The 576,716-nt window shown below is 46.2% G+C and overlaps 13 protein-coding genes and 2 non-coding genes across 22 annotated transcripts; 5 read left to right on the top strand and 10 right to left on the bottom strand.

Moving 5' to 3' along the window:
• Positions 1-1,687: 1,687 nt before the first annotated feature.
• On the top strand, positions 1,688-15,421 carry LOC119461026 (UV-stimulated scaffold protein A). Of its 2 annotated transcripts, XM_037722207.2 has the most exons (10): positions 1,689-1,948; positions 2,127-2,337; positions 2,407-2,526; positions 5,852-6,413; positions 6,469-6,619; positions 6,684-6,719; positions 6,782-6,956; positions 7,050-7,166; positions 9,226-9,458; positions 14,396-15,421. In XM_037722207.2, the coding sequence occupies exons 1-10, from the start codon at positions 1,842-1,844 to the stop codon at positions 14,493-14,495; spliced, it is 1,812 nt and encodes a 603-aa protein (XP_037578135.1). In that variant the 5' UTR covers positions 1,689-1,841; the 3' UTR covers positions 14,496-15,421. The 2 variants fall into 2 exon arrangements, with proteins under 2 accessions (XP_037578142.1, XP_037578135.1); XM_037722214.2 differs by lacking the exon at positions 14,396-15,421 and having other exon boundaries at positions 1,688-1,948; positions 9,210-9,463.
• Positions 15,422-16,831: 1,410 nt separating this feature from the next.
• On the top strand, positions 16,832-42,505 carry LOC119461012 (exocyst complex component 6B). Of its 2 annotated transcripts, none has more exons than XM_037722186.2 (16): positions 16,832-17,065; positions 18,426-18,591; positions 23,690-24,262; positions 27,931-27,977; positions 28,094-28,214; positions 28,287-28,358; positions 28,447-28,650; positions 28,710-28,819; positions 28,919-29,030; positions 29,099-29,178; positions 29,245-29,302; positions 29,359-29,431; positions 29,501-29,607; positions 30,532-30,673; positions 30,738-30,811; positions 42,205-42,505. In XM_037722186.2, exons 1-16 carry the CDS (start codon positions 16,857-16,859, stop codon positions 42,430-42,432), a joined length of 2,376 nt encoding a protein of 791 aa, XP_037578114.1. In that variant the 5' UTR covers positions 16,832-16,856; the 3' UTR covers positions 42,433-42,505. The 2 variants fall into 2 exon arrangements, with proteins under 2 accessions (XP_037578114.1, XP_037578124.1); XM_037722196.2 differs by lacking the exon at positions 16,832-17,065 and adding an exon at positions 17,769-17,978.
• LOC125945223 (uncharacterized) lies at positions 37,082-39,854 on the bottom strand. The gene is given in 3 exon segments (XM_049666835.1): positions 37,082-38,340; positions 38,778-39,118; positions 39,121-39,854. Coding segments are annotated over 3 exon segments (1,440 nt in total). The 5' UTR covers positions 39,563-39,854; the 3' UTR covers positions 37,082-37,683.
• Positions 42,458-63,249, bottom strand: LOC119461002 (unextended protein-like). Its single transcript, XM_037722176.2, has 6 exons — positions 62,458-63,249; positions 60,920-62,178; positions 60,318-60,461; positions 60,112-60,255; positions 52,928-53,176; positions 42,458-43,051 (listed from the first exon to the last, which is right to left on the bottom strand). The coding sequence occupies exons 1-6, from the start codon at positions 63,018-63,020 to the stop codon at positions 42,774-42,776; spliced, it is 2,637 nt and encodes an 878-aa protein (XP_037578104.1). The 5' UTR covers positions 63,021-63,249; the 3' UTR covers positions 42,458-42,773.
• Positions 63,250-66,102: 2,853 nt separating this feature from the next.
• On the bottom strand, positions 66,103-70,972 carry LOC119460993 (eIF-2-alpha kinase GCN2-like). The gene has a single exon (XM_037722164.2). The coding sequence runs from the start codon at positions 70,694-70,696 to the stop codon at positions 66,296-66,298; it is 4,401 nt and encodes a 1,466-aa protein (XP_037578092.1). The 5' UTR covers positions 70,697-70,972; the 3' UTR covers positions 66,103-66,295.
• A 77,473-nt stretch (positions 70,973-148,445) lies between these two features.
• On the top strand, positions 148,446-170,798 carry LOC119460943 (synaptic vesicular amine transporter). Its single transcript, XM_037722093.2, has 7 exons — positions 148,446-148,660; positions 148,719-149,096; positions 149,161-149,427; positions 149,680-150,008; positions 150,072-150,255; positions 170,498-170,543; positions 170,621-170,798. The coding sequence occupies exons 1-7, from the start codon at positions 148,555-148,557 to the stop codon at positions 170,796-170,798; spliced, it is 1,488 nt and encodes a 495-aa protein (XP_037578021.1). The 5' UTR covers positions 148,446-148,554.
• LOC119460900 (unextended protein) lies at positions 170,790-236,826 on the bottom strand. 2 transcript variants are annotated; one of them, XM_037722025.2, is made up of 4 exons: positions 236,477-236,826; positions 176,272-176,724; positions 174,841-176,216; positions 170,790-171,458 (listed from the first exon to the last, which is right to left on the bottom strand). In XM_037722025.2, exons 1-4 carry the CDS (start codon positions 236,656-236,658, stop codon positions 170,827-170,829), a joined length of 2,643 nt encoding a protein of 880 aa, XP_037577953.1. In that variant the 5' UTR covers positions 236,659-236,826; the 3' UTR covers positions 170,790-170,826. The 2 variants fall into 2 exon arrangements, with proteins under 2 accessions (XP_037577953.1, XP_049522787.1); XM_049666830.1 differs by lacking the exon at positions 236,477-236,826 and adding an exon at positions 194,010-194,319.
• LOC125945222 (uncharacterized) lies at positions 207,121-216,601 on the bottom strand. Its single transcript, XM_049666834.1, has 2 exons — positions 215,890-216,601; positions 207,121-207,263 (listed from the first exon to the last, which is right to left on the bottom strand). Exon 1 carries the CDS (start codon positions 216,599-216,601, stop codon positions 215,921-215,923), a length of 681 nt encoding a protein of 226 aa, XP_049522791.1. The 3' UTR covers positions 207,121-207,263; positions 215,890-215,920.
• A 27,051-nt stretch (positions 236,827-263,877) lies between the features above and the next one.
• Positions 263,878-270,446, bottom strand: LOC119460922 (protein Skeletor, isoforms B/C). Its single transcript, XM_037722059.2, has 11 exons — positions 270,248-270,446; positions 269,708-269,780; positions 269,536-269,644; positions 269,250-269,415; positions 269,097-269,169; positions 268,510-269,038; positions 268,323-268,452; positions 268,150-268,263; positions 267,625-268,080; positions 265,340-265,503; positions 263,878-263,997 (listed from the first exon to the last, which is right to left on the bottom strand). Exons 1-11 carry the CDS (start codon positions 270,429-270,431, stop codon positions 263,908-263,910), a joined length of 2,088 nt encoding a protein of 695 aa, XP_037577987.1. The 5' UTR covers positions 270,432-270,446; the 3' UTR covers positions 263,878-263,907.
• LOC119460908 (uncharacterized) lies at positions 263,941-436,748 on the top strand. Of its 2 annotated transcripts, none has more exons than XM_037722038.2 (2): positions 263,941-264,030; positions 433,904-436,748. In XM_037722038.2, exons 1-2 carry the CDS (start codon positions 263,962-263,964, stop codon positions 436,103-436,105), a joined length of 2,271 nt encoding a protein of 756 aa, XP_037577966.1. In that variant the 5' UTR covers positions 263,941-263,961; the 3' UTR covers positions 436,106-436,748. The 2 variants fall into 2 exon arrangements, with proteins under 2 accessions (XP_037577966.1, XP_049522788.1); XM_049666831.1 differs by lacking the exon at positions 263,941-264,030 and adding an exon at positions 433,665-433,820.
• Trnar-acg (transfer RNA arginine (anticodon ACG)) lies at positions 370,975-371,047 on the bottom strand. The gene has a single exon. It is a non-coding gene; the product is annotated as a tRNA-Arg (tRNA).
• Trnar-acg (transfer RNA arginine (anticodon ACG)) lies at positions 375,891-375,963 on the bottom strand. The gene has a single exon. It is a non-coding gene; the product is annotated as a tRNA-Arg (tRNA).
• Positions 436,749-436,808: 60 nt separating the features above from the next.
• On the bottom strand, positions 436,809-509,333 carry LOC119460930 (uncharacterized). Of its 3 annotated transcripts, none has more exons than XM_049666832.1 (16): positions 508,924-509,333; positions 502,563-502,654; positions 490,982-491,056; positions 490,694-490,736; positions 490,435-490,614; positions 490,157-490,398; positions 479,486-479,538; positions 479,111-479,159; positions 472,024-472,177; positions 462,571-462,661; positions 462,145-462,195; positions 450,231-450,426; positions 447,763-447,971; positions 440,093-440,305; positions 439,735-439,930; positions 436,809-437,632 (listed from the first exon to the last, which is right to left on the bottom strand). In XM_049666832.1, exons 1-16 carry the CDS (start codon positions 508,982-508,984, stop codon positions 437,630-437,632), a joined length of 1,908 nt encoding a protein of 635 aa, XP_049522789.1. In that variant the 5' UTR covers positions 508,985-509,333; the 3' UTR covers positions 436,809-437,629. The 3 variants fall into 3 exon arrangements, with proteins under 3 accessions (XP_049522789.1, XP_049522790.1, XP_037577999.1); XM_049666833.1 differs by having other exon boundaries at positions 490,453-490,614; positions 508,924-509,332; XM_037722071.2 differs by having other exon boundaries at positions 490,157-490,614; positions 508,924-509,332.
• A 17,198-nt stretch (positions 509,334-526,531) lies between these two features.
• On the bottom strand, positions 526,532-538,295 carry LOC119460974 (peroxisome proliferator-activated receptor gamma coactivator-related protein 1). The gene is made up of 7 exons (XM_037722139.2): positions 538,087-538,295; positions 536,750-537,216; positions 535,594-536,096; positions 531,517-531,638; positions 531,369-531,427; positions 531,212-531,298; positions 526,532-527,857 (listed from the first exon to the last, which is right to left on the bottom strand). The coding sequence occupies exons 2-7, from the start codon at positions 537,201-537,203 to the stop codon at positions 527,742-527,744; spliced, it is 1,341 nt and encodes a 446-aa protein (XP_037578067.1). The 5' UTR covers positions 537,204-537,216; positions 538,087-538,295; the 3' UTR covers positions 526,532-527,741.
• A 104-nt stretch (positions 538,296-538,399) lies between these two features.
• LOC119460952 (nucleotide exchange factor SIL1) lies at positions 538,400-567,690 on the top strand. Of its 2 annotated transcripts, none has more exons than XM_049666829.1 (8): positions 538,400-538,554; positions 539,955-540,194; positions 540,923-541,098; positions 543,154-543,327; positions 555,597-555,718; positions 557,840-558,104; positions 561,282-561,319; positions 565,594-567,690. In XM_049666829.1, the coding sequence occupies exons 2-8, from the start codon at positions 539,996-539,998 to the stop codon at positions 565,895-565,897; spliced, it is 1,278 nt and encodes a 425-aa protein (XP_049522786.1). In that variant the 5' UTR covers positions 538,400-538,554; positions 539,955-539,995; the 3' UTR covers positions 565,898-567,690. The 2 variants fall into 2 exon arrangements, with proteins under 2 accessions (XP_049522786.1, XP_037578031.1); XM_037722103.2 differs by having other exon boundaries at positions 538,425-538,587.
• The last annotated feature ends 9,026 nt before the right edge of the window (positions 567,691-576,716 follow it).

The following is a 576,716-nucleotide window of genomic DNA, read 5'->3' as shown; positions in this document are numbered from 1 at the left end:
TTACGGTGATTAGCTAGTGGAATGAGTGCTAGGCCAGTTTACATTGAAGTTATACTCGCAGTACGGTTATAATTAGAAATAATGAAACGAGTATAGTTATTTTGTACTCGTTCAAGTGAAGTAATAAGATTAACGCGACTGGGATCTCGTATTGCAGATGCATATTCAAGTTTCCAGCGAATTAGTCTTGTAAAGCTGTCGTTCTAAAGTAGATGGTGCTTTGGAAAAGTTACGCCTCAAGTACCCGAGCATGTGATTAGCACTGCTAATGACGTACTCTATATTATTGGTCCAATTTAAGTTATTTATATGACATGACAAAATCTAAGGGAAAGTTAGCATGGCAAGTGCTAGGATTAGAATTAGATCTGGAAATGCGCATGATTTTACATTTGCTTACAAGAGGCTCATATACAGTTTGCATGAAATCAATAACTAGGCTAGTACTGCACCATAAGAGATAGCTAGAAAAGGCAAGCTCACACAACCGGCCAGCCTATTTCACACTTCACAAACTTGAGAAATCACTAAAAGCAAATTTTCTTTCTCTTCAAACAGCAGATGACAAAACCTGCGCACGGTGTGCTCCCAAAAATATTTTGAAATGTACTCGTAGAATAAGTTCAGCTTAACATTCAGCTAATCAACAGTGAACAGGCAAGGGAAACCTCAGCGTGGTAACTGTTCTTCGTCTCGGCCCTCACAAATATGTTTGCTTGGTGAAACGCTGGCTCCAAGCTGAGGCTTCTCTTGGTCACCTGTTACTCAACTGAAGTGTTCATCTCCTTGCAACCTCTTTGCTGTGTTTGAATACATATACCGAGATTATTTTTCACCATGAAACCACAAATTACATTTTCCAAGGATCTGTGAGCATTAATTGGGCTTGCTTATATGTTGATTTAGTGCCCTTGTTTATTCACACAATATTTCCAGAAGTCCTTGTAAGCACTGCTGTCTCCATAACGTTCCTTGGTTTCCTTACAAGTACTCTACTTGTGTCAAAGCCTTTGCTGCCGCACCTGAGCACTAAATGTGCAGCAGAAAAATATCAAGAGCAGGAAATGTGATGTAAAATTTAGCATAACGCCCCCCTCCTACACTTCGTGCCTCTCGCCAATGTGTTATGAGAGCTATGAGACATTGCAGCTCGAGCTTATCTTGCTGACAGTACATTTTTGCCGAGAAATTTTTCGTGTTCCTTTCTTTAATCTAGCTGAAATCGTCGAACGCAGAGAATCTGTGTTTCTGTATGTTGTAAACTCAGTGACGGACAACATTAAGTCCACCTGAGCTGTACGAAAATTGTGATCATGTACTGCCTCATTCACCATTGACAATAAACAATGTGAGCTTACTTGTTTGAAGTGTTTTATTGCCAGTTGAGGCCTTTCGGTCACCTGGCGACATAATGAAGATATCTGTAGTCATGTTAGAGTACAGTACACACGAATACCTCCCCGAAAGCGGTAACAAAACGCCCCAAACCAGCGAGCGAGCAGCGCGACCAGCCCTACGAACCGCTACCGTAGCGGCCATATTGCTCACTACCTAATGATGATGATATTAGTTTCGATTCTGCCAGCGCCATCTCTCGGTCGCATACTTTAGTTCACAACGCCACCGCTACGCTTATTTTCGTTGCACTGTGGAAGGTACAGTTTCCCTTCTCTAAGTTTGTATGGGTGTTCTGTGCCAGTACTACCAGTGCAATGCATGTTCTTGCTTGTTCTGCGTAGTCGGTTCCCAGCGGGTTATTTCTTATTTTATGGCAAAACAACGCACATTGGGCGTTTGATTGGTTGCATTGAATTTTGGGGTGAAACGCTTAAAGAGCTATTATGGCGCAGGGAATTGCAGAGCTTTGTAAGGTTCTCGACACGCTAACATCTACGGCACCAACACATGTTAAAAACGATTGCATGGCGAAACTAAAGTGGTTTTGTCGGTGAGTGAGCTATGTTTTGCTTGTGTATAAATTACTACACCTGTTGCGTTGTGTTTGGTTTGAAAGGCGCCCGCACTGCTACACAATTTTTCCGTTATGTCTCTTGTGCAGTGTCCTTTTTGGGCTCTCACGAAGCCAGTGCTAGGAAAGTTGCGTCAGTTTAGTGATTTTGTTTCAGTTCTTCTGACCGTATGTTGAGGGAAGCCTGTACCCTGATAAAGGAGAAGCTGGAGGAGGACGACGCTGATGTTCGTTTAAACACGCTTGCTGTCATCCATGAACTGTTCACAAGGTCGCACTTGTTTCGGACGTTGATCTTGGAAGATTTTCAGAGAATTCTCGAACTGCTCGTCGAAACAAACCCAGACCTACCGCTTCCCGGAACTCCGGTACGTATGCTCTTGATTTCTGTCGTCTGGCTTTTCGTTGATATTTTGTAAACAATGTCTGCCTTGCAGGCAGCGTCCAAGAAATTAAAGGAAAAATCCTGGGAAACGATCGAAAAGTGGAACGAGAAATTCGGAGCTAGCTACAAAATTCTTTCCCTTGCCGTGGAATACTTGAAGACCCGTAAACAGGTGAGGAACACAACCTTTTGTAGTACATGATATAATTTCAAGTCGGGCTGTAGAAGTATATTATTACTTAAATCGTGCATTTAAGGAATGTCACTAAAGCAGAATAAACATACTCGATCCAACTAAGCTCTATTTAGAGATGGTACAAAAGATTATACAGTTCCGTGGGTAATCACATTTTTCCCTATCCAAAAGTTGATATGGCTTGTACAGAGAACTCGCTTCAATTTCCCCAATTACGATGAGCCTGCTAAAACTAAAAGTCGAGAAGTTAATGAATTTTTGTTAATTAACAAATAATTACCATTACCCTATGTCACCCGTCACCCCCTGGTTGCCACCACTGACGGCATGTCTCCGAAGGAACTGTCCTTTTATTTCAAAATGGCTGTTTTAAATATTATTTAAAAATAAGTCTTCGTAGACACACCCTGTGGGCACCCAGGTGGCTTGTTGGCTTATGATTTGACATAAAAATCGGGCCCCTCAGTTTCCTTCCTTCTCGTTCATTAGATAGCGAGGATCTCTAATCTGGCAGCTTTGATGCCTTCAGTGACCAGTTGCCTTCACCCCCAAAAATTTCACATGGCACCTGCGGTAGATAGGATGTTCCACGTCCTCTGTCATGGCCGTGAGTGGTGGCTCTGGCTAACACTCCCAGCGTTAGTTCTAGTAGACAGATTTAAGTACCCCACAAAGTGGATTGGAAAACAGTGCCGTGATAGCTCAATTGGTAAGAACATTGCACGCGTTATGCGAAGATGTGGGTTCGTATCCCACAGGCGACCAGTTGCTTTTTCATCCACTTTCATTTCCACTTATCATTTCTTTAATTCAGTTAAGAACTACAAATAATTTCCCCTATGCTGTCCTTCGTGTCATTGTTTGGTAGCTTCTTATGATTTGGCTAATAATCATCGGCCCCCTCGGTTTCCTTTCTTCTCATTCATACATATATATCATAACATAAGAAGCCAACAAACAATAACACCAAGGACAACATAGGGGAAATTGTGCTTACTAAGTGAAATAAAGAAATGATAAATTAATGGAAATGAAAGTAGATGAAAAAACAACTTGCCGCAGGTGGGGAACGATCCCATGTCTTCGTATTACGCGTGCGATGCTCTTACCTTTCTTCTCATTCATTACATAACGAGGGTCTCGAATCCGGCAACATTGATACCTTCAGGTAGCATGTGTGGATTTATTGACCAGTTGCCTTTACCCAAAAAGATCACGTACTCGTGACGCCTGCGGCAGAAAGGATGTTCCACATCCGCCGCCAAGGTTTATGAGTGGTAGCGCTGGCTAACACTCCCAAGGTTATTTGTAGTAGTAAAACACAAATACCCCAGTAAGTGGATGGAAAAGCGGCGCCGCGGTAGCTCAATGGTAAAAGAATTGCACGCGTAATGCGAAGATGTGGGTTCGTTCACCACCTGCGGCAAGTTGTTCTTTCATCCACTTTCATTTCCATTAATTTATCATTTCTTTAATTCACTTCGTAAGTACAAGCAATTTTCCCTCTGTTGTGTCCCTGGTATCGTTGTTTGTTGGCTTCTTCTGATATGATTAATCAAAATCGGGCCCCTCGGTTCCCGTACTTCTCGTTCTCACACACACACACACACGCACACGCACACACACACACACAGAGAGAGAGAGAGAGAGAGACAGACAGACAGACACAGACAGACAGACAGACATGCACTTTTGTCAGGCGAAATGCATAGGAAATGAACACTTATGAAATTGAACACATAGGAAATGCATTTTCTGTGTGTGTGTTAGGCAGTAAGCTTGACATCTCATGTGCACATTTCAGCTTTTATATTGTAGAATGAAGCTTCTAATGAGGCATGCTACTATAGCTCAGTGGCTATGGTATCTTGTTTCTGAGCTTGATATTAGTTAAACTTAATCCATAATGGCCATATTCTTATGGAGGCAGAATGCAAAGCACTTGCGAATGTGCACTCAAGTATACATTCAAGAACCCCAAGAGCTCTGAAATGAATCAGGAGTACTTCATTGCAGCGTCCCTCGTGGCCCAAAGTGCAGCTTTGAAACATAAGGCCACATAAATTATTAATGCTGTTGCCCTGGTCTGGATTTTACATCGTCACCCCTAGGCATTTAAACTGACATCTGCTCCGAAGGTGCTGGCGCCAATTGAATGCATTAACAAGTAAGCATAAAACTTCCATCCTTTATATGCGAGTAATTGTTGATATTATGTAATGCAGTTTTGTACAGTTCACTTAAATTCTGCAGACATTTGTTTAAGCTGGTCGTCCATGTGAGCTATGAGGGGAATAAAACGATGGGCACGCGAGACAGGTAAATTGTCCTGCAGTCCCCTTTGTCAAACCGATGGCTTTGTAGTCGGGGATTTATTGTAATGGTGCTTCAATGTGTGCGCGTGGGACTAAAACGGCTCTACTTTGTTAATTTATGCAAGCTGTGTTCCTTTAAGGTTGCAAATTAGTGCAGTTATCAGAATAAAAATTTTTCTAAATGAGCGACAGTTCACTTCACAAAAAAACATGTGCAGAGAATTTCATTTTGATCTTAGTAAGGTGTCGCTAAAACTGTGTTTTCTATTTGTGTGGTGCTTCTATGGCTGAATTTGTTTGTGCATATAGTAATCAGGCAAGGGAACAAGAATTCAGGATTGCCAGTCAGCTTCTAGAGTCTGCAAAGGAGTATGTTTATCTAGGTTAATTACTCACAGGGGACCCTGATCATGAGAAAGAAATTTACAAAAGAATAAAATTAAGTTGCAGTGCATACGGCAGGCCTTGCCAAATCCTGACTGGGAGCTTATCACTGTCGTTGAAAAGTGTACAATCATGGCATTCTACCGGTGCTAACATATGGGGGAGAAACTTGGAGGTTAACAAAGCTCAAGAACAAGTACCGCAAAAAGAGCGATGGAACGAAAAATGTTAGGCCTAACGTTAAGAGAGCGATGTGAATTGGAGAACAAACGGGGATAGCCGATATTTTAGTTGACATTAAGCGGAAGAAATGGAGCTGGGCAGGTCATGCAATGCGTAGGATGGATAACCCGTGGACCATTAGAGTTACAGAATAGATACCAAGAGAAGGGAAGCGCAGTCGAGGACGGCAGAAAACTAGGTGGGGTGATGAAGTTAGGAAATGCGCAGGCGCAACTTGGAATCAGCTAGCACAAGACATTAGAGATCGCAGGGAGAGGCCTTCGTCCTGCAGTGGACATATAGTCTGATGATGATGATGGTAGTGATCAGCAAGCATAAAATTACCTTGTTACTGCTACGATAGTATTTTTCTGTTGCAGAAGATACAGCAAGCAGAAGAGCAGCCTACCTGGGCTCGAAGGCTTCTTGCTGAGATTTCTGAGCGGACACCAGATGTGCAACTCAGTGTTACGCAAATGGAAAACTGCTTTCGTCTGTTGGTGCCCAGTGAGACAGAAGAGAAAGGCAAGGAACCTGCACCAGCCATAGATCCATTGCCAGGAACATCATTAGCCGAGCGTCTAAGAGACCATGCAGTGCCTCTGACTTTCAATCTGGAAATAGAATTGTCACGGAAAGTAAATGTGCGGAAGACAGCAGACAATGAAGAAGTCCTGGACACTCTGCGACGACTCCACAAAGAGCTAATGGAGGCATTCTTTCCAATGGTTAAAAAGTGGCTTAAAGGACTGGCCAAGATTAACCATCCAATAGAAGTACTGAGGAACACAATTGACCTTAAACACCGCATTGAAATTGTGCACGAGAAGTTTGGAGAGTTGAATGTGGGATCTGAGGACTCCTCTGACAGTGAACTTGAAGAGGTGCCAGAAAAGGAAGGCTTTGAACCTGTGGTTCCTGCTGGCAGGCGGGCTGAGTACGGTGAGTCTAATTTACAGTTTCACATCCATCACTGATGCCTTCGACCCTCTTACAGGCCTCACACCTGTAGAGGAAAAGCCAAAAGTGAATGCACCAGGTAAAGCTTCTCGACACAAGAAACCTGATGAAGTGTCTGACCCAACTTCTCGAGAGGCGCAGCTGCTCAGGCTTAACAGGATGCTCAGCAGTGAAAGCAACAGTGATGAGTATGTCATGTGGCACTTGTTATGTGTTCTCTATCTTACACACCCCCTTTTGTCTCCTTTCCAGTGACAAGCCAACTAGTAAGATTGTACCCAGCACTAAGTAAGTTTTTTTTTTTTTTTTTCTTAGAAGTGTTTGAGCTGAACAGAATTTGTTTCTTGCAGAGACCTTGAAGAGGCTGGTCCAAGCAGATCCAATAGTGCGCCAGTGCGGAACATTGACCTAGACTTGATTTACTGGGAACAAGACAAGATTGAAAAAGAAGCAGGCAGTGGCTTCAGTGATCTGAACTGTGTTTGGAAAGGGACCTCCAAGGATGATGATAATGTGAAAGCACAGGTATGGTAATGTTTAACTTCTAAAAAAAAAAAAAATAAGATTGGAACGTGAACAATTGTTTTCATTTCATTTTCCTCTGGACTATTTTTGTAGGCGTTGCCATTTCGGGAGAGGCACATTGAATTCAGTGGGACATTTGAGCCAGTAAAGTGGGCCTGCCGTGCACCGCTTCCTAGTGGCAAATTGTGTCCTCGACGTGATCGGCTGAAGGTGAGTGGACACTCTTCATTGCACTGATTCCTTGCCACTGAATATGCAGTCCAGTGTGTTACTATTGGCATATGATGCTCAGGAAGGTGGCTTATTTATTTATTTAGTCATTTATTGTGCACATTGGTTATTTTGGCTTTGGTGTGGACTATACGTGTGCCAGCTTAGAATCATTGATTTCTTTTTTTTTTTTAATCTGCCATATTTTGTTGCTGTAGCTGAATGGAACACAATGAAAGTAATGTCTGTGAATAACTGTTCAGTTAGTATGAGTCCCATTTTCTGGAATCGTAGTTTATAGCACTGCTGTATTTATGCAGTAACAAAATAGTCTGGAACCTGCAGCATTTCCTGTATCTCCCAGTCTTATGTTTCTCACTTCACCTGTCACATTTTCCTGTGTCATTTCACTACGTCATTGCATTACCTTTAATCATGCTTCCTGAATACGGTGCTGATTTCTGCCAGTAGATTCATTCACTACCTCGATTCTCATATCCATCAACAATACACCAACACAAGGTCTGCTGACTGTTTCTTAAGGTTAGACTATTCATTGAGCCTCTGCTGCTGCTAAGCATGAGGTCATGATTTCAATTCGCGGCCATGGCAGCTGCATTCTGTTGGGGCTAGGAATGCAAAAATGCTCATGTACCATGCTTTGGGTGCACGTTAGAGAACTCCCAGGTGGTTGAAATTCATCTAGAGTCTCTATTGTGACATCTGTCATAGCCTGTGTGTTGCTTTGGAACATTGAATCACTACAGTAGATCAAGAATTTTGATTGAATGTGTGTCGGGTGACAAGCAAATCAAAGGCAGGATTTTCGAGTGGCATGCAATAAGGCAGCACAGCTGCTCTTCCTATTTTTAGGTATGAGTGTTGCATAAGTTAAGTATTATGTAATGTAACATGTCCTTGAAGCTACAACATTTTATTTTGATCACGTAAGCCTTTTAAATTTTAAAGGCATAAAAATGAGTTTGATGTATTTGTAAGGTCGTCCTAGACATGTGTGAACATAAACTGTTGCTACTTCAGCATATATATATTTATTTCTTTTTTTGTATCCCGATTGCTTGGGAATGTTGCTGCTGCTAGTATTTTATTGGTTGCGATATCAGTTGCACTGAAGGCCAGACTGAAGTTGTGAGCATGATGCATTGACTGTGTCTTGGTAAATACAAAAGTTAAATACACGTCAGAGCATCCTAATGCACAGGTTGGTGACCTTATTTGCAAGAAAGTCAGGCATTTGTAACCGTGCAGACCATGATATTGCACCTCGTAGCTTTCTGTAGTCAAACATTGTTTCATAGTCCCATTGTAATGGATTAAATGTGTCCAATTGAATTATATGTTTTCAGCATTTGAGGATGACAGAGGATTAGATGTGGTGGTGATATCAGGAAATTTGCTGGAATAAGGTAGATTTGGCCGATATAGACAGGGTAACTGAAGATTGCTGGTAGATGTCCTTGTCTTGCATACCGAGTAAGATAGGAGTGCTGACTTGTATGATAGGGCCATCCAACTGATATGCTGCCGTTTTCATTTAGCAATATAGGTGACGTTGAAATTTAGCACAATGTGCTCATACGTGCAGCAGTGAGCTGATTTTGTTGTTCCAACTGCAGGTAACAAGCAAAAAACAGTTTAGTGACATGCATTACATGCAAAAACTGCCACATTTCGTGATGTTGGCATGTTCTGACTGACTGATGGGCTCTGTTCATCACTTGCACTTTGCTGCTTTGTCAACATGGCAGCAGACAAATTTAGCACATGTGGCCAGCACAAAGAGAGAGCATGTGACCGAAGTGTGAGGAAGTGAGGAGGCCAGCAGAAAAAAAGCACAGTAGAAAGCTAAGCATGATGTGTCTCCGAGACATTTGACAGTGCCATAATGCATTCTAAGGTAGGCAATTGGACGCTTTTGTTATCTTCCTTTGTTATCCTGCAGTGGGCTTAAATAGGCTGCTGGTGCCGATGATAATGATGAATGCTCGGTCATAAGTACAAGGTTGTGGATGCCTCCTTTAGAGATGGGAACATGCAGTGCCCTCTGCATGGCCCAATTGTGGCCAGGGATGAGCTTGGCAATCCACGGGACCCAAGCTTGGTAAAGCAAACACCAAGTGTGCCTGAGTGGCAAGATCCCCAGCTGCTCCGGGACCTGGAGGCAGCCACAGGTGTCCAGCTCCGCGTGGGCCGACCAGTGCGGAAGCAGCACAGTCGTCGCCGTCAAGTAACCACTGCTAGGCAGCGTCTTGAGAAGAAGGTTTTGAACAAGTGAGTGCCACATAGGAGCTCATTTCAATCTAAACAGGATGCAAGAGCCTGTCTGCATACTGATTCACTGGTCTGTGCATGGATGTTGTAAAGATAGAGCTTATAAGAGTATAAGTCCTTTGTGCAGACATTTAATGTGTATACAGGGCGCTAGACTTTACAAGTGTTGTTTTAAAAATAATAAAAAATAAGCTGTAGCAGCTATGTTGCATTGGGCAGGATGATGCTGTGTGCAGGTAATACTTCTCTGAGGTGTAATTTAGTTGAGCATAAGTTCATAAGCAGTGCACAGAAAGCATGAACTGAATCTGAGGCGTCTCTTGTTTGATCACTTTTCAAGTCTCCATCTTCCTGTGAACCTCTGGCTTGGTTGGAATGTGGAAGTACCTTAATGCCATAATGATGTCAAGTGTTGCGTAGCTTTCTCCTGATTTGATGAAAGTATATGAATAGCATCGGATGGATGTTAGTGATGAAGTGCCATCTTCCTTTGTTGCAAATCAGAAATGTGAATGTTGATGTTGAGAATCATATAAAAATTCCTGCGGCGAGCATCTACTGGAATACCTCTTGTAAGCAGCTTTTTGTTGTGTGAGAGATTGTGCAGCTTTTTGTGCCATGCGGCTTTAAACAGCATCTGGATTGGAGATGTTGCGAGCGGGTAGTATTTCCAAATTAAATTAGAATTGCAGACACACTTGGAACATCACCTGGCTTTTTGACAACTTGAAGAATTGGAAGTTGCACATTGTGACCGTCACTGGCAGTAGGTTCAGGTGCAAGGCCGGTATTTTGTAGCGATGCCTTTCCGATGCTAATGCCCGTATTCTAGCAGTCTTGGCCAAAAGTTGTAAAGCCATTGTATTGGTGACAACAGGTCTTGCTGGGTGCTGTGATAGGCGTAATTAGCACACTTAACACTTTGAAGCTGAAAAGGTAAGTGTTGAGAGCCTGCAAAGGTTCTGCCTAATGCTGAACCAATGGCATATTTTGGAATAATAATGCATTTGGGAGTTGTGAACTTTTATTGGTGAAGGAAGTGTACATATCTGCTTCAGGCGATAATTAATTCTGTCCATTGAAAATTTTGTTTCATAACATTTTATCTTCTTTCAGAATCATGAAAACTGTACAGCTGCAGAACAAATTAATAATTTCCAATTCTTCAATGAGTTATGTCAAATTTACAGAATGTGGACTCCATGCGAGAACTCTCTACAGGAACGTCAGATATGAGAACCTCAACTATTTCATGTCTAGCATACTTTGAAGGCACTTATCTAGCTGCTTCTAAAATATGCCTGATGTTAAACATTGTGAAAACAATGAAAGTGAACCCACTACACGAAAACTGACACCTAGGGCCAACATCCAGCCATCTACCTTCCTACTAAATTTACTAAAAGACTACACTTATTGTCTCCAAGTTCCAGCACAGGAACAATCAGAAGTGCTTCAATATGTTTGCGACATAGTTTAAATATAATTTTAATCAATGCTTTTGATTTTGATGCACTATCTTTGTGTGCACAATTGTGCGTATAGCACCTGAAGAGAATATAAGAGGTACATGCTTCTGGGACTACTTATTGCATGCTGATGAATTTCTGAACTTAAGTGCTAATGCATGTGACAATTCTTTCTTTGTAGTTGTGTGTTCTTATGCTTAAGTATAGCTGCTGTGTGTACAACTGCCAAGGAAATACCTCTAAATCAGAGGAACTGATCAAAATAGTTATGGTCTATATGCATTGTCTACATCTTAAGATGCTTCTGATTGGACCTGTCCTCTAAAATTGATTGTTATGTGCCGAGTGTGTTAGTGAAAAGTGTTGCAGGATGTGTATTTTTCCCAAGATACTAGAATGTCATCATGTAGCGGGTTCTTGTCTTTCATTATTTCTGACAGTAGTGATTGGCTCTAGGCAAATTTCCGATTATGTCTGGTTGTTTTGCAATGATGAGTCTTGTGAAATAGTCTATACAGGGTGTTTCAGCGAACACTTTCAAAATTTATTTAAGGTTGCCTGTGGCAGATATCCCAATTCTAGTTAATGAGTTGGTCTACTCGAAGAGGCGGACATTACTTGCACAAAAAATTGAAATGCATAATTGACTAATTAACAAAAGTTCACTAATTAAGTTTTTAACTAATTACCTGATGGCCCATATTGCGATTTACAAATTGCAGCCATGGAGTTTGCAAGGCGGATCCACTTGGAACGAATTCTCGGGGGGTGACACCAGTTTCGAGATAATAATTTCCGAACTTTGCGAAGAAATGCATTGGCGTTCCAGTTAATTTTGTGCTTCAATGCAAAATTAAGAAACTGTTTTGTTAAGAAACTAACTAAAACGCGAATGCATTTCTCCGCAAAGTTCGGGAATTAATATCTAGAAACTGGTGTCATCCCGAGAATTCGTTCCAAGTGTATCCGGATCGCCTTGCGAACTCCACGGCTACAATTTGTAAATTGCTATATGGGCCATCAGGTAATTAGTTAAAAACTTAATTAGTGAATTTTTGTTAATTATTCGATTATGCATTTCAATTTCTTGTGCAAGTAATGTCCGCCTCTTCGAGTAGACCAGCTCATGAACTGGAATTGTGCTATCTGCCACAGGCAACCTTTAAGAATTTTTGAAAGTATTTGCTGAAACACCCTGTATGGTTCCTGGAACTCGCAAGTGTTTAGGTGTGGAGCTCATATTTGAAGGTGCAACAAAACTCACTGAGATATTTACGGTTACAAATCTGTTCTGAGGCTGTGTGTCTTTAATGATGTTGAAGATTCAAGAAATGCATGAAAGCAAGCAAAATTTTCAACAGGCATAATTAAATTGTGCCTAAGGGGGGGGGGGGGATATAAGAGCCACAACTAATGTATGGGATCTTGTTTGGATAATTTCTTCATCTGGAAGTAATGGCTATGAACAGCGCTTTTTACATGATGTAAAGTGATGCTTTTACATTTGGCAGCCTTTTTTTTTTTTTTTGCCTCTTTGTGGTCTGGTAGCTTTGCTTGCACATGCAGCAGCCTGAGCTTGGTGAGAACACACGCACCTGTATGTTAAATATTTTTTGTTGGTTAACACTTCTTATAGTTTGTGTTGAGCTATAATTGTGTCTCCGATCTGGTCTTGAATACCTCTGACATGTTGTTGTCCATGCTACGTTTGTAGCACACTGGCAGTGTCAACATTTAATCTGATTAGTATAAAGAGTGTGTGCAGTGCAATTTGCTAGCCAGAAAACTGTGCTGATGGTGAACTTTATTTGGAGGTGTCGATGGTATGAGGTATGACAGATTGTTAGAATATAAACTGTTTATTAATTCTTATTAGTGGTCAGTGCATGCTTAAATGAAAACGATTGGTACAGTGAAGGGTGTTTCCTTGAACTCTAAACTGCTAAACTGCCCGTTTCCTGACGGAATTTTTGGAGCAATACGCTCCTGACAGTGGAGTTTGCCGGCGAGGGCTGCGCTACCTGTCGCAGCAGAAGTGCAACTATTGGACGGACGGGGAATAGGCACCTTGTAAGACACGCAGTTTGCGGCTTTGAAACCGTATGAGGCACAGCATGGTATTGGCATGTTCAATAACAGAATAAATCTTTTTAAATTTTGAACCACGTGAGCTGATGCTGACACTTTCCGTTTCGCATCGTGGGCCTTGTTTAGTTGGCAGCCCTCAAATCGCCGGCGACTGTGTTTGCGGTACTCATACGTTGACATTTCTACTGGCATTGCCAGACGTTTGCACCATTATTACGCCTCTCCGTAGAGGCTTAGTTAAGATATCCTCGTCGCCAGTTAGGGTGAGAAAATTGCTTAATAAATCGAGATTAACGTAAAATACATGTCTTCTCTAGATCATTACTCCTGGTGATCTGATGCCTAGCTCGATTCCCTCGCTGATGGTTCATATCTATATATGCTTCATCGCCTATCTGCTCTTGCGCTGTCAGTCAAGGCAGGCTCCTGTTACTTCAGCATCCAGTGAAGTTATGCACCTGGGAGGTGCTGTTCACATGGAGCAGCGGTGCCTGGCTAACCAGACCGATTCACTCTCATTTTTAACTTGAGACGAGTTAATTACATTCATATTTTTCAGTTCCCTTTGTTAGCGTGGTGCCTGTCACCGGCTTGCGATAGCAGTGTAATGCGTAATAATAATAATAATAATACGGCAGAAGTCCACCGTGAGGCGGCCCGTGTTACAAAAATCTGGATTTATATCTTCATTTTCCATTTCGCTTCCTTCAAATTGTGGCCGCAGTAATCCATCGAAATGCATTGACATTTCAGTGGCGTGAATATAATGGGCTCACTTCGTCATTACCTCTGTGCATTAGCTTGTGAAGTGGCTAATCACTTCGAGCACACTAAAGTAAGTGAAAATTTAGCGCTTGCAAGAGCGGTGAAGCAGTGCCACGAAAGAGCGAGCTACTTGAATGCCAAGTCATGCTTGCAGACTCTATTGAATTGCTATGTCAACGCATACCTTCATATATGGCGTGTCGATATCCAAAGAAACACTTTATGTGTGTTTCCATTGCTTCGAATGCCGATACTCCAGCACACACACAAAAAGACACATTCTTTCACGCCGAGAACGTGTCCAGCTGCATACAACAATTGTTGTCGGTGGAAACGAATAATTTGGCTATTGGCTTGAATTCACAAAGCGAAATTTGTGCCATTTCTGTTGCTCTAAGCAAGAGCGCGCATGCAGTTTCAATGCTAGCGCAGACCGATCCCTCCGTGCCTGTGTTGACTCAACCTGCCGCGCGAGGTGCTGATAGTTCTTGCTTGGACGTGCCCGTGCCGCCTAGGCAGTGTCGGGAGCCTATAGTAGCCACTTAGAATCATAACATATCTTGTGCGTCAGTGTTGTTTACTTTTTCACTTATGGAGCGATTTCTTTCTGTGCAGACGAGCAGCAAAAAAAGTGGCCGAATCAATGGATGCCATCGACAGCAAGAAGTTCAGTGAAAAGTTTGGGCACCAGTGGAACTATGCATTAGGGACATGAGAGAGCCAACTCTTTTTCAATGATAGGCGCGTATTTTTTTACCACTGTGAAATTGAAGAGGCCTATTCAAACCTGTACATGCATGAGCACTTGCTGCAAAACACCTTATGCATTTCTAAGTTGGTGCTGAGCATGACCTCAGCACACATATAGGTGTTTGTGAAGGCACAGCGATGCTTAGTGCATTGATCTCGAAAGTGTGGGTGGGTATGTTATAAGAATAAAGTGACCTCTGGTAAAGCACTGTCTGGGTGACAGCTTCTGCATACTTTGAAAAACTTTCTGAGCAACATAGTTTGTTCAGGAGCTAGTGGGCTACTCTGGCAATAAATTTAACTTTGAGCTCTAATAGATGATTCCATATGCAACAATGACAATCACCTGTTTAATTAAGCTTGTTGTCATTGTGGTGTAACTACTATGTTCTTAAATGAACACGTATCATTAGGCTCATCGTTGTCTCAGCTTTACATGCTTATCACAAGAAACTGTTGGGATTGGTTCTGATCAAATTAGAGGTGTCTTTTGCTGCATATGTTCTGACATTATGGCTTGTGTAGAGGTGGAACTACAACAATACTTACTCAAATGTGCATCAAAGAACAAACTATGCTGATGCTTGTAAAACATAAATGAGTCATTTCTTGCACTGTGGCATTGCTATCCATATCGAATGTGTGCAAACAAAAGCTTCGTTGATGCAGTTTAAAATGTAATGCTTTAATGTAGTGAATCTGTCTAATAAATTTCCTATACATAGTCTCCTTAGAGAATGACTGTATGTCAAGGCATTCAAGTACAAATTCACCACAGTCTTACTTATAGCATTGTTGCTTGTTTGGAATGCAGTGGTTCAGTTGGCTAGAAGCTGAACATTGGATGTCTGTTCACTAAGAGTATGAAAATAAAATGGTTCTCTAACGTTATTAAGTGCCTGTGTTATTTCAGTGGTAAAGTCAAAAAAAGGCTTTGAGTAGCTGTCATAAATCTTTCTAGTAATAAAGATTTAGTGGCTACAAGAAATTTGTATTTGAATGATAAAACTTCCTTATTTCAAGATGAAATATATAAAATAAAAAGGAAGAACTAACTGCGTACCCTTTTTATTGTAGTAAAGGTGTACCAACATATCTCAACTCTTCCTTGACCGCGGAATAATGCTTTAAACATTTTTGGTGGTTTTAAATGTACTGCTATCGAAAACAAATAGTGCACTCTGTCAAAATATGAATATTTATCTGTTGGATATGAAACATTGGGCCAAAATTTCTGTAGATCAAAATGCATATATATTAAACTAATAGAGGTTCGTTCTCTCCAAACTATATGCATCATGTTGTATCAAATGCAAACATGAATCAATATCTTGCTGTGATTGCAATTTGTGCAAGTAAGTGTATGCATTAATCTCGATCTTCCTGTGTCCCGGCTGGAGCACGGGAGTGGTGCCAGAATATTTTTGTTGGGGGTGGGTTGGGGGCCAGAGTATGATCCTCCATTTTTTGTTGGGGGTGGGTTGGGGGCCAGAGTATGATCCTCCATTTTTTGTTGGGGATGCAGGAAGGCATTTCATCACCGAGAACTCGATAGTGCAGGACGAAATTTTGCGGGGTTGGCCATGTCCCCCCCCCCTTAGTCCTCCTTGAGAGCCGCCCCTGCTGGAGCATGGCATGGCTCCCCAGGCTTAGTGTCATTGTACTGGCATTGTTGCAATATAACGTCCAGTGATTGACAGCCTGCACATCAACATCCACTGACAGTGTGTGTGGTTGCTCATGTGTTATTTTTAAATAACTTGCAACTGGCTTCACACACTGCCTCCTATTGATGGTATGTTTTTTAGGATTGTAATGGAGGAGAGTGAAGGTACGCCCCACTGAAATTTACGTTTGGGCACAGCTGTGCTCTCCACCTCCCTTTCAATCCGCGTAGCCCACAGAATGGAAGGGAGGAGGGGGTACATGCAATAGTACCCATATCCCTCAGGTTTCCCTTTTCGCGCTCTCGGAGACATGCAGCAACAGCTTGTAAGGCTAGCCGGACAATCTAGTTGCTGGGCCACGCCGCGCCATAGAAAAAAAAAAAAAAAAAGTAAAAAAAGAGTGCGTCCCATTTCGGAAAGTGGCCGTTGTAAATGCTAGATATAAATCTGCTCAGACAGTATACCAGCTTCTTATGTTTAATCTATACAGTATGGGCGTTGGTGCTGTTGCGTGAAGGAGCGTGTGCTTATTTGAGCGACTCGGTGCAAAAGCAAGTTACGCCGAGTAGATCCTGCCGTACGGCGGGTAGCCACATGTCCACTGGGTAGCCGGATACCACCGCTATCAACATCAGCAATAAAACCTTGCAGCTCACTTGATGTTGACAACAGTCGGAAGACGCTCGTGCTACCAGTTTGTCTTCCAAGCCACTGTTCAATCGGGCTTGCGAGGCTCACGTGCGTGTCTCTCAATGGCGGACGATCATATTCTCGACAGTGGAACTGCCCTTCTTAACAAGAGAATACAGCACCACATCTATGAAGTGGAGGCGGTGGATGGTGTTGTAGCTATTTCCCCAGTTGCCAGGTGAGCAGGCCCAGTTTCATTTTTCCGGATAATTTTTTTTTTTTTTTGCAAGACATCCTTGTGCGAGGTCGAAACGCTTGGCACCTGCGTTATGATGCACAAGACGGCAGCAGTCTTGGTTTACTGTGCTGCCTTTCTGGCGCAAAAGAAACAATACCAAGGAGGACTACGGGAACGGCACATGACTGAGCAGTCGTGCATTCGCATTATTTGTGTTGTCATGTACCAGAAAAGCACCAAGAAAGACGACGGCACGCAACTACGCAGTTGTGTACCCTCGTCGTTCTTCGTATTTTGTACTGCCAGAAAAGCACCGCAGTCAAAAAAAAAAAAAAAAAGAAAAAGAAAAGCCTGCGTTATGATTGCTCCTCCGTAGAAGGTAGCAGTTTTCTCCTTTTCAGTTCGCACGTAAGTCTGCGACAGATTGAAGGTGAGTGTTCTGCCTGTTGTGCGTTCCAGCACGGAATGAGAGATCATTCCGCTATTCTAGCCATGAATCCATCCAGCTGATTTGAGTTCGCGCGCCATTAGGTGACAAAACGCTTGAGTGTATTCAGAAGCAGAGAGCAACTACACTTTTATGCAAAAAACAACCGCGGAAAAAGCATGCTTTCTTTTTTTCTGGCTCATTTGGATACCCGACAGCCAATAATAAACAAAAATACATAATCGCCGGTTTCCATTCGGGGCGCTGCGCGCGTTACGTAGGTTGCGGTGCCGTCCGAGGCGTCCTCCTTTCCGTTTTGATGATCGGCCCGCTACGGAGAGCAGTCTACTTTCGTTGACCTGATGAAATGATCGAGAGCAAACCAGAGGCAATTTCGGACCCGTGCACGACAGGTCGACTTGAACATGAGCATCTACTTTTTGAGTTGGAAACGAGTGACTCGAGCAGCGTCGGTCTGGTGCTCAGGTAGACTTTCTGGCACTTGATAGAATCGTTTTGCAGAAAAAAAAAAAAAAAAAAAAAAAAAATACTGTGTCGACGATCGGCAATGTTTAGAATTTCTTCTCGCAGTATTGGCAACGATCGTTCAAGAAAGGCGTCAGTCATGCATGTTAAGCTTTGCAGTCGGTAGATTAAAACTTGCTAAGTGTTGTACTTTATGCTCCAGATTGTTGGTCGTGAAGATGCCGATACTGAAACGCATATAACATTACCATAACAGCAGCTGAAAACGTGTTAACAAATTGTGCACGATACACTACGGACGTAGTTTGTCATCGCGTTTTACAGTCGGGAGCTTCTGGTAAACGACGACTGACAAAAAGGGGGTGTGTACGGTCTGTGCACTCAAAGCAATCAAAGAATGAGAATGGTTGCTCATTACTCACTTTTCGATTTGGATCTTTTGCGCAGGGCTATTTATGATGGAGACGAACACGAGAAGTTCTTGGAAAAATTGGACGCACGCATCAGCGATCACGACAGAGAGATCGAAAAAATGTGCAACTTCCACTACCAGGGCTTCATTGACTGCATCAGAGAGCTTTTGCAAGTACGGAGCAAAGCACAAAAGCTGAAAGTGAGTGTGTTGCTTCACGCTTTATACCAAAGCACGTACATACAATAAGTTGGTACCACAGAGCTCCCGGTCTTCATCACATGCGAGACAGTGTGAACACACCAAACCTGAAATTTTAATTGTATTCGGCTGCTTAATTCTATTGTAATGGTTAAGCGCACACCTTACTGTAGTCACTGCATTACCACTTGGCAATGATTGGTGCATTATATGAGAACATTTACTTAACTGCATGTCCTTTCTCCTGGTTGCCTTTCTCCTGATGGCGCTAAGGGGGGGGGGGGGGGGGGGGGGCGCTTTGGACACCTCCCCCCCCCCACGCACAAAGACACAGTATAAAAATGTATATGCTGTTGCGTAAGCCGACGTCCGAGGGTCCACGAAGGTTCCATGTATTGTGCCGTGCCAGGTGCCAAGAGGAGGAGATATCCAGGGAGATTAGAAAACTGTTTTATATACACTGTACATGGTATTTTACAAGATGGGCTCCATGATATTGGAGCCGTCTACGTGCTAACATCTTTGCATGTGGTAGCGTTTACATCTCAGAGCGTTCTCCATGGTCGAACGTCTCTACATGGTCAAGCGTGCTCTACATGGTGAAGCGTCCCACAACACTCAAGTCCCGCTGTTTTTATCCCTTTCGTTTCCCTCTTTCACTCGACGAGGGAATACACTGTAGTTCTTTAGCCAATCAGCATCTTGGATCAGGTGGCCATATCCCGCACATGATGTGTCGTCGTTTCCCGCCGGGCTCCGCCTCCAATCTTGCTAGGTCGCCCCCGAACACAGGCAGCGGTTGACACCTTGGGAACCGAAGGTTGATGTCGTTCCCCCGGGATTGCCAGACACTGGCCCCTTTCAAGATTCGCCTCTCCATAGCGGTCAGTTCGCGGAACCAGGGAGAGCGGTGGCTGTCTCGAAAGGGCGCCATTTTGGCGCGTCGCAATCGGCGCCGGGCCTCATCGTGGTTCGGGCGGCGCTGGTAATTCACGGAACCGCACCGAAGGGGCGACGCTGCCGTTTAGCGACGCATGAGATAGCCTGGAGACCAACTGCTAATCCCTCAGTCCCAGGTGACAATTCTCGGCCGCGAGAAAGGAGCACCAGATTTGCGCGTCTGAGTCGGCGCCGGCCTCCTTTTGTCCCGAAGGACCGCCAGACACAACAATGCCTAATTAAAAAGTGTAAAACAAAGGTGCTAAACCGCACTTATAAGTAAGGTGTTGTGTTTTCGTAGTTTACTTTGGCGCAAAATTGGGGGTGTTTTTCAGTTTCTTTTTTTTGCACATAATTAGGAGATTATTAAAATTTTCTTCTTGGTGCAATTGAATTAGGAGTTCTTTTTTACTGTTTTGTCTCTTTTAAGGCGTTTTTCACTGTCTAGTTTAGCCCCTGCTCCAGGAACAGCTTTGATTCATAAAAAAAAAAAGCAGTGTAGCCGCAAGAACGTTTCTTATTTACATTGAACATTTTCAATATCAGAATGGCTAAATGGATAGAAGGAGGAGAGGTCCCCATCGAATGGAAATCGGCTAACATCATCCTGATTCCGAAACCGGGCAAGCCTCGAGATATACAAAATCTCGGGCCTATATCCCTGACCTCCTGTGCAGGAAAGCTCTTTGAAAAAGTAGTACAAACTCGACTCGCGGGCCACATGGAGATAAACGACCTTTTTCCCGCGAACATGTTTGGTTTACGTCCAAACATATCTGCGCAGGATGTTTTCCTAGCTTTACAGCAGGAGGTACTACACCCACATATTGGGGCAGATGACAACGTAGTGCTGGCCTTAGACTTGTGGAAAGCCTTCGATACAATATCTCACGAGGTCATTCTGCAGGGCCTGGAGCCAGTGGGCTGTGAGGAGCGAATATATCAATATGCAAAGAGCTTCCTGTGTAATCGTAGGGTGACCATAGGAATAGCATCCACAAGATCGGAACCTTTCACGCTGCTGAACCGGGGTATGCCCCAGGGCTCCCCACTTTCTCCGTTCCTCTTTAGTGTGACCATAAGGAGGTTAGCAACAGAGTTGGAAAGGGAAGCGAGATTAGGAAGTGCCATATACGCGGATGATATCACCATATGTGTCATTCGAGGATCCTACGGTGAAAAACAGGACTTTTTGCAATGGGCAATCGACCAGGTAGAGCTTTTCGCGCGGGAGGCGGGAATGACATGCGCCCCCGAAAAGCCAGAGTTCGTTCGGGTGCGTGCAAGATATGCCAGGTGGGCAAACCGGCCGAGTTCTCACTCTGAACGGACAGGAAGTCCGCGAAGTGCAAACCCTAAAAATTTTGCGGATATGGATTCAACCGAAAGCCAACGCGGAGCATGCGATATGGTTGTTGAAGGGCACGGTGATGAATGTAGCGAAAATGATCCGCAGGGTCACGCGCAGTCGAGAAGGCTTTTCGGAGGACGAGACAATTAGACTAGTGCACGCTTTTGTCATCAGTCGAGTCACGTATAGCATCCCGCACTTAAACACCACCGCACAAGAGATTGAACAGTTGGACATTATAATACGACGAGCATATAAGGCTGTCCTTGGGCTCCCTCAGAGCTCCAGCACAGAACGGATGGAGAAGCTAGGGGTGTACAACACCTTCGAAGAGCACGCAGCATCCGTTTTTGTGTCTCAGAGAGAGAGAGGTTAAGCAAAACCAAACAAGGGAGAACTGTTCTGAACAGACTGGGGTATGCACCTCGTCCGTTTTATAGCGCAGACGATACATTACTTCTCGATAGGGAAATTCGGGCACGTATATTCGTGGCACCAATCCCAAAACATACGAACCCGAAGTACCACGGGGGAAGACGAGAGACTTGGGTGCGAGCATTGCGAGGGAGTTTCGAAGGCAAGCCGGACGTCTACTACACGGACGCAAGTTACTCTGGATGTGGCATACACATCGCAGTCGCCACGTGTCAGGAACGGGTAGTAGGGGCATCAGTGAAAACCGCATGCACGGCAACGGCTGAGGCGACCGCGGTAGCTTTAGCTTTGAAGGACGCCGAATGCAGAGGGACATCCGCGGCTTTCCTCACCGACTCACAGGCGGCGTGTCACCTCTTCCTGTCAGGGGCGGTACCTCGGGTGGTGATTAGGATCATAGGCAATAAGCTATGTAATTTTCACAGCCTCATGTGGTGCCTGGCACACGAAGGCATGGAGGGAAATACGAGGGTGGACCGAATAGCTCGATACTAAATATCCGAGCGTCGGACCAGCCACGTAGGGACTTTCCAACGACTGCGAGAGATATATTGGAACATCAAAGAGAGGAAAGACTGGAGTTAGGCAGGCCCCATCCAAAATTGACCAGACGGCAAGCGACGGACTGGCGCCGACTCCAAACAAACATTTATCCTAATCTACACAAGCTAAGACAAATACATGGCGACGCGTACGCAGACAAATGTCCGTGGTGTGGCGAAAAGCCTACATTGGCACACATCACACTCGTGCGCCAGAAGACCACAAATTTACTAAAAACGAACACACACAAATTTACTAAAAAACACTTTCTAAGGCAGTGGGAGGCATGGCTTGCGGACGAGGAACAGGACAGTCAGCTGGCTCTCCTGGACCAAGCCCAGCGAGCCGCTCAAGCCATTGGGGCCCTGGACTAGGGGCTCCACCCACATTTTTCTTCTTTTTTTGCCTTTTCTCCAATAAAGTTTACTCTCTTTCTCTTATATGAAATTCGCAAATTTTCAAATAAATATGAGTTGTCAATGCCTTTACTGGCAAGTGTTAGGATTTTATCAGATTAATCCGAAGACAATGTATCCTACTTATAATAAAGCTTTTCAGAAATAATTTGGCTTGGCTCTTTATAAGTGCAGACCACAGCTGGTGATCCAGTTACCATTGTCATATTGAGTCCAGCAGCAATCAAACCTTGCACTTAGTGGCCTGTGAAAAAAAAAAGAAGTAAATTTTGCAGCTAGACGAAAGTAAGTCGAAGCACTGGTATGCAACATCACCTAAATTGACACAGACACTAATACCAAGCGTGATGGGGGTGTCGTAGAGTTTTCTCACTATAACACCTAGAGGGTAATCTGGCGCCGCCGCCTAAAGAGCACTGTGCCGTCATGGGAATGAGGGGATATGTGTCTGCGAGGCTTGTGTTGGCTGGTGTGCAATGAAGCTTCATCTAAAACGTGAATATGGCTACACAAATAATGCGTTCTTAAAGTAAAATTTTTGCGCTGCTGAGCACGAGGTTGTGGGATCGAATCCCGGCCGCGGCGGCTGCATTTCGATGGAGGCGAAATGCAAAAACACTCGTGTGCTTGCGTTGTAGTGCATGTTAAAGAATCCCAGGTGGTCAGAATTAATCCGGAGCCCTCCACTACGGCGTGCCTCATAATCAGAACTGGTTTTGGCACGTAAAACCCCAGAAAGAAGAAGAAAATAAAATCTTCATAAAAGGCTTTCATTCACCCATATTACATCTCTCAATAAAGTTTACTCACCTACAATGCAGGATGAAGTGAAGAAAAGCAAGAACAGACAAGTTGTTCCAAAGCGAGCAAGAATGTTGTTGTCTGTCCTCCAACTTTAGTGGCCAGCTGATACTTTTTACGCTTCATATAATTGTACATCCAATAATAAGTCCTCAAAATTAAACAGAACATGTTTTTGTGTAATAATAAGCTGAAACAGCTTTTCAGCAGGAAATGAGTCATTGTGACAGACAGAACGGTGCTAGCCAGGCGCGTCTTCAAGGCGTCCTGCCTCTCCGAGATCGATGTAAATCCGAAGTCGCAATATATCGGCATTCCCATGCATACCACAGCGCGGCAGCGCCAGATTTCCCTCTAGGTGTTATGTTGAGAAACTCTATGGGGAGTGTAGATCATTGATCGAGTTGAAAACTCTGATGTTAACCGCATTGTAAATGGCAAAGCTATGAAATAGCTTTGGTGAAGTGTTAACATAATGATTTTATTAAAAGTAAAGGAAGACGTTTGTGAATTATTAATTCAGGGATAATTTGTGACGAATACTGAAAATGCTTAAAGCTGAATTTGGTGGGAATCTATCTTAGAGGCCCATATGTAACTTTTTTTCTTCCAGAATGAGGTGACCAGAACAGACCAAGAGTTGCAAGAAACAGCAAAGCGTGTCTTGCAGCGGGCTGATGAGTTAGTCAAGTATGGTCACATTCAAAGTAACATTGCCTGGACAATTGGAAGCCTAAGTGTGTGTCTTCCTGTGCTTGATGTTTACGCCAAATTAATGGAACAGATGAAAGAACGTCGGTACTACCCAGCACTTAAAACCATTGAACAGCTAGAGCACACATATTTGCCCCGAGTATCACAGCATCGATTTGCTCAGTCCATGGCAGTGTGTATACCACGGCTGCGTGACCGTATAAAGGAAGCATCTTTGTCAGAGCTTAAAGATTTCCTTGAGAACATCCGCAAGCATTCAGGTCGCATTGGCGAGGTGGCATTGAACCAGGGCTGCAAGCAAGAGCTGGACCAGGATGAAGATATGAGTGCGCAAGACTTGGTAGATTTCTCACCGGTGTACCGCTGCCACCACATCTACAGTGTACTGGGAGCGCGGGATACATTTGAAGCTTACTACCGCCAACAACGAAAGCACCAGGCTCGGCTTGCCCTCCAACCACAAATGAACATGGTATGACATTTTTGGGCAAAGGTTGCGCTAGCTTAGTTCACACCTGGTGTAGTTTGCTTACGTGTGCTAAATGGTTGTCTTTTATTCTTTTCCTTTTATGTGTACTCAGTGTTAAGTGACTGTTTTTATTACATACTTTGCATTTGTGCGGTCTTCAATGTGTATCCTTTTGCTCAGAAAACGTTTTATCAATATTGAAAAAAAAAAAAAAAATTGCTAAGTTGTAATGCTTCTTTTTTTCTACGCTTCTCAAAAGTTAGCTCAAATTTGCATAATGATATCACAAGAACATTGCAATTACATATAGGCATTCTGCACACCTTAAAGAAGAAATGTACAAAATTTCGCTGGAATAAGTTGAATAGAACTGTAAAAGAAAGTGTGCACTAACTTAGAAAATTGCTGAAAATGCAAAAGGAGGAAACTTCAATTGAAAGTTTGAAATACATGTATTCATAGAAACTGAAGTTTTCAGCATGGAATTTTCGAAGCAGAAAAATAGTACGTCAGTGATTTTCTTTCTAGACAAGGAAGCAGAATGTTCAAAGGTTTGAAAACAATCTAAAGCAAAAAATCGGAAATTGTCAAAAAAAAAAAAAAAAAAACATTTTCCCACCTGCATCTCCCCTTAACATCCCCAAGCTGGCACAATGGACCTGAGCGATGTGTAGCTGAAGGGTCTGAATTAATTTTGACTACCTGTTTTCTTTTTTAACATGCTAAAAAACAAAAACAAAAAAGGTGCATGAGCATTTTGACTTTCTGCCCCCATCGGAATGCAGCCTTTTTGGCCAAGAACTTAACCTGTGATCTTGCGCTTGGCAGCAAAATGCCATAGCCACCAGGCCTCCGCAGCAGCTTTTTGTATGAAGTTTAAGCTCAAAACAAACCAAGATATTTTTTACTAATGATGAGCAGGAATGATGCTAACATGAAAGGGAATTGTTTTGAAATCAACTGAGTTTGTCTAAAAGGCACAAATCTGATTTTAAAATGTATAACCTTATTGTGGAGGTTAAACTTATAAGTAAATATTGGCAGATTGTCTTCTAAGAAACTGTAATACCCGTGTCACATGGGCACACTTGGAAGGCCTTCCAGTCGATGGCCTTTGAAATGCCACAACTCTATCGGCTCAAAGGAGTTGTGGCCAGTGCTACACGGCACTTTTGAAAAGCCATTGAGTGGTTCAGGCGCTTCTCACAAAAAAATTGTGTGGTGCTGCGGATCTTTATTTTCGTTTTCGTGTCACCAAAAGTTAAATATTAAATCCACTTAAAAGCACAAAAAGAATTTTTATTTTGTGCTTAAACATTTTAATAAATTGTTCTATACATTGTTATACACATATGTTTAGTTTTTAAGCTGTTGAGTAGCGAAACTGGCAACATTTGCACCGCTTGATGTGGCTGCCGTTGCTCAAACCATTGGGCTTTCGATAGAGTTGTAGGGTGCTCCGTTGACTCGAGAGACTGTTGACTCGGTGGCCTTCGAAACCGCCCGTGTAGCAGCTCGAACTTGACATTTGAGTCAACGAACTATTGGTTGGAAGGCCTTTCAAATGCTCGTGTGACACGGGTATAAGACATTTATGGGCACCACTAGGCCAAATAACAGAGCTCCTTAGTTTGATGCATTATGAAAGCTGAATATTGCTACATTGCGAAAGCTGAAAATATTTACGTGGGGCCACTTTAAGATGACACGTCCATGAAAAGATAAATTTAGAAACTAAAACAAACCAGGGGATCCGGGCAATGGATCTGGATCATGCGAATAATATTTCTAGACAAATAAAAATGGGTTGAAGTGTACATAGCTGCACTTCCCACTCATGGCTCACAGCTTACTGATATCCTTGAATAGAAGAGTATATACTCCCTTCAGGTGCTGCATGTACAATTGTAAGGCGAAGAAAACATCGCAAGAGTACTAATGAAAGTAATGCTGTAATAAGTATGTCACATACATCATAAGACACTTCTGATTGCAGCCGTGCTTAGTTTATTAATATGCACCGCATGTGTTTGCAAAAAGAGTTACAAGATATATTTCTGGCATGTTTTCTACGATACTAGTGCATTGTTATATAGCAAGTCCTCTTCTTTCTTTGTTCTCAAAAATAGTGATTTGGCCTAGTCAAATTTCTGAACTGGCTTGCTGTTTTCCTGGCACACTCAGTTGACATGCTTCATGGTTAAAGTATTTTTGAGAGCTCTGCCATGGAGTTCGTATTTGTGAAAACAGCAAAACTCTCTTAAAATTACAGAATTCAAAATCTGCTCTGCTGCTGCATGTCTTTCATGGTGCTAAAGATGTAAAAAAAACAAAAGGCAATTTTTTTAACAAACAGAATTGGCACCTAAAGGGGGTATAATCAGTGAACTCTACCAGTACTAACCTATGGGCCTGAAATTTTGAGGATAATGAAGAAACTGGATAAGCTAAGGACTGCATAACGGGCAATAGAATTAAAAATGATAGGTGTAACATTAAGAGACAGGATTACGGCAATATGGATACCAGTGAATAGAGCAGATACCAGCGGTCTGTTAGAGTGAGAGAATGGGGGTGCCACGGTAAGGGAAATATAGTCGAGGATGGCAGAGGATTACGTGGTATGATGAAATTAAGAAATGTGCAGGCATAAGATGGAGTCAGATGGTGGAAAGACAGCGGTAATTGAAGATCACTGTGTCAGACCTTTGTCCTGCTGCGGATATAAAACAGATGGTGATGAAGCTGCAAAAACTGCTTAAAATTTAAACAAAAGCCTACCATATGTCCACCTCCGCGGAAGAGCCCACCCACCAGCAACGCCACAGCTCGCACCTACAGCATAGAAATAGGCCAGCAGTGACTGCAAACTCCTCTGGGATTCCCATGAAACGGAGTGTGTGAAACCACCTCTGGAAGTGTGACACATGAAAAACGTATAGAGAGAGAGTGAGAAATGAGGTGGGGGTTGTGACATACACATCACGTGGACCCTTGGCTACGATATGGGGGAATGCAGTGGAGGAGTGCCACTTGCAGACATTGGCTGCGGCAATTGGAGAGAGCCTCTGCTGCAGGGAAGGTAGCTCACTTCCCAATACCATCACCTCTAAACATTTCATTTGCTTCTCTCTTTAATACTGTTACTAAACCTTTAAAAAATGTTTGTGGTGGAACACTATCTGGATGGCGCTTTACAATTTATAATGTATAACTGCTACACTTCAGCTTGGTGATGACAGTTGCCTGGCTCTCCGATGTCTGCAGAACTATACCACATTATGTGGCAGGAATTAGCCAGAAATGTAGCACTTAGTCATGCAGATTGTTTACTGTGCCATTGTCATATATATGAACAATGTGGCCTCATACAGAGCATAGCAGCATTAGAGGTCGAAATCTTGTCTCCCAGTACATGGTGGTGTCATGATTTGTAGGATTACTATCACAGTATTTGGTTGACTGTCATTGCACTTCACACCGTCAGTAACGTTGCAGTGGTAATGCCCACACTCGACCGCCACATATTTGTTCCTAGATGCTATATTATTTTTAGTTTGTAATGTGTAAATATTCTGGGTTTTATTGTGTGTTCAGTGTCGTTAATTGTTTGCTTGACTATTGTCGTGGGAATCTAAATATGCTGGTTCTAATACATTCACAGTTTTCAGCACGAGACAAGTGATGGATATCGTAAATATTTTGCGGAAATTGTTGGGTGAGTGATGCCAGCAGTGCAGAGTCTTAGTAGGAAAGATAATTACGAAAACAATTATTCTATTTATATACCGTATCAGACAGCGTGTCATTCATGCATAATTTTTATGTTCTTAGGTTCTTTGTTGTTGAGGACCACATTTTGAACACAGCAAGCGGCCTTGTGAATCAGGCATACCTGGACCAAGTCTGGGAGAATGCTTTATTAAAGATAACAGCAGCATTAAGGACACACACTGTAAGTAGCCTGCTAAGATCTTGTACTGTATTGAGTGTGCAGACAGTTTGTTTGGGATCTGGTTAATTCCAGGCCTACTGCACAGAAGCCAGCCTGATGCTTGAGGTTAAGAAACTCATTCTCCTGTTCAGCGAAACACTACGGGTAAGGTGTATCTAGGCAGATTTTGAACTCTGTGGAACTACTTCAAACTCTCCCCCAACTCTTCTTTTTTTCTCTTTCTCTCTTGCAGAGCTATGGATACCATGTAGACCCGGTGCACAATTTGCTGCTTGAGATACAGGAACATTACAACGAGATCCTTATGAAGCACTGTGTTCAGACCTTCCGTAGCATCTTTGATGATGACTCTTACCACCCTATTGAAGTTGCAACAGAGGAGGAGTACCAGAATGTGGTGGCCATTTTCCCATTTCGAGATGAGGCATTGGAGCAAGTATGTGAGGTTATTGTAGTCTGTAGCAGGAAAGTGTATATAGTACTGTTACATTCCAGGCACCATTTCCAAAGAAGTTCCCATTTTCACGGTTTGTACCCGGCATTTTTGATGAAGTCAAAGGCTTCATTCGTGAATGCCTCAAGTTTTCTGAAGACCTCAATGTCAGGTGTGTGCTAGCGAGAGAGAGAGAAAATAATTATAATAAAAAGAAATAAAAAAATTAACAGGCATAACCATTGCTGGTCTTTTGGTGTTGCACTTGCAGTCAAACTGAAGTTGAGGACATGGTGCGGAAAGCCACCAACCTACTACTGACCCGAACACTAGGCGGTTGCCTCTCGTCGCTCATAAAAAAACCAAATGTTGGTCTTCTGCAGGTGTGTACAAAGGGCCAATCTCAGTTGCATCTTTTAAAGTGTGTAACCTGTTTTGTCTTTTGCTTTAGCTAATACAAATCACGATAAACACAAACTACCTTGAAGATGCTAGTGTGTACTTGGAGCAGTTCATCTCTTCCATTTTCAAGTGAGTATCACCCTGGAAATGTAGCTGTGTGCTCATGAGATGTTCAAGGGAACCTTTGTTTTTCAGTCGGTGGTGTGGCGACAGCCATCATGTGGCTAAGCTCCAAGGGAGGACAATGTTCAAGGTAAGAAAGAGTGGATGTCAGTGCCAAGTGACAGTGTGTGCTGAAATAAAATGCAGGATGCCCGAAAAGATGCAGAAGACCAAATTTATGAACAGCTGAAGGCCAAGATAGGGGAATTCTTGGAACTGGGTGAGTTGCAAGGTAGTGAGGGTGTAAGGGAGAGGAGGCAATTGACTGGTATTTTGTTCTCCTATTCAGCCCATTATGACTGGCTTCTGGTTGAACCTGAGGGCCAAGCCAGCAATTACATGATGGACTTGATTGCATTCTTAAACAACGTGTTTCAAGCATTCACAAATCTGCCGGTATGTATTTTACACAAGTGTGCTTCACTAATTGAAAAAGATATATCTGTTTGCTAAAGAAAGGTAATCTCAGGCTAAGACTGCTGTAAATTGTAGTGTGCTAGAAATCACAGTGCAATTACTTTGGTGTAAATTGCATGTACAGCTCTTTTACTCAGCTTTCCGCACTTGCGTGAAGATGTTTCAGCTCTCATTTTTTACTGCTAATGTTAAATTCGAGACAGCAGGCAATGTGCATGACTGTGGCTTTCTGGACGGTTAATACATCTTGGTGCAGTTTCTTGCAATATTGACAGATAAATAATACACAATGTTTTTTGCTATATTTGTTCAACAAGGCCCATAAAAATGCAATGGGTATTCCTGGTATCATATATTTTTTAGAAAAAATTGGCGCGACATGCAGTTCTATGAAAAAATTCCACACTTTTAAAAATGTTTTCTAAATTTGTCATAGCAGTTAAGGGGTTAGTCATGCCTGTAGAGTTTGAGTTGTGCACATCAGTTTATTTTGAGCATTACCATTGAGTATGTTTGATGCCCAACTGATGTACAGATCTCTTGGAATATATGGCTATGTTCTATCACTGAACTCGTGTACCGTTAAAAAACCCCAGGTGGTCTAAATTAATCTGGAGTCCCTCACTACGGTGTGCCTCATAATCAAATCATGGGTTTGGCACGTAAAACCCCAGAACTTAATTATTTTATTACTGAGCTTGAAATAGAAGCAAGTTTGGTTGGATGGCTAGATTCCAGCGGGAGTGCAATGTAAAGACACGTGTGCACTTACCACAGGTAGTCGAAATTGAGAGCTGTTGACTGTGGCATCCACTATAGTCAAGTTGTAGCTGCAGGATGTAGAGAAATGAATAATGCGCGAATGAGCATTCCCTGTCTACAACATTGCTTGCATACGTGCAGGACAAGGTGGCTCAAACAGCCTGCATGACTGCCTGCCAGCACCTTGCCACATCTCTATTGAACATCCTCACCTCGGACGATGTCAAGTACATTTCCATGGGTGCTTTGCAGCAGTTCAACTTGGACGTCATCCAGTGTGAACGTGGGTAACTGACACCATGCAGGAGTAGAACTAACACTAACAGCTGTCTTCTATGCGTTTACAGAGTTCGCCAGCTCCGAACCAGTAAAAGGCTTCAAGGAGGGCGTGCTGCAGATGTTCTTTGTGGAACTGCGCCAGGTGCGTCAGAAAAACAGTGCTGTGAGCTTTCGTTTGCTGCTGCCTGTCTAGCATTTGAAGGCTGATTGATGTGCTGGAAGTCTTGTATAGCAGGTTCTTATTTTGTTACTGTGCATTTTGTATGGACCCTCCTGCTTCACAGTGGTCTGCAGTATTGTAAAGTAAAATAAATTTGTTGGACATTTTGCTAGAGATGAAAGTACAGAAACACAGCAGTAACTGGGTACTAGTGGTCATAACAGTATAACTTATTACTTCTAATACAACTTATACTCAGGCTTTCTGCTGAGCAGAGAGAGAGAGACTAGTTTGTAATGAAAAAGTGAACTCAAGCCCACAGCTCAGCATGGCTTCTAAACCTCTGCGCGAAACCTTCGTAAAAGTACTTTTTGGACTTATCCCTTTGCACCAAGCTGCGACTGTTCATATTACCTTTGAGAGAATTCTGCGACTAGGTAGCTGCTTTTTTTTAAATATTAATACATGGAGAGAGAATGCTGGTCAATAAGAATGACATTCTACTGTGCTAAACATTGTTAAATGAAAATGTTTCATATTTTTTCAAAATGTTCAACTGGGATAGTCCAACCACTTATAGTTTTAGGAGGGTTTTATAATTTGGTGCATACTGCCAATGTACCATCCGTATTACCATACAGCTCTTCGCTCATCTAACATTCATCCACTTCAGTGCAGCGGTAGAATGAGTCACTATAGTTATTATATTGTTTCATCAATTCATTATGCTACCTCTCCAATAACGAGAAGAAAGGAAACCAAGGGCCCCAATTTTTTACTTTCGCCGACCAATCCTTTACTCGTAGTCACCATGCTCTAAACATTGCACCTTTTTACACACATACCATCTTTCCAACACACAATCGATCTTGGGAATTGATTACCTGGTACAACTTGCTCATTGTTATTGTTAGAATTCCTGAACACTCTAACATAGTATAGCAAATGTATAATTAGGCATGTTACCCATGTGACATTTTTCTTACCAAAATTTGTTTCATTGCCTTGCATTTTTATTGTGTAATAATATTGTACACTGTACAATTTCAGTTACTTTCGTGTCATTAGACAGTTTTAGAATAGCGTACGTTAAACGTAAACACCTTTGTGGGACGTTACGGCGCGCATCCTTTCAAGGCTTTTAGTTTAGCTTACAAGAAGGCAAACGTAAGGAAGACGTTATAAAACAGGGCGCCATCTGGTGCCTCGTGCCAAATGCATCCAAGCCAAGACAATCCATTAGCAACTATCCTGTTTTTGCTATGCGGACGCGTCTCATTAGGCCTACGGGTGCCGGAACCGCTGAACAATCAGAAATTGGACACGCTATGTACTCAAAACTAACATTTCAGGTGAGTTTAGAGAAAGCGAAAGCCCATTTCTATAGTTACTGGTGATCTACGTGAGTAAGAGCGCAACCATCACGAGAATTCATGCTGAAGCGGGAGCCAGTGGTGCCGCCATAATTGGCAACATTATTTCTTAGCGTCCGTAAACATTAGGAATGTTAAACTCTCCAAATAATGTTTGTTAACATAGTGCACGTAAACCGCAGAAACCGATTAACGTTCAGAGCATGCGCAGTGATGAAAATGCCATTTTTTTACGTACGTAATGCGTTTACCTTTGCTTGCTAACGCTAAACTAAGGCTGTCTATTATTCAATGTGTGTATATACTTTTTTTTGTACTTCATGCCCACTCATGCTATAACCCAACAGGGCTGCAGTATGTATAAATATGCAAACCGGTATATTTTGTCCTCAAATGCCAGATTTTTAGAGTTTGCTTATAATTGTCATATTGACACCCATAATTTTACATCTAGTTTTGGGCAAATCAGATTTCAAAAGAGTACAGATACTTATCACTAAGTAATTTTTCAGACCTGTTGATTATATGGACCTACCTGCGCATCAACAAGAGCTTATAGAACCAATGTTTGGCTGCAGCTACGTGAATATTTCATGAATAAATTTTATAAAAATTTGTGTGTGACGTAGATCATTCTTGTTGCAACTATAAAGCAGAGGGTTTTTTCACCCCATATGTGCAGAACAAAGTCTTTGAAACTGCTAAACAATTAATATCTGAAGTAATCAAGCAATTGTTTGTATTTATCACATCCTAAGCTTGGCAGGCCTGCAAACTGCACCGCTCTATTTAGTTGGACCGTTCAAAAGTGTTGCCTCACATAGTCGCCAACTAATCTACAAAATCCAATGAGCTGCAACTAAACACCACACAGCCTTTTATTTATGACTAAGGTTCCGTGTTTTTGGAGTTTATCTTTCTTAAAATTCGGAGGGTGCTTTTCGGAGTTTAATTTCTGGCGGAAATTCGGAGTTTATCGGAGTTTATTTCTTGTAAATCCCCAATTCTCCGAAATACGGAGTTAAATTTTGCAGTATTCTCAATACTCCAAAATCTTAGATGAAATGATATCTGAACCCGAAAACATCAGAACACACGAACCGTATTTTTGTTGTCTGGGAAGGCTTGAACGCACAAACACATAAACACACAAGCACAAATACTTGAATACGAAACACCTACGTTTGCGTGCATTACAACATTAAAGCTTGTTGTAATTGATGCAATCATACTTTACGAGCTTGCTGTCACTGATGGAAGCACGCTCCTTTCGATTGATGATTCTCAGATTTGAAAATGCCCTTTCAACGCTTGCGCTATAGAAGACTCTGCGCGCAGCGCAAAAGCACTGGCCACTGGACAGTGTGAAGTCCCCAAGCGACAGGGTTTCAACAATGTTACTGATTAATTAGCTCTGATAGTTCGTAAAATCACTTAGTTGGCTCATGTCGTCCGTTTCAAGAAACACTAACTTTTAAAAAGTAACTTAAACTAACTTAATTTTTTTAAAGCTAACTTAAAGAAACACATTTAGATTCTCAATTTGAACACTATAGGGTCATTCCATGCGAAATGTCCCAGCCCAAAAAGCGACCATCGTTGATTTTCTTGAAAAAAAATTGGGCTAGATGGATATTGTGTGAATAAGGGTTCACCAAAGTATTTTGGTCGAAAAAAAATTTTCGATCACGTGAGCACTCTTCGAATTTTCCGCGAAGACGCATTAGTTGGTTGGAGGTAAACTTTTTTTATTCAAGTCTGAAACTAAGTGTAATAACAAATTTTAATTTGGAGTATTCTAGAGGCATCCCTCTTTCATATAATGTGATAACTGAATGCATTTTAGAATTTATCGCGTTTATTTGGCTCAGTAAAAAAGCAAGAAATGTTGCGTTTTAAGAAATTTTTTCACATAAACTGCGCAAACTTTTCAACCCCAATATTTTTTCTGCCTTTTTGCATGTTGCCATAGTGTATGCTAAAAATAATTTGAAATTCTCAAGGCATATATTTTTTTAGAAAAACACCTCCAAAGTTGGCAAAAAATGGATTTTTTGCGAGATTCAGGCGACATTTAAGCCTTAAGGCCCTCCAGATAAAAATATGTCAGATAGCTCAATATGCGCACAGATCTCTTAGCTTGTGATTTAGAAATTTTTATTCGAGTAAATTTTGTTTGAAGCGAGAAAAAAAAATTTTGAAGTCAGCAATCAATGTCATCAGTAGGCACTGCGTTCGTGCCCCCGCTCCCCTCGTTGTCCGCTCGTTGTCGGCGGCGCGTCGCCGTCTGCCGACGGCGGCTAGTATATGGGGTGGTCATTTTTAAGATTTATGTAATTTTTTAAAATCGCCTGTAGCAGATATAATTCTAGTCATTGAGCTGGATTCTTCAGATGCGGACAATACTTGCATGAGAAATCGAAATGCATATTGAATTAATAAACAAACAACTGCTAATTACCTAAATAATTTCTTCATGGTGCATATTGCAATTTACGAATTGCAGCTGCCGAGTTTGAAAGACACATCCACTTGAAATTAATTTCCACGATGGCACTAATGTTGAGATGTTATTTCCTAAAGTGTGGGACGAAATAGGTGGGCGTTCCGGTTATTTTTGTCCTTCAATGCACAAATTAGCATTTTGTTAAATAATTCGACGTTTCGCCCAAAAGTCGAAGCATCAATTGCCATAGCAAATTAGTGGACAGCTATAGGAAATTAGGAAATTTGCAGGCGCAAGTTGAGAATGAGCTAGTGCAAGAAAGGAGTAATTGGAGATCGCAGGGAGAGGCCTTCGTCGTGCAGTGGACATAAATATAGGCTTATGTTGATGATGATAGGACGTAAGGATACTAGTTTTATCGGCCGTGTAAAATTGTACACATAGGCATACTAAGTAAATTAACAAGCATGGTGATACGCGTGTACACGCAAACATGAACACATCTCACTCGACCGCGGGAAGTCGCTGTCAAAACGCTGGGGTGAGGCAGCGCGGCAACAGCACTGAGCGAATTGACCTTCGTGCTGGCACTCCCATCAACGCGAACTAAGCTGCGAAAATACAGCGCAGGGTGGACTCGGTCCACGACGCAGATCGCTTTCAAGATACAAGCCACCCGGAGTAGAACCCCCCCCCTCCCTACTCCCCACGTAGAAGGGAGAAGCCCTCTACTCTGGGTGCTGCTGCCATGCTGCCTCACCCCAACGTTTTGACAGCGAGTTCCCGCGGTCATCGAGTGAGAGGTGTACGTGTTTACTTGTGCACGCGTGTCACCACGCTTCTTAATTTACATAGTATGCCTATGTTTACAAGTTTATACAGCTGATAAAACTACTATCCTTGCGTCCTATTATCATCATCATCAGCAGCAGCCTATATTTATGTTCACTGCAGGACGAAGGCCTCTCCCTGCGATCTCCAATTACTCCTGTCTTGCGCTAGCGGATTCCAACTTGCACCTCCAAATTTCCTGATTTTCCTAGAGCTGTCTACTAATTTGCTATGGCAATCGATACTTCGCTTTCAAGCGAAACTTCGATTTATTTAACAAAATGCTAATCTGTGCATTGAAGGACAAAAATAAACGGAACGCCCACCTATTCGTCACACTTTAGGAAATAAAATCTCAACATTAGTGTCATCGTGGAAATTAATTTCAAGTGGATGCATTTTTCAAGGTCGGCGGCTGCAATTCGTAAATTGCAATATGCGCCATGAATAATTAGGTAATTAGCAGTTATTTGTTTATTAATTCAATATGCATTTCGATTTCTCGTGCAAGTATTGTCCTCGTCAGAACAATCCAGCTCAATGACTAGAATTATGATATCTGCTACAGGCGATTTTTAAAAATTCCATAAATCTTAAAAATGACCACCCCATATACTAGCCGCCGTCTGCTGGTCGGCAGATGGCGACGCCGACAACGAGCGGACGACGAGGGGAGCGGGGCACGAACGCAGTGCCTACTGATGATATTGGTTGCTGACTTCAAAAATTTTTTTCTCGCTTCAAACAAAATTTACTCCAATAAAAATTTCTAAATCACAAGTTAAGAGGTCTGTGCGCATATTGAGCTATCTGACATAATTTTATCTGGAGGGCCTTAAGGCTTAAATGTGGCCTGAATCTCGCAAAAAATCCATTTTTTGCCAACTTTGGAGGTGTTTTCCTAAAAAAATATATGCCTTAAGAATTTCAAATTATTTTTAGCATACACTATGGCAACATGCAAAAAGGCAGAAAAAAAATATTGTGGTTGAAAAATTTGCGCAGTTTATGCGAAAAAATTTCTGAAAATGCAACATTTCTTGCTTTTTTACTGAGCCAAATAAACGCGATAAATTCTAAAATGCATTCAGTTATCACATTATATGAAAGAAGGATGCCTCTAGAATACTCTAAAATAAAATTTGTTATTACACCTAGTTTCAGACTTGAATTAAAAAAATTTACCTCCAACCAACTAATGCTTCTTCGCAGAAAATTCAAAGAGCCCTCACGTGATCAAAAAATTTTTTTCGACCATAATACTTTGGTGAAACCTTATTCACACAATAGCCATCTAGCCCAATTTTTTTCAAGAAAATCAACGATGGTCGCTTTTTGGGCTGGGACGTTTCGCCTGGAATGACCCTATACCAAAACGATTCACTGGTGTACTCCATGGAGTGCATCGAAAAGGTTCCTCTTAACTGTCTGTCTCCACGTTTCAGCTACAGCAGCGTAGTATCCATCAAGGTTGGTGACAGTCATTGAGCGGTCATACGTCTCTCGCTCCATGTGCGACAAGCCCTTTATTAAATGTGCGATCGGTGTGGTCTACGAGATACTGTTGACGTGAGGTAAAGTTTATATCGGCCAAACCGGCCGGTGTATCAATGACTGCATAGAACATGCCCTTTCGATATAGTACGGAACAGGGTCATATTGGCCGTTAAATTCGGAGTGTATCGGATAAATTCAAAATGTCAAAAATTTTACCGGCGAGTGTTTATCGGATTTTTTCGGATTTATCCGAAAACACGGAGCCCTATTTATGACCCGTAGTTGTACTAAGGCATTGCACTGCAGTCCCAGAGCAGACGACGCGACTGCGCTGTTGTGCGCGTACTTGTGGAGAGAAACTTGCGCTCGTATTAGAGATGGAGCTGTGAAATAAATGCGCAGGTTGCACTGGTGTTTGTTCATGATGTACAGGGGTGATGGGAAGAAACGCAAACAGTGCTGGCGCGATGTTTTCATCTTGCTGTGACCCTGGTGGGAATAAAAAGATGCTAGAATAGTTTTATTCTAGTGGCTTCTAGTTATCATGCAGGCTACAACCACTCGAAAAGAAATTCGAAATATCAGAGAATGTAGGTGCCGCACTGTTCGCGTTTCTTTCCATCCCCACAGTACATTGAAAGCAAGCAACACGAGACATATTGTGAAAACTGGACCTTTCACTTAGGCCCCCAGCTGTGAGATCAAGCTCACAGTTTCAGGGTCTTTCGTGACAGTGGCTTTATTGCGAACACTTTGGCAACGTCTTGTTTGTCTGTCACTTTCAGAGCGAAATTGGTGAATATTGGGCGAAAGAACTTCGTAAGCAACAATTTGAGCAAATTCTGTTGGTGCCCTGGCTTCGAACACATCAAAGCTTTGTGCTCGCGGAGGATTTCGGTAGCATTGTTCACAGCCTCCTTTAGAGGGTGATGCATACGCCTTCTTCTTGCTAGAAGAACTTCGACCAACTTCTGTAGTGCGTAGAGAACATCTAGAAGTTGTGCGGACGGGTAAAGAAGTCCACCGCGGTCTTGGTGTTTAATGAGCGAGTCCGATGGTGTCGAGGCGTTTGGCTTTGTTAAGAGTGCGTAGCACTCCTCATATTCGAAGTTTTCTCGTACGGCTCTTGCGAGGTAGCCACCAACCATAGCCAATGCGGCCACATCTGGAGTGGGAAGTAGAGGCTTATCTCGGTTTAGTCGCTCTATGAGCTCTCTACGTGCATCTGCAGGGAATTCCTCGCTGGTTTGCTCCCTTGTATTTTTCTGTTGCGGCAGCGTTGACAAGCAATCACTCTCTTCTGCTGCCATTATGTTGCTTGTACTCGACGCCGATGCGATACCGGTCCTTGAGGGAATATACCCCTTCATCCAACGATGTTTTTACATAGTGACCCGATATTTCAGAACGATTCAGTTTTAGCCTTTTTAAACGACATCGACATTTTGCAAGTTCTTCGCCCAAGAGATTCGTAGCGGCATCCTCTTTCAGAGGACGCTGCTGCGACCGCATATTTGAAATGCACTCTCCTCCAGGCCCTTGCTTCTAAGGGTCTCTGTGAGGCAGTAGTGCCTTGTATCTCTTACAAGTTTTTATACTATATTATATTCATTGTACCCCTATCACGTCATTGTCATGATCTTATTAATTTTGTCTTTTACGCACCTTTAGTGCGCAGGATTTTAGGCCCCTTTACAGCCACCCTACACCTACCCACTGTCATTGATCATACCATTGTTCACTCAGTACATCACGCCTTGGCGCTCTTTGGCCATAGCTGGCCCTTGCGCCATAAAACAACATATATCATCATCTCAATGCCTGTGAGCACGGCACGGATGTCCGTTTGGTCATTTGATCCTGCTGATTTCCTCAGCCAGCCAAAGAACAACTCGATTGGGTCCGATGACATTTTCCTCGTCAAAACGAAGTGAAAAGACATCTCTTCAAGAAGATATCTAATGCACTCAACGTTCAAACGAGTTGTGACCACAAGACCCTCATAAGTCTCTTTGGTTAGGAAGTTCTTTGCCAGGCACTGACTTTTGAGATCGGCCAAGTAGTCGAGGAAGCTTGTTTCCAGCCAGATTAGCCGTTCATCGCCTGCAGATTCAAACTGCTTGCAGTCTGCATTCTTCCGATTATGTGCTGGGTACAATTACTCACGTCCATGAGCACAAACCAGTGGTGCACGGTGTCCATAAATTGCACCATCGGTCCGACACCCGCGAAGCTTGCGTCGCACGTGTGGTTCGCCTGCTCTTGCAAGAGCTTCATTGCAGCTGTCACAGGAGGAGAAAAAACTTGCACTGCTCTCTGCACGTTCATTTTTTCCATATTCATAGGGATTATGTGCTTTCTCGTCAAAAATCGTACTGGCTTCACAAGGCTGCCTTGCTGCATTCTGTAGAGGCTCTTCAAGTGGTTCGCTGATACTTCGCCGCCTTTTCCGATGTCACGGGACAAAAAATGTGATCGCACGTTTTTGATCAGTTGGCACTGATCGAATGCAAGAAAGAGCTTTCGATTTGGTTTTCCAGGGTGGTAAATGCAATGCTTGAGGCTTCCTTTGCACAGAAGTTGCATAGCAAAGACATTGATCTTGTGGTTGTCTGCGACAATGCGCACGACGAAAAATCCTATTTCTTCAATTAACTTCCTTCAGAACGTGTCTCATGAGCATGTGCAGCTCACGGCCAGTGCAGTTTCTCGCGAAAAAGTACGCCACGGGTTTATTTTGAACGAAACTGAAAGGCCGTTAAGGATGAAACACAAGAGTGAGTTGGCCAGCACAGGCTCATTTGTTGTTTCTTTGGGGAAGTTCACACCATAGTCCACTTCGCCGACGAAGGCATCTCTTTGCTTGTGATACAGCGGCCATTGTTTGACGTGCATTTCGTCTACAATTAAAGAGCATGCCCTTGCTTGCAATGAGGGATGAGAAGCGAGTTCTGCAGACAGCCTTTGCTTCATGAGTTCGGTCATGCCAACTTCTCCACGTGATGAGCCCATAAAGCGCTCGAGGGTACTTCGACAGGGAAGCCGAAGAATACCTGTGCTTCTTACGTGTTCGTATGCACGAGTCGAGAGGTTACACAAAACCACAGCATGGCGCACTGTCACCTCAGACCACGTTGGTTTCTTCGTCGCGAAATTCTGAACTTGTTCCACTAATATTGAAGCAGCTAAGTCTTTCTCTTTCGCTTTCTCCACAACTTGCAGGAATGCAGACACATAGCATCCTTCCTTGAGCTTTTGCAGTTCCTGTTTGTACTTGTTGACGGTGTTCTTGAGTCGCTCAATTCGCGCGTTCAAGTCTCGCTCCTTACGTCTCCACTTTTGTTTGTCCATTGCCGAAACCGAGAATAATGACGACACCTGCACAGCTCTGTCCACCTACACGGTCGTAGTGATGCAGCGCTCGCTTGCGCCGTTTTCCAGAGGTAGCGGCAGTTCGGTTGCGGAGCAATACATCAGTGATAACTCTTCGGAGGCGACGTCGACGGACGGCAAGTCATTGAGAGGAAGCGAAGGAGACTCCAGTTGGCTCTCAACTGCTCTTCATTTCGGCGGTGGTGTGTTCACTGGCGCAGCTGCCTCACGTTTTCTCACAGATGCGTCGCTTCTCTCTCTATTTTTCGGAGGCTGCAGGTATGCAGGATACTCTTCGAAAATGCTGGGAACAGTGTCTTTCTTGAGTTTGCGAATTTTGCAGCCCTCCTTGAAGTCGGAGGAACTGAAGTGTCGGCTGCATACAGTCGAGTAACACGACGTCGTATTCGGTGTCCAGTCGTCCTGAGAAATGACCTTTAGCCATTTCGCTCGCAGTTCCGGATCGCTTGGTATCTCGTGGAACGATATGCCCAGTGTCCGTTGCTTGCTCGAAGACTTGCAGCGTGGTACGCAACAGTACGACATCTTGTTGGGCGCAGGGCACCCCAACTGATTCCACACTGCGGATAGAAAACCAAATTGGTATGTCGAAAGTAATGCAGCATAAAATATGCACCGTAAATCACGGTTTTTATAGTAGTAAACAACATAGGTTGTGATGGTGCTAGCAATTCGCATGTGGTTCCGTAAAATCGAGTAAACAAACGGTCGCTTCATTCAGTGCTCAGAACGCTGTTTCAACAATAAACGTTCATGTAATTAATTTATTGTACAATGCTCAAGGAATTAAAAGCAATGATTTAAGGCTACGTATTAAACGTACTTCCACTTTCAGCGTCCTGAATTTGTGCTACGATGGCGTAGCGCTGCCTCTTACACTTACATCAGAGCCCACGTTAACATTAGCGGTCAGATTTGCAGCGATATGACGTTCTTATCACGTGGAATTGCACATACCATTTGTTGTTTTTGAATGTTTACAAGCCGTGTTTTATTCCGCGAGCACTGCACTCACTGATTGCGAGTTATCTCATGCTTCCCTGATAGTTCAAACAAAAAAAAAAAAACAATTAAAACCGTTGCTTCCGCAAGACACGCAAGGTTACCTGCGGCCAACACGACGGATACAGGACAACTTTTGCTTGTAGAGCCACTTCGAGGTGCCTCAACACGTTGCAGCATAGAACTATGCTTGGTACGCTCCGCAGCATGTACAGGCAAGCATGGGGTGCGAGCACCTCTTGCGGAGAAGGCAGGCGTAAATCGAGGAGGAAGGGGGAGGGCAGCGGACGGCCCCCGCCGCTCCACTGCGCGGACATGAAAAAATATAGGAGGCTATGTTTTGGCATGTGAAACCCCGGAATTGAATTAATTTTACGGACTTTTATTTTCTGATCCTTGTAATGTGTTATCACTGACATTTAATGCACTCTGCCTAATTATGATCAGGCTGTAAATGCAAAACCAAATAAACTCTGTGAAAATCTGTAAGGAAGAGTAAGTTGGCAAAGGGGAAAGTTGACATCCACCCAAAAGTATCATGGAGCTACAAAGGAAGCCCATCCTCAAGAAAAATTTGTCCTTGTCCAACAGTTTAGCCCAATACCACTGCCTTTTGTAAGTATGCGAGTTTTTCGCTCAGTTGCTGTGTTCTTATTGAAACAGAATGCAAAAAACACCTGTGTACAGGCAATCTAAATTCTTTAGCATGAGCTTTCAGAACCCATGTGAGCTTGCATATAATTGAAACATTTAGTACTGCCCTGCTTATTATGGTGAGCACTGTAGGACTCGAAGGAATGAAGTGTGCTAACTTGATCTGAATGTTTTTGCAGCTCCTAGATCTGTTCATGGCAGAGGACTGGTCAACTTATTTCCATGACCATGGAAAGGAGAGCAGCCGGTACCTGCGTGTCAACCCGAGCCTTGCTTTGCTGCTTCTTGAGAAGGTGCGAGAGGCTGACAAGAAGAAGAACATCTTCTCATCGTTGAAGCAGAAGGAACGAGACAAGAAAAAGTTGCAAGAAACTGTGCTCAAACAGCTGCGGCAGCTGGTAGCTTGAGCGACAAGCTTTGTGCCTGCACCAGTGAACAAACAAATCTGAAACATGTTTTATTGATCGCTTTGGCAACATACTACTGCAGTGTGACCATTCTTGTATACACTACTAAAAACAGTAACAGTAACTCTGAAGCAAGAGAATGTAGGCTACCATGGATAAGAATTTGCTAACATGGAATAATGCAAGGGCGCTCCGTGGTACGAGGCCCAAAATTGGGCGTAACGAGCAAGAAAGACTGCTGCTGAAAGACTGGCATAGGCGAGGAAGCCAGCCAAGTGGCGTGCGGCCCATAGACCGTCTTTGGGGCGATGACTAGGAGTAGCAATGGCAGTGACGAGCCATCAGCTGCTGTCGCCCAGGAGGGGTGAGCTGCTGTCGCCAGGCCGCTCTGGTGCGCCACTGCGCAGCATGTGGTCCACCTCAAGATCTGTCCGCAAAGTTGGCCGGTCAAGGCGCGATGCCTTGAGGGCCGCCAGGTACACAGACCGGTGCACGCGCATGTACACCATGTCTGTCACCGCTTGCACACTGTAGTCTGGCACAAAGGGCTCCTCGGGCACTGGCCAGCTGGAGGGCTCACCGGCAGCCAAGTTCTGTTGTGCCGCGCTTTCGGAGGTGTCTGTGAAGGAGGTCTCTATTAGACTGACAACTGCAGATTCCGCTAAACTTCAAGCTACAGACTGGTCACATTTATTATCAGATATTAGTACAATAACAAGGCACTTACGCAGGATGAACGGCATGAAAACTTGTGTAAGCAGCCAATTTTGAATATCTTAAGTTTGAAATATGAGTGGATGCGTCGCGAAAAGTTAACAAAATATGTTTTTGATACCGAAACTGGGAAAAATAAATGACGAATGTTCAGAACCAGCGAGGCTCCGGGGTTAAGCAGAGCCCAAAGTGCGGTAAATATCTCTGGAGGCCATGGGGTTCATGTCGTCTGCTTAGGTGCTGCTAATAAATACATACAATTATGAATATAACAATTACCAACCTTACACCTTCATCAAGACTGTTGTATATACTACTCATTTATTACCAATTGAGCCAAACTGAAATTTCGTTGCAGTTGGTCTTGTCTGATAAAGCCCATATCAAAGCTTGCAGGCGCCATGCAGAAGTGCTACCTCAGATGTAATTTTTTTAAGAACAAGTCTTTAGCACAAACAGCACCCATGGAGACAAGGAAGCCTTTGTCAAATAGTAGAGAACCAATTCTGTTTTCCAGCATGACTGACACCCCAAGTGATGATGCCATTTGATAGCTAATAAGACAAACACTTGTGTTACCACTGTTGGTGCTACTGTACTACACTCCAAAAATAGATGGGATTTGCCACTTTTTATTTCTCTCGCATTGAAAGTAGCAAGCATTAGCAGCACGCTGTACAGAAATTTAAGTGATTTGCACATCAATTAATTGCAGTGAGAGTATGTGTTTATCGAAACTGATTCCCACTTTAGTGCTGACTTTTGGAAAGCTTTTTCAAAGTCAACTTGCATGTCTAAAGCAGAGGTACCATTTATTAGAGGCAACACATCACAGTAGGCTGAATATAGAACATTGGCTCATGCGATAGCCACAGCTTTTTCTGCAATAACAACTAATTTTACGGTGTGGCTATTGTATCACAGTGCAAGGTGCTTTCTATTTAGTGTTCACAAAAGCTAACCTGCTTATCTTATCAAAATATAAATACCATAGAGACTTGTGAAACAGGGAAATAACATTGCATAAGAAAACAACAAAATACTATCTCTACCCGGTGCTATGGGCATTGTGCACAATAGTAGCACAAGCATGCATGCATGCAAAAAAAAAAAAAAAAAAAAAAAAAAGTGGCCTTCTGGTGATGTCGGCAAGCAGACTGTCATTTGTCATCTGCTATGATGTGCTCAAATTACTGTTTCATAACTTTAATAAAGTTCTGTAGCATTTGGCAACCAAAACACTGCATGCGACAAACACATATATTAGAAAAAAAAATATAAGTTGAAAAATAAACGTATTTTCGACGTTTTGGCCTTTATCAAAAATAGTTTAAAATGCCTGACGACAGCTGTTTTGCACATTTCTTGGTGCAATGTTGTGCAATAACCAGTTTTCAACTAAGTTTTTCATTGCAAACTAGTTACCGCCCAATGCTGCACCAAGAAATGTGTAAAACAGCTGTCGTCAAGCATTTTAAATCATTCTCGATAAAGGCCAGTACCTGGCCGAAACGTCGAAAGTAAATTCGTTTTTCAAAGTGGATTTCTTTAAATATTTATATATATTTCTGTCTGGCATCATAGAACTGCGGCCATTGCACTGGGGCAGTCCAACCGCTATCTAATGACTGTTGCAAAACATCGAATCCATTGAGTTAACCTGCATTCTATGCCACTTGGGAACTCCAGAGCGACCTTATGGCACGAATAAGTCGCAGTGTGCAGTTAAATGCACTGGACAACTTAAGCTCATTTTCCCACTCATTTGGTGCTACACAATTAAAGCTATTGTTGGGGCAAAAAATTTCGCAGTTACGGTCACGGAGTACATATAGCAAGCTTACCATGTTTAAGACTACCTTTTTACAACGTAATTTAATGTTGCTTTTCAGTCCTCAAATTAATGTATATTTTGTTTATACAACTCGGTGGCTTAGGCAGGGGAGGTGGGTGAATTTTCGCGCTTCATTTCCCAATATTGTAAGGCTGTCATATGCAGGAACACCCCCCCTCAAACAAAATTCTGGCTATGCCAATGGAATGCTATAACAATGTCTCGTGTTCAGTGTATTGCTACAAACCTTCAGGACAGTCGCAAGACATACAAATATCCTAATTATTGCACAAAAGAATAGTTAGCTTCACTACTTTTCTGACTCTTAGTCTTAGCCATGTGTGTGTGAGCGCAGGGTGTTCAATTTGAAGTTCTATGGAATTTTAAAAATAGCCTGTCGCAGATAACATCTCAAGTCCTTGAGCTGGATTATTCAGAGACGGACATTACTTGCATGAGAAATCGTAACACATACTCAATGAATTAACAAAAATCCACTAATGATCTTGAATTAATTACTTTACGGCCCATATTGCATTTTATGAATTGCAGCCGTTAAGTTTGCAAGACGTATCCACTTGGGATGAATTTCCAGTATGACGCCAGTTCGAAGATATGCGCCACCACACTTGCCGTAAGAATGCACTGTTGTTCCACGCACTTTTTAAACAAAATGCTCTTTTATGCATTAAATCACAAAAGTACCTGGAATGCCCATGTATTTCGTTCCACACTTTGGGAAATATCTCGAAACTGGTGTCATCCTGGAACATAGGCGCTGACTATGGGGGGGGCTCCGGGGCTCGAGCCCCCTGTTATGCCAAAGCCCCCCCCCCCCCCCCCCCCCCCCCGGTCCTAAAATGTCATTACCAGAGTCCTTTTACCCAAATCGTTTATGGTTTCTTTCAAGTTGCCTCTACCTTTTCCCTTAAAATGTTATTGTGGCTAAAAGCTAGCTGCACCACTGTTGACGCAGACGTGCACGGCCTTTACTCATACTTTCGCTTTATTTCTGAGAATCCTGACAATAGGAAAGCTAAGTAATGGGGTTTTACGCGCCAAAACCACGATCTAATTATGAGGCACGCCGTAGTGGAGGACTCCAGAAATTTGGACCACCTGGGGTTCTTTAACGTGCACCTAAATCTAAGTACACGGGTGTTTTCGCATTTCGCCCCCATCGAAATACGGCCGCCATGGCCGGGATTCGATCCCGCAACCTCGTGCTCAGCAGCCCAACACCATAGCCACTGAGCAACCACGGCGGGTATGACAATAGGAAAACAAGTGCATTAGAAGCACCAACGGTGGCTACCTCATCTGTATTTTTTCACCCTTTAACATGTTATTTTAATTTCCAGTGTGAACACCATGCACAGACACATTATATTTCAATGTGTACACAGGACAAATTTTATTATATCTTTAAAGAGAAAGAGGTAGCGAACTAACAATTATTTCTAATGATATGGATAGCCTATGTCTAGAGAATGAATATCTTGCTGTATGTTTAACTTGCTACAAATTGCTTTGTGCGCTTTTAGACACTGAAAAAGACCCGCAGACTTCAGTGACCCCTTTGGCAGAGTCTTTTAGCAACGGTGTGTGGAGTGCACGTGAATGATATGTCTCAGCGTTGCTTCTCAAATTATGGGCTTTTACGTGCCAAAACCACGATATGATTATGAGGCACGCCGTAGTGGGGGACTCCGGAAATTTTGACCACCTGGGGTTCTTTAACGTGCCCCTAAATCTAAGTATACGGGTGTTTTCGTATTTTGTCCCCATCAAAATGCGGCCGCCGTGGCCGGGATTTGATCCCGCGACCTCGTGCTCAGCAGCCCAACACCATAGCCACTGAGCAACCACGGCGGGTTCAGCATTGCTTCTCTTTCCAGTAGGTAATGTTAGCGACTCATGAAAAAAACAACAAAAACTTATAATTTTTGGGGATGGAAATATCGCAATGTGCATACAGAGGTCATGAATATATATAAATAACTTAGTAACTGAAGTGAGGCCAAGCCGGATTCACTGGAAATCAGAATCAATAGCAGTTATGCGCAGCAGAGCTTTTACTAGGACTCAGAATAAAAAGAGGCTGCAGTTTCGCCGGAAAGGGGATGCAGTATTAGTGATAGTGAAGCATAAGACAATTACACGAAGGAAGATTCTTCCTGTATAAATCCATGTAATAGCCGCACTCCCAACTTGAAAGCAAATATATTTTTTTAAATCCAACCGAGGAGCAATCGCGTTCAGCGCTGATTCTGATCGCACTCCACTGCGAATTTTCCCGCGCAGTGTACTTTCGCGCTTCGCACCTATATAAAAATAAGTCGGTTACAACTTAAGAAGACAGGAGAGGCGCCCTGCCCTGATCACTGAAGCGCAGCAGCCGATTGCCACCGCGACTAAAGAAATAGTCCCGCTGACGCGACTCGGCCCAGCTTGAAGCGCAGGCTGCCATGTCCTCCGTCGGCGGGGTAACCAGACCCGCCGATCCGCTCATGTCGTCAGTCTAGAGTGCACGCCCATTGGTGGATGCTGGTGTGCATCCGCCTTTGAGGGACAAATGCCGCTGCCTTATAAAGTTGTACATGACTACAGATGGCTAGAGGAGGCGATCGCGGAGGTTTACGGCGGATTTCATACTCGTAGTTAAAAAATTTTATAAAATGGCCCGGTCCCATTTAAGGCTCGTCAAAAGCGCGGCCCTCACATGAGTCTGTACATTGGTTATATCGCCTATATGAATTGTAGTAACATTTACTTACTAATTAAAATAACAAACATCGTGCAATGCACCGACCATGTAAACCTGTAAATATCTCACTGGATGACCACAAGCAGCTGCTGTCACAACGCTGGCATTATGAAGAACGTCGGCAGCGGGGGCGAACGGTTTGTACAGCCGTGCGATTCACCATCATCATCTGCATATTTTTATGTCCACTACAGGATGGCCTCTGTCGGCGATCTCCAATTACTCCTGTCTCTTAGGCTGTGCGATCTGCAACACTTGGGGCGCAGAAAAACAGCCTAAGAAAGAAGACAGCGCACATGAAGTTAGCAGCCATCGCTGCTCACCCTTGATCATTGCACTCGCCAATGATTACTAACAATTGGATACGGGCCGTGTAAGCGTCAACCGTGCACAGTCATTCGCAGCTGCGGCAGGGCTAGATGAGAAGACGCGTGCTCTCCTCCCCATGAGTGCATTTGATCACGTGACCTCCAACTTAACCGAATATTGAGCGCGTGGGAAGATAATGTCCATCAAGCTGCCATCCTTTTCGGCTTAGTGTTGTGGGCTTTTTCTCGCACCCACAGTGTATGGGTCGCTCACTCATATGACTTTTGGACTTTATACGGAATATCACGGCGACGACGACAGCAAAAATTTGCCTGGAGTGTCGATACAATTGCTGTTGCAATAAAAGGAGAAATAGAAAACAGGCGTCGAGCTCGCTTCTACTGTGGCTGCAGACGTTGCAATGTGCACCGGCTACAAACATAGCATGGCCTTAACCATAAAACCAACAGTGAGCACCTCGCTTATCATTACTTCGCCAGAACCTGTCTGATGCTGAAAGGAAGCATATTTTCCACCCTATAAGCACCAGTGGAAACATAACACTAGGCGCGCTGAAAGACGGCGCACGCGAAGGGACCAGCCATCTCGGATTGCCCAAGCTGGAACCCGGTGCAGACTACCTCCAAAATAAAGCACGTGACCCGCGTATGTATGGCAGAGGCAGGAAAAGTAGGAGTTGAGCACCCGTGTCTTCCAGCTGCTAGGCAAAAGAAGACTCCACGCCGCTATCAAGAAGGTTCCTTAGCTCGCGTGTTTTCATCAGCGAGTGACATGTACTGCCAGAGGTTCTATGAAATACTTGACACAGTGCTGTCTTCGTTAAACAACAGATATCCATCTGATATGCGGCAGCATAAGTCCCACATTGAGCAGCTTGACATAGGGAAGGAAGACGAAGCATATATAACATAGTTCTACGGTGACGAACTATGCACAGAGATATGCTGATTGACATTTTAAGCCAGCAAAGGTTGGCATCATTGCACATGTTTGCAGGGGGCAAAGGCGAACACCTGCAAAACCTTTTGCCGGAAATGGCCAAGCAAAAAAAAATTGCGTTGGCCATACCGGTCTCGTTGACCACATCCGAGAGGTCCTTTTCTTGCCTTTGGCGACTGAAAATGTACGTGCAGTTGACGACTGGACAAGCCCGTTTTTGAAACATCTGGTAATTTTGCACGCCACAAAGAACTCTCACAAAATCAATTTGAATAAAATTGCCGACGACTTCATCTCCAGATCAAGTGCCCGAACGAACACTTTTTCAATCATGGTGAAATAATTGCATAGGAGAGAGAAAGGCACCAACTCAAAAGTCAAAGCAAACCACCTGGCTTAGAAAACAATGCAAAAAGTTATAGAAAGGAACGAAAATGGGGTACATAACAGCACAAGCAGAGTGAGGCCATTTGGGTAAGAAAAGACGCACGGTAGCGCTATTTTTAAAACTCCCTAGTCTATCTGTGCATTTTCCTTAATTTTTATTCGTCATATGCTGCATTTGCCGTTCAATAACACAATCCATGCTGTTCCTATATTTGCTATCGAGTACTTTAGCGCTTTTGAGATATCGCTGTCTTATTTATTTATTTGTTTGGGCACCTGATAATTTTTACTCTATAATCCTTTATTCTGCCTCCGGAAAATAAACGAAACCAGTGGCATAAGGCATGCTTTGACAAGTAATGAAACTATTGCATTATGGAATCCCAGTATGCTTATGCTAATAATTCTGGTCGTAAGTTGTGTTCAGAAATTGTTATAGTCGAATCTCGATAGTTCGAACTCGAAGGGGCCCGAAAATTTGTTCGAATTAGAAGGGTGTATTTTTGAAGTATTCGAGCACGATGCACGAACGGTGCGAGTCCTGAAATATCGCAGCGCACAAGCGCGGGCCATGAAACTGCCCACGCTGGCCAACGCTCGCCTCCCGATAACGACAGAAAACGAAACTTCAGGGAGTGGGCGCCGCCGGCGTGGCGACGGGCGGGCGCATGCGGAGACCGTCGAAGGTGAGGGAGGAGGGCAGCAGGGAAGCGGATTTAGCCTCGGCAACTCCCCTCGCCCTCTCAACTCCCTCGTAGCTCCCTCATCTTCGACTGTCTCCGTGCGCGCCCGCCGCTGTGCCGGTGCCGCCACTCCAGCCGACCCGGCGCCAGCCTAACCCGCTCCCTTAAGTTACGTTTTCTGCCGTTATAGGGAAGCGAGCGTTTGCCGGCGTGGGAAGTTTCGTTGACCGGACTGCGCCTACAAAGTGGTTCGTTATGAGCGCGTTATTTGGCGCGCTGCTGAGAGCATTTTCGGTGCGCGGTATGTTCGAATTAACCGTCGCAAATGTTTTCGCCCATTGGAATACACATAACTTTTGCGGGACCACAGCATCAGCTTGAATAAACCGGCAGTTTGAATTAAGCGTGTTCGAATTAACGAGATTCGACTGTATATCGTTTAATTTTTATATATGTTATGTTTTCTCAATAACTGACCTTTCACCAGGAAAATATTTCTTGACTGTATCTTTTGTATTAAAACTTTTATAAGACATTACATTGCTTTCTTCATAGATGTGTACTTGTGTGACTTAATACGCACAAAACACATATCTCCCTAACGTGTTTAACTGAATCCGCTTGCCGCATGGCTCAACCAAGAAACGCCAGTCTCTTGGTGGTGCGAGGGTACTCGGGCTGTAAAATTGAATTGTCGCCTACTCTGAGGTCCTGCAAATACCCATATAAGCTCATCACTGCAGTCAACAATCTTTCAAGGTCACATGAAGTTTCCAGTGTAACTGTTATTAAAGGTTATATATATATATATGCATACATTGTGGGGTTCGAAAAGCTTGTCAGGCCCGAGCCCCCCCCCCCGAAAAAATTTAAACTTTCCGCATATGTCCTGGAAATTCATTTCAAGTGGATAAGTCTTGCAAGCTCACCGGCTACAATTTGTAAATTTCAATATGTGCCGTAAAGTAATCAGGAAGTTAATTATATTAATATGTGTTTAGATTGCTCATATCAGTAATGTTAGCCTCTTTGAAAAAATCCAGCTTAAGGACAAGAATTATGGTATTTGTTACAGGCGATTTTTAAATTTTTCATAAAACTTAAAGATGATCACCCTGCGTGTGTATGTATGTGTACACACATATATGAGCGAACGAGAAGAAAGGAAACCGAGGGGTCCGATTTTTATTAGACCATAAGAAGCCAACAAACAATGACACTGTTTGTTGGCTTCTTATGAGCTGATATATATAAATATGGTTCTGGGTTCGGCATCCACTGGCGACAAGTTACCTTTTTTTTTTGTTTTGTCCACTTTCATTTGCCCTTCATTATTTTCTACATTTCAATTTCAACCAAAGCTAATTACGCCTATGGTATTCTTGGCTTCATTTCCTGCTGGCTTTATATGGTCGTGATTAACAAAACTGAGCCCCTCTGTTTCACTTCTCCTCATTCATATAATGCAGAATCTGTGCCTTGTTTCTGTAATGCAAACGGTTATTCATGTCATTGGACAAAAACTCTTATTTGAATTGCATGCACTAACAATGGCAGGAGCAAGGAAAGGTCAGGAGCAGGGTTAGTAGCTTGCATTCCTCATTCTTGACATAGATGTTGAACCAACTCACACACTGGGGTAGAACTGTGTCCTTTGTGGTGTGTGTCACTGATGGGACAGTCGAAGGCAGCCAAATTTTTTGTGTGCACGTCACGATCACAACATATGAATACCTAATTTTATCTGTTACACACAGTTTTTCAGCAGCTCCCTGTGAGACATTCTATGTATTTCATAACTGCCAAAAATTTGTTGCCAAAAATGAGGCCTGTACCAACAGATCCATTCGTGACAAACATGTACTCAGATGGCTCTGCTCTTTTCCCTAGTCTGATGACATAACAACTGAGACTTAGACAGGAAAGTTTCAAGGGGAAGTGTTAATTTCATAAGAGCAACGCTGAAGCAATACTAAAAAGGCATATATTTTCTTTACTGCAATCAAATTTATTGGGCAAGGGCAGCTTGTTTTTGAAAGGAGGCATCTGCAACATAATGGGGCTCGATATATTGACAAACTTGCTAACTCGTGTGGTTTTGGAAACCAGAAAAGGGGACCTTGACCATTTCTGTCGAACAGACTTCACAGAGCTAGCAAGTGTGTGCATGACGCCTAGCATGGCCCCCCACATGACATCACATATGAGAAGGTGCCATTCAAACTTTTTGAGGCTCATGTCCCTGGACACGAGGGGTGGAATGAAAAAATGCTTGTGTTCAGAGCATTGGGTGCATGTTAAAGAGCACTGTGCAATCAAAATTAATCCAGAGCCTTCCACTATGATGCCTCTAAGGCCCTTGAATTGCTTTGGGACGTCAAACCCCCTAAGAAACCAAAATGCTCTCTTTATATAAAATTTGAGTGCACACAAGTTGGCCTTTCATACTATAATTGTACTACTACACAAGTAAAAAATGCAAGCTGCTCCCACAAAAGTGTGCTGCAATCCAATGTCCCCTTGTTTCTCGCACAGACATGAAGGGCAGTGATGGGGTGGTGGTCATGGAGACCCATTGCAGCAGTGAAGTCGAGGCAGAAGTGCTCGTCTCACAACTATGATGAACTCAAATGAATTACTGGTAAAAGGGCACAGCTGAGGGATCTTTACGAACACGCTACACTACCTGGATTAATGCTGCGCAGCACAATTTACTTCAAATGAGTGCAGCAGCCGAAGTTGATGGCATTCCCTGTGCTTGTGTGAAAGGTAGTTGAAGAGGTGACACACATACACACTGCAATAATTTTGCGTACAAAGTGTGCTGGTAACTGTGCTCACCTGGGCGACGGTATATGGCTGGAATGCCAAAAGTGCTGAATGGCCCTGTCTCGAAGAGCAGCTTTTCACAGCCCACTGTGACGCTGACCCGTCCCTCAAGCACCAGCGCAAAATAGTCAGCTGGCTGGCCAGCCACATAAATGACGGGGTCTTCACGAGAGTGCATCTTAATGCTTATGAAGATGTTCTGCAGCATCAGCCGCCGCAAGACAGACTCTGAGATGAGGTTCTTCTTGAATGGCTCCACAGCTGCATCAAAACATGAAAGCATTACCTTGAAACACATTTTGGATGTTTAACAACTTCTGCAAAATAAGATGTGTCAAAGCCGCATGTCCCCTATGTCACAATCTAATGTATAATAGTGATAACGAATTGTGTGACGCGGTTACAAAAAGTGCAATGCAGTGACCTATCTTGCAGTTACTAATGTGTTGGGTCTCGTTATCGGAACGAATAAGTCTGCTTAAAATATATTTACTCACAAGTATGTCAAAAAGCCTACTTAAGGGTAAAAGCTAACAGACTTCCAAATTAGCAGCTGTCAATTTTATGCCAGTAAAAAAGTTCCAATTTAGTTAAAAACTGAAAAACACTAGTTTTTCCAAAGATGCCACTGTCGTGTCTGACGCAGCAGTATGATTGTGGCCAATATTCATGTCTGTGCAGAACAATGCATTGCTATATGCAGCAATTCCAAAGGATGTTTTTAGAATTGGGTGGTTTTGAACTGAGCAGGATATATGTAAACACTTGAGCTGAAGATATGTTGCTGACGCTTTTCGCTAGTTGAGTGAAGTTGCTTCCACATTTGCGTCAAACCGGTAGAAAAGAGAAGTTTATTAACAGGACACTATTATCTGCTCAGTTTTTGCCAAGCATTATACCTTCTTTGAAAGCTGGACAGGCCACTGTGTGCAAGGATAATTAACGCAGTGTCGCCCTCAATAAGTGTGGCAGTATCCATGTTAAGCTCCATGAAAATCATTCTTATTATCTTGCAGATCCACTTAAACTGCTTGATTACTGCGGTGAAGCTTTTATAACAGTATGTTGCATGAAACAAAGGCGTCAAGTGCACAAATCCGTCGTCCTGTGAAAAGCTGCACGTAGGACAACAGGCATGCAAGTGATTGCCACAGAGGTTAGCTGTTGTTGAGGGGACCAATGTCATCTCAATTGGCATTGCATTACAGTTTACACTCCCCCCCCCCCCCCCTCTTTACATGTCATCTAAAATAGTTCTACCAACAAAACCCAGCAATACTAACATGTGCAGTCGACCGATTCTTTAACAGTACCGTGCGAGTGTCAAATAGGCAGCTGGTGAGCGCCTCTTAATGACGGCGAAGCGACTAGATCAGCAAGCATTTGTTGCTCTCTTGCTGGTCTCTCTTGCTCTTGCCGATTGCGACGCTTCATGCCATAGAAGGCGTTCACCGGCCGGCCATTCGACGATCATGCAGCAATGTTAAAGAATCGGTCGACTGTACACTCACAGTTCATAACAGCACTGGAAGCCACTGATGCACCATGAAATCATCAAGCTGCCATAACACAGATAAGCATCACTATGATCTGAGTATAAATTAATGACTTAAAAAAAAAAAAAAACGGACACCCCAGCCCCACAGGGATGATAAATGCTGCGCCAGGTAGCCGTGCACATTGTGTTGCACAATACGAACATAGCAAGTGCAGAGGGCAAACGTTAAGCAGGCTGGAAGCATGAAGCAAGACACCGTGAAAGAAAGAAGTAGCAAAAGTGGGGGTTCTCTAGAGTTGAAGAAAGGGTAGTCCCATCAGTGTGCATCTGTGGTTGAGAGATTGGAAGCAACAAGTGCTGGGAGTATGACGTGACACTGGTGTGAGGAAGTGCTACAAACACACAGCTGCTTAGATATACATCAATTTGTACAATATAGATGAATATAGATATAGCAGAAGCATGGAGCATAAATTTTAAGCATAAATTTTAAGAGGCATATCTTTGCTAGTCAGGCTTCCATCCTGATGAAAATAATACTCACACTGCAATATTGTCTGTTTAATTTTACTAAGTGTGCTCAGCAAATGCTGTTTCTACAGATGCTTTATGCTCCTTGGCAGACAACACACGCGCAAGAAACTGAAGCTGGTGAGTACTCAAGGCTTGTCCATTTAGTATGAATTCTAAAACTAGAACTCCTACTCATATTTACATTTTCAATATACGTTAGCATTCAACATAATTTTGTCCAATAGCACATTTGGAAAACCTTGTTGAAAAATGAGGCACAGAATGCAAATGTATTTGCACCACATTTTTGGAGTATACTATATTCAAATATGCTAGTCTGAGGATTCCTAAATTAACATGGCCTTTGCACTCACTGGCTTCAATCTGACAATTACAGCATGTGTGCTGAGTTCATGATTAGAGTGTTAATTAGTACATTTAGTTAATAATTAACTTGCCAAGTGAAGCTGCTTATGCACATACATGTCTGTCAAGGAGCATGAAGCAGCTGTAAAAGCAGCCTTTCAATAGCTTGCAGGGTGTAAAAATGAAAGAACAGAAGTGTTACTTGGCTTGTCTTTTCATCAATAATCACTACGTTTGATGTGCTCATGGGTGACCTACCAGAATATAAAAATTTCGGAAAGAATCAAATGTGCACAAAACATGTACACACTTTTTAAAAACATATGTCACAGACAATATCAAGAGACTATATAGTGTTTGGTAAAGGGCATGCAAGCCTCTGGGTCTTTCTAGGGTATCTGTTTTTCCCCCATTTGGATAACTGCCAAAACTGTTCACAGACAGAATAAAAACTACTTTAATGAAGGCTAACACTTAGGCCAAAAAATTTGGAAAACATTTCTAGAATAGATTCCCCAAACACAAGGCCAAAACCAAGCAATCTATTCTGCAAGTTTCCACATATAAGAACATGTGATTAGGAATACATTTGTCTCTCAGTTTCTCATTGAATGCACAAGTGGCTTTATTAAAAAAAATCAAAGGAGTAGAACGGACTTTCAGAATGCAGTCATGTACGAGGCTTAAAAGTTTCCAGCCTAACATGGAAGGGGGCAGATAGATTAGTACAATTGAAGTATAGGACAAAATGCTTCTTGTATGTATTTCAGCTGTAATTTGAATACTGAAGTGTATATAGTCTTTATGTTACTGCAGTATGAGAGTGATGGCACACAAAAATAGAGGAATTAATCCAACAGGAGAAGATGACATTCACAAAGTATCTGTCCTCTTAAGACATCAATGCCAAGGAGATTGATGGTGAATTACATGATAGCAGTGGTGACAAAATTCTGATACAGCACAACCAAGAAGTGAGTTGATAGCTTCAGAAGAGGCAGAACAGTGACCAAAGACAAAGTGTGTTCAAGATGACCCAAAACTGTAGTAACTGTTGGGAAGGTTGATTCTGTGCACTCTACAATAAGCAAACTGGCCTGAAGAGGTTGGTAGAGATAGTGGGGATATCTGTGGAGCAAGTTCACCACATAGCTCATGAGGAGCTAAAAATGGGAAAGTTCTACACAAAGTGAATCCCAAAAGAGTTGAATGCTGATCAGAAACAACAGTGTGTGCTTGCTTCATGTGCAGTGAAGGCCCATTTTATTTATTTATTTATTTATTTATTTATTTATTTATTTATTTATTTATTTATTTATAGATACTGCGATCTTTTACAAGATCTTAGCAGAGTGGGAACATACAAGTACACTCATACAAACATACAAGCAATCTTGCTGACGCTTGAATTCAATATGACAAAAGGACAGAATGCAAGCAAAAAGGGGCAAATAAATAATAAATTATGTTCGACAGAGCCAAGAATGCAGGCACGCCTGAAAAAAGGATAAAGAATTTAGTGTAACGACTTCGTCAGGAAGCTTATTCCAATCAACTATTGTTCTTGTAAAATAAGAGTATTTGAAGCAGTTGTTATGCGGTGTTAACGGGGTTACTGCTTGGGAATGTTTATGACGAGTAGCATAACCAGTTACAGGTGTTAAAATGTGCAAGGTATCAATACGGTAGTGGCCATTCACTAGCTGAAAAAAGAATTTTAATCGGGAAACATGATTTTGTTCTGTAATCGAAGAGAAGCCACTACGTTTAAGGAGATCTGTTATAGAAGTTCGACTGTAAGAATGGTAGGTAAATCGAACAGCTTTCTTTTGAACTTGTTCTAATTTTTCAATATTTGTTTTTGTGTAGGGGTCCCAGATGATTACTGCATACTATAAAGTAGGACGAACTATTGCATTATATGCCAGAAGGGGGACAGCAGCTATCGAGAATTTTAACGACCGTCTTAGGGTGAACAATTTGCGAACACAATTAGCCATTACAGTGTCAGTATGTTTTGACCAGGAAAGATTGTGAGATATGTGTACACCGAGATATTTATAGTGAGATACTTCAGAGATATAAGTGTTGTTGGCAAAATAGTGAAAAAGAAATGGCTTTTTCTCTAGTGTTATTCTCATAAAGATGGTTTTTTCATAGTTAATAGACATTTGCCATCGATGGCACCATGCAACTATTTTGCCAAAGTCACTATTTAGCCTGATTTGATCTTGGGGGGATTCAATTTCGTCATATAGTATACAGTCATCTGCGTAAAGTTTAATTTTGACAGATAGATTGTTGACAATGTCATTTATATAAAGCAAGAAAAAAAGAGGACCCAGCACGGATCCCTGGGGAACGCCAGAAACAACAGGTAATGTGTCAGAGGAAGTCTGGTTTATCCTAACAAATTGGGAGCGGTTGGTTAGGTAAGCTTGTATCCATTTTAATAGTTTATTATTTCTAAGTATAAAACTCAATTTATGAAATAATTTGCTGTGGGCTACTTTGTCGAATACTTTGCTGAAATCCATGAATATAGCGTTGGTTTCTTTTCTATTATTTATTGTGTCGGCAAAATCATGAATTGTTTCTACTAACTGAGTGTTTGTGGAAAAGCCCCGCCGAAATCCGTGCTGAGCATTCGACAACACGCAGTGCTCATCAAGGAAACCAATTACATGCTTATAGATTATGTGTTCGAAAACTTTGCATATCGTCGAAGTCAGAGGGATTTTTAGCCGTTTGGTGACTGTCAATGAAATGTGGCTCTAACACTACGATGAAAATGCATGGCTTTTCCTTCCCAAGTTTGAATGCACGAACGGTTTGTAATTCTATACATTCTATGCACAGGAAATAATAACCCAAAAAAGCGTGTGTATACCTTTGACTGGTGCACAGTATGACGATGCCTTGGAGATTTACAAGCAAGATTGTGCATTATTATGTCTTATTTTTCAACTCTGAGAAGACACAAAAACTATTCATTATAAGGTGGCCAGATGAAATAAGTCATCAAGCAGGTAGCCCCCTGAAATCAAGCCCAAATAAATGGTGTAATCGGTCCGAAAATAGCCCAAAATAAGCAGAACATTTCATGCAAACACAGCGGTTGAAAGTCTGACTAGCTTGAATTAGCAATTTATTGTGTGCCAAAGAACTTCCATGCACATTTTGGGAAGTGGCTGAACTAGTAGAACAAAATGACGGAAAATGGCCAGAAACCAGTTACAGTTACTGATGCTAATGTTGGCCTGCACTAAGAAATGGGGGAGATATGATTTTCTTGTCTGTCCAATGTCCAACACGATTTACAACTTGTAGTGGAAACAGTGCGAGAAACAAAGACTGAGAGACACACAACAGTCCTCGTTTGTCACACTGTTTCTACCACAAGATGCAATACCAACTAGACCAGTGTTGCACCCTTTTAAGAGTTAAAAATCTGAGTGTGGCATTCCAAGCCACCTGAGAAATATGCCAAGTGAATAGAGTAATGAAGGCAAGATGCATTAATTTTTTTAAAACAGCAATATGTGAGAAACTCCAATCCAAATGGTGCGACAAGCACATGAAGAATTTTGCAGGTGACTCCGTGAAAACAAGCTTAATCTGGTAGCAATAAGCTGAACTGAATATCACTTACACAAAAGGGATATTTTTGCCTGCTAATTCCTGCTGCTTACAGCAATGTAACATGCACAAGCACAACTAGCTAAAAACAGCATAGCTAAAAATACAAAACATATCTGGGCACTTAATTCACACATACATACACAGATACTAATTTTAAAAAATATTTGCCATCTCGTTCAAAATTGACACTGTAGTCAATATGCAAGTGAAATAAGACTGCCAGAGTTCTCCCTCTTTTAGTTTAATTGACTATGTGCTATCTTTAAAATTACGGGGTTTTTACGTGCCAAAACCACGATCTGATTATGAGGCACGCCGTAGTGGGGCACTCCGGAAATTTGGACCACCTGGGGTTCTTTAACGTGCACCTAAATCTAAGTACACGGGTGTTTTTGCATTTCGCCCCCATCGAAATGCGGCCACCGTGGCCGCGATTCGATCCCGCGACCTCGTGCTCAGCAGCACAACAGCAGTAGTCTGTAAGGAACAATGCCCGGCTGTTGCGTCTTTCTCTCTGCTTCCTCTTTATCTTTTTACCTTCCCCTCTCAATTTTTTGTTCCAGTTAAATCCCCTGCCTTTCTGCTTTCTCACATATTTTTCTCTCTCTAGATGACAAGGGAGGCACATGAAATGCATCCGTGCATAGCTCACAAACGCATGACATACATACAGTAACAAGTAAGTGGAGTACGGTCGAGGCTAGTGTTTAAGAGGACTTTGTTGTGTGCAAAGCACTACCAGTGCTGCTCTAAGGTCCAATTACATGGTGCAGCTCCTGTGCCATGTTCTATGCATAATTCTATACAGCTGCATCTATTTGAAAGTGGCTAAGTGGCGCTGGTAAAGAATCTGTGGGCTCAGTGGTTCACGTTAAAAGGAATAAACAGCAGTGTAGTGTTTTCAAGGTGGGCAATTGCGTGATGATGATCGTATGATAGAGCAGAAATTTCACAGCCATTCATTTATTAATGTACCATAACACAACGCCCACGGCTCCTTTAAAAGGAAAGAAGTCCCCACTGGGTGCAGCTGCCACAACAAAGTACTCAGACCTACATATGGCGTTACTCAGGAAATTAACTTAAACAAGAATACAGTAATGCAGGTATTGCTCATGTACGCTGTAAAATGTTACACGAACAGGATTCTAGCTCTACAAAAAGTTGATACACTTACAGGTAGCCAAGTACTGGAACGTTGCAAGAGCCAGCTGTGGTGAGATGCTGTGCTTGCCTTGCCGACCATAACCAAGCTTGGCAAAATCGGAAAAATCCTGGCGCACTTGAGCTTCTTTTCGCTTTAGCTTTCTCCGGTTATCCACTGAAACAAAGAGAATGTGTGTGAACAGTCTCGTCAACACTGCCAGTTGTAGAGACACTTACTTAAAATGTCTGTTTCATCAATGATTTCAGCTTGTAAGATCTCTTCAATGACATCCTCAAGGGTGACCAAGCCAAGAAGCTCATAGAATGGGTCACCATCTCCTTCTGTGTTCACACGACGAACAAAGGCCATGTGGGATTGCCCTGTACCAAATAAGAAAAACAACCTCAGCTGAGACACCAGTATCAAGGAAATCAAAAACACCGACAAACTTGCAGTCTACTTATACATGCAGGTCTTACTGCTGCGCAGTATGAAAAGATTAGATGTGCGATATGTTTTAGTGCAGCATGTGAGCAGCCACCTTCTTGAACGAATGCTTCTGGTAGCCTGTTCCGAACAATATATTCTTGTTTATGTTAATGTTTGCTATCTATGCAGTAGTGAACTATCATTTTCTAACAGTTACCTTTCCTGAATTCATTGATGTAAGCCTTACTATTGCTAATTGATGAAAAAATTATATGCATATGATATGTTTTAGTGCAGCATGTGAGCAGCCACCTTCTTGAATGCTTCTTGTAGTCTGTTCCAAACAATAGGTTCTTGTTTATGTTAATGTTCGCGATCTATGCAGTAGTAATTATTTTCTAACAGTTACCTTTCTTGAATTCATTGAGCAAGTTGACGAGTGTTTCATCTTCGAAGACAAACGTGACAGGATGATTGTAGAACTCGCACAATGTCCGGAGAGGAATCTCATCCTCAGGGTCCACAAAAGCCAGATCCTTAATATTCAGAAGTCCAACAACGTTATTGCGGTCACCGTCAAATACTGGAATGCGAGTGTAACCCTGTGCAATGATCTGAGACACTGTTTCGAAGTCCAGAACTGCTGTAACAGGCAGCATAAACACGTCATCCATACGAGTCATGGCCTCATTGGCAGTTTTCTTCTTGAGCTCTAGTGCCCCACTGATGATGTCCACTTCCTCATTCTCCAGCTTGTTGTACTCCTTGGTGAGACGGATGTACTCTATCAGCTTTTCCCTGTCGTAGACATGGCCTATCTCCTCCCCAAGCACCCAGTCGAGGATCTTAGAAATGGGCCATGACAGAGGGAATGTGAGGGCCATGAACACCTTTGTGATAAATAGTGTGCGAGCACCAATCTGCAGTCCATGTCGGGAGCAGATGGCTTGCGGAATGATTTCACCAAAGATGACGATGCTGATGGTGGAACCGATGACAGCCACAAGGCCCGAGGTGAGGTCGTCCAGAAGGATGGTAAGTGAGCTGTTGACAAGCACATTGCCCAGAAGCAGTGAGCAGAGAAGATAGTTTCCATGGTCACGCAGAGGTGCAATGACTTTGGCCCATTTACGCTCACTGGGTGTTCCACACGATTCAATGACGCGCAGCTCTGTCTTATCAAGAGCCATCAGGCCCAGATTGAGGCCACTGAAGAGGCCCGACAACAGAAGCAGACCAGCCAGAATGATGGCCTGCACCCAGACGGGCATAAGCCGCCCCTGGGTCACCACCGTCACCCAGGGCTCGTCCCCTTGGTGCACCCACTTGACATCCTCACTAAGGGGCGCCTTGCTGCATACGTAGTAGTGCACATTGGAGCCTGGAAGGCTCACCAACACTGACGCTTTGCCGCCGCCCACTTTGGTGGCGTGGGCCACGGCCACTGTAGGCACCTCGTCGCATGCAGAACCCCTTGGCGCGGCTTCGTGAGTGAACGCGAACGAGCTCTGGTTGGTGAAGCCGTTGCCAAACAGTTGCAACTCCACCGTAGCACCCGCAAGCACCTGGGTTATGCCGGAGTCCAGGGTGGCCACGCGATCGCCGAAAGCCCGCAGGCCCAGCACTTGCGCCATTTGCGCCCCTTGCGCTGCCTCGCCATCGTCCAGCCTGCAATGCAACCGGCACGGGTTAACCGGACTGCCGCGCGTGCCGCTCCCGCCAACACGTGCGCGGCGACTAGCGTACGCTGCTCATGACAGTGTCAGCAGGAGCGACAGCATCAAAAGGACATCATGTACGATCTCGTTGATTTCAATTGTGCACTACAAGCGCAAATGTAGAGCTCTATTTAAACGCTAGCCAACATTGGTCCTGATGCGTCGTTCAGACGCGCGCGCGCATTTACCATGGCGCCAGGTGGCAAAAGAAACGAAAGTAAGCACTCACGCGGATTTGGACAGGTTGCGCTTGGGCCCAGTTCCGTTGCGATCGGTCGAGCGCCTGCCAATGCCCAGGGTGCGACGCATTCTGAGCGGGCCGGCGTGCCTTGACGGCGCGGCTGCGTACACGAGCCTGACCGCTTTCCCTTGGTGCCTCCAACGACCACGGTTGCGCGTGCACAGGTAAAGCGAGTCCTGCGAGGTAGCCGCGGGAATGACGCCCTGGGCGACGACATCTCCGTTGCTGTCAGCGCGCACTCGAAGCTGTCTGCCTACGAATAGCTGGCTATGACACTCCTGACCGTTTTCCAAGCTTTCGCTGGTGAACGCAATCTTGGTCCTGTTCGGTAGCAGTCCCGTGCCTCGCAAACGCACAGCCACCCGGGAGTTGGGAAAAACTCGGGGAACACGCGCGCTGTCAGGAGACCACTCCGTGCAGACGGCTTCAATCTTGTCCACGGAGACAAAATCCTCGCGATTCGCAAGCGGCTGGCCAATATAAAGCGCAGAGCAACGACTACAAAGCCAGAGAACTAGAAATCTATGTAGTCCATTTCTAGCAGACGCCATATTACGCTTTTACACCATCAACATTGCAGCAGAATGCAGAGGCGTGCGATGTCGCCACCGTCGGGGCCCTACGCGCGCTCCTACAGCTCCTTGATTTCTCCGCGCGCGCGATGCTCGCAGCTGCCGCTTGCGCTCGGCGCCAGGTTAGCTTTGAGATCGGACAGCGCGCGCAGGATTCCGCTGCACCACATCATGTGCACCTGATCCCAGTCTGTCGAACGCTCTCTCCCATTGTCTCGGCGTCATGCGCGCCGGCTGCGGCGGTGGCGCGCCGCTCCACTAAGTACGCGCAGTCAGCAGCGTTGCGAATGCGGCGGAACGGATGGAGCGCCAATACCAGCTGGCGCTTCAGCTGCTCGCAAATCCGAGTAGTGCCGCAAACTTTAGCATTCGAGTCATCGTACAGGTAAAAGCGTCTGTCTGGGTTGCGACAAAATGAAAACACACGGTTAAATGGAACTAGTACCTAATTCAGTTCGCTTTCATAAATATCTCGTCGCAGAAGCAGCAATGTTTCAAGCAGGCTTCAAATTCTGTCCAGATTTTTAAAGCACATCATGAAGTACAAAATTATATTACATGTTATTGGTGCTGTTTTGTTCAACAGCAGGTTTTGAAGTAGAACTAGTATTACTAGTGTAAATACAGACAGGGACCATCTTTTGAATATATAACTTTTCAGGATATCGCTTTCAATAATGCATGTGTTGACTGGTTAAGGAACTAACGAGATGTAAAATGCTCCAGTGAGGCGTCCTGCTGTGTCACACAAAACTGTGTAGAAATTTAGTGTGCACAGTGTCCGCAGTATAATTTTAATTTTCCAGCATATATATTATCTTCCAAATTTTCACTGTGTATAATTTCTTGCTGATGCAGCATTGTGACTCGGCGGAAATAATTAAGTGAATTGTTTCAAAATTTGAAAGTCTAGCAAAGTCTACACACATCCAAATTCTTGAAGAGCACTAACGGTACCATTAATCACCTCAGCCTTCTTTTTGCCCTCTTGTGCTACGAAACAATTAGAAGGTTACCTTGCAAATGTTTGTAACATATATGACTGGAATAATTATAGACCGCCGACACTCATTACTACTAACACATATGTCTTGACAACTCAGAACATGACATAAATCATGAAGTACTACATCTTAAACTTCTTAAAAACAAATTCCTTTTTCTGCATGTAACCTGCATCTTAGCAAAAACTACATGTGCATGAAACAACCATTATCTTATTTAAGTGATATTATTTATATACAACCAATTATTCTTTCTCATTGATAGCATTACTAATTTTTGCCAAGTGTGCTATACTTCGAAAACAAACGTGAAGTTAGCTACATTTTAATATAAAATGAGTCTTTACTTTTCAATTGCATGCAGGCTGCGGCACCTATTAATGACAATTTTCACATGCTTGTCCCGTTATAGCAGCCTTTGAAATAATGTTTCCTCATTGACAATTATGTGTTTTGCTGCAAAATTAAACCTATGTAAACCATCTTCCTCTTGTGTTTAATCTGCACTTAATTGTAGCTTCGTGCCATTCCTAAAGCACGAAATTTCATATTACCAAATGCAATAGTTTTTCTAGAAATCACACCTTTATAACACCATGTAGACAATTCACTGCTGCTCACCTAAATGTAAGATTTATAGATAGTTTTGCAAGTGATGTTCCCAATGACCTCTTTTGGCCAAGTCAAATTAATAGCCAGTAATAATTGTACTTTGTGACCATACTTCAGGAGTTCCTTTACTCCAGTAATATATGAAACAAATTTGCAACACACCGACTAGGCAGCAGTTAAAATATACTGTCCACCCGAGACCATCACATTGACTTCCACATTCATAGTCTGAAAGCCACCTGTCATGTTAAATATTTTTCCTCTGCCAGCACGAACCTTGTGAAGGCCAAACTGTGAAATTACACAGGACATCAGTGCAAAACTATGCTTCTTTGTGCCTTTGTGGCCATCAGCTTTTTCACCATGTCTTTAATTTCCAAGTGACTAGAAACTCCAGGTTGGTGAGTGTCTCAGTCGCATCAGCACACACCTTTCTTTCATTCTATATATATATACAGGGTGTTTCAGCGAACACTTTCCAAATTTATTTAAGGTTGCCTGTGGCGGATAGCCCAATTCTAGTTAATGAGCTGGTCTACCCGAAGAGGCGAACATTACTTGCACAAAACATTTAAATGCATAATTGACTAATCAACAAAAACTCACTAATTCAGTTTTTAACTAATTACCTGATAGCCCACATTGCAATTTACAAATTGCAGCCGTGGAGTTCGCAAATCGGATGCACTTGGAATTATTTCTTAGGATGACACCAGTTTCGAGACATTAATTCCCGAACTTTGCTGAGAAATGCATTGGCGTTCCAGTTAATTTTGTGCTTCAATGCATAAAGCGACGTTTTAAGACACCCTCCCCCCCCCCCTAACTGGAACACCAATGCATTTCTCCGCAAAGTGTGTGAATTAATATCTCGAAACTGCTGTCATCCCGAGCATTTGTTCCAAGTGGATCCGCCTTGCGAACTCCACGGCTACAATTTGTAAATTGCTATATTACCATCAGGTAATTAGTTTAAAATTTAATTAGTGATTTTTTTTAATTATTCGATTATGGATTTCAATTTCTTGTGCAAGTAATGTCCGCCTCTTCGAGTAGATCAGCTCATGAACTAGAATTGTGCTATCTGCCACAGGCAACCTTTAAGGATTTTTGAAAGTGTTCGCTGAAACACCCTATATACAGTATATATATAAAAACAGACAGACAGACAGATTGAAACTAGATCTTAGCCTGCATTTCCTTTGCCACCAATACCATCACTCTCAATGCCACAGTTAGTATTCTATGTGCAAGTGTTACTGCATTTACTCTTGTAGCCGTAACTCCTTTCCATAATTCTTTGGGCTGAAAGGTAAGCGGAAAAAATAATCATGCAGGTAAATAAACACAACATTCCTTTAGCATTGTTTTGAATTGGTGTTATATTTTGTAGAATGCAGCCTTAATGGGCAGCACATTAAGTTTCATACAATGCACTCAAGAAGAAATTAAAAAAAAATATATTTATTGACAAAATCTCATGGCAGTTTTAAAGAACACACTGAAATCAGTGTAACAGCATTGGCCTGACTAGGATGCAGAAGATGAAAAATGCAGATATATGTTTGCAAATGACCAGCCAGCACTTTGGCACAACACAGGGCAGCATAAAACAACTGAGCATTGCTTCCTCCAGTGCTAGCTTCTGGAAGGAACTATAACCACCTTGTAGTTGTTATCTTGTAGAGCATACAGCACAAAAATTGTCCTTTTAACCTCAAATATGAGGCTGTACACTTTCTCTGCAAGCAAAAGCAACTGCTTCTTACATCTGGGGTGCTTTTCTACAAGGGCAGTCACACTGCCTTCATAACTGCGCCCATCAGCTTCCATATTTAGCAATGCAACAGCTGACCGCAGTACATCTCCGGTAAGCTCAACTGCTATGACATCCACCACAGAAACCCTTCCAAGAAACCCTTGAGCCAATGGTGCCAGCTGAATCGCAATCTGAGATTCATACCTCCGTCTGTTGCTCGTGGACACCTTTTCTGCGACACTAAACACAATTCGTAGTGTTGGTCCACTAGAATTAACTTCTTGCCTTGTTGGCTCAGTCGGGGGAGTTTTATCAAAAAGTTCACAAAGCTCAGATACAGACAGTCTTTTTTCAGTGAAGCGGTCTTTCTCAAGGCTACGAAGCCTTAGATAACCAGGTTCGGCCTCCTTAAGAAGGGCTAGATGTGGAACAAAGTTTTCTCTACAAAAGGAGGAGGCCTCTTCAATGCCATCTTGGGGTGCCATGACTGCCGGAACATCCATGCTCCACAGTCGCGCTAAGAGTGCTAGTTGCTGGTTTCGCAGTGACGTGGACACTTCACTCATGTTCCCGAGAACACATTCTACTAAGGATGGTGTTTCACCGTCTTCAGCCACTGCTTGTACAATTTTCTCAATAGAAAAGCTGATTCCCACAGCAGCTAGGTCCCTTTTGGCACCAGCCACAGCAAAAGAAGCCACCAGTTTGTCATAACGGCCACCCACTGCTAACAAATCACGGCCCTGACGACGTGTTTTTCTGTGTGACTGGCAGGCAACTTCAAATACGATGCCCGAGTACATGCGCTCATCACAGACAAGACAAGGCACAATTGTCACAGGTAGCTGGAATGCCAGGGCCGAGGATGACTGCAGCACTGCCTCAAGATCATACAAAGCTTGCCTGGCAAGGGCAGCTGCAGGGCCCTTCTGGCGCACCACAAACCGATACATAGAGGTCACCTTAGTCAAATTGTCTTCAACTTCATAAAACTGGGTCAGAAGTGCCACAGCCTGGTCGCCCAAGTTCACTGCATCGAGTTCCTGCTGAAGCTGTATCTTAGATGAAGACTGAACGGTACGCAATGCTGCCAGTATTTGGGGCCACCTGCTTTCAGGTACACCACAATGCATCAATAATGAATGCATAAGACCTGTGTGACCCAAGCGTATGCTGTATCCTCGTGCTTGCAGCTCAGGGAACTCGGCCACTATTTCACTGCCAATGTGGAGCACTTCTGCACAGTGAGTTAAGGCACTTTGATGGCTTGAACAAACAATGTCAAATGCACATTCATGCAGTTCTCGTGGGTGACAACCAAATACCTTTCGTGAACGGTACACTTTTTCAATTGCATATCGTCTCAGTGATACAACATCACTGCGTCTAGCTATATAACGAGCAAATGGAACCCTCATGTTGTGAGGCAATGACACTATCAACCCTCCATGGTCCATGAAATGAACCTTATTATCATCTTCTTCACTGCTTGGGCATTTTGGAAGCAGTGTAGGAATGACCACTGGCATAGCGCCATGCCTAACAAGAACATGCTCTAAAGATGTCCTTACATGTCGGAAAAGCAATGCTGAATGAGGCAATGGGTTGCCTTTGCGCATATCTACATCATAGGCATAGTCCTGGACGACAGTAGCCTCCTGCTGGAACAGTGCATTAACCAAATGCTTAAAAGCTTTACTTTGTGGATTGGAGACAGTGTGATTAAGCACTTCTGTTGCTTGGGCCTCCTGCAAGTGTGGCGGGGGCAACTGAGGTGAAGCAAGCAGTTCTGCTGCGCTGGGTCTTTGTGACGGGTCATGATGTAGCAGCCAGCATATCAAGCTTATCTGTTGGCTGCTGAGGAGGTCGCAGGCATCAGTCGGAAGACTGATGCTGGGAAGCCTCAAGTTCGCCAACAACTTAACTCGCTCCATTGCAGTGTTGGGTGCAGGCCAGGACATCTCAAAGAGGATAATGCCTAGGCTGTAGATGTCCACTTTCTGACTATACACAACACGGCCACCAGTTGACACAAAAAGCTCAGGTGCTGTGTACAGCGTCGTACCCACACGGCCCGTCAAGCTGGCAGATGTGGGCTGGTCAATGTGCTCTGGCACCTCAGATGTTTCTACCCTTGATAGTAATGCTGTGGTTGCCAGTCCAAAGTCTCCGATCTTGACGTGGTCACTTGAGTCAAGGAATATGTTGACCGGCTTTAGGTCTCGATGTATCATGCCTTGCTGATGAATGTGTGCCAATCCTTCAATGACCTCTCTAAAGAGACGCCACATTCTGCTTGGCTCCCTGTGGAGGCCATTATCAATCGCTGTGCGCAGAGTACTCTTTTCACAAAATTCCATCTGAATGAACATGAACTGTCGTGCTTGGGTCACAGCTGTTGGCTCCTCTGACACCTCAGATTCAGCTTCTCTGCTACCTTCAAAGACAATATTGTCGCTTGATGACGATGAGTCGCCAAAAGCACACCCAAAAATATTATCTGAAGAATTTGAATCTTCTGCGTTGCCACCTGGCATGCTCCACTCGTGTGAAGTGCCTTTAGTTGACTCAGTACTCACACCTGAAGATGCCAGTGTTTCAGGAACTTGCTCGTGTGTTGTAACTTCAATCCAAGAGTTGTAATAACGCACAACATTTTCATGGTTAAGCCTCGACAACAGTTTTACTTCCCTCATTATTTTTCGATTAAGAACTTTGCTAGATGGGTTGAGTTGAATGCGCTTGATTGCATAAACACAACGATCAAGCTTGTTGCGGACTTTAAAGACATCTCCAAATCCACCTCTTCCTAACCATCTAAGCACTTCAAACTCACCCTGGAGGCGTGAATGACCTGCAGAACTCAGTGCACAACTACCAGACTCATCTGGTCCTTCATCATCAAGAGGCTCATTCTCAACACTAGGTCCTTTCTCCATTAGAAAGGGATGACTTAAAAGCTGCTCGCATGACCATCGGTCTTGTTCTTGTGCAGCCAAGCAACGTTCCAGGAAATCTTGAGCATCCAGGGACAGACTGCTAGGTATATCTGTACTGGTTGCATGTTCTCCACGAAGCAAGGATAGAAGTACTTTTCCAAACTGCAAAATGTCATTCTTCTTTTTAGATTTGCAGGCAGGTCCTGCATCATATGAAGCTGGTAAACACAAATCTACAATTTTCCTAGGAATGCTAAAATCTGCCACCTTTACAACACCAGAACAGTCAACAAAAATACTAGATTCTTTGAGATCCTTGTGCACAACAGAGTTGCAGTGGAGATATTGCAATGCTTGTAGGATGCCAGTCGTATAACTACGCAAGAGGGCCATATCAAGTGGAATGCCTTGAGCTATGAAGGAACTTAGTGGGCAGCCTTTCACAAATTCCTGCAGTACATAAAATGTTCGTTGCTCAGGAATATACAAGCTACCTAAGTAGTGAACTAGGTTTGTATGCTTTAGCTTCGTGAGTGTCTGCAGCTCCTGCTCAACAGTCGCCACATGATAGTCTGTTTTCAAGCTCCACTGTATAATACACACAAGTTCACCTGTAGTTGAGTCAAAGCCACCGAATGTGCTGTGTCCACGTTCACTGTGACCAAGACAAGTACCCTTTTGCACCGTGTGCTCAGCAGACTTGGAGAAGAAACTGAGCAGCTCAGGTTTATGCACGCAGTTGTGTTCTTTGCTCTCAGAAATCTTGGAATTCGTGCGCCTCCTTCTTGCTTCCACTCTCATCTCCTGACGGTGACGCAGGATTTCAAGTTCAAACGCTTGTCTCTGCTTTTCCTCTTCTAGCCGCTGCTCGTTTAACTGTTGCTGCTGCTCGCGCGCCTTCTCTGCCTCCTGCTTTTCCTTATTTTTGAGCATTTCGTCGTAGAAAGAGCCACGTTCAGGAGTGTTGTGCTGGCGAAGAAACCACTGCACATGTTGGGCAAGCTCAAGCACCATAACCTCTCCAACAAGTTGCTTTGTCAACTCTTGCAGCTCCTTTCGAAGTTCTGCCAAGGCTTGATTCGACAGTCCCTTTTGATTGCACACGTCTACATACGGCACAACATTCGGGTACTGGCTGTTGCACTTGACGTGAAGATCCACCTGCACGTGCGCTTGGAAGGGAGTCATGCTCTGCTGAGGCCTCAGCGTGAGTAAAATCTCGGGCGGACGCCACGTTTTCCATTTGTCGTTCTTCCGCAGGTCCTTCACGTCGTCCAGAAACATCGATTGCAGTACTTTCATCTCATTCTCTTGGCGTTCCTTGAGGTCTTCCTCTTCCATCTTAAGCGCTTATCAGAGCAATTACAGGATTGACCTCACTTTTCTTTGACTGTCCCGTGGCATTTGAAGGGGTGCACATGTTTGCCAGGGTCAAAACAACGCACGCTAAATAGATTAGGTGCCCCCGTACATGATTTCGGAGTGACAGGGAATGCAACAGCACATGTCAACCAACTTTTGAACCGCACCGACCGCACCACATGCCACATGCGTTCTTGTCGACCGCTACACACGCAATATAAACGCAGCCCCTGTTTTCACGTCCACAATCGCGTCACGCTCAGCTGGCGCGGGAACTTCAAAATTATCTCAGGTATCAGAGAGAAGCAGAAGTTGCGCTTTGACTTATAGGAGAAAGGTCAAAACATCAATAAAAGTGAGGAATGGACCACTCAGTCTCGCAACTATAGATAACGCAACTCTTTCACAACAGTGGACAGTTTAAGGAATTAGGAATGAATCCACTTGCGGCAATTCACCTGTTTGCTATTTTATAAACGCCCGAAAGAGTGCTTGCGATACATGTGCCAATTTATAGGGAGAATCGGAAAACCGGCAAATGAGGTGCCGGTGTGGGGGTTGAACTGGCTGTGTCCGTTTTAAAACCGGCCAGTGCAACCATAGCTTCCGTAATCTCCCCGCAAGCTCGGACGTGTTCCCTGACTGCTGCCCTAGCCTAGGCACCCTACCTAGCTTCAGTACCTAGGCTGAACAGCGTCGCGAAAAACGAGTGTCTGCTGAACGTGACTAAGTTATCGTGCTTTTATAGCGTTTCTTTGTTGTTGTTAATGGTTTTCTTAACCCTGGGCCTAACCGATTTGGACAGCAACTACTGCAACCCGATACAAAGGGCATGACCACCCCAACCATATGCACATATAGCAGCTGTGGTAAGATATTCAGTCTCTATAGTATGTATGAAAACTAAATTCGGTGCTATGCATATTACCACAACAACGACCCATGAACCCTCATTCCTAGAAAAAAAAAAAAGAGAAATACAAGAAAGAATGAAAGAAAAGAAAAATAGCAAGAAAAAGGAAACGGCGGGAATGAAAGTATAAAATTAGCACATCAAGGAATTTTGGACAGTGTGCCTTCGGCCAATTGAACTTTATCACAATACACCAGCGTAACTCCAAATGTGCAGCTTTTTCAAAAAATAATTTATTTCGAAAGATCGGTCGAATTTCAACAACTTTCAGTTATATGCAGAGAGGATACTCCCTTCAAAAACATACGCATTTACGAACTAGTCGTAACTTCCTTGCTGCGTTATAGCAGCGCTCGCAGTGTTTCGGGGCCTATCGACCCTTTTCGCGGAGCATTTTGTTCTCGAGAAACGAGATGGCGCTTTCGGCGGCGCGCCATACGTTGCCTCAGCGAAAGCGCGCGAATACGAGATTATGATCACCGCTTCTGCCATGTTTCTGTGCCATCAGCTGTCGGCAGGGAAAATTGGTTTTCCCTCACGCACTGTGTTCCACTGATGTTGCAAAAATGTGGAGTGGTGGCATAGGCGCCGACTACGGGGGAGGGGGGGGGGGGGCTCGAGCCCCCTACAGAGATCCGTACCCCCCCTCCACCCCCTGCCTCTAAAATGTCATTACCGGAATTCTGTTACCCACATAATTTGAGGATTCTCTTGCGTTGCCTCCACATTTTCACTTTTCATTTTCACTTTTGTGGTGGCTAAAAGCTTACGGCACCATTGTTGGCGCGGACGCGCACGGCTTTTAATTTATGCTTTCGCTTTATTACGGCGAATCCTGACAATAGGAGGACAAGCGCATTAGAAGCACCAGCGGCGGTTACCTCATCCGTGTTTCCTCACTTTAACATTTAAAAAAAATTCCGCTGAGAACACCACGCACAGACACAATATATTTAAATATATATAAAGGACACAGCTTATTATATTTTTTAAAGAGAAGGAGGTAGCCAACTAAATGGCTAGCCTATACCTAGAGAATGAATATGTTGATGTATGTTCACCTCACTTCAAATTACTTTGCGTGCTTTTTTGACCCTGAAAAAAACCTGCAGACTTCAGTGACCCATTTGGCAGAGTCTTCTATCAACGGCGTGTGAAAAGCACGTGAGTGATACAGTAGCGCACCCAGGATCTCTGCCAGGGGGTGGGTGGGGGTGGGGGGGGGGGGGGGGTGCTAATAGCATCGAAACAGCACTAATTTCAATTTCTTCACGGGAAATTGTCAAAAAATGCGCTTTTTGCGAGTGTGCAGATGATTGCGCGTCTTACATCTTAGTTGCAGTACTCAAATGCGCAAGGAAAGAAAAGGGGTTAAACAAAAGGGGGGTTAGGTCGGCCTCAGTAACCCCCCCCCCCCCCCCCCCCCCCGGTCGGTGCGCCACTGGAGTGACTGACATGTGTTTCAATAGTGCTTCTCTTTCCAGTAGGCAATGCTAACGACTGGCGACAAAATAAAAGAAAAAAAAAAGCTCTTCTAATTATTTACAACATTTACGCATTAGGGATGGAAACATCGCATCTTGCATACAGAGGCCATAAATACGGCGTGTTTCAGCAAACACTTACCAAAAATTTTTTAAAGGTTGCCTGTGGCAGATAGCACAATTCTAGTTCATGAGCTGGTATACTCGAAGAGGTGGACATTACTTGCACAAAAAATTGAAATGCATAATCGACTAATTAACAAAATCGCCAAATAGGTTTTTAACATATTACCTTTTGGCCCGTGTTGCAATGTACAAATTCTAGCCGTGGAATTCGCAAGGTGAATGCACTAGGAACTAATTCTCAGGATGGCACCAGTTTCGAGATATTAATTCCCGAACATTGCGGAGAAATGCATTGGCGTTCCAGTTACTTTTGCGCTTCCCGCCGTGGTTTTTTAGTGGCTATTGTGTTGGACTGCTAAGCATGAGGTCGCGGGATCAAATCACGACCACGGCGGCTGCATATCGATGGGGAGAAATACTAGAACACCAGTATACTTAGATTTAGGTGCACGTTAAAGAACCCCAGGCGGTCTAAATTATTCCAGAGTCCTCCACTACGGCGTGCCTCATAATCAGATCGTGGTTTTGGCACGTAAAATCCCATAATTTGTTCTTTTCATACTTGTGCTTTGGTGCATAAAACGACGTTTTGTTGAGAAAGTGACTGGCACGCCAATGTATTTCTCTGCAAAATTATAGAATTAATATCTCGACACTGGTGTCAGTCTGAGATTTAGTTCAAAGTGGATCCGCACTCCATGGCTAGAATTTGTAAATTGCAACATGGGCCATAAGGTGGGCCAACATGGGCCATAAGGCCATGGGCCATAAGCTAAAAACATAATTGGTTAATTTTGTTAATTAGTCGATTATGCATTTCAATTTTTTGTGCAAGTAATGCCCGCCTCTTCGAGTAGACGAGCTCATGAACTAGAATTGTATATTATCTGCCACAGGCCACCTTTAAAAATTTTGGAAACTGTTCGCTAAAACACCTTGTATATAGAATTCACTCAGTAACCGAAATGATGCCAAGCCAGATTCACTCAAAATCAGAATAAATAGAAGTCTAGAAGTCATGCGCAGCAGCGCTTATACTCGGACCCAAAGTACTAAAAAAATAAAAAAAAAAAGAGTGCAGTTTGGCCGGGAAGGCGAAGCAGTATTAGTGATAGCGAAGTAGAAGACAATTACACGAAGGAAGATTGTTACCATGTAAATCCGTGTAAGGATCGCACCCGTGTAAGGGCCGCACCCATAACTTGACAGCCAATATCAAAAAAAAAAAAAAAAAGACATCCAACCGAGAAGCAATCGCGTTCCATGTGCTCACAGAGTTTCTCACTATATATGTGTTATAGTGACAAACTCTATGCATGTGCTGATTCTGATCGGGCTCAACAGCGAATTGTCGCGCGCAGCCTACTTTCGCGCGTCGCTACTGGATGTCGAGAGGAGACGATCGCAGAGGTTTATGGCGCGGATTTGATACTCGTAGTTGAAAAAATGAGGTCAAATGGCCCGGTCCCATGAAAGGCTCGTCAAAATCGCGACAGAAAAGTGTGGCCCTTACACGAGTCTATATATACGTTATTTATAGGGGCCATATAAATTGTAGTAAACATTCACATAAAATAAAATAGTAAGCATAGTGGACATAGTAAACACGAACCATGTAAACCTGTAAATACCTCACTGGATGACCTCGAGCACTCGCTTTCACAACGCAAGCATTGTGAAGAACGCCGGCAGCGGAGGCGAACAGTTCGTACAGCCGCGCGAATCACCGCAACTCTGAAAATTTCATTCATCATCATTATCTCCCTATTTTTAAGTCCACTACTGACGGCCTCTGTGAGTGACCTGCGATGGCCTCTGTCTCTTAACTCTGCAACGCAGAAAGACAGCCCGGTAAGGAAGACAGCGCGTATAAAGTTAGCAGCCATCCCTGTGGTTGCCCTTTATCATTGCACCCACCAATGATTACTAACAATTAGATATGGCACGCGGGCCCCATAAGCGTCAGCGGCGCACAGTCATTCACAGCTACGGCAGGGCTAGAGGAGAAGACGCGTGCTCTCCTTCCCATTCGCGTTTTATTACGTGACCTACAACTAACCCCAATATTGAGCGCGTGGGAAATAATGCCCATCAAGCCGCCACCCTTTTCGGCTCACTGTTACGTGCTTTTTCCCGCACCCAGAGGGTATGGGTCGCTCATGTATATGGCTTTTGGATTTAATGCGGAACATCACGGCGACGACAACGCGACAATTTGCCTGAAGTGTCGATATAATTGCATTCGCCATAATTAAAGTAAGAAATAGAAAATTGGTAGCAGAGGGTATATATATATATGGGTAGGTTTCGGAAAGCTGGTCAAGCCCCCCCCCCCCCCCCCCCCGGAATAATGGAAACTTTCCGCCATTGAGTGGTGGATTGAAGACGTGCAGTAGTTCGCTGCAAAAATAGTAACTGGCATATTAAGGAATAGAATGAATATGTGTGACCAAGTTCAAGGACCGTTGCCATATACGGACAGCCTCTGTTGCCGGCCCTTCTCAATGTACGACTTTACTCGTGGATAAAAAAAAAAAATCACTTATCCGCCAGCGTTGTATCGCTAACCTCCAAAGAAAAGACTTCATACCTGGGACGCCGGCAAGAGAGTACCGCTCGTTAATCAATGACAAAGGGAGTAGCGCCGCTTCCTGGTATAGTAAGTTTCGCGCACGTTATCTACACACATCTATTCCTACTCGTACGCAAACTTACGCACACTCCATCGCCAACGTACTAGAGAATATGTGAATGGACGCACATTTGAATCAGTGCGCCAAAGAATGGGTGAGCGACTACACCGACAGCACACCAATGGCTGAAGGTGAATGTTTTGTGACGGTCCACAGGAGTGAGCGAGTTACTAGCAATACTACATATTTGCTACATGCTATTACAAAGTACAGAACAGCTATGTTCCAAGCCTTGTGTGCAGCAAGAACAAATCTACTGCAACTAAGCACACCGGCCGGCGAGCGATTAGGCAGAAAATAATCAGATAGTGACCGCACCGACGAACTTCACTGAGTCAGAAACGTGACAAGCCGCTGCTTCAAAGTATTTGCCAATTAAAGAACGAAAATCAAAACGCATTGATCCTAGTTCAATTCATAAGCGGAAAGCTTGGATAGCTTGGAATACATTTTTACCATCGCTTTTAGAACAAGCACCATATACGCTGCTCGCGCCGTTTTGACAAAGCTTAATGAGCTCCAAAGCGCTTTTACATTCCTCTGAAGCTCTGGCCAAAGCTTCGTGTCGTCCACCCAGTCAGCGTCTACGATATCTCCCGAAACAGAGGTTTCCTGAGCCGCGCCGAGCAGGGTCGACCACATCTAAGGTGAACACCTCATTATAGTATTCAAGACGTCATAGAAGCTGATATTCAGTACATAATTCGAAACATCATTATTGTGTTTATCGACACCATGATTACACATCGTATAACGAACATTTCACTCGTGAAGTAGAATAAACGCTGTAGTTTTACCGGCTTGAATACTAATGAGGTGTTCACCTTAGATGTGGTCGACCCTGTGCATCTATTGTAAGCACGGAGGCAACGCAGGCAGCTATATAGTAGAGGCAGCTGAGGCAAGCAAAGGACGCGTCACCACGTGATCAAACATGTCAGCGCCCATGGGATCGCCGCGAAAAGGGTCACATTCAAATTGTTTTTATTCCAACATCCTGATAAATTTACGTACCCGCCGCCGTAAGCATCGGGCGGTGATCCGTGGCGTTGTTTCAACCACCCAATCAATTAAACGCTCTCCTTGCTTATAGGCTTGCTTTCAAAGCTAATAGCATTGCCTACCGCGATAGCCTTTCCTTATCTAATTGGCTGACGGGAAGCGGAGAGCGCACAGAAAAGGAGAGGGTCTAAAATTTTTAATTTACGCAAATAATTCCGTTCTCCCCAGCAGCTCTGAGCAGCCAGCGCCAGAGCGGCGAGTAGGCAGACGTCTTCTATTCCTTTCGGAACGGGGCAGTCTCCGGATATTCCGACAAAATTTAAGTTTTCTCGGCATATTAATGCATGTTTAATGCGTACACGTCACTTTGACATGGTGAGCTTTCGCGGTTGGTGATGTCGCGTGACAGAAAGGTGAAGTGCATGGGCGCATACCGAAAATTTTTGACCAATAGCGGAAGGCTAATAGTGAAAAAGGAGTCGAATCATAAATAAATATTTTCCTTTTGTTTGGTCAAACGTAACCAGTGTGCACACGTCATATCAGATGGAGAGTTTTCGCGAGGTCGCGTGACAGACAGGCCAAGCGGGGCAGCCCGAATTTTTTTTTTATCAATCATGGAGGGCCGCAGAGATTGCATAAATTGTATTAAAAACAGCTTTATGTCATAACGCCCTTGGTCAGGATTAAAACACTGCTATAACGCAGCAGGGAAGTTACGGCTAAGTGCCTTAAATGCGTCTATTAAGTAGGGAGAACCTTTTCGACGTTGCTAACTGAAAGCTGTGGAAATTCGATCGATCTCTTGAAATATCGTCATTATTTGAAAAGGCTGCCCGTTGAGTAAAACTGGTGCATTGCGGAGAAGTTTGGCAGACGGCCGAATGGCCAATGTCCAAGATTCATCATCATGATCACCAGCCTATTGTATGTCTACTGCAGGACGAAGGCCTCTCCCAGCTATCTCCAATTGCCCCTGTCTTGCGCTAGATGATTCTAACTTGCGCCTACAAATTTCCTAATTTTATCACCCCACCTATAGTTTTCTGCCGTCCTCGAGTGCGCTTCCCTTCTCCTGGCACCCATTCTGTATGGTCCACCGGTTATCTGCCCTATAGACGCATTACATATACACCTGCCCGGCTCCATTTTTTTTCTCCTAATGTCAACGAGAATATAGGCTATCCCCACGCCAAACATTTTTAGTTCCATCGCTCTTTGCATGGTTCTTAACTTGTTCTCGAGCTTCTTTGTTAACCTCCAAGTTTCTGCCCCATATGTCCGTCCACTGGTGCATTTGTCCATATACAACACTGTCGTTAAAACGAAAAGTGCACAATCATTGCTTTCTACCGGTGTCCAAGGTTACTGGGTATCAATGCTTACGTGAGATATGTGCCCACCGTTAAAATTTATCGCCGTTTCTTTTTCGCTTCTTGCAGTTTCTTTTTTATTACATATGTGAAAAATTTTAATTTCCCGCTAATCAAACCTGCTTGAGTTAATTTACAATTATATTTGTTATACCAACGTTTGGTTTACAGGCGTTTAATCCAGAATTATGGTTTGGGGGTGGGTGTACGTACGTATTTATGTATGTATGTATGTATGTATGTATGTATGTATGTATGTATGTATGTATGTATGTATGTATGTATGTATGTATGTATGTATGTATGTATGTATGTATGTATGTAGTATGTATGTATGTATGTATGTATGTATGTATGTATGTATGTATGTATGTATGTATGTATGTATGTATGTATGTATGTATGTATGTATGTATGTATGTATGTATGTATGTATGTATGTATGTATGTAGTGTGTGTATGTATGTGTGTGTGTGTGTGTGTGTGTGTGTGTGTGTGTGTGTGTGTGTGTATGTATGTATGTATGTATGTATGTATGTATGTATATAGCCAGCTATATGGGGTTAATGAACACGAAAACATCGGCTAGTTGGTTATTCATTTTCAGGCGGGAACGGCGCTAAAGACACGACACAGGTGAAGGCACAAGGAAAACGACAGGTTGGGACGACTATCAACCGATTTAGTATTGCGACAGACAAACGTTTCAATTGGCTAGAACGGGCATAAAAACATCAAAAACATAAAGAGAGGCCGGAGTTGGTCATCCTTGCACAGTGATGTGCATGCGCGCGCTAAAAGCGTCTGCAGTCATATAGGTTAACAGCTAAGTATGTAATATCCTTGTCGATAAAGTCGACGGTTCGATGGAAGCCCGTCTCGTTGGGATGAAACATGAAGCAATAAAACGACAGAACGGCTATAATTCATAGAAAACACGCCACACGCTCAATCGAAGTGCTCGCTAGCGCACATGCTATGGCAATGCTCCGCGTTAAGCGGCACCATGTTCCGTAAAGAAGAAGACTGGGAGGACGCCCTGCGAAGCGACGACCACCAGACCCAGCTCCGGGCTGTCCAGAGGGCTCACGAAAGGGCGGAGGCTCACGGGCTTCCCGTCCCAACGTGGGTGCGGCCCGCGACCCCTGCTGACCACTAAACAAAGAGTGGGTGGGGAGGGGTTCCTCAGGACTCCATTAAAGTTATGTCCTCCTCCATGTCTTGCCATTACAAACATTCTATCTTACTCATAAATATTAAAACTACATATAATCTCTTTACGTAACTTTATCGCTTTACAACATTCACATTATTTGACGCTGCGCATTACGTAGACGTCAACTACAGTTCAGTCCTCCATTTTTTTTTTTTTTGTCCGTGCTTACGTCTGTAGTCGCCCTTCAGGCACTTGGCAATGCCTCCTGCGCTTGGTGAAAGAAAGCGGGGGAGGGGGGGGGGGGGGCGTCTTTCGGAAAAAAAATTGGGGGGTGTCTGGCTCCTCCTGGGGGGTGTAAGTGGGTGGATGGGTGTATAAACCACTGGTTGTTTACATCATAATTACAGTTTCTCATTTTTTGAGGGTATTTTGCAAGGTTTTTTTTTTTAATTGCCAACTCACTGACTGTCGAGTGTGTGTTTTTGTTATTCTCTGAATTATCCGAATTTATTGCTGAACTTCTATTTTTCAGCCATTACCAACAGGAATGATTTGCACTTATAGAACGCATCAAGAAAGCTGAAAGCAACTTTAATATCGTCGGATATGCGGGCAAACAGTGGTACACATTCAAACATGCAGTGTTAAAATGGTGATAGATATTCAAACGGTCCTAAAGGAGTCAGATATACACAAAACTGAGATGCAGACTTGAATATCTTACAGCAATTATTAAAGCATATAGTAGTACTTAAATGCAAGTATACATAGCACGACTGGTATTGCTGATGGCTGCGCGTTCGTTTAACCACTGTTAGCATAAAAAAAAAAAATAAAGTCCGTCGATGCACTGTAGAACTTTTTTTTTTTTTGGGGGGGGGGGGGAGGGGGCGGGGAGCAAGCACTTCGCATAATATGCAATTTCCTTTCTTTAGCCAGATGAATCCAACAGTAAATAAAATGCGTAATAATTATAATAATAATAATGACACCAAGGATGATGACGATGTTTATTTCTTCAGCGTTTTACTCAAAGTAATTTAAAGTGCTGAATAAATACAAGACAATGATAGGGTGTTTTTGTTAATCAGGAAAATTCGACCTCAACCCACCTCCTGAATTGAAATGACAATGTGAACACAGCACTGAAGGTACGCGTTGGACTGGTGGGGCTGGCCGCGTGGAGGGGGGGGGGGGGGGGAGGGTAACTCGGCCTCAGGGGAGGGGGGTTAGAACGCCCCCCCCCCGCCCTTTCCCCGCCGGTGCGCCTCTGGTGCCCAGGGGAGGAAGGCAAGCGTCGGCATGGTGAAATCCGCAAACAAAAATGCAAGCGCGCTCCCAAAGGCAGCTGAACTAACAATAAGTAAAACATATTTATAATACGATCTTTTTCGTGCAATCGTGTACAAGTAGGCAAGTAGGCATCTCGTTAACGTGAAGTCCGAGTGTTGACCTTGGATCACTGCCAAGTGTATACACGCTGCGGCTGTTGCAGTCTTCATATAACGGGCGGTCGATCGCATTATTGAAGAGCCTAATATTCAAGCTGTGTACAGTAACATTTCTAGCGTCCCTAGCTTGTTGGCTGAAAGCTCAGTGTAGAGTAGAAACATATTCTATAAGAAATTGCAATAATGGATGCGACATAGAGTTGTCTGATCAGCCTAGTGCAGTCTTTTTTCTTTTCTTTTTTTTTTTCCGCTTGCGTTGCCACGCGGCATAACGTCAGTACGGAACTAAGTATAAGTATGCAGGCCTGTTTCATGGAGCTACTGCAAATAATCGTAGGCGCCGACTACGGGGGGGCTCCGGGGCTCGAGCCCCCTCCGGAATTTTCCCGGGGGGGGGGGGGGGCTTAAAATTAACCGATTAAGAATGGCCTAATTTTGAGAAGCAGTTCAAGCAAACGGTACTGACAGAATCTATACTGATGTGTTGTTTAGTCCTCGTTTTACTGCCGCACGTTTCTGTGACTAAATGCGAAAATTCGATATTTTGCCAATGAACAGCTCGTCGTGAACACACAAGATTTAGCGGCTTAAAATCAAGGTAAATGTTGTAGAAGTCATATATAGCCAGCGTTTGTTACATAATTGTTGCACCACTGCTACGGCTGCAGAGTGTAGAACTGCTCATGAAAAACCCACACCACTCTGGACTGACCTTCGTTGGCCGCATGTTGGCCGGCACTGTAGTGTTGCCTTTGAGAAATATATTGTAGTCTAGAAAAGAAGCTCTTTCAATAAATTTTGACGAACGAAGACATCGTCAAAATATATTTGAGAGGACTGTCATAAGTGTACCATCATAGGGAACGAGAGCGAACAAATGGAAATGTTGCAGAAGGCGCCCGGACGCAGCCCGAACTGTAGCAGACAACAGACGTCATTCGAGCGGCTAGAGTTGATGGTTTTCGCTATGAGTGACAGCTTCGCAAGCGCTGCACGAATCCTGAGCGTGACGTGCACGCTTCGATTTCAACGGCTATGCTAAACTGCGAAGCTACTCCGACATCAATTGTGACTGGATGTGCCCGCCACATAAGGCAGTTCATAATCGATTATGTGGGAGGGGGATAAAAGCAGGATAGCTAATGAGGGAAGAAAAAAAAAACCTACCAGATAGCCGTGAATGAGCTTTAAAATTATTCTTTATTCGGCCATCTGCAAATGGAGAGTTCCATTACATCTCATACAGGGTGTCCCAACTATAATACACCAATATTTAAAAATATGCAAATGCCACGGTGCTGGACAGAACCAAGGTAATGTTGCATGCCGTCGCTTGGAGATACTCAGATTATTTTTTTGGCATTTTGCCTAAATAGACAATTAGTCTCAATTGATTATCTTCTCAAATATTATTGGATTAAATGTGTAAATCAGAAAATTGTAGAGCAGCATGAAAAACTCCCAATACAGCTTTCTGTTGCTCAATACGTGCTAGATAAAAGTGTTATATTCCGAGCGTTAAAGCAGCCTGGTAATACACGCAAAATTGCCGCGCGAGTGGCCGCCCGAGGCACTTTGCGTATATTAGCGGGCTTTTTTCACGCTCGGAAAAACACTTTGATGTAGAACATAATGAGCAGCAGAAAGCTGTATCGGGTGATTTCATGTTGCTCTACAATTTTCTGATTTACACTTTTAATCCAATAATATCTGAGAAGTTGATTAATTAATTAAGACTAATTATTTTGTGCATTTCGCCTAAATACATAATCTGAGTATCTCCAAGCGACGGCAGTCAACATTGCTTTGGTTCTGTCCAACTATTAGGCATTTACATAATTTTAATCTTGGTACATGGTAGTCGGGACACCCTGTATAAGCTATGCACTTCCTTAGAGAAAGTTACAGTCGTATTGCGCGCTGGCCTACCTCCAAATTTAAGTTGGCCCCCGTCAAAATTTGAAGTTGACTCACCCCCAAATTTCATTTGGCTCACCCCTACTATAAGCTTCCCCATGCATTTTTACTGGAGCCTATGGGTATTCCCTCTGATCAATTTTTAATTAATCCTTGTCTCTTATAAAGCTACCAATCATCTACATTTATATTATAATGATTAAACATTTTAAGTTCGCAAATTACGCATTTTTGTGCAGATACAAGGCATTACACTTTTCGCTTGACGGACCTGTTGTACTCGCAATGTTTACGCATTAAATGTAGCGCTTAGTTGACGACTTGTAGCCGCTTGTGCAACCCGGTGCAAAACACGTTAGTATATCGCATGTTCGACACAAGCCAGGCTTCACACCTCCTCAGACCAGCGCGAGCACTCAAACCTCCGAACGAACTTCTGCAGGACGCAACAAATGCGCAGCACCATAACAACCACACGGGGCGCAGCTAAGAAGGTGCGCAACCGGAAGCGCCACCGGTAGCGCGACTCGATCGCAGCGCCATTAGTTCTCGCGACCACCACGGAGCTCATATTTTCAGCGGAGCTGTGGAACTGAGTTGGTTCTATTAGCGTTGTTCACAGCATTCTCACAGGGGGAAAGGGGTCACTCAAACCTCTTTCCCCCTGTTGAGCTCTTCTTTTCCTCTCCTCTCCCCCTAGGTCACGTGGCCCATTTTTACCGAAGTCCGATAATGACGGCACAGGGTCTGCATAAACAGCTTCGCTGCAAAAATAAAAATGAAAAATAAATAAATAAATAAACACAGAGAGAGAGAGAGAGAGAGAGAGAGAAAGAAAAGAAAAGCAGCTGCTGCCACGACATGAGCCGCATCCAGCCCTTGTGTCATTTCATTAGGTATTCCTTCTTTACGAAGCGGTAAAATATTTCGTCGGGCGAATTTGTGTAGGTACAGTCGTAACCAACCACGCCGCACTGGTGACTATTCCTTTGATGGACAGCCACGGAAAAGTCGAAAAACTGAACAACGATGCCAGAGCAACATTGCCGCCAAGGTACCGCAGGTGTTCTCTGGCATCACTGCATGCACCGACGCCAGCCGCCGCGGCCGCCCGAGGCGCCCTCGGCAGCGCTGTCGCTGGTTAGATTCCGCCTGGGGCGGCAGCATTTGGTGCATTTCGATGGGGGCGAAATGCAAGAGCTCGTGTTAGGCGCACGTTCAAAAACCCCAGGTGGCCGAAAGTAATCCGGAGTCCTCCACTACTGCTTGCCTCATAATGGGATCGTGGATTTGGCATGTAAAACCTGCAGATGTTTTCTTTTTTTTTTTTTTTTTTGTCGGCATCTTCCACCTGTCGACTTCCTGCTGTTTGCCGAACATTACGTGCCCGTTTGGTGTACGCAATTAGCTTCGTTAAACTTCCGATGTGACGATAATTAGCGATGCTTCACTCATTTTGGCGTTGTAGTACCGGTGCACGTGTCGCGAAATATCGTACTATTATTTTTGTTTACTTAGCGAACACTATGATCGAGAAGGTTACAAGGTAAGCAATGTTTTGCAAGTGAAATGACCTTTTAAGACTTAATTTTATTCTTTAACGAAGGATGCGATGACGCAGTAACGCCGCTGAATGTGGTATTTGTGTTTTCTTAGTGGATCCTATGACAGAAGACTACAAGGTGTTGTTTTGCAAGTGAAATGAACTTTCCTAGGAATAACCTTATTTCTGCATTCTGCAAGAAGGGTGCAGCAGTAGATTAACACTACCAAGGGTGTAATGCTGTGAATTAAACCCTTAATGAGGCTGGTTCTATATTAAAAAACAATACTTTTAATGGTTGTAAGCGTGTGAGCTTTAGACACCTGAAAACGTCCTTGTAGGTGGAATTTCACTTGCAGGCTTGCAAACGGCTCCAAGAGAACACGAATGACAAGCAAGGAGACAAGGGGATGATCACAAAGCGTTCATTGCTTGTTTGTCGGGTTCTCTGGCGCCGTCTGCAATACATGACACGTTTGAACCAGTTTCATTTACTGCGTACGTCCGATATGAACCGTAAACAACAACAACACAACAACAACACAACAACAACAACAACAACAACACAACAACAACAACAACAACAACAACAACAACAACAACAACAACAACAACAACAACAACAACAACACTTTTTTTTTCTTCGTGTATTCGTTCATTGCTTCATCTCCATTGTGTTGAATGCTCCGAGTAAACAAGGCTGTCTAGACAGCGCCCGGGCAGCAAGTGGGCGTTCTCATCTTGGTGGGCCATTCACACGCGCAGGTGCGCGATCCACGCCAGGCCGGCTGGCAGCGCAACCGAATCTCCTGGTTTCCTGTTCGCTGGTCCCTGCGGTGCTGCTCGGCCGCAGATGCTGCTTGCGCAGCCGTGTGAACGGGCTGCATTATACGCGCCGGTATGGGCGTACGTTGTGCAGTGGCGAGCTGAGCTGTCGACGCCACAGTGCGAAAAGGCCTGCGAGCGAGATGCGACACCGCGGCACATCTATTCGATGCCAAACCATGCGGTGTTCCATATGATATCGCCCCCCCCCCCCCCCCTTTTCCTTCCTCCATCTTCCCACGCTACTGGGTGGATGTGGTCGTTTGGGGACGCTGGTACTGCGACATTTCTGATTTTCTGCTCAACAATTTAAGTGACTCATTGCCGATTTAGCTGTCGTGAGCCGAATAAATGCGACGCACGCGATACAGACGCTGTTTCGTCATAAGGAAGCATCCACAACGCACTATATGTCGTCACTGCACAGACCGGCGAGGTTTTGTACAAGATTAAATATCGTTATAATGTCATGTCAATTAATTGCTCGTTTTCTATTACGCTGTCTGCGTGGTTAAGACCAAGGCCGTTTCATTGCGACGGCAACTGTGAGTCGGCACCTAAAGAAAAATGTGTGAGCAACTTATGAGCAAGCAAATGATTTTGGTTTTATAGTGCTGATTGTATAGTGGTGATTGTATAGTGTGATTGTATAGTGCCTGTAATATGCATGCGCCATAAGGATGTCCGCATAGCGAATTTATTTTTTAGCGCCTGCTGTACGAGCATGTTTTAATGCGAAGCACTCTCGGCGAGTTCAACAAAGTTTCCTGCAACGATTACCTGGCGACTAACTGGCCGTTCTCGTGGGCCGATCCCGAAGATAGTGCGGTTTAAAAATCGGGTACATCCCGAAGGTAGTCGAATCCAAAAATGTGAGCCTGTGGGTGCGTGCCGCTCTTCAATGAACCTCTCTGACGCCCACTTGGGTCACTGCAGGTATCGACCACGGTGTGAGATATATACTCTTATCTTACACCGCGGTATCGAAGCAACAACAAGCAACACCATGGGCTGCAATCCCATCAGTTCGCAAAAGCATTAACCGTGACCCAAGCTGGCAACAACATTATCCCATGAAGTAACCCAAGACCGGCACATACCCAGTGCCACTGAGTGCATACATACATACATACATACATACATGCATACATACATACATATACATACATGCATACATACATACACATACATACATACATACATGCATACATACATACATGCATACATACATACATATACATACATACATACATACACATACATACATACATACATGCATACATACATACATACATACATACATACATACTACCTACATACATACATAACTACATACATGCAGTACATACATACATACATACATACATACATACATACATACATACATACATACATACATACATACATACATACATACATACATACATACATACATACATACATACATACATACATACATACATACATACATACATACATACATACATACATACATACATACATACATGCATACATACATACATACATACATACATACATACATACATACATACATGCATACTACATACATACATACATACATACATACATACATACATACATACATACATACATACATACATACATACATACATACATACATACATACATACATGCATACATACATACATACATACATACATACATACATACATACATATACATACATACATACATACATACATACATACATACATACATGCATACATACATACATACATACATACATACATACATACATACATACATACATACATACATACATACATACATACATGCATACATACATACATACATACATACATACATACATACATACATACATACATACATACATACATACATACATACATACATACATACATACATACATACATACATACATACATACATACATACATACATACATACATACATGCATACATACATACATACATACATACATACATACATACATACATACATACATACATACATACATACATACATACATACATACATACATACATGCATACATACATACATATACATACATACATACACATACATACATACATACATACATACATGCATACATACATACATACATGCATACATACATACATACATACATACATACATACATGCATACATACATACATACATACATACATACATGCATACATACATACATACATACATACATACATACATACATACATACATATACATACATACATACATACATGCATACATACATACATACATACATACATACATACATACATGCATACATACATACATACAGACATACATACATACATACATACATACACATACATACATACATGCATACATACATACATACATACATACATACATACATACATACATGCATACATACATGCATACATACATACATACATACATACATACATACATACATACATACATACATACATACATACACATACACATACATACATACATACATGCATACATACATACATACATACATACATACATACATACATACATACATACATACATACATACATACATACATACATACATACATACATACATACATACATACATACATACATACATGCATACATACATACATATGCATACATACATACATACATACATACATACATACATACATACATACATACATACATACATACATACATACATACATACATACATACATACATACATACATACATACATACATACATACATACATATACATACATACATACATACATACATACATACATACATGCATACATACATACATATACATACATACATACATACACATACATACATACATACATACATACATACATACATACATACATACATACATACATACATACATACATACATACATACATACATACATACATGCATACATACATACATACATACATACATACATACACATACATACATACATGCATACATACATACATATACATACATACATACATACATACATACATACATACATACATACATACATACATACATACATACATACATACATACATACATACATACATACATACATACATACATACATACATACATACATACATACATACATACATACATACATACATACATACATACATACATACATACATACATACATACATACATACATACATACATACATACATACATACATGCATACATACATACATACATATACATACATACATACATACATACATACACACACATACATACATACATACATACATACATACATACATACATACATACATACATACATACATACATACACATACATACATACATACATACACTACATACATACATACATGCATACATACAGACATACTATACATACAGCATACATACATACATATACATACATACATACATACATACTACATACAACACACATACATACATACAATGCTGCATACATACATACATGCATACCATAACATACAATACATACATACATACACATACACTACACACACACACATACATAATACATACATACTACATACATACACCATCATACATACATGCATACATACATACATATATGCGTGTATACATAGAAAGACAAATCCATAGGATACACACGTTGCCTAAGTATTAACCATTCGCTGCAGAACACTTATATGATTCATAACAACCATTATTTGCCAAACCAAGCATTACGTAGATGGCACCTGGAGTCGAAGCTGCTTTCATTTTAACGCGAAGCTTTCTTTGCGAGCCCTCCCTGACCTTCCTGACTGTGGCTGTTGCCTGGCGGGGTGCTGCAGCTGTATTGCCGAATAGCTGTCACGCAAGACAGCGCTATATACCATCTTTACTAATACCCTAATAGTTGTCCAAGCTGCTGGCCTTAGTTTCCAGGAACTACTCGGCGATAAAACAAGTGATACATAAATATCTTCATTGCAAGAAAATATACGTCATCAAGAGCACAATTAATTTAATATAGCTAACATTTCTAACCTTTCTTTGCCGACTTTCCTAATGATTGGGCCCCCAATCGCACGTGTATACTTCTAGTGTGCCAAACGCCATCTACCTCTTTGAGATGATCGCTGTGTGTTGATGATGATTTGCATACTGTTGCATAACCACAACTGGGGATTGTCCTGGAAGCGGGTGGTACATTTCAAATAAATAAGAAGAAATGAAGAAATGCAAGGGCCAATATAAGAGTTGCCACATTGCGTAGCGCGGGTGCGCCAGTGCAGGTGCCGCGCGCGCCAATTTACTTAATGCCAAACACTCAGGAGTGAAATGGGCATATTTATAGCATTTCATTAACCGCTTCACGTATATTTAAAAATGTGAGCTATATCTGCATTTTTTTTTTACAGCTAAGCTGTTAGCCTCTAATTGGTCGGGATTTTTCGTCGGCTCGTGCTCATCCAGAAATCGTACCGCCACCTAGCGTCCGTGGCGATAGACCTCAAACGGCAGCTGTCAAAGGGCTTTGTCTTCAAGTTTCACGTAACCGAATTATGTTTTCTCGTATATTCGAATTGCACTCCGAAGCTATAATGTGTGCAGCTTGCGTGTAAATCGTACTTAACGAATATTTCTGACGCAATTTGGAAAAAATTCAAGTAGTTCGATAAGACACTTGCACTTGGCGGAGGACCTATAGAAAAATGAGGATGTATGCTGCGCTTCCGCACACGTGCGTGACGTACTACGTGCGCACGCAATGTATCTGTCCTTGATGCGCGCGCACTATGCCCGTTGCGTCTGTCGCACAGCGTGTGCTGCCGCCGTAATCGACGTGATGGCAAGCACTGTCCAAATAAAAGCATTGCATCAGCAGTTTGTGGTTGTCTAACGCCGCTTGTGGTGGTGGTGCTTGTTTAACGTCGGTAACAGCTTCGCTGTACATCCACTTTCACAGGTTGGAAAGTAGGTGGATTTTTTTTTTTTACGTTTCCACTCTCGCTCTGTTGAATAATACGCGCTTAAAAAGGCGTTCGTAGCAATATATATATATATATATATATATATATATATATATATATATATATATATAACATTCGAAACCGTCTTTTATTTTTTTATTTTATTCGGAACTGTTAGGCTCGACCAGACGCAGAATAGGGTCTCTAGGCGAATATTCTGAGAGTTAAAAAAAAAAATGAAGTACAATCTGGAGAACGTTTTTTTTTATTTCTTTCTTCAGACATAGAGGCCGACACAAAAGGCGAACAATGCCTGACGTGGTGTCGGCGCTCTTTACATAAATACACAACAATTTAGCATTTAACAATTCGGCCAGACAGGTTATTCACACTTAGAAACAAATGAAAGTACGTAACTTGAAACAGTTAACAACTGTTTACCACCAACCAATAATTATTAACAAAACTCTGAGAGCAAGATTAGGAACATGCATATTACACTTGGCACATATTACAGAACTAAAATAATGATAACAAATACAGCGAGAGGAGTCAAATTTGTATATAATCGCCGATGCTTATTCGCTGGAATAAACTCGATGCTGCCCTAAGGAAAACTGGTGTACATAGATAGAAGCACGCTATTAATCCAGGAACACTGAACAGGTCACGAAAACGTCAAAATGATTGTGATGTTAGAGGACGTTAGACAAGTGAAAATGCGAACATATTTGTTACGAGGTACCTCCTACACTCACTTTTGAATCAAATGAAGGATTTTGAATAATCGATCTTTGCACCCATTATGTTTGATAATTTTGTTGGGTTATAAGAGAGAGTTTGGCGGCCATAATTCATCCTGATAGCAGGCATCTTGCGCTCAGGATTCCGAACTGCATATGAAGCCGGCGTGTTAGTTGTTAGAGCAGGTGCCTGAGTTTTATATATGTGCTGCTGTAGTTTAGAGTAATATATCTGGTCAGCTTTTAGCATGTTGCATTTTATAAATAATGGCTGTGTAAATATCTTCTATCTCCACGGTAACATTCAAATATCCGCAAGATTTCTTTGCGCGAGATAACTAGTTTGTTGTAGTTTGACAAACTACAACAGTTGTCATATCCCCGACTAGTACGCCGTAACATAGTTATACAAGTATACAAGTGTGTAATATGTAGGGTCTCTTTTTAACTATGTTAGATTGAGCTCTTGTATCTTTTACAGGGTGTCCCAAATATCATTCACTAAAACTTAAAAATATGCAAATGCCACGTAGCTGAACAGTACCGAGGTAATGTTGTTTGCCGTCGCTTGAAGATACTCAGATTATTTTATGAATTCCGCCTAATTACATAATTAGCCTTAATTAATTCATTACCTTCTCAAATATTATAATTAGATGAACAGCGTCAATGAGAAAAAAATTGTATAGCACCATGAAAAACTCCCGATACAATTTTCTGTTGCTTAATACGTGCTACGCAAAAGTGTTTTTCCGAGCGTGAAAGAAGCCAGCGAATACACGCAAAGTGCCTCGAGCGGTCAGTCGCGCGGCAATTTCGCGTGTATTCGCGGGCTTCTTTCACGCTCGGAAAAACACTTTTACGTAGCACGTATTGCGCGGGAGTTATTATTTGATGTTATTCAAAGAAATGGGTATCAGTAATGATGCGCTCAAATATTGCAGAAAAACACAGAGAGGACGCAGGAGTAACTTTCGCACGTTTTAATTCGCCGGGAAAATCACCTGACAGAAGCATTTTAGTAATCACGTCAGGTAATACAGGGCTAACAATTTGAGATAAACATTCAATAGGTCTAAGTTAAGACTGCAAGTTAACTCGCGATATCCTATATATGAAGTAAGTGTATGTACACAGGGATATTGTAAACGTTATGTAAACGGGGGGGGGGGGGGGGGAGATATATTTTAAAGCTAGGAAAGAAGCGATATGGCAGGCATTAAATAAACAATATTGTAGTACTACTACAGCGTAAGGCTTTTCACATAATTACAAATAGAAGCTATGGACGAGAAGAAAAGAATACAAAATGTGAGCGCAAAATGCCACACACATGGTGGCCAGCACTGAGTCCGCAAACTACGCCCGTGGAGGGAGGAGCGCCGTACCAGTACACCAAATGGTCCGAGCCATAGTCCCAGCGCTGTGTTGCGCTGTGTTGCGCTGTGTTGCCCTGCTTTCGGTTTCAGGTTTTGCTTTACTTGCGCACTTGTTGAAAGCGCGCACTTAAAAAAGAAATTCTGTTCATGCGGCTGAGGATGTTTGCCAACATGTTCGCGGATGTCACCGGGTATAGACGCGTATAGATGCATAGCTCAATAGAAAGCTAAATCCTATCGGGTTGCTGCGTTATATACACGTGCTGCTGCGAGAGTCAGGTCGCTGGAGTGATTGATTAATTGAACTATGGGACGGACGGGGAATAGGCACCCTGTAAGACAGCGCAGTGCGCGGCTTTGACGTCGGTCCGGGCACAGCATGGTATTGGCGTGTTCAACAACAGAGCGAATCTTTCTGAAGCACCTGAACCGACGCTTACACTTTCCGTCCCGTGTCGTGGGCCTTATTTTGTCGGCAGTCTTCAAACCACCAGCGACGGCGTTTTCAGTGCTCGTACGTTGGCAGTCCTAATGGCACCGCCGGACGTTTGCGTCATTATTTTGCCTCTCCCAAGAGGCTTGGTTGAGATGTCCTCGCGGCAATGTTAGGACGAGGAAATTGTTTAATAAATCGAGATTAACGTAAAATATGTCTTCTCTAGATCGTTGCTCCGGGCGATCTGATGCCTCGGTCGATTCCCCCGCCGATGCTTCATTGGCTTTATCGCCTCGACGCTCTCGCGCTGGCGGCCAGTGCAGGCTCCTGTTACTTCAGCATCTGGCGAAGGTATGCGCCTGGGAGGTGCTGTTCACATGGAGCGGCGGTGTCTGGCAAACCGAACCGATTCACTCTGATTTGAAACTCGAGACGAGTTAATTCTATTCATATTTTTAAATTACCTTTGGTCAGCGCGATGCCTGTCACCGATCTGCAATAGCGCTGCAATGCGTAATAATAATGCGTTAGAAGTCCAAGATGAGGCGGCCCGCGTTACAGCAATCCGTATTTATGTCTATTTTAACGCGCCGCTGAATCTTGGTTTTCCATTTCGCATTCTTCAAAGTGTGGCCGCATAGAAGTGATCTAGGGAACTGCATCGACATTTCAATGGTGTGAATATAGTGGGCATACTTCATCATTACCTTTGTGCATTAGCTCGAGAAGCTGAGAATCACTTTGAGCACACTAAAGTAAGCGAAAATTGAGGGTTCGCAAGAGCGTCGAAACAGTGGCACGAAAGCGCGAGCTACTCGAACACCGAACAGAGTCGTGCTCGTAGACTCTACTGGATTTCCATGCGAAAGCATAACTTCATATACGGCGTAGCGACGTCCGAAGAAACACCTTATGTGTGTTTAAATCGCTTCGAATGTCGCTACTCCAACACACACACACACACACACACACACACACACACACACACACACACACACACACACACACACACACACACACACACACACACACACACACACACACACACACACACACACACACACACACACACACACACACACACACACACACACACACACACACACACACACACACACACACACACACACACACACACACACACACACACACACACACACACACACGCACGCACGCACGCACGCGCACGCACGCACGCACGCACGCACGCACGCACGCACGCACGCACACACGCACACACGCACGCACACACGCACACACACACGCACACACGCACACACACACGCACACACGCACACACGCACACACACACACACATGCACGCACGCACGCACGCACATGTTCTTTCACGCCGAGGACGTGTTCGGAAATTAGCCGCAGGGGGAAGCGAATAATTTTGCTATTGGCTTGAAGTCACAAAGCGAAACTCGCGCCATTGCTGTTGCTCCAAGCAAGAGCGCGCATGCAGTTTCGATGCTGTAGCACAACGCAGGCAGATCGGTCTCTCCCTGTCAGTCGCGCCAGGCGCTGATGGTTCTTGCTCCTAGGCCTTAAGTTTAGCACAGAGAAATCAGGAATTATGATCTTTAATGAACACACGAGTAACTTCGTGGTGTCAATTCAACAGCAAGTAATACCCATAGTGAAGCAATATAAGTATCTAGGCGTACACATAAACGAAGGAAAGAATTACTCAAACAACCACCAAGATAATCTGAAAATAAAGGGGAAGCGGAATGCAGCAATAATGAAACACAGAGCACTGTGGGGCCACAATAAGTATGAGGTGGTGCGTGGAATCTGGAAAGGAGTAATGGTGCCAGCGCTAACATTCGCAAATGCCATTATATGCTTAAAATGGGATATATTGGCGGGTTTGGAAGTTAACCAAAGATCAGTAGGCCGGTTGGCTTTGGGAGCACACGGTAATACGACAAATGAGGCAGTGCATGGTGACATGGGTTGGGCCTTATTTGAAGTCAGAGAAGCACAGAGCAAAATTAGTTTTGAAGAAAGACTCAGGAACACGGATGAAAATAAATGGGCGGCTAAAGTGCACAAGTATCTCTACATGAAAAGCGTGGACACAGAATGGAGGAAGAGGTCAAGGAAGTTGGCAACCAAGTACAGGATAATCGAAACTGCAAATAGACAACCAGGAGTCATCAGAAAGAAAGTGAGAGAAATAGAGACCGTGAATTGGATGCAAAGAATGGAAACAAAAAGGACAATGGAGATTTACAAGAATGAGAAGAAAGAAATTAGAAGAGAAAATCTGTACGATAACACAAAGGGCAGTGCCTTGCTATTTGAGGCTCGAGCCGGTTGCCTAAGGACGAAAACATATCGGAACAAATATTCGGAACTAGATGAGACATGCTCATGCTGCAGTAAAGATCCAGAAACCACTCAGCAGAATGCGACGGGATCCACCCAGCGAGAACCGTAGGTAACGTGCAACTCCCAGAAGCGCTTGGTTTCAAAGTGGAAGGAAACATAAACAGATCAGCCGTAGAGATCAGCAAGAGACGATTGGAGTACTGGTGGAAAAAAAGCAGGGAAAAGATGGATACGACCTGATCTCTTAAAATCATAGGCAGCGGCACAAGGTAAATTTTTGAAAAAGAAAAATAATAATGAGAGGTATACAAAAATGCTAGATAAAGAACATGTATAGTATACCTGGGGCGCGATCTTGTACGCGTTCCAAAATGGAATGGAGGCGGTCCGTTCCATCGAGCCGCACACGATTGGTCAATTTGATCGTCACGGTTCAAATGGACCAATTGTGTGCGGCTCACGGTTCAAACTGACCAATCGTGTGCGGCTCGATGGAACGGACCGCCTTCGTTCCATTTTGGAACGCGTACAAGATCGCGCCCCTGATTAAATCAAGCAGGCTAGGAGACTATTTGTCGCCGCCCCGTTTCAAAGGGGATGCCAATAAATCATCATCATCATCACCGACGCGCCGCCTGGGCAGTGTCAGGACTGCCATAAAGGAGATGGCCCACGAACGACAGAGCTCCGACAGTAGCAAACATATCAGGAAGCCAGGCTATGACGAAGGCAGTAATTACCGCCTCAATTATGCGTAGCTTTCCACTTATAAATGAATTTCTTGAATGATAATTAAGTGACGCAGATGACCAGCTCGTGTACAGCGAACCCAGCCTAAAAGTTTGTATGGATGTGCGAATAATCGAAACCTTCGAATAACCAATCGAATATTGTATTCGATTCAGTCCTCGAACCGGATAGACACTATTCTTAAATCCGAATACTTTTCGAATAGTTTTCGAATACTTCACGTCGTCGACTGCGCACGATCAAGTGTGAAATTGAAGCAAAAATGCGACAACTTTAATCTCATCCACATTGGCCTTAACGAGCTCGAGCAAGCTACGTCGCTCAAGGAGTCAGGACTTTCCAGTAATATGCCGATCAATCGCAATGGAGCTTTGTTAGGCATGGCATACGGAAGAGGGTACTGGGCCGCGATTTTCAAGCGATGCCTTATGACTTATTTTGGAATAGTCTTATCATCCACTGCTCACGGCCGGCTGATTCCGTTGATAACGCGAGCGGACCGTCGCTCTGACCACTGACAAAGCGCGATAAGCGCGAAAGGCATTATTACTTTAAAGGCATCGCTACAAAATACCGGCCCTGTTTGGCATTGTTTAAAAATGCAGCACATAGCTATGTCCTTTCATAGAAGTAAACAAGGGTGCTATAACGTAAAGCTATTCGAAACTGTTTTTATTCCAATCTCTTGACGTCAAATTTACTTAACCACCGACGCAAGCATCGGGCGGTGACCCGCAGCGTTGTCTGAACAACCCAATCAAACACTCTCCTCGTCTATAGGAGGTCACCTTTGTTCGCTTTCAAAACGAATAACATTGCCCGCACTGAGAGGCGTTTGTTATCTAATTGGCTGACAAGAGGCGAGGGGCACGCTCTAGTGGAGAGGGTTTCGATGGGGCCGAACCAGCACAGTGAAAATAGATAACCACATGAATAGGGCGGTGCCGGCTTCTCCGATTGGTCCGTTTCGCCTTACTTAGCTTGCGGTGGCTGGCCGGAAATCGCGGTGGCATGCAACGGGAGGATAAGAATGCCGCTAAAACGGATCCTCTGCAAGGAAGAGTTGGCAGAGCGTGTCGTATACGTGCCGAAAGGGCTCGATAACGTTTTACTGCCACGCAAAAAGGTTTATCATGCGCAAATAAATACATGCTCACCAGCAGGTGCGAGTAGCGAGGGCCTGAGCGATCGGCGGGTATAGCCAGCTTCTATTCCTTTCAGAACAGGGCCAGTCTCTGGCTATTCAGAAAAATTTTTCAGTTTTGTTCGGCATATTAATGCATTTTTTTTCGCGTACACGTCACACAGACGCTGCGAGTTTTCGCGGTTTTGTGAGGTCGCGTGACAGACAGGCGGAGTGGGCGCAGCCCAAAAACATTGGACGAATTGCAGAGTGCTAATACAGTGAAAAGGCGTCAAATCAGGAATAATTATTTTCTTTTTTTTGCGGTGTAATCATGCATAATCAGTGTGTACACGTTATATCTGATGGGGAGCTATCGCGGTTTTGGTGACGTCGCGTGACAGACAGGCGAAGTTGGGAGTGGCCCGAATATGTTTTGACCAATCGTGGTGGGCTGATTGCAGAATTAGAATAGAAACGTTTGGAATAGCTTTACGTTATAGCGCCCCAAGAATACGTTTCTTTCCAAGGGCGCTATAAGGTAAAGCTCGTATCATTGGCTCATGTAGAGCTCGTGGCAAGCAAAGCGATGCGGAAGCTAATGTTTCTAAAGCGGGCCCTGCGAAACTTTACGAAGGAAGCCAAGCATTTGGCCAATATGACGTTCATACGTCATATCTTAGAATATGCGAACGTGGCGTGGTTTCCATCCGCGAAAAATCAAATAGCTACGGTTGAGGCTGTCCAGCGAAAAGCTGCGCGTTTTATCTGTAGCAGATATAGACGCACTGACTCGCCTGCGCAGATGCTGTTCGAGACCAGACTTCATACACTAACCAGTCGTGCGACGCTGTACCGACTAAAATTTTTGTATCTCATCCTGCATAATAAGATTAAAGTGGATTCTGGCACCTACATTTCCTATAACACGCCCAGAGAAACCCCCTTACACTCCAAGAATATTTGTGCGCTAACAATACATTTAGTTATTCGTTCTTCCCGCGAGCTGTTCGTGACTGGAATGCTTTAGCCGAGACGGTGGTCGCACAGCCCACTGTGGACAAATTTGGTGAACTTGCTGGCCAAACTGTGCTGTGAGCAAGGGTAAGTGATGCATGCTATCATAATTGCGTTTATCATTATTTTACTTACCAGGTATATTGGAAATCTGTGATGTGAAATTGTGGATGATGTTATCAATTTTCTATATCTCATGTGCTTGTCTGTTCTTTTTTTTTCTCTTGCAGTACATAGTATGTAACTGAAATAAGTTGATTATTCGTTATCTTTTTGCCCTATACTCAATGCTGTTAACATAGGTTCATCATCATTAACGTTTTCTAGTTACCCTATTGTATACTTATGTGAATGTACCACAATGTCTACAGACCATTCTAAGCCATCTTGTAAAAATCCCTGATGGGATTGACAGTATCACGAAATAATAAATAAATAATTAAGCACGTTGTATTATGTGTAGTGCAATGAGAGAAACTTAAACTTTGAATTGTAAGCTACCTATATCCTCGCGCTAAGCCATTGTCGGGCATCTTTGCATTTAGCTTTACCGCTGTGTTCCATACCTTCCAGAAAAAAAGTGCTTCTTCTTAGAAGGTGAATGGAATGGTGTGAGATTTAGCGAACGTTCATCACGCTCTGCGACTTGCGGTGCGTCGAGAAATGGACACAAGAAACACGCCCGGTGTCATTGTTTCTACATGGGCAACCTCAGGTTGGTTCACTTCACAACTCGGCTCTTCAAGCCTTGTTTCCTCCACTTTTCCCGCTTAATGTCAACTAGAATATCGGCTATCCCAGTTTGTTCTCTGATCCAAACCACTTTCTTCCTGTCTCTTAACGTTAGGCCTAACATTTTTCATTCCATGCATCGCTATTTGAGCGGTCCTTAACTTGTTCTCGAGCTTCTTTGTTAACCTCCAAGTTTCTGCCCCATATGTTAGCACCGGTAGAATGCAATGATTATGCACTTTTCTTTTCAGCGACATTGGTAATCTCCCAGTCAGGATTTGGTAATGCCTGCCGTATGCACTCCAGCCCAATTTTATTCTTCTATAAATTTCTTTCTCATGATCAGGGTCCCCTGAGAGTAATTGACCTAGATAAACGTACTCCTTTAGAGCCTCTAGAGGCTGACTGGTGATCCTGAATTCCTGTTCCCTTGCCAGGCTATTGAACATTATCTTTGTCTTCTGCATATTAATCTTCAACCCCACTCTTACACTTTCTCGGTTAAGGTCCTCAGTCATTTGCTGTAATTCGTCCCCATTGTTGCTGAATAGGGCAATGTCTTCTGCAAACCGAAGGCTGCTGAGATATTCGCCGTTTATTCTCACTCCTAAGCCTTCCCAGTCTGAGAGCTTGAATACTTCTTTTAAGCATGCAGTGAATAGCATTGGAGAGATTGTGTCTCCTTGCCTGACCCCTTTCTTGATAGGTAACTTTCTACTTTTCTTGTGGAGAACCAAGGTTGCTGTGCTATCCTTGTAGATATTTGCCAATATATTCACGTATGCATCCTGTACTCCTTGGTTACGTAATGACTGCTGGTATCTCTAATGAATCAAATGCTTTTTCATAATCTATGAAAGCCATATAAAGAAGTTGATTGTACCCAGCAGATTTCTCTTTTACCTGGTTGATGACATGGATATGATCCATCGCAGAATATCCCTTCCTGAGGCCAGCCTGTTCTCTTGGTTGGCTGAAGTCAAGTGTTGCTCTGATTCTATTTGAATTTACCTTGGTGAATATTTTATACAATACTGAGAGCAAGCTAATGGGTCTATAATTATTCAATTCTTTAACGTCTCCCTTCTTATGGATAAGTATAATGTTGGCATTCTTCCAGCTTTCTGGTGCACTTGAAGTTGTGAGGCATTGCGTATAAAGGGCCGCCAGCTTTTCAAGTATGATACCTCCTCCATCCTTGATTAAATCTACTGTTATTCCATCTTCTCCAGCAGCTTTTCCCCTGACCATGTCTTTCAAGGCCCTTCTAACTTCACCCCTAGTTATAGAAGGGGCTTCTGTATCCTGTTCATCACTACCTCGAATGAAAGTAGCTTGGCTGCTCTGGGCACTGTACAGGTCAGCATAGAATTCTTCCGCTGCTTTACTGTCATCGAAATTGCTGATGATATTACCCTGCTTATCTTTCAGTGCACACATTTTGCCTTGTCACACACACACACACACACACACACACACACACACACACACACACACACACACACACGCACACGCACACGCACACGCACACGCACACGCACACGCACGCACACACACACACACACACACACACACACACACACACACACACACACACACACACACACACACACACACACACACACACACACACACACACACAGAATCCAAAATCAAAATTTCTTCCACGAGAAATCCAAATGCCTAATTGAATGCTTCACATAATTATGCTAATTAACTTTTTTTATAAATTACATTACAGCCCATATTTCAATCTACAAAATATAGCCGGTGAGTTCGCAAGGCATACCCACTTCGAACGAATTTTCTGGGCTGCGCTAGTTTCGCGATATTAATTTTCAAAGCACACATAACACACACACACACACACACACACACACACACACACACACACACACACACACCCACACACACACACACACACACACACACACACACACACACACACACACACACACACACACACACACACACACACACACACACACACCACACACACACACACAACACACACACACACACCACACACACACACACACACACACACACACACACACACACACACACACACACACACACACACATATATATATATATATATAGTCATATCATAAGAAGCCAACATTGTTTGTTGGCTTCTTATGATATGGCTAATAAAAATTGGGCCACTCGGTTGTCTCCTCGTTCAATATACTGGGTGTTTTATTTTAGATGCACCAATTTAAAAAAAAATTGCCTGTGGCAGATAGCACAATTCTAATCATTGATCTAAACTACTCGACGAGGCAGCCATTAATCATCATCATCATCAGCACCAGCCTATATTTTATGTCCACTGCAGGACGAAGGCCTCTCCCTGCGATCTCCAATTACCCCTGTCTTGCGCTAGCGTATTCCAACTTGCGCCTGCAAATTTTCTAACTTCATCATTACTTCCACCATTACTTCCCACCATTACACCAGGCAGCCATTACTTCCACGAGAAATCCAAATGCCTAATTGAATGCTTCACATAATTATGCTAATTAACTTTTTTTATAAATTACATTACAGCCCATATTTCAATCTACAAAATATAGCCGGTGAGTTCGCAAGGCGTACCCACTTCGAACGAATTTTCTGGGCTGCGCTAGTTTCGCGATATTAATTTTCAAAGTGTCCGACGAAATGCATTGGTGTGTTACAGTTACTTTTGTGCATCAATGCATGAAACAGCATTTTCTTCAAAAATTTTACTGGAACGCCAATGGATTTTGTCGTGCACTTTGAAAATTAATAACTCGAAACTGGTTCAGTCCTGAAAATTCGCTGTCTGCCACAGGCAATTCAAAAAAATTTGGTGCAGCTAAAATGAAAGACCCTGTATATACATACGTATACTATAGTATAATATACCGGGTGTTCAAAATTAAGCTTTACGTAATCTTTAAAAATCGCCTAAGGCACGGAGCCTCATTCTTATCGTTGAGCTGGGTTATTCGATGAGGGGCACATTAGCAGCACGAGAAATCCAAACACATATTCAACTAATTAACAACAATTCACTAATTAAATTCTTAGTTAATTACTTTACGACACATACGCGTATTGCAATTTACGAATTGTAGCCGGTGAGCTTGCCAGGCGCATCCACTTGGAATGAATTTCCAGAATGACACCAGTTTGGAGATATGCGCCATCAAACTCACCGTAAAAATGCACTGTCGTTCCACTTACTTTTTTTACCAAAATGCTGTTTTATACATTGAAGCACAAAAGTAACTGGAACGCCCATGTATTTCGTTCCGCACTGTGGGAAATAATATCTCGAAACTGCATGGTGCCATCCTGGAAATTCAGTTCAAGTGGATGCGTCTTGCAAACTCACCGGCTACAATTCGTAAATTGCACGATGTGTCGTAAAGTAATTATTAAGAAGTTAATTAGTAAATCTTTGTTAATTAGTTGAATATGTATTTCAACTATTGGCACTGGCTAACACTCCCATGGTTAGTTCCAGTTGTGAAACATAAATACCTCAGAAAGTGGATGGGAAAACGGTTCCGCGGTAGCTCAATGGTAAGAGCATCGCATGCGTAATGCGAAGACGTGGGATCGTATCCCCACCTGCGGACAGTTGTTTTTTCATCCATTTTAATTTCCTTTAATTTATGATTTCTTTAATTCAATTATTAAGTAGAAGTAATTTCCCCTATGTTGCCCTTGGTGTCATTGTTTGTTGGCTTCTTATGATATGATTAATAAAATCGGGCCCCTCGGTTCCCTTTCTTCTTGTTCATATATATATATATATATATATATATATATATATCCCGCATGCTTTTTGTTAATATGTTTTCAATAATGCCACTTCATGCACGCACAACTTTGTACTCCTTTGTAGCACCACTGTACATGCCCATCGTTTTTGATGACTTTGACATGAGCGATTGTAGTGTTGACGTTCATGACGACACTAAACCTGTGCGCGCCTGTGGTCATAGGCTACCCACGATTTACGAGCTTGTTTTCACAGCCTTGTTGTATTCCCAGTTTTTTTTTTTTTTGAATAATGCCACTCTGTGCACGCGCAAGTTTACATTCACGTGTTTGTTGTATTCCTTTTTTTTTACTTTGTATTTTTTTCTTGTCTTTTTTCACTCTTACGGCGAAAATGCATAAATTGAGCTCTCTATGCTTGCAATATCGCACTCTTGATGAAGGCCGGACCCCGGCCGAAACGTCAGTAAAGTCCTGTTTATTTTTTCCTACGTGCTTCTATTTTTTGAACTACTGTGCCAGCTCCTGTAATTCTTTGCTTCACTGATATATATATATATATATATATATATATATATATATATATATATATATATACGAAGACGTGGGATCGTTCCCCACCTGCGGACAGTAGTTTGTTCATCCATTTTTATTTCCGTTAATTTATCATTGCTTAACTCAATGATTAAGTACAAGTAATTTCCCCTATGTTGCCCTTGGTGTACATATATATATATATATGTCTTACATTACATTCTGAAGGTTGGGGATGCCTACATGCCCTACGCAGCAGGATACACATTTTTGGGAGTGATTTTCGGCAGGCAAATTACATGGAGGCGCCACCGTCCAAGATTTAAAGCAGACACTCGGATATCTCATTTCCCGCGTACTTTCTCACTGTGCAAGCGCACGCCCCATTAGCTAAACTGCATGGCGCTTCGTTCATTGGCTTCGCTCTGTGAAGGCCTCCTCTGATTCTAACTTTCGGTCTTTCGGGACCTTTCTCAGGCAAATATAAATATATTGGAAAGCAGGCAAGCGATGGCGTTCTGGCGTTTCTAAGAACACCCTAGTTTCGGACACACAGAGGGAGAGCAGGCCCCTCTCGCCACCGATTATTCGCATGAATAATAGTTGCTTTGTGCTCGTGTGCAGCACCTTGCCAGATAGCATCAACATCGTTGGCTCCAATTTTGTTCTTGAGAAGTGCGTGGCCTGTTCTCTCTTCACTAAAAACGCGGCCTCCCACCTGCGCCGCCCTTGAAGTTCTTCTCCGGTTAATTCTTCTGCATACTTCGGTGCCTGGAATCAAGGGCAAGCTCACATGCGCGCCTGGGCCAGCCCTGGCGATTTTTGTTTGTTTGTTTCAGAGGTATCCAACTTGTACAGCGCTTATCGCCATATTGACTCCGATGGCTGTATTATGTCTGGATCATTTGCCATAGGCACCCGAGTTCCCCTCAAAGAGGATCACCATTTCAGCAAAGCTCATTCGCAAGACCTCTGCCACTAAGCTGGCTGTATGGCGAGCAGTTTCCGCTTACGTAACGACTGGTGCGTGGGTTATTTTATTGACTCCGGAACTTCTTTGCGTGCAATCACAGAAGTTACCATGTGCCCGAGAACTGCTAATTACCCAATGTGTTCGAATCGAATACGAATATTCGAGAAAACATAAGCATCCAATGTCGAATGGAATGTCGAAGCTTTTCGTATTCTTAAACAAAGTGAAATAGAAAGGTTATGTGCAGTCCGTGTGGTAAAAAAAAAAAAGTATGATGATTTGATAAACGTAATATAGTTCATAGACGGAAATCCTGTCTACTGATACTTAACATGATGAAACAGCGCCAATGACGAGCACGAAGAAAAGAAACAACAAGACGGTGCGCTTCGAAGTTTGCAATAAAGAATATTGCGAACAGATACAGTGTTGACACAGTGCTTTCTTGGCCGGTTAAGTTGTCTAGAGTTTGGAATCTTGTTAGAAGCAAGCTAAGAGCTGATGACAGTGGCAGTTGGCGCATGTGGTGTAAAGCGTGCGCATATTATTTGTCCCGTGCAAAGTTGCTGTTGTATACGAGCTCCCGTTATAGTGTGGCAAAGTATATGTCGGTCAGAGTGGCCGATGCGTTAACGGGAGGTTAAGTGAACACAAGTATGCCCTGTCCTCGCCCGCCGTGGTGGTTTAGCGGCTAGGCATGGTGTTGCGGGATTAAATCTCGGCCGCGACGGCCGCATTTCGATGGGGGCGAAATGCAAAAACACACGCGTGTCCCGTGCATTGGGTGCACGTTAAAGCTCCCTAGGTGGTCAAAATTAATCCGGAGTCCCCAACTATCGGCGTGTTTCGTAATCAGATCGTGGTTTTGGCACGCAAAACCTCAGAATTTAATTAATTTTTTTAATGCCACGTCCAGCTCACCGTACGGCGCTGGACATGGCTTGACGGAGAATTGCAAAAAAAAAATTGCAGTTGTTCTCCTTATCTGTCACGCTAACATATTCACTCGAAATTTTAATACACTTAACCGTGAGGTTATTCAAGCGTTGCACAATTTTAGCCTACAAGCTGACTGTGTAAGCCAACCGCCCATTGCACTAACAAATGAATATATATATAGAATATCTGTCGCATTCATGCAGACCCAGCTCTTCAAGGCATGTAAATGTGTGAACACATATCTTTTGCTTTACATTTGCTTTGGTACATTTTCTTACATTTGCACCACCACTGTGGGAAACAGCAGCGGAGGCGAAGTGGTAGAGCGTCTGCCTTGTATGCTGAGGTACTGGGTTCAAATCCCAGTACCGCCGGAAACCCGTCGTTTTATTCTTCTAATGGGTATAGATATACCATGACCTGTTTATATGAGTTTTCATCTCAAAAGGAGGATCCTGTAGAGGTTCACGAAGGTCTCTGGGTGCCCCTTCTCCCACCACAGCTTCGGTGAAATAATCGAGCATCTGCCTCTGCTATGGGAGGCAGACGAGAGCTGCCGCCGGTTACCTACCGGTGAAATAGGTACAGGCGTGCTACCGGCCTGGTGCTCGGCAAATATGGGAGTTACAGACGCTTGGAAGGACACCCACCTATTGAGAAGTTGGCGGCATATGCGACCGCCAGACTCCTTCTTTTTGAGTTGTTTTGTTTGTCTTGGTTCTTGCACAACAGTTTGCCAATACCATCTAAACAGCACTAATTTCAATTTCTTCACGGGAAATTGTAAAAAAAATTCGCTTTTTGCGCAAGTTTGCGAGTGTGCAGACGACAGCGCGTCTTACATCTTAGTTGCAGTACTTGAAGGCGCAAGGAAAGAAAAGGGGTTAAAAAAAAAAAAAGGGGGGGGGGTTACGACCCCCCCGTCGGTGCGCCACTGCAATGTACTCATGTCTGGCGTTCCCGTAGATGATTCTTCCATCTAGTCCTGATTCTGTAAAGTTGAGAAGACTCATTAAAACATGAAGATTATGAACTCGTTCTGCAGTTGTACACGCTTTTCATGAAGTACGAAATGTGATGAAACTAAATTTTCGATGGAAATAATTAATGGGCGCCTGAACGGGTTATGCTAGTACTTCGAGCGTGTATAAGCTTGCTTATAAGCTTATGTACGCATTTTTTCTAATCTGTTTATTGCGACAGTATTTGAATGGTCGAAGCAGGGCTGCTGTGTCCGTCCGTTCTTTGCGCTACGCCGTCGTCAGCTCCCCTCTCATTGTAGTATACAGCGAGGAAAAACAAAAGTTTGCCCACCATTGCAACTGGGGATCGAACTCCTGTCCTTACGTTGCTGTTGGGCGTCGGACGCGCTAACCAGTAAGCTATAACGCTGCATTTACGTTTGATCGTGGCCTCAGAGATTGTACCGGAGCGCCCGTTCGATTTAGGAGGCCCCGGTTTGACAATTTGTGCGGCTTGGTGTGCGCCTTGCAAACTCTGACTGTGATGGCGTCTTCGAATGTATATCGGGGGCTACAGCAAGCAATACTTTAGCTGGAATGCACTAGAATATGGTAGCACACTCTAGCGGACGAGGACTACTTCGTGCGCACCGCAAAGTAGTTTTTGTGAAGATGGCGACATTATCTGAGGAATAAGCAAGCAGTTAGCAAGATGGCTGTTCTCGCTGTGAGAGCCTGCTAATGGTCGCAGTAAATGAATTCAGAGCCAGCGAAATCGCTGAAGTCTGCTGATTTTTCACCTTTCATCGTGTTCATCTGAAATAGCACGCCAAACCTATAGCTGGACTAACCTCTCCAGTTGTATTTCATTAAACCGATAGTCTCTCTTTTTCGTTCGCTTTGACCACGTGCACTGCACAATGTTTCGTACGTCCAAGGAGCGGCCTGGTGAGGGAATACGGCTTTGGTAGCGCTAACCCAGGGCGCGGACAGTGGTGAAAGCTCGCAACCTAAGACGCTGAAGGATTGTGCGCGACCCGCGTGCATCTAACGTAGAAAGACGTCGTACATTTACAACACCAGTTGCGTATTCTTAGTTCGACCCGTCCCCTACCCAATTTCGTGTACCAACCATATTTAAGTTTTGTTATTTCTTCAGTTACTTTCGTTTCGTTTACCAAGTTTTCTTCGCACTTCTTCCCTTCGCGTTTGGCGCAACGCGGATGCATTTTTTTTCCTTTTCATTTCGCTGCCCTCTGAACCGTATAGGCGGATATCTATATGGCTCTTTCCTCGCCGCAGCGACTTGCGAGAGCATCAATCACTGCCCCTCCAGCAGGACGTGTGAGCGCTGGACGCCTCGGCCTGCTTTTTAGGTATAGAGTCGCTGTCGCTCAACGCCGGCGACGCAGGGCAGCGCTCCATTATGGACTCTTCTGCGTTTATGAGTTTATTCTTCGTGGCTAGAGCGCGTCAGTAGAAGCGAACTGCTCGTATAAGTTCACCTGCGCACCACTGGACGCGCTGCGTTGCAGTCGGCACAGTCTGTGCTTTCAGAGACATGAAGTGTCGAGCTTTCTTCCGGCTACGGGGATTGGGGCACTTAAAATATCGCCCGTGCAGAGATAAAGGCAGAGCGCTATGCAACAGTTCGGATTTCATTAACCGTGTTTTTGTGTACGACCCGCTGCTTATAACCTGAAAACGTTGACACGCGAACTAAATGTGCATCAATGCGAAGCATTCTTTGCCTCATTGCGTACTTTGCCTCATCCAGGGGCGGATCCAGGTTTTTTCTGAGGGGGGGGTCAGCTTTCGTCAATGATGATGATGATGATGATGATGATGATGATGACGACGACGATGTGATGATGATAGTAGCCTTTCTAATTTACCGAAATTTCCCGTTTCTGCTCACGATAAACCCGCGTTTTATACGGCTAGAGCAACACCTGTAGCCCGCCGTGGTGGCTCAGTCAGCTCAGGCGTTGCGCTGCTGAGCACGGGATCGCAGGATCGAATCCGGGCCGCGGCGGCCGCATTTCGATGGAGGCGAAATGCAAAAACGCCCGTGTGCTTGCCTTGTAGTGCACGTTAAAGAACCCCAGGTGATCAGAATTAATCCGGAGCGCTCCACTACGGCGTGCCTCATAATCAGAACTGGTTTTGGCGCGTAAAACTCCAGAAAGATGAAGAAGCCCTATAGCGAAGCCAGGTATCGGTTTCTCCGAGCTTATAGGAAAAGGACGTTACCCAATACAGCCATGTGCTTGGCGGCTGTGCCTGATAATACAGGGTGTTCAAAACTAAGCTTAATGGTTTTCTTAAAATTAGGCACTGGGAGGCACGCCAAGACCACCTGTGCAAATAAGTTATGTGGCCAGGGGGGCACAAAGTGAGATGATAATTATCGCTGTCAGCAGCCGAATTAACTAAAATTGAATAATTAACTTTTTATTGACTGCAGTAAGTGTGTATGTTTGTATTCAAAACTTAGAGGCAGTCGTGTGTCTACACAGTATCAGTCGGAAGAATTATTCTAGCGGGTTCGTGCTCCGAGATATCCGACTCCAAATTTCAATTGTCGTACTGCGCAGAGTTATCGAGTCGACGCGAGAGCGGTTTATGCTTTGCGTTGCTGTGGAAGGGAGACATTTTGAACATTTTTAGGGCATTGACATCTTGATGGGTGAAGTGTTGTCATGAGATTTGTGCATGACAACACCAAACTTTAAGCGGCAGTATGAAATATTCATTAGCATTGCTAAAAAGTTTTCTGCTGTTGATGGTGAAGTTGTTGCTTTTGATTTCAATAAAACTTACAATACTTGAAAATCAGCAGTCACTTTATTTGCGTAGCCCAGGCAAGGACCATGCCTGGTCGTCTAGTCACCATTACGCACGTGTACTGCCCTCCGCCTACTCCGCGCGCGCCATTATCTCGGCATGGCAGCTGCCGCCATCTTTACAGGCTGCGCGGTCGCTTGTTACGACAGCGGTTACGGGTTCTTCGATTTTTTTTTTATTTCGCCAGCCGTGAGGGGAAGGGGGACAGTTATTATCTTTGCCAATGCCTCCGCCGCGTTGTCAGACTAAACGCCACACCCAACAGCCGCGTCACATCAGGGAGGAGCTTTGCGCCGATCCTCACTCTCTTGCATGCGTAATCATGCGAACGACAATTAAAATTTGGAGTTGGATATCTCGGAGCATAGACTTGCTAGAAGAATTCTTCCAAGTGAAACTGTGTAGAAACACGACTGCCTCTAACTTTTGAATACAAACATACACACTTACTGCAGTCAATAAAAAGTTAATTATTCAATGTTAGTTAATTCGGCTGCTGACAGCGATAATTATCATCTCACTTTGTGTCCTCCTGGCCACATAACTTATTTGCGCAGGTGGTCTTCACGTGCCTCCCAGTGCCTAATTTAAAAAAAAAAACCATAAAGCTTAATTTTGAACACCCGCTATATCTAGCCTGTATTGTTTCTTAAATAAAATTTGGGATGATCTGTCGCAGGTTCGTCATAAATGCGTAAGCACGGGTCCATATTTGGAGTTCTGTTGGGACACCTTGATTTCCTTAAGAAGATTCTTTGTGCTCGGCTGAGACACCTTCGTTTGCTTTGGAGGACTAACTCCGCTCCAACGCGGCAACCACTACGCTGGTTGTTTACGATATGCGAATCACCGCGTATGAAGACTCACGACGCCACCTACAAGAAGAACGATGCGGCGTAGTAGCCGAGAGCGCGAGCCAGCGTCTTCATGTTTTGTTTCCCACGCGACGTCATCCTTTTGCACAAGGCGCGCATCTGCTCCCGTTTCTCTAACCACGCGACGCCATCCTATAGGCCCGCGCGCTGGCGTTGGCCGCTGACGTCACGCTCCCTCACTACGCAGCCGCTGCTCGAGGCTTCGCCCCGCTCTACGAGAACGGCCACTCAGATAAACGGATCCGGCGGCTTTGAGCCTCCTATGCTTAATGTACGACAATAAAACTGCGAAGTTACAATGAAAAACTTGTAGCGTACGAACGGTACTGTGCTCGTACTGGATATTGTCAACGTGTAACTGTGATCACAATGAGTGCTACAGTTAAAAAACAGTTGCCTATGCGTAGTTCCTAGTTTCGCTGTTAGTTGTTATTATTTATATATGAACACTTCAACAAGAGATCTCTTTCAATAAGCAGGTTGGTCGCGGAACCGATAACAGCCAATGAGGCAACCGATGACACCCAATGGGGAACTAAGTTGATCAGGTGCGAAGGCGCTCGCGCGGACATCGGCGTGCTTGGCAAAGGGTATACCCTCGTTCATTCGTACGCCACCGACGGGACGAGTAAGGCACGGCCGGCGCCAGGAGGTCCAAGGTGTTCATGAGAAAAAATAACTACGGCAACTTTGCGACATCACTCCCCTACGGAATACAACTAAGCTTGTGAGCGAGCTATAGCTTTACTTCTACATGACTGATACCACTGGTACTCGCGAAAAATAATTTTGAAGAATGCTGGTGGCCCTATTTTTTTGCGACAGGGCCATCCCCCTGTCAGCGAGGGGGCGATGCAGAAATCTGAGGGGGGGTCAGGACATCCGGACATCCCCCCTGGATCCGCGCCTGGCCTCATCTAGTACTTTGCGGTATATAGGTATAGATATAGATTCCTGTCTCGCCTGATTTCGGACTTCTGTAAGAAAAAGGAATGGATGCCGCATCTCTGCCTTCGAGCACAGCAGACCGATACTTTAACCACTGGGTCACAATTTTTTCTCGATTTTTTCTAGTAGGTCACAATATCCTCTCGTGCCAAAGCCGACGAGCTCTTTGAGAGGTTTGGCGCGTGTGTCCATTGACGTTCCTAATGCCTCATTTGTGCTTTTAATAAACCAAGCTTCACAATATGCAGTGTAATGACAGAAACCTGCTAATGTTGTGATACTAAAATGGGAACAATGTTTTATATTAACGATGAAAGTAGGCCTTCATTGTTTGAAAACTATTCGATATTCTAATGGATCCGATTCGCTCGCGGCGCCGTTCAATTCGGATTCGATTCGGTCTAATCGCATGCACAGGCTCTCGTTTATAATAAACGGTGCCCAAAATACCGTTATGAGTTCTTTGCAGGACTTCGCGAACGTGTAGCACCATGTGCCGGAAAAACTGTCAGGGAAGCGTTCGCCTGCGAGGGAGGAGCTCGCCTTAGGCAACCTGTTGCCGGCAGGGATTCTTGCTTCCTGTTCACTGTTGTGTTTTATATTATATTTTATGTTTTTTCGGATCTCCGCACGTGTTCTAGTTCTCCTCGGTGTGCCTATTGGAAATATCGGAAATGAAGCTGAATCTATAGAACAATTATTTTTAAAACCTACCCCCGGTTTACAACCATGAGAAAATGATATTTAAAACTTCGGTTGTCGGACACTTTCAAGCCACCTTTTGTGGCTTGAAATGGGAATAAATGAACTTCAAATTTTCGTACCGTCAACTAGTTATTTCTTTAAATTATCAAATTATGATTTCTTTCGGGGCTTCAGTCAGTTACGCTTGCATGACCATTTTGTGACTTCCTTCGTGACACAAAATACTACCACGTTAACCATCTGAAATCATGATTAGGTGCTTCTCAAAATTTCTGATTGCACTCGAAATCGCTCGGTAATCTTTGAAATTTGCTGTTCGTTGTAAACCATGCGTTTTTTCACTATTATCATTATATTCATCATTACTACGTTTTAATGCCATGTGCACTATTTCCACTCCTTTCCGTCCAATTTTTTTTTTCTTTAAGCTTTTATCCCTCCGTCTTTCCGCTCTCTTACCACCGGTTTCGTGCAAACCGATTCTTCGCAGATATTCCAGAGTGGCTATGTGCAACTTCCACAAAGGCAACAACAACAACAACAACAACAACAACAACAACAACAACAACAACAACAACAACAACAACAACAACAACAACAACAACAACAACAACAACAACAACAACAACAACAACAACAACAACAACAACAACAACAACAACAACAACAACAACAACAACAACAACAACAACAACAACAACAACAACTTCTACTACTACTACTACTACTACTACTACTACTACTACTACTACTACTACTACTACTACTACTACTACTACTACTACTACTACTACTTCTACTACTACTACTGCTGCCGCCGCTGCTGCTGCTGGTACTACTACTACTGCTGCCGCTGCTGCTGCTACTACTACTACTACTACTACTACTACTACTACTACTACTACTACTACTACTACTACTACTACTACTGCTACTACTACCGGTTGGCATGGAATATTTTACGTACAGTCATCCTTGTGGCGCAGGGCGTACCGTCAAACAATGGTGGAGAACCTTCCGCCTCTGCTGTCCATTTTGGGTGGTGGTCATTAGGGGCCAGGTCGGATACCAATAACTGACGTGTCCGCACTAGTCATTCTAAGCACTACACTGGAAAATATTCAAGTGCTCATTTACTGCGCAATGCCAGCAACATAACTGTTGATGCGATTCTACCTTAACGTGGACACACGTATAAATTACGGCTTTCCAACGCTACTCTCGTGAACTCTCCGCATTGTTCAGTTCGAGGGGTCGAAACGGATAAAGTTCGTTTTCCAAATGGACAACTGAACCATGCATGTGAAAGTGGGATGCATAAATCCGTCCCTGCATTCATCTGGCGTTGGAATGCTGCAAATGTCAGAAGATATAATTTGTGAGTGCTGTCTGTGCAAGCAAGGCCGCATGTCCCAGCTGAGGCGGTGCACCAGGAAGAATTCAAATGTGCTGTAACCATACTGAGGAGTGCTAACTGCAAAAGACCACACGAAGTAACTGAAAGTTGGGAGTGAAAACTGAAGGAACAACACAGAATAAAATGGTGAGAAACTGCTCCACTCATACGGTGGCAGCAACTCAATTCGGCGTTGCATTAAGCACTCGAAGAAGCGCAATATAACGACTACAGTTTAGTTTTGGGCGGCGATATTAATATTAACATGTTGCACGATAGCCCACTTCGCAGAGGCACATCGCGGGTGCTTGAATCAAATGCTTGCATTAATACAATTACTGCTCCTACTCGTATTCAAGGTAACTGCGAAAGTTTACTCGATGTTCTCATTACGAATTTTGACACACAAAACATTGAATCAAGCGTCATCATTGCTCACGTCAGTGACCACTTGCCTATCTTTCTACTTGTTAATTCACCTGTGTTGCCTTAGTGTCTTTCTAAAGATCAACATTTCACATTTCAAGATATTAACCCTTTCACACTTGAGAAATTTCGCAACGAAATATTGCGCATATAAACTGGCAAGACGTGCATAAAGAAAAAGACTGTTACAAAGCATACGAGATATTTTTATCCTTTGTTTAGAGCGCTTACAGAAAGTCATTTAAACGCAAAAAAAGCAAAAAAAAAAAAAAAGCAATGAAACCTAGGATTACTGACAGTACGTTGAAATTGATCAAACAAAAAGATGCTCTTTTCAAGCAATTCCTAGGCACAAGGGACGCAACAGATTTAGGAGAGTTTGAAAAAATTTCGGAATAAATTTAATGGTATTGTCACGTAGCTGTGACGCTGAAGTAAACAGTCGTAACACTGTGTATGACAAAACTGGTTGTTTATTGGGCGAACCTGTGCCCACAAAAGCAAGCAACACTCAAAGCACAACGATAGTGGCGAACACAGTCGGCGATCGTCGAAAATCTGATCAGCGGCGAAACGCGTCGGCTTTTATACCTGAGTCACCGAAGGTTCCAGATTAATCCCTGATGCCCGCGTGTCTTCCAGAAAGTTCTAGACAATTCGCGTCGCTCATACAATCAGATTACATGAGTGTCGGTGACCACAGACGAAGGATAGAAGCATCGATAACGTTCGAGAAGCTTCCGATGCAGGCGCGTTCTGCGCCGAGCGATAACGTTTAACACTTGTTAGCCGGTGGAAAGCGGCCACCGCTGAAAGATAAACATGTATACGTGTCAGTGTTCTAAGGGTAGCAAAAGCGCAATATTTCGAGAAATTATTTAATGTCAAAATAGTAATGCGAACCGATATCACCTGGAAAAAAATTAAACAACTTACTGCGTGTAAACAATCAGCCAGAGAATGCGGAAGAGTTAGAAATAAATAATGAGCCGACATCAGGCCCGGCATTGGCTGACGCTTTTAACAATTATTTTGTATCGCTGGTGAACAGTTCCTACGATCCTCGTTGCACGTACGTAAAACCAAAAGTCGTCGAAAGTGCATTCCTAAGCCCCACTAACACTCACGAAATCTACAGCACGTTTCTTAACCTTCGAAATAGCAAAAGTTGGCGATATCGATGATTTGCAGATTCGCCCAGCAAAGCATGTTCTATATACCTAATCTGTCCGTTCTTAGAGCACGTGTGCAATTTTTCATTGGCGAATTGTATATTTCCTCGGCGCATGCAAATAGCAAAGGTAACAGCACTTTTCAAATCTGGCGACAAAACGAGCTCTCAAGTTATAGGCCGATATAGATCCTGCCTATTTTTTCTAAATGTCTCGAGAAATTGATTAATACAAGAGTAACCTCTTTTTTGTAAAAAGCACAATGTAATTACAGATTACCAGTATGGTTACCAGAAAAGGTCGTTCAACGGAAATAGCTTTACTGATGCAAAAAGAGATCATTTTCAAGCATCACTTTTTATTCGAGCATCAAGGGAATGGAACGACCTTCCAAACGCCATCGCAGCCATCACAAGCCCATCTGCTTTTACCGCAGCTGTTGTCACCCACATTTCAACGTGAACGCCTGTTTCTAATGCTTATTTTATTAACCACCTCTTATGTAATACCCTCTAATGGGGTTTTTAAGGTAATAAAGTGAAGTGAAATGAAGCGAAGCTTTAAAATCCAATTTAGTTACTCTCGGCGTCTTTATTGATTTTTCGAAGGCTTTTGACACTATTAATCACTATAATCTACTAACAAAACTTTCCATTTATGGCTTTAGGGGAACATTACTGCACTTAATTAGAAGTTATTTGCAGTACAGGTATCGGACCGTTGTCGTAGGTAAGCACTGTTAGAAAACATCTGCCTATATTCGCTGGAGTTCCTCAAGGAAGCATACTAGGACCACTATTGTTTAACCTCTATATAAATGACATCACTAATATCAATACCGCCGCACAATTTGTTATCTATGCCGACGGCACAAGTTTATTTATAAATAAACTTCTAAAGACGTGAAATAATTGCTAAGTGTTGCTGATGATACACTAGCACAAATAAACAGGTGGAGCTTATTAAACTCATTAACTATTTATACTACCAAAACAGAAGGTGTGCTTTTTCAGTCAAAGAACAAAAAGCAGAACATCGAAAGACATCTAAGAATAGGTACTTCTTTCATAGACATAGTACCATCGTTAAAAGCTTAGGTGTCATTTTCCAAAAAAAGTATGCTGTGGAATGACCACGTTAACATTATTGCTAACAAACTTGCACAATTTGTTGGAATAGTAATAAGATTACGCTTCCTTTTACCATTAAGAGTGAAGCTCCTACTTCATAATTCTCTTTTTTTATCTCATGATAACTATTGTCACCTCGTATGGGGCAACACGACTAGCAATAACATTAACATTCTATATTTATTGCAAAAGAAAGCCATCCGTGCAATTTCAAACTCTTCATTCGATACGCATACTGATCCTCTTTTTTGTCAATTAGATATAACGCCGATAAAATCGGTCTACAATACAATTTTACTAGAACGTCTTTTAACAGAAAGGAAAGCTATCACTAATTTTCCCGAGTGCTTGTCAAGGCTAACATTAAATACAAGCAGTTTGAGTACACGTCACAGAGAAACTTGGCATATTCCGCACTCAAGAACTAACTACGGGAATCAAATGCTGCGCCATGCACTGCCATCTATAATTAACTCTCTTCATTAATCGGCACACTTATTATCATTTCACTTAGGTGCCCAAACTTGCCATGCTTACTGTTATTCGCGTGTATGCTTAGTGCTTTTCTTTGTGTGTTTTGTTCTGATGAACACGCATTCTAAGCTGTGATTGCACAATGACTTATTTAGTTTTGTATTTCTGTGAATGTTACCGTTAAATGAAACGCGATTTATGTTGTCTCTATTTTGTTGTTTTTTTCCTGTTCCTGTTGTTTTTTGTAACTTGTATGACAATTACAATTTCTGCATTCATGTAAATTTTTTGCCGCTGCGCAAAAGTAACTTTGTATAAATTGTCCCATTTATCCACACATTGTTTATATTTATATTGTTTTACCAATACATGTGTTCATGCATTGTATTTATGCACGCATTGCTACGTGTTGCCAAAGAAACCAATAAGGGACACAGACCTAGTCAAGCCGATATTATGGCTTGTTGTCTGTGTCCCTGTCATCTGTACGTCGTATAGATACGAAAATAAAGTTCAAACTTCAAGAGCAGCAGCACCTGACCAAAAATGGTCGATACTATATGAAGAGCCAACCTAAAGCTTCTTTGTTTCGTAAAACATCTTATCTATACCTACAGGCGTGTCATCTGTGACGAACAACAGATTTTGTTGTGTGACCTTCTCTGGCATCACGGTTGCCACTTCCAGCCAATCACATTTGGTGGACGTAGATTCTGTCGCGTTACCTTCTTTGGAGTCACGATATCGTAATCCAGAACCACCACCACTGCACCACAGGTCTGAATTTTCGTCACCGGACGAGCAAATCGAGGCAATGCTCAAGAAGTTTGTTACCGCCTTACACATCCTTCTTACCGGTGTCAAACACCAATTGGTCAGACCGTGGTTCAGGTTCTCGATACTCTCGAAGCGGTGCTTGCGGTTTTTTAAAAGCGAGCAGCAACCATGACATCGTCGACGTCCCTGCGATAGCTGCGATAATCACGACATTTCAGTAGCCCGCTCGAAGTCTGCGAAGTATTCTGTGTGATTTAAACAGAAAGGACTGAAACGTTTTTTTTTTTTTTTTTTTTTTTTTTTTTTTTTTTTTTTTTAGTTACCGTATACACGCGATCCGAGAATGTCGTCGCCGTTCTAACTTTCAGGATATTAGCAGCTCACCACCGACTAAAGTAGAAATTTGAGTGGTCATGCAGCGTGCAGGACATGGAACAGCGTGCGCTATAAAGTTTGCGTGAATCAGGCTTGGGCCCCGCCCTGAATTTGCCTCTTCTTGTGTCCGTGTTTCTGCTTGCGCTACTGCAACACCTTACGATACCATACGCGCAAGCCCACATTGCAACTCTCACCCTTGACGTCAGTGTGCTCCGCACTTTATTGACGTGTTTAACATTATTGTGCGAATCATACAGGCTCTAAAATATGTTTTTTAATAAAATATGGCTCATCCGCGTATATAGACATATTAACTCTGTATAACTTGGCAATCACTTACGTGTTGATAGGAGCGCGTGTTGTGAAACTCTAAGAACTGTACACAGTGTATGTATACTGTACATTGGGTGAATCACTAGTACTCAGTCCAGTATTGCATCATCCCTTCATTTTCCTCTGTACCTTTTATCTTCCCATTCCTTTGTCCTAGGTGTGCAGCAGCAGGCCAGGGACGTGCTCGACCGGCCGCATCACCATCTTTCTTATCATCAAACTTATCTCTATCTCTTCCTCTTTGGCTGAATTGTTGCAGAGGAAATTAAAAAGCAAGAACGAAAACCAACTATTGCTGGCCACCATCAAATGAAAATAAAAAAAAACGCGCAAGTAATGCCATACTTCAATAACGTACAACTTATATAGAAAAAAAGAAAAAAAAAAGGAAGAAAGGTGGGTGGCAAGAAGTCACATCAAGCTTGTGCTTTCAGCGCCGTGCAAGTTAGCGAGTCTCTGTAGTTGCGTGTCAAGCATCAAAGGGCAGGAAAGGAAGTGCGTACGAAGCTTACAACAATGTTTACTGATTGTAGCTCGTGTGTCGTATACTTAAACCTTTGACGTGCGGTAGTACTTACAAAGGACAGTCGGGGACTCTGCATCAATGATAGGTCGCTTGAACATTCAAACTTAGTTCCGATTGGCACAGGTGAGAACCTGCCACTGCATTGTAAGAGGTTCGGCTGCACTGCGCTCTTCGGTGACGTTTTTACCTTTGCAAGGCATGGAACAAAAATGAAGAATTGTGGAAGCATATATTATATTAGGAAATGAGGTCCTGGGGCGCTATAACGTAAAGCTATTCCAAACTGTTTTTATTCCAATCTCCTGGCGTCAAATTTACGTAACCACCGACGCAAGCATCGGGTGGTGACCCGCAGCGTTGTCTGAACAACCCAATCAAACACTCTCCTCGTCTATAGGAGGTCACCTTTGTTCGCTTTCAAAACGAATAACATTGCCCGCACTGAGAGGCGTTTGTTATCTGATTGGCTGACGAGAGGCGAGGGGCACGCTCTAGTGGAGAGGGTTTCGATGGGGCCGAACCAGCACAGTGAAAATAGATAACCACATGAATAGGGCGGTGCCGGCTTCTCCGATTGGTCCGTTTCGCCTTACTTAGCTTGCGGTGGCTGGCCGGAAATCGCGGTGGCATGCAACGGAAGGATAAGAATGCCGCTAAAATGGATCCTCTGCAAGGAAGAGTTGGCAGAGCGTGTCGTATACTTGCCGAAAGGGCTCGATAACGTTTTACTGCCACGCAAAAAGGTTTATCATGCGCAAATAAATACATGCTCACCAGCAGGTGCGAGTAGCGAGGGCCTGAGCGATCGGCGGGTATAGCCAGCTTCTATTCCTTTCAGAACAGGGCCAGTCTCTGGCTATTCAGAAAAATTTTTCAGTTTTGTTCGGCATATTAATGCATTTTTTCCCCGGCGTACACGTCACATAGACGCTGCGAGTTTTCGCGGTTTTGTGAGGTCGCGTGACAGACAGGCGAAGTGGGCGCAGCCCAAAAGCATTGGACCAATTGCAGAGTGCTAATGGTGAAAAGGCGTCGAATCAGGATTGATTATTTTTCTTTTGTGCGGTTTCATCATGCGTAATCAGTGTGTACACGTTATATCAGATGGGGAGCTATCGCGGTTTTCATGACGTCGCGTGACAGACAGGCGAAGTTGGGAGTAGCCCGAAAATTTTTTGACCATCGTGGTGGGCTGATTGCAGAATTGGAGAGAAAAGTTTGGAATAGCTTTACGTTATAGCGCCCCTAATATGTGCGTGAGTGACCTTTGGTTGCTCTTTAGAGATAAAGAATTCCAGTTTATTTATAGGCATGGCTAAATGCGATCTGATTTTGTGTGTTTTTGTTGGTTGCGACGTTAACAACGTTTCTGCGCATGCGCTTCGCTCTGTATGCCGACGCATGGAAAGATATAAAGTAAGTTGTAAGTCCAGCGTGTATCCCGTACATGTCTTCTAGTATCGCGTCTTTTGGTTGGTTCGACCGCAGTTATACAATGTACCAACTCGCGCAGCATGCGACGCTTATGTGCATAACCATCAAATGTGGACATGGTACGAAGTTACAACTGTCTGTCGCAGTGATACACCAACGCTTATATTACCCAGAACCGTATGGTTCAGAATGCTCTTGTCCGAGTATCTGGGTGTCTCTAGCGACGTCCCTCAAATTGTCTGGTTCAGAAGAAAGCGCACTCCCTCAGGTACAGCTGCAGCGAAAAAAAAAACATTAGCACATGGGGCCGATGACCGGAGTAGGGAAATTGCGGGACGCGGCGCCCTTGTTCCCGTGCACACTTGTATCTACTCGTAAAGTGCCACATGACCCATCTTTCAAAGAAGGGGTCCCTGGCACTCGTTTTCGGCGTGCTAGGAAACAACAGCATCGCGTGCCGTAATTTATCTGATCGGGTGATCGGTCGCTTGTGCTAATCTTTTTCCGCGGCATCTGTACCTATTTCTGATGAATAATGCACCCGAGAGATATGAATCGGTTCAGGAGCACATGCCCGTGAAGGCCTCACGCTTTCTATCGGCCGCTGGTTTGCTGGTATGGTGATCGCTACTGGTAACGTTGGCCATCGTCGGCGGTAAGATGCAAGGTACCTCTAGCCACATACAGGTCGCTGGAAAAGACAGAACGCTTTCGGCGGAAGCTATCCCCTGCCTCGTGTACCACACCAGCGCACCGTAAATATAGCCACGCTGACGCGGCCATGCTACGGACAGAATAAACACGATCGACAAGCAGGGTCATCACAAGTGTCAAAATACGCCCCCGTGACAATTCGGGGGCCGAATTCGCAAAGCTTTTCATTCGTAAGACTTATTTGTTATTGGCTGGCTGCCTTTGTCAATAATATGTCGAACAGTAATGTGGAAAGTTGGGCGAGTTGGTGAATAATCATCATACTGTATAACACAAGAATACACGACACTCGCTGTACTCGCAACTATTTTATTTTAGAGCGAACATTTCATCTTTATATACCCGCGCGCAGCCTCCGACGTCAAAGATGTGCAAGGCACTTTTAAAAACTCATACCCGCGCACACTCGGGCGTCAAAGATAGGCAACATATCTAACACGCTGTGCAATCCTATCCTAATCGCTGTACCCCTAACACATTCATTTTTACAAATTTAATCTAGTGACCTTCCAAAAAGGCAACCTCACTATGGCACAAAAGAACAGATGGTTGAGTTATACAACCCACTTTTCTTTTGTAAATGTGAAAAGCTTCCACTAATTCCCGGGTCAGCTGATATTTATGGTGCGAAATAATTGTAGTGTCATCGTAAAGCGGTGAGCACCCATGCTGTGCACAATTCCCTTTATAGTGGGGATGAATGTTACCCCTCAGTGACCTTTTGTGTTTCATAAGTCTTGTGTTCACACACCGTCCCGTTTAGCCGATAAATACTTTTCCACAAGGAATGGGTAAACAGTACACAACGGACGATCTGCACTTGACAAATTCTTTTGTGTGCTTAATCGTCAACTTATATTTATTTCCTTTTATATTTGTTGAAAATTTACGATCCAGTCCGGCACATATTTTACCGAGCTTGTTAGGTGCTGAAAAAAACTACTTGTAGGCCATTCTTCGTAGGAACTTAAGACTCGCTCCGCCATCAGTGAAACTAATAGCTTACCTCACATTTGTTCGCCCTAAGTTAGAATACGCATGCTCTGTTTGGGATGCTCATCAATCTAACCTATCTAATATTCTAGAATCAGTACAAAATCGTGCAGCTCGTTTTATTTACTCTGTGTATTTACTAGTGACCTTTTGTGTTCCGTAAGTCCTGTGTTCACACACCGTCCCGTTTAGCCGATATACAGGGTGTTTCAGCGAACACTTTCAATAATTATTAAAGGTTGCCTGTGGCAGATAGCACAATTTTAGTTCATGAGCTGGTCTACTCCAAGAGGCGGACATTTATTGCACAAGAAATTAAAATGCATAATCGAATAATAAAAAAGTTAGTTATTAAGTTTTTAACTAATTACCTGATGGCCCATATTGCAATTTACAAATTGTAGCCATGGAGTTCGCAAGACGGATCCACTTGGAACGAATTCTCGGGATGACACCAGTTTTGAGATATTAATTCCCGAACGTTGCAGAGAAATCCATTGGCGTTCCAGTTAGTTGCTTAACAAAACGTCGCTTTATGCATTGAAGCACAAAAAACGTTAACGCCAATGCATTTCTCCGCAAAGTTCGGGAATTAATATCTCGAAACTGGTATCATCCCGAGAATTCGTTCCAAGTGGATCCGCCTTGCGAACTCCACGGCTAAAATTTGTAAATTGCAATATGGGCCATCAGGTAAGTAGCTAAAAATTTAATTAGTGGATTTTTGTTAATTAGTCGATTATGCATTTCAAATTTTTGTGCAAGTAATGTCCGCCTCTTCCAGTAGACCACCTCATTAGCTAGAATTGGGCCATCTACCACAGGCAACCTTAAATAAATTTTGAAAGTGTTCGCTGAAACACCCTGCATACTTTTCAACAAGATATGGGTAAACAGTACACAACGGACGATCTGCACTTGACAAATTCTTTTGTGTGCTTAATCGTCAACTTATATTTATTGCCTTTTATATTTGTTGAAACGTTACGATCCAGTCCGGCACATATTTTACCGAGTTTGTTAGGTGCTGAAAAAACTACTTGTTTACCATACCTGCTACCTACGTTTTTTTAGGTTATGCGCAATCTTGTGCGCACATGGTATTGACACAATTTTTCTGCTGTCATTCTCTTTTCTACTGGGCTCCTTCTGAAGGTCATTGCACATATAACGAATCAACTTATAGGCGGATCCACAAAACACATGTTTTTCGTAACCTGCATTCCTTAGCCTGATAACTTGTTGGCTGAAACTCCTTTATTTTTTCCAGGCAAGACTTAGTTACGGCCGATCGTAGACATGAATAGGCTATGCCGTTTTTACGACTCTTAAGTGTCCCGAATTGTAGCTAAGTAAGAGCTTTTCTGATCGCGGATTGTATCGCGTGCAACCTGCACCTCGAATTATTTTTTGCAGCCAAGACACACAGGATTGGTGTTCCGTTACGAGCCATAGTATCAGAAAGAGACTCGCAGCAATTGGTTGTTTTATCGTATCTACAAAACCAGATTAAGGGCTCGAAGGTGTCTGATCCGTTTGTTTTACCAAACACTGAGGTATTAGTATCGTGCTTGAGCACGTCTAACCCTGGAAAGTACAATTTCTTCAGCGTAGATGTACAGGATCTGTACTATAACATTCCGCATGGTGCCTTGTTATCGAGTGTTAGGCAATGTATAACGGAAGACAACGATGAGATGGAATTTGTCAACGAATGTAGTGTGTCGGTCAGTACCTTTCTTGAACTATTAAAATTTTACCTTGAGTCCACTTTTTTACTGTGGAATAATGTTATGCACCGACAGAGGTCCGAGATATGTATAGGCTTGAAGGTTGCTCCGGTACTCAGCAAACTTTTTCTAAGTAACATTCACAAGGCAATCGTTTCAAAGCTTAACGGCCTTGCATTAAGGGTGTTCCGTTTTGTGGATGATTTTTTTGGCAATAGTTTAACATGCTGTTTACGACATAAGAGTGGAAGAAGTTTTGAAAGTGTCCAAGGACTGGATTTCACTGTCGAGCAGCCAAAAAATGGCAAGCTACAGTTTTTAGACATGGCATTAACCAACACATCGGACCACGTTTGCTGGTCATACAATCCGCGATCAGAGAAGCCCTTACTTAGCAACAATTCGGGACACTCAAAGGTCGTAAAAAGCGGCATAGCCCATTCATTTCTGCGATCGGCTGTAACTAAGTCTTGCCCGGAAAAATAAAGGAAAGTTTCAGCCAACAAGTTATCAGGCTAAAAAATGCACGTTACGAAAAACATGTGCTTTGTGGATCAGCCTATAAGTTGATTCGTTATGCATGCAATGACTTTCAGAAGGAGCCCAGTAGAAAAGAGAATGACAGCAGAAAAATTGTGTTAATACCATGTGCGCAGAAGATTGCGCATAACCTAAAAAACGTAGGTAGCAGGTATTTCATTTCATTTCATTTATTATACCTCAAAGGCCCCAGTTGGGGTATTACATGAGGGATGGGTTTTAATTGCATTGAAAGAATGATTCCAGTGTTGTCCTGAATTGATGTGGATCGGAGTGGTGCACGGCAGTTGTAGGCAGATGGTTCCAGTCTCGTGCTGTCTTCACAAAAAATGGGTGAAGATGCGTGGTAGAATGCGCCGGGGGAGGATAAACCGCTCTGGGATTGTTTGTGCGGCTGGATAAGCGATGGACTGGTAAGATAGCTGGAACTTCGAAGGGAGCATTATAGAATTTGTGGTAAAGGCATAGCCTAGATATGTGATGTCGCAATTCAAGGTTGGTGAGGTGACCACGAGCCTTAAGCTCGAAAACGCAGGAATGGTAAGAATACACAGAGTAAATAAAACGAGCTGCACTATTTTGTACTGATTCTAGAATATTAGAGAGGTTAGATTGATGAGGGTCCCAAACAGAGCATGCGTATTCTAACGTAGGGCGAACAAATGTGAGGTAAGCTATTAGTTTCACTGATGGCGGAGCGAGTCTTAAGTTCCTACGAAGAATGGCCTACAAGTAGTTTTTCAGCACCTAACAAGCTCGGTAAAATATGTGCCGGACTGGATCGTAAATTTTCAACAAATATAAAAGGAAATAAATATAAGTGGACGATTAAACCCACAAAAGAATTTGTCAAGTGCAGATCGTCCGTTGTGTACTGTTTACCCATTCCTTGTGGAAAAGTACTTATCGGCTAAACGGGACGGTGTGTGAACACAAGACTTATGAAACACAAAAGGTCACTGAGGGGTAACATTCATCCCCACTATAAAGGGAATTGTGCACAGCATGGGTGCTCACCGCTTTACGATGACACTACAATTCTTTCGCACCATAAGGATCAGCTGACCAGGGAATTGGTGGAAGCCTTTCGCATTTACAAGAGAAAAGAGGGTTGTATAAGTCAACCATCTGTTGTTCTGAGCCATAGTGAGGTCGCCTTTTTGGAAGGTCACTAGATTAAATTTGTAAAAATGAATGTGTTAGGGGTACAACGATAAGGATAGGATTGCACAGCGTGTTAGATATGTTGCCTATCTTTGACGCCCGAGTGTGCACGGGTATATGTTTTTTAAAACTGCTGTTAATCTTGCCTTGCACATCTTTGAGGTCGGAGGGTGCGGGGGTATATAAAGATGAAGTGTTCGTTCTAAAACAAAATAGTTGCGAGTGCAGCGAGTGTCGTGTATTCTTGTGTCTCTACACTTTATCCTGGTCAGTGCGCTGCTTCACCAATACGGTATGATGAATATGTCCAACGTCATGATTGGATGGTACCTGATTGTTGTGAGTGACTTCTGCGCAATAACTTTTTTTTGGGAATATACGTGCCCGCAGTTTAGCTCGCCCACGGCGACTCCTGTGTGTTGAAACAATCGGGGTGCTGTTGGTGAAGGCGACGCTAACAGTTTGCCTTCTGCCTCTCTTAATGTGCGGCCGAGTTATCGTTGCGGCCTCTCTCACGTTTCGACCGGGCCCTGGATCGATGGAGAGGTAATCGTGGTGGCCCGTGCCAAATGAGCCGGAGTTAACGCGCCCCGAGGTGCTCAGTCGGCTAGCAGAATGTGGCCCGCTGCAGAGTAGCGCCGTGCGAAAGGGTTGCGGTAGAGCGGGCTGCAGTTTAGATGCTATACAGCGCCGACGAGAAAGCGCCATTGGTTTCCGCAAGCTGGGCAGTCACCCTTGAAGCGATCGCGAAGCGATTTCGGCAGCCGCAGGCAATTTTCACTGTTGCCCCGCCACTACTCGTGTATAGAAAATAAAGCGGAGGGAGCGTTTAACACCCCTGCACCACGAAGAAGGAACTGACAAAATGTGGCGCTAGTTGTGTGAGCTGTTTAGTCTTAGATTGTTAGCTTTTTTTTTTCTTTCTTCATTTTGCGTTGTGTAGCAAGCAGCAACGAGCTAAACGGTGCCCAGCTGCTTTTCCGACGGTCAATTCGGCATCGCCGCTTTGTGAGTCGTCGTACGCCACCAATGGCGACCGCACGAATCAAAGTGGCCATTTGTTTGTGTGCTTTTTTTTTTTTACATCAGTAGTAGTGGCCTATTTACGACGAGAGTCACGTATATGGCTACACAGTCATGTGCAAACACGGCAGTGTGAATGGAAGAGGGAGTATTGTTCTTCGTTCTCAGCCTGCGGCTGACGTGGAGGCCCTTCCAAGTGCTTAGACATGGTGGACTGAGCCGTCGGGTTGGTATTTTACCTGACGCTGTCGTCGGCGAAGAAAAGAGCACACGTGGGTGCCGAGGTGGGCTCACAAATTAAGATGACTCTTCGTGTTGGCCACGTGCCGAGATGACTTTTTACTGACCTCAAACGGTGAAAGAGCGAATATACCTAATGTTAAGCAATAACTCGGCCGTTTGTGTCTTCCTATTTGCCTTAAAACGTGAGACGTTCGGGTGCATTTGTTAGTCGACTGGCGCGGCCTGCAATCTTTGATAAGGAAAAGCAAGACTGAACGCAGCTTCTTCGCATGTGGAAAGCAAGTAAGTAACGACGCCGTGAATTTCGGGTGGCTCTGGATTGAAGCAGAATTTATTAGCCAGGTATCTCTTGACCTAATTTATTGATCTACATACTTGCCGGTTGCATGTCGCAGAAATACACCGTGGCGCTAAAACAGCAGAACATTTCTGGAATTAGTTTTTTCCTTCTCTTTTTGGAAATGTGTACATTTTTGAGCACATAAAGCGAGCTTGGCATGCAATCATCAGCTATAGATCTCGCGTTATCACTCGCGTCAGATGCACCTTCTAAAGTTGCTCCCGCAGTGGCGTGTGACATTTGGCTCGCCCATGCACACCCCCAGTGAGGGAGAGCTGCGCAGCCCTGAGAGACCGCTCTTCTCTGTCTGGTCCAATTTCCGGCTCCTAACGGCCTTTTGACCTGCCTATTGATCCAAGCGGTGGAATTTCATTTCACGGAAGTCCTTTCACTCTGAACCATGCACGTCTCGTCAGTCTTGTGAAGCTGCGGACACGAAAGGAATAAATGAACATCAGACTGCAGATGAGCTGAGAAGGCAGCGAATAAATACTGCCGTCTGAGCGGTTAGGAGGAGCACGATAAACTCGATATAGGCACGAATAAACCTCTATCAGACACCTATTAGTACAGGCTGAGGGACATTAAACGATGACCTTCACTCCAACCTATAAGACCAGCCATTCCAGTCGTGTACGCATTTGGCCTGAATATGCGAGATGCTCTTCAGGTTCGACCTGCAGAATGTTGGTTTTTCGTGAACTGGCGATACTGGTAGCACCAATCGGTCCGAAACGAGAAAAGAGACGCCGATCAGTGGCGCGTTTTACAATTTGCCGCTCAACGTGTCGCTAAGAAGTATACACCCATAGCATGCTGTTGTATGAGAAGCAAGAATAAATCACGGGTAAAGTAGATTAGAATGATGGAAACCCGGTCCTGGCTGTGACGATAGATTGGGCAACCCACCGTTAACACAGCTCTTCTGCAATTCACCCTTGTCAATTCCCGCGTATTGTTTCTGCTGAGGTTGTTGCCAACTTGCCGTTAGTCCTTAGGTTGTTCGAGTGATAGATTATGCCTTGCTGTAGTGCGTGCCACGCGACGCTTCCAACCATGAAAAAATTGTTTGCTGCGAATGTGGATTTGCACTTTCACGCTACCACTTGTTCAGACAAGACAAAGGAAGTCCAGAAAAAAGCCGTGGAAATGTGAAGCACGCAAAACAACTGGTTCACCAGACGCCGATCACTCAGCCTGCCAGTGTTGTCCGGTAGGTGCAAGTATTATGTTCGCTCATGGGAGAACTTACAGGACCAGGCGCGGCGCACATACCTGGGACTTTCTCGAAGTGCTTCAACTTTTGCAACAATCGTGTTTGCCAGATATTATAAACTTCCAACATGCATCACTTTTGATTGTCTCAAGGCCCACATTCATCATCTCTCTGACATTCCCGATCACCACGTGGTCCTCCAGCCCTCACAAGACCTAAAGCTACAATTTCAGAAGTTATCGCTTTTATATCAGGATATAGACTAGCAGCGAGATCTTCATATCTTTTGTGGCGTCTCCAACAGACACAGATGTGGCTTATTGTACCAGGGATAACTAAGATAGCCGATCACCCAATTTGATTTATTTAGTTATTTGGATAACCTAAAGGCCCGGAAGGGTATTACATAAGGGGGGGGGGCGGTTAAATGAGGTAGTATAACAAAAATAGTCTCAATGCAGGAGAGGATAGGAATAAACTTTATTTGTCCAACGGTTATTGCTGTTGGTGCTCGGGGCTAGGCTGCCAGGGGTCCATCACCCGAGGAAAATCTTCCGAGATCCTCGGCAATGGCCCAATGAAGGCAAATATGGCGATTCAATAAACACGAGAATGCAATGCTAAGCATAGCATGGAGAACAAAACTAAAAACAAAAAGATGCAGTACTAACACAGACAACTCAATACAAAATTATTTTTTTTTTCGAAGTGCAATGTAAGCAACACTTCACAAAACAATGAGAGCATCAGGTGGATAACTTTTGTGCTTCGTTTAGTTTGTAATAAAAACGACAACAGGCACCTCATGCAGTAGCGACTACAAAAAGGAAAACTATTGACGTTCGAAAAAGGAGTGAAGCGCTGGCTGAAAAGATTGAGAATCGTTGATAGTGCCAATGCCAGATGGCAATGAATTCCATTGATCTATTGATAGTACGAGAGGTGAATTCCGGGATTTTTCAGTATGAGCAAAAATTGGTTTGACTTTGTACACGTGATCTAACCTAGTCGAGATGTGATGCGCTGGAGAAATATGCAAGCGGGAAAATGACGGGTCACTATGGTACAGGGTGTGAAAAAAAGATAACCGGGCAGATGTTCTGCGCTTGGCGAGTGATGACATTCTGAGAGTGTCTTTCAGTTTGGTACGTGACACTTTGAAATCGCGAATAAGATCTCAGGATGAAGCGCGCTGCTTTGTTTTGGACCGCTTCGAGATCGTTAGTCCAGATGACATGATGGGGATGCCAAATGATAGATGCAGAGTCTAACGAAGGGCGAATGAGCGATTTATATGCTAATAGTCTAGTGTCAGGGTTGACGAGGTGAAGGCGCCGCTTGAGGAGGCCGAGTTTCTTTAATGCTTTTGAAGTTAATGTGTCCTATATGATCGTTCCATGTTAAAGTAGAATTAAATTTTATTCCTAGGTATTTAAATGTCAAAATTGAATCAATCAATACATTGTTAATTGCGTATGTATTGACCTGCGTTTTCGATGCCGGGCTAAACTTCACATGTTTTATTTATGTTGATTTGCATCTGCCATAGAGAAAATCATTCAGTATGTAACAACAGGCCCAGCAACAGACTCTTCTATCATTCAGTTAGTTTAATGAGGGCAGAATGCAGATGAGTAATGTCGGTAGGGCTTGTTATTTCTTTATATAATGTCACGAGCGGCGAAAAAACATCAAGGATGGTGGACAGGCGAGTGAGATGGTTTTCAAACGTAGACGAAAAAAAAAACGATAACATCGTCCAGGTGACAAAGGCATATGGACCACTTGATGCCTCGAAGAAGAGAGTCCATCATGCGCTCGAAAGTAGCAGGAGCGTTACATGGGCCAAAAGGCATCACTTTAAATTGATAGAGGCCATCAGGAGTCACGAAGGCGGTCTTCTCGCGGTCTTGGTCGTCCACAGCGATTTGCCAGTATCCTGAGCGCAGGTCGATGGAAGAGAAATATCTGGCGCCGTCCTTGCACAACAACAGCGCGGCCTCCACCGCGTGGTCGCCTATGCAAGCCGCCTTCTGTCGCCGTCGGAGCAAAATTACTCCATCACAGAACGCGAGGGCTTAGCTCTCGTCTGGGCCATCACAAAATTCCGAGCGTACCTGTATGACAGGCATTTCTCAGTTATTACAGACCACCATGCACTTTGCTGGCTTTCGTCGCTCAAGGACCCCACTGGTCGATTTGGCCGTTGGGCACTCCGCTTGCAAGAGTACTCACTTTCTGTGTTCTACAAATCTGGACGGCTTCACCAAGACGCCGACTGCTTGTCGCGATACCCGGTCGATCCCCCTGATACACTGGAAGATGAACCTGACACCTTTGTTCTGGCCATTACAACTTCGTCCACATAGCTGACGAACAGCGCCGCGACTCATCTTTGCGGCCTATTATAGACGGTCTCAACTCACCACACCCTGACCCTTCCCTATGGGTGTTTGTGCTCCACAACGACACCTTACACCGCTACAACGCCAGGCCTGACGGCGCTGAGCTCTTGCTTGTTGTTCCCGCGCATCTTCGCTCTACTGTTTTGCGCCAGCTTCACGATGCACCGACGGCTGGACACCTAGGCGTGTCACGCACGTATGATCGCATCCGCGGGCGCTTCTTTTGGCCTGGTCTCTACCGTTCTGTGCGACAGTACGCTGCGGCTTATGACCTCTGCCAGAGACGCAAGGCCCTACTGCCTGCTGGCAGCCTTCAGCCCCTCGATATCCCTGATGAACCATTTTTCAGAGTGAGACTTGATCTTCTAGGGCCTTTCCCCATGTCAACCACTGGCAATAGATGGGTTGCAGTCGCTACTGACTACGCAACGCGGTACACTGTTACACGAGCACTTCCCACCAGCTGTGCTACTGATGTAGCCGATTTCATTCTTCACGATGTCATCCTGCGCCGCGGTGCCCCTCGTCAGTTAATCACGGACCGCGGCCGCTGCTTCCTGTCTAAAGTAGTCGACGACATTCTTCGTTCTTGCTCGACCAATCACAAGTTCACCACTGCGTACCATCCACTGACAAATGGCCTTACTGAACGCCTCAACCCTACTCTCACAGATATGCTTGCTATGTACGTGTCTGAGGACCACCGAGACTGGGACATTCACTTGCCTTTTGTAACCTTCGCCTACAACTCTTCTCGTCACGACACAGTTGGCTACTCACCTTTTTATCTACTGTTTGGCTACGACCCACCATTGCCTATGGACACCATACTTCATCCTCACGCAGACACATTCTCTGCCTATGCTGGTGATGCTCTTGCCCGTGCTGACATCGCCCGCCAGGTTGCCCGCGATCGCTTGTCGGCTTCACAGGTCAACCGAAAATGTCTCTTTGACCGCCGACACCGGGAGGTGAACTTCCCTCCAGGATCGCTCGTCTTGCTGTGGTTCCCGTCACGTCGCGTTGGCCTATGCGAAAAACTCCTCTTCCGTTATGCTGGCCCTTACTGCGTCGTACGCAAAGTCACTAATGTGACCTATGAAATCGCTCCGCAAAATCCTAAGTCAGCCTCTGCAACAATCGCGAGTGACATAGTCCATGTCTCGCGCCTTAAACCGTACCACTCTCGGCCCGGGCCCTAATTGCGCCGGGACGGTGCTTCTGCCGCCGGCGGGTAATGTCACGAGCGGCGATCCTGTGGTCGGTGCTTAGACGATGACGACGACGACGGTTTGGGTTTCTGGTGTGCACGCGCTCTCCTGAACCATTGCTGTAGCGTTGTGCGCATCACCTTGTAAATGTATTCATTGTATATATAATCTCCCCGTAACAATGTTATGCAATCGTCTGCGAATAACCGAATCGTCGGATTTATGTTAGTTGATATATCATTAATATAAATTAAAAATAGAAGTGGGCCGAACACTGACCCCTGTGGTATCCCTGAGATGACGCGCGCGCGGCTCGAGATATGTCTTGTAGTTTGATGGACTGATGACGGTTTGTTAATAACTGTTCGATCCATTGCGTTGTTTTCTGATCAAGTGTAAAATTACGGATTTTTAAGATCAGACGGCCAACTTGGGATATGTAACACTCGGCATGTGCCGCTCTTCAGTGAACCTCTTTGACACCAACTTGGCCAGTGCATGCTATGTGCCACGTGCAGTTGCTGTGCCCAAGAAGTAATCGACGAGATTCTTCTCAGCTGTGCTAAGTGTACAGTATTCTTCCTGTTCGAGCTCCCGCTGCGTACACGCATCATGTGGCACGCGTCACGGCGGTGGCAGTACGGTGTGTCGCTATATATTGCTTCAATGCTAATCGCATTAACATCGACGTTCATCGGGAGATGGGTTGTGCCGGAATTTTTATTGAATGCGAAATATGGGGACCGGATGCACAAAAATACTGATTGGAGTGTGAAAGATGCCCGCGAATACAAGCAAAGTGCCCCGGAAGTGTTGCGTGTAATCGCGGGCTTCTTTCACACTCAGAAAAACACTTTTAGGTAGCACGTATTGAGTACCAGAAAGCTGCATCGGTAGTTTCTCATGTTGCTCTACGATTGTCTCATTGACACTTTTCATCTAATTATAATATTTGAGAAGTTGATTAAATAATTACGAGTAATTATCTAATTAGGCGGAATGAAAAAAATACTCTGAGTATCTCCAAGCGACGGCAAACAACATTACCTTGGTTATGTCCAGCTACGTGGCATTTGCATATGTTTAAATCTTGCTGCATGATAGTTGGGACACCCTGTATAAACAAAGCAGAAAGACAAGTTGCCGTCTTCATATTGAATCTCACTTTTCTGTCGTCGTAATGGGGAGGCCACATATAGTCCGGACGACCGAGGAGCAACGCGCCTATGAAGAGCGACGGCGAGAACAGATGCGAGAGTGCAATCGGCGCCGGCGGGGCGCAAACACGAAGTGCTCACTGATCAAGACAAATAATGACCACCGATCAATAGAATAAATGTGTTCGTACCTTTGTTCAAAATTCTGTGTCATGTCTGTACGTGTCTTGTGCTAAACAGCTTCACTGATCGTCCACTTTCACAGAGGGGATTGGCTCATGGCTTTTGTTTGTTTATTCATTGAAGAGGGCCGAGACGAGGCGAGACAGGGACGTACCTATTCCACAACGTGCCTGGTTCGAGGCAAATATTTGTTCGCATTAATAATTTCCATCATAGGTGACACCTCAAAGTGGCTGCTGCACAATCTGTGGGGTGTTTCAACACGGCCGAGGGCATGCACGTGACCGCCGTAAGCGCGTGTGGCAAGCACGTGTTTCGCTCGACGCTCGGCGGCCGCACTGCAGGTGGGCTCGCGAGAAAAGTTAACTTCGTCGAAACTTCTTCACTATACGTTGCAGCACTGAAAAGACACCATCAAAACATGCGTCTGTAGATCTGCATAAAGGAGAGCTTGGAACCCTCTCTCTGCATTCTATGGGGGTGCTTTCTGAGCTAACTATAGAGCGATCAAGGATGCATTGGCCCTCCGGGCAGCCTCCGGTTGTTACGGAGTCGGCTTCTTCCTTGCTATGTCTGCCGTGCGGCGGAGGGCTTGAAGCTTCTTGCTTCTCTGCCTCGAGTTGTCCCGGAGGCACTTCTCCGGGATAAAAACTCAAGCATTCCGCCTTTCCGTGCTCTCCCTTGTATCCCTTTTCTCCTTTCATCCTCTTTCGCATCCTCCCCTAATCCCCACCCCCTCCTTAAAAAAAACCAAAAGAAGACTTAACATCACATAGCAGGGGACACCATGCTTAAAGATCCCCCTGCGCTGTCCCAAGTTATTTTTGAGCGTCAGGCCGAATAGCGCGACCGCAGTTTGAGGCCTCGGACTCAGTGACGCCAGTGGGACACATTGTGGCTAGTATCGCGGTCGATGAGCGAGCTCGTGGTCCTCGGGGCAATCTTTCAGGTTGAATGGTTTATACGCAGTGCCTCCTTTAGAGTGGGAGGCGCTGAAGAGGGTTGACGTGCGAAGAATCAAAGCCGCCGTGCACCAGTAAAGTATTTTCTCTTCTGAAAAATAATTTACATTGCATGCGATATCCTGTGTGTATATACATATGTGAACCCCTTGCGTTAGTGAATGTTGCTATAGGATACAGAAGATTGTTGCAGGTGATAGCTCTTGCTATATGGCATTTCTATGCAAGCGTTCAATCGACGTAATCTCTTCAGCGAAGAGAATGCCTGCTGGAACCGTCTTCCGCGTCTCGAGAAGGCGTGCATACGAAGTGTATGCGCTAAGAAAACGTCTACTCCGATTAAGAGATAGGTAGAAGTCTTAAAACTTTGGATGAATTCGGAAGACTTTCTATGTCATCTGCTGCAGAAATTATCAATACGTGTGTTAGTTGATACATTCGCAACGTATCAACGTCTCTAGCTAATTGCTAAAAGCACATGCCAAGATATTGAGTAAGGCGAGGAAGTGGGCTAGTTGGCGCTCAATAATTTTTAACTGAGCTGAGTGAAGCTAAATATGGCAACTAACACAAATGGACACATCACACAGGACGAGAGAGCGCGAGCAGGTTGAGCTCTCTCGTTTTGTTTGGTGCATCTATTTGTGCTACTAGCCGTGATTAGTTTCACTCAGTGCAGTTGAAAATGAACACAAAATATGTTTGAGACGATTACTGTAGAATAGAATAGAAAGTTTATTTCTCTTTCACGCAGTACAAAGCAGTACAGGGAAGAGGGGACACTGGGCAAAAAGCTGCTAAAGGCAGCTTGAGGGAGCACCCAGTGCACCCAGTAAGAGGGCCAAATCAGAATGAAAATTTGAGGAAATTAAGTGGGCACTTTACAAAGCATTTTGAATAATTTTAAAGCTAGGCGGGTTATTGGGGGAGTCACGAGAAGAAAAAAGCTGCCGTGAATTAATTGGACATGCCCCATAGGTTCTGGAGGAGCTTTAACGATAGCCATATGAAAACTAAACGCTGAATCGGAATGAAACCTTGCAGGAAAGCAGGAGACCTTACAGGACACATATTCGGAAAACTTGGAAAACTGTGTGGGCCAGTTAGAGATGACACAAAGAATAGGCAGTACGCACTGGCCAGATGGCGCTGCGGCTGTTTCAGCTTCCTACAAGTGCTGCCGACGAACGGACGGAGACGCGGAAGGTGTGGTCCACTTTCAAGGGCATGTCTGGAAAGAGAAAGAAGTGCAATACTGTCAGGAATGTAATGTTGGCTGTTGGCGGTTCAACCTCCGAGTTCGAAGCGAAGGCAGCGCCCAATTTCTTCCTTAGACAGACTTACAACCTGATGCTTAAATTTACCAACGCATGCTTCCCACGTCGGACCCAAATATCGAATCGCCTTTTACTATGCAAGAACTGATCATGGCTCTCGATTCTGTCAACGCCAAGAGTGCACCGGGCAAGGATGGTATTACTTGCCAGTTGTTGCAGTCCCTCAGCGAACTAGGAAAAGAACCGTTAAAGGAAGAGCTCAACAAAGTTATGTTATCAGGCGAAATTCCTGCCGAGTGGAAGCACTCGGTGGTGATCCTTATTCCAAAACCAGGCAAAGCCGCAAACGATGGCGGAAATTTGCGGCCTATTTCGTTGACATCAACACTTTTAAAGCTTCTCGAACGCTTAGTCCTCACGCGGCTCATCTACAATCACGAGGAAAGTAAAAAAAAAAAAGAACCATACTTTGACCCAAGTCAGACTGGATTAAGTCCAGGCCTTTGTACTCAGGACAGTCCCTTTTCGCTCCACCGTTGTACCAGGAAGCGGTGGGGTAGGCAGAAGGTTCCCGGCATCCTGGTCGCCGCGCACCTACGGAAGGCATTCCACAGTGTCACACACGAAGTCGTAAACTCAGCTCGAACAAGCGCGCGCTGGAATGCGAATTGTGAACATTGTTAAATCCTTCCTGGAGCATCGAAAATTCAAGATCCGTAATGGCAACTCATATCCAAGGACATTCACGAACAAGGTAGGCGTTACTCTGGGCGCGATTTTATCGCCTACGCTGTTTAATCTAGTCATGCGAGGACTGGCGATGCGTCTACGACGGGTTCACGGCATCCGATTCACCATATATGCACACAATGTGACATTGTGGACAGAACGTGGCGGCCCTGTGAAGACAGCAGAATTATCAACTAAGGCAATGCAGAATGCGCTTGACACATTAACGGATTATTTGAAAGGAACAGGCATGCAGCTGTCTCCGGAGAAAATGAAGTACATCCTCCCCGGTGGAATGGTGCAAGAAAAGGAAGAAGTTGAGCTGTACCTAGCTGGCCAGAAACTTGAAAGAGCTCCGGAACGCCACGTCAATATATTCGGCATTCTAATTCACGAGGATGGAGGGGCGACTACCTCGCTCAAACAACTGGAGCCTATGTGAAAGAAACTCCTACACCTCCTGAAACGCATATCGCAGAAGCGTGGAGGAGCTGGCACCCCTACGGCTCGCACTTTGACGTCGGTATTGTTTTCGTCAAGGGCTTGTTGCGGTGCGGTATGCTTTGACCTCACCGAAACACAATACAACAAGCTCGAAAGGATGCACCGGGAGTGTCTTCGAGTGATCATGGGTCTTCCCCGCCACGCGCGAGTGGAAGACCTGCATCCGTACGCGGGACTTCCACCACTCAGGGACATTATCTTAGAACGCAAGGAGGCACATGACCACCCTCGCCGCTACACACGCTCTGGACATCAGCTCTTAGAGTTAGACGGAGAACGTTTATCGAACAAGGTGAAAGTGCTTGGTGCTATCGCTCCTTGGGACGACGTACAGGTTCGTTTCACGAAACCTGTCACTCGCCGGCAAACGATAGAGTACCATGGCGCTTATAGAGCCATACTAGCAGAACGGGCTGACTTGAAAGAAAATGCCACTTTCACAGATGCGGCCTGGGATCCTCTACTGCCTCCCGAGCGGCGCTGGCAGTCGGTGGTGCGCAGCAAGATGTCTGGATCCACCAATACCAGCAAGAACCAACAGTTAAAAGACTTGAACTGCAGGCCATCGTATTTGCCATTCAGAGGCTGACGGAAAAGGCGAAAAAAATTATACGGAAGACCACAGAAGCAAAGAGTTCGCAATATTCACCGACTCTTTGGATGCCCTAAAAGCGCTCACGGCGACGCCTAGAGCCGGCACGTGGGCGCATGATATTAGGGTCGCTTGCGCATCCCTTCATCGGGATTATGGCATGGGCATGTGAGTGGACTGGGTCCCGGGGCACTCTGGCAGCATCGGCAATGTTGCGGCCCACAGTGCAGCGATTGAGCTGTTATTTTCCCGCTCATCTCCCTCTCATTCCTGTGCGCCTGTACCCGGAGGAGGAGCGCGAGCGACCACAAACTGGAAGCAAAACGGAAGCTGAAGGCGAAGGTACCACACAATGCCCCTCGGGGCTTCCTCGGGGCGCGCAAGTCCTGGGCACAAGGCCAGGACGGGCACAGCATTCAAGGAAGACGTCCTGGCTAACTGGCGACGCGTACGCTGCTTCGAGAAAGACTAAAAAAATTAAGGGATTTTACGTGCCAAAACCACAATCTGATTATGAGGTACGCTGTAGTGGGGGACTCCGGATTAATTTGGACCACCTGGGGTTCTTTAACGTGCACCTAAATCTAAGTACACGGGTGTTTTCTGCATTTCGCCCTCATCGAAATGCGGCCGCCGTGGCTGGGATTCGATCCCGCGACATCATGCTTAGCAGACCAACACCACAACCACTAAGCATCAAGGAAGACTCGAGGTCATCAGAGGCAACGACTGGACAACGAGGAGGAGTAAGAGACGGAGCATAACGTGATGTCGCCCCCAGTGACGTGCAGTGCGTGCGACATCGGTGTTCGTCCGACAGTCAGGCGCCTACTGTGGGACTTTCCCGGTCTCGCGATAGTAAGAGACAAACACAAGGGACGCGGCATTGCCTCACTGGAGGCATGGACAACGCCACCCCATCAGACCGACGCTCGGAGAACTATCAACTCTTTATGTGAGTTTGTGCGCGAGGCCGGCTTGACCGGAAGGTTATGAACGTGTAGTTTTTTTATATCTCTTTATTTATCTTGTGATATCCACCATTGACCCTCACCCCTGCTTAGGCCATTGAGCCATCTTTTGTACTAAAATCAACTCTCTCTGTTTTGCATGTCGCCTGTAGGCAATACTCGACCATATAAGCGTTAAAGCATCGAGTCATTTTGCCCAAGAACCAGATTTGATCCCTCTATCGGCAGTTTTACTTATTTGTTTGTTTATTCATTGACGAGGACCGAGGCGAGGCCAGACAGGAACGTACCAATACCGCAACGTGCCTGGTACGAGGGAAAAATATGGTTCGCATTGATAATTTCCATCATAGGTGACACCTCAAAGTGACTGCTGCACAATCTGTGGGGTATTTCAACACGGCCGAAAGAAACGTCGTGTCTTTCCAGGGCATGCACATGACCGCCGTAAGCGCATGTGGCAAGCCAGTGCTTCGTTCGACGATCGGCGGCCACACTGCAGGTGGGCTCACGAGAAAAGTGAACTTCGGCGTAACTTCTTCCTGCCTACGTTACAGCCAAGGATGTTTTAATTTTTATAACCTCCTTTGTTGCAGCACAGAAAAGACACCATCAAATCATGCGTCTATACATCGGCATGAAGGAGACCTTGGAACCCGCCGCGGTAGCTCAGTTAGCTGAGGCGTTGCGCTGTTGAGCACGAGGTCGCGGGATCGTATCCCGGCCGCGGCGGCCGCTTTTCGATGGAGGCGAAATGCAAAATCGCCCGTGTGCTTGCGTTGTAGTGCACGTTAAAGAACCCCAGGAGGTCAAAATTAATCCGGAGCCCTCCACTACGGCGTGCCTCATAATCAGAACTGGTTTTGCCACGTAAAACCCCAGAAAAAAAGAAGAAGAAAGGAGACATTGGAAGCCTCTATCTGCGTCCTATGGGGGTGCTCACTAAGCTAACTATGGAGCGATCAAAGATGCATTGGTCATTCGCGCAGCCTCTGGCTTTTGCGGAAACGGCTTCTTCCTTGCGCTGTCTGTCGTGCGGCGGAGTGCTTGAAGCTTCTTCCTTCTCCTCTGCTTCGAGTTGTCCCGTAGGAGCTTCTCGGGGATAAAACTCAAGCATTCCGATTTTTCATTTTCTTTCTTGCATTCCTTTTCTCCTATAACTCCCCTTTCTCAGCCTCCCCTCTTGCCTCACCCCCTCCTGAAAAATACCCAAAAGCAGGCTAACATCACATAGCAGGTTACACCATGCTTAAATATCCCCCTGCGCTGTCCCAAGTTATTTTTGAGCGTCAGGTCGAACAGCGCGACCGCAGTTTGAGGCCTTGGACTCGTGGGGACGCCAGTGGGACACATTGTGGCTAGTATCGCGGCCGACGAGCGAGCTCGTGGTCCTCGGGGCAATCTTTCAGGTTGAATGGTTTATACGCAGCGCCTCCTTTAGCGCGGGAGGCGCTGAAGAGGGTTGACGCGCGAAGAAGAATCAAAGCCGCCGTGCGCCAGTCATGCATTTTTAAGTTATTTCTATAGAGAGCATTAATCAGTACAAGAAATATTCACCGGCGATTACGATACTCCCTAATGCAAAATTTGAGTGCAGCTCTATGCGTCTTTTCATTTCGCGATATATTGGCTGCTGCGGACAATCGGTATCGTGCGGTACGTTGCAAACGGAGTGAAGTGAGGCGCGACTGCCTCGCTAATCTGGAGATCACGAGAGCCAGTGCGTGGGTGACGCGTGTGCGCGATTCAAAGCAGCCGCCGCCGACAGACCTCCCAGCCGAGCAGTCGTCGGGCATTTTTGCCGAGCGTGCTTGTGGACGACGCGCGCTACTCTGGCGCCATCTCGTAGCCACGTCGCCGCACTACGCTTTTAGAGCGATAGCTCTACTAATACAGGTACAAACCCAGAAAACGCCTGGTTCCGTAAATCTGACCTTCAAGCTCAGCCAAGGTCAAACTTGGACATAGCCTGCCAGTACCGTATGCCACGTGGGCGCCCATATCTTGAAAGCGATCTGCGATGTGGACAAAGTGCGCGGTCGCGCGGGCGTCATCTTCAAGCGATCTGCGATGTGTACAAAGTGCGCCGATTGCTGGTAGCTTCGTATGCGCTGTGTTTTCGCGGCTTACTTCGCGTTGAAGCGAGACGCAGCATGAATTAGGTGAATTTGCTCGCTGCTGCTATCGCGCCGAGCAGCGTCTGTGTCCTTTCCCAAAGCAAGCAAAATAGGGCTATCGCTCGCAAAACTTGGTTTACCCGCGTTCAACCACTGGCAAATGTTTCCTCTCTCTCTCTGTTTAGCCACATACCCTCCTCCGCTTTCCGCCTCTTGGTTCCGCTGCACCCTCCTCTCCGCTTTCCTCCTCGCGTCTCTTCGCTGTCGCCGCTTTTTTTTTTTTTTTTCATTTCCCGCTGCGCTCAGCGTTCGCTGTCATTTTTCGCTGTGCTCGTTAGCTCGGTTACGAATTGCGACGCTGACGCCGACGCTCGCCGCAGGAACGGACGCCTAAGAGCTGCGCTCTAAGAAATTCCGGCAGCCACAACTCCAGTTGAGCGCGACGTGATGCGAAGCATTGTTGTTTGTTGAGAAAGAGGGTTCTCACGAATCGTGTTCAGTTTATTGAGTGAAACGGAGTACGCAGTTGTAAAGTGTGTGGTAACTGGTGGTATGTGCCGCAGGAATGACACAGTGGTTGTTGAAGAGGAAATGGTTTATTACATTCAAGTAACATCGTTTGCTGCGTTTGGGCGGCGTAACGTTCACGTTCGGCGATCCGTTTTCGTTCGTTCGGCAGTGTTGCGTGTATTCGCGGGCTTCTTTCACACTCGGAAAAACACTTTTATGTAGCACGTATTGAGCACCATAAAGCTGCATCGGTAGTTTCTTATGTTGCTCTACAATTGTCTCATTGACTCTTTTCATCTAATTAGAATATTTGAGAAGTTGATTAAATAATTACGAGTAATTATCTAATTAGGCGGATTGCAAAAAATACTCTGAGTATCTCCAAGCGACGGCAAACAACATTACCTTGGTTCTGTCCAGCTACGTGGCATTTGCATATGTTTAAATCTTGCTGCATGATAGTTGGGACACCCTGTATAAACAAAGCAGAAAGACAAGTTGCCGTCTTCATATTGAATCTCACTTTTCTGTCGTCGTAATGGGGAGGCCACATATAGTCCGGACTACCGAGGAGCAACGCGCCTATGAAGAGCGACGGCGAGAACAGATGCGAGAGTGCAATCGGCGCCGGCGGGGCGCAAACACGAAGTGCTCACTGATCAAGACAAATAATGACCACCGATGAATAGAATAAATGTGTTCGTACCTTTGTTTAAAATTCTGTGTCATGTCTGTACGTGTCTTGTGCTAAACAGCTTCGCTGATCGTCCACTTTCACAGAGGGGAATGGCTCATGGCTTTTGTTTGTTTATTCATTGAAGAGGGCCGAGACGAGGCGAGACAGGGACGTACCTATTCCACAACGTGCCTGGTTCGAGGCAAATATTTGTTCGCATTAATAATTTCCATCATAGGTGACACCTCAAAGTGGCTGCTGCACAATCTGTGTGGTGTTTCAACACGGCCGAGGGCATGCACGTGACCGCCGTAAGCGCGTGTGGCAAGCACGTGCCTCGCTCGACGCTCGGCGGCCGCACTGCAGGTGGGCTCGCGAGAAAAGTTAACTTCGTCGTAACTTCTTCTTCACTATACGTTGCAGCACTGAAAAGACACCATCAAAACATGCGTCTGTAGATCTGCATAAAGGAGAGCTTGGAACCCTCTCTCTGCGTTCTATGGGGGTGCTTTCTGAGCTAACTATAGAGCGATCAAGGATGCATTGGCCCTCCGGGCAGCCTCCGGCTTTTACGGAGTCGGCTTATTCCTTGCTATGTCTGCCGTGCGGCGGAGGGCTTGAAGCTTCTTGCTTCTCTGCCTCGAGTTGTCCCGGAGGCGCTTCTCCGGGATAAAAACTCAAGCATTCCGCCTTTCCGTGCTCTCCCTTGTATCCCTTTTCTCCTTTCATCCTCTTTCGCATCCTCCCCTAATCCCCACCCCCTCCTTAAAAAAAACCAAAAGAAGACTTAACATCACATAGCAGGGGACACCATGCTTAAAGATCCCCCTGCGCTGTCCCAAGTTATTTTTGAGCGTCAGGCCGAATAGCGCGACCGCAGTTTGAGGCCTCGGACTCAGTGACGCCAGTGGGACACATTGTGGCTAGTATCGCGGTCGATGAGCGAGCTCGTGGTCCTCGGGGCAATCTTTCAAGTTGAATGGTTTATACGCAATGCCTCCTTTAGAGCGGGAGGCGCTGAAGAGGGTTGACGCGCGAAGAAGAATCAAAGCGCTGTGCGCCAGTCATGCATTTTAAAGTTATTTCTATAGAGAGCGTTAATCAGTACAAGAAATATTCACCGGCGATTACGATACTCCCTAATGCGAAATTTGAGTGCAGCTCTATGCGTCTTTTCATTTCGCGATATATTGGCTGCTGCGGACAATCGGTATCGTGCGGTACGTTGCAAACGGAGTGAAGTGAGGCGCGACTGCCTCGCTAATCTGGAGATCACGAGAGCCAGCGCGTGGGTGACGCGTGTGCGCGATTCAAAGCAGCCGCCGCCGACAGACCTCACAGACGAGCAGTCCTCGGGCATTTTTGCCGAGCGTGCTTGTGGACGACGCGCGCTACTCTGGCGCCATCTCGTAGCCACGTCGCGCACTACGCTTTTAGAGCGATAGCTCTACTAATACAGGTACAAACCCAGAAAACACCTGGTTCCGTAAATCTGACCTTCAAGCTCAGCCAAGGTCAAACTTGGACATAGCCTGCCAGTACCGTATGCCACGTAGGCGCCCATATCTTGAAAGCGATCTGCGATGTGGACAAAGTGTGCGGTCGCGCGGGCGTCATCTTCAAAGCGATCTGCGATGTGTACAAAGTGCGCCGATTGCTGGTAGCTTCGTATGCGCTGTGTTTTCGCGGCTTACTTCGCGTTGAAGCGAGACGCAGCATGAATTAGGTGAATTTGCTCGATGCTGCTATCGCGCCGAGCAGCGTCTGTGTCCTTTCCCAAAGCAAGCAAAATAGGGCTATCGCTCGCAAAACTTGGTTTACCCGCGTTCAACCACGGCAAATGTTTTATTCTCGCGCTTTAGCCACATACCCTCCTCCGCTTTCCGCCTCTTGGTTCCGCTGCACCCTCCTCTCCGCTTTCCGCCTCGCGCCTCTTCGCTGTCACCGCTTTTTTTTTTTCATTTCCCGCTGCGCTCAGCGTTCGCTCTCATTTTTCGCTGTGCTCGTTAGCTGGGTTACGAATTACGACGCTGACGCCGACGCTCGCCGCAGGAACGGATGCCTAAGAGCTGCGCTCTAAGAAATTCCGGCAGCCACAACTCCAGTTGAGCGCGACGTGATGCGCGAAGCATTGTTCTTTGGTGAGAAGGAGGGTTCTCACGAATCGTGTTCAATTTCTTGAGTGAAACGGAGACCGCAGTTGTAAAGGGTGTGGTAACTGGTGGTATGTGCCGCAGGAATGACACAGTGGTTGTTGAAGAGGAAATGGTTTATTACATTCAAGTAACATCGTTTGCTGCGTTTGGGCGGCGTAACGTTCACGTTCGGCGATCCGTTTTCATTAGAGTTTAGAGCAGCGGGAGCCTCAGGCGTCTGAACCTCATAACGACAATGAGCGGCCTCGGCGCGATTACGCTTACTTTCCTCGAACTCGACTGGGGTGAGAAGCATCTTGGGGCGAGGCATTCGTGGCGCAGCACGGCCTGGGCGTCGTGCTGCTGTGCTTGAGAAACCAGTGGGCTCGGTGCCGCCCCGCACCGGCAAAAATTTAAAGGACTTTGTATTCATTGACGAGCATCGAGAAAGAGCTTAGACGAAAATGGTCAGACAGATTGCAGGAACCATCGCCGCTTGTGGAAAACACCCCGGCGAACTTTTCCGGGAAGCCGAGAGCCGTGACAGAACTTCTTCGGGATCGACCCACGGAAACGTTTAGGCAGATGGCGGGAATAACCATGCTACACTCGACAAGAATGCTCGCATTACGCCTGAGGGGAGTTGTTCTTTCTGAATGTTTGTCATAGTCTGTGCGCATTAACCTAATTTGTAACATAATCTTTAAAAAAAATGTCACAGTTTCGCCCTAAGGGCGAAGCAATGAATGCGATAGCAACACAGCAATGTCCTACGAAGTAAGGTGAGCGGCTTTGGTAGCAATATGAATTGTAGTAAACATGAGCTGATTAAGTAAGCAGGTGTGCTGCGGCGTAAGTAGACCGACATGAAGAGAGACTCGATGACCACGAGAAGGCGCGTGTGAAACGGTGGTGTTGATGAGAAGCGCTTCCCGTGGGCAGCGCGTGCGAAGGGACACACCTGTTGCTCTGCACTGCCGATCCGGGCAGCATTGCATGTGTAGCGTGCGTTGGAAAATGTGGCCCGACCATTACTAACTAAATGAACAAGCGTGGTGTGAGCGCGCACAAACAAACATGAATAGATCACACTGACTGGTACTTAGACTGACTGGATCACACTGACTGGATCACACTGCAGACAACGACTGTGAAAACGCTGGCAGCAAGCGCATACGCCGCAGCGGCGAAGGTACGTGCGGTCTATCGCTTCAACGGAAACTGAGCGGCGAATGCACGGCGCATAAAGGTCAGAGACGTGGGGAGATAAGAGACGGTGCGGGGCGAGCGACGAGCGCGGTTGTTGGCAGAGTAGAAGTGCGCCCCCCCCCCCCCCCCCCCAGCTCCCTCCGGCGCTGGCTTCCCGCTTCCTTGCTTGCGCGTGGGAGATTGAGTGCGTTCACTCTCCGTGATAGCGCGCGTCCCCGCACGCTTCCGCTCGGCCATACGGCGCGCGGCGAGGACTTTATCTATAGGGAACCTCACGGCGACGGCGACGGCGACGCCGACGGCAGAAATCCGGTTGAAGTGTCCATATAATTGCTATCGCAATAAAAATCTTGTAAACATGAAACGTAATTTATGTACTGCTCCCACGGAAACAAAACTACGGAAATATAAATCACTCATACCGTACGTGCATTTTTTGCACGGTGTCCGCACCTGAATGTGACATTTATAAAACCTAATCTGGGCAAAACAAACAAAACAAAGCTAAGGGTTTTATATGTCACCGATTTGACTATAACTTCTCGCCGTTCAATGCACTACCCCTTTTAAACCTAAGCTTGTTATCTTCGGATAACTGAAATTTTGGTGTTCGATTCTCAACGCTTTTTATTTTTTATGATTCCTGCTTTTTATCTTCTGTTAATACAATCACGTACAACTTGCCAATATCAGTGAACTAAACCTAACACTTTATGTTGCGCGTACTAACACCTTAATGTTTTATTTTTTTCCCCTAGAACCATTGAACAATAGAGTTTTTTACCGGGCGTCGTCCGTGGACTTCAACTAAGTGAGTTTTTAACTCTCCGAGCAATTAATCTATAAATTAGAAAGTTGAGCTTTGACATGATATTATTGTGCCTGTTTCGTTTGCTCTTTGTATTTTCTGTGCTTATAAAAATGCCACTCCTGCCATGAATATCTTCGGGCTGTAGTATGTAATAAATAAATAAATAAATAAATAAATAATAAATAATAATAATAATAATAAATAATAATAATAATAAATAATAATAAATAATAAATAATAATAAATAAATAAATAAATAAATAAATAAATAAATAAATAAATAAATAAATAAATAAACAGGAATGCTAAGCTTTCTAGCAGGCATACCGAGTCGAAACAGCTCTCTCTTCCCGGAGTCAGTAAAATTAGTGGTTTATAAAAAAAACTATTTGCTTCCTGCATGAATTATTCCTATTTACTGTAGTCCCGGCATGCCAACAGAAACAAATCTTATACCCCTTTTGAGGTTACAAAAAAGAAAATCACGAGTTATTGTAATTTACCAATGGCACCTAGTGGCTAAATGTTCACGAGGTTCCTTGTTACTACAGCTAGTAAACAAACTCTATCGGTATAAATTTGCCCGAGAATTCTCCCTTAGCAATAAGAAACAGTGACCGAATTCACAAAGCCTTTCGTTCTTAAGTGCTCTTTGCCATTGGCCGGTCGCCTTTTCAAATAAAATGTCCAACATCACGATTTTGGAATTTTCTCTTCCGAACAATTTTAGCGTAAGAGCTTTTTGTGAATGCCGGCTTAGATACTGGCCCAGAGGCTCGCAAAGCTTTATTTTTGTTCGTAAGAGCTATTTGCCATGGGTCTTCGCAAATAAGGTGTCCAACAATATGATTGGCTGGCACCTTCTTTTACGAACAGATATGGCGTCATACGCTAGAACTGTTCGTAAATACAGATACTAGCCAATCGCGATGCTAAGACATATTTTTAACAAGGGCGGAGAGCCAATAGTGAGCAGCACTTACAAGCAGAAAGCTTTGGGAATTCTGCCCGAGAACACTATTTTCTCCTACAGCAATTAAGTGATCCGAGGTATTGCACTAGAAGTAGTGATCATTGGAAGGTTCCACATTGTCGAACAATTTATGGCCCACAAAAGACGCTAAATTCTTCGCCCCGACTGCATATGTGAAGTCCGAAGTCGGTATTAGAGAAATCAGTGGTAAATTCACAAAGCTTTTGTCCGTAAGTGTTTTTTGGTATTGGCCAGACGCCTATTGCCGCGCCGACAGACACCCGCTGTCGTGCGGACTGTAGACAACGGGTCTCTTGTTCGCAGGACACCGTGTGGAAAAGGGACTCTCGTAGGCTCTTGTCGCGCGTATGCTTAACTTCTAGCGAAGGAAAACGGCCGGACAGCACCTACACAATGGTAACTGAAAGCTGCAAAAATGCAAAATTGTAGCTGACGCCTACAGGGCTTGTCCACGAAGGCTGTCTGCAGCAGACGATGCGCGCCACTGGCTGTCTTTGCAAGAAGTGCGCGGGCGTCACGCAAACTACTCAGCAACCAAACGTTGATTGAAAACGCAGACTACCTGGAAGAATGTGCGGTGCTCCAAAAGACTAACGATGCCTCGGTTATAGGCAAGTAATAATAACAATTACTGCGTTAACTCCGCAGGCTGTAGTAGTTTACAGAAGACGGACTCGTACGTACTTCTTACTTGCTGAAGAATGGGAGAGTGGAAATGGGTATGTAACGTTCAAAGTCCGGATGTCTTGGCTGCTCTGCGCCATGCAGTTTATAATATCAACTAATAAAAAAAAAATAGTACGTCCGGATGATGGATGACAAGTGCCCTTGTGACGTTGCGGTGATTTCGAAAATGTTCGTCCCCTGCAGCACGTAATATGCCACTTGAAGAGAGATTGATGGAATAGCGAAGCATTTTTGGCTTGATTAGCTGGCAGTGGGCATCTCAAGTCGCAGGTGCACGGGTAATGTACGAATCTTTTCCGAGGCATGCAGGTTCCGATAATCGGTAAGCCTTTCTACTCGGTCATGAGTGAATATTGGGACAATGAAATCGAATATGGAATTCTCAAATGTGACACTTTTATTCGCAACACAAGTGTCCAACCCTTGTTCGAAATTTCGAATATTTGCGCACTACTATCCTTTTCGTTTAATTGTCGCGATGACATACTAACTGCGTATGCAGCATTTTTCCACGTGAGAAAGCTGGACGGCGGAGACTTGTTGCTCTGCATGTGAAGTGTGGTTCTTGTCTTCGTGAACTGCCTGTATTCGCTTCTCTGCTTCTCCGCTGTTAGCGACGAGGGCGCGCCTGATAGACGACCTCGCCCCCGCGAGGCCGCTGCGACGGACAGTTAGTGCGCGCGCCTGTTTTTCTCTTTCTGTGCAGTGACCGCAGCGGGCATCACACGAAGAGGCATTCGCATCCATTCCACCTGCTTGCGATCGAAAGAGCGCGTTCCGTGTCCTCGCAGACGTCTCTGTCCACTGGAAACATGTATGCGAAAAAAGGAACGGTTCAGCCGACGCCAACATATTTTACGTTTGTTCTTACTCGCAAACAGTAACAAAAACCACTTTCAACGACGTAGCGAAGGCGTCATTCTTGATCTCAAACTACATGTTCGACTTATTAGCGATGAGTTGGTTGATTTTCTTAACGATTAAGCTGATTCGTGCCTATCGTTATAGAGCACAGGCCGCGAGGCCGGAGATCGAGAGCGTTAACTGCGATATAAATGAGTAGTTTGGCGACTGAACAGTTTACTATCCCAAAATAGTATCCCAAGTAATATCCCCCTCCAAAAAAGAGAAATGTCACGTTCCTTGAATCCGTAACATTTTGCATGTATAGACGAATTAAGCGACTTGCGAGCTTCTAGTTGCAAGGTTAATTGTAAGCAACGCACGGATACGTTTTACTTTTTCCGTTCGGATTGTTTACACCAGCGCGTAATGTACAAGGCAAAATATAAAGATAAATGAAATCGGCTGGAACTATAGAGTTGCGCTAGTGGTTTGTCGTAGCGTGCGCGAGCTCCCGTAGACAGACAGGACACAAAGCTAAAAAAAACTTGGTTGTTTGAGCGCAAAGGGACATGCGCATATTTGCGCACGCAATATGTGTCATGCAAAACAAACATGAAATAAATTTTTTTGAGAACTGAACCCGCGGAGTACTTTTCTGTCTGATGACAAATAGAAAGCGTTGTGTTGTCACATGGAGTCGCTGCTATGACCCTTGTTTTTTCCCGATCGGGAAATTGCCTGCTCGACGCTAGGCGCACAAAAAAGGCACTTTTGAGAAAGGGTGTTTCGATTCGAGCTAAGGGCCTCGTGTTCCGGTTTGCGATGTCATTCGCGCCGGCAAACGAAGACCCCCCCGCTCTGCATGTTGCGGGAACGCGCTCCGTGACGAGAACCTCTAATCGATTGGCCCAACCTCTGGGCCCGAGTAGCGAATGGGACTGCGACTTGCTTGCTGCCTGGCTCCGCCGTGGTCCGTCACTGCATGAGCTGGTTCCGTAGGCAAGCGAATGGATGACGTAGCAGGTCGGCTGACTGGGCATGCTAAGTCAGACGCCGTGTACAGAGCATGACGGGTGTGTTTAGGCGCCTCGGTCTTTAGGGGGTGCAGCCGGGGCCCAGGGCGCCGTGCGGGGGTGAGGGGGGGCCGGCGGCGGCGGCGTTCGATTGGAGGGGGGTCGCCGCCGGCAGATGTCGCCCTCGGCGGCGGAGGGCCCGGGGCCCTGGGGCCCCCGCGGGGCTCAGTCAGCTCGGCGACAGCGTCCCGTGGGGCAGGCCGGCGTGAGCGCGGGCACCTGTTGCGGCGCACCTGTTGCGAGCTCGGTGGGCCCGCAGCTGATCGATCGGCCATGCACCTGCTGGACGTGGTTCGCAGCTGGCGGGACTCGAGGCGCCTGGTGCTGCTCATCGTGGCCGTGGCCCTGCTGCTGGACAACATGCTGCTCACCACGGTCGGTGAGTGGGGGGGCACGCCCTATCGATTCAGCCCCACCGATCGATGTACTCCCCGCAGTGCCCATCATCCCCAACTTCCTGTATGAACTGAACCTGCCTGCGAAGAACGACAGTGGCGCTGATGGCGGACCTGCGCTTCTGCTGCACCCGCCACCGGCCACGGACAGCAGCGATTGGGAAGTGCCCGGCCGCACGCTGGTGCCGCCGGCGCCCACCGAGCCCGAACCGCTACCCACATCCAGCACGCTCAGCCCGCAGGAGATGAAGACGCGCCACGACCTGCTGAATAACGAGAATGTCGAAGTGGGCATTATGTTCGCCTCGAAGCCAGTCGTCCAGGCGCTCGTCAACCCGGTCGTGGGACCGCTGACTAACCGCGTCGGCTACTCACTGCCCATGTTCGCTGGATTTCTCATCATGTTTGTGTCGACACTCGGTGAGTAGCCTGCGCACAAGCGCCGACCCTCCTTCACTGATTCCCGGCGCGCCTGTTCGCGCAGTGTTCGCGGCTGGAACGAATTACGCCACGCTGTTCCTGGCACGTACGCTGCAAGGCGTGGGCTCAGCGTGCACCAGCGTGGCTGGCATGGGTATGCTGGCCGAGAAGTACCCTGATGATCGGGAACGGGGCAATGCCATGGCCATCGCCATGGGCGGCCTCGCCCTTGGCGTCATGATTGGACCGCCTTTTGGAGGCGTCATGTATGAGTTCGTCAGCAAGAGCGCCCCCTTCCTCGTGCTCGCAGCCATAGCGCTACTGGACGGCCGTGAGTGCCCGAGGGCTTCGTTCAAATATGTCTCTTGAACGGGCACAATCCCAGGCAGCTGCGATGACACGTAATCACGATGCTTACAATTGAGCTCAGTATAGTGTCGCTCCTGATGGTTGCGTTACCGACGAGCTGCGTGGGATTATAGCCGTTCTAGAGGGAGCTCCCCTGGACCCTATTTTCAAAACCTTTTGCCGAGCACGCTCTCCAACATACGCGCCGGATCCTCTGCACACTCGCTTCTCTCAGTATTGCAGCTGGTGGTGTTGCGGCCAAGGATGCGGCGGGACATCGAGCAGGGCGCCTCCCTGAAGGCGCTCGCCCAGGACCCGTACATCTTGGCTGCGGCGGGAGCCATCACGTTCGCGAACCTAGGCATCGCGGTGCTGGAGCCGTCGTTGCCGCTCTGGCTGATGGACACCATGCAGGCTCCCCGTTGGCAGCAAGGTGCCGTCTTCCTGCCGGCCAGTATCTCTTACCTGGTCGGCACAAACGTCTTCGGCCCAATGGGCCACAAGTTGGGGCGATGGCTCTCCTCCATGATGGGTCTCTTCATCATTGGCATCTGTCTCGTATGCGTAAGTGCGCGCGCAAGTTGGCACGGCGGCCACAATTTCTCATATGCATCCCGCCGCTTGCAGATACCTATGGCGAAGAACGTGAACCACCTAATTGTCCCCAATGCTGGAATCGGTTTCGCCATCGGCATGGTTGACTCTTCCATGATGCCCATGTTGGGGTACCTCGTGGACATTCGGCATGCGTCTGTATACGGCAGCGTGTACGCCATCGGAGACACTGCATTCTGCATCGGATTCGTTCTCGGTGAGTGGCGCCAATCAGTGCATTTATTGCCTATACGGTACGGGTGCGCTCCATCCACTAAGTGGGTGCAGCGCGCCCCCTATACCTCCCCCCATCGTGTTTTCTTCTTCGTTCCTTCCTGTCGCTGTAGAACAAAAGGAAGCAAAGCAGATAGACCAGGACGCACCCGAGCCGCTCCAGAGTCTTCGTTCTGACATGACGCTCTTGCAATGCTCTTAACGGCATGGCGAGTCGACTGAGTGGATCCCTTATGTTGAGTTACAGGCGCATCTTATCTTTAATTCTCCGAACATATTCTGACAGCTGCATATTCTTAAGCTTCCGGAAATGCACATAGAAACTGATATTAAGTCTCCAGTAGCTCGTGAGCTGCTCCATGTAGGTGCAACTCCTGCCTGAGAGAATGAACGTTTAGGCAAACGCGTGCCAATAGCTTGTGTTTGCGCTGAGTGTACAAAACAGAGAGTGAGAGAAAGTTTATTGAGAATAAAGGTCAGCCTGGGCTAGTGCATTGCACTAGCCAGCTGCTTTGCGCTGGGCGATGGGGAAGAAAGAAGAGGAGAGTATTATGCGTGAGGATGAGAACAGAAGGAAGAGGCGAAGGCACACGACTGGCGAGTCCAAACCTGTGCTCTTACAGAAATCAAGTCGCCTGAAAAATAGATTCAGTCCCGCGAAAGGCCCAAAATAACGTGCAGTCTCAGATAACGATTGGTTGTCGAGACGGCACGTGGCATGTATACCTCACAGACTGGAAACTGCGTGAGTCGCATAAAGCGTACGTACCGATGTGTAAAATTGCAAGTGCTGCGCTGGATTTTGGGTGGTGGCCTAAGTGACAGGGGCTTACGTTCAAATCTCTGGGGTCATCTGCGGCGATTTTCCGCGTTGCCCCAGTGTATTTATTTCACGTTTCGTATAACAATGGAAAGAAGGCAATCCGTATCTGCTCTTGAAAAGCAGATTATAAGCTGTGTACAATCAGCTGACGCTTGGGATGCCCCATCTGGAACGCCAGCGAGAAGCAGCTATAGTATATTACTGCCATTTCATTACAAGCGTAAAAAGCGCATATCATAAGGAATATTTCTGAGGATACCAATATATCAGTGCAATGTACATACCAAAGCAATGCACATTCGGATGCGGAAAGCACGAACTATTCTGCGCCGTGGCGCATTCTTGGCGCTTGGCAATTGTGTGGGATTTTGCATCCCACACCGACTCCGAGAGTGGTGGCATCTCTGTATGTCGAAGGCCACAACATACACTGTTGTAGTGGACGAGGACTACGTTGTGTGCATCGCAAACGAAGTTGTTTTCAAGAAGATGGCCGTGTCTGCTGTGAGATTCCGCTGCCGTTGCTGTACTAAATGCGCTCAGAGCCGGTGGAATCGCAGAAGCCTAGCTGCTGATTTTTTTTTATCATATACTAACTTAAGTTTGTATGAAACTCGGTCATTAGAATACCCTAATGTTCACAGAAGTGCGTGGCAACGAGACTGCAGTTCTCCAGAAGAAGTAACGCGAAAAACAGTAGTTTAAAACATTCTTCCTGGGATTTCATTGCAACCGCGCAGCGCATTAATTGGCCGCCCATTTTCTGCCAGAATTCCTGCGTAATTTCGATTAGCTTCAGATGATCAACTGAACAAATCCTTCCCACCTTATTGACCAATATGCGCATTACCTTTTTTTTTAACGTAAGCACTGTCCGTGATTGGCCATCGCAAGACCGGTCGTCTCGCTATCACACCAATAGCTATCATGAGTGGCGGGCACCCGGACGCATGGACAATGAGAAAACGTTCTCATAGTTGTGAATAAGGATCATTTAGTAGGTCTTTCCCAACGTGCCGGTTTCTCTTTGCAGTGTAGAACGCGTCACGGACGCGGCTCCCCTTACGTCTTCAATTTACGTAAGAGATTTTAAACTATTACGTGTTCAAGTTAATTTGCGCGCTTTTCAAAACAGAAGTACGTCGTAGTATTCCTAATTATGTTAAAGTGTTCGCCAATTTTGCGCAACCGTTCAACCGAACAAAGCGTGGTCACTGAAAGGCCTCCTGTTAAATTCTGCAACCATGACGATTAAATTAAGGCTGATATGAATAGAATGGAAGGACTGAAATTCATTTTGAAGATTGCCAGTTTCCGTTTCTTGTTTCTGTCGAGCTGATGCTTTTGCTCTCACTTCAGGCAGGCTGCGCCTCACGGCTTTACCTGATTATGCCGGGTGGTGCATAGTGCAAAGTCGCGCGGTCGCCGATGTCCTCTGTAAAGGTGTCAGCAGAAAGGTTTTCACCTCGATAGACGAGAAAATCCTTGGAAGGTTGGACGCAGGCAATGTCGTTTCGAGACTATTCGACCGCTTTGACCCCGAACGCAATGCGCTATACTTATTCAGCGCCGGTAAGGGCATTACTTGCCTCGACCTTACCAAAGGCGCATGGCGATTCAAAAACGTTTCTGTGCCAAGCTGCACAGCTGGCAGTCAGTAACGAGCAGCTGCCGATGCTCTGCACTTATACCTTTCTGTTACGCGGGGCTGGAATGAATATTGAATGCCTCATATTTATTATTGCGATAGCATGGACACTGCAATCGAATTTCCGTCGGCTTTGGCGTCGCGGTGAGGTTACGTGTAAAGTCCAAGTGCGATGACATCGCGGCCCCGCGCCGTGTGCTTTAGGTGCAAGGGTTAGCTTGCGAGGGTGAGCCGAGAAAGATGGTGGCCTGAGGCGGCGGCGTCTTCTCGCGCGCGCAAGGAAGGAAGACGGGGAGGGTGCGCGGTCTTCTCGCACACGCAGAAGAGGCGGGGGGGGGGGGGGGGGCAGGTTAGGGCGCTTCTCCTCTTCAATCTGCGATGGGTTCGAAGCCTACGCGATAGATGGTGGCTTCGTGTGCGCTGTGTAATAGATCTAGCGCCTATAGGTCGCATTGAAGTGAGAGGCAGCCCGAAGGTGAATTCGCTCGCCGCTGCTGCCGCTCTTCATCATGCCAGCGTTCTGACAGCGAGGGTCCGCGGTCATAGATTGAGATGTGTTCGTGTTTTCCTGTGCGCGTGCGGCAGCGTGCTTGTTAATTTAGTTAGTAAGTGAATGTTTACAGCACTTTATGCACCTGATAAAACTACTAACCTTACGTCGTATAGCTTTCTAATAAGTTGCTATCGCAATCAATGCTTCGCCTTTCGGGCGGAACTTGCGACTTCTTTTTATTTATTTATTTATTTATTTATTTATTTATTTATTTATTTATTTATTTATTTATTTATTTATTCATTTATTGAACATGCTGTCAATGCACACGTGTATTATACAGGAAGGAGTGGTGATATGCAGATAAACAAATGCAGAGCAGTGAAATAGGACCTAAGAGTTAACAGGTGGCTAGTGAAATGGTGGTCTTTAAGTTCGATGCATCCGGTAATGGCAGCGGTGGATCCAGTAACGTGGTTCCAGTCGATGTACTTACGCGGCAAAGAAAAAAAAAAGAAAGTTACGACCGGGATAGCGTAGCGATTCTATTCCAATGCCGTTTCCTTTCGCGCTTCGTCAGCGGTCCGAGCGGCGCTATACGTTATCACCGGAAACGACCCTTCGAAACGGTAGATGATACGAAAGGAATAAAATCGAGCTAGAGGAACTGACATGTTATATCGGCAAAGGTTTGTATTACAGAATGGCGCAACTAATTAGTGTATATGATCAGTTCGGGATGAATTGTAGGTGGAATGTGCAAATAATTTTTTCGTTTTAGTATGGGATTGTGGTTGTAAATCTTGTGAAAAAAGGCAAAGGCTTCTGCACTTGCGACACAATGAAATATCAGGCTCCGAATTCAGGAACCTTTTATTTCGTAAGTGTTCTTTGCCTTTCCTCTTACGAACAATCGTAGCGTAAGAGTTTTTTTGTGAATACGAGCACAGGGCACGAATTCACAAAGCGCTTCGTTCGTAAGTGTTCTTTGCCATTGGCCATCCGCCTTCGCTAATAATATCTGCAGCATCAAGACTGAATATAATTTGCTCTTACGAACAATGCTATCGTAAAATCTTTTTTTTTTTTACGAATACGGGTACTGTTTGGTAAGTGTAACGCTTGTGTGACAATAATAATGAGATATGATAAAGCGGGGCGCGTGGTTTCGAATGGCTCCTAAGGCAAATATTAGTGATGCTTGAGCGGGATACCCGATAGCAGAGGTGGATTTTAACCTTGGAAAAAAGAATTGCTTCATATAGCGTCAGCTTTATAAAGGCGGCAGACACGATGAAAAAAAAAAAACTTTTCTGTAAGTACCCTAGCATGCAATTAGCGTTAGTAGCTGCGTAGTCAACATGCCTTCGTCGTAACAGATAATTAGTGTTGCTTCGTTTGTATAGCTGGTTGTCTTGTGCATTGCAGTTGGGTTTTATTCCGATAACTTCCGCGGTCAGTTCCTATACCGGCATAAATTAAATGATGCGTGCTGGAAACTTCGCCGCCAGTGTCGGATCTCTTCGGCCGTAGCTATTTGAGAGCCATCGTTTGCGGCTTCACGCTGTGACTTGAAGTGGGTTCGTTGTCGTCGCAATAGAGCCACAGTGAAGGACGTTGGGAAAATGGATCAGCGTGACACACTAATTGGTCTACTAATCACTACAACGCGTGCCTTTTGCGCGTAGCATTCGCGTCTTGCCCTCGTTATAACAAGCAGGTATTGCTGCGTGTCAGCCTAACGCCAGTAGAAGCACTCAATGAAAGCCCTTCTTACCGAGAGCGTTGCGTTATCGAAGTTTTGCAACCGACAAAGCGCTGACTATACATTGCATTACGTAATTTATGCGCACTGTTTGTGGTCTCTATCAGTCCTTGTCCTTTCGCGCTGTACGTCGTTTTTTTTTTTGTGCCAAAATTAAAAAAAAAAATGAAGGTGCCACGCAACTAGACTGAAGCAAGATAATGATCTTTGACATCGCTTGGAGCAAGCTGGACAATCTCTTGTTTTTCGCCTAATTACATAATTAGTTATTCTTCATTAAATAACTTGTCAAACATTATAATCAGAGCAAAATTGTCAATCAGAAAATCCTAGGCCATCACGAAAAATTCCCGATCCATTTTGCTGTTGCTCTATAGATGCTACATAAGAGCACTTATTGAGCAACACAAATATGGATATATTGGTCTGGCCAATGATGAATAGAGGTCTCTACGAACTGGTAGGATATAATGAAGACTGAGTGCAAAAAATTAGACACCTTATGGGCGCTTATATGACATTCTTTAGTTATGTGCGAATCCTTTATAAAAGTAGGTTCAAATTGGTGAGAACAAAGTCGAGATGAGTGGGGGCAATCAGCCGCTGAAAGTGACAATATATAAAGGTAAGCTGTCACTATAACGTCAAGCTAAGTTATATTGATGCCCGTATTTTACTCCCTTTCATTAGAGATATTAAAAAATATGGGGCCGGATATACTGATTTAAAGTTACAACATAAAACAGGTCGTTCAATGAATTCGCTATCGAGTATTTGATTCGCCTCGCTGTATGTAGCCGTTATTACGTCGTGCGAAACAATTTTGATCGAAAAAAAAAAAGCACGCACCAGGCAGCTAGGTCACTGCGTGCGCGTGTGAACTATTAAATCCGCCGTACGACCTGTGGTATACCGACAACGCATCCAACAGGTTTCCAACAAATTTACTACAAGATCCAACAGGTTCAAAGAGTTCAAAGAGTCTGGGCAGCTATCTTTCCGACGGTTTCATCCAACGGATATTCTCCACTTTAGAGACGCGCCAATTCTGGACAACATCTATAAAGGTAAACGCTACTCGACGAATAGCAGGCAGCGAAAAACCGACAGCAGAACATTAAGTGACGGATTTGTGTAGATCACCGCGAAGGGAAACAAAGCTCTAAGGCACTTGCGCCATGCAGTGATAGCAAGAGCGACTGCACGGACGTGACATTGCCCGCGTGGTCGCTCGCTCTCGTCGGAGCTTTGTCTCTGTCGAAAACTCTAACGAGGAGTGAGCTCGTCCCATTTTACTCACGTACGGCCGGCTCGCGGCAAACGAGCACATAGAAACCTTCAACCTCGCCTCCCACGTACATGCGTTGCTTCTTGCAATCCATGCTCGTTGGCAGTTCCTTTTATCAGTTTCTCTTTGTGCGCACCGTGTGTGCGTCCTACAAAGCTGAAAAAAAAAAAAACAGTTCGGCGATTTCCCTGGACAGTGGCACTGTGATTTTTCTTGAGTTATAAAATGTTCATTCATTCACGTGCGGAAGCAAAAAGTCCCGGTGCGCTCAAATTGAAAGGCACAAAGAAAGACGAACGCACCTGCGTCGAGCATTTTCGAAAGCAGAATCTACAAAAAGACGCTATTTCGTCGATGCCTCTCGTGAAAGAGAATAATGGGCCGGGATAGTGTCACGATTGCGGTCCAATTCTTTTCCCTTTCGCGCTTCGTCAGTGTCCTGGGCGGCGCTCCGCCTACGCTATTAGCAGCATCGGCTGGTCGTGAGTTGTGGATAATATAAGAAAGGAAGAAAATAGAGCAAAATGAATCGTTACCTTGTACCGCGGCCCTGTTCGCTACACGACTCGACCTGCTATCGGAATCCCGTGCACATTTAACGCACCGTAACAAAACAAGTTTCCTGGGCTCGTATTCACAAAATGATTTTTAAGGTAGAATTATTTGTTAGAGCAAATTCCAGTCAATCCTGGTACCAGATTATTAGCGAAGGTCCTCAGCCAATAGCAAAGAGCACTTATACGAACGAAAAGCTTTGTGAATATACGGCCCCTGGACTTTTCTCTTAGGTGCTTGTACATAAATTCAGCTTCTGGACACAAGATGAAATTCCGTGCGGTTTGGTATGCAGAGGATTTCCGTGTATCGGATTCCTTCAATGAAAAATAAAAAGTGTTCCCACTGCGTTATTCTTCAGTTTGCGGGGAGCCTCTTGGCGTTGTTCTGCAGCTTCCAGTAGTTTTTGAGGTCGCACTGTGTTTCAACGTTTTCCAGGAGCACCGGGGAGGACGGGGGTAGTCCTCATCAAGTTCCAGCGGAAGTCTTTAAACGTATTGAGAAATAGAGGCCTCATAGCTGCTGTTTGCAGTAGTTTAGTTTTTTTTTATAACAGATTATACATTGCATTTCTTCAACGTTGTCTGCATTAACCGTGTCTGTACGCTGCGATGGCTTCTGGCCGGGCCAGCGCCTAATGACAAAGTCTGCCTCGTGCGCCATGCATAACCAGCCAGGTATGGTCAGCGCAGTCAAAAAGCTGCTGGCGCTAAATGGAACAGTGCACATGCAATCAACGCCCTTTTGCTACTCACCGTCGAAGTGGCACGCGGCTTCTTCTCAATAAACAGGGAATGTACTGTTGCCTCTAACACGTCAGTGGACGTGCTGTGACGAAAGACATTTTGCTTTAATATTATCTTCTGTACACAAGGTTCAATTTTGTGAGGTTCAGCATGCAGAAGATTTCCGTGCATCGAATTCCTTCAACGAAAAAAAAAAAAAAAAGAAAAGTGTTCCCACCTCCCACACTCCCACCTAACCGAGAGTGACAATTATCTCCGGGGGTTAAGCGTCAGCAGTGAAACTGTTCACAAAATTAAATTGAGGGGTTTTACGTGTAAGAACCCCGTTCCGATTATGAGGCATAGACAATGCAACTGTAGGCGTATGTACAAAATCACGAACAGTGGGGCCGGGTTGTTCTAAGCATAATTACGTCTCGGGAAGCTACGTCTAGGTCATGGCGGGTTTCACGGTATTCACAGATGTATGAAAGCTTCTGCTTTTCGCATAAGACTTGACGATGGTGTAAATGCTCTTAAAAGACGAGGACGATAGGTGAACACGAGACACACATAGTGTCTCGTCTTCACCTATCGTCTTCGTCTTTTAGGCGCATTTACACCATCGTCATGTCAAACCTGCTCGCCCAACTATGTGTACTGGTCGCATGAGTACACCGTCCTATTACCCGTAGCATTATTTTCTTCATACACTCTTAAGAAAATCGGTTCTCTTAAAATGCTTGCTGTTATAAAAGCGCGACAAACTCGCACGTCTAGCCCTCCTTTCATTTTTTGACGTTTCAACATACTGTTTGAGAAAGGCAGCCCGTAATCTTTGTGAACATAAGACACTGAATTGCCCGCTGTAACGTCGCGTCCTAATGACAGCATTTGGGACTTGACTATAGTAGAGTGGTAGGGCGCCAAGTTGTGGCGCTGAGGGACCCTGGTTCAAATTTCACCACCGGAGGCACTTTCTACTGCATTAAAGAGGCCCCAGAGGAGTTCAGACAGACCACAAACCACAGGCGCAAAGTTAGCTGAAAAAAGAGAAACAATTATTCGCATTAAATATCACAGAAAAAGATAGAAACAACAGTAAGAGCTGTTAGACAGGTTTTTCATGCACCAGCGCTTAAAAAATTACAACTCGTGCTCAGGACAGCGGCGCCAGTGCAGTACGCATTGCTGCATGATGGTCAGTTACTGCGCATGGCTTTGCGTTTCGCTTTCGCTGGATTGTGGATTTCCTCTCTGAAACCTAGCACAATGGGGCAGTGAATACTTTACTCAGCGCGGTCGTTGCCGAAGTGGGGCGTGCGAACCAGTCTGAAAGCTGTGGCAGATGGTGGTTGCAACGCACAAAATGTTTTTCAGCTGCCAGGTCACGGAGCCAGGAATTGGGAAAGCAAGCTGACAAGTCTTGTGCGCTGCGTCGACCAAAAATTCGTGTCGATTGAGCGATCGAAAAAAGGCTTACGTCGGTCAACAGGCCGGTTTTAGCGAGGCGAAGCGATGAGAACGCTGGCCCTATGGGGGACGTTGATTAGTACAAGGAGTCGACTGAGTGTGGTCTATCGAGACATTTTCCTCCGAGTAAAGCAATCACCACTGCAGGTGGATTAAAAAAGCAGCGACGCTTGTGTGCCAGCCATCGCCTTAATTAACGCTTGTGAATCTGGTTATTGTGACAAAATTATTTCCCATATTGCTGACATGTTTTTGACAACGGTAACGCAGCCTTACGAAAAGAGGCTTGCAGAATCTCTGTGAGGCTTTTTTTTTTTTATTTTGCTATTGAGTCCTTTGTAACGTTTGGCCATCACGTTTTGCGCCATAGTCAGGACTGCTACCGTGCTGGAGATGACAACCACCATTGGCAGATTTCATTGAGCGAGAGAGCACCACACGTTCATACCGGGATCGGCGACGGAGGTTTAAACAAAATGTACCTGATGGCAAACGTACCATTGGCGGATTATACCACTGGCGGATTCAGAATCATACCACTGGCGGATTCTGAGAGGGGGGCACGTCCCCACCACTCTTGAGACATTCCAGCATTAGCGTTGACAGTATTGAGCGTGCAGCGATTACTTCCACCACCCTCCCCCGCTTAACCCTTGAAGGCTACCATGAATCCGCCCAGGAGCGTTGCAAGGCCGTATTAATGAGGGGTCATAATGTTGTGACAAGAATTTGGACTACAGATCAAATTCGGGATCATTTGCTAAACTATATGTCTGTGCCGGATATTACTCCTCAAAGCCGTACTCTTATTCTCAAAGCAAAGTTACTGCTTTATGTCCGTTGCCGAGGTTCTGGAAGAATAAAGCTGGAAATGAAAAAAAAAACAAAAGGATAGTGAGAACGATGATTAGATAATATGGTTTCAGTTATAATCATCTTTGGTGGATTGCAGGAAGCTGTGGGCTGATTATTATCGCTATGAACTCTGTTTGCGCTCGTATGACAGAGAAGATAGCTTTCGGGCTGTTAGACAAACTTTGGCATATATTATATACCCACTACAAGCTCTGCAGCTAAAATCAAGTGTGCTAGCAGGATAGGTACAAATGCTTGTCCTGTACCTCTTGCCACTTTCACTGCTAGTGCTTCTTTTTTTTTTTCAAAGTTGAAAGAACAAGTGGAGTCAAACTGAATGAACAACATTGAAATCCCGAAGCAAACCTCAGATAGCACTCCACAGGCAAATTGTGCAGCTCTGCGTTTTGCTTTGAGGATGCTGAGCTCAGTGTAGTTTGCCCGTGCTTGCAAATCGCATCGGCAATATTAAAGTTCTTGACGGGAGCTAGTGCCACGCATTTTCTGACCTTGAGTGCTGGTACGTTTTCCCGTCCTTCGAGCTAACTTTTTCGCAGCCGCGTCCAGTACGCGCGCTAAACATAGTTATATCATGCGCTGCGTGCACTTCCGATCTACGCCTCGTATGCGTGTTCTACAAAACCCACGTGCCTGCAAGGCAGGTTGAATTAGCTTACCAGGCACGTACGTTATAGCTTTCTCCTGGCCAGTGGGTGTTTAAAGGCGATAGTGCTTTAAGCACCTTCAGCTTCTGTTTTGTTCGAAACCTTTGTGACCAAAGCGCAGCGCTTTTCTTGTGTTGCTTTTTTCTTTGCGTGCGATCACAGCAAAATAGGAACATAACGTCTGGTGAAATAAACTAAAACACCGGAAACTCCATCGAGAGCAGGGCGCTGTATAACAGCCGCGCGCAGAGGCTTTCGCGCGATAAGGCGCTTATTCACGCCTTCAAGGACGCGTATACGTCGACAGAAATTAGAGAGAGCTTCCAGGTCAAGTTATTCGCCGGCTGACGAGTCTTCCGCGAGTACCGCGATTCGGCTGCGTATCACGTCGCTCTCAATATGAGCTCTTTTACACATGCATCCTCAAGCGTGCGCCTTCTTAAGCTTCGTGGCAGCATTGGTAGCTTTACGTAGATTCAAGCGCTCAGTGCCTAGTAATTTTGTTTTGCTGTCTAGCAAAGTGAATGAAACGGAGCCAGGTTTTGCGCGCACACACACGCCTCTCTCTAACACGTGCTGTGAAGAGTGGACTTGTGTCTTGCACACTCTTGAAGCGTCTTGTGCACATGGCCGCGAGGGTATACCGCTTTCCTGAATATATACGAGCTGCGCTATCTGCGAAAGATATTTGTGCTACTTATACCACTTCGCTGCATTTGCCGAAATCTGAAGCTTAGACGCGTTGCCAAGTGGCAATCTTCCAAGTCATGCCTTTTTAGTTGTAGTGTGCTTCTAGTTTGCTACGCTTCAAAACGGAAGTTATTGGCTTCGAGAGTGACAGCAACATTATAATTCATGGCACTTTTGGGATTTGTATTTACTCTGCAAGTGGGCCAAAAAATTAAGAATGACCAAAACTAGCGACTGACAAGTAATCGCATTGCCTGCGCTATTTCTACATAAATCGTCGGTCACGTGATTGGCTTGTTTTGTGTTGCGTTATAAGTGGCTATGACTATCGTACGTTAATCAATTGTTTATGTGGTGGTGTGTAATGGTAGAGTCAATGCGTTGCGTGTTACCGCAATTAAGAAACAATGATCGCTTCTCATTTTGGGCTCTCTGCACAGTATGCAAAACCGAAACACGTTCAAGATTGCATAAGTAAGCACTCGCATTACGCGTTTCCATAGGCCGTCAGTGATATGTATGGGGCTATACCCAGGTTGTGTCATAAACTGCTCTGGCTATAGCATGTGTTTCAGCGTTTTGAGGTATATGACGTGTAATAGTGCACTTGCTCAATGACGCATCCCCTGCGAGTTAGCGCTAACAGCAGTGACGGAACATCTTTTTCGGCCGACTGTGCATCACAGATGGCGTGTCATATGACGTCGTGCAGGTTCCGCTACGTTTTAACGTCACCTGTTTAAGAGCTCGCGCCAAGAGTTGTTCTCACCCGCGAAGCACCGCATTTTTTGTTAAACTGCCAAACGGGTTCAAAGGTCAGTTACACGTACACTCTACCAACTGACGACGCCACTGCGCCTTCTGCGAGAGCTTAGTGCTTCACTCGGACTTATCCGGATTATCCCCTGGAGATCACACCGAGCCCCGCCGCAGCCACTGGTCGGGGCAAAGCGATCGCTCTAAAAAAAAAAAAAATATGCCACAGACTCTATCACGAGGAACAATGCTAACAAAAAAGTAAGTCACTTGCGGAGCAGCAATTGAACCAAAACTGGAGCTGTCGTCGGCTCGCGCAAGAAAGGCGTCAGCACCGCTTTATCTTCCGGTGGTCTATACCGAGAGGAGTGACAAGTCCTTGTCAATCTGAGCTATAAGCTGGTGGTTTGTGCACAAAACTGCGGTTTAGGATGTGTTAACGCTGAGCCTCTTCAAAAAGAAGTGCAATAACAGTCGCAGAGATTAACGACCGCTGTTTGCATATGTTTAAGGCTATAGGAACGATTATATCCAAATAATGTGTACTTAACGTTTAATGCCTTCTCAGTTTTCCGTTCTTAGCTGCGTTGGTGCACTTTAATGTGCCATTTAGGCCGACAGAGCCTAACTTACTACATTTTTAAAAGCGAACGAAGCAATTCCATAATCATTTGCAGCAGAATTCACAAAGCCAACTTATGAACAAATTTTGATGCAAGAAAAATCTTACGAAAAAAAAAGCACATTCACAAAACTAAATGCGTTCGTAAGATCAGAAAGCTGCCTATGCCCGCCGCTGTGAAAATGAGCGTTTTAGTCAACAACAGACATGTATGTAAGAGTACCACAGATGCGAACTTCGGTACTTGCGCTAAAAGCAAGTCGATAAACGGCTATCGCAACTGTCGATGTAAGAATGAATTTCTGTGATAGGGTGGCTCTTGCTTGTGAATAAATTCAATATAGTTACAAACAAGACACGGCAAAACGGCTGAGAGGTTTTCGCCTTAATGAACACCTCATGCAGCGCACCTGGGAAAAAAAAGAAAAAAAAATACGAAGTAGCCGGGCTAGCATCGGTGTGATGCGATGAACTTTCACACGTTGCGTCAATGCCAGGACTTGAACCAACGTGAGCAATTTACGCGCGTGCAAGGAGCAACACGTTTGCCGCTTCCGTCACTTAGCAGACGCGCAAGAGTCTGGGAGATCGAGTCCGCCTGCCGTCTCTCCTCGAACAATACTTCGAGCGACGCAGCCACGTCAGCTTCGTGGAGCGACGTACAACCGTGAGCGCGCTGTGCCACTAAGAACACTTTGTAAGGACGCTTCGAAATATTTTTCGTTTGCACCAATGCCTTGTGTTCTTGTAATTTGTCCTTTTGGTGTTTCAATATATGTTTGTGTGCCGTGTCTATTGCCGTTCCTTCCATGCTGCCTTCGGAGGCGTCTCTGACTTCCGCCATTAAGCCTGCTCCCCGAACGAATTCTCACTGCCGGTAACCATGTCGCTCCAACTGTCGTTTCCTCACCTCTGACAATCTCTTGGGTTGCTATCGATGTGCCTGAGATTAGTCCTTATACTACCGACAGCGTTCAGACTCGCCTCAGCAATTCCTCACACGCTTTCGCTCCATCTGGGATATATTTTCATTCGTCCTATTTGACCAAGCATTACCCCGGATACCGGACAATGTAGTCGCCATCAGCGTTCGGCTTGTAGTGCACACATAGCACGCTGCGTTGCCAGGCGTTAAGTACTCTTAGCGCATGTAGGTATGTATACATTGCCAATGTCCTGACGGTGCATTCCGTTGGTCGTGCTCTTCTGGCCTTTGAATTGAAAGGGCTCAAGTTCAATGCTGGTTATTACACCTTTAGTTATCATTAGTCTTTAACGACGCTTACCAATATTGTGGTAACGCTGTCGGTCACACGGATTACCAAATATTGCCACAAATTCCAAAATTCTGACGATTTCCTACGATACAAAAATAATCACAGAGGCGGGCTTCTCCCTACAAGGTCTCTTACGGTAGAGAAGCTAGCTTTAAAGGGATTTGCTATGCACGCGCAGACGACTTACTCGGAACTGCTTCGAAGTTCGCATACACACGCGATCACCTGTTCACACTACTGATTCAAGCCACGGCATTTCCTTCCCGTTACGGCCTGAAGGCATTTTGTCATTCATCTTCATTGGATCGGAAAGCCCTCAGCTACTCGGAACGGAGCACAGGAAGCTTGACAGAAACAACTAAATTAAAAAAAAATATGGGGTTTTACGTGCCAACACCCTGATCTGATTATGAGGAACGCAGTAGTCGAGGACTCCGGAATAATTTCAACCACCTGGGGTTCTTTAACGTGCACCTAAATCTAAGTACACGGGTGTTTTCGCATTTAACAACTAAATATTGATCAAAAATATGCTGCGAAATTAAAGCTGAAAACAACAACGACGACGACGACGACGACGACGACAACGACGACAACGACAACAACAACAACGACGACGACAACGACAACAACGACAACAACGACGACAACAACGACGACGACGACGACAACGACAACAACGTCAACAACAACAACAACAACAACAACAACAACGACAACAACGACAACAACAACAACAACAACAACAACAACAACGACAACAACAACAACAACGACAACAACAACGACAACAACAACAACGACAACAACAACGACAACAACAACAACAACAACAACAACAACAACAACAACAACAACAACAACAACAACAACAACAACAACAACAACAACAACAACAACAACAACAACAACAACAACAACAATGGCCGTAGAAATTAGCAAAACTTGAAAACGTGCCACAAGTGTCTCGTATAGTTTCTGTCTCAGTCACGTGCTTCTTACCTTTGGCCTCAGAAACGTTACAATCTTCTAATTTCGCGTATGCAGCACTTCTCCGAAAATTGGAGGTATGCAATAGTGTTCGAGAGCAGCATGTCAGAAGTCAACTGAGACGATCTTGGTTACCCGACACTCCTTGGGACTATTGAGGGAATCAAGAATACTTGTTGCTGGTCTTGTTCCTTTATTATGCTTAAGGAAAGATGAAGCGCAACATAGACAAGGACGAGAAGGGAGATGAAAAGCAGTGAAATAATTGAGCCTTGTTTCTGCCATGTAAAGTCACGTCGCCAACATGAGGAGCTGAAGGCATGCACGAATCTACAGCTCTGCCTCCGTCCGTCGCTCTCTTACGGTCGATTTACGTGTCAATGGCTGTGGGATTTTCTACCACTCTTGTTGCCGGAGCTCTTTCAAGGAAACGTCAGCACTGAGTGTAGCGCTGTGATGCCCTCTCCAGTAGCGTCTTTAGAGCAAGGCTGTATGTGGCTAGCCGATTCGTTCGTCTGTCGCCTGTACACCGAAAACTATCATCATCAGCAAGGGATCGAGCATCGTCGTCTTCTTCCACAGCTGGCTCGTTGCCCCTCATCATTCCAGCGTAGAATTTCACTTCTCTTCTATCGTCGTAATGGGGAGGCCGCGTTTACGGAGTATGAGCCATTCATTGTGTTACGTGACGGACAGATTTAATCTTGAAGCAATTTTATTTTGAGGAATCGCAAGTGGCAATACGACAACGGCGGACTGCGGGCATACCGTCAGTGACGTCAGTTCTCTCCGTCGCAGCCGAACGTGTGTGTAACTTCATTAAGAAACACAAAGACGCAACCAATAATTGAGAAAGACTTTAATGAACCGTCGGGATTAAGCCAGTGATAAACACCGGGGCCGCACGTTTCAGCTTCGCTGGTTAACCATCTTTACGGAGTGCTTGGGTAGTGATTTTTTTCTGTGTGTACCATATACTACTGTATTCGTGTGCAGTGTGTGACAATCCTATATTACGTGTCCCAATTTTCTTCTGCGAACTTACCTTTGCTGCCACTTCGGGTCGTTCCGTGTGCTGCCGTCAGTGCTTCTCGCGTTGTTTTTACATCATCATCATCATCATCATCATCATCATCATCATCATCATCATCATCATCATCATCATCATCATCATCATCATCATCATCATCATCATATCATCATCGTCGTCGTCGTCGTCGTCGTCGTCGTCGTTGTTGTTGTTATGCAGACTTTTTATGTAACTGTCAGTGAAAAGAAATAGCCGTTGCAACTGTAAGGCGACTAAGTCTCCTAGTTTTTTTTTTTTATTTCAGTAACAGAAAAAAAATTGAGAGTGTAGTTCGATGGCTGTCGAGTCACCATTGTCTTCGTAATGATTGTCGTCGTCCCCTTCTTCATCAACCTAATCAACTCTGCTGCGTGACTAACGCCTTATTCCACAGATCTTCAATTATCCTCGTTCCGCGGGGCCGACCAGCGCATCGGTTAATCGTCACCACTCCATCTTTCCCTTCCCTTCTATCGTTCTCCGTTCTGCTACGGCCACGGGTCTTAATTCGCTAGGGTGCTCTTATCCCCCGGGATTTCCGAGTATTTAAATATTTCACACTGAATGATTTATTTACAGGATTAAGAAGGCCAGAAAAAGTTCGATGGTCGCGCCTACAACTACGGCTGAAGTCCCGTGCGCGAGTGGGTATCGATGGCAACTGGTACATAAACCTGCTTACCCACTTTTCAATTGAACCTCGGGCTTAGTCTTCTGCATTACAAATTAACTTAATAAAAAGTAAACAAATAGGCGCATAGTCGCAAAACGTTAACTCGCTCGCAAATGTCAAGTCTTGGGAGTCGCTGTTGCCGTGGCCTCAACGCAACAACTTCCACGAACTGATAGTTGCGGATATACAAGTGATCGTCGCGACGACCGGTAATCTATGTCTACGTACGTGCATATTTTAATGTCTCCCTCTTATTGCGTATGCGTGCGTGTGTTTGTGCATGCGCTCGCACGTGTTCATGTATGCTCAAACATCGTTGAGCGCCCTTAGGCACTCTGTGGTGCATGAGCCTTGCAACTTTCGGTGCGAGAAAGGCGCTTAACCGGTTCCGTCATAGCGCTATCATTTTGTCATTATTCTTGTATGACTAAAGAATCAGTTTGAGTGTGGCCGTATTAGGAAGGTGTTTCTTATATCGGTCTTTGAGAATGTTTATAAATGAATTGGGTCATGTCCCAAGGCTGCAGGTAATAATGATGACATCAACGTTTAGGGGCCTTGCGCCTTTGCAGAGGTAAAGCTTAGAGGAAAAGAATTCACAGGAAATTCGTTCGGAAGTAGGAAATAAAATATAACTTCGCTGAATGAGCCCTGGCACGCTCAAAAGGAACATACTTCGCCAGTCCGCCATATATCCTTGGTATGTGCATCAATTCGATAATAGGCAGGAGTGTTACGTGTCTGTGTCTTGGCAAGGGTCGTTATGGCACCAGCCATATGAGCGCATTTCGGTCACGGGCGGTGTGCGTGGAGCGAATGAGCACAAAGCCTATCGCTGGACTTTGCTGCTAATATCAGGGACAAACTGGGAAATGGTCCGGTCGTGTTCGTTGGTACATCGCGCTCGCTTTGACTCAGGCCCAGCACGCCAGGCCACGACGTAACGAAATATAAAGATATCCAAGAGAGCCGATCATACGTTTCCGAAAAGAGCGTTCTAAACACCCCACCGCGCCACAAGAGAACAGATAGGGCACTGGCAACTGTCAGGCTCATTTCGTGCACCATACAATGCGTAGTGTTTACGTGTTGACTGAGACGCCGTGCCTGCAACGCTGGTGTAGGTGCGCTGTATCTCCCTTCGCTCGACAGGCTTTCGCGTGATGTTTCACGTGCTGTCTGCTTAATTTGCGGATTCGTCAACCAAAGGCTACATATAAAAAATGCACCAGGAGAGGCGAACTCAGTAAAGGCCACCTCGGCGGAGCGCTAGCTAACAGTGGACGTGTTTTGCATGTCCTGCCTGCCAATAGGAAGTGTCCACTTTTCCACTCCTGCCCCTCTCTTTCTCCAGCGACTGCTCCCTCGGAGCAGTGGAAACCAAATGCGCGTAACATCGAAGTTCCGGTAGAAATCACTGCCTATGATTATCGAAATCAGTGATATCTCTTTTGGAATTCAGCCGCGTTACCATGGTACTTTCTTTTTCAACTGTATAACACCACAGTAATGCAGCAGAATTCCGGGAAGCTATCGCCGACTTTGATAATGGCAAAGTAATGCAGCAGAATTCTGGAAAGCTATCGCGAACTTTCATAATTCTCCGCAATGATTTCTATAACATGTTTTTTTTTTCACTTATCACTGTTTGACGATTGCGATAACGTTTACGTCTACGGCATAAAATATCTTGCTTGTCTTCTTGACTCATATAGGAATTGCACATTTCTTGCCAGATCCGGGCAACAACCTGAATCGGGCATCTTCCGCATCAACAAGAATCGGGCATCCTTTGCATGGTGTAATCGTGCGGGGGCACATTCCTCGGTAGCTGGCTCTGCCAACATTGCCACTTTCCTAAACCTCATTACCACTTGTAAGCCGATGAGCAGTCCACACTTTAATATAGCTTTGTCATCACAATTAGGCGCTGCGCAACTTACATCAATGTGGCAACGTGTGCATCGGCTTCTACAAAATTGCGATATTCCGATGTTGCAACAGCGCGGCGCCTCACAATCTGCAAGGGCGTGCTTTTGGTGTAAGGCAATATCGCCGCCTGCTCCCATACAAACGAAACACGCTGCGCTAGCACTGGAATGAAAAGGCAAAGTGGAATTCATTCTACCGAACTAAAATTAGAGCATGAAAGGCAGAGATAACCTTGAGATCAGACAGTGCCTGTCTGCTGCTCCAATAAAGCTGCGTGATTCTTCAGTTTTCGGGGAGCCTCTTGGCGTCGTTCTGGAGTTTCAAGGAGGTTGCCAGGTATAGCACTGAGTTTCAAAGCTTTTCAGGAGTACCGGGGAGGACATGGGCAGTCCTACTCATGTTCAAGAGGAAGTCTCTAAACGTATTTAGGAATAGAGGCCTCATAGCTGCTGTATGCAGTAGCTAAGAGAACCAAATAGTCGCTGGAGTTTTGCGACTTCGTAGAAAAGTCTGCGGGGAAGTTTTTTTTTTTTTTAAACAGATTATGCGTTGCACTTTAAAGTTGTCTGTATTAACCATGCATGTATGTTGCGGTGGCTTCTGGCCGGGACAGCGCCTACTGACAAAGTATGCCTTGTGTGTGGTGCGTAACCAGCCATGTATGGTCAGAGCAGTCAAAAAGCTGCTTGCACTAAACGGAACAGCGCACATGCAATAATCGCCCTTTTGCTACTCGTCGTCGAAGTGGTAAGCGGTTTCTTCCGCAAGAAACATGCTGTCGCCTTTAACACGACAGTGGACGTGTTCTGACAACAGAAAATTTCGCTTTATTATTATCGTGTATCATACAAATTCGGCAGATATCAGCATCCATAAAGCTGCCAGATAAATGGCAACACAGAAATCGAACAAAGGATGAAACCTCGGAAGGGAACATTCAGAACGGAGAGACTGTCTGATCCAAACATCTATAGATGACTCACCAGGCGAAACTAAACCTGCATTCGAGCTTCGTTTTTTTCTCCTTGGAAAAAATTTGGCGCGACCCGGAGGCGCGAAGATATTAGGAGCAAGTTAGCATTATTGCAGTGCCATTGTAAGCACGGTGTAGTGGAGCTATTGCACGAAATTGTTTCTAGAGACGCCCACTCACGCTCTCTGGTTAGCCCACGCTTACGTTGACGTCTCTTACCGGGCATATTTAGTCACGGCGGCGCTGTTAACGCAGCTCGACTTCTTGCAGATATTTTTGCAAGCATCAGATTATTCCTATGTGCTCATATTGTCTTATTATTTTTATCGATTGTGTAATGGTATAACAGGGTATAACAGCGGAAGGGATTGTTGGGACAATGACATTTTTCTAATTTAGTTCAGTCTGAGGATCTGCGGCATCGGGAATCCAACGCGTTACGCGGCGTCAACTAGACGTTTCAAGAACTGTGCCATGGTGACCGCTAAACAAAGGGACCTTGTTGTCGAAAAATACAACTTGTGACTGTGTGCTTCAGAGCTCACGGAGCTCAAACTTATCTCTCGAATACTTTCGAAAGAGACGTCTAACCGCTCTCATTTGTACAGCTATAGCTATCTGCAATGGAGGCTTTTGCTGAACACGTTTCTGTTGTATATGGGATAGCTTTGAAACGAAATGATCATCTTAGATGTCCTGTGTTATAACGACGTAGGGTACCTTTCGTGTGATCCATGCTGCAGACTCAGGACGGTGTACGTTACAGAGTACAAGTGGTTCTGTCTTTGACGTAGCGAAAGCTCTGAAGCCTTCTGAAAAGAAACTCGACTCTTTCGTGAACTTGAACATGACCATCGCCGATAGTATTGTGCGTGCTGCACACTTGAAGAGCACCGCATTATTGTGAACGCTCCCGGACGTGGCTTTCAGTTCTTGCTCCTCTTGCTTTGCAGGACCTATCATCAGCAGCAGCGTCGTCAAGACCTTGGGATTTCAAGCGTAAGTTGAGCACTGTTGCATCACGTATTTCTGCGAGCCGAGGGTGAGCCTTATTCCTCCAACCCGCGCTCTTGCAGGCTGCTCTACCTCACGGCTACAGTGTGCTTCGCCTACTCGCCGGTGATGTTCCTGCTAAAGAACCCTCCAGGCCGCCAGGAGAATCAGTCGCTGCTGCTGCGAAGCGGCTCTTCGGACGTCCGCTACAAGAGCTACGCCAACGAGGATGACTCCCCGGAGCACAAACAGCAGCACTGAAAGCAGAAATTTAATAAAGGGGCGTGGCTCACGCGTTGGCCGGCTCGGACCACGCGGCCACCGGCGTCGTTGGCTTGGCGTCTGACGAGTTGGCTGTCGTGTGCTTGTGGTCCTCGGTGTGGGCAACGGACTCTGGCAGGTTCGCGTTGTCGGCTGGGTCTTCCGTCTTAGCCAGGCGCGACGCGCGCAGGGCGGCCACGTACACGCTGTGGCTGACCTTCATGTAGACCACGTACGAGAGCGGCGTGACGGTGTAGTCCGGCACGAAAGCGCCCTTCTCGAGGGTGAGCGCTGGCAGGCCAAAGTAAGAGAAGGGCCCCGCCTCGAACACCAGGCTCTCCCTGCCGACCGTGACGCGCACGCGACCCTCGAGGACGACGGTGAAGAAGTCGCACGGCTTGCCCGCGTCGAAGATGTTCTTTCCAGAGGAGGGCCTGATCGTGAAGAACAGGTTCTGCGCCATGAGACGGCGCAGCACGGCGGGCGTTACGTACTCAGCCGTGAAGGCGCGCACGGCCGTGCTCAGGAACTGGAACGTGGCGAAGGCCAGCTGGGCCGAGACCACATTCTTGCCTTGCTGGCCGCTACCAATCTTGAGGAAGTCGCTGAAGTCCTGCAGCAGCTGAGCGTCCTTGCGCCGCTGCTTGCGCCGGTTGTCGGCTGCAAGGAAGTCGCGATAGTTAGCTGCATGCCACCGTGAACATAATTACATAATTTACACGATATCGTCACCAGTAATTAAGCAAAACAGATACCCGGGCGTGTTCATTGGAATTCGAATAGAGCATATCACTAAAACTTAGTGCAAAGAAAGAAAGCCAGAAACGGAAACACGGACGAAAAATGCCGCGTGCTTTGAATTGCCACTCGAATTTAATACTACATTTGCGGCCTTGTTATGAGCGAAAGTGATGCTGTTCTAGTAATTTCCTCACACGGACGTCATAAGTCACTAAAGTTAAGACGCGTCAACTGGAGAGATATGTGTAAAGCAGAAATACTCTTTTTATGCAAACTCTGAATCAGTTTGAGTGAAGTTTGTTGTATTCGAATGAAAATGCTTACCCAACAGGCCTTCAATTAGGCCCATTCGGCAAGAAGTTAGCCAGCATTGGCCGGAACCCCACAAGTAAAGTACTCTCAGTGGCCCTATTACATTTCAGTTCACCCGACGCTCAATGTCGGTGGCTTTTTTTACTTGCCACCACTGGACAGGAACGCAAAAACAAGTAGAGCACACAAATGTGCACACCGTGGCTAAAAGGGCTGTCATTGCTACTCTACTCCTACGTATTTCTTTTTCAGATGAAAAAAGTTGGTATCTTTTAGGACAATCGCAAGTGCTCACTTCCTTCCCACAGCTCGCCGTCGTCGATGGCGAAACACGAGCCGTGAGAAGCACAGCAGATGAAAAAAAAAGAAGAAAAAAAATGGAAAAAAATAGAAATCGACATTATGGCATGCGGGACAAGAGCGTCATCTCCCTGTCTCCGTAGAAAAAAAAAAAGAAAAGCACACAGGAAGAAATCCTACTAAAGCTTCATATATCACAGTGTGTGCGATGGAATATATATCTAAAAAACACGGCCGCACGGTGTTGGCCAACACTGTGACTCGTTGTCACTCACAGTATTGTTGTCAACGTTGCTGTTCAGTTTGACAGGATGTTTAGCAATATGCAGACGAGGAACTGTTGGGAAAGCGTTGATCTGCTATTTGAAACATGTACCGCAGTGTGCATAAGCCCTTGTGATGACTAAGGCGAACAAAAGTGCGGGGTCCAACTAACAAAGCTTTTCGTTCGGAAGTGCTCTTGACTGGCCGCCTTCGTTATTATGTTCAGCATTAGGATTGGTTGGCGGCTCTGACAAACAATACTAGCGTAATTTTTTTCCCTTTCTTTTTAACGAACACAGGCCCTGAATATTATACGTGACTACAAGAGATACCAATAATTCGTGAATGAAACTCTTGGAAAAGTCATCAGTACAAAGTAGCAATATGACGTAATCTGCAAACGAATAATTTAAATTTGCCCGCTGAATAGGCTAAACATACACAGTTGGGATGTAGTCATGCGGCGTTAAAAAGTTGTAGAATTGGTGCTGCATTTTTGTAAGACCACCTTCTTTCGGCAATGATTACAAAAACAATGGAGGCCTAAATCAATCTGCTCCCAAAAGTGTCGGTTTTTAATAGCGGAGCTGTTTAAGCCGGCTGGTAGTCCGTGGCGCGTCGGAAAAAATGTGGTTCGATCCTGGTGGTAGTGCAGAAAAGGCCCAAGCGCAATGGCACATACCCCTGTGAACTAGCGAAGCTGAGCCTGCCTAAGTCTAGCCAACCATAGTTGAGACTACTTAAGCTTAGTCAGTCATCAATATACAATCGATATCCAATCAATAGCTAATCGATAATCGATCAATAATCAATAAATTCCGGAAAATGCTGGGATGACTTGCTAGGGCTTAGCCTAGCTAAAAAAAAAAGCCAGGGACTAGCTAGGTGCCCATCAGCTCCGCTGTCTCTTTAGCATTGCGCCTCCCGTGCAAGCTACGCAAATTTTTTTAAATGCAACAAATTTCATTTCCAGCTTGCAGTGGAGCTATACTCCGTTTCATACATCACGTGCAACGCTGTAGAGATTAGAGATACTTTTTGCAGTGGCTGCGTTCGCACTTAGAAATAGTTCGGTGTTTTTTGACCGATATTTCGTGAAAATATTCGTTATATAAGCTCAGTCTCGAATGAAAAAAGAAAAAAAAAAGAATTTACCCTTAGGAACAAACAAACCATGTACTCATACGGCTGCTAACACGTTGTTTTAGATCAATTTACTTTTCGTTGTTTTTTATTTGCTGCCCGTCGCGGCAGCCTGACATGCATGCTCGCGCGAGCAGACGCGGCTGATAAATTTTGGTGACCGTACTACTTGCGCAGCTTCCAGAGCGTTGCACCTGGTGTATGAAACGGAGCATAGTTGGTATGCCATATCTCCAATGACTCGGTTGGTCACTAATGACTGGTTGTTCGCCAATGACAAAACTACGGAGAGGTCTCATTGAGAAGAAAATGTAGCGAGATGACAGGAGGTGTTTCTAGGCTAAGTTTGTGAACTGGGTCCCTGTGGTGTGCGGTGAACGCGAGGAACATAACCGCAGTGCGAAGGTTGGAGAAGCACTTCATGTCCTTCCATCTACGTTTGCATATTTCGTGTTCACAATGCACGTCACTTAGGGACGTGGCTGCCGCCTTAAAAGCGCTTAGGCATTCATGTATATTTCTCAATTGATGTGTTTGCCATGTCGTTGCAGCAATTATTGTTTTGCATTATTTCGTTAAGTCAAAAAGGAAAAAAAAAAGAACGCTGTTTTCTTAGTCCTCAGAACGAGAAAACTAGTGAATGAGAAAATCTCTTGGTTTCTCATGACGTGAAACGACGTGCTTCCGTCTTCTACGTCGCGAAACTCACGACGTATAGTTGCCGTTGGCCTGCTACAACTCGGCTCCGGCATTTAGGACGCCGAAGGGGCCTGCGACGTTTCGAGCTGTTTTCGCTGACTAGAATGGTTTGGCGCTCGCCATTAATGATGTTGCTTTGACATCTGCCACATTGAGCGAGTGGTAAGATACCTCGATCTCCACATCTGCGAATATCCGCGTCCGCGAGCACTCGCTCGCCAAGAGCCTTCAGGCAATGGAAGAGGCTTAACCAGAAAACAAGAAGTTCCAAGTGCATCCTTTCTGCAGTTGTCACAAGGAGTGACTACGAGAGAAACAAGTTGCAAAAGAGTGCCATCAGAGTACTCACTCGTCACGGATTTCTACAAGGATACGCGAAACAAATGTAAATGAACATGGTGCCGTAAAATAAACTCATTCACACATGTGTAAAACTACGGAGAGGTGCCGCTCATTTGCCACCTCGTATACGCTGTTGTGCACCAACGAATTTCGGCTGCTTCGCTGCAACGTGGCCGTTTTTCTGCGTTGCGTTTGCTTTCCTTCTGACAGCACCAGAACTACGAATGATGATATAACTCACTGAGGACGTCGGTCTCGTCGATAATTTCTGACTGGATGATCTCCTCGATGACGTCCTCGAGGGTCACCAGGCCCGTCACGTGGTAAGAAGGGTCGCGGTTTTCACTCTGCACCACCTGTCGCACGAATGCCATGTGCGAGTGGCCCTTCTTGAACTCGCGCAGAAGCGAGTCGAGGGTCTCGTCCTCGAACACGAAGCTGAGTGGGTGCTTGTAGAAGCTGCATACAGTAGCCAGCGGGATGGCGTCGTCGGGGTCCACGAACGTCAGGTCCTTGGTGTTGAGGAGGGACACAATGCTCTGCTTGGTGCCTTCGTAGACGGGGATGCGCGTGTAGCCACGCTTGACGATTTCACTCATGGTCTCGAAGTCGAGCACAGCATCATACGGAAGCATGTACACGTCCTCGATGCGCGTCATGATGTCAGCCGCCGTTTTCTTTGTCAGCTCCAGAGCACCGAAGATGATGTTAAGCTCTTCGTTCTCGAGTTGCGCGTAGTCCTTGGTGATTCGAAGGTATTCGGTAAGTTTCTCGCGGTCGAAGACATTACCGATCTCCTCGCCGAGCACACAGTCCAGCAGCTTGGAGATTGGCCACGAAAGCGGAAACGTGATTATCATAAACAATTTGGTTATCAGTATCGTCCGCGCGCCAATGGCAAGTCCGTATCTGGAGCAGATGGCCTGCGGGATGATTTCTCCCAACAAAACAATGCCTAAGGTGGATAGGAGCACTGCCACGGGGCCGGAGCTCAGCATCCCGTCCAGAAGGATGGTGAAACTGCTGTTGACGCACACGTTGCCGAGCACAAGGGTGCAGAGCAGGTAATTTCCGCGACGCCGCAGCGGTAGTATTTTGCGCGCGTAGTCCCGTTCCTCGGGAGTGCCACACGACTCGATGACCTTTAGCTCGGTTTTGTCGAGCGCCATGAGACCCAGCGTGAGCCCGCTGAAGAGACCGGACCAGACAAGCAGAGTGCCGATGAGCACGAGGTTGGCCCAGACAGGCACGAACGCTGTCTCGCCCTCGAGCGTGACGAGCGGGTCGCTGCCCTGGTGCACCCAGCGGCCGGAAAGTGACACGCACAGGTGGTACTCGCCCGCATGGGGAAGCTTGAGGGTGACGCGCGCGGCCAGGCCGCCGTGCAGGGGCCGCATCTCCCAAGTGTCGATGAGCACCTGCTCGCGGCACAGCACTCCGCGGGTCGCTTTCTCCGTGGTAAGCGTGACGCGCGTGCGCTCGGAAAAGTTGGAGCCCAGCAGCAGGAGCGGCACCTCCTCGCCCACAGGTAGCACCATGAAGCCGTCCTTGCTGGTGGACACCGTCTCACCGCCACCGCGCACGCCCGAAACCACGGCCACGTCCTGGTCACCTGTGCTGCGAAGCCGCGCTTGAATCAACGGCGTACGTAGCCCGCCTGCGGCCCACTTACGCAGTCAAGCTGACAGCAGGTCCCTGGTGCACCCAGTTCTCGCCCTTTCGCAGGCAGAGAAACCAGCGGCCCCGCCACGGCAGCACGACCGTGGTGGAACCGTTCCCGTCCGTGGAGGACGGCTGCAGCGCGGACGCATGGTCGCAGTTGCTTCCGCGCTCGGCGTCGCGAGGCGTGAAACTCACGCGCTCGCGGTCCAGATCCGAGCCAAGCAGGAGCAGCGAAGTCTGCTGACCCACGGACACCGGCTCGTCGCTGTGCCATAGACCATCGCGTCCCAGAACGAGCACGCCGTCCACGGTGGCGGCCACCGCGGCCGCCACCGCCGCGCACAGCACCATCAGCAGAGCGCTGGCCGCCACCATCGGTACCTGCTCATCCCATCGCTGTCGCCCACGGGCGCGTCTCTTGGGCTTCCGGGCGCGCCGGCTGGCTCGGCTGCCGTGGCACCGCCTGCGCACCCAACCACAGTACACAGCCGGTCAGCGCTGTTCTAGAGATACGTGCAGAGGTGAAAAGACAACGCACCGCCATTCAGCCCGGCGCCCTTTCAAAAAGGGTCCCTAAAGGTCTCCAGGATCTATTGTGGACGCCGACGCCATGACTTCACCGTCGTCGTCTTCGTCTTCGCCGGCAGCGTTATTTAGTGTTTATTGCGGTACCTCTGTTATAGCTAAAGACCGAGCCCCAAGCGAAGAACCTAGAAATTACAGGTGTATGGTTAAGAGATGGGAAGACAGCAGCATGGATGGCAGCAGCAACAAACGCTGCGAGCTATAATATTCTAGTTTAGACAAAGAGGAAGAAGCAGTGTTGGACAGGTTATCTAGAAATTACAGGTGTATGGTTAAGAGATGGAAAGACGACAGCATGAATGGCAGCAGCAACAAACGCGGTGAGCTATAATATTCTAGTTTATACAAAGAGGAAGAAGCAGTGTTGAACAGGTTATCATGCCGTGATTTATTTGTGTAAGTTCAAATTCATTACAGGTTGAATTGATCTTTCATTATGTTTTTTCAAGAACACGCAAAATTTCAACCTGCGCGTGTGTTTGAAGGTCTCCTTCAGGATCAGTTCGTTCGATTTTTTGTCAGTCTGCTATTTCCACGGACGCAACTCAAAGTTTAGAGATGGCGGTGGTTGGCATCTTTTCCACTCAGCTAGTCTTTCACTCCCCGTCTGCTTGAGTACACCCCAATCTTTCCCGCAGAACTTTCTGGCAATTGCATTGGCCATCAGAAAGTTGTGTGCTTAGAAATCAAAGGTAATAGTTATTACAGATGTTATTTCGGTCTCTGCACATTTAGCCTCTACGCCACTACTAGGCGCTCGCCTCTGCTGCGTGTATTTTTGACAATCGTTCCGAACAGTATGTCTGAAGTTCGCTTTATGTGAGTCCTCGGACACACTGGAATCTTCCTTAAAGGAGGTCGCAGACTCTCTCGCATCGTCATCATTTAAGGCCCTGTTTGAAATGTTCCTCAAAAAAATGTCACAGTTTCGCCCTAAGGGCGAAGCAATGAATGCGATAGCAACACAGCAATGCCATACGAAGTAAGGTGAGCGGCTTTGGTAGCAATATGAATTGTAGTAAACATGAGCTGATTAAGTAAGCAGGTGTGCTGCGGCGTAAGTAGACCGACATGAAGAGAGACTCGATGACCACGAGAAGGCGCGTGTGAAACGGTGGCGTTGATGAGAAGCGCTTCCCGTGGGCAGCGCGTGCGAAGGGACACACTTGTAGCGCTGCACTGCCGACCCGGGCAGCATTGCATGTGTAGCGTGCGTTGGAAAATGTGGCCCGACTATTACTAACTGATTGAACAAGCGTGGTGTGAGCTCGCACTAACAAACATGAATAGATCACAGTGAATGACTGCAGACGACTGTCAAAACGCTGGCAGCAAGCGCATACGCCGCAGCAGCGGGCGAAGGTACGTGCGGTCTATCGCTTCAACGGAAACTGAGCGGCGAATGCACGGCGCATAAAGGTCAGAGCCGTGTGGAGATAAGCGACGGTGCGAGCGAGCGACGAACGCGGTTGTTGGCAGAGTAGAAGTGCGCCACCCCCCCCCCCCCCCGCTCCCTCCGGCGCTGGCTTCCCGCTTCCTTGCTTGCGCGTGGGAGATTAAGTGCGTTCGCTCTCCGTTATAGCGCGCGTCCCCGCACGCTTCCGCTCGGGCATACGGCGCGCGGCGAAGATTTTATCTATAGGGAACCTCACGGCGACAGCGACGGCGACGGCAGAAATCCGGTTGAAGTGTCCATATAATTGCTATCGCAATAAAATTTTATTAGATGCGAAGCAGCTTATGGTCGGGGCTATGTCACTCCCTCCCTTCGTCCATCCGCCGTGCGGCGTCCACACTCGCACTGCGCATGCGCATCCTCCTCCGCCTCCTCTCCTCTCATTGTCTCATCTCCTCTCCTCTTGGCATTCCTCCTCTCCTCTCCGACGCTCCTCTCCTCTCCGGATTGCGCAACGAGTGGCAACACCTGCGGCTCCGCGCGCGATAATGCGAAGCAGCTTAGGTTAGAGGCGCGACGGTAGGCACTGCATACTCCGCTGGGGGGCGCCACTGTAGCTCGCGGTATGACGCGCGCGCGCGCTCCGCTCCTCTCATTCTCCTCCCGCAACGCCGCGATGAGTGCCACGGACAGCGCCAGCGTCAACGCCAGTGTCAGGGCCGTGGACAGCGCCGCGAAGAGGGCTCGAGCCGCTGCCACGAAACGGCAGCGGCAACAGGCCGATCCCGAACTTCGGGCTCGCGAAGCCGGTAGCTACGGACCTCAATCTAACGGAAACGACTAACTGAAAACTAATGGGAACTTGAGTCGACCCCATGGCTGCTTCGCATACTACTTAGGGTTCCCCTACGGGAAGATGGCGTAATTTTTTTGTACTACACGAGCTAGATTTAAACGGCTTTTATTTGAAAGTGCGATGAATCAGCATCTCCTTTTTCCGATGATGATTTCCAACACTTACAATTGTATCAAATGTATCTCATCAGAACGCGAATTTATCTGAATCGCATGAGAACACGAGTTCCGTGTCTACATGTTCACCTTCGTAGATGTAGTTTCTGTATTATTAACCCATGTTCTTTTTGTAACGAACCAGAAGCGATATATAATTTCTTTCTTTCCTGCCGCCGCTTCTGCTCCTTCCGCAGGATGTTACTCGTACTTTCAACTATTAATCTAGGCATGACTTTATCAACATCAAACTCATTTGGTCATCAAAGTCATTTGGTGCGTGTCGGTTAGGTACCAATGATAGGTATATCGTGTGCATTACTTGCTCTGCGTACTATAGCTGCCCTGAAGTGTGTGGAAGGTTGGCTATGTTGCTTGGGGGGCCGAGTGTGGTGCAAATTAAGTTATTTTATGACATAATATTTATAAGAACTTTGTTATGCTTACTAAATTGCGCAATGCCTCCTTTTTTATTGCTTTTTTGTTCTTTGTTGGGTGTACTTTTTATCCCCTCCTGTGTGGCCGATCTCCATCGTGGGTATGAGCCATGTGTTGAGCCGGCAACTACAACAACGACAACAGCAACAAAAACAAGGTAACAATACACTGATGCATTAATGCATAGATCAGATAACAGATAGTCTGTGCATTGAAGCAATAGATCGGGTGTCAAAGCAAGGGAACCAGAGGACTTCACTTGATGATGACAAGTCCACTTTATCAGTCAAAATATTTGTGTTGTGCCTGTATTCCGTTTTAAACATAGGCTTCAGATGTACCTTTATCAGTTTGTTTCGCTCATAGCGTATTTATTTTTAGCGCAATTAGCATTCTTAGGATACTGATCCCCCTTTGGTGTGCTGCTGTCTCTATTGCATGAGAACTTGGGCCACTGGGTACGTGCTCATTTTAGGCCAATGCCCCAGAATAGGTAGAGAGAGAGAGAGAGAGAGAGAGAGAGAGAGAGAGAGAAAAGTCACAAGGAAAAGGCAGGGAGGTTAACCAGGCTGAGCCTGGTAGGCTACCCTGCACTGGGGAAGGGGGAGAAGGGATTGAAAGAGGAAAAGGAAGAGAGAAGTTTGGTATTTGCCAGAATAGGTATGTACCCGAATAGACAAGCAGGACGAAAGCATACAGTGACGCTGGGTATGCGCCATTCAATGTGTGCCCCAGTAGACAACTTGGGTCACGGAGTACGTGCAACTGGGTATTTGCCTATTCTTGGCCAGAAAATGGCAGTCTCCCCGGAAATTTACGGGCGCGGTGGTCGGCCACGCTACTCAGCTCAGAACTCCTAGACCAACTTTGGGCAGTCCAGCGAGCCATGGATTCCGTGCGGGAGCAACAGCTCCCAGTGGCCATCTAGGCGGCCCCAGGCCCGGGCCTCCCAATTGCCGGATTTCAAATAAAGTTATGTCACTCACTCACTCAATGGGGTTGCAGCCGAAGTACGAGGAGTGGGATGAGTCATTCCTGGGAGTCAGGGATCGCTTTACGCGTACGCTTCAGATCTCATAAGTTCCAGCTATCGACAGCCATCTGCTACATCTATGGGAGGCCAGAAGAGGCCTAACACAGTGGTGGAAGAGGCAAAAGATTAACTGCAAGCTCGAGATCAAGATCGCGGCAGTAACGTGGCATGGACCTTGGCCAAGAACAACTGGTCGGCTAAATGTGACTCCATGAAAGGCAGCCTCGGCACCAAGGCTGCGTTGCCTCTTCTTAGATGTTTGATAGAGGCTACCAAGTCTCCCGGAGAGCAGCAACGTAACCTCAAGAGGGAACGGACGAGCAGATGGTTGCAGACCTCACCAGCAAATATCGCTGTACAGTGAAATACAACGAGTCAGTACTGGAGTATGAAGGTATAGAGAATACGGACCTGGGATCGGGAGTTCGAGATCGAGTAAATACAGGCGGCGTTTATGGCTCTGAGGCGGGGCACGGCGCTAGGGAACGACAAAGTGACGGTAGGATTGCTTGCCAATCTTAATCGGCAGGCGCTTGAAAATCTCACGCAATACATCAACGAGTGCTGGAGAAGTAGAAAGCTACAGGACGTGGAAGACGGCTAATGTAAGCTTTATTACCAAGCCTGGAAAGGAGGTGAACATCAACAACCTGAGGCCAATCTCGCTTACGTCGTGCGCAGGGAAGCTGAAGGCGGTGCAACTGCGCCTGTGTTGTTCGGGTTTCGGGCACACTTGTCAACCCAGGACGTGTTACTGCAGTTGAAGATGGAGGTGACCGACTCCCCGTTCGAGCGCAGCAGTATATACATACTAGTGTTGGATCTTAAGGGGGCTTTCGACAACGTGAAACACTCCAAGATTCTAGAAAATATGCATGGTACTGATGGCGGAAAGCGTACCTTTAATTACATCATGGATGTCTCGCAAGATAGGCAAGCCCACATTAAGATTGCTGATACGAAGTCCAAGCCGATACCAATGGGCTCGAGGGGTACGCCTCAGGGAGCGGTCCTTTCTCCACTGCTCTTCAATGTTGCCCTCATGCACCTGCCTAAACAACTTAGGGCCGTGATGGGAATTCTGCAATCCCTTTACGCGGACAGTATGGGCAACGGAGGGCAACTTGGGACAGATGGAGGGGGCCCTCCAGGAGGCTGCCGCCATAGTTGAAAAGTATGCAGCAGAATGCGGACTGCGCTGTTCCCCGGACAATTCGGAGCTTCTCGTCTTGCGCAGGGAGGGGGATACTGCACCGCTGGAAATCTCGGTCCACGACACACATATTCCCGAGGTAGAGACACTACGACCCGGGTTTTGGGGCTGCCTGGAATGGACGGCGACCTAGCCTCCCTCATGATCTGGCTGCCCCTTCCCTTTCCGCTACTATTCAATAAAGTTGTTTCCTCCTCCTCCTATACCAGCAACAAGGGCATGAACGCAGCCGCGATCACTAAGCTTCGAACGGTGCGCGAGCAAATTGTCCGTATGATATCGCCGATCCCAACCAATAAGAGTGAGTGGTATGGAAGAAAAGGACACCCTTATGTTAATACAGGCCTTAATTCTCTAAGGAATAGTGAACGTGGCCCCGTACCTTCGGATAAGGAACAGAGATCTAAACCACCTGGACGTTATCATTCGGACAGCTTATAAGAAGGCGATCGGTATATCCATGAAAGCATCGAAAGAGAGAGAGAGAGAGATAAATGAGATGCGAAAGGCAGGGAGGTTAACCGGAAGGTAGATATCCAGTTTGCTACCCTACACTGAGGAAGGGGTAATGGGAGACAGAAAGATAAAGCATCGAAAGCGTCTGATACAACTGGGAGCACACAATACGGCTGATCAATTGATTAGCGCCCATCTTACAAGCCGGATAATGTAATTGGCCAAAACCAAGATGGGCCGCAGGGTTTTGGAGTATTTGAACATCTGGTTTCCCCAACAAATGGCTGAGCGACAGGGTATTCTCCGGAAGTGTAGGAACAAATTCCTCACGCCTCCGCTTCCTAAAAACGTGCACCCGGAGCATCATCAAGCGAGAAGAGTGGCGAGGAGCAAGATGACAAACAAGTGCTATTCAAGAGCAGAAGGAGCGTTCTCCGTGGACGCTGCGGCTCTTGTAAAAGGGATATCGTCAATCTCAGTGGTGCACCAAATGCAGGCTGTAGACGGGCTTTCAGTTCGTAACGGAGAAATCTTGGCTATGGAGGAAGTGGCGATAGTCCTAGTCGCGACGCACTCCGCATCGGATTACATTATTACAGATTCGCAGGCGGCTTATAGAAATTATATGCGTGGTGGAATCACGCCACTGGCCTGCAAAATTCTGAGTCAAGCTGCACGGAAGCAGCTGATATGGGTAGCAGTTCACCAGGGGGCTGAGGGAAACGCGCGTTCACATGATTCGGCCCGAGCTTTTCTGCCCTGAGATCCTTCTACGACGTCCTCCCTTGCTGACTTAACAACATACTCAGAGATATTACAGTATTTGCGCCTTGAGAGGCAGACACTCCCGGGGCCCGCTAAGGGTCTTAATAATTCGCAAGTGTGTCACCTCCGTCGGTTACAAACTATGCCGTTTAATAATCCAGCTAAGCTTCACGCCACTGAGCCCGAATCGTTTTCGGCACAGTGTGCCTTTTGTGGCCAGGAGGCAGAATTATAACATATGGCATGGGCTTGTCAGCAAAATAGCAGTATTGCCATAATAATCAGCCAATGTGGGAGGGCTGGCAGGCGGCCCTGTTCAGCTCGGGCAGTGGCTTTTGCCAACGGTGTCCCAGATAGGAACCCGACCAGTCTTCCCGTAACCCAATATCTTTTTGTTTTTCAATAAGCGTATTTATCATAATCATTGCCTGTTGTCCTGCTTGTCTTGCTTGAGCGTGCACTGAGCGAGATGCGTCGAGCTACTGAGAAGGGAAGAAGTCAGCAACAGAAAATTCAAGACGCCGGCAAAGAAGTGCGTAAAAGTACAGTCTATTTGCATCATTTAGTACAAACATTGCCGTCATTGGTGTTTTGGTTTGCACGACATTTAAATTAACCATTTGCGCAAACATTAAAAAAACGTTGCGCTTAATTAAAATTGATTCCCATGTAAGCGTGAGATCTGTGCAATCGGTAACGAACCCAAAGCAATGGAACTATCAGAATGACCACTAAATATTGTGATAAAGGTGTCTTAAGCAATACGGGGTGCGGCTCCATTGCATGAATGCTAACCGCATTAACGTCGACAGCCTTGTGAGATAGGTTCTGCCGTAATTTTTTTTTAAAGCGAAGCTTAATTTTCTTTGCGAATCCTCCCGGACTTTCCTGACCGTGGCTGGGTGCTGCTGCCGCTGTCATGTCGAATAGCTCACAACTGGGGTCACTAGATGGTCTATGGTCGAGTGGGCAAAGCATCAGGCTGCTCTTCTGGGGGAATTGGGTTCAAAACCAACCGTCGGACAAAATTGGGTGACTGGGTATGTAAAAAAAAAAAAAAAAAAAAAAAGAACTGCGTGCTCGATGCTGTGATCGAACCTCGGTCCCCCGATGCTCTAACCATTAGGCCACAAGCGTTTTTAGTTTTACATGTTACCTGCCATGCAATACATTCTATACATAATACATCCACACGCCATGCTTAAAGTCATATAAAATTCTAAAACCTTCAGCCTGCTCCGCATGCTCAAATTTTAATGAGACTTCGTTAGGCTACAATCGCACGTATACTTCTATAGTACCATCGCCAACTAGCTCTTCGAGATGACCGCCGCGTGTTGATGATGGTGATGATTTCCATACTATGGCAGATATCCACAATGGGGGATTGGCCAAGAAGCGGGCGATACACTTAAAATAAAGAAGGAATGAAGAAACACAAGGCAATCGAAGAGTGGCCTCATTGCGCAGTACGGATGCGCGAGAGCACACGAGCGCGCGCCAGTTTCCTCTATGCCAATGACCCAGAAATCAAATGGGCAAATTTATAGCATTTCATTAGCCGCTTCAAGAACGCTTCGTTTCACACAGATGCCAAAATTTGTGTTGGATTTGCGTAATTTCTTATTCCTAAATTTGACCAATATGGCGCAAGGCATATAAGGAGATAGGGGTTAGGAGAAAGGTGGGTTTGACGTACTGGGTAGTTTCGAGTGCGAAGGCGAAACTTCCCAGTGTGAGGGCACTGAAAGGTTGCGATAACACCACTCTGTGTTATAGCTTTACAATCACTTGCATTACTTATTGTTGCCGAATACGAGATATACGTACTTTCTGTCAACTTGTTCTTTATAAGTTGTACATAGTTGCAAGTTATACATACTTGTTCTTTATAAGTTGCATATAGACTTGTACTCATTTTTGTCCAGTGGGTGTTTTTTTCCATGTGCCTACTATTGACTTGTATAGGGGTGGTGAGGCCAGTCAAACAGTGTATAATTAGCTGCTTTTCTCTCACCATCCCTAGTATGTTTGTATGTACAAATTGAAATAAAATACTTGACTTGATTTCATAGGAACTCCGAGATTGGCTGCCATAGTAATTGAACAATCAGCATACCGTCGGAATATTGCAGTTATGCGTCGAGCTGGCGAACGCACACCTTGTTGTCGAAAATCTGCAAGAATGTAGTTCCACGGTGCCGCTACTCTGCGCTTGCGGCGAGACAATATGCAAATAATTTTATTCCCACTTCTTTTGGAATTTTGTAAATCGCCTGCGGCAGGTAGCATAATTCTTGTTCTTCAGCTGGATCATTCGAAGAGGCGGACATTACTAGCACGAGAAATCAAAACACATATTCAACTAATTAACAAAAATTTACTAATCAACTTCTAAATAATTACTTTACGGCAAATATTGCAATTTATGAATTGTAGCCTGTGAGATTACAAGACGTATCCATTTGAAATGAATCTCCAGGATGACACCAGTTTCTAGATACGATTTCCCAAAAGTGGGGGACGAGATACATGGGCGTTCCAGTTACTTTTGTGCTTCAACGCATAAACGAGCGTTCTGTAAAAAAAGTAAGTGGAACAACAGTGCATTTTTATACGGCGAGTTTGACGGCTCATATCTCCAAACGGCTGTCATTCTGAAAAATTCCTTTCAATTTCAACTCACCGCTACAATTCGTAATTAAATAGCAATGTGCCGTAAGGTAATTAATTAAGAAGCTAATTAGTAAATTTCTTAAATAAGTTGAATATGTCCTTCGAATGTCCGCTTCTCTGAATAATCTAGCTCGAGGACTAGAACGATCTGCAACAGGCGATTTTAAAAAAATTCTGTAAAACTTAAAAAATGATCACCCCGTATACTTTCCAAAAGTTCTGATGGTCTAAGCAACTACGAACAGCTCACATCAAATGCTACACGCAAGCAGAGCACACAGCAGACACAGGAGGGTTGTCCAGGCGTCTGTCAACAGAAGGCACGTGCTGAGAAGACAAGACGAGACAGTGCAAAATGATACCAGACGCGACGAAGTTATTTCTCGCTACTCACGCAGCGCACATCGGCGACGAACGCGTCCTTGGCCACAGCGGTGGATATGGCTTCCAAGGAAGCGCGTTGTGCCGTTTGCTTTGTCGAAACGTAACGCCTCCTCAAAGCTGACGAGAGTTCACTCGAGCGTCGCAAGCCCAAGTGTCACGAGCGTCACGAGTCTGGACTTGGATCCAGATACGGAGGCAGCGTCGTGGTCTGGCTTGATTATATACGTTACACTTGCAGACCAGAGCCCGGTGTTCACAAAATTTCTCTTACGTAAGTATCACTGCGGCAATCGTCTCGACTTGTCAAATACCAACTTGCTCAAATTTCAGTCCTTCTAGAATCGCCTCTTTGTCGTGACGAATACTGCCGTCAGTGGCTTGTGCCCCAAAAGCAGCCAATGAAGAAACGAGGCTACATTTTGTGAATACGGACAGAATATCTCAGCTACTAAACTTCTGTTTCAATGTGTAAATGCGCTTAACAGACGTGGACAATAGAATTGAAGGACGAGAAGCACATAGCACATACTTTCAACTGGTTTATTTTAAAATCGCGTCTTTAATGTACGCACAGAAGTGTGACACTCGATCATTTGCATTGAACTCATGTAGCATCATATGCACTTCAGTGGACCAGAGTTACGACTGGCTATGACGTATTCTCGGACGATCACTTTCGGCGATACTATCGCCTTCGCGTGACGCAGTGATCAACCAGCCAATTAGCCCATCCGGCTTCGCTCAACCAGTCAACAAGCGCGGACTGAAAGTGATATCGCCGAAAGCGATCGTCCGAGAATACGTCCCTACATCCCCTGGGGACTTCACGTATTTCATTTCTGTTACTTTCTTTATAGAAACAAGTTAACCAACATTCCAACTATTACGAACAATATTTGTCCACCATAAAGTTGGAAAAAATTTGACTCGAAGTGCTCAGCAGACGGATAGCGAAACGGTGCGTTGCGCGAAACTCGCACGAAACAGTTGCAGCATGCAACCGTTGGCTTCGGCTACGGTCGGACGTTTGTGGCAACTCCGTGCAGTTGCAGAATGTAGCTCAAATGCAGTTCCAATAGAGCTCAAATCCTGCTCAAATCCAGCGCTTAATGTCGCTCCAATTGTGCTGAAATCCTGCGCTTGTGTAGTTCAAATCCAGCGCTAATGCAGCTACACTAACGTGAAACTTGGAGAAATGAGAAGCAGTGATGCGCCGGTAGCGCTGGAGGGAGGAGCAATCGAGCGGATGGATGAATGGATGGATGAGGCTGAACCCTTTAAATCGGGCGGTGGCATACGCCACCTAGCCATGACTATTAACATATTTTGTACTTTGTGGTGGGTGAAATTTCACTCCTGTCTTGATTTTAGCCACCAATAAGATAACCTCCGTTTGGTTATTTCTACCCGCTTAAAGTCTGTTTTGCCTTCACTGTCCCTAAACCCCAATGCTTTGAAAAAATCAGCCCCGTTGCTTTGCACTGTATGGTTAAGCCCGTTACAGAAAAGTATGAGGTTGGCGAGCGGTAGAGCATCCGCCTCGTATGCGGGAGGTACCGAGTTCAAATCCCGGTGCCGCCGGGAACCCACCGGTTTTTCCAATGGGTAGAGATGTCCCCTGGCCTGGTGCTCGGCTGTCGTGGGGGGTCCACATCTCGAAAGAGGGCCCAATAGAGATTTCAGCTCTTGTCTCTGGGCGCCTCTTGTCCAAAAAAAAAAAAAAAAAAAGTGATGTCTGGGCCGCTCCCATGGCGGTCATTTCCCATGTGGCGCCCCAAGCACCTATTGAGGTGGGGGCGCCTTCGGGTTGAGGTCAAACACCCCTTTCCAAGCGTTGAGGTCCCATAATGGCCGAGCACCAGGCCGGGAGCGCGCTTGTACCTATTTTACCGGTAGGTACCCGGCGGCAGCACTTGCCTCCCACAGCCGCGGCGGATGCTCGTCTACAAGGCCGTCTGCGTTGAAGAGAAAGGGGGACAATACCGAGCCTTGCGGCGTTCCCCTACTACCCAGTTTTATGTCAGAAATACGAGAAATATATCATCGCAGCCATGACAAAGGACACAACATAATCTTTCAATGGCTTCCAGGACATTGCAACATCAGCGGGAATGACCACGCCGACGAAGCCGCCCGATCTGCGCATGAAAGTGGTCAATGTGTCTTGATTCCACTTTCACGAGCAGACGCTGCGGCTGGGCTACGATTGATGTCCCGTGAATGTGCGTTGCCCCTGTGGGACTCGAACACTTTCACCATGCGTCGTTTGCGTTCGTTGCCTGCGGATATACCGATGCATCTCCCGCCTGGATTACCACGACGTGAACAGACCATGCTGTACCGTCTGTGGCTAGGCGTTGCATTTACGAACTCATATGCCTTCCTTATTGGACGGGCCAACAGCCCCACGTGCGACATATGCAGCAGCGATGAGACGCTCGAACACATTATCTGTGCCTGCCCGAGCTATATAGTGCGGTGAGACAAATGTTGTGCAGAGTGCTGGACCAATTGGACAATCGTCCACTAACGGAACTAAAAGGTTTAGGTCAGTGCTCCGACAGAACATCCGCGCTGAAGGCCTTACTCGCGCTACTAAGGTTCCTGCAGTCTACGGGCCTTCACGACAGACTTTAAGAACGCCGCCCCCTACCGCTCTATAGTGTACGCGGTTTGTTTGTGCTCGTCTCTCTCTCTCCCCCTCCCACTCTCTTTCTCTTTTTATCTCCCTACTCCTTCTCCCCGTGCAGGGTAGCCAACCGGAACTACCTCTGGTTAACCTCCCTTCCTTTCTATGCATCTTTTTTTTCTCTCTCTCTCTCTCTCGGAGACGTCCGTATACCGGAGAGAAAGATAATACTATAGCAGTGTCGTGGAATGACATTCAGTGTGACATGATGTAACTATCCATGTAATAAATCTTTTTAGAAGGTTTCAGTACAATTTACATCAGCCTGTGTATTCGCGTGGCGCCAGTAATTTCAGTGTCCAAGTTAAATGTCAAAGGGCGTGTTACGCACGGCTCAGCTTGTTTAGCGTTAGTAACTATTTTCTGACATGCTTAGTCCTGGTGGTATGGCGAGTACTCGCCTCTACTTTCATGAGAGAGCGCAAAAAGAAATGATTTCGGAAAATCCTGGCTGTCACACTATCCTCACTTACGAAATTATTGCACCGTAAGCCTCCATGCGAAAACGGGACGCCGATGCCTCCTGCGTTTCAGTGGCTTTCTAGACGCTCAGCTTTTGGTTAACATGTCACATACGGACAGACTTACGTATGAAACAAACGACATTGAGCTAATTTTACAGCGAAAGCTGATATGAGCTGTCCCCTGGCTCAAAACTGACGTACAGCGTTGAACGAAACGATATCAGCCGCCAGGAAAGGAAGGAATCCCACTCTGGCTTAGGCCTCGGTTCGTTGCCTTCCAGGTTGCTTGCGCTCCAAATACTTGGTCTTTGTATGTATTATAACGAAAGTGGCAGCAGTGCCTCGTCAAGTGAAGCGATTGTTAAAGCCTTAAGCACCTTCTTGCTAAAAAAATAGAACCCTAACCGGTTGCGTTTTCGTCGAGCCACGTGGAAAGCATTTTTTTTCTTTTTCTGTACGAAAGAGGAAGGAAAAGAAAACCGCAGTGGTGAAATATCTAAAGAAGGGCACGGAACGCCTCTCGAGGCACGAAGTGAAATATTGGAAAGGAAAGAGCAAGAACCACAAGGCGGCGCGGTTACCCTGCGTTGCCCTTTGTCATCGCAGCCAATGCTTCATACTTTAGGCGGAAAGGTCACAATTCTCCTTTTACCTTTTTTTTTTTCTTTGTTGCTGTCTCGGAAGGTTGGACTTCGCTACATTCATTTATCGCTCGCGTCCTTTTATTTCTTTATTATTTTTTTTAACGCCCGTATAGACAATAACACATGACGCACACTCCTTATGTCTGCAGTGAGCGGCGAAAGGGCACCGCTGTCTCCGGTCACACGGCGGGACATCGAATGGAGATGCGCTCAGTCACGCTATAGTTTGTATCATGTCATCATATTTTCTTAATCGCAATGCGAGGTGTCTACAGTCCGCTACAATTTACAACGGCTCGAGCATATGGCTCAGACTTGGGGTACTTAATATTGCTCAGATCTGAACAAACGGCTGTCTTTCCGTGTTTCTTATTTAACGGCCGCTGAAAGTTCGGCCGTCTGTGTTTATATAGCCACACCTGTGACTCTTGGATGAACAATAAATCGCAGAGGGTAGTGCTCTCAGCATTAGCCTCTATTTTGAATACAAAGTTACAGTCGCGCCATCGCAGAAAACTTGCGTTGCAATTGTCAGGCGCTTCTCAGTTCTTCTTTTCCTTTTTCCTTCCGTAGTTAATGAACTGTCAGTCATGATATAGCATAACATAATGTCCAGCCTTCGTTGAAAGTTTCGAAGCCGCTCCAAGCGTAACAAGATTTGTCGCCGGTACCTGTTGATAGGGCTGCAGCAGCAGAACTGCATGGTTGCGAAGATCAGGATAGTGAGGAGCGCGGCCCCTCTTGATATCTGAAAATCACGTGAGACCAAATTTCCGCAGAGGTCTCTAGTATTCGGTCTGACAAAGAGGCCCACTTATGCACGTCGTGACTGGGAAACTTTTGACAAGGACTCTATACGACAGGGCACAAAAGGCCTTACGGCATGGCCCCCCTCACCTCATTTTGGTGTATCTATATATGCTTTCCCTTAAAATTATTATAATAACTAACTAAGGCAGTAGGAGGGAGAGGTCGAGAGGACCAGGGAAACCATGTTAGCAGTGATTATGCAGCCGATCACAAAGCGATCTTCACCATCATCACAACACAGGCGGCGCTGCAGATGACCGACGTTCGAACTGGTTGCCCCTGAATCAGGGTACTGGTTACATTAAAAAAAAGTTACACATTTAAGAGTGTCTGTAGACTTGACAACAGTAGGGAGAAGGGCCTCGCACGTACTAAACGTACAGTACAAATTGATAATTATTTTTTGTTTGTGAATTTGAGATGTCGGTGGCTACTTTTCTAAGAGTGACCATGCAGGAGAGTGATGAAAATCGCTTTCACCACTCTGGATGTCTCTTTCGAATAGAGAGACGAAACGACCTGGCAAGGATGGCTCGAGCTAGAACCAAATCCTGCGTGATTATGTCTACGCAGTATAACGTTTTTGCAAGGCTTTCGGTGCATTAAGTGTACGCGCGAAAGAAAGCTTGGCGCATAGACAGGCCACTACACTACGTAATACTTCCAGGTCAAGCCTGCTTATGTCCCAACGACAACACAGGCAAAAGCTGACGCCTGTAAGTGTAGGCCAAGCACCAATAAAAGTTCAGTAGAGTCCGTTCCTGGGCCTGTTGGTAAACCACGTTAACAAAGATACGATATGCCAGCGTAAAAAAGACAAGGGCAGAGGTGAAGAAAGCGACAGGGCAAACAGGACCAGCGTTTGCTCTGAAACCTTCTTTACGACTGTCCTTGCATTTGTTTTGGCCCGCTGGTTTCGCACCTTAATTAACGTCAACACAAGAAGGCGACTCAATCAGGCGAACGATCGGAGCTGCCCACGCGGTCACGCTCACTCGCCGAACTCACCGTCGTAGAAGTCAGAAGGATCCCAGATGGCTTCCCACTTACTCAGCAGTCGTTCCCGGCGACGAGGTCGATCTCTGCCAATTCCGGCAGCTCTCGTATAGCATTGCTCAACATTCGAGAGCGTCCCCATTTAGGCCTCGTTCTCCCTCTTATCCGTCTGCAACCGATGAGCACGCTGTCGCAGTGATTGAATGAACATGCAATCAGGTAGCAGCGTATATGACGCTGTAGTATACAGGGTGTTCTTTTCAGACCACACAGATTTTTTGGCCTCTGAGACGGGAAGCATGGCGTGCCGGTGCCTGCCAACACTGACAATTGTCCCCTCGCTTATCGCACGCGGCAGAACCGCACCTCCACCAAAGCCGAGAACGCGTTCAGATGAGTGAGTGAGTGAAAGTTTATTTCGAATTAGAACGATTCGCGTTCAGGTGTAGTCGTGATTTATCACTGGGATCAAGGAACACGAAAGTGGTCTGATCAACGGCCAAGCAGGGCGAGCGGAGCACCAACAACAGACTTCTTTTACGTCTTTTGCGAGTGTCCGTATTTGTTACTGCATTTATTAGATTATATATAGTTTGCACGTAAAACCTATTTCTTTCATATGAGTTTTCGAAAACTGCTCTTCACAAATTATTGGTATACACCATAATAAGTTATTTTTTGCTCCAATATGTTCTAACCGCGGCAGCTACATATTTATACGTACTGAATAAATGTTTTTGACAGTTTAGAATTTTCGACTCTTTTTACGAAAATATGAAGGTATACTTGAAAAATCTGCTTTAAGATTTCCTTAAATACCTTTTTTTTTGAACTGCAGTGAATTTCACTGCAGTGAATTTCACTGCAGTGAAATTTCACTGCAGTATTTTTTATATTTTTTATTAATTTTTTATGCGATTGTCAACAATATGCCAACCTCCCATTGCTGTCACTCAATCATTTCGTCCTTTTATCTATATATCAACACCCCCGCGCTTAACCACCTTTTTTTTTTCTTTTTTGGTGCGCCTGAACACCTTTTTTCCGACGCTACTTTTATTCTCCCTGGCAGGCACGATAGTTCACTGACCCCCAGCCGAGCAGACCTTAAGCAGACATTAACAATATATATTATGTTGGGTGTATAATTAGTGATGATAAATTTAGATTATGATAAAAGCGGCACATACTCCGTGACACACACTCTGCGACCGAAGTTGGCGTGATACATGTTGATTGAATAGCGGCACACAACCAGTGCCAGAAACCCAGTGACCCAAGTTGACGTGAAAGAGGTTAGGCGTGAACATACATACATAGCGAAAACTCGGTGAAGTTCACAAGAATGCTAATCGCATTAAAAACACATGAAACGGCAAGTCAGATGAGCGCACAACGAATGTGACGTATATGTAGGGTGCCAACTAGTTATATGCATGCACTGGTCAAAATTCAAAACTCGGCTATTGTTATTGTCAGTCCTCTCTCAAAATCGGCGTCCCGTAGCAGGTTGCGGCCATTGAAGTGTCTCAGGGAATAACTGACATACAAACTGCACCGTGCACATCAGTTATGCACGAAGTGCGCTCCCCGACAACATGGCAAGTAAGTCCTGGTCCACCTCGCGCGAGTAACTTTAGCATTAGAGGGTATTCTTGGCCATCTCTTTAGAGTTGGTGAGACTTTTTCCACGCTTTGTGGAAATCCACGAAAGATAGGGGGCCAAACTCACAGGTTTTCGGTCAAGTACGGGCTGTTAGCCATCAGTCGGTCGCCTACGCCAATAATATGTCAGACATTACGATTGGCTAGCATCAGCTCTTACAAACAGAACTTTTTTTTTTAATTACGAGTCCTGAATTCCAGCGGAGAGTTAGAGCTTATAAAAACTGTGTTCTCCAGATACTAAAAGCTATATAACAAGAAATAAACTAACGAGGAGACATCGAAATGTCATCATTTCGAAGTGAGTACCCTCTTCACGGTCACATGCGAGGAGCTCAAAATATAGATGTAGGAAGCCTAGCGAGTGTATGCTTTATCATTGTCTCTGTTCTGAAATGCAAAGGGCAGAACCACTGATTCATTGCTTGGCAATGGTACGCACGTTTGATAAAACATTCTTCTATTCTCAATGCATGTCCATGACAAAACATGACCGCTGACGACGATCACATTGAGCGCTTACCGAATGGAGACACCAGTATATGCGAGGTCACTTGGTGGCGAGCTTCACACACACGCTACTAAGGCACTACTGTCGCGTGAGCACACTATCGCAGTGACGGGTACGACACATTCCACAGCCCCCGCTTCTTCGCTTCAGCCTTTGGCGGTCGAAAGAGGAGAAGGGGTTGTGAGGTGGTCAGCTGACGAAATAAGGAGGGTTTTGTTTTGCTCAGTGATATACGTGGGCAGGAGCTTCCCACAATCGCTGCTATGACGTCACCATTGTTCGTGTTTACTGCGACCGCTGGTCTCCCTGGCTCAGTTTATAATACTTTCTCTTTAGTTAATCTTAAAGAAAAAAAAATCTGCTCGCTGGTCTGGAAAGTCGTTCACCCGACACTGTTATTGCTGATGACGCCTCGACCTCTAGCTGCAGCAGTGTCGCCGCCAAACCTTTGTTTGTCAACGTCTGCTAAGCGTCCGCTCAAAAGGGGAGAGAGAGAGAAAAAAAGAAAGAGGTGTATGAAAAGCGGTCGATTAGCATATCTGCGCCACTCTGAGCGCTATCGTTTTACAGGAAGCTCTCGGCTTTTGCGCGCCGCTTCGCCGTTCGCCCAGCCTGGCTATTTACTTTCTTTTTCTTTCTTTTTCCGCGCTTTTCTGCGCTCTGCTTGCTTTCTGTCACTCATGCGCAATGGCGGAAGCTTTCGGCAAACTGAAACCAAGCGCGAGGTGCGCGCTCTTCCGCACGCTTGTACGCGCGTAGCGACTCGCCTGCTCTAGCTGCATAATGCGAGCGGCCACTCGGCGACGCGTCTGGCTCTCGAGAGGAAACACAATGGCAAAGCAAAAACAGACGCCGCTCACTGACGCTGCAGCCGAGCGCGTTACACGATGCTCCCTCTGTAACAACGCGCTCTGTCAGCGCTCTGTGAGCGTGGGCTGCGCGATTGCCCGCGGAGTGAGTCGCGCTAGGTGTTGTTGTTCGGAAGAATGAATGGCGCGCTTCGCGTTCTAGCCATAGTCCCAAAGTAAAATACTCGAATCCAGCTTCTCAACGTTTGTGCATGGTGTAAAGGGAAAAGCGTGGTAATTACAATCAATTAGATTCAAGCTGCCTTTTGCATGTGTTCATTGACGCACAAGAGTCGTTTTTCGAACAACGGTGCACCCAGCCTCCGGGAACCTTTATTATCAAAAGCGCGGAACGGTAGAGAAGCTGTGAGAAGCGGAGTATATCGCATAGCGAAGCAAACATTAGACAGACGTTACAAACACGCAAGACTACTCATGTTAAAAGCATGCATGTATGTATGTATGTATGTATGTATGTATGTATGTATGTATGTATGTATGTATGTATGTATGTATGTATGTATGTATGTATGTATGTATGTATGTATGTATGTATGTATGTATGTATGTGTGTGTGTGTGTGTGTGTTTGTGTGTGTGTTTGTGTGTGTGCGTGTGTGTGTGCGCGTGTGTGCGTGCGTGTGCGTGTGTGTGTGTGTGTGTGTGTGTGTGTGTGTGTGTGTGTGTGTGTGTGTGTGTGTGTGTGTGTGTGTGTGTGTGTGTGTGTGTGTGTGTGTGTGTGTGTGTGTGTGTGTGTGTGTGTGTGTGTGAGCATACTCTTTCCCACTTTGATACGCGAGATCCACTATATTCCTGTATGCGCAGGCAAAGCGTGGAATTTTAATGCGCGCATTTCATCTTTCCTGTAGACAAGCACACCGCCTGCACCATAGGACATGACTCAGACGTGACTGAAGGCGATTGATATCAGGAGTACATGGGACAACAGCCGTCTAATGCTTGGCTTCGGGATCGCGTCTTCAAGTTGATTACGAGGCCAGTAGTTTAGAAGTCTGAGCAATTTCTTCTGCAACAATATATTGTCCAATTCGCCAACACAGTCGCCCCTTCCTCCGCTACGTACGTAACCGATGTTCCGCGCCTGACCATTCTTCGCCGCACGTTCAAAGAATGTCGATCGTCACGCGTCCAACAAGCAGACATTAATCCCCATATGAGCATCTGCGTTTCCCTCAAGGCGTAAGCGTCCGAGTGCAAACATTCTGGGCTGGTACCACGCGTTCCGCTAGCACAGACCGTCGCCGAACCGGCCACGACCGGACGCTGCCTGAGCTTCCGTTGCTCCTGTTGGCTGCACCAATCCGCTTACTGCTCACGTTCCCCTTCACCTCGTTTATCTCCTATCCCTCCCATGTTTCGCTCGAGCCGTACACTACTTCTTCTTGGTATTACTTTTCTTCTTCTTTCGTATACCGCGTACGCCAAGCCACACCGATGTGTTCTACTTCTTTTCTTCGCCGGCTGCCACATGTCGACTTCGGCCAGAGCGGTATCCGCAAGGGCGCGCAAATTATTGATGACGTTCCGTTTCCTGGTCTTCTACTTGCAAATGTATCTAATGTGTTTCATTCCTTTTTTTGTGTGTGTGTGGACACTCCCTTCATAAAATGAGCTCCAAAAGTTTTTATCACCTGAGGTTCTTCGATAACGTGCACCGGAACCTCAGCTCACAGGCGTTTTTCAAGCGAAGTCATCTTAGCCTCTTCTTCGGGATTAGGCGTGCCCTTACTGGCTGCCGGGTTTCTCGCCGATTAAAATTTGTCCGATCCCGAGTGCGGTTCAATAAACAGACAACGACTGTCAAAACGCTGGCAGCAAGCCCATACGCTGCAGCGGGCGAAGGTACGTGCGGTCTATCGCTTCAACAGAAACTGAGCGGCGAATGCATAGTGCATAAAGGTCAGAGCCGCGTGGAGATAAGAGACGGTGCGGTCGAGCGACGAGCGCGGTTGTTGGCAGAGTAGAAGTGCGCCCCCCCCCCTCCCCCCCCCGCTCCTTCCGGCGCTGGCTTCCCGCTTTCTCGCTTGCGCGTGGGATAGATAAGAGACTGTGCGGGCGAGCGACGAGCGCGGTTGTTGGCAGAGTGGAAGTGCCCCCGCTCCCTCCGGCGCTGGCTTTCCGCTTCCTTGCTTGCGCGTGGGAGATTGAGTGCGTTCGCTCTCCGTGATAGCGCGCGTCCCCGCACGCTTCCGCTCGGGCATACGGCGCGCGGCGAAGATTTTTATCTATACGGAACCTCACGGCGACGGCGACGGCAGAAATCCGGTTGAAGTGTCCATATAATTGCTATCGCAATAAAACTGGGCCGATCAAGGAGGCTGCGTTATTGAAGGCGGTGACCTGATGGGTCGATCCTGACACCAAGTGCAACACATGCGTGCTCAGCAAGAGCACGCATGTCTCTTGCAGTGAGGCAATGCAATCAAATGCATGGGTGGATGGATCGATCCTGATAATATGCTATCGCATTTTACTGCAGCTCAGGTGTAGACATGTGAACCGAACTTCTTTGCCTCTTTCTCCAGGTTTGGCGTCGGTGTCTCGCCGCGAGTAGACGTAACGGGGTCTCTCTCACACAGCCGGGGAGTCGGACAGGGAAGGCACGAAGAAAGCTGTCACGTTAGTGAGGATTAATTTGTAGAGGAAGCACATGCTTAGCGGCGCTGATATATACAAATGGTGTTCGTATAGTTCAGCGCAATCTTAAAGCACATGTACCAGCGTTTCGATTGGGAGGTGGAAATGAACGTCGAATGTGAAGAAGGGACGATCATTCGCTTCGTTCAAGGAATCAAGAAGTCAACTAAATTCATTCTCTATATTGCTTCGACGCAAGCAATGTCGTCGCATATGCATGACGCCAGAAATAAACATTCACATAATGTAAACATGACGCCTACATAGCGTAACATAGTGTCTTAAAATGGTACTGACATAAACATGTTCTATCCCACTTTCTTTGCTTCATAAGATATTTGCCGACCCCATAACTATACAGTGTCCTAGCAGATATTCTTGAACGCACTCGAAATCACCTCTTTTAAGGTGACCGTTTCAATATACGCCCCAACTATCATCATCATCATCATCATCGTCATCATCAGCCTATATTTATGTCCACTGCAGGACGAAGGCCTCTCCCTGCGATCTCCAATTACGCCTGTCTTGCGACCTGCCGTGGTTGCTTAGTGGTTATGGTGTTGGGCTACTGAGCCGAGGTCGCGGGATCGAATCCCGGCCACGGTGGCCGCATTTCGATGGGGGCGAAATGGAGAAAACACCCGTGTACTTAGATATGGTGCAGGCTAAAGAACCCCAGGTGGTAGAAATTAATCCGGAGTCCCCACTACGGCGTGTCTCATAATCAGATGGTGGTCGTGGCACGTAAAACCCCATAATGTTTTTTATACCCCTGTCTTGCGTCAGCTGATTCCAACTTGCGCCTGCAAATTTCCTACCCCAAATATAGCGCGGCTTATTGGCGTATTAGGTTTGTTTACAAGGCATATCAGCACGTCACGAAAAGCGGAGGTGGTGGTTGCAAGCCGCTGACGCATGCGCCGCTCAACCTGGTCCAGTGGTCGCAAGCCACACAATGGCAGTGTCTTGCCGATAGCTGGACGCACGTCGCATAAGCCATTCTTTCTTCTTTCACTTTGCGCTTTTCCGCATTACAGAAAGGATAACGAGCTTGGTTCCATGTTGTCGCTTTTGTCAGAACGCGCAGCGCCCTCCGTCCTTCTCACCTTCTCTCCCCTATTATTTCCTTGTCTAAACCTTTCGACAAGGCGAACACAATGCAGCTTGGACCTACTGCCGCGGCTCACGCATTAGTGATAGCACTTGAAGCCTCCAACCTCCAAATTTATGCGACGCACACAGGTTACTTGTAAACAAGCTCCATGCCAAAAAAAAGGGCGCACTTCTTTTTGTCTGTCACGTTAAAGGAAGTTGAGGTTCCATACAGTGTTGCCAGGTTTGGCTATATATAGCCAAATTGGGCTACGGGAAAAAAATTTTGGCGTCGACTTGGACGAGTTGGCTATGTGGCTATATTTGGGCTACTGAAAATCTGCCACTTGGCTGTGTTTGGGCTATAAGTGGCGCCCTAATCCACGCTCCAGAGGTGGCTCTGATCGGGTAGAAGCAAATCTCGAAGGCTGTGTTGTAGCTGGCTGAGCCGACCGCGTGGCTGAGCGTACGTGCGTGCGCGAAATGACCCCCGCCTTTCCTTCCCTCTCTGCGCTGTTGTCTGAGCCGGTGGCTTTGATCCTTGATGCACTTAAACTTACACCCTGCTTGGCCGTTAGGCACCCGATCCCCGGGAATCGGGATGAACCTGGGCGTAGTGGATTTTTCACAGTACACTGTACTAACATGGCTATGCTCAGGAAGGGAGAGCAATAACATAGGGTCAGGGTCGTCGGGCGATCGTGGAGCCGACATGAAAGAAGGGAAGCACGGGTGGATGACACGCTCCAGTGTTCATGGCCATGTCTTCCGGATGACGTATCGCGACGGGCACAGCTTTCGACCTACTCCACGTTTCTGGCGCGAAGCTTCACTGCCATTTTCACTTTCTTGCTAGATGAATTTTTCTTCGTGCTTAGATTCGACATTCATTTCGATAGGTTGGACGTAAGATCGGATCCGCCTCAGAGTGGATAATCCAAACATGGGGAAGTGGGCCAAGTATGCGAGAACGTATAAAAAAGAATGGGAGCAAGACCCCGAGCCAAAGGAGGGTTCTGGTGCTTTTACTTCTAGATGGTTTGCCCGTAATGTCATGGATGCAATGACGTTACTTTCTGCCAATATCGAAACATGTTCGCCACGATGACATCAGTGCACCACGTCACGAGAACTTCACCCACCGTGTTAGCTTAGCTTGTGAGGTGTCATGCTGCTGGCTCGATGACGCGGGTTTGATTCCCGGCCACGGCGGCCGCATTTCAATCAAGGCGAAATGCAGGGACACCCGTGTACTTAGGTGTACGTTAAAGAAACCTAGGTGGCCAAAATTAATCGGGAGTCCCCACTGCTTCATGCCTCCCAATCATATCGTGGTTTTGGCACGTAAAACCCCAGCAATTATTAGAGTTTTAGAATACGGTCCTCAAACGTATTGGGACCCCAAAGAAATAGCGTCGAAGCCACTGCGCATCCGCAAGACGGTAACTGTGCTTGGGTTTTGCGTCGGGCACGCTATTTCATCAATTTAGCGGGAGCCCCAAAAGCTACCCCAAAAGCTTTCGTCACCAAACATGGCGGCGCCCATCGAAGCGACGGCTCCAACCTAGCACAAAATTGGGCTCGATTCGTGGTAACGCGTGAAGTTCGTAGAAGTGACTGCGGTTATCGCTTTCTCTCAACATGTATAACGAAGATTGATTAATTATACGCCGCTGATTACGAATTCAATTGTCGATTTCATGGCTCGTAGGCCTATCACGGATTGACTTGGCTGGGTGAAGGTGCGTAAGGTTGGTTACTCAAAACTAAGCGCAACAAGTTGCATGCTGCTAATAGAATAAGTTCTAAATTGTAATTAAACACGAAAAAACGCAGTCTAAATTACTTTTCTTATCATAAAATGATATATTTTATTTTAATATTTATAACAGCTTTTCCTTGACGCCGTAGTGACGCTGCAAACGCAACACGCTATCCGCAAACGCAAAACGCCTATCCCAAAACTCTTCATTCTTGCATGCCCCAACGATAACACCTGCAAAGCTCTTTGGGGCCCCAAATTTAGAGGCACCTATTCTAAAACTTTATTAGCCATCAACATGGTTTGCTTTTTGACAGTAACCGGTTTTCACAGCATTACCACTGTTATCAATTTGTTGTTTACCATTGCTCTTTGTGCGCCGTCGCGGCTTTTACCATTTCGAGCGAGTCAGTTCGGGACGTGCTCGTCGCCGAAAACGACTGCGCGCTTCTCACACTAGTGTGCCGGTTTGCGCAGTAATCTTTTAAAGCTCCGCTTACACTGATTCAGACAGTGAGTGGCACCTGTTGCCTGTCGCTTTTCTTAACGCATGTTCTTGGCGTGTTAGAGACCTAAGATGGCGGCCAGGTTATTTAAATTGACACTATATAGGTAGTGTCTGCCCCAGCTAATCCGAGCCAAGCTAAATGAAAAAAAAACGAGAAAACAAAATAGGAATGTGAGAGAAATAACGCGAGATATCATAGCGCAAAAGACTTGTTTTAGCGCATCAAAAAAGAAGCCGTGTGCACGTCGCTGTCACAGATCGCTGGAGAGCTGAACTTCTACGTCGTAGGCAGAGATAACGTGAGAGATCGATGACGCTGAACATTATTTTGTGTTCACGACAGCTAAATAGCAGAGTTCGTAGTTAATATTACTGTAAATAACTAAAAACAAAAACTTAGTACTATCTGTCATAAAATAAAGGCACTGATTCGCCCTCTGCAGCGATTCTCTGGAACTTGAGAGCTTCCGGGGCCATCCAAAAAGTGTTCTGTGCAAGCATGATGTCGCTGTTGTTGATGTAAAGGGCCGACCGTCACGGCGGCACGGACATTTTGTTACGACGGGTTGTGCAAAAAAGGATTGCCGTAGTCGAATGTGAAAATGTATACACAAATAAAATTGCAAATAAAAATGGCTATATTTGGCTACGAAATATTTTGCACTTTTTTCTGTTTGGCTACATTTGGGCTACAACTTCTCTAGCTTTTGGCTACGCCGCCTCGTCAGACCTGGCAACACTGGTTCCATATACCGCCATTCCGGAGTCGGCGGCTATCTAACGGAGCAGAGAAAAAAAATTCGAGACTAAATTTCTTTTTGTCGCTTCTACATCACATATACATTAAAGCAGCGGATTAGCGTCCACCAATTCCCACAGTGCGCGGAGCCACATAATTTTTTTGTGTGTGTATCGCTCCCATACGTAGCCGAACGAAGCCGCTGCAATAAGTTTCGAACTCAGCCAGAACGATATAGTGGCTGGCTACCGTTCAATACAATGTATTCATCGCGAACCCTGCATCAGTATTGTTTAGGAGTTAGCTGTGCTCTTTTTCAGTTGCTATATTTGCATTTATTGCCATTTTTTTTTCGGGTTTACATTTCATAGGCCGCATTCGCAAAGCTTTTCGTTCGTATACGTACTCGATCCTTGCTATTGGCCGGCCGCGTTCGCTAATATGTCCAGCATGGTGAATGGCTGGAATTTGACCTTGCGAACAATTTCAGCGCAGGGGCTTTTTGTGAGAACGGGCCCAGTAGTGCACTGCTTCAGAAACGCATCGAGCGTTTACTGTGACACACCATCTTATGCTCGATACGCCGACAAATGTTACTTATGTAATTTGACAGACGCTCCAGTTTACAAGAGAATAAAGGCATCAGCCTTTATTTTAACCTTTGTTTGAAGTAATAATAGTGATCACGCATACAGCACGAACGTTATAGTGAAAATGCTTGCTGATCACATTCCCGGTTTTATTCTAAGCGGTTCTGCTAATGTCCAGCGCGTCGGCGAGCTGCGGATGGCAGCATCACGAGCACATCTCAGGAGACAAACACGGTTCCTGTCACGTAGGCAGCTGAGCGACAGGATGCGAGTGTATGCGTTGCCAACTCTAGAATGCCAAACAGGAGACGCGCACGGCTCGACTACGTAGAATCTCTCCGAGTGGAGATGCTTTCGGTGACGAAGAGAATGACACAACATCAGCGCGGCACGATGATACGCAGCAGCAGCGAAGACGAGCAGCGCGGTGCAACAGCGGGCATTTCCGTTACCCGCAAGATGGAGCGACACAGGTGGCCGGCCATATATGGATCCTGCATTATATACTCTTGTTACGCGAGCATACTAGATATCTATGCAGGAACACTGACCAGCTACGTCGCCGCGAGGGCGAGTTGATCGACGGCCACATTGGCAGACGTGCTGCATGTCATAGCAATTTCACTGCGACAGCAGTTAAGCGCTCGAAATTGTGGTTGCCTTGTCCGTCCTCACCGTTGACTGTGTTTCGTTGAGTATATAAGTAAGATACGAACGGGCCAGCTCCGAGCAAGCAAAAGACGCGTTGGTTTATGGAACACTCGTATTTACAAAGTGCAAATACGGGCAAAGGCGAAAAAAAAAAAAAAAAAAAAAACAGAGCGAAAGGGCATCGTACAGAGTGTGCGCGGTGATAAGTACCGGTATTGCGTGTATCCCGACAAGTCTAGATTAGCATATCGATGCACTTTCCTACCTTTGAAGGAGTGGAAAACCAAACAAAAACTAGGTAACATGGTGGTTCGACCAGCACTGCCGGAACAAATGCCATGGGGCCAGAACGTGATTCTCCCGGTCGCCTACCCACTCCTGAGGCCTTCTGTTTCGGGTAGATCTCAGCGCATGGGCTGACGCGGTCTGATTGCCCGTTGGTGGTTCACATCGCGGACTGGTTCCTCGTCGTCCGATCCCTCATCCGACGTATCTTCTGCATAACTCTCGAATAGTTCTTTCGTTGCAAGCAGATGTTGGCGGTTACGCCGTATAACTTCGCCCTTTTCTGTCATTACCACGTAAGATCCGGGCAACATCCTGCTGACTACCTTCGCCTTCATTGTCCATGTGTCCCCTTGAATGCGGACTACATGCCCTTTCTGCAATGGTGGAATGTGTGCCCTCATTAGCATGGTATGCTAATGTTTTTCACAGCGGCGTGTTGTTTCCTTGAAGTCCGGTATTGGCGTGCGTCCCGACAAGTCTAGATAGCATATCGATACAGACCGTACAGAATTTTTAAAGATCGCTCGTGGAAGATAGCATAATTTTACTCATTGAGCTCTATTACTCAAAGAGGCGGACATCATTTGCACGAGAAATCAATATCCATAACTGACTAAGAAAGAATGACTAATTAAGTTTTAATTAATCCCTCTATGGCACGCGTTGCAATTTACAAATTACAGCCGGTGAGTTGGTAATATTTATCCACTTGGAACAAATTTTCAGGATGACACCAGTTTCGACATATTAATTCCAAAAATGGGCGACGAAATACAACAATAAAAGAAAATCAAATATCGAACAGCTATCGACTGTAACAAATTAAGACAGCTTCAATTTAATGAACCCCGTCCTCCTCATCCGATCCGCTCACCCTCCCCACTTGCCTCCTATGTCGTCATTATCGGGCCAGTTAACTCAGTTCTCGGTGGAGCACTGCACGGGCCAATTTTTGCGGCCCGGGCCCGGCCCAGGCCCGTTTTTACATTGGGCGGCCCGCCCGAGCCCGATAAAAACTTTTATGGCGAGACCCGGGCCCGGCCCGGGCCCGAAAATAATCTACGTTACCCGCCCGGCCCGACCCGTCACCCCTTTACCTTAAGCCCAAGCCCGGCCCGAGCCCGACTCGAAACTGGCCCGAACCCGGCCCGAGACCGAAAAATACATGTTTTTCAGAGTTGAGAAGCCCGAGAATAACTCGGAGAAAGCCCGAGCCCGGCCCGGGCCCGCGTCAAAAAACCTGAGCCCGGCCCGGGCCCGTGAAAAAACTGCTCTACCCGGCCCGGCCCGGCCCACGGGCCGGGCCGGGCCCGGGCTTTCGGGTAAGCCCGAGCCCGTGCAGTGCTCTAGTTCTCGGTACATCATGAGTGACCCTGAGCAGTTTCTGAACGGTTTGTTGTCTTAGAAGCTAAAGTACTAAAGCAACTAAAGTGCAAAGGCATACGTTTTCATTTAAAGATGACCTTGTTGAGCTTGGAATTTATTATATGTCCCCCTTTTACATTCAAATATCCACTGAACAGCTTTTAGGTTGTTACGTAAGCTATTCCCGTGTGTGAAAAAAAAAAAAGGCAGATCTGCCCGAAGTGCAAAACATTAAGAGTGATAGCAATGTTTCGCGTTGCGCTTAAGCTCCTCAGGCGGTGTTGTGAGAATTAATACGCGGAGGCGACAGGTTGACGCGACACAGCATGCGAGGAAGCTGCTGCTGCTGTGCCGCAGAAACAGCGCCTAGTTATTGACCCTTTTCGCGGTGATCCCGTGGGCGCTGTCATGTTTGATCACGTGGTGACGCGTTCATTGCTTGCCTCAACTGCCTCCGTTGCCTCCCTGTTTACAATGGAAGTGTAAGACGCCGGCGCGGCTTAGAAAACCTCTGTTTTCGGAGATATCGTGGAGTGTGACTTGGTGGACGACACGAAGCTTTGATCACAGCTTCAGAGAACATGCAAAAGCGCTTTCGGAACTGATTAAGCTATGCCAAACGGCGCAAGCAGCGTATATGGTGCTTGTTCTAAAAGCGGGGCTAAATATGTATTGCCAGCTATCCAAGATGATGAATTCATTCAGGATTAGTGTGTTTTGCTCTTTGTTCTTTATTCGGAAAATATTTTGAAGCAGTGGCTTGTCAGTTTCTGACTCAGTGAAGTTCCTCGGTGCGGCCACTATCTGATTATTTCCTGCCTAATCGCTCGCGGGTGTGCTCAGTTCCGATAGATTTGTTCTTGCTGCGCACAAGGCTTGAAACGTAGCTGTTTTGTACATTGTAATACCTTGTAGCAAATATATATTACAGCTATAGTAACTCGCTTACTCTGTGGACCGTCACGAAACATTCAGCTTCGACCATTCGTTCGCCATAGGTGCAGTCCGTCCTTTATTGTGCGTATACAGTGCGCATATATTCCAGTGTGCGCCCATTCACTTATTCTTGATACGTCGGCGATAGAGTGGGCGTAAGTTTTCCTGCCATTTCGGACAGATGTGTATAAATAACGTGCGCGAAACTTACTATGACAGGAAGCGGCGCTACTCCCTTTGTCATTGTTTAACGAGTGGTACTCACTCTTGCCAACGTTCTGGCGATGAAGCCCTTTCTTGAAGGTTAGCGATACGAGGCTGGCGGATGAGCAAATTTCTGTATCCTCGAGGAAAGCCGTACATCACGAAGAGCCGGTAACACGTTCGGACATTTGCAGCAGCGGTCCGCGAACTTGGTCACACAGATTCATTCTATTCCTTAACATGCCAGTCACTATTTTTGCAGCCAACTACTGCACACGTCTTCAATCCACATGATTAAATCTAGCATGATTGGAGCACAGTGTGTTAGCGAAAACTCAGTTGCATTTCCGACAGCTGATCGCACAGAAGCAAGGTAGACGCGGTAATGGTTTCGTATTCGTGCGTGGTCGCTGAGGAGAGGTATGGCGCGCCGCCGTGAGCGCCATCTCGTTTCTCTAAAACAAACTGCTCCGCGAAAAGGGTCAATAACAACGATTAGCCGTCTTAAAACACTGGCGTGATAGGAGCGGCGCCACCGGCGTTGCGGGCGTCGCACCTCGATTACAGTACCTGGATGGTGCATGAGATGAGAACAAAAGAGAACCGTCGGCGTTCGTATATCTAACCCCCGTATTCGGAAATGCGCCTTAACTTGAAGCCCATGCTTGACTTGATCTAAATGACCCCTGTCGTGAACGCGCCGAGGGAAACGCATTGAGCGTCTTGGGCATGTTTCACGCTTGGCGTCATTTAGATCAAGTAAAGCACGGGCTCCAATTGAAGATGCATTTCTGAACACTGGTGTTAGTTGCAGTTCGCACAATTGAAGTGTCCGTTCTGTTCAAACCACTGTGTACCCAGCCGTGTGGTACGCACGCAGACTGAAAACGAGAACGGTGCCATTGCATGGTGCGTCTACTTAGCTTCATCGTTTTTGCAGCCAAATGCGCTGCGCGTCTCTCGCGTCTATGGAGACCTAACCCTCCACGGGGAGGCTGCACGTGGGCGGTCGATATCGTGACAGCACGGCGGCGGCATGGATGTGCCAGGAATGTCTATATAATTGCTAACGCAATAAAAGAAGAAAAGAAACCGATGCACAGTATTCGTAAAGTAATTTAAAAAAAAACTTCAATATCGCGAACAGTTCAATGAATAACATTAGTTTGTCTAATCTTACGCCTCTATCGCTTTCAGTTGCGGCAAAGCTGTAACGACACTATTGCGCATTCGTAAATGACGCAGGACAACTCGGTTCTTGCATGGCGATAAGAATACGGGCAGCGGTACGTGTACATCATTGGTGATTTGCGCACCTAAATCTTGTGGAGCCTCGATCGTATCTCCCCGCGTACAGTGCGCCACAGTCACACTTGAGCAAACGTTGCAAAGCAAGTAAAGAGTAATATACCAGAGCAGCTACTAATATGGTCGGCATACCGTTCTAAAAACTGTGGGACTTAGTAGCGGGGAAACTGCTGCTGCTACTGATGATGATGATGAAGCCTCAATTAATGGCAAAAACCCACTTCCGTAAGCTGCTCTAGATCCAAGTCCGAAGCGACATCATGGCTGGAGACGAAGGAAGACGAAGAATGGTCTCGCGGGGATCGGTCGCGGGACCTCGTGGCCACTCGCACGCTCGAGCCAGCAGCTAGAAACGGGGCGGCCGACACTGAGCACCTGGAGGCTCAGTTCCATTTCGGACACCGGACACGACCCGTCCAAGTTGCTGCGCCCTCATAAACCAGCCCTTCGCGCTGAGTGTCACTCATTCCCTGCCCCGGAGCCTGGATGAGGGACAGCGGACCCCCCAAACAATTCCGGATGACGGCCCCGGGACGAATCCCGCCGCTCTGGGTCGCGCGGCCCACCCGCAGGCGTATGCTGTGGCCTCCGCGGTACCCCCCTGTGTTTTCGCTCTACTTCGTGCCCTTCCAAGGAGGACGACCATCCGAGGTAACAGGAGCAGGCGGTGGGCCCAGCGTGCCGGCAAGAACGGACAAGATATTACCGTTAGAGTGGAATGGGTGCACGTTCGACCGGTACACACCTGCCGCGACCAAGGGAGCCGCCGCTGCTGCAGCTGCCAGCTGGCACATGGCTTCTCCCGGCGAGCCATCCATTCCACCGCCACCGTTTGGCCGGCCCAGGTCGTTCGAGCGGTATCAAGGGTTCTCGCGCTCCCAGAGCCGCCGAGGAAAGCACCAGCAAGTTTACCCTCGGAGGGCCCCCGCGCCGCCATGGACGCCGGGCCCACTCCCGCAGGACATACCAGGTCCGGACCCGGTAGCAGCAAGCAGCTCGCCGTCGTCGCAGTGGGCGCCACCTTCGCACCGGCACAGAGAGCAGAACCAGACAATTCCGCGAAAGGAGAACAAGGCGCCCGCGAGCCACATGCGCTTGCCGCCTTTCCTGGCAATGGGAACAAAATGCCGTCTCCGACTACGGCGACTCACGTGCCGGGCCACCCACCCGACGCCGCTACGTCCAGGAACAAGAACTCCGCGGCAGCCGCCCGACTATCATCCTCGCTCAGGGCGGCCTTCGGAGCCGACGAGAGCTGCGCATTGGCAGCACTGTCGAAGAGTAAAGAGGTGCCCGGCATAGCGTCGCCGATGAATCGGGCTTCCAGGAGCGGCGGCAAGTGCAGGACCGCCGGAGGTGGCAACATGACTGTGCGCCTGTCCCACCACGCTGGCCTTCCCGAGTCCGACGTGCTGGGGGCTAAGCCCAGGGAGCCTCCGCGCACGAACATGAAATTTGCCAAGGCTTCGTCGGAATGTTCAAGTGACAATGCGCCATACAACAGCGGCAACAAGACCTTCGAGTGCCGCCATTCGGGAACATCCCCCGTCATACCGTTCGACGGTGCTGAAGGACTTCAACCACCACCAACAAGCAAGTCGACGCTCGCGGCACGACAAGCGACGTCAAGCCTGTGCTCTGGGTAACCACGGGGTCTGGACTTCCGCGTGCGCTACGAGGCCGAAATTGTCGGCACCAACATTATCGTCACCAGAGAAGAACCGAGCCCAGAAAAAAAAAATAGGGCACCGGACCTTGCGGCCGCAGGGGCCACAGAATAGATGGCGACACTGTCGCAGAGGTCCGCTAGCACCGGACATTTATTAAACGTATTTAGAATTTGTGAGATGGCTCTCTTGTCTAATCCGAGGTGTGTCGGGAGTGATAAGTGCGCTATGAGGAGCAGGATCTACAACCGGTCTAGCTCTACAATCGTACTGCATTACAGATTGACCTCGATAGGACGTCCCGCTGGTGTTCCGATTGGCTAAGAAAACGTCCGTCCATCCATCCTCACCGTTACGCTGACGATGGCCTCTGACGTCATCGGTGGCACAACGACGCTTTTTTGTCGTTAGGCCACCTCGTCGTCTCCAGCTTCGCCCCCTCCCCCCGTCATTGCCGCAGCGCACAGAAAAAAGAAAACTTGGCGCATTTGGGAACCGAGCGCACTGAGCTAGAGCGCAACAACAGTGCTGGGAATTTAGTGCAAGCAAGGCTTTGCGCTTCACACTCTGAGAGCAGTGTCGTCTGTGCATGCATTTCGGAGGCCAAGCTCGAGTCAGTGTATAGTGGACGAGGATGACATCATGTACATCGCAAAGAAATTGTTCTCGAAGGGATGGCGTTGTGTATACATTCGTCGTCATGCTCGTGAAAACATCGATGGATGATGGTGATAAGCCTCAAACATGGCATATATACCTAGTTCATATATAGACAAGTTCTGGAAACTTGTCACTCTGGCAATGCTACCTCGACTGATAACACACAAAAGAAACGAAAGTAAACATGATGCACCAATGTTATTTGAATCAAATGTAGTCAAATAATAAAATTCTGAACCGCCTAGAAAAAGAAAAGGGTTAGGCGTAAGCCTCTCGCCAAATAGCTGCGAATAAAAAGTTGCATAAAGCTATACAATTTAACGAAATAAATCTAGCCTGCTTAAACAGGGGGAATCTGGGAGTGCTAAAGTATTTTCATGTGTGTAGTTAGAATTCCACAACACACATTACTATGTCATACAGGAAGCAAGTTGCGTGCAACACAAAGAAAAAAAAAGTCAGAACTTTTTATAAAACTCACACTGGTCTTTATGTACTATCCCAGAATTATATTTACCTTTTAAATTTTATAATAAATGTTTATATATATATATATATATATATATATATATATAATCAAATTACTTATTTAACCTATTAAATTTTTATACGGCTGCACCTCTTCCCTCTAACAAACCACCCTATAACCGCTGGGTTCTTGTCCAGTTCCCCGTAGTGGGTGAATGCAACAATTTGAGAAAAAAGCAAGCAAGCGAAAATTATTGGCCTATACCCCCTTAGTGGAAAACCTTCACGGGCTTTATACCACCGCTATCCCACTGTGAAAAGTTTTATTGCCCCTTAGTGCGTACGAGTCATGACAGAGAGAGGTTCATCATGATCACCATAAAATGGAGATATCCTCTCTGGGAGAATGCTTCTTGCTCGGTAAATGAGGTCGGAGCCAAAATGAATCGCTGAAGTCTGCTGCCTTTTTTGCCACGCACTTGCGAAAATCGCTTGGATTTTCGCATGGCTTATGTAACGGAAGTAACATTTTCTACTAGCTTATAAATTATCACGTTGATTCACTTCGCTTAAACCATCTATATACATACAGTTGTAAATTGTAAGCTTGATTCAACAGTGGCTTTATTCTTTTTCATCTTCTCCACTTCAGTTATGAAAAGAAAAGGCTCTATAGAGCACGTACGTACCTGAAATAGACTGTTAAATCTGACTTTTCTTTTTTAAAGCAACAAATTTAATGCGAAATATTTACGCGGTTGCCTGTAGTGAGAGAAAAAAAAAACAGAGGCTATCTTTATTAAAACCTGGACACGTTTTCCCTGTGGCACGCTTAGCCTGATTCTCCAGATGGGATTGGTGAGAAATGAAATTATATAAACATTGAACATCACAAACACACAACGTACACATTCGGTCATATGCAAAACTAATCAGCTAGTGTAACGCTCGTTAAGCGCTCCGAATGAATTTAATAGGGAGGGTCCGAACTAAAACTTTGGCAGCGCCGACTCGCGCGTTCGCTTCCAAGAGGCGGTGGGGCTTCATACGTGTGCAAGCAGCTGGCGTTTGGCCTCAGCCTGCCGCACTGCCGAGTCGGATCGGGCGCGCGTTTGCGCGGGGGTCATTGCTCGAGCTCGCGAAAGGAGCTCGCAACCCGCGCCTTGTGTTGCAGTGTCACGAGCGAACGTCGAACTCGGCGTTTGTTCACGTTGATTCTTGCACTATTTCTTGAATGTTTTCCTTGATTCTTGCGCGACGATGTGAATACAGCTACAGCCTGCCTTACATTTAACCGATCGAAAGCTCGCGGACATAGTATTAACGGAAGTTGGCTTTGCCACGTAACCCCGTGTGAGAATTTCGCAATTCAGGTGAATCACCTTTCCTGGTATATGCACGATAGTTTCATTATACGAGCGTCGCAATGGAACGTTTGCTTTCAAGTGTGCAAACTTCTTTCAATGCACTTCGTTTATGATGCGGTGGTTATAAAATGCTACTATTTAGACCGAATATGCGGCGTCAAAATGGCATACTGGGCAGCTCATACGAAGCGGCCCTACTGAATCTATTTGAAGCCGATTATAGCACCAGCATTTTTTGGGCAGGTAGCCTATTTGTTTCTAAACCCAAACCTTGGTTCCAATAATCTGGGTCGCTTTCAGAGCCGTTACGAGCCAGCATGTCTCGATCACCCGCATGGAGACTCCAATACCTTCTGGTGCAGAGACGCATTTTTATTCGATTCTTGTTTGCTTAAACCAGGGCATAAGGCTACCAACTCCCCCCACACTCATTATCTTTCAAGACGGCCTGAGATCGGCATTTAAATGTTACAATGCTATTGTTACATATCCGATTATATATTCTGCATGTCTGAAATACTCAACCTGTCTTTGACGGCCACTGGGCCCTTAGAATATTACAGTACAAAGTATGCGCTGTAGGAATCGAAGAACAGGAGGAGCTGAATTGAGTAAACTGAACAAAAGCAAGAACAAAAACAAAAAACAAAACAAAGCAAACGTTAACTCGAACCTAGAGAAAGAAATATAAAAACGAAGTATATTTAAATTCAGGTGTAATATTTTGATATTCTTTTCTTAGCATTTACATTGTGTGTCAGCATGAAATCGTTGGTATCCAAGCGCACTGATCAAATCGACCATATTGATTCAATTGGATCAAAAGTAATGTTTGCATTCGTATATTACAAAACAGGCATTAAAATAACAACACATTCGAGATACGATCACCCGAGTAGGCGATTGTTTTACAGCATGCAAATATTACTTATTGATATCTTGCGTTTGAAATTAAAAACTGCTATAACTGTTAGTCGGGTCATAAGATTTAATAACCCTTTTCACATAAGCATTTCACATCCTTCTCCATCCCGTATGACAAAGAAACATTACCCTCTACAATTTTAATTTACCTCCTATTCACAGCATGTGTGCGGAACGTCATTCCACAATTGTTGGAGCCGGAAATTTGAACAGTATATCACCGGATACGAAAATACCGCATAATCTTAATTCTTTAATAAAAGGCTATACATGGCTCACTACTATCATGGCATTACTGACTACTTTTTGTCTGTGCGCCGCTGTCTCCTAGCCTGATTCTTCTCTGCTGCATCTGATTATTCCACTTTTTTGTCTTCAGAACGTATATTATTGTAGAACGTTGTTTATAATGTTTAGCTTCTTGTTGCCATTGTATCCCCAATGAGTTGCCCAGCTTCTTACTAGTATTTACTAATCCGACTCACACTATAACATCTGGCTACAGGACCAGAAAGTGTTTGCATTTCCTCTATGAAAATAAAAAATAAAAAAATTCTAATCTGGAGAATCTACGTGCCATATGTGTGGAAGGAATGCGCAGCAGGCTAATTGTTCCCCATGTGGCAGCCGCCAGGGACCACAGCAAGAAAGATTGTCTCGAAGTTTCTTCACTATGGTTCGAGGCAGAAAAATAATAATTTAGGGCTATTTGATTTCTGAACCAAACTAGGTGACCGCGGACGCTGAGACCGGTGAGCGCTGCAAGAAATTGAAAGTAATTAGCAAGAAGTGTGCAAGTAACACGTGACTGACGAAACTCCCCAGTGCGCGCGACTCGCGGTCGCTGCGCTTCTTGCTCGTTTCGAAGGCCTAACGCTTCCTCTGGCAGTGTTGCCTATACCATTCTCTTGAACTCTGCGGACGAGAGCCCACCCTGCTTTGTCGGCTGTGGCTAGGGGTGGCCTTTACGAAGTCAACTGCTTTTCGCTTGGGAATGGCCGACAACGCCTCGTGTGATGACTGTGGTCGCGGGGAGACCCTCGAAGCACACTAGAGTGTGCAGAGACGGGCGCCCGCAATTGCTCTAGCTCGCTTTCATCAAATACCATTATCAGAGCTAACCATTTTGGAATGTTCTTCATCATAAGCCACCCGCCGCGATGGCTTACTGGTTTCAGTCAGTGTTGCGCTGCTAAACACGAGGTCGCAATATCGATGGGGGCGAACTGCTAGAACGCCCGTGTACCGTGCATTAGGTGCACGGTAATGAGCCCTAGGTAGTCAAGATTAACCCGGAGTCTCCCAACTCCTGCACTCGTATCTCTTTTAACAGCGAAGCTGTTTAAGCCAGCCGTAATTTTGGCCAGCCGTAACTGTCCGCTGGCTAACACTCCCAGGGTTAGATCTAGTTGTAAAACATAAATAGCCCAGAAAGTGGATGGGAAAACGGTTCCGCGGTAGCTCAATGGTGAGAGCATCGCACGCGTAATGCGAAGACGTGGGTTCGTTCCCCACCTGCGGACAGTTGTTTTTTCATCCGTTTTCATTTCCATTAATTTATCATTTCTTTAATTCAATTAGTAAGTACGAGTAATTTCCCCTATGTTGTTCTTGGTGTCATTGTTTGTTGGCTTCTTATGATGTGATGATTAATAAAATCGGGCCCCTCGGTTCCCTTTCTTCTCGTTCATATATATAATATATATATATATATATATATATATATATATATATATATATATATATATAATACGCTTTTGTTTATAATGCGTTAAGCGATGTTTTTCTTATCTCGCCTCTTTGCTGTACTTTCTGGTAACCTGTGCCAAACAGCGCATTTTCACATTAAAGCTTATTTTGAAAGTTAGCGCTCGTCCTTGTGTCTTGTCGTCCTGTTATTGCCATTGTGTTATATATATATATATATATATATATATATATATATGCTCATTTGCACCATAAAGGAATACTAACTAGCCCCATCTGCCACCATTCAAAGTTACCCGCATACAGCTTGACACGAGTAGGCTTGGCGATGATATATGTCTAGCGATACAGTATAGTTTTCGTGGAACGGAAGACTGCGGGAGACCTATCCAAAAACCGCTTCTATGGTAGAGAAAGCCGATGACGGCCCCATAAGTGAGGCAAAGTGCTATCGACAAATTTATTCTCTCGAAACAGTTCGGCGTGGATGCGGGGTCTAACTTGCACACACCAAGGAGCATCAGTTAGTCGCAGCATTACCCGCTGCGGTGGCAAAGCGGCTATGGTGTTGCGCTGCTAAGCACGAGGTCGCGGGATCAAATCCCGGCCACGGCGACCGCATTTGGATGGGCGCGGAATTCAAAAACGCCCGTTTAACGTCCATTGGGGGCGCGCTAAAGATCCCCTGGAGGTCAAAATTAATCCGGAGTCCCCCACTACGGCGTGCCTCGTAATCAAATCGTGGTTTTGGCGCGTAAAAACCCCATAATTCAACCCAGTCGCAGCATTTAAAGCGCCGACGCTACCCTGCATGCAGAGAAATCTCGTGTCTGTCTCATGCCTGTCTCGTTCCGTGGTTACACCCTTAAAAGAGAGTGTACACCCAAATTTGCAGTGCCTCATGAAAGCCAGATTCACTTTAAGCTAACGCTCTCATCAGCAGCCCCGAACTCCAATCCCAAGCGCGCAAAATGCGCAGGAGAAGCGCAACACGTCGCAATAATCGCTGCGGCAGTCATGCGCCGCGATGAAATGTGGCTCCAACCGAGCGAACCAATGAGTGCATATGCGACCGCGCGGCCGCAGTCGTCGAGTATACATGCATATGAGGGAGACCTTAACGACGACGGCGGCAGAGCGCTCTGTTCACAGGCGACACCGCTCTAATTTGCCATTCAAATTTGTCAAATCAGTGCCGTCGTCCCCCCGTCATCCCTCTGTCGTTGGCGCGCGCGCTAACGATTCCGCCGCAGGCGAGTCGTGGTGGGTCTGTCTCGGACCACTGCTCGCGCGCAGATTCGGGATTTTCGCGCTGCCAAATAGCTGTCGGCGAGGCCCGCGTTTTTCTCTCCCCGTCGGCCATCGCAAAGCCGGCCGGTGCCCCCCCCCATATGTGAGCCGATAATGGGACGCACGGTCGCGTTGTGCTCTTCTTTCACCCGGGCCGCGGTGTCCTATTCCGGGCGTTTCATTAGGCTCCGATACTGAACTCAGCCGCAGCAGCCACCGCGGCCGCCGGTGGTTGCTCCGCTTCATCAATCACGGCAGCCACCGGAGACGCGCGCAATCGCCGAATGACGCTGCCTCCGTTGGCTCTTTCGCTTTACGCGTTAATTCGGCGTTAACGAGACCTATAGAGCGCCTGTCATGTCCTCTGAAGGACGATTTTCACGTGAAATACCCGGGCTCGTTATGTGCGCGTTTAAGAATACCGCAACGTGCGCGATTGATCGAGATTGGGAAGAGCAGCCGCAGGTTCGCAGTTCTACAAGCATTGTTCGTCCACCAAACTTCTCTTATCCACATTTCTGAGCATATTTCAATGGTATTCTGAAAGAATAACGGCAACCGATAGGATTTCCGAGCGCCCTAATTCTGACTACAAGTTCAGTTGTACAAGTTCCTTCGACATTTTTGGCCACAATCGATGCACTGGTGAGAGTGACAGATGCCGGTCACCACGTGATGTGCATTCCCCGACTTAGTAGCGGGGAAACTGCTGCTGCTACTGATGATGATGATGAAGCCTCAATTAATGGCAAAAACCCACTTCCGTAAGCTGCTCTAGACGCAAGTCTGCATGAAGCGACATCGTGGCTGGAGACGAAGGAAGACGAAGAATGGTCTCGCGGGAATCGGTCGCGGGACCTCGTGGCCACCCGCACGCTCGAGCCAGCAGCTAGAAACGGGGCGGCCGACACTGAGCACCTGGAGGCTCAGTTCCATTTCGGACACCGGACACGACCCGTCCAAGTTGCTGCGCCCTCACAAACCAGCCCTTCTCGCGGAGTGTCTCTCTCCGTCTCTGCCCCGGAGCCTGGATGAGGGACAGCGGAGACCGCAAACAACGCCGGACGGCGGCCCCTGGACGAATCCCGCCGCACTGGGCCACGCGGCCCACCCGCAGGCGTACGCTGTGGCCTCCGCGGTACCGTCCTCTGGTTTCACTCAACTTCGTGCCCTTCCAAGGAGGACGACCATCCGAGGTAACAGGAGCACGCGGTGGGCCCAGCATGCCGGCAAGAACGGACAAAACGTTGCCGTTTGAGTGGAATGGGTACACGTTCGGCCGGTATACCTGCCGCAACCAAGGGAGCTGCCGCTGCTGCAGCTGCCAGCTGGCACATGGCTTCTCCCTGCGAGCCACCCATTCCACCGCTACCGTTTGGCCGGCCCAGATCGTTCGAGTGGCATCAAGGGTTCTCGCGCTCCCAGAGCCGCTGAGGAAACCACCAGGAAGTTTACCCTCAGAGGGCCCCCGCGCCGCCATGGACGCCGGGCCCACTTCCGCAGGACAGACGCGATCCGGACCCGGTAGCAGTAAGCAGCTCGCCGTCGCCGCCGTGGGCGCCACCTTCATACCGGCCCAGGGAGCAGAACCCGAGAATTCCGCGAGAGGAGAACAAGACACCCGCGAGCCACATGCACTTGCCGTCTTTCCTGGCAATGGCAAACCAGCTGCCGTCGCCGACCACGACCACTCACGTGCCGGGCCACCCACCCGCAGCCGCTGCGTTCAGTAACAAGAACTCCGCGGCAGTCACCCCGCTACCATCCTCGCTCAGGGCGGCCTTCGGAGCCGACGACAGCTGTGCATCAACAGCACTGTCGAAGAGAAACGAGGTGCCCGGCATAAAGTCGCCGATGAATCAGGCTACAAGGCCGAAATTGTCGGCAGCAACATTATCGTCACCAGAGAAGAACCGAGCCCAGAAAAGAAGTAGGGCACCGGACCGGCGGCCGCAGGGGCCACTGAATCTAAGGCGACACTGTCGCAGACATCCGCTAGCACCGGACATTGAGTAATTAAACGCATTTGTAATTTCTGAGATGGCTCTTTTGTCTAATACGAGGTGTGGCGGAAGTCATAATTGCGCTGCGGGGAGCAGGATCTACAACCGGTGTAATAGCAACACCTCCTTCGAACCATTTTTAGGGATGCGGGTCATGTGGCGTGACGTCGGCCACGTCGCGGCCTGTCGGCCGACCAACTTCGCCTATAGCCTTCGCGAGCCCGAGATGCGATCTGCACAATGCAACCTTAGCGGGAATAATTGTGAACGTAATAAGGTGTATAGGTGTTGGGCTAAATGGGTCCCGGTAGTTCTTTGACACGAAAAACCGCACTGCAACGTGAACACACGTTATTTTTAAGCCCCGAAATTTCCGAGACCGACCGGATCCTCCTTCAAGAGTGAGATAGTGTGAGGCGTACAGCAGTATTTATATGCGTTTTGGGCGCTTTTACAGGCGCGGAGACACTTTTTGTAGACCTTGAGAGTAAATGGCGGGCAGTGTTCCTGACGAACGATTGATGGTACCCGGCGCCTTGTGGATGTACCAGTATTCCAAAAGACGCCGTCGCCGCCCGGTGGTTGTTTTTTCTCTCCAAGTCGACAGCGCCGTCGGGGATAATCTGGTGATCAAAAAAATCCAGAGCCCTTCCCCTACTGTGAAGATGGAAACCAGCGAAGCTGTGACTATGACGGGTCTGCTGTAGTCAATATTGCTATAATTAATTTATATATTATCATTATTGACTATATTGAGCGTCTTCGGCATGTTCGCCAAAGAGTTATGACACCGCCGTCTTGTTTTCGCCCAGCGCGATGCCCAAGCAGTGCGTTTGCTGCTCGAAGTCCGCCCGCGACGCCGACGAGATCTCCCCGGGTCCTGCTATCGGCGGCTCATACCCACATATCCAACGCGGGTATGAGCCACACGTGATTTCTTTTCTTACTTTGCTTCTTTCTTTCTTTCTCTCTTTATTTCTTTCTTTACTTCCTGCCTTCTTTTTTTCTCTCTTTCTTCACATAATTCTTGTCCCTGGCTAATACCCGCATATCCATTGCGGGTATTTGCCACACGTGAAATTAATATTGTTAATCGGGAAGTAACTGACGAGCATGTGGTGTCATGACCTATCAGTACTAGTCATGTCAGTCATACATTCGTATCCTTCCTCGCCAATTTTGGTATATATCAAGTGAACGAGATGCCACAAAACAAGACGCCACAAGATTGTTGCCTACTTCCGGTGTACACGGACGCGATCTCCTGGAACCTAGCCCTGAACAGCTTCGCTGTAAAAGCTCGCAGTGTTCTGCCAAAGCACTGCGTACCCTGTTTAGGTGGCGAAGGTCATTCTTGTGTTGGCGAATTCTTTCCGGGCAGTTTTTAGTCTCGCCAATATACGACGCGGGGAATTCGGTGCTGATCATCTTGTACACAATGCCCTGCGCCTTTTCGACAGAAACGCGGTCTTTTGGACGAGGGAGGAGAGGAGGTCTGGTTGTCCCCAACCAAGCAGATATCAGCCGAATGTTTACCTTTGATTCAGCCCAACCAGATCAACGACACAAGCGAGTGCATAAATGGGGCCCAGAAATGAAATTCCCGCATGCCTCAGAAGCTCAAATAAAGCCAAACAAGCATGGTGCACCGGATTCGCCTTGGTGTCGCATTCACGAAACGTTATAGACATATGATTGATTGCAGTGAAACTAGCCCAAATTTTGAATATTGCCAGGTACCAGAAACACCTGATCATATATTTTGCATTTGTCCCGCGTACGCACAAGAACGACAGAAACTGGTCTCTTCCATTGCAAAAGTCGATAAGAGGCCGCTATCAGACGAGTTTCTTTCAGGTACTTGGCCCAATGCAAACAGCGCAGCCCTGATAACCAGTGCCACTATAGTCTTTCTACAGGCCACTGGGCTGGACGCACGGCTTTAGAGATGCCACAACGTTGTAAACTTGTATATACACACCTCCTCCTCATGTCATCATCATCATCATCATCATCATCATCATCATCATTCATTAGCCCTTTTCCTCCCCGTCCCTTTTCCCAGTGTAGAGTAGCAGGCCAGAGCAAGTTACAGCTCAGGCCGACCTCTCTGCCTGCTCTGTAATTAAATTTTTTTTCTCTCTCTCTACACATTCGGGTATTCTTCGTCTAGTACTGATTTTTCAGCCGGACGAGCCACTAGATACTTCTCCCCATTTCTTGTTGTCTCCTAAATGTCTCATATACACTATGTGGGATCGGCCAAGATAGAGGCATTTCTCTGACTAATTTTTGAACGGTTCATTGCAAATGTGGCAGCCTTACCTATATTTGGATTGCAGAAAGGCGTTCGTGTGTGAATAAAATAATTAGAAAGTGAAAGAAAATATTTATTTCAATCAACTATTAGCAAAACTTGGAGGACGCTTAAGCTTCGCCTATAAGAGTGGAACGCGATGGCATTCAAAGATCCCTGACTGCTTCTCACGCTTCCCGGCAACTGAAGAATATGTAACCGTAATGTTTACCGGGAAACGCTGGCGGCGAACGCTATGCACGAAGTCGACCTTTCTGGTAGAAGCACGGCCGCTTGCCTGGACCGATCCCGGAGGTAGTGCACAGCCGCGCCAGAAAATTGCATCATTTTAAGGTTTCTGTTATTGTTTCGGAATTTTAACATTTCAGTCTGAGAAGATTTAACATAAAAGGCGTGAGCTGTCGGTGTTTTGTTTCATGGCATTTGTTTGTGGGCCGTTATTCTCAAAATTCCGAGGAATAACTTTGTCAAGAATCTAAACAATGTATGAGCAATTTTAGTTATAGAAAAGTGTGACAATAAAACCCGCATATACCGCGTGTCATATAGCAAGGCGTGGCATATACATATACCTAAATATATACGGACTCACGGACTCACGACGCCGGCACCGGATTTTCTGCGACACGGGGCCCTTGTAACGCTATCGCGTTATTATATAGAATGCACACAGTATACACCCTTCCGACTCAGATTACAGAATACATGACCTATGCCCAGCAAGACTAACACAATACGTAATGAACGCAGTGACATGCACGCATCGAACTTTCAAAATGGAAATCAGCAAAAGTTATATTATTTGTGTTGTTGTGACCACAACAACAACAGAACTTTTCACATTTTCCGTTCTGAAAGTAACTTTTTCTTTTGCCTTCTTTTTGTTCCAGCGTTGTCTTCCTTTTCTTTGACTTTTACTTAACTGTTCCTTCAGAAACGTCGGTGTTAATAATTTTCTACTCATGAAGTGTTTTCTAACTTAACAAGAGCGCACATGACATCCAAGCGGGAAGAGCTTTGGTGTTGATAAAATAACACGCATATGTTTTTAATATTAGGTAACAAATTCATATCATAGATACATCTTTATCAAAACATTAGTCGCCTACTTCGCTGATCTGTGGTTCGTAATAATAGGCACTGACTGTATAGGTTACCTGACAACTGTGACAGAAGCTTTCAGCCAAGGTACTGCTGCATGTCTCATGTTCACGTCTCAGGCAGCGAGGTTACTCGGAGGCGCACATTCAGTTCTCCAGGAATTCAGAAACATGGCGCTTTCTTAAGTGCTTCATACGTTGCCACGGGGTTTTTGGAGACCCAAGCAAGTTGTGAAGAATGGTATGACGCGCACCCAAGGAACAATATTCACATATAGTGTCATGTCGCAAGTGGGTTACCGGCAATTCAACCTCCAGAACTCTCGCTGTTCGCGGACGATGTCTGCCGCTCCGAACATGAAGCGGGTATAGGAACGACGCTATCATGCATGCTCATGAGCGCAACACGTGTGAGCAGAGAGTTACCGCCGTCGCTATCGCTATTTTACTGCTTTTACAATTGCGAGGCTCCCTCTTTCAAGCACTGTGATTAGGGCGCTATCTAAAGATGCAAAATTAAATTCCGGTAAGAATATGAAATTTTATATATAGCAGAATAGTCTGCTAGTGAACGTACAAGAGCTACAAACTATACATGCGCCGAAATATCAGAAAAAAAAAAAAACCTCTGACAGCCACAACATCCTGGGCTAGAAAAAAGCGCAAGACGCGTCAGCCGCTGATTCATCCGAAGCATGGGACGTTAATATACGCGAAAATTATTTTTTCCCAGAAGCAACTGCGAAGAGCACGGCCATAAAACACCGCATTTAAAATAGACAAGACAAATGGTGGAATAGAGCGCTCTTAGAGGAAACGGACTGCACACAAAAAAAGAAAGATGAAGTCGCAGTTTCGCCCGAGAGGCGAAGCATTGATTGCGATAGCAAATTAGTGGACAGCTATACGAAGGATAGATAATAGTTTGATCTGCCGTATAAACTTGTAAACATAGGCATACTAACTCAATTAACAAGCATGGTGTCACGCGCGCACAAGGAAACATGACCACATCTAACTCGATGACCGCGGAAACTCGCTGGCAAAACGCTGCAGTGAGGAAGCGCGGCAGCAGCACCCAGCGATTTGACCTTCGTGCTGCGTCTCGCATCACCGCGAACTAAGCCGCGAAAACACAGCACACGGCGGACTGTGTCCCCGTCGCAGATGGCTTTCAAGTTACAGCGGCCCGGGCGGGCTCACGCCTGGGGTTGGCGCGGTGTGCGTCTTCGTCAGCGAACACATCTTGCTGTCTTGCCTTGGCCACACATTTCGCACAAGTGCGCCACGTCTCTAGCACGTTTGGCATGAGAGTGAGCCAGACTGCAGCCGGAAAAGAAGCACCTGACCTGCGCGGGGTAAACCAGGAGGCAGTGGGTTGCAGTTCGGAGGTACAGCTTCTCACAGGTACCTCTATCGTTGCTTCTTGAGAGTGCGCTGTACTTAACCAGGCTCGTGGAAATCAGGCTGAGTTGGACGGCGGGGAAGCAGAAGGTGCAGGCGACTGTAAGATGGAACGGTTGAAAAGTAGAGCTCGCGCAGCATCATGGGCCTTGTCGTTTGTGCGGATACCACTGTGATCCGGCACCGAGTGAATAACCCCAGTCTTGGCTGCAGTTGCATTATCAGCTGTGGCCTTCATCTGATGTGGGGGAACGCACGCAATGGTGGTATTAATGCGATTAGCATTATTTGCCTATTTCAGGCACTTTAAGCCTATCTGTCTATCTAGCGTCTTGTGCCAACCTAGTCACTCAATATATCTACTAACTTGTGCTACTAAGTATGAGGTTGGGGTCGTCATTCGTCATGGGTCGTCATGAGGTCGTCATTCCAGCTTCCTCATCCTACTCTCGTCATGCAGTTGTCGTCACGCAGTCGTCTTCATACCATTGTCGTCATGTCGTCATCGTCACCCTGCCCCCGCACCATGAATCGTCATCATTTCAGAAGCGTCATCCAATTGTCGCCATGCCGTCGTCGTTATAACGAATTCGTCTTTTCATCGACGTCATTCCTTCTTCGTCATTCTATCGTAATCATGCTGTCATACAATCGTGATTACGCCACCGGTGTCGTGCCATGATCCTCATTGCGTAGTCATCGTACAGTCGTCGTCATACATTCGTTGTCATACCGACCGTCGCGCCAATGTCGGGATACAGTCATCGTCATACACCCGTCGATATCCCATTCTCCCCGTGGGGTCGTCGTCACGCTGGCGTCGTTATACCATCATCATCAATTCAGAATCATTATCATATTATCATATTCCAACTACGTCATCCGACTCTCGTCATCCCGTCGCCGTCACGCCATCGTCTGTCATCATACAGTCCTCGTGAAGCAGTCGTCGTCACGCCATCGTCGTCATACACTCGTCTTCATTCCATTGTCATCATACCATTGGCGCTCTTTGGGCATAACTGGCCCTTGCGCCAAAAAAACGATAAATCATCATCAAGTCATCATACCTTTTCATGCCATCGTCGTCACTGCGTCCTCGTCATACAGTCGTCGTCAGACATTCGTTGTCATGCCGTCGACGTTACACCGTAGCGGTCGCACCATCGTCGTCATTCGAACTTCGTCAACCGACTCACATTATGTCGTCGTCGTCACACGGACGTCGCCATACCATTGTTGTCATGCCGCCGTTGTCACGCTGTCGTTTTACCATCAGACGTCATCCCATTATCTGTCATCGTCATGCCGGCTTCGGCGTTGCATCGACGTCAATCCTTCTCAGCCATTCTGTCGTAACCACGCTGTCGTCATTCAGTTGTGATTATGCCACCGTTGTCATGTCGCCGTCGTTTTTGCGTCGTTGTCATTCTAGCTTCGTCATCCGGTTGTCGTCATAACGTCGCCGTCAAACACGTCTCATCATCCCCTTGTCCACCTGCTGTCATCGTCGTACTGGCTTTTTCGTTTCATCGACGTCATTCCTTTATTGTCATTCCATCGTCGTCACTGCGATATCGTCATACAATCGGCGTGATGCCGTCCTGCTCATGGGCAACCTTGGCAATCAAATATCGCCGCAAAGTGGTCCGATACCGGAGACAGCAGTGTTCGGAGGTCCCGAAGTAACAACTGTCGGGCGGACCTCCTGTGAGGAGGTCCCCCCTCTGCAGCCAGAGCGAAGGAAGTCTCAAAAGGACCACGACAGGTTTGAAATAAACATGGCTTCAGCAATTGGGTGTGTCGCTGCTTAGTTTGAATGCTAATTGCATTACCGTCGGCAGTCATCTTGAGATGGGTTCTGCCGTAATTTTTCTGTGTGTCAGTCATTCGGCAAGACTGCGGTAACCACGCTCAGCAAAGCCATGGGAAGGGTTTGCTAGGAAAGTTTCGTTTTAAAATAATTACGAACATGGTGGTGTAGATCTAACCTCGGTCTCCCAGCACAACAGCTCGATGGATGCTCTAACCACTAGGCCGGAATCGCACGCATACCTGCTTCTCACGTGCCAGCGCCATCTCTACTCCGTTGTACTGTATTCCAACCAGCGTGCTTTACTCTACTCCAACAGCGTGCAACACTGGGCCTCTTAGATTATCCGTCCCTGGCAGTCCTGGACTGCGCGAAGCGGTGCTTTCAGCCAATGAGCGTTGCGTGTGCAGCTTCTCCGACAGTCCGGGACTGTCAGAGACGGATAATCGAAGAGGCCCACTGTTGAAGCCACGTGAGAAGTTTGGTCATCGAAATATTCAGCGCGCTTCGTGGTCAACCACTTGGTTCCGCATTCGGGTCTGACATAAGAATTGCTTCTTCGCACACTTCGTTCAGATAATTTTGCACTTGAAAGACTTTTATGGCCAAAGTTAAAATTAAATTCTGGGGTTTAACGTAACCAAAACCACGATCTCATGAGACACGCCGTAGTGGGGGACTTCGGATTAATTTTGAACACATGGCGTTCTTTAACATGCACTTAAATCTAAGTACACGAGTGTTCGTGACATTTCGTCTCTATAGAAATGCGGCCGCCGCGGCCGTGATCAAACCGGCGACTTCGAGCTCGGCAGCGCCATGTCATATAGCCACTAAGCTACCACGGCGGGTGTGAGCAAAGTGGCGTTCCACCGGACGGGTATCCTCTATTGAGGAAGTGTATTTGTTGCCTCACTTTTGGAGAAGTGTTTGTGTTATTTATTGTACGTGCTGCGTGGCGTTTTGTATTCTGCTTGTAGACGTAGCCATCGCTGTTTTGTCTGCTATGTGTACACTTCATGCACATATGTTTTTTGATGTTTTTTTTATATTCATAATAATTACTATGAAAGAAGAAGAGAGTATTTTGTGGTCAAGTTGCAAATATTCGGTTAAACGCCTGAATTTGCCACTTGAGCCATGAAACGATTTTTTGTTCATGGCACGTTACGAGGGTCATTCCAATCCGAACGTCCTAGACACTGCATTCGACCCTTTGTATATATTCTAAAAGTCCTTGTCAATCACTTCACTACACTATTTGTCCTGGTAGGCTATTTATGGAAGAAATAATTTTCTGTCTCTCACAGCGATTTCAATATTGCAACGGTGGCCAAAACCTATGTTGAAAGAAAAAAAAATCGCCAAAAATAAAGTGCTACGTGGAGCTCCTAAAAGTGTCGTAGTTACAAGAAAAGCAATCGCGCTTTCTTATTCCAGCCAATTTGCGGCCGCTATTGTCTTACAATGTGCTGTGTGGTGCAGCAATACGGCGATTTTGGGCCAATATTTATTTTTTTAGACAATTTTGCACGCTTTACACAGCCCATACAACTTGTCGTTTGGTTGGATAGTTAGCGATAAATAAGTAAAAGGTATTGAAGTCGATGGGCTAGTATTTTCGAAGCGCAAGAGACCTTAACATTGAAAAATGGGCGAAATGCCTGCTGTTTAGGCACATGTAACTTGTTGATGAGGCCCAAGTAAAGATGTGTGCTTGACGCCATTTTGAAAGGGTTTACAAAAGAAATCTATTTCTGAAAGTTTAATTGGAGCAGTTTTTGTTTTAGGCGAGAAAAAGATATATATATATATATATATATATATATATATATATATATATATATATAATGAGAGTCCGCCGCGTCCCAGGCGCCAGGTCGTCATTGTCATTATAAGGCTGCTTCAATGCACAGTGCGCTTCTCCGGGGCAACTGAGATGCGGCGGCCGCGAGGGCAGCAAGACCGCATACTGCTTTGTGTTCTTACATTGCCGCGGCAGCTTTAAGCCAGTGTGGCTGGATGGCACTAGATTTCGGAAGGGCGTCATCGGCAGCCGACTAGTATACTAGGCGCAGCTATTTCCCTGCCACGTCGCTACATTGGAGCAGGTGGGGCATTCGCAGTAGAACTTATAGGTTGTGTGTCCAGTTTTGGCGCTTTCGGAAGGTTTCCGTTTTCACTGCCGCCTCCGACGTACAGGCTTCGCCATTTGAAATGTCTGTGTGGCTGAGGGGAAGGTGATCCCAGCATTGTCAGTCGTCAGCAGTGATGTTACGAAATGGTGACAGGCGCGCGTACCTTTCAGACTCAATCCTTGCGGATAGTTCTTTTATTGCGATAGCAATTATATGGACACTTCAAGCGGATTTCTTCCGTCGGCCTCTGCGTCGTCGTCGCCGTGAGGTTCCATATAAAGTCCGAGGATGATAAAATCGTCGCCGCGCGCCGTACGTGCGAGCGAAAGCGCGGGGGACGCGCTCTTTCACGGAGACCGAACGCACGGCGAAGAGCAAACGCGACGTCTTCCGTCGTGCGAAAGACCATGGGGGGATAGGAGGGGGGAGTGGAGGCGACGTTTAGCTGCGGCACCAAATGCGTATCTTGCGACCGGGCGCAAGGGGAACTGGCGAATCAATCTCCCACGCGAAAGGAGGAAAGCGCGAAGGCAGCGCGGGAGGGAGGGGGCGCGGCTTCTACTCTGCCAACAACTACATACTTAGCGCGGCTGAGGGCTGTCGCGCGCACCGTATCTTGAAAGCGATCTCAACACGGCTCTTTCCTTTGTATGCGCTGTGCTTTCGCCGCTGAGTTTCCGTTCAAGAGTTAGACCGCACGAACTTTCGCTCGCTGCGGTGGCCGCGCTTGCGCACACCATGTTTTGACAGTGGTTGTCTGTGGTCGCGCGCTTGTTAATTCAGTTAGTAAGCGAATGTGTCCAAGTTTATCATGGGATGATGAAGTTAGCAAATTTGCAGGCGCAAGTTGGAATACGCTAGCGCAAGACAGGGGTAATTGGAGATCGCAGGGAGAGGCCTTCGTCCTGCAGTGGACATAAAATATAGGCTGATGATGATGATGATGATCGATTATTGATTAGCTATTGATTGGCTATCTATTGGCTATCGCAAGGTATTGGCCACGTATTTGATGATGATGTGTAGTGTTTAATGGCGCAAGGGCCAGCTATGGCCAAACCTTGGCCACGTATTTGGGCTAGGCTAAGCACTACCAAGTCATCCCCAGCATTTTCTGGAATTTATTGAGTACTGATAGATGATCGATTAGCTGTTGATTGGCTATCGCAAGGTATTGTCCACGTATCTGGGCTAGGCTAAGCACTACCAAGTCCTCCCCAGCATTTTCCGGTATTTATTGATTATTGATTGATTATCGATTAGTTATTGATTGGCTATTGATGACTGACTAAGCTAAGTAGTCCCAACCATGCTTAGCTAGACTTGGCCAGGTTCAGCTTCGCTAGTTTACAGGGGTATGTGCCATTGCGCTTGGACCCTTTCAGCACGACCGCCAGGATCGGCCCCCATTTTCTTCAAGTTTGTCTTCAAGTTTTAACAGCTCCGCTGTTAAAACTTGAAGTGTGTATTCAAGTCAACTTCATTTTGTTTGGTAGTTCCAAAACGTTCATGTTCCGAGTTATTCATAAAGTTTGAGGTTCAAGACGCTAATTTTGTATTCAGAGGTGGGAGTGTCTTTCAACATAGGTTTTGGCCACCGCTACCCATGAGACAATGAGGCTCGAGAATCTTTTCATACCAGTTATAGCAGGCCTACTGGATTTGGGACACTTTAATATTGAACAAAATGTCTCGTTTCTTCTTTTTTCCGTGACATCCGTTACTCAAGGCGCTCTTGCAGGTTGATCTCGTCCGGTGGCGTACCGACTATTTCCGAAGTGTGTATGTGTGCGGAGGTGGAGGCCGCAATGCCTCCGAATCTGTCTGTCTTCCTTTCTTGTTGTAAAAGTGTTATTTTGTAATTAATAGATGTGATTACCAATCACAGATGTCGAACCATTACGGACCCGCAATTTACAATACTTTATGAACGCGGCTTTTGCGTTTTAAAAGTTGGTTAGATGATCACAAGGAACTAGGAATGATGTAAGCGGCGCGAGTTCAAAAATACTTTTAGCGAGAACCGTTCTACGCAGGCGTGCAAGCCACGTGGCGGCGAGGCACGAAAAACAATGTTCGCTGCCAGGAGATGCCGAGAGCCGGAGATACGTAATACAAAAGCCGTGCTCACGTGTCTTTGCCTCAGCTGTTTTGTTGGACTTATCAACGTGCAGCCTCACTGGCAGCTTTGAAAAATGGGGATGGAGCCAATGGCATACTTTCCTCCCCGCCCCCAAATGCCAAAAGTGGGCGAGGAGGTAAGTGCTTCCCTTGCCCTCCTCCCCCTCCCCCCCTCTTGGTAATACGCCTATAATCTCTTCAACGTCCCACCAAATTTAGGGGTTTCGACGAATTTGCCTTCGCGCCCCTGTTCTATTTATTTTTATGTGTTTTATTTACATATACCGCAGCCACATTAAGGCCTGTAGAAGGAGTGGGAACGGTAAGCTATCACACAAGGCAAACACCAGCGAACAATTTAAAAACAGCTAACATAGGCACGTGAGCACAAGTAAATAGAAGAAAGACAATTAAATAAATACAGGTAACGCAATCTATGTATTCGATAAGTACTCTCCTATGGCGACTAAAAGCTCATTCAAAGGGGTCCTGAACCACCCCTCGGGCTTGGTGAAAAAACACAGTCCGCAGATAGCGTACGCTGCTGTGAACATCTCAGCCAGATTTTGCAGTCATGGGAGGCACGTGGAGCTCGCAAGTGGCGCGCGAAGGCACCTTTTTCTCAAATACTCTCAGTTCAACAGAATCCTTTCCCTCACACTTTTCCGGCTGCTATATTTCGTCATATATAGCAGATTCCCGTACGCGGCGGCTATTGGGCAACAGCTGACACAAATAAAGAAGGGTGTTTGGGTCAGTGCGCTTCTTCCTACTTTTACTGTGTATATTAATTGACGGAGTTTAACGAACAAGCTGAACTCCAAGCAGTGTTGTACACGTTCCTCAAAAACAGGAACGAAAGCTCGTTCCTCGTTCCTTCCCAATATTGAAACGAGTTCCCGTTACAAGTTCCTTTAATGCGAAAGGAACGCGTTCCAGTTACTCTTCGAACATTGGAACGTGTCGTTACATTAACGTTACATTTGATTTTTTTAATTTAAAATATAGTGTCGGATAATACTGAGACGAAATAAAGTGAGCAATTTAAAACTCACATCGAACTACCTATATTATACGAATTTGAACATCGCCGACAGCAGATTATCTGGAGATAAAAAGAATCCAAAGAAACGCTCCTAGACGAATTTGTTCAGGGCGCACCGGACATACTCCAGGTATGTCTAACTCCAACTTTGGTGCTCGTCTATTACAAGTGCAACACATATGGCAATTTCCACTACGGTCTTCAAATGCACAGACAAGATATTACGCTTCAGATGTGCAAATACAAAGTTACTCACATGCACCAATGTAATTAAATTTCTTCCACAAGAAACCGCGATAGAAAGGAACAATACATAGGCGTGTAATGAATGCTTGTGCACTATTGCAGTATGAGTGGGGAAAAAATGTCCAGAATACATATTTGCAACTTAGTAAAGTCCCTTGTTTGAACTCAGCAAGAGTTGCATCTCGATGTTGGTGTCCGACAGACGAACCCGTTTCTTCGTCAGCACTTCGTTGGCAATGTTGAAGAGCCGTTCCACTGAAGCGCTTGAGGGTACTGCGGTGCTGTACTTGAGTGGCAAGATGGGCTTGTTGGTTCATCATGAAGGCTGTATTTCAGCGCTTAGTAAGGACGTCTAAGGACGTCGCTTAGTAAGGACGCATGTGTGTCCGTACGTCTCCTTCTTTGTCCTCGTCCTTACTAAGCGCTGAAATACAGCTGTACTTGAGGAAAAGTTGGTTCAGTCCCTCGAAGTTCTTCACCTGTGACAGTGGGTAGTCAACTCGTATACCAACAGGTACCGCGACAGCTCATCCTGTTCCTCGGCTGGAAGGGTTTGGTGCCCGAACGAGAAGAAATCTTCGGGCATGGACGAGGTGGCAACATCTGCGCTAGCTGGTTTGGTCACCACAGCCAACTCTGTCTTTATGTTGATGGTATACAGAAGGGAGCGTTACGTGACAGTCTTGAAGCCTAGTCATAAAAAAAATATAGCGGAGAACTCACGAAAAAAAAAATGCACCATAGTCACGTGACAGGCAAGCGATAGTTCTGTGCGCCTCACGCGGTCGCCCATCCGCCCTGCGTGATGTGTTGCGTACATGCGTGCGTCTGTTCAATGCCGTGGAACGTTTACAGAAGGAACGCCGTTCCCTCTGCCGTTTCTTCGTAAACCTAACGAGTTACCGTTACAGTTCCAACGACCCTTAATGGAACGGTGGCGTTCCTCCGTTCCTCGCAAAAGGAACTAGTTACAGGAACGGCGTTCCTTGGAACGCCGTTTCGTACAACACTGAGCTGAAGTAAACGAAAATGAAAAAAAAAAAAAAAGGAATTACGTTCTTCCGGAAGTACGACTACTGTCTGCTGACGCTCGGCCGCATACGCCCGCGTACGAATGAAACTTTGGTGACACTGCGTATCAGTGTCGTAGCCGTCGGGTATCGCTAATTTCTATTAGTTTTGAACACTTAACTAGCCTTGAATCACGCGAAACTAGACCAGACGTACACTTGCCAACGCGCGCTCACTCCTGGCCGCTCCTGGCTAGACGCCTTGGCAGGCAGCTTCGCATTGAGCTATTTCGCGAAATGCGCAATTTCGATGTGGCTACTATCGGTCGGTCAAGCTGGTGCAGGACAAAGCTGGTCCGCACCAAACAGCACAGCCAGACTGGAGGACATGAGCGCGAGTGCGCATTCCAGCCCTGTCGTACACAAAGTTAGCGGATACAGTTGTATGTAGCTGCGCCTGCAGCGTAGCGTAGATACCGCAGACCCCATTGCGTGCTTCAGCAAGCTGCGGTTCGTTAAGGACAACGGCGTGCTCTGATTGGTGTCTGTGGGTGACGTGACTCAAGGCCCGAGCGCCGACATCTGACCAACAGGTCTTCTGCTTCCCGAGTTGCCCACCGGTGGCACAAAACGGGCCAAGCAGCCACGCAATCAATTAAGTATCGCGTTTCAATCGTTGAGTTGTGTACCTTTTCAAGCGTTCCGAAACAGTGGCTATAGCAACAGCGAGGAAAACCTGCTTCTATAATGAACGCGCAACCTGCACACCGAAGCTCATGCTCATCTTGTGCACGCACGAATTAGCGAGGGCGGACTTATGGCCCGACATGGCTATTCCATTTTTTTACAAGTTTATAACGCTTGGAGTAGAAATTAAGCAAATGTTTCGACGATCTCGGAGGATCATCTAAACCTTTGCTGAACTTTTCCAAGCTTTCCAGATTTTTTATTATCAGCAGGGACAACGCGATTTGTCGAAGCGTGGTGCGGCCTATATGTATGGTCGCACGGGCAAGTCTAACGCTGCAATAACTCTCAACATGCAAAATAGTGAGATCATGGCGCTCTTTGACGATATCTTCGCGCGCAAAAAAAAAAAAGAACGAGGAAAAAAAAAAAAAACTTCACATCATTATCATCATCATCACCACCATCAAAACAGCGAGTTCATACCGAAATACGAGATGGCTCAAAGAACCCTATAACAAAGACAGCCGCATATTGTCGGTTGAAAACGTGGTTGGTCGTAGAGCGTACACTCTGCGTCATGCAGAGATTACCGGTCGTCGTATGTTACCCTTTGCGCGCGGATTTCCCGCGGTCCCCTCACGTAGTTTGTTCAAAGAAAGTGCTACGGTGAGCACGACAGAAAACAATATAGGACACCGATAGCGGTGCGTACACGTGTTGCCCTTCACTGCTGACTGGGTCAATTATCAGTCGATGCCAAGTGCGCGAGAGCTTGGAGCTGTAGGTCGCGCATTTACGTATCGCGCCACTTAAGCAAATCTTTTATCTCGGCGCTTTCATTCTATACACCCTTGCTTTTAGCGCTGCAGGCCTAAGCAGAGAAAAAAAATTATGAGGTATTACGCGCCAAAAACCACAATACGATTACGAGGCATGTCGTAGTGGGGACTCCGGATGAATTTTGACCACATAGGGTTCTTTAATCTGCGCCTAAATTTATGTACACGAGCGTTTTTTTGCATTTCGCCCCCATCGAAATGCGATCGTTGCTGCCGGGTTCGAACCCACGACCTCAGCAGCGCAACGCCGTATAGCCACTGGGCTACCGCAACGTTTATACAGATAGAGATTTTAACTGGCTTGACCATAACTGTTTCCAGATATATGCACTTATCACAAATTAGAATTCGCACGCGGCGAATAAACATGCTGGTTAATGTTGGTGAAGCGCATGTCCTGCCGCGTAAACCATAACCATACATGTACAGTACATCGCTCAGGGTGGACGCCTGAACTATTCTGCAGCGTAAGGGTCACTCGGAGTTTTCAGGTGGCATTCCTTTAAGTATTGAACACGCGCAATGCTGCTCGCATACCTTCAGTAACCTCACGACAAACTGCCTATTCTGCAAGACAAGGCCGTTGGCCGAAGAATTTTCAGCCATGTTCGACCTGCTTTGTCACCAAATGGGCAAGAGCTGATAATCCAGCAGCAGGGGTTAAACTTGCTTGTTCTCTACATCAATCAACGCAAGCAATAAAGCACAATTTCAACTCGTGTTCTACTCAAGATATACCAGAAAAGCGGGGAAACATTTATTCGGGAACAATCGGGAAAAGTTGTTGCAATATGACACAAACGTAGACCCGAGGCAGTGCACATTTTATGTGCGTACAAGCACGACGCTCTCTAAAAAGAAAAAAAAAAACACGTACTTGAATCATGGGCTGTCACGTTCCAAAAACCACGGTTTGATAACGAGGCACGCCGTAGCGGAGGACTTCAGATTAATGTCAACCATCCGGGGTTCTTTAACATGCACCCAATGCACGGTAGACAGGCGTTTTTACATTTCGCCCCCACCGAAATGCAGCCACCGCGGCAGCGAACGATGCTATCCCTGAATGGTTGAAGTATGCAGGTTATCTCAAATTCGGGATATGTTCATTTTCACATAGAGATGCGGCAATATGCGCCCATTACCTGCGGCGGTAGCTCAGTCGCTATGGCGCTCAGCGGCTGAGTATATACATATACATATACGATCGAGGTCGCGGGTTCGCTTCCCGGCCGCGGCGGCTGCATTTCTATGGGGACTAAATGCGAAAACGCTCGTCTCCTTATATTTAGATGCACGTCAAAAAACCGCCGGTGGTGAAGATTAATCCGGAGCTTCCTTCACTAACGCGTCACTCGCAGCCCGAGTGTTGCTTTAGGACGTCACACCCCACGAATCAACCAATCAATATTCGAGCACTTGATTTTCAGGTCGTTTGGTTAGTATTCCTGTATCTCGTACACTATACACACACATTACACACACACATTACACACACACACACACACACACACACACACACACACACACACATATATATATATATATATATTGCCGCGCGACTGGCCGCGCAAGGCATTCTGCGTGTATTCGCGGGCTTCTTTCACGCTCAGAAAGACACATTTATGTAGCACGTATTGAGCAACAGAAAGCTGTATCGGGAGTTTTTCATGTTGCTCTACAATCTTCTCATTGACACTTGGATAATTAGAACAGTACTTCTCGAGTTAGATAATTAATTACAATTACCTAATTAAATCTCAGTAACCAAAAAATTACTGGCGGCTACTCCACTGTACTGGAAACAATACGCACTAGGCTTGCTTCGCGTAACGCCTTTCCTCTTTTTTTAAATCGTGCTGCGTGATAGCTGGGACACCCTATATATATATATATATATATATATATATATATATATATATATATATATATATATATTCAGCACTTGCAACAGCTTTAAATTTTGTGACAAACACAGCACACTGTGGAGTGGAGTTCGCGACATTCTAGGATGAGTCACTGCAAAGCGAAGCACGTTTTCAAAGGCTGCAATACTTCGCATCACACTTGGGTTCCCCGTACGCGAGCTTACTCGCGCAATCTGCCTTTTTTTTTTTTTTTTTTTTCCTGTGCTGCCCTCTGCCGAACGCCGCTGGAAACGTTTTGAAAGGGTGCCGGCCGGGGCTTTCGCTGGTTGATTTGTGTGTAGTGTGTTTTCGCTGGTTGATTTGTGTGTAGTGTGCTGCAGTTGTGCGTTTCGTGGATCGCGATTATAATGGCTTCTCCGGGGTAGCATGTCCTACCTGGAAGCCATGTCGCACTCACCGACCACTGGATGAGAAAGCATAAGCGCTGAATTGTGCTAACAGTGCGACCGATAAAGGCGCGCTGAGTTCCGTCTGCCGACGCGCGGCTGCCTTGGAGTTTGTTGTTCTTGATTTTCGGACTAGCACCTCGCTTTTTGAATTCCCTTTACACATTCTTTAGACATTTCGCATATTCAAGAAGTCTTGAGCGCAGCATTTCGCGTTGGATTTACCAAAGCGGTGCTTTTGTCATCTGCAGCCACAGATCGTTAATTGTTAGCTTCAAATATTGTAGAAACGGCGCATCGCTGATATAAAATAATGTCAAAACGTAGCAAAACATACATATCTGCGCATATGAGCCGCGTTGTTACACCCCGAGACGAGTCAGTATATGAGCGGCCGAGTCACTTTAACAATGGCAACTGTGATCCAGATACATATATTACGGGCTGTTATTTTGATTGTCGCTTTTCCTTAACTACTTCTTACTTAGAGTTGACGCGTGCCATAACGTATTATTAGAGAAAACTGTGCTCGGCATATGCGCTCATTTATAGGCCGTGTAGTTCTCTCGCGAAAACGCGGATGCCAGCGCGCTGACACCATTGGTAACTGAGCGAGGTGGTTGTTTACGCTGTTGTACCGAATGCACCGTCTCTTGTTTCCCGTTTGGTGTAGAGGTAAACATGCATCTCGGTAATTAAGAAATGTGTCAGCATAACAACACGTACAGTTCCACCCATCTACTTATAGCGAATGCGACCGGCAGTCTTCGGGAACGATGACGCGTATACATATGTTGGCACAGTGGTGTGTCGCCGCTTATTATGTACGCGCCGTGGGGAGAGTAGTTGATACCAAATCGCTGGGGCCAGAACTAAAGCATAAAAGCAGTTGCCTTCGTCCTGACTGCTTATATTTCAGTTCAGGCCAAGCGGTAGCGGTGCACGAACTCGACTGCACCAGGTGTAACCTTCGCTAAACAGGATCAACATCGGCTCAAAGTTGATGTGCACTGCTTGAGAGGGCTGACACTTATGCACTCGAACTTCGAAGGCACATTTCGACTCATTTTGAGCGTGATTAAATATACAAGCGAAGGCACTGCGGCTATCGCGTTGTCGGTTCGACGGCCGACAGCGTGGGGTTTGGTCGAAGGATCATGGTCGGCACGCTCATTTTGTCGGTGCCGTCGACAAGAAAGCCCGTCGCGCTACGACAACTCGTGCCCGTCGGTTGCGTCGTTGTCGGCCTATTATGATAAAATGGTCTCAGCGACACACTGTGCTGAGTAGTCGGCCAATCATTGGCGTCAGCGTCTTGCAGGTTTCGACCCAGTGTTACCGCGCCTGAAACACCTTCAACGAGTACGTGAAGTCAGGCACGAGCTGCCACCACCAGCAAGAGAGGGCCGACGCTACTAGAAGACTTCGTCAGCAACATAGTGTTATTGAATTGTCGCCCAAGTGTAACGCAGGGTTTTTTCGATAAATGTGCTAGCCATCAATGAAAGGCGGCAAATACGTGGTTCGCGGTGCAGCCCGGGCGAAGCCCTGGCCGCTTTCTGTTTTAAAGTGGAGTTACAGTCTTAGGCGCATGTTTTCGGTACCGCACCGGCGTATAGAGCCACCAATGGAGTTGCAACGCGGTACACAGCACGAGTGTTTGCTGCAGTACGCGTTCGGGCGCTTTTTTCTTTTCGGTAGACTGTCCCCCGAGATCAGGCCGCACGGCCGCGCGCGCGTCCCTTCCAAAATGTTTTGCGGCTAATCCGCCTTAGGGCAGGGCACATGCGCCGGAGCGCCATGGAAAAAAAAAGGCGGATTGTCGATTGTCTGCAAGTGCTCGATTTAGGTCCATGCTTGCGGCTCTATCTTGTCCTGATAACGTAGCCCTTGCAACAACTCTCGTGCTGCAATATCGCGAACTTCGCTTCCTTCCATAATGCCGTGTCAAGCTGTCCCAAGTTAAATATAGAAAGTACCCCCTTCGTTACCTCCGCATACTCCACCACAACCTTCGATAGCACATGCGTGCCTGCAACACCTTCTATTTCCCGAGGAATCAGTTATAGCCCGCAAAGAAATTTCTCGTCTCCTTATCGCATTCTTAAGAGAGACTGGTTTGATAGACATTTGGTGAAACACTGCTGTGATATTGTAAGCGACGCTCGGGCGGAGCAATTGCCGGCCTTGATCGCCAGGCTATAGACCCGCCTGTTGCTACAATCCACCACCACCACCACCACCACCACCACCACCACCACCACCACCACATCACCTTACTTTACACTGACGCGCTCCCGTGAATGTCCAGGCACTGAGGTATCATAAGCCCAATGCCAGGAAATTTACGGAGGTGCTTCCGCCAGCAAAGTGTAAATCGGCAGCGTTGCGAAGCATATCATTACCTGCAGTACCTTACGCTGAGACGTGGGCGCCGGCTCACGACCGCTTCGGCCGGTGGTCTCGCCGCCGGCGAGTCTTCTTCGTCGTCGGCGTCGCGTTGCAGGTTGCATTGAGATGTCACGCGAGGAGCAGAGGCCGAAACCTCGTAGCCTTTCTCACTGGCATCACAGAACACGCTTACCATATCCGAAGGAGAGTCGTTGGCTGTCTCTTGAGTTTCGAGTCCTTTCGTGCTGCAACATGAGGTTGAACCGCTCGTTCTCTAACCTACATGCCTGTGCGCGTATCGCACATGGGGCGCGGACCGACCGGCGCTTATCGCGTCGTTCCCGGGCGCGCCGATAAACGGCGCTGTGCAATTAAAAACAATCGATCTGTCCGCGCGGGGCTCCAGTGGAAATGACGGCGCGACAACGGCACTTGACCTGACGCCGATAGCGTTGTATCTGTCCCCGCCCCGTCGCCAGTTACAAAAGCTTGCTTGTCTCAAAGCCTATCTCCATGGTGTCGTGCGCGTGTCCGGCGCATTCGCCACGCACTACGAATAAACATGGTCAAGCAAGGCGATGGCGCCGACTCCGCCATTAAACGCCCCTTAGTTCTTCACGTCCTTTATTTTTCTACATGTAAATCTGACGCCGTAAACGGTATGAGTCGGCAACTCGTACGCATTTCAATCAGTGCAATGGTTGGACTATATACGTATGTGCTAAATGACTTGCCGTAAACACAAGTTGTTGCTAGAACGAACCCCAAGCTCGCGGTGAGACATTGAGTCACTCACCTTGCAAGGCTCGCCGCACGTGATTTCCGATGACTCAACACCACCCCTTAACAGTCAACGCTCCTGAGTTCACGGCGAAGCCGAAGGTCAATGATCCAGGTAAACAAAATTTTAGTTGTAGCTTTATTATTTAAGTTTTTGCAACGAACGCTGCGTTGCAGCAGGTCGGACGGACGCGTGTCTGCTGTAGCTCCCATGATTGTAAAATCGATAGTTCCGATGGTTATCCTGATTTAGATTGTCAGAGTACCAGGTAAGCAGAGGCAAATTTTCTAACGCCTTCCGCAGTGTTATTTAACAAAATTTGTTGAATATTTATGTTCTCTTTTATACCGAGGTGAAGGCAAATTTTGTTGCTGGTTCCTTGGATCGAGTACTACTCATGAAAGTTAAACAATTAATTAATCATGTCATCAATCACTGTTTAATTGAGCGCAATAGTAATTAGACTTCATTAATTGAGAAACACGTAAACAGAGAGTAAAACATTTTATTTTTGTGCTTTAAAACGTGCATGTCGGTTGAGCTCAGAGCCATACGTCGAGAGCCTTGCTGTTATCCCTCTTTGGAGGGAGGAGCACATGCTGGGGGACGCTGCGTTCAATCAATGGCCTCATGGTCTGTTTCGAAAGGCTCATTCGATGAAATTCGTCGAGTACCGCTGGTCTTGACGTTAGGAAACCGCGGTCAGCAACCCGGCATTCGAGCGAAATGTGAGATCGGTGTTGGTGGGGAGAAGATCATGGAGATGGAGGGCACTTCTATAGACTGTTTTCGTGTTGGGGCGTCCGCCATAGTGAATTCAGAGCGGTGGAGCCTCCGTGATGAGGTTTCGTAGAAGGTGAAGACGTGAGGGTGCGTGAAGAGTGTTTGTGTCTGAGAATGTTCGTGACTTGTCGCATGGCGCAGACGTTAAGTTTTATCAATCAACCAATCAATCAATCCACATTATTGTTCACTATCACAAATATGATATATTTTACATGAGAGACAGAGCAAGAGAGAAAGGAAATGGGGAAAAGGCAGCGAGGTTAACCGGAAGAGAAGCTTCTGGTTAGCTACCCTGCACTGGGGGAAGGGTAAGAGGGAAAAGGAAGACGAAAAAATAGCGGAGAACGAAACTGAACGCCCGATAAAAATGTTAGACCATAGTGCCACCTGTTTCAATAAAGGGATTAAATCAATCATTTTCGTGCTCTAAGAAATGCATGTCAGTGGATCTCAGAGCCATACCTCGAGGACATTGCTGTTATCTGCCTTTGGAGGGAGGAGTACATGCTGAGGGACGCTGCCTTTAGTCAATGGCCCCATGGACATGGTCGAAGGGCTGCTTCGATTAAATTCGCCGGCATGAACTTAAAAGTATGGCAACTCCTAATTATGCGCAAGCGTTACTGTTGAGAGAAACTTTCACTGCAGAAACTAAGAGCCAACCTGTACAGGGGGCAGGCTTCTGCTATCGTTTGTGGTACTACGAAGTGATGTTAATCTTCGTGTTGCTATCCTCGCCTAGCATTGATGTTACTCCGCAGAGTAGTAGCTCGTATTCTTCTGATGCGACACTGGTTAGCGCTACAGGCTGATGAACTAAAACTATACTTATTTCATACTATGCTTTCAAGCAAATGTTGAACTAAAAAAAATCAACTTTGGTCTTGAGCACTCCTACAGACTCCTACAGAATCGTATACTCACTCCTGTAGTTGACAATGTATGTTGGCTTCATGTGGTTGTAGTGATTAACAAAAATTTAGGGCGCTTCGGTTTCCGTTATTCTTCTCCTTTCATAACACCGCCCCAAATGCCACTTTGAAAAACGTGAAAGTTTCAACACCATTCCAGACAGGTGGAATGGAGGGATGCGCGTTTGTGGATACTCCCATCGGGTCGGCCGTATATGTGTAAGTTTCAAGACGATTCGATATCGAGGCAACCAACAACAACGACAACGACGACACCAATTACAACCACCAAGTAAATATAACATAAAATATAACTACATGAATTGGATATGCAAATATTATATTTTTTTCGGCAACGTTTAACTTTCGGACCAAGCTCCAGACTGCCGTTATATTCCGCAGCCCGCTGATCCCTCTCGTTGAACTAATGCTGAAAAGAACCCAGCATAGGTGACACGCTTCTGTGACCTTTTGTAGTACCACGAAGTAATACCGATTTGTACAAGAAGCAGACTTTTCTAACAAAACCCACCCAGTCCTCCTTTTCTGAGCCATATTTTGACGCAACAAACTTTGTCAGAGCGCCGGCATACATACGGCATACATTTTGCTGAAGAAACGCGTCGGCAATGATCGATAAAACGCTGAGTGCGCATGGCTTGATACTATGATTATGGTTAACCCAGACCTCGTCGGCACAACCGCACTGAACAATTTAGTAACTAAGCTTATGCATTATGGGAGACAACTGGGAGAATGTCCAGCGCTGCGCTGCTGAGAACCGGACATTGGAAAGTTTGTCATCTTTGATGAACATCCGTGTGCTCGAGCATCGGCGTCTGAATAGATTTCACGAAACCAGAAGCATTTCTAGCTGCACAGCAGGGTCAAGATCTCGGCGCAGGCCGATGAGTCTGTATTTAGGCGCAGGTAGTCTGGACCGCCGGTCCGAAAGCGTCCCCTCAAGGGCGACCGCGGTGTGAGCCGCGATTACGACCGCGTTGCTTGATCGGCCCCACTGGTCCTTCCGCCACTGAAGGCCCAGTGGGCCAATCAAGAAACGCGTTTCGCGCACGCGCCTGCCGTTTGATTGCTAGGCAACGCTGTCCAGCCGTGGTCACGTTTCTATTCTTCCTCGGCACCGCGGTGGAGTTGTAGCAAGCGCGGGGGTTCATTACAGCCGGCGTGCACAGGCAAATACGCATCAGCAGCCGTCGTTATCGCCGCCCGCTGACCCAACAGTGGCGCGTCCAAGGCCGCCCTTCAGAGCAACGCACAGCTGTGGCGACCGCGAAGAAGAAAGCGAAAGGTCGCGCCACTTAGCGCTGTTATTTCCTCGCAGTGGAAAACCACGACGTCTTCCCGACGGTTGTGCGAATGCCACGTCGCGCGCGGGCGGTCTTCGCTGACAGAAGGCCCGACGCCGCCCCCTTTGCCCGTCGGTCTCGTCTGGGTACGAGGCGGCCGTGCCGGCGGTAAACAACGGAACGAGGCGTGGTGCACATCAAGCCCGCCGTGACAACCCACCACGACGGGCAGGGCCGTTTTTGTGGCCACTTGCCACGGCGCCGCGTCGCGGATAACGTCCCCCCCCCCTTTCCATTTCCCCGTTTGAGAGCCGCGCGCTTCCCGCCTTGCTAAACGCGCGACAAAGGGGCGCCCGGGACAGGCTTATGCCAGGTATAGAGAGCGACGCTCTGTCCACGCGGATATTAAAGAACTAATCAGGACAGCTTCCATCGTTGGTGCGCGCGCGCTCTGCGGCGCCCCGGCTGCTGCTGCTGCTGCTGCTGCAACCCCTGAAGCGCGCCGCCTAGCTGGCTCTGTCGGCACAGGGGGCGCGGGCGCACCGCTGTCAACTCGTCTCGTTCCCGCGAGTCCCGATATTATGTTTTTTTTTTCTACGCTTTGCGCTTATTTCCTCGCAGCGCCATTTCTGGATCCGCCGCTCGTGTGATTGTCTTCGAAGCCCTCTCCGCTCCGACCCTGCGCGCGCGCTCTTCATTCCAGGCGCGTTCGGCTGCTATAACGCGTCGACGGGGCGGCATTGTGTCGCCTGCAGCTGGGAAGGCCACGAGGCGCCGTCGGCCCGGAATTGGCGAACGAGAGAACAAAGGAAAAGAAAAAGCAAAATTTATAGCTCTCGAAATTAAGATGGCTGCCTGTTGAGTCTCCGGCATGCTTCGTTTTGCCATCGTACGCAGACAAGTAAACGCGAGTCAAGCTCAGTGCTGAAACTGGAATCGCAGATTACACGCGGGCGTGTGCGGAAAAACAACGCCGCATAAAATGCCGGCATACGAAGACGCAAACTAACGCCATGCCTCACGTGTCCTCGAAAGCAACTGCTTTCCTAATTAAATGCGGACGAGACGGCGCCAGGAGGCAATACTGGAAGATCGTTCCCCTTTTCTCGTCGGTGGCAAGCCGGCTCGCGAAACGAAATTGATACAAACGAAAGAGAGAGGACCTGGCTGCTCCAGCTGGTTTCTAATCTCTATGGGACTGCCACACCCGGTGCGCCGTCCGGGACCTGCGGTGGTATAAGATCGCGGGCTGGGGGCGATTTCAAAACGCACGGAGAAACGCTCTCGCAAAACGCTAGTGAAGGGCAGCAATGGCGCATACCGAAGAGCGGGAGTCGCTGAATCTAGCGCGGAATAAGCAAAACAAATGGCCCATAAGGCCGAACAGTAGCCCCACGACTTCCACTGCGCGTCTCGTCTCAGCGCGGCCATTCTATTGGAGATGCGAGAGTGAAAAGAAAAAGGAAGAAGGAACAGGGAGAGAGAGAGAGAGAGAGAGAGAGTCAGAAAGGGACGAAGCGAGCGTATCACTTTGCAAACCCCCTCGTATCATGGCACGCTGCGATGCGCGCCAGGAATGCGCTGCCCGACTCTTACCCAGCGGCCGCAGAGAAACAATGCCGATACGGTTCCCACGTGACTGCCGCGTAAATGCGGAGGTTGGTGAGCGCGTGTGATTTTCTCCATCGATCACGTTTCTCACGGGTGTGGACGCGTCCTCCCGGGCGCGCACTGCTTGCTTTTCCCATCCAGCGTTCCCGCTCCTTGCGCGCTCGGTATAGCCGCCAGAGCCGGGCTCCGATAAGGAGGCTCGCATTTCAGCTCGGCCTCGGCAGACCCACCTGCTTGCTCATCGTCGGCCGCTGACGCGAAGAAAACGAAGAAACGAATCGCCAGCAGACGCTCGGGAGCGGTAACTGAGAGACCGTGAGAGAGCATCGCCGCGCGGGGACTTTCAGAAATAAAAAAAATGCACAAGCGCAGGCTTTCGCAACCCCTTCTGCTGCACCGTGGGTATGGCGCGAAGGAAGTTTGGAAAGAAGAGTCGCTCCAGGGCGATCGCAATTTCGGCGAGCGTCGGTTTTTGTCTGTCTTTCAACCTCTCTGTCGTCCTTATGAGCCGCAGTGATCAACGCGACTTGATGAATATATACGCCCAGCGAAGCGTTATGATTTCAGTTTTTTTTTTTTGTCTTCTTCTTTTACCGACTTTAGTCTTGCCTACTTTCATTATCAATCTGCCTACAGGGCTCCTCCGGTTGACTTCCCAGCGATTCTCATTACATTATCTTTCAGTCTTCTTCTGGGACAAAAGAAGAACAAATGGAAAGACAGGCTGGAAGTTTAACCAAAATATTGACGTTCCGCTTGGCTACCGCGTCCTGGGAGATGGGGATAAAGTGAATGAAACGTAAGAGTAGAAGTAAGGAACAAACGTAACATCTACTCCCGATGTAGTGTGCAGGAGCATTCGTAAGATATTTTCTTTTTGCTAGCCCAAAAAGGAGCGAGCACCGGAAAAATGCACCTTTTTCTCTCTCTCTCTCTCTCTCTCTCTGACGTAGAGCTGTGGCTTCAATGGGCGATTGAGGCCGCATTGACAATCGCCCAATCATTGGCGGTTGTCAACATTTGCAATTCACCTGCATTTTGCGCCAAGTATAAGCTACATGTGATCTCTGATGTTTTCTCGTTTGGCTTGTCAAATAAATAAATAAATAAATAAATAAATAAATAAATAAATAAATAAATAAATAAATAAATAAATAAATAATAGTTGTACAGGGGACGAGTGGCACGTATGTCTACACTTGTGATGGCACCGACGTGCAGCTATTGTTACTGCACTTACTGGAAATGGAACGCTTACGTTTGGGTGTTTGGAAGCCAAATGTGTAATGCAACGCATTCTTTGCGAAATTCAAGCGCTTTGAGGGAATCTATTTATCGAGCTTCCTACGATCGTGATGCCATCGTGGTCGTTTCTTCAGCTGGGAATATTGGGAGCCTCAGCTAACTTTAGCTAAGCTGCTCAAAAAAAAAAAGAAAAAAGAAGAAAGAAAGAAAGAAGAAAAGAGAGAGAGAGAGAGAGAGATTAAAAAAAACATGGTGCAAGATACAATTTTTAAACCTACGATGCTTCGTCATTCATGGTCTGATGACTAAACACCGTAGGATGGCACCGGTTTCGAGGAATGCGCCATCAAACTTGCGATAAAAATGCACTGTTGTTCCACTTACTTTTTTGTGAAAAGGCTGTTTTATGCATTGAAACACAAAAGTAACTGGATCGCCAATTCAATTCATCGGACACCTTGAAAATGAACATCTCGAAACTAGTGCAGTCCTTAGAATTCGTTCCAAGTGGATGACATGACAAGAATGACATGGGGGGCTATAACGTAAAATGATTCCAAACTGTTTTGATTCCAAACTCCTGACGTCAAATTTACGTAACCACCAACGCAAGCATCGGGCGGTGACCCGCAGCGTTGTCTGAACAACCCAATCAAACACTCTCCTCGTTTATAGGAGGTCACCTTTGTTCGCTTTCAGAAAGCCAATAACATTGTCTACACTCAGCGGTTTTTCTTATCTAATTGGCTGACAAGAGGCGAGGAGCACACTCTAGTGGAGAGGGTTTCGATGGGGCCGAGCCAGCACAGTGAAAATAGATAACCGCATGAAGAGGGTGGTGCCGGCTTCTCCGATTGGTCCGCTTCGCCTTACTTAGCTTGCGGTGGCTGGTCGAAAATCGCGGCGGCGTGCAACGGAAGGATAAGAATGCCGCTAAAACGGATCCTCAGCAAGGAAGAGTTGGCAGAGCGATGTCGTATGCATGCCGAAAGGGCTCGATAACGTTTTACTGCCACATAAAAAGGTTTATCATGCGCAAATAAATACATGCTCACCGGCAGGTGCGAGTAGCGAGGGCCTGAGCGATCGGCGGGCAGCCATCTTCTATTCCTTTCGGAACGGGGCAGTCTGTGGCTATTCAGAAAATTTTTCAGTTTTGTTCGGCATATTAATGCATTTTTTTTCGCGTACACGTCACTTTGACGTGGTGAGTTTTCGCGGTTTTGTGAGGTCGCGTGACAGACAGGCGAAGTGGGCGTAGCCAGAAAACATTGGTCCAATAGCAGAGGGCTAATGGTGAAAAGGCGTCGAATCAGGAATGATTATTTTTCTTTTGGGCGGTTTAATCATGCATAATCAGTGTGTACACCTTATATCAGATGGGGAGCTATCGCGGTTTTCGTGACGTCGCGTGACAGACAGGCGAAGTTGGGAGTGGCCCGAAAATGTTTTGACCAATCGTAGAGGCTGATTGCAGAAATTGGAATCAAAACAGTTTGGAATCATTTTGCGTTATAGCGCCCATGGCATGACATGCTCATGCATGTTTTGTCATTACTGTCATGTCATGACGTACATGGCATGTCATGCAATTCATGGCACTCATGTGATGACACGCATGCCATTCATGTGATGTCATTCATGTGATGACATTCATATATGTGAATACCATTGGCATTACATAAATGTCATCACATGAATTCACGTGCATTCCTAGGATGACGCGTGACTGCGAAAAAAAAAATTGCTTAGGAGGTAGCTACTTCCTAAGCAATCCTCTTTTTTTTTCTAATTTGCGTCCGTTTTGCCTGTCACTGCGACGAAAACTAGAAGCGGGCAGGAGGGTGGGGGTAGCGTCGTATATGCCGAAGGGGTTCAAGGGAACTCTGGTTCGGGCCCTTGCAGTCTTCTTTCTGTGGTCGCTGTGGTTACGTTACGAGCCCGCGTTAGCGGGCTCGTAACGTTTCGTAATTTATTGCTGGGTTGTCAACGTAGTCACTTATACTGCGTTATTCGTTGGAGCTCTGTGCCCGCGTACAGTTACACAGTTACAAATCAAATCTCATTCTGTTTGAGTTCGGATGTCAAATGCACTAACTATAATTTCTGCATTGCGACATCACCGTATGACGTTGTGCCTTTCCTGGTCTGCTTCACTGAGACTTTGTCATTCGGTGTATTGCATGCATCCACTCTGTTGAAGAGCAGGATCTGCAGTCTACAGTACGTTGGATTAGAACTTATTTTAAACGACACGAAACAAAATGTACAGTTGTCATGGATGCTGGCGAAAAGGAAAGTAGATCTGACAAAGCGCCCGCTCCCCTAATTCTCATTATCCTCCCCTCCCCCCCTTTCAGCGTTTCAACTTCGGCTAGATATTCACTGAAAAAAAAAAAAAAGAATCTGGTAAGCTCGACCTGCAAAATTATCAACCGAAAAAAGTCAGCAAATGTTCTTAAAATATATTCACTGAAAAAAAAAAATATTGGCGGGTACACCGAAAATGTACTCCGAACTTCGGGAAAATAAAGAACCTAAAATGCTGAACCTTATAGTCATGTAGTTACGTGGTATGGTATATAATTATGTGTAATTATGCGCTTTTGCTTAATTATGGAATTGTACGAGTTTATACATGTTTGTGAGAGTTCATGTACTATATTTTCTGGCTTTCCGGACACGTGTGCAGAACGTTGTATGTGTTCATGCTCTCTGAATGCACTCGTTTGGTGATTTCATTTTGTTTGCCATGTGGCGAGGAGTAGACATAAAAGGGCCAATCCCTCCTTTAAGGTTATGCCTATATAAAAAAAGAAAAAAATAAGGAATACTCAAGGATACCTACTCTGGGAAACCACAAGCCAGCAAGACAACGGACGGAGCACGAGATTAGGAACATGATTAGGAAGCAGATTTAGCGCCAGTCAGACGAGCCGTGCCGCTTGCTCGATTGCTCCTTAACACTATAAACTAGCTTCGCAGCAGAGCTTATGCAGCATCTAACCCAATTTACCGTTTCATGCAAGCTTCATGGTGGCTCGCGCAACACTGTCACCAATTTTGAGCACAATTCTTTCAACGGTTTCACTTCTTTTTCTACTCCACAATAATTCGTTTCCACTGCTGGGTATTATGGGGCTATATAGAGCCTTCTTCGCCCAACTACACCACAAAGATGCAGAGGTGCTAACAGTGTTGGCAACGCTTACCGACACCTTCTATAAACTACGTTATAGGCCCAGCGATAAACGCGGAGGTCACAAGCTTTTGGCAGACCGGCAGCTCTTAGTTAATCATGAATAAATATAGTAATAGAAGAGTAAAGAACACGGGCATCAGGACTGTCCCACTTGAACTGTTCATCGGCCACAGAAAGGATAAAGGGGAGAAAATTATGCAGAGAATAACTGTTTAATGGCGCACGGTTATCCCCTATTTTTCCCTTACTTCTACTATGTATCAAAGCGCGAGAAACAAAGCGTGATAGGTGTTCTTATCGTAACAACGACTCCATAATTTCCGGAAACATTAGTTCAGCAAGAAACTCATAAAAAGTCAGCGGAACAACCCCCCCCCCCCCCCCCCCCCCAAAAAAAAAAAAAAAAAAAAAAAAAAAACTGTTCCAAGCGGTAGTTCCGGCCCGTGCTGTCTATTCGCGTGCATCATCACACGTGTACCTGTTGCGTCACAGCGCTTTCGCTCATACGTTTGTCGTATAGAGAAACGTATGTTTACGGGAAAGGCTATCAGTATCAAAGCATTCTTACATACTAAGAAAAGCAATCAAAAGCGTCAGGCCGAGTTCGCTGTTAGGTATTTTCACGGCACAAAACGAAAGCCGCGGAAGTGCCAGTTTCTGACTGTGGCAGCACATGTGGGTGCCTCGTGGCTCAAGTCGTCCCAGATAACAGCGCGTGACCCGACAGGCGCTGGCCATCGGGAATTATATATATATATATATATATATATATATATATATATATATATATATATATATATATTTAAGGATTATAACGCCTGCGGCACTGCTGCTCCGCTGAGCGTAAGGTACGAAATTGTGCAACACGATTGCACAGCCTCGTTTTGTTTCTGCCTCAAAAAATCGGACGTGCGCTGTGATAGATCTTATAAATGTAACAGGGTGCCCCCCGTTCTCCGGTAGTGCATAGTGTTGGGGAGAAAAAAGCAAAAACAAGTAAACGAACGGATTGCACTACCCGAGAGAAATGCACTGTCGCGAGCTCTCCATTTGCTTTGCTCAACAGCTTTGCTATGCGACAGTGAAGCAACGTGTTACCGAACAAATTAAAAGCTGCGACGACGACGTTTTCCAGCTGGTTCTTGAGCAAAGAAAACGAAAGCAAAATTCTGGGCTCGACTTTGTCCCGGAATGCGTCCTTGACTGTCCGAACGACGTTATGATACTGGTTTCCCGGTACATGTCCAATTTGGCTGTTCGGCTGGAGCGACTCCCGTGTTCTGCAGTAGCAAGTTTGCTGCTGATTACTTCGCTGAAAAGCACCGACTCATTGAGCGCGTGAGCCTGCAACTTTAACCTCTCTATGCGTTCAGGGAGAGCAATTTCCTGCTCTCCGCGGGCGGGGGGCTTCCTCGTGACTTCTAACGCTGCAGCCACGTCGCACCGGCTCAAACAATTTAACTTTTGCTTACTTCATATGTATGTGGCCTTTGCACAGTCTAAACTTTTTGTTTACGTATTACAATGGCCATCACGCCTTCAAGATTATAAGCTTCCCCTACCGTTTCTTAGTTGGCCGTTTGCGTGAACAGTTAAAGTATCCGCTTTTCTTTAGTGTAGCACGAGCCATAGCCGTCTGTAAAATGAACAGGTCAATTTGGAAAGACGTAACAGCAAATGCCCTGCTGTCACGTAATGGTAGTCAGCTTTAAATGCCGTAATTGTTACAGAATACAACGGTTATGGACCACCTCCTTATCTGCCCTAAACAACATAACCCGCTTCCTCATAATTCCACACATAACACTACGAACTCGCGTTCGGTCCATTCTTTAGAAAGCTGTCTTTTTTTTTTTTCCGTGGCTTCTTGCACAGTCATTGGCTTCATATCAGAATTTTCTTTTCGCCGGGTTCCAAGTTTCAGCTCCATAGGTGAACACGAACAGAATACAGCTATAATGTGTACTTTCTTGCATGGGGATATTGGAAAGGTGCTATTCATTTCCTTCTGCCAAATGCGCTTCAAGTGGTTCTTATTCCCCTGAGCACCGACTTCTTTCTCATGACCCGGGTCCACCATGACAACTTGGCAGTGACCACTGCATTCGTCCCATACTATCTCCCTATCACCGCTCCCCATCGCTTGCTATAGCCCCCGCCAAACGAACGTTACTTAAGTTCTAGTTTATTCTAAAGCTTAGTGTAACATTTCTCGTACGGAGGTCCCCGAAACAATCGTTATAACTTTTGTCTTTGTGCATCTAAGAAGTATTCATTTTCGTTATCTTTATTACAGAATTCTTTTTTTTTCCCCCACTTATTTCGAGTTAGCTGAAATGAGTCGAATAATGACCGCTCGATTGAGAGGTGCATTAACTGTTGCACGTATGTTGTTTGTTTTCAGGATAACGCCGGGAATTCCCTCGAAACGAGCGATGTCCCGCACAGTCGCAACGACACAAGACGGTCCTTAAATACATTATCTGCTGCACGGGCAATGCGGTTGCTTTTCTTGCTCTTTCATCGATTGATTGATTGAATTAACTAATTTAACGTCCCAGGGCAACACAGCGGCTCAGGAATAATTATAACACGGGGTTTTTGACGTACACTAGAAGCTCGATACACACACACATTATATATATATATATATATATATATATATATATATATATATATATATATATATATATATATATATACTCGACCGCAAAGGTCGAGATCAGAAAGCAGCTTTCTGATGAAAATGCTCGTTGAAAAATTACTCACGATAACAAAGAAGGAAACAAACGAAGACAAGCAGCGTTGCAACGTTTTCTTCGCAGCGGCCGGCCGAGATGCGATCTTCACGCGTACGGCGGGGAAAAACCGGGCACGCGACACTCTCGCTTTGCACTTTCAAACCAAGGCTGCGGCTCAGTGGCGCGACGGCCGCACCCGAATCCCCGCCGCGGTGCAAACAGACACGAGTGGGCGTTGGTCAGACTCATTTGTTTCTATACAAGAGTCAAGGCGACGGAAAAACACGGGCTCTCCCTTGCCTCACTGGCGTATCCTCAGTTTAGTCGGCGCAGTTGCGCTGCGCCGGCTGTCGTTTGCAGGGCTGGTCTCAGCGCGGCCCTCGTTTATAGAGCTCTCATCGGCAACGACGGTGCCGAGGGCGAAGCATTTTACTTTCGCCTGTTTCCCCGCAAGGGTCGAGCATTTCTTTTTTTTTTTTTTTTTTTTCTCGCTTCTTTTCTCTGAGAGTGCAAGCTTCGCGTTGCGGCTGTTTGCAGTTAGTTGCCCCTAAATCGCCGTTCTTTAATAATTACCGGAAATTGCAAATCGCCCTAAAAGAAGCTTTTTCTCCTTGCGTCCCGCTTTGAGGGGAGGATTATAGAGTTAATTTTAACAACGGTGACAAATTGTGGCGCTTTTTTTAGCGTTCGGTTTGTATGCGAAAATCGGTGGGTGCAGAGTTTGGTGGTTAACAGGGAAATGTTTGTTCGGGGTCCTCCCAGTGTTTTCTTGCAGTGGTGGTTCTCCAAGTACTGGACCCTACCTCCGATGTTAGCACCCGCGGTGGCTGATCGTTCTCCCTTTGCGTGCTTCCCACACGTATTTAAATGTTTAGCGCCCTTACACTTTTTATTTTCATCGTGTTTCTCTCTCTATTAATTTCATTCTGCCTTGCTTTCTTTTTCTTTTTCACTGCACCGTTGCTGTTTATTAATGGCAATGGCGACGCTTACGTGGCCTATCTTTCCAGTTTTCTCGAATTATTAACAGAAATCTGCAAGAATAAGAAGAGCGATAGAAAATGTTATTGCATTTGTGGTTTATGACTACGCCTTGCTGCATTCCAATTAGTAAAAAGGAAACACACCCACACACACTAAAAGCGGACTAAACCGCAAGCAGATACTGACGAAGTATATACCATAAAATTCAAGCTTGCTTTATCGTGCTTTGCTTTTTTTTTCTTTCATCCTTTGTATCAATGCAAATACGTATATCAGGGTGCTTTTATCGGAATGCTCCATTTTTGTTTCAGGGCCTTTCAATTTTCTTCACAACTATTACTAGTGTGGCCGATGTGCGTGCATAAACAGATGAAGCTTATGTCGGTGGCTTTTACTTGTTATGAAAATTTTCTTAGAGAAAATGAAAACTTGAACTTGAACTTGAAACCACGCATGTTTGTGTGCGTACGTGTTTGTGTGCTTTGAATTTGGACGTTCTCGACCGTCTCATCGAGACCAGAAGATATTCACAACCAGACAGAATTGGCTAGTCCCGTTGCTCTAAACACTAATTTCCAACAGTCCATTTTCACTCATTCATTATTTTTTCTACCAAATCACTCCGTACGGTGTCACTTTAGTATAATTTTCATAGATAGCTAGGCGCGACCTCTATAAAGTCCGGGCACTGTTGTTGCAATGCTTCGACGCATTTGACCTTGACTGATTATCTACGAAAAAGACATATACCTGTCTTTTGTTCTCTCTCTCAGGCATAAAAATCTGCCGACTCGATCCAGTGATATCTCCGGCTCTGAAATCATTTGCTGTGGCAGCGTTTACTCCACCAACTCCAGCCCCAGCGTCCCCAACTATGTGCAAGACTCCTGCAGTCCAGTGTAAGCTCCCCCGTCTGTGTACAATGGCGACAACACGACGACGGCGACGTTGGCACGACAAATTTGCCATATGCGTATTTCATCACGACCACTGTGACTCTCTCTATACCAAATCTTCTCTCCGTGCCTTTCATAGTCTGTCCACGGGAACGATTAAAGTTTGCACTTCGAGCGTTAGAAGACAGCCTGAAGTGACGGACTCCCATCTTTAGCAATTAATTGGGAATTTTCGAATTATCTGACGGACCTCGAAATTTCGTAGATTTCATCTTCTGTTCTTATTATATCTGTATATCAAATATTATCGCTGTATCTATCTTACCCTGTCTATGAAACGATTCAATTAAGTGTTACATTACCGACTCAAACTCGATTTTCTCAATTCCTATAGGATGGTGGCCTCAGCGGCCGCATTTCAATGGGGGCGAAATGCAAGAACGCTCGTGTACTTATGTTTAGGCGCACGTTAAAGAACACTAGGGGGTCCAAATTCAAAGCACACGAACACGTACGCACACAAACATGCGTGGTTTCAAGTTCAAGTTTTCATTTTCTCTAAGAAAATTTGGATGGTCTGAAGGGCTAAAAGCTGCTCCAGGCTGCTTGACTGCGGCAACACGAAGCGACACGTAAAACCCCAAAAATGTATTTCATTTTCATTTTCCTTTCCTATAGGGCATCACTGCTGCGCGCCGTAAAAGAAACGAACCCGGCCCTCACATGTGGCTTTAATGGTAGAGGCTCTTGAGGCTTCACCTTTATACGAATCCGCAGGTATAGCGGCATGCAATTCTGCCCTTTGGCTGGATGTTTGCAAGGATGCAGTTGCAGGTACTTCGCATATATGGTGTTTTTCTAACCAAAACGAAAGAATCTGGCGGGCAACCTCGAAACGCCAATTTCTGCGACCGTCGAATATGCGTACAGGTGTCTGTCAATAACAAAAAAGGGAACAAGGGTCGCGCGGGAGCCTTCCATTTTCGCTGGCCTGCAGGGCGGAGATGTTAATGAAATCATCGCTGCACACTGCCGACAGCCGGAACAGGCGTCGGCCAACATTAATGAAAGACTAGAGCGAAGAGGAGCCCGCTGAGGATGACAAAGGCCGAGGCGACGCCGCCGTGTGACCCACCGTGAGCAGCGGCATATCAGACCCTTCGTCAACACCCCCTGCCCCCTTCCTCCTCCGAGCTGATTATTCTCATTACATTTTTTTTATTTTTCTTTATCTACTCGTTTTCTTCCGTTCAGCGGCTCAGATGCGCGCATCGAGAAGCGAAGACCCGGCCGCCGCTTTGGTGGCGCGCTACGACGTGTCACTGCCGCCGCCAAAAAGCGGCGGAGAAAGTTGGCGCACCAAATAAATAAGACCTTGACATTAAAAACTGGGCCTCTCCACTTACCAGAAGCAATTTTTCGTGATTGATCGCGCCAACAGGGAAAGGGAGGCGGCGGTCGAGAGGGGGTATGCGCGCGAAGGGGGGCTTCGGGTCAAGCGGTCCCTCGCCGCCCCATCCCTGGGCGCGCGCGTCGCCCCTTTCCGACGCCATCGATCAGGCGTCCCTCCGGGGGCTGCATACCGTGCCTCCACCCCCGCACTTGAGCCCCGGGACTCATCGCGGCAGTAATTGCGTGGCCTCCCGCCAGTTCCTCTGCCTTCCCTCGCCCGCGCACGCACCTCCGATGGCGGTGCGCGCAAGATAGCCGCGCGTCTTCCCACGCAGGAGGACACGTGTCTATTCATATATATTTCGCTCGATCTGCATGCAAATGCCCCGACCTCCCGCGTTGCCACACGGCACGTCCCGCCGGCGAAGGGAGGCGTCTTGCGAGATGCCCGCGGTGCGCGTTTATTGCATGCGCGACAGCGACTTGGCCTCCGACAGCGCCCCAGTTCTGCACGCGAGCGCGCGCGATCCGGAGCCTCTGCCGCTGGGGTGGCCGGCCCGTCGAGCACTTGGAGTTGACAGGCGCCTGATGAAAGGCCGCGTTTCTTGTCGCGCGTCCCACCGCCACACCGTGACGACCGCGTTATGCCCAGCCGAAAGAGGGAAAAACAAAACGCGATAGACAAAAGCGTGCGGCCTAATAGGCGCCGTTCTCCTTTCAACCACGTCCCGTTTTTTTTTCCTCATCTCGCAAACAGCGTGCCGGAGCTTTTCACTTTACCCTCTCGAGCGCGCCGCGTGCAGAAAGGGGGGGGGGGGGGGGGGGAGGTGCGGACTTTTCAGAAAATGCTCGAGCGTGGGCGGAATCGGCCCGGAAGCGTATTCAACGCGCTCGGCTGAAAGTCGCCGCGCCGGCCGGCGAACGATGCGGAAGTGGTCCGGCCCTCTCGGAGCCCGACAGAGTTGACGGCACCTGAGGGCGCCGAGTCAGACAGCCGGGAAAAGTGATGTATAGAAAACTTTCGGCACGCCGCATAGATGCCGAACAGCAGGGACGCCTCAGTGCACGTTGTGCGCGAAGACAATTATGCCCGAGCCGGATGTCTGAAATTTTCTAAACGTAGCTGCACTAGTGCTTTCTAATGATTTTGAGCCTGTACCGAAGAAATAAGATTGTCGGAGAGTGTTCATATTTCGACATTGTTCGACTGCATACAGTATGTCCCGGCCTAATTTTTACCTTTCACATGTACTGTGGAAGGCCTCGACAGCAAGAGCCGCAGGAGCCCTGGACTAAGGGCACCTCCCAACACAAGCAGGAAGACGGCTGCTTGTTTTTTGTTTTTTTTTTCTTAATAAATGTTTTTCCTCCTCCTCCTCCTCGTCTGCAGCGAAGACAACTGCAACAAGTTTGCCTGTACAACGAAGGAATTTAGGCGTCCTCGACGGCTGACTTGTTGTTTTATAGCGAGTGCTTGTAGCGTGCGGCACTATAGATAGTTAACACAGTTGTACACATCGCCGTTAGCTGCAAAATATTTGTTTCAAAACTTCGCTTCAGATAGATTCCATCATGGGCGTTGGATCTGCATATTTTTACACAGGCTACTGCACACATCCCCAAAGTTGCTGCTGGGGACACGTGACGAAGCCGTCATAACATTCCAGGATCATTTTTCATGAGCGTGATAAGCAGAGCATTAAGCTGGAGATCTCCATCTCACTGTTTCGAAGCGATTTAAGCGAGCGCGCGGTAAATGGTATCTATATATAAGCTGAACTGAAGGTACCAAGTTTTCCGCCACACCTATTATGCCGACCGAAGGAGGCTGTTGGTTATCGTCAGCTCCGGCTGCAGACATCTTCTCGCACACCACGTTTGACATACACGCACACGCGCGCACACACGCACACACAAACAGTGACGCGAAAGAGCTGGTGACGAAACCAGAGTCACCTCAAGAGTCACCTCGACAAGCGGCAGCACTCTTCAGTACGTAACATCATCTTTGGCCGGAAAGCGTTGGAGGTTTCCGGACACCGACTTGGCAGAGAGAACTACCGGGTGTCCAGGAGGAAACTTCCAACCTCAGAAATCCAACATTACATACATACATACATACATACTACATACATACATACATACATACATACATACATCATACATACATACATACATACATACATACATACATACATACATACATACATACATACATACATACATACATACATACATACATACATACATACATACATACATACATACATACATACATACATACATACATACATACATACATACATACATACATACATACATACATACAAAAGAAGATAAACTAACAAAATTGGCGCGGACCGCATGTTTGGCCGCTGGGTGCAAACATGCGTTCGGCGCCCATTTTGCACCCAGTCTGTAGAAATGTCGCCAGGGCAGCGTTAGATTTTTCGCGAGTGCGTGCCGACTTTTCAACCAAGAGTAGCACGGCCTCGGAGTCGGTGGCAAGGCTCAGACTGCTGAAGGCAAACAAGTGGCAACGCGGAGTTGGCGTCAATTGCACACCGAAGGAGAATATGCTCATAGAGTCTCGTCATAGAGCCAGAAAACTCCGAAACGAACTTTCCGGAGCCTTGACGTGACACTATATAAAACCCTACTCTCAACGGGACACATTCACGCGTGGTGTCAACACGTTTGACCAATACTGCATACTAGGGGTGCGCGAATAGTAGTTTTTGAGGCCGAATAGGAATACGAATCGAGTAGTGCCAGACGCGAATCGAATATCAAATAATTTTCCGATAGCTTGCGAATAATGTTCATATTATAATTGATGTCAAATAATTTCATATTATGCTATTTACAACATTACAAAGTTTCTGCAATTATACAGCACATTACAAAACAAGCTTTATTAAGAGCACCAAAGGCAGTATTAGGAACAATGAACTTATTCGCAAACTTGGGGCTCTTCGGAGCATGCACGGTCATGCATTATTATTGGGGGTGTGCGAATAGTGATCTTTGAGACTAAATCGACTACGAATCGAATAGTAACAGAAGCGAAGCGAATCGAATGGAATCAAATATCGAATATTTTTCGAGTAATCAACAGCCGTTGTCACAATTAACGTAAAACCATGTTCAAGTCCTAGTATTTTTAAAGTTAGCACGTTTCTGTCATTACATAGCACGTTATGAAGCGTTGCTTATTGAAAGTGCAAATGGAGAATTAGGAGCAAACAAGTAGTTTATTCGCATGCACAGATCTCTTCAGAGAGTTTGAATGACCGCGGTATAGGCTGTGAAGTATGGCTTCATAAAAGTGACATAGTCTGCTTCATTGCGCAAGTTCTCATGTTCTATGTCTATAGTATGCCTGCGGCGGTGAAAACGTACTTTTGCTCCAATTTTATGTTTAATTGGGTGCACTTGATGTTTTAAATATTCCAAAAGTATTCGAAAGCTATTCGCATTTACGAATAGTGACTATCCGATTCGAAGACCGAATCGAATAGGACACTATTCGATTCGTTATTCGAACGTTTCAAATATTCGCACACCACTAATTGTTATATAGAGTTTAGAAAGGCAGCGTTGTTGGTCAATTATATCTGTGCATACCTTCTCGAACGTTTCAAAAATGCGTGCCGTCTGCGGTGACACAGGCTCTGCATCTATAAATACTACCATCCAATATCTACTGCAGAATGGCGTGTTTAAAGACCATTTCATTGCTAGTGATTGTGTTAAGTCAGAAAAGTCTGACTGTGTGAGCGACGTAGCGTGCTGTCTATATACTCCTATGTTCACTGTGATTGGGATGTTAGCTTAGGATGTTTTTCTTCAATATTGTGTTAGATCGTGGGCAGTCGACGACGTAAAGTATTCGAAAAACTATTCGAAAAAATGTTTCAATTTTTCAATAGTGACTATTGCATTCGAGGACATCATCGCATAGTGACTATTTGATACATAGATCGAATGGATCAGGACAATAGTCGATTCGTTATTCGAAAGTTTCGGATTATTCGCACACCTCTAACTGCATACGCTTGTATTTGAGGACATGGCCGTCGGCGCCAATCCGACACATTCCTATGCAGTCGGTAAAGAGCCACCGGTCAGTCGTAAGCCTATTGACCCTTCGTGGGTCAGGCATAATTACCTACGCAACGAACTGGAATTCGATTAGCAGGTGCTTACACGCATACAAATTGGTTTTTCTTTCTGCGTAGACCACCGGAGAGAAATTGGCCAATGCGTGCCGCAGCGAACATTGCTCAAGCCTAGACGTTGCAATAAAAGTTCTTCCACTGCGTGCGCAGGTTACGCAGATATGACGCATTAACGCGTAACACCTCCGACACGACTGGTCGAGACAACCTACATTAAACGTTTACTGAGGGACACGGCTACCGATTATTACCGCCCCTGGGAGTGTACGCTTTTGTATGCTTAGAAAGAAACTGCGGGCGACCTTTCCTCAATGCAGACACGTCTGAGGCATGCAGAGCTTGGCTGCAATTTTTTGTTTTCTTTTCCTCTCTCTCGCCACTAATTTCTTTGGCCTATATTTATAGGCAAAATTGAAAAAAAATTACGGCGAGGCCGAACCAAAGCATTTCAGGCAGGCTTATTTGGTCCGGGGTCAAACGCCGTATCATTTAACAACTCTCAGCTGCACGGACGCTATAGAAACTACCTTGCTGTTGGCGCTTATGGTGTTTGTGTTGTCCCTGTTCTAGAAAGGAAATGACGTATAGATACATGCAAACATATTTCAGATTGCTTCACCGGTAGTGGCGGCCATACGGGGAAAGGTGGGTCATGCCAATTTATGGTAATGAAGTGCCAGCTTACAATTGAGCTTCTTAATGTATTCTATAAATGTATCTTAAACCACTGTTACAGAGCTCTACTTGACGCTGGATAAATTAAAAAAGAAAGGTACGTGATTTAGTCCCGTCATCTCGAACAAAACCGACTTCGCCACCACTCGCAGCAGCTCGAGTAAGTGCCCGCGCAGCCTGCCATGGCTTCCTGCAGGCGAGCTGCGGCCTCGAGGGGGGTACTCACTGGCGCACGACCACCATCACGAGAGCGCACGAGACCGCACAGGCAGTGTGTCACGCCAGAATTGCTCAGGCTGGTAGTCGGTGGGAAACCCTTCCCGTTCCTACTAAACGGTCAAGCACCACCGTTATCCTCTGGACACACCGCTAGAGTTTCGAAACCGACCCCGCCGAGCCCGGGCGAAGCCAGGGGGGACAAACGAACGACGCAGAGCGCGCCGGTTAAAAGGGCCGAATCGACGCTGGTTGTGTGCGTACATCCGTCATTACACGAGCCGGACTGCGTGGAAGGCAACTGCGCGGGTCGCTAGGTCCGCGTGCATTCACCATTCATCGCGGCGGCTTCGCGGATGCCATAAAACGCCGACCTTTTTTTTTTCTATCCCTGCGAAGTACGCGAAGGGCGTGCCATTATCCCACCAAGAGTGTGTGTGTGTGTGTGGGGGGGGGGGGGGGGGGGGGGGAGGTAAAGGCGACCTATAGAGTTGAAGGGAGAAACGCCTCGCCCATAAACTTTACGCGTGTGCTAAGTGCATTTCCGCACACACGCACACACACGCTCGTCGCGTTCCTTAGAGTCGGAGAAGGGGGGGGGGGGGGGGGGGGGGGGGGGGCTGCTCGGTCTGTCGACGAGGCGCCGCGCAATATATTTGCAGGGCGCCGTGGCGGCACTGGCTGCGCGTCGCCTTCATTCCACGTATATATATCGTGCAAGATGGAACGCCTGCCGAGCGCTGCTGCGCCGAGGACCGATATATGGATTTGCTGCTGTCCTGTTCATTTTGCGGGCATCCCTACCTTCTCGGCGTCCACATGGGGCTTCAGCGCTCAGCACCTTGCTTCCCTCATTCAGTGATCGCCGGCCAGCTCGGTGCCGGTGTGGCTACAGAGCGGAACGCCTATGAGCGCTGATTTAGCGCGTTTGACGCCAGTCTTTTCTCGTTTCCTCCTTTTGTTATTGTTGTGTACTCGGACCTCATCTATTTCGCTCGGAACATAGCAGCGTATAGAGCTTAGCGAAAAAATGCCTACAATATTGGTGCTGAACCCTTTTCCAATAACTTCCTAAGCGTTCTGCGCAGCAAGAACGCTTCTGAAATGTTGCTGTAGGTGCAAACAAGGAAGGCCTCGAAGGAAGATTAGGTCGTATAGCACACGGACTTTCACTAATAAAGACATCGCCTAGCCACTGAAGGAACATTGTTCGCCCGTTCTATTAACATTTGAGGGCCGACTGAAAACATGCTGCAGCTTTACAAAGCGTGCACTATTGTATACTACGGAAAGTTGGGTTAAATCCTAAGCGAACCTCGTAAGTGCGTTAAAAAAAAAAAGAACAAAAAGAGGGTCCGGATGTCGGGATTACATTTGTTCTAATGCCCTTGTTTTTAATGAACGATACAAATGCCCAGAAAGTCGGTTTAGCGAACTAGCCGCAGTTCTATTCACACCCAATAATAGGAGAATGTTGGTAAGGAGCGAGAGTAAGCGTTGTCATGTCAATTAAACCTGTCGCTCCGTTCCTTCTTAGAGACGAAGACTGCAGTGTAGCATATTTTAATTACAGAAATAACCAAATTTATTTCCTGTTATCAATAAGGGCACGTGATCTGCGGCGGCAATACCGAAACATGGTGAAAAATGTTGGTAGCCAATGCCTCTTCATGCTTTTCGTCCACTCGTCACTCCGCACCACCATGAGTACAATGGATTGCACTTTTTTTTTTTTTTTTTTCACTGAGTTTTCAGGACGCGTCGGTTGTGTTCTTGCTCACCTTTCGCCACACTTCCACGGCGATTCTAATCTGTTTCGCGTTCACAGCGATGGTCGCCATGCCGGCACAATGGCTTCGGCTCGGCGGACAAAAGAGTCTCAAGGAGGCGCACCTCGCATCCTCCACCTTCACTGCGGTATAGCAACAAAGCACTCGAGACACACGGCAAAAGCCGACTTGACCTAGCCTGTCGTAGTTTGGCTGGAGCAGGCTTTGTTACCCCCTTTGTCTATTTATCTTAATTTCTTTGATTAAGGAAGCATTTCGAGTAAAGAGAAGTGGAACGCACGTACAATGGGTCCAGCTGAGGTAATCACTTCTTAATTGGCGTACACAAAGACAACGTTCTCAGCTCGGTCAGGAACAGCTCAAGAGCAACAAGAGAGAGCGGCGATCCGGAAGTCTGAGCGGAGGTCCAACATTTCCGCGTATGGAGACGTCTGGCGTACAGACACTGGGATGGCAAGGTCGCGTGACAGTGAGACCTTCCGCTATCTTTCCTCAAGCTGGACACTGGCGCACGGAAACTCGGCAGATTTGCCGAGCAAATCGATTCTGCGGAAATCAACAAAAGTGCAGAAAATTTCACGAAAGGAAAAAGAAAATTGACATCCATCTGAGAGTGAAAACACGTATAGGTTTCCTTCGTCGCTTCGCGCTATACTCCCCAAGTAAATGACAATTTTTCGATTTCATCTGCCGAGCAAGCGGCTCTAATAGAACATAACGCAGCATCTTGATTGCACTGCAGCAGCTGTTCTCTCCGCACAATCCGCTCGAGCGCTGCGTATAGTTCATAGGCGATGGCCTTGTGTGGGTTTGCAAATACCAGCGCATATACGCGCCGATATCGAATTCGGGCATTCTTTGCTAACACACTGCCACCACGACCTCATACGTAGTCATCATGCGCAGTTGCTACGTGCCTAACAGTTCCTTTTGCGAACCACGCAATCAAGTTTCACCAACAGAGGCCAAATGAGAAAGTGTATAGCTTTTATGCTTGGAAAGCTAACTAACTAATGTCGAACCTATGGTCTACACTGGTGGCGTCGGATGTTTTTTCTTTCTTTTTTTTTTTTTTGTTGCACCATGAGGATGCCAAAAGGTTCCTTAATTCTCATCATCGTTACCGCTGCCGCAGCCAATTCAAATCCAGCAGTTAAAGCGAATAAATAAAAACACAAGAGTAATAACACAGTCAATTGAAATATACAGCAAAATATACCCATAGTGTGTAGCTATTTTCTTTTGTACTGCAATGAATAGCGCTGCTTCTTACCTAGTGTTTTCTATTCTATTGTCCCTCGAATGTTTGTTTTTATGAAAAATTATTTTTTGGCGTTGGTCTGCTGTACAGCCAAGTTGTTAAAGGGGCAGGACCTTTGTAGAGCTTGCGAGCTCCTGTCTCCTTCTCTATGTCAGAGAAAATCAAAGACTCATTGATTGATTGATTGATTGATTGATTGATTGATTGATTGAAAGTTTTATAGTTCGGACTTATTTTTCTCTCGCATCGTTTCAACGAAACTATTATGCTTAATATTATCGGAAACAGCGTGTTTGAGAATGTTCTACCTCAGCCACTTTCGTTGTGACTCACGGTCAGGAAACCGTTTTACGAGACTGTTTTATCTGCATGCTCACTTAGCACACCATGGCTCAAAAAAAGCCTAGTGAGCGAATACGTCAGGCATACGCCAACGTGGCGTCAAAATAACTGCCAATGCGTTACTCTGTACTCAACTTGAGGGCTTAGAACGCCATTCTGTCGAGCAACACTCACGTGCTATCACAAATACTACTTTTTTGCACGTTATGGTGCACCGTCAAACTTTATATTATACCACATGTAGAGCTCCTGTACTAAGCAATTTTATACCATTATAGTCTGAACGCTGAACACAGTTGGAATTGATGCCCTTTGGTCGCACTGTCGATTAGGGCGCCTGCTTGAAATGTACACGCCGTAATAGATTATGCGACCATTTCAAAGTATGCCAAGCCACACCTTCTACTCACTTTGCTGAACAAAATAGAACTCATCGTTATCCATCCTAGTATCACGTGCATGTCATTCGGTAATCGAATCTCAGAAATTGTTTACGGATGGCTATACATACATATGCGCATTAGCGCCACTGACACGTTTCCTTCCGTCACCTATAGACTCTTCATATCTGCTCGGTTCGTGTTTCGTTCTCAGGTTGTGTCTGTCCCCGTTGAAAACATCCGAAGCGTGATTGCAAGCTCCGATAAGAGAGGTAGGCGTGAGCCAGGACTCTCCCGTCCAGCTCAACTAAAGGAAACCGGGCATTTGTGCACGCAGGCTATTCGCGCTGGGTAAATTATGCACGGAGAGACAACCGAGTGCGTAATTGTTGTCCTCAAGCTTATATTTTGTTGCAAGGTCCTCAGCCACTGTTAACCCCCTTCTTGTGTAGGAAAAAAAAATGTCATAACGAAACGTGCATTGCCGCGTACAATTACTCTAATGTCAACAAATTCCCTTTCTCTCTTTCGTCTTAGACTTCAAAGCAGTTTCGTTTTTCAGATGCCAATGATGCCGTCATCTCAAAAAATCGTGTTCGGCATGTGTAACTGTGGGTCTAATATATGTACAACATTTTTTTTTTTTTACTATTCGTTGTTTATGCTTTCTTTTTCTGGAGACCATTAGTCTATATATGCGTCGCCATTAGTGGTCAAGAAAGCGGTTGTCATCTGCTCAAATAAGAGTTCCGCGTATATTACTTTCAACTTCAAATGGAGTCTTAACCACAGTATTCCGTTGTTTTCTTGCTTTATTCATTGGTGATCTCGGACGATAACGACAAGTCGAAGGCTGCCCGTGTACTGTTTCTCCTTGTGCCTACTAATGTCGTAAAAAAACAGGGTCCATTTGGACACAACGCGTTGCCGCGTTTAGGGCGCTTGCTGGATACCTGCCAAGAGGAGCTAACCTTGTTGGCGGCTTAGCTTTTCAACTGGCCTCAGAAAATTTTACAATTCTATCCACTAGCTTTTGGCCTCGGTATACTTTATTATTCTATCATTTAGTTTTTTAACTTGCCTCTGAAACTTTTGTTATTCTATATAAGCGATAAGTCGTTCTAGTTTCATTTCTTAAGATGGATTACTTGAAATAGCCTGACACCACATGCACGAAAAATCACAATCTTAAATTACCTAATCGAAGAAGTTTCACTCACCAACGTTTAAGTAATTACTTTAGCGCGCATATGTCGTAACCGTGGTAGCTAAACGGGGCAGTAATGAAATCATATAACCGCGCAGCAAAGCTCCTGATACTTGTATGCGTTTTGCGATATTCTTCCTAGAAATGTACTTGGAAATTTAAAACTGTCCCACAAATAAGCGGCTTCTTTCCCGCAAAGCTTTACGGAGGCGTTTTCGGGAAATTAGGTCGAACGCCAATGCACTTCGTAGAAAATGTTGGAGACGGAATACTTCGAAACTAGAGTTAGCTGCGCTAAATGGAGATGGCAGGCACAATCCCTGCCCAGCTTTAATTCTGCAGTTCCGCCAACTGAGTAGACGAGGTCTGCTATAACCTTTACATTTTCTCTCTCTCTCTCTTGCTTGTGAGAAATCCACCTCTCGCTCTGATTCTACGAGTGCAGCAACGCTCGAATAGTTTTCTGGATCCTGGCCCACGATTCTCCGACGCTGCTATCATAATGAAGTTTTACTGAAGCATGCGGCTGCGGTGTGAATTTGTCCTTCTGCCAAAATCGCACTACATTTCTGAATACACCCCCCCCCCCCCAATGGTTTACATAGTGCAAGTAGTGCATGGACGTTCGTAGTGACGGAAGCGACGGGACCAAGACTTCCTATCGACAGGGACTGAGTACAGCTCCCTGAGGTGGAGCTCCTTCTGAAACTTCTTCGCACCGTCGAACCCCTATATACGAACCCAAGCATCGAGCGCGAGTGTGATCGAAGCCTGCCGCTCGCGTCCTTCATGAAGATACCGCTCGGTGTCTGGAAATAACTACAACGCATACGGTCCTCTCTTTATGTTGTGGCGATTTCCAGCATCCGGGAGTCGATAAAATGTAAAGATCGGCGGTTGCTCCGCCGCAAGGCGCCTTTACCCTTCCGCATAGGTGTACCTATCTGCCTTCGCAATCGCAACTCGCTGAAGTGGCACGCGTAGTCTTTCTTTCTGCTGCACACAGTGGTGTCCCGTCCACAGGCGATTGTGAGGGTCGAGCTCGCCGCGTAAGCTTATCGCACGCTCCTTGAGATGCTTTGAAAGAGTTGTCCCACTCCAAGAACAAGGGCTGTGCTGACAATTCCTTTATGCCGAGTAAGTGTTGTCCCATACTTGACTCCCTTATTGAGGTCTCTCTACTACGTACAACCTCTGCCCACTGGAGTACTTTCACTCTTTCAGGACCCAAGCAGAGTGGATGTATTCCTCGGGGAACTATGAGAGCTCTCCATTTCAATGGAGTTAAAACGTGGGTCGTGCGGTTGCTCTACTTCAGAATGCAGCCCGCGGATTTCGGTAACGCGTGTGTGCTTCTTCGGCACTTCCATGACCAATGAGGGGTCTCGCTAATCGAACCCGGGTGTTTCCTGCATGGTGCACGGGTGCACAGCTGGGAGGACGGTGCGGCGGCCCTTCTCCGACCGGCTCGCAGGCCACGTACGCACCCAGATAAGGCAGCCGAAGGTTGTAGGATGGACGTGTTTATTGTAGCTCGTCAGCCGGCGGCGCGGCGGCCGGTAGAGTTGCTGGGTGCGCATGAGTCCACCACATGGATCTTCCAGCCCAGGTGGCGGTGGGTGTAGCACTGCGGTACGGCGCCAGCGTCAGCACTCGCCCGGTATTGTGGACAAGTTGAAATTATTTGCTCTACCAATGCAGGAATTTAGATGCGCTCGCGCACATCCAAATTCCTGCATTGGGAAACAATTTCACGAAAACGCTTTCACTAAACGCCGGTCATGTTTATGCCTATACGTTATGGATATCTTCGAACTAAGTGCTTTAAAAATTTTAAAAACCCGGTGTCGTTCACACTCGTTTCTCCGCGAAGCGTATAATGACTCAATCAATAAAATAAGATAACTTAGAAATTATCGAATTTTAAGTAAAAATTTAGCGCAGATAGATGGCGGCAAGCACGCAAAGCTTGCTTTACCACAAGCGAGTGGGCTACACGATATCAGCTGTGGTACTTAATTTCAATATTCGAAGTTACCGAATATATGAATTACATATCTCGAAGGAAACCAAAGAGCACAGTGATTCGACTTGAAATTACATACACAGTAAGCGATTCCGTGCAAGCAGTGGCAGACGCAACGTTTACGAGCAGCAAAGTGACTCGCAAATAATTCTCGAACGTTTAACAGCAGAGGGCCGGCTCCACGAAAGTTGACACGTCTACGTCTACCTCTCCTAAACTCCGAGAACCGCCAAAGTAAAAGCGGGTTCCCACATTATCGATTGCCGCAGAACCGCATGAGCGCGCCAACGATTAGTCGTAATGTCTAACTTCACGTTGTGTCAGAGAAGGTTTAGGCCAGAGCTCTCTGACCATACTAGTTCATTTGATTATATACACCCCCCCCCCCCCTCGTATGTCTGTTGTACAAAAAAACAATATAAAAAAAAAGAACGAACAAGCAAGCAAGCAAAGAAAGAAAGAAACAAACAAACAGGCGTCTTGGCTTGCTCTATTCCTATAGACACCTAGAAGCTGCTGAGTTAGCTGTTACATACCAATAAACTGATAAGTTCCGCCAAATGATGGTGTGCAGAAAGAAAAAATAAATAAAGACATTTTTCTTACTCGTACAGCTGGATTCACACGAAGGAACGAATTTCGGCGGGCAAAAATGCCGTAGCTTGGGGCCACCGAATCACACCCCACACAAGGACGCCTCAGACGAACTGCTAGCGGCGTGGTTCGTTGCAGCTCAGCCACGTAACGGTCGTTTGCTAACTAATGAAGAAGCGATTTGGCTCGCCGTGTGAATTCGGCTTAAGCGTCGCAATTGCCCGCAGCTGAAAACATTTTGTCACAAGAGATGGCCGCGGCGTTTGCAAGCGGCGTGAATAGGAAGACCTGCGTGTAGGTCTTTCCGCGAACCCGTGTAAAGCGACTGCAGGGATGTGGCATAGCGCACCTGATAGTAGACGAGGTCGGGCGTGTTGCGGTCCGGCGTCCAGCGCAGGTAGGCCGGCGACCCGTCTCGACATTGGAGCTGCAGCCGCTGCCGGAACTGCTCGAAGCTGTTGTACTCGTCGGGCTGCTCGCCCAGCGGGAGCTGCCACTCGCACAGGCGCCCCACTGCGGTTTAGGCCAAAGGTGCCGCAGTCACGACACGTGACTCGGTGAGGTGCACGAGCGCAACACAGTGCGCGTGCTTCCTCTTGATGGTTGGCAAAACCTATGCTACTTCTAACTGTATACACCTGGTCCTCCGCGCATTGCCCTCGACTAGTGAAGATTTGCTCTGGAACCACCGGACAGGCAACCGGCCGTTCTTTGGACACTCCTGGACAACATTCACGGCAAGAGTGTCAACCCACTTTTAACAGTTGCCCTGTCCAGGTCAAGAAGGAACAATCCCCACTCTCCCATCATCTTTATTGCCCAAAATAAGCTACGGTTCGGAATGGCAACGGAAGGGCAAGAGTTTGGCCGGCTTCAACAGGCTCGTTCCCCTTTAGCTTCTGGTGACACTACAATAGCCTAGCTGTGATTTCCATCACCGATGTTATGAGTCTGGTCCGGCGTCAAGGAAAGTCTGGTCTGGTCCGGTGGCAAGGAAAAGAACACCCACGTGCGTTGATCTTCTTGTTGGTACATGTACAGTTATGAAGCTGCGTGCTGCTAAAAGAAAGGAGTGGGGCGTGGGTCCTCACGCAACTCCTATGTCTACGCTACTGCCGCGGGTGCAACCACATAAGACTTTACTTAGCGTGAGGACTATAATGCTTTTGTCGATCAGTGAGAAATAGGCAAATAGTGACGTTTGTGTACGCAAGACAGAGGGGCTTGCAATTGTCAGACATACGCGAAGATCTGTCACATTGCGATGGAGAAAGAAGGGCCAAGCAATATCTTTCGGTCAGACTGTGTACTTTCTTTCGCCATCCAGGTGTCACGATCCGCGGTGTCAGTACACACATTCTATTTGCCAGAACTTTCTCATTCCCAGCCTGAGCAGTGAAGTCCTTTTCTTTTCCTCTTAAAGCTCGAGGTGTTCATTCCACTACGTATGTCAATGGCAAAACACGACGTAAACGGCGTCCCGTGAAACACCGCTAGTATTTACCCGCCCGACACGCCACAGCAACGAGCGAAGTCAGTTTAGCACATCCGTTGTGTCGCTGCCCAGCAACAACATCGTTTTTGGCCCTGGTAGCACTTCGTCGCGCCTACGTCATGCGAGACAAATACTGAGTGCCAAGCACAAATATGAACCCGTTTATTCGATTCTGCGAATAAGAAGATGGCATTCACAGATTGATACACAGAAGTGCCGTACCCATGTCTGCCACGACATGTCAGCTTCTCCGTGAGTTGCCGCCAATATAAAGATGATATTTTCCCGGACAAGAACATTGCTTACTAAACGCAGTTTGGGCAATGAAATCAGCGCGCATCATTGTTACTCTTGAGTAGCATGTAGGCAGAGGCAAGAGAAGATGAGCTCAGTGCAGCAGATGGAAAAAGCTTTTCTTTTTTTTCTTTCTTTAATGCTATAAGTTGTATAGAAGGGTGGCGAATACAGTGCATTGAGTTGATACCGTACTACATTTGTCCTCTGCATGGGTAGCATTATACAGAAATTTATACCAAGAGGAAGGCGCTGTTAAACCTCATGCTATGGCACGCAACTTACGGGCTGTTTCTTTTTTTAAATCTGCTCCTGCTTATTTTTTGTCATCTACTCTTAAGTGTTGTCCCCCTTTCGATTTTTTGCTCAAAACATTTAAGCGACACTTGAAAGGTAGGCAACATTGCCTGCTTGAGTTTACGTTCTAAGATAACGTGTTTTCAGAAGAGGCTCGCAGAATAATTTAAGACAACCCAAGCTTCTCAAATGGGCACATCAGTTTCAGCGCGCCCAATCTTGCTCGAAACAGTACGCCTCAGCATGTCGCACCTGTCACGATAATTGTTGATGCTCTCATGCCAACACCAAAAAGTCAACGAGAGCAACATAGAGGGATTATTTACTTTCTCATCATGGCATTTACGGGCAGTATATTGCAGCTTGAAAACGTCATAGAAAGCTCAGGTCTGGCAGTAGCCATGAAGCCGATTTGACACGGTTGTGACAACCTGATAAAGCATCCGCCATCATGTTATAAATATCGAGCTAGTAAATGCACTGAAACCGCCACAACTCCATACTTCAACGCCGTCACATAAAAGAGCAACGAAGCGGAGTCAACTCACCAGCCGTGGGATAAGGCCTTCCGTTTTTGTGTCGAGCGACGCCAGCATAGACACGTTCGACCTTGCGTTCCGCGACTGATTTGTGCTCGTAGCCGCCTCCAGGGTCGGATGTAATATACAATGGATGGTTCTTGGCTGTGTTCTCTTGGTCGTTGCCTCCTTCGACCACAAACGTGTATGTCTTTCCACGCTGCACCCAGAGTTCCGGTATGAGGACACCGTTGACATACCAAGCAATTCCCCACCCCACTTGGCCCGTCACTGCCTGGTAGCCTTTGCGGCCTCCTGCAGGGCCGATCTGCATCTGAAAAACGCCGTCTGCCGGGCACACCACCGACGGGATCTGCCATGCATCGTCCGCCGACCCTTCGGCCGCCGAATTGCTTTCCGTCGCGTCCTCATCCGGAGCCGGACAGTTCCAGGCAGGCTGGCGGGCAAAATCCAAAAACATGTCCCCTGGGAAGTAGCGAATAGAAGCCTCAGCAACCGTCACTCGCCATGTTAGTTCCTAGGTTTTATACCGACCTTGACTGTGGACAGAGTGATAAGATGCGTCAGAGTGATCATTGACAGGTCCTACGGCCCACATGACTGCTTGCGGACCATCCGAGTAGATGTGCTGGTCGTAGTTGGGATCCTCTAAACAAACAACGCGGGTTAGGGACGCTTTAGGCACATAGCGCAAGCAGTGCACTCACGAGCTGCCTGAGGTCTGCGAAATGTGACCATGTGATAGCCGTTCAGCACTGCGGCGTCCAACATTGTCACACTGTCAGCCGCCCTGCGGCTGATTTTGTTGTCTGGGCAGCTCCCGCGATTTCCCACGCACTGGAAAGGAAAGCATGAAACTTACGTGCTTCGAAGCAGACCAAGTTTCTTACATACCTGCTCCTTGCTAGACAAATAGTAGTCTACAGCGTGTCCTCTACCGTTCCGGTCGATCCAGGCGACAATGGCGTCTGCGTCCAGCATGCGTGACTTGGTGTCGTCCTTGCTTAGGCCGAAGGACATGTACTCGCCCTGACGCACGCGACCGACCATCTGCATGACTGCCTGGTCGCGTTCCAACACCCAGCGCAGTTCCAGGCCTAGGGGTTCATGCAGGACTTGGCAGTTGAGGCCCCTGGTGGTTCTGGCGCCGGTCCTGCTCGTAGGCCCGACTGGGGCCGCGGTGGAAACGGGCTGGACCTGCTGAACGCGCGGCCCGACATCCCGCTGCTGTGCCTCGGCTTGCGCCAGGGCCAGCTGACGCGGTGACGGTGGGACGCGAACGTTGTGGGGAATGGAGATGCTGCCGAAATCCACTTGTGCCGCATCGCACCATACGCCAAAGCGATCAATGTCGTAGGCGCTCAGCCCGTCCGGCAGCGAAATGAAGACGGTCTTGCCCGTGGCGGGTGCCAGAGGTGCGTCGCTGCGAGAAGGTGTGCCAGGGCGGGTCACGCGACCAAGTCCCCCACGTGTCCACTCACCTGCCGTTCTCGTCGAGCAGCCGCGTTCCGCCGCGGTGCTGCTTGGGGCCCTTGGACACCCACCAGTAGGCGGCTGGGCAGACAAGCACACACACTCACATGGTTCAAGCGCTTTTATTCTCTCCGTTTGTACAGATCAGGGACGCCGCTCACCGGGCCCGAGGCCGTCGTACTTGAAGTCGGGCACCAGAAAGGTCTGCGCGTCGACCAGGGAGACCCGGCCGGAGGACACTCCATGGTCCCAGGTGGGCAGAGCCTTGAGCACGGCAGGCTTGGGCACCTCCAGGTTCCGCGGGATGATCAGGTCGCCAAAGTTTGCCTGCGCGACGCCAGCCGGAGCTTTAGGAACGCCACTCGTGGACAGCCCTCCGGAAAACACCAAGGCCGCAAGAAAAGGTCTTACACTAGCCCCATGGTCCAAATCGATGCATACACTTACCCTAAATTTTCTACACCAGACAGCAAACCAGCGGATTTTGCTGATCGTTTGTCCGGCCGGTAGCTTGAGCATCAGGTCTTGCCCGTTATAGGCGCCGAGGGGTGTTGTTCTGCAATAGAAATGTAGCGCTTCGGAACGAGGCCGCCCGCGAGACGCTTTCGCCTTCTCCTACCTGCCCTTCTCATCCGGGATGATGAAGCCTGTGTGGTCCGGCCGAGTCGAAGATCCTGCCCAAAAGTAAGCATCTGCGCGCGGGAGAGTCAGAAAATGCGGCAAATCTTTACTGACGAAAGGACATTTTTTTAAAGCTCAACTCATTTGTGTATCAATTAATAGTTAGTTATCAGGCGATAGGCCCGGCACAAACCAACGCTTCCAATGCGTGGGTTTCCGCACAGTGATAGCGTCAGCAGGCGCGAGCTTGTGCCCTCGAGTCTTCATTAGGTTCGCCCTGATTATAACCGGAGTACACATCTATGTATGACAGTCAGATTGAACATATGCTGATGTGTGCTAACCATAACATGACCGCGCTACTGCCGCTTCTCGGAGCCCTCATTGGTGAGCGAGGTTGAAGGCGAGGTGAACGCAACGTGAAAGGAAGGTGAAAGCAACGCATCTCACCAGCACCAGCCCATGAGCCAAAACGAACGCTTGACTCGCGCACACCAGCATGAACATCACAACACAATCACTCTTCCGCCTTGCCCACCTGGTCCTGTGCCGTCATAGTGAAAATCCTTGAGGTACAGCGTCGTGTCGTCCACGGCGTAAAGCTCTCCGGAGACACCATGGAAATGTGTGTTGAGCTTGCCGATTCGAGTACCCAGGTACGGTTCCGCGGCCGCGGCCGCGAGAACCGTCCACAGGACCCAAGCGTGACTGTCGAGGAGCATAGCCTCTGGAGCAATGACCGTCGCCGGGGCTCTTATAAACGCGGTACTGACCTGGCTCCCTGAATTGGGTCAGCGGGCAAGGAGGCTGCCCCTCGCGACGCACAAACTGGATTTCAAGGTTCACTTTCTGCCGCCAGCCTAACGGTTTCGCGGCCAGTCGGCAGGTGAGAATTATCCCTTCCGGCGACCATTGTGTCTTTGTGGCCGGCGACCTTGAGGCTGTCGCCGCGCCTAAGGTGGCACATCCCCAAGGGCGGGCCATCCTCCCGACAGAGCATCGGCCGCGGCGGCGTGGCTGGCGCGTACCCGGCCGGAAACGCCTCTTGGCGGCTGACGCAAACCACTTGAAGTGCTGACAGCACGGGGAAGTGAGCGCTGCTGCTATAGTCGCGCCGAGGCACGGCAGGTGAACGAGTTGCCACATTTGCACAGCAAATTCCTCATTCCCGCTCACGCACGCAAGTGAACGTCGATCGAATGTCGCCTATATAGCGCAGCTATTGCTATACCTGTTCAGGCGCACCCACTATCATGCTCCGAACGAATGAGCGTCGCAGTGAAGAGAGAGTGCGGTTGCACAAGAGAAGCAAGAAGCACTTATCGGGGTCATTATGCATGCGCGCGTATAGCCATCGCTGTCGGGAACTGACAGAAGTTTCGTAGCCGCGTGACACCGAAAGAGGATAAGCACTGGCGAACCTCACGCAGCACGGCGTATATACGACACGAACAGCTTCCAAACCTGTTTCATACCACGGGAGAAAACGACAGCAAACTTTATTTTGTCACATCAGGTCCTACCTCTCCTAGCCCATCACACGTCGCGGACGCGATGCATCGACCGCAGAGATAGAGTCAGGTACGCGACTTTGATGCAGGGCCGCTTTTATGAATATCGTCAAGATTCATTATACTTGAGTTTCGAATATATGCTGCCTATATAGCGCGTTTCTCCGGAACCCACGTGATAACGAAAATAATTTCTTGAATTAGCTGCTATTGGGGCTCCTGCTTTCCTATTCGTCCGGAGAAGACCCCTCCGAGCAGGAAAACTATATATGGTGAGACCTACATAACTTACGGCTTACTGGCGTGAAACAGCATCTGCGAAACAACCTAGAATGGTGATAGGACCAGCATGCACATTTTCGGTACATGAAATAACTTTGCATAAAAGTAAATTCGTTCATCACGACCAAGATTAACACACCTTTTAGTTACGTTGGTTCGTCTTGAAGTGCCTCTGATTTTACAACAGCGCCGTGTATTAATACATGTACAAGAGCGCAAAACATTGCACGATAGAAGAAAAAAAAAAAACAGGAGACCAAGTTTGTACAACCTGTCTTGCTGTTGTGGGAATGATTGGTGAGACAACGAAGGGGAAAAGGAAAACGCATTCGGTCGCCTCAAGGCAAACAAACCTCAAGTCACTTATCCGAGTCTCGGTGCAGGTGGAATGTCACAGTGAACGCAGAGTAGCTGTCGAAAGCTGCAATCAAATTTTCATTAGTTTTTCACGAGAGTTTTGCTCCACATCTTTGGGCAGGAAAAGGGGGGAGGTAGGTATATTTAAATGGAGTCCAACTGGACAGGTCGAAAGCAGTACGCCTCCGGCTACTCTGGAAAGTTATATTTGCTTTAAAATGAATAACGTACAAATTAAAAAGAAAGCTAAATGATAAGGACACTTCAGCACGCGGAAATATTAACACGTACAAGATTGCCGGAGCTAGGGATGAAACATCAACAACTAGCACGAGTCACTGCATAAAATCGTCCCTAGTATTTTGACCACATGTCCGTACTAATAAAAAGAAAGTATTTCACGGAATTGAAAGCTGTTCTTTCAAGGCCACTGACTGGTCATGGTCCAAGTATCGTCCCTCGTTACAATAGGCGATTGATTGCCCAGAGCTCTAAGTTTGTAACGCTTAACTATTTATTGCCTTTGCGGGGAATATAGAGGGGTAGTCCAGAGCAACACGTGGGGCTATGTTCTCGTCCGTACTCCCCACGCAATCGACGCGGAGCTTGCACAACAGACTTCGAAAAAGAAAGTGCTTAGTGTAGGCCACGCCAAGGCGAAAGCGGTCTCCAGGCTTCGTCCATGGTAAAGCAATTACGCCACTTCAGTCAGATTACCAAAAAATGAAGACGTTATTCGTGCAACAAATCGTCTTTCTTAATTAACCAATTTATGATGATTTAATAACAAACTTCTTAATTATACACTTTAAGGCACATGCTGCACATAACTGCGTAAGTGAAGACGGTCGGAGATCAAGACATGCTCATTTAGAAGCAAGCTGCTGAACACAGTTTCGAGATACCGGGCCCTAAAATTCACCACAAAAACATAAGCGTATCGCATATAGTTCCCTCGGGTAGAGCATAAGCAAGTCTTTTTTGGGAAATAACGTGTGAAGCGCTAGCCTAACCGGAGCTTATTCTTGAGGACGGATGTCTCGAAACTGATGCTGCTATATTAGTCATGCAAACTCACGGCCATTACGAAACAGACATTCCCTTACCGCTGATCACCTTGAATTCCACAATACTAACATCTGCCATTATTTAAATAGTTAGGGTTTTTTTCGGATCTTTGTTAATAAGCTAATTGCACACAGCGCTTTGTGAGGCAAATATTGTCTGCTGACTCAAGTAATATAGCTGAAGCAGCGCAAGCGGTTCATCTGCCACATGCAATAAAAAAGAACTGGTCACATAATTTCTCTACAGTTATTTTTTCAGAAGAAAGCTGAGAGGTCAAGCTGCCGTCGTCTCACCTTTGTCATCCTCTCGCTGTCGTCTTTACGTTGCCGTCATGCCACCGTCGTCTTGTCGTTACAATGTTACACACACGCTTGCGTCACACATAACTGGACATCTGAGCAGTTTTACACTGCGAAGCTGTCGTTTGACTCGGACAATCATACCCCGGTGATTACTGCCGATTTCTTTCTTCTTTGTTCGTTTTTTTTTTCTGTATTCCCCTCCCTCCATACGGAATATGGTAAGCCGTGGCCTGGAATCTAATTTCACGCTCAGCAGCTGAGGCGGAATAATGTATAACAATTCTATTTCAATTATTTTCCTTTTTTTTGCGCTGTCAGCGGTATGAGCAGCCCTTCGCCAGCATTATCACCAACAGGATCGGCCGGCCATGGGTGGTGGATGATAAGAAAGGAATAGAATCGAGTTAAATTAATGGCTACGTTATTCCGTCCCAGAACGGCATATTTTCATTGAGCTACCACCACTTAATTTTTTTTTTTGTACCGGTATATTCAACGGCTTTTGTCGCGCCATTATTTCGGTGATCATTAAATACATGCCAGACATCCTACTCATACGCAATCAGACACACCTATTTCCTTCGCTATTGCCTATATGATTATAATCTCCACCATTATAGCGTCTCTCGTGAACGCTTTTAAATATTGCGTTCAGCGTAGGATGTGCCTATGGCGTAACTTTGCGCACTATATACCCCGACTGTCCGTCCGCCCATACGTGTGTGCGTGCGTGCGTGCGTCAGTCAGCCAGTCACTCAGCCCACAGCAATAAACGCTTGTTGACTAGCTGGGTTGGCGAGGCAAGCGCTGTCGACATCGCATAGCAGTGCATAACGTTGTGTACGCGCACGACCTTCATAGAAAGGCGTTGGGCTCATGGTGGTGCATACCGCTCATAGAAACAAAGATGACGGTGGTGTCTGCAGACGTCCGCAGTGGGAACGCCCTAACCTTGGCCTTGTTCGGCCTTCGTTTTTGATTGGCGAGAGAGAGAATTCCTTCCCTGGTCACCTGCGACTCACTCGACAAAGATCATTATGGTTGGTTATATGTTTTCTTTTTTCTTTTTTCCAGTCACCCAAATTGCACGGAGTGCCTCGAGGGAGCAGACAGTAGAGGCGGTAAAGGCAGCAAGTGGCTAAAGAAGCACCCCTGACAGTCTGCAGTTGGTAACGGAGCAGATATGTGCCGTGATAATGGAGACGTAAGAAATTGATGGCGCTGGTTTCTTGAGCTAACCTATACGTGTAGTTCCAACCATACCAAGTAACAGAATATGAAGCCGCTTGCTACGGTCGCTCGGGAGGAGCGGCGCGTTTGCACTACCCATCGAGGGTGGTGCAAAGTAGTGCGCGCGATGGGACTGAGTATAGTAATAGTGAGCGACCTAGTGCTACTCGCTCATGTCTTCTTCGCTGCCGCTGCAAGCTTCGCGGATGCTACGTGTGCTGCGTGGCTGGAGCTGCTCCACCTAAATACATAGACACACGTTAAAATGGCCATTAAAAAACAAAGTTAAAAAAAGAGGGAGAGGGAGGGGGGTGGTGCGAAGTAGCTTTGTAACTAAACGCGACTCGAACGTCAAGTGCACTACAGAACAGCAATAAAAGAAATGAGTTCCAATTAGTTTGTCAGCTCAGATTCGTCCCCTGCTTCATGGACTCGTTTTCACGAGCTCGACAAAATAACCACCGCAGAAGGGGCCTTGTTCGGGCGGTTCGCGGCACTTGGGGGCCCAGTGGCTGTAGGGAGAACCATTTATCTGCCTTCCATCGTCCCCCAAGCATTGGCGTGCGTTTCTTCCTGCATGCTCGGAGACTAACGTGACTTGAAGTGCAAGAAAACAAAACAAGAAAAGGCAAGATAAGGGACGCCAGTTACTTCTGGAAACGTGCGAGCGAAACCCGCTCGCAAGGCCGGAGTTTAGTCACAGCATTCAAATAACGTGCCTTGAGATCATGGCGACAATAGAACAGCCGGACATTCACGAGGAGACAATGCGTGAACTTGAGCTTTCTTTAATTGTTATCATTGTTTTAATGGCGCAGGGGCTCTGCCACGGAAAGCAAGCCTTGAGCCGTGTATTTTATCCGGCGCCAAAACGAAAGCTTCGGGAAATATTTGAATAACAAACGGGGTGACTTCTTAGCTACATGAGAACGATTGAGATTTCCATTTCATCGCACCATTGTGTTATTTAGAGGGTTGTACGAGGGTTGACTTAGAAACCTTTAATTCTTGGTGTCCACAAGCTCAATGACGTCGAGTTTTTTTTTTTTTTTTTTTTTTTTTTTTTTTTTTTTTGCAGGCGTGATATGCTCGTAGCTTTTGCCGCTTTTCAACATTAAGCAGGCGCTGTACAACGAGTGGATTGTGACAGATGCAGTAACGTTGCTTGAGTGCGGAATATCTAGGCCTTTGTGAATATCTCCATGAGCAACAAAAGGCGCAGAACCGTTTTGTCCCATCGCAGAAGGCCTGTAGGAAGGCGGTGCTATCCATACACTGGTTGAAAGGATGTTGGCGAAGCTTATAAAGTTGTTTGATCGTCAATTGATGAACGTAATAAGCCTGTGTGCGCAGCTCATTTTCAGGATCTTGTTCTCCAAAATGGGGAATAAAGAGAGAGAGAGAAGTGCAGCAGGCAGGTTAACCAGAAGAGATTCTAGTTTGCTACCCTGCACTGGGGGAAGGGAAAGGGGACATGAAAGACAGAAGCACAGCGGAGAGATAAAGCAAGGGCGCGAAAAAATAAATAGAGGAGGTGGGGAACGTCCGTGAGAACTATAGTCTCTCTAATCGGCCACTCGAACACAAAAACTTCAAGAGTGCCTTGACCGACTTGTGGTGTGACGACTGCATAGGCCGGCGTTCCAGGACTGTCTGCTCCGAAAGCGGCCGGTGGTCAGGACAGACCAGCACGGTTGCCAGTGACTGCCTGTGTGCGCTGTATCGAGGACAACGGCAAAAAAAAAAAAAAACTCGCTGCCTCGTTTCCTTGCTGCCGCAGTGGTCACACGGAGCACTATCTTCCTATTGATGCGGGAAACAAATGATTTGGTAAAAGCGAGGCCAAGTCACAGTCGGCAAAGTACTGTTGTCTCGGCTCGGGATAGTCCAGGTGGAAGACGAAGTCGAAGACAGGGTCCAGTCGATGCAGACGTGTGTGCTGGAAGCTAGGTTTGTTCCCCAACTATTGTGTGGAATCATTTGCAAGCACTCGAAGTTTCGCTGCTGCGTGCATCTGTTCTTGACAGCCGGATTGGTTCCTGCACGTCGTCTTCATGAGCAGATCGAACAGCTTCATCGGCATGTTCGTTGGCCATTACGCCACAGTGGCTAGGAAGCCACTGAAATGTGATGTCGTGTCCTTGCTCGACGAGGCGATGGAGGAGCTCTCGGATTTCTAGAAATACTTGTTCGAAGAGTCCATGGCGTAAGGCCGAAAGAAAGCGATGTACAGCTACACTGGAGTCACTGAAAACACTCAATTTTTTTATGTGGTTCTTCGAAGTGCGCTACGAACAGCGAAGTGCGCTACTTCGCGTATTATGCGAAGTGCGGATACGAAGAGCAGCAAGCTCCGCGGCTAGTCGATGTCGTCTGATCAGATGTATTGAACTGTACTGTGATGACTTTCGCAGGAAATATCACTGATTATGCAGATCCGTCCAAGGTGGTTGAACCATCACTAGTACAGATAGGTATGATCTCTGTACTTTTTTTTTTAGATAAGTCGACAAAAATTCTGAATAGCCTTAATTCGCTGGGTAATTTCAAGTGATAAAGCGACATGGTGCCACAGAAGAACTAGATCGTGACCTTTTCTTTGACTGCGCGATTCGCGAATATACCCGTCCTCAAAAGAAAGTTGGTCGCGTCATGCGCGGTGGCCGAAGTATCAGATTCCATGCTCGCGGCGACTCCTGAGAAATAAATTCAAAGGAAGCATGCAGGCCGCGAATGTGCGGCTGTCTATGACGTGATATGAAATTGTTTGAATTAGAATATGGCAGATATCGCGGAATGAGCACTAGAGGTGTGCAGCTGTTACAGGTTGCTGATCATGTATGTAGACATATGGACGACCGCTATGAAGCACGGTCTGTTCAAGAGCTGGTGACGGCGTGTCGGTTTTCTTGACCCCACGACGACGCTTGTGCGGAGAGTGACAAAATCTCGTTGTATAGTTCTCTTTCTCTGTTCCCACTGCATGGCTGAGTCGTGATTGGTTATTGATTGATTGACTTTGCTGCTTTTGGCCGAATAATAACGGCTATAGTGGAGGACTCCAAGCTAATTTTGTAGACCTGGGTTCCTTTAAGGCGGAGCGGACTCTCAATACACGGGAGGTTTCGCACTCAGTATATGCATTGGGATGCGGAGACTTGTCAGCGTCTAACATGTCAAAAGCGGTGACAGCTTTGTCTTGCGACAGTAGGCTATACTTGGCACGATCACAAGTTGTTACTTATTCGAGGTGGCGTGCTAGTTAGCTTCGTGGGAAGATTTAGTCACATACAACCTCATAGACACACTTGTGCGCTCAATGCGACTAGCTATATACCAATAGAAGGTTGAGTTTCTTTAGCCACAGTTGCACACGCTATATTTCAAGTTGTTTAAGAGCTGAAGAAAGAAACTACGGAAGAGACCACTCTCAGCAAACGACTACATCAGGTGTTCCCGAACCGCATTCTAAATGTCCTGAAATGAGCCTGTTACCCTTAAATGAGGACTAAAGCTTCCAAGAAATAACTTCAGTTGGTTAGGAACGCTGCCGGGAACAATACGTTGGTCTCGTCGATTCACAACGGGTTACTTTAATAAACGTTTGCTAATAATAGCAAAAAAAAAAAACCCTTTATATAACACGCTCGGACAGACACCACTATCGCTTGGGAAATGAAGTCACGCGGACACAAAAGCTGTTCGGAAGAGAATGCTCCTTCGTTTGAAGGGCAACAGCTGGGAACCTAGCGAGTGGTTCCCAGGACCGCCGAACTTATTGTTTTCATTGGGATCAGATTTAATTTAGACAAAGGGCTTTTTGTGGCCCTACTGCGGAGAGAAAAAAACAAACAACACTTAAAGCCGGTTTTGTCTGGGTCAACTCCACCAGCACAGGAAAGTTCTCAAGCTGCGGTTACGAGAAAGTAGGGCGTGTAAGATTACGTGTGCCTCACAGCACCTTGACGTACATACGGAAGCAGGGTAGCGCCAAAGGGTGGTGGACTGCCGGTCCGTAACTACGTTGCGTGATTCCAGTACGGCGTCATGACCTGGGAAATGGAACACCCTCACAATAAACATTTATTGCTGAGCACACTGCGCCACCCGAATGATTGAAATAAATTTTTGCAAGCAGGAAAAGGATCAACATGGCACCTCTATTTCCTGAGGTCGAATTTTGTCAGAATTTTTTTCTTCTATTGCACTCATTTCTTTTCATCCGCCTCGCGAAAAGCCAGTCCCGGCGATAGCAGAAGCTCGGCTTCGACTGACCAACCACAAAGGGTAAAAGGAATAGAAAATGAAAACAATCGTTACAAAATATGGCTTCGATCTCAATTGCTGGAAACAAAGAAAGTAAGAAAGAAAAAGAAAAGGCTCCGTTTTAATTTTTCAGGGCCGCAATAGTTTCAGTAATTATTGGTACAAAACAACCCCGACTTCGCCGTTACATGCCAATGAATTCAGCCGTAACGTGAACGCGATCAACCATAGCTAGGCTTTGGTTTTTCTGTGCCGTAAGCACTGCAAGGGTATATCACATAAGCTCATGTTATTCATTGTACGATGTCGCTTGCATTGGGTATACGTAGCCTCCAGCTCTACTTATTCTTGTTAAGGATGAGGAATATATCACTTTCTATGATCTGCACTTCGTTATACATGCAGCCAACTAATAAAGTGATCACCGACGGAACACTTTTTCTGGAACGATGCTTATAAGACTATGCGCGAGCCATTTCAGCACGAGTTGTCGCATTTATTCTTACCTCCATCACGAGCGGAGGAATCACTCATGACGCTTGTGTATTGGTGAGAAAACTTAAGGTTACTATGGTTATAACTCCCGTCAGCGTAGCCTCATATGTAAATACAGCAGCTCTCACGACGCTAAGCACCCATGTTTAGGTAATCCTGTTCCACACGGCAGTAATTAATCAGACCATTTCACACGCAGCTTGAAGAGAGGCCGCTCTAAACGTTGGGCAGCGCACGAAGTCGGGATGGCAGGGTGAAAATATCCACGGATTACACGCACTGTGGCAATCAATTTAAGCGAAGCAGACTTTGGCGTCTGTGAGGAGCGCCGTTCTCGTGTAAAGACAATTTGCAAGTAGACCACGGGATGTGGCACACGTTTTCACCGTTAAACGCCTTACTCAACGTAAACGTGTGGCGTTCCAACACTGCGGACACAGCCGACCGAAACCAGATAATATCGCAAACACTAGACACACCGAACCGTACTCTTTCTGCACGAAATGTTTCTCAAAGTACTTATTTGAACCTGTAAACGACATGGTCCGGTTCCGCCGCTGTCTCTTCGCTGCGAATCGATGTTGCCCCGCGTCTCGTTTGCGTACAAGTGTGCACTCGCGTTCCGAGCCATCGTTCGCTGCCTATCGACGCTGCTACGTTCTGAGTTTCTCGACGAAATGTTCGCGATCACCAGGGCTAATCGTCTCCAGAGGAACGCAAACTCATGGAGCGCGCACCACGCCACAAGACACTGAAAGCCCTGATTTAGCCGCGACTGGGAAACCTCCTTGGTCCCTAGTCGCGACAGGTCTGTGACTCCAAGACAAAGAGGTCCATGCCTGCAAAAATCCGAACAGACCAATCAGAGTTAATTAGAGTTTGTTCATTTTGTGGCTCCAATCACAGAAATGAAATTTAAACGAATGATGAGCAGCCTCCGGAACCACCAGGCGAAATTCCCAATAAATTTTTAAAAGCAACGCAAAAAGAAACTGCCATGAAAACCCCGTGGAATTGGTTCGACATAATCATTAAAAGCCAACAGATCTCCGCCAAGCTGCAAAGAAGTAAAAGTAAATCCACAAAGAAAAGGAAAGAGCACTTGGAGACCTGACAGCATACCGACCGATAACTCTCCTCGATCAGCAACCTTTTCTAGCTCTTCAGCATGACATTCAACCACTAGTTACAAAAATGCTGCGAAAGAAATAACATGTGCACAGAATGAAAAAAAAAATCATTTCCGCCCAAACCATCGAACAAAGGACTATATCTTCACAATGACTCAATCAAGTAAAATGAAATTGAAAGAATGGTCGTAACTATATGCAGGGTGTTTCACGTAACTTGAGCCAAACCTTAAAAATATGAAAATGCCACGTAGCTGGACAGAACCAAGGTAATGTTGTTTGCCGTCGCTTGGAGATACTCAGATTATTTTTTGTATTCCGCCTAATTGCGTAATTACTCTTAATTAATTAACCATAAAAGACTCCCGAAACAGTTTTCTGTTGCTCAATACGTGCTACATAAAAGTGTTTTCCTGCGTGAGAAAGAAGCCCGCGAATCTGGCCTCGAAACTGGCCGCTCGAGGCACTTTGCGTGTATTCGCAGGCTGAGGTTGATTACACGCACACACTCACACTTTCACGGACTGCATGCCGTTGCCGATACACGGGATCGGCCTTACGGGCACGATCGCGCTCGCGCTTACGTTCGCGTACGGCAGCCTCTTCTGACGTGCGCTGCACCCGCGGCCTACCCATGGTGACGGGCGGAAATATCTTGGTAAAAAGTGCCTCGAGCAGCCGGTCAGGCGGCAATTTTGCGTGTATTCGCGGGCTTCTTTCACACTCGGAAAAACACTTTTATGTAGCCCGTATTGAGCAACGGAAAGCTGTATCGGGAGTTTTTCATGTTGCTCTACAACTTTCTCATTGACACTTCGATAATTAGGACAGTACTTCTCGAGTTGGATAATTAATTACAATTAGCTAATTAAATTTCAGTACCGAAAAGATTACTGGCGGCTACTCCAGTGTACTGGAAACAATACGCACTAAGTTTGCTTCGCGTAACGCCGTTCCTCTTTTTTTTTTTTTTTAATCGTGCTGTGTAATAGCTGGGACACCCTGTATATGGCGCTGCACTGCTGAGCTCGAGGTCGCGGGTACGGTCCCGGCCGGGGCGGCTGCAATTCGATGAGGACAAAATGCAAAAAAAAAAAGGCTCGTGTACTTAGGCTTAAGTGCGTGTTAAAGAACCCCAGGTGATCAGAATTAATCCGTAGTCCCCCACCATAGCGTGCCTCATAATATTAAATTCTGGGGCTTTACGCATGAAGCCCAAGAATATAGTTTTTGTTTCTCTCTGCTTATACGAAAATTGCCTAAACAAAATCAGAACAGAAGTTAACTGGATTCAGTTGACCGGCCTCAAGTACCAATGTGAACAAAGCTAATAACGGCCATGATAGGTATACGAAGCCCACGGGAGTTTTCAGATATGTGTACCTATTCACTGAATATTTCGAAGAAAGTTCCCTCCTGTTCGTCAACACAAGAGAAATAATAACGATATAGGTCGCAAACTAAAAACGCAGGAACGCAGAAACTAAAATGTAGGAACGGCAACTAAAGTGAAATTCGAGGCATGTGCTTCATAACAGCTCATGGATATATGGGGCTCAGTGGCGCGGGAGAGCGAAAGAGCGCACATGCAAATCGTTCCAGCGTACGGTAAAATTAAAAACGAAAGAAATAATACCAAAAATAATGCAGCTCGTGAAAATAAAGTGGTAAGGTGGGAAAGTGTGACCCTATGTGGATGGCTTTGGTGCATACGCGGAGAGCCAAATCGCAACAAGAGGAGAAATCGGCGGTGCGCGAAAGAGCGGCGAAGATGAAGAACCTCCTGAACTGTATGGTTCGTTTTTAGCGTGACTTTTAAAGCCACCACACTTGTATTTTGCATATAGGCAGTAAGCTGCTCTCTTCTTTTTCTTTTTTTCTCAGCCAGAGCGCATCCTTCTCTGTATGCCGTTGCTCTCCGGCCCGGGGGACGTAAATCCGGATTACGCCGATGTGGTAATCCGGCTCCGCTGCCCTTAATCCGATTGAGACGTCATTGAGCGCCAGCTGGAAGATACCCCGACGGGGTGACCCACTGTAAACACATTTAGCCTCGGTTCTGAGATTGGAGAAGTCCACCGCGAGGATTCAGTCTTTTGTTTCCTGTTTCGGTCAAAAGTCGTAGGCATATCGTGATATCCTTTCACTTAGGCGCAGTAAGCGATCAGAGGCTTCATTCCGCATCATTGTTAGGAGTGAGCTGAGTGTACATATACAGTCGGAGGGTGGGGGTTTGGCTCCCACCAGCGGCGAGTTCTTTCTTTTCCCTTTATCCTCGTCATTTCTATACTTCAATTAGAACAACAATTAATTTCTTAAAATTTTTTCTATGATTTCCTTGGCTTCACCTTCTGTTGGCTTCATATGGTTATAACTACTAGTGCTAACTTATCGGATGTTCCATCTTTTCCTCCCTTGAGCTTAGCAGCTTAGTGCACTTGCGTGGATTTCATGCTGACGGTGAGACTTTGTAACATTGTACTGACGTTCAAAATAGCGATGAAGGGAGCTAGCTGGGGGCTGTTCATACTTTCATCTTGCGCTATGTACGAAAATACGGGGACAGGAGAACGCGGACAAACGAACGGTGCGCCGTGACGCACGATGTGCTCACTTGCTCACAACTCTCTTACCTCTTGATGACTATTGTCAAGAAGCAGATGATGAGCCAAGCGATGAAATATACTTAATAAATCAGTCATACAATTAATCGGGTCCCACATCGGTCCCACATCATTCGATAACTTTTTTTTGTTTCACTTTATAAACAGTCCAACTGCGACTTTCTGAATGTGGGATATGTTATGGATCACTTGCTGCACCTCCGCTATACAATGCGCACCCTAACGCTGTCAACTGTTTCTTTGTTACAGATAACCGTGTTCTATAATTGTATTTCGTATTCTGCTGCACAATATTGTTGTGGTGCATGACAAGGTATACTTGAAGCTCGATGCTCTTTTGCACTTATTTGTTATACTTAAGAATGCCGGGCGACGCCTAGTTGCTCTTTTCTGGTCAGCGTATGCCTGAGTGTTCTACAAAGTGTGCAGTGCAAACCAATTATGAGTACTGCTGTCTATTGCTATCATATAAAGTGTCCGGAAGTGCTTTTGCGCAGGTTTCCCCCCTCTTACGATGTCGAAGCTTGATAGTTTTGGAAACACACGCGAGCGAGCGCGTTTCAATGTGTGACATGCTCGCTTGCCCGCCCGGCGAAGAGGAAAATAAGCGGAAGAGGCGAAAGGAGAAAGTCACTCGGCGAAGATCCGCCTCAGAGAACACGGAGCGGGAAGGAGAAAAGCTGCGGTTATACAGCGCCAAGAAACCGTGGCGGCGAGGTCCCCTCGTCCGCGCTTCAGCTGTGTCGGCGGTCCCGGTCGTAATCCATTTCCTCCGCGGAGACACTTCTCGAAGAGAGCCGGCGGCGAGCGAGACGTTCGTATTAGAGGAAGCGGCGTCGGCGCCGATAACTGTAGTCGGCGCGCGCGAAACGCTTCGGACGCCGCGCAACCGCGATGGCCACTGACCGGCAGCGATTTCCCCGTGCCTCAAGAGACGACTTCGCCACCAGCATCCCGCGCATTGACAATGTCCATTGCCCGAACAATGCAGAGAGGGCGAGCGCGCTTGCGTAGATGAGTGCGCACCCAAACATCTGTAACCGAGACGCACACCGCAATTTAACAGCCGTATACGTCTATTGGCTAACTGCGCTTGCGAGCGCGTGGGGCGCCTGTGATTTTAGGTTATAAACTGCGCAAGCGCAGCTGGATGGTGGGCTTGCATGCGGTGGATCGGGAATGCACTGCGTAGCTGTCCACCTGTGCATTCGCTTGAGTAACCAACCGCGCGGTGGCTTAGCGGCTATGGCGTTGTGCGGCCGAGCACGAGTTCGCGTGTTCGCGTCCTGGATCCAGCGGCTGCAGTCCGACGGGGGTGGAATGCAAGAAGCACTCGCGTACCGAGCTATGTGTGCACGTTAAAGAAACCCAGGTGATCAAAGTTAATTCGGAACATCCCATGCAGTGCGGCGTGTCTCACTTCCAGATTGTGGCTATATTAGGCGTTAAACGCCACAATTCACTTTTGTTTTTATTATTTGCTTGGAGACGTTGGTATTCGCGATTTAAGCGTACATTAATTTTCTTTTCTTCCTCTTCGGGTGCCACGCGTTCGACTAAGCGTGACCGAGATATGCCAGGCGTATTGGATCACTTCCACTACTATATAGGTGGAGTAACTTGGTTAGAGAGAAAGAAATGAAGGTGTTTGAACCAGTCAGTTTACAGAATTGCAAATATGTGTCCCTATATTACTCGAGAATTCAATTTCTCCTAATGAAACTGTTATTGCTAAAGCTGTTGCTGCATGCGACTGACAGATGACACGTTGAATCGCTGAATCACGCTGTGACTTAGCGCTTTCTGTGGCAAATGGGAAAACGCTAGCCCGACCGCCTTTTTTTCACCGTATTCTTTTCTTTTTTTTTCTTTTTTTTGTGCGAACTGTACACCGTCTCCCATCACGTTCATATCCTTTTTCTCACCTCGCGACTGATGCATGCTGTGCAGGAATTCCGGCTTTGTGTCCAACGTTCTTTAAACTCACCTATACGTATAATGTCACTAACGCAGTGTCTGAGGCTGGGAGACAAATAAGCAGAAAAAGATAAAACACTTAGTGTAATCATTTTCAGGACACAAACTACAGGATACATCGTCATCTGGTCACGGCAGCACCCAGCACTCGATGGTAGCGCCAACTCAAGGGTCCAAAACTATTGCACAGATCTGAGAAAAGCGGTTGACTGTGTTGAACAAGATTACAATCTTGACGCCAACATTATGAAACCCCCGAATCGTCCAAGTGCTCGAAATAGATTTCATAACTTCCTGCCGGCCCTGCCGGACGATACTTTAGAAAAACGTTTTTCAGACTTAACAGAACTGCCCTACATGCAGATGCCATCGCTAGAGCTGTTTGACGCTGCATAAGGGATTTCCTTTCAATATGAAGGCTCTCCAGATTGTTGAGAAAGTTGATAAACCCAAGATAAAAATGTTAAAGGGCGAAATGCTAGCACGATACACTGATACACCGCTGGTGTTGGCGGCCTGATTCCTTTACGCGTGAATGAAAATCTTTTACGCTTCGGCTAAAAAATGTGGACGAGGACCGTTTGAAGGAAGGAAAGAGTGGAGAAGGAAAGGCAGGGAGGTTAACCAGTTCAGGACAACCGGTTTGCTACCCTACACATGGGAGCGGGGTGAGGGGGAATGAAAGATGGGGAGGAGAGAGAGAGAGAGCACATAACGTACACAGCACACACATCGTCAGTCACAGTCCGTCACTCTTGCGTGGTACGTGACATCACTGTCATAGCCGCTTGTCCAAGCCCGTTTCCTTTAAAAACCTAAGCAGTCCCTTCGTTGCTTTCAGCTGCGATGTCTTCTGTCGACGACACGCGAGAATGGTTTCAATTGACAGTGGTCGATTGTCCAGGTGTGCTAGAACGGACGCCAGGGACTGTCTCGGAACATTATATTCAGGACCGTCGCATAGAATATGTTCTAGCGTCTCCTCGCAAAGACAGGCATTGCAAGAAGGGTTGTCGGCCATTCCAATGAGGAATGAATAAGATTTCGTGAATGCCACCCCTAGCCATAAGCGATAAAGCATAGTGGCCTCTTTTCGGCGGAGTCCAGTTGGCATACAGAGATGCATCAAAGAGGGCAGGTGGTAGTGACGATTGCTCCGGTTGGTCTGGCTGCTTGGTGTGCACCATAGAGAGAGCGTGATCTCTTGTGCAAGCACTCGAAGTCTGCTGGCTGCGTCGGACCGTGAGAGCGGTATGGCCTCTTCCTGTGTGTCGTCAAGAGCTGCCCGAGCGGCATTATCGGCGTTTTCATTCCCTATGACGCCGCAGTGACTTGGAAGCCACTGAAACGTCACGTGGTGTCCTTTCTCCTGTGATGTATGGAGTAAGTATCTAATATCGAATATGAGCTGTTCGTATGGCCCGCGACGCAGAGCTGATAGCACAGATTGTAGGGCTGCCTTTGAGTCACTGAAGATTGACCATTGTCGAGGTGACTCCCGATTGACGAAACGAAGTGCCGCACGAAGAGCAGCTAGTTCCGCAGATGTCGATGCCGTTGGGTGGTCAGTCCTGAAGCTATTGGTAATAGCTCTTGCTGGGACAACCACAGCACCGGACGAACACTGGAGGTTTTTGGAACCATCAGTATAAATATGTACACTGTCCGCATACCTCTCGTGTAGAAGAAGCAGAGACAGTTGTTTCAGCACAGGTGACGACAGCTCAGATTTTTTGTTGATTCCTGGTACACTGAGATGTACTGTGAGGCTAATAAGACACCAAGGGGGTATCGATGGTTTAGATGCAGCGGTGAAGCCCGAGGGCAGTTTGTCGTTGTACTTGATGATAGTTTTAGAGAACGATGCTTGGCGCCGGTCCGAAGGTAGTGTTGCAAGGTGGTGATAGGGGGCACGTGCAAAATGTCTGATGTGCGTTCTCAGGGCTTCCACCGTAATGTGAGTTTGCATCGGATGGTCCCGAGAAATCGCAATAGTTGCCTCTGTTGACGTGCATCTGGGTAAACCAAGGCAAACTCTGAGTGCTTGAGCTTGTTCTGCCTGCAGAACACGAATATTTGTCTTGCAAGTGTTGTTCACTACAGGTAGACTATATCTTAAAAACCCGAGAAAGAGAGCTCTGTAGAGTTTCAGCATTGCGTCTACTGACATCCCCCATGTCTTTCCTGTCAAGTATTTAAACAACTGGGAAGTTGCTGCCAGGCGCCGTTTCATGTAGGCCACGTGTGGGCTCCAACAGAGGTCTCGGTCAATGATTACGCCAAGAAACCTGTGGGTTCTGACATAGGAAATGGTCCGCCCACTGATTGAGATGACATAAGGCGTCATTGGTTTGCGAGTAAATGCCACTAGTGCGGATTTTTCTGGTGATATGCTGAGACCTTGTTTACACAAGTAGCTCGCTGTCAAAGTTGCTGCTCTTTGAAGCCGCGCACGTATCTGAGGACGTGTGACTGCCGAAGTCCAGACACAGATGTCGTCTGCGTGTATTGAAATCTTGATGGTAGTTGGTAAGTATTCAGCAAGTCCAAGAAGAGCGAGGTTGAATAGCGTCGGGCTGAGAGCAGCGCCTTGAGGAACGCCTCTGCTCGTATAGCGTCGCGTAGTCGGGCCATCGTCAGTTAACACAAAGAATGATCTTGCAGATAGGTAACTTGCAATCCACAAGAAGACTCGACCACCTAGGCCAACCGTCGCAAGAGCATCGAGAATGGACTCATGTAATACGTTATCGTATGCGCCTTTCACATCTAAGAATAAAGCTGCAGATAAACGCTTACGGGACCTTTCGTGCTGAACATACGAAACGAGATCAACTACATTGTCGATGGAAGAGCGGTCACGTCGGAAACCAGCCATGGAATTCGGATAAATCTTGTAGTGTTCAAGGTACCATTGAGGACCGTTTGAATGTATTGCACATGCTAAGCTGGCCAGAACGAGGCAGTGGTATCAGTCCTAGACAATGCGTCTAACTTAGTGTAACTTAGTTTAGCTTTATCATGAGTGCAATAAACGTCCAATTTTGCGCTAATCTTGGTAAATCTTGACGGTTAACTAATGAAAAACACCGGACACACACACGCACACACACACACATTCTTGATGAGACGAAATGTGTGGGTCACAGCTTAGAGTCTTAAACTGCGCATAGGACATGTATAGGGCGAAAAGCAAACACATGTTCAACACTGTCGTTTGTTTCTTCCTGTCCGTTGCGCTAGTTAAGACTCTCATAATGTACCGGCTGGGCCGAGCAACAACCTTAGTTCAGCTTAGAAAGCAGACCTATTCAGTCAATGCATAAAAACAAGAAGTTCAGGGCTTTGCGCTATTTCGATGGGTAAGGCTTACGTTTGAGAACGATCTGTATGATGCAATGCACGGTGTTTGCTCTTGTTTTAACACATTGCCAATTGCTTTATTAGGCAATTTTAACATGCCTAACATTGTGTGGAAAGATATGATCCCCCCGCTCAGTACCCAACTTTTCATTGCCGAAAGATTTCTTAAACTATGCAGCGTCTTTTCACTGACCCAAATGGTGACGGATTCTTCTTTCTGGGGTTTTATGTGCCAAAACCAGTTCTGATTATGAGGCACGCCGTAGTGGAGGGCTCCGGATTAATTTTGACCACCTGGGGTTCTTTAACGTGCACTACAACGCAAGCACACGGGCGTTTTTGCATTTCGCCTCCATCGAAATGCGGCCGCTGCGGCCGGGATTCGATCCCGCTACCTCGTGCTCAGCAGCGCAACGCCTTAGCCGACTGAGCCACCCCGGCGGGTAAATGGCGACGGAACCTTTTAGAGTGACCCCATCAGTTTCTCATGCACTTGACCTGATTTTAACGTCTCGATCTTATCTTGTTACTGACATAGCATACCTACCAGGTATTAGTGATTATTCCTTACTATCATTTAAAGTCTGCCTTGATCGACCGAAACGGTTAAAGTAAACTAAAGCATTAAAAAATTACAGCAAGGCTGGACTTTGATGCTATAAATAAAGAACCCTCAGCATTCCTCGATGAATACCTGCATGACCTTGAGTGACGTAGCATTCAGACTAACGGAACATTTTTAACACGAAAGTGTTTTATGCCGGGGTCCACCAAGACTTCACTGACGTATTTCCGTCACGGAAATACGTCATAGAACATAATACAAAGAAAGAAACCAGAAGAAAAAGTTCCACAAACATGCAAAATTTGGAAATCGAACCCACGACCTCTCGGTCCGCGACGATAGATCGCCGAGCGTTTAACCCATTGCGCCACAAACGCATTTGCAGAGAGCTACACAGACGCGCCTTATATATCTAACACTCCTCCGTGTACCCGCGCTCTTGCTCGGGGCGGTGCCGCCGCCTACGAGCAGAAAATAGAAGTACTGCATTATGACACTAACGCGCACCGACAGTGAACGCTTCGGTGGTCTCAGCACCACGACGCCTCGATGCCAGCATTCGAATTGACGCTGGCATCAAGAAGCACTACCAACGCCACCTAGGTGGCGTTCACCGTACTCAGCACAGCGGAGCGTGGCCTCCGCAATTAGCTCTGAAAATGTTTCTGAAGTTGATCGCGGAGGCTGCAATTACGACGCGCTGTACGCGCTGATTTGACTCGGTGACGATTCAGTTACGTGCTTTGTCTTGCGCGTTGTATTAGTGTGTCAGTTACGTGCTTCGTCTTTCGCGTTGTGCTAGCGTGTGCAGCGTAGTGCAGCTTCCATATGCACGACGGTTGCTCATGGTCATCGACGTTGGTAGTCGTGATGGAGGAGACGTGCCACCAGGCGTCAGCGTGGGTGCATCAACGCCTAAGGGCGCTTTAGCCACAAAACACCAATAGACATTATATATCAATGTGCAATAAACATTACACTACTTCTGTGAAGACACGTTTCACTTTCGTGTTCTATACCAATTCCTATATAAGAGGGATCAACCACATTTTTTTTTGTTAATAATGCCACTGAATTAACGGATAAATACATTCCTGTTCACACACTCACCCATAACGTAAGAAATCTATGGCATAACCGAAACTTAAAATGCCTGTCTAATAAGAAAAAGAAGCTCCTGTTCAAATCCGCTAAGCGAACCCGCAGTATAACTTGCTGGTCGGCCTACAAACTGTGCGGTGATGAATACGCACATACCTGGAAAACCGCTAAAGATACGCTCACACATATCACCTTGCCTTCCATGCTTAAAAACCGATCCTAAAGAATTTTGGGGCGTAGTAAACTTTAAAGAAGACAACTTAATCGCACTTATCGACCACAGCGGTAATATCATGCCTACAGACCAGTGCCCTGCCTTGCTCAACGAAATTGTTTCGACCTGTTTTCCCCTTAACTACGCATATTACGCTGCCTGAGCTATACAGCCGTATGACTATTATGTGATGTTCCTGGTTATTATTAATTATGAGGGTGTTGTAAATATAAAGTCTCTTAAACCAAATTCTACGCCGGGTTGTGACCAGACCAACGTAAGATTTCTGCAAAGCACATCTTGCTATTCGTCTATCACCTTAAAAAAATTTCCAGCAATCTCTTATCGACATTGTTGTACCATCCGAGTGGACAGTCGGGAAGCTTTTACTGATTCATAAATTAGGTAACAGGCATTCTCCTTTTAATTACAGACAGATTTCAGTCACTAGCACACCTTGTAAAATACTAAAGCACATCTTGGCCTCGCATCTAGCTACTTTTCTGGAATTCTTTTTTTTTTTTTTTTTTCACGCGATCGCAGCATGCATTTCGCAAATTCTACTTGACTACTTGTATTCTTGAGGAAAAGTCCCTGGCCGATTGTATCTTCCTTGACTTCTCTAAAGCGTTTAATAAGGTATGCCATAAACGGCAAACTAAGACTGCTTCAACTCGATTGCAACCTCTTAACTTGGATTGAAGTCTTTCTTACTAGCCGTTCTCAGTTTGTTTCAACTTACGGCACTGACTCAGACGAAGGCGCAGTAAAATCTCGTGTACCCTAAGGTTCGGTACTTGGTCCTCTTGTCTTCCTTATCTACATTGACAATTTACCATCCTGTGTTTCCTCCAGTGTTCATTTGTTTGCTGATGATTTCGTAATCTTTAGATAAATATCGAAACCTAACAGCGTTTTACTTCTTCAGTCTAACCTAGATGCTGTGTTTGCGTGGTGTAACACTTGGCGCTTGGAACATAACAGTAACAAGTGTAAATTCATGCGTGTGTCTAGAAAATTTACTAATTTGCTCGTTCACCACATAAGCAATGCACGATTAGGCAGTGCGTCCTCCAATAGTACTTAGGCGTTCACGTTAGTAACAGTCTAACATGGATACACGTACATCTTACGTTATCAACAACGCTAATAACGTGCTAGGATACCTTCGGCGTAACTTATCCAAATCACCTTCATCTGTCAAATCAACGTAATATACAAACTACTCATCTGAACTAAACTTGAATATGCCACGCCAATTTGGGATCCGTGTCAAACTAACTTGATACAATCTTTAGAAATGATACAAAATAATTCAGCTCGTTTGATACTACCTAGCTACAACCGAACCGCAAGCATCACATTAATGAACACTAACCTTCAGTTAGCTTCCCTTGCTTTCCTCCGTATGATACTCCGCCTAAGCCTCTTTTACAAACTATATTATCACCCTTGCCTGAGCGATCTGCTTGCCCTTCCTCCCCATTGTATTTCACATCGTGTGGACCATGTCCATAACGTTGGCATTCCGGTATGCAAGACCAATTCACTCTTACATGGTGCGAACGTCCAATGATTGGAACTGTCTACCCGCAGCATTAGCGACAGTCACAAACCGTCACAAATTTGTGAACGCGTTAACCAATATTTTGTAAAATTTTCTGTCGTGCCCTTATCTTATTTTGTTCTAGCTAACATTGTATAATCAGTAACACTTTTATGTTGTCTGTTGACCATGAGGGCAAATAAATAAATAAATAAATAAATAAATAAATAAATAAATAAATAAATAAATAAATAAATAAATAAATAAATAAATAAATAAATAAATAAATAAGGTCAGGTATCCAGCATACGCTTCAATGTCAAAGGGTCTTGGTCGAGCTTTTCCTTGTTCATCTGATATCGTTGTCGCTTGTCTCTGCAAGTTGGGCAAGCAAGCAAGATGTGCCCAACGACTCCGCAGTTGTCGCAACATGTACTTGTAGTTTGGCCATTGCGAAAAAGAAGACTGTTCCTATACGTAACGTTTAGTCAAAGCTGGTGATAGAGGGTCTCCAGATGCAGCGGTAGACATTGTGGTAGCCTTGATTGGAATTCTGGGTCAATGTTGTTTAAAGAAAAATGCCGCAGTTTCGCTCGAAACGCGAAACATCAGTTGTGATAGCAAACTATTAGACAGCTATACGAAGTAAGGATAGTTTTATTGACCGTATAAACGTGTTAATATGTTTACTAACTAAATGACTAAGCATGATGTCACGCGTGCACAAGTAAACATGAACACATCTCACTCGAAGACCGCGGACACTCGCTGTCAAAACGCTGGCGTGAGGAAGAGCGGTAGCAGCAGCGAGCGCATTGCCTTTGGGGCTGCCTCTCGCTAAGCGACGAGAACACCGCGCACACGAAGCCGCCAGCCCTCGGCGCGCCTATATAGACTCTGTACCCACTGCCGATGGCGTTCAAGATAGGGCCGGCGCGGCCGCGCTCAGCTGCGCCATAGGCAGCTGCCGCCAGAGTAGAAACCCGGCCCTCGACACTTCCCTTTTCATGCAAAGACTTTGCAATGCTTCTTTCGGCCTGTGAAAATTGTCCATGGTTGTTGAAGTTGCCGTAGTGTGTATTTTATCGCGTGTTTCATCGCATACAGCTTGGCCGATGTTGATGGCATTCTCTCTCCAAACGCCATGAAAATGTCTCGCCTGTGGAAGGAACCAAACAACCACAGCAAGAGCTATGCTGTGCAGAGGAGCAGTCAGTAATTATGTACCTCGTGGGAGGGTACTTTACGCCCATGAAAGTCAGTGCTGTCTATAATATAGCTGCTTGAGGCATGTTCTTCTTGAAGTCTATTCCAGAAGAAGTATAAATCTGAATGTGGAGAGGATTTGCCTTCATCACCCAGGACACTTACTCAGCTGCTGATAAGAGCACCAGACCTGCGCTTTCTTCTCTATATTTTTATTATATATTTTATTTTTCTATTCTGTCCACCTTCCTATAGGGTCTTTCTTCTCCTCCGTCCCATTCCCTGCAGAGTAGAATGTAGGCGATCATGCGCCAGCTAACCCCTCTGATTTTCCATGAAGAGCTTTCGCTCTCTCTCTATTTTGTGCTATCATGTGTAACAAGGTAACGATTACAGCCGGCGCAACAGCCGGACGCAACTTTCACGCACGAAGCCGGGTCAGGCACAGCGATGGCCGCAGATACGCGTGCGTTTGTCCGGCAGAAAGTAAACGAAGCAAGTCTTGGGTCGGCCCTCAGCTGAGGCGAGGACAGACAAATCAACAAGCAATGGGCATCGCCCAAGAACCACACATTGGCACGCAGTGAAATGCAAACGGGCGTTGCATGTGCGTGCTCTGCACTTTTTGTGCTTGCGCTCCCGGCCCGTGACGGGGCCAGCGGTGCCGGTTCAGCTGGCCCAGCGTGGGCGCCGCTAACCGGACTGACGTGGTGGACGACGGGCACGCGCATAGACGACGAGCGCGTCCACATCACGACTCCGCGAAATACACGCGCCCATCCCGGAAGCACCGCCGCCGATCGACGAGCGGCAAGGTCATTCGCACGAGGCTGGTCCCGCCACCCCGCGACCGCAGTGTCATATCTACAGAAATCCGGGTTACCGGGCTTCTAAATACGGCCGCTGCCGCCTTTAGGCCGGACGTCTCTCTCCAACGACGGCGGCGGCGACTGTGGTTCCCGGCCCCTCCTCTCATTCTAAGATGGCGAGCACCGCGGCGCGAGATGTGGCCTGTAGCTGCGGCGTCGCCGCTTCCCAGCGATGCACCGCGAACGAGCCAAGCGCTGAGTTCCCAGCAGCCAGCATACCTCCTCCTCTAGAGCGCGCCGGCTACCGAAAATACTCGGCGAGAGCGCTGTGCGGCGGACGTACGGCTGTGCCGTCGTCGTCGACAACGCGATTGATTCGAGCACGGAAGGCCGATAATTGTGGCTGCGCTCTTACAGCCGCTGTCGTCACTCAGCCGGACACCAGCGCCAGAAGCTAGCCGATTCCGTTGACCCCGTTCCCAAACTCAATTACGCGCAGAGAATGGGGAACCCCCTTTGCTTCCCATCCTTTATGCCTGATCGCGAAAAGGAAAGCCGGAGCTGCCCCGGCAGTAGGCTGGTAGATGACCCCCCTACCTCCTCGCCGTGCCCTAAACGGAATCGCGCATCGGCTCCTTATTGGAAGGTGCGGCTCTGGGTGCGCACGCAGCCGGAATCTACGGGTGGGACAAGGGTACGTCGAGGGCGAGAAGAAGGTTCATGCAGCTGCAAATATCAGTCTACCGAAGAGGCTGCTTTAACTGTTTACAAATGCTACATACGCCCACAACAGAGTCCTGAATTATGCGTGGAGATGCGTTTTCTCCCATAGCGCAGATTCATAATGGTAAATTTCTATTCGGATGTTCACGCTTATAGTGAGAAACGCTCGCTGCATCACATTAATTTTGCCTATGGCACCTGCCCTGCATGTATACTGACAGAAGGCTAGGTGCTATCACCGTTAGAGGCTATCGCCTCAGAACACAATCACTCTTCAAAAAGCGGGATTGTTTTCTTAATTGCTGAAGAAGAACAACAATCGCGTTGTCCTTTGTTGCCAATTCACTAGAAAAAAGGAGCGAGCACTGACCCTTACTTTTTGAGGGGTGCACACATAGAAAACAGTGAACAGAGTGTCCACGGTGTGTAAAGCTGATATTTACATGATTTTTCGTTTCTGGGCCTGTAGTCGCAAAACAGCTCTTACGCTAGAATTGTTCGTAAGAGCAAATTCTAGCCAATCGTGATGCTGGACATATTGGCGAAGGACGCTGGCCAGTGGCAAAAAGCATTTACGAACGAAAAGCTTCGTCAATTCAGCCTCAGGTTGGTTCAAGCCGCGAACGTATGCCACGTGGTGAAGGTGATCGAGACAAGCAGGAGTCAAACAAGCACACAAAGCAGTCGTTCAAAATCGACACCTGGTTAAGTCCGGCCAGCAGCCCAAACGCATGTCTTGGCACTTCAGAGTGGCGCTAAGCGTCATGATCCACTGAGAAACTCGGCGTCACTGAGGAACTTAAGGAGTAGAAGCCTTCATCATGAAGAGGCAACGTCGTTGCGGAGACATGCTTAACGCATGTGGGCATGTCTAGATGGTAGTGGTAATGTTAAACGTTCCGGCGGATCTTATACTATATAGCCTGGTGTTTGCCGGAATCTGCCTCATCTGGTCGTCACTGTAGCAAGTGGCACAGCCGCGCGACCCAATGTATGACTCGTGAAACCAGTGCTGTCGAAACAGCATAGCAGCAGACGCTTGACTGATAGTCTTCCTACCTTTGTGGTGAGGGGAAGATCGGTTGCAATACATTCTGGTAGCGGTAACTTCACTTCAACAGGCGCCATTCATCCCGCCAGGCTGCGCAGTAGCTGCATAGGGAAATGGGCAATATCATCTCTTGTATCGCAGTGCGCACTGAGGAGCTAAGAAGCACAACCTGCAATTTAATTGAGAAGCCACCGAGAGGTCATATGCTGGAAAACACTGCAGTCCAGCGCGCAGACAGTGGAGGCGAGCAGTCTCGACGCGGTTGAAGCACGGGGGCCTCAATATTCGAGTAGTTCACTTGCCGTACTTCTTTCGCATAGGTGACATCGTGAGGCACATAATCTACGAAGTGTATGAAAGCACGTAAGGGTCCAGGCGATAGTAGCAGCCACGTTTCGGTTAATTCCAGCGTGGTATTGTATCCGTTGGCACTTGAACATAAAAGCTTTGGAAAGCAGACCTACAAAAAAAGAAAAAAAAAGGGAATGTCGGCAGGGAAGCTACGGGCAGGATGGCTGCCCCTAAAAATTGTCTGCTTAACACCCCGTGCGGAAGAGGCTGTGCTTGCAACGTAATGACACGTTCCAGTGCCGCCTTTATAGATGCGGCCCCCGCTTATGCACTGCAGACCACCTGGTGTAGCATATGTAACCATGGAGCCCATAGAGTGTTGCTAGATGCAACGACACCAGCAAATTAACAAGCGCAAAAGCAAGAGTTTTGTACACTTAATCATGTTTGGGACAAGAATGTTATTTGGACACTGTAGTATAAAATGGCTGACTAAAGAGATGACGCTATATCGAGTTGCTTCTGATTAGAAAGGGCATCTGAATATACCGTGAAAATAAGTAACTATACATTTCGCAACAATCTTATGCCTTGCTCATGAATAGCATAGATGCAAACAAATGCAAGCAGGAACCGCCAGGCACTCACTATTTGACGTGCATTGGTAAGCCTTCCAAGGGATTGGATCGCCATGCTGTAATTGAATGCTCACAACATGCACAGGTCCTCTGGAAGAACAAAGGCAAAGAAAGTCACGACTCCTTAGTAAATACACACACGCCCACTGGCAAATGATCGGCAATAGCCAGCGTCGAATGCATTCGGGCCAGCAACAATCGCGGAGCCACTCTTGCGAGTGCCGGCGAATTCGTGCATCCGCCGGGCCAAGCCACACAGGTGGCCGCGAGCGCTTATAGGAAGGCGAACGAGCCATTTCGTACGTATCTGGGTCAAACCAATTAAGGCGAGCCCGATAAGCAAAGAGCCCACAAGGACCCACAAACACTGCTCTGTCTTCCCGCGCGAAGGACGAAATACACGCGAGAAGTGGCGATGCTACCTGGCGCCGCGGGCCTAATCAACGACTCGCCGCGCTTTGTCCGAATTCCTAGCGCCCAGAGTGAGTTACGTGCTGGCATCTCCGATTCATCTACGTAAAATGGGGTAGTCAGACGCATGGTACGCCGGCGAGGACCGAAAAAAAAAAAGGAGAAAGAAAAGAACGTATCGGCATACCAAATGTTGGCGGAGGCCAAGCCGTCGCTCTAACGGACCGAGTCACACGCGGAGACGAGTCACGAGTTCCGCTGAAGATGATGCACAGGCAGGCGGCTTGAGTCCAGGCGTTCGAAAAATGGCTATACTAGAAAATATATGTGAGATACATGGTTCGTTTCATGGAACTGCAACAGCCGCAGTGGTGGACATTTAAAAAGCACGCTACAATGCGCTATGGCAACGAACTAATAGCAGCCCTAAGAAATGCAGCTAAAAATAAAATGCAGTGAACTAAGCTGCACTAGAATGAACTAAGATTATAATGCACTCTCAGAGGCCTAAGCGGAAGAGAGAGAGAGAGCATGAACTTCATTGAATTATAATACAAAAGAAAAGAAATTATGGCCTAATGATTCGTGTATCGGGATGCTGTGTTGGGGGACTGATGCCCCCATCGCACACAGAATTCATTTTCTTTCTTTGAGTATGTGCTATTCAGTGAGACAGCAGCAGCAGCGGCCATGATCAGGAAAGTCCGGGAGGTTCGCTTTATTACAAACAAGGAAACAGCTGATGTTGAAACTCTCCGGGTGTAAAAGGTGGTCTGTTCCAAAATGCGCGCGCTTATTTGTGTCTGAGACACAAATAAGGCCCAACAAGTTTCAAGGCTCGAGAAGATTGCGTGACGGCGACACGCCCAGAATGCGACACTATAGATGCCATGTGTCGTGACCCCTGCATACAAACTCGTTCACTAGCACAACATAGGCGAGCCAACGCGCTCTCTAAGCTAATTACAGAGTCTGGTTGAGGCTAATATACCCCCCCGCAAAATTAAGGGCGCCTTCGTTAGTGCACAGGCTTCTCTGCCTCCAAGGTCCGAGCATGCGCTTCTGTTAGAGGCGACGATAAGAGCGTCGTGATTTTAACGCAATGCCTTCGGTGGATGCGAAGAGGCTGGAAGAGTAGATAATACGATGTAGGCCCTTACGTGGATTTCATCCAGGGTGCACCAGAAATTGTGCCCGTTGACGCTTGAATTTGTAACGGTAACCTTCGAGGCGAGCATCGTGAGGACACGCATGATTACGCAATTGCATCCATGCCATTGCTGTTTTGGCAAAAAAAGAAATTAATTCTATTTGGTGGTTTAACCATTGTTTGCAACACTCAATAGCAAATATTGCTGTGTCAGCGCTGAGTTAGTAGTCGACGTCGCTGCGTCCGTGTCTTCTTTCTTGTCCTGTTTCTCGCGTTGTTTCTTTTCTTTTTCTCTTTTTTAATGCAGTGCTGCAAGAATGTATGACAATTCACCTCAAATATTTTTCTTTTGTCTTTTAGCAATGGGCTACCATTTATTATTATTTTTGTAGGTCATCGTCACGTAAGCAATTGCAATTCTAGCACAGTGCACACAGAGTTCAAATCCAAATTAATGAGTGAACGAATGTCGCTTAAGTGAGACAATAAAGTCACTAAATCTCCGCTAAATTTTGCTACAAAGTCGCTAAAATTGTCGCTATAACTGTCGAATGAATTTTGATTAATGTAGGCGCCTTGGAACACTATAATATAATCTAACGTGACGTAAATAATCTAGCGAGATGTTTCAGGTTTGTCTAGTGTCCGTGCAGGTGACGAATGAGCAGTCAATTTGCAAGTAGGGCGTAGAGGGCTTTTACTTTACTAGTATATTTACATGGGAACAGATGACGACAGCTTAAGTTCTGCGCTTACCTTCAGGTTGTAAGGTTACAAATAGCGCATGATTCAAAAGAATTAATTAATTCTGTGGTATTACCTGTCAAAACCACGATCTGATCATGAGGTACACCGTAGTGGGGGACTCCGTAATAATTCTGATCACCTGGGGTTTTTAACGTGCACCCAATGCACGGTACACGGGCGTTTTTGCATTTCGCCCCCATCGAAATGGTGCCGCCGCAGCCGGAATTTGATCCGACGACCTCGAGCTTAGCAACGCTACGCCGAAGCCACTAAGCCATCACGCCGTTGGTTCAAAAGAACACGAGTAACATGTTTTACCTAGCACGAAAAGGCACTTGGTCCATTACCCCTGCAAATTTTTATAATTCTCGACGCTCGTGATACGAGAACTAAATTCCGCGGCGCGCGCTTGACCTCATGTTGTCAACACGGCGATGACAGTTACGTGACCCTTACACAGGTCAGATACTACGCTTCCGCCCCTTGATCTACGTCAAAGCTCCGTAAAGTAGTCCGAAAGCCGTGAGAAACTGAAGCGGTGCGTTCGGTTTCGCATGAACCAGCCCAGCCGCACTGACATTGTTACGTTGCGGAAGTCCCATATACAGGTATTATATATACAAGAGAGGCAACGATACATAAACAAGGTGGCTGGTGAGACCAATTCTACCTAAACACGTCCAGTCATCGTCTTCTGACTGGCGCCACTCTTGGTTGCACCGTAACTGGCCAGGCATATCGCTGTCGGCCTTACGGCACAGTGCCAGCACGTCCTCGATGTAAGAGACGTACGATTTTGTGGACGTTTGGACGCGGGTCGCTAGTTCTTTCTTAGCGGCACTCTTCCGACCGGCGGGGCGGCCGAACAAGTCCCTCAGCTTCTGTTTGCACGAGTCCCAGTCGTTAAGCTCTTCCTCGTGGTTGTCATACCACACCTTCACCGTTCCTTGTAGGTAGAAGTTAGCCAACATACGAGCGTAATCGTGGGATCCCATTTGTTGTGGGCACTTACACGCTCATACGTAGCGATCCAGTATTCCACGTCGAGGTGGTCGGTGCCGCAGGACATTCCTGGATCCCGCGGCTGAGCCAGGACAACCGTCGGGGTTGTTGGCGTTGATGCGGGCCGCACCATTTCGCGTCCTGTTTCGTCCGTCATGTTATTCTGTCCGAGGTGACGACCACTGCGGAGCTCCGTTGTTGTTTCTCACGGGTACCCAGCATCTCCACCAATTTGTTACGTTGCGGAAGTCACATATACAGGTGTATTTACATATATACAAGAGAGGCAACGAGACATAAACAAAAAGGCTGGCGAGACCGATTCTACCTCAACACGTCCAATCTTCTTTTTCTGACTGGTGCCACTCTTGGTTGCGCCATAACAATATCTACAGTCGATCTGTCTTACTCACGTGCTGTGTTCTAAATTTAAACAAAATTAGGTTTTAGTAAATTATTTTTCTGTTACGCTTGCGAACGTCCCTCAATCTAATGCATTTAGTAAAACTGCAGAAACCTCAGCGTTTAGTCTCATTGAAATCGGTTCAGTAAAAAAAAAAAAAAAAAAAAAAAAAAAAATGTGAGCACAATGGGAAGTCACAATGTGAAACACCATTGAACATTCGTTATTTTGTACTGAAGTCATTCTTTACGACAATGGTCTTCCTTTACTGCTTTTTGCGGTCAGAATAGCTAGGCAGCAGACAGTCCCCTGCCAGTTGGAAGAAGCAGTATTTCCCCCAAGATAAAAAGAGCATCCAAGAACAATTACCAGAAAGGTGACCTTCCTTGTGAAAGATGAAGACATTATGGACATAATGAATAACGCAACGACTTTTAATACAATACAGAATATAATAATAAAACAATAAATGAAGAATTGTGAATTACATTACCAATGAAACATATTTTAAGATAAAAAATATGTCCGTTCTGATTGCAAGGGAGAACTGCTTGCGCCAAAAAGAAAAAAAGAAAGAACGAAAGGAAGAAACTAAGAGAAAGGAACGTCTCATACAGTTTTTCCGGATGGAGTATAGCGGTTTGGAAGAGGTGGCTTGGGACCTTGGAATGCTGCCAAAACATGACGACATTAGTCGTCTAAACTACTAACACAAACGTGACATAACTTCTTTATTTCAACAAAATCGTTGCCAATCAGATCGACACAAATTAGAGGCTCATAACGACCGTATTTTGCTCGTTCATTTCTTCGTCCGTCCGTCCGCCTGTCTGTCTAGCTGTTTGTATGTCACTTGATCGCTTCATCGTAACCGGTGAAGAGTACAAGCAGCGCTGAAAAAAAAAAAAAGAACAAAGGTGCCGTTTGGCCCCCTGTTCCGTCCGTCCGCCTGTCCATCCGTCTGTCCGTCTTACTGTTATTCTTACGATCGGTTAGGTGGGTGGACGGTTTGTTTGTTTTGCGACTGGCAACAAAAACCCTTTCGAAAAAGGGCCGTTGAGGTCACTTCTCTTCGGACGAGTGCTTCGGCTCCAACCGCACGCGATCTCTGCTCAACCTTGCGAGGCCGATCTCTGCTGCACGAAGCGTTCAATTCAGAACAAATGCAGCTACGCTGCTCGGCTACCGCTGCGTCGAGCTGAGCTGGTCGTCGTCCACTTGTCTCGCCAAAGAACGCCTCAGTGGAATCGTGCTGGCCTCCGCGCCCTCCCAGCAAAGCGAATCCTCCTCTAAACAGCTGTTGAACTGCATTCGTGCTCTTACCTGCTTGTATGCACGGTTCAGCCTCAATACGAGCACGCGCAGAGCAAACCACGACATGTCCTCGTAGCCCCGTATATCGTCGTCTGTCCTGGAAGAACCTTGAAGGCCAGGCGACATATCACGAGCTGCCATTCGAAACAGAACACGTGTAGACGCGGCCAGACATAAAGAAGGAACAGGCGGCCAAATGGCACCTTCTTGTCTTTTCTTTCTTTTTTGCGCTGCTTGTACCCTTTGCCGAGTACGATGAAGCGATCAAGTGAGAAGGGTACGGGGAGAAGGATGTTCTCTCTCTCTTCTGTTTGTGTAGCACAGTGTGGACGAGTGTTGACGAAATTTTTAAACAGGCGTATGGGCACATTGAGTATACAGCGATCGTGTAAAAGGACATGCAGGCAACAGGTGCAAATAAATTTTACGTTGCAATATCACTAGCACTTGTTTTACCAGTGATAAGCAGTCCGTGAAACTTTTTGGGAGTACCCAGTCGAGTCTGTCTGTCCCTCCATCCGCTCATAACCGATAGGGTATGTGCCAAAAAAGTCCGCGAATAAGCCAGGTCATTTTTCGATCATTAGTTTAAATATTTCTCCAGCATGAAGAATAGCAGCAAAACAGAAGCAGGTCTGACAAAATTGCAGCAGAACGAACGTAGCGTCACATTGGAAGATTTCACCTGATATTGCTGCAGATGTGTTTCTTCCACTCCGGTACAGCCATCGAAAGTGACAAAGGGCAAGAAGGTGCTTCTCCTACGCCTTGGAAGATGGGCCAAGCTTTCGTTCCCTATGTTTTGTTTTCCTTTGTGGGTTCATGCCTCTCACTGGCGTTTATTTGTGTAATCAAGGCCCCTTGTGCACTCAGGTTTACACAGCCTCTAAAAGTGCGCTCAGCGTTGTGTCGGAACGTACACTCAACCATACTTTTTCCCCGCAAATCAAGGGGAACTACAAGACATTTCTGACCAAGTATAGCATCATCCCTCAAATAGACAGCGGGTCCTGAGAAATGCGGGATGCTTCGGCAACGAAATAGGCCACGTGAGAGCAACAGCGGTCTCTCCTATTTTTGGCCCGCTGCTCTCGGAGCACATCCCCACCATGTGGGAACCAAGTGGCCCCAAACTAGCGCTCAAAGTTACCAAAGTTAAATAATAACAGAGACAACCTGCACAACAGTAACCCTGCCTATGAACACCACCTGCCTAAAGGGCTAAGCAGCATAAATGAGGTCATTATAGGCCACTAACAGGGGTAGCCCCTACAGAAAACGTTACAGCTAAATGGGCGGGCTACACAAGATAAGGAAAGCACAGCGACAGCACGATGACTGGCGCAACAGCAGCCAAAGTAACCTGCTTTAAATGCGACAGTAACACATCGGACCTGAACCATCTTTCTGGTTTGGCACGGGTCTCAACTCTTTCAGAGACAATACAAGGGACAGCTTCGTGCACTGTATTCATGGACGTATGAAGTCCCGTCCATAAAAACCTCACCGCTCTCTGGCTTTGCATCAGAGAGGCGAATTGAATCCAATTTATTTAATTTCCAACACCTCAATTACAAGCAGGCCACGATTCATTCATTCATTCATTCATGTGATCATGCTCCAACTCGCCCAGCCCTCCACTCCATGTTTCCTTTGTTGCACCAACGTAAGAAAAATAATGGGAAACACAGATTGCGCCGCGTACACGTGCGGCCGCTTCAGTGATCCTAGCCCACTCCTAACCCACGACTTCTGAACGTGGCTTTCTCAAACTTTTATAAACGTTGATGTTAAAAATCTCCCCGGCATCCGGTGAAATTCCTAATGTATATTTAGGGTATGTAAAATATTTATGCATAATAGTCAACTCTTTGAGGGAAAGTGCCTTACCGGATGACTGGAGGACTGTCAGTGTCATGTCACTTCACGAATCAGGAGACAAGTGTAAAGAACTATCGTTCTATTTTGTTAGCGTTAACTTCGTTCCAAATCTCCGTCCACGTTAGATCATGTGTCCCACGTAACTTGTGCCACAATTAAAGAATATGCAAGTACCACCTAGCTGGACAGAAGCAAGGTAGTGTTTGCCGTCGCTTGGAGCAAGTCAGACATTTTTTCTGCATTTCGCCTAATTACATAATTAGGTAATATTATTCAGTCAATTAACTTCTCAAATATTATATTCAGAGCAAAAGTGTCAATGATAAATTTTTTTTTAATTAAATGTATTTAAGGAGAGGTTGGTGCCTATATGTGGCGCCGGCTACTCCTCTTCTCTTGCATGATAGTTGTCCTCAGAATGTTGTCAAAACTCATATAACTCACAAAACTCACAAAACACATGTACGAACGTTCACGTAGAAAATCCTAACTGAAATATAAATAAATGTTCGCACTACAAAAGAGTTCACATAACATAAATACTCACAAAACTGAAGTGTTCACACACAACACATGAGTTCACAAAGCATAAATGTTCTCAAAACCAAGTTCACAAAGATGATGTTGGGCACTTGCGAATTAGGTCCCTCTTGAATGCCGTGCTCTAATTACAACAGTCTTGTGCGCAGACACAAATGCCACATGAACACGAAGACACAGTAAACATGTAATCAAGAGTGCCTGCTAATAATAACAATACCAGCAATAACTAATATCCGACTCAGTATTCTTGTGATATTTTTGATTCCTGCAAAAATTGTACCAAGGCGCGCGCGGCGATGTTTTGTTGTTTTTCTGTAGGCCATGGACCCAAAATTTTCCTATGGATAGTGGTCGTCTGTCCAAGCCACGTAGTTTTTCTGAAAGCTTCTTACGGGAAGCGTCATGTTTTTTACAGCGTAGAAGAAGGTGTTCTATGTCTTCTTCAGCCTCTCCACATGAGCATGTAGCACTATTAGTTTTTCTTATCCTATACAGGAAGCTTTTAGTATAGGCAGTGCCTACACGAAGCCTATGTACTGTTGTTTCAACCGATCGGTTAATTTTAAACGGAATATTGAATTCTATTCCGGGATCAATATTACATAATCGAGAGTTCTGCGCATCATTTATGAACCAAGTTTCTTGGACAATTTACCGCATAGTTTGTTCAATAAACAACGCGCGTCACTCATTGTTAGAGGAACTAGTGATAATTCATTCTTTTGATGAGCCTCACGAGCCATTTGATCAGCCGTTACATTTCCTATGATTTCACAGTGACTTGGAATCCACTGGAAAGCTATGTCATGTTGCAGATCTTTCGCTGTGGCATATGTCTTCTGTATTTCATATGCCAATGTGCTGTTTCTTTTTCCTAAGCTGATTTCATTTAGGCTCAGCAATGAGGGTTGCGAATCACTCAGAATTACCCAGCGAAGAGGTCCTGAATGCTGACATATGTAACGTAAAGCAGAAAGTATTGCGTAAAGTTCTGCCGTTGTGGACGTTGTAAATTGGCAAAGCTTATAAGATTTTTTCTCTTGGTATGTAGGTATATAAAACGCTGATGTAGAGCTTTGTTTCCAGCATGATCCATCGGTATATACGTGAATGCGATCTACGTAGTTAGTGTAAAGATGTGATAAAGTAAATTGCTTTATCGCAACTACGGGCATATCACATTTACGACCTACTCCAGGAATTGAAGTGACTATTTCTGGAATTGTAAGTCGCCATGGGGGATGAGTTGCGCATGGAGGCCAGTATTCGTAAGCAGGTAGTAAGTTTTTGCACCGCCGTATTTCATCATGTATGCGTGCACCGGTTCTACCTTGAAGGTTTTGGCATAATGGATGATTAGCGTGTTGTGTTGCTAAACGAAAAAAGTGACGACAAGTTTCCGTAAATCTTAGTGCATGAAAAGTTGGTTGGCGGGACTCAGCAATTACCAAAGCACTGGCAGATGCACGGGGAACACCAAGACATATGCGAAGGCTTCTGGCCATTAATCTTTGAATGGTTTCCTCTAGATTACGGGATATTCCATGTAGTACAGGAGCAGAGTATGCTATTCTTTGTCTAATGATCGCCGAGTGAATGCGTAATAAAGAAGAGGTTGAACTACCCCATCTCACTCCAACAAATCGACGAAGAATGTTGATTAGGGAGTTGACTTTCTCCTCTAATGCTTTTATTTGGGGAGCCCATGATAACCGTCTGTCTATAATAATACCTAAGAACTTGTGTTGTCGCACAAGTTGCAAACGCTGAGAGTCTAGCACAAGTTGGAATCTCTTGAGGCACTTAAGTGAAATAATCAGTCTAAGTGAAATAATCATACCTCTACTTTTCAAAAAATCATTAATCACTGTTAGGCCAGCTTGTAACGTTTGCTGAACGGCTTGAGTACTCGTGTCAGAAGTCCATATGCACAAGTCGTCTGCATATAGTGAATAATTCAAGGTAGCAGGCAAGATATGGGGTAATTCAGCCATAACACAGTTAAATAAAAATGGACTGAGCACACTACCTTGTGGAACGCCTTGATTCACTTTATGCTCTGTGCTTTTGCCATCAGCAGTTTCAATATAGATTTTCCTGTCTCTTAAGAATTCCGCAATCCATCTCAGTGTTCGGCCAACTATGCCCAACTGAATTAACCCATGCAGTACGTGAGTGTGGCTGGCTGTGTCAAATGCACGCTTTATGTCTAGAAACACTGCAATGGTGACTCTTCCACAGCTCCTCTCGTGATCTACGTATGTAACAAGATCTAAAATTGCATCCATCGTACACCGGCGCCTGCGGAAGCCCGCCATATTTTCGGGCAGTGCGTCGGTGCATTCTGTCCACCATTGAAGCCTAGCATCAATCATCTTTTCCATAAGTTTACAAACGCAACTTGTCAGGCTTACAGGGCGGAAAGAATCTAACGATAAAGGAGTTTTACCCGGTTTTAGTATCGGAACTACTCGCGCAATTTTCCAAGAAGGAGGAAGACATTCCGATATCCATGCATCATTCAGTAATTTTAATAAAGTATTTGTGGCTACAGGACCCAAGTTTTTCAGGGCAGCATATGTGACTCCGTCAGGTCCAGCTGCTGGCCTCTGGCGACACGATACAAGTGCGTTCTTTAATTCTTCTAGTGAAAACGGTTGATCTAGGTCATGATGATCGCTTCTAATAGAAACATTGATCGTTGCTTTGACTTCTTCGACAGAATTACTGTATTCAGATGTGTTTACTGCTGCACTTGGGCGAGTAATAAGCTGACAAAACTCATTTGCTATAGTTGTTTCCGGTACTTTCTGGACTAAAGCTAGTGCTCTGAATGGCTGTTGGTGCGTTACTGGTCCACTTAAAGAGCGCAGAACATTCCATAATTTTGATTCAGGTGTAAAGAGAGTGAGTGAAGTGCAGAATTCCTGCCAGCGCTTTGTACCTAGTCGCTCTAGCTGCCGACCCATTCGATCATACACCTTTTGGCATTCTCGGTAATCTTCAAGAAGGCCTGTGCGTCGATATTTTCTCTCAGCTCTGCGTCGTATAGCTCTGAGCCTCTCGTATTCAGCGTCTACACCAGCGTAGCCATCAGGAATCTTAACAAATTTTGAACAAAGATTTAATTTGTCTGTTATAAGCGATAATAGACTGTCTGTATCACTGACAGCATCAGCTTGACTTGTAATGTGATATTGTAGACCATCCTGAAAAATTCCCGATCTAGCAACCTGTTGCTCAATACGTGCTACATAAAAGTTTTTTCCAAGCCTGAAAAAAAGCCCACGACACACACACACAAAAAAAAACACTTTTTGCGGGCTCTCACGAAATTAATTCATAATTAGTTGAATTATTATTATTAAATCACTATGTAATTAGGCAAAAATAAAGAAAAATTGTCTGACGTGATCTAAGCGACGGCAAGCAACATTATCTTGGTTCTGTTCAGGTACGTGACACTTGCATATTTTTAAATTTTGGAACAAGTGACGTGGGACACATGGTGTATAAGCACACAGTTCGCTTTCTTGAAGAGCACAAAGTTTTGTGTAATGTACAACCCGGTCTTAAGCATGGGTATTCAGCCATCATACATACAATTAGTGGCAGTTACACAGGATTTCGCAAGCGAAAATAATGAAAGCAGAAAGACGCAATATTTATTGACTTTCCTAATGTATTTGACGACGCCTTGAATAACAAACTGCTTCGCAAATTACAGCACATAATTAGAAATCAGAAGTTACTTGTATGCATTATAGAGCGTGTCTTGCGGACAGTTATCAGTTTGATTATTTAATGAATGGTTTTTCAAGTCATGTTACTGTTGATTGTGCAATTCCTCCCAGTGATCAGTTCCTCGTCGATTTTTATTCATGATCTTTACTAATCGCATTTTTTCTGGTACCAAGGTTATCATGCAGATGATTGAGTGCTTTGCGAGGCATATGAAGAACAAATCAGGTTAAAACAAACTTTTAAGAAGTGGCATCTTGGCGGAAGAAATCACAGGTGATCACCAAATTAATAACACTGTTTTTACGTGAATTACCCATTAAAACACCTTTGCTTTTTTTGTTATAGTTTGAATTCTCAATCTTAAATTTAATATTTGTATTGAACATACTGAGCATTTTCGAACAATTTCCCGCCGTCAGAGAACGTCGCTGAGCCTACAAGATTGTTATCTGTCAATGTGCCTACCGATTAAATTTCATTCCTACTCCAATAACGATTCTTTTCTCGCTTTGGTCGCCACTGATTCATTTCACTTTTGGTAATCACACACCGGTATCCTTGATCTTAGCTATTAGACATAGCGGAACATAAGAATGCCTCGACATCGTCGGAAAAGAATGCATTACGGTAACAGCCATGTGGCCGAATAACACAACGATGTGGTGGTGACGGTGGTCAGGCGGGTTTAGCCTGGCGATCAAGGCCGGCAATTGCTCCGCCCGACCGTCTCTTACAATATGACTGCAGTGTTTTACCACATGTCCATCAAACCAGTCTCTCTTAAGAATGCGATGAGGAGACGTGAAGTTTCTTTGCGGGATAATAACTGATCCTTCGGGGAACACAAGGTGTTGCAGGAACGCATGCAGAAGGTCCTTCTTTGCAGATTCTAAAGGAGAGCGTCCATTTCATCTTGGAATTTCGGGCACCACCACAGAAAGTGTTCAATGTCTCTTGTCTCGTCGCATGCCGTGCAGTTCTGAGAATTGATACGCCCCGTCTTATAACCATGCTGGTGTACTCGCAGATCCTGTCCCTATTCGATATAGAAGTGAGGCTTCCTCTGGACGAAACCTCTTGGTTACGCAGGGCGGTGGAAACCAAAGTGACCCAAAGTGATTTCGAATGTCAGATTTTTTTAACTTGATTACTCTTTAGAGCCTTGACTTTGGGAGGATGATAAAGCACTGCGTATGCAAGAGCATCAGCGTTTAGAGCGCAGCTCGTAGGCGCCCGTTCCTGGGTTGAACGTCGGCGTCATTGCGACCATGCGAACGCGCGGGTGCAACTGCTCGCACGTTCGTCGTCGTCTTCTACCACAGCTGGCTCGTCGCCGTCCCTCAGCGTAACCGCGCGAGCAGTAGCAACCGCGCGAACGCGCTCCTGCTACTGCTCGCGCGTTCGTCGTCGTCTTTTTCCACAGCTGGCTCCGATGCCGCTCATCTTGCCATCGTTCGAATACTGCCCCTCCCTCTGCGAAGGCGCTGACGGCACGCTCTAAAATTCTTTGCCTCAATATATCACGACATGAAGGCACGTATCGCGCTGCGCTCAAATTTCGCATTAGGGAGCATCGCAATCGTCGGACATTTTTTCGTTGCCAGAAATGCCAGTGTGGGAGGGAATCCACTATAAAGCCTTTGTTGCCGAGTTCTTTCACTAGGGCTAGAGATTTGTGCGGGAACTTGATGGACGGTAGACCACGGTAGATTTGTTGCAACGTGGCCGTTGAGTCCGTAAGGAGAACCACATTCTGTGGAGGCAAATTCTTTAGTTTGTGCGGAGCAACTGCTATTGCCACGCTTTCCACAACTGTCAACGAGGCTATACATTCCAGACGGCCAGACCACGTATATCTCAGAGAGGGAATATAGAATGCAGCTGCGCAGCGGTGTTCGTCTACTTTGACAGAGCCACCTGTGTATGTGATTCGAGTAAGTCGTGTTCAAATGTTCCAGAGCCAGTTACTTGGCTTTTGCAGATGGAATGCAGCTCTTTGACTGCAATCGTGGTGCACTTAATTTGCATGGGATATCTTCGCATGTCCAGGGCGGTTCTACCTTTTCTCTCTGCGACTTCAAGCTTCCGAGACTCTCATGACCGAGCTACTATGAGTGAGTATTCGCTTTGAGTCTTATAATTGCACTGCTCGAGACAGAGGGAAAAGGTAGAACACAACGAAAATTTCCGGCTGACTATATGCCTTTCATATGAACTTAGCTCCGAGGGATAGACCACGGCGATAACAGCAGCCTGCGAACAAATGACACGATGGATGAATAGAAAGGAATTGGAATGAAATTGTTATACTTCATATCCAACACTAGGCAGATAGCACGTGGTCTTTGTGCTGTGAGCCGTGACGTCACACAAGTGGAGCGACAACGTAATGAAGACGAAGACAAGCGAGCAGCGGTGTCTATCGCTTTCATACACGTGGTCACTCCATGCTTGGAACTGGAAGGATCTGTCCACCTCCATGGCGGAGTTGCAGACCTTGTGTCATTTATGCTCACTCTGTCCCGTGCGGCGATTCTTATTGTCAGTGCTAGGCTGATGCATTAATTGCTCTTTTGAACCTTCCCGCCACCTGTTCTGCATTTAAATAAGTCTGAAAGGAGAAAACATTGCCGCAGAACCCATCTCACGATGACTGTCGACGGTAATTCGTTTAGCATTGAATCAGTATAGCGACACAACGTGTTACCAGCGTCGAAACCAGTTATGGATGAGGCGTCTACTGCAGTGGTACTCCTCTTTCGCGCTTCCCAAAGTAAACTGCGCGCCATCTAGCGCCGGCGCCACGAAGCCTGCACGTGGCCTCCGAAATGCATGGCGCGTCGCGTCATGCGGCAACCACGGGCTCCTCTCTCGCGCTTCTTTCTGGACACGCTGTGTCATCTAGTGGCACTGCCGAGAATTTCGCGCGTGGCCTCCGAGATGAGAAGCGTGACTCTCAGGTGCCTGTGAAGGCTGAGAATTGTTCCCTCGCTGGCCGCACACTCAGTGGCACATACTAGGTGACGCAAGTTGGCGAGATGTTCATTGAAATCGGCGCATTCGTGGCGCCGCTCACTTAAGTGTTGGCCTGAAAGGGTTCGTGGAAAAGTACTACATTGCCACATATACACAGTGACTCAAGTTGGTCCGATGGTTGGTTTCGCAGCCTGTTATCTCAGCACAGCAGCCCGATGCACTATAGCCGTTCGAGCAGGGACTACCCAGTCACCCAGGTAGACGGGAAAACGCTCACTAAAAAATAATCACACGGTAGAATCAAGAAAACATCGGCATTTACCCCTCCGCCAACGCGGCTCACGACAAATGGCAATGCCGGTGCTTCCATACAGAGAGGAAGCGATTGCATGGCTAACTGGTCAACATTCCTGTAAATGTGGCTAGCAGCTGTTTTCCTTTTCACGTGACTATTGAATGTTTTGCTTGCGCCGCTAAACATAGTTGCATATGTAACGGCCTTGTAATTGGCAGGGTTGAGACATCCGCCCTTTTTTGGCACGTGTCACGTCACAAAGATAGATAATACATACATACACACACACATACATACATACATACATACATACATACATACATACATACATACATACATACATACATACATACATACATACATACATACATACATACACACACACACACACACACACATACATACATACATACATACATACATACATACATACATACATACATACATACATACATACATACATACATACATACATACATACATACATACATACATACATACATACATACATACATACACATACACACACACACACACATACATACATACATACATACATACATACATACACACACACACACACACACATACATACATACATACATACATACATACATACATACATACATACATACATACATACATACATACATACATACATACATTTAGATACATGCATAGACAGATAGCCTCCGGAGAGTGAGTGAGGTATCCTGAGAATGCTACTGCATTAAAAGTATCGGTTTATTGTACCAAAACTGCACAGTGGGTTATGAGGGATGCGGTAGCGGAGGGCTCGGGATTAATTTTGAACCACCGGGGAGGTTCTTTATCATGCACACAAATCGCCGTACACGAGAGTTTTTTTTTCTTTTTTTTTTTTTTTTTGCGTTCCGTCCTCATCGGAATACGGCCGCCGCGGCTAGGAAGCGAACCCACGACCTCGTGCTCAGCATCGCAACGCCATAGCCGCTGAGCCACCGCGGCGGTTTGTCTTGCCGAGCTCCTGATTGCCCATTACTGTCGTGTCCAAAACCTAGCAACGATGACGTCGCTGGTGACGCCCCTTTCGTGGCCCTATATAGGTCTTTCTTGTTTTGTTTTTTTTTTTCCGCAAAAAAAAGTGGGCGAATTCTCGCTCGCATTTTTGGTAATTCTCCATACTCATTTTAATCAATTCTATCAATATTCTCCAATTAGATGGCCTTGTCCACTTATTTTACCACAAGGTTTTTGTTGAGGTCTACCGCAGACTTCCTTAGCAAGGATGCAACGGAAATTCAGTCATTGCCTGACACAGCGGCACCTGACCTGCCTATAGAGGCTGCCCGCTTCTGGCCGAACGGGTAGCCGTTTCTAACCCGTTTGCCAGCCTCACGGGAAGTATATGCCGTTGTAGACTTTCGCTACGCTTTATCTCACCTCGGCAACTAAGTTCCGACGTTATCTCGGCAGTCTTATTGAGATTAGTTCGAGGGGTCACACAAAGGCAGTCACAACGCAGCAGGGAGCAATGTTTAGTACGGACCAAAACACTGCTATAACGCAGCAGGGAAGTTACGACAGATTGCCACAAATGCGTTTTTTATCAGAAGGGAGGGAGTACCCTCTCGACGTTGCTAACTAAAATTTGTTGAAATCCTGGAGTTTCTCCTAAAATACATTTTCTTAAAAAAGCTACCCATTGAGTTATACCAGCGCGTTGCGGTGAAGTTTGACAGATGGCCGAAGGGGCAATGTCCAAAGTTGCTGGGTATGTCCAGCTCGAGGACCAGAGCTGTGCTATTTTCGATCACGTTTTTCTTTTTAATTCTGAGTATTCTAAAAAATAATCACACGGTAGAATCAAGACAACATCGGCATTTACCCCTCCGCCAACGCGGCTCACGACAAATGGCAATGCCGGTGCTTCCATACAGAGAGGAAGCGATTGCATGGCTAACGGGTCAACATTCCTGTAAATGTGGCTAGCAGCTGTTTTCCTTTTCACGTGACTATTAACTGTTTTGCTTGCGCCGCAAAACATAGTTGCATATGTAACGGCCTTGTAATTGGCAGGGTTGAGACATCCGCCCTTTTTTGGCACGTGTCACGTCACAAAGATAGATAATACGTGGTTACAAATCAACATGGCAGCACCCACGCTGCAGAACGGACCACCCGCTTCGACCCAAACTTACGCTTGCTACTCGTGCACTGCGCCAACAGCAATAAATAAATGGTGAAATTAGCCATCGGTTTGTTTCATCTCTCGCTGAGTACAAAGCATCAGGTACATTTTGTCGTTATTTGCTAGATCGGGTATTTCTTTCGCCAGGCCTGCTAAGCCTAATGCGCCTATAGAATTTGGTAATGGTTCTGGGAAATAGCGCAATATAGGGCGCTATAACGTAAAATGATTCCGAACTGTTTTGATTCCAAACTCCTGACGTCAAATTTACGTAATCACCGACGCAAGCATCAGGCGGTGACCCGCAGCGTTGTCTGAACAACCCAATCAAACACTCCCTTCGTTTATAGGAGGTCACCTTTGTTCGCTTTCAAAACCAATAACATTGTCTACACTCAGCGGTTTTTCTTATCTAATTGGCTGACAAGAGGCGAGGAGCACGGTCTAGTGGAGAGGGTTTCAATGGGGCCGAGCCAGCACAGTGAAAATAGATAACCGCATGAAGAGGGTAGTAGTAAGTGGTTTTTGGGGAAAGGGAAAGGTTGACGCTCTCCGATTGGTCCGCTTCGCCTTACTTAGCTTGCGGTGGCTGGTCGAAAATCGCGGCGGCGTGCAACGGAAGGATAAGAATGCCGCTAAAACGGATCCTCAGCAAGGAAGAGTTGGCAGAGCGATGTCGTATGCATGCCGAAAGGGCTCGATAACGTTTTACTGCCACGCAAAAAGGTTTATCACGCGCAAATAAATACATGCTCACCGGCAGGTGCGAGTAGCGAGGGCCTGAGCGATCGGCGGGCAGCCATCTTCTATTCCTTTCGGAACGGGTCAGTCTGTGGTTATTCAGAAAATTTTTCAGTTTTGTTCGGCATATTAACGCATTTTTTTCTCGTACACGTCACTTTGATGCGGTGAGTTTTCGCGGTATTGTGAGGTCGCGTGACAGACAGGCGAAGTGGGCGTAGCCCGAAAACATTGGACTAATAGCAAAGGGCTAATGGTGAAAAGGCGTCGAATCAGGAATGATTATTTTTCTTTTGGGCGGTTTAATCATGCGGTTTTTCATTCGAAACTCGAGCAGTGCGAAAGAAACTTTGGGAATACGGAAAAGTAAAGAAGGCGGATAAGAAAAACCAGGTTAAGTTGAAGGCCGATAAGCTGATCATAAATGGCAGAGCGTTTACATGGGACGATGAGAAGGAAGAAGTTGTTGCCCTGTCAAAACGGTGTCATACAAATCATATTTGCTTTGTTCATCGTGATTTAGTTATTGCGGTGGTAAATTGCCGTAGTATAGTCAACAAGATAGATGAGTTTGCTGGATTGGTTGAGGTATTAAAGGCAGATATTGTGTTTGGTACTGAATCCTGGCTTAACCCATTGATCACTGATTGCGAGGTGTTCCCCTGCAACTATACTGCCTATCGCAACGACAGGCCGGTTCATGGCGGTGGTGTTTTTCTATCAGTTCATTCGTCCCTTTCGTCTTCGATGCTGAACATCGGTCATGACTCGGTCGAGTCGGTTTGGTGCACAGTTATACTGGCTAACAATCTTTCTTTTGTCACTGGAGCGTTTTATCGACCACCAAGTACGGATTTCCGTGTTTTGTAAATGCTGTTCGATATCGTTTCGGAGGCATCTGGCCAAATAATATTGCTTGCGGGTGATTTTAATTTGCCCGACTTAAAGTGGGAAAACGGCACATGCGAGTTAATGAATGCTAACCGTACCATGCAATCTAGAAATGAAGAACCTGGCTGATAGTTTCGGCTTTTTTCAGTATGTCCTTGAACCCACTCGAATAAATAGTACCCTAGATCTTCCCTTTTGTAATTCGCCAAATTTAGTTGGCAATGTTGATATCATTCCAGGTATTAGTGATCATCGGGTTGTGGTTGCAGGATTAAAACGAAAGTACAGCGCACAAACAGGCGCATCAGTAGAAGAGTTTTCTTCTTTGAAAAGGGCGATTATTCATCAATTTCTGATAAACTTCTTGATTTTCTTCCTGTTTTTGAATCCGTTGCGGAGGAACACGAAGTAGAATATTTGCGGAGCACATTTAGAAAAAAGCTGTTAGATCTTACAGATAAGTTCATACCAAGTATTGAATCGGCTAGGCTCCAAAAGCGTAAAAAACCATGGATCACCTTTCGTGTATTGAGGCTAGTTAAAAAACGAAGGCATGTGTTTCAAAGATATAAAGGAACAAAAACACACGCATATTTTAAAAGGCTACAAGAATTAACCCGCGAATACAAAAGCCTGTCGAAAAAAGCAAAACAACAGTATCTTAAACGATTAAATGACAAAATGAAAACAAATCCTATAAACCGTTCTGGCAGTATTTGAAGGGATGTGGGTCTGATACTGTTGGAATTTAATGAAATTATTTACAATGAACGCACTCTTTTTGACGATGCAGAAAAAGTGTCATGCCTAAACAGATATTTCCAATCAGTCTTTCTTTCTCAATATGCATGCAGCCCACAATCATCAAATAGCAACGTTCCTCTTATGCAACCAATCGAACTTTGCGTTAGCGGCATTGAATCTCTACTAAAGAACCTTGATGAAAGTAAGGCTATTGGTGCTTATGGTATCTCTACAAGAATTTTAAAACAGTGTGCTCATGCCATCGCGCTTTACCTTTATTTAATTTTCCACAAGTCGTTAACTACTGGTCAGATGCCACAGGACTGGAAAATAGCAAATGTAGTCCCAATTCCCAAAGGAGGCTCTAAAAAAGAAGTTACTAATTATAGACCTATTTCACTTACTTCGATTTCATGCAAGATCATGGAACACATAATATACAAGGCTATCAAGAAACATCTAATGGACAACGCATTGCTTACGAACAGACAACACGGATTTCGCAAGGGGTTGCAATTTTATGATGACCTAGCTTCTGTAGTGGATTTGGGTGGGCAAATAGACTGCATATTTCTAGACTTCCGCAAAGCATTTGATACTGTTTGCCATTCTTTACTACTTCATAAACTTCGAATGTTAAATATAGATTCCAGTGTTTTTAGCTGGATAGAAAACTATTTGTCAAATCGCTGTCAACGTGTTGTCCTGAATGGTACTAATTCAGATTATCTTGAGGTCACATCAGGCGTCCCGCAAGGATCTGTCCTGGGACCTCTTCTTTTTCTCATATATATTAATGACATTAACTTGGGTATTGACTCTAACATGCGGCTCTCGCGGATAACTGTATTGTGTATAGAAAAATTGATAATGAATATGATGTACTCAAACTGCAGGCCGACCTAGAACGGTTTTGCTAATGGTGCTCTAAGTGGAAAGTGAATTTGAATGCGGGTGAGTGCGTTCATGTGCGGTTTACTAAGAAAAATGTAATCGATGCCAGCTACTACCTTATGAATAATATTTCAAGTAAGAAATTCACGACTAAATATTTGGGCGTGATGCTGTCGGGCGACTGCTCTTGGCGGGCACATGTGGACTATGTGGTTGGCAAAGCGGGAGTTGCTTTGAATTACATTCAAAGAAATTTAAAATGTGCCTAACCTAACCTAACCTTAGAAGCATGGCGTACCTAACTTGTATACGACCTATTTTGGAATATGCTTGCACCCTTTGGGACCCGTCACAGATATGTCTCATAAATAAACTAGAAAAAAAATGCAAAGCAGAGCAGCCCGGTTCATCTTGGGTAGGTTCGGGAGGAAGTACAGTTGCACAGCAATGAAAAAAGAGCTCAATTGGGAATCCCTGTCGTCTCGCCGAAAGAAACTGCGGCTACATCTTCTGTATGAAATATATCATAACAAACCTGGAATTGATAGGGAAATGTACTTAAAACCGCCAAACTATATATATCTGCACGCACTGACCACCAGTGCAAAATTAGAGAATACCGGGCTAGGACGGGCCTGTATGCCAATTCCTTTTTATTGCGATAGCAATTATATGGACACTCAAAAGCAGATTTCTGCCGTCGGCGTCGCCGTCGCCGTCGGCGTCGCCGTCGCCGTCGCCGTCGCCGTCGCCGTGAGGTTCCGTATGACGTCAATGGAGATGAAATCGTGGCCGCGCGCCGCCGAACGCTGTATGTGCGAGTGAAAGGGCGCGAGGGACGCGCTCTTTCACGGGGAGTGAACGCACGGCGGAGAACAAACGCGCGTTCTGCGCCGTGCTTCCTTAAGGGCTGCAGAAGTAGGCGTCTCTTTCCTCCTTTACAATCACCATATATGTAGAGCAAACGCGTCTTCTTCCGATGCGCGAGAGGCCGTGGGGGAGGGGGGGAAGGGGGAGGGAAGGGAGGCGACGTTTAGCTGCGGCACCAAGTGCCTATTTATATCAGAGGCTCCGGCAACAGTCACCAACGCCGCACGCATTTTGAGCGAACGCGGGCAAAATGCCGACGGCGTCGACAACAGTTCGGCGCGTTGCCGGTGCTGCTGCATGTCCAAGTTTATACAGCTGATAAAGCTAATATCATTACTCCGTATATCTCTCTACAAATTTGCTATCGCAATTGATGCTTCACCTTTCAGGTGAAACTGCGACAACTTTTTTGTTAAAACTATCGCTCAGTTGAATCGGCTGTCATGTGGACAGGTGTGCAGTGTGAATCAAGATGTTTTTTTTTTTTTTTTTTTTTTTTTTTTCATGTTTGTAACCCCCTGCTGTAACGCTTTCGGGCTACGCGGGGATATGTCTGAATAAAGAATAAGAGAATAATCAGTGTGTACGCGTTATATCAGATGGGGAGCTATCGCGGTTTTCGTGACGTCGCGTGACAGACAGGCGAAGTTGGGAGTGGCCCGAAAATGTTTTGACCAATCGTGGAGGCTGATTGCATAAATTGGAATCAAAACAGTTTGGAATCATTTTACGTGATAGCGCCCATAGTTACGAAACCATTGCTGTTGAAGCGTCAGGACACAAATCTGAAGCAAATACAAGCGTCAGTTTGGAACTTACGGGCCACACAGCGCACGACGTTGACTTCATAGGTTCAAGGTGGAAGGCACTCGCTTCGGGCGGTACCGCCATGTATTCGACTCCGGCGTTGTCGTCTGCTCGAATGAGCGCTCTTCGTTCGTCGTCTGGATGCTCTTCGCACCCAGACGGACGGCGGAATCCGTGTCTGCCGTGTTATTTGAGTGTCCTGCGAAGAGTTGTCCATGACCATTTCAAGAGAAATTAAATACCTACAGTGAAGAAGCTTACCGACCACTTTCACGCAGATGAAACGCTGCCTTTACTGTCATCATCGGCGATGCATCGCATGCTCAGGAAGATCGGCTTCCGATTTAAAAAACGGTACCGTAATGCGCTCCTTATTGACGCTACACACGTCATTCAGTGGCGCCGCAAGTACTTGCGTCAAATAAGAGAACTGCGTCGCCAAGGTAGGCCCATTTTCTACAGGCACGAAACATGGGTTAACGTCGGACACACGACGAATCGGGTGCGGGTCGACGAACGGCAGAGCACTGCGGAAACGAGAACGGTTTTGTTCAAGGGGCAGGAGAATTATCTCAAGCAAAAATGGGCACAGGAGACTATATACCACGAGGAGATGGACGGGCACCACTATGAGAAGTGGTTTCAAGAAACGCTGCTGCGGCGCCTACCCTCAGGCAGTGTGATTGTCCTCGACAATGCACCCTGCCACTCGGTGAGACAAGAAAAAGTGCCGCGCATGAGCAGCCTGAAAACAGAAATGCAAGCGTGGCTTTCCCAAAAAGGCATTCCTTGGAATGAAGATATGGTGAAAGCAGAGTTGATGCAGCTAATCGATGCAGTGAAAGCTGACTGCAACAAATACCGTATTGACTGCATTGCTGCCTCTGCTGGACATCTCGTTTTGAGACTGCCACCATATCACCGCGTCTACAAACTGAAAGAACTTAAAAAGCTTATTGCAGACGCCATATCACAAGTGAGCGCACAGAAGTGGAAAAATTATGTTAAGCATGTCATCGACGAAGAGGACAAGATGAGGGAAATGGACCACATTCTTGACCAATTTATCGACAACCAGCAACCGGTCGTTGTCAGCCTCGGGGAGGACACAAGCCCCGATGAGAATGCTACCATGAACGAGGAAGACTTTGGGTGCCAGGGATAGTTGTGAATTAAGGCACGTGTCCTAAAATGTGCGATGCTTTCCGGACACGCATGAAAATTTACAACTCGAATGCCGGTTAAATAAATATTTTTAGCATGATTTCTTCTTAAACTCGCTAAATATCTGCACACATGCTTTGGAAGGCACAAAGTGAAGCGCACAAGAATTAGGTTATCCGCAATGAGCGCCTAGCGATCTTCGGGAGCACAATAAATCACACTGAGCATGCACTGCGTTTTTTTTTTTTTTTTTTTTTTTTCAGAAAATGTCTCATTTGTGCCGTTGCTACATAATTAGTGACGTTAAATTTGCCACACTTTCTCGAATTCCCGACGTAGTTGCTTGTTTCATTGTTTTATACTATGATTTAGGTTAATAAGCCAGCCACAATAATTGCAATAAGCGCGCAGCGCGGAGGAATGCATGTGCAGGGGCTAGTCGCCCTTCCTAATGGCTGAGGACCCGGTAGCCTCCACAGTGCTGAAGGGAACTTCTGAGATGGAGTATAGCATTTGTGTGTGTGATGCGAGTACAATGAACTAGAATTCACGCGACAGTGCGTGTGTGTGATGCGAGTACAATGAACTAGAATTCACGTGACAGTGCGTGTGTGTGACGACAGCAGCAAGGCGACGATAGCGGTAACGACGATTGCATGATTTCTACGAACTATAACATTCATGTGAACGAGCGATTCATGAGAGATTGGTATAAGAAAAGCAGAAACTATAGATGCTCACTGGCGGCAGAACGTGGTATGACTTGGAGGACACAAACGCGTGATTTGACGGCAATACTGTAACACAGCCACTCGTGTCATTTTATAAGCCATTCAAACGAGTGGCGCGGTGCAGCTGCTCGCGTTGGACGAGCCGTGTTGAGGCTGCCATTGCGGAATTCGATGCAGCGTTGTCGTACTCGTACACTATGTGTACTAGGAAAGAGTATGCCTTGTTTGATTCAGCGGCCTAGTAACGACGAGAAGGGCCGTGAAATTCTGCTACGAGCTTCAGGAGGAACGAGGAGGTGGCGAGTTGGCGCTCGGAAATCAACGCTCGTGGGAAACTTGCTTTTGAGTCACTGTTTGAACGGATGCAGCCACCACCCGGTGACGAAGTCGGATGACGAAGCTGATGCAAGGAGCACCACGGCATCAAGAACACGGGCATATAGTCATCGGCCCAAGTTAGTATACCCTTCTATTATACGCTCAAAAATGGGATATACTTCATTTATATGGAGCCCTCATCAATTATATCTCGTCACCAAATTGGAAGTGTTGCAAAATAAAGCAGTTCGTTTTACTTCTGGACATTACTCCACATACGCAAGCACTTCAAAGATTAAAGCATCCCTTGACCTGGACACGTTAGAATACAGGCGTAAGGTAGCCTGGCTTACTTTCTTCCATAAGCTAGATCAACATGTTAACAAATACACAAAAACAATCATTAAACCTGCACTACGTATCTTTACACGTATTGATCACTATTTTAAAGTTAATCCTCCATTCGCACGCACTGACCTTATGAGATATTCTTTTTTACATTTCGCTATTAACAACTACAACAGCCTTTCACGCAAAATTGCCTGCACTACTAACGCTGAGCAGTTTATCCATGAACTAAACCATGTCTAATTGAATAAGTGAGTGATAAACATGTACACCCGTTCAGTTGTGAATTTCAGGCCTTTACTGCATATGATGGTGTGTTACGTTGAATCTACAAGATATCCGCATTCCATTTCTTGTGTGCACAGCCGAGCGCCTCTACAACGAACGCCTCTACAACGACACGACCTGCATAACGAAGAAATAATTTCGTCCCGGTTCTATTGTGAGCTGTGCGGTAGGTGACCTTTAAAACGAAGTGACCTGTAGAACGAATGATTTCGGAGGTCCCAAGCCCTTCGTTATAAAAGCATTCGACTCTATAGAAACTTCTTGCTTTTATTTTATGTGGCCTTATATTACGCGTATATAATTTGTTTGTCATGATTACTCCCTTGTTCTTATACAGGGTGTCCCACGAAACTTCAGCCAACCCTTACAAGTTTGCAAATGCCACGTAGCTGGACAGAACCAAGGTAGTGTTGTTTGCCGTAGCTTGAAGATACTCAGGTTATTTTTTACATTCCGCCTAATTACATGATTATAGTCGTAATTAATTAACCAACTTCTCAAATATTAAAATTAGAAGAAAGGTGTCAACGAGAAAGTTGTAGCGCAACATGAAAAACTCCAGCTTCAGCTTTCTGTTGCTCAATTTGTTGCACACACAAAATTACCGCGCGACTGGCCGCTCGAGGCACTTTGCGTGTATTCGCGGGCTTCTTTCACGCTCGGAAAAACACTTTTATGTAGCACGTATTGAGCAACAGAAAGCTGTAGCTGGAGTTTTTCATGTTGCGCTACAACTTCCTCGTTGACACCTTTCTTCTAATTTTAATATTTTAGAAGTTGATTAATTAATTACAACTATAATTATGTAATTAGGCGGAATGTAAAAAAAATAATCTGAGTATCTTCAAGCTACGGCAAACAACACTACCTTGGTTCTGTCCAGCTAAGTGGCATTTGCATATTTTTAAATCTCGGTGCATGATAGTTGGGACACCCTGTATATCCCTGCATACCATCCATACATATGCAAGGACAGTATGGATGGGGTCGGCTGGTGCAACACAAGGGTAGTAATAGGCATTCGTCCTGCGGTGGACATAAATAGGCTGTTGATGCCATGAATGATGGTCAGATGTCATATATGTAGCAAACAGCTTACGCACGGCGCCTCCGAATTCGTGCTCACTATGACGATACGCTAATTTATTGAAATTCCTGTCCGAAAGCAACTAGAAAAACGCACTTGCCCAAGTAGCGTTTCAAACCCGGTTGTTCGAAAATGGCGGTTCACAAGCAAAAAGCCGGTGGCAAGCGCAGTAACGCCATCTCTCGAGTATTCGAGGAAGGATAAAGTGATCCACAGCAGCACGCAGCAACACTGAAAGGAAAAATACGCGAGTGAGCCACAAAACGACCACGAGATGACGGCCCCGTCGTTTCAGCGCACTCGAAAACAGCGCTAGCAATAAACAACCTATCACCTCTCAGATGTGTTTACGGCAGCTCTTTGGAGATAACAGGCACGTGCTCAGAAGCGCGCTGTTTGAGCGACCTCTTTATGTTACAGCAATAAACAAGATAAGAACACCCACATTCATAGGCGGGCACGTTTTGAGCAATCAAGTCGCAAGAGCAATGGCTCTAATAATATCTTCCAGCTGGTATTATACTGCAGGCAGCAAATATATCTTTGTTACTGGAGCCGGCACGAGTTCCAGAAGGCCCTTGTTGAGAATTATTTCCTAATTTCGTGAAAAATATTTGATTAACTCGATAATATTTAGCCCTACGTCGAAACTGAAAAGTCTTAAAGTTTAAAGACGACAATTTAGCAACATAATTAAATAAAAGACGCATTATTGTCTTATCGATTTACCGTATACGTCTATTCGCAGGTGTAGGAAGCTGCAGAATTTCATGGCATTCAATGACAACGGAATCAGCTAGAGCAAGACAGGGGTAATTGGAGACCGGAGGGAAGCAACGGTCGCAAAAAAAAAAAAAAAAATGTTTAGTTATTTGGTTGTTTATTTTTATGTCCACTGCATTCGTTCTGCAGTGGACGTAAAAATAGGCTGGTTATGGTGATGATGAATGACAACGGCTTAGCTCAACATTGTGACGGTGGCTAAGCGCCAAAGTAAAGGATCTAGCTTATGGCATAGATGCAACAGTTAGCATGTTCGCATATCATTGTATAATATATAAAAGTAGGTAGCACTGCACGTCAGGTTGCACGGAACAAGCCGCTTGTAGGTGTTGCTCACTGGTGACTAGCGGATGAAGATTAATCGTGGCAAGAAGGAAAGCAGGAACTCTAGCTATGTTGAATGACATCAATTATGTGCTTTTGATATCGTAATAATTATAGGCGCCTTGGTGTAATTTACTTGCGCATATCAATTGAGATATAGACATGTCACGTACATTGCAATTAAAAGACTTTTCAATTCTCCTTTCCACTGAAACGCTCAATTCGGACTGCTTCACCATATCTAAAACACCCTATTCAGAACCTCGTTAGATAATCTGTTCAGTTCTTGAATATCGCATTTTATGTTGGTTACCCCACACACTGCAGAAAGCTATACTGATACATTATATGAAATTCAAATTAAGGCCATTGAACTTATTTACACGTATCAGAGCAAACATTTATCATCAGGACTTACTGCAAAAGCATCTGTACGTACGTAAGGAAGTCTTCCATAATTTTACATATAATGTAGATCATTTTCCTAATTTTATAGCAATGAAGTTATTGAGAACAGCGGTCGATTTCTTTCCCGCTCAAATATCAGAAGCACAATAACAGAATATGGAATAGACGCGCTTAACAGAACACACGACGCATCTATTTAGGTTTTCGGTCGCCAGTTCAACCAACCGGCCAAACTCTATTTTTCAGTTTTCTGCGTAATTGTAAACTGCGTGTCCTGTTTTCATTAACATACTTTCCAAGTGCCTGCAACCCAGTAACCCACAAATGTATTTGCGAAGTACGAATTAGGTCCTAATGTACCGACATCTGCTATATGTAACAGGAGAGGTACGATTTCACAAGAGAAATCCAGGACGTCTTGAGTATGTTGCTTTGACTTGAGTAAGAGACGGCCTTGAGTATCACATAACTTCTAACGTATGTTGTAACGACTGGATATATACAGCTTTTTCAGTCCACACATGAATAGTTGTCCTAGCCAGAGGTTTTATTTTCCAGTTTCTCCATGAGAGAGTTATGTTTTTCTCCTTTGTTCAAATTATAATTTGAAACTAACATGTCTATATTCCGCTTATACGTGTCCATCTACGTTGGACATTTTCTGAAACAAATTGCTTTTAAATCTACAGTTATTCAATATGCCACGTAATTGTGCCTGACAGTAAGTCCTAGAAGAATGAGTACACTGCACTACCTGGTGCGCGCGCATGCGCATATACGTGTGCACGCGATGTATCTGTTCTTGCTGTGTGGGCGTTTGCCCATTGCATCTGTCACACAGCGTCTTCTGCGAAAGTAATATTCATTATGGCAAACACTCTGCAAGAGCCCATGATATGACGGGCAGTCACGCATATATCTGTGACATTCGCAGCACACCATCTATGAAATGTAAACCTGACATCGCTGCGCTATGTGGGATAGCACGCTTCAAATATTGAGGTGTAACATCTAGGCAACATTCTATCAACATTATTTCAACCGCCGTTTGTCGGTTGTGGGAACATTGATTCTTCATAAAATGGGCGCAAAAAAGAACTTGTTATGGATGTGTCTTAGGTCCAACCAAGATTATGTATCTCATGGACGTTAATGTAATTTGTGTGGTTTACTGGGAATACTTCGCTTTGCTTACAATGTTCTATACATATTTTGTTTGGAATTGTTCAAGACTCAAAACATAATTCTTGATTTTCTCTCTCTCTCTACGAAAGTGGCATGCAGTCTTTTCTGTTATCCAGAATCGAAAGTTGTGTATTTTGAACCACCCACGCACCTTTTTTTATAAATATTTGAGAATATTGGCAAATATTTTCTGATTGTTATTGAAATATCGTGTGCATATCTGTTTTCGCCCGAACAGAGCTAATAAAACTCGCATGGTACATGTGCACAATCTGCCTGTTGTGATGTTCTGTGCTGCCCTCTGCTGCAAGCCGCTGAAAACGCTTTGGAAGGGCGCCGGGGCTTTCGCCGGTTGAATTGTGCACCTGCGCCCATGCTGAGTGTGCGTCGGTTGTGCGTTTCGTGAATCGCGATTAATTAATAATGGCTTCTCGGGGCAGCATGTCGTTCCTGGAAGTCATGTAGCACTTACAGACTACTGTGTGAGCAGGCCCGAGTGCGCTGTTGTGCTAACAGTACAGCCGATAAAGGCACGCTGAGTGCCGTCTGCCGATGCGGCTGCCTTGGAGTTTGTTGTCGCTGATGTCTGCTCTTGCACCTTGCTTTTTGTATTCCTTTTACACATTCATTAGACATTTCGCATATTCAAGAAGTCTTCGAGCGCAGCCTTCCGCGTCAGATTTGCCAAAGCGGTGCATTTGTTTACATCGACATCTACAGCCACAAAGCGTTGTTAGCTTCGGATATTGTGAAAACGGCGCATCGCTGAAATGAAATAATGTCAAAACGTAACAAAACATGCATATCTGCGTACATGAGCCGCGTTGTTCCACCCTGAGACAAGACAATATGAGCGGCCGATCGAGCCATGCACTTAAACAACGGCAACATGTGATCGAGATGCATATATATTACGGGCTGTTATTACTGATTCTCGCTTTTAATTAATTTCATCATACTTACAGTTTGCGCGTGCCATAAAACATTATTATAGAAAACTGTGCTTCCATAAGTGCTCACTTATAGGCCGCGTAGTTCTCTCGCGAGAACGCGAATGCCATCGTTGACACCGAATAGTTAACTGAGCGAGGAGGTTCTTTATGCTGCTGTATATACCGAATGCACCGTCTCTTGTTTCCCGTTCGACGCAGAGGCAGACAGTGCTTTTCTTGAATTGAGAAATGTGTCAGCATAACAACACGTAAAGATCCACCCATCTAGGTAGCGGATGCGACCGGCAGCCTTCGGTAACGGTGACGTGCAGATGTTGGCACAGCGCTGTGTCGCCGCTTGTCGCTTATCGGGTACGCGCCGTGCGAAGGGAACAGTAATTGATATATATCAAATCGCTATAGGGCCTCGACTGAACTATAAGAGCAGTTTCCTTCGTCGTAACTGCTTATTTTTAAGTTCAGGTCCACTGGCAGCGGGTGCACGAACTCGACAGGGCCAGGCCTAAACCAACCTTCGCTAAACAGGGTCAACATTGGCTCAAACTTCTTGTGCACAGCTTAAGAGGACTGAAGCTTGCGCATTTCAACTTCGAAGGCATGATTCGACTCATTTTGAGCGCCATTAAATACATGTACAAGCGAAGGCGCTGCGGCTATCGCGTTGTCGGTTCAACGGCCGATCGCCGTGGGGTTCGGTGGAACGATCATGGTCGGCACGCTGATTTTGTCGGTGCCGTCGACAAAAAAGCCCGTCGCGCTACGACAACTCGCACCCGTTGGTTGCGTCGTTGTCGGCCTATTATGATAAAATGGCCTCAGCGACACACTGTGCTGAGTAGTCGGCCAATCATTGGCGTCAGCGTCTTGCCGGTTTCGTATCGACCCAGTGTTACAGCGCCCTAAACACCTTCAACAAGTACGTGAAGACAGGCACGCACTGCCACCACCTGCAAGAGAGCCGAAACTACAAAGACTTCGTCAGCAATGTGATGTATACTTGAAATGTCACCCAAGTTGAACGCAGGAGCTTATCGATAAGTTTGCTAGCCATCAATGCAAGCCGGCAACCACGTGGTTCCCGGTGCAGTCCGGACGAAGCCCTGGCCGCTTTCTTGTTTAGAGTTGCAGTCTTACGCTACGTACGTTTTCGGCAACGCACCGACGTAAAGCTATATACCAGTGGACTTCCAACGCGGTACACGGCACGAGTGTTTGCTGCAGTGCGCGTCCGTGCGCTTTTTTTTTTTTTTTTTTTTCGGGGGACTTTCCTCGATATGAGGCAATGAGGCCGCGCGGCCGCGCGCGCGACCCTTCCAAAACGTTTCGCGAAAGGGCAGGACGCATGCGCCGTCGTGCCGTGAAAAAGGCGGATTCGGCTTATTCAGGTGGATTAGCATAGCAGGCGGATATTAGGACAAGTCACAGTGTCCACGAAGAAATATTCACCAATTAACTTTCCCAATTATTGACATTATTACACATGTTCAAATTGCGAAGCAAGAATTTTCACATCCTGGAACTGGCACAACAATAAAAAGCTTGTGTCATTACACTGCGCATTACAAAGCATGTTTTATCAAATGCGCAATTAACTACGCAGTTTGTAGACGAGCAGTATAGGGAAGTAGCAGGATTACTGCTAAGCAGACATGACTTCACTACTGCTCAGCTTGATTTTAGCTGTTTCACCATCTGTCCTAAAGTTTTGATTGGCCGATCAATCGATTGATTGATTGATTGATTTTTTTTAAATTTAAACAACACACGGGCTATGTAAGAGACGCTGTCGTGCGCGCACGGTACACGAGCGTTTTTACATCCCCGCGGCAGGGAATCGAACCCGCGACCTAGCGCTCAGCAGCAGAACGACACTGAGACATTACAGCGAGTATGCGTCACAACATTTTTTTGTAAAACTAGAAAGTTAATTTGTGAATATTTTTATTTAGCTACCTGGGCATTGCGATTTTTCACGCACGTAATTTTCGTTTCTTTCCTGAAGAAGTGGAACAGCGCACTCTCAAAGGCAATTTTTTTTATCTATCCGAACTAAAATAAAATGTTCTAAAATGTTTTCACCTGTTCGAACTAAGAAAATTTCGCCAGTCACAAATTTCTGCGCGTCTCTATTCATAGACATCATACATGGTCGCCAGATATACGAAATCTGAAGCAAAAAGTAGTCTCTTTTGCCCCCATCTTCGTCGTGCTTTCCAGCAATGTCTGTAGATGCTCCGTTGAGTCAGTTCTTGGACTGTACACAGCCCTCTGCGAACGTCCTCCTCGATACAGCATACCTGCCGTGCATGGCCATTACCCAACAAACATTACGAAGCGAGAACACTGAGGACATGACGTGGTATCCTGAAGAACACTTCCACTATGTGCACGCTAGTAGAACGCGGGCGCCTCTTGCTGCCAATTGTGCGATATGTCAACGGAGTCTCAGAAGATCCTATTGCTAGCACATATCTTTCAGAAGTTCGCAACCTGATCTTGTCTCACTTCCAGACACCTTCTGCGAATTTACTTCCTCCCTGGAAGAGCTCAGCCTGGGCTACGACTGTTCCAGGGGTAAAGAGCAAATCAAGAACCCCCCGGGCCAGCACTGAAGTGTTTTGCATTTCAACACATCTTGTGTTCTTACGAACGACGTCATATTTACACCGACGGCGATGTAACATCTACTTCATCTGGTGTATGGGTTCGATCAACAGGTACTACAGTCAAACGGGTTTATAACGAAGTTATTCGGGCCTCCAAAATCCCTCGTTACACATGTCACTTGGTTGTAAATTTCGCGCACCGTACCCCCCACAATATAGGCTAAGCGCGTTCAACAAGAGAACACGTTTATGTAACATTATTTCAAGAAAGACTTTGTGAAATAAGTAGCTATTTTTTTAGCACACTTCGTCTGATGGAATGCGTGAATGAAGCCGATCTTACATGCACCGTGGTTCACGGCACGCTCCACGTGAAACTCGATCAACAGCAATGCAAGGTAAAGCTGGGAATGGTTGAACGCCGCTACATCGCCTCCCTTGCCGTCACAATTTTTGGTTTCTTTACAAGCTCTTTATCACTGTTGCCTTCATTGACGCTCGCGTTCTTTTCGCCCTATATGGCTTTGAAGACGTCGTCAGTCGTCAATTACGATTACCATCATGAAGCTTCATCAAGTGCGACGCATTCGCCAGCCGTCGCACCTGCTGGTGTGTTACAACAAGCAGCGTACGAGTTGAGTGATTCCTGGAGCAATGCAGAAGGACTGTGACACTCGCTGGCGTTGGCACGCTCGTCATGTACGTCGCTAGAGCTGCCGTTAGCGCTTGCGCAGAGCGCAGCTGAGTGCCGTCTGCGGAGGGCAGTGGCGGCACCTTCACGTGATATTCGTAGTAAAGCAACAAATCAGCTGTCAGGGACACCTACATTCCTTCGTGTAGAGGTAAGTTCGTTGTAGCGGTCTTCGTTAGAGGTGTTCGCAATACATACGAAAGATAGGAATTCGGTAGGGACATAATCAATCCTGTTTACACAGGTCATTTCCTTGTAGAGGCGTTCGTCGTAGAGCCAGCCGCTCGGCCGTACTATATCCGCGAACTGAGTTATACCGGGATTTCTAGCATTGGCCCGGAGGGCCGCACCGCGTACGGCTTTCACCCACATCTTAAAGTCAGCGCCTGGGTCGTCTTTACGGACTAGCGTGCAGCCATGATGCCCTTGAAGTCACCACGCGCTAATGACCAGCTTGTCAACTATAGAAGCTGTTCGCGTACCGTTTGCCTGTGGGTCACTGCACAGCGTTGTGCCCCAGTGGCTGACCTCTCACTGCAGCATAGTGGACAAAGAGCTGACTGCGCTGCTCAGCAACTCCTCAGAGCAAATGCCGAGTGACGTTCTAGGAGTGGCGTTCAGCGATAGTGTGTTCACTAGCGTGGCGCTCACAGAGGGCTATGAGGATCCGACCAGGGGCAGTCTGCAGTACACACCTTTTCGCACTTACTACCCAATGTGCGATTTCCACATGCCGTGTGGCCTTGGCAGGAGTGATTGTGCATGTCTGCACCGTATTCGTGTGAACGTTGTCAATTCAAATTAATTCTTGTACAAAATCAGCGAATGTGATCACCGCTGTGCCCTGCAGGCAATGTACGAGAGGACGCAGCTCACTTGATCATCTACTGCAGCCTTTCCACACTCAAACAAAGCGTCCTATAATGTCCGCACTGTATGCACTTCGCGGGTCACGTCTCGAGCTATGAGATGTTTTCGGACCATGGACTAGTGCCGCCTGCGCTACAAGGACGCTTTTAACTTTTCCGAGAGATACTAGTCTAAAAGAGATTTTAATTCTGTATGTTATGGGTTGTATGCTTTGTGTGTGTTACGTGTCTGTCGTATACGTCTATTGCGTGTCATTTATTATCGCATTCACCCGGAGTAGCATGTTAATCATGCTGTCAGGCAAACCTATCCAATCATGGAGGAACGAAACAAACTAGGAGGGAGCATTACGTGACGCAACCAGCTTTCGCAAGCCAACTCCACGTCGACTCCTTTCGCCTTTTCTCTACCGAAACTTCGTCCCAACACGTGACCCTGCTCGGCGGACTTGGCCCAGTGTGCTTGGTTCCCGGTTGGCTTTAATTGACGCGCACTTCTTCGGGTTTTTCTCCAACCGCTATGTGCACGTTTTCTCCCAATATGTATGTGCAACGTCCGTCATTTATTGCAACGTATGTATTCATCGGCTTCGTTGCAGCGTCTCAGTGGCGGCAGCCGCGTGCACGTAGCTGCCACACCCGTTTGTCTTTTCGAATGAGCGTGCGCTGAGCGCGGCGGCGATAGACGACACTAAAGCTTACCGCGACGTGATCACGTACGGTAGACTTTCTTGGCTTCCGTTGTGTTGCCTAATGCTCCCTCCTAATTATTTCCTTCCCCCAGTATCCATGTAGCCAGGGCAGAAAGAAGGCTTGCACGCATAGGCGGAAAGTTTTCATTTTTCCCGGTAAGGGGGGGGGGGGGGGGGGCGACCAGCTTTTCTAACCCCATATATATATATATATATATATATATATATATATATATAGAGAGAGAGAGAGAGAGAGAGAGAGATTGCCTTTCCTTTAATAACAGTTGCACTTGAAGAAACTTCGTGTGACCTAGAAGAAGTGTTACTGAAGTGACGGCCTTATATGAGTATTTACAAGACCTCATAGTAGGCCACAGTTCAATTTCACAGCCTGAGTGCCCTCGCACCACCAAGAAACTGGCATCTCTCAAATTTCTTTCTTTTTCTTTTTTTTTTTCTTTTTTTTTTTTTTTTTTTTACTGTGAGTCTGAGTACAAGCGCTGCTGCGCATGACTTCTATTGATTCCAATTTCGCGTGATACTGGCTTGACATCATTTCGGGTACTGGGTGAATTTATTATAGTTATGACCTCCGCATACAAGATAGCGATGTTTGCATTCCTAAGAAATGTTGTAAGTTATTAGAAGAGCTCTTTTTTTTTTTTCATGAGTCGATAGCATTGCCTACTGGCAAAATAAGCAATACTGAGACACGTATCATTCACGTGCATTTCACACGCCGTTAATAAAAGACTCTGCCGGAGGGGTCCCAGAAGCATGCAGGTTTTTTTTTTTTTTTTTTTTAGGGTCAAAAAACGACGCAAAGCAATTTGAAGCGAGATGAACATACAGCAATATATTCGTTTTCTAGGCATATGCTATCCATACAATTACAAATAATTATTAGTTGGCTACCTCCTTATTGTTAAAAAATATAATAACCTTTGTCCTGTGTATATATTTTAAAATATTGCGTCTGTGCATGGTGTTCACTTTGGAAATTCAAAAAAAAAATGCTGAAGGGAAAAAATACGGATGAGGTAGCCGCCGCTGATGCTTCTAATGCACTTGTCCTCCTATTGTCAGGAATGGCAAAAATAAAGCGAAAGTATGAATTAAAAGCCGTGCACATCTGCGCCAACAACACGATGCAGTAAGCTTTTAGCCACAGTAAAATTTTAATTGAAAAGATGGAAGCAACTCAAAAGAAACCTCAAATGATATGGGTAACAGAACTAGTGGCAGTTTAAAGGGGGGGGGGGGGGGATAGGCTATGACACCGGGAAAACTTCGGAGGGAGCTCGGGCCCCGGAGACCCCCCGTAGTCGGCGCCTATGCTCGCACAAACAATCACAATGACTCCCGCTCGATTTCACCCAACCGTGAATATGCCTGTAAAACTGAAGAGCCTAATGATGGCGAGACATAAAACCACACCAAAGAGCCCGCACAAAACCCTACGCATCTGGCAATGGAACGGTCGGTCCTTCCGCCCCCACTATGCAAACCTACAATAACTCGTCAAGTAGGACCACCCCTGTCGCTACGCTACAGGAAACCAACACCCGCAACGTTCTACTTCAAGGGTACACTGCTCATACACAGACCCAACGCACATTCATCCTAACCAAGAAATCTCTCACAACGCAAGAACCCGAAATAGAAGGCATCCCCATCGAGCACACCCTAGTGGAGATCATAACAGACAGAAAAACGCACCAAAGCCTCTTATCGCCAGCATAAACAGCCCTCCTCGTGATCAACTGTCGGAATTCGACCACTTTATCTGTGAACTCAGGAAACGCACGAAAGGCCATCAAGTTGTCATCAAGGGGAATTTCAACGCCCAACATAAAGCATGGGCTTATCCAAACACCACCAAGAAGAGAGCCCGAGTACACGACACTTCCCAACAACACAGGCTGACCCTATGGAACGACTCGCTAGAGGCCACGAGAACCATAAACAGCGTCTCCAGGGACACAAACTCGCACCTCACCTTCACAGCGAACGTCCCCGCCGCGTAGAGTGCAACCGACTCTCGGAGACGCTCGGAAGCGACCACCCCATTCTCCAACTATACATCGCCCACAACCGGAAACCGACCAAGACTGGAGTTGCCCGCCTAACAGCCTGAAGTCCTCCAGAGAGAACCTCGGCGGCAACACATCAATAGACATCGACCTGTGGCTCAAGGGCCTTCTCATCACCGCAGAACACCTAACCAAGAACATGCAACTAAGCACCAACACCCTCGCAATCAACCCGACATCGGCTTCATCTCTGGGAGCCCAAAAGAAGCCTCCTGAAGAGGTGGAAGAGACAGGGACTCAATGGAAAACTTAAGCAACGAATCGCCCTTCTCACCATACAGGCCTAAGATTACGCGCAGCAACTGAACAGGCAAAATTGGCACTCCTTTTGTGACAACATGCAAAGGCCACTCAGCACCAAGAAATCCTGGAACCTTCTACGCGCTCACTTAGCTACCGATCGCACCAAAACGCAACAGAGGCAAGATCTGCGCAGACTAATCCACAACCACGCTGGATCGCGGAGCACGATCACCTTCGTGAACTTCAGTAGAAACTTAGCAGCGACAAGCCCACTTCATCGGTGAACGGCAAAGCGTACGACGGCGAACCAAAACCAGACCTTGATCGACCATTCACGCAAGCAGAGATCCACGCAGCCTGAGCCAAGCTCACCAGAAACACCAGTCCCGGCAAGGACAGAATCACTATTAAGCTCCTACGCAACCTCCCGCAATCGGCCACCACAGCACTGCTCCAGTACTAAAACGACTGCTGAGAAAAATGTGATCTACCAGCAGACTGGAAGCATTCGGAGGTTCCCATCATGATCCCCAAACCCAACAAACCTCTTCTCATCGAAAACCCCTCTCATCTCCCTCACTTCCTGAGTGGGCAAACTCCTCGAGCACATGGTGCACGACCGGTTAACACCATACCTCGAGGACAACGGGATACCTTCCGTGCACCTTCTTCGGACTCCGACAGCATCTGTTCACGCAGGACGTCCCCCTGCTTCTCAAGAAAGATCTGATCGACTACCTTAATCACAGACGCAAATCATCAATCCTAGCAATCGACGTAAAGGGCACATTCGACAATGTGAGCAACGAAGCCATCCTCCGCAACCTCGAAGATACAGGCTGCGCAGCCCGAATCTATAACTACATCAGCAGCTTTTTGACACACTGAACAGGAACAGTAGGCGTACGTCTGCAACCTCCGTAGCGATAAATTTCGGCTACCCAACAAAGGAGCCTCACAAGGATCAGTTATTCACCTCTCCTTTTCAACTTCGCAATGACCAAGCTACCAAAACAACTCAACGCCATCCCAAACCTATGCCACGCCCTTTACGCCAACAAGATCGCGCTCTGGACCAAAGCACCTACTACCGGACAACAAGAACGCAATCTACAAGAAGCCGTCGATACCACCGAAAGATACCTCCGAGACTTCGGTCTCCAATGCGCACCGGAAAAGTCGCAGGTTCTCGTCCTCAGAGCATGGACACGATGAAGACCACTCAACTACATCGAACCTGATCCCAGCGACTCCCTCAACAAAACCATGATCCCTACAGTCGTCTCCCTTCGCGTACTCAGATTTCACATCCACAAGAGCAAATCAGGGGCGGCCACTCTCGCGCGTATCCAGCGCACACTGTCACAAGTTGCAGACCTCGTGAAGAGGATCACAAACCAAGGAAGCGGACTCGAGGAGCAAGGCACACTAAGGATAATCCAAGCCCTCCTAACTAGCTGTATCACCTGCGGAACACCCTACCTGACACTCAAGCCGGCTTAAATGAAGAAACTCAATATTGTCATCCGAAAGGCGATCAAGTAGCCTTGACCCTCACACCCATGGTATCAACGGAAAAGCTCCTCAACCTCGGCGTCCACAATGCTTAAGAAGAGCTCGCCGAGGCTCATAAAATCAGCCAAGTAGAGCGACTCGAATTCACACCCACCGGACGCGCAATCTTGCGCTACCTCAACTACAGTGAAAGCTAGCTACATTGTCGAAACAGACCAGAAAGCAAGAATCCCACCCGCACTCCGGGACTGTATAAGTGTTGCACTTATCCAGCGCAAAATGGATCCAACTTACCCATAAGCAGCGTCGGCAAAGTAGAATCCGCGCACTCGGCAAGAAATAAGCGAGACCCTCTGATACGAGATACACAGATGCTGCCCGGTATAATTAAACAAAACGCCTTTGCCGTATGTCATAAAAGTGCGCTAAATCAAAGCACGCGCCGCGCGTCCGCCAACCCCACAACGGAGCAAGTCGGCCCCGCGGCATCTTCGACAGAGGAGAGAGAGAGAGGGCACGCGCCGAAACACCCTCTCAGACCCTGTGCACGACAAGCAGAGAGAGAGAGAAGAGAGAGAGAGGGAGTAGGACAGCCCGAGCATACGCCAACGGATGAGTGACCACCCTCCTCGACGACGCTCCGACTGGCCGCGGTCGAAAACGCGAGAAATGTCTAGAAGATTCTCAGGCTTTGTTCATGCTATATTCATGCTACGGGATCACGACTCCCTCGGAAGGTTCTAGAAGCGCCGGCGAAGGCAATAAAAACGCCGTGCGGGAATCAGAAGGGGGATCAGACCGCGCTGGTGAAGAAATATTGTCACACACCCCGTGAACGAGGCGCCAACGCCGGGCCAAATTCCAAAGCCGACTTATTAGCTTCCGAAAATAACCCAACAAAAGCAAGGACAATTAATAAGGGGCCCTCTGGTGCGCCAGCGAACGTCGGTTTGGTCCAAAGACCGAGTCAGAGCCTAGAGTTGTCAAAACACAACAAAATATATCCTTCAAATAAGGCAGTTACATACACACATGTACATTTGGCCTAGGCACATCACAATGCAATTCAGATAGGTATTAACAAAATAGTAGAAAATAATTAACGACAAGCACTAAGAGTCGAACACGTAAAGTACAGAATGAATAGGAACACAAAGCGTCCAATCGTATTCACCCGTGCTGGCCTTGAGCCGGACGACCTCGGCGTAGCTCGAGGAAAATCGCGAAGGAACTGCTTCCGTAAATGCAGATGCTCGAGGAACTCGTCGATTAGCTTGCCGGGGAATCCCCTTCTTCCGCAGACGGTCAGTCTTCACGTCACATCTCTTCACCGGCGCGGTCTGATCCCCCTTTCGATTCCCGGACGGCGCTTTTAGTGCCTTCGCCGGCGCTTCTAGAACCTTCCGAGGGAGTCGTGATCCCGTAGCATGAACATGGAATGAACAAAGCCTGGGAATCTTCTAGACATTTCTCGCGTTTTCGACCGCGGCCGTCGGAGAGTCGTCAAGGAGGGCGGTGACTCATTCGTTGGCGCATTGTCGGGCTATCTTACTCCCTCTCTCTCTCTGCTTGCCGTGCACGGGGTCTGAGAGGGTGTTTCGGCGCGCAGCCTCTCTCTCCTCTGTCGAAGCTGCCGCGGGCCGACTTGCTCCGCTGTGGGGTAGGCTGATGCGCGGCGCGGGCTTTGATTTATCCCACTTTTGTGACATCATAAGAGTGGCAAAGGCAAAGAACTCGCAACTGTCACCATCGGGGCAATTAAGAGCCGCCGAGACCGCAGAGGAACCGGCGATCGCTCTGGCGATAACAATTTGCCTTGAAGTAGCAGTAATCCTCACTGACTCCCAAGCAGCAGCTTGCAGCTATCAAAAAGGACGCATATCAGAAACCGCACGCAAGATACAAGTTCACATCGCGCACGCCCCGCTCCCCGACACCCACATCAACTGGATTGACAAGGACATCAGGGCATAACAGGAAATGAGGCGGCACATGTCGCTGCCCGCGAGCATACCAGCCGGGCTTTCCTGCCATCCCACACCAGGCCGGCCACCAACGTTAGTGACATCGCCCTAACTACTCGGAGGTTCTTCAACACCACCGACTCAGCAGAAGAACGTACCCTTCACCGCACAAGATCCTAAGAAAACGTGGAGTCATCCTCCGCCGCCTACATGACAAATAACTTTGTACACGGAATAATCAAGCACAGACTCTATCATACGCAGTACTCGTACACATGCCACCACTGCGAGGTCACAGACACCCTGCCACACATGGTGCCACGATTGCCCACTGTGTGACACCTCCACAGACCGAACCTCACAAGCTCCCCAAGACGACTCCAAACAAGGATGCCCAATTGAAACAAAAGAACACCTCAACTCAACGCACATCTATAACAATACTGAAACATGGGAGGCCAAGCTTTCCTCTGACGACCTGGACGACCAACGCAATCTCGTCGCCCGGGCCAAGGAGGCAGCCCAAGCCCAGAGGGTTCCTGGAATAAGGAACCCTCCCACCTAGGGTGAACCTCGGTCCTGACTCGGATTACCGTAAAAAATAAAGTTCTCCATGTATCCAGGTTTCATTGAAAACTCTCTCCCTCTCTCTCTCTCTCTACGTGTGTGTGTGTGTGTGTGTGTGTGTGTGTGTGCGTGCGTGCGTGCGTGCGTGCGTGCGTGCGCGCGCGCGCGCCAGCAGTTTCTTCAACAGCCATGGCGATGCGGACAAAGCATCGCCGCAAATAAATGTTTCTTTTTTCTTCTTCTTCTTCTTCAACACAAAATAAGTTTTTCAACATTACACGAATACAGCCAAGGTGATATACGGAACTATAGCCCACTGCTAGCTGCCCGCCCCCATGTATATGTCTATATGAGTACATACGCAGCTGCAAAGGGGGACACAAGGCGCTAATGTGCGCTTCCATCTTTGAGAGCACGAGCATTGAACATTTAGTACAGACTGTGCAATGCCAAATACACTCGTAAACATTATGCTCTTACTGGAAAGAGGGTAATTGTAATGACGAGTTCCTTGAAAGGCCTTCAGTAAAGGCGACAAGTGAGTCGAGACGATCCTTATGTTTGCCAAACCGTGTCCATAGGACATAAGTCTTCCACTAATTGAAGCGCAAAGCCGTAGACTCCCAGCTATTCGGGCTGTCCATCTACAGGCCGGGTTGCTTCGGAGAGCAAGCTTCACGGGCGTCTGCCCAAACAAGCTGGAGCATTTAGAGAGGAAGCGATAGCGGGGCGCGGCTACTCGTGCGTCCTTGGCCGCCCTGCTCTGGGGCGCTTGCCTTGCAGTAGCCAGACGCCTCGTTGATATATGTTTCCATTACACAAACGGGGGCGTAAGCGGAAAGCACAAACGACGAGCGAAACTGCCAGAGTTTCGACAGCGCCAACCGCGCCGAAAGAGATCTGAGCTGCGGGCGCGATGAAGCAGTGAAAATCGTTGACCGTTTTTCGCGGTGTGCGCGCTGGACGAAGCGGCGGCCAGCGCGCGAGGGCTGATCGGAGCGGCAGATGATCGCGTCTCTAAGCGAGGTAATTGGCTTTTGAGAAGGGAAAGCTGGCAGAAAACAGCCGGGCAGACTTAGAAAACGAGGCTGTTCGACCTCCCAGAACGGGCCGAGGCACGCGTGAAGCTCGCCCGAAGCATGCAGCTTATCTTTCCGACGCGATGACAGCTCGAGCAGCGCACGCACAAGACGAGCCCGTCGCTTGGTGCGAAGAAAAATTTCGAAGTTCGGTTCTGGTATGTATCTGCCGGACATCATCTACGCGGGAACCCCCCCATTAGAGGTCCAGAAACGGGAAAACAAACTGCACGAAGCGCCTCATTCCTCCTTTCTCTGCAGCGCTATGCTTTCTGTGTGTTCCTCTTCGTTTATCTCCGCATCGCGACCGAGTAATTGGGGCCGTGTTTGAGGTGTGCTCCCTTTCGCGATGACACACATGCCACCACGTATGCTATGCGGGTGATTTCGTTGCGCATGGCTTTTCAATCAAGGACGCGCTTCGAGGACAGTCTTCGACGAAGTTTGAGAAATGGGATTTTGGAGCCATTGCTACTGTATATACCGCGCCGTAAACATGGTCTTAAGAGTTCCCGGGACATTAAATGATAAAGGCGGGAGAAGACAAGGTATCATAATTTTGAAACATTCTGCCATTTGCCTTTATACTTGTCTAAAGCATTCGTTTGGGTGTATCTGAAAGCGTCGTACGACTATAATAGCCACTTCTACACTAAAATTGCTTTCGAAAGTTTAATGTAGCTTAGCTAATTAGCAACAGTTACGTAATACTGACGACTATTGTATATAGAACCGTGAGTAAAGCAATAATTGTGGCTATAGTTGGTGAACGTTCATGATTGCGTTGCGCTTAGTATTACACCGACGGAAGAACTAAAGACCGAACATAGAGGAACAAAAAGTGGAAGTATATATACGTAGTGCGTACGTCCACGCGTACGTCCATTTTTTGTTCCTCTATGTTCGTTCTTTAGTTCTTCCGTCAGTGTAATACTAAGCGCAACACAATCATGAAATGTGACTAGTTCTTTCTATTTGCACAGATAATCTCATGTTATTTTATAAACCGTGCGCACTTTCAATCTTGCCAACCAGCGTATACAGTGTACAGCATACAGCAACCACTGTCTCTGATTATTAAAAATAGGGAATTTGAGATAAAATGATTTCTGCTGAACAAATTTCGTAGCAGTGGTTGACATCAGAATTTGGGCGATAATCACCATTAAATGTATTAATCAACAACAATTTAATAATTAACTTTTTAACTGGGGACTTTATGGGGCATGTTGTAAATGCAGGATGAAAGTCAGCCAGTATTTAAGTAAAACGTTTCGCTATAAAAGCTTTGTGACTATAGCACCAGTTTCGTAAAATACGCAACTAAAATGTGCCGGGAAATGCGTTGCTGTTCTAGTTAAGAGGTTCCCGTACTGCATTTTTTCACCGTGCGGAAACATTTTAATTGGAACAACAGCACATATCGCTGGAGATCCTGAGTATACTTATCTCTCAAAACTGGTGCAAGGCGCATAGCTTCTAGCAAAAGAGAGAGAGAGAGAGAAGTGACAAGTAGAAAGGCCGTGAGGTTGAACAAGTCTGAGACCGACTGAATATAAGAAGAATTAGAGAAGAAAAGCAAACGGTTACGAGTATATAGTGGCTGACTTCGTTTCTGCAATTACAACATGCCCCCTAAAGGCGATAATAAAAGTTAAAGTAAGCGATTATCACTCAAGTTTTGATGCGCACCTCTGCGATGAAGCTGGTAAGAAAAAAAAAATGTCTCCAATTCCCTTTTTTTTTTTAATCTCTCTCTGTGTGTGCGTGTGTGCGTTTGTAAGTGATCAGACTGAATCTGATCTCGATTCCCAAGTCTGCAGTGCAGCTCCACTGTCACAACGATAGTGACGAAGAGGAACGCCGTAAACAGATGAACAGAAATCTCTCGGCGACGAGCGGTCTGCGTAAACGTAGGTAAAGCGTGTATGTGAAACGGCCGCTCGGTTGAACGCGCTCTGTGCTCAGGCAGCGCCGTAAGTCCTGGTCAAGGATGTCATTAAACGAAGCGTCGAGACGTTGGGCTGAGCATTGTGCACCTGTGATCGTCGCCGCGCTTGCTGCAGTTTAGTGGCGCGCCTGTGATCTGGAGATATAAAGTCGCGGAAATTGCTCTCCTCCTCCTGGTGTTGCCTGGCTGACGCGCCGTATCACGCAGCCGCGCGCCGGGCTACCGTCGCGTATACGTTGCGCTGAAGCGAATAGCGTTAGGCTATATGCCTGGAAAGCCTATAGTGGATTATAGAATGGTGATCGCGCAATAGAACGTTCGGCGTTAAGAGCGAGCGCAATCTCTTGGCGCGCTCAAACGCAGTCTCGTTTCCATCGGTGCACCGTCGGCGCGACGGCGAGCTCTCGAAATTCCGCTAACGCAGCGTTTTATTTCTCTGTTAGCGCCGCGCGAGAGGGTATACCTGTCGCGCCGAGTTCGTACCTTGTTGCTCGCAACCGAAGCACGCTCAGAGCTAGGCCACTGATATGCGGAGTGGTATAGCATCAATATGGGGCGCATGGCGGGGCGACACTTCCACGTGGAGGCTGCACGTGGATGAGCGCGCGTGACCTGCCTCGCAGGCTGTTTTCCTGGCTGCAGAGCGACCGTGCCGCACGCGCGAATTTCCACCGAAACTTGAGCCAAGGTAGCCAATTTTGACCTTGACGGCCGAACGCCCAAGTGAGAATGTATGTAGTTAATGGGTTGCAGACTAGACGCTTTTCGAGACAGACGTTCCCGAACGCCGCATTAGTTCGAGCTTGGCGGTGGAGCGTCAGGGAAGTGAAATTGACTTTAGCTTTTATATGTAGCAGCCTAATGGTGTACTACGTAGAAATTCGCACTTAAAGGCAATCCCGGAGTCCTATTGCCGATTCGTTCCTTTCATATATACTCGCCTACAGAATTATGTAACATTTATCCAGCCTCACGAGTGACCACAATCTCGAATCTAGGAACGGCGAGCCAAATGAGCAACTATAGGATATGACATGGGCCGCAAGCTAGGCTTCAGATTATTTATAAAATTATGACCACCTGGGGTTGTGTAACAGGCACTGGAGTCTTGTTACATAGGTGCGTTTTGCCTCTGTCGGATGCGGTCGCCATAGCCGGCACTTGTTCAGCGACCTCACGTTCAACGACAGAACACCGCGTCATGTACTTGACATTACAGGGACAGGGCCTTGTTGGATGCAACCTTATCCTATCCGTTGTTGGTCAGCTTTTACGCCAGCATCGTCTCATTTATTTATTTATTTATTTATTTATTTATTTATTTATTTATTTATTTATTTATTTATTTATTTATTTATTTATTTATTTATTCTTTTTATTCTGCTTCTTCCTTCGCAGTTGTGACTTGTGTTTCACAGCCCACAAAATGCTATACACCATTTTTTATTCACGTATCAAATTAATAACGACACCGTAACAGAAGCCACAGAATACAAATATTTGGGATTGACAATTACTAACAAACTTACGTGGTCCTCCCATATCGAAAACATTTGTTTAGCAGCTACTCGGAAACTTGGCTTACTTAGACACAAACTAAGAAACGCGCCATCCGATGCAAGGCTTCTTGCCTGCAAAACTTTTGTTCTGCCTAAAGTTGAATACGCGAGTGTACTTTGGGATCCCCACTATCAAAAAGATAAGCATAGGCTCGAGATGGTACAGAGGCTGGCAGTACGTTCTATATTTAACAAATATAAGAGAACAGATTCACCGTCATCCATAATGCTGCAAAACAAGATTCCAACTTTAGAGCAGCGCAGAAAAATAGCGAGACTTAAATTTTTATTCTTGTTTTATCACGACAAACTGAATGTGAATGCGCGCGCATATATTCAGCCATTTCTGTCGCGCACGTCGAGAAATCGGCATCCACAAAATCTACTTCTATATGAAATGCGCACTGACCTTTTCAAGTACTCATTTTTTCCGCAAACTGTTACTGAGTGGAATTCACTGCCGGAAAAAAATTGTTTCATTAGAATCGGCAAGTGCTTTTGAAAGTTCGCTAATTGATTTGTTAGTATTCTAGTATTTTGTCTTTTTTTTAATCTAGATGTTTTATTGATGTAGTGTTATTTCATACATTGCGAACATTGAATTTGTACACCCGACGTATTTCGGGGGAGTGTTCCTTTTTTTTATTTTTTCTGCATCTTCCTGCTGTTATGTGTTGCACTCGATTGTAAGCTGTATTTTATTATCTGGGCAGGTTGCACCAGGTTATTTTAATGGTTCTGGTTGCACTTACACGTTTGCTTTCTTTTCTTTCTTTCTTTCTTTTTTTTTTTATTATGCTCTTTGTGTGCTTCTGTGGCGCGCGGCTTCATTCGTGCCACAAAACTGTGAAACTGTATAATCAATTTCCCACATTCATGGTCCTTCGTGACCGCAGTGTACTGTAAATAAAATTAATAAAAATAAATACGAACGCCGCCTGTCTCTCCAAGAGTAACATCTACAACGACAGTGGTCTATGCAATACTTTCTACTTTACGCGTCCTATGTCGAAAACTGAATACTGAGCGGCTGGCAAGCTTCATGGCTGTGCATAAAAGAAGTCAGCTTGGGGAGAGTAAACAGTACACATTAATATATGGAACGCAGAAGGCTTTCAGTACAGCGAGGGGACTTCGTGACGTCCTTTTAGAGCGCGCTCCAAGTCGCTGCGACATCACAGGGAAAGTCACCGGTGATGCCATGGCACGCGCGGCTCACAAAAATGATTCATCATCGCGACTACCGCTAGCGGCGACTGAGGGGCCGTTTATTATGCCCCAGCGGAAGCGTGCGGGGACGCGCGCTATCACGGAGAGCGAACGCACTCAATCTCCCACGCGCAAGCAAGGAAGCGGAAAGCCAGCGCCGGAGGGAGCAGGGGGGGGGGGGGGGGGGGCACTTCTCTGCCAACAACCGCGCTCGTCGCTCGTCCGAACAGTCTCTTATCTCTCCCACGCGCAAGCAAGGAAGCGGGAAGCCAGCGCCGGAGGAAGCTGGGGGGGGGGGGGGGGGGGGGCACTTTTACGCTGCCAACAACCGCGCTCGTCGTTCGTTCGACCGCACCGCCTCGTATCTCCACACGGCTCTGACCTTTATGCGCCGCTCAGTTTCCGTTGAAGCGATAGACCGTACGTACCTTCGCCCGCTGCGCGGCCGAAGGTACGTTGCGCTGCCAGCGTTTTGACAGTCGTTGGCTGCAGTCATTCAGCGTGATCTATTCATGTTTGTTTGTGCGCGCTCACACCACGCTTGTTCATTCAGTTAGTAATAGTCGGGCCACATTTTCCAACGCACGCTACACATGCAATGCTGCCCAGATCGGCAGTGCAGCACTACAGGTGTGTCCCTTCGCACGCGCTGCCCACGGTAAGCGCTTCTCATCAACACCACCGTTTCACACGCGCCTTCTCGTGGTCATCGAGTCTCTCTTCATGTCGGTCTACTTACGCCGCAGCACACCTGCTTACTTAATCAGCTCATGTTTACTACAATTCATATTGCTACCAAGGCCGCTCACCTTACTTCCTATGACATTGCTGTGTTGCTATCGCATTCATTGCTTCACCCTTAGGGCGAAACTGTGACATTTTTTATTGCGATAGCAATTATATGGACACTTCAACCGGATTTCTGCCGTCGGCGTCGCCGTCGCCGTCGCCGTGAGGTTCCGTATAGATAAAATCTTCGCCGCGCGCCGTATGCCCCAGAGGCAGCGTGCGGGGACGCGCGCTATCACGGAGAGTGAACGCACTCAATCTCCCACGCGCAAGCAAGGAAGCGGAAAGCCAGCGCCGGCACTTCTCTGCCAACAACCGCGCTCGTCGCTCGTCCGCACAGTCTCTTATCTCTCCCACGCGCAAGCAAGGAAGCGGGAAGCCAGCGCCGGAAGGAGCGGGGGGGGGGCGCACTTCTACGCTGCCAACAACCGCGCTCGTCGTTCGTTCGACCGCACCGTCTCTTATCTCCACACCGCTCTGACCTTTATGCGCATTCGCCGCTCAGTTTCCGTTGGAGCGATAGACCGCACGTACCTTCGCCCGCTCCTGCGGCGTATACGTATATCCGCTCGCTGCCAGCGTTTTGACGGTCGTTGTCTGCAGTCATTCAGTGTGATCTATTCATGTTTGTTTGTGCGCGCTCACACCACGCTTCTTCAATCAGTTAGTAATAGTCGGGCCACATTTTCCAACGCACGCTACACATGCAATGCTGCCCGGGTCGGCAGTGCAGCGCTACAGGTGTGTCCCTTCGCACGCGCTGCCCACGGGAAGCGCTTCTCATCAACACCACCGTTTCACACGCGCCTTCTCGTGGTCATCGAGTCTCTCTTCATGTCGGTCTACTTACGCCGCAGCACACCTGCTTACTTAATCAGCTCATGTTTACTACAATTCATATTGCTACCAAAGCCGCTCACCTTACTTCGTATGACATTGCTGTGTTGCTATCGCATTCATCGCTTCGCCCTTAGGGCGAAACTGTGACATTTTTTTAAACAAACTGTGTGGCGGAATTTTAAATAAACCTTGGTTCACGAATGGTCCGGACAGCTCAAGATTATGAAAAGGCAGACTCCCAACATTAAATTCGCTATACCCATGAAAACCAACTGCTTTATTGAAAGAATACATAGACTTCGGATTGGCATTACTGAATTATTTTTTGTAAAATATATATATGAAAAACTGATGCGCTGCTAGGCTTATGTGAAGAGGGTGATGAAGACACAGAGCATCTTCGATTGCACTGCAAAAATTATGCTGTATACTCACCGCAAGATGCTTCTCGCGAAGATACATACTATGGATAGGAAGCCAATGTCATTGGGCAAAATATCATAGTGCGTATAGTGTGTGGCCATCAGAACAATTGCAAAATAGTGCTGCACGCCCATTCGTACAGTTTCTTGAACGACCGTGGATATGTGAGCGTTACTAAATCTGCATGATTATTGTAGCTTTCATCTCGGCAAAACGCTATACTTGTGGATGTAATACTTTCTTTTTTAGATTCAAACATATTCTTGATTCCGTGCTGCCTTTTGTTACCATGTTTTTGTGGCTCATATATATATATATATATATATATATATATATATATATATATAGTGTCATGTTCGCGAGGGACATGCTGCGTGCGTGCGTGCGTGCGTGCGTGTGTGTGTGTGTGTGTGCGTGTGTGTGTGTGTGTGTGTGTGTGTGTGTGTGTGTGTGTGTGTGTGTGTGTGCGTGTGTGTGTGTGTGTGTGTGTGTGTGTGTGTGTGTGTGTGTGTGTGTGTGTGTGTGTGTGTGTGTGTGTGTGTGTGTGTGTGTGTGTGTGTGTGTGTGTGTGTGTGTGTGTGTGTGTGTGTGTGTGTGTGTGTGTGTGTGTGTGTGTGTGTGTGTGGGAGAGTTAGGAGAAGGGGAGTAGCCCGCCACGGCCTACAGGCGCCAACATCGCCTAGAACACAGATAATACTGATAATGAAAAGAACTTAGTCTGTTAGACATGAATGCGTTATGCTACGTTCATGTTAGAAAGTTGTGATCCACGCTGTTGCCGACAACTTTCTCTCCATCTTAAATAACGTTCGCTAGATTCCAGCTTCTAAGCTGCTTGCAATGGGGCGAATAAGTACTTAAAAAATGTTGCTAATACAAAAATAGGTAAACATATATTTGAAAAGCCTGCAATTTGCAGTTAGATGGGCTACATCAGTTCTCAGAAACATCGAACTCTTTTTTTTGTACACTTGTCACTAATGCCATGAATGTCGACGTCTGCAGAGCCGCGTTTTCGCTCGCGAGCAAAGAAGCATGCGTGCTGAAAGCAGAGGTCAGCATCATACTAAACTTACACTGCCTCTGGCGAGGCAAAACTCTTCAATAAGCTCGTCAAGGCAACGACGACCAAATCGCTGAGCCGCAATCACTTATACACGCACACAGGAACAAAGACAGCTCAGCTAGCGCTATGAGTAGTACGGGGTGCTGCGTATCAAGCAGTGCAGTAATCAGGAGGGCGAGTGACTTTTTGCAGTTTCAACGATGTTCTTTGTTATCCATACATTCCCAGAAAGGAAGGCTCAACGGCACACACATAATAGCAACGTCGGGAAACTGGGAGCGTCGTTGTATTCGTCGGGGCTGGAACAGTCCAGCTTTAGCATCAGCGCCGTAAACCATTTCCACCGCCTCTCAATCGCAAACGTGGTTCGCGTAAGCTCAGCCCGTTTGCTGAGCATCGCAAAGATTTGCCGTCAGAGCCTACGCCTGCGCTACGCCCACAAAGGACGCACAACTGTTTCCTGCTGGTGGAGAAATGTGTGCCGTCACGGAAGGCAGTGCTCGTGGGAATGGACTCTGACGGCGGTGTGAGACGCAGATGAGCGGGTGCTCGACAATAAAAGGATGCAGCTCTGGCAGGTCCGTAAACGAAACGGAAAATATATGTATCGACGTGGTGTGCACTTCCTCGTCATTTGGACTTCCGCGTGGCATACATGAAACAGCCCGAGTCAAAGGTGTGTGTTTTGTTCACAAAAATTACACGCAACGCATGAACGACGCTGCCATGGTATAGTAGAAGGATTTAAAATAGTTCCGGTCGCGTAAACGGTTACGCTCGTCCTCCTCCCTCCTGAGGTGCACTCAGGAGGCACGGGAGTCCAATTCGAATTTTAAATGCGTCGTCACGCTCTCAAACGCTTGACTCTAGCGAGATGGGAGCTTATACCGCACGCTTTCTACCCATATACGTATACACGTACACGCGCCTCGGTGGTTTCGCTGTTGTGAACTGCGCACCGGAATTCCTTCGGGTCTGTCTTCCGAAGCTGGCCTAAAAACCGCAGCAGTTTGGCGGATGGTGCCTGCTATTACGCTGCTGCATACAGGACGCCAGTGGTAAGGACATAACTCTCCGGGTGATGCCAGTCTTTTTTGTTCTGAATGCCTGCAGCACAAGCATACATGGACACGGAGGAATGCGGTTTTCACTCTGCTTGACCCCAGTGTGGTATACTGCCGAGTTATAAGATATACGCGAAGAGCATGCACGCTGGGTAGTTCTTCCTTAACATTATCGCATTCAGGTCGTGACAACTGCCACGTGTCGCGAGATTTTGAATCCATTTAGACCTCGCAGTGCTTGCTGGCTTAAATCTGTGAAAAAAAGTCTAGCTAATTCAGCATTCTGGCCAGTCTGGTTAAAGGAGAAGGGCTGATATGACATCGTCGCGGAGTTCCCTTCTTGCCTTCGCCCAGATGCTCTCCCTGACCTACCGTGGTGTTGCCCCGGAACGTGCTCATCAAGGCGCCACCACATGTACAAAGCATGATTAGTAGAATGATGACGGTTATGAGAGAGAGGGGGGAGAGAGGATGAAGGGCGATTAACCAGGAGGCGCGCGTCCGGTTTGCTACCCTACGCAGGGGAAAGGGGGTTAAGAGATGAAACGAAAGAAGGGCGGAGGTGGAAAGTATTAGCAGCGTAAACAACTTCGTCATTTTGAATTTTGGATTTCGTCACTTTGAAAGCCGACCTTCCTAGGTCAGACTCCCGTTATTTTTCATCTCATTTTGATAAGAATAACTTAATGCAATTGACAACATTGACTCGTCAGCAAATAGCCTCCGGATCCGGAAGAAGCAGTTCAGTTATTTTCCTCTTTATTTTTCATGCTAACACGGTCACTGTAAAGTGCAAAATTTTTTTAATATTTTCCGCACAATCCTTTCATCACTAATGGGCTACTTGTGAGCATGAGAAAAAAAAAAGAAAACCTTTATAGGAAGACTAAAACACAGATTTCAATAGTGACTTAGCGTTACGCTATAAGAAATATTGTAACATTTTGAGTACTGAAAAAGCCAAAAAAGCATTATTATGAAAATGAATTCTCGAGAAATACGTCTAATCAAAAAAAAATAATGGCAGCTAATTAACGAGTTTTTGAACCTACCGCAATGCGCCCATTCCATTGACAAAGTAATTTACAACAGTGTAGCTGTCACTGAATCGCCTTGCATTGCTAGTGTATTCAATAATTATACGTTTACGAAATATTGTTAAGGTGAAGGGAAAGAAGGAGGCGATATGAACGAGAGAAAGACGAAGACTCTGGCCTTTGCTTGAACGCCATATACATCAGTTGTAAATATACACTATTCTACGCTCGTGGGCCTGCTTTCTTCCTGCAACAATTGTCAGGATAATGGGGGTATGCCAACGGCCCTCTGCCTCGACACACCGACCCCCGCGGTTGGCGCATGCCTGCGCATCAACCAACTCTCCACGGCGCGCATGCGTCTGCCGCGACGTTCGCTGCGCGTGCGGCGGTCATGGGACCCGAGGGTTCCCACACAATATATAACACTAACCACGTAATACTGCTGGTGGCGTGGTGCAGAGGTAGAACACCGGACTTCTTATCTGAAGGTCGTAAGTTCAAATCCTCATCCAGTCCACTACATGTTCAGTCATGGAGTGGCGCCTGACACCGGCAAAATAGAAAAAAAAATTGCCGGGCGCTAGAGGGGCTATACTAGTAACCAAATTAGTAAGGCCCACTAAGCTTCAACAAAGTTACTGGCTCACCAGAACAGGAATTGGCCTCCCTGGTGCAGTATTCGGCCACTACCTCCCTCATGACTCCTGTAATTAACCCATGGCCCTCAGTCCACAGCGGCTGCGGATCACCTGACCAAGGTGGCGGTCAGATCTGCGACGCGGCAGAGGGTGCTAAGAATCTCTGGGTCCGGACAGGCCGCCACTGGAAACTGAACCTGGCAACGTTCAACACTCGCACCCTCCCGAGTGAGGCTAGCTTAGCAGGGCTATATGAGGAATTATCAGGCATTGCCTGGGATATTATTGGCTTTAGTAAGGCTAAAGGAACTGGTGAGGCTTATACAGTGCTGACTAACGGCCACGTCCTCTGCTACAGAGGTCTTCCAGATTGGAGAGAATTCGGAGTAGGATTTTTAGTCCATAAGGACATAGCGAGCAACATTGATTAATTCTACAGCATTAATGAGAGGGTAGCAGTCGTCGTAATAAAGCTGAATAGGAGGTATAGAATGAAGGTTGTACAAGCCTACGCCCCAACCTCCAGTCACGATGATGAAGAAATAGAACAGTTTTATGAAGATGTTGAATTAGCAATGAGAAAGGTGCAAACTCAGTGTACTGTAGTCATGGGCGACTTCAATGCAAAAGTGGGGGGAAAGCAGGTTGACGAGCAAGCAATTGGCAACTACGGCATCGATTCTAGGAATGCAAGAGGAGAGATGTTGGTAGAATTCGCGGAAAGCAATAGGCTACGAATAATAAATACCTTCTTCAGGAAGTGCAGCAACAGGAAGTGGACCTGGAAAAGCCCTAATGGAGAAACAAGGAATGAAATAGATTTCATACTCTATGCCGATCCCAGCATAGTGCAGGTTGTAGAAGTGTTAGGTAAGGTAAAGTGCAGTTACCATAGGTTAGTGAAGTCTAGGATTTCTCTCAATTTGAAGAGAGAAAGAATAAAATTAGTCAAGAAGAAACAGGCCAACCTAGACGCAGTAAGGGTAAAAGCAGACCAATTCAGGCTGGTGCTCTCAAACAAATATGCAGCTTTATAACAGGAAGATGAAGACAACATAGAGGTAATGAATGAAACCGTAACTAGGTTGATCTCAGAAGCAGCAATTGAAGTGGGAGGTAAGGCACCAAGGCAACCAGTAGGTAAGCTCTCCAAGTAACAAAGGACCAAATAAAGAAACGACAAAGCATGAAAGTGTCAAACTCAAGAGATCAGATAGAATTCGCTGAACTATCAAAACTGATCAACAAGAAGAAAGTAAGGGATATTCAAAATTATAACATCGAAAAGATTGAGGAAGCAGTGAAATATGGAGGCAGCATGAAATCAGTGAGAAGAAAACTTGGCATAGGACAAGGCAAGATGTATGCACTGAAAGATAAGCTGGGTAATATCGTGAGCAATTTCGATGACATAGTTCTATGCTGACCTGTACAGTGCCTAGAGCAGCCAAGCTGCGCGTTCATTCGAAGTAGTGATGAACAGGATACAGAGGCTCCTTCTATAACTAGGGATGAAGTTAGAAGGGCCTTGCAAGACATGGCCAGGGGAAAAGCTCCTGGAGAAGATGGAATAACAGTAGATTTAATCAAAGGAGGAGATATCATGCTTGAATAGCTTGCGGCCCTTTATACGCAATGCCTCACGACTTCAAGTGTACCAGAGAGCTGGGAGGACGCCAACATTATACTCATCCATAAGAAGGGAGACGTTAATGAATTGAAGAATTATAGACCCATTAGCTTGCTTTCAGTATTGCATAACATAATCACCAATATAATTTCTAATAGAATCAGGGCAACACTTGACTTCAGTCAACCAAGAGAACATGCTGGCTTCAGGAAGGGATATTCTACGATGGATCACATCCATGTCATCCCTCAGGTAATCGAGAAATCTGCGGACTACAATCAACCTCTCTACATGGCTTTCATAGATTATGAAAAGGCATTTGATTCAGTAGAGATACCAGCAGTCATAGAGGCATTGCGTAATCAAGGAGTACGGGAGGCATGCATGCAAATCTTGGCAAATATCTATAAAGATTCCACAGCTACCTTGACTCTCCACAAGAAAAGTAGAAAGTTACCTATCAAGAAAGGGGTCAGGCAAGGAGACACAATCTCTCCAATGCTATTCACTGCATGCCTAAAAGAAGTATTCAAGCTCTTAGGGCGGGAAGGCTTAGGAGTGAGGATCAACGGCGAATATCTCAGCAACCTTTGTTTGCAGATGACATTGTCCTATTCAGCAACAATGGGGACGAATTACAACAAATGATTGAGAATTTTAACCTAGAAAGTGTAAGAGTGGAGTTGAAGATTAATATGCAGAAGACAAAGATAATGTTTAATAGCCTGGTAAAGGAACAAGAATTCAGGATCGCCAGTAAGCCTCTAGAGTCTGTAAAGGAGTTCGTTTACCTAGGTCAAGTACTCACAGGAGACCCTGATCATGAGAAGGAAACTTACAGAAGAATAAAATTGGGTTGGAGTGCATACGGCAGGCATTGCCAAATCCTGACTGGGAGCTTACCATTGTCGTTGAAAAGAAAAGTGCACAATCATTGCAATCTACCGGTGCTAGCATATGGGACAGAAACTTGGAGGTTAACAAAGGAGCTCGAGAACAAGTTGAGGACCGCGCAAAGAGAGATGGAACGAAAAATGTTAGGCCTAACGTTAAGAGACAGGAAGAGAGCGGTGTGGATCAGAGTGCAAACTGGGTAACCAATATTCTAATTGACATTAAGAGGGGAAAATATGGATCTGGGCAGGCCATGTAATGCGTAGGATGGATAACCGGTGGACCATTAGAGTTACAGAATGGATACCAAGAGAAGGGAAGCGCAGTCGCGGACGGCAGAAAACTAGGTGGGGTGATAAAGTTAGGAAATTTGCCAGCGTAAGCTGGAATCAGCGCAAGACAGGGGTAATTGGAGATCGCAGGGAGTGGCCTTCGTCCTGAAGTGGCCATAAATACAGGCTGATGGTGTGATGATGATGATGATGACGAACCACGTAATTACTGATTATTATGCTAGCCCGTGCGACCACTCTTTCTTTCGGTTTCCTGTAACCACTGAAGAGGTTTCAACTTTAGTGAAACAATCCCTGGTCTAGATGGAATTTCTACATTTCATTTAAAGCTTGCTGCTCAGGCTATGTCAGACATTCTCAACAGTTCATTCAACCTTACATTCAAATCTGGTATATTCCCTAGTTGTCTCAAAAAAGCAAAGGTCATCCCTGTTCATAAAAAGGGGCGATAAAACTCAAGTCTTCAATTATCGTCCTATCTGTATTTTACCTTCAATTAGTAAAGTCGTTAGGAAGTTATTACTTAAGCGTATACCAGCTACCTTGACAAATTTAGCTTACTAAAACCTGGTCAATTTGATTTTCATTCAGGAAATTTGACTAACTTGGCTTTGCTAACATTAACTGATTTTATTAGACATTCACTTGATCTCGGTTGCATTGTTGGTTCGGTTTTCTTATACTTTACTAAAGCGTTTGATGCAATCCACCACAATAACATTTTGTTTGCGAAACTCCAGTCTATTAGAATAACTGGTCCAGAACTAAATTTAATCGAGCTACCTATTTAATCGATAACTAACAGTGTGTGCAGGTGGGGGCTTTTCTGAAAGCAACATTATTAACCAAGGAGTGCCCCAGGGCTCTATTTTAGGTCTACTGCTATGTTGCATTGATGTGAATGATTTATCTGACTGCTTTAATTATACACTATCTATACTATATGCAGATGGTACGACTGTTGCACTCTCAGATAAATCATTACTTTCGTTAATTTTGAAACTAAATTATGACCTGTCTAAAATTGCTGAATCGTGTAATGCTAATTTTCTAATTATAAACCATAGAAAAACACAATGCATGATATTTAAGTCATCCATAGATAATAACCCTTAATGGACATGACATTACTGCCGCCGATTATGAGTCTTAAACCCGCATTAAATTAGATTCGAACCTTAAGTTTTCTCGTCACATTGCGTTCACTAAACAAAAACAAAAACAAAAAAAAACGGCATTTGGCATAAGATCACTTCTCAAATCACGTGCATTTTTTTTCCCAAAGAAGCACTATTATCATTACACTTCGCTTTCATTTATAGTCATATCATTTATGGTATTGCTTCCTGGGGTAATACTTATCACTGTCATCTTTCCTCTATTCAGCACACACAAAATAAGGCCATTCGCATTATAACCCGAAGCCATTTTTCCTCTAATGCTTTCCCAAAATGACGTACAAACTGGGATCTAGAAGTTGCAGATTAAATCGTATTCGACCTTATGTTCACTTAAGTATCACCTGAAGGGATATTTGCTCCCTGATTAAGTTTGTTTTAATGTTATTTTTCTCACTTGATTTGTGTATGTAACTTTGGTTGTGTATGTAACTTTTTTTTTCCTTAGCGTTGCTTTGTGGTCTCACTAGATTTTTGTGATTTATTTATTCTATTTTCATGTTTTCTGATCTGTATTCTGCTTTTATTATTGTAAGAATTGATCAAGATCGTTGCATTCGTTGCAGCCTCTCACCCTTGTCTGTATATTATTTATTGTAACAAAATGTATAATAAACTGAAACTGGACAAGTAGGGCTGCCCATCACACCCACAATCGGTCACTGAGGTCAGTCGATGTAGTCCTAAAGTAGGGCTACATCCAAGCCACCTGCAGGACCATCATCGGAGGATTTATGGTCCTCATCGCCTGTTGGAATTTATTGAATAAAACCAGCAAGTGTATACGTATGCGAGATATGCACGATTCTATTTATGCTGCAGGGCAAAATATCAAATTAGGAGTGGGCAAGAGTGTGCAAAAGTGCACAAAATGAGGACGCTGATATGAACGTCTGCGGTGACGAGAGAAGAAAGAACTTTCTGAAAGAACACATCCGAGGGACGTGCGTGGTCGCATTATCGAACTTAAGGGTGATATAATACATGACTGCGTAATATTATTATTATTATTATTATTATTATTATTATTATTATTATTATTATTATTATTATTATTATTATTATTATTATTATTATTATTATTATTATTATTATTATTATTATTATTATTATTATTTGGAAACATATAGACACTCGAAGGGGCACAACGCCACCGGAAGGGGCACAACGCCTGCCTGCTCTTCAGAAAGGAGGAGACAGAAACATAGAAATTTAAGATATAGGAGGAAGGGGAGGAAAGAGGAAAGAAAGAGCAGCAAGATCACAAATCTCAAAAGATAAAGCAGAACACACACAGTACAGGTCACACACAGCAGCAGTCTCTAAGTTACAAACGGGAACATAAGTTGGTTCCCGAAAAGTAAGGAGAGCGCGATGAGCTTGATCGCGTCGAGACGCACACTGGGGTACAAACACTGGGGTACAAACATTCGTCTAGTGTCGTACACCGCAGGCCAAGGAGATGATAGTCCCTCACTAGCGACATGCGTTGCGCTACTGAAAGCGGGGCACTCCAATATCAGGTGCTGCAGTGTCTCGTAGCAACCGCAAGACATACACGATGAACTGGCCACACGTCCTTGTCTGTATAAACGTTCGCGCACGTTCACACAGCCAACCCTTAGCTTGAGTAGTTGCGCTCTAGCACGACGAGGCAAGCCTCGACCGCGATATAAGTAGATACGAAACCTGCATTGTCAAGATGGCTGTAAAAGTTAAGACCGGAAGCCAAAAAAAGAAACAAAGGTCAGGCGCTGAAGGGATGGCAAGACAACAGTAAAGCAAGAAAGCTGAAGAACTAATAAGTAAATGGCGGGTAAATTGGAAAAGCTAATCAAGAACAGTAATCACGTGTAAAAATGAGAACATGGCTCATATCAGAAGTACAGTGAACTAGAAGCCTTATCAGAAGTGAACCATCACGGCGTCCGCTTAGTGGCGATAGTATTGTGCTGCCGAGTCGTAGGTTCGATTCCCAGCCGCTATAGCGACTTCATTCCAATGGGAGGTGGAAGTACAAGAAAGCTCGTATACCGTGCTCTGGGTGCACGTTAAAGAACCCCTAGTGATCGAAGTTATTCCGGAATCCTCTGCTACGGCATTTCTCGATGTAATTGTGTTGCTTTCGGAAGTTATTGGCCCCGTCACTCATATCAGAAGTGGGTTTTCACTGCTACTAAGCCTAATATATTTCGGCCTGCTTACAGGTAGAGGCAGCCGATCACGAGTCAGTCAAGCACCACTGTCGGCGTTTCCAGCTGCTCCCGAGTCGCCTGGCCAAGTCTTCATTTCGCAAGGGTGCGAAACTCACACACACACACAGAACACTTGTGCTTTCGGTGGACACATATACACCTCACTGCGTCACCAGCGCTTTCGTGTATGGCAGCTCGCGTGCCGTCGTGAGGCATACAACAATGGGAGCGTGCCATCCGGCGAAGAGCTTTCTCCAGCGCCACGTCGCCATCGTTGAGCGCACGGCGGCACCGTCGAATAACAATTTCGTCACGCTTCGGCTAATACCACGGCCAGTGAGCGCAATTCCTCCTGGTCGTGGCATTCTAATAGCCCCCTTCGGCGCGCATCAAACGTCGGTTCGTTGCGTTCGTGCCGTCCAGGCCTGTACGCGTTTACGTCTGCGATGAAAACGACGCACACGCGCAGCCTGTTACGAAACGCGCAATGGGCCTGTTCAGTCTTCACAGAGACTGCAGAGACTAGTGGATAGAATTGCGGAAACGATAACAGCGCCGTTTTGTATGCATGGTTACTTCTTTCAAATAGTCACTGCTCACGCACATGGCTCCATCGCCATCTGAAGGCACTAATGAGTGACCATAGGTAAGCGAAAACTTCATCTCTGCTTAACGTAAGTGGACGTTATCATTGTTCTCTAAGAAAATATTGCCGTCCTAAATCCATAGCGCGTGAATCGTGAAGAGGAGGAAGAAAGAGAAAGGCAGAAGGCAGGGAGGTTAACCAGAATAACGTCCGGTTGGCTACCCTACACCGGGGGAATGGGAAAGGGAAACGCAAAGATGACAGGGAGAGAGAGGAGGGAAGGAAAGAAGGAAATTAGCGGTGGAGTTCTCTGACGCGTGTGTTATTGCACTAATAGTCACAGACGTTGACACAAGCCCGTCGTCCTCAAGAAGCACAAAAGTGCCTTCACCGCTTTATGGGCCGACGAGCGATTCCGACGACGATCTCCAGCATCACCTGCACGGAAAGCGTCCGATTGTCCAGTTTTTTAGCGCGTTAGCAAGTTCTTGTCTTTCTGGGGCATATCGTGGACAGTGGCACAGCAGGTGGTCGATAGTTTCGTCGGTGCCGCAGACCTCGCATGCTGCACTGTCGGTCACTCCAATTAATGTAGAGTATGCCTTTGTGAAGGCAACTCCTAACCAAAGGCGACAGAGAAGCTTCACGTCGAGGAAGTCCGAATAGAGGTCGGAGTTGCAGTGAGGGGTTTAATCGATGCAGTCGTGTAAATCTTAAGTTTGGCAAGTTCCACTCGGTCAGTGAGATAACACCACGGAGGAAACACTGGCTTGGCCGCAGGTGCGTACCCTGAAGTAAACGACGCACGATGTGCACTGACAGTAGGGCTAAATGTCGAGCACGGCCTTTCAGCGGTGAGGCTCGCCAGGTGGTGGGAAGGGGTCCTAGCATAGTGTCTGAGATGCGTACGCGTTGTCTCAACGGTAATTTGCGTCGTGACTGGGTAGTCCTGCGCAATGGCAATGGTTTCAGCCGTTGACGCACTGCGTGGTAAGCCAAGACATATCTTAAGGGCTTGGGCTTGAATGCTCTGAATCGTACGCAGGTTAGTCTTGCAGGTGTTGGATATCGCAGGCCGGCTGTACCGCAGGAATCCAACGAACAACACCAAGTACAGCTGTAACATACCGTGTATATAATACTATAATACTTTTTCCTGCAAGGAACCTGAGCAGGTGACAGATAGCAGTCAGCCGCTTTTTCATGTAATTCACGTGCGGAGTGGAGTCCAAGACAGTTCTCTGTCAAGTACGACTCCCAATTAAGAACCTGTGACTTCTGCTGTGTGGTATAAGTTGTCTGTTTTAATTGATATGCCGTAAGCAGACATTGGCTTCCTGGTGAATGCCACCATTGCGCACTTTCCACATGAAATTTCAAGTCCTTGTTGACGAAGGTAGCAAGATGTCATTGTGGCTGCCTTCTGAAGCCGAGCGCGAAGCTGAAGTCGTGTTACACCTGATGCCCAAATGCAGATGTCGTCCGAATAGATGGAAAGTCGTATGGTACTTGGCAGGTTGTCAACTAATCCAATGAGGGTTAGATTGAAAAGCGTCGGGCTAAGCACTCCGCCTTGAGGCACTCCTCGGCTACCGTAATGCTCGGATGTCGGACCAACCATTTTCTGTGTGCACGTAGAATGATCTCCGCTGTAAGTAGCTGCACACCCACATATATATCTTACCACCAAGTCCTACTGCTTTTAACGCGCTAAGGATGGCTTCATGGGTGACATTATCGTAAGCCCTTTTAACGTCTAGAAACAGAGCAGCAGATAGTCGTTTACAGGCCTTCTGGTGTTGCACAAATGTTAACAAGTCAACAACGTTGTCTGTTGACGAACGGCCACGCCTGAATCCGGCCATAGTGTCTGGGTAGATTTCATAGTACTCTAAGTACCATTCCAAACGTGTTAAAATTATTCTTTCTATTGTTTTTCCAACACAGCGGCAAGTGCGATCGGGCGGTATGAGGAAGTCGTATTGCTAAAAGTACAAAATAACGACAAAAAGGGGAAAGCAATGCTAGCATGTCTTTCGTTAGAACGCGTTCCTCTTCGATGGTTGTTCCGTCCGCAATCAGCAATGACCGACCAAAGCCTCGTAGTGTGCGGGTTCTCCAGAGGAGCACCGAATCGTCCAACGAGATAACCGTAACCCGAACCCAGTTGCTCTTTTACGATGCAGACATCTGCCCTCTTTTTAGTGAGTATTATCCGACCAGCCGCGGGGCGATGAAGTTTACAGCGTTTCGTGGAGGATCGTCTTATCAACTTTAAGTTCTTCGAAGCGCTCGCGACCGCAGTATAGAACGGTAATGAGATTATCAATCGAATTAATAAGCCGCGTGACTCGTGCGGACTAACGCATCACGAGCTCTTTACTGCTACATTTCAGGTGACTATAGTTAAAGCATTCAGACCCTGGCAATCGCGATCCTGAACTGAAGTCCTGCCTTGTGTAGGATAAAATGCCTAAGCAAGCTATGTACCGATATCATTTATAATACACCCACTGGAGGCAAGTATTGAAGAGTAGATGAAGCAAACGCTTGCATGTACAGGGCCTTCGAAGCTACACTATTAATTTCTTAATGAAATGGGCATACTAATTAAGCAACTGCTGCTTGCACATGTGGTTTATGCGCTTTGGCGGACAAAAATTTCCCGAACAACTAGAGTCAACCAATTAATAATTTTAAAATTTTTGATATATGATTATGATTGTGATATATGACATGTATATGTTAATACTTGAGACTCGAAGACAAGCGTATTCGAAGACAACTCCGTTTTGTTTGATCCTTCTAAGTGTAAGTGTTCCGGGATATTCATAGTCAAATTGGACGCTCAGTACGCCAATTTCGCACTCAGAAGCGGCAGTCTCTTCAAAAAGACGAATCCTTCATGGGACGTAGCTAATTACGTATATCACACCAGTCTAGAAGCCGGGCAGCGCTAAAAACAGCTGCGTTCCTGCTCTCGGCCATGGCAAATACTGGCGGTCCCATTTTCCCTGCAATCAGCGGCATTACATGAGAGGGCAAAATTGGCATACTGAGTATCGTATCGAACAAGAAATATCTCGGGAGTCGGAACACAAACACTTCAGGGTGTCAAACAAATTGAAGTTGTCTTCGAATACGCTTGTCTTCAAGTTTCTTATACGTTGCTTGATGCAGGCGGACCTATAGCCGTGGAAATGTTCCCTGCAATTGCTCCGCCTGAACGCCACCTATCAACCGCGATACGGTCTCAAACACTTCGCAGTACAACTAACAACACCAGGTATCAAGAACAAGTTGACACGGAGTCCAACGCTCTGCGCGTTTTCCGAACCACGATGACCCATACGGCTCACCATTCACTTCCCAACCCTGTATCACGGAGGAACTTCAGGAGGAGCCGAAGAAGCTCCCACCTAATTATCCAATGTACTCGCGGGAACAAAATATCACTTGCATTTGAGTGTGGTGCCGTCTTGCGCTTGAGTTCATCTATTAATCTCTTACACTCTGCTTAAAATTCAGGGCACTTTAGTATAGTACAATGTTCAATGTCCCGAATAGCTTGACAATGCACACACGACGATGACGGGCCAGGAGACCCCCAACAGTAGCGGTATTCACACTTCATGCTGCCTCGTTTATTTGATTCTGTACTTACGCGACTGCATTATGATTGCACGGTCTCCTTGGTTCAGTCAAATGAAAGCGTTGTAATATCGTAGTCCCTGATTGCATTCGTGGCAGAGGAGTGCCGTAGCGATACGAATCGCTTTCTCTAGGCGGTTCCACCTGCCCTTTCTTAACCACAGGCTTATGCACTGATATCATCGCGGCGCGCTCGTTACAAAAGAACGTAAGCTCGGTTGGCACGGGTCTGGTAGTTTGTTTTTCGTTCGCCAGCTGGTTCAATAAAACCGAGTCACTCAGATCTTGAGAAGGGCTCACAGTTGGTCTAGTTAGTGAATTGCTACAGTAAAGATGAAGCGACATCATACGTCCGCAAGAAAATGGCACAGGACGCAGGACGAGCGTTAAGTGTAAGAAAAAAATTAAGTGTAGTTTCGAAAACAGCACAACGAAGTTGCGATTCGGGCATGATGGATATATCCTTTCGAAACCATTGAAAATGGTAAACGGGCACAGAAAAAGAACAAACGCGCTGTGTGAATGTGTGACATCAATCTTCCCCTGTGTCCATGTCCGGTTTGCACAACGCTGAGGTTAATTGGCGCATTAGCCGGAGGGCGGATGTCGGTGTCAATGTAATGCTGACAAGAACGGCATTGCACTGAAGCTCCTATAGACCGCGTGCGTATTGAAATGCTGACAAGTAATGGATTCCAGCAGAAGGGCGCGTCCTCAATGCGAAGCGGTCAAGACCGAGTCTTCTCAAGCAACTGGCCAGCGCCAGCATTGTGGTATTCTTCATCCGAGACACGCTGCAAAGGACCGTGTTTATCAGGCGCTGGTTAATTGGTCGGTGTTCTTCCTGAGACCGTGACAACGAGGTTGTTCCCAGGTCTCCGACGAGGCACTGCTCAAAAAGCGAGCTAGAAGGGGGTCGATAACAAGCATCCCAGGACGAGCACCCCGGAGAGCCAGCTAATTGTAGCAAAGATTGGTGCTTCATGCCAACCCACTCAACGAGTCGAAGTGCAACAACCGCGAGAGGTGCAGTTCCTTCTGGCGATCTCGCTGTGACGTAATTGACATCATCCCTGGTACCACTGGGGCAATGCCGAGCAGCGTCATTCCCGCGTTGTGTCCATTTCCACTTTGGGCTCACGAACGAAGGCGCGCGTGCGGTTTCGCTCTTTCACCATGAAGGCGAAGTCAGTTGACGGCTTCGGATAACCTGATTGGACGTATGGAACCCGACATCATCGGTTCCCCTGGTGTAGGGATCTGAAGAAGACCGGCGATTTATATTCGGACGGACATCTGGTCATTACGGGAGTGCTCCGATATAACACGTAATAACGAGAATCCCCATATTCCTGTAAATTGTATGTGTGCTCCTTAAGTGCATGTAAAGATGTATAAATAAACCCTTTAATGCTCCTTCAACCTCCCAACCTTAGTTCCTCCTAAACAAGCCACTCTCGGCATGAAGTAACGGACGACGGCGTGAATCCGCTTAGCCATCGTGTGATGCCGGCTACCCCCTTTTCGAGTTACAGCGACGGCGTAGGCTATATGGCTACCCTCTGTGTGGCGCCAGACTCCGAACCACGGTCCCCAACCTTTACAGTACGCAACGAATATACGCAGGGATGCGCAGGCGCAACGTGGTTATACTTTCGAGGTACTTCACAGCGAAAAACTGATGTACTTATTTACATATTGTTGGGAAACCGCATGGTATCGCACGTCTCGGAATATGTTACACAGGTAACAAACCATTGCAAATAAGTTCACCCTTTCTCCTCTCAGTTTAATCATGAACGTCTCCACTATCACACATGCAACATACATACGACGCTGCAGTTGCGATCCCGTCTTAGTAATTCTACGAGGCGGTCGCAAGCGTTGCGTAATATCCAGGTCAATTCCCTGTACATGCATATGCCTCTCAACAATGCGCGCTTCGTATGAAGCGGGAAGCTGCAATTTCAGCTCGTGATTTCACGTAATTACTACGCTTGCATGCAGCGAAGAAACACGTCAACAGTTCAGCCGCGAGACGAAGGACGAAACAAAATTGTAAAAAAAAAATTAATGGGGCATAGGCAAGACAATACACGAGGTTTAATCACTATTCTGTTGTAGAACACGTGGCAAAACGATATATTCAGTCGAACCCGGATATATCGAATCTGAAGGGTATCACAAAAAAGTTCGATATACAGGTAATTCGATATATAAAATAAAACTTTTATACAAAAATTTTCAAGGGGTTTCACTGCTGTTCGTTATACACAATAATTCGTTGTATGCAGGTTCGATATATCCAGTTTCGACTGTATATATATATATATATATATATATATATATATATATATATATATATATATATATATATATATGAGATTACCGTGCGCGACACTTCATCCACGACAATTAATAGGCAGCTATAATTTATGCGGTCGCAACAACTGTTGAAGTCTCGTTCTTGTATCACTTTCGCATACTGAATCGTTACAAAAATATTGTCAGCTGCAGACTTAGCGTAGTCGCTATAGCGCTGCCGATGTCGAAGGAGTCCCGAGTCTCAAACGCATTCGGGCAGGTATTTCGGTGTTTTGCTGTGAGCGACGTCATGACCGCTCGGTTCACTCCATTTACCTTCTGTTCCCTCTCTCCCTTTTGTTTGCTTTTGATTTTTAAAAAAAGTAAAGTCAGACGTGACTCCTAACTAGTCGCGAAAGCCCGTCCGGCTAACTATACGGCACCTCCCCCCCCCCCCCCCCCACACACACCACGTACGTTGCTCGCCCTAGTTTATATCTCGCTCCGTCCGCTGCAAATGCAGTAACAGCTGCCGTATTGACCTTATTTGTCTTTATTTATTTATTTGTTTGTTTTTTCCTCTTCAAACCAAGCTAAAACAGACATCCGTGAGCGCACCCATACGCGTTACAGCCGGAATCCACGCCGAGGTAGTGCAGCGCACTCTGAACTTGCTCATTACACAGCGCCCATTGTTCTTCGTCTCGCGCACGCCTTCTCCATTCTCCACCGCATTCCTCGCGTTTTCTGGTACGCGAAGAGAAAGCTCGCAAAGGCGGCCGCGCCGCTGTTTAACGTGGAATGAGACAAAACGCGACACGCACGACGACCCCAAAAAAAGGACAGGACCGCTCAAGGAACCAGCCGCACGTCACGCCAGCTGGACCCCCTATCCATGCACTGTCCCCCTCCCCCTCTCCTAGCGGCGCGCGTTCCTGCTGAGTCTCACGGACGCCCTTGGCGGTACACCCGTGGAGAAAGCCACTATACTTCGGTACTGCCGTATTACGCAGTTGCCCAGGCGAGGGGAACACGAGCAGAGGACAGAGGCAGGGTGTCCCGGGCCGGAGCCTGTGTACTCAGATACTGCGGGAGGAAATATCACCCTCGGCGCTATACACGTAGTCCACTTCAAGGTTCACGCCCGCGTTTCCGCCACTCTTCGCAAGAGCCGTGACGAACGCGAGTGCGTCCGTCGCAACGGAAGCACCGCGGCTAGACGGCGGCTCCCTTGCCACCCACCGTTCGCATCTCGTAGCAGCGTCTCACGAGCCATGCACGTCTCGCGCGGCGCCACTTCTCGGCGTGGTTTACACGTTGGGAGGGAAGAAGATGCACACGGAAGCAGGATAGACGGCCTAGGCTGGTGCACGCGCGGCTTCATCTTGCACCAGCGGCACAAAAAAGTAGGCGGATGGGTTTGTCCCTATATCGCGCGGAAACGTTTGCGCTGGGCCGGAGTTGTGCACTTCGCGACTTCCATATATAGTGGGTAAAAATAGGATGTTCGTTTACGAGCTCGGCCACGGTCGGCTTCTTACGCGGATTGCAGTGTGTGATGGTGTTTAACTATACAAACATTCAGTTGAGGTTTCATAATGGTCCGAAGGTCTTTGCAGAGGAAATTGGCAATGGCATAGCGAATCAAAAATACATTTTCTAACAGAAAAGAAATCGTGTGAGAGAAAAAAACGAACTGGTATATTTGCGTCTAAATAGTGGCGTAGTGATGACTTAATTTCTTAGTGTGTTTGAAGCCTGCATTCTGTTCATTTCGGGATGTGTTTCCTACTTGCACGATGTTTCTCGGTGTTTTCACATGGACTGAAAAAAAATAATAATAAGGCAGGGTAAAGAAGGGGGGGGGGGGGGGGGGGGGCGTTATAACACTGAACTACTTTTCTGGCTACGCCACTGAGTGTCATGGCCTCAACTTCAGAGCAACTATATATGAAACAATATACTCCGAAACAATATGCCATAACAAGGGTGCTTCGTTCTCAGAGTTTAAAGTCTGAATCCAATAAGGTCATTTAAGAGACGAAGTGCAGAAAGGTACAATAGGTCAACAACGTAATGGCCCCGATACCGTTTCGCAATTTGGAAGGTCATTACCACGTGACAAAAAAGAAAGGCACCTTCTCTAGCTTTGTCGCTGTTGAGGTACAGAGAGGCAAGTTGCCCCGCAGCATCACTACATCATCTCGGAACATGTTTAGCCAACCAGGTGCCAGTCAAAAGTGTCGGCAATACACGGTGATACTGATTAACACTGGTTACTACAACGCTTTACGGGCATTATCCGACTGTAGCACGTACTATCAAAGCGTACTGCATCCTCCTACGTGTAAAGCAACCGATTGGTATTGAACTTTCATAAATAGTTTTTTTTTCTATAGATAAAACATTTGGCACCACGGAGCTTACCTGACCAAATATGGTGACTCGATCGTTTCCTCCTGTGCGCTTGTAGACGGTTGCAGGCAAATGACAATCGCTACAAAGCGACGCTAATAGGCTTCGTGTGCTCTATAAGAATAGTGGAGTACAGGTCATTTCGTTGTAGTGGTCTTCGTTAGAGGCGTTCACAATACATATGAAAGATTGGAATTCGGTCGGGACATAATCATTTATACAGGTCATTTTGTTGTAGAGGCGTTCGTTGCAGAGGCGCTCGATTATACTATATGCGCGAACCTGAGCTATACCTGGACTTCTGGCACTGCCACGGAGGGCCGCACCGCGTACGGCTTTCACCCACATCTTTAAGTCAGCGCCTGGGTCGTCTTTACGGACTAGCGTGCAGCCATGATGCCCTTGAAGTCACCACGCGCTAATGACCTAGCTTGTCAACTATAGAAGCTGTTTGCGCACCGTTTGCCTGTGGGTCACTGCACAGCGTTGTGCTCCAGTGGCTGACCTCTCACTGCAGCATAGTGGACAAAGAGCTGACTGCGCTGCTCAGCAACTCCTCAGAGCAAATGCCGACACTCTTTTCTAGGAGTGGCGTTCAGCGATAGCGTGTTCACTAGCGTGGCGCTCACAGAGGGCTATGAGGATCCGACCAGGGGCAGCCTGCAGTACACACTTTTTCGCACTTACTACCCAATGTGCGATTTCCACATGCCGTGTGGCCTTGGCAGGAGTGATTGTGCATGTCTGCACCGTGCTCGTGCGAACGTCGTCAGCGCAAATGAATTCTTGTACAAAATCAGCGAATGTGATCACCGGTGTGCCCTGCAGGCAATGTATACGAGAGGACACAGCTCACTTAATCTTCTGCTGCAGCCTTTCCGCACTCAAAAGAAGCGGCCTCTAATGTCCGCATTGACTGACACCACTGTTAGGGCACCACGAGGCCTAGCTGACCGAATATATGGTGACTTTTTTCCTCGTGTGCGGTTGTAGACGGTTGCAGGCAATCTACAATTGCTACAAATCGACGCTAATACGCTTCGTGTCCTTTATGAATGCGAAAATATTAGGTAAACTCAAGATGTCGTGGAAAATTGAGCTATTAAGAGACTTATATAACCTGACGTGGCACTAGTTCTCTGCACGGAAATTTCAGAAATGCCGAATACTTGCCTAATAATTGTACTTTTAAGTAATGCTTTAATGCCACGTTGCTTTGGTCAGTGTATGATATCGAGGGTATATATCCCCGTGGACCGCAATCTGGTGCTTCAGTGAAAAGGCCGGGTGTTGATTAATGTCTCTTATAAGGGTGGAAAGGGCGTCATAAATATTTCTTTTTTTATATAATTGGAGATATTGTTCGCTTCACAACTCACACAATTAGAAAGATAATTCTGTCGATATATTTAGCTCCCCATTGTTCTCTCGTGTGGTTGTGATCGTTTAGCTTGAAGCCTCGCTAAACGATACATTTCACCTGACGCGACGAGCTGCCTGCGATACAGATGTAGAATAGAATGCGGTTTCCTCGCCAGTGTTAACAAAACCTAACGCGGACATTGTTCGACATAAAATTTAACGTGTTAATTTGAACATTCTCGGATGTAGCAGATAGGCACAGTTTTTTTTTTTCGTTGTACCAACTCTATCGGCCGATGACGCACGTGCGAAACGAGAATGACGCGTTTGCACGTGCAGAATGATCACGTTTGTATTAAGATGACAGATGTCGAAATACGCTTGCATATTGCTTTCCTCCGTCGGTCTGTACGTTATCCACGCAGCTTTCGCGACGCGATCATTTTTCAACGCGTCGTCATGCGCGGGACGCCTGTCGATTGATCAGACTCCACGAAAGAGCACACCAAGACTTTCCTGCAAGTGGCCCAGTTGATTTTAATCCGCGCACGGATACACCCACATCGAGCCGACCCTAATCTTGCTCGCGGGGACGACAGCGCAGTTTCCTGCTTTCAACGCAGCCAGCGACCGATTCGAACAATGTTCAAAGCCACGGCGCCCCCTTTTCCTCCGCGCCGGATGCCGCGGACAAAGTGCAAAATGCGTTGGCGCCGGTGTGCCTTATGGGAGGCGTCGACGCCTACACTGAGGCACGGCCACTGGTTCCTTCACAGGGCCGGCTAAAGAAGACATCAAGAAAAACACGATTCCGCTCGACAACTCGGGCGAAAGTTATGTAACCGGTCAGATACGGGGCGAAATGATACAGACAGAAGTTAGACAATGTAGACGATGTTTGCTGCTGCTGCGTGCAAGCCATGAAAACGATCGAGCATGCGTTAATACAGTGCAATAAGCCTCAGTCCTAAATAGACGATGCAATAACAGTGACAGGAAAACGGGGGAAGCACAGGGAAAAGGGGAACAGAAAGAGGGGGAAATGGGGAAGCGAACACTGCGAGCGTTCAAGAGGATGTAGTACAGGTATAGGCTATAAATGTTTCACTCAGGCTGGTGCACTATAAGGACTGCATTAAAAGAGTCCGCACTTGAGCGTGTTAGTATTAGACTTCATTACGGAAAAACAGCAGAAGAAAAAAAAAAGCTAGACAAGAAAGAAAGACGGAGCGAGAGGCGCTGGACGTCATATCGAGGACAGGTACGCAAAGGTGCTCAATGCATGCTCTTTTGGCATCCACAACACTCGCGCGTTCCTCTGTCGTTGTATCGCCGCAGGAGAGGGTAGCTGGCACTTTCAACAAAGGCCCCAGGATACGCAGCCGGCCATCAGAGACGGTCAGGAGAACTCCAGAAAGCTTGTGTTTTTGTGTCAACAAGCAAATAAACTTCTCATGCAGCGCCCGTCCTCGCCAAAGTAATTGGAAACGTCTGGGTGATGTGGGCTAACCTGGGAAACTTGTTAGCGAAGTGGTTACGTACGATGCCACAGTAAACCGGAAGCCACTGGAAGATGATATTGGGCCATTTATCCAGAGCATGACGAAGCGCCTCTCTTATTTCGGACGGTAATTGCTCGTACCTTCTCTGCCATAAAGCAGATTGTAATCTTTGTAATAGAGCTGTTTTTCAGTTCCGAAACACGACCTTTTGCGCTGGCCATAATGGGAATTCCCGAAACCTACACCGAATACTCTAAAGGTCTAATTTAGAGCGCACGTGGGACTATGTGTCCTCCAATCGTTTATTCAGTTTCAATCAAAGACAGTACACTTTTCAGCGGATAAATATGCATGGCTACTTCCCGCCAGCGAGAGAGAAATTGGAGACTTTATAGCAGCCATTCCGGCTGCACCGATCTATACCCGCTGAGAGTGGTGGTGTATTATTGTTCATGATCAGAGGTCGAAAACGCGAGTGAATGTATTCGTGTGGGTCGAAGTGATCCTCCTACTTAATGGTCTCGTCAATGGAGTTGACAGAGCCACGAACAAACTAAAGATGAAATCGTAGATAAATAAGTGAAATGTACCCAATTATCGTCGCCTGTCGGTAGTATAGGGAACGTGATGCGTTCCCGTATAGTTTACCGAATGAGACGGCTCTAAATAGCTATAGTCTTCTCAGTCATAAAGGCGCATAATATCTTATCCCTACTAGTTCGTTATTCGCAGTTATTGTTCTCGCTCGCATAACATGTAAAGTCCATATTGAAAGCACCTTTGCAGAAAAAAAAAAAGGCGTACGAACACAGTGCTTCTTTTTTGACGATTCCGTGATCTGAAAACAAGGTTAAATTACTCCACTTGTCAGTTATTTTGCAGGAAAACTGAAAGCAAGTGCTTTTTCACTTGAAGTATAGATAACTTGATGTCATATACTGCAGTACTGAAATTGCAGGTAATGCTGAATAACCATTTTTATTTTTATTTATTTATTTTCTTACCTACAGCGCCTAATGCAAAAATAGACAGTTGCTAATACAAAATTAAATACATATAATACATAACAGAATACAATAACTAATGCAATATATTACACGTATATGAAATTAACATCAGAAATCCATGAATCAACAAAAGTAAATTCACGCCTTGCTATCTAAAGCAAAAAATTATTTTTTTTCCTAAATTAACAAATGTCGCGACAGTAAATTCTCAAATAATACACATATTTTTAATCTCAATGAGGGCAGGCTTTAGATAAATCGATGTCAAATAAAAAAAATATAAATTTCAGCGGTTTGAGGATCAAAAAAAGCGAACGCAGAATCCAGCTGCGACTCTTCGATCCCGTTCGTCAGTCGCAGGACGCCTAATTAGGCCTTATGAAAGCGAATTCCCTCAATTATATTTCCTCTCTTGAGGTAATTCAATAGTGGGAAGTTAGAGATGAGCAAAGCGTGGCTATAGCTGCACCCCGCCACCGGCACGACGTGGGGTATACTCGGCTTGAAGTGCCTCTCGAAATGTCCTTCGCTTATTTTGGTTAAGCGGCAACCACGCCCACCAGGTGTAGCAGTGGATTCGCTTACATCATCACTCCATATGACATTTGCCGCCGTCCAACAAGTAATATACGCATACGTTCTTTTCTCCTCCCTGGGTATTCATTTCATTTACACTAATGCACCGCATGCTACTCGTTCAAGGCATCACACGCTGTCGACCTCGCCTTAAAATCAGCTCATCTCGTGTTTGTTCATTGCATGCTGATCTGTTTGCCAACGCAGAGCCAACAAAGTCGAACCACAAAGTAAACATTACAGAGGTAGTCGGCGATAAACGCTTGTGGTGGCGTGCCTCTTGGTCTCCCCATAAGCTTCTCTATAGCTGCACTCGTGAATGTACTTAAAAATTAGAATGAAAGAGATGATAATGGGAACCTAGCAGAATGAGCTGGCCAAACTAGCGACTACCGTCATTTACATTTTGCCCAATTTATCACAGGTACTTCTGCAGGGAAGTACAGAATAAATATCTTATGCTAACAAGACATGTCAAATGCGAAAGACTTGCTTCGATGAAAGTAACTGACGATAGCCAAGCCACTCAGCAACCAAAGCAATTTAAGAACAACGGATTAACGTAGGGGATGACGCGACGCTTCGAGAAGGGTATGTTGTTTCGTTGTAACAAGAGCGGGTGTGGGGAATGGCAAAGTGGTCCGCTGCAACCTGGCTGCCTATGCCTTGAGATAATGGCAGTGCGTTTGCTTCGGTTTTCTTTATTTATATTGCTTCTCCTGCTCCTGATTAAGCCGTTAGTTCCGGGGCGCGCGCGTATTGGTGTCGTCTCGACGTCCCTCGCCGAAGGGGCCGATCATGAGCGCGCTCCGTCGCACTTCGCGAAGCCGGAAGAACGAGACGGCGCGTCCCGGAAGCGACGAGCAGCAATTCCAAAGAGAGGACCTCCCCCACCACCCACCGCACCCTTCTCTCCTCCCGTCCAACCCCCCAGGCCTTTTCTTTTTTCTATCTTTCTCCTCCGAAAAACGGAGCACGAAAGAGCGGCAAGAAGAAGACAAAAGGAGGAAAGTGTAACACAACAAGAAGGTGCTGGGGGGACAACAAAAGGAGAGCAAACAGTTACGGCGCCGGGCGAGCGGCCGCCGCCGAAACGCAGCCGTTTTTCCGGTAGAGCGCCGCGCGGGCCATCAAGCCGAGTTCGACGTTTCTACACGCGAGGATTGTTAGCCGGGCCGCAGCAGCAACGGAGCGTGCGGGAGAACGGCACTCGTTGTCCGGAGGTTGGCCAACCGCGTCGGATCGAAAACAAACGAGGGACGCGGGCGCGATCGGCGGACACGACGGGCTCTGCTCTACGGCCTCGCGTCTACACACAGTCTGCGAGAGAGCAAAGGAGAGGCCGGTCGCACCGGCGGAACAGGTCGCGGGAACGGCGCCAGTGCCCGCGTGCGACTCGTTGTGGGCGAAAGTGTTGTCTCTACCGCGCAAGCGCTGAGAGGTGATATGCGTCTACAAAGGGTGATTCGCTCATAGGCGAGGGTCCGACAGCATGAAAGAGTTATATCGCTGCGGAGCGCTTGGCGATAGTAGCAAGTTGGGGGCAGCATTCTCGATCGGACACTTTCGTGGATATCGCTTTCCGTGCTCGCCGAGTGGCTAACCATGCGGACAGAATTAATCTCACTCTCTAACTCATCCTCCCATCGTGCTGGGCAGCAAACTGGACGGAGTCATGTTAACCTCCCGGCATTTCCTTGCCCCCTCCCCTCTCCCTCCCTCTCCCTTACTCGCCACCAGGAGCATCGTGCTAGTTAGGTGACTATTGCAATTTACACGTGCCAAAAGGTAGAATAAATATCCATTAGAAATCAAACGTATGGTGAAAAGCCTAAATGAATATTTACCACAATTTTTAACGAAGCGTTGCATTCATGGAGCCTTTGCCTGTTGTGGGCTTACCGTACGCATGTCAACTTCTTCTTTATATCATATGAAGCCTACAGAGAAAATTATAATTCAAGTGTATGAATTATTAGCTATAGAGAAATGAAAGTAGACGAAAAAAACAACTTGCCGCCGCCGGGAGGCGAACCCACCCAGTGCGAGCCGGGTACGGCTCCCACCTGCATCAAGTTGTTTTTTCGACCGCTTTCAGTTTTCATTTTCGTCATTATTTTCGCCATTTCAATTTCAAGCACAGCTAATTGCCCCTATGTTTTCCTTGACTTCATTGCCTATTGGCTTTATAGATATGTCCTAATTTATTTCACGGAAGGCCTGTGCATTCACTAGGATTGTGTGCCATTACTTATTCGCATTTTGTATGTTGTGTACCCTTGTTCGCTGAAATCTTGAGAGGTCTGAAAATAAAGTGCTGAAATGCTGACACGCTGTGAATGACCGCGCATTATGGTCACACTATGGAGCCAACTGCACTACGGTGCTATGTGGCTATGTATTTTATGTGGCACCCCGACGCCACATAAAACCTCGTGGCAGCGCTGACCTTGCAACTTGGCGCAGCCTTGCGACAGTCTTTCGGCCAGTTCGCCCTTCGCGATGAGTATTGTGGGCCGCTGATACATTTCGAAGGACCCGGTCGGAAATTCACGTTCGCGGTTGGAACCGTGTATAACCTCGAATAATGCGGTCTTTCCGTAACCGTCGTTCTGTGTGAGTTGGAATCGACGACTAAAAACGATGGATGGATGGATGTAAAACTTTAATGGACTAAAAAAAAAAAAAACGATGTGCAGATTTTTTTTTCGAATTTTTTGCTCTTGCGTTTGTTTGTTCTAATATGAGTAACCATTTATTTTGCAAGATCTGCTCGGTATCCTAGATTGCAATGTTTAGAGAAATAGGAAAACAAAAAAAAAAAAAAAAATGCGCCACGAAAAAAAAAAATCACGAGCCTGCCAGGATTCGAACCTGGAATCTTCTGATCCGTAGTCAGACGCGTTATCCGTTGCGCCACAGGCCCTGGATGCCCCCGGTCTTCTAAGCAGTATTGCCAAGATTGAAATTAACTCTTAGAACTGCCCAGAAATACGTTAGGTTTGATCCGAATGCGCAAGAATAAATTAAGATCCTAATTAATAATTATTGTTAATTAATTGAATTTGTGATTCGATTTATCGCGCTAGTAATGTCCGACTCTCTGAACAATCCAGCTCAAGGACTAGAATTATGTTATCTGCAACAGGCGTTTTTTTTAATATTCCTGAAAACTTGAAAGTTATCACTCCATATATATTACAGTCAAACGTCTTATAACAAAGTGCTTGGGACGTGCAGAATCATTTGTTATATCGGTCACTTCGTTGTACAGGTCAGACACCGTACCGCTCATAATATAGCAGGCTAGGCACGTTCAACAAAAGAAAACCTTTATTTAACGTAAGTTCAAGATGAGACTTAGTGAAAACAGCTGCCAATTTATTGTGCACGCTTTATCTGATAGAATGTGCGACTGCAGTCAACCATACTGCACCGAGGTACACGGCCCGCTCCGCGGCGAAACGCTGGTGGAGCTATACGCCTGTAGTACAGCTGCAGATCTTTGAATGCCGCTATCCCTGCCGCTATGCCCCTTGCCGTCAAAATAATTGGTTTGTTTACAGGATCTTCATCACTGTTGCTTTCGTTGACATTCACGCCCTTCCGGACTTAAACGGCTTTGAAGATGTCGTCGGTCGTCAGTTACGGTTACATCATCACGTCGTCATCAGCTGCGACGTATTCGTGAGCCGTCGCACCCGCTGATGCGTTACAACACGCAGAGTACTACGAGTTGAACGAATGACGGAGCGGTGCAGCAGGACTAAACTTAGCGCCGTTATCACTACTCATAGCGCAGAGCGCACCTTGGCGATATCTGCGGAGTGCAGTGGCAGCACCTCCACGTGGCGTTCGTTGTAAAGCAACAAACCAGTCGTTGGGGACGCCTATATTCCTTCGTTGTACAGGTAAATTCGTTGCAGAAGCGTTCAAAAATACATCTGAATGATAGAAATTCGGCCGGGACATAATCGATCCGTCGTTATGCAGGTCATTTCGCTGATGAGGCGTTCGTTGCAGAGGCATTTGACGGTGTGATCGCGTGTTGGACCGATTCTCTTGGCATCGGTTGTGTTGCGCAATGCCCCCGCCTAGTTCTTACCTTCCTCCGCTGTGTGCCGGCTGGCCCGTGGCCTCCCAGATTGCACCGGCGCCCGTGCGATCTTGGAAGTCATGTCTGATCCCTATAGAGGAAAATCTGGCGCTACGTGTACAAGGAAGCTGATTGGCGGATCAGCCAGCATAATGGGAATAATGATGATTCCATGAATTTGCCTAAACTTCGTTTTGGCAAATTCGTGTAAGCCCGCAAGGCCTCTGTCACAGCTGTCCCCGATTCGTCGTCGGCGCGAAGTCGATCGACAGGGGTAGACAAGCTGGTTGGTCGTTCCGTACTCGAGCGAACGCAGTGAAAAGAGTCATAGTCGGGAGTAAACAAAAAAGAATATATTTATCGGCTGATAAATATACACAAATTAATAAAATAGAATAATAAAAAAAACAGAAGACAGACTAACACACCTGAACGTAATATAACACAATGATGAAGACAAATAAATACGAGCAATTAACAGTAGATATACAAATGAAACAGTGCGAGGATCAGATACACAAGAATACACTTAACAGCATTTCACTAAAACAAAGTTCAAAAGAAATCAAAGTTCAAAAGAAAACAAATGGTGTCATACGCATGGCCAGGCAGCAACAGCAAGTCCATAAACCGTGAAGTCGGTGCACAAAGCTTTCCCGAAGAATGCTGGCGGTCCGATTTTGTCGAGGTGGATGCGAATTGCTGAGCTGGGTTTCCCGGGAGTCTAGATCTGACGACTTCCCTCAAGCAGGTTGAGCTAACTTGAGGTGAACTACCGAACTTCGTTGCAGACGCTGGTTGGACGTCTCGTACGTCAACTAGTTACTTGGAGTTCCGACGCGGCTAGGCGGCCCCCCGACGGCTTCTCAGCAGCGCATAGGTTCAGCTTCTAGACTGATCAGCAGGGCCCAAAACTAGCGCTTAAATAGCCTCTCTTTTCCCTAGTTCCCTATCTAGGGAAACTGCCGGTATGTAGAGTTCTCCTAATTCACGGCTCCTAGCTCCCAACAGTCTTGGCCGCGCCCCTTTCACCATGGACGAAGAACCGCAGATTCTCCTCTCTCCCAAGGTCAAGGGCCAAGGTCGAACCCGGCATACCATGCAGACGTACACGCACACTTCTGGGTCCGTAATCGGCGTGTCGCGTCTCGAATCGAGATGGCACCCCGTGAGGCCATGACGCTTTTGACGCCCGTAATTCGGCGTGTCGATAATCGAAATTATACACCGCATAATGAAGACCCCACGTTTTTGCGGCCGTTAATTGGCGTCAAAAACCCCTCGAACTCTCGAAAATATGCCGCTCCGTGACAGCCTCAAAAGCTCGCGAAATGTGCTGCGCGACTAGTCAGCACGTTTTGTGTTTTTCGGGCTTTCTTTAATGCTAGGGAAAAATTAAAACTTTTATGTAGCGCGTATTTAGCAACAAAAAGATGGATAAGGAATGTTTTTGATGGCCTACAATTTCCTGATTGACACTTTTGCTCTGATTATAATCTTTGAGTAGTTAATAATAACTTTACGTATTTAAGCAAAATACAAAAAAAAATAGTCTGACTTGCTTCAAGCGACAGCAAACATTACCTTGGTTCTGTCCAGCTACGTGGCACTCGCATATTTTTAAATTTTGGCACAAGTTACGTGGGACACTCTGTATACTTCGCGTAACAAGAGATCGCTCTTACCGACTCAATACTATGTTATCCGTGGTGAGAGTCGTTATGCGCCAGAAATCTGTATATAACACTGTTTTGTTTTTGTTTTTTTTTTTGTTTTTTATCTATCCATAGTTTTTACTGACTCTCGCACCATTGGTTCTTCTGAAAACGCGAGAGAGTGATAGACTCCGGAGATGCATAAGCAGCAACAACAGAGAGGATTACGTGCACATGAATGTCTGCCCACTTATCTACGCTATTGTTATATTAGCTAATCGCTCAACGAGTTAGTCGTACGGGTAGTAATGGATAATTGTAATTAAAGTTTTGCACCCAAAGCACCTCAGTGTTTTGTGCTTCAAAGAAGCAGCAGTTAAGGACATTTCGTTACGCTTCACGTGCTCAGAACAGCATTTGCAGTTAAACAAATATCTCTGCCCTCCACCACATGGAAACATGTGTTGACACGGGGAATGTTCTCGGTTTATCATGAGGCATGCGCGATCCAATACGATTACGCTTACATACGAGCCCTGGTTGATCGTCTCCTACTGGTAACGAAATGCACATTGCCGGACGTGAAATCTTTAAGCAAGACAGTGCGGTCACAACAACAGTGCACGAAAGAACACTCAAATGTTCCTCGCTCACTCACGCTTATTGCATTCACATCGGAGCTAAACATCGTTTTTCTTTTCCAGGGTTCAGTAGCCCAATGTGCAAAATATTCATTCATCTATAAATCATTTATTTGCTAAAAGGCACTGTCCGTGCCAAACGCGAACGCGTTCCTTCCCCTTACTGGCACTGCAGGGTAAACGCTGATATCGAATATCGTGTCGGAGCATACTTTTTCATGTGTACCTAGCCACACTTCATATGTGCAATATGTCATCATATCCAGCCAATAGAGTTAGCGCAAGCCCATTCCCCTTTTGCGGGGATTCAGGCACTCGGCTACACTCAGAAGGCGTCGTATGGCGCTGTAAAAAGCCTATATCCCAAGATAAAATGTGTACCAATAAACAACAGTCGTATGTTTGTCAGTATACGATATTTGAAAGCATCTCATACTCAGCATCACATAATCAAGGTGACTGAAGTTCATGCGATACTGATAGGAAGACTCGCCGTGTTTTTAAGATATACGTACACATATGCGCAGGTACATATGTGCAGCTCCCACCGAGCTCCCGAAGAGGCACCCTCTCGCACAGTAGGCCTATAGGGCGAGTCCCTTGGCTGCCCGCTGCCTATAGTTACGCCACTGACTGCAGCTGACGAAGTGAAGCGCATACCACGTCCCCAACGCTGCGGAGTCCTGGTTGAAACCCTTGTCTGCATCTTTCAAGGCTTTGGAGACCAAAAATACACCCCACTTTGAAGGACGCGGGTGTACCAAAAATATCACACAGGTTCCACTATGCCACCCAAAACCAGTTCTAGTGTTGCATGAAGGGGCCTATGAGCTTCTGTAAAAATCTGAATGTTCACCAAATTGAGCAGCCTTGTGATAGCTGTGTAAAACGAGTTTCCGTAGTTATCGTTTCCGTCGATTGGTGACGCAGACAAGCGATCGACAGCGTGCCGAGACGGTGATGCCAGCTGAAAGAGCCGTCTGCGGTTTAAAATAAAGAATTTGTGTCTTGTCCTTCAAGCTTGGACCTAATATCCGCAGTACTCTAGAAGACAGAATTTGAATAATATACGCACGCGCAGGCCACCATACATGCCTCAGTGCAATTAAGCGGGCCTTTGACCGGTTCACCCACAGCACTAATTAAAAAACATGGACCACCACAACACTTTTGAACACTCATATCCAGTGCGCGTAGCTTCCGGTCAGACCTGCCGTAGAGGTAGTGGCTAGAATGACATGAGCTGTGAATACCACGTAGTGAAAGTACAAATGCACCGCATTTTCTTTACGGCGTTATGCCAAAGTATGTTTCCTCTTAATGAGAAAAAAGAAAAGGTGTACAAACTAAAAAAAACGTAGAAGTAAAAATTTTCTACGAGCCTGCCAGGATTCGAACCTGGAATCTTCTGATCCGTAGTCAGACGCGTTATCCGTTGCGCCACAGGCCCAGAACAGAAGAAGGCTGGTAAGTGACGATGTCAACAGTTCTTCGGGTAGCAGTACTCGCCACTGATGACTTTCGGGGATCTTTTTTGTGACACTGTGCCCAATGCGATAAGGAAAGAGTGCGTGCGTGTATGAGCCATGCCAAGAAAGTACGAAAGTACCATGCCAGCAAGTGATGTTACTGCCATATGATTAATCCATTCATTGTACTGCTCATCTATGCAGCAGTGTCGTAAGTCTAGACATTAAATTTGCCCAACCCCAAGTATATTCCTCTCTCTAAACAAAATTTCCACGTTTCCATTTTAGAGCTTCGCTTCCTCGTTTACAGCTATTTCGTCCTGTCATAAATCAATCTCCGTGCACGAAACAACATTGAGTCCTACACGAGCACGCGCTGGCCACGCGGTTTTCTAGGCATAGCGAGATTATAGTACGCTTAGATGTGCATCCTTGCCTTAGCATCTATTATGTATTCATGGCAAAGTGCAGGGGTGAAACTGCAGGTAGAGTGGAAAGAAAGACACGAAAGGTACTACAGGTCGTCACGCACAACAGAACCGACGTCCATCCATGGACGATTGCGGTTGGTATCGGGCATAAGGGAGACCAGGAAACGGTTGCGACTGAAAACGCGACGCGGACGCCTCCGCCGCGGGTCACGATCGCCTCCGGGTCATTTCGGCTACGACGACACACCGCCTGTCCGCATGCGGGTCGATCCGCTTCCTGGGGCAGCACGCTGGGGCCCTGAGTGCGCGCTTTCGAGGATCCGCCCGGACCACAATGGATCTTTCTGCAGCGTGCCACTTTTACCGCGAAGAGAGTGATTCGGCTCCTTGCCTGACAGCCTCTCTCACAGCAGTAGTTCCGACACACATGAAAGCAACGCCTCTTTCGGTGGCGTTGGTAGAAGTACAACCGGGACTCGTTCTGGCCGCGACAACCAGTTTTGCGCGTGCCGATGCTCCTGATTAGCGGTTCGCTCGCTTCGTAAAACAAGCGCCGCCGAAAGACGCACATCCATTGAGGGGCTTTAGACCGGACCATTTGCGTTGAATGGTTGGCTGCAGAAGCTACAGAGCGCTGGACACTACTGCAGGGCGTCACCTTATACAGGGATTCCCGGTCGGCAGCAGAGCGGAGACCGGGAATCGCGAGACGATGGCTGTTCCCCCTCCACTCCCCGCAGACCACCATGTCGGTCGCGTTCAATTTCATTACACTACATACTGCGTAAGCCATGACACGGTATATTGGTATACAGTGCCATGGTATACCATGACACGGTATTGGGGGCGAGCTCCATCACTGGAAAAGCTGGCGCCGCCGTCGGCGTGACATCACTTGAAAGCACTATAGTGGCTGCGTTTGAAGGCGTCCAACATGGTAGGCTACTGCTCGGTGGCGCAGTGCGGCCGGACGTACGCAGCGAGCCTGGTGTCAGGCTTCAAGCGTACCCGCAGGACAAGAAACTACGCGGAGCTTGGATCGCGAAACTTATAACCGGCAAGCAGCTATCGGCTACAACTCGGGTGTGCAGCAAGTACCCTTCCGCGAGGAAGATTTCTGCTACGGCGTCGGAGCTGCGATGTTTGGTGAGAAGCAGAAAGCGCTCACTGAGACGATCGCCCGCGCGCGCTGCCCAGCTAATGTCATGAAGCTTTGGTATATGAACTTGATGCTAGATACTAGCAAGTTCACTGGAATTGAAAGGGAAAGGTATGAAACACATTAAAAAAAAGGCATGACATGTGGTCATGTTTGTGTTAGCACCAAATAATGAATGTACTGGGTTAAGAAAAAGAAGCAGTGTGACATTGCTCGCACAGAAGAAGGATAAACATACAGTGCGACGCAACTTTAGAAATAATATATGACACTAAAATGTGCAAGAATTTAGAAAAAAAAAACGAATCGTCGTGACGGCACATCACAAGTCGCCGTAAGCGTCGAAGTCCCTAGTTATAACAAAATTATTTTTGGACAGCTCTGACAGCGTCGACGCAACAATGGTTGCTTGTGTACTATCAAATGCTCATACGCTGCGGTCTAAAGCTCACGGCACGGTGCGAAAATGCGCTCGCAGTGCAAGCGAAACATTGTGCGCGGACATGCATGCAGATGCGCAGTCGGTCGCTGCGAAACCGTGCGATCGTTGCATTGAGGCTTCATTCTGTTATGCTCCATTCGGTTATACAGACCATTGTAAGAACATATTTCACGTAGTTTGCTCTCAGCGACTGCTTACCTTTCACGCAAGAAGCCGGTTCGGAGACTCATCGCGGCGACCGCGCGCAGTGGGAGGTCACTGTATACGTATTCGGTAAAGAGATAGCGTCTGTAAACCATTCTGTTTTCTGTTTGCCCAAGATTATTATTTTGACAGTAGAAAACTTCCCTCGTTTCGCGACTACTTACATAAATGTCCAGGAAGGCTCCCACGTGGTGCTTTTATTGAGCGCCGACAGCCTAACCTATATGAGAAGCGCGCCGCGTTATCCCTCATACTACGCAAGTGAGGCGCTTCCGATGGATGGCGACTCCGTAAATCCTCGCCCCCAATAGGCTCGTGTTTGCGCATCTATGGGCGCTAAGCCTTTTCTTTCACTTGAAAATTACAGTGGTGAAGGGCAGAGTACTTTGTTAACAAATTTTCATGGGGATTAATATAATCCTTGTCACGCACGCACGCACGCACGCACGCACACGCACGCATGCACACGCACGCACGCACGCACGCACACACACACACGCACGCACGCACGCACACTCACACACACACACACACACACACACACACACACACACACACACACACACACACACACACACACACACACACACACACACACACACACACACACACACACACACACACTTCACCTCAAGGTAACAGTGCTCAGCAAAGCACATGCATATACGTTCTCCGCACTAGACCAATCAGGAGCAAGAGCTGCGGGTGGTGCGAACGCCTGAGCAGAGTCACGGCTCCGCATTAAAGCACAAGGATATAACTGAAGAAGAGAAACATAGTTCTCTTCAGAAGAAACTTATTGGTTCACAGTCGTTATAAACGTATGAGAAATAACTGATCAACAATTCGCGTAGTATAGAAAGAGGTTGTAAAGTACATCTTTCAATCATGCATCTTTCAAGGACAAAATCAATAATTTCGTTCACCAGAGACGTTGGGGACGTTCTTAACCGTCAACACCCAATTAATCCTGTAGGTAACTTCAGACTCGGCAGCCGTGGACCAGTGGTACAGGCTGCGCGGCGGGAGGTCCGCGGTTCGATCCCCACTGCCAGACAGCCACCGGTTTATGAGACGGTTAAAAGACCAGGGGTGCTATTCTGTAAGTGTCCACCTAGTGGACATGTCCATTTTGTCTGCTGCTGAAGTGCTGATTGGCTGTGACGCCTGGCTCCTGTTGAAGCGCCTCTCAGCCCAGCCAATCAGAACTTCGACAGCAGACGAAATGGACATGTCCACTAGGTCGACTCTTGCAGAATACCTCCCCAGGCGTCCGGCTTTCCAGGGGTGCGTTTCTTGGGAAAGGTTCGCATACAAATTGCTATGCTCGCTGTGCAAGAATCAACAGAAACAAAATGACAAAAAACTCAGAAGGATCGGATATCGGATTTCGAATGACTTTGACGATCGGATCATTGCTCACTTTGGCTTATCGCTAGATGCAGCGAAGGGACGCCGCCACAAAGCAAACGTTGCGGCTGCGCGAGCACCAACCTTTCGAACAACGAGCGCTGTGTCCATCGGCACACGCATCTATCCGCACAATGAACACACAATAGATAAGCATTCGAACTGCGCATTCACGCAGAGCGTGCCATTGTGTTTCTCGCGACCGGCAATTAGGGCAGCGTGAAGAGGATACAACACTCAATCTTGCTAATCTCTCTTCAGTTGGTAGCACGTTCCATCTGTGTCACCAATCAATACCGGTTGGGTCGCGCGGTAAACGACCTCCCATTAGGCTCTTCCACTTTCCTGGTTGACACTGAAGGCGTTTCGTATTGTTCAGCTCAATGAAATAAATATGCTGGCGCTCTTGGGCCATCATTGGCCTTTGCGCCACAAGACCGCATACAACATCAAATAAATATACTCTTTAATGTGAGCAATCGATGTTGTTGAGATAGGCGTCCAAGTCTGGGAACTGCTGTGTAAAAAACCGCTTAAAGTTGGTGGACGCTCCACAAGAAGGCCTATATTACTACGCGATAGAAAAAGAGTGCGTTAAGCCAATACACCAATAGAGATCGCCCACGATACGCCTGATCGTACATCAGAGAAACAACAGCTTTGGCGGAAAAGAACGAGCACACACCTGGCACAACCAGCGTCATGAGCTAAGCAGTGCACAGGTCTAGAAACGAGGGCTGGCTTCCCAACCCATAAGAACTTTGATTTTTTAGAGGCCAACTTCAAAGTAAGTTTTCATGGCATGACAGCAACGAGCGAGAAAAAAAAAGTACACAAAGTAAGCAGCAACATATGTTTTAGCCACATAAGCTTTGCTACTGGAGCTTAATCCATTCAGTTAACTGCATGAAAACTTTAATGTGAAAAGGCCTCATTCCAAGCCCGAGGAGATACACCAGCGGGTTCAAACACGGCCATGCCAGTTGGCATAGCCCCCGGGTAAACTGGAATTACGTCACGAGCGCCAGTTTCGCCCCTGGTGCCTGCAGATGTCCATTTCCTAGAAGCCACTAAAAAACAAAGGAGCCGACAAGCATGCTTAGAAAATGGTTCGACCGTGAGAAAAAAGCGTCATGGTTATGACGAGATGGAAGCCTGTTCTAGTTTGGAGCGAATTAGGGGACTGCAAGCAAACAGTTTGGCCTCAGAGTTGGCACTTCATAAGTGGCCCGGGTTTGATAAAATCTAGTGATGTGAATATCTGACCACAGTTAATCTGTCATTCTGGTGGTTTCACTCGTTTATTTTGTTCATACTCTCAGGGCCCGAAGGCATTACAGAGAGGAGTGGAGGTAATTGGTGACAGGTTCTTTGAACTTTGTGACGTCAGAGATGGCAACGATCACGGCAGAAAGCTGGACCCAGTTGTTCGCAGTCCTTGGTATACAAGAGTCAAAGTAGACATTGGTGCGGCTCGATGCGACAACAACTTTGCATCGATGATCAGTGCGGGATGACACGTAGGATAGACGATGGAACAGGTGGTCTTTAAGGATGGGGTTAATGTAATATACCTTGTGGGAAAGACACAGTCGCAGTAGTTTGCGGCGAGAAGTTAATTCTATTAGGCTAAGGTCTTCTTTCATTCTTGACATACTGGAGTGGCGAGAGTAATTAGAAAAAATGAAGCGGGCTGCTCGGTTCTGAAATAGACTCAACAATATCGGTTAGTGTTGCCTGGCTTGGGTCCCAAATTAAGCACGCGTACTCGAGTTTCGGCCTGACTAGTGTTTTGTAAAGTTGAAGCTTGACGGTAATTGGGGCAGAAAAGAAGTTGCGCCGTAGAAAACCAAGCATGCGATTAGCATTCTTAGTATTATAGTTGACATGTGCGTTCCAGGAGAGATTGTGAGTAATAGGGACGCCAAGGTATTATAATCGGCTACGAGATAAAGTGAGTTATTGCCAAGACTATAAGGGGGAGGAACAGTGCGGCCAGAAACGCGGGTATGCATTTCCATTTCAGGCGTCACAGACCACCGTATTGCTTTAAATATAACAAGATGGAACATTTATTGGCGAGGAAAAGTTTACAAAATGTTGGAAGGCGATTCAACCTCTAGTTCAAGTCAATGAAAGACAATTTCTTCCTGGGCAAGTTGGGAGTGAGCAGTCATCATCACCGTCATCGCCATCATCCTTATCGCCTCATCATCATCATCATAGTCATCATCAGTCATCATCATCAGTTCTGTCACATTTTTGTACTGCACTATCTTCGGAATCGGCCCACGAAAGAGGCTAGAAGCAGAGGTTAGGAACAGACATACCCATTACACAAAAAGGGGCAGTAACTCGCCAAGGAAAACATTGTCTTAAAACGTGCTTAAATTTTTTTAAGTTGCGCAATTTGCTTGTTCTTCTTCGCTCGGATCAAGTGAACACAGAGTGAAAATCTTCTATCCATACTCTAATAGTTCCTACAGGTCCACGGGCCGAGTGCACACATCTTTTTGTGAACTCGACCACGGGCAAAGTGGTTTGCAATTGGCCGACCGGCTTCCCTAATAACATGTCCAACATCATGATTGGCCGGCATCTGCACTTACGAACAGTTTTAACATAAGCACATTTTTAGGGTTGTGCTCTTTTCCTTAAAACTAATAAAATTTTGTGAGTTTCAGATTTTGTCAAGGCTTTAACGTCTAACTCTGCGCGCTTGTTGGATTTAGCCAGTCCGGAAGCCGACATTGTCTTTTCATTATTTTTTTTTCTGTCGGAACGGCTAACGTTGCCCGTGCTAGGGGTACATCGCGCACCTCAGATGAATATCTGATAAAGAGGGGCAGCCAATCAGGCTGTTTTTTGGCGACACAGAAATTTTCGCTTCGTAACGTGAAAAGCACCCGGTGCCGTAGCAAACGCGGAAAAAACAGCTCTTGCAGTTGTTTTTGCGCCTGCGCAGTACTCCTTCAATTCGTTTTCGCACTTCGCAAAGCTCCAGGCGGCTTGCAATGTCTAACCAATAACAAGAGACAAGCACAGTGTTCTCTAACCTAACCACCTCGTCCGTGCAATACGCATTCAAACATCTTCAGCAAAGGTAAATTATCAGTTTATTTTATTCGTCAAGAGAACGAACAGCAGTCGCCGAGATACAACGACGCACAATTTCCGTCAGTGGGTTAGCTAGCACTCACTCGACTCGGGAGCAGGGGCCGTATTCTGTAACGCTTCGGTTTTCGAAGGATTCGGTTTGGCGGTGGCGTCACATTGGGGCGGTCCGTTGACGTAATGAAAACAAGTGAAAGGACAGAAACCAATTGGCGCGAAGGTTTCTTTTTGTGGCAGTGAACGTCACAAACCGAGTAAAAATATAGCAATTTACGAGCGCTTCTTGGTAAATGAAAATAATTTGTTCATCGTATTGATGAGGTTTACGTTTTTCATCATGAAACGTGTGTGAGTTGTACTGGTGGTGAGTGACTTAACGAATTTTGTTTACTTCGGTTGACCCATTCATGCCGCTAGGTGGGACGTCGTACGCTAACTTCGCGTTGCGGCCAAAATACACACTAAAGTTCCTCGCACAGTCGGAGCGCTGTCTCTTTTGAGAATCTGAATTATCGCCTGAATCCCTCGTCTGTCATCTCAAAGGCGTCTTGTCGACGTCGTGGTTGTCGCTGTCTATCACGGAGGCTCGCTAAAAGCACGATAACAGGCGCCACAGGCACCGCACACGCCGTCATTTTGCTCCGAGTGCCGCGACCTCGCCCGTGCACACGGCACGCACAGGCTCTGCACACGGCACACCGCGCTTCGGATCAGACCGAAGCAGCGCGCGCGGCTTCGCTTCGTAGCAGACGACAAATTCGGTTTCCGCGTGATTGACATGTGCGTGACGTCATCAAAAAATGCGTTCGCGCCCTGAGGCGATGGCGTCACCCAGGCGGCGACCAATCGCTGCACGCAAACCGAATCCTTCGAAAACCGAAGCGTTACAGAATACGGCCCCAGCTGTCGATAGGTACAGCTTCAATGTCTTTACACACCCCAGACAAACGTACCGCGTACAGAAGACTATTTTTCATCGTTTCCGTAAGGTTGGCGGCTAATCGATACATAACGATTAAAAGCGTGCTTACCTTTCACTTTCTTGGAAGCGGAAAAAAGTGGCCCTGCTGTCTTTCCCCATGTTGGCCTACCATAGAAACGCGCAGAACGCCTTGTCGCCTTTCTTCTGTTTTCCTGGCCGATACAAAAACAAAATATTGCAGCGCACAGTAAACGGCAAAGGCGAGCACGTGTGTAGAGAGCGCCAGGACCTGACGAACCGAATGGCAGCCGAAGCGATAACAGCGAAAGCGCCAAAAAGAGACAATAGGAAGATACACAGTTTCTTTCCACACATAGTTAGGCCATTTTACTTTGATTATTCACACGTTCCACAGATATAGCGAAGTATGCAAAATGTATTTAAGATTGCATTGGCCACCAGAACCATGGCAACGCTAATTACCGGAACCAAAACTAGCCTAGCTATATCCACCCCCTGGTTCAAAAACCAACCACTTTCACTGTCATCAACAGGGACATCTGCTCTGGTGCTTGCATAGAGATAAATACTAGTAGCGTATTTATACAGTTCTTCCATGAAGCATGCAACCACACGACCACAAGCAGAATAGTCTTAAGTTGACAATGCTAATAGATATGAATGGAAAGGACATCTCTGTCATGTCGAACGCAAATGAATCAAACTTTAGTTCAAATCCGTGCATGTGAAGCACCTGACTCACGCCATCCTATGAATTATGTGTAGGTGCACAGGGATATTAAAAAAAATTATGTGAACGTATCATAAAACTAACGACCGCCCCACGATGTGTAATGTTGACGCGTTGCTCACTTGCCAACTAGCGCTCATAGCCGCTCACATTAACGACTTTTTTGCAGCCATTCCGCGAGCACAACCAACAGAACAAAAGACGCGAACAGAAGACGCGATACCTCGCATCACGCGAGCACTTTACTCAGCGCACAGCTCAGGCTCTCTCTTTCGGCAAAGACTTCGGTGCTGAAGACACGCGCCTGTGCTGTCGTATACGTCGCTTACGTGGCCGTCATACAGCGTCACGCGGCTGGTCGTTTGGCGTCACTGGTAGGCGTATATAGTCGTGCGGGAGGTATATAAGCCGGACCGTGTGGCCCGTTAGTTCCAACAGCTTCTCACCAGCAGAGGAAGAATTTAAGCACTTGTGACGACGGCACTTGTGCGAGGCAGCAGAACGCCGTATACCCAATGAACCACAGTGGCGGGTATACAAAAAACAGCGAGGAGGCCTTATTCGACTATGCACAAAACATAAACTAGTTCCGTTGAAGCCTTACTAATTGCAATTGCCTACTCAAATTCACAGTAAAATTAACTTCCTTTTTTTCATCAGTTCATATATTTATCGGTACAATTGCGATTGGCACAGCCAGTTATATTTCGGTAGCACAGCCAGGGCTAAATGTTGAATGGCATGTTCGTGTAAACGCGAGATTATTACCTTTTTCTTTTTCTCTTTAGTTGGTAAATGGGCTCCAGAAAGAGAAACTGGAAACCTAAAACAAGCAAAATTTATGCAAAATAAACAAGCGTCGCCATTTTATGAAAGTGAACGCGTACGTCTTTTACCTCGATGTAATTTCTTAATCGCGGGGACAAACTCAGCAGTGAGCGCCACTACCGCATTCAACAATCCAGCAGGCTGGATGGGGGCTGAGGATATGGTGCGTTCAGTATAGGCACAGCCGCTGCTGTTATCGGCAAGCGCGAACGCCCGCAGCAGCGTGCCCTCGGGCTTTCCGCGAACTTTCTTTAGACGCCGGGAAAAAAAGAAAACGGCCAGAACGGATAGAATCGGTTTTCGCTACCTCGGGAATTGTGCTGCGAACGAATGCTTATAACTTCCTCATTTAGTATATCTTGTTCTTATTTTGGCCGATTTGACGAATTTAATTAATGATCAAAAGCAAGAGAATAAGAATGCCCCGAGGAAGTTTTATCGTCCACCTGTCTAAATAGCTATATACAACAAAGGGAAAACCGCTCAACGACACGCGGCCGATGGATGGGAAATTTTCGTCCGATGAGAGTATTTTTGCCGTGAGTATGTTCTGCGCAAATCATTTGCTCAGCGTGTACAGATTATCAAGATAAGTTGAGATAGATACTCCACGCGGAAAATGAAGCCGTCGGTGGCGGTAGGGCTAAGTGTGAAATGTCCTGCTGCATTGTACAATAAAAACAAAGAAATCACCTGCACACTCTAAAAACTCTAAAAGGTCCATATGCACGATGACTGCTGTTGCTGGGATACAAAATTACACCCTCGTGGATGTAAAATAAGAGTTTAAGCGTATATCGACTTAGTGAGTGAGTGGCTTATTTGGATGAAATTGGAAATGTCGGAAACTGTATTGGGTTCGCCGGCTTCACTTAGGATAACGTTAAGCATAACATAACGCTTTACCATAACGGCGACACTTAACACAGATTGGCGACTTTACTCGACTGACAGTTGTCGTCATTATAGCACAGTTTTCAGGAGTGCCACTCACTTTAGCTTACAGTTCAACAGCATCGTCGTCGTCTTCAACGATGCAAAACGGGCTGACAAGATGAATTCGAGCACGCAAGCGAACAGCTCGCGCAGATCAAGCTCGAAATTTTACCATGACGACGGCCCTGTGAGTACGAGAATATGCATTGAGTTACATTTTTACAAAAGCTCGAAAGAGAACAAACGCGAAAAGTTAAAAAATGAAAAATAAAAATAAAAACACGACAATTTGTTGAAGCAGTCTTGAGAACCGACTCCGCGAAAGGGCAAAACCCGAATCCGCTAAGGCGGGACTAATCGCCCATATTGTATACAATGACCATCCGGCTTTGCACATATCGGCTCTTCGTTGTCGTTGTCATCGCCGTTGTTCCAAAGCCAGATAATGTCACAAATCTATGGGACACAGGCCAAGAATCGGGAGGGTGGTACAGTATAGGAAAGACAAAAGATAACTGCAAATTCTAAGCAATATGTAACGGAACATAGTCAGCCTTAGAAGAGCAGAAAAAAGAATTATTATGATCTCGGGTGTCCATGTTTGCCGATATGGGTAAGCTGTACTCTGAAGCTGGAGAGTAGGTAGTTGATGTGTACCTGCAATGGGAAAGCTGGATACCCGTCATCAATGATTTCTAGCATTTGTGGCGGCATTTTGACGAAAAAAAAAAGAAAGCGACACGTACGTCAACTTTGCCTAGTGACGCAGTAAGCAAGAAGCTCAGACCCGAGCAGGTTGTCTCCTGCATTCATGTTTTGACTCATGACATTAAGAAAATTACCCCTCGTCATGATGTTAGCATTGTCATGTCATCATCATCATCATCATCATCATCATCATCATCATCATCAGCCTATATTTATGTCCACTGCAGGACGAAGGCCTCTCCCTGCGATCTCCAATTACCCCTGTCTTGCGCTAGCGTATTCCAACTTGCGCCTGCGAATTTCCTAACCTCATCATCCCACCCGACTTTCTGCCGTCCTCGACTGCGCTTCCCTTCTCTTGGTATCCATTCTGTAACCCTAATGGTCCACCGGTTATCCATCCTACGCATTACATGGCCTGCCCAGCTCCATTTCTTCCGCTTAATGTCAACTAGAATATCGTCTACCCCCGTTTGTTCTCTGATCCACACCGCTCTCTTCCTGTCTCTTAACGTTACTCCTAAGATTTTTCGTTCCATTGCTCTTTGTGTGGTCCTTAACTTGTTCTCGAGATTCTTTGTTAACCTCCAAGTTTCTGCCCCATATGTTAGCACCGGTAGAATGCAATGACTGTACACTTTTCTTTTCAACGACAGTGGTAAGCTCCCAGTCAGGATTTGGCAATGCCTGCCGTATGCACTCCAACCCAATTTTATTCTTCTGTAAATTTCTTTCTCATGATCAGGGTCCCCTGTGAGTAGTTGACCTAGATAAACATATTCCTTTACAGACTCTAGAGGCTGACTGGCGATCCTGAATTCTTGTTCCCTTGCCAGGCTATTGAACATTATCTTTGTCTTCTGCATATTCATCTTCAACCCAATTCTTGCACTTTCTCGATGAAGGTCCTCAATCATTTGTTGTAATTCCTCTCCATTGTTGCTCAATAGGACAATGTCATCTGCAAACCGAAGGTTGCTGAGATATTCGCCGTCGATCCTCACTCCTAATCCCTCCCAGTCTAAGAGCTTGAATACTTCTTCTAAGCATGCAGTGAATAGCATTGGAGAGATTGTGTCTCCTTGCCTGACCCCTTTCGTGATAGGTATCTTTCTACTTTTCTTGTGGAGAACCAAGGTAGCTGTGGAATCCTTGTAGATATTTGATAAGATATTCACGTATCCCTCCTCTACTCCTTGATTACGCAATGCCTCTATGACTGCTGGTATCTCTACTGAATCGAATGCCTTTTCATAATCTATGAAAGCCATATAGAGAGGTTGATTGTACTCCGCAGATTTCTCGATTACCTGATTGATGGCATGGATATGGTCCATCGTAGAATATCCTTTCCTGAAGCCAGCCTGTTCTCTTGGTTGACTGAAGTCAAGTGTTGTCCTTATTCTATTGGAAATTATCTTGGCGAATATTTTATACAATACTGAAAGCAAGCTAATGGGTCTGTAAGTCTTCAATTCTTTAACGTCTCCCTTCTTATGGATAAGTATAATGTTGGCGTTCTTCCAGCTCTCTGGTACACTTGAAGTTGTGAGGCATTTCGTATAAAGGGCCGCAAGCTTTTCAAGCATGATATCTCCTCCATCTTTGATTAAATCTACTGTTATTCCATCCTCTCCAGGCGCTTTTCCCCTGGTCATGTCTTTCAAGGCCCTTCTAACTTCATCGCTAGTTATAGAAGGAGCTTCTGTATCCGGTTCATCACTATTTCGAATGAAAGTAGCTTGGCTGTTTTGGCTACTGTACAGGTCAGTATAGAATTCTTCTGCTGCTTTTACTATGTCATCGAAATTGCTGATGATATTACCATGCTTATCTTTCAGTGCATACATCTTGCCTTGACCTATGCCTAGTTTTCTTCTTACTGATTTCATGCTGTGTCCATATTTTACGGCTTCCTCAATTTTTCCCACGTTATAATTTCGAATATCCCTTACTTTCTTCTTGTTGATCAGTTTTGACAGTTCAGCGAATTCTATCTGATCTCTTGAGTTGGACACTTTCATGTTTTGTCGTTTCTTTATTAGGTCCTTTGTTCCTTGGGAGAGCTTCCCTACAGGTTGCTTTGGTGCCTTACCTCCCACTTCAATTGCTGCTTCTGAGATCAGCCTAGTTACGGTTTCATTCATTAGCTCTATGTTATCTTCATCTTCCTGTTCTAAAGCTGCATATTTGTTTGCGAGCACCAGCCTGAATTGGTCTGCTTTCACCCTTACTGCATCTAGTTTGGCCTGTTTCCTCTTGACTAATTTCACTCTTTCTCTCTTCAAATTGAGAGAAATCCTAGACCTCACTAACCTATGGTCACTGCACTTTACCTTACCTAACACTTCTACATTCTGCACTATGCTTGGATCGGCAGAGAGTATGAAATCTATTTCATTCCTTGTTTCTCCATTAGGGCTTTTCCAGGTCCACTTCCTGTTGCTGCGCTTCCTGAAGAAGGTATTCATTATTCGGAGCCTATTCCTTTCCGCGAATTCCACCAACATCTCTCCTCTTGCATTCCTAGAATCGATGCCGTAGTTTCCAATTGCTTGCTCGCCAACCTGCTTTTTGCCCACTTTTGCATTGAAGTCGCCCATGACTACAGTATACTGAGTTTGGACCTTTCTCATTGCTAATTCCACATCTTCATAAAACCGTTGTATCTCTTCATCATCGTGACTGGAAGTTGGGGCATAGGCTTGTACTACCTTCATTTTGTACCTCCTATTCAGCTTTATTATGACGACTGCTACCCTCTCACTAATGCTGTAAAATTCATCAATGTTGCCCGCTATGTTGTTATGGACTAGAAATCCTACCCCGGATTCTCTCTTATCTGGAAGACCTCTGTAGCAGAGGAGGTGGCCGTTAGTCAGCATTGTGTAAGCTTCACCAGTTCTTCTAACCTCACTAAGGCCAATAATATCCCAGGTAATGCCTGATAATCCCTCAAATAGTCCTGCTAAGCTATAGCCTCACTCGAGAGGGTGCGCGTGTTGAACGTTGCCAGGTTCAGTTTCCATTGGCGGCCTGTCCGGACCCAGAGATTCTTAGCACCCTCTGCCACGTCGCAGGTCTGACCGCCGCCTTGGTCAGGTGCTCCGCAGCCACTGGGGACTGAGGGCCATGGCTTAATTGTCGGAGTCATCAGGGAGGTAGTGGCCGAATACTGCACCAGGGAGGCCAATTCCTGTTCTGGTGAGGGAGTGACTTTGATGAAGCTTAGTGGGCCTGCCTAGTTTGTTTGCACCTGAACTAGTATAGCCCCACTAGCTCTCGGCAATATGTATTTTTTTGCCGGTGTCAGGAACCACTCCATGCCTGAAAATGTAGTGGAATGGAGCAGGATTCGAACTTACGACCTTCAGATTTGAAGTCGGGTGTTCTACCTCTACTCCACGCCACTACCTGTCATCACCTTCATCATCATCATCATCATCATCATCATCATCATCAGCCTATATTTATGTCCACTGCAGGACGAAGGCCTCTCCCTGCGATCTCCAATTACCCCTGTCTTGCGCTAGCGTATTCCAACTTGCGCCTGCGAATTTCCTAACCTCATCATCCCACCTGACTTTCTGCCGTCCTCGACTGCGCTTCCCTTCTCTTGGTATCCATTCTGTAACCCTAATGGTCCACCGGTTATCCATCCTACGCATTACATGGCCTGCCCAGCTCCATTTCTTCCGCTTAATGTCAACTAGAATATCGTCTACCCCCGTTTGTTCTCTGATCCACACCGCTCTCTTCCTGTCTCTTAACGTTACTCCTAAGATTTTTCGTTCCATTGCTCTTTGTGCGGTCCTTAACTTGTTCTCGAGCTTCTTTGTTAACCTCCAAGTTTCTGCCCCGTATGTTAGCACCGGTAGAATGCAATGATTGTACACTTTTCTTTTCAACGACAGTGGTAAGCTCCCAGTCAGGATTTGGCAATGCCTGCCGTATGCACTCCAACCTAATTTTATTCTTCTGTAAATTTCTTTCTCATGATCAGGGTCCCCTGTGAGTAATTGACCTAGATAAACATATTCCTTTACAGATTCTAGAGGCTGACTGGCGATCCTGAATTCTTGTTCGCTTGCCAGGCTATTGAACATTATCTTTGTCTTCTGCATATTCATCTTCAACCCAATTCTTGCACTTTCTCGATGAAGGTCCTCAATCATTTGTTGTAATTCCTCTCCATTGTTGCTCAATAGGACAATGTCATCTGCAAACCGAAGGTTGTTGAGATATTCGCCATCGATCCTCACTCCTAATTCTTCCCAGTCTAAGAGCTTGAATACTTCTTCTAAGCATGCAGTGAATAGCATTGGAGAGATTGTGTCTCCTTGCCTGACCCCTTTCTTGATAGGTATCTTTCTACTTTTCTTGTGGAGAACCAAGGTAGCTGTGGAATCCTTGTAGATATTTGCCAAGATATTCACGTATGCCTCCTCCACTCCTTGATTACGCAATGCCTCTATGACTGCTGATATCTCTACTGAATCGAATGCCTTTTCATAATCTATGAAAGCCATATAGAGAGGTTGATTGTACTCCGCAGATTTCTCGATTACCTGATTGATGGTATGGATATGGTCCATCGTAGAATATCCCTTCCTGAAGCCAGCCTGTTCTCTTGGTTGACTGAAGTCAAGTGTTGTCCTGATTCTATTGGAAATTATCTTGGTGAATATTTTATACAATACTGAAAGCAAGCTAATGGGTCTGTAATTCTTCAATTCTTTAACGTCTCCCTTCTTATGGATAAGTATAATGTTGGCGTTCTTCCAGCTCTCTGGTACACTTGAAGTTGTGAGGCATTTCGTATAAAGGGCCGCAAGCTTTTCAAGCATGATATCTCCTCCATCTTTGATTAAATCTACTGTTATTCTATCTTCTCCAGGCGCTTTTCCCCTGGTCATGTCTTTCAAGGCCCTTCTAACTTCATCGCTAGTTATAGAAGGAGCTTCTGTATCCGGTTCATCACTATTTCGAATGGAAGAAGCTTGGTTGTTTTGGCTACTGTACAGGTCAGTATAGAATTCTTCTGCTGCTTTTACTATGTCATCGAAATTGCTGATGATATTACTATGCTTATCTTTCAGTGCAAACATCTTGCCTTGTCCTATGCCTAGTTTTCTTCTTACTGATTTCATGCTGCGTCCATATTTTACGGCTTCCTCAATTTTTCCCACGTTATAATTTCGAATATCCCTTACTTTCTTCTTGTTGATCAGTTTTGACAGTTCAGCGAATTCTATCTGATCTCTTGAGTTGAACACTTTCATGTTTTGTCGTTTCTTTATTAGGTCCTTTGTTTCTTGGGAGAGCTTCCCTACAGGTTGCTTTGGTGCTTTACCTCCCACTTCAATTGCTGCTTCTGAGATCAGCCTAGTTACGGTTTCGTTCATTATCTCTATGTTATCTTCATCTTCCTGTTCTAAAGATGCATATTTGTTTGCGAGCACCAGCCTGAATTGGTCTGCTTTTACCCTTACTGCCTCTAGGTTGGCCTGTTTCCTCTTGACTAATTTCACTCTCTCTCTCTTCAAATTGAGAGAAATCCTAGACCTCACTAACCTATGGTCACTGCACTTTACCTTACCTAACACTTCTACATTCTGCACTATGCTTGGATCGGCAGAGAGTATGAAATCTATTTCATTCCTTGTTTCTCCATTACGGCTTTTCCAGGTCCACTTCCTGTTGCTGCGCTTCCTGAAGAAGGTATTCATTATTCGGAGCCTATTCCTTTCCGCGAATTCCACCAACATCTCTCCTCTTGCATTCCTAGAATCGATGCCGTAGTTTCCAATTGCTTGCTCGCCAACCTGCTTTTTGCCCACTTTTGCATTGAAGTCGCCCATGACTACAGTATACTGAGTTTGGACCTTTCTCATTGCTAATTCCACATCTTCATAAAACCGTTCTATCTCTTCATCATCGTGACTGGAAGTTGGGGCATAGGCTTGTACTACCTTCATTTTGTACCTCCTATTCAGCTTTATTACGACGACTGCTACCCTTTCATTAATGCTGTAGAATTCGTCAATGTTGCCCGCTACGTTGTTATGCACTAGAAATCCTACGCCGGATTCTTTCTTATCTGGAAGACCTCTGTAGCAGAGGACGTGGCCGTTAGTCAGTACTGTGCAAGACTCACCAGTTCTTCTAACCTCACTAAGGCCAATAATATCCCAGGAAATGCCTGATAATTCTTCAAATAGTCCTGCTAAGCTAGCCTCACTCGAGAGGGTGCGCGTGTTGAACGTTGCCAGGTTCAGTTTCCATTGGCGGCCTGCCTTGACCCAGAGATTCTTAGCACCCTCTGCCGCGTAGCAGGTCTGACCGCCGCCTTGGTCAGGTGCTCCGCAGCCACTGGGAACTGAGGGCCATGGGTTAATTGTCGGAGTCATGAGGGAGGTAGTGGCCGAATACTGCACCAGGGAGGCCAATTCCTGTTCTGGTGAGGGAGTGACTTTGATGAAGCTTAGTGGGCCTGCCTAGTTTGGTTGCACCTGAACTAGTATAGCCCCACTAGCTCTCGGCAATATGTATTTTTTTTTCTTTGCCGGTGTCAGGCACCACTCCATGCCTGAAAATGTAGTGGAATGGACCAGGATTCGAACTTACGACCTTCAGATTTGAAGTCGGGTGTTCTACCTCTACTCCACGCCACCACCACGTCATCACCTTACAAAGTGTCAAATGCTTGTGCCATGAAGGGCCACAAGAAAAAGTTGCAGTGGCTTAGCTCGGCTATGCCAGGATATACGTAGCGTTAGCAAAGGTTCAGCTGATTATTCTTAGCTTTCCTGGTTGTCTCCTACGCTCAACCGCTAATTGCCAGGCAACTACTTCGGGATCCGATGAGTCAAGCTTCTCCGTTCTTCTGCGCTGTTGAGCAGCATTTGCGCTCTCCTTCTCCATGGCTATACCACACTGGCAAACGCCAGTCAGAAACGCAGCGGCTCCAGCGCAGTGTCAGACGGCGACTGCACAGCGAGCGCGCGCCGGGGCCAGTGCGTCTACCACGGCTACGACGTCACTCCCCTGGAATGCGCAGACCGGCGGCGGTGAGTCGCGCGCGGCGGCGGCGCAGTGCGCGAGAGGTGCCGGCTGCGGTGGCTCCGGTGCGCAAGCCGTGTGACATCACTGATCCTTGCGCACGCCTCTTGATGTGCCGCGCGAAACGGGCTTGGCTAGGCCAGTGTAGCTAACGCTACAAAAAGCAGGCATGCGATACGAAACAGGGGTAGTGTCACAGATATTGCGTCTCATCCCAGTTAGTTGTGGGTCACCTTGCATATACAAGGGGCGTTCAATAAAGATTTCCCCTGACTCCTGTGGACGGAGAGCAACGAAACTTTGCAGATTTATTAGTCCTTCTCTACATAGGTACCACCCAGGGACACACACTTCTCCCATCTTTTTATACAACTGTAAACATCGCCACAAAAAAAAAAAAACCGTTCTTACTGAGGGGGAACGGGGAAGCATGGAGCCTCCCAGACAAGTTGAAAGTCAAAGGAAGCAAGGAGTTTCTATGGATCCTTTAATCGACATAATGAGACCGGAAAGCCAAGCTAAGCTCGGTTATGTTTTCACAAGAGTGACAACTTATGTTAAAGCAGTTAAGCATTTACCAGCGGCAGGGAATGACTACTGGCTACATTTGGTGTTTTTTTTTTCGACTACTCGAGACCAGTTTTGTCGCGTGCACCGCGGTGAAAGCTACGGAAAAGCCGCAGTACGCGCAAGCCCTGGCCATCAAGCCCCAACCCTGGTAAGGTAAGGTATGGTATGGTATGGTATGGTATGGTATGGTATGGTATTTAGACCATACCATACCACAGACCAGACCATACCATAGATGGTATGGTATGCCTTCTTTGATGGCGCACACCCACTGCGGGGGATTGGCCAAGGTTTGTATGGTATTAGGAAACTTCTGTTAATGCTAAAATTGGTAAAGCTGTCAGGAGAAAATCAAGAAAGATAACATATGAAGAATTTCAGAAAATCTCCTTGAAGCCACTATAAATTCCTCCACGGCTGAGCAAATATCCCTGTGGCAGTTTCCAAGAGAGGCCGCTCCTAGAGAAAAGATATCTAAAATTGAAAAATTTGAACCAAGCTGTGTAAACCTTAATTCTAAAATGTTTTTTTCTTAAAGAAGAAAAACGACGGCAGAATATGAAAAAATGGTTTCATCCTCTCCACAGACTGGGCACAGAGGGGAGGGTGCCAGACCAGCCCTGTGACGATAGAAGTTTAATACTGGTATTCGACAACGTAATCGGGTAAAATTTACTTCAGTTTTTCTTCTGTAAAAGTAATTTTTGTGTCAAGGTATTAGGAGGTGTCGATATTCTGAAAAATTAGCTACAGCTGGGTTCAAAAAGTCTTGAACAATTGTATTTCTCCTGAATCTAGTAGTCGTTAAGTGAGCTAATGTAGGAAGTAATGATAGTACAGGGCCACTGAGGGCTGCTCTTGCGAGCCATTTCGTTCATGAATAATCCCTTATGGTCAGGGCACCCCCAGCAATCCAACTAAATTTATGTGAGCAGGCACTAGAAAATGAAATGTACGTAAAAGGTTAGTGACACTATTTGATGTGAGCGATGAACCTAAAGATAAAGAATCCGGTATTATTACTACCGCCGATATTGATGAATTTAGTTTGGTAAAGGCTAAAACTACAGTTAGAAATACAGAAAAGAATTCCGGAATCCTGATTGCGAATGACCAGTCTAGAGCAGGAGAGAAAATGTCAATTCCATATTTTTCTTCACACTGTGAGGCGTCTGTCGCAATGACCGTATTTATAGCTAAACTCAATAAATGGTCTTGTAATAGCTAGGTCATTTAATATATTATGAGAGAGAAGTTTTGCGTTGTTTGGATAGATGTCATCATATATGATTTGTAGGAGTCTCTCGCACATCACAAATAGGTGACTTCCCAGATACGTACATTCAATTATGGGGTTTTACGTGCCAAAACCACTATCTGATTATGAGGCACGCCGTAGTGGGGAACTCCGGATTAATTTGGACCACCTGGGGTTCTTTAACGTGCACCTAAATCTAAGTACACGGGTGTTTTCCTGCATTTCGCCCCCATCGAAATGCGGCCACCGTGGCCGGGATTCGATCCCGCGACCTCGTGCTCAGCAGCCCAGCACCATAACCACTGAGCAACCAAGATACGTACATTTAAGGGATTGATCAATGTTTGTACAAAGACCACCTGTGGTGTATAAAACCAATGCCAGTGTACTCCGAAGAATAATGCAGGCTGGGAAATCAATGTTTTCTCATCTTCTAATAGGGGATTCATATAAATTTAGGAATGTTTGCACCGCCAGCAAGCGAAATCTACGCAATATTGAGGGCACCCTGACTTCTTGGTGTAGTATGTTATTGCCAACAAATTTCGGTAATCCGCAACACAATCGCAGGACTACCCGCTCGAGCAGAATAAGGGGGCCTAGTTTATAAGCTGGCGCACCAGAAAATAGTACACATCCAAATTCTAAAATAGGCCGCACATACATTTAATATATCATTAGAAATGGGTCTATCCGCATCCCGGACCGACTGTTACATAGCTTACGTAGCATTACAGCTGCTCTCACTCCTTTTTTAACTATATGGTCAATATGGCCAAGCCAGCTGAGGGAGCCAACCCTGCCTAAGCGCTCTTCTTCCTCCCCAGATCTGTATACTTACAATGTCGCTGAGGCTGTCCCTTCTTTGCGACTCTTGGCCGCTGGTCTCCCGCACAGCTAAAAATGGGAACTCTAGGATGACGCACTTGCAGTGAAGCCAGCAGCGAAAATACGGCGAAACTATTGTAGAACAGCGACTTGCCAATGCCCCGGCTCGCGTGCATTTTTGTCACTCCGAACCAAGGGATAATTTCCCGCGCCAGTAGCGAAAGATGAGGCAGACCGTGTGACTTGATGTTCGAAGCAAACTTTTGTTCAATCTCGGAAAGTGAGAGCAATATTTTACAGAACTATCCTTGTTGTTGTTGTTGTTGTTGTTGTTGTTGTTGTTGTTGTTGTTGTTGTTGTTGTTGTTGTTGTTGTTGTTGTTGTTGTTGTTGTTGTTGTTGTTGTTGTTGCTTTAAAAGGTCGGATCATATATGTCCCGCGAAAAGCTATGGATGTCTAGCTGGCTGCTTGCAGGAACGAACTTGTCAAATTCTGAACACCTTGACATCAAAAATGCTGCATAAAATGTATGAAATTATCTGACGTAAATTAACGCCACATACGTGGACGTAACACGTCCCACGTGACGTGTTACGTTAATCTACAAAGCGAAAGAGCGCCATTTTCACATGATTTTTCTCAATGCGTCAAATTTTATTTATGCATAAATTTAGACTCCGCCTTTATATTTACTTTGCCTTATATATTGACTGAAAAAAAAAGAGGACGAGAGCAAACGTTTAATTTAAAAAAAAAAACATTTTTCTCGACCTCGCATTTGTACCTCTGTGTCGCATGATGGTGTCACGGCCTTTGGAATCACTGTTACTTCGACGATATTCATAATATCTATAGCTTACAATAAATATGCTGTCACTAGAATTCTTGAATGAATTAATTGCTCAAATAAATTTTGCGGAAATCCTCAGAGCATACGGAGCAACAGTGCCGTAGAAATGCCGTACAACGCCCGCGGTAGCGGCCACGCAGCAGCCTCGCCGACGTGCCTCTTCAGAAAGGGCAAACTCGGGCGCTCAGTCGATCTCTTCATCTTACGGCGGTTGCGCTCCACCACGACGAATTGAACCGGCGCTACTATCGCTCGATAGCGATGGCCACTTCGGACGCTGAACATTGGCGCTACCGAGAGCGCGCCTTCTCCGAGCCCCAGCAACAATGACGCGCTGCGCTTCATAGAGGACTCAGACGCGAACATTGCGGCCATGAGTAACCGCCGCAGTCTTGTGCGTAAGGTGTTCTGAACGTTACAACAGCAACCTTCCCTCCAGCGAGGACATCTAGCGAGTTTGCTCCTGATGCGTTCACAAGAGAGCGAGGGAAAATGACCTACAAAATAATTTGAACAGCAATTATTAGTGAAGGTTAAACAATGTGTGGAGGGCTGCAGAGGACGCACTGAAAGAGCCAGGCCAGCGCGTTCTACTTACTGTATTTGTACAATGTTAAAAAAAAAGGTTGGGAGGAAAGTAACGCAAAGGTAATTGATTACTTTTTAGTATTTGCTCAATTACTTTCGCGGGGTAGTAAATGACCACTGTAATCAATTACATTTTTTTATTTTTGAATGAGGTAATAGTAATTGTAATAAGTTACTTTTTTTTCTTTCTGTAACGGGTGCTAGTCTGCTTTCAATGCACTTGGTAGGGCGCTCCCACCAAACCCCGGCGCCTAAAAAACCTGCAAACATGTATACAGTGCGTTGCCTTCAGCGTCGCATTGGCGGTTTCTAAGGACCACTAAAACAAAGCAGCGTTGTAGCAAATATGAAAGAGAATGCGGAATATGTAATCTCTTCTATCCTGCATATTGTATTATTTACTATTTGCCTCCCCCCCCCCCTCCGAAAAAAAGAAAAAAAAGAAAAAAAAGACACTCATTTGCTTCGTCCTTGGACTATGCACTGAGTGTCATTCGTGCAAGTGTTCTGGACGCCAGCATTGCGCCTGTCATTCATATGGACGCCCAAAACGTACTAACACCATGCGCCACGGATGACAATCAAACTACATTTCAGTAATTTGCACTTTTACACGTTGCGAAAATTTAACGTAGCAGCGTGCTTCCTACCAACAGCGTTATTCCTTCTGCAAAGGCCCCCATGGTCGGAAGCATCGATACTCCAAAAACAAAACCACAAAACATGCGTGCTCCTGCGGCTTCTATATTTCTGAGATCTGAATAGCAAGCAGCCTTTTCCAAATTGCCGATGCAAATGCTGACTTCAAGACACCGCATGCATGTGTCATTGCCACAGAGCCGAGCGGGACATCCATAGGTTTGTGGTTTCCGTGGTCACGGCGTCTGCCGACTTTGAGAATGAAGAAAAGAAAGTCGGGAGCACGAGCGCGGCTGCCCGGCCCTGGAACGCCGGCTGCGCTGGGGGCCCGATGCGCTGCGCGCTGTTCCTGGCGGCGTGGGCCGTGGCGCTGGCCGCGGAAGAGCCGGCGCTGGACCCGTGGCTGCAAGCGCTATACGGCCATCGCCGGCTGCAGAAGAAGGACGTGCGCCTGCTGCAAGCCAAGATCGCAGACGACTATGGAGGCAGCCAGGCTGCAGGGTACGACTACGGCGGCGCCGACTACGCGCACGTCCCCGCGAGCAGCCTGCTGGGCCGCATCTTCCAGAGAGATGACGTCGAGTACTACGATGACGAGCCCACCACGCTTTACTGCATCACAGTCACGCCCAAGCCCTACACCACGCAGTCAACTACGCCCGAGGTAATCTGCTTCCCGCCGTCGCGCAGGCCGAAAACCAGGACCACCACCAGGACCACCACCAGGACCACCACCACGACTACCACCACGGCTGCGCCAGTCGGGAACTGTGAGAATGACCAACCGCAGCCGCCCGTGGTGAAACCGACGACCACCACCACCACGACAAAGGCGCCGCACCACCACTACGGGCACCCCAGCTCCACCACTAAGCGCCACCACCAGGGTCATCCCGAAGACGTGGAATGCATCACTGGCGAGCACGAGAAGGCACGCCCGACCAGCACCACGCACGCCAGCAGCACCCGTACCACAGCGAGGACGCATCCCAGTACCGGCAAGACAACGAAGACCACCACCAAGACGACAACCCGTGCAACCACGCGTTTCTCCACCACAAGTACCAGCACCAAGCACACTACTCCAAGCACACACACTCACGCTGCGCATACGACTCGAGCCATCCCCGTCGTCAACGAGTGCGGTGCTGTTCTGTTACGAACCGTCACATCGTCGACGTCTCGGAAAACAAACCCACAAACTGTCGTTACAACGCATAAGCATGTGACAACAACGCATAAGCATGTGACAACAACGCATAAGCATGTGACAACAACGCGTAAACCTGTGACTGTACGTAAGGCTGTGACGACGCAAAAAACCACAACACGCAAGACTGTCGCCACGCGTAAGCCCACGACGGCCCATGTAACCACGCCCTTGCATGCGCGCAAGATAAGCCCACCGTCTGGACCCGAAGCGTGCGAGGTGGCACCACGACCAGCACCGACGACAACGCGTCGCACTGTTGCGACTCCGCCAGCCCCCAAGACCCGGCCGCCCGTGGACGAGTTCTTGGCAGCGTGGGGCTTCTTCAAGCACCACAACTCATTGGACCCGCGTAACGCCAGCCACTGGCGCGAGTTCCACAACGTCAACGGTCCGCGTGCGCCGCGGCGTCGGGACGTGGCCAAGAGGGACGACGTGGTGGTGATCCTGCCGCCATGGTTGCGCCAGTCGGCGCACCCGGGACTGGCGTTCGTGGTGCCGCCAGCGCAGCCAGTGGCCCGCCGTCTGGCCAAGCGCGAGCAGAAGCAGCCGGAGCGCCCGGGGCTCACATTCGTGGTGCCACCGGTCGAGGCCCAGCTAGCCAAGCGAAATGAACAGCCGACGGCGGCTAGCACGGCGCCCTACAAGGTCTATTGGTTCAGCAGCTGGCCGCCGGCCGGCAGAGAAGTGTCTCGGCCTCCAGGGCGCGACACGGCCAACTTTGTCAAGCTTTCGTCCTGGTGGCAAGACGTCATCAAGACTTACAACGGCCACCAGCGCAAGAGGCGCGGGTTGAAGCGCCGCTAATTAAAGATTGCCGGTTTCCAGTGTCGCCTCTCTGAACGCGCGCGCGCCGGGGAAGGGGGGCCGCGAGGGGGTGAACCCCGCCGAGCGCCCCCTGGCTGGCCTCGTTTCGCAGTGACGTTTCGGGAAGCCCAGTGAAAAAGAAAGCGCGCCGCCAGTCGAGCGTGTCTTTGGCCCGCGATGCCGACGTGCTGACGGACGCCCCATGGCTGCGCTCTCGGTGAGTGTGCTCCCTGCCCACGCGGCTCCGTGACCCCGACCGGGGCCCGCTGGCCGGCCCGATCCGGTGTCACGGACCCGCGCTCGGGAACCGCGGTTCGCGCTCTGCTGCAGGAAGCGCTCACCTCCGACAGTGCCGAATCCTGAAAAAGACTCCCGGAATCGGGCCCGCCGGTGCGCTCCAAGCGAAACATCCGGGTGCCGTATTTTTAGCCGAGGGCGCGCTCACTGCGCCGATGCCGTGCACTGCACGTCGTGTGTGCGCGCTTCCTGACGCGCCGATGTTGGGACGATGCGAGTCGACGACTTTTGAGATGAGTGAAACAGCATGCTGGCGGGGCAGCGGTGCTCCCTCCATCTTCTGCGTTCGTGAATCCGTGCTGCTCGGCTGCGTTCTGCGGCCGCCGCCACCAGCCTTAGGGCGGCTCTGCCGACTATTTGCCCAAGTAGCTGGGAGTGGCCGCCGCAGGCATCCGCGCAGAATCTCATCTTGGGGCGCGCCCCTTTTACCTGTCCCGACGCTAGTTCCTCCTGGCATGCTGTCGTTCGGTGACGCAGCAGCGAAGCAATAGCATCGGCCTCCAGTGGTCGAGAAAGAACACAGGTTCCATGCGATTCATTCCTTGGATCTTGGTGGTTCGACCTCCACTCCTGCTCTACCGCCGGATATATCGCAGGCGCAAAAAGGCTCGCCATCTCTGCTTTTTCAACGGCCGGCAGCGGCGCAACACAGCGACGGGGAGAGTGGTTGGGGCAGAATGCGAGGGAGGAGGCGGGCCAGCGAACTACCTTGGCCGGCCATGGCCAAGGCCGATTCGGCGTGGCATGCGCGTCGGAACCCGCGCATATACGAGGCCCGCCGGAAGGTAACGCAGGCCGGAGACGGCTCACCGGGCGTACTCAGGTGCGGTTCAAAACAGCCTAAACGGTCCTGTGACGCAGCCTGTCCTTGTTAGCAATTTCTATCGCCCTCCACAATCGCCCCGTAATAACGCAGCCTCGGAGAAAGAAAGATGCTTGAGGACGTATTGTCGGCGACGGTCACATTCGGAGATACACTTTCAGTGAGCGCAGATTGGATGGTTGAGCAAAACCGCTCGAATCATACAACGCGCCTTGTACTAGGTCACACGAAAGTGATAGTATTACCGAAAGTGATCATCCGAGAATACGTCCCCAACTTATATCCGAATTTCGTAAGCGCCGTGGTTAAAGTATAGTCTTGCGGGGCAGGAGTACCACAGTCAAATCCTTGTAGCGGCCTCATGAAGGAATCGAACTGTCACTTCCAAGAAACAGTCGTTAGTTGACGACCCTTCGATTCAAGCTGGTCGATTAATTGTGCTAAGTGTCACAGAGATTCCATGCACAACAAGTTGTCTGCATCTTCATATGTGTTGCTTTGCGTTATAACTGCACTAGAGTCAATGGTGCGCTTGGGTGGGTGGGAAGTGCACGGTTACGGGAACCTCTCAAATAGACTGTTTAAAACCAGCGTACTTATTTATCTTGTGGTGTACACTGCTGTTGAGGGATAGGCCAGCTCGGTGTTTAGCGCTAACCGGATGACGCTTTGTTAACCAGTGTCAACACTCTATGCATTTTATCAGTGTTCGCGGCCGACTCGCTGCTTGCGCGCACTTTTTCAATTTAACCATTATTTGCTTGAAAAATATACAAGTACTTCCACTATTAACCGGAACAACCGAATGATACGAGACTACAGGGCGAGTTACACGTGCGCTCTAACCTAATGCACTTGGAAAAACGACGCTTGGAATTAAGGCTGGTAAGTCATCCTCGAATTTGTCATACAGCGGTCGTTAGTGGCATCTGTGATTACTGGGACAGTGGGCGCGCAACATGGGTATTGCTTTGCCTTATTGTTTGTTGCTGAATAGAACAAACTGTCGTGACTTCCCAAAGTGGTGACCGCGCTCTCAGCTCCGAACGACACCCATGGTGCACCTTCTTTGACGTCGTCACTCTGGCCAGGTGTCAACCGCCAAGAAGAGCAGCGTCAGCATGGAATTCGTCGGTGAAGCTTCGTGCCTTGTGTTGTGCTTTCGTGCTGTCGCAGCGAAGTGCTTGCCACTGGATACCCGCTGGCACCGGTGCTCTGCTGTCCGTTCTGCAGATGTGAGGTGACCATCAGTCGGTGTATGACGCCCGTATACCGCCTGTTATGCACTGTCGATGCGCGAAATACCGCGATCTCGCCAATCATATGCATCGTAACGCACAGTTCCAATTTAAATTCGTCCAGAGTGTTCGAGTATATAGTACATTCCGGTGTGCGATCGCGGCAATTATCAGCACATGTATAGAGCTTGAAGGAGGTTTGGGCAACGGGAGGTTCTCGCCCTACCTCCCACCCCCGGTTCACTGCATGTTTTGATGAGCCCCCCTCCCCTTCTTGCGACTGTCCTGGATCCGCCCCGCCTTCATGCAATACATTCACTCTGCTTGAACACAAGCAAAGTGAACACAAGCAGCAACATTCCTCCGTGCACTCGGCTGGAAGGAGTTGGCGGTGAAGTCCCAGCATCTTCCATTGAGCAACGATAACCGGGCCGCACAGACGGACTCGAGTTCGAAAAGTTTTGAAACTGGTGTTAAATATGGGACAAAGTATTACCCCTGCGAATGAGCTCAATCGCTTCCTTTGTTCTCAGACTATTTACTTGCAAAAATCGTCGCGACTCCTTACGGGTGCGGTTGTAAAAAGGACGCCGCATATCATTAATTAGCTATATTATGATGTGATAGAGGGAGCGCGCGTCTGTTCTCACCTGTGGCAACACGGCAGCGTATGTGGGAGATTGCGGACGTCGGGAAATTACGTAATGCGGCAGTGAACGCGCACTTGCATTGATATACGCCGAAATATGGAAATTTCCGTCTAAATGTGTATTTTGAATGCAGCAGAGAGAGAGAGAGAGAGAGAATAAACTTTAATCCAAAGAGCACGCGAGCGTAGGTAGCTCCTCCGCTCTGCAGTGGGTGGTCCCCTCAGTCCAGGAGTCCAGCGGCCTTAGCTGCCCTTCTAGCTCGATTGACCAGGTTGAGCTGGTCCGTCGAGTCGGAGCTGGACAGCGCTGCCTCCCATTGCCGTGTGGTGGGGTGTGTTATGGGCTTGAATGCAGCAGACCATTGGTGTATAGTGTAGCAATGTGATACAGTCTTGCGCTATACACCAGAGACAATCAGTCTTTCTAAGGGAAAAAAAAAGAAGAAATAACGGAAGAGTGCCCTTTCAAGCATGCGTACAGATAATACGATAGAAAATTCCAATTTCCTTTCTATAGCAAACAGACCCTGCGGTGCTTTTTTTTTTATGAGTAGTATATGAATATATGTATAGCTTTCACACTTGTTGCCAATAAGAAAGCATTTGGAGATCGCCACTTAGAACTGAGTCTGCAAGCTTGGGATATTATAGAGGTGTTCATTTGAGACCACAGACGAAGAAGAAAAAAGTGAGTCAAACTCATCCGTCACAGCCAACTTACCGTGCATTATAGACCACGTTTCACAATTCTATATATATATATATATATATATATATATATATATACACGCAGCGTGAACGCATTCGGAAGGGGCAAGTTCATATTATACAGCCGCGCTCCTGCAGTGCGTGTGCTGAGACCTCGAAACATAAGAACGATAATAGTACGGCTGGGCCTGACGACCGAGAAGAGGTGTATAGACTGTGACGCCGAAGCATCAATACAGCCAGAACCTGTATTGGCGTACGTGTTATACGCGCCGGGTGGGCCACGATCGGGAGCAAATAGCGGCCCGCCGCGTGTCTATATCGCACGCGGCAGGATGTGTCGGTCTCCGCGCGTCATTACGAGGTGCACACGCTTCGCTTCCCGTCTGGCGCCCACGAAATTGTTTCTCGGCGTTATTCCTGGCACCCCGTGGAGCGGCAAGCGTGCCGCACAGCGGTCGTCAGTGGGGAATGCACAGACAGGAGTCCGTTGCCGCGCCTCGCACGCCGTTTACCAGCCTGATGATTGTGTACACGCACGCTGTGGGGCCGAGCGGGGTGTGGTAATCCCCGGCTGTCAAATCTGTCAGCGAGGAAGCTTCTGAAGCAACTGGCCGCTTGAAAATACGAACGCACGGCCCCAGCAATAACACAAGTGACACAGTGCTCTTACTGAGAACAGCGCACAAAATAGGAACGAGCGAGAAGGTGCATGCGCTGGTTGCTATTTGAGATTTGAGAGATGTTGTGACATCATCCGAGCACGAGGTTCCATTGATGTCACTTTGGCAGAACTGGACGCAGCCAGCACACTGGGCGGCGCCATTTCTGTGTCAGCGCGCGGGTTGTGTTCCCTTGCACAAAGTTCTAAACTATAAGATGACCAAGTATGAAACTCTATGCTACCCTGTGCTGCGGCAAACGGGAGCGAAATGCAGCCTGTGAAATTGCTTGAATTAAGCCGAATTAAGCCGAATGGCTCGCGTCGGTTGCAGCCGTGTGCGAGAAGGGCGTGACGATTCTCGTAGTCGGCCGACTGTCCTCTATAGGCATGGCTCGGGCGTGACGGAAAGATGGAAGCGTCTGCGCCTAGGCAGGCAATGCACGGCCAGCTATACAGACCGAATCAGCTGCCCTTCTACCGACTCCTTGGTAACGGAAGGTCTTTTGTGCTCTTCGTCGCGTATATCGCTTGCCACCGGAAAGAACAGCTATCTGTCAGGAGGAAGCGACAGCCGGATGTGCTCATCTACAATAGTGGCATCACAGACAGCAGCTATACGACTCTAGACAGCCCTGTGTATCGAACGTATAGACGGTGAAAAGTTTTGGGCAATAGTCGTCTTACAGTTAGCGCTCATCTCACCTCTCGGACAGTCAACGAGAGATTTTGAAGGAGTGAGAAACGTTAATTATTAAGACGAACAAGGAAAAAATAACATTTCCAGGCAAGAACTCTGTTAACAGCCGACCGCTATTTTTGGTGTTCCTCTAGTGATATCGACGGCCTCTGCACTTCACCTTCTTTTCGTGTTACATCCTCACGGTAATCGAGTTAAGGAACATATTACCCTATGGTGTCGAAAAAAAAAAAGGAGTCGAGAGCAACGATCCTATGGTGGAGTTCACTATATGGAGGACCCTTCGACCCTTAGTCGAGGGCCTCGCCTCGCCACGGCATTGCCGAATACTCTCACCACCTCGGGCGCGCGCGCATTCTTCAGCACACACTCCGCAATAGGCCTTCCTCGTTGTCCCAGATCTCCAAAGACATCGCCGCTCGGCCAGTATGTCGGCGGCGCCACTCAAGTATAACCTGTGCAACACAGCGTTGGGCGCCGCTCGAAATGTCGAATATCCAGGATACACCAATATACCATGCATGGAATACAATTAGCGCGGAGTGTATACATAGAAGAGATCGTATCGTCAATGCCGATCGCTTCACATCCACGTAGAGGAAACCCTGTTGTGCTGCGATTGACAGTATAAAGATGGAAGTGGACGCGTCGTTTGCTTCGAAACGTGCGTTTGCGCGGTTGAACGCAAGAAAATAAGACATTATAGGACGCAAGTCAGTGTATATACAGTTTGGTGGCGCGGAAGCGCAAACTTGCGAGTGACAGGTCCATGCGAGATTGCTCCCTATAGGAAGCGGGTTTTGCGCCGCCCACACACTATGCGATCATGATCCGGACTCCAGTGCCAATTTGACAGCTGATGCGCAACAGCGGCCTCGAGAGCGCGCCGTCGGCCGTTGCGCCACAAAACTGATCGCTATAGTCTGTAGCCACTGCTATTCCTGGCGGCGGCCGCATTTCGGCACGCCGATGGCGAAATGCTGCTCTCTCTTTCGCGGATGCTAGCTGCCGGTGCTGTAGAGGTTTCAAGAATTCCGAATGGTGGCTGAAGCGTGCAGAAATATACGCGACTTGCGGACCCGAAGCCGCCCATTTCGAGGCGCGCAGATCAGTTTCGCTGATTTGGCTCGATAAAGAAGAACGTGCCCCCACCGAACTCTGTGGACCCGTCCACATGCTTCCCACCTGGGCACTGAGTGGCACTTATACACCGTCGCGAGCGCGAAAGGTTGAGCACGGCTCTTCGCCAACAGCTGATTTGAGCAGTCGTCAGCGTAACGTCTGGATTTGTACATCGCGTGCATACACAGTCACTTCGGGTCACGGAGGAAGACAGACAGGAGCGCCGATGCCTGTGGCGTGGCCGAACCACGGCCACTCTTCCAGCGTTCCCCTGCTCTCTCTTCTCTGCGCCTTCGAAACGTGCTCTCCCCCTTTCTTTACCTGCTACCTGCTGTTGGCGCTAAATGTACGTGCTGCCGTATATACGTATAAGGGCAATGCAGCGAGAATCTCCGGACTGGTGCACGAGAACGAACGCTGCACTAATTTTGACCATCTGGGGCAAGGGGTGGGTCTTTAAACACGCGTGTTTTTGCATTCCGCCCTGATCGAAATGTGGCCTCCGCGGCCGGGATCGAACTCGCGACCTCTAGCTCAGCAATTCAACGCGACGTGCTACCGCGGCGGAATATAGCTCGCGGTATTGTTAGCGTTGCCACTTGTGAGAGCGCACAGGGACTGCGACAGTCGCTGGGATAAGTAGGAAGTTTCAACGCGACCAAGGTGTCGCTCCCCGCGGCTTGAATCGGCAGAGCAAAAGTTGGACTGACCCCTTATCAGGCGAGTCGACACTCGGTCATGTCTGTCAGACTCTTGGAACAATTAAGTGGCGCTGTATAGATTATGCGGGGTGATCATTTTCAAGTTTTACGGAATTTCTAAACATCGCCTGTTGCAGATACCATAATTCTAGTCCTTAAGCTCGATCCATTTTCTAGTCCTTAAGCTCGATTATTCGGAGCGGCAGACATTACTTGCTCGAGAAATTGGAACACATTTTCAACTAATTAACACAAATTCACTAAATAACTTCTAATTAACTGCTTTACGGTCCATATTGCAAATTAATAATTATAGCCGGTGAGTTTGCAAGGAGTTCCACTTACTTTCTCTCTTGTATGCAATGAAGCACGAAAGTAACTGGAACGCCCATGCATTTCGTACCACTTTGGAATATAACATCTCGAAACTGGTCTCATCCTGGAAATACATTTCAAGTGGGTACGTCTTGCAAGTTTACCGGCTACAATTCGTAAATTGCAATATGTGTCGTAAAGTTATTAATCAAGAAGGTAATTATTAATTTTTGTTAATTCGTTGAATAAGTGTTTCGATTTCTCGCGCTAGTAATGTCCGCCTGTTCGAATAATCCAGCTCAAGCACAAGAGTTATGCTATCTGGCACAAGCGATTTTTAAAAATTCTTGCAAAATTCAAAAATGATCGCCCCGTATATGTATCCTTCGTGTGTCTCGTCTTTTCGCGAGACAGAGCTACTTGGTTCGAATATATATATAGTTACACAAACTAGGCATTATTCAAATGGTCTTTGGGTGAAACACTCATGTGGACGTTGCAAGATTTAAATTGCTCTCAGTTGCAGCACGCGAAGATTGCCGCTCGGAAGATGTTGATCGAGTGGATTCGTCGTAGTTCACTCGTTCTTTTCTGTTTGCGATTGTACGCGATTATCAAGGTTCCATATCAGCCATTTCCTTCCCTGTGTTCTTCATCCATACCCCTCTGCATATCTAAGGAAGCGCTGGATCGCTCATAACACAAACGTTTAACAGCGGGGATGTATTTAACTCTTGTATTCTGGGCCGCCTGATTGAGCTTACGCGGCGTTTCTCAAATGGAAATAAGAAAATTATCCACTAGCAGATAAACAATTCTAGCTACGTTGTTTCTCTCAGGCACTGCGAGATAAAGATTGAAGTTGCCTGGATAATCAAGATGGGCCAGTAACGTTTCCAGAATTAGAAAGCGCATGCGGAACATGCAATCGGAATGTAACGCCAAAGGTGATATCAGAAATATATGGGCAAAAGAATGTTTCAACACGGCTGAAACATTCCTTTGCAAGTCGAACAAACTGGACAACATATGAGACGTGTCAAACTGTTGAACCGACAAAATGAAGAAACACGACGATGCGCGACGAATCTCGCGACGCGTATACAAGCTCGAGATGAATTAAGAGATCTTTCAACTCCGGACAGCTCACGCCGACCCCCCCCCCCCCCCCCCCCTTCCCTCTTGCTTATTATAGTGAAACACGACTCTCACGCCGTTGCTCCTCAACGGCGTCGCGTCTGCGTGCGGCCGTCGTCTGCGGAGTCGTTCTCTGTGAAGCCAAGCGACGGCTTAAGCGCCTCCGGAAACTGAATCGTGTAGTAGAGAGCACCTTCGTGAAAGTTGCCACATTCCTACTTTTCTTTTTCTATTTCCTTTTGTGCGTCTCATTCGGCCAGCACCCCCCTCCCTGAGGGCACTGAAACCCGACGAGATGGCGGCGTCGCGGTCGCCTGCCTTTAGCGCCGGGTCGGTCGCCCCTCCTCTCGGCGACATCTGGAGCGGGCGACAGCGGCCGAGCGTGCGTCGACGAGACCGCGTGCGCTTCGCGTCGCCGGCGACGACCGCGTTTCGAGTGAAGGGATCGCCCTTCTTTTTTTTTCTTTTTATTACCTACGCGCGCCTCAGAAAGGAGGGACCGCGCTGAATATCGCCGACGGAGTTCTCAGCTAAAGTCCCCCCCCCTCCCCCCCCCCCTACAGGCACTTCCACACATGCGCATGTTGTCGAACGTTCCGCGCGGCTGATCCGGCGGGCGAAAATCGCCACGGAAGTGCGGCTCGACCTACGTTCCGTTCCTGGTTCTTTTCAACTGCAACCGAGGCGAGCGCGTCTCGGCCTTTGTCACTGCATGCACGCTATGGAAGTCTCGCAAGAACTCCCTCTGGACGCTAACACGAAAGGATATGCAGCGCCCGTATTACTGTAGGTATACGGGGCGACTCACCTGTGAGCGTACCACGTTGGACCTTCACCTTTTGCCAATTCGAGGTGCGAGCTGCCAAGACGCGGTCGGGCTCCAGGGACACTTATACCATAAGTCCAAGGAAATTTTGGGTGGTAGATTTGAGAAACTAGACCCGGATGAAGAGTTGAAGCGAATCTTTGAGGGAAGCAAGCGGCTTCTCGAGCATTTCCGACTTCAGTGGCTTGCGGAACCGCTTGTCCATCAACTACACGCGGAACTTCAGGAAAAAACATGGACAAGTGTCTTCGTCACGACACGGTCTCGCATTTGTGACCCTAATGTGATGACGAGCAGAAGACACTTGCGGTTCGGCTTAGCGGGAAGAGTGTAACGCGAGGTTCGTGCAATGTTATACATAAGCGAACAGAGATGAGCGAATTAAAACGCTGCTTTTCACCTATACACAGCTGTCATGAACGATACAAGCCGACAGCGCTTCCCAGGCGTGTCGAAAAAGCTATGACGTGTTTCCTTTTTTTTTTTTTTTTAACATCGAGATCGCGTAAGCCCGCATGAATGCCTCTTAATTGCGCGAGCATCTTTTTTATTGGCGAAGTTTCCAGCTTTAACCTTTCGCGCAGGACGCAAAAACAAATGTAATTTTTTTTACCGACAGGCTATCAAGACGACTTGCTCACGAACCTGCTTCGTGAGTAGATTATTTTTTCATACAAGCAATCGCTTCCATGTAATCCAGTCACACATGTCGTGAGACACAGGGGAAGTAGCTTCTGGGCAAGCACGTATATACTGTCTGGGCGGGTCCGCCTGAGAACAAAGGCTAGAGGCGCGTTCCTCTGTTTCTACCTGATAGGCAGCCAAGCCGGGTCCGAATGCCATTAGATCGGCGTCGAAATGAGCTGATCGTGACCGGCGGCGGTGGATTATATAGGCCGGAAGTCCCGAGTGTTTCGAGTCGGAAACGGGGCCCCTCGCGCGGTGTTCCTCCTATAGCCGATTTCGGAGAAAGGGTGCGAGCAACGCATGCGTGGCACGCCTTCCATATGTGTGTCCGTTCAAATATGTACCGCCATTGTACGTCGTACGTGTTGCGCTGAGCCGCAGCCTGTTCCAAACACGTGTCCCGCGCGAATTTTCGCATAGCGCGCGCTCAGCTACGTTACGCAAGAATTTGTGAAACGAAAGCTCCCGGCCTGCGCAGGAATGAATATAGACGCCAATGACAGAAAAAAAAAAAAAAAAATGCGTTGTCGTGATGCCAGCTGCACGTTTGCATCTTCGTTCCTTCCTTGGCGGTCACGATAGTAATATAATAAATGTTCCAACTTATAACTGATATTATTACGTCGCAAGGTAGCTACGTCAAAGCCGCGAGAGATGCCGTAAACGAGGACTTGAGACAAGTTTGCCAGAAAGCCTCCGAACTTCCTCCACCCGGGAGAGGTTTCGGGGAAGGAAGCAGACACGCGAGGGTATAAGTGCAAGTGGGTCCCTTCGGAGAGTGGACTTCTGGGCTTGCAGGAGAGCTTGAGGGTCAGAGGAAAGCGAGGCTGGCAAAGGTTTGTCAGGTAAAGACGGTGAGTGAGCTATTCGGTCGGCCAGGTTGTTGAACGGACTCCCACCGTGTCCCCAAATACATTGCACTGGAATGGTCAAGTGGGACGACTTGCTTAGCCTATGCATTTGTTGGCAGATTTGGAATGTCTTTTGTAACTTTCTTTTGTCTCTACAATGTACTGAGTGAGTCAGTGTATATATCAAGTTCCGTAACGTTTGGTAACACGCTGACACACTTGATAGCATCATGTATGGGTTGTATAGTTCCAGTAAGAAGGGAATCCGGCGTTTCGATGTGTGGAAGCGAGAAAAAAAAAAGAAAACAAAGAAAATGCAGCACAGGGGAATGTCACCCTGTGCAACGGAATATCGCAACTTCGAAGGCGCTGTAGAAAAAGCGAAGAGAGAGGCAAAACTCCAACAGCAACCTTTCTCTCTTCGTTGCCACCGAAAACGCGTTGAAAAAGAAAGAAAAAACAAACCAACTTGCGAGAGGATTTTTCTTATCTGATGCCAGGCAACTTTGTTGATTCGTTCAAAGGTGTTGTAGGACCCCTGCCCAGATCGTTTGCTCGCCATAGTAAGTTGTTTCGCGTTATCGCGCGAGCGCTGTTCGCGAAAGAAAGGAACGTCGACCCACGGAAAGGCTCCTCGAGGCACAGAGCTCCCTGGACCGCTGCTTTACATCACAACACTAGACCTGGAGCCGCCTTCGTCGCTCGTGTACACGTCGATGCGTTCAGCTGATAGCTCCGCGGCAGCCAGCGAGCGTGCCACGTAGTACTTTTAAGTACAACGGCACTGCACTGCCGCTCAGCCATCCGGCCTTTGACGGTCCGCGTCTACCTCGATCCAACGATAGCGCAGAGCGCAGTGCTTGCTCACCGTTCGCGATATCGCGGCCCTCGCAAAACAGAGAAAGCGCGCGCTTTCTTCTCGACATGACAGCGAGGGCCTCCCGACGAGCCAGACGGCCATAGAATAAAGAACCAACTTAAAGACGGCCGCAGCCAAGCCGGGAGGCACCGAGTAGGGGGCCGTCCGCTTGTGCCGACACCGAAACGCGACCCGGAGGAACAACGGCGAGAGAGGTGCGCAGTGCCAAACCGGCAAGGAGCCGTGGAGTGAAAGCGCGCGCCGCATTCGCGAGCAAACACGCGCGCGATGCCGCGGCGAGAGGGAGACGGGGGAGAGCCCCGTCTGGCCGGGCGTTCCGGTTGCAATCGCCTAATTTGAGGTTAACGGACGGCGCTTTGCATACGCCGGCGCAGGGCGTGACGGCATGCACCGAAAGTGGCGCTTGCCTCCCTTTGCGTTCTCTCTCATCGGGAGGCCAGGCGCTAACGACAGACAGGCTTCGCCGTTCGCGCACTCGACCAGCATAGGCTATAGGCACTACAGGCATTATAGGTGTTCTGTTCTGCAGGCACCTTGCTGGAGAAGCTTCCCACAATGACAGCAAGAGTCGAGACGCACAGCCTAGCGAGCGGTGGAAGCAAAATGGGAGGGATGCAATGTGCGATGACACCTATACGATCGCTTATCGCGAGAGAAGTGTGTGCCCGAGATCTGAAAATGTCCGATTGCAAAGGCTCTACGTGACTACGGTTGCGCTCAAACAAGGAAGCACGATAACGAAATATTGGTGATCTCGTTAATGGTTGTAGATGCAGCTTACTGCCAAAAACACGCATGATCACCAACAGATAAGCACAAACGCTGAACTACAAATGTTTAGTGCGGCAATAGAGACCTGTCTTTTTATTTATTTATTTATTTATTTTTATTTGTGTTTTTTTGGTGGCGGGGGTGGGGGGGGGGGGGGGGGGCAGGCTAGATTAGAAGCTTGGGAAGCCTTATCAGTCCCAACGTTGTGCTTGGGCTGGGGCAAAACTGGGCGCGTAACGCTCAGACGAGCGCTAGCATGGGCGTATCTCTTGTCCTACGCAATATGTTGCCTCATTGCTTTTGTAGAACCTAGCAGGTGACGTCCTCTACGCCGGGTCGACAAATTAAACTGTTATAGCGCCATGTAGGAGTGCAAGGTGCCTATATATTACAGTGCACACATCAGAGCGCGTGAAATCAGCCAGTTGTGAATAACAACGCAGAATCAACATATAAATTATTGTAGCAATTAACGTTTTCCAATAACGCAGTTCGATCAAATGTAACCTCCATAAGTGTTTTATTAAGCGACAACCACATGAAACGCCTTTCCGGTGTAATTTCGGCGTGATGTCGCCACGCCCATTTGACGATACGCAATGACCTGGGTTTAAGATAGGCAAGAGCATGGATGAAATTTATCCCATGTGATTCCTGGTTCAAGCATTTACCACGATGAATGCGTTAATCAGTAACCACATGGAACTCCATAAACACAATATGAAAAACCATATGTAACACGATAAAAACGCGATATGAGAGCACGTTGGGCGCCGGACTTCCATGAATTCATACTACTTAGCAGAGATATTCTATGGTACACATGACCTTAGCCCATCTTGTGGTTACGCGATTATGTAGCCTTAGCTGTGCATCAGGTGCTTTTTTCATACTGAAGTTGAAGAATTCGATAATCTTAAGTACAAAAGCTGCATGGGTGACGTCATCATTCAAGCCACGCTGCCTTCATCTCATAAGGTGTCCGTTGCTTTGAGGCATTAGGAATTAAGACTACGACATGAGCATTGTGTAACCGCAGCACACCATATCACTGAGTTTCCCGCGGTCATTAATTTCTTTTCGCTGTGACAGGTGCGGCGTTACGGAAGTTTCTGGCCATTACTTGCTTCATAAATGAAAAATATAACTTACTCTACTGATGTGGCCTTTAAAATTAGAGCTTTGGCTTAACTATCGTGCGTATAACCGTGCAAAATGAAGCCTGTGTTAGAAAGCTACGTTTCTTATACTGTTACCGCGATAAATATGTGTTCGCTTCCCTTAAAGAAAGAAGAAAAAAATAAGAACACGTGGGTGTGGCAACCTGGCGAACCTGTTAACCGCACTGTCAATTAGAGTAACGTAGTTTATTTAAACGAACTCAACAACATTGTTGAAAAAAGAAAACAAGAAGAAAGGCAGATGTGCATACGATGTTCGGTTGGATGGTTGGTTAGTCATAAACAGAGGAAAACCAACCAAACCAAAGTGCGCAGGAATTTTCTACTTTCGTTGTTGAGTAATTCTGGATTTCGTATACCAGCACAAGGTTAGCAGAAAGTGTAGCATTAGGTAAGTGACGCAACAACAACACAAAATTGTTGGGCCTGATGCAAGCCAAATACGTGCAGAAAGCACAAAGAGAAAAGTCAAACATGCACTGTGCGATTGAGTGGATATTTCACGCTTCTTGCACGCAGGAATAGAAATGTTATACTGCAATGAGAACGTTACATTACTAGAAAGTTTACCTAAATCGCTCACAACTGAGTGCTGCCGTCTACATTTACTCACCGCACTCTAAGAAAAATTTGCATCCTCTGCGGCTTTTCTTGTCCTCCAACAACATTCGTCATCTGTCTTGCATGCATTTCGTTTATTTAACACTCCGCGCACCTGGCATACGAACGGCATGCATGCGTGTATCAGCGTCACTTGGCGTACCCGACGGTGTGAAGATTTTGTTTCAAGTGCAAGCGGTTTTTTTACTGAAGAAAGCTCCTGATGAAAATTTCTTCCAGGATATTCACGCATGCGACTGCTGCTATCAGCCATGTAGCTGACGTGAGCCTGCCAGGATAAAATGGAGTTTATGTGCGCGTCGAGGTATTTGTATACAAATACCTCGACACGTAAGTGTTGCACTCGTAAGTGTTGCACTCGAAACAGCGTGCTATAGCACGCTGTTTCGAGTGCAACACTTACGCTGCATTGTAATTTGGTCACTGCACTCCAGGATACCAACGATTTCACACTTTGAGGCATTGTATTGTATTTGAGGCATTGCATTTTGAGGCACAACTGCAGATTTATTATACCTACAAAAACTGACTCCCGCTGTGCGCCTCATAAACGATCTTCCAACAAGTTGAAAGAACGGATTGCTGGCTGGTACGGCAGTGCGCGCGAAACAATCGTGTGTGACATATTCCGCGGTCACATTTCATATTTTTTTTTTATTCCTCATTCCACGTCCAGACCTTATTTGAAATAAGTTCAACAACTTACGTGCTACAAACTTACTGATTGTCCGTGCGCGCCGTTGATTCCTCTTAGATTTATCATGACGTTCTCATTATCTTCGTGCATCTACGCTTGCTTACTACGATATCCGTTCCTGGTGCAGCGTTACGGATTTGTAAACTACGTGCTTATCTTTCTTCTTTAAACTTGCCAATTTTCGGTAATATTGGCCCCTCAAAAATGAGGGTTTAAGTCAATATTTTGCTTCCTTCGGTTATGTTTTAACGTTCTCTCTGAAATGCAACAACTTTAATTCAAATCGGTCCAGTGGTCGTCTCATAAAAACATTTCTGCGTTTAACATGTATTTGCATGAAATAGGCAAATCCGAGTCCGCCCGAGTCGGCAATGTGGCCACGGCGCGTGGAGTATGCGTGCTCACACCACGACTCGCACGATCAAGTTGCACTATATACGCGTGCTATACAACGGGTGCGCTATTCGCGTGTCACGTATATAGGGAAGGGAGCCTTCATGCAAGTATGTATCTATAGTTTCATGTATAGCGCATTGCTGCCTTGTCGAGCTTTTGCAGCTGAACCTCTCGCACTTGACAACAAAATCGCACGAAAGCCTGTTGTCTGATCGCACTATAGGGGGAGGCAACAAGCCTCCAACGCTCGGGCAGTTAGCGACGTCGCGCTGCCCAACCACGGCACGACGGCTCCGTCAAGAAATCCGCGCCCTTTGCCGCGCACACTGCTAAGGTGTGCAGTTTTTGTAGCTGTTACCCGACGGAAATGGCACGTATACTTCTGCACTCGCTTGGATTTGTCCGGAGTCATCGCCGTCTGTCATAATATACATTCAAATGCATATGTGGCCGCGCCGGCATACCGGCGTTTTTTTATTAAACATGTTTGTTTGTTTGTTTGTTTTTTCCGGATGGATTCATTCAAAATCGTCCATGGCATATAGTGCGATTGGGTTTCTCCAGGTTGCTTAGCTGAACAGGCAGGCATTATTCGCACGACACATCGCAATGTCCAGATATCTAATTAACAGATTTGACAAATAATCTTAATTTATTCGCTTTAGTGCACAAGTTGCAGTTGCGGTTCTAAACCGGGCAGTTTGAATTAATGTCGTGTCTGAGCAAACAAATATCTTTATAATAGCGCCAATGTCGCAATATCCGTCCCCGTAATATGTGCTACGACATTCATGGGCGTTACAGTTATTAGTTCCCTAAAAGCACCCCCGCGAACACTGCAGGATGGAATTTAATTAACCGGAACGGCAATGCGTATTCATAGCGGGCTTTTCGTGCGATTCTGTCGAAACTGGTGCTTACTTAAGCATGTCTGCTCAGCGCATCTATGACTTATTACCCGGCTTCATTGCTGCAATAATGCAACGTGTTCCGTTAAGTGAATTTTTAGACGATTGTCACGAAAACTATATATCCGCCTCTTCCATTAATCCAGGCCTTAAGGAGAACGGAGCTACCTGTCACAGTATAGCTGTCACAGCCCACATCGTTTTGGCACTGTGCCAACTGTGCAAGACAGCGTGCCATAAACGCTGCCACTCGTATACACGCCGGCGCGTCCGGCGCTATAGTCTCGTGAAATCTCGCGGAAGTGAAATTACCTGCCAAACTGATCGCCCGATAATAGCGCGCCTGGAGACCTCACGTGCACATTACGCTCACTAACAACTAATTATTCAGCCCAGATTCGTTAGGGCATACAGTATACATATATAACGATCGTTTGCTGGACGCCTCCCCAACTCGATGCGCGTGATTTGCGACGGACATGGAGAGTACCGCCAAGCAAGCAGTCCCGCACGCGTGAACTCGCAATGGGCAGTGGAAATGTCACTACCACATGGGTATACTGTGGTACCAAAAGAGCATATAGTGCTGGGTTTGGCATTGCGAAGACGAAAATCGCCACAACGCATCCCACACGTTCGTTGAGGATAGCTGTAGTAATGCTGTGCCTAGCAGGCGTTGCGGCACACTTCCGGGTGTCTGTATGCACGTGCTTCGCGCTTCACGCGTCACCGGAAGGCCGCGCCGCACATCTTGGCGGGACGAGCAGCCGTCCACGGTTTGTTGACAGTCTCTGCAGGGACCGCGCGACAGCCCCTGTCGCCTCGCTGGTACCACGTGCCGGTCAAGAGGGGCAGTGGCTCGAATGCACTGGTAGCGGAACTTCCTCTTCTCCACTTTGATGCGAACCTCCCTTTGCCTAAATGGAGACGCCATGCGAATGATAATCGGTTGATATTAAGTTTTGCGTTCCAAGGAGGCCGCATCTGGGCTATAAGGAACGCCGGGACAAGTTTTAACCTGCACTAGAATACACCCGGACGTTGTTGGACTTCAACCAGGACAACTTGAAATGCAGTCGCAGGAGCATTGTGCTCAGCAGAGGAACGTCATAGCCCCGCCGAGATCATTCCGGAGGATACCTTCATATGAAGACTCTCGCACCAGCCGCTCACAAACGTTTACCTGGAGCCTTTCGGTGTCCACACCCTCGGTACATGCTGAAATAGGCGGCGATGGAGACGGCGAGGTACAAAAGCCGCCATACGTACGTGGTATACGTTAACGAGGAGAAAGATGACAACGCTGATTGTGACCGTAAAGTGTCCCGAAGAGAACCAAGCGTGAGGGGTCGACGTCATGCGATTCGATAGTTTGACAGTGCCAACAGCAAGACAAATGAAGTCACTGCCGATGCCTATAAACGGCGCGAATAGAAGCGCCGTCGTTTGGGAATGCCGGCCTATAGGTACTTATTACATTCCCAATTTTATTGCGTAGTTATTTTTATGCACCCAGAAATGTTTTAGGATGATGGAATTAGATGTTGCGAAAGAAAACATGTAGCGCACGGTATTCAAACAACGTGCTGCACAAGGCGAACTTCAGCTGCGCGCTCTTCCAACCACTATCACATCACAACTCGTACCACAACATCCTACAGGGTGTTTCAGCGAACATTATCAAAAATGCCCTTTTTTTTTTTTAATTGCCTGTGGCAGACAGCACAATTCCAGTCCATGAGCTGGTCTACTCGAAGATGCGGACATTACTTGCACAAAAGATTGAAATCCATAATCGACTAAGTAACAAAAATGTACTAATTACGTTTTTAACTAGTCATGTTACGGCACATTGCAATTTACAAATTCTAGCGGATGAGTCTGCAAGGCATATCCACTTGAAAAGAATTGAGTGGATGACACCATTTACGAGATATGCGCCGTGAAACTTGCGGCAGAAATGCACTGTCGTTCCACTTACTTTCTTAACAAAACGTCGTTCTATGCATTGAAGCACTAAAGTAACTGGAACGCCAATGCATTTCTCCGCAAAGTTCGGAAATTAATATCTCGAAACTGGTGTCATTCTGAGAATTTGTTCCAAATGGATCCGCCTTGCGGGCTCCCCGGCTAGAATTTGTAAATTGCAATATGTGCCATAAGGTAATTAGTAAAAAACTTGATTAGAGAATTTTTGTTACTTAGTCGATTATGCATTTCAATCTTTTGTGAAAATAATGTCCGCCTCTTCGAGTAGGGCCAGTTCATGGATTAGAATTGTGCTATATGCCACAGACAATTAAAGAAAAAAAAATTTTAAAGTGTTCGCTCAAACATCCGGTATGCTATCGGCTACTTGTTATATCTCCCAACAATGTACACGAAGTTATTGTACTTAAAATACGCGAATCTGACTATCCACATGCGGTGTTGAATACTTCAAGAGCCATTACACATAGCTTAATTATACGTGCAATTTATACGCCCCTATATAGTTTTGTTCTACCGTAGTAACGGCAAAATACTAGATACATCAGAACTGCATTTTACTCCGTCTGCCCGCACACTGGCTTTAACCCAAGGGCATAAAAGGACATCAGCTCGGTAGAAATAAATGCTATTAGTGCGCGCATGAAATTAAATTGGGAAAATTGTCATCTCAGCAGCCGCGAGCTGCGATCTGACCGCTATTGATATCTGCGATCCGTTATGGTAGCCCCTTCCTGAATATATCTCATTCTCCCTCCCTTTTAAGTTCGCCCCTGAGCCGTGGCCGAAAGAAGCCTGGCGGACCGCGGAAGCATCACCGGCTAGGAAACAACGCGCGCTCCATGCGTCCGCGTTCGTCTATGCTCGTTACGGGTATTGGGAGAGGAGGGGGGGGCCTTGGAGTATTTGACGGGCACGAACAGAGTACGTCGAAGGCGAAGGTCGTGTCAGGGCGGCAGTCTTCATTAGGCCAGGTCGGCTCCTCCCTGGCGCAGCCAGGGCAGCTGCCGCACGCGGTCCCGGCGACAAGAGAGTTGGGGTGGAAGGGGGGGGGGGGGGGGGGGGGGGGGTGCGTTCGCTTTCCTGCTTTCGCTGTGCGGGAGGAACCCGCATTCCGGAACGTCGGACCGTCATCACTGGGGCGCGAACGGCAGCCAGCGTAGGTAGAAAAAAAAAAATACAAGTAAAAAAAAAAAGAAAAAAGACTGGTTGGAATAACAGGAGGAAGTGCGACGCCGGGCCGTGCATCTGACAGCGGCGCGCGTTTATTTCTGCAGCCACTTTCGGTGGCCGCGGCGCGCTCCCTTCTCCCCCCACCCGTCGGCGATCACTGCAGTTCCGCGTTCGGGGCAGCCGAGCGCGTGGAAAAGCCCGACGGCGCGCCGGCCGGCGCTGGCCGCATCCGCGCAGCTCTCTCGCCAACGATGGTTTATTCAGAGGAGAGACCCGCCGCACCGGCTTTCCGTTCCTGCGACTTGCAAAAAGGGAACGCGCGCCAGCCGTAGCGGAAAAGGCTCGCGGACAGACGAGGAGTTTTTTCTTTTCATTATTATCGTCGGTTCTCTCACTGAACTTCTCGTCACAAGGTCGGCGGTTCAATCTTCGGTCGGGGTGATTTCGCTTCTATGGGAAGCGAAATTTAGCAACGCTAGTGCATCGGAGGAGTACAGGCGCACGTCAAAGGCATCTATGTCATTAAAGTGAATCACGAGTCCGGAGCGGCGCACGGCGCCCATGACCGTAGCAGAAGGCTAACGGGCTGAAGCCTTCCTCCCCTCCAAACGCAGTTGATCCTGATAAATGACACAACTCACCTAGTTCAGAACCTCAAGTACAGATATATCCGGCTACGCCATGGGCAGCGGTGTATCTTGTACAGCGGTGTATTTTGCATCGCGCTATATTGTATTACACAGACACCATAAAGGTGACACTGGGTTCACCGCACAGGACGCCTTCGAAATGTGGTGTACGAAGTGGGAGGCGTGCTTTAGGTCGTATAGTAGCCGACAGGCGACAGACCACTAGGGACCCGCTAGGCTACGGATCTTGCCGACACACGCGGCGCACGAGGCTTGTCCGGCGCGTGTGACGAAAGCCATGGTCAAGTCATTTCGAGCACGATAGAAGCCGTGCGGTGGAGTTCAGCTGTTATCTGTGTCGTCCATGTCGACACGGCCTCGTCCACTTTCACCGAGTAACAATATAAGACGCGAACGGCGTTTGATGCAGGTAACTACTGCATTTGCACACAAAAGACACACACACACACCAGTAAGTCGTAATTGTATGCAGCACAAGAGACCGCGTGCCGGACACAAAACAGTGCCGCTGGCGCATCGCGTACCGTTGCAATAACTACACCGAGATAATTGGCAGCGAATTGTGTCCACATGGTTCGCGATATTCATTCGTGCGCCCACTGGGGACGAGGTTTCTTTTGTCTACGCAACATACGGCACCTTGACATAGGAGATCGACACGGTGATCTGGTCCTAGTGAAGCCTGCAACCACGCGCCAAAGCAAATTAAGACAAGCAAGCATGTAACACAGAACTCGAAACTGACCGGCTGTGGAACGTTCCACCGCGTGCACTCTCATACCAATGCGTCTCTATCGGGCGCGCACGTACACACACGAGTCCTCTCTCCCTGCGCCCTCACACAATCAGTCACGCTCGTGCCGGGATAACCACCCGGGTCGTCTTTCCGCGTCACTGAAACTTATGAACGCCGCAGTGTGCGTCCCCATTTCGTGACACGTCTTTGTTGGCTTTACAGCGAAGCTAGTGTCCGGTCATGTAGCAGCCAATAGATTTGTTGAAATTGCTCAGCGATTCATTATAGAAGGTCTGAAGTGGGCATCAAAGTTTAAGAATTTTCTCGTCTCCGATTATGTCCATAAATGTAATGGACGTCGACAGCTTAACGATCACGGTAACCTGGCGGAAGACAGCGCAACTTCACACCCACGCAGAGAGAAAAGACAAAAACTGACGCTTTTTTTTTTTTTTCTGCGTCCGTGTGAAGTTGCGCTGCCTTCCGCTTTGCATATGTATCAACTGGCCCAAATGCCCGCTCTCATGATCACAGTAAAGCCTACCACGGGCTCATTATTTGGCCAGTATTCCGAGAGAGGAAGAGAAATGAGATTCGAAAGGGCACGGAGGTTAACCTAAAAAAAAAAAAAAAAAAAAAAAATCCGGCTTGCTACGCTGCATTCGGTATTGAGCTGCGCGGAGAACTTTTCGAAATGCGGAGCGCAGACCGCACTCGTGAAAAAAAAAAAAAGAAAGAAAGAAAGAAAGCATCACTGCTCCACTCTTCGGCGCCTTAGGACACTGCCGATCCAGGGAAGGAATGAGCTGGAGCACTCAAAGGTCGGCTCGGTGTTCCTCGTTAACGCAAGACTCGCCAACGGCACTGGGAAATTGATCCTTTTCTGCGCAGCCAAGAAAGGACAAGGAGCGATTAATCCTCAAGGCCCGCTAGGCACGTCTTCCACGTGAGCTGACCGTAGCTCGCTCCCGCTGTGTCAGGCGCCGTTGCACTTGGTCGAGCGACAAGCGCGAGCATATGTCCGCGCGTCGGAGCCCCGGGGACAATGGACCGCCGTCGGCGAAAGGACTCGTGTACACACGCGCAGCGGGAGTCCCGACAGAAAGCCGACGCGGCCATCAACGGAAAAGGGACCCCCTCACCCCCTCCTCATCTGATCCTGGCCAGCCGAGCATGACCTCTGCCGCTTTCGCTCAAAGCCGTTGACCGGCCGCCCGCGCCGCGCGTATCCATGCATATGCATATGCGGTGGAGGCCACGGCGTGCCCGCGACAGCGGTCAGTTGTCCGGTCGGGTTCTTCGAAAGCATGTGTGTGCGCGTGTATGTGTGCCTATCGCCAACGGCCGGTGTTTTCTCCTCCCCCCCCCCCCCCCCCCCCCCCCCCCCCGCCTGAGACGGCTCACCGACGAGGGCTCGTCTGGCGGCAGGAGTCCCGCCGACAATGGGAGATAACTTCCTAATGGACAGCAGCCGACAAGCGCAACCATTGTTGGGACCGCGCCGCAGTGGTTGCTGCCGGCTTCTGTTTTATCCTTGTAGACGGTGCTCCGCTGGGGCCAACGTTACTAGAACCAACTCTATTAACGTTGGCTGGGGCTAGAGTTACTGATAGGCGGAGTGACTCTAGCTGGGGCGGCACCGCTCCCCCTCTCTCGCAGCACTGCCGGCCAAAAGCGACAAGACGCGACAATCCCGCGAACAGAGCAGTCCTCGCGTGTCACGCCGCGTACAATTAGATATGCACGCCCACTCTTGACGTAATCTGTGCATCGCGGACTGCACAGGCTCGCGCAAGTTTAGCGGCGAATAGCGCAATTCGCAGATACGCGTCGACGGACCCAATGAAGTGGAACGTCTGTTCTCGCGGACAGACTCCACGAGGAGACACGTTTCCTGTCACCCAGCGCAGGAATCGAAGCGTGGGCAGTAACTCTAAATAAAATTACCGTCATGGATTTTTTTTTTTTTCGCCGGGTCATTTCTGCTTCTCCGAATGGTATGACGTGCTGAGGTTGTTTGGAAGGCTAATCAAGCCGCTTAATTATCGAGTAACAATCTACCGCTCACTCAATTCTACGCAGATAAGAAATGAGGCTATGTCTGCGACTCCCAATCTGCGACGTTAGCCTATAGGCACGGCGAAATCGCGCATGATTATGCTTATAAGTTCACCAGCCTTAACTGGCATCTATACAATTTGTTACAGTGTCTATCGAAAGTTTCGAAGCCAGCTTGCGCGACAAATATCTGTCGCACGGCCCTGTTCCAGTGCTCCAGCACTTCAAAAGCCGCCTCATGTTTGTCAACGCTTTGCTAACAAGTCCGAGTACGCGGTCTCACAAAAGGCCCAGTCACGCGCGCAGCGGCTTAGCCTGTGCACGTAGTACATGTTACCCTGTACACATTGTTGAAACAAATTGTTGTTTGTTGAAACAATTGAAACAAAACACATGGTAGCAAAAATGTTTTGCAGCGCGTCAATGAAACCCCTTCGCATGAGAAGCTAGGTAACATGCAACTTTCCAAGCGACGTAATCACTTGTATGATATCCTATACGCTCTGACGTTTCCCACTTGGACGCTAGCGTAATTGGATGCTACTGACGGGGGGCGAACATACACGTCACGCGCTTCTCTGGACCGCTAATCAATGAAGCGGGACTTGCAGGGTGATTAATTGCGTTACCGTTGTTAAGCGAGCGACTTAGCAAAGTATACTCAATCCGCTATGGCTCTATAGGTGGCTGCAAGTAGACTCTGTGGAACGAAGACACCGCACAAGTTCTTTAACTAGCAACCTCACGCACGACGCTGGACGCACGCGAATGCATGGCCCTTCCACGAGAGAAGGAAACGGAGTTCTCGTATATTGTATCCGCCTGAGAAAATTATGTGAAGAAAGGCGATAGGATGCGCTGCAGCTATTTGCCTATACCACGAGTGGTCTCTATAGTGTCAGTGGAACAGCAGCTTTTTCTCATACGCCTTTACGAACTCGTACGGGAGCGCTCTCAATAAAGTTCCAGAATAGCAACCGCTGAGAGCGGCCGAATACGGGCGTCTAAATATAAGGTCAGCCAGTGAAGCTTGGATCGTCCTTTCGTCTGCGCATTTAAAAACCTGCTAGCAGCCCCCGAATCGAGCCGGAACAGGGCTTCCGCAACATTACGACTACAACGCTCTCCGGAAGTCGTAGGCAAAGGAATCCACGATTTCTATGCCATTGTTGCCCACCCACCCACGCTGTAGACGTCGTGACCCTGCACGTCGAGTTCCCACGGAGCAATGATCCTCAGATGAGATGATATCGCTGCACTTCTTACGGGCATTGCTTTACAATCCCCCCCCCCCCCCCCCTCCACCCTCAGTGTCATTTTATTTAATTCACTCGACTGGAGTGCGTGGCGGTGCACGATCTTCCGAATTAAGCTCTCGAAATTTCGAGTCTAATAACAGCCGTAATTTGCTGTCTCTGGGCCGAGGCACGGCGAAATGGTGCGACACTGATTGCTCCAGACGCCGTGGCTGCCTCGAGAATCTGGGCCCCGGCGCGCGCCCTGAAATGCAGTTTTCAAGCCGGGAGAGTTGCAGCCATGCGAAACCGATCCGCTCCGCACACCGCGCTAACACACGCCAACTACTCCCGAACGGATGGCCAGCGAGTCCTCACTGCAGAAGACGCTGATCAAGGAGCGAATTAGCGCAGCGGCCGTAGACAGACAGTTTCACGGATGGGAGACACACGGTCGCGAATCGTAACGGCGCGCGAAAGTGCATACTGTATTACTGCACACGGTCCTGATGTGCGCGGCGGCGATCGAGGGACACGGTACAAAGTGGGCAGCAACCAAGGAAGAAGCGGGCCAGTCTCAAGAGGAACTCGCGCGCGCAACTGCGCCGTCGCCTCTGACGAACCTTTATCCTTAAACGCAACATATACGCGCGGTTATACGGTTTCCGGGTGGGCTTACTCTCAGGAGGAAATCCCATCGCGGCGCTCGCTCGTGGGGACGCCAAATCCGCGGCCGGCGATATATATATACGGGACCGCCCCGGAGGCAATGCGCGCAGGTCTTGCGCACAGCCACGCTCGGTCGAGCGGCATTACAGCGTTGACAGACAAAAGGGCTCCGCCGGTGCGTGGAACAATGCGACGGCGATGTCCGCGCCCCTAACGCGAGGCATTTAAGCGCCAGGAAATCGCCGCCGCTAATCGGCCTCGCCGAGCAGGCCGCAGTCGGCGCCTTCGTGGGGGTCGTGGTAAGGGTCTCGCAGGGGTCGCGCGCGAGGCGCCGCGGTCAGAACGCCGGCCCCCGTGTGCGCGCGCGCGACCCCGACGGCGGCACTTCCTCCAGCGCTCGTCTCTGGCGACGCTTCCGGCTTGCCGGCCTCATTGTGGCTTTGCCAGAGGCGCGCACAGAAGAAGCAAAGTGATTGAAACAGATACACGGGCCGCAGAGCGCGCGGCAGCGATAGCATCGCGGAAGTGATCAGAAAGAGGGGGGCTTCTGGCGATCAGCGACGCGAGGGGAAAAGGCGTCAACGCTTTCTGGAGCATGACAATTTTCGGACGCTCGGGCGCGCCTCGCTACTCAGAAGCGCAACCCCAGTGGCGCCGTCCGGAACGACGGGGACCGCACCGAGGACGGCGCACGCGACTATGATGCCACGCCGGACTGGTCGCACGCGGGCCTTAATTACGTGCGACAATTGGCAGCATTCGTGTTCGCAGCACCGCGGCTGGGTCGCCAGCGCCTCTGACGAACGAGCGCCGGCGCGAAGCGAAACTTGATTCTCGTCGGCAGCGTCGCCGTGGTACACCGCGCCCAGGGAAGACCGTGCCTTCGTTACCGGCATCGAAAGCAGCCGTACAAGAACGAAACAAAGCGGCACTAGGCTACGAGACGCGCGGCACGCGAAACGCTTTGCCCTCCAGGTCACGCGGGAAACCAGTTTCTAGTCGTGCACCTCTATTTGGATGCAAGTGGGGGGGAAACCAATGGGAGAAATTTCGCTACTTTCGTTCACTTCCCGCCCCCGTCCACCTTCTCGTCGTGGTCGTCGTCGAGAGCCGTGCACGCAACATCTGCCTGCTCTGTCGACGAACCCAAACGCCGCGCGGGTGACCCGTATATACGTAAACACACACACAAGGCGCGACAAACCATGTTCGCCTCTCTGTAGCACCGACGGTTCGGGCAAACGCGGCACGAACGCCCGAAAAAAAAAAAACGAGGCTGCTCACGCGCGTTCCGAAATGCCGGCGGCTGCTCACGTGTACGCTCGACCGTGCACGCCACAAAAATGTCGTCTGGCCGCGGATTGTGGAAGGCCAGGGATGTCCGCGTGCCCGGCGTCTTTTTCATCAACGCATGTTTACTACGCCACCTGACATGACGTAATTACACAAGCTTTTAACGCCGGCATGTACCGGGGCACACTTACCGTACACGACTTTCCTCTGCGGCACTTATTTTCCACGAAGTCGCACAATATTACTTCACTTTGGCCACTGAATACTTCGCTAATTCAGTGGTTTTCGGCACCATTACACTGCGTTCGCCCCCACATGCCAACGCACCATAAAATCCCTCTTGAACTTTCTATGCGAAACTGGCGAATCGAATCCAATCGAATATGTTTCGAATAGCTTACGAATATTGAACAGTCGTAATCACAATAATATAAAACGATGTTCACATCCTAGTATTCTTAAAGTTACCAAGTTTCTGTCATTACATAGTACGTGTGAAGCGTTATCAAAAGCGGAAATGGAGCATTAGGAGCAAACAAGTAATTTCTTCGCATGCACAGGACTTGTCAGAGAGTGCGAATGATCGCTGTATATGCAGCCTGTAAAGTAAGGCTACTTAAGCGGCGTAGCCTGCTCCACTACCTAAATTTTCATGTTTTATGTCTAGACATATATGCCCGCGAGGATGAAAATGTACCGTACATTGCTCCAATCTTATGTTTAGTTGGGCGCAGTTCACGATTTGAAATATTCAAAAAGTATTCGAAAAATGTTCGTATTTCCGAACAGTGACTATTCGACCGAACCGAACAGGACACTATTTGAATCGTTATTCGGAAGTTTGGAATATTCGCGCACCCCTAATAATCACCTGCCACCTACCTCTCCCTGTATCTCCCACTTTCCTTTAACCCAGTGAGGAGTCGCAGGCTAGAGACACGCTCTCGAGGCCGACCTCTCCTCCTTTCTCTTCATTAAAATCTACTCCTCCTCATGCCGGCTCAGTTACGTACAAGGCAGTAGTGCAATAGTACAAGTAAACAGGAACACCGACTTGATTAAACAAGAAATATGCAACGACGACAGCGCATCTACGTTCGCGCCAATGAAGGAGTGCTGTTGAAGTAAGAATACACTGAACAGTATAAACGGCACATCTACGAACAATGAAAAAAAAAAAAGGGGGGGGGGAGGGGGACACGACACCCACCTGTGGAGTCAACTCAGGCCAAAAGTACGGAAGCGACTGCGAAGGAAAGCAACGCGATAGTCAAAAAATTGTCGCAGTTTCACCCGAAAGGCGAAGCATCAATTGCGATAGCAAATTAGGGGCCGTATTCTGCGAAATCACCGTACGCGCTGATTGGCTGGTTGAGCAAAATTGAATGACGTCGGGCTCAACCATCCAATCAGCTCATCCAATTTTGCTAAAATAACCAATCGGCGCACGCCTGAAAGCGAAAAAAGAAATTTCGCCTAGGCGAACGTTTCAGAATACGGCCCTAGTAGAGAGCTATACGGAGTAAGGATAGTAGTTTTATCAGCTGTGTAAACTTGGACATGCAGCAGCACCAGCAACGCGCAGAACTGTTGTTGACGCCGTCGGCGTTTTGCCCGCGTTCGCACTGAACGCGCGCGTTTTTAAATAAATACGCATTTGGTGCCGCAGCTAAACGTCGCCTCCCCTCCCTCTCTCCCTCCCTCCCGTCCCCCCACAGCCTTTCGCGCGATGGAAAAAGTCGCGTTTGCTCTCTATATATGGAAAGGAGGAAAGAGACGCTTAATTCTGCAGCCCTTCAGGGAGCACGGCGCAGAACGCGCATTTGCTCTCCGACGTGCGTTCGCTCCCTGTGAAAGCGCGCGTCCCTCGCGCCCTTACATCGCCGCACTTGTTCGGACAAGGGGCAGATGACGTCTACGCAGGAGTGTCGGTCCTCCTCACGACGGCGGCATTGTGACGGTCTTGCGGCACATCCTCTTTTGACGGAAATGCACGAAAGTGTCCAAGAGAGTATTTTCTTTTTAATACTTTTTTTGTATTTCCTGCGCGCCCGCTGATAATGGTACGATGCGTTTATGGAGGCTGTGTTCACCGAGTTCAGCCGTTCATGTGTCGCGATCGTCCCGTGCACACAGGTTGCACGAGGACTTGGTGTCCCACGATTTCTACGTAGTGGTGCCCGATTTTATTGCGATAGCAATTATATGGACACTCAAAAGCAGATTTCTGCCGTCGGCGTCGCCGTCGCCGTGAGGTTCCGTATGACGTCATTTGGAGATGAAATCGTCGCCGCGCGCCGAACGCTGTATGTGCGAGTGAAAGGGCGCGAGGGGTGTCCCACGATTTCTACGTAGTGGTGCCCGATTTTTCCCAGAGTCTATGACGGGCTGCGCACTGTGCCGTCTTATCCGCATGAACTACTCATCGTAACATGACAACTGCGTTTGCATTCCCGCGCTAAGTTTAATTCCGTTTGCCTTTTCTCAATTCTTACTTCCTCTGCGGCGTGTGTTAATCATACTTACACGGTTTATCGTATAACGACGGCTGGCTCCTATTTTCCTATTCTTTCTTCATTTAATAAACTAGAGCCACACAGAAGAGGTACACACCTGACACAATCTACGCCACTCAGCCCTGCTGCAGCGACCGACGGTTCCCAATCGTTCAGATCGCGGCCACCGCATCACGCAAAACGCGTTCGCGGGCTACCCCCCCCCCCCCCCCCCCTTCCCTTCCACCGTATACACATGTAATGTCGGACCGGTCGCGTTTTTGCCAGGCACGCGACGCATATGCATAACACGGCGGCGCGCTGACTGCGTGCACTGGTTCTCCTCTGGAAGAGGCGCGTCCTGTGGCCGACCAGCATAACAGGCTTCCGCCTACGAGAGCCAAAAGATCGATGGAAATCGCCGGCCACAAAAAAAAAAACCACAGCTGCGCGTTGCCAAAGCGGCCATAAAGGAAAGGACAAGAAATAAGACCACCGAGGTGGTCTAGACGCGTATATATATATGCATGCAAATGTCGTGACACCCGCGGGAGCCCGGAAGAAGCGTTTTTTCTCAATTTCTGGGCTCAATTTACGCGAGTATATCTCTCTGGGAGGAGGAGGAGGCCGTGCGTGCCCCGTTGCGTCGCGCACAGGTTTGCGACTGCACAGGGGAGAGGGGAGATGCGCATGGCGCGGTATGTAGTACCACCACACGCACCGTATAGCACGCCGGCGCCCACGGCTAAAAGCGAGACGGAAGCGGAAGAATCGGAATTTTCGCACACAGGACGACCCGCGTAACGCGAACACCGGGCTTAAAAATAGAACGGCACGTATTACGAGGATGCGAGCACAGCTTTTTGCGCTTTACAGCTTCTTGGCAGTTAGCTGATGGGGTGTTGCAGCGAGCTGCCGCGCGCGGTGGTTGTGGTCTCATGGCCACTCATTACGAAGCGACACGTACGACAGCTGTTAGGCCACTCTATCAACGAAAGGTACAAGGTCGAGAGATTAAGAGAACGCCGCAGATACCCAAATCATAAAGCGGAAAGAAACTGAACAGGTTTCAAAGGAAAGCAGGTCACGAGCAGTCAAAATCACCGTAAAGGGGAAGATTTTATATATATATTGTTACGCCCGCGAAAGGCGTTTATTGAACAGCCAGCCAGGCAGAGTTAGTCGCGACGGCCTTGATCAGCTGAGCGCCTGTCGAGATTCAGCTAGCCAGCCGCACGTCGTCTTTCTCTTCACCCGTCTTGGATGCCCCACATTCTGTTAAGGCGTAAACCTCGAAAGCACGTAAAAGTGTCACATTTCCCTCCACGCAGACGAAGCCCACCGGGTAAGTCAAACAGGCTGTCGGTTTATATATATATATATATAAACAGTGTAAAACAAGTCGGTTTATCAGTCACTTAAATGTTGCAGCCTCCCGTACCGCGATCACTTCCTGAATACTCAGAAAAAATAACCGTCGCCAATATGCATATCCTCAGCCTTTGGCTTAAATCTAGCAAAACCAAGAACGCGGCATTCGTGCAGCTACCCTCGCTAGACTGCGGTAATCTGTGAGTCCGCCTCAAGAGTCTCCTTGATGCAATGTAACAAGGCAACGACAACCGGCACGAGCCACGTAGGCGCTAACGTCGTGGCCTTTGTAAAACGAGATCACCGGCGGACCATAAACGCGCGAGGACTTGGGTTGTACAACGCTGTGGGCGTGATTAAATGTACCAGCAGAGCGGCAGAAACGAGGTGAGCGCCATTCAGATTTTTTAGGGGCGCAGCTGCCAGACATTTGTCATGCGTGCACGCCGCCATCGTGGCCCGTATGCAATGACTGCGAGCGCGTAATTAACTCGCCCGGTGCAACCACGCAGCTCCCGCCGCCCATGCATATGACGAGGGTTTACTTAACCACGCAGTCACAACAGCACGCATGCTTTCGCCGTTCCGAGGCAAATAACGCGGGACACCCCGTGGTGCACGAACGCGCACGTACTAAAACGTGCTTGCGCTGTAGCGATGTGGACCGGTTCGCCACCGCCGTCCTACAAGCACGAGCGGCGCGTGCCCGGCCCGCGAATGATACGCAGGGATCTAAGCTAATCCGGAAGATCGCCCGTGCGCACGCGTCCGCGTCGCTGCAGGGGACGGCGGAAAGAACCCGAGCCGCATTTGGTGCGCCGCACAGGGACGTCGCCTCGGACGAATAACGAAGACGGCGCTTGAAGGCGCACCATGTTTTACGGTGTGCACGCACGCGGTCCAGGCTGGTGACCGACGTGAAACAGGTCGAGCAGCGCCCTTAGGTAACTGAAGATTATCGAGTCCCCTTCGTCGTCGCGAGGGCGTTAGTAGTCTTTTCGGGACACGGGGGTGTGGCGCGGCGGCCAACTTACGCTGTACGTGCTGTACGACAAGCAGCCGGGGCCGGTCGCAGTCTGCTCGGTTTGATAAGAACAATGACACGTCCGACGTGGGGACTTCCTCCGCGGACCGAGGAAAAGCACACTCTCGCCTTCTGAAATCGGCGCATCGAATCTCTGGAAAAGGTGAAGTGACGGGGCAATGAGAGCGCACCGCAATAAAGAAACACGGGGAAAATAATACCAGACGTTCCCATCCAGTAAACGACCCGAAGACCCCCCTTTTCCTCCTCCTATCTCTCTGTGGAGCCTCGCGGCGAAGAGAGCGTGAATAAATGTACGCTGTCCGTTATCCTGCGCCAATGTATCTACCAATAGGGGGTCACCCTTGGGGGACGCGGACTGTCGCGTTGTACACTCCACGCTGCCAGAAAATCTCTCATTGGAGTGGTTCCGCTTTCTCCTCGCCCGCCAGCATAGCCGAAATGGGGACTTCTGCCGTGTGTCGAAGCTGGGCCAAAACATAAAATTGATGAGAACGTACTCGTTCGCCGCTCAACTGCAACATCGCGGGCATGTTTATGTTTAAACGAGGTACAAGAAACGGCGAAAAACAAAAACAAAAAACGTGCATTCAGGTATCCTGCCGCCTATGAGCGACAGTGCCCTCAGAAGGTCTTTTGCCGTCAGCCGCATGCTTAAATGTGATTACTAGTGGCAAACGAAAGTGTGTGGCTTCTTTCGGCGCTATGAGTGCTACACACGCCGTGACGGTGAAACTAAGCGCATTCCCGCTCGCTTTCTCTGCGCGACACCTCCCACGGTCAGGGTCGTTCCGCCTATCCGACCTCCCGTATCAAAAGCGCGCGAGTGACAGCGCAACAGACCATGTACCACTGCAAACGAGCCGCTGTCAGCGTTGGCCTGACACGCGACAACCGGAGCAAAAGAACACAGCCGAGCCAGCACGACACCGCTAAAAGTCACGCGGCGACACTCCTTTTTCTGTCGAGCGCAAATTCTAGATCAGAGTGGCCTCCTGACCTGCGCGCCGAGAAGGCGTGCAGTGCCTCGAAGAGGACAGCGGCCTCTCCGCGGTTCCTTTTTCTTCTCGACTCCTTTTCGTCTTTGACACTTAGCACACGAAGGATGCTTATTGCACGGAAAGCGAGCAGCACGCCCCCACCCGATAAACTTCGTTACGAGCTAGTTTTTTAACCACGACGAAACGCGATGAACGCGGCCAGAGAAAACACACGCCGAGGACAAGCGCATCGTGTGACTTCTCCATGCACTCCGCTTAAATAGATTAGCCCCAGGTGGCGGTCTGATATCCCCGAGAGCGCGTGATATTGACCTTTAGGCTCCTCTCGTATTTCGCCTAGATTGGAGCGTGGCGGCACCGCGTCGCTTTTATCAAAACCAGCGATCACATGACCACGATGCGTAGATACGCCCCGCACTAAGAAGTCCCACCCGAGTCGCATAGACCGCCGTATTTGTTCGCCCCCAAGATAATGCCCATATCCCACGGGAACTGCTAACAGTCGCGAAAAATACGTCACGCAACACATCTCCACTGCTGACACGATGCAGAAGATTATTGTAGCACAGCCTACTTAGTACCAAAATATAGTTCGGTGGAAGACCTAAACACAAAACTACGCAGTTCGTAATGCGAAGAAAGCAAAACGAGCGCCGCTTCTCAGATCGGGTGTTCGTCCATGCGACTAAGAGGGAGTTCAACATAGAGTTTCATACAATTATTGTATCTGGGATTGTATAATTACACTAATCTGGGAGTTCAACCTTCGTTTACTCCCAACTTTCGTCGCCATAGCAACATAGAAACGCGCTTCACGTTTCCACGACTACGATTTGAACGCTGGCCGTGAACTGAAAGACACTTTCGGTTGATGCCTTAACTATTAGTATTTGAAAAATGTGCGCTGCAAGTTAAATAAAAAAATTATCTGATACACAAACCGAAATGACGGCAATGCGTCTAACAGCGCGTCTCAAGCTAACGAAATGGTTGCACCTTGCCCTGCAGCGGCACTGTTTATGCCACCAAGCTTCCCACTGCCTGTTGAATGTAACAAAATTAATCCTCATTGCGAAAAAAATTCATATCGCCGATTAGGCGCTAGCTACGTTGGCATGAATTTAGGCCCGAGAAGCCTGCGTAAGCAGTGCGCTGCCGCGTTATACGACAAAGCCCCTTTGGCATAGCTTTCGCAAAGGAAGTAAAAACATCCACGTCTGAGCCGAGAGCTCAGTCTGTAAGTGCATATACTGAACGTTACTTCTACGAATGTCGGTCGGTACAGCGCGTGTGACAGGCGCCATGTATTTTCTTGCGCAGATGCAGGTCCTCGTGCTGGTGGCCCTAGCGGCCGCCGCGGCGCGGGGCCAGTCGGACTTCTCGGACCAGGCGACCAAGCAGTTCCTGGGCATGCTGTTCGCGCCGTTCGGCTCCAAGCCGAGCGCCACCGCTGCAGCATCGGCGCCGCTCTACGAAGCCGCCTCGCGACCACTGAGGAGTTCAGCTTACCATGACGAGCCCGAGTACCCCAAGCCAAGCTACAGCCTGACACCACCGCGTTCATACAGGCGGCCAGAGTCACCTTACCGGGCTCCAGCCAGCAGCTATCCGCGAAGTAAGTCACGCTCGGGGCCCTGGATCTCACCGCCCGAAGAGCACTGGGTGCCTCCGCCCAGTCACTGGGAGCCGCAGCCGTGGAACCCACCAAAGCCCAAGCATGGTGCAGTCACCATCAAGATCCGGCCCGCCGCACCCGAGGAAGACCACCACCATCACTCGTGGGAAGACCACGGCCACCACCACAGCCACGGCCACGGCGATGGCTGGCACATCAAAAAGAAACCGCACTACAAGACGGTTGACGCAAAGATACGCATCCCACCCGTCAAGTTTCGTCTGCATGTGAGCCCCAAGATCCGCATCGTGAGTGGCACCAAGGACCCACTGGAAAGGCCACCACCGCCTGAACCCGAGGAGCACTTCCCGTGGGAGAAGCCTAGCACTGGTTGGGAGAAGCCCACCTGGAAGCCACCTTCCGGATGGGAGAAGTACGCAAGCAGCGGATGGGAAAAGCCCCACTCGGGAGGTTGGGACAGGCCTCACTCGAGTGGCGGCTGGGATAAGCACCACTCCAGTGGCTGGGATAAGCACCCTTCCAGCGGTTGGGACAAGCACCCTTCCAGCGGTTGGGACAAGCATTCCTCCAGCGGTTGGGACCGACATGCGTCCAGCGGTTGGGAGAAGCCTACACGGGGCTGGGAGCGCCCACCATCTGAAGGCTGGGAACGATCATCGTCGTCGGGGGGCTGGGAGAAGCCAGCGGCTAGTGGCTGGGAACACTACAGCTCTAGTGGCAGCTGGCAATCACCACCGGGCGGCTGGAAACCGGACACAAGTGCTTGGGACAAGTATGCCACAGGCTGGGAGGACTCTCACCACAAACATTTCAAGCCCCATCATAGGCACTACCCACCTGACTACCCCCGCTACGACCCCAAGTTCCGCATCAAGGTTCACCCACATATTGTAACCGACCCTCCCCCTTCAACAACGACTACCACCACAGAAGCTCCAACATCCTCTAGCCTACGCAATGAACCCCCCAAGCCTGAGGAGCGCGCAGACAGAGTGGATACAACAACTGCTATTACCACGACAACAACTGAGTCTACCACAGCTGCAACAACGGAGCCGACCACGACAGAGCTGACCACGACAGAGTCAACCACGACAGAGATGACCACAACTACCACAGAGCCCACCACCACCACGACAGAGTCCACAACTACGACAGAGCCTACCACAATCACCACAACTGTTGAACCAACAACATACAGTGAAAAAACAGTGCCTCCAACACCACCAACAACCACTTTCTACACTGTGGACCCCGCAGTGGACATCACCACCCCTGGTGGCCTCGAAAGAGAAGCACCCACATCAGGGTCACCTGCTGAACGGACCACCTTAAGTCCTGACGAGACCACCATGAACCCTTCAACGTATCGTCCAGACGAAACCACCACAGCGATGACAACAGCAGAGACAACTGCAATGAGCACTACTTACACGGAACCTTACGAAGAACGTGATGGTGTGACACCCGAAATCCTTCCAGAAAAGAGGTCACGAGACCCATCTACAACAACAGAAGCAAGCAATGAGGACTACCCTGAGAACAAAAAGGGTCAGAACAAACCAAGTGATCCCATCCCCAAGAACAAAAATGGTCAGGACAAACCAAGTGATCCCAGGTTTCACACAATTGATGACGAGAGAGCATACCGAAGGGACCATGGCAATAAGGCTGAAACCACAACAGTAGATGAAAACAGCGCAGAAGTTGTAAGCACTACACCAACAGCTGCGCAGACCACACCAGTGGAATCTGATGAACATAATGAAGTCACCATGAAGAAGCCAGAGAGCAGTGCAAAGCCAAGTAAGATCGACAGGGACCTGCCTCTGATTGCTGATCCATCCAGCCCTGAGGAAGTATCAGCTACTGGTTTGAACGCATGACTAGTGTCGATGTTGGTGGGTGATGGAGAAGCAAGCCACTGGCACACAGTGCTGGGCTCAGTGGCCAGAGCAGTTAACGAGTACAAGAACTACTACTGAACATTGCACCACAAGTGTCTCAAAGTCGCCAGTGAAAGAATACAGAAATGAGACAGAAATGCCATACACAAGCTCATGGTGCAAATTCAGGCTGCCAGCTTCTCATGCACATCCCTGCCAACATCGGAAGCACACTTTTTTGTTGAAGAAAATTGCCTCCGTGCAAAGGACCCACTCAGACGCCTTAGTCCAGACATACACTGAATTGTTGGTCTACTGTTTACTCCCTTGTTGCTGCTGACGGTGAACATACTTTAATACCACTTTGTTGTAAATAGACATTCAACATTACTGAACTCGCAGAGAGTTCTGAATTAATGTTATCATTCCAGTGTGCCTCTTGGGACAGGTTGTGGAACCCTACTTACTCGAAACATACTGCCATATCAGAAGTGCAGCACAGTTGAAAGCTGCTGAGAATGAATGCCTTCATGGGTCTGTGTGTGTAAGTGCGCGTGTGTGTGGTGGTGGGCAAAAGAACAGTGCAACTGGTGCTTTTTGCAAATGGTGTTGACACTGCTAATAAATTACTTTTGTAAACTTCTGTACTGCCACTCTGGATGTTGAAGCAAGCCTGACAACCAGTAAAGGGCAATCCAACAGATGATGTAAAATTGATTGTTTCATTTATTTTATAACAAAAATAAGACTTCTTGCTTCAAGTTACTTAAATGCCATCTTAACAAGGCACAAACACAGGGGCACTCCTAATGAACACTTGCAGAGAAAACAACTTTTGCACGGTCCAGTGCACAAAAGCACAATGGACAACAGTGTCTCATAACAGCTCTTGGCATAAACAAGGTGCATAGGTTTAAGAGTAAAGCCAGCAGCTGACAAAAACTGCATAAACAGAGCACCACATTTTAGCTCTGAAATTGGCATAGACTACCAAAGGCCACGAGTATTTGATTGTCTTAACCAGAGCACACCCTGTGAACTGCAACTCTGGACCCTTTTCTAGGGTAACACACTATTCAAACTTACACAGTGAAGTTGAGCAGGAAAGAAAAGCAATCAAAGCAGCACAATATAAAAAAAATTCAAGGGGGACTAGGAGCCACAACTAACATGAATCTAGAATCTAAAACAAAGCACACAATTACACAGTCATAGTTGCATTATCACAGCCAGGGTGTGTGAGTCAGGGCACAGCAGTCAAAGGAGACTCGTTACAGCCCAAGGCAACCGCCAAACTTTTGGCTTCACAAAGGAAAGAAGAAGGAAAAAAAAATGCACAAACAATAAAGATGTTGCAGTTATACAAAGCAAACAATGAGCAAACATGATGGATGATTGGCCATTCCAGTGATTTGGTCCCAAAATCGGAGGAGCCATTTTCTGTTGTCACAAAGCTGTCTTCGGTGCAAGGCAGTTTCATGGTGAACCTTTCGCTTCCACAGTCACAGAAACAACAGCTGTGCATCACTGAAAGAAAACAACAAAAGCAAATGCGCTATCAGCAGTGCTACATGATAATGGAACATATGGTTAGATGCAGTGAGGATCCCTTCTGTGGGGTAGTTAACCTTCTGTAAAAAAACCAGAGCCATGAAATTAACAAAAGCTTGCTCTATGTTGCTCAAATTGTGCCCCAAAAATAGCAACATCTGAATATTAAGAATTTCCAATTAGTTGGACTATTAGAAAAAGAGTGTTTATGAATATTGAATGAAATACTAAATACTATGGCACTTTTTCTATACAGGGAAAGAAAGTAAGATGGGATCAAAAAGCCCAACTAAGCGAATCATCCTCTACTATGCTTAGCTGGGTAACATGAGACCAAGTGACAGGTTAGTGGATGTCATATTTTTCTGCGTCAATGACAATGAAAAATACAGGATCAAGAGAACAGGGCACAATAGGGGATATTCAAAATGAATAGTCATCTGGCAAGACTGGCCGCATCCGCCATCTTACTGACGGCATAGTTGTGAGGCGGCTGTATGTTGCAAGGCTGAACCATTGTCGTTGTGCGGCTATTCAGGAATCTAAAAGGCAATAATCTTCCGTCGTAGTCCAGCAATTAATAAACAGAGAATGTTATTGTGCTACCACAAATCAACGGTGCCATGCCAGCGAGTTTTGCACCCTTGGATAACTATCCAGATGTACTCACAAGAAGTGAAGCTTTTAAACCGAAACCTACACCGAGCCTCTTTCTGCGGCGACGTGCACATCATTCACTCTTCAATTTTCACGCCAAACCTCTAAAACATCCTTTTTTTTTTGGCAATACGAAGCACCAGACTCGTTCCACCGGCAAGAAAACACACCGCATGTGAAAAATTGAAGGTTCAGTAATAGCGCTGTTTGTTGAAGCTGATAATAAAGCTCCACGCATGCAACTAACGAAAACTATGGCTGCTCTGTTCGCGTTAGATTCTCGCTTCCGGTGTGAAAACTGAAACTGTGTAAGTCAGGTTGCACGTCATGTTGCTATTGTACTACTAGTCACAGTGAAGACATGAGGGACCGAAACATAAATGATATATATTGTGCTAGCTGCAGCACCCGGTCTGCAACATCGTCAGCGACAGCCACTGTTTAATATGTCAATTTATTCTATTTGCTCATTTTGTTGTGCCCACTGCCGGGGGAAAAAAAACCCTAGGCTGTCACCAATGTTGCCACAGAAGGACACCACAGAACAAGGGTGAAAGCAATAGCTATGTATGTAGCTATGCTATCCAGCGAGCAGTTTCGTTTTGCCACGCCATTAACAAAATGGCAGATGGCAAGTTGTTGGATGGCGCTTCACATTTTCAGTATCCCCTATTTGATACACATATACAGTTCTGTCAATTACAGTGTGAGAATAAATATGAAGTAAGATTCACTCTGAAAAGAAACTGTACAACAGCCAAAAGGGCACCCCAAAGAGAACGCTTGCCTCAGGTGAAGGTTGGTCCCTCCCTCCACTCGTAGGTCAAGGAGATACTATAAGTGATGTTGAATGTGTGATCTGTGAACTGTAACTGTCCATCACAGGGGACAATTATATAAATACTCATTTAAAAACAACTTATGAAAATGGCCCCCATTGAAATTCAGCTGCCTCGGCTGGGATTTGATCCCGCATCCTCGGGCTTAGCAGCACAACGCCATGTAGTGGCCCCACGACGGCGTGCAAGAAGCATAATCCTAAGGAAATCCAAGGTTTAATGAAGTTTCTGAACATGGGTTCAAGAATGTATGTGTCATCTACCAATTTTCAAAACAAGCATGTATACTATCGCTCATAAAAGTATCGGAGTTATGGTATTGCACCATTATAGAAAATCAGAAAATATATATTGCCATTCCAATCAAACACACCTAACTCACAGCGACTGCTTCAACTCTGGAATGATGCGGCTGTTCCTTCGTACCCTTCTTCAACTAAAGATGAACACTCCATTCAGAACTATATGTGAATACTGTCAAGCAAATTGATCTTAACAAGTTGCTAAATATCACTTGATGCTTTGGCCATCCAGCTCCTGCTCTGTAAAAGTGTGCATGCAGGACACAGAGGCACAACTCACTTTGAACTTTCCAGTGCTATGCGGTGCTTTCCAGTCGATACCCTTGTGACTAGGAATGTGGACAAAGTAGCAGTTATCACCATAGGCACAGCCAGAAGTTCTCCAGAAGTAACACTCATTGCCATTCACAGGCCCAGATATCTTGGCTTTCGGTTCACTTGATGCGCTGGCAAGCTTCTGCTCCTCTGCAGACATCCTGAAAACACCATACCCGAGTTTTTCAATAGAATTTTACACCTGTGCAGCACTCATAACTGAACCTTTATGAACATGAACGTGCGCACAGCAATCATCGCAAGATTGCTCTCAATGGCAATCAATCAATCAATCAGAACAAGCAACATGCAGGGCTTCTCACTTCAGACTGGACTTTCGAAGCACTGTCACTGGCTCTTTCTTAGATCCATTCTCTAGGTAGTTGTTATCTGGAAACCGGATGAGAATTGCTGATCCACACAGCACATAGCCTTGCAATGCCTCCATGGCTTTTCCAGGAGACAGCTTGTTGCCGTAGTTGATGAAGGCACAGTGCCGGTCATGCAGGATTCGAATGCTGTGCACATCTCCGTAACTGCATGTACAACAATGACTTATTGCAACGCTTGTATGAGCAGATAGAATAAAATCAAACAAAAGAAGGCTAGACGTACACATATATCCACAAATATGTTAAATGTAACCAAACCAACACAACACTAAAGGAATACTCACACCAAATTTCAAAGTCGAGAAAACTTGACATCGATTTCTGTGGACACACCCAGTGTCTACAAAATATCAACAGCTAAATGTAGCTTAAAACATATTTAAAACCAGCTTAAAAGTATGTGCGCACAGAAAACCACAACGCACTTTTCTCCCTCGAACCCGGACATATCAAACCCACATATAACAAATTATTGTGTAAACGAAAAGCAGTAAAATCCCCTTGAAAATTTTTGTATAGCATTTTTGTTTTATATGTCAAATATCTATATATCGAACTTTTTTGTAATCCCTTCAGATTTGATATATCCGTGTTCGACTGTATTCCAGAGAGCATACTTCAGCAGGATTTTCTAACATCTGCCGGCACTGTATCTATGTACAGTTGGATGCTCAAAGCTAACTGGCATGTAAGCGCAATAGCAATGTCACACTAGCAAACAATCGGGGAACACACCAAACCCTATTGACTTTACATTAGATTTCTATATTTTAATAGTAAAAATCACTTGATGGGCTCCTAGAACAGTCCAAGTGGACAGCAGGTACTCAAACATTTGTGAAGAAAATCTAGCAATAATTACAGGACCAAAAGCACTGGCCCATACACATAAGGCTAGCAGCCCCCGTCAGAATAGCGTTGTGCATACACGTGTATCATCACCCACCAGGCAACCATTTTGTTAGTTTATACACTATAGTGACTCATGAGGCCTAGATCGCAAGATCACTTGCGACAACAAGGAGGACAACGACACGACGACACTTCCGACTTCCTTTTGTCTTTGCCAAGGCACTCTCATAAGCTCACTTAAGGTTCCCGTTTTTCTGTTCCAACCAGCTGCTGACATATTTGGAGCAAATTCACAAGCACAACTGCAGCCACAGTAGTACAGGAGACTCATTAATTCAACAAGATGGCGAGTTCGGCTTGTTCGTTGACTTTCATATTTGAATTAGATTGCAGCGCACCGAAGATGCGGACACAGAAAGTAAGTAGACAGGACAGTCTACTGTCCTGTCTACTTCCTTTCTGTGCCCACTTCAATCTAACTCAATTATGATCATTAATTCAACAGAAGGCAGATTTTTTTTTTTTCCGTAGAAAGATGCATGCATGATAAGTGACATGATGCATGCACATTTTTTAAATGCTGACTTCAAAATTTTATTATTTTACTCCGAGAAACTAGTGCACGCAAAACGAGAGATGAAGAAAGTAACACACAATGCAAGCACTCATTGTTGTGTGTCCCTTTCTTCCATCTCTCGTCCTGCCTGCTATCTAAGTTTCTTATGAGAATAAAATACCAACTAGCCCACTTCTCTATCCTATTGTACTCTATTTTTCTTGCCATTTTGTTCACACCTTACAAAAGTCAAGTTCAATATCAGGGTGTCTACCAAGTTGACATTTTCAGATTCCCTGAGTTTTCCAGGTTTTCCCTGAGTGATTTTGCTAAATTCCCTGAGTGAAACGGAACTTTCTTTTACATCAAGATGGGCTGACACCATGTTGCCTGATGCTGTCACTCTTTAGTAAGCATGTTAAAAAAAATGCGAAGCATCAATTGCGATAGCAAATTTGTAGAGAGCTATACGGAGTAAGGATAGTAGTTTTATCGATCAGCAGTATAAACTTAGACATGCAGCAGCACCAGCAATGCGCCGAACTGTTGTCGACGCCATCGGCGTTTTGCCCGCGTTCGCACCGAACGCGCACGGCGCTGCTGACTGTTGCCTGGGCCTCTGGGGGTGGCTCGGAAGTTTTCGACGAGATCAGAACGGGACACTCGTCGAGCAGCGTCCGAAGTATTTACCACCTTCTCGCCTCACCACATTTTTATATAAATACGCATTTGGTGGCGCAGCTAAACGTCGCCTCCCCTCCCTCCCTCCATTACCGCAACTTTCGTTCCCTTTCAATTAAATTACAGCTAATTTAGGGACGGGCGAATAGTGGATTTGAGGTTCGTAGCGAGTAGTGATTTGGTCAAATAATTTCGAATCGAATAGTTTGAACAGTATATATCACATATTACAGTAGAACCTAGTTAATTCGAATTTCACGGGATTGAAAAAAAAAAAAGAATGTCCGAATTATCAGGGTATGCAGAAAACAATAAGCAATACTACGTCAGCACGATTTTATTAGTATAATGGATGAGCAAATCCTTTCGCTATTTAGCACAAAAGCAGTGCGGAAGCTGCAATTCTCGTCATCTCGTGACTGATTGGCTCTCGCAGCGGCGATCGAGGCCTCGCGACTTCCTTCGCAGCACGGCTGCGGCGCGCGCCATCATTTCCCACACGCTCTTTGCACTACCGCGCGCACATCCCGATAATTTTTTCGCCAGTAAGCTCAACGCCAACGGATCGCACGTCCATCGTAATGTAGCCGGTGCGCTTCATCCTCGACAGCTTTGCCCCGAGTCAAACCGAAACAACTGCTTGTCGCAACCGCGGCCGCTATCGACACGATTATGAACGGCGACTTTGCGGTGCTTAAGGGTATGGCCACGATAGCGGCAAAAACGCCCGCGTCATGCCGCGAGCGGCAACGCATCATGACGCGCGTGGCAAAAGCGGCAGGAATCGGGGGTTTTACAGCTTGCCGAGGGTGCCGAGAGCGACGAGGGTGACGTCACGCAGCCAATGGCAACCGGACCTCCGCCGCTCCGCGCCGGGTTATCAATCGACGATTGTCGTCTCTCGCGGTTCTATAGAGGTATTTCTGGACGCTGTCCGATCGCACCCTTTTCGCTCACGGTGATTCCGCGTTCCGAGAGCGCGCGAGATCATATCGCGCTGCCGCGCGGCGAGACGCGATTGCCACGGTGGACTTCGCGGCAAGGCGCTGACGCGCGGCAACTTGCCGCTAGTGTGACCGTACCCGGCCGACGCACGCACCGAGTCAGAACGAAACTACCGTTCACTGCAACAACTTCAGACGAAATCGCGGTCGCTATCTATGCGATCATGGATGGCCACTACGCAGCTCGTTAGGCACGCGGCCGACGTGCGTATGAGTCAAAACGAAACTAAACGAAACCGCTGCGAAAGAAACCGCGGCAGCTATCGACGCGATGATGGGTGGCGACTATGAAATCCCGCGGCCAACGCGTTGTTATGCGCGGCGGTAAACGCAATAAAGGCACAAATAGGCACGAAGCGTTCCGTCGTTGCTGTCATTCACGTACGATTTCCGCTGCTGACTATGGCTATGCGGACTCCGCCGCTTCGTTTCGGTTGTGCGCTAGCGCCGTTTCTGCTCTTCTGCGTCGCACATTTCAGGCTCTTTAATGCAAAAACATATAGCCTTCGAGATTTATGATTGATGTATGGCAGCCATGACGTGAAGCATAGCCTCCGAGATGCGCACCGACGGTCCGTGGCTTTTGGCTGCCTATTCGGGACCGCTGAATAATTCGAAAATATTGAATCCATGAATTCGAATCGAAGCGAATAACGAACATAGAATTATTCAATGAAATATTCGCCCATTCCTACAGTAATTTTCCCTGATAGAGGCACAAATTCCCCGAGTTTTCCCTGAGTTTTTCCAGAATATTCAAAATCCCTGAGAATTCCCTGTTTTCCCGGTTTTCCCGGTTCGTAGACACCCTGAATATATTATAATGACACTAATATTGACCACATTTAAAAAAGGCTTGCAGCATTACATTCTTCAGCTTTCGGGCTATTGACCCATGCATTAAAATTAAATTTTTATTTACAATTTTCTATGATAGAAGCCTAAAACAGTGGTGCGATTTCTAATTATCTCAGGAAATAATTGGCCTGCACAGAAAGCTAAATAACACTTGAAACCAGCATGAAAATCTCAACAAGTATGCGTAATTTCATCAAGATTGGTTGAAAGATAAAGTTCACTTTCAGAACCAGGCCTAAGCGCATATAAATTTCCATTCTGTAAAGGTAAACTCTTTAATATTTTTCCGATTGCTAGAACTGGAGGCATGCTACATTTTTCTCGTGATGAAATTGGGTGCGCATTAGATTTGGGCACACACTGTTTTCTACTTTGAACTCATAAAAACTGGATACACATTAGATTCGGGAGCACATTAGAATCGCTTAATACTGCCAAATAAATCAGTGGTGTGATTGGACTATATTTTTTCCTTTTCTAATTTGACCCACTGAATTATTTGATCAATTCTGACGGTCTCATAAAGGTTGCATTAACGAAAGTTGACTGTAGTATTACCACACTAGGGTGCAAAAGCAAGTAAATCTCTATATATAGACTATGAAGGAACTTGCCATCCTGTTAGCATTGTATAAAAAAAACAAATCTACTTTTTACTTTTAAAGCTTTCTTTCTTTTCTCAGACTGCCTGGTTATTCAAACATTTTCACAGTTCTTCCCGAGCCTGAAAAATCTGACAAACTGAATGCACGCGGGCAACACTGTCTGCTAAACACATTCCTTGGATAGTTACGAGGACAAATTTTGGCTCCCACAATTTACAGTGTAGCAGTAACAGCTGAACTGATTTTGGTAGGCAATTTACCACAGTAAGAAGTGAATATGCAGTTAAATGTTCTCTTTGAAATCATTCCCAAGGTAAAAGATACTTCTGACTGCTGCACCAGGTACCTTCAGCTGTAAAAAAAAAAAAAAAAAGACCTTGATAAAAATCAAGCACAGTCCACACCAGTGTGCAGTCTGCAGTGAGTGAAGTTTCAAATTTTAGATACGTATGGCCCACGGACCAGCCCAGAAAATACAGCAACTGTGAAGATATATTACAGCCAGCTAGAGTTGTGTGTGCACCAATTATTTATTAATTTACTAAATGCATAGGGCTGGTGAGTCATGCTTGCACGAAACTGACAACTATTACTTTATGCAGTTGAAAATACAATGGTTAAACGTTCATCAGGGAAATTTTGGCCAACCTAGTTCGTGACTTACAGCCAGTAATGTGGCAAGGAGCATCAAAAATTAAAGAAAAAAGTTACAATCTGGGGTTTTATGTGCGAAAACCATGATCTGATTATGAGGCGCACCAGAGTCAAGGACTTGGAAATAATTATGACCCCCTGGGGCTCTTCAACAGGCACCTAAATCGAAGTACATGAGCACGGGATCGAACCCGAAACCTCAAGCTCAGCAGCGTAAAACGAGTATCAAAGTGCCAATACTTATACTTACATTACGGATGACTAAATGAATCAGGACATCATGTACAAGTTGTTTCTAGTCTTGGCATGATCATATCAACACTCCTCACTTTGGTGGACCATCTGAAACCTCATGTACGCGTGAAAGTAGGATAGCGTGGTGGCAGAGAAAGGAATCTGCTTTATAAAATTCTGAGCAAGCTATCACAAAATATGCAATTTCTATCCCTGATTTCCTATTGCCATGGCAGTTGTCTTATAGACCGTTTTTTCATGGGCGCCGCTATTGCGTAGGCAGTGGCGCCATCTATGGGCAGTTGGCATGCTGGCTTGGGCGAACGCCCGTGCTGTATGCATGTGGTATACGCTCGGTGGCAGTTTCTGGTGGATTTTTTCGCACTCGCGCGGTCTATTTAGCTTGAAATGGCGTCTTCTACGTGGGGAATGGTCCTGTGAGGCGTAGTGAAGGAATTTAAGCTTGAAGTAATTAAGCGGCTGGAGTAACTGCTGGCGTTAGGGCGGAAGGAGCACCCAGCGCGAGGTGCGCGCGTTTGTTTGAGCTTAAAATCAGCCTCGGATATCAGTTAGGTATTTCTGAAAATTCGTTTCACGAATATTACCTTACTGCAGCATTCTCAGGACTGTAATTCTATGCTCTGCTTTAGCTGCAACGAGTAGTTACGAAACATTTGACGATCCTAACAGTGTGGGTACCGTTCTGCTGGAGAATAAGTCGTGCTGTTCACTTTGACAAGCGTTCAAGTTGTTATGGGTAGATACACTGGGTGACTGCCTCGTTTGTTGAGCAAGGTTTCCGCCTAGAAATAAAATATAGTTTGGTTCATAATAACCGCATACCGTACAGTGTGAATCACTTTCCGAGTGGTCGAACGACCAGTTGCAGACTGCGCGAGCCTCTGAGGCAGTATTAATTGCTATGTTATAAATCTGTTTGTTCTTTATAGCGCATGGTCCAAGTGGTCCAAGCATGTGGCACGACCATGTGAAGTCTTATTGCGTCGTTATCCCGTGTTCTGTTTTATTTTGCCGTAAAAGGAGAACATATGAACTCTTTTTTTTTTCTTTCTTTTTTTCAGTTTCTTAAGTTCAGTCATCTAGGAAGCATTCACCCATCTTACGGAAATTGTGTCCTTACAAATAGCTGTTGGATTCTCTTTATATGATCCCCTTTGTATATTGTGCCTTACAGGGCAAAAAGGCAATGCCGATCGAAGCACGATGCTTCTGTGTATCATGTTGGTTTGCCAACCGCAGTGCTCGCTGTGTTAAACAAAGCTGTTGGCCTCTTGCAGGAAGGCTAACGTAGAGATAGTGATTTGCAGTCTACTAGACTTAAAATGTGTGAGAATGATGCCGGTGGCTGATGCAGATGTTTTACAACAATTCTTCGTCGAGTGAAAACTGATACATCCAACATAGTTCACAACAAATACACACACCGCGGCTGATGATGTGCGTCACATTTTGCACATCCAAAAGAAATTTCCAGATACTGTAGCTACTGCTGCACCTAAAGGCTACACAGTGGTTGTTCGACGACCTCATAAGAACTGACATTCCGTAAATTGCACTCAGAACTAGCTAAAACACCTCCAAATCACTGCGCAGCACGCGACCGGCAACACGTTCAAGCTGCGCCGCGCCGGCGCGCACAAGCCAGAGGGGAGGAAAGGCTCGTCGCATGCCCTTTTCTCCTCTCCCGATGAAAAGGTCTATAGCTCTGATGAGTGGCAGGTGCCCAAGCACTCACCAATGAGAAAGTAGTACTCCTACATAAGTTTTACGAATGAGAATGCACTGAGACATCAGTGCCTTCCTGATCTTTAACATTTCAAACAATCTTTACAGAATAATGTTAACTAACTTACATTTCCTGCATCCAGAGCTGTTCTTTAGAGCACAACTGTGCCAACATTAAAGACACTTTTGCAGAACACATGGTTCACCCAAAAAGTCATGCCCACAGTCGAGTTTACTGCAGGACTTGTGCAAGTGAAACGTTTTACCTGATACATTAGCAGTAAAATTTTCTTGCAAGCTCTGCCCTAGACAAAGACTATTAGATAGCAAGGTACGGAATAAAGTGAGATCAGAGGTGCCTGTATGAAGGTCAGGCCATAGTGAAAGGGAACCAGAAAAAAAAGACGGTACCGCCGGAACAGGTCAGTGAGCATCTTCTCGGTGACTTCAGGTTTGATGTTGCCAACCCAGAGAGAGCGAAAGCCATCCATGTTGCAAGGATTCATCTTAACATCAGGCACAACTGCATCTGGGCCACAAAGTATATTTATGGCTGTTTGCACATCTTCGTTTCCGTGAGTCAAGGACCACTCAGCCTGGTCCTGTGTGAAACCCATGCTCTGGAAAAAAGATCACAGGATTCCTTTGCTATACATGCATACAGAAAATGGAACACACAGAGTAGCATCACATATTTATGAGCAAAAATGGGCCAGCACACCTGCATGCCTTGCACTTGTGCAATAACATCTAATTATGTCCTACACACACTACCAGGCATTGCAGTCTGCTTGTAAAATGTTGGGGCTTCACCATGCTAAGTGCAGGCAAAACAGCACAAAATCAGATGGTGAATGATGTTTTTATAGCATAGCATGAGCATCTCTGCCGCTCACAATAACACAATTAGCAAGAAATACAATATATACATTAAAAAAGAAAAAAAAATGCAGATTATTTATTTAGTGTCCTGAGAATTTATTTCACGCTTTTGTGTGGAGGTGTCTGCTTGGGCCAGCCTGCCCCCACTCGCTATCAACTATTTTTCAGTTAATTCGATTCAGACTGGCACCTATACATTTCTATTGAGCAAAACTGTCATTATCTTGATTCCCAAATCGGCCCTCACCAAATATTCAAGTTTGACTGAACAGCACGAACACTCCTCACCCAATTGTGAAACTGATGGCTAAAATAGTGAAGGCATCACAAGTATGGGTGTGTGAATACTCAAATATACGAATACAGAGTGAATAGCGAACGTTTGAATAATTCGATTCACGAATTGGATATCTACTGTTCAGTTTCTCAAATATTCAAAGAAAGACTCAGCTGAGGACGGTACCTAGATGCGCATGGGCGTTCCATGGTGCACAGTCTCTGTCAAAACAAGGTTCGTCCAGGTCGACAGAATTGGGTGAAACAATTCCCATACACGCGCAAACATAGCGAACGGTTACAAAAGCAGCGTGCATGGAAAGCACAATAGCATGTATGAAGATTAAACTGATTACCCACCAGAACGCACATAGTTCAGAATGCATGCCCATGAATGTGTGAATCTGCAAAACTGTCTACACGTGAACATACAGACGAACTTAATTGTATGTGCACTCGCAGTAGTTGCTGGCTGGTCGCCCACAAATTCGAACAGCACTTCAACGGCCGTCAAACCCATATGCACAATCTGGGGACCAATCATGGATGAGCCACCAGCACAAACGTATTAGTGGCAAGCTTTCCACAGAAACTTGCAGCACGTTATCACATCGGCCAGCGGTGAATTTTCGTCATAGGCACTTTGTTCAGGCCGCTAGTTGCCAGCTGGTCGACCGCAGACCTGAACGCCGCTTCAACGGCTGCCAATCTAACCCGTACATGTAATCTCATGACCGATCACTGATGAGCCACCCATAGGAACATTAGCGACAAGCTTTCCGCCACGGTTTACGGCCTGTTATCACATTGGCCAGCGGAAAAATTGTGTCACGGCCACACCATTGGCCACACTGTGTGCCTATCCTATTAGACCCAATTGGAGATGTGTTGTTGGGTGTCGGCGACTTAAGTTATGGTTTCATACCAAATCAATGGAGATCTATTCGTAGCTGTCGCATGACTCTCAGAAAGCCGACATACAGCCTTACCAACGAAAGCGAATGCACAGGATGACTGTTGTGCACAGCCATCTTTGCGAAATACTGTAGGTGATCCCTCGTTTCGAACGCCCTTCGTAGGCACACGACTGTCTCTTCGTAGCTTCGAGTGACCCGTCACAAGAATAGCTTTAGATTTACATGGCGGGCTCAAAACTATCATGTGACAGCGCGCTCACCCCCACTGCAGACGCATTTACACAGACATCAGACGGATGCGTACGGGGGGGTCGCACGAACTTTCTGTAGGATTCCCGATTTGAGAGCTCTTTACTGTCGGCGTCATATGCGCTTGACCCGTGCCCCATCGATGACCATGCGGAGAGGTGCCGTGTGACGTGATGCACATTCCCCACTTTGGTCTGTTGTGCCGATTGGCCTTAAGACCTGGTGAGAGGGATTAGCCTCCTGAGCATGTGCAGCACTGTTTGTTTGCACAAAATTTGGAAGCATAAAAGGTTGTGTTGAATTTTCTGATAATTGATATTCAACTAGGTAGTCTGCTTTTTTATAAATTTGATTCAATATTCGATGCAAAATCTACTATTCGGTATTCACACACCCCTATAAACACTATACTGCCAAATGAAGCAGCGATGTGTTCGGATGTTTATTCTGCTTCTCTTACTTTGACCTGCTGGATAATTAGATAAATTCCTTTGGTCCTGTCAAAGTCAAATTAAAAGAATTAAACTGTAAATGGAGCTATGGGGGGTGCCTTACCATGATCTCAAAGACATGCACACTGCGCAAATCAATATGGGCCTCCTGGCAGGATGGGTCAATCTCAAGCACCCTCTTAAATGATTCTGCAGCCTCACTGTACTTCTCCAGACCAAGCTGTGCCTTGGCACGACGGTAGTAGCCCTTGGCTAGCTGGGGCTGCAGGCTGATTGCCTTCTCAGCATCCTTGAGGGCCCTGCGTGCACCAGACAAGATTTTGATGGGAAACATTAGACACAACTCAACTGGTGAAAGAGCATACCCAAGAATTCCTTTGGCTACCACCTGTAATACTACAGTAGCAGGTTATGACAAAGAACCCAAGAAATTTATGTGCATGCATTTCACGCCATAAAGAGTTCACAAATAGCAATTCTTAGCAAAACAGTGCTATTTCCCAAGGGATAAAACACCAGCACAATAAAATCACTGCAGCAATAACATCATGAATACCGTATTTACTCGAATCAAACACGCAATTTTTTTCCGATAAAACGAGCCCAAAAATTGCGCGCGTGTTAGAATCGAGTACAATCCTAAATCTGTGTTACTATATCACCATCGGCCTTTCAAAATGGTCGCCACATACGCGCTTTGAGCCTAGCTGCTATAGCTTCCTCTATGTGCTGTAGTATGTGTGCTTAGGCATAAGTCTACCATCTGTCTTCCCGTTTTCGGTGTTGTTTGCTCTATCAGCATGAAGTGCCGAGCTCATCATGATGCCGCATTTAATAGGAAAGTGATCAAGTGTGCGGAGACGGACAGGAATCGGGCAGCATCACAGGCATTCGGAGTACCCGAAACTTGCGTGCGGGACTGAGGCAAACAGAAGAGATGATTTTGACCAGTAAAGCAACACGGGTAGGTTTTAGTAGACTGAAGCAGGACGTATTCTGCGACGATACACTTTGGCGATACGATCCCCATGGCCCTATCTTGTAAGCGATCTGTGATGGGGACAGAGTCCGCCGTGCACTGTGTTTTCGCCGCTTATAGTTCGCGTTGAAGCAAGAGGCAGCACGAAGGTCAATAGACCTCTCCTGGGGTATGTCACAACGCGCTAGCGACGTCACAGCGTGACGTGCGCACGTCTGGTGACCCTGGTTGGCAAAATACAGCCACAGTCGTCTTACTGCATGGTGCAGTCGTCAAATAGCTGGTGCAGGTGGGCGCCATGTAGACGCATCTTTATTAATTTTTTTATTTTTACGCAAACCTCCACAATTCTCTTGCCAGCCAGATTAGCAGTAATGTGTGTTGGAGAACATCAGCGTGTGGTAAACTGCGTGATGAAAATGTGGCGACGCTGGCCTTTTTTACTTGCGAACGTGAACCACGTGGTGGTCTGTAATGGATTGCGCAATGAAGAATATCAGCTTTTCCATGGAAGTGTGCCACGTTTATTGTGGTAAAGTGTGCAGCGAAAACAGCGACGATATCGGCTCATCTTTGCGTAGGGAAACGGACCACAATATGTGTATGGTGTACTACGTGATTAGCAATACATTTCGCTTGCGAGACTGTGGATGTGTGTTGCGTGAAATAAAACCAGTCGTAGTGATCAGGCGCCGATAGAACATCGGGACCCATAATTATTGAACCGGTCAGAATGAATAAAATGCGATGGTTAGTGAGCGCATCTATTTCGGGGCCATCTGTGCTGTGTGCAGGAAAGCAATATGAAAAAAAAAAAAAAAAAAAAAACTTCGTTTGAGCATAATTTATCGACTGAAAGGTATGGCTGCAAATGAGCTCTTGGCCACTGCTGAAGCTGTGTGTTAACATTTCAACACGAGGAATGCCCAAAAGGCAAACCACTGAAATTATAGCGATTTAACGCAGATCTCACGAGTGAACTAAACTGAACTTTTTTTTCATTATTGGTATACTCACCTTTACGACACGAACTTCATGATGTGATGATGCACATAAACATGCAGAAGTTGGGTCTTATAAAGTTGAGAGCAGCAAAGAAGGCAGCAGACATAGTGAAGTTGCCGCACAACGGATTATGTACTTATGTACCCTTTGTATTTGTACATTCACATGACCGAGACTAATAATTAAAATTAAATTATGATGTTGCATCCCTAAGCTGCTCAGCGGCTTATGGGGGACACTATAATGAAAAGCTCCGGATTAATTTTGTCCACCTGGAGTATATTGACCGTGCTCCTAAAGCAGGGTAATAAGTTTTTCTGCTTTTCTCCCTCATCTGAATTTAGGCGCCGCTACTTGGTACGGCTCTACTGAGCTGCTATGATAGTTTTAGATGAAGTTTATCTTGTATATCATTTAAAGCTACAGTGTAAATGGCGTGCAAATCAATGCATTCACGACAATGCAATACAAATTTGTGTTCGAAGGGCAGTCATTTAGCGAAGTATCACTTCGTTACTGTGAAAATGTGCATCATCTGTGATAAAATGTGAGTTTTCTAGTAGTAATACATTTTTGTGGATGTTTGATCTACGAAAAAGGCACACTTTTAGGAAATCACCACATGCTGACTTACGGGAACCATGCACTCGGCAACAACGCTACGTTGTTGCACCGGTGACATGACAACATGCCATGACAGCAACATGACAGGGTGGGCAGGGAAGTTCATGTCATTACCGACTCGCAACAGGCCTGCCGCAACTTTACCAACGGACGAACACCGGTGCTGGCGGCTCAGATTCTAGGCCCGAGGCTGCAAGAATCCCATCAAATCACGTGGACGCCGGGTCACGCAGGACTGGAGGGGAACGAAAGGGCGAACGCCTTAGCCAATCGTCTGATCAATCCCCACCCTTTACCTTTGTGCCCCTGCCATCAAATTACTGCGACCGACTCGAGATCCAGCGACTCAACCGCAGGATTTATCCTCCCCCTCCCAAAAAGCTCAGCACTGAAGAGGCAATAGCCCTCAGACTTATCCAAACGAACACATTCCCAAACCTACACAGATACAGCAAAATGTACCCACAAACATATCACGGCATCTGCCCCTGGTGCGGCGAAACATGCCCTACGCTCTTTCACATCTCGTGGGGGTGCGGGGGCAAACCTGAACATTTAAAGACGCCTAACACGTCATTTGAGCAGTGGGAGGTACAGCTGACCGGCGATACCCTGGCGGGACAAGAAGCTCTCGTCCAGCAAGTACGTCGAGCAGCCATGGCCAGTGGAGTCCTGGAATGAGGACACCACCCACTCGTCCTCAAGATCAACTCGATGGTCTAAATAAATGTTTTTCTCTCTCTCTCTGCACCGGTAAAACGGGGACAATTATACAGACACAGTTCACAGATGCTGTCACTTCAAAAAGTAGCAATATGCCGGAATCACGATTGTGGCAGTTGATATGCAAGCGGTGCTCTCATGCAGACAGAAAAGGTCGCATGAACTTTTTTGCCAACCAGCTCCCGCTTCGGAGGTGCGGCTGATGGGAGGGGGACTCGCAGTGACGTCACGCTGTTTGCAAACAGGGGGAGGTCTATTCACTTGCTGCTGCCGCGCTTCCTCACTCCAGTGTTTTGACAGCGAGATTCCGCAGTCATTAAGTGAGTATGTGTTCATGTTTGCTTGTGTGCGCGTGACACCATGCTTGTTAATTTAGTTAGTAAGCGAATCTTGCAAGTTTATACAGCTGATAAAGCTACTATCCTTATTACGTATAGGTGTATACTAATTTGCAATCACAATCAATGCTTTGCCTTTCTGGAAAAACTGCAACTTTTTTTTTATTCATCGAAACTTTAGCGCATTCGGAGTAAATCTTTGTTGTTCGAAATGAGAGAAAGTTTTATTTCGGTATTAAAGCATGAGGTGCGCGTTATAATCGAGTAAATACGGTGATTCCCCCTACAAAATGAAACGCATTTCCAGTAGTGTTTTATTATATCAAGAATGCAGTTCAGTCAACAATCTTGGAGTGAAACAGTTTCTTGTCTTCACAAAGAATAATGGTATTCCTAATCAGTAGGGGTGTGCGAAGACTCGAATATCATCGAGTCGAATTGATTAATGAACGTTTGAATAAGTAAATTCGCGAATTGAATATCTGCTATTCAACATTCCAAACATAATATACTATTCGGAGTAGGGACTCGAGCAGTGCCGCATCTCACATGTGCCACAAAGCCCCTCATGCTTGATGCCGTGCCCGCGAGCACAGCCCTTCACTTCGTTGTTTTCGCCGCAAAAGGAGCGTCAAGCGCACTGCGGACGAGCAGCTCCAGTTGACGCAGTCACAAACTTTGCCTCTGCGAGCGCTTCTGCCCTACTGCGTGCGCTCCCCGACGTCAGCCCGATGTAGGGATCACACACACAGCAACTGAACGCTGTAATTCGCAAAAGGGCACCGCGTCAGCCGTGGCTGCCTAGGTCGGTACAAGGGTCGCCCAGGGCGACAGGACCAACTGAAACGATAATGCATCGCACAGAGGGAACGGCAACAAAAGCAGCGTGTATTTCAGAAAGTGTGAAGATTGGGTCGATGAACTGTAAGGCCCGCAGATCGTGTTGGATCTGCGGCAACGAAGTTAAAGCCACTTCAACAAGCGGCAATTTACAGCGTACACGTGATTTCGCGTATTTGCGGCAAGCATTCCATGATGGCTTGTGGCCTGTTACCACATTGGCCAGCCGCGAATTTTCATTGCAGCTACCCTGCTAAGGCCATTAGATCAAATCGGCACTGCTTCATCAGGCACCAGTGACTAAAATTACAGTTTGGTGCCAGATCTATTCACAGCAGTCACACGCAGTGTTGCCAGGTCCGACGAGGCGGCGTAGCCAAAAGCTAGAGAAGTTGTAGCCCAAATGTAGCCAAACAGAAAAAAAGTGCAAAATATTTCGTAGCCAAATATAGCCATTTTTATTTGCAATTTTATTTGTGTACGCATTTTCCCATTCGACTACAGCAATTCTTTTTTGCACAACCCGTCGTAACAAAATGTCCGTGCCGTCGTGACGGTCGGCCCTTTACATCAACAACAGTGACATCATGCTTGCACAGAACACTTTTTGGTTGGCCCCAGAAGCTAAGTTCCAACGAATCGCTGCAGAGGGCAAAATCAGTGCTTTTATTTTATGACAGATAGTACTAAGTTATTATTTTTAGTTATTTACAGCAATATTAACTACGAACTCTGCTTTTTAGCTGTCGTGAACACAAAATAATGTTCAGCGTCATCGATCTCTCACGTTATCTCTGCCTACGGCGTAGAAGTTCAGCTGTCCAGCGATCTGCAATGGCGACATGCTCACGGCTTCTTTTTTAATGAGCTAAAACAAGTCTTTCGCGCTACGACAACTCGCATTATTTGTCTCATCGTCCTATCTTGTTTTCTCATTTTCTTGTTTTTGTTTTTCAATTAGCTTGGCCCGGATTAGCTGCGACACACACTACCTATATAGTGTCAATTTACATCAACCTGGCCACCATCTTGTGTCTCTAGCATGCCAAGAACATGCGTTAAGAAAAGGGACAGGCAACAGATGCCACTCACTTTCTGAATCGGTGTAAGCGGAGCTTTAAAAGATTACTGCGCAAACCGGCACACCAGTGTAAGAAGCATGCAGTCGTTTTCGGTGACGAGCACGTCCCAAACTCGCTCGAAATGGTAAAAGCCGCGACGGCACACAAAGAGCAAAGGTAAGCAACAAATTGTTTACAGTGGTCATGCTGTGAAAACCGGTTACTGTCAAAAAGCAAACCATCTTGATGGCTAATAAAGTTTTAGAATAGGGGCCCCTAAAGTTTGGCGCCCCAAAGAGCTTTGCGGGTGTTAGCGTTGGGGCATGCAGGAATGAAGAGTTTTGGAATAGGCGTTTTGCATTTGCGGATAGCATGTTGCGTTTGCAGCGTCACTATGGCGTCAAAGAAAAGCTGTTATAAATATTAAAATAAAATATACAATTTTATGACAAGAAAAGTAATTTAGACTTTCATGTTTTTGTCTTTAATTACAATTTAGAACTTATTCAATTAGCAGCATGCAACTTGTTGTGCTTAGTTTTGAGTAACCAACTTTACACACCTTCACCCTGCCAAGTCAATCTGTGATAGGCGTACGAACCATGAAATCGACAATTGAATTCGGAATCAGCAGCATATAATGAATCAATCTTCATTACACGTTAGATGAGAGAAAGCGATAACCGCAATCACTTCTAGCTTACGAACTTCACGCATTACCACGAATCGAGCCCAGTTTTGTGCTAAATTAGAGCCTTCGCATCGATGGGCGCTGCCATGTTTGTTGACGAAAGCTTTTGGAGCAGCTTTTGGGGCTCCCGCTAAATCGATGAAATAGCATGCCCGACGCAAAACCCAAACACAGTTTCCGTCTTGCGCATGCGCAGTGGCTTCGACACTATTTCTTTGGGGCCCCAATACGTTTAAGGCCCCTATTCTAAAACTCTACATGGCTGGGAATCAAACCCGCGTCCTCGAGCCAGCAGCACGACACCTCACAAGTTAGGCTAACACGGTGGGTGAAGTTCATGTGACGTGGTGCACTGATGTGATCGTGGGAAACATGTTTTGATATTAGCAGCATGAGTATCTGCATCCATGACGTTACGGGCAAACTAAATGCACCAGAGCCCACGTTTGGCTCGGGGTCTTGCTCCCATTCTTTTTTTATACGTTCTCGCATACCTGGCCCACTTCCCCATGTTTGGAGCATCGCGCAAACTTGCCACAACCTTTGAGATTTAAGAATCTTTGATGGGTAGTCTAGCGGCCATCTTCATTGGCCGCCTTTTATTTATGGCGAGCTGAGGTGCATGTGCATGTGCCTTGTTCCTCGTGCTGCGTGCTGCGAGATTAGAAAAACAGAAGAATAATAAATAGCTTCTTCTGCTCCTGCCAATGGCCTGAACGATTCCTTGTTCTTTCATGATGTGGTGCTCGCCTTGCAATCACATCCGGGTCACCACGTTACAGGGACCGAAGTTAGGTCCATTATAACAATGTGTGAGTCGGCGAGCGAAAGAACAAGGAACCGTTCAGGCCGATGGCAGGGGCAGAAGAAGGTATATTTTATTCTTTTTCTGTTTTTCAAATCTCGCAGCACGAGGAACGAGGCACATGCGCATGCACATGCACCTGAGCTCGCCATAAATAAAAGGCGGCTGATGAGGATGACGATGGCTGCTAGAGGTTGCAAAGCACGGCAAACGTAACAATGAAACGGTGCCTGCTCTTTACTGTGGGCGCCGACCGCAGTCGACCCGCATGGTGCCTATGGCTATGCGTGAAGCGGTGGTTGAGTCACGTGATGCGTGGTCGGCGCTTTCGTCCGTCACGCAGATTGGCCTTATGATAACCTGCCTGCAGTAAAGGTTGGAAGGCCCTTCTGCATTTTAGACAAAAAATGGAAAGCAAAACTTTCTACACAATCAAAGATTGCCATAGAACACAGGTTCACTATTAAACTGAGAACCTCATTGGTATTCAGTACAACATAACTTCACTACTTCGTCAGCTCCAGGGGGAAAAAAGCCCTTGATTCTATTCAACAGGTATTTATTTATTTTCAATATTGCTGCTCTCAGCTGAGAGCATAGCAGGAGGGCAATACAATATATGTAACGTTTAACAAACAATCAGATATGTAAACAAGTGTAGGAAAAGAGAGGTTACCGTAATGCATTACAACTAGAAATACCGGTTACATGAATACAGACAGTGAACATCACTCAAGTGTAAGTAAGTTTTAGCAATATTGATACCATAATGTAACAATTTCAGAAAGTATTAAAAAAAAAAAGGTATGCCATCTGGTTGGTACGATTCGTTTTTTTGTTGCCTTCAATTATATTTGCGAATTCCAAGAACAATTTGGTGTATGTGATAGATGGGTGCAGTTAGTTCCATTCTCTAATGGCAAGCGAAAAGAATGTTTAAATGTTTCATTACTGTAGGAATATTCAATTAGTTTGTTGGCAAGTGAACATAACAATATGTTACTTACCACACATCGGATATAACGATCGAAATTTTGCTTCTGGGCGGCGTTTTTCATGTAGAATAATCATGAAATTTGCGTTCCTGAGTTGCCCTTAACCGAGACGGTGCGAAAAGTTTGCCTACGTGAATTCGTATCTGCCGCCGTTACCGCGCATCCCGCCCGAGTACCGATTGCGAAAGCCACGGAGAGCATCGCAAGTTGGTGCAGCGTGCACAAGATTGCACGTCCGCGTCGCCGGCGGTCGTGCAAGCGTCAGAAGAGGAGGGGGTGGGGGGGGGGAAGCAAAGCGATAAGCGAGCGGCGCCTGCGCTCCCTCTCTCTCAGTGAGCGCGGAAATGCGCCGCGGAAGAAGCGGGAGGTGTGCCGGCGCAAAGCTGTGTCGCTTGAGACGAAGCAGCAAATGACGAGCTCATTGCAGTCGACAATATCGACGATTATAAAAACCGGTCTCGTCACGAACATGAAGGCTAGAAGCAGTGGCCATGCTGATCAATCGAAAAGGCAGGCTTTGTGCGCCATGACAAAACCCCCCATGGGTGAAATCAACACGGTGGAAGCCGCTCACGAGCACGTCGCTACTGACGATGAAATAGGTGGTGCTTCGATGGAGAAGTTTCCGAGTGCAGATAGTGCGGCCTCGCTCTGCGAAGAGATCTCCAACGCGGCGTTGTGCGACGAAGGCGATCACAGCAGCGGCTGTGACGACGAGATTGACAACGGCCCGTCTCCGACACTGACCCCGATTTTCAACCAAAGTGCAATGTCGTCGATCGAGCCGCCGATCAATTTATTTCACGCACGCTAAATTATAGCCGCCAGTGCTCGCGCAGCAGCTGGACGCGATGCACACCGCGGTTGTGAAACAAACTTGCGCAACAGCAAGTGCAGATTTCTGACTATTTCGGCGCGCCTAACGATTGAAACGCTATTTAGAGGTATAAATAAACATTTTTTTTGCACAGCCTGCTTTCTACAATATCGATTTTTTATCGCAAGTGGTAAATTTGGTTTAGGGACTACAAAAATATATTCGGCAAGTTTTTTTTTTTTTTTTTTCCGGCAGTCCAGATATAGCGACAATCGTTTATAACGATCCGATTTTTCGTTTTTCTTGATATCGTTATAAGTAGACTGCACTGTATTAGATATATCATTAATAAAAAAATATTTTCCAGGCCTTAATATACTAGAATCGAGCTGTAATCAGCGCTGGCATACTAATTTAGAGTTACTTTTAATAAGAGTAGACTGTATTGTATATCTTGTTTTTTTTATGTACCTAAGTTACTGATAGCATGCTACATTCATGTTGTGCAATGCTAGGAGACTCACGAGCATGTTAAATTAAATTGTGGGGTTTCACGTGCCATAACCAGGATATAATTAGGAGGCATGCCGTAGTGGGGGACTCAGAATTAATTTTAACCACCTGGGGTACTTTAATGTGCACCCAACGCATGAATACACGGGTGTTTTTGCATTTTGCCCCCATCGAAATGCAGCCACCACGGCCGAGACCTGACGCCGCGACCTCGGGCTTATAGCAACGCAACACCGAAGCCACTACGTCACCACGGTGGGTGGCCCGCAAGCATGTGCAGCACCGTGTTTTCTTGCCCAAAATTTGTAAGCATTGAATTTTTTTCTTCTAATATTTGATACAATATTGAGCTTTTTCTTGATTCAATTCAATATTACATTCAAAATCTACTATTAGGTATTTGCACACCCCTGCTAATTAGTCATCCCTTAACTGTTTAGACATTGCAAAAAAGAAAAAAAAAATGTGCGTCAACAAGAAAATGAGAAGAAATGCAAGTCACCATAATTGATTTCTTTTCCGTTGGCTAGAAGCCCATCAAAATGACTTGAGAAACAGTCTGAATTCAGCTACATGTGAGCATATGTCAATGCCCTTTTTGCATCCCTATCTGCACCAGACTCCCACTAACTCATCCAGTTTATATTCTGCTGACTCAATTGTGTGCACGCCTCAAACAGAAGAGGCCGAGCTTGTACTTCCACTAGGCGGAACAAAATACTATTGCTCAATTCTCTTAAGGGCACAGGGTAAGCCCTATACTTCCCATGCATTTTGACCATGTTGAGGAATCATTTTCTCAGTAACTAAAAGAGGTATCCGCATAATGCATATATAATTTTCTTGTAAATTTTGCGCTTTTAACTGTACGAGATTTATTAAAATCCGACTAAAATTGCTATGCTGGTGAAATTGTTCACACTAGTACCTCAATTCTGGCATTATTTGTATATTTAAACATTTGTAACACAAAAACCGTTATGTGCATATTTTCAATTCTAGCACAGTAGTTGCCTGCACTTATACAGATGACAGGGAAATAAAATCAACTGGTTATCCTTGAAGGCATAGAAAATAATGGTACCTATGCAATAAAAAACATGGTTTTGAGATAATTGAGCTTAAAGTAAGAAAACACCTGAAAAACACATTTTTTTTGCCACAGACACAGTTCAAGTCAAATCTATAGTAGCCACCAGTTTGGTCATCATTGTCGAAGTTATTTTTTTGCTTTCCAGCCTGTCGTCTTGCTTCAGTTGCTTCTTCTGTGAGCTATGGTGCAGCTCTCTCCGCAATGTATTGTCGATTGTGGTCAACTTCTGTCAGCCGTTTTACTGTGCTGCGGCCATACTTCAGAGTCCTAATGACTTCAAAATGTTGGCACATGCGATACTACCATCATTGAACGAAAGGACCGCATCCAATGTCACAAGGAACGCAGCTATAGGAACGAAAAGTGTTCGAACAGACGCACTCCGAAGCACAAACGCTGGAAAAAACGTGCACAGCATCTTTGGATTGCCTTGACTGAAAAATCAGCAGTGCAACAGTTGCTAGACAATTTCTCATGTATAGCTGATTCCAGACAAGCGTTTTGGTTTTCGTGCCAGAAAATTTTTTAACAAAAATTACCGGTCAGCACGAAACGCATTCGTTAAGGGGGCATTCACTTACTGCTTACTTTTGGAAAAAGTTTTTTCAGCCAGAAATAAGACTTTCTAAGAAAAGCGCAAATATAGAAAATGTTCATAAAGAGATACACCTCGGACATTGCAAAAAAAAAAAAAAAATTGCCTTACCCTGTGCCCTCCTTTAAAGGGCTAGAAACATATTTTGCATAAGTAAATAAGATCCACCCAATCATTTAAGCAAGTGGTCACGAACATTTGAGCCAGCCTTCTATGCAGAGCAAAGATAGATTGACCTGGTTGGGTTTAACATCCCAAAGCAACACAGGGTCAGTGATAGACAACATAATATGGAGGGAGGTTCCAGATTTAAATTGGCTATCTGGGTTCACTACTCAATACCAGATGTGAGCAGGACAAAAGTCCTGTAAACAGATTTGTACACTGTTGCGCTGTTCCCCCATCGAGAATCGTACACATATTTTTGCACATACAACAGAAAAGCTCAGTTGGAAGTTTCCATACTTTGCATTCAGTATGCAATTCTGTTGTGTCTTTCCTGGTAATTATTTTAGAGCAATGTAATGCAGTCATAGAATACCAACTAACCCCACTACAACCATTCTGTTGACCCTAGCATCACAGTACGGTCACCTCAGGCAGTATATGAAGCCCACACCCAACGTGCAATGCGGAAGTTGTATGACCAGAAAAGGTACCGAACAACCATTATGTTACTCAGACAAATGCAGAGGATTTCTGAAAAACTTGAACATAACCTGAAGAACACACTATTTGGGCTTTGAACTGTAAGAAAGTCTCAAAATATGTTAATAAGCACAGTAAGTACAACTGATCAAATACAAATTACAGGATTAAGCTAAGAAAAACTTGCTTTTAGTCCCTTGATGCTAAATTACAACGGTCTCTGATTTTACTTCTATCTTTATAACTTTGGTCACCTTAACACTGCCACATAGGCAAATTAGAGTACTTACTTGTCATACTTTCCTAAAATGGTGTAGCAGTATGACCGGTTCCCAAAGTAACTGAAATAAAATTTGAAATGAAGAGTTAATACTTCATGCAATGAATGTGCAGTTTTGTCTTAATCGAAGAAAAAAACATTAAGTGTACAATGCCTTATCTGTTAACACCATCCATATGGTGCCACACTGGTCACTTCGCAGAAGCTTCATACATTGTGCATTTTACAGGATTGGATATGTCTGAAGTGTCCAAATGTGGAATGGTTCAATGCAGACTAAAGTATTGGAAATATTAGAAGTATTAAATTACTAAAATTTGAACCAAAAAACATTTACAGCATTACAGAACATTTAGAAAAAGGAGTGGATAAGACTGGCTTATTTTCTTCATGAAATCCGCACAGTAACAAAATTCTTCCAAGTCAAATCACCAACCTGTGCTCTTCTGCATGCAACTTAATGGCCTGGGTGAACAGGTCAATGGCTTCCTTGTGGCGCCCCAGATTGCACATTTCGTATCCTTCACCTGGTGTAAAGAAAAAGGAAGCATGTGTGCAACCTCAGCTTCCTTTTCAGCATTAGAGACGGCTCTCAGCATTTGAGATGGCTTACAGATAACAAACAGTAAGAGTTAAAGAAAAGCCTTGTGTCCTCCTAATTGGACTTTGCATATCACTTGTCGCCAATGTATTCTTAAAAGAACTACACAACCATAATGAATACTTGCCAATCAGTGGGCTTTACAATCCTTAAAAATCCCACGGACAAGGGGGAAGGATAATATGTCCTTAAAGGGCCCCTCACCAGGCCACACAGCAAATTTTGGCTATATGCTGGAAGTTGTTGCTTGCCTTCTAGGGAGCGTTCTACCGCAAAGAATTTTCAAATTGGTTCATTAATAGCCAAGATAGAATTATTTCAGTGCCGCGCACCCATTATTTCAGGAGGTCTCGCCGCGCAGCAGCGCGATAAGATCTCCCGCGCTCTCCGAACGGGCGAGCAACACCGCGAGCGCTCGTTTTTTCATGCGAGAGACGACGATCGTCGATTGAAAACCCGGCGCGGACCGGGGGCGTTCCGGTTGTGATGGCTCCGTGACGTCACCCTCGTCGCTCTTGATTGGTTCTTCATCTCGCGGCACGCGGCATGTGCCGCAGAACCCATTTCGCGCGGCACGCCGCAAGACCCCCGATTCCTGCCGCTTTTGCCGCGCGTTTCTGACGCGTGTTTTTGCTGCTAGCGTGGCCGTACCCTAAAGTCCAAGGGCGATAGCGCAGTCGCCGCGCGCCGTATGCTGTATGTGCGAGTGAAAACGTGGAGGGGAGCCGACGACCGCATCTAAATCTCGCGCGCGCAAGAAAAGCAGGGAGGAAGCGCGCCTTCTTCCGTTGCGCTCGAGGCACCGGCGAGGGAGCGAGGGGGGAGGGATAGCGGGGCGGCGCGCGGTCGCGCAGGCCGTATCTTGAAAGCGATCTGCGTTGCGGCAGAGTCTAGCAGTGTAGGTGCGTCGGTGGCTCGTAGCTTTCTGCGTGCTGTGTGTTCTCGACGCTCAGTTTGCGTTGAAGCGATAGACAACAGCACGAAGGTAACTTTGCTCGCTTCTCCAGCGGCGCTTCCACACGCCGCCAGCGTTTGACAGCACGTGTCCGCGCTCATCGTGTCTGATGTGCCACAGCGTGTACCAGCGCGTCGGCAACATCAGCTGGAAAAGGAGAGAGAGTGCCGGATTGGCGGGCTAGGCCAGCTGCAGCAAGTGGCAGGATCTGGTTTGAATGAAGGGAGGGGGAAAGGGCACGCCCGCGGCGGCAAGATCGCCGGGTCGAGGGATGCAGGGCCGCCTCGCACACGCACGCACGCACGCACACCACGCACACGTGCGCTCGCTTCGCATTCCATCGCGGCGGAGAAGGTGCTTCCGGTTGCTGCTCGCGCAAAAATGACAAAATTTTGGGCGAAATCTCTAGGTGGTCGGAGAGGGAAATTCGTTATATCGAGGGGGTCTCCCGCTGCCACTTCGTAACGTAGAGGTCTCAAATACATGTCCTTCTATGGAGTAACGGCGGGGAATCGAAAAACTTCGTTATATCCAGGAATTCGTTATATGGAGGTTCGTTATAAGCAGGTTTAACTGTACTTCTGTGCAGAGTTGCGGATGTTCTAGGTCATTCTAACATCACAACAATATGCAATATTTGAAATTCCTGCTGCAAGCAATGAATACATTTTTTTTTTAATTGTGACATCAGATCATGACAAAACAGCACATGTGCGATCTGTAGTGCGTGCAATAGTAGACTTAAAACATGTGATGAGGAATCTGGGGGGAAAAAGTGTCTTTGGGGTGGGACTGCCCAAAGTCAATTTGTAGCAATTTTTGTAGCAAGTAAAATTGTGTTTTGGAGCAGTTTGGAGCAGGCCAATCCAATTTTGATGGAATGATGGAATATGGCAGCGCACTTCAAAACCACAACGTAACACAGAATAAACCAACACGAAGCGCGTAGTAGAAGCTTGCTTTGTAGCTAAAGCGTACTAGAATATGGAAGAGTGGGTCGAGCAGCAGCACGGCGCATGCTTTCCTGTAAAGCTGAAAACATCAGTGGCACTATGATCGAACTATATATTCCTGCGCCGATGCTCACGATGATAGCAGAAAATGTTATCAAATTATGTGGTCCAATCGACGTGTCAACATAATTTCTGGGTCGCCATATGTCACTGCAGACCCAGAGAGCCGCAATAAACCCTAGGCTGGTATAACGTAAAACTATTCTAATCTGTTTTTATTGCAATAGCAATTATATGGACACTCCAGGCACGCATTTCTGTCATTGTCGTTGCCGTGATGTTCCGTATAAAGTCCAGGGGTGATAACATTGTCGCCGCGCAGTAGGCTGTATGTGCGAGTGAAAGCGCGCGAGGGTGAGCCGACGATGGCGGCTCAAGCTCCCGCGCGCAAGGGTGGAAAACGAAGAGGATGTGCATCGTCTTCCGTTGCGCGAAAGGCCCCGGGGGCAGGGGAGGGAGAGGGTGTTCTACTCCAGTGGCTGCCACGTATGGCGCGGCCGTGCGGGCCCTATCTTGAAAGCGACCTGCGATAGCTTCATGTGTGCTGTGTTTTAGCCACTTAGTTCGCGTTGAAGCGAGAGGCAGCATAAAGATTGATTCGCTCGCTGCTGCTGCCGCGCTTCCTCCCTCCAGCGTTTTGACAACGAGTTTGCGCCGTCATCGAGTGAGATGTGTTCATGTTTGCTTGTGCGCACCTGACACCATGCTTGTTAATTTAGTTAGTAAGCGAATGTTTACAAGTATATACAGCCGATAAAACTAGTATCCTTACTTAATAGCAGTCTACTAATTTGCTATCGCAATTGATGCTTTGCCTTCCGGGTGAAACTGCGACTTTTCATTCCAAATCCGCCATTAGCCCTTCGTAATATAGATCAAAATGGCTGAGGCTTTGCCCATATGGGCATAAAAACAGATTGGAATGGTTTTACATTATACCGGCCCTGGGGACAGAGGCCACCGTCCGCTGAACCCGCTGCAGCAAGTGCGCCTCCCTAATATCTAGTTTGCTCACAGCAGCCTCAGCCTACTTTTCGTTGTTTTGCACCTCAGCTAGGGAGCGCCGCGCCGCCGCAGCCCACTCAACCATATTCTGGTACTCTAAATACAACCGCCCTGGCCGTTCCGACAGCAGCGACAACAGCCTGAGAGTGGCCGTGCAGAAGCCAGCCAGTTGCTGGAAGCGCCGAATAGTCCTGTGTTATAAGCGCGAAAATTACGAGAAACTGTGTGGGAGGCGCCGTCACGCAGTGTGTGGAATGTGGATGGCTGCACTCTTTTTCGAAAAACGAATCTGCTTGCTGTTCGCAGCCGCTGCCGGAGCACACATGTCAAACCACTCTGGTGCAGCGTGGCGCAATTTCGGACAATTTTCTGTGTTTGGAGCAGGAATTTGAGTCTATATCAAAATGGCACAGTTGGCACCGGAGTCCCACCCTTGTATCTTCGTGCAATGTGCACAAAACGTACATAATTTTAATTGAAGGAAGTACAGTCACCAATAAAGAGAAATGCCTGGACATCTATTCAACTCGGCATTTTACAGCCACAGCCCCACCGCAGTCATCATCATCAGCCTATATTTATGTCTACTGCAGGACGAACACCTCTCCCTGCGATCTCCAATTAGCCCTGTCTTGCACTAGCCGATTCCAACTTGCGCCATCGTCGCAGCCCCACCGAAGTAAAACCTTGTTAATTTGGATTTCACAGGACCGAAAAAAAAAAGAAAAAAAAAAAAAAAAACGCCCGAATTAGCCTACTGTCGAATTATCAAAGGTATCAAGAAAACAATAAATAAAAGCGTACTAGACTAATTCCGCTTTTGTTTACTGAATAAGTCCGCAATCCTTGCTTCTATTTCGCACAAAATCGGTGCGGAAGCTGCGACTTCATTTGAGTAGACATTATTTTTTTGTCAGTGAGTTAGATGGCAACAGATTATCCATCCATCGCGATGTAGCTGACGGATTTGAAGCCAGCTGGCAGGTCGCAGTAATCTTCATCCTGAACAGCTTTCACCGTGTTTGTAACATGCGTGCACATTGCACTGAGTCAAAACAAAACTACTACTTGCCACAATCGGTGTAGACAAAACCATAGTCACTACCGATGTGATCATGGACGGCGATAAGGCAGTTCTGAAGGCATGCGCACTGACTTGAAGCGAAACTAGCTAGCCACAAATGTAGCTGACAAAACCGCGGTTGCTATCGACGTGGTCACGAATGGTGACTATGTAGTTCTGAAAGCACATGGCCAACATGCGCACTGTGTCAAAATGAAACTAGTGTTTGCCGTAACCGCTGCGGACGAAACCGTGGTAGCTATCTACACGATCATGAATGGAGACTACGCAGTTCTGAAGGCATGATGATGATGAATGTAGTGTTTCGTGGCGCAAAGATCCAGTATGGAGGCCTGTGTTGATGAGTTCGAATTGGAGCAATAAATTAATAGTGGTGGATGTGACGTGGCTGTAAAGGGGCCTAAAAATAGTCGCTGTAAAGTGCGTAAACCTACATGTAATAAGATTATGGCAATGACTAATGGCGTGTGCTATGAACATGAAATATGTATTGCGAATAAATGTTACAATATACAAAATATGTCGGATGCGGAAATTGGCACGAAGCACTACTGCCTAAACAGAGCCCTTGAAACACAAAGGCCTGGAGGCAGGTGCTACGAATTTATCGGGCTAATTAAATGTAGTACGAATTAGTAGAAAGCTATACAAAATAAGGATAGTAGTTTTATTGGTTGTATAAACTTGGAAACATTCGCTTACTAACTAAATTAACAAGAACTCTGGAACTGCGTTGGTGTTAAAAAATGGTTCTGCACCAAGAAACATAATGGGATGGAGAGGGACATGATAGCGGTATGCTAGAGGAAAATTTTTCTTTCTCTCTGTTTCGGCTTCCCGACACTCCACGAGTACTTGGAGGATGGTCTGCCTCTCACCCCATTTATCACAGGTTGGTGGTTCATCGCCAGTCAGCAAAAACCTGTGGGTGCCATATATGGGTCCTATTCCGAGACGACAGAATAGGACATCAGAAGAAACCTAACTGTAGCTTAATCCAGTGAAGCTTATTATTTCCTTCAGTGTCCCACAAGCGTTGCCAGTGGCTTCGCAGTTTCTTTTGCAAGAAAGGTTTAAAATCTGTTGCAGGAACAGCAGCTGTAGGATTAATAGCTTGCGATGTAGCTCAACGCCTCTATGGCCTGGCACCCAGCATATAATGACATGCTGGTTAGATATATACGCTCTGCATAGAGCGGAATAGAGTTCACTGAGTACAGGATTTTTGTGTTTACACAGTGACTTTAAGGCTTTCATATTATGACACTTTGGGAGTCTGTATATATAATAGCTTCTTAAATTTGTTATTTCTTTATATGCTTTACAGCTGACAATAGTGCATAGGCCTCAGCCATAAAGATACTTGTTTCCTGGTGGAGTACACCGGATTCCGAGAAGGATAGGCCGACGGCTGCATAAGACCCTCCGCCATGTGACTAAGAAGCGTCTGTGTAAAACTCAGTGCACCAGTACTTTGACTGAAGTTCTCTGGCGCGTGTATTGTGACCTCTACAAACGATGTGTCACACTCTATGAGCTGCCACTGCCACAGTGGTAACAGTTCCGCTGGAGCCATAGGACACTGTTCAAGCACTGGAACACCCATTTCCTCACCAAGGTTCCTTACACGGAAAGAGAACGGCTTTCTCACTGCAGGTCAGATATGGAAGAGTGTGGCAGCAGTCATATCGTTTATTGTTGAATAAGAAGGAGGTTCGATGTTTGCGTGTATTCTCAGATAATATGTAAAACTGGTATATGACCGCTGGAGATGAAGTGACCATTGGTTCGACTCTACATATAGGCTCTGGATCAGACTTGTCCTGAAAGCACCGGTCGCGCGACGGATACCCAGATGGTGAATGGGGTTTAGTATTTTTTTAATGCACTTGGCAATGCGGAATTATAAATTATAGCTCCGTAATCAAAGCGTGAGCGGGCAAAACTGTTATACACATTCAGGAGACATTTTCGATCACTGTCCCATGTTGTGCGCGATATAAGTTTTAAGGTTCATTGTCTTCAGGCACTCTGTCCTCAGATGCTTAAGATAAATGTGAGGCATAAATGTGAGTTCAGAATCTAAAATGATTCCCAGAAACTTATGCTCGCTGCTCACAGAGAGCTTGTGCCCACTGATTTCAATACTTGGGACTAACGTTACACCTCTTTTTTTGTAAAGAGTATGCAAATGCTCATGTGAGAGTTTACTTTAAAACCATTTTCTTCTGCCCATTCGAACAATTTGTTTATTCCAAGCTGCACTTGTCCTTCGCAGATGGCAATATTGAATGACTTGAAGGCTATTTGCACATCATTGACATAAAAGGAATAAAACATTGTGCGTGGGATGACGGTATGCAGGCAATTTTTACAATAAATAGTGTGCAACTAAGCACGCTACCTTGCGGTACGCCAGTTGCTTGGGTGAAAGGCCTAGACAGAGCGTCACCCACTCTTACGCAGAATGTGCAATTCGAGAGATAACTTTCGATTGTGTTGAACATGTTGCCACGGGCACCCATCACCAAAAGGTCTCAGAGAATTCCGTAGCACCATGTCATAGCATAAGCCTTTTCTAGGTCCAGAAATACTGAGAGACAGAACTGCTTATGTATAAAAGCATCTCTAATATAAGACTAAATGTGAACAAGGTGGTCTATCATGGACATACCTTCCCTGAAACCACATTGGAAGGGGTCTAGGATTTTGCTGCTTTCAAGCACACAGATCAAGCGCCGGTTTACAATTTTTTTGAATAATTTGCAGATACAGCTTGTCAATGCTATTGGCGCATAACTACTGGCTAAAGATGGGTCCTTACCTTGTTTATGTATAAGGATGATCACACTTTCCTTCCACAAAGATGGAATGTAACCAGCTCCCACATAGCATTGAAAAAACTTAATAGTGTTTTTAGAGTTTCAGGGTGTGGGTATACGATATGATCACTACCTGGTGCCGAGTTGTTGCAACAGTTGAGAGATGCCTTAAACAGTTGAGAGAGGCCTTAAGTTCAGCAAGAGAAAATGGTTGATTGTATGCCTTGTTTCGCGCACATTTGCGTTCGAGGGGCTGTCACTCTGCGTGTTCTTTGAACTTCAAGAAGTGTTCTGTGTAGTGTGACACACTAGAGATGTATTCAACATGTTCACCCAGAAAGTCAGCCTGATTTTCCAGGCTTATCACCTTGCGTGTTTACCAAGGGGAGTGATATTGTGTGACGTCCTTTTAATGTGTTTACTCTGTTCCACACTTTCTCAAGTTCTGAAGGCACACGGCCAACACGGTGTCATAAGTGGTGGCAAACACATAAGCAAAGGCATGAAGTGTCCCAGCGTTCCTGTTGTTCACACAATTTTTGCCGATGACAATGGCGATGCGGACACCACTTTGTTATGGTTGGACACTAGCATCGCTTTTGCAATTTTGCGGCATTTCGAGAGTTGTCTGAACGAACCAGTGTGGCCAAGAAAGTCCGAATTAACAAGTTTGATGCCATTAAGTAATGCATATGCCTGCCGCGACCAGAGGACAAGTCCAAATTATTCAATTTTCAAAAATAACGAGGGTCGAATTAACGAGGTTTTACTGTAATTATTTCTCAAGTTTCTAAACAGCCTTAAAGCAAGAATCTTGCACCTGCAAAATGCATGTTTAGATTTCAAACTTGGGCACGAAATGCTAACATCAGAAAAGCACCCCAGGTCAACGAGATGAAAAAAATGGCACTACAGTTACAGAGCACAGTAATATTCGGGGCAACATTTCATGAATGTAAAACTCCCACATGATTACAAAAAGGAAAGCAAAACTTCATGATGAAAGCCAGTAAGCCTTTTCATGCTTCGCCTCTCACATCAAACCATGCTTGGAAACAAACTTGCAACTTGCTCGTTAAAGGGGCACTGCAACAATTTTTAAACACGACAAGGACACATTTGCGATCTACAGACAATGCTACCATTAACATGCAGGCCAAATATTACTCAGCAGCATGCAGCAGGGACCCCACAATCTTGCATGAAAGATCCCTCTTTCTTTCTCTCACCCGTGGATTTCGAGGCCTTCTCTATTCTGCCACTGTCATTGGCACCATAGACCGGCACGACAGCCCACGGACGCCAGCCATTAGTCAACTGTTCATGATCATGTGTTACACCTGAGTGAAAGCTTGTGCACAAGTGAACCATCCAATCTTTGAACAAATCCTAGAAGCAATGATTGTTAATGTGTCCTGCCTGTCCTGTCACCACTCCTTTGTCATTCTCAGGAACATTTGTCAGATGCCAACATTGAAGGGGTATTGTAAGTGCACCGCAAAAAGAAAAAAATTTAAGAAAGGCGCAATAAGGCAAGGCACTGCCATTGGCACTGTGCTAACTGAGGGGAAACGGGTTGAGGAGTAATGAAGAAAGTAAATAAAGCACTTTTTATATCTACGCTCCGTTATTTATTAGGTCCTTTTCAACCATTTTTTAAGGATTATACTGGATGCTTTTTTAGACCACACAGGATTTCCAAAAATCACCTGCGGCATATTGAGTCATTGAGCTGCATTACTCAAAAGAGGCAGACATTATTTTCTTGAGAAAACAAAATGCATAATTGAGTGATTAAAAAACATTAACTAATGAGCTTTATACTTAATTACTTATGGAACATACGGCAATTTACGAATTGCAGCCAGCGACTTCGCAAGGCATATCCACTTGGAGCAATTTTCAAGATGACACCAGTTTCGAGGTATTCATTCCCAAAGTTTGCGACAAAATACATGGGTGTACCAGTTACTTTTGTGCTTCAATTTATAACAAAGCATTCTGCTAAAGAAAGGAAAGGGTTACAGTGTATTTTTACCGAAAGCTTTTTGGCACAATCCTCAGAAATGATTTTAGGTGGATACGCTTTACCAACTCACCAGCTACAATTAGTAAATTACAATATGTGCCAATTTCTAACGAGTAGCCTATGCAATTTTCAATTTATTGTGCGGGTAATGTTCGTTGCTTCGAGTAATCTAGATCAAGGACTACAATTATGCTATCTGCTACAGGCAACCTTAAAAAATTATGTATGGTCTAAAAAGAAATACACCCCGATATACATCGAAAGGCATTGCATTCACTTCAATATGTTCTCAGTTTTGAAGAAAAGGTGCTGGCAGGGCACAGATTGACAAAGAAAATGGTGCACATATTAGACCTCAAATAAGGCAGGCACAAACATACGGGCCAGCTTCCGGCTCCGAGTGACAACGTCATCTGCAGACTTTTTTGGTGTCTTGGGAATGACGCCACCCGAGGCAACAGTGGGCCTTGGTACAGCTCCTTTGGCCTTTCGGCTAAGTGCCATGGCCACAAAAGCACTGTTGGGGTCCAGTTCCTGAAATCAATTTCAATAGTGCAATTAGCAATCTTCTGCACCATACACCATAAAAGATGTCCATCCAGTCTTTAAAATCCAGTATGTATTCAGGGCTCCCTCTATTTCACCGTAAACAACAGACACCAACATACACATGTGAATGCTGGAGAAAAAACAAATGTAGCTGAATGCAAAACCTCAAAAAATTTCAATTAATGAGTAAATGACCATACAGTAAATGACTTCAATTTTACTAGGACTGAATATTCAGGATTTTCACTGATTTCCTACAGTCAGTGAAGAATTCATACAAAAAAGCAGCGTGCACATGCACATCTGCAGCACAGTACAGAGAGCGTAACAGTTTATGTAAGCACTTGTGCCTGAACAAAAATTCAGGCTATAGCCTGCCACACAAAAGATGCCTAGCATCAAGGAACAAGGATGGTGGCATCTGTTCAAACAGGAGCAGCTGGCTTTACCATGAATCAATCATCTTTCCTACATTATGCATATAGCGTATGCAACAAATAAATAGTGGAAGACTTCATTTGCCTTGACAATGAAGTCCAGGCAGCAAAATTGCTGTCCTTAAAACTATTCCAATTTTTCACAGCCTAAGGACACTAATGACTGCAATACAATCTTGTGAACAAAGCCAAACAAAGTTGAACTTTGAAAATTTATTGGAGACAAGAGAAAGCATGAAAGAACAAGGCTGCTCAAATATGCAGATTTTTTGGCTCGAAAAACCAGAAGTGAGAGAGAGAGAGAGAGAAACGGGGTGGGTACGGCAAGGAGATTAACCGGAAGAGATTCCAGTTTGCTACCCTGCACTGGAGGAAGGGTAAGGGGTAATGAACTATAGGCATTATAAACTTCTCAAAACCAGAAAAAAATCAGTTGTGTGTACCATATTTTTTGGTCTAGAAGACACACCCTTTTTTCCAAAATTTTCGGTGATGCGTCTTATACAATGGTGCGTCTTATATACAGGGTGTCCCAGCTATCACGCAGTCCAATTTAAAAAAAAATGAACGGCATTACGCGAAGCAAACCTAGTGCGTATTGTTTCCAGAACAATGAGTAGCCGCCAGTGATTTTTTGGTTACTGAGATTTAATTAGGTAATTGTAACTAATTATCTAACTCGAGAAGTACTGTCCTAATTATCCAAGGTTTAATGAGAAGATTGTAGAGCAACATGAAAAACTCCCGATACAGCTTTCTGTTGCTCAATACGTGCTACATAAATGTGTTTTTCCGAGCGTGAAAGAAGCCTGCGAATACACGCAAAGCAGCATTTAGCAGATATAGGAACACACAAAAAGCATTATGCAACATGTATAAATGACTAACGCTAACATCGGTTTGATTAGCATGTTATATGCCTAGAATATTAACCACACTCTAGAAAATAATCACACAATCGGAATCACAGCTGCAGTTCAGGTGTAAACCTTTGAGTTCACTTTGGCAATCATTTCTGGAGTGATATCAAAGCTGAGGCTGGTCAAGTTCCTCAGTCGTAGTCCAAACTTATCCTTCAAATCGAGACTAGGGCTGTGTTCCAATACTTGCCGTAGACGGAAAAGTAGACGGCTAAGTGGACAGTGGCCATCTTAAGTCTCATTCCAATTATCATGAAGACGTCAAAGTAGACAGCTTTGCGAAGACAACATCGAAGTAACAAAGCGCACATACAGCCTACTTTGTAACAATAATTTGCGCTTTTCTCAACTTTTCCTTGTCGCCGTGAGGTAGCGTCACGTCGCAGAAGTGTCTTCCAGACGGTTTGAAACGAGTTCCATTACATGCCCTTCTTTCTGGGGTTTTACGTGCCAAAACCAGTTCCGATTATGAGGCACGCCGAAGTGGAGGGCTCCGGATTAATTTTGACCACCTGAGGTTCTTTAACGTGCTCTACAATGCAAGCACACGGGCATCTTTGCATTTCGCCTTCATCGAAATTCGCGACCTCGTGCTCAGCAGCGCAATGCCTTAGCTAACTGAGCCACCGCGGCGGGTCATTACATGCCCTCAAAGCTGTCTCGGCTGTCTCCTTAGCTGGCCAGAATTGGAACACACCCTAGGAGATCATCAGACATTCTGTTTCTAACAAGTGCTTGCGGAACAACTGCCCAAAGCGAGCGTGCTTTCCCATGAAGCATTTGATGTGCTACCAGTTTGCGTCTACAATCTGCGGCGCAACAATGTGTAGCAGGCCTGACGTCGAACGTCAGTGCGAAGATGGCACATGCTGTGACGTCACTAGTACGAAATCCTTTGCATTAAATCAAAGCGCCCGCGTCGTATTGATGATGATGATGATGGACCAGCTTGAATAGATTTGAACTGCCGTAGTCATACAGTGGCCTAAATATTTGCTAAAGTTGCTGCATAATATGAGCTACACATATTTCTGTCCAATTTTTACAATAGCCAAGCTATTTAAAATGTAGCCAAAAAAGTATCCAAGTAGCCAAGGCAAATTTTTTCCCACCAACAGCCACAAAAAGTAGCCAATTTGGTGCAAAGTAGCCAAATCTGGCAACCCTGCTTTCAAGATACAGCCATCCAGGCGGGAGCGCACATCGTAGTACGTGGCCTCCCCCCTCGCAGCCTCCCCCCGGAGCCTTGTGGCCCGACAGGCGCGGTCGCTCGGGCGGTGCGGTTTCGGTGGCTACAGTCACTACAGGGTTTCGCAAAGCAGGCCTACAAGGTTCATCAGTGCCTGAGCACAACAGAAGCAGCAACGACTCGATTCGGAAGCCAAAGGGGGTGCCGCAGTGATGCTACCGCCAGAACTTGCCAACCTTTTCGACAGCGCGTAGGAAGACGAAGACTTTGAAGGTTTTGAGTAAATAAAATGTTTCTCCTGCGCTTATGCGGGATGTTTCTTAATGTGTCGTCGTCGAAATTTCCCCCCGCAAATTTGGCGCTTTGCAAGTGTTCTTACAGAGACTAAGTTGTCCGAGATATTAATTTAAGTACCGCAAGTTTACGCAACCACACGTAATGAAGTTTATTTGTGGCAAGTGAGTAAATATAGGTGCGTCTTGTATACTAATTGTTTCTTCAAATCGTGCAAAAAGCAGGGGGTGCGTCTTATACACCGGAAAATATGGTAATAAGGTGCTGCTTATACATTACTCTTACTGGTAACACAACGCTAACCGAACACAAGTAGTGGATATTTCCCAATATTTTTTCCCTTTATTATTTTTATCTTCAGCCATATGGTACTGCAGGCTGCAGTGCCAGATGTGTTCAATTTAAACCTAAATTTCTGCTACTCCTAAACACCCCAAGTTTTATACATCCCCTAACCTAATATACTCTCCACTCTGGTACGGAGACATGCTGGCACTAACAATAGATTATCAGATGGCCAGTTAAACTAATTAGAAGCCACCTAAGCATGGTGAACCCCCATGTCCCTCAGATTAGAAAGGAGCCTAGAACTTTCAAATGCATAAACAACCTAGAACATAAAAAGCATAACTAGACAAACCAAATACGAGCTCAACAATGGACATCTCAAAGCACATGCTTCTCATGCCATGTAGCACATGACTTAGAAATAAGATTGCATGTGGCCAATAAGTGACTTAACTCCACACTTGCTTGAGCTTATGCACCTGGCTGGCAACAATACAGAAGGAAGGCAGTTAATGCATGTTTTCATATGTTATCCGCGGGGCCAAATAATAAAGTTACACAGGTAAAATTTACAAATAAGTAAGGGCTGTTTTTCTCAGCAAATAAAGTTCTATGACAGTAAAGACTTTTCGAGCAAAACTCATTTTATCAGCAAGCTTGACATTTCACATTATAGGCATCACGGATAAAGTTCTCAAAATGTAGAACCAGCTGTGCACCATGGTACCAGTTGAAGCTGTTAATGGGATCAATAGGCAGACCCCAACAGCACATGTGAACCGTTGCTGTTAGTGCCATGAGGGTAGCTGCTCTCACCCCTTTTTCTGCAACCAGTGTTATTAAATGTTTATCCACTTGACACTCAGCTTACTGGTCTTCAGTAACACTCCTTGGTGATTCATAAGCTACATTTCCATAATAATGCTTTCTCAAGTTATACTTGTGGTCATGCAGGCTAGACATGTTCCTTGAGCAGCTGCTGTTCACTGTGTAGGAAGCGTAGAGGAGGCTTACTAAGCACGGTGTCTGCCTAGTTTGAGGGCTGGCACTTTCTGGCTCTCAACAGAGTGAAGGAACAACTTTGCGCCAACCTATGCTAAGGCTAGATGCATTATGGGTTTTGCCTGCTGGTACTTAATCACTTATATTGGGGGGAGGAGAAATGAGGAAGCAGTTGGTGCATTTGTGTGTCTACAGCATCTACCCTCTCAAACTTCTTTATTCCGAGCTCCTGACCCTTCATCCTAAGGGGTGAAAAGTGGCTTTGCCATGATAAATATGTTTGATAAATATGAAACCATGAACCTGCTGCCAGGACTGCATTCAGTTCACTAAGCACATCATTATAGGCATATCAGCGCCTGACCTATCGTTTCCTACTTTTCTTACCAAGTCTTTCTTTTCTGTTCGCGCAACCATGCTTTCCTCAGATTATAGGCATACTTTGTGGCAACAGTAGCATAGTGAAACTCCTTGTGACTGATCCACTAAAGTCAAATCCTGATATAACAAATGATTAAACGTAACAAAGTAAATGTTTCTTGCCAATTTTAGTGTGTAAAGAATACATGCTCATAATGAATTTTGGATCTAACAAAGGCATTTTTGCACTGGATGCGAGTTCAATATAATGCGGGTCAACTGTATCTGTCTGTGTATCTATATAGTCGTGAAAACATCAAAAGTCAGCCCCTTTACAGTAGTTTTTTTTTTTTTTTTTTTTTTTTTTTTTAGCCTGCGGTGTTAATTTCCATAGTGTTGCAACTCTCTATTCTGTGTTACAAATCCCTGCAGAAATTTAATGCACAAAAAAAGTGACTAAGATGGATACCAACACGCAACAGATGCTCGGTTGTTAAAATCTCCTATATTGACACACTAATGCTATACACCGTTACTAAAGCTACTAGGGTAGCTGTTTTGTTAGTTATAAACAAAATGAATACATTTGTCTCAAATTTAAGGGCTCTCTCCGTTCTCCAATCTAATGGCTTTCTCCCACTTTTTTTTTAATGCCCATGATGGACAAAGTATGGGAGAGTGCTTAATTCAAAGCAAATAAAACAATACTGAAATGTCCTTAACTGCCCAAAAACACTAAGAATGTATGGAAAAACTATAGTCAATTACGTAAGTGACTACTAGCCATCATTCTACTTCTTTATACTCTAGGCATTCACACTCTAACTTGACGTGGCATCCTCCTGCAGCTTCCTAAGCAGAACCTGCGGCTGTCCCCCCCCATAACAAGTTGCCCACAATTATGAACAACATTCTGAGGTTGTTCATAATTCTGCCTCAAAGGAGTAAAGACAAAATTCTTTACTTCTCATATATGTAGCTAAGTGAAGGTCCTAGACCGCGAAACCACAGAAAATATATTCTGGCAGACCTCAGAGCAGCCTAAATAATTTACTTAATAGCTTTTCTACAAACCAGTTTAGGTTTCGTTTCCCAGGAGGCATATATGTCATGGCATCACGACACGGAAGGCGGTCACGTGGGAGCAGGACATTGCAAAATTTTGGCACTTACAACAGCTTGCTCGATGGTCTGTTACGCTGCTACATCAGGTTGCACAATGAGGAGCAGCATAGCAGACGACCGAGAAAGCTGAGATGCGGGGTCTCAAATGTGCCCTTGGGACAAAGGAATGACAGCACAGTAGTGCACACAATCACAAGGGCAGTTACTGCACCTTTTATACACCAATCTAGTCAGCCGAATTATAACCAACATACCGACAGGCACGCGATAAATCAAGGAAATTCGACTCACTGCAACCGGATAGCAAGCGAATATGTTCGCTCCTATGCTGGACGCCAACACCTAATCGTTCACGTGACCGTATACATGAATGGTAGTGCGTTCAAACGATTGTGTTCATTCCAGTGTCCTGCTCCCAAGCCTTTTGCAGGACGGTCCCACGAAGGGCCGCAGGACGGTCCCACGAAGGGCCAGCTAGCACGCATAATGTCCACACAGCTAGCCGACCCCAAGCCAAAGAGGAACAGGCTACTTCCTTTTGCACCCAAGTAACCCCGCTGTTAGGTGGTGTTAGCAGCGCAACACTCGTGCCATCTCTCGTACTAATCTGCAACAACACCGACCACCGGCAGCGCTCAGCTACGCAGGCAAGCCAGATTATAGGAGATGCGAGAGCCATGAGGGGAAAACAGCATCAGGGGACACGTGAGAGTCTAGCGTTCCCACAGCGGCAACTGCCAAAACATTATTTCTTGCTCCTACATTGCCAACTTGTCATAGCATCACAACACATACACCTCATGGAAAATGAAACTGGCTCATAGAAATGCTGTTATAGCAAATTATTTAGGGTGCTAAGAGGTAAACATATTGGCACAATATGTTTTCTGGGGTTTTAAGGACCAGGACCTTCATTTAACGCAACAAAAAGAAAAGTTGGAAATGTCATGTCAGTAGTCGGTACTCTTTTAAAAGGTAGTGTCACAACGTTATCCTAACTATCAACAGCCAGCATTCACATACAAGACTAAGTAGTTTACATTTGCATATTCTCTCGCTATCCCCTTTTGTAGGGAGAGAGGGAGTGCTTAGACTACAAGGGGGATGTTTTGATATGGGAAAACAAGTGTTTTTTCATGGCACCTAAACAACATTGGAGTTAATGCATGCAACAATGGCAATAATTTCTCAAGATTAACAACTTGTGCACACAGCAACATGCCCATGCATCAGTGCCCCACATAACAGAAAAGGATATGTAGTTATTTCCCTCCAATCATTTCTGAAATTAAATGGAACTCACATCCTCATCCTCATCTGTCTCCCTCTTTTCATCTTCGGAACTGCTGGAGCTGCACATGACAAATATTGAGAAGAATTAGGCAGCAGGCAGAGGCATGCACTAGGTTTATTTTTTATGCGATGGGGCAGCACAAATGTGTCACATGCCCTTTTTCTCCCTAGCCCATAGGCAAACAATATCAATTCTGTGCCCCATTAAGGCAAGCCTTCCCCTTGCCCCCAATCCCATGCGCATTAGACAGGTGAGGTAAGGCACTGTCACAGGGATATCAGTGAATATAGATGAAACGGTAATGAGCACTGAATACAATAGCATTAATTTGAACACAGTTGAACGCCAATGAAGCTTAAGCTTGATTGTGGCCAAGGCACTTGCCTGTCTTTTTTGGACGACTTGCTTGACTGCTGCTTCTCTCGCTGTTGGCGACGCTGAAAGACAAATTAAGCACATAAATAATTAATTTTTTTTTTAAATTAGACACAACTGCAGTTTGTGCACATTAATTATACAGTCATAAGCACTATGAAAGGGAGAATTTGAATACATGGCAGACACTAATCCAACATGCTAGTCATCAACGTGTAGCCAGTTCAGAAAAGGGGATACAGCTGTACTGCTCAGCCAGCTTTTCACACGCTTGACACACAAACCTTGAATGGAGCATAGTACTGCGCCTGACGCACTTGGATGCTTGTGCTCAGAACAAGTATTTTGCGAAGTCCAGAAGTGTGGCCTGATACTGAAGAAAGCAGACACTACCTTCACATAGACCTTCCTTTGAATGCATGATGCACGAAAATAAGCACATCTGTTATCACCTGACTTGACAAAGTGTTTAATGTAAACACAACACAGCACTACATATTTAAATAGCAAAGTGTTCATCAAAATGACAAACTGATGTCCTTTGCAATGACCAGCTGCTGGGGAAGGTCTGTGTTGTGGAGCTATAGCAACCAAGAGAATGCCACTGCTCTCACCCCATATTAAGATCTGGCCACATCAAAACAGCAACGACCACGTGGTCAAGGTATGAGATGTGTGCTCAAGTGTTCCCATTCATGGTTCTCATAGCAATATGCAACTAATATAAGAACGCAAGCGTCTTTGCATTATCCCACTGTCGCGATGTGGCCACCGCGGCCAAGAATTAAACCTGGTCCTGGCAGTGGCAGCCAAGTTAAACATGGTCAAGGTTAATCCAGAGAAACTCCAACTACGACATAACTCTCACAGCCAATGTGTGACTTTCGGATGTTTAAGCCAATCAATCAAACACTATCGAACAATGCTTTGGCAATGTAGCAAAAGTCCAGTGGCAAATCCCATTTACCTAAGCACGATTTGATAAGAAGACTAAAACCTACCTACTAACAAAAATGGAATAAAAAATAAACTAAATAAAATGCGGGGGAAGGGTCTACCGACACTGACAAAAATGAAAACATTCGCAAAGTAATTTTTAAAATTATCTCATATAGTGGTTAACATTTCAACAAGTGCAATTCAAAACTGGGAGGACGCTTAAACTTCGCTTTTAAGAGTGGAACGCGATAGCAATTAAAGACCCCTGACTGGTACTCATGGTTCCCAATGACTGCAGCTTACGCAACTGTAATGGTTACTGGCAAACACTAGCGGCGAACGCTATGCCCGTAGGTGGATCTTTCTGGTGGAAACGCGGCCTCTTGCGTGGGCCAATCCTGGAGATAGTGCACAACTGCGCCAAAGAAATTTCATCATTTTCAGGTTTCCGTATTTGTTTCACACTTTTAACATTTCAGTCTGAAAAGATTTAACATAAAAGGCATGCGCTGTGGGTGTTTTGTTTCATGACATTTGTTTGTGGATTGTCATTCTCAAAATTCCGAGGAATAGCTTTGCCAAAAATGCAGGACAAGGTATGAGCAACATTAATGATAGAATGGTGTGGCATACCTAAACGTGGTTGGGGATGATTTTCTCGGCTGCGGGTGCCAATGCCCGCGCCGGATTTTCTGCGATATGGGGCCCTAAACGCTATCGCGTTAATACATAATCCTAAGTAAAACCTTTAAAAATAGTAATTTACATAGAATTCCCATTGAAAGGTCACTACATCTAAACACGTGTCTTTCCAAGGAAACCTATTCAAAACAAGACCACATGAATTGCAGGCACTTCAGAAGTAGCCGGTAGTTGCAATACTTCTGCATCCCAGCCGTTATACCGGTTGTTCCAACTAAATATCGCCAAGAATTAAAAAAAAATGGATTGCTTTACACGAATGGAAATCGCTATGCAGATGAGCATCACTCATGTTAGACATGATAATTAAGGTTAAACAACTTTAATTACCCAGCCTAATTGATAAGGCATCAATGCAATAGTTGTGGAAGATGCCATGAAATGACCGATAACAGTGTTTAAAAGGGCCCTCGAACCCTTTTCAAGCCACCATGTTTCATTTGCGTGTTGCAGAGATTGACGATTGGAGAGATAAACGCAAAAAGAACAGCAGTGATAGGGGTGCACAGTCCAAAGTTATTCAGCCAAGAAATTTAAAAATACAAGAAAATCTGCACCCTCAACTCTAATTCTGCATGGTCTCCCATCCTAATTTTTCTGACCCACTGACATAACCCCTCGCTACCAATAGTAAGTGCTCCAAGTGCTAACGTAGTGGAAGTTGGCACACCATGGTTGCCTCCGTTTCACGTTAACGGACTCTGGTGTGATGGTCACATTGTTTTTTTTATTTATTTATTATTATACCCTCAAGGTACAGTTGTACATTGCAGAGGGGAGGGGCGAGGTAAATACACAGGCAAATCACACAATCGTTGATTATAGAAAAAAAATACAAGTACAAATAAGCAAAAACTTTCCAAGAAAATGTCAAGCTAAATGCGTTGATATCAATAAACAATAAAAAGAACAAGAAGAAATAAGGAAGGAAAACAAAAAAAAAAAGAATAAAAAAGAATAAGAATTGTCCTGGAAATGTTAGATAATTACTTGATGCAATACCTGGGAAAAAACATGGCAGAACATCGCAAAACGTGGTATACAAAATGATAAGAATGGTAAATAGAAACTTGGTAAGCGTAGCAAAAATACACGGCGTAACAAAAAGAAAAGAAACGAAAAAGAAGCATCATATAAAAATACAAGCCATAACTTAAAATTATGGCATAAGAACAGATATTATGCAGAACAAGCAATCGCAACATTAATTTATAAAATGAAACTTTGAACTGTGGTTTTAAAGTTATTGGTGTCAATTATGCTTGTAAGTGATGCGGGTAAGTTATTCCAATCTTTGCTCGTTTGGGGAAGAAATGAATATGAAAAGCGGACGGTGTTGCAGCGCGGAATGTTTACCTTTTGGCGGTGGTCAATGCGATATGAAATGTATGGTGGTGGTTGAACAAAGATAGAACGTAAATATGCGTTGTGGTAGTAGATTTTATGGAAAAGACATAGGCGAGATAGTTTTCTGCGGGTTGATAACAGCGGGAGGTGTAGCAGAGCTTTCATGTTAGTGACACTTGCAGTTATTTGGTAGTTGGTGAGAATGAAACGGGCTGAGCGATTCTGTATTGCCTCTAGAGAATGTATGAGGGTGTCATGACCAGGGTCCCATATAGATGATGCGTACTCAAGCTGTGGACGAATGTAAGTTGTGTACAATAAGAGTTTTAGCGATGATGGTGCTAGGGAAAATTTCCGACGAAAGTATCCCAGTGTACGAGTGGCCTTAGAGGTTATGTGGTCAATATGAGTTTTCCAGGATAGATTGCTGGCAATGTGAACCCCCAAGTATCGGTACGACGTTACACATTCTAGTGGGATGTTATTTAGCGTGTAGGTGGGGCAGATCACGTTAGTACGAGAAATCCTCATAGTCTTACACTTTTTAATGTTTAGTTCCATGCGCCACGTACGACACCACTCATTTATGTTATTGAGATCCTCCTGAATTGCTAGAATATCTGAGGGAATAGTTATTTTACGATACAAGACGCAATCATCCGCAAATAGGCAAATGTTCGAGGAAACGTGAGTGGGCAAGTCATTAATGTAAATTAGGAATAATAAAGGACCGAGCACGGACCCTTGCGGGACACCGGAGTCAACTGGAGCTAGAGGTGAGTTCGCGTCATTGGTGGTTACAAATTGAACACGTGATGTCAGAAACGCGCGAATCCAATTAATTACAGCAGGGTCTATGTTTAGGACGTTTAATTTATGAAGAAGCAATGCATGGTTCACTTTGTCAAATGCTTTAGCAAAGTCAAGAAATATACAGTCTGTTAAAAAAACAGAATCTAAATTGGCATGTAGGCCATTAGTGAAGAGGATAAGTTGAGTGTCACAGGAGAAGTTTTAACGGAATCCATGCTGCATAACTGTGAAGAAGTTGCTATTTTCAAGAAAATTAACTAGATGCGTATATATTATATGTTCCATAACTTTACATGGTACAGATGTAAGTGAAATAGGTCTGTAGTTCTCTGGATCATGGGTTGGTCCAGTTTTTTGAATGGGGATTACTTTGCCAGTTTTCCAATCAAACGGTAAGGTGCCAGAGTTGTAAGATTGCGAGTAAATACATTCTAGTATAATTGAACAGTATTCCACAGTGTTTTGTAAAAATGTAGTATTGATTTCGTCTACCCCACATGATGCTTTAGGTTTTAATTTCTGTATTATGGCTTTGATACCGGTTGAGTCGAAAATGATGGGATCCCCATGAAGTGGTAGTTAGTTGAATTTATCTCAGGCATCGGATCAGGAATCTGAGGTGATGAGAATGACTGAGTGAAGGTATTGTTAAGCACTGTAGAGCACATTAGGTCAGGTACTGGGTCCCCAGAACTTGTCAGCAATGATATTCCAGTTTTATGGCTATTTCCTCGTATAGTTTCCCAGAAGCGCTTTGTAATAAATTTGGAAGTGTACAATTAAGGAATGAAAATTTGGCTGACCGGCCCTAAGATATGAACTTGCTGCGTTTTTATATGCTAGCCAATGTGTCTGTTTTGAGGAATGTTTCGCTGTACGGAATAAACGTTTTTTCTTGTTCGATATCCTATTCAAATATGTGCTGTACCATGGTGCTTTATTGTTAGCGTAGACGGATCGAAGGGGCACGTGTTTGGCGATTACCTCACTGATTTTATTTTTGAAAATAGACCAGTTAGTTTCTACGGAGCGTTTCAGATAAAGTGGTAGGAAAGTATCCAGAAATATGCACAGTTCTTTGTTGATGGCTTGATAGTTAGCTTTTTTATAATCTCGGAACTTTTCCCGCTGTCGGCATGCTTTTTGTTGTGTTGTTGTAAGTGTAAAATGCAAGATATCATGATCGCTCAGTCCGGGCATGTGCGTCACCGCAGAAAGGTTATTGGGCGATGACGTTAGAATGAGGTCCAGGAGTGATGATGTGTTTTGTGCTACACATGTTGGAAGTCCGACGATCTGCGATAAGCCGAAGTCAGAGCAAATGGAAATGAACCGATTGGCCTCGGCCGACGAAGGATTAGAAAAGGGATTGGGGTGTGACCAAACAATGTTAGGAAAATTAAAATCGCCTAAGAGTATAATTTCAGTTCCAGGGAAACGCATGGTAATGTTATTTAAACAATCACATAAATCATCGCAAAAGGATGAGTCGCTTGATGGGGATCGGTAGCACACACCTAGTATTATTTTCTTAAAATGAATAGTTGCACAACACCAAATTAGCTCTAAATTCGTGTCAATGGTCACGCAAAAACAATTAATGCATTCTTTAATGGCGAGCAGAACGCCACCACCAATTCTACCTGTCCGGTCACTTCGGTAAACAACATATTGGTTCTCACACTCAAACAGTTCGGTGTTTGTTATTTTGCTATTTAGCCATGTTTCTGTGAGTGCAATAATGTCAGCATTACAGTCGTCAATAACACTACATAATTCGTCTTTCTTAGGAAAAAAACTACGAATGTTAGTAAAAAGAACTGAACACCCGCGATCTTCTAAGACACCTCCCCTCGGATGGCCCTAACTTGGCGGTAACGTGCGGCCAGAACGAAGAGTTGTGCCACGTGTATGCGTTCTGCGCACTTCATAAATATTGTCATTGCTTCGTCATATGCGTAGCATTTCCCATCCAACATTAGTTTTTTATATCGTAGTTTGAAAAACGTGCTTTTCGATTTGCCATATTCTATTAATTTTTTCCTTATGTTACGAGTTGCTTGGCAGAAATCTTTCCTTATGTTACGAGTTGCTTGGCAGAAATCTTCGCTCATTGCTGTGTCCGTGTTTTTGAACAAACCTCGCTTTGAAGAGACGAGCTCCCTGGTTTTATAGGTTTCAAATTTAGTTATTAGTGGTCGAGTTTTCGCCGAATCAAAGCGACCAATTCTGTGCACACGGCATATGTCAGAACCTGTGATGTCAACCTTCAAAGTGTTATTCAGCAGGTTTAGTATCTTGTTTTCCGATTCTGATGAAGTTTCGTCAGCGGTGTCCGGTATTCCATAAAAGATCAGATTGTTTCTTCGAGATCGATCTTCTGTGTCATCAAGACGTGAGTGAAACGCACTCGTGTCTTTTTTGAGACGCTCTACCGTGGCATGCAACTCTTTCATATCTTGTTGCCACTGCTCGAAAACGGAAGTTTGGTGTTCAACTTTCGCTAGTCTGTCCTTTATTTCGGACATCGCTTCTGAAACAGACTGCTGATGTTGCTTTACCTCAGCTACTGTTTCCAATATTGTTTTTTGCGCTGATTCAATTCTCTTTGTTCGCTCATTCAAGTCCTTCATTGTTTGCAGAACTTCTACAAGATTATCGGGGCCCGGGTTGCTTTCAACATCCCCACAAAGAAGAAGCAGCAAGGAGCAAAAAGGCAATATGACTGCTTCAGGGCACGGAAGCACGATAGTAAAGGGATCATCTGATCTGAAGCTACGACAAGGCAATTTGGAAAGGTAACTAACCTGCAGGACGAAAAAAGAGGTGTGTAAGCCTTTGGTTCTTCCGTTCATCGTGCCTCCATGCCCACTGGAAAGATACTGTTCCATGCTTGGGTCTTATCCTTTCCAGTCGTGATGACGCTGACGTCGCAGCTGCGCACTGGCGGAATTGCAGGTGGCGCTCGATGCGTACAGTCCGGTCCACGTAAGCTGTTGCCAGCAGGTGTGGGTCCGGAGCAGAGGCGGCATCACAAATTCCGTCCAAGGGTGGAGGGTTATCCCGAAGGCCGACCACCGACGGGCCGGCCGCGAAGACAACGACGAACTGCAGGATGAAAAAAGAGGTGTGTAAGCCTTTGGTTCTTCCGTTCATCGTGCCTCCGTTCCCACTGGAAAGATACTGTTCCATGCTTGGTCTTATCCTTTCCAGTCGTGATGACGTTGATGTCGCAGCTGCGCACTGGCGGAATTGCAGGTGGCGCTCGATGCGTACAGTCCGGTCCACGTAAGCTGTTGCCAGCAGGTGTGGATCCGGAGCAGAGGCGGCATCACAAATTCCGTCCAAGGGTGGAGGGTTATCCCGAAGGCCGACCACCGACGCGCCGGCCGCGAAGACAACGACGAACTGCAGGACGAAAAAAGAGGTGTGTAAGCCTTTGGTTCTTCCGTTCATCGTGCCTCCGTGCCCACTGGTAACAAGGCACCATGGTAACAAACCACTTGGAGCCGCACCAGGTAGTTGAGAAGCCCTACATGGACCAGTTTGTAACCAGTCCATGTAGGCTCCCTAGGCACGGTTGATACTCCCGGTCGAACATCCTAGGACTGCGCAATGTCTATTCTTTCCTATCCTGCGCAGGCAGTTCAGTCCAGTAACACGAACAACGATGCACCGAGGTGAGAAACTAGCCCTGCCTAAACAACACAAAACGAGGCAGCAAGGTGGCTCGCGAGCGTCCAGAATCGAGATGCTTTCGAACTTGCGTGCACACTTCTATATAACATACAGCATTGGTCAGAGGCAAAAGAGCAGCCAGCCCCCCTACCGTATAATATAAAAAGTACAGCAAACAAAAACAAAACAAAATCTTATTTGATAAAGTCTTTGCTGCAATGCACTGGTTATCTGCAACTCGGTTTTTTAACCAATCATGGAGGAGCGAGCGGTGACGTTGATGCTTCTGGTGAGCGCTACTGGACAATGATGCGGTCGGCAGTGATGTGGCGATTTGTTAGCGTGATTAAAATGTTAATTAGTTTGATATCGGTCCTTTGTCCTACACTAAAAGCATCTCCAGCCAACAGCCTACATCACCTGTAACAGAAAGACTGTGGCTTGAAAAGTGTTCGAGGGCCCCTTTAAGCAATCTAGGTGTGTGGACCTTTATACATACAGTAAAACCTCGTTAAAAGAGACACTCAAGGGACACGGGAAACATGTCTCTTGTAACCAAAAATTATAAAAAACACTGAGGAGTCGGACTAGACCACTTTATTATACATGTGCATCAAAGTGTGTTTAAACACATCTTTGATGCGAACAGAGCTGTCTCATGGAAACGTGGTGATGGCTTCGGAGTCCAACTACCAGCATACAAAGCGAACAACACCGCAGACGCTGTGGCGGAAATCCAACTCAATGGTACTCTGTCGCAGAGTCGGCGTGGGAGTGCGACAGCGATTATAGAAGCATAATGACAGAAAATTCAGTGCAATTTGTAGAATCAACCATGCGAGGAATGACATCTGGCTGCGGAAAGGAACAAAATTGAGCCAAGGGAATGAAAATTGCAGTGCATACCGGTTGGTACGACGTTGGCCACGTCACATGAGCGTGTCTTGGTTGTGTCTCTTATAAATAGTGAAGAATTTACCCTAGGGACCTAAAAACGTTGTCCTTAGTAACTGAGTGTCTCTTGTAACCATCATGTCCCTTGCATGCGATGTTAACATGGCGAACATACAAAAAACAACCAAACCATTTTCAAATGTCTCTTATAACCGAGGGTCTCTGATTTTACTGTACTGACAGGAAAAAAAAAAAAAAAAAGCTTGTGAAATTATATAAAAGACCACATGAAAATGCACCAGGAATTGCAGCACTTTTAAACGTAAAACTTGCCAAATACTAGCCCAGCTTATCGCAATGGGAATAAGTGGCCATGCTCTTTCCCTGAAACATCAGCACCTTTCGGCTCGCATTTCCGGTTCAGCATTTAGTGTGCACAGCACACTAAATGAAGAGGTTGAAGTTTGAAATCGCTCCTTTCACTGGCAAGTGGAATCGTATGTAGAAATAATAAAGGGAATTGAAAGTGGATGAAAAGATAACTTGCCGCAGATGGGAGCCAAAGCCACATCTTTCACATTTCGCATGCGGTGCTCAACTATTTAAGGTACTGCCATCCATTTTGAGTGTTACATAATAATATTACACACTGTTCGCCAGGACACTACTGCTTTGAGCAATAGAACTGCATTGCATTACCGGCCTAGCCCACCCATCACACTCAGCTTTATTTCACTACAGGGAAAGCTAGGATGAAGCCACCTACCAGCGCCAATGCTTTCAGCAAGCTACCTCTCGTTTTGGTGGCTTGCCACATGGAAGCTGAGGTGTCTCCACAACCAAACAGTCTCATGAATGGTGCAGCGGGGTAAAAGGTGACAGTGGTGGCAGTGTTATCAGGAGAAGTGCTCCAGCAACGGACTGCAGACTTTCATCTCGCACATAACTGCTGCACTGTCAACTGTCGAGAAGTATGTGCAGACCACTCTGCTGCATGTGTAGCGTCGGGGCAAGAGTAGTCCATCAAGTAGGACAAAATATTTCCATGAGGAGCTGAAACTATAATGCAAACCTAAGCTGCTATTGACCCTTTTTGCGGAGCAATTTGATCTCGAGAAACGAGATGGCGCTTTCGGCGGCGCGCCATACGTTGCCTCAGCGAAAGCGCATGAATACGAAATCATCACCACTTCTGCCCTGTTTCAGTGCCATAGTTGTCAGAAATGCAACTAGGTTTACGCTCGCACACTGTGCTCCATTCATGCTGCAAAATGTGGAGCGGTGGATTGAAGACGTGTGCAGTAGTTCGCTGCAAAAATAGTGACTGGCATATTAAATAATAGAATGAATATGTGTGACCAAGTTCACGGACTGTTGCTACAAACAGACAGCCTTTGTTGCCGGCCCTTCCCCGGGACGTCAGCAAGTGTGAGTACCGCTTGTTAAACAATGACAAAGGGAGTAGCGCCACTTCCTGGTATAGTAAGTTTCGCACACTTTATTTACACACATCAACCCCTACTTGCACCGCAAACTTTTGCACACTCTATCGCCAACGTATTAAGAATATGTGAATGGGCGCACACTTGAGTCAGTGGGCCAAAGCATGGGTGACAGCGACTGCACCGACAGCGCACCAATGGGCGAAAGTGAATGCTTCGTGACGGTCCAAAGGAGTAGGCGAGTTACTAGTGATACTACACATTTGCTACATGCTATCACGAAGTACAGAACAGCTACGTTCCAAGCCTTGTGTGCCGCAAGAACAAATCTATTGCAACTGATAGTGTCACTATCTGATATCTGATAGTAATCAGATAGTGACCGCACCGACGAACTTCACCGAGTCAGAAACGCGATAAGCCACTGCATGAAAGTATTTGCCATCACTGCCTAAACAAAATACCAGTAAATGCAACAAAAACTAAAAACACTACCAACAGAGCCGAAAGATCCGAGTCTTCATTGATCACAAGAATACAAAAGCCCCACAAAACAGCCATTTTGTTGTAGTCATTGAATTGCCGGAGCGCCTGTGGTTGGTTTACTATCATCAAGTGAAATTAAAAAGAGGTAATGCAAATGTAAACACAGAAGCTGAAAGAATCTGATGAAGGTCAAATTAATGTGCTGCTGTTAGGCAAAGCCCCCCCCGCCTCATACAATCAAATTCAAGCCAACCACAATACTGTCACCTATGCCACCACAGCCTCACATTTGCACTGTTGTCCTCTGAATTATCCTGTTCCATGTTTTCTGTGTACACAACAGCATGACCTGCACAAGGTTGCAACATAGCTCCCTTACCTTTTTAGTCTTTTTAGAGGACTTCTTTTTCTTCTTCTTCTCTTGTGACTTTTCTTCAACAGAAGCAGCTGCAACTGCTTGTAGATTCTGCTCGGCTTTTTCTGCTAGTTTCTTTCCTGTTGAAGACGTCACTGTGGCAGTAGTAGCAGAAGCAGCATCACTAGCATCAGCAGCATCACTAGCACCAGCAGCATCACTAGCACCAGCAGAAGCACTGGCACCACCTGAAGCACAAGCACCACCTGAAGCACAAGCATCACCCGAAGCACAAGCATCACCCGAAGCACAAGCATCACCCGAAGCACAAGCATCACCCGAAGCACAAGCACCAGCAGAAGCAGTAGTAGTGCTTTCGGATGCAGAAGGCTGTATCCAAGACGACTGCGTGCTTGTACTAGGCCTCGACTCGCACTGCGTAGCTGCATCTTGAGCTGCGACTTTTTTTCCAAAGTGTATACCTGAAATACAATTTCTATATCACATGCTGTGACCAACACCCTTGGCCCAGTTCTGCACCTCCAAATAAGTGAGACCCACCTTCCAGCTCAAAGGCCTTGATAAACACATTCAACATTTCAGTCTGCATGATAAAGAAAAAAAAATGCAAATGAATGGTGAGTATTTTACGTTGCTCTCTTGAACTGCTTGGGCAAAATTGGAAAAAGAAGGTCAAGGTTCAACAGAAAGTTGTGGCTGCTAGACAAGACATTTAGAAAAGGGGCCAGTACTGTTACAGTAGCTACAAAACAATTCAGGTTTGTCCCAAGTTAACAAAATGACTGATAACGGCAATTTGGTAAAAAAAAAAAAAATGGAAATGCTCACTTGTGACAGTAAGGTGTTCATTGATTCTCGTCCTTCAGTGAGTACTAGATATGACCGGCACAACCTGTCAAATCTCTGCAAGAAAGTAAGTAAAACATAATACAGAGCATGTTGCACATGAAATAGACAATTCAAAAATGCATAGGAAGGTCACACACATGTACCCTTCTCAACTATATAATGAAAAAAGATGCATAGCAAAACACTGGAGACAATAGCTCTGTCCAGACATGTACAAGTCACTCAGAAAAAGGAATTAAGTTACATTTCTAAGTACTAGGCCAAAAAGTAACAGAGAAGAATATTAATTATTGCTGAAAAAAGGACTTTGAATAGTAATTACTAGAAAAAGTAACGTGTTACTTGCAAGTTACACTGAATGAAGCCATACATTCCTATAGGACACTCACGCATTATGCATTATCTAAATGGCAAAGTTGCCCTAAAGAAGATAAAGTTTTCAAAATTCAAATTACACAGCTTGTTGTTGTGTCATTGAGAAACTGCAGCAAGAGATGGGTGCTAGCATAGAAAAGTAACTCACAAATAACTTACTTCTTAAGTACAAGTTACTAACAGAAAGTAATCAAGTCGGAGCATTAATTACTGACTCACAGAACAATGAGCAACACGAGAACGAGGTGAGAGCTGGAACCAACGTTTCAACAAGTGGACTTGTCTTCAATCTCTTCATGTCGCCTTGAAGAAAAGTCCACTTATCGAAACGTTGGCTCCAACTCTCACCTTGTTCTCGTGTTACTCATCGTCTTGAATTTCCATCTCCCGCATTCCCCGTGTTATCCCTGACTCACAGAAGTAATTACAAGTTACCAAGTTACTCACAAAAGTATAAGATACAGTAACTTAAGTACAGCATTCAAGTTGCATACAAGCATGGTTTTATCAGAATTGAGCTTTGAACAATCTTATCTCTGACTGAGAGGTTTACAGAACGCTTGCTAATTAACACTTGCCCTTTTTTTCAATATGTAAATAAAAAAAGGCTCCCACAAGTTTGCTAAATTTGGTTCGTGTTTTACAGTGAATCTTTGTACCAAGAAATGCTTTCAAAACATCTAAAGCTTTTAAAAGCTTTTAAACACTACCAAAGCTGCCTGATCAACAGAGAAATCTGCGCAAGGCTCAGGATGATTATGATGACAGCCATGGCTTCCTTCTTTGAAGCTGGAGAGCTACGGGAACAGTAGAAAACCGGATTCGAATGAAGTTAGGGTTGCCGCCTTTGCTAAGGGAAAAAAAAAAAAAAAAAAAAAAAACTGCGCCAAGAGGTGCAGTATTTGGTATTTTGCTATACGTACTGTATGCGAAAATAGAAACAAAATGAAAACAAAATAGGCGATATGCCAAGTGCAAACATTACACGACTGAAATTAATTGATAGGCTTTACACAAAATTTTGTAAACCTTTAAAAAAATCACCGCCCAAGCACTCCGTACAGATGGTTAACCAGCAAAGCTGAAATGTGCGTCCCCGGTGCTTATCACTGGGTTAATCCCGACGATTCATTGAAGTATTTCTCAATTATTGGCTACGTCTTCATGTTTCTTAACGAGGTTACACACACACATTCGGCTGCTTCGGAGAGAACGACGTCACTGACAGTATGCCGCCTGCAGTCCGCCGTTGTTGCTTGCATTCGATGTCTCGAGTTTGCTCGGCGACGTGGTGAGCAGCATTCACCCACCATTGCCGCTTGCGATTCTTCGAAATTAAATTGCTTCAAAATTAAATCTTTCCATTACATAAGACAATGAATGGCTGCTCATACCCCCGTAAACGCGGCCTCCCCATTACGACGACGGAAGAAGTGAAATTCTACGCTGGAATGATGAGCGACAATGTGGCCAGCTATGGAAGAAGACGACGACGAACACAGGAGCAGTGGAACGAGCGCGAGCGCAACCCGAGGAGCGCCAACGAGCCAGCTGCGGAAGAAGACGACGACACTCAAGCTAATGCTAATGATGACAGTTTTCTGTCATCACGCTTTTTCGTTCTGCCTAGCCCTATAAAGCTTCGTTTTAACCCCTTAGCCGCTTTATTATTTTGACAATTTCTGTGCCCAAACTGATTATTAAAAAAAATATGATATTGGATATTTTCCTTCTAAAAAACAAGTTTTCGATCTTGAAAAAGCAATTCAAGTACATACGAAGTCAAATGAGCATATTAAACTTTATAATTGCTCATGATAAAGGAGGCCAGTTATCTGCTGGTAATCAACAATAACAAACAAAGCAAGAGCGCAGTTCGGAAAGCTTTAACAAGTCGTCAGGCAATGTTATATTAAACGCCTTACCGAGGACGCCCAAAAACAGAAACCGAGGAGACTTTGTGGAGATGTCATTCATGTCGATGCGCCGCCAATGACGCGCACTCGCAATAGTGTCTTCCGAGTAGTCTTCTTCATATGAGGAACTGCTAATTTCGAAGTCATTACTATCGCTTTCACTTCCAGAAATGAAGCAAACTTCGGCGTCTGAATAATTATCGTCCGAAGAGCTAGACGACAGCGAAAGGCTCCTTTTCCAGCAACGATGAACCAGCAACAGATGCGGACGTCATTTTTTGACACAGGAGTTGCGCCCCAAAAAAATGTGAAACGGCGCTTGAAAAAAAAAAGACAGACATTACCTGCGCAGTGCTGCCATCTGCGAAGCGCCACACCAACTATACCGAAAACGAGTGCGTCTCGTTCAAAACGCTCAAAAGGAGGTAATGTCTCAAGCGGACGAGCCACGCTCGTCCAAAACGGTTTTGGGACAGTTCGCCAAAGACGAGCTATGCTCGTCCGAAACGGTGAAGGAGTTAAAAAGAACACCAGCAGGTAGAACGAAAGCCCTTCTCTGTATCATTTCCATAGCCAAGGACTGCGTAGGGACAGAAGAACAAACAATTTGCATCCATTTCACTCATGTGGATCAAACTTGTTGTGCCAGCTGATGCGATAAGCAGCAACGGAGGGTGGCCACCTAGCAGATGTATCAAAGAGATGCAAAAGTTGCGCTTGGACTCAGGAGAAACATTCCAAGAAAAAAATAATAAAAGTGAAAGGATGTCCGATACAGTCTCGCAACTTCAGATAACACTAAGCTTTGACAACAGTCAACAGTTTAGGGAATTAAGAATAAATCCTCTTACGACAATTCAGTTGTGGATGACAGTGCAGCTTGCAATGCAAGTTATCTGCCGATTTAGGGAGAACTATAAAACTAGCAAATGGCATGCCAGTGTGGTTGGTGGTTGAACCTGCGAACAGTATCGTGACAGAAAAAACGGCCACGTGGCAACCCTACGTCCAACTTTCATTAAAGGGTCCCTGAAACTGTTCGGACAAATAATTGAAATTTTGTAGATGCGTTTGGTACGGCTACAGTAAAACATTCGCGCCACAATTTAGGTGAAGCGTCTCATATTCAGAGAGCTATGGACAATAACAAATTACCCTCCTCTCTAGCCCTGCTTTTCCTCCTCAACTCGTTAGCCAAGCCATCAGGGCTAAGGTCCGCCTTCCCTGGTTCTGCGTCATGATGAGACCTCGTGTCATCTACTACCGGTGTCATGGAGCGAGCGTGTGAATCCTCTCCAACCTCTCCACTAACAGCCTAGCCATCGATACCCAGTGAGAGCAATCTAAGCTGTGTGCGTTGTGAGCATTCTGTCGCAGCACCGAGCATGCCCTGTATTGCGGTAAACGCAGGCAAGCTGGACGTTTGAACGGATGGGTGGAGGCATAAACTAAAGCCCCTCCATATTACTACCGCTTTGATGAAGGGGCTTTAGTGTAAACGTGAGCAGCCTGAACAGCCTGCACGGTGTAGCCACCTGGTGACACAGAGCTTATCCATGCCAAACATAGAGCTAATATTGCTGTAACCAAGTGTAAAACACTTTAAACATTTGAAAAGACGAGTTCACGACTACGCTGCTTTAAAATTTTACAGCAGCAACAAAGTATAATACACTTGTTTACTGCTATATTAGCTCTGTGTTTGTCTGGTTGAGCTCTGTGCCACCAGGTGGTTGCACCCTGCAGGCTACTCACATTGGCACCTCCGCCCACCTGGCAAAACACAGTCTGATCGCGTTTAGTGAAATAACGGACACGCTACAACTCTATTGTGGTAGTAATCCTCCGGCGTCAAATGATGGCCGCAAACGCGTAGATCCTGGTGCCGATCAGATATAGACAGCTCGATGCGCTGCAGCCACTCCGCTCGCCTGTTGCCTTGCAGAGAGACATGATGTCACAGCTTGACATGTCGCCAATTGCTAGGTTTACAGCCCGCAAAGCAACAAGGGCAATTCATGGTCCTCGCAAAAAGAAACCTCGACACCAAGAAAGACCATGTTGTAACATAAGCAGACGACACTTGCTGTTTGCCGGAAGTCCTTGAGAGTAGTGATAAAATTGTCATTGTGTATTCGCTTTGTTATTTTGTTGTGATAGCAATTATATGACACTCCAGGTGCATTTCCGCCGTCGCCGTGATGTTCCGTATAAAGTCCAATTGCGATTACACCGTGGCCGCGTGACGTATGCTGTAGGTGCAAGTAAAAGCATGCAAGGGTGAGCCAAGGAAGGTGGCTTGATCTCGCGTACGCAACGGAGGAAGTGCGCCATCTTCCACCATGCACAAGACACCGGGGGTCTACACCAGCGGCAGCTGAGCGCCGCCGCGTGGGCCCTATCTTGAAAGCAATCTGCCATGAGTACAGAGTCTAAGTGCATCGAGGGCTGATAGCTTCGTGTGCGCTGTGTCCTCACCACTTAGTTCACGTTGAAACGAGAGGCAGCACGAAGGTCAATTCGCTTGCCGCTGCTGCAGCTTTTCCTCACGCTAGCATTCTGACAGCGAGTGTCCGCTCTCATCGAGTGAGATGCGTTCATGCTTGCCTGTGCGCGCGTGACACCATGCTTGTTACTTTAGTTAGTAAGCGAATGTTTACGAATTTATACGGCCAATAAAACTATCCTTACTTCGTATATTTGTCTACTAATTTGCTATTGCAATCGATAGTTCACCTTTCGGGCGAAACTGCGACTTTTTTTTTTAATAGAAACAAATTAACCAACATTCCAACTATTACGAACAATATTAGTTCACCATAAAGTTAGCAAAATGATCGATGACGCAACCTGGGTAGCCAAACAATCGGATAGCTCACCCAACTGACGTCACGCGCGCCAACTACGTAGATTTTAACGGGGCATCTGAAAACTTAGGATTGTGGCGCCGCTGCAACCGGTAGCAATTCACATCTTCAAAACCTTATAATAAATTACACGCTCTATGCGGAGCACTTTCATCTGTCACTTACTGATCAGAAGGACCTACCCTAACGACTCAGTACGTTTGTACAAAATTGTCAAAATAGTTTCACGGTCCCTTTAAGGAATCGGTAAACCGAACAAAATATCCATTTTTAGGTTTTATTACCAAAAAATTGTACAAATCCCGAGGAGCAAGTCAGTGCAATGGCAACTGTGAACGAGCGCTCTAAGCCATTTAGACACTGCACCAAAAGTCCCGCCCCCGGGAATTTAAAGATGGCAGGCACACGCCGCATTTACGTGCCATGTTATTTGCTTTGGGTATTGCATTTCTGCGTTTTATTGCATAATTTTACTTGTTAGGAAAACTGTATGCAATTTATCATTAGTTTGTCAGTTGACACTGCAAATTTTGCCATTTGGGGGCGTTACTGTACTGTATGCAGAAGACAAAGATAATGTTCAATAGCCTGGCAAGGGAACAAGAATTCAGGATCGCCAGTCAGCCTCCAATGTCTGTAAAGGAATATATTTATCTAGGTCAGTTACTCACAGGGGATCCTGATCATGTGAAAGAAATTTACAGAACAAAATTGGGCTGGAGTGCATACGGCAGGCATTACCAAAACCTGACTGGCAGCTTACTACTGTCGGTGAAAAGAAAAGTGTACAATCATTGCATTCTACCGGTGCTAACATATGGAGCAGAAACTTGGAGGTTAACAAAAAAGCTCGAGAACAAGTTAAGGACCACACAAAGAGTGATGGAACGAAAAATGTTAGGCCTAACGTTAAGATACAGGAAGAGAGTGGTGTGGAGCAGAGAACAAACAGGGATAGCCGATATTCTAGTTGACATTAATAGGAAAAAGTGGAGCTGGGCAGGCCATGTAATGCGTAGGATGGATAACCGGTGGACCATTAGAGTTAGAGAATGGATACCAAGAGAAGGGAAGCGCAGTCAAGGACGACAGAAAACTAGGTGGGGTGATAAAGTTAGGAAATTTGCAGGCGCAAGTTGGAATCAACTAGCACAAGACAGGGGTAATTGGAGATCGCAGGGAAAGGCCTTCGTCCTGCAGTGGACATAAATATAGGCTGATGACGATGATGATGACTATACTGTATTGCATGATTACTGCTGCTTCTTTGACGTTTTGTGCCATTTTGCCCACGTGTCGCGTTTTTTGTGGATTATTTTAGTAGGTTGTGGTGCCACAACATGCCAAGAAGTAATAATGCTAAGTGGACGAGGAAGAGAAAGTCTCAACGTAATCAGTTACCCGATTGCGCTGTTGAATACCAGTATTAAACTTCTATCATCACAATGCTGGTCTGGCGCCCTCGCCTCTGTGCCCAGTCTGTGGAGAAGATGAAACCACAGATCATTTTTTCATAATCTGCCACCATTTTTCTTCTTTAAGGAAAAAAATTTTAGAATCATGGTTTACAAAACTTGGTTATTTTTTAATTCTAAATATCCTTTTTCTAGGAGCCTCCTCTCTTGGAAACTGCCACAGGGATATTTGCTCAGCCGCGGAGGAATTTATAGTTGCTTCAAGGAGATTTTATTAAATTCTTCATATGTTATTTTTTTTTCATTTCCTCCTGACAACATTACCAATTTTAGTATTAACAGAAGTTTCCTAATACCATCCAAATCTTGACCAATCCCCGCAGTGGGTGTGCGCCATCAAAGAAGGCATACCATACCATACCAGTACATGGAGAAAAAATACCAGTAACAACAAGAGCAGCAAAAATGATGTATGTCATAGTGTGCTTTTTAATTAAAGGTGAAAGTTCTCCATGTGGCAGTTTTAACGTCGACGGAGCAAAGACATCGGGGTTTCGTTTTATTGACATTAGGATCTTTCAGAATTTTTTTTAATAATGTGCTCTGTGCAAGAAATGCAAGAAAGGTGAGCATCTGGAAGACGGCTAGCACCTACATAAAACCGTTCATTTCTCGGAATGACATTTCTCAATTCTTTATGCATTTGATGTACCGTTTCTAGAAAAGTACTCATTCGATCACTGTGAAACTTTTGTAGCTTATAGTGCATTGTGTTGCCAACAACATGACCTTCTAATAATATAATATCATTAATATGATATTAACCAAAAAAATTTAATCTTAAGGTTCATCTCTGATTAGTCATAACCGGTATAGAAAACTTTTTTTTTTTTTCGTGCATGCTGCATACACAAATCAAAATTTTTAGGTTCCGTTTGAAGACAGCCATATATGAAACATAACTATAAATTTTGGCAGTTATCCTGTTATTCATTCATGAGAAAAGGTACATCGAAACATAAAACTAGCCAAAATTTGATATTTATCAGCGAAAATTGCTCAAACTTTTTTTACAGAAAAACACATGGACATTAAGCCAAGATACATCCTCATTCATGATGCAAATTTTGATTTTGATTTATTGAGCAGTTTTTACGATAGAACACTTAAAACAAAAGTGATTTATTTACCCTACCCTAAGGATGCGAGGCAAAAATCGTGATTTTCACCAGAAAAACACATTTTCCAAGTTTGTTTATTTTGGATTCCTAGACGTATAAAGAAGCTCATCAAGATGTTTGGTTGCAATCTGCATCATAGAAAAACAGAAAATGAATTCTTTTCTCATGACAGTGGCACGCACTCACCGTCGAGAACACCCATGAACACTGTATTTTAAGACGCGGCCAGCCACCGGAAAGTAAGGCTAGTTTCGGTTTCAAAGAACATGTGCGCTCTTAGCGGTTACTGGACATCCTAAGTTATTTTTCTTATTTCTCTTTTTGTGAATTTTAAATGGGGCGAAGCGTGGGAACATTGTCGCCATCGTGCGTCCGTCGAGCTTGCCTCCGCTCACCCTTGCCACTCGCTCAGCGATATCACAAGTCAGATCGCGCTTGGTCGTCTGCTTTGGTTTTTGTCCCAAGTGTGAAGATGGGAAAGATAAGACAGAGAAGCTTGATCAGGCGTGCAACGAACGGAAGATGCAGGAAACCAGGTCAACCAAGCATTAGACGAAGATGGTTAAATCAGGGCATCACATGTGTTGCGCGGCTCTGAGGTGTTCGAACACCGAGAATTCCAGTTCTGCGGTTTCCTAATAACCATGGGTAAGCACGAGGAATAAGGATTATAAACAGGGATAAGGTGCCTCAGAAAGGCTGGCCAACGTTTCGATAGGAGGACCTATCTTCGTCAAAGGCGGCCTCGTCATCCTCGGCGGGTTAGTTTTAAAGGGTTAGTGGAGTGACGTCACGTCGATGTCCGCTGTGGCTGTCTGTAAAGGGAGAGACTGAAAAGAAAATGAGCGCCGGCACTTGACTGGCTAGGCGCGGTTTTTAAGACGAGGGGACAAGAGCGGGAGAGCGAGAAAGTGGCAAAAAAAATAATAAAAAAGAAAAAAAAAGGAAAAAAAAAACCGTCAGAGGGGGTTGGGGGAGCGAGAGGCGAGTGAGCGTTCGGAGGAGTCATGGTCGGCGTGCGTTTGGGGTCCCTGAAGAGCCGGTCAGTGTGCAGGTCACAATACGAGTTGTGACAGGAACCCCAAACGCACGCCGACCACGACTCCTCCGAACGCTCACTCGCCTCTCGCTCCCCCAACCCCCTCTGACGTTTTTTGTTCTTTTTTATTATTTTTTTTTTTGCCACTTTCTCGCTCTCCCGCTCTTGTCCCCTCGTCTTAGAAACCGCGCCTAGCCAGTCAAGCGCCGGCGCTCATTTTCTTTTCATTCTCTCCCTTTACAGACAGCCACAGCGGACATCGACGTGACGTCACTCCACTAACCCTTTAAAACTAACCCGCCGAGAATGACGAGGCCGCCTTTGACGAAGATAGGTCCTCCTATCGAAACGTTGGCCAGCCTTTCTGAGGCACCTTATCCCTGTTTATAATCCTTATTCCTCGTGTGCTACTCCATTAGTCAGCCATCTTTTTTGATCATGGGTAAGCACAAGTATTTCACTCTATTTTACAAGCAGGTATTCATTTTGCATGAGTAAACCAGTTCTATGCAAGCCTGAGTGGACTGATAAGAGCAGTGTCGCTCGACTCATTCGTCATGACGGCAGCCCATCTGTTGCCGGTGAAATACTTGTTATGAAGGGCTTGAGTGCGTGTTTTTGGGCTATATATTTTGTTCACTCTTCGTCGACAATGCACAGCTAAGGTTAAAAAAAAAGCAAGGAAAGAAAGATGCAGCCGTTGTGGTTAATAATTTTCGCATTGGTTTGGATCTTCTGGAATCTATTTTCACTCATTATGTACAAATTTCTGTTGTGAATGAAAATTGCTTCTGTAGATTGTCACTTTCGCACTGCGAGGAGGTCAGTCTTTTTCCAGTACCGAATGTGAGAATAAAAACAAAAGCGTTCAACTTTTACTTGTGTTGAGTTTTGGCTGGCCGAGACATCGGCTAGTTTTAGTTGATCCACTTCACAACACACGAACAAAATTAACGATTGATGGTGCCAGGAAGTTATTTTCTCTATGCTACCCCCACTATAACTGTGGACTAGTTGAAGTATAGCCCTAAACGTAACTGCAAGTTAGGACTTTCAAAGCGACTACTTTCACGAAATGGCGAAATGTAATATAGTAACCGTGAATATTGGTAAGTAACAACGGTTTGCTATATAAGTATTCTTCCATTATAATTGCTTGGCACTGGTGCGTACGAGCAATGTCCCAGTGGTTTAGAAAATGAATAGCAGCTTGCGAGGTAAACCTGGTAGGAAGAAAGCGCTTCCTAATACACGACACACTTCAGCGAGTTCTGCTCCGCGATTTGGCCAATGTCGCCGCACGGCCAGCGGACCTGCAAGAGAGCATGAACAGAGTCCGCTTGCATGCGAAGTGGGAAAAGAGGGCTTCAACGGCAACCCTTGTCCTCCCAGTTGCGCGCCCTCTCCCTCTACCGTCTAACCTCATCAGTGACGTCATGGAGGCATTTTTTTGGTTGTTAATTATTTCCAGTAGGATATCCGGCAGCCGCCAGTGGTTGAAGCGGCGCTGCCGCCGCGTATCAGCATGGGACCAAGCGTCCCATGGAAGGTATACGGAGTTGCTGGGCCCTGACGCGGCCGCAATGCGGGCAAGAAACCAAACATGGAGTGATTGCCCACAGTTAGAAAGTTAGTTTATTGCGCATTTTAATCAAGTTAGACCTTTCAACGAGAGTACAGCAGACCGCAAAGTAAAAAACTAAAAAAGAAAGGCATAATTCTGGCTGCGGCACCCTTGTCTGCAAGCACAGACAAGGGCACTGGACTGCTCTAAAGGTGAAAAAAAGCGAAGACTTGAACCAACTGCTGCGGAGCAGGTTCAAATTGAAGAAGAGGGTCCAACCTATGGAGCAGGGCACTTTATTTTTTGTCTTAAAATAAAATAGCGTGTTCAGAAATCTTTGAGCTCATTTTTCTCAGTTTGCACTTATTGCCCAAGCAAAACCCCTTTAGGACAACTATAATTTCCAAACTGCTTCGACAAAACCTGCTTTGAAAGTAGTTTCTGGGCTGAAATTTGGTCAGGAACAAGATGAGGCACTTCTTATATATCTATATTTCTATTACCAAAAAAATTAATACATATCTGACATACAATGACAATAAAAAAATTGAACATAGCCTCAAAGTGATAACATTGTTACAGAAATGTAATGAAAAACACGTGACTGGCCTTATCCTGCACTACGTATAACCCCCCTAGAAGGTATCTAACAAAAAAAAAAAAAATCAGTGTGTCTTCATTATTTCTGAAATGAGTTTTCCTAAAGTGATATGCCTAATTGGTGTGTATGACAGTCATACCTTCTTTTCTATTTAATCTGTATTAGTGAAATTTAGAATATGTAGCTAAAACAAGACACAGACAAATTTTTATAAATATCCGTGCAACGGTTCAAAAGTTAAATTTCTTCCTCGCACCCATCCTTAAACACTGCTGCCTGCATTCTTCCCGTCTAGTTACTATCTTATCACATTGAGAAAATCATGAACCTTGATTTTGACATCAATATAAATAATTAATCAATGCTGGGAAACACAATTAAATGAATTCATAATTGCAAACAATTCCCCCAAACATACACATGGACAATGTTGCATGTGCTACAATTATATCCTGGAAACTACATCCAATATACGATGGTATGATACAATGCGACACTCGAGCAGGATTACAGCAGCCCAGCAACAAGTTGTCTAGGAGAGACAAAGTCATTGTGAGCAAGGATTAATGCAGTCGAGAATGTTAATGAAAAAACAAGCACACCTCTATAGATCGCAAGTTAGCTCCATGCCTGGTCGGGTGCCACTTGAGTGCCAGCTTCTGGTAATGCATCTGTATGTCTGTCTCTGATGGACCTGCAATAAAAAAAAATTATAGGGACAGCCAAGGACCCTCTGGATAACCAACCAATAAAACCAAGAACAACCTGCATAATAGTAAAGATTAAGTCAAACAATAGAATGTTTTTATGCTGTTGTTGGTGATTTAGAGCATTACTGGATGAGGTCAGGTACATGAATAGTTGTGCTGTCTGAACTAGACAGATTTATAAGTATGATAGCTCCAACATTTCATAGAACTTACTAAAAGCAACCATAGCAGGGATAATGAAACAATTATATTACAATGCTATTACGTTTCATCCTTTTTCAATGGTCAGAGCAGCGCTTCAACATTATCATCAGGGTTGGCTGGCCGAGAACAGTGGATAATAAGGATGAAATAGAATTGAGCGAAAGGAATCTTTGCATTATACCAGCCCATCTCTACCTAACAGGTGTGCCTTTATGATTACAGCGACATCGATAACAAAGGAATACCAATTCACTGTGCACAGCCAAACACAATGCTGCTCACCTGCATTCATATCTGCAGTGTCACTCTTGTTACATCTGTCATTTGTAGTGAACCCGTGGTTTTCATCTTTACCATCACTCCACACACTTGCACTGCTACATATCCCTGCACTCATGTGTGTGTCTAGAGCACCCCACCAGTCCTTCTGACCCTTTCATTGGTTACGCCAATGGTCAGCCAGCCCCCTTCCCTTTTATGACCTTGGGCACATTTTCTCTTGCCTTTTCACCACACCTCAGCCATGACCAGTCTCACTGTAGCTTGCTAAACTGCACTGCAGAAATTACAGGTCATAAAAGCCAATGAGATAGCAGAGGTTGGCCATGCGACTGCTCTCTGTACTGCGCCAAAGGTGTCATCTGTTTGAACTGCTTTGGGCAATGCCAACACTGCTGCCCCCCATTTAGTACCATACACAAACTTCAAACACTTCTAACAAAGAACCTTCTAGTTTTCTGGTGCACAACTCAAACTAATATCTACTCACTTTTTACAAAACTGGCGGTTCCCTATTGTCGATGTTTCGCAGGCATCTTATAGACATACCGGGTGCACGAGGTATGTGAGAACACAATGTTGGCTTCCAGGCAGAGAAGAATATCTCCAGCAAGAATAGACATATTTTCACCAAACTTTGGGGAATACTTCTCTTATAGTTTATTTCTACAATTACTCAATGAATCTGCCATCCGCAGCAATAACCGATTCAATTCGGCTTCAGAAACGGCTGCAAGCACGGATCAGGTGGTCCTTAGAGATGTTGGCGATTGAGTCAGCAATGGTGGTTTTCAGCGAGTCTTTTGTATTATGTAGCTGTTTGATGGCCTCTCTCTCAACGACGGCCCAGACATAGTAGTCGAGCAGATTTAAATCTGGAGAACTGGAGGCCACAAGTTGGGAGTGACGTGTTCGTAGAAGTTGTCAGCCAGACACTCCTGCGTGACGCAGGCGGTGTGGGCGGGAGCCGAATCTTGCTGAAAGACATAAGGTCTCCCTTTTGAAACAGTCTCTATCCAGGGCTTTACAACAGTGTCAAGCACCTCTACGTACGTGGCAGCATTAACGCGGAGTCCTTCTGCAAAAAAGTGTGGCGGCATGACGTCACCCTCGTTGCTGACGATGGCTAAACCATCACAAACGACGGAAATTTTGTGTGCATCACTGTAGGCACCTCATCAGCACTTGTGCAAAGCCACCTGTCGTTACGATGGTTAACTTTTTAGTCTTGGTGAAAGTTCTTTTCATCTGAAAAAAAAAAAAAAAAGAGCATTCCAGGCTCCTCAGGTCTCTTCAGCTTGCTTAGCAAGCGCTTGGACCTCAGAAGACCATTCTGCCGAGTTTTATCGGACATGAATTGCCCCCTCCTCATGACATAGAAATGGTATCTAAGTCCTTGTGCACAGCGAGCTTGATAGTAGACTCTGCGACTTGGAGCTCCTTTGCAATGGCCCGCATTGACTTCCCTGGGTCATCACTCACGATGACTTGCAGCCGCCGGAGAAAATCAGGGGTTCTGACGTCTGACCACTGACTGTGCTTTTCTCCTTTTCGCCACAGGTCACTGCCAGAACAAATCAGTTCTGTCCACACCTTGCAAACGAAAGACTTCGCTACGTTCAGAAAGGTGGCAATTTCCAAATCACTGTGGTGTGCGGCCAGGGCAACGAGGACTGCATGGCGTTTCATTTCCTGCATCAACCTGCACGCTTCCATCTTTGAACAAACTGCGCAGTATGAATTATAAGGGGTCAACCAACGAGAAGCTGCACACCTAGATAGATATGATGAGCCTGCTGGTGTCTATGGCGATAAGGAATAGCGTTCTCAAATACCTCGCACACCCGGTACACTAGCTTGCTTGCATTTTGTGTCTAAGTTTAAATTTTTCCTTCATGCAGAAAGTCACGAAATTCTCGGGGTACTCGATTATATTTAAATAAATGCTAGTTCAAAAATACAGGGTGTTTCAACGAACACTTTCAAAAATTTTTGAAGGTTGCCTGTGGTAGATGGCACAATTCTAGTTCATGAGCTGGTCTACTCGAATAGGCGGACATTACTTGCAGAAAAATTGTAAATGCATAATCGACTAATGAAAAATATTCACTAATTCAGTTTTTAATTAATTGCCTTATGGTCCATATTGCAATTTACGAATTCTAGCCGTGGAGTTCACAAGGTGGATCGGATCCACTTGGAACGTATTCTCAGGATGACACCAGTTTCGAGATATTAATTCCCAAACTTTGCGGAGAAAGGCATTGGTGTTCCAGTTACTTTCTTAACAAAATGTTTTATGCACTGAAGCACAAAAGTAACCGGAACTTTAAGTAATTGCCATGAGGTAATTAGAAACTTAATTAGTGATTTTTTGTTAATTAGTCGGTTATGAATTTAAATTTTATGAGCAAGTAATGTCTACCTCTTCGAGCATACCAGCTCATGAACTAGAATTGTGCCATCAGCCACAGGCAACCTGTAAAAATTTTTTAGTGTTCGCGGAAACACCTGGTACATCACCTTTTGATTGTTGTTTTAATAAAAACAAAGCAATCAGTAAAAAAATATGGAACAATTGCTTGTAATGTGAATAAGCAGAAGAAAAAGCAGACAAATTCTACTAAGACATACCATGATTACCAAAAGTCTGACGTGTACAGAACTATGTAGCAGTCCCCATGGTTTCTAGTTCTAGAAGACAATGCGACATTTGTGCCACTCATAGAAGCAGTGACTTGTCAAGGTTGGGGAAATTTTTTTACCAATTGAGGACAAAATGCCTTATAGGAACCAGCAGTTATGTTGCATATGCCACCAACCCTGTCCATTGCGCTGACCATACCTTACAGAAAATCCTCATCACCACTTACCCCCCTCTTGCCCTGGGAAAAATTCCACCCCACACAATGTTGCACAGCTAGAAATACACTTCAGAACATGCCTCCAGGTGGCATCAGCCTCCTGTATGTGCACCAATATGAAGGAGAACACTTATAATCTGATCAAATAATGATTCTGCAGAAGCACCTCACTTTCTGCAACCTGCAACCATTGCTTGCAACGTAGTTCTTGTGACAAACAATCTACCTCGTGGCATTTTTCTGATTGAAGCTTAAGAGTGAGGAAAATCAGGAGCATTAAATGAAAATCTAGTGTTCCTGTTCACATTAGTGCACCTTATACCTCGAAGTGCTTTCATCAATCCTTGTTTCCTTTACTGTATTTATCACAATTAGAAATGTGCTGACTTGGTTGCACACTGAACGTAAAATGAAAAGCAGCTGGTTTACTTCCTTTCAAATAAAAGTAGCTCATAAGCATTGCAGTAAGTCGTAATATTTCTCTCCTCTTTCGACATTGTCATTTTGCACTCTTTAACCTAGTCACATACATAGTACACTCCACTGCACAAGAGCCTGCAATAGCGGCTCTTGACTAACTACACAATAGATTGCAAATGCATGGTTCAAATGCAGGCGACACATCTCGGAAGGAATGCTTAAAAACTGGCTCAAAAAGAACACTTTAATTAGACTGCCCAAAAACCACCATTATGCTGGACCATGGTCAATTTCGTGAATTTCTACAGGTGGAATGTGAAAGTGAAGTTTGCAAACTAGGTCTGGGATACGAAACAAATTGGTTTGAGGATTAACACAAAAGAGCCTTGTTACAATCATTTTCTGCATCTACAGGCTGATGCCCACAAATATGAAATATCAGTTTAGGCTTTATTTGTAATGTCAGCAGTCATGAGGAAGCTTTTGCTTGGGGCCAACTCCGATGTTGCCTATTAAAATGCATGCAAAACACAGAAATGCTTTTATGAGACAACCACTGGACCGATTTGAAAGAAAGTTGTTGCATTTGAGACAGAAATTTAAATTCTAGTGACTGTAGGAAGCAGATTATTTTTATTTAGGGTCTGTAATTTTTCTTTACAAAGTTACAAGAAATTGGCAAGAAGAACGATAACTTTATTGATAGTCCGGCGAGTTATTCGGGGATTTGGGCGAATACCCCTGCCTAGGTGTCAGCCACAAGCCCTTGAGCTCTGGCGGCTTCCTCGGCCAGCTGGATGGCCCAGAGTTGATCTTCGAGGGTGGAGCTGAGCAGCGTAGTCTCCCAGAGCGTTCGGTTTGAGGCTGCGTCCCCGTCTGGAACCCCCCCTTGTTCGCACTCCCATAACATGTGTTCCAGGGAGGGTTGCCCTGGCCTCACAAAACTTGCATTGGTTTGACGAATAAAGCTCTGGGTAACAGAGATTCAAGATCACCGGGTTTACAAACGTTCTGGTCTGCAGCTGTCGCCATGCGACCGCCTGTTTCTCGTTCAGTTTCTGGTGTGGTGGTCCCAAAAATATTTAAGCACAAAGTTTACAAATCCGTACCTCTGAAACAAAAATAGATATAGCAGTTCTGTAAACTACAACGATTAGGGGCCATATTCTGAAACGTTCGCCTAGGCGAAATTTCGCCTAGGCGAAATCAGCTTGCGCGCTGATTGGCTGGTTGAGCAAATTGAATGACGTCGGGCTCAACCACCCAATCAGCTCATCCAATCTTGCTAAAACAGCCAATCGGCGCACGCCTGAAAGTGAAAAAAGAAATTTCGCCTAGGCGAACGTTTCAGAATACGGTCCTAGGTCATCTCAAGCGGACAAATTTGGTATATTAATTTACCTGAAATTTTTACAATGTTAACAAAGGTTTTACAAAAGTCCTACTTACAAATTTGTAGTATATTTCAGAGCGGTGTAGGTCAGTTTTGTCCGCTTTTAGATGTATTTTTACGTGCAGGTTACAGAATTGTGATGTCGTTTTTCATTGCTGATTTACAGTTTATTGCAATTTCGCACTTTAAAAAAAGTTCATAAAAAAGTCCCGTTTCCTACAGTCCATAGATATTAGCTTAATCTTTCAAATGCAACAAACCTCATCAAATTCGATGCAGCGGTTGTTAAGAAAAACGATTTCCCCGTTCCTATGTATTTAGATAGGAGCCCCCGAGCATGATAGCACAACTGCAATGGAATTAGACGCGCGGTGGTGACCGGAATACTTATCCAGACAACTTTAAAACCATATTTAATTTACCACTAACCCGCTAGCGCTCAAACCTCGCACGAAGGTAGCGTCTCGCGGTATTTGCCGGAATGAAAAGCCACTTTCATCTACGGCCTCAGCCTTATGCAAGCGAGTGCTCTGCCAGCCGAACGAGCTAGATTCGGTACTCCTCTGCCTAGGCCCTCCAGAGATTGATATTTTCCTTACTCTTTCGTTGTACACAAACTTAAACGCAACACCAGTAGCAGGGGGCTCACACGCGGGTGACAACGCAAGTTACAGCATGCTGAACCTGCTTTTCCGAGTTACCGGTATTCCAAGACATCAGTTACACCATGCCGAATGCACCGGTTCTCGTCCGGGGTCGTAGATGACCGCAAAATCTTCATTTCCATTCATACGTATATTTTATTTTCTTCAAGGTGTCAGAATAAATTAGTAGGTCGCAGCATACAGCACGTGCTAACACTCCACACCACGACTCGCCAAATGCGCACGGAAGTACACCACAACCTGGCCACAACCTGACAGCTGAACACAGGCAGGGCTTCAGCCTAAAAATCATGTTTACGGTGCTCATCAAGGCAAGATTAAAAAAGCATACATGTCACACTGTCACCATACGTTGTGGGCTGATTAAAAAAAATTAACAGCGGCACATAAAGCGCGTCGAATGCACTAACAATGTAGTCGGTACTCACTTGTACCAGCAAGTTCCAAGACACGTAAGGCTTCTTCCTTTGTCACTATCATTTTCGACATTGTTGGAGAAAGGACGGCCAAACTTCGAAACAATTATAGTGTCCACCACACTAAGTTGCCCCTACACAAAAACATCAGGAATCGATCCATTAATCATTTCGAACGGCTATTACAGCAAACATCACTGCACACAAAGAACTGAAGTAAAACTTCACAGAATGCCAGTCGGCACAAGCCAAACGCGAGGACACACGCCACAACTTTTCTTTTCAGTCGTGCCGCCTAAAAAAGCGTTGCAGTTCCCACCGTACGCGCCGAACACAACAGCTCACAGCCCGCTACCCGAACAGCAGTCACGTGAGTCGCAGGACTCGCCAATGGCATTGTACCACAGATTGGACTCGCACAAGATATAAGAGCAAAAACAAACAAATAAGTGTGAACAGCCGCAGTTTCGAAAATTCGAACCTTTGTCGCATTTATTCCTCAATTAATAACCTTACATAAAAACACTTTTTATTTATTCCATCTATTGTAGGCGAAGTTGCGGTGAAAAGGACGCAAAGTAGAAGGTTTTGTATTAACTATGGTTTACAGGGGCACAAAAACAACATCAGTTTAGAACGAACATCTTCCAGAATGTCGAGAGTGCACAGGGTAACCTAGAAGCAGAATATATTATTTATGTACAGTTTAAGTGTACTTATTTAACTTTTACAGATGGTGAATGCGGAATGAAGCAGTGGGCTGAAATCCCACCAGGGGGCTAAAGCGGAATGTAAGTGCGCAACACGTGTAGCTACGCCTAGCAGACGACGACGCTCGTCAGTGCAACCCAAGTCAGAGAGGACGACATTGATATTCGTCCACCAAAGTTCGAATAAAACAAAATTAGCAGCTGGCAGCCGAAAAAAACAACATATGTGTAAGCGTGTACACAGAAGGCGCAGAATCACGAAATTGCTTGCCCGGCAGAAGGGCGCTCGAATTTCTGTGGTGGGCGATTGTCACATCTGGCGACCATCGCACTTCCTGCTCTAATCGATTGTCACGTGCCCCCGCTCTTTCCATATAATAGACACAGAAGTTATTCTGTCCATACAAATAATTAACATAGGTATTGTAAAGAAATATTAAATAGCGCAGGAAGCTTAGCGCTCATTTGCCGCAAACGTTTCCGCTTTATGAATCCGTTCGCTATTTTTCCTCTTAGCAAAACCATTATTGCACCTAATAATTAGAAATTAGGCGCGGTAATTATTCGCCGCCTTAAAGGAGACGCAAGCAATCATTAGACAGCAATCGACTGCTTGATTTAAAGAGAAATACCACGGTGGGTGGTTTCGCGCAACCTATTAAAATATTCGCTACACAGGCTTCAAGGGACGAAAATTTGCTTGTGGCACGTCCACATAGTAAGAAGCCTGAGACTAGCAACACTTTCCAGATAGTAATTCGTACTGCAACATCAAACTCCGTCACAACATGTATTGGTGTTCTATAATCCCGCTAGTGTTTTTATTATTTAGTTTTTCGTAGACGTAAAAAAAAAAAAGGGGGGGGGGGGGGGGGAATAATAACAGAAAAGCCAACGCATTCCTTTGCAAGTTTGCGGATGGATATCTCGAAACTGTTGCTAGCCTCACGATTGGACATGCCTTGAGGACTGAATAAATTGCCATTTTCACGCATTCACTAACGTACGCTGCGCCTCAGTGATTAAGTAGAAGGGAGAAGACGTTATTGCGCTACTGTACTGCCTTTTAAAATGTTCAATCTTTTCATTTGAACACATATTTTATAAATAAATATTGCGCATCGTTAGCCAATCTGTTAAGACTGACCGTTGGAAATATAGATGACAAAGTTCATTTCCGGGCGGCAATAACAAAGAAACCAGCCTCCACACGCGTGATTAGGCGCTGATTCAGGAGATGCATGTCCGAATGCACTGAACGCCCCCCCCCCCCCCCCCCCCCCCCTCCCGCTGCCCTCTTCAATTTTCGTCGAGGCAACACGAATCCTTCCTCCTGCCCTGCCATATGCAAACATGCATGGGCAGACCGACACCGACACATTGGCTAGCCAGGAGAGTGCAATATAAAGGAAGCAGAATAGGAGAAAATATAGAGAGCCGGCAAAGAGAACAGAGACTATTTGGAATACCTGCAGTATTTACAATAGCGACTGCTAGCGCAATTTTTGCATGCATGAATAAGCAATTGAGCCACTGATCATGAGATTCCAGAAACTTGCAGGGCGTTTGCAGCCCCGGCCACCTTTGTTCACGGGCAATTGTCGAGGTATTTTTAGAGTGGAGACACAACTTCCCCTACCTCCCCCACCCCTCAGATGCGTTCGCCGAGACTTGGCATTACACTCGCGTCTCCCCTCGCGAGAGAGTGGTTGCACAAAGGAAAGTTGCGCGACGCACGTGACAGCTAGGCGCGTACTCATTACGGGAGAGGATTTAAAAAAATATCAATAAATAAAAAAAGGGAAAAAAAAACTTTATTTAATGCTTCGCAACTTTGTCGAAACACCAGCTGGATGTCACGTTACATTTGTTTAGTCACAGTGGCGATCATCATCAGCAGCAGCATGAGTCGGTGCAGAATTAAGGGTACATTCCGTGCTTTCGTGCTCCATGCCGACTTATATACCGGGTGTTCCTGCGAAGACAAAAAGTATGATTTCATACATTATGAAATCATACTTTTTTTTTTCATATGTCACCACACTACGCTGACACAAGCACCGCCACGGCTGCGCAGGCCACGTGCACAGGCGCCATCGCCACACTCTTTCCCCCTCTCATTCTTCGTCAGACAGGATTTAAAGTAAAGCACATGAAGGCCAACTTGCTACACTAAGTGCACTTTCTTATACCGGGTGTTTCAGCGAACACTTTCACAAATTCTTAGAGGTTGCCGGTGGCAGAAAGCAGAATTCTAGCTCATGAGCTTATCTACTCAAAGAGGCGGACATTACTTGCACAAGAAATTGACATGCATAATCGACTAATTAACAAAAATTCACTAATTAAGTTTTAAAGTAATTATCTGATGGCCCATATTCCAATTTACAAATTGTAGTCGCAGATTTCACAAGGCGAATCCACTTGGAACGAATTCTCAGGATGACACCAGTTTCGAGATATTAATTCCTGAACTTTGCGGAGAAATGTATTGGCGTTCCAGTTACTTGCTTAACAAAACGTTGCTTTTTGCATTGAAGCACAAAAGTAACTGGAACGCCAATGCATTTCTCCTCAAAGTCCGGGAATTAATATCTCGAAACTGATGTCATCCTGAGAATTCGTTCCAAGTGGCATGATGCGCCTTGCGAACTCCATGGCTACAATTTGTAAATTGCAATATGGGCCATCAGGTCATTAGTTACAAAGTTAATTAGTGATTTGTGTTAATTAGTCGATTATGCATTTCAATTTCTTGTGCAAGTAATGTCCGCCTCTTAGACCAGCGAGTAGACCAGCTCATTAACTAGAATTGTGCCATCTGCCACAGGCAACCTTTAAAAAATTTTGAAAGTGTTCGCTGAAACACCCTGTATATATATATATAGTGTTTCTCTTACAACGCCGAATTTATGTGGTTCTATTTGGACCCGAGATCGCGGGATCGAATCCCGGACGCGGCGGCTTCATTTCGATGGAGGGAAAATGCAAGAACGCCCGTGTGGTTGCGTTGTAGTGCACGTTAAAGAACCCCAGGTGGTCAGAATTAATCCGGAGCCCTCCACTACGGCGTGCCTCATAATCAGAACTGGTTTTGGCACATAAAACCTCAGAAAGAAGAAGAAGAAGAAGATAATAAACATAGTTTTGGAAGTTGGCGGAGTGCTTGAAGCCTGCTTCCCCTCCGCCGCGGGTGAGCCCGGTACGTATTGCACTATCTCCGGGATCAGCCCACGCATTCCCGTCCATGTGCCGTGATACGAACGGAAGCCGTCCAGGGCAACGTTGGTTCTATAAGCGTTGGTCCAGGGTACCCCCCCCCCCTCCTCCCCCCCCCCCCCATGGGACCGCATGCGGGGGGTGCATACATGAGACGGGGGCTAGAGGCAAACAGCTTCGCTGTTAAACGGTGGGACCGAAATTAGGGAGGAGGGGGGGGGGTAGATGCCACCCCCCGAAATTCCCGGGCCATATAAGGCCAAACAACGCTCACGGGGAGATTGTGCACGCATCGTACCTAGAGCAAGAATTCGGTTTGCGCTTTTACTCTTTGCAAATATGTCAGAAAATTTCCCGAAAGAAAGTAACGAGATACGCATGCCTGGCCAAGTATCGTGATATAATCGATGTATTCTGAAGGTATCTTGCTACTGAGATACATGTGCCGACCCCTGCCACTTGGATTTCTTCTGTCATGTGACGCACTGGCGATCTGTTATTGGCCAGACATGCAGCGGTCGTGGCCAATCACATTTTCTGCTACAGAAACTCTGGGGAGGATGTGCAGGCAGCATATAAATTTCAGCGGGGGATGTGCCCGGTGTGCCATCCCCTGGCTACGCCACTGTTCGTCAATAGGAACGTGAGCACCGGTGCAAGATGACGCGAGTATATGAATGTAAGCGGAATGTGAACGCGAGTGTGCGTGAGCATTAATTCGTTTCATGAGTGCGATGCGTGCGAGTTGGCGCGAGTGTTGAATTGAATTCTGGGGTATTACGTGCCAAAACCACGATTTGATTATGAGGCGCACGCCGTAGTGCGGGAGTCCGGATTAATTTTGACCACCTGGGGATCTTTAACGTGCCCCCAATGCACGGGACACAGGCGTTTTTACATTTCGCCCCCATCGAAATGCGGCCGCCGCGGCCGGGATTCGATCCTGCGACCTCGTGCTTAGCACCGCTACACCATAGCCGCTAAGCCACCACGGCGGGTGTGGCGCGAGTGTAACGTGAGCGCCTGTGGCCACATGTCTTCAACTCATAAGTTGAGTCAAGTTAGGCGCTTAACACATAGAGCAGTAAATGAACGAACATCGCTCGGCCTTTCTCGTACAATCTGAGATTTATGTTTGCGCTTCAAAAAATTCCCGCTCGAGCGAGATTTTTGCCTTATTAAAAGGATAACAAATAGGAATGTTGTACCAGCTGGCTATATTATTTAATTATGCTTCTGTAATGCCAAGCCCCCACTCATACCAAAAACAAGGCAAAAATGAAATACGGGTGCTGTTACGATTGGCGTGTACACCACCCCGTGCAAAAAGGATTATCGGAAGACCATGCCTAATCGAAACGGAGGATGGATCCCTAATTTGCTATGGGTGTCTCGAGTGGTACCTGGTCTGGCGGGCGCCCCGCAGTGATTACGGGCCCTTTTGTGTGTGCGCGTGACTCCTAGGAGGGAGGGCCGCCTTCCACGAACTGTGCAACAGGGCGAAACACACGATGCGATTTTGCGTGCGATTCGTCGTACGACGCGCCGCATCGGCCGCCGCCGCCGCATGCGACCAACGTGTTGGATCAAGGCACTGGTTGGATATAGTCGTACGACTGTGCGATCGGTCGGACGGCCGCGGCCAATGACAGCGCCGCCAGCGTGTGCGTCATGGTGACGTGGTAAAGCCGGCGGGGCGGCGCCGGCGAGCAAGCGCTCCGATCGTCCCGGTGCTGTTTTTTTTTTTTTTTTTTTTTCCCTCCCTGGTCGAGGCGCTGGCCTCTTTGCCGCTGACGGCGTCACAAAAATTGGGTACACTTTGTTTCTGGCACGAAATAACCTATAGAATGAAGTGAACTCAAAGTTGTGCATGTTATAAAACGTTGCGCTAAGTAGTAAATATTTGACGTGGTATCGATTCGGAAGCGGTCAGCGCAGACGCCGCAACAGTCGTCTATGCGAAGCGGCTCGCCTGACTGGCGTGTTTTCTCATCGCTACCAACGGCGTCGGGAAAACTAATTGTATTGCCACTTATGAGCGACATAAATGTTCAAACGTTGATTGTGTTGACGAATATGGGCGCTTTATAACGAGCTGCGGACGGATCGCAAGGGCTGTCGACCCCGGATCCGACGGCCAGCGAGCTAGGCCTATATACCGTCTCCCAGCGATCGCAAGCTCGCCTGGCTTGATCGTTCGCTTTCGTCCGCCGATAAAATCAAATGTATCGCAATTTAAGCGCGACATAACTGTGTGCACGTTGTGCTGACCGACGTAGGAGGTTTATTACGAGCTACAAGCGGTCGTGTCGCAAGCGACACCGGTCTCGTATTCGACGGCCCAGCGAGCTAGGCCTGGCAGCTCCTAGCCATCGGCGGCTGTCGACGGAGCCCACACTGCGGACGCGGCCTTGCGGAAACACGTCTACGCTGCTCACACAGACGCGTTTTTATTGTGATCGTTTGTGCGAAACTAGAGAACTGTGCAAATACGTTTGTTTTCACTTTGCGAAGTTCCGCAGTATTCCGAGCGTCCATGCAGGGCCGCCGGTTGTGGGCGGAGCTACGCATCGCACGTCGTTCGTACCATGTGTCCCGAATCGTCGTATGCGGCAAGTCGGACTCCGACGCGTCGTACGACGGATCGCACGCAAAATCGCACCGTGTGTCTCGCGCTGAGACTCCTTTCCGCGTACCAAACGGGACCCACGAGTTGCCGCTAGCGGAGGCAAGCACATGCAACGTCGCCTAGGAGAGAGGGAGCAGCCGCCAATCCCCGACCGGACTCAGTACATGTCACGTGACGTTGACGTGAGCAAAATCCCGCCTACGATTTTAGCGGGCCTATTTAAGCGGCCCCGCAATGTATTTTCTCATTTATTCTCTTTTTTTTATCCTTCACCAATCATGTGATAAACAGTGTAAGTTTCGCACTAAAAATCGTCTCGCCCCTGCCTGGTCGCCATGGTCTACCGGACGCCTGCAGCCTGCCGACAAAACGCCGGTCGAGGTTCTAGTAACGCGAGTCCCAACAATTGGTGGATAGCGGTGGGATGGAACCCGACATCAACGGCGACCCAACAGTGCCGACACCGCCCTGCATGAAGTTTTCGAACTAGCAGAAATCGCTGTGCGGCAAATCACTCATATACTTTGTAGGTATGGACTTCTTCCGAGAACGGCGCGCCACCCGCGCGGTGGTTAACATACGTGACGGCGTGGTAATAATTAACTTTGTCCAGAAGTAAGACACGATGCGACACACGGTGCAGAACGACAATGCAGGTCCTTGCATATGTCGCCGAGGAGGACGTTTGCATACCATCATCATGCAGCCTCGTTTACCCGTCAGTTGCGACGCACAGTACGAGGATGGAGCAGCCGAACAAATTAGTGCAATTATGCTCCATGAGGATGTTGCCATCGCTCGGGGCATTGTGAGCTTAATAGATTGACGTGCAGAGGTGCCGCTGACAAATTTTCACCGGACTTGTACTTCCGGATCAGAGCTGGCCAGCAGGGTCTCCCACTTTTGCGAGCCTACAAGCTTCTGGAGTTATTTGGGCGGGGGGTCTGCGGGCCAGTTCCAAAATATGTGTTCCATTGTGGCTCTCTGACCACATTTCGAGCAATCGGGTTTGAATTCGTCTGGGTTGATGTGGTGCATTCTGACCGGGTTTGGAAGAGTATTGGTTTGGAGTTGTCTCCATTATCTTGAGCTTTGCTCTTGAACTCTCCACTCTTGAGCTTTAATTGGTAAGACTTTTGTGAGCTGGCGCTAGCGTTTGTCTAACTAACTTAGAGTACTGAGTGATTTCCTGGTAACTGATGAGACCTTCCTTTGTGCGTTCCGGGCTCGAGTCGTTGCTCACGGCTCGGCCGATAGATCCTCGAGCCATACTGTGAGCTGCCTCATTCCCAGGGTTGCCACAGTGAGCCGGTACCCAGGTCAGTTCCGCGTCCCCCCGGTTTTCAGGGTAGTTTTGGAGGATTTTGAGAGAGGTTTTTGAGATTCTTCCTCTCGAGTAATTATTAATGGCAGTTTTGGAATCATAACTGTTTCAATTTTTGGGTTAGTTAAAGCTAGTGCTATGGCCGCTTCCTGCGCAACGTTAGAGTGTTTGACTCTGACTGTAGCTATTGATATCGGTTCTCCGTTTGCCGCGGAGACCGCTATCGCGAAGGCGTTGGTATTGCCGGTGTATGCCGCCGCCTCAACATACGCCACGTCCTGCCTTCCCCCGTATTTCTTTGCTAGAGTTTTGGCTCTAGCTATTCTCCTACCCTCGTGGTAGGAAGGATGCATGTTCTTTGGTAGAGGTTTGATAGTTACGGTGTTTCTGAACTTTGGGGGGAGTTTCTGCACGTCCTTCACCAAGGGTTCAACATTTTTGCCTATAGCCTTTAGTATTTATCTGCCGGCTGTCGTTCGGGTTAGTCTGAGCTCATGTGCCCTCCGGTGGGCCTCGAAAAGCTCGTCCAAGGTGTTGTGTATTCCTAGCTGTAATAGTTTGTCGGTAGGCGTGTTGATTGGGAGCCCAATGGCTGCTTTATAAGCTTGCCTAATTAGTCCGTCAATCGCTTGTGTTTCCCTCTGCGTTAATTCCAGTTACGGGAGCGCATATGTAATTTTGCTGATTACAAAGGCTTGGACTAGTTTGCATAGGTCCTGCTCTTTTACCCCTGTTCGCTTGTTGGCTATTCTCCTAATTAGCCTGATAGTTTGTGTTGTGGCGTGTCTTAATTTTTCTATGGTGATGTGATTACTGCGGTTTTCTTGTACGTACATGCCTAGGATTCGTAGAGTACGTGCTTACTCTTTTGACCGGTTCTCCTTGTACCAGGATTTTGATATCCGGGATGGGGTAGTCAGTTGCTTTTTGCCTCTTGGGATGTCACGCTAGACCAGTAACTCGGCTTTAGGTTGTGAGCAGCTAAGACCCAAGGTTTCTACATGGGGTTCTATAATGTCGACTGCTCTTTGCAATTAAGACGTTCAGGACGTGCTGCTTCGTCAACCTGTAGGCAAAAGCTCCATACATTGCGTGAGAAACGAGCGCCGTGAGTACAAGTTGACGTGCGGCCTTGGTTCAGGCGCCTCCGAGACACCACGATATTTGCCGTACGAGATGAAGAATGCGACGCCAGGTTGGGCGCAGCTGCCGAATGTCGGGCCGACCGTCTGATGCGATCGCCACACTGAGGATTCTAACAGTCATCGGCCTCTGGGTGGATGGGTGTCCTCGCAAAGTGCAATGCTACTTTGTGCCGGCTTTCGGCATGACCACCAATGCTCACGTAAACCGTCTTCTCAGGGGATGATCTCATTTCCGTGGCCCTCAGTAATGTTGCGATTATGTCTAATGAGCCTTGAATTTGCAGTCGCTTGATCCATAACTTCCTCTTTCGTCGGCATAGATGATAAAATGTAGCTCATCCACCTAGCTGCAGGCCAGGCGTGCCATGGCCATTTTGAACAGCGTCGGGGAGAGAATGGGTCCTCGAGGTATGCCGACTGCGTTACGATAGCGCCGGGTCTCGTTGCCTGGAGTGCGAACGTCGAAGGTCCAGAAACTCTTGATAAAGTTGAGCGGCCTACTTATGAGTTCCGCCGCGCCAGCTGCGTCGATGACCGCTTCGTATGTCACAGTATCGAACGCTTTCTTCAGCTCAACTAGCTGCCACTCAGGCGCGTAGCCAGGGGGGGAGGCTAGAGGTCCCCCCCCCCCCCCCCCCCCGCTCCTCCCTGAAATTTTGATGGGGAGGGGTGTTCTCCAGCAGGACTCCCGCCGCCCCGCTGGGCAGGGAAACTTGTCAACAGCTGCTCACCATGTGCAAGACTGCGCAGATCGTTCCGTGCCCATGTCCTACGGCGCTGAGCACATCAGCCGAACGGGCTGCCGCGTAAGCGACACGGAACATCACAAAAGAGCAGAGGACGCCGTACCCGACAGTCGGCGGCCGATAAACAAAGAGGGGCGGCTGCGCTCTCGACTTATTAATAGCGACCTTACCTACCCCCCTTCTTCAGCCACCGACAAGTACAGAAACAAAATATTTTTAGCGAAAATAATTAATGAAAAATAGGTGCTTTCCTGAAATATTCACGAGGCCTTCAGCAAGTGCCCCACCCCCACCCCCGAAAAAAATTACTGGCTACGGGCCTGGTGCCAATAGAAGGTCCTGTTCAACCTCCAGGTTGCGACGTATCACGTGCGTGGTCCTCCGAAGGACCTACTAGCTGTCGTACGTGCACATGCATAGGCTCGAACGGAACCCAGTCTGGAAAGGGTGGAACCAGCACATATGTCATCTCCAGGTGCTAGATGCGGGCCAGAACCATGCGCTCGCACATATTGACCCTGTTCGCTCCTTTCCCGTGGGCTCCGCCATGTTTGATCACGTGGTAAAGCGTCCATTGCTTGCCTCAGCTGCCTCCTTTTAAGTACTTTATTTTATTTATTAATACTGTCAACCCACAATGGGTCATTACAGGAGTGGAAAGTACAGAAATAACATACAAAGTGGTACATTCCTTGGCAGGTAGTGGAACATCATCATATGTTACTTGGCAAAAGTAACATGCGGTATGGATCGGAACATTGCACTTGTATTACTGTCTTTATAGTTCAGCAGATATTCTAACGGACGAACACTTTCTGGAAAACGCACTATAGAGGTATACTCATGAACAAATTGAGGTCGCAGGTGACAAATTATGTAAAATATGTAGACTCAACTTTTTCCTGAAATTCACCTATTGATGATAGTTTCACTATAGTGTCTTGTTTACAATGGATGGACATGACGCCCAGTGCGGCTCAGCAAGCTCTGTATTGGCGGATATCGTGGACGGTGACTGGGTGAACGACACGAAGGCCACAGTTTTAGAGGACAAATAAGCGCTTTGTGAGCTCATTACGCCTTTTCCAAACGGTCCGAAGCAGCGTATACGCGGTGCTTGTACTAAAGCGACGCTAGAAATGTGTTCGAAGCTGTCCAAACTTTCCGCTATGAATTAAATCAGGTTTGGTGTGCTTAGCTCCTCATTCTTTATTTGGCAAACACTTTGAAACAGCGGCTTGTCATGTTGCTGACTCAGTAAAGTTCCTCGGTCTGGTCACTATCTGTTTATAAAATTTTCGCCTATTCGCTCGCGGTTTTGTGCTTAGACAGATTTGTTCTTGCTGATCACAAGGACTTGGAACATAGATGTTCTGTACTTTGTAATAGCTTGTAGCAAATACGTGCTATCGATAATCACTCACTTACTCTGTGGACCGCCACGAAACATTTAGCTTCGAACATTCGTGTGCTGTCGGTGTAGTCGCCGTCACCCATGCTTCGGCGCATTCATTGCATGAAGTGTGCGCTCATTCACTTATTCGTGGTACGTTGGCGATAGAGTGGGCGTAGGTTTCTCGCAAAACACACTGCGTAACGAGCCGTGCTAACTCTTGCCGACGTTCTGGGGTTGAAGTTCTTTCTTTGGAAGTTAGCGATACAACGCTGGCGGATGAGTGAATTTTTCATAATCGGGGAAAGGTCGTGTATCGCGAACACCGTGATCGCGAAGGGCCGGCAACGTAGGTAAGTAGCAGCGGTCCGTGAACTGGGGTCCCACAGATTCATTTCATTATATTGCGATCGCAATTATATGGACACTCCAAGCGCATTTCTGCCATCACCGTGAGGTTCCGTATAAAGTTTAACGGCGATAAAATCGTCGCCGGGCGTCGTAAGCTTGCGCGAGTGAAAGCGTACGACGGTGAGCCGGCAATCGCGGGGCAATGTAGCGCACGCGAGGCGACGGATAAGGAGGGGCGGAGGGTGCGTTATGCTCTGTCGGCTGCTACTCACAGCGCGGCCGCGCGCCCGTATCTTCAAAGCGATCTGAGATGGGGACAACGTGCAAGCGCCGGTAGCTTAGTATGCGCTGTGCTTTCGACGTTTAGTTCGCGTTGAAGCGTGACGAGAGACAGCGCGAAGGTCAATTCACCCGCTGCTGCTGGCGCGCTTTCTCACTCTGGCGTTTTCACAGCGACTTTCCGCGGACATCGAGCGAAATTAATGTGTTCATGTGTACCTGTGCGCGCGTGACACCGTGCTTGTTTAGTTTGTAAGCGAATGTTTACAACTTTACACGGCCCATTGAACTACTATCCTTGCTTCGTATAGCTCTCCACTAATTTGTTATCGCAATCGATGCTTCGCCTTTCGGGCGAAACTGCAACTTTTTTAAACATCATCATTATCAGCCTATATTTATGTCCACTGCAGGACGAAGGCCTCTCCCTGCGATCTCCAATTACCCCTGTCTTGCGCTAGCTGATTCCAATTTGCGCCTGCGAATTTCCTAACTTCATTACTTCACCTAGTTTTCTGCCGTCCTCGACTGCGCTTCCCTTCTCTTGGTATATCTATTCTGGAACTCTAATGGTCCACCGGTTATCCATCCTACGTATTACATGGCCTGCCCAGCTCCATTTTCCCCTTTTAATGTCAACTAGAATATCGGCTATCCCTGTTTGCTCTCTGATCCACACCGCTCTCTTAACGTTAGGCCTAACATTTTTCGTTCCATCGCTCGTTGTGCAGTCCTTAACCTGTTCTCGCGCTTCTTGGTTAACCTCCAAGTTTCTGCCCCATATTTTAGCACCGGTAGAATGCAATGATCGTACACTTTTCTTTTCACCGACAGTGGTAAGCTGCCAGTCAGGATTTGGTGAAGCCTGCCGTATGCACCCTAACCCAATTTTGTTCTTCTGTAAATTTTTCACATGATCAGGGTCCACTGTAACTGACCTAGATAAACGTATTCCTTTACACTCTAGAGGCTGACTGGCGATCCTGAATTCTTGTTCCCTTGCCAGGCTATTGAACATTACCTTTGTCTTCTGCATATTCATCTTCAACCCCACTCTTACACTTTCTCGGTTAAGGTCCTCAATATTTTGCTGTGATTCGTCCCCATTGTTGCTGAATAGGACAATGTCATCTGCAAACCGAAGGTTGCTGAGATATTCACCGTTGATTCTCACTCCTAAGCCTTCCCAGTCTAAGGGCTTGAATAATCTAAGCATGCAGTGAATAGCATTGGAGAGATTGTCTCTCCTTGCCTGACCCCTTTCACGATAGGTAACTTACTACTTTTCTTGTTGGAGAACCAAGGTTGCTGTGCAATCCTTGTAGATATTTGCCAATATATTCACGCATGCATCCCGTACTCCTTGGTTACGTAATGCTTCTATGACTGCTGGTATCTCATATGCCAGTCACTATTTTTGTAGCCGACTACAGCACACGTCTTCCTTCTACCGCTCCACATCTTGCAGCATGTATAGAGCACAGTGCGTTAGCGAAAACCCAGTTCGATTTCCGACAGCTGATCGCACAGAAGCAGGGCAGATGTTGCAATGGTTTCGTATTCGTGCGATTTCGCTGAGGCAACGTGCGGCGCGCGCGCCGACAGCGCCATCTCGTTCCTCCGGAGCAAACTGCTCCGCGAAAAAGGTCAATAGGACGGATGTCGGTGAGATAGAGCGAAGGCACGCCAGTCGGTCGGGATTCTTGCCTGGCTTGGGGACAGGCACAACCACAGCGTGACGCCAGGACTCCGGCAGCGAGCCCGAGGTCTAGACGTCGTTGACCAAGGCGAGGAGATCAACTACTCCGCTGCCATCAAGGTTTAGAAGCACGGACCATGTTATGCCTTCTGCACCTGGTGCAGTGCGTGGGTTGGTGGAATGGAAGGCGGTAAGCAGCTCATTCTTGCTGAACAGTGAACCTTCTTGAGACAGTACGCAACCTCGTTCATAAAGTGAAGGTAGCTGGGGCTCTGCCGGCTGCAGAAAAAGAGTATACGTGCGGCATCTTCCTGGAATTCGACAGGCGTACGTCACTCCAGTGGCTAACAACTTCCCTCCGTTGTACGATGGCGGTGTCGGCCGCTTCTGCTCTCATCAATTGCGCAAAATGTGGGCCACATTTTAGCCGCACCTGTGCGCTCATTAAGGAGACACAGGTCCTGCCGTCGATCTCGATGAAGCTGGCGAGCAATGCGTCGTGCCGAACCTGTGAGTCCGCGCACCCTCAGTAGGTCCTTGTAGCAGGGTCCGATTAAGTGGGCAGGAGCAGCAGGAACCGCGGGTGACCAGTTTACGCAAACAGTAGGGTCAGCTGAGGCGCACACGTGTCGAGCCCCCGACAGTTCCATTGGAGAACCGCCGGGGACTCGGGCGCGCCCGCCCCGGTCGTCGATGTGGTTGCCTTTTAACTGTCGGCCATGATGGTGGTAAATGGTTTAGTGGCCCTTGCCACCCATCGAGACCGTTCCATTGCTGTGCGATTCTTGTAACGCCGAGGAGCGCTTGCTTTTGTAGTTTGCTTGCCACTGCCGCGATCTGCCGCTGTTGGGAAGACAGAGTTGCGGTGATCAGCGCCGTAACAAGGGCACGCATGCTGGAAGATTGTTATGGCAGCAGCGGAACGCATGGCTCTTGTGATGTCATGCTGTGCTCTTGTTGCTGCATACCCTGCCGCTGGCGCGACGCAGAGCGCTCTGATCAGTACGTTGAGTGACTTGCTTGTTCTTGCTTCGATACGGCTGATGTCTGCCTGCAGCCTCGTCAGCTGTGGGGACTCCGCGGCGTCTTCAGTTCCGCTAGAACTCTTGCAGGCCTGGTCTTTCACGTCTTTCAGCAGGTCACTTTCTTGAGTGGTGTTTTCGAGAGGTGGCGAGTTTCTGGAGCCGATTCATTTGGCTAGACTGTTGGGGTGGCAGAGCCGGACTGTTTGCGCGCTTGTGTTCTTTCGTCACGACTCTTTGCTTCGGGATCAGAGAGTTTTCTTTCTTTTACGGTCGTCGTTAGCGATCTTCGTAGGACACGTACTGTCAGTGGCTAGGTGGCCAGGCTTGTTGCATAAACGGCAGTGTGGCCTGGAAGTCGGACATGCCTCGCTATCATCGGCATGGGATGTGCCGCACAAAACGCAGACGTCAGTGTGGGGGCAAATTAATGTCCTGTTTGTGGCCAGTTTGATGGCAGTTGTAGCACCCAAGGACGCGAGGTGCATAAGGATGTGTCGGCAACAGCTGTCCGTTGATACACGATACGGGCCGCGGCGGCTCCGGTACGTCTAGTTATGAGAACTGTGCCTAGTTTGCCCAAGCGGCGGACCACTACCACACTGCCATGCTCAGAGTAAACTGAGCGCAAAAAGCTCTCTTGGGTTTCCTCGGGTGCTGGGCTGTGTATGGCACATGTTGGGGGTGCAGTGAACCTTGACGGGCAAAGTTGGTTGTCCTAGCCAGTCGATCTTAAGTCCATTAACTATTGCCGTGGCATGCTTTCCGTCGTAAACACGAACTTTCAACGTTTTACTGGGACATTCAGTTGTCCACGTAAGGTGTGGCGTCAGGCAACCCGTAGATGATAGGGGCGCGAGCTTGCGCTCTACCACTTGAGCTGAAAGCGTGACCACGGAGCGTCGTTCAGTAGGGCACACTACGGGAATTGTCTTTGCTGATGCTTTCTTGACGGGCCGCTGTCACGGGAAGCTGAGGACGGTGTTCCTTGAACGGAACCATGGTACTTTATTCAGCGTCCGCTGATGGTTCCCGCTCTGACCAGTCCGCCTGGTATTTCGGCTGCTGATGGGTTACCATACGGTCCGGGCTTTCTCTGGAATCATTTCCCGGCCGCCAAAGTTTTCTGTCACGCGGCTCGGTGCGACCTGGCGCTTCCAGGTGAAAGGAGCTCGAGATGGGCCGTCTGGTTGACACTCCACTTCCATCCCAACAGATGGCGCCACCGTGCTGGTGGCTGACCGTATGCGTTCAGAGCGGGTTTGGCTTAACCTTTCCGTGCGTAGCGACCCGCAAGTGGTCGTAAAAGTGTCAGAAATAACCAGAGTTCGTCAATACCTTGAACTGACCAGGAACGTTACACCGCTTATTGGCGGGTCGGACCAACAGGCCAGGCGAGGCCTTCAAGTTATGCAGTTTTGGAACATGATGGCAGTGCAGAACTTCAGCCATTCACCCTAGGATACATCTTGTTCAAAATAAGTAGCGAAAATTGAAACGAAGCACCACACATCTTTTTTTTTAACCAGTTTTAGCAACACAATGCTGTTGAAATAAAATACACATGAGCTTTTCATGTCCTTCACTTCAAGACAACTTCGGGTAAATGGCACACTTTATTGCGATAGCAATTATATGGAGACTCCAGGCAAATTTTCGCCGTCGACGTGAGGTTCTGTATAAAATCAGCAAGTGCGATAAGATAGCGCCTCGCGTGCCGTTTGTTGAGAGTGCGACGGAATGCGTGCGAGGGCGAGCCGAGGTTTTGGCGCTGAGCCGTGCTCCCTCAAGGGCTGCAGAAGATAGCGTCAACCTTTCCCTTTCCCCACGAACCACTTAATACTACTACTACGAGCCGAGGATGGTGGCTTGACGCGCGCCGTCCTCCCGTGTGTCTTACGCTCGTATGTTGGAGGTCATACGCTAGGACGAGGGGGGTGGCAGGCGTGCGCGCGTTTCCTTCTCTACCACGGTGGTGGCTGCGCCTGGCTGTCCGCGCGGCTGAGCGCATAGGCGGGCCACGCGCCGTCTCTTGGACGTAACCTGCGGCGGGTGCAAAGTTTGGGCGTGCCGAGAATGCTGGTCGCGTCACGTGCGCCGTTTTTCCGCACGGTTCGGGTTGGAGGTCACGTAATCTCAAGTGTCGGACACACGTTGAAGCGTGCGGCAGTCCAAGTGATCGCTCCCAGAGGCCTGCATTCATCACGCTAGCGATGTGACAGCGTTCGAGGTCAACGAGTGAGATCTGTTCATGTTTGCCTGGGTGCACGTGAAACTAGGCAATGCTTCCTGCAATTTATACGACCGATGAAACTACCATTAGTCCAACCTTACTTCGCGTACGTGTCTGATACATTGCTATCGCTATCAATGCTTCGCCTTTCAGGCAAAACTGCGACTTTGCTCTTTCCTTTCTGCTTGAGCTGAGGCTAGTGCACGTTGCCAGCAGTAGTAATGCTAGACTCCTTTAGTTATGCAGATTACGGTGCATTCCTAAGAGGAACACCTAACCAGCAATAAAGCTAACATAGCGGAACAATTCAACTTTGTGGGAGGAAAACAGTGGCCAAAAATGTGCACACCATACCATTTCTCAGCAAACATTGATGGCAGAATCTTTAAAAGGGAACTATAGTACTGTACTTATGAACTTGACAGTCCCAAGAATCAAGTTTAGCCTAAGGAACAAAGTGTCCATCTTAGGCAACAGTAGCTTTAACAGAACAAGGTTTAACAGGAAACTGCTTCAACATTTCAAGTCTTCTGACAAAACCAGCTCTGAAATTACTGCGAGTTGGACAAGTCGGGATGATTTCATAGTGACTAATGTACAAAGGGGACGAAGACACAATCGGAGAAATAACTACAAGGATGCAGCGCTCTGCATCTCTGAAATGCTGAACACTTGCTCAGCACCTGCACCCTCTATTGTACCAGACAATGCAAAGTGAAGATGAGGTTACGAGCCCAGTTGAGGCTCCAAGCAGTAAAACCACACAAAATCTAACTGGAAAAGACTTATTCAGCATGAATATGTTGCAATTAGCACCCTAAATACCACACTTTATAATATTGTACCACATACATGATAAGCACAAGGTAGTGAGGTATATAAAGTATTTTATTGCTTAAACACTGACTATAACATATGTTGCGAATTGACTTTAACAAACCTAGACAGCATAAGCAGTTGCCAAAGCAAACCAGACAAGAATGGCACAAAGTGCTAACAATGCACACAGCAACCCAACTAGCAAGGTGTTTCATAAGCTAATACAGCCAGGTGTACCTTTCACATCTCAAACACACTGGTTGAAGCTAAGGCTAAACTAAAACTTGAAAGTATTAAAGGGCAACTCCGGTAATTTTTAATTGTGTAAAGAAAGACCTTTTGTCACACATGAGAGTTAAGAAGTGAAAATTGTCTTCAACCGGACAGTAGCACGAAGCTACAAATGAAACCCATGCAGGTTTCTCAGAACGCTTGGCAGGTGAAGAGAAGTTTGCCCTGGTCCAGTGGATTAAACCCGAGACCAACGGGTCCCCAGGTTGGTTTTGTTTCACATGTGAGGATAGCTCAATTCACATAAGAATGCAGAAATAATTTTTTGTAGACCAAAGAAATTACCAGAGCTGCCCCTTAACAGCACATGCTGAACAGTTGGTTAATAAGTCCCACCAAAACAGCTCATGTTGAACATGAAGGAACATGCGGAGGACTACATAAATGTTCAATGAAAACTATTAGTTACTAGCTAAATTAAAATGATATGCTACGCTAAAAGAAATTTCAACATACATCAGCTATTTGCATTATAATACATGGATATGTACAAGAACTGCTCACTCATCCCTGCCCCAACATTGCAAAGGTAAATAATATGTTCCATGTTTGCATGGCGAAACAATAAACAAAAGTAAGCAACAACATTGCGCTTGGCACATGTTATAAAATATAATGCTCCAATCTCTTAACGATGGCCACAAAAGTACTGCAACACTAAGCAAAAAGGAAACACGTGTTGCATGAAATAACAAAGAGAAATAGTAACAATTGCCAGGCCATAAAAACACTTCCACGCCCGACACTCGTTTTTAAGACGATTCAATCCATGAAGGTCATAAATGATTAAAAGGGAACCCTGCATGTATTTACACTCTCCTAGCCCACTTAGGATTCTGTACACATTAAATATGATTCCTATATAGCACCTCACATCATCAGAAGAATAAGTTAATAGCAGTCCAGGCACAAGCCAACCCTCTAAGGGTGTGGCGCCATTAAAAGGAAAACACCATAAGGTCCACAGATGTCAGTAGTGTTGGGAGCCTTGCATTTTCGACTTTGCTGCTTGCAGCAAGCTGTCGAAGTCAAGGTTGTTAACATGGGTCTCTCGCTGGATGTAGTAATACCTCTCGTACTGAGAGTCTGCAGAACAAGAAAGCACAGTTCAGGCCATTATGTTTTGTCTACAATAAATAGTTTTTTTCTTTCATTTTACACAAAGCCAAAAAAACACGGGACTAGCGCTGTGAAATGAATGATCCATACCAACTAGCTCGCACCCAAACCCTTCAGTTTCTTTTTATTTGCTTACATAAGGTTAAAGGTTCTGAAGAATAAAAAAAAAAATCACTAAAACCAATTTTTCATTTGTTATATTTCTAATCTACATATTATGCAGACCAGCTGACAAGAAACTAGCTCAGAACGACGGCACTGAGGAAAAAAAGATACTACCTTACAAAATGCTCAGTTTCTTCCAAGTGCTGAAAATGGCCCATTGTGTGCCGTTCACCATTCTAAAACTGCTTATCAGACAGAGCCAGGACATCTTTGTCTCGTTTGAATGATTATAATTCCAGCTTGCTTTCCAGCCGAAAACACACACACTTCAATGCTGCTTCGGAAGGTTACCCGATCTTGTAGTGTGAAATGTACATTTCTGCGTTATAATCTGTAGTTTTCTAAAATAATGATTTTTGCAAGTTGCAAATTTTGGGAGCAGCACTGTCTTTCTGCTACTCATTCAATTCTCTTATTTTTTTCTTCTTTTTTGCTTGAATGCTAGTCAGAGTGCAGAGCCATTATGATATGACACGGAAATATTTTGAAATCAAGTAGAAAAAAAAATTCACACTTGCAATGTTCAAACTTGTAAATTTCGTACTTCTGTCTAAAATATAGATACAGACATTAAAATGCGAAGTTCAACTGTTTTGGACATTCTGAAACATACCTGCTTAATTTTAGCTCTCTTGCTGCAGTACAGTTTTGCAATTTATTTCCCCAACTTATAACAGAAAAATTGAATTTTTATTTTAAATTGGCATAACAGTTGCTAACAGATAACTTGAACATCAATAATTTGGACAGTTTCACGGCACTACTGACCCCACAGGCAATTTCTGACACCCTCTGCATGACTGCATGCTAATTTGGCCGTCTAATAGAGCAGACAGAGTATAATTATTTTGTTTCAATATGTCACCGATACAGTCATCAGCCATGGCGCCTCTTTGAAACCTGAACTAGTGATGCCTAGTCGGTTCAGTAGTCACTGGCCATGGCCAAGCCAGAGGGCAAGCTAAATAGAAGCAAGCCAAACAGCTAAGTGGTTTGTTGTGCGAGTTACACATGTCCATTGTTGGTTTATTTATGAGTTAAATAGCGATACAGTTTCGGGCTACTGCTCTGAAGCGTCAAGTAGCTTCGAGGCGCACTGAATCCAACTTCCATGTCTGTGCTGACGAGGGTGGCGATTAAGTGACTAAAGTGCTAGACAATGACTGTTGTGAAGAAACCTGCCAATCATTCGGCTGTCGCTGCACCGCTGACATTTTTCATGGTACCAGGGAGGGGATGCGATTCGGTGTATGCACTGACTCTATGTTTGTCTTATCTGTTGCAACAGCATAACAATTGTCTAAATATAAACTAAAATTAATATTAAACTCTGGGGTTTTATGTGCCAATGAGGCATGCTGTAGTGGGGGACTCCAGATTTATTTTGACCATGTGGGGTTCTTAACGTGCACCTAATGCACGGTAAATAGGGTGTTTCTGCATTTTACCCCCATTGCAATGTGGTTGCCGTGGCAGGGATTTAATCCCGCGCCCTCGGGCTTAGCGCAACGCCACAGCCACTATGCCTCCACGGTGAGTCGAAATACGAGCTGACCAGGCAGCGGGCAAGTAAGCGTATGTGCGTGCACTAATGCGCTGGCAAATTTTTTTCGGCCATCTGTGGAATAAAGCCACTTCTGGCAAATTTGGCATTTCAGACTCCCGATTATTAGGACTTTCAGAAGGTCATCGTTGAGTGCGTATTGTTGGTCGGCGACTGCATTAAAATTTGAGACCACATTCTCTTTTCAAAAAAGTAAACGAGGACACCATTAGGCATGGCTACTTGAGAATCTGAGACTGCATTGCTCAGTAGTCAAATGCTAAGAATGCTCGGCCTCAAGACTATGTGTTCAAGCGTAAATCATGCTAACATCACAGACAGGTGAAAAAAGATACACAGAAAGATTTCACTTTGTTCTGACTCATCCATGCTGGAATTAATTCTGACAACAGCTAAATAAAGTAGCTAATACGTTCCCTGACATGTCAACCTTGCTTAAAACTGGGGTTGAAGACAAGGAAAGAAATGTGCAGTGTTGCTCAAGGTGCTGCTTTTGCCAAAAAAATTCAACAAAATTTGCGTTATGCAGGAAGACTGTCCTATTGATAGCTGCCACAAATATGCTGGACAAACACAAATCAGATTTTAACTTCGTTACTGGTTCTTTAATATGGAATCCATGACATTTCATGCATGCTTTCTACAAGAAAAGCTGTAGAAGGCATCTGGCTCTAGTCAAGGAATAGTTTGCTACAGGCAAACATATTTATGAAGTGTTTTACTACAGTTGAAAACACTGGCCTCATAGGGACACACCAATTAATTGCTTTGTTAACCAGTACTAGAAGCGTAAACGTAACAGTGTGGGGACGCAAAACTCTCCGGTGAGTTGTACTTTGATTCGTCAGCACCCATCAGCACGTTCCATTAGCTGAAAAATCTTAGCTAGCTGGCCTATGGTTAAAAGGTGCAATAAATGCCCTTTGGTTTGCTTCCACTACTGTGTTGTTCCTTTGTCCCAAGAGTACGCTTCAGGCCCCACAAGATGCTACAAGCGCACTTCATTCTCTCTTGAAAGACTTAAACAGGGAGAAATGCCTAAGGGCATTGGTAATAAGCACTTGCAAGATATAAAATTTCATAACTGATGAAAGCGTAAAAGATTTTTTTCTGCAAACTTCAGAAACCAATAGAATATACAAAGATATTACAACATAATGAAAGAAAAACTGCACAGGATCCATCCAACATCTGTGTAGAGATAACAACAAGGTGTTGATATTGTATAACTGTCAACTTTTTCATTTGCTCAGTAATTCTTGGAAATTGCAGCATCAGAACTTTTAGTAAGAAGAGGCTGACATGGTGCCCTTACGCTTGCAGAATTTGAGTTTTGGCAATGCATCCATGTGTTTAACAGAAGTAGAGAAAGCTCTTATGCGTTTCAATAAATGAGGCACACAGCTGTCTCACCTCACCACCACCCTCTTCCAGCCAGCATTTTTGATTTGAATCTGCAGTCTGTCTCAATAAACCACAACTGCCAAAGGCTGAACAGAGTCGCATCTTTCTACAAAATCTATCAAACAAGTGGTTTAACAAGGACATCCTGCTACAAAAGCATGCATGCATAAAGAATGCCCATTACTGACCTAGATCAGCCCAGTTGGTTCGACAGAACTGTCGGCGTCCACCAAAGCAGAGCTCGAAGCGCGGAAGCTTGGGATCATCATTGCCATCTGGAATGATGATACGGGCACTGAGTTAACTGCTCAAAGACACAAGATGCCCACTCATACGAAAACTTACGTTCGACAGCCTCATACGCATCAGAGCCCCGTAGAAATGTTACGAACCCGTAGTTATCCCTGCATTAAAAAGAGAAAATTTGTGATTGGAAGCTGCCAGGCACAATAGAAGGCACCAGATAGCAAGCAATCAAGCAGCTGAAACCAACCCGTGATCCCGGAAGTGCACACTGACTTCCTCTATGTGACCAAAACGAGCAAATCTTTCACGCAGAGCAAGCCGAGTTGTCCCTTCGGGGATGTTTCCAACATAAATCACACGTCTTTCTTCCTGCAAGAGAAGAACAGATGGAAGCCAACATGAGCTATTTACAAGGATTGTCACATACTAAAGCTGTCAAGGGTACCGCAATATCTGTTCTATCGTGTGCACATCACTAAGAACCACCTGAAGGGTGATATGCATTCATACGCCCACAGCCTCCACTTTCCCCTCTTATGTTTTAATGCAATTAGCATTCTTGCAGTACCCGATGAACTTTCTGGGGGCCATTTATCTACCTATGTATGTCTCCAACCGTTTTTCTGTCAACCAGGTCACTCTGTAGTCCCATATTTGAATGGTTCTAGCATCAGGTTGCTGTCCTGAGAGAACCAGGTTCGAAACCAATCACCGGAACATCCTGGGATGTGCCGCACATCAATGAAAAAAACAATCAAGATTTATCCAGTGCTTGGGCGCAATCGAACCTGCGTCATATATATTTAGACAAACTTCTCTGACTGTATATTCACAAAAGCGCCACATGTGGACTTTGTGGCACTGCCGCTGAATGACCCAGCATGTCCAGAGGGAAGCGTGAGAGAGGAGCCCGGCTGCATACACTCCTCATGCATGAGACGTCTCTGCAGTGTCAATATGCTGGTCCCTACTTTGCTACCACATTAACGTCGACATTCATCATATGATGGGTTCTGCCGCAAGTTTTTCATCAAGTGGTCATGCTGCTCACAAACCACTATACAGTAGGAGTTAGTCCCCGCATAATCAAATGAATGCAGTTGCAAACCCAATTACACTGTTCAAACCCATATGGTCCAAGCCACCTTTGGTACCACCAAATTTTCCCCCCTTTCTGCCTAGCTCAGCGCTACTCTGCACTCTCCACAGAAAAAAAAAGGAGCCCCCCAAGAGTGGAAGAAACGGTCAAATGGGGCTGCAGACTTTCAAGCATTGCAGAATGTTGCACAAGCCTGTTCACTTCGTGCAGTATTTTGAAACCTCGGTCAGATTACAACAGATAGTTTTAGTTTAATATTAGCTTGAAGGGACACTAAAAGCAAATACTAAGTTTGATGTGAACTGTGTAATACCATTCCAGAAACCTCGCAATGTTTGCGTTGTGCCAAGGAAAGACTTAGTTTACGAGAAGATTGCATCTGCAGGGTCCGAATACCATTATTGCAATTCAAGTCTCCCGCCACCCAACCGGGGAGTGGTGACATTACATAAGCCATCACCACTCTTTCCTGCCGTCGGCGAGTAAAACGGCGCCAGACAGACGGCAGTACAATTTTTAGCACAAAACACAAACGCACTACCATGGAGAAACCGAACCAAGACAGAGCAGTGGATTCGCCGCTGCAGCTGCGTTTGGTCAAGTGGCGTGGACCATTTGGGCATCCGGCGACATCCCATAGAAATGGAATTCTCTTCTACTTGCAGTTTGCGCAAGTTTCGCAAGCCAGCAAAACCAGAACAGCATTAAGCGATAATGGAACTACTGAAACACGAAAGCACAGGTAGCGCAGAGTCGAGTGAAAACTAAACCTTCCGCCTGCCCACGTTGTTGTCTCGAGTAATGTCAATGAGTTCTTTTTTCTAAAGGTGAAATAGAATTTCTTTTCATCTTATAATGCAATACAATGATGTTTTTATAATGAGTGTTTGAGTGCTAGTGGCATAATTTATATGAGGAGTGCCTTCGTCATCGGGCAAGTACCTGAATGTCCCAGGGGAGTCTCTAATTGTGTCCTGCATTTACCTCAATGTCTCGATTACTAAGGCTCTGCTCGTGATAATATTGACGCCTTAGAGATTCTCAAGCACAGAAATATCACTTTAGCTTGACTTAACATTTGCCTTTAGTGTTCCTTTGATAGAGGGGTTAAGGGAAACACCGTTCTGCAAACAAGCATTGCAGAAAGCGAGTTTTAGCATAGCGTGATAGCATAGTTTATGTGCGGGACGCTTTGAATTTCGCACACATAGTGCACCTAAGTGTTTCTATCTATTCGCCAGGCTTTGTGTACGAGTTCGAAAAGTGTGAAAGGCAGAGCAATGAAAGCCGGGAGTGCATTGTATTTGTACTTTCCATGTCTGCCGATCCTCGGCGAAATCAGTACAAGCAGTCATCCACCGGCCTCAGAGACCTCCCAATCTCGGAGGCCATATGCCGTTGCGCCTATTTCTCAACTTCACCGATAGGTGGCGCAGCCATCCCAGAAGTTTCTCTCGTTAGGCCTTCACGTGTTTTGACACAAGAGATCTTGAAAAATCCGCAAGGTTATTCATAATACGCTGTTGTTGAAGCTGCCTGAGACTAAGTGAAAGCCGTTTACGCATTCATTTGCTATGAATGAAGTGAATTCTATAAAAGTAACTAACACCAAATTCAGTTTGAAGTGGGTGGCCGGGACCACCGCTATGTTTTTACGTAAACTATGTAAACCACACAAAGATGGTAACGTTAAATCTGAGAAATAGCGAGCGTACGCTAAATGCTATGGGATATGTAGCGTTCTGCGCATGTGTATTTCGATCCCGCTAAGCCCACTATTACGCTAAACTAAATCTGTCTAATGTCTATGCCATGAAGTACAGATAAATTCAGTGCCACTGGGCATTTCATTCACAGGCTGTCACATGAGCAAATAAGTGTACTGACACTGCAAAACCGACTGAATTCAGTAAGCTCACCTAACAACAAAAATAACACACAGAATATTTAAGCACTTGTATTAAAGGAATCCCATAATGAAGAGTGAGCGGGCGATTTCTTTTTGCTAACCTGGTGTGAACTATGACGCTGCCTTTACTTCCACAACAGTTATATCTATGTATATGATATTTTTAATCTGCTCTAGGAATGCATATTCAACTGCAGCAGCACACAGAAGCAATATGCTCTGCATTGTGCTTGGTTGTGAGCAGTTTGCGCATATCTTGTTCACACTAAAAAAGAGAGGGAGGGGGAAAGCGAAGCGATGCATCATTTTGTTTTTCTCCCTCTGAAAAGCAAGCATACATGTTTTCTGTTTTCTTGCTACTTCTGTTACCTACCTTTGTTCACAAAGGACTAAATAGAGATCACGCATCAACACGGCCACCTCTAAGCTTCCAGCACATGTTCACAAAAGTGATGCTTTCATTAGTAGCAGCCTATAAAGTCACTGGGCGAGCGAAATGAAAGAGGACAGTTTTATTTTAGTCTGGTTCTATTTCAAATTTTGAAGTTTATTTTACAAACAGGTGCCAATTTTCAGAATGACTTTTGCATAAAGTGTGGGTTTACAACAATTCTTTGAAACAGAAGGATCTATGGCCTAAACAATGCTGTAGAGCCCCTTTAAGCAACAAAAAGAAACGTTTGGCACTTCAAATATTCGCTCTCACAAGTTGTCATTATTGCTTCTACTCAATCTTTGTGTGTGTCTCTTCTCCATGTTTACTTGATCTGCTATCTGGTTGTCCTTAGGCATGCACTAATTTTAGCAAACCAGGAAACTGCTTAGGTGGAGCTGGGCCAGGATAATGGAAAACTATTCCAACTTATTTTTATTCGAAATTCGCCATTAGCCCTCCGTGATACGTTAGAATGGCTCAGTGCTGCTGCTGTGCAGCCTCACATCGCTGAAGAGCAGTTGTTCCAACTCGAAGATAACTGTATGTAATAAGAAATTGAACACCACATCTGCATGGACTGGTTTGGTAGCAGTACAGTTGAACCTTGTTGTGATGAAGTCTTATCTAACATGAAAACACCTTTTTTTTTATAGGTGATATTCGTCATAAGCATTTAGTCGTCGCATGCTGATATCAGCAATAAGTATTTTAGACCTGACTTGTTATATCTGGCAATTCGCTATATCTCTATGAATTATATAGTAGTTGAACTGTATTAAGTTGCTGCAGTACACATCAAGAGTGCCAGAAGCAATGTTTGTGCTGAAGAAACTTGTTCTACTTTGTAAAGGTGATATGCTTTGTAAATAAAACAGTGCACCTTCTGATCTGGAATTCGTCGACGTGGTGGAGAAGGCATAAACCTCCGTGGCTCCTTTTGGCGATGCTGTGGCCGCCATGAACTATGGCAGTCACGAGAACGCTGAGATGACCTAGACCGTCTTCGCACTGAGTCATCAGAGGATCCATATGAAGAACTTCCAGAAGACGGAGAGCTGGAGCGAGACCGCCGCCGCCGCCTAGGTGATCGCGAACGCCGCCTTGACACGCTGCGCTTTTGTGGGCGGTAGCTCCTGGTTACAGATGGTGATCTGGACACAGGTCTCACCACAGCATGATCACGTTTTCCCAAGTGGTTTTCAGCCCTGGAACCACCCTTGGCTGCTGTGCAGTAGTCATGGTCAGGGGTGGCAGCAGGACATGGCGCTGTGTTGGTTGCTGCGTCATTCTTTGATGGACGACCTCGTTCAGGAGGCTGAATCAAGATTGGGCTGCGCTTTTTTGCAGACGCTGCTTTCATACGGTCAAGCAAAGAACTGGAAACTGAGGAGAGAAAGAGGAATGTACAATTACTATTTTAGATCAGATTTCATTTCACCACCAAGAATTTATTAGCATTAAACATATTATGAAAAAAAAAAAAAGAAGTGTGTGTGTGTGTGTGTGGGGTGTCAGGCATGCTATGACACAGTGATGTATAGCACTGTTGGCGAAAAGTTGGTTTTAAGAGCCAAGACATCACAATCTTACTTAATGGAGGCTACGTGTTCCAGTCATAGACAGACTAAACAACTGCAGAGCAATTTTAAAGCAACACTGTATGGACAATGATAATGCACTAAAATTACTAGTTCAATGTATAAAATATGGTCAACATCCTTGCCAAAATGACAGCAGGGTATTCCAAACCACGAATGACTATTGACAAAACAATGTAACAGCACTGCCAAAGAAAGCACAACTGCTGCTGAAAATAATTGCAATGCAAATGCAACTAAAAAAATTCTACCCGAATGAATCCCACATACACAGCCAGTACATAACACAGTATCAGTACTGAAATTGCATAGTCAGTTTGTCATGTTCAGTCAAGTGTTTTCTGTGCAGCTAATGCAAAGCAGCTCAAACTCGTTGAGATCACACTGCATCTGGCACACAGCATAGGATAGCAACGTAAGACGGATTGTGATACATACCAACAGGTGCTCCTTCAGCTGCATTCTTTGGGCTCTTGTCTGGCAAAGGCTGAGTGTCCGCCTTGGTAGGTGTGCTGGGCTCCTCTATCCTTTGAAAAGACTTGCTGTCGTCGTCAACAGAAACAACATCCACCTCATCTTCCTCTGAAGACTCTATCTTTGGCACCTCTTTGATCCAGCCAGGTACTTCACTCACCCAGTTTATATCCCCTTCAACCTCCTCTTCTACTGAATTTTTTATATCAGGAACATTTTTGCCCCAAATGGGACTCTGCTGCACCCAGCACGCCACTTCTGATTCGAAAACAACAGACGGGTCGGGGAGTTCAAATGGCAAGTCCGGGTCAAGCAAATCCTTATCATCATCTTCTAGAAGGGGTCCTGAGAGGAGGTCAAAATATACTTGCTCCATATTCCTACAGTCGATGAAGTTGTTCATCTCCACTGAATACATTTGTGGCCGGCTTCTGCAAAAAAAAAAAAAAAAAAAGCGCGCACGGACAGCTGTATCAGCGAAGTATAAAGTACTAAGCAGCACAAAAATAATGCAAATTATCCAAAGATTAACGCGCGAACTGACTTTCCACGGCTGCGATAACGAACATGCCGACTCACAAGCCGTTGTCAGCTCCACAGCCTGATGCTGCGACGACGCCAAACAAGGGGGAGGCGATACCGAACGAAAGCGCAGATCGGACAAGATATCAGGCAAATCATTTTAAAAGACATCCGTCACTGCGTTTTCGAACAGTCGGCAAGCTTGGGAGACAACAACTGACAAAGCACAGCATTTTCCTGTAATTGAGGGCATCCACGTGTATCCCAGTATGCCGGCATGACTGCTGCGCACGCGGCGTTTCCGAGCGCCATGCGCAGTTAGCGCACGCCGCGCGCGCCGATGACACAAGTAAATACGGTGTTAACAGCATCATCAGCTACTTTAAAACAATCAAATGATCACCCTGCATCACCAAGCTGCGTAACACTGAGCTGCCTACTAGTTATACAGCGTTTGGGGCCGTTACACTTGTCCTTCGGAGTCAACAATATGGCATCAGGCGGACCGGCTCCACGTGTGAACACGTCGCGTTTCGCACGCGCCTTTAAGAGGTATACACATACCTGGCTTTACCACTGGCTCTAAGTATCATTCCTACGTTCGACAACTAAGTAAAGTTAAATGACTGACTCGTATTTCAAGAGTTGGGAAGCGCCGAATAAGCCTAAAGCGTTACACGTGTTCCGGCAGTAGTAAAACGGAATGCTGGACCACTGAAAAGTAGTTCACAAAAATGAAGTCCGCCAGTAGTAAAAGCGCGCGGCAGTGTGGCACTCACATTTCGGCAAAGTCGGCGTCAGCTAAGGGATTCTGGCATTAGGAAATTTGGGGATGTAGAAGCACGTGCTTTCACTTTGACGGGAAGACAGCAGAACTCAACAGCCAGTGCTACCCGTACACTGCGCTTCTGACGCACTCCAAGAGGTGGCGGCGCAGTGCGTCGACCGGGCCAACGATAGCCAACGCGGCCAGCCCTGTAGTCCTCCCTCGCCACCGCGTCACCGCGTCTCCCGCTCGCGTCACGCGCCCGCGTTTTTTTTCTGGTATTTTGCGCTCACTCGGCTCACTCACCGCCCTTGCCACTTGCCCTCCTTGCCGTCTGTGCGTTTTCCCTCTGCTTTGCCACATCCGCCCAGCCCACATGTTCTGTTGGGAGTGCTGCTGGCGCTGCTGTCGTGTGTGTTCGTGAGTCAATTGTTGCGCGGCGCCTCAGTTCTGTGTTTTGATGGTTTCTCGTTAATTCAAGGTCAGTTTGATATGGCTGTGCCGTGCCTGCCGTGTGAGTTTTGCAGTAAAGTCTTCACACCTTTGGGACTCATTGGGACTGCTAAAGCCAGTAATAGAAAGTTCAACTCGTTGAACCATCTTGACATGGCGTACACGTGTAGTAACCGAGTTTCGCCGGCTTCGCGTCTGCGCGAAAAGTAGCGGTTGTACATTGTCCGTTTTGCGCAAATATTTGACAGGCACTGCAGCAGATGTTAAAAAAAATTTAAAAGTTTCAAAAACTTTAAAGAACGCTGCTGTTGTTCTTGTAACAGTGTCACGACGAAAGTGCTACTGCTTGTGACAAACAACGTGTTATTTACCCGCGTGATCTGAAATGTGTAGGTACGAAGTTATGTGGAGAACCCACAGACTACTAGCTACACCTCAAGGTTTATTGACAGTGTAATGTGAAAAAAAAAAAGAAAGAAAAACGTTTGGGGCTGCTACAGTAGAAACTAATGTGCTTACAGGCTTACGCGTGCCTTAAGTAAGCTGTAAAGTAATACTTGCATTTTATGATGCGGTTTGAAAATAAATATTAGAAAACACTCACCCATTCAAGGTGAAGTTGCACAGAACCAGCTTGATCAGTAGTCATAAACGCTTTATATCGCGTACGCACAAACAAAGAAACGAAGTGGCAAATAGAGAAATAGTCTGAGCAGGGTTTGTTTCAATGCTTTAACAGTTTATTTTAGGCAGAGCTTCATCCAGTGCAAGTTCCCCAAAAGAAAAAGGCAGGGACGGGGTTGTTTCATACAGATTAAGGAAGGTTGCTGCAAGTGCAACGCTATCCACAAACGTCTTCAGTTCTTTGGTTGTCCGTGTCAGTAGTGCGCAGCGCTTTCCCATATATGATTTGTGCATTTGTTGTCAGCAATCAAGGAAAGCTGATACCTCCTGTAAAAATTAGGAAGTGGGGAGTAGAACATGGCAACGTTGAGACCTACTAGACATCAAGCCTGAATTCGGTGTTAAATTCAAATCATTTTAATAGTATACTTAGTATGTTTTACATTGTAAGGTGTGAAATTCCTTATCCTCTGGAGTGTATGAGCACAGGTTCGCTGCTGATGAAATGATGTAATAAGCATCTTATCTCATGGTGTCACATAATAATCTACTCTACACCTTATGTACTTGCATTTCTGATTGCATGTTGTTTCTGCATAAAAATCTTTTCATATTTAATTCAGATATGTCGGTCCAAGTTCCTTGAACCTGAATGCTACTTCTAAATTCTGTAGCACATAATCTTGATACTCTCTACTGTCTTATGTGACAAACCATTATATGTAACCCACTTTTAAGCCTTAAAATATGCGGGTTGAAAGGAACATTGTGCTCACGGCCTCACTTATATGAATTTTTCCTTAGGGACAGCATTACTACAAAGGGGGCACCAACGGAGAGATACTATGCTCAAAGGAAGACCTCTGTGTATTGCTGCAGCTCTGGTTGTTTTGGCAGTGAATGCACATTGCCAGCAACAGGCTGTCATTGCAGTTGCTGACCAGGAAGTATCTCAAAAGAAGAATGAGAAAGAAAACAGCAAACCTGAAGAGAACCCAACAAAACAGTTTCAAGCCACAAATGAATGGAAAGAAGTTAAGCCAGGTGAATATATGCAGCAGCTGAGAGTGCTTTTGTCCCGTAAATTGTGCTTGTAACATTGAATTACTCTGTTTTTTGTTCTGTTTTTCTTGCCTCTTAACTTTTAGAACAGGGATCTCAAACTCAAGTTGTGACAATACAACATTTACCTGCCATGGTTGCTCAGTGGTTATGGTGTTTCACTGCTGAGCACAAGGTCATGGGTTTGATTTTTGGCCATTATGGCCACATCCTCAAAAAAATTAAATTATGGGGTTTTATGTGCCAAAATCACCATCTGATTATGAGGCACACCATAGTGGGGGACTCCGGATTAACTTCGACCACCTGGATCCTCATGAGGACAAAATGCCAAACACTTATGTGGTTAAAAAAAGAACCAAGGTTGTCAGAACTAATATGTAGCCCCCCATTATGGTATCTTTAATAGCCTTCGCATTGCTTTGCTATGTTGAGCACCATCAATCAACACTACAGTAGCTGTTTCCATCAAATTGTCTTGCTTGATTATAGGGCTAGGATGTCTGACATCACAGTCCTTGACCACCCATATTTGCTGACACCATCTCGCCCTTTGAAGTTTCTAATAATATAAAAGTGCAAAAAGGACAAGTATGCCACTGTCCTAGCTGTTTGTTTTTTGTCTGTACTTCACAACAGTCAAAAGTGGCAAGACATGCAGTTGTTTACAAACATCTTGTTCCCTTTGAGTGAACTGTATGTCTTTTCAGGGGAAGCCATACCGGCTGGTCTGCATGTGCGAATGAATTTAGCAACAGGCCATGCTGAAGCAAAATTAATGGATGAAGATGAAGCGAAGGATGCGAAACAATCCCAGAGCTCTGGCAACCAGGATAGCCGTTTACTCCTGGAGCAAGCTAAAGCCGGGCCTTCCATAACACTTTCTGTAAGTATTATTATCATCTGTACAGTAGTACCATATTGCAATGATGGGTACTGTTTTCGAAACGCCCTGTCAAAATAAATTTTGTGGAAACCCGTGAGGTAAAAAAGATTCCATGACAGTAACAGTTGGCATCCACCAGTCTGTGGTGTGAAAGTATAAAGGAAATCCATGGGTATTTAACTTTGCTCCCACAACTCTTTGTGCTCATTGAAGTGCTTGCCAGTCAGCCTCTCTCAAAGGTTGCACATTGTTTATCAAAACATTGTTAGGCCTACAGTACTCTAACCGTCATGACTGGTGTGCTGTTTTTTTTGTGTGTGTGTGTGTGTGCGTTTTTTTTTTTTTCTTCAAATACACTCACTATCCAGTAGGTAGCCCAGGACAAGGGCCTTCAGAATCTGTTTTGGTATTGTTTCTGTGACAAAACTGATTTTTGATGCAACTTTTGGCAAACTGAGGCATGCAATTGTGGAAAAAATGTTCGTTGCCTTTGCCCTTCGCTGCTTCCAAAAAAAGAAAAAGTATGCGGCTCATGATTATGGTGCACGAACAATGGACTTTTTGTGAAACTAGCAGTAATTTAGAGAATAACATTACATCGTCAGACTTGAAGGGTGGTAATTGGACGAAAACGTTGGCAGTGTCTGCCATTCAGTGTAGGTTTTGACTCGGAGTTGTTGTGTTCCTCTCAAGCACACTTAAAAAGGTCTGCCACATGTCCAAAACTCGGAACTGGGCATTCTCGCCATGTTTAGAACAGTTGCAATTTCAGAGGCAAGCCAACTTAGCCAGTTTAGAATTCTGCTGGGCTCGACAGTGAAGATAACGACGACCTTCCTACTCGAAAACCAGTGCCGGAACTTCAGCACCAAACCAGAGAGATGCAGATAGGCGAAATTGCAAGCTGTGCTATCAAGAACTCAAACTTGAACAAAAAGCAAACATTTGCAGTCAGAAATACAGTCTACCTTTGCCTCACATTGTTGAGGGACTGCTTCACTGTATAGCACAGGCACTGGAAAGACTAACCTCTGTGTTTTGTACCCAAATAACAGTTGTGTGCCAAGTATATTTTTAGTTATGTGTTTTTGGAAGATTTAATTGTCAAACTTACGTTCTGAATTTCTTTTGAAATTTACTTTTTTACAGATTATAGAGTTTTTATAGGGTTTTTCTCAAGCAGGCCACGCAAATGTTGACCTTACAAATTTTCAAGAATTCTTTCTACCAACTTATGTATTTGGAAACACTAATTAGTTTGTACAATGTATGGTGCTATGTAATATGCTAAAGCATTGTCTTTGGCGACAAATATATTTTCTTAAATGTTTGAAAAATCATCATTTTCCTGTTGTAGCAAATAAGTTAACCTGCCAGTCTTATGAAACACTCGTTTTCCGGATACCGTATGTACTAGAGTAAAGCCGCACCCCCTAATTTGATAACCAAAAATTTGCAGAATAAAAAAGAGGCAACAAAACAGTTGCGTTTCACGTATGGCGCTGTGATCTTTGCGATTGGCACAGCTACCAGATGATGATAGTTGCTCTGCGGTTTTTAGCACGCAATACAGTGTTGCGCTTTATCTGCAAGATAGCACCACTGCCTACGATGGAAAGAAAACGCAAAACCGCACACAATGCTGCGTTGAAGCTTTGAATTGCTGCAACTTGACTGCTAACAGGCGCCTCTATGGACACATACCAGATGGCATGCCCTTATCATTGCAGGAATAAAGTTTTTTTTTTTTCTTTCCATATGTGGACCGAAAATTGAATTGCAAGTGGCCTACCTGTGTATGAGCCACATCCTGCCGAAATCGTGGAAAAAAAAGTTAGGCCCTTACACGAGTATATGCAGTATTTCGTCAATAGTATGATCTGTTTGACCAGTTCCTTGAGGAAAAGCTCGTTATTCTTTGCAATGTTTCCTTGTGAAAAAATAAAATAAGTGATTCACAAATCGGAACGCTGCTGGTTTTATGTTAACTTTTTACAGAAAAAATGAACATAGCATTACACACAAAAAGTAACTTAACATGTTATCTTTTTCAAGGAAAAGAAGGACCTACCGTGGAACATGGATGACCTGAAGAAGAAGATGTCAAGCTTAAAGCTGGAGGCTAGGTCTGAGTCAGAAATTCTTTATAACCTGCTGGATAACTACCGCAATGCCACTGAAGCAGGGAAGGAAGCTCTGTTGAGAGATATGGAGTTCCTTGTTCACCAGGTGGGTTGAGTTCTTTGTGTTCCAAACAGGGCTTGTGTGTGTGATGGCCTGCAAGCATGGCATTATGTATCTTACAGTATGACTTAAGTACACACTCCAATCTCTGCCATGTGTTCTCAGTGAATATGCATGCATGTAATGACAATTGTTTGCAGGATCAGCTTTTTTGTGAACTTTAGGCAACTCTCAAACATTAGGTCCTCGTGAAAGTTAAGTCATCATGAAAGTTAAGTCGTTTACAGTGTATGGCACATACCTTTCCATTCACTTTCTGGGGTACTTATGTTACGGCGCCGCGGTAGCTCAATTGGTAAGAGCATCGCGTAATGCGAAGACCTGCGGCCAGTTGTTTCTTTATTCATTTTATTTACATTTCTTTATAATTTCTTTAATTCAATTAAGAACTTTAAGTTATTTCTCCTATACTGTCCTTGGTGTCATGTTTCTTGCCCCAAAAAGTACTTCAATGTGTTCAGCAGAAGCGGAGTTATTGGCAATCAAACGTCCCCTACGCGGACGTTGCTTCTGCTCCTTCTTCAATGACTTGCACTTCAGAGGCTACGGTGGAGCAGGGCGTGCCCACTATGCACCACCTACTGAATTTCACCGTGGCGTGCAGTTGAAATTTGATTTTGGATCTTCACGTAGATGCCACTATTTCTGATCTTGGCGCCTACAACACGCCAAATGTAGCCAAACGCGGTTGTCCTTAGCGAGCCGTCGTGTGCTCAGCCAGCAGACTCGTTGCGGCACCCTTCGGCAACCGTGGTAACTACGCTCCGTAGCAGACTGCAGCTACATGCAACTGCAGTGCGTATGCGCAGCATGTGCTTTGTACACGATAGCGCTTGAGTGTGCGCTTGCGCTCATACGCTCCTGTCTGTGGATCGGCTTTGTCCTGTACCAGCTTGACTGAGGGATAGTAGCCACATCCAACTTGCGCATGTTGAAGCGCTATCGATAGCTCAATACGAAGTGAAGTCAGCCAAGGTGTCCAACCAGGAGCGGCCAAGCGTGCATGTGGTCTTAGCTTAAGTTTTTTGTGGTTCGAGGCTAGTTGAGTGTTCAAAACGAGTCTGAATTAGCTAGACCCAACGGCTACGACAACGATAAGCAGGGTCTGCAAAGTTTAATTCCTACACAGGTGGCCACGGGCAAGCATGAGCATATGATAGTTTACTTTTTCTGTAAGTACGTAATTATTATCGAAATTCGAAAGCAGAGTTCTGCTTACTTCAGCCTGTTTATTAAACTGCGTCAATAAATATACACAGTAACAGTAGGAAGAAGCGCACTGATTCAAACACCCTTCTTGATGGATGTCAGCTATTGGCCAATAGCAGCTGCATATGGGAATCTGCTATATTACGAAATAAAGCGTCCAGAAAATAGTAAGTAGCAGGCTTCTGTTGAAAAAATATGAACACTTCTGTTGATATTCACAGCACAGCAGTGTGTGCTATCCAAGGACTGTTCTGCCAGTCCTTGGATAGCACACACTATCCACAGTGTACTGCCACAAAATTGTTGTCTATTTCTGTTTCTTTGCTTTCTCAAGTAGCTGCCAACTTCATTATCATTAGCAGCCTATTTTGATGTGAAAGCGTCAAATGGGCCCATGGAGCGAAAAAGCCGGCGTCTCTCATCTGGAAAAGCGAAAAACAGCACCTAAATTTCCATTGGCTACGACACCTCGTCACGAGCGCGCCTTGAGGAAGTAGAGTGGACGAAAGCGTACGCATGCTGACGAGATAGCGCTCCAGGTGTTGCGTCAGAAAAGAGGGCATCGCTGCTACATCGCATCTTGCTCGCTCTCGGAAGCCTGTGTTATCCGTGCATTCCTTGTCTGCACAATCTCTCGCCTGCATTCTAACTCTGCCTCGGTAGGGTCAAATGAAAACGCGCCAAACCAACACCTTCTAGATAGCAGGCCTGTGCACTGTGCTTTATGACGTCATGCTACTTGGACCGAAATTTCCATTGCCAAGCCTGGTGTGACGAAAGCGGTGATGTCAAAATCACTGCGGCTTACTTGGGAGCATCCCCATTAGATTCTATGGCAGTCGGGCAAGGTAGCAGGACGTCACGAATCGAAGTGCACCGGCCTTGTGCTATCTAGGAGGCTTTGGTGAAGTGTTTCAATGCGCTTGCTTGCCCGCAAGGACCCAGCGGCATTCAATTGGATGTTAATGCTTTTGCAATTCACTACTCATAAGAAATGCTTAGGTGTCCTCGATTCTGTAACTCTAATGGTCCACCGGTTATCTACTCTTTGGATTACGTGGCCAGCCCAGCTCCATTTCTTCCTCTTGATGTCAGCTAGAATATTGGCTATCCCCGTTTGCTCTGATCCAAACCACTCTCTTCCTGTCTCTTAATGTTCCGCCTAACATTTTTCGTTCCATCGCTCTTTGCGTAGTCCTTAATACTCCTCCCTGTGGAATGCCACAAGAGATCTAATGGAGGGCACCTGGGTGATCTTCAGTCTGCATGAAGAAGCTGCGTTTGATCAAGTAATCATATCCACTTAAACGTTCACCCTCCGGTTCCAACAGCTTCTAGCAAACTGAGGATGGCTTCGTGGATGACATTGTCATAAGCGCGAACACCACTGATGTGCACTTCAGGCTCTTCTGTTCTTGGACAAAAGGCACAAGGTTGATGATCAATGCAGCTAGTTGGGTGAGTTGGTTCAGCATTGCAGGCATGTAAATGCGCCTAATAGACAAGGACAAAAGGAAGGACATGAAATGCTATGTGTCTTGTGGAAAAGGAAGGTATGCAATATGTGTGGCTTGTCCTTCGTTTCGTCCTTGTCTATTAGGTGCATTTACATGCCTGCAAGGCGATGACATTGTCAGCGCTGCTTCTTGGTGTAGGGTTTGATACAAGGGCTTCTCTAGACTTCATGAAAATTGTGGTGTGGTACTCACGTGGTATCACTGATGCAGAGGTCGAAGCCGCATTATGATCTTGCTGAAACGAAAGAATATTAGTGGGAAATAAGGTGATAATGATGTGGCACATTCTGAGAGAAGCACCTGCAAGAACCAAGCTTATTATCCCAAGTTGAATGCAGAGAAGCGCAGAATGAAACGGGAAAGGATGGCCTATGCGGTGTGCATCCAGCTTTCAGCTATGTGGTCATTATGTGACTTGCAACCACTGCACCAGGCTGCGTGATGCTTGCATAACTAGTTCAAAACCACGTGACCACTACCTGCGATTTTTCTGACGTCTAGAAAAGCCCTTGTGAACAAATACTCATCTAAGAAGCGGCGCTCTATTTGGCAAGAGTTTTGAACTAGTCACAATGAAAGAGGAAATAGTAATTTCTTGTGTGTTAGGAGAATTCTGGTGCCATACTGTAGTTGCGGGGTTGCCTGCTATGTATTAAAGCAAAAAAGGTGAAACACACTTTTTTTCTCTGAGTACTCCTTTAAAGTTGCTCGCGTTCGTTGTACATGCTGTAGAAAACTGAAGTAACACGCCTCATTTAACGCTTAACTATCAATATATTATGAGTTCATTTTTGTAAAAGAAATGTCGCAGTTTCACCCGAAAGGCGAAGCATCGATTGTGATAGCAAATTAGTAGACGGCTATACGAAGTAAGGATAGTAGTTTTATTGGCCTATATTCTTCCCCATTCTAGTTTTTTTAGTTTTACTCATCGGCGGCACGTCACTATATGGCCATGACCTCTCCACTCCACGCTCGGGCGGGCGATTTGAATTGCGCTAGAGGTACGCGGATGATTCAGACGCAATTTTTCTCTTAAAATAAGTCTTTTCTTGGCACGAAACAAGCGTTTCGAGGTTTCTGGTATGGTATTTTAACAGTCCACGTTGAAATAATATTCACCTTTAGTGGCCCTTTAAGCACTGAACAAATATATAACATCTTAACTAAGGTGTGGAACATTAATGAGAAAAATAATTCGTGTAATAATAATAAATTTGTGTCAAAAAATAATTTGTGTAAAGAAACCTATTTACAGTTATGTTGACTAAAAACCAACAGATATGTAGTGTGAACATTCTGAGCAAAACTCAGTACATACATCATGTGACATTTTTAGCCGAATGAGTGGAGATCTTGGACAAAAAGAACTTTTTTTCGCTCCCCACATAAACAATGTCAGTTTGGCGACCGAGTGGGGCCACGCTGCGGTCGATCTCGTAGTTTACAGCAGAGACTTTGCGTATGATCGTATACAGTCCTTCCATTATTGCACTGAGTTTACCGCGGTTGGGGTGCCAGGGTGTCTCGTATAAAACACATTCCCCCATTTGAAGCTCTGAGGGAAGAAATTTCTTGTCAAATATGAGCTTGTTTTTCTTGTATTATGCCAGGGAATTGCGGACCGCGTTTGCGCGAGCTTCCTGCAGGCTCTCGGTAACGTTGGAGAGGAGCTGGGGTAAGATCGTGTGCCATACATAAGGAAGCAGGGTGGGTAGCCCGTGACCTCGTGGGGTGTTTTGTTGTATTCGTCGACAACGTCGGAGACGCGTCCATGGTTTTCGGGGTTGATCTTGCAGCGGAGGCGAGTGACTATGGACTTGATTAGTGCGCTCATTTAAGCCATTACACTGTGGGCGTTGTGAGCTTGTATAAAGCTGATGAATGTTGTTTGAGGAATTGCATGAATTTGCCAGCGGTGAATCCTGTGCCGCCGTCTGAAAGGAACTTCTGAGGCTTTCCAGCAATGAAAATACTCTTCACGCTGGTAATGTAGATGTCGCAGGTCTCATTTCTGTGTGCAAAAGCCCACACATAATGGGTGGCGTGGTCAACGGCTGAAGCGTGTGACGAACCGCACAAGGACGATGCGGTGCAGTAGTGGTGAAGGAGAAAGACGACGTTCCCAATAAACAGAGCTTTGGGTCACCCTCCTCGTTTCCCTGGTTGGTAGCGAGGGCGGAAATGCTTGCGCGTCGTGGACATTTATTGTGCCAGTGCATCTGTCGGGGCAAATCATGCATTGCGCAGTGTCTGCATTCGGACGCGGGTGCTCATACCCGCGTATTAGGTGGACGCTGATAGGCTCTGCCGCTTGCTGCGTTGATCTGCTAGTTTCGACCTGGTAGAACGCGCTGTGATTTAACTAGCGGCATAGTTGACTCTACTCGTTACCCAGCTGAAAGCCACATTGCTGGTGTAGACGGGTTAAGCCCAGCAAGAGCCATCTCCATATCGGCGAGAAGGCCGTGGATGAGCCCTGATATAAGGTGCGCGTCCTTTAGGTCGGCAAAGCGTCCCAGACACATTTTTTCATTGTAGTAGTCCCTCAGGCTCTGGCCCGATTTTAACTGAAAATGAATGAACTGACGGAAAGAATCCACGATGGTGCTTGTAAAGCGTAGCGTCATGCATTGAGTGAGGGTCTCCCAAGATGCGTCAGTGTCAAACACCTTGGTAAGGGACCATCGGAAGGCCTCACCTTCAAGGTACAGTGCAGTCCACGTATAACGATACCACCTGTAAGGATATATCAGTTATAACGATGAGTCGACCTAAGAGTATCAACTTATGCATTGGGGCTATGAGAAAAAGAAACATATATAACAATATATTATTCAGCGCATATTGGATATAACGATCGAAATCTTGCTTCTGGGCAGTGTTTTTCATGCAGAATTGTGAAATTTGCGTTCCTAAGTTGCCTGTTCCTAAGATGGGGCGAAAGTTTGCCTACGCGAGTTCGTATTTGCCGCCATTACCGCGCAGCGCATCCCGCCCGCGCGCCGATTGCAAACGAAAGCCACAGAGAGCATCGCAAGTTGGCGCAGCGTGCACAAGATGGCGCCAGCTGCTTTGCGTCCGTGTCACCGGCGGTCGCGCGGCCGTTCAGAGGAGACGGGGGAAGAAAGTGATCAGCAAGCAGCGCCTGCACAGCCTACTCTGCCTTTACAAGCTCCCCCTCTCGGCGAGCGCGGAAATTCGCCGCAGAAGGAGTGGGAGGTGCGCTGACAAAGTGCCAAGCCGTGTCTCGAGACGAAGCTGCAAATTTAGCAAGACTCGGAAGAAGTACGAGCTCGCGCAGTCGATGATATCGACAATTATGAAAACCGGGAGCACCACGATCATGAAGGCTAGAAGCAGTGGCCTTGCCAATCAACGGAAAAGGCAGGCTTTGTGCGCCAGGACGAAACCCTCATGGGTGAAACTAACACTGTGGAAGCCGCTGACATTACTGAACTCTGGGAGCACGTCGCTACTGAAAGATGAAACAGGTGGTGCTTCGATGGAGGAGTTTCTAAGTGCAGGTAGTGCTGCCTCGTTCTGCAAAGAGATCTCCGCCGGGGCAATCATTGTCCCGACAGAGGCGACGACAGCAGGGCAGTGACGACGAAGTTGACAATGGCCCGTCATTGAAACCGACCCCGATGTTCAACCAAAGTGCAATGTCGTCGATCGAGTCGCTCATTGATTTCACGCACGCTAAATTATAGCCGCCAGTGTTCACGCAGCAGCTGGACACAATGCACACGGAGGTTGTGAATCCGAAACTTCTGCGAAAGCGAGCGCAGATTTCTATCTCAGCGCGCCTAACGATTGAGACGCTATTTAGAGGTATAAATAAACGTTTTGTTTTTCCCAGCCTACTTTCTACAACGTCGATTTTTTACCGCAAGTGGCAAATTTGGTTGCGGGACTTAAAAAATATATTAGTTTTTTTTGTAACGGCAGTCCAGATATAGCGTTGATCGGTTATAACGATCGGATTTTTTGTTCTTCTTGATATCGTTATAAGTGGACTGTACTGTAACTGGAGAAATGGCACAGCTTGTCTCGCTCCGTCCATGCAGCGGCCGCAGTCTTCACCTCGAAGAGCCGGAGCCACTTGTCAAAGGAGACGTCCTCGCGCGCTCCCGAGTACTTCGGGATGTTGATGGCTTTCTTGGATGTTGTCATGATGTAGGGCACGGTAAATCCTGTCGACTAGTGTAACGCAGGAGACATGGCTGTTGTGCGAAGCTCTGTTTATTGGGAACGTCGTCTTTCTCCTTCACCACTACTGCACCGCAACGTCCTTGTGCGGTTCGTCACATATGCACACAGGGTGTTTCAGCGAACAGTTTCAAAAATTCTTCAAGGTTGCCTGTGGCAGATACAATTCTAGTTAATGAGCTGGTCTACTCGAAGAGGCGGACATTACTTGCACAAGAAATTGAAATGCATATTCGACTAATCAACAAAAATTCACTAATTAAGTTTTTAACTAATTACCTGATGCCCCATATTGCAATTTACAAATTGTAGCCGTGGAGTTCGCAACGCGGATCCACTTGGGACGAATTCTCGGGATGACACCAGTTTCGAGATATTAATGCCCGAACATTCGAGAGAAATGCATTGGCATTCCAGTTATTTTTGCGCTTCAATGCATAAACCGGCGTGTTGTTTAGAAAGTAACTGGAACGCCAATGCATTTCTCCGCAAAGTTCGGGCATTAATATCTCGAAACTGGTGTCATCCCGAGAATTCGTCCCAAGTGGATCCGCGTTGCAAACTCCACGGCTACAATTTGTAAATTGCAATATGGGCCATCAGGTAATTAGTGAAAAACTTAATTAGTTAATTCTTGTTGATTAGTCGAATATGCATTTCAATTTTTTGTGGAAGTAATGTCCGCCTCTTCGAGTATACCAGCTCATTAACTAGAATTGGGCTATCTGCCACGGGAAACCTTACATAAATTTTGAAAGTGTTCGCTGAAACACCCTGTATATATACACACACATACATGTACGCTCACCCGCTCGACGTACCATACAGGCGCTTGACGGATGATGAGAAACATGTGGGAGTGGCCTGGCTACAAAGACATCCGGCAGACATACCTCAAGCTGCATATTAGGACTTCTAAACACTAGACATTACCTAACAGCATAGAGTTTCTAAATAAAAAACCTAGAGGGAAAAGTGGCGCTAGTGTCTACGGGGGTTCTCCTGAACGTCGCCTCAACCTACATGGGAACGATGGGAAGTACAGGCTTCGGATTGACTTCTGTCTTGAAACTGGTGGCGTTTGCATGCGGCGCAGTAAACGAAGCTGTATTAAAACATTTTCGTGCAAAATTAATTTTATTTATGTTGTGTTTTATATAATGCATAATACATTGAATAAAGTTTGTATGACTTTGAGATTGAAGCATGGTTTACCACCAGGGTTTGCATCGTTCTGCCTGATTTAGCACCATTGAATAATTATTTATTTACTTTCACAACAGCAATAACAACCGTGCATGTGCTTATATAAAAAATACTCATCAAATATTTGTGGGAATAAAAATTCTGTATTATGAGAAAAGTGTTGCGCCTTTGAGAGAAATGTTACAAGTGTCGTCTGCTACGACGCCTGCTCGCTGCGAACGCGGGGAAAGTGAACTTTTCTCGCAGACGCACTTGCGTCTGCGCAGACGCACTTGCGAGCTCTCTTGCTCTTTCGAAAGGCTGCATCGGCTGTCACGATTGATGAACGTCTTCGAGTACTTTTAAACACATCTGCTGCAGTGCTATCTTGAACGCTTGTGGCCTCTTACGAGCATGCTTCACTATATTTTATGTTGACGTACCGCTTCTTCTGAAGTGCGCGCCAGCAACTGTTATGTCGTGGCTTTGCGCTTACCCGTTTTGCGACAGCAGACTACAGCCACGAAGCAGCAACCTTTCCTACCACAAGTAAGTTTGTGTTCTACGGATTGTAGCAACTGCGCTTGTAGCAAAACTAGCGAAACCAAAACTGACAAAAAAATACCTGTAGACTAGTTCGCCAGTCAACAGAATACCAATCCGTAGCCTGTACTTCCCATCATTCCCATGATAGTTGAACGATCGCAGCGCCACATTGCCCTCTAGTTATAGTAATATGAAACCTAACAGCGATGGTTGAGCTCGCTCAACGCTGCAGTCCTTCTGGGACTTTGTACGTAAGGCGGGGATTTATCGTCGTTTGTGATCTTCTTTCCCTTCTATTTACCCCACTCCCCTTTGGAGGCAGTCCTTGTCTAAGTAAAGATTTATCAGTATATATACAGTCAAACCTGCTTATAACGAACCTCCATATAACGAATTCCTGGTTATAACGAAGTTTTACAGTGTAAGCTGTTGTGGGCTCATTCCAATAGCCGTTTCGGGTCACGATGATGCCGGCGTCCGCCGCGTAACTGCTATCGCTGGAAACGCGAAAAAAATACCAGTTTCCTGCCGGGATCGAACCCGCACCCGCTGCGTGGGAGCCGGATACTCTACCACCGAGCCACGCAAGCGCTTGCTATCGGGCCACGGAAAATACCCATATATAAGGCAAGCACGCAGAGGGAGATGACTCGAGCCTCCGCCAGTATGGTGGCGCTATCTAGGTAAGATGCCTGCAAACGCAGCGTCCGCAGGTGCAGACGACGATATGCGATTCAGACGAGGCGCGCAATCAACGCACTCCCGAACTGCCGAGCCTCCGCCAGTATGGTGGTGCCATCTAGTTAAGTGCCTGCAAAGGCGGCGCGCCCGACATGTAAGTTGCAAGTCTAAGGAGTGATTGGGCTCAGCAGACTGCTGTGCAGAGAGCATTACAAGCCGCAGCTCGCTGTCGACGCCGGGCAGACAGTTCAGATCGTTCTCATCAAAACGAGGCGAACAGACTACCGCGAAGACCCTGTTGTGCGTGGTGCCCAAATTGGAGCTACTCTTGAGCCGCTCCACTAGCTTACGCTGTCACTGTGCTGGGTGTGCCGCGCAGGCCTGTGACTTTTTCTATTCCCCGCCGTTACTCCATAGAAGCACATGTATTTGAGACCTCTACGTAACGAAGTGGCAGTGGGAGACCCCCTCGAAATAACAAATTTTCCCAGCCGACAACCTAGAGATTTCGCCCCAAATGTTGTCATTTTTGCGCGAGCAGCAACCGGAAGCACCTTCTCCACCGCGATGGAATGCGAAGTGGCGGCGTCGCGCTTGGCGCGCTCAAATTCATGGCGACTGCGAGGCGAGAGCGAGCGCACATGTGCGTGCGTGCGAGCATGCGCGAGGCGGGCCTGCATCCCTCGACCCGATGATCTTGCCGCCGCGGGCGTGACCTTTTCCCCTCCACTTGCTGCAGCTGGCCTAGCACGCCAAGCCGGCACTCTCCTTTTCCAGTTGATGTTGCTGAAGAAAAAAAAACCTTTTTTTTTTTCAGTGCGCTGGCAGCGTCACTCTTTGGTTACTGCGCAAGTCTCTGCGCTTCACTTCACTAACCTGACACTACTAGGTGACACTATACGACGCTACGACGCCATTGTGTCGCTCGCTTTTTGTTTCCGACGCCTCGCGCTTGTGCGAAATGACACGCGTCCACGCATCCAGTACCTGGTGTGACATTACAAGGATGAGTGCTTCGACGAAGAAACGCAAGATATTGACTCTTGAGGACAAAATGGCCATCTTGGACGCCGTTTCTGGAGGCCAAAAAAAAGAAGGATGTCGCAACTTTAGTGTATTGGGAGTAAATCTTGAGTGATAGTTGTATTTCTGTATGAAAGCATGAGGTGTGTGGTACTGCAAAGGATTTTTTTTGCTCTCTTTTGGTCACGGAAAACGGGTGCGCGTTGCAATCGAGGGCGCGTTAGAATCAAGTAAATACAGTAAGCATTTCTTTTTCAAATTTTCATGCCGAACCTGCATATAACGAAATCCTCTTTATAACGAAGTTTTTCGGGAATTTGTCAATTTCGTTATATCCAGGTTTAACTGTATATGCTTAAATTACTCTTAAAGAAATTGGCGTTGAAAGAGTACAAGAACTGCGACTGAAAATTCATCTCTGTTCCGGCGAGCAGAATGCACAGATGTTTGGACCCTCCATGACCCCCAGAAAACGGCTCGTAATCCATTTGGGGGTCATGACTCGTACTTTCAGAAACATTGGCCTACAGTGACATAAATGTGCGATGTCGCTTATTAATCTCGGTGCGAGATGGGTGCTCGGGCTGCCTAGCGTCGCCACGCCTCTAGAGCTACGTCACCCACAGAGACTAATCGGAGCATGTGGTTGTCAGCAGCCAGAGGGCTTGTTGTGGCGGCCACAATATCTACGCTACGATGCACGCTTGTGCAATCTCTGAGGCTACGCGCAGCAGACAAGTTATGCCCAACTGTCATGTGTAGACCGCAAGTGTAAAGATAAAATACTTTTTTGGTCTTTTTGAGATTGCAGACATATATTTTTCGTTTATTTAACTCAAAACTTGCAGTGATAGAGAATGTTCTCGCAATCACGAAATCCTCCAATACTGTTGGGTTGGCTGCTTGCGACGTAGCTGCTGACGATATTGCGAGGGAGAGAGCAAGTGATTTTTAACTGTTTTTGACCCCAGTAGACGACGTCGGCCCTCGTCGGGGCGTGCGAGTGCCCAACTGCAGGCACAAATAAAGTTAGTTCCAATCCAATCCACTGACACGAGATTGTAAGTTCTCTGCTGCATGCAGTGGAGTAATATTTGGCTCACATGTTCACTGTAGCCTTGTTTAGCAAATTGGCAATGTTTTCTTACCATGTTCAAAAAGCGTTTCTGGGCCCCGTTAAAGTGAAAACAATGCGCCAAAATGTATCAGTTTAAAAGAACCATCTGTGGAAGGTTTATTAGCCCTCTCAAGTGCCAATGAATTCTGTGGATTGAAAACTTACTTTTACTGCATTTCTTACATCTTAAGAATAGTAAAAAGTGTACTTCTGCAGAATAGATTAAGAGTTCTCAATTCTTTAGTGAGCTTTGTCAAGTTTACAGAATGTGGACTCCATGAAAAACTCGCTACAGGAACATCAGATATGAGAACGTCAACTATTTCATGTCTAGCAGGCTTGAAAAGCACCTATCCAGCCACTTGAAAATTATGACTGCTGCAACACATTGTGAAAAACAATGAAAGAAGTGAACCCACTACATACAATGACATACTCACACTGAGCGAAAAGCAGCCGTCCACCTTCCCACTCATTGTACTAAAACATTTTGCCCATGTCATTCAAACCTGCAGCACAACTACAATTAGAAGTGTGTCAAGATGTCATTCAAACCTGCAGCACAACTACAATTAGAAGTGTGTCAAGATGTATGCAACACATTTTAAATATTACTTTCATCAATGCTTTTGCTGCTGATGCATTATCTTGGAATGCACAATTGTGTGCGTAGTGCCTGAAAAGATTAAAATAAATACTACAAAATCAGAAATTTGTACTTCTAATATATATGACATATAGTACTTTTTTCTCCCTGTATTTAGTATGACAGAGCTGTGGACTTTGTGAAGATGGGTGGCCTTCTCGCCATTATACCTGATCTAAACTCCACATCTGACACTGTCCGTGAACTGGTGGCGCACACCCTTGGCTCGGCATTACAAGGGTAAGTTTTCTTATTCTTGGTAGTCTCATGTACCATCACACCAGAATTAAACTCTAACATGAGAAAACAAACTGGAAGATGCAGTTCCCCTTCCTCATTTAGCCATTGTGTCTGTCAGGGTATGATTCATTCACAAATACTACTAAGTTTTGAGACTTGGGTGTATTCAGGTGTATTTAGTGTTTGTTTATGATCATGCATTGCAATTTTATGGTACGTTTGAATGGTCGATTTTGAGCGCTCTCGCGGTGTAGTTTAAATTCGGCTGGTTGAAATCGAGTGCATGGAACAGATTCGCCTGGTTCATTGAGAGCGCTGTGCTTCAGCTCACAGTGCTCAGAGGTGCTCCCACCTTCAACCTGGGAGTGCAAGCAAGATCCGACAGTAATTCTGTCATCGTGGCTACTCCGATTGCACTGGGAGCACCTAGCACGTTCGGCTGGGGCAGGCTTTCTCTGGCTCCAAACTCAAAAGGGCTCCGCGTCGCTGCAAACCGAGTTGGAGCATGGCAGGAGCCAGTCCAATGGTACCAATAATAAGCAAGAAGAGTAAGAGGAATCGAGTGGTCAATATTTGTTAGTTACAAGCACATGAAGCCAGCAGACAATGAATGAAGCCAAAGAAAGCATAGCGGAAATCAACAGTTTTTTTAATGTAGTAGTAATTAGGAAAAGGGAAATGGAAGTGCACGATAAGACAATATTCCACAGGTGGGAGCTGAGTGCACATGCAAAGCTCTACTATTGACCTACTGCAGCACCCATCTTCCTGTTCGCTTTCTTGGTTATTTGTGTATGTGTAACAGATCTAGCTTCAGGAGTGTTCAACCGACGGCATCACATGCAGTGCTTCATCTGCAGTTGAGACGGATGGAATGAACGCTATGCACGACAATGAAAAGACAAGGGGCTGAATTCACAAAGCTTTTAGTTAGTAAGTGCTCTTTGTCATTGGCCAGCCGCCTTCACTAATGATACGTCCGGCTTCAGGATTGACTGCAATTTTCTCTTACAAACACTTCTAGCATGAGAACTTTTTGTGAATACAGGCCAAGGGCTTGAGCCTAGCATTGGAAGCTTTGGAATGTTATGTATGACAATGAAAAGATAGATTTCTTTGTTTGGGGGAGGGGGGGGTACAGCGAGTTTCCTCATCTGACAAATAACAAACCTCAAAAACTTGTCAGATGAGTAGTCTTTAAACATGATATTCTGTCAACGCATCATAAATTACATACAAAACACATTGTGAAATGCACTGGTTGCTTATGAGTTTGTTGCATAAATGGGAGCCATAATTAAACTTGATGTTTGCACAGCGCAACATTCTAAAAGACAGGCCGAGGGGCGCTGAACACCGCAGCCTATGCATCACTAATCATTGCTTTCTTTTCAACTCGGAACAAAATGATGAAACATGCTTTTGCATATAACAGATAACCGATGACAGTAGATAATCCTGGGAAAATTAAATCGGAGATGATGGTCTTGTTTAATTTGCACGTGAAAACTGTAAACATTTCGACATGTTGCAATTTTTCTGCCACAAGGAAAAATACCTGTAGTTAAGAAAGATGAAATACACTTTGCTGTGGGTTTAACATGTAGCAAAGTATGCAATTTTGAGAAACCTCGAAAGGAACTCGCAGTAACAAGACACAAAAAAATTTGGAAAAAAATCGTTTTTCTGCTTTTTGTTCAAAACCAAGTATGTTATTTTTGTTTGTGTTGTGGGCTTGTGCAGACAGTTCAGTGCATTTTAATTTCATGAACGAAATGCTGCAAAGTAGGTATAAAAATTATGAAAGCATATAACATTTGCATATAAAAGTTTAATAATATTTTAGACTTCCTCAAAGTTGGAACATTGTGCAACTGCATAAGCTGCATTTTCAATGTTGTCCTAGTTAAGATTTTTTTGTGCTAATACAAAGGTGTGTGCTGAAAAAATAAGCTTGGTTTCAATGTGTGGAGGGATTTTGCTGTCATACATAAATTTCGTTGAAGTAAAAACATTGTCATGAACCTCCTCTGCCTGTCCTTATCTGAACATACCCTGCTGTTGAATACTGAAAAGTAGCTGCTGCGCATTTTTCTAAATTGTGTTCACAATGTCATGCAGGAACCCGAACGTTCAAAGGTCTGTGCTGGGCCAAGGGCTTTTGCCACAGCTACTGCGTCTCATTGTGCTGGATTCATCGGCACGAGTACGACTGCGCTGCCTTTTTGCACTGTCATGCCTGGTGCGCCAGCTCCCAGAGGCTCAAGAAGCCCTGCTCCACCATGGTGGGCTGACCGTGCTTGCAGGTCTCTTCACTGCACAGGACAGTTCACCCAAGTTGCAGCTGAAGGCAGTTACACTCTTGCATGACCTGGTTGTTGAGCAGGTGGGAACATCGGCATAACCTTTTTCTTCCAACCATCACATTGTATGCACTCAGATGAAGCAGCCATTGCATGCCAGTCCATATGTGTGAGTGGCCGGGACTCTTAGTATGTGTTAGCATGTGAATACTCAAGCTTCTGATCAGTAAACGAGGTTGTGATATAAGCTTGTTGGTATGGGGGTCGCAAAAGCATTTACTAGTGTAGTGCAACCAACATCTGGGACTGAGAGGAACAGTCTTGTTCCTACACGTTTATTTGCTGGTTACGCTACATTGAATGCTTTTGTTCTGATCAGTGTACAGTTGAACACCGTAATAACGAAATCGGCGGGGCTTTCGCAAGAATTTTGTTGTTAATAAATGAGACAGCACAAACAGGGATTGGGCTGCAAAACAAAACTGTACTACCGAAATTCCGTTGGCCAACTTTGGTGAGCCTTGCTGTGCAGTAACTCCGTGGTTTTACCTTTACAACACAGCAAGTAGTCTATTGCTACATCGTCATCATGCGTGCCTAAGAATGAGGAATTGTGTAAAAGGTGTCTAGGACATCCAGCGGCATTGTTTTCTCATGTTTTGCTCCTTGGTCCTCAGTGTACTTTGTTTCACACACGCTGCTTGTGAAGGCCTCGTTAGTCCTTTCCTTATGGACAATCATGTCTTGGTACGTGCGAACAAAGTTGTTAATATCCTGGCCATCTGGAACTGTATTTACAACAACACAAAATGTGCCTCATGTTCAGCGATGGTGGCACTACGCCGATACCACTGGCGCGATCTGCGTCTTCGGACAAATATTTGTCCGGCGATGCGGAATTCACCCATGAGGCCTGCTGGGTAGCACCGAAAACCGTGTGCTGAAGCATGGGCGATATTTTTGGTAACATTTTGTTGCTGTTTCTGATGCACAATTCAAATCATTAAAGGATTACAGGGAACATGAAAAATTTTTCCGACTGCGAAGGGGCAAGCTTAGTTTTTGATACGGCTATGTTCCGGACAGTGCCGATAATGTGTGCCTGTGGTGGGTAAGGTCTGCACAAAAAATTCAATGCAGCAAAACATCGTTATAGTGAAGAAAACTGCCAGTCCTGATTACGCTCTCATGGCATCTATGTAATTCTTCCCCGATATAGTGAAGATGGCTATAGTGAAAAAACGGATATACTGTATTTACTCGAATCTAGGCAGACTCCGATTCTAAGCCGACCCCCCAAAGTCTGAAGCAGGAAAGAATTGGCTGTGGTTTAGCTCTGGACCTAGTCGAGTAGTGATAGCTACAGACCCCCGGCTGCACTTAGGCTTCGCTTGTAATTAGACATGTTATTAAACTTAGTGGCTTCCCACTAGACTAAAAGGAGAGACGTTGTGGTCAACCAACGGGTAAAACTGTATTTTTCACACCAATGAATATGCTTCTATGATCCGTAAAGTAATGGAGGAGCGTGCCAACCATTCGGCACGCTCCTCTTGAGTCTCTTCAGCGCGCTGTCTCCACTTCATTTCTACGGCGATCCTTGGCCTCCTTCAGGCTGGCCAACTTCCCACAATCCATACTGCGGCCTCAACTATGAGCTCTCCCCTTCTATACTCCCGGTTGTCACAGCTGCGGAGCGCGTCGGGGCGCGGTGAGCGCACCAGTTGTGGCGGTTGTCAGGCAACGGTGGACGCGCGCCTATAGGAGTGGTGGCCGCGCAGCGACCACGACGAGCTGAGTCGCCGGAGAATCGAGGCCCGTGGTGTGACGTCACAGTGCGGCCACGGCTCAAAGTGCAGAGGCGGCGAAGAGGCGAAAACCTGGCGTAATGTAGCTATCGCTACAAAAAAAAAAAAAAAAAACTTGCCTCAAATGTAGGCCGAACAAAAAAGTGAGGACAGGGTTCACAAAATGAAAACAGCATTTATTGAATATGAACATGCCGAGCTCATTCTATGTCATCATCGCTGCTAGCCTTTTTGCTATCTTCCTTATCGCTGCTATTTTCAGATAGTGCACTATGTTCAGTACCATCAAGTGCGTTAGAGATGCTGCACTTTTTGAAGGAGCGCACGATCAAAGTTCCTGGGTAAATGTCATCCTCCTTGCGGCGCACGCAAAAAGCATCTCCCATTGCCTCCTCCAACGACGGACGTTTTTCTCATCGATGCCGAAGTCCCGCCTTGAATGGCTTGAACGTTTGACGATGCCTCTGCAGCTAGCACAACTGTTCAGTTAGAAAGCGGCACTATAGTGGCATCGCCTGTTTGGTGCCATTATGATAACGCCATGCCGCGCGCTGATGCTACACCATACCGATACGACACAGGTCAAAATGGTGACCTCGCTCGTGTACTTCATTTGGCTACTGGCGCGGCTAGTAGCGGCTGCGATACTGACTTCTTTAGATGGCGCTAACTTCACCATATTTATCAGTTTCAGTTGAAAACTGGTGTGTATTTCAAAATCCTTGAATCTAAACTGACCCTAGAGTTTCGTACAGGGGGGGGGGCAGAAGGGTGAACTATGGCTATAGCGAAGATACTGATATACGGAAGATTTTTCCTGGTTCCGACGTCTTCACTATGATAAAGTTACTATACTGTATGTAACATGCTGTGCTCCTGCTGTATGTGTTCAGTTTGCCATTGTTTGCATCATGCCACAAACCAAGTGCCAGGTTTTAGGCACCTATTGTACAGAACCTTGGAGTGTATATAGAGGCCTGTAGAGAGCGAAACAGGTTTTACAAAGGTCACTGCTCTGTTGGTGTAAGGAGTTCAAAGGAGTATGCGAGTGCAGGTGAGCTGGACAAAACACCATGCCTCATGAACTTCCCCATCATATTAATGGCATGGTGATGATGCATTGTTTGCTCATTGGCCCCAGGATTCATAAAAAAAGCTCTACGGAGAAAGCATATGCACAAGGACTGTTAGGCTTTTCAGATGCATTATTTACTTTTCATGCTTGTAATGTACAGAGCTGTTGTCATGAACAGCACAAGGCTGATCCTTGACTGGCAGATGCCTCTTAAAGAGCAATGCGAAACCAGTTCAGATTAGTGAAATGTCCTTTTAAGACTCTGGTTTTCTTTATTTGGCAGAAAAAGCTGGTTACTAGTAGACAAAATGAAGGCCGAGTTGCTTGTTTTGATTTTAGTTGACATGCTTTTTTACTGTTCCTTTGGTGTTTTGCAGCGCTTGAGGCATGAATCTGGCCAGCCAACTGACACAGAGTAAGTTTCCTCATGGACCTTTTTAACTCTACAGATAGAATTCATGTACCAGGTGAAGCTCTTGCTGTATTCAGATTGGTTACCATATAGTATTCTTAATCTAAGCCATAAGTGACAAGAAAAAGTACATGTGACGTTTGAAGAAAAATTATCAAAAATTCAGCTGCCTTCCATGTTAATGAATCAGCTAGAGCTTTGTGGAGAGCTCCACACTTCTGGTTGTGCTGTCTAGTGATTTCAGTGGCAAAACGCGTGTTTTGTGTCTTGGAACACATGTGCGTTCCACTAAAACTGTCTTGGATTGTTGAGCAGTAGTTGATTCATGCTTTCAGCTAAAAATGAACAAAAAGGCTATACCGTATTTACTCGATTGTAACGCGACCGCGATTGTAACGCGAGGGGTGACTTTTCATTGCATCCATCAAGAAAAAATAAAATCGCGAAAGTAACGCCTCCCGTTAATCGGCGTGTCGCTGTCTCGAAACTATGCCGTACTGTGAGACCATGACGTTTCTTGCACCCGTTAATTGGCATGTCGCTATCTCAAAACTATGCCGCACCGTGAGACCACAAAGTTTTTGGCGCCCGTTAATCAGTGTGTCGATGACTCGAAACTATGCCGCTCCATGACAGTACTCTAAAGTTTGTTATTAAGAAGTCAACGTGCTTATGTGACCATGGCACTTACACTGTGCAGTGTCTACTTGGCAAAAGTAACGATACACTTTTTGTTGTGTCCAACAAAAAAAAGAAAAAAAAAAAAGAAGAAAACCGCTAAAGTAATGCGAGACCACCGGATGCATGAAAAAGTCGCAGTTTCGCCCGAAAGTCGAAGCATAAATTGTGATAGCAAATTAGTAGAGAGCTATACAGAGTAAGAATAGTAGTTTTATCGGCTGCATATACTTGAGACACATTTGCTTACTAACTGAATTAACAAGCATGGTGTCAGCGCGCATGAGCAAACATGAATAGATCACACTTGATGACCGCAGACAACCACTGTCAAAACGCTGGCGTGAGCAAGCGCGGTGACAGCAGTGAAGGTTCGTGCGATCTATCGCTTCAACGGAAACTGAGCAGCGAAAGCACAGTGCATACAAAGGTCAAAGCCGTGTGGAGATCGCTTTCAAGATAGGGTGCGCGCGACAGCCCGCAGCCGCGCAAAATACAAGTATGCAGAGTAGAAGTCGCAACCCCTCTCTCCCGCACTGCCTTCCTACTTTCCTCCTTTCGCGTGGGAGATTGAGTCGCCAGTTCCCCTTGCGCCGGTCGCGAGATACTCATTTGGTGCTGCAGCTAAACGTTGCCTCCCCTCCCTCCCTCCCATTCCCCCACGGCCTTTCGCGTGATGGAGGCGTCGCATTTGCTCTCCGCCGTGCGTTCGCTCTCCGTGAAAGTGCGCGTCCCCCCACGCGCTTTCACTCGCACATTTCACTTGTTGATTAGAATTGGGTGCATCATTGCACTTTTTAGACAACTTGAATTTCGTTATTCGATTGTAACGGGAGGTTCGACTTCAGGTAGCAAAAATCTGGAAAAAAACTTGCCTTACAATCGAGTAAATGTGGTATGTACTTGTCATGGCTTATCACCCGTTCACCGTCGGCACTGAAGTCGTCGACGGGGGGTACACAAGCCGGTTGGTCGTTCAGTACTCAAGCGAACACAGTGAAAGAGTCAGTCGGGAGTAAAAAAAAACAAAAACAAAAAAAAACAAGATATTTATCGACTGACAACGATGCACAAATTAATAAAATAGAATAATAAAAATATGACAAGAAAACTAACACACCTGAACTTAATATATAGCTCAATGATGACGACAAAGAAATAATGACAAGCAATTTACTGTGGATACAAAAATTAAACAGGGCGCGGATCAAATATACAAGAATACACTTAACAGTAGTTCACTAAAACAAAGTTCAACCGAAAACAAAGTTCAAAAGAAATAAACGATGTGATACGCATGGCTGGGCAGCAGCAGCAAGTCCATAAACCGTGAAGTCGGCGCGCGGAGCTTTCCCGAAGAATGCCGGCGAGCCGATCTTGTTGAGGTGGATGCGATTGCTGGGCTGGGTTTCCCGGGAGTCTAGATCTAACGACTTCCCTCAAGCAGGTTGAGCTAACTTGAGGTGAACTACTGTGAGCTTTGTTGCAGAAGTTGGTTTGTGGTCTCGTACGTCAACTAGTTACTCGGAGTTCCGACGCGGCTAGGCGGCCCAGGCGATACTAGACGGCACTAGCTCCTCGACTGCTTCTCAGCAGATTATAGGCTCAGCTTCTAGACTGATTAGCAGGGCCTAAAACTTGCGCTTAAATAGCCTCTCCTTTCCCTAGTTCCTTAGGTCGGGGAACGGCAGGTATGGGTGACAGTTCACCCAATTATCTCATGACTCCTCCCAAAAGTCTTGGCCGCGCCCTGTTTAATCAGGGGCGAGGGAACGGATGATTCCCCCCCACACTGCACCACACAGACACACATACACACACTTGGGTCCGTTGACAAGCACAGAAGCAACAGTGGCCGCCACCCATACGGCGCCTGTTAATCGGCGTGTTGCTGTTTCGAAACTATGCCGTACCGTGAGACCACAACGTTTCTGGCGCCCGTTAATCGGTGTGTTGCTGTTGCTATCTCGAAACTATGCCGAACCGTGACAGTACTCTAAAGTTTGTTAAGAAGTTAACGTGCTATACTTAATCATTTATGTGACCATGGCACTTACACTGTGCAGTGTCTACTTGACAAAATATTGCAGCTGCGCACATCATGTTTGCATAGCTCCCATTACTTTCACTTAAGGTGCACATCTTTAACAAAATATCTGTGCAAGGCAAGATGTGTTAAAACCTTCTTTCATATCCCTTTCAGATGCGAATTATGGATCTTCTGTAAATTAGTAAAATTTACACATTATTCCAAGGCACTGGCCACTCTGCTGCAAAAAAGACAAAGTGTAGGAAGGTGCTTTGTGCATTTCCTGATGAGTCATCACAATTAGACAGTAAATAAATATATATTTATTCTGCAGTCAGTAATGCTCTGTTTTCGCATAAATAATATTGAATCAAAGGCTTGAAGTGCTTACAAAATTTATTTATTCACTGCATGCATTATGAGAACCAAAAAATGATTTTTTCTACATTGTGGCGTTCCGTGTCACGTTGCACGTCACGTCAAACATTGTAGTAGTACCTTCAGCAAAGTGGTCGTCTGTGGCAGTATGGGGCACATTGGAAGTGAAATGAAGGCACATTGAGCATGCAGCCCGATGCAATTCACCCAATGCTCAATGTCCACTGCTTTTTCTTGGCCACCACTCGACAGAACTGGCACAAACAAGTCTTGTCCTCAAATGTGGACACTGCACTGCGCCTCAAGGGGATATAAATGAAGCCGGGATTGGCAATTTTGGGATTGTTTCACAGTGTAGTGTGGCTTTTTCAGAACTGTAATTTTTTTTTTTACAAAGCTTCTATGCATTTTTATCTGGTGTATAGCAAAATGCGGTTTTCCTCATTGCACTATTTTGTAGGCTGATATTTTTGGGCAGTAGCCTTTTTTTGCTCCTTAACTACTGTTGAGTGCAATCAAGCACATTGATGAGTACTGATACAAACTTCTGTAATGATAAAACTGTAATGTAAGACTGATGAGACTGTAAGCAAATGCACCACTTGCCGCATTTGCTTGAGTGTAAAGCAGGCCTTTCTATTTCCAGAATTACCATACTGCGCATCACATTATGCTCAGAACCATGCTTCGACATATATTGATCTCAGCTTTTTGAGGTTGATGTACTCCACTCTGCTGATCACTTTCACTGTACCTGTCACCACTGATGACTAGAGTGAGAAATTGATGGTCCACTCCGGCTTCACTCATCTTCTCTCTATTGTTAGGATGTTTCTTTGTCTTCTAACACTTACTGTATGCTTCGTAAACAACAACCACTCTTCTAAGTCTATGTTGGTGCTGATCAGCTTACACCTTATTTGGTAGTGCATCCCAGAATCAAGAGGTTGATTTTTGGTCATACCTGTGATGTAAAATTTTCTTCCTTCAATTTTAAGTGATGCAGGATATTCCACAATACTTTGTTAGAGTTGGTAAATGTTTGGAAAGGTAATTCCATAGCTAAACAGCCTTTTTTATAGCTGTTCATAATTCTAAGGACACCTTGTAAAGGACTGCATCGTTTGTGCAAGCTATGCGGAATCTGCAGCAGTGGTGTTTTTCTACTGAGCCTGTCTATGTTTACTTGCAGGCTGATACAGAGCGTCCAGCTGCATGGATTCTGCAGCTTGGTGCCGCGGCTTCTGCACAGCTCAGACGTAGATGTTCAGGAGAAGGTGGTGCAAGCCATGACTGCCCTTGCCGAGATGTGCCTAGAAGAGTTCCAGAGGCATGTGCCAGCACTGCGAACTCTACTCAATAACTACCAGAGGCAAGCACATCATGAGCACTTATCTGCGGATGCAGATCATGCAGCTGACTACTATGAGGGACTGCTTCATTCTGTGACACAACTCTTGGACACCTTACACCGGAAGCAGAAAGATGAATTGTGACCTGTCCTCTTGACTGTAAGATTGTGGTGGCAACTTTGACTGTGATAATGTCTACCTAGGTCCAAAGTGTGACTCTAAGTCAACTGAGGTGTTTCCTCTAACTCCTTTTAGGTGTATCTGTGACACACCAGTGACTACTCTCCCTGTTTCAGTGTCGAGGTTTTTATTATTGCTCTGAATGCCATTGATCTGTCATTGATCTGTCATAGTCTGTGATCAGGTTTGAAAGAAAGTGCTGTCATGTCTCAACTTGGCGTGCTTTCAAACACACCTGGTCCAGTTCGCATGTTGCAACCAGACAATAGAGCAATCAAATGTGTATATTTTTCTCGCATGTGGGCTTTCATGCTTGTGATGTCTCTTGTCATTAGCAGCAGAAATACACAGGCACCAATATCTGGCCAGATGAAACTGTCTGTAAGTTGTTAAAATAATACACTTTAACAAACAAGCATTTTAAGATGCAGGAGAGTGCACCTACATGGGAAGAACTAAACTACACAGACAGTGTTGCAGCTACACTTTGATGAAGCCTCAATTCAAAAACACGCATTCCTGTGCAGTGGAAAAAAAAAATATTGTACCAAAGACTTGTGCAGAAAAAACTTTGCGTGAGAAAGCAGGGCATTCTTTTATAAAATAAGGAAAGTTGTGGCATCAAAAAAGTTTCATTGTATTAAGATGGCTATTTGGTCTTGGAAGCAAGAGGGCACAGTACTAGTTGTCATTGACGTGCTAACTAGCCAAAGGGCATTAGTATTTTATTACAGTCTTTTTAAGACATGTTAATACTGAAAAATTGAAGGCAGTTATTTACCAATATGGGGTACATTTAAAATAACTCATTAAATTGACCTTCTAGTCGGTGGGGTCTCAAACGTGCTCTTGGGACAAAGTCACAGTAGTGCAAACAATCAAAAGGGCATTTATTGCACCTTTCATACACTAATACACACTAGCCGAATTACTACCAATAGAACATTCACATGGGCGCGCCACAAATCAAGGAAGTCCGACTCACCGCGACCCAATAGCGAGCGAATATGTTCGCCCCATGCTGTGACACCATCGCCTAGTCGTTCACGTGTACGGTCACGCGAATGAGTTCGAACGATCCGTGTTCGTCCATACCGGTGTCCTGCTCTTAGCCTCGCGAGACGGTCCCACAAAGCGGGCCGCGTACACGCGAAGTGTTCGTGCGTGTTGGTCGCCGATCCCAAGCCAAAGAGGAAGCGCCTTCTTCCTTTTGCGCCCAAGTCACCCCGCCGTTCGGTGGCGTTAGCATCGCGATACTCGCGCCATCTCTCGCAATGTGCTGCAACCACCACGACCGCTGCCGGCGCTTAGCCACGCGGAGAAGCCGGATTACAGGAGATGCGAGCTATGCGGGGAAAACAACATCAGGGGACGCGTGAGAGTCGTGCATCCCCACAAGTCAAAGGACAGAAGTTGAGCACAGAAGAGACAAACACAACATGGCTTGTGCAATCTCTGCCTGTTTAAGGGTTTACACAGCATCCATTATGCAATAGTACCAACCGAGTTGGCATTCCACCTTTATACTCCTAGTTATACAGCTACTGCGCTGTGTGAATTCACTCACTTTTTGTCGAGCTCAGCTGATATTTGTTCATTTAAATTGTCAAGTTAAGCAACTGTGATGCCAGCATCTGCTCCATATATTTAAAAAAATGCTTGTGTTAGGGAACTTTAATTAATGTGCCAGTCATGGATTGCCTTCTGCTGTTCAATATATTCGTTTAATGTTTCAATAAATAGGTAATTTAAAGCTATTGCGTCTTAGCTACCGTTACTCTTGTGACTGATGTCCCTGTGGCAAACACGTGTAAAGACGGTGAGTGTACTTTTTGGAGAAATAGTACCAAGTTTTGCTGTGAAAAAATAAAGTTTTATTTAAAAGAATCCTACACACCGTATTTTCCAGTGGAGCCTTCCCTGCTGTCCATACACAATTTCCAATGTTTCCTAATGCTCCATTCACATTAAAAGAACTTTAGCTACAATTTAAGCGTCCATGCACCCAGCAGCATCACGTGCAGTCAACGTTCCATATTTTGCAACATCTTGGCTCTTAAGTAGATGTGTATGAAGTTATTTTTCCGGTGTGTGGCACTATGTTGACAGCTGGCACTGCTTGGTGCTTGGAGGTGCAGCCACATCATGGTTCTTTTTAAAATCAGGCAAAACTTGAGTTTTCCTCTTGGCAGCTGGCTGCTAAGGCAGGCCCTGCCACTAAGGTTGTGAAACAAATGATGCTGACAAATCTTCGGTGGATCTTGGAAGAACAGTAGCCTTTTCCCCAAATCCTAGTATGCTTAAAAAAAAAAATCCTTGCTCATTTCCCTAAATAAAGTTTATTCCTCCTCCTTGACATGATTGACTTCAATCATTGAAGGTAAGGAGAAGAGGCGTGTCTTGCCTGGGCAATTTTCACTGATAATAGGGGCGCTTACAACTTTATGCACAATGTCATCCTCAATGGCCCTGGAGGAGTAGGGCTTTAGTAGCTGGTTCTAAAAACCACTCGCGAGCTACCTCGCTGGCCATACCATTTGTATGAGAATGATGAATGATGACACAACTCAGCACTAGGTTTGCCGTAATGTTCCTCATGGAATTGTGCTTATAGCCCTACGTTCTTCAGTGTCACGATAATCGGAGTTCCTGATGGACTGCTAGGTATTGTGAGGACTAGCCGACTTGCCTGCATGCCTCTGACTTCTGCATTTGGGCTTCCAGAGTGAAACAATAGCAGTCGCAATTTAGTGCAAGACTAATGTGCTGCTTCATGCATATTGGAAGTATTTGCACTTCAATGATGTGCAAGTGGAGACTGCTAAGTACACTGCAGTTCTGTATATGTGTAACTCAACAACCTGGTACTCACTGATCATTGATGGATGTTGCCGTATAACCTTTCATGACAATGTTATATCATACACAACAAATTAGATTCTTAGAAGAGGTAATTTACTATGAACTATTTTTGTCAAAGCACATGACAATTCTTGGCGTTTTCCGATTCAGATTTTGTTTTTGAAATAGCAAATTTGTATTTTGAGCTTCTGAAAAAAAACAAGGAGAATAAGAAGACATGCTGATCTCACACACTGTGGGAATTAGTAGTGTGCATGCTGCCTCCATTCTACCATGACAGCCTGATGATGTAATCGCATTCGTTAACCAGTCGGTGTGCATTACTACCTCTGTTATCACCTTCCTCCTTTCGGTGCCACCCCTGCTAATCACTAGCACCCTCCTCTTCACAGTCCAACCACCACCCTACTGACCATAGCACCTAAACCTGTTGGATGCCACAAAGAAAACTTCACTTTACAATTCCCAGGAAAGTTTGTTTTGCAATGCTTCATATCCCTCTGTCCTGAATTCCTCACACTATATAGCTTAAATTATTCCAAATTTGTAAATTAGTGATTATAAATGTGTGAGGAATGGCCTGAAATTATTGAAGACTCCTTATGTGGGCCTACTAAGACATCTGGCATGCCTTAGATGGCAGGCTCCAAAGACTTGCACATAGGTCTGGTCTTAATGGGATGCACATAGTGAACATCTGTGAAATTTAAAGAAGGATCCATAGTCTGGAGCATCAGGTCCACATAAATTGTGTAATCAGTTGTGGGAACTTTGGTTTATCGCATTAGTTCTCACTTTTTTTTTTCTGTGTCAGATGTTCTTGGTAAATCATTGTAGCAACTGAACCAGAAAGTAATAAGGCCCAGCTCTCTAGTTTCTCTCTCTCCTTGCTAGTATGAAATGGAGACCATCTGAGTGATCTCTACTTCAACTATATCAGGCTTTTCTTGCGTGAAGCATGTGTTACAGTATGCTGATTTTCACCGGCATGGCTCTTGCCTGCCTGTATAGTTAGGAAATTGCAAAAGCCCACTCACTCCATACAAAGCTAGGTGTGCCAAAGTGTGCTTAAAGAAGTACTCGCATACTGCTTTATGGGATAGCCATCAGCCCAGTAATTATGCTTTGGAGGCTCGATTCCCTGAAAGTGGAAGAAATTAATTATTTACTTTACCCTTTAGTGCGACTAGTTCAAAATGCGCTCCAAGTTCAGCGTTGCTTTGGACGTGAAAAAGGAGATTTGTCACATCATCAAACCCTATTGTGGTGTTCTTATGATATTGGATACCACTGACACGTACACACTCTGGCCATGCTGCCAGAAACTGAGTCCATTCACCCTGAATCTTGATGGAAAACGAAATTGAAATTTGAAAAAATCCATCTTGTGAAGTGCATTACTATGGTTGCCACTATGCGCAAATGAATCCATGTGCAGTTTGGATCACCCCATGCACCATGAGGGCTATGACAGTACGGTCTGCCTGCACCGATTTGTGTGTACAGGGTGCCAGTAGAACAACTGGAAGACGTAGAAGTCGCAGTCTTTGGCTCAGAAAGTGCGTACGCTCCAAAAAGGAACGTGAGTACTGAAGCTGTCACGTGACTGCTGCGGTGGAAGAGACGCAGGCCAGTGTGGTACACGTGCTCAAGCGCTGCCGGCACGCCGCAAGTGTTTCACTGCCATTGTGAGCGGGGCTTTCAGCTCCCTTTAATTCGAAGAGGTCCAAACCGTTGCTGTTTACATTAGTGAGACAAAAATATATCGGCTTCCACAGGTTTTGTGCCTTTCCTCCCCGTCCATTGTCCGGACAGCGAGTTTCCATATTAATGAGGCGCAAGAAATGCATTGGCGTTACAGTTAGGGGTTCTTAACAAAACGTCGTTTTATGCATTGAAGCACAAAATTAACTGGAATGCCAATGCATTTCTCGGCAAAGTTCGGGAATTAATATCTCGAAACTGGTGTCATCCCGAGAATTAATTCTAAGTGGATCGCCTTGCGAACTCTACGGCTACAATTTGTAAATTGCAATATAGGCCATCAGGTAATTAGTTAGAAACGTAATTAGTGAATTTTTGCTAATTAGTCAATTATGCATTTCAATTTTTTGTGCAAGTAATGCCCGCCTCTTTGAGTAGACCAGCTCATTAACTAGAATTGGGCTATCTGCCACAGGCAACCTTAAATAAATTTTGAAAGTGTTCGCTGAAACACCCTATATATATATATATATATATATATATATATATATATATATATCGCGAATTGCTATTACGAAACATTATTTGAATGAACATTGATTTCTTGCAACTATATAAAATCTCTAGATGATGCAGGGGCAAAAGGCAATGAGTGCCTCACAGAGGTCCCGGATCCCGCACAGTAGCAGCAGTACAGCGCACTGAAAAAAATGCACATTTGCGAGAATTGGAGAATTACAACCCGACTTCCAGCGAAGCTCTGTCTTTTGAACAGTTGCAATAAAACTTTCAGTTTCTTGTAATTATATCACATACATTAAAATGTTGCTCATATAAGTCTGTTCCGTTTGAAACCTTGCCCGCATGTAATGCTTTGGAGCACTTCTTGTTGGGAATTTTAAAAAAGCCAGTAATTCCTCAACATGGATGTTGCTTTGCTATAGCATTTACCATGGTACCCTTCCCTCCCTCTCAATTTCCTCTAGGTTTGATATCGGTTGAGTTCACAGTTTTTCCAGGCCAACGAGCTAAATATTCTTTGTTAACAACACATTCATCAAGTTCCGGATCGGTTGCATGCGTAATTTACTGCAAATGTCATAATTATAGTCCCCTGTCTTTGAAGTTTACCTACATATGGCCCATCCATCGAGGAGTTGCAAGCAGCATTGGCAGCGTGCAGACGTTCCTCATCGCCCGGACCTGACGGGGTGACGTACGCAGCTCTTGCCAACCTCGGTCAAACAGCCCGGCATGCTCTTCTGGACGTCTACAATAATTCGTGGCGTGAAGGAGTGGTTCCTGCTGCATGGAAGTCCAGCCGCCTTGTGCCTCTGCTAAAACCAGGCAAATCACCTCTAGACGTGGCGTCTTATCGTCCCATTGCTCTGGCCAGTTGTCTAGGAAAGGTGATGGAGAGGATGCTGCTGACACGTCTGGAGTGGTACCTAGAGCGGTACGAGATATACCCCGACGCTATGGCAGGCTTCCGACGTGGACGTTCTTCTATAGACAACGTCATAGATCTTGTCTCGTCGGTTCAGCACGAAAAAACCCGAAAGAGACTGTCAGCGGCGATGTTCCTGGACGTCAAAGGCGCTTATGACAACATAACTCATCGAGCCATCCTGGACGCTTTGGGCGATGTCGGCCTAGGTGGCCTTGTTTTTCGATGGATACACAGCTATTTAAAGGACAGGTCGTTCTTTGTGCAAACAGAGGGCGGTGTGACATCGCAGCACAACACCTACCGTGGCGTACCGCAAGGTGGAGTCTTGAGCCCCACTCTATTTAATCTAGTGCTCATCGACCTGGTTCATTCCCTTCCGCAATCCGTCCATGTGTCGATCTATGCGGACGATATATGCATTTGGTCATCAGGGGTTACGCGTCCCCAGGTGCGCGCCAGACTCCAAAAAGCGGCCACAATTACATCAGGTTATCTTCGAGTACGAGGTCTGGAGGTGTCATCAGAGAAGTGCTCTATGGTCGCTTTCACGCGCAAAGCAATGATACCGTATGTTGTCAAAATTAATGGACAGCCAATCATCTACGAGAAGACGCACCGCTTTCTAGGAGTGACAATCGATCGAGACCTCTCCTGGAGTCCTCATATCTGCTACCTAAAAAAGAAGCTGGCCATGGTAACCCATATTCTCAGTTTTCTCGCGGGAAAGTCATGGGGTGCATCTGTGAGGGCGATGCTCCAGCTCTATAACGCACTTTTCTTGGGTCTCCTACGCTATAGCTTACCTGTACTAAGTGGGACCGGTAAGACCAACCTCCGTGCCCTCCAGTCTGTGCAAGCTCTCAAGCTCTGAGAATATGTCTTGGCCTTCCCAGGTGTGCATCAACGGCAGCAACAATAGCCATCGCGCATGATCACCCCATCAATACGTACATTCAAGTAGACGCTTTAAGGATGCACATCAGGCACTTCGCCCGACTTCCATCGCATCATCTCGCCTCCCTTCCTGCCACTCGACCTCGTTCAGCGTTTAGCAGGACTATTGCCGCCAGCCATGGAACTTTACCATCGAACTTCACGCCTGCAGCACGACCATCTCTACCTCTGTGGTGCCTGCATCCAATCCAAGCCCTTCTTGTAATTCCCGGTATCAAAAAGAAAACCGAGATGTCGTCATTCGCCCTCAAACAAACCGTGCTTTCATTCATGCATGAAAAGCACAGAGAACGCACCCACGTTTACACGGACGGTTCTGTCTCCTCCAAAAGTTCAGCCGGAGCAGTGGTAATTCCCGTGAAATCTGTCACCATCCAATTCAAGACGTCTCACATTACATCATCGACGGCTGCAGAACTCGCAGCTATCCGTGCTGCTCTGGAATTTATTGGTCCCAAATCACCACAGTCATGGTCCATCTTTTGTGACTCGAAGGCAGCTCTCCAGTGCCTGCTGTCCCCTTTCAACCACGGACCTAACGCACAATTAGTCGCAGACATCCGACTACTTCACCATCACGCTACCGACAAGGGGCACAACATCATCTACCAGTGGATACCGGGTCACTGCGGAATTTCGGGAAATCACAGTGCGGATGACGCTGCCCGATCGGCCCACGATGGTGCCCCTATTGTATCGATACCACTGTCGAGAACAGACGCAGCCACAAAACTTCGTTCCCTCGCACGCGAGCTTACGCAGACTCTGTGGAACACCAGTGACTTCAGCAACGCACGCCTCCACAGACTGGATCCACATCTGCAACTCCGTCTTCCACCAGGGTTACCACGAGCGGAAGCAACACTTCTGTGCCGCCTGTGGCTCGGCGTGGCATTCACGAACGCCTATTCCTTCCGCATTGGAATGGCCGACAGCCCCGCTTGCAACAACTGTGACTGCGAGGAGACAATCAAGCACCTCCTCTGTGAATGTCCCCGCTACAAAGTGGCAAGAAAAGTGCTCGCGACTGCGCTTGAAAAACTGGACAATCGCCCCTTCACAGAGGAAAAAGTTTTAGGACACTGGTCTAGACGGGCTTCGGCACTCAAGTCCTTAAGGGCTCTGCTGAAGTTCTTAAGGACTTGTGAATTGTGCGACCGGCTTTGAACGTTGTAGCGCGTAGCGTCGCGTTATTGCGCGAATTTTATTTTATTTATTTATTTTATTTTATTTCTTATTTTTTATTATTATTGTTTTTTTTTGTTTTTTTTTTTTGTTTCTTCTATCATCTTTCATTCCCTTTACCCCTTTCCCCAGTACAGGGTAGCAAGCCGGTATTTACACTGGCTAACCTCCTTGTCTTTCCTTCCCTTTCTTTCTCTCTACATATGGCCCATAACGCGTCCTTTATTTTCGCCAAATAGAAACAAAATGGCTTGTTTAGTTCACCGAGGACATTGCTGAAACGAAGCTGGAACGTGTTATGACGCCTGAAGATAAAGAAAAACGATGGCTCAGTAGGAAAATGATGGCTCAGTAATTGTTTGCAACGCTTCTAATTGGACCAGGAACGCCAAAATTTTGTCACACATTGCAGTTACCATGTCCCCCCTCCCCTTTCCACAAAATATAAACCTGTTATAGCTTACAGATATGTCGGGACACTGGGAGGCATAGCTGATACATGGCCGCTTGATGAAATGCACGAGGTGCGGCCTGCTATGTCGCACAGCGAAGTATAGGCCTCTTGCACTGGATGATGATGATGATTTATTGGCATCCCCTTTGAAACGGGGCGGCGACAAATAGTCACCTAGCCTGCTTGATTTAATCGGGTATACTATACATGTTCTTTATCTATCATTTTTGTATACCTCTCATTATTCTTTTTCTTTTTCAAAAATTTACCTTGTACCGCTACCTATGATTTTAAGAGATCAGGTCGTATCCATCTTTTGACTGCTTTTTTTCCACCAGTACTCTAATCGTGTCTTGCTTATCTCTACGGCTGATCTGCTGATGTTTCCTTCCACTTTAAACCCAAGCGCTTCTGGGAGTTGCACGTTACCTACGGTTCTTGCTGGGTGGATCCCGTCGCATTCCATTAGGATGTGCTGAGTGGTCTCTGGATCTTTACTGCAGCATACACATGCCTCATCTAGTTCGGAATATTTGCTCCGGTATGTTTTGGTCTATAGGCAACCGGATCGAGCCTGAAATAGCAAGGCACTGCCCTTTGTGTTGTCGTACAGATTTTCCCTTCTAATTTCTTTCTTCACATTCTTGTAAATCTCCATTGTCCTTTTTGTTTCTATTCTTTGCATCCAATTCACGGTCTCTATTTCTCTCACTTTCTTTCTGATGACTCCTGGTTGTCTATTTACAGTTTGCATTTTGGATGGATGGATGGATGGATGCTATGAGCGTCCCCTTTGAAATGGGGTGGTGAGTGGCGCCACCAAGCTCGTGTTATTATTTTGCCTAATGTCCTACCTTTATTTTTGAGAAACACACAAATACAAAGAATTCCAGGCATCAACCTTTTTGAACCATTACTGGGAACTCTGTTTCTGTACGCCTCCGTTGTGTGTGGTCTCCCTACTTTTCTGCCGCCAAACCTCCAACCGCCTCTTACTAATCGCTACAGCTGACATGTTTACTTTACCCGTGCTATCCCTGAACCCAAGGACTTCAAGGAGGTCAGAGGAGCCTAGACTTGCAACTGGGTAGATTTCTTCACATTCCAATAAAACATGTTCCACTGTTTCTCTAGCTTTACCACAGCAAGTACATGCGGCTCCGTCCTTGGTGTACTTCGCTTTATAACTACGCGTTCTAAGGCATCCTGATCTCGTTTCGAAAAGTAAGGAGCTTCCCGTTGAGTTATCATAAATTGTTTCTTTCCTGATTTCCCTTTTTCCTTTGAGGTAGTTAGTCATAGCAGGTTTCTTTTCCATTGCCGCCACCCATAACCTTGTCTCAGCCTATCTCACTTTGCGTTTGACGTTCTTTGTTGCCATGTTGTTGGCAATACCGGTCGCATATTTGCTGGTAAGCTTCCTAGTTCTTTTCCTCCACTGTGAGTCAATGTTTTGCCTGTACAGATACCTGAATACTCTTGTACCCCATCTACTTTCTTCCATTTTCCTCAGTCGTTCTTCAAAATCAATTTTACTCTGAGCCTCCCTTGCTTCAAAATTTGTCCAGCCCATATCACCCTGCACAGCTTCATTAGTAGTCTTCCCGTGGGCACCCAACGCGAGGCGTCCCACTGACCTTTGGTTGCCATCGAGTCCTGATTGTACTCCTGACTTCAAGCAAACAACTGCATTTCCAAATGTAAGCCCTGGAACCGTTACACCTTTCCACATACCTCGGAGCACCTCGTACCTATTGTATCCCCATAGTGCCCTGTGTTTCATTATGGCCGCATTTCTCTTCCCTTTTGCTGTTGTTGTTTTCTCCTGTGTCACCAGATATCTATTGCCTTCGTTTATCCATATACCAAGGTATTTGTATTCTTTTACCCGAGGTATTTCCTGGCCCTGAATCAACACTGTCTGTTCACTGTTTTTATTGAATACCATAAAACCAGATTTTTTAACGCTACATTTTTTAACGCTAAGGAGTTTGAGGTATAGTAGCAGCGCCTGGTGGCGGCAGGAAAAGTTGACTGGGTAGTACTGGTAGTACCAGGTTGGGTAGTAGTGAGCCCTGGCTGGGGCGAAGCACGTTTCTAGCCCGAGTTTTGCGTCGATTCGCATTTTTTTCTGCCCTGTTGTGAGTGCGAAAAGGCTCTTTGCTTGTCACAGA

Source organism: Dermacentor silvarum, chromosome 1, assembly GCF_013339745.2.
Source record: "Dermacentor silvarum isolate Dsil-2018 chromosome 1, BIME_Dsil_1.4, whole genome shotgun sequence".
Classification (NCBI taxonomy): Eukaryota; Metazoa; Arthropoda; class Arachnida; order Ixodida; family Ixodidae; genus Dermacentor; species Dermacentor silvarum.
The sequence above is the reverse complement of the archived record's forward strand: the minus strand, read 5'-3'. Positions and strand labels throughout refer to the sequence as shown.

What these genes read in the sequence shown, in the direction of transcription:
- LOC119461026 (XM_037722207.2), top strand. Translation starts at nt 1,842, where the DNA reads ATGGCGCAGGGAATTGCAGAGCTTTGTAAGGTTCTCGACACGCTAACA. An exon ending in TGGCAGGCGGGCTGAGTACG is followed by an intron (nt 6,414 to 6,468) that starts GTGAGTCTAATT and finishes ACCCTCTTACAG; the next exon opens with GCCTCACACCTGTAGAGGAA. An exon ending in AGTGAAAGCAACAGTGATGA is followed by an intron (nt 6,620 to 6,683) that starts GTATGTCATGTG and finishes TCTCCTTTCCAG; the next exon opens with TGACAAGCCAACTAGTAAGA.
- LOC119461012 (XM_037722186.2), top strand. Translation starts at nt 16,857, where the DNA reads ATGTTGACAACAGTCGGAAGACGCTCGTGCTACCAGTTTGTCTTCCAA. An exon ending in GAGATGAGGCATTGGAGCAA is followed by an intron (nt 28,651 to 28,709) that starts GTATGTGAGGTT and finishes GTTACATTCCAG; the next exon opens with GCACCATTTCCAAAGAAGTT. An exon ending in TCTGAAGACCTCAATGTCAG is followed by an intron (nt 28,820 to 28,918) that starts GTGTGTGCTAGC and finishes TTGCACTTGCAG; the next exon opens with TCAAACTGAAGTTGAGGACA.
- LOC119461002 (XM_037722176.2), bottom strand. Translation starts at nt 63,020, where the DNA reads ATGGCGTCTGCTAGAAATGGACTACATAGATTTCTAGTTCTCTGGCTT. An exon ending in CGCAACCTGTCCAAATCCGC is followed by an intron (nt 62,179 to 62,457) that starts GTGAGTGCTTAC and finishes GTTGCATTGCAG; the next exon opens with GCTGGACGATGGCGAGGCAG. An exon ending in AGCCATATACCGTCGCCCAG is followed by an intron (nt 43,052 to 52,927) that starts GTGAGCACAGTT and finishes CCTCCTTCACAG; the next exon opens with ACACCTCCGAAAGCGCGGCA.
- LOC119460993 (XM_037722164.2), bottom strand. Translation starts at nt 70,696, where the DNA reads ATGGAAGAGGAAGACCTCAAGGAACGCCAAGAGAATGAGATGAAAGTA.
- LOC119460943 (XM_037722093.2), top strand. Translation starts at nt 148,555, where the DNA reads ATGCACCTGCTGGACGTGGTTCGCAGCTGGCGGGACTCGAGGCGCCTG. An exon ending in CATGTTTGTGTCGACACTCG is followed by an intron (nt 149,097 to 149,160) that starts GTGAGTAGCCTG and finishes CTGTTCGCGCAG; the next exon opens with TGTTCGCGGCTGGAACGAAT. An exon ending in TTGGCATCTGTCTCGTATGC is followed by an intron (nt 150,009 to 150,071) that starts GTAAGTGCGCGC and finishes CGCCGCTTGCAG; the next exon opens with ATACCTATGGCGAAGAACGT.
- LOC125945222 (XM_049666834.1), bottom strand. Translation starts at nt 216,601, where the DNA reads ATGAAGGTGGCGCCCACGGCGGCGACGGCGAGCTGCTTACTGCTACCG.
- LOC119460900 (XM_037722025.2), bottom strand. Translation starts at nt 236,658, where the DNA reads ATGGTAAGCGTGTTCTGTGATGCCAGTGAGAAAGGCTACGAGGTTTCG. An exon ending in CCTGCTGTCAGCTTGACTGC is followed by an intron (nt 176,217 to 176,271) that starts GTAAGTGGGCCG and finishes GCGGCTTCGCAG; the next exon opens with CACAGGTGACCAGGACGTGG. An exon ending in CGACGAGACCGACGTCCTCA is followed by an intron (nt 171,459 to 174,840) that starts GTGAGTTATATC and finishes ACTTCCTTGCAG; the next exon opens with CCGACAACCGGCGCAAGCAG.
- LOC119460908 (XM_037722038.2), top strand. Translation starts at nt 263,962, where the DNA reads ATGGATCTTCCAGCCCAGGTGGCGGTGGGTGTAGCACTGCGGTACGGC. An exon ending in CCAGCGTCAGCACTCGCCCG is followed by an intron (nt 264,031 to 433,903) that starts GTATTGTGGACA and finishes TTTCTTGCGCAG; the next exon opens with ATGCAGGTCCTCGTGCTGGT.
- LOC119460922 (XM_037722059.2), bottom strand. Translation starts at nt 270,431, where the DNA reads ATGCTCCTCGACAGTCACGCTTGGGTCCTGTGGACGGTTCTCGCGGCC. An exon ending in ATTTGTCTAGCAAGGAGCAG is followed by an intron (nt 268,453 to 268,509) that starts GTATGTAAGAAA and finishes TTTCCTTTCCAG; the next exon opens with TGCGTGGGAAATCGCGGGAG. An exon ending in TCGCAGACCTCAGGCAGCTC is followed by an intron (nt 268,264 to 268,322) that starts GTGAGTGCACTG and finishes TTGTTTGTTTAG; the next exon opens with AGGATCCCAACTACGACCAG.
- LOC119460930 (XM_037722071.2), bottom strand. Translation starts at nt 508,984, where the DNA reads ATGTCGAAAATGATAGTGACAAAGGAAGAAGCCTTACGTGTCTTGGAA. An exon ending in CAAGGCCTTTGAGCTGGAAG is followed by an intron (nt 490,615 to 490,693) that starts GTGGGTCTCACT and finishes ATTGTATTTCAG; the next exon opens with GTATACACTTTGGAAAAAAA. An exon ending in TCGGAGCCGGAAGCTGGCCC is followed by an intron (nt 462,662 to 472,023) that starts GTATGTTTGTGC and finishes TCTTTACACCAG; the next exon opens with GTGAAGGATACGAAATGTGC.
- LOC119460974 (XM_037722139.2), bottom strand. Translation starts at nt 537,203, where the DNA reads ATGTATTCAGTGGAGATGAACAACTTCATCGACTGTAGGAATATGGAG. An exon ending in AGCTGAAGGAGCACCTGTTG is followed by an intron (nt 536,097 to 536,749) that starts GTATGTATCACA and finishes TTCTCTCCTCAG; the next exon opens with TTTCCAGTTCTTTGCTTGAC. An exon ending in GACGAATTCCAGATCAGAAG is followed by an intron (nt 531,639 to 535,593) that starts GTGCACTGTTTT and finishes CTTCTCTTGCAG; the next exon opens with GAAGAAAGACGTGTGATTTA.
- LOC119460952 (XM_037722103.2), top strand. Translation starts at nt 538,566, where the DNA reads ATGGCTGTGCCGTGCCTGCCGT. An exon ending in TGGAGTTCCTTGTTCACCAG is followed by an intron (nt 543,328 to 555,596) that starts GTGGGTTGAGTT and finishes CCCTGTATTTAG; the next exon opens with TATGACAGAGCTGTGGACTT. An exon ending in ATGACCTGGTTGTTGAGCAG is followed by an intron (nt 558,105 to 561,281) that starts GTGGGAACATCG and finishes GGTGTTTTGCAG; the next exon opens with CGCTTGAGGCATGAATCTGG.